The sequence below is a fragment of the Chiloscyllium punctatum genome, chromosome 6, assembly GCF_047496795.1.
Source record: "Chiloscyllium punctatum isolate Juve2018m chromosome 6, sChiPun1.3, whole genome shotgun sequence".
Taxonomy (NCBI): Eukaryota; Metazoa; Chordata; class Chondrichthyes; order Orectolobiformes; family Hemiscylliidae; genus Chiloscyllium; species Chiloscyllium punctatum.
The window spans coordinates 7,628,601-8,135,735 of NC_092744.1; the positions used below are offsets into that span (position 1 = coordinate 7,628,601).

Here is a 507,135-nt window from a genome sequence, read left to right on the forward strand (position 1 = left end):
CAGGAGACTGTGAAGGAGATCTGATAGAGGTTTTCAAAATCGTGAGCGCACTGGACAGAGCAGACAGGAGAAACTGGTTCTGCTCATAAAACTAAAAAAAAACAGACAACATAGATTGAAAGTGACATGCAAACAAAGCAAGGGTAATTTGAGAAAAAAAAGACTTCTTCACTCAGTGAGTAGTTAGGGACTGGAATGCCTGGAAATGTGGTGAAGGCAGGTTCAATGGAGGTATTCAAGACATTACGTGGGTCTTGCTGCATTTGGATGTGATTGCTGCTTATCGGAAGCTCTGAAGGTGCTGTTGAGTGACTGCCTGCTGGAGTAGGGGGGTTACAAAATCATGAGGCACTAGCATTGCAACACTCATTGAAATAACTGCCCTCTCTTACAGAGACAAGTTGCTAGGAGAAAGTGAGGACTGCAGATGCTGGAGATCAGAGTGCGGTGCTGGAAAAGCACAGCAGGTCAGGCAGCATCCGAGGAGCAGGAGAATTGACAGATTCTGTCAGAGGCAGTGGCCATTAACTGGGGGAGGGGTCTGGCTGCAACTCCTCACCTCCCCCGCACCTCATATAGGAGACCGTGAATGAAGACAGGGTCAGGAGTTGGGGGCCGACACATCTTCCACCCATTCCCACAGTGACCATAAAACCATAAGAAGTAGGATAGGAAGAACACAGAGGAGTACAGCACAGGCCCTTCAGCCTATCATGTCTGCACTGACCATGATGAGACTCTAAACTAATCCCACCTGCCTGCACATGATCCATAACCATCCATTCCCTGTACATCTGTCTGTCTAAACACCTCTTAAAGATTGCTAGCATATCTGTTTCGACCACCACCTCTTGTTCCAAGCACCTACCTTCCTGTGTACCCCCACCCCAGTGTAAATCTATACTCCCTTGCCACCCTGGGGAAAAGTCTCTGACTAGTCATGCCCCTTATCATTTTATACACTTCTATCGGGTCACCCCTCAGTCTCAGATGCTCTCGCAAAAATAATCCAAGTTTGTCCAACCTCTCCTTATAGCTAATATACTCCAATCCAGGCAACATCTTGGTAAACCTCTTTTGCACCCTCTCCAAAGCCTCCACCTCCTTCCAATAGTGCAGCGAATAAGATTGCACACAATACTCTAAATGTGGCCAAACTAACATTTTGCACAGCTGCAAAATGACTTGCCAACTTTGATACACCAACCGATGAAGGCAAGCATTCTGTACACCTCCTTTAGAACCTTATCCAATGGTGTTGCCACTTTCGGGGGAACTATGTACTTACATCCCAAGATCCCTTGATCAATGCTCCTGAGGGTCCTCTCATTTATTGTAGACTTTCCTCTTGCATCACCTCACACTTGTCTGGATTAAACTTCCTCTTCCATTCCTCTACCCAATGTTCCAACTGACTTATATTCTGCTGCATCCTTCGATAGCCATCCTCATAATCCACAACTCCACCGATTTTCATGTTGTCTGCAATTCTACTAATCAGACCACCTACACACTTTCATCCAAACTGTTTATATATACGTAACAAACCACAGAGGTCCCTCACTGGTCCTTGCAGAACACCATTGGTCACAGACCTACAGTCAGAAAAACACCCCTCCACCACCACCCCATGTCTTCTATCACCAAGCCAATTCTGTGTCCAACTTAGCAACTCACTGCGGATCCTGTGTGACTTAATCTTCTGGACCACACTACTGTGAGGAACCTTGCCAAATGCTTTAGTCATGCCCATGTAGGTAACTCCCACCTATTTGGGATCTCCAGCATCAGTAGTAATTTGCTTCTGTGTAACTCGCTCCTAATATGGGCATGGGTATGAATACCCAACTTTATGAGCCTCCCAGTTATGGGAATGGTAGGTTTGGGCATGGGTGGGGTAGGGGTTGGAGTGGTGGGATGGCGTGAGGGTTAAGGGGTCTGTCATATTGGCTGTGCCATACCAGGGACAACAATCCTGAACCCTACCTACTTGCCTGCGCCACCCTTGCTGGAATTCTAACAGTGCCTAGGTAGGTGTCCCTCGATTTACTTGAATGAGAGTCAGCTGGATAGCCAATTGCCTCATCCCATTGCTGTTGTGACTTTACCCACATTTAAAGGTGGGGGGTTGGTGGTGGAGAATATTGTACCATATTCTACTGGGCCTGGTGATCAGGCAACGTGGTTCTGCCTCCTTTGCAACCCCTTAAGATGGTGTTTCCCTGCATTCCCTGTCCCCGCCCACCTCTGACCATCCTAAGCCCTGATTTCCGGGGCCTCCCAGAGGAAGCCTGGACTTACCTAGAGGTACCGGCTCCACTGCAGCTTACCTCCCTTCAGGGAATTCTGCAATCTCTGCTGTCGTCACTGCTTCTAGTAGCTGTGCTGGAGTCAGACGGCTCACAGTGACTGCACTGACCCCAGCTCTTGGAGATGGAACGTTCCCCCCCCCATTGTCTCGGGGAGTCTCAGGGGTGGGGGGGTGAGGCACACCTCAGTGATGTCACAACCTGATACCTGTTACACAGCTAATGGGAGTGTTATCCAGGATGGAAACAACTGACAGTAAGACTGAGCTGGAGGCCATTTGACCATCGAAGGGACTCTTGCAACACAGTGGGAGTATCGACACCTCTGAGCCAGGAGGTTTAAGTTCAAGTCCCACCTGCTCCAGAGCTATGTCTGAACAGGTTGCTGAGAAATATCTAAAACGTTGATCCTTTGGGGATTTTCTCAGCCTGGGCCTTTTCCTAGTTTACCTGAGGCATTGCTCTAATTCGCAACATTGGCACCAAGGGGATAGATAGGAGGATCATTTCAACGAGGGATAAAGATGGGTGTTCTTTGGGACTTACAGAAGATTATTGAGGGCAATTGGATTATCAGAGACCGGTGCAATCATTCTGAGGCTGAACACGAGAGTGCTGTGAGAAAAGGTCCATGGGAGTTATAATAAGATTGCAATGTGTAGAGATGTTGATTCAAGAGAATTAATAGAATTTTTGTCTCACTGCCCTGAAGCCCACTGGTGTAAGTGGTCTCCCCTTACTCTTTGAGAACATTTGCAGATCAAGTTTCCCTTTGTGGCTGCATTATTGTGGGTCAACTTTACTAAATTCAGACTAACAAGAATTGATTGGAAAAGAGATGTTAACTTTCCCTCTAAAAAGACATTTCCCACTCCAGTGTTATCAGAGCTAGCCTTGCTTTTGCCAGTACTCTAGCATTTGATAAGAAGCAATACATTTAGCTCTTGCAGTAAAAGACAAATCCATTAAATTGAAACTGTTTCACTTTATTTCCATTGTGAAAGTGCAGGTCACACTGCGAAGGCATCTTACACCCTTGGTACAGAAAATACATGACAGGCAAGTTTGTTTAAAGTTAGTTTTTGGAAAGGGAGACAAGATTTCAGATAGGTAGTTTGCTACTTTTAATTCTTGCTCTTTTGTTTAACTTTGGCCATTTTCTTTGGTAGTTAGGCACTGCCTGTGATGGAGACGGTGATTTTTGGGAATGTCTACTTGTGGTCGCAACAAAGACAACAACTATGTTGAATCTCGACAGTACGTGATCCGAGAGAGTCAAAGAAATATCAGTTAAGAAGCAATTTTTCCACAATTTCAATTAAAATAGTGTAGGATGCTGATGTGACAGAGGGTCATTCGTTTTCCACCATCTTTTATAGGAAAATGTTAAGTTTGTGATAGTAATGCCACAGGTACAGTAATCCAGAGACTGAAGCTAATTGCATTCAGTTCATTAAAAACCTGAAATATAAAGCTAATGTCAGTAATAGTGACCAGAGTAACTAACATGGATTATGGTAAACACCACTAATGTCCTTGAGAGAAGGAAATCTGACAGCTTGACCTACATGACCCACAGCAATGTGGTTGGCTCTTCATTGACCTTTGGTCAATTAGGGATGGACAATAAATGCTGGCCCTGTCTCCCCTGAGTAAACACAAGCAAACCTCCCTTCCCTGTGCAGCCTCTGTTACTGAATTGATATTTCAAGGTTTTGCCACGTATGATTTATTGTTTGTCCTTCCGTTTTGTCAACATCAGTTTCGTGGAGGTAAATCAAGATTTTTTTTTGGAATTAAAATAAGTTCACCATTCATCAAGGGTACAGACAGGGTGGGTAGAGATAAGCTTTTTCCCCAGGGTGAAGGGTTCAATACCGAGAGCTCACACATCCAAGGTGAGAGGTGAAAAGTTTAAGTAGGATACACGTGGCAAGTACTTTACACAGAGGGTGGTAGGTGCCTGGAAGGTGTTGCAAGCAGAGATACTAGAGGCAGGCACACAGTAGATTCATTTAAGATGCATCTGGACTGATGCATGGGTAGGTGGGGAACAGAGGGATATAGATGCTTAGGAATTGGGCGACAGATTTAGACAGTGGATTTGGATCAGCACAGGCTTGGAGGGCCGAAGGGCCTGTTCCTGGGCTGTAAATTTTCTTTGTTTTTTGTTTATTTCTATTTCCGGTTCATGAAGTCTTGCGTTATTACCATGAGACTCCTTATAAACTATCTGAGATCTAACTAAAATCATCTTGTCTGAATGTCAAAGGATTTGACTGTCTCCAATGTGTGTGACAAAGCAAAGATGACAACTGTATGCTTTATATTTCTGCAGCACACACGTACTGAGAAAGGTTAGATACTGGTTTTCGTAGCCTCTCCATTGATGTAAGACAAAATGATGCCTTCATCTGTTTCTTGGAGATCACCCCAAATGTAAGAGAAATGGCATTGATCTACAGGAGCTGCAGGGTCTGTTGTAAGATTACCCAATGTCTCTATTACAGCAAATTTACTAATGCATAATACAAAGTTCCAGAAAATTTCAAAACAGACTTTCATCCCGTTCATTGCATACCCACAGAGATATAAGGTTATTTCACAAATAATAGTTAACAATATAACAGAGATTAACAGTCTGTGAAGTTACGATCATGACAAGGGCTAAGTGTAGCCTGAATAAAATATGTACAGTATTAGATTGGTTTGAATTTTACGTATATCTGAAAGAATTGGAGAACCTCATTAGCTATTTCACAGCAAACTTTACACCAATAAACACTGACAGTACTTTTTTTTGAACAATTCAGTTTAACTCAGGTGCAGAAATATAATCTTCCCTTTTTTTCCCCCAGGAGGTGCATGTTAAATGTGATGGAGCAAAGTCTTTCAGACAAATCCTAATCCAAAATACTGTTTACATTCTGTTTTAAGTAGCATCTACCTTAAGGAAATATCTAGCCTGCTCTGCTACACAGTTAAATCGTGGCTCTGTCTGTATCCCAGCTGCTTTGATTCTTTAACCTATAATAACCTTTCCTAACAGAAAGAGGTTTTGAAATGTTAATTGCCCAGCATCAAATGTATTTTGGAGGCCTTTATTGAAACCCAGTGATCAGAAAGCCAGATTCCTACCTCTAAGCAGCAGTACAGTGGCTCAGTGGTTAGCACTGCTGCCTCACAGCACCAGGGACCAGGGTTTGATTCCAGCCTGTGTGGAGTTTGCACATTCTCCCTGTCTCTGTGCGGGTTTCCTCCCACAGTCCAAAGATGTGCAAGTTGGGTGAATTGACTGTACTAAATTGCCCATAGTGTTAGGTGCATTACTCAGGGGTAAATGTAGGAGGGTCTGGGTGTGTTACTCTTCAGTGGGTCGGTGTGGACTTGTTGGATCAAATAGCCGGTTTCCACTCTGTAGGGAATCGAATCTCATCATTCTTGCTAAAACTTTGTTCTTCCCTTTCCAAGCTGGACAAGGTCAGAAATCATATGACACCAGGTTATTGTCCAAAAGGTTTATTTGAAATCACAAACTTTCGGAGCGCCGCTCCTTCGTCACCTGACTCCAAATAAACCTGCTGGACGATAACGCAATGTTGTGTGACTTCTGACCTTGTCCGCTCCAGTATGACACTGGCACCTCCACACCTTTCTGGCTGGAGATTTGGAAGCAGTGGGCTCCCAAATCAACTTCCCACTTTGGTCGTTTTGTGAGCACTAACAGCCTCCACTACCTTACTTCCATACGTGAGCTATGGGAATGAGTGTTGTCAGGTTATTTGTCTCAGTCTTACACCTTCAATCCTTTCTGTATCCAGAAAGGGTAGCAATTCCACATGAGATGCTTCTATACTTCTCCCCAGCCCAGGGGCCATGAAGTTCATTGTTAGATGTTGACTCCTGTACAGGATCATGGTTGGGACCTTCTGATCTGTATGGGTTCATACCACAGCATAACGCAAAGCACAGGATTCCAGAAGACTTCAAACAATGCATTTATTAACTAAGACACTGAAAGAGTTGAGTTCCATAATTTTTTCTGTTTATAGGTGACCTGTCTTAGTCAACCATTACCAGAGACTATGAAGAACATGACTGAAATTCAATCCATTACACCAACAGAACAGCGGAATGTAATGTTACATTATAAGAAAAGTACCACTGACCTTTAGGATTCTAACACCCTTCAAGATTACTAAGAATACAGAAAGGGACAATTACATTTATGTTGATTAACTTTTGAAAGTTTCCATAATAGTGCAAAGGTAGTTCTTCAGCAGTAAGCGAGCACTATTGCGAAGTCTGCACAAGAATCATTTCTGCATGATTGCAAAGAGGCACTAGCAGGGGCTTGTTTTATATCATAGACACAAAGGAGCAAAGTTTAGTACGACATCAAAGAGCTTTTCAAAGGAAAAAGCCATCAAAGTCAGTGCAGTTACATAAATTTGATTGGTCAGGCAAATTCCCAAGACTCTGGACAGAATTAAAATAACATTCTTCCAGAAATGTCATCAGATAGCCTTTTGGTCTCAGGCTTGTTACTGTTAGGAATTCATGAACTCACCCATTTAAGTATTGGTTCAGCTGCTCTGGCTGTGGGTTTGGATTTTAGTCTGACAGTTTTGAGACTGCTAAGCGGGAGACGGTACAAATAGGAACATAAGAACTGGAGTAGTTGAATTGGTCTAAGTAAATGGGAGCTTTTCAATCTCCCTTTTCATCTTGTTCCCTCACCAGAAAATGTGCCAAAAAAAAATTGCAAATGCACAGCCACCTGGAATCTATTTTGAGGTAGCGCCGACGGTTCATTGAATTTATCCTTCGTGGAAGATATCCTTGTCCCCTGGTTGCTCCTGGTTAGAAATATCCTTTCTTGGCTCCTCCCCCGAGCTGGAAGCAGGCACTGCTTTGTCTTCATAATACATTGACAGCTCATCGTTACTGATTATATAATCTGTGTCATCTTCCTTCTGACGGTCCTATGTTTAAAAATAACAGGAGTAACTTGTTTTATAATTCTTGACAATAGCACCACTAATGATTCAGGCAGCCTTAACACTGTTGAAACCAGTTAATTCTCATCGAACACATACTTTTGGGGTCCAGAACAAGGAAATACAGTGAGGTTAAATCGTTATTTATAGCAGGAATAATTCAGGTATATTTTGTCTACAGTTTACCTCAGATGCAGAAACATATTCTTCCCTTTTCCCTTCTGGAGTTATGTCTTGAGTAGTAAACTGGGGGAGGTGATAATCAAGTGGTATTATCACTAGACTATTAATCCAGAGACTCTGGGAACCTGGGTTCAAATCCCATCAAGGCAGTTGGTAGAATTTGAATTCAATAAAAATCTGGATTGAAGAATCTAATGATGACCATGAATTCAATGTTGATTATTAAGGGGATGAAAAAAAAAATCCCCTTGAGGGAAGGGAAACTGCCTTCCTTTACTGGTCTGCCCTGTATATCATGGTTGACTTCTAGGCCGTTAGGGGCGGACAATGTGTGCTGTATTAGCCAGTGACACCCACTTGTGAAAGAATAAAGAAAAAAAAACTAGGAAATCCAGATTACCCCTGATAACATAGACAGACTTGTCTCTCAATTTCAAGATTAGTGTTGCTGGAAAAGCACAGCAGGTCAGGCAGCATCCGAGGAGCAGGAAAATTGACGTTTCGGGCAAAATCCCTTTATCAGATGCACAGATTCCTGATGAAGGGCTTTTGCCCGAAACGTCGATTCTTCTGCTCCTCAGATGCTGCCTGACCTACTGTGCTTTTCCAGCACCACTCTAATCTTGACTCTAATCACCAGCACCTGCAGTCCCCACTTTTGCCTTGTCTCTCAATTTACCAACTGAGCAAAAACATTTCTGTGTAATGCGCAGAACTGATCAAACAGTACACCACGATATTTAATCTCGATTCTAACAGAGCAATCATCCATTGAGAGTGTCCAAAGCTCAGTACATGTCAAGTCCAGCAAACCCAGAAAGCATTTATTTTGTACATTGTATTTGTGTTGCTGAACATCACTTCCTGTGGCTTCAGATTATTTTTTTTTGAAAGCTATTATTTTATTGCAAACTCGAGGGAAATCATTTAAAATGTGATGATAGTTTGTCTGCATATTAAATTGCCTACTGATCCTGATAGGCCAATCATTCCATCATTAATGTTATCTTCTGTGTGCTTTGTTTCTCTAAAGGAAATAGCTATCTCACTTGGACAATCTATCTTCATTACTTCAAGCCCTGAGGTAGGCATCACTTTTGGTGATCCACCTCGACAGCTTCTTCTAGTAAGTCCTGAACTGTGCGGGGATAGAGATGGAGCAGAATATTCTTACAATACAGGATTGCACGAGAATGGAAAGACCATGTTATAGCAGAACTGACTGTATTACATTTTAAATGACTCTTCTAACAGTTTATTTATGTCTTCTTGCAAACAATTGGTTTCTTCTTCATTATAAATTACCACAGACAAATGCTGAACTTTTACTGTTACCCTATAGGTCGAAGAAAGCAGTTGTCCTAGCTGTGACCCTTGAGGAACATCATTACCTGGCATCCTTCAATCTGAAAAACAATCTTTGTTTTCACTCACTCATGGAACACAGGCGTCACTGGCTGGGCCAGCGTTTATTGCCCATCCCTAGGTGTCCTTGCAAAGATGGTGGTTGAGCGGCCTGGTGAACTGCTGCAGTCTATGTGCTGTAGGCAGACCCACAATGGTGTTAGGGAGGAAATGCCTAGAGTTTGACCTAATGACGCTATTTCCAAGTCAAGATGGTGAGTGGCTTGGAGGGGAACTTGCAGGGGGTGGTGTTCCCATGTATCTGTTGCCCTTGCCCTTCTCGATGCAAGTGGTCATGGGTTTGGAAAGTATCAGACTCATGGTTTTCCCTCCGTAAGCAATCTTTTGTTCTTCAGTTGGACATTGACCCTCTGAGTTATGGGCCTCAATTTGGTTCACCAACCTGATCTGATGTCAAGCACTGCCTGAAATTCCAATAAATAACATCCAGTGTATTCCACCATCCATCTTCACTCCTTCTTTATCAGAACTTAGATTAGTGAAGCCTGATAAACCTTTTACACTCCTGTGCTCGGACTCTGATTCATTCAAACCACTCGGTCACTTTTCGTTCCTTTTCTGATTATTGCTTCCTAACCTTTAGTTAGTTAAACCAAATGAGTGCGTAATTCCTTGGAATCACCTTTACAGCCTCCCTTGAATAAGACCGTCACTTCACCACTCTCCAACCCCTTGGCACTTCCCCCAGTATCTAGCAAAGACTGAAAAATTAAAGCAAGTCCTTCAGGTAAGTGCTGTTGGCAGATCAGACGGCAAGCTGGGAGAGGGGCGACCATTCGGGCCAGCAGTTTATCAACTCTAAATACAGTCAATCTTCCAATTATATCCCGCCTGTCAGTCTTCTGTACCGTGATACTGTGGTCAGTTCGCTCATTGCACCTATGTTTCTGGCTCTTGTCTACAAAGGCCTTATGTCTGATGGACAATTCATAGAATCTCTGCAGTGCGGGAAACAGGCCCTTTGGTCCTACAAGTCCACATCGACCCTCTGAAGAGGACTTTTATGGGTGGCATGGTGGCTCAGTGGTTAGCACTGCAGCCTTACAGTGCCAGGGACTCAGGTTCAATTCCCACCTTGGGTAACTATCTGTGTGAAGTTTGCCCATTTTCATCTGGGTGCTCTAGTTTCCTCCCACAATCCAAGGATGTGCAGGCCAGATGAATTGGATGTGCTAAATTGCCTAGTGTGTTTGGTGCAATGCTAAATGTAGGGGGGGTGGGTTGGTTTGGGCTGAATGGCCTGTTGTGGGCGGCACGGTGGCACAGTGGTTAGCACTGTTGCCTCACAGTGCCAGAGATCCGGGTTTAATTCCCGCCTCAGGCGACTGTTTGTGTGGAGTTTGCACATTCTCCCCATGTCTGCGTGGGTTTCCTCTGGGTGCTCCGGTTTCCTCCCACAGTCCAAAGATGTGCAGGTCAGGTGAATTGGCCATGCTAAATTGCCCGTAGTGTTAGGTAAGGGGTAAATGTAGGGGTGTGGGTGGGTTGCGCTTCGGCGGGGCGGTGTGGACTTGTTGGGCCGAAGGGCCTGTTTCCACAATGTAAGTAATCTAATCTAATCTAAGAGTAACTCACGCAGACCTATTCCCCCTAACCTATATTTACTCCTGACTATGGTAGGTAGGAGGAAAGTATAAAGGAGAAATCAGAGGTAGGTTCTTTACACACAGAGTTGTGAATGCTTGGAATGCATTGCCTGTTGAGGTGATGGAAGCGAAGTCATTGGGGACATTTAAGCAACTGCTGGACATGTACATGGATAGAAGTGATTTGAGGGGTGTGTAGGTTGAGTTACTATATTTTACATTAGGATTAAGTTTCGGCACAATATCGTGGGCCTAAGGGCCTGTTCTGTGCTGTACCTTTCTATGTTCTATGTTCTAATGCACCTAACCTACATATCCCTGAACACTATGGGCTATTGAGCTTGGCCCAGCCACCTGACCTGCACATCATTGGACAGTGGGAGGAAACCCACGCAGACATGGGGAGAACGTGCAAACTCCACACAGACAGTCGCCTGAGGGTGGGATTGAATCCGGGTCTCTGACGCTGTGAGGCAGCAGTGCTAACCACTGAGCCACCATACTGTCCCCACGATGGAAGATTTTGAGAAGGTATGTATTTTGAAGACAGGGTAGTAGTCTGCAAGAACCTTTTTAATTTTGAGGAGGGGTGATGATGACAGATTTGAGAAACAGTATCTGAACAGAGAAAATCATTATCAATATCAGCAAATGTGGAAACCAGGAAGGGAAGCTGAGAGATCAGCAGCTTAGTGAGATTGAGAGGTGGAACTTACGGAGAGGTTGAGCTGGGAGAGGGCATGAGGGGAAATAGGACAGAAATTAGAGAATGGTGAAAATTTAGGACAAGGATACAGAGTGAACCATAGAGGAAGTTTGATCCGATGGGTTAGTAAGAGGGTGCAAAGTGGCAGAAGATGATGATTGGAGTGTTTCAGTCTTCGTGAGTTTGAAGTCCATGAACTCCTCATGTTCGACATTTGACAAAAGCTGGTGGGCCCAAGATAAAGTGGTTTGAGGATACACAAATGGGATTGTGGTGGGGTAGGGGGAGGGGATAAACAATTGCTCGGTTATTTCACCTTTCAGGAGGACTCAGGGTTAGGGAACTGCTTCAGCAAGGTAAAAACAATGACTGCAGATGCTGAAAATCAAATACTGGATTAGTGGTGCTGGAAGAGCACAGCAGTTCAGGCAGCATCCAACGAGCAGCGAATGCTGCCTGAACTGCTGTGCTCTTCCAGCACCACTAATCCAGTAACTGCTTCAGCAGCTGAGTACAGGTTTGTGTGGAGCATAATTTGGCAGTGAATGGCTCAACCAATTGTCCATCAGATCCATTCAAATCCTCAAACATCAGGGAGCAGGGACACAGACTGTACTGAGTTAGAAACAGCAATGTCCTGAATGTGAATCACTGACCTAGATGCATAATGTAACAGGTGTGGTTGCACTCTTGCTGTACATTGAGGAAGTGAAATCTTTGTGGTTGCAGTAAATCTCTGATTCGATATCGGGTATGTGTGAAGCACCTTGCATACAGCCAATGACATCCTGTACGATGGGGTGGTTTACTGCCCTCTGGAACTGCTTCTCTCCCACTGGAATGAGGGAGGGAAATGTACTGGTCTGTACAAAAAGAATGGCAGTCACTTCTCAAGAGCCATAGAATCCCCACACTGCAGACAGAGGCCATTCAGGCCCCCCTCAAACCTGGCCCACAGGAAGATGGTTGCGGTTGTGGAGGGTTACTCATCTCAGCTCCAGGACTTCTCTGCAGGAGTCCCTCAGGGTAGTGGCCTAGGCCCAACAATCTTCAACTGCTTCATCAATGACCTCCCCCCTGTCGTAAGGTCAGAAGTGGGGATGTTCGCCGATGATTGCACAATGTTTAGCAGCATTTGCGACTCCTCAGATACTGAAGCAGTCTGTGCTCAAATGCAACAAGATCTGGACAATATCCAGGCTTGGGCTGACAAGTGGCAAGTAACATACACATCATACAAAAATGCCAGACAATGACCATCACCAATAATTTGGAGATGCCGGTGTTGGACTGGGGTGTACAAAGTTAAAAAAAAAACACACAACACCAGGTTATAGTCCAACAGGTGTAATTGGAAGCACACTAGCTTTCGGAGCGACGCTCCTTCATCAGGTGATAGTGGAGGGCTCGATCGTAACACAGAATTTATAGCAAAAATTTACTGTGTGATGTAACTGAAATTATACAGTGAAACATTGATTGTCTGTTAACATTGTTAACCCGAGAATGCAACTTTAAAAAAAAGGTTTTGTGATTTACACATGAAGGAAGTGAAACTATCACTGTATTCTAACAGATGAAAGGCTTAACAGACAATCAGTGTTTCAATGTATAATTTCAGTCACATCACACTGCAAATTTTTGCTATAAATTCTGTGTTACGATCGAGCCCTCCACTATCACCTGATGAAGGAGCGTCGCTCCAAAAGCTAGTGTGCTTCCAATTAAACCTGTTGGACTATAACCTGGTGTTGTGTGATTTTTTTACTTCATCACCAATAAGAGAGACTCTCACCACTGCCCCTTAACATTGGATGGTATTACCATCACTGAAACCCCCACTGTCAGCATCCTTGGGGTTACCATTGACCAGAAAGTCAACCGAACTCACCACATAAACATAGTGGCTATAAGAGCAGTTCAGAGACTTAGGATAATCCCGACTCCCCAAAGCCTATCCACCATCTATAAGGTACAAGTCAGGAGTGTGATGGAATACTCCCCACTTGCCCTGGATGGGTGCAGCTCCAACAACACTCAAGACGCTTGACACCGTCCAGGACAAAGCAATCTGCTTGAGTGGCACCACAACTGCAAACATTCAATCCGTCCACCATCGGCACTCCATCGCAGCAGTGTGTACTATCTACAAGATGCACGGCAGAAATTCACCAAAGATCCTTAGACAGCACCTTCCAAACCTATTACTGGATTAGTGGTGCTGGAAGAGCACAGCAGTTCAGGCAGCATCCAACGAGCAGCGAAATCGACGTTTCGGGCAAAAGCAAGTGGATTGCAGCGACTCAAGAAGGTAGCTCACCCCCACCTTCTCAAGGGGCAAATAGGGATGGGCTATCAATGCTTGCGACACCCAAGTCCCCAAAATGAATTTTTAAAAAACATTCAGCCCATCGAGTCTGGACCAACCCTCTGAAGCCCATCCTACCTTCTCTCTGTAAGCCCACATTGATGGTAATCTGACGGAATAGGAGATGAAGAACTCCAAGATGTTGGAGATGGCCCCTGTTCCAGCCCAGATACATTCATGGCCACGTGCAGCTATGCAGGTACCTCTGCCCACGCTGACCCTGAAGGCCTCTGCTCCCGAGATATCACAGACATTTTTCCTGGCCTAGGCTGACGAAGGACAATGCCTCCCGAAAGACTCTGGGTGGATACAGCATCCCCCCTTTCTCCCCCTCAGTGCCTTTGCTCAGGCCCCTTTTGTTGGAGGCCAAGGGGGAATAGAAACTCCACCACATTCGACTGGAACCAGGCAGGTCACAGAGTCATACAGCACAGATACAGACCCTTCAGTAACCGACCAGTCTGTACCGAACATAATCCCAAACTAAACTAGTCCTGAAGTTCTTTAAAGTCCCCCAGCCTTAACCGATGTCTAGCTCCACCTTTCTTTCTTACCTCGATGACCTGACCCATCCTGTCCATCTTCCTACTCTCCTATCCGCTCCAAGCTGCGCACTGACCAATCACAATAACCTCCTACCTCCATACACCTATCAACATCCCACCCTCTCCCTCTGTATACTTCTGGGCTCCCTTCCCCTCCCCTGTCCTGACGAAGGGTTTCAGTTCAAAACATGGACTCTCCTGCTCCTCGGATGCTGTCTGACTGGCTATGCTTTTCCAGCTCCACATCTATTGCCTGCTCTTGGCCCATATCCCTCTAAACCTTTCCTATTCATGGAAGAAACCAGCGCCAGAAGCCGCACCACTTTTCTGGAGGCTTTACAAACTATAAGTAATAGCACAAACCACCAAGCAGTTCCAATAATGGAGCAGCAGCCAGTGGGAATCACTCAAGAACTAGCCTCAAAGCCGTTAATCACTCCGACTGGAGTGCGGAGGTCAAAGATGACACTGCTGCATTAGGCTTATGTTATACTGACATCACAGTCATTATTTTTCATTCACTTGTAGGTTGTGGGTGTCACTGGCTAGGCCCAGCAGATATTGTCTGTCCCTAATTGTCCTTGAGAAGGTGGGGGTGAGCTGCCCTCTTGAACTGCTGCAGTCCACCTGCTGTGGGTTGACCCACAATGCCCTTAGGGAGGGAATTCCAGGATTTTGACCCAGTGACACTGAAGGAACGGCGATATATTTCCAAGTCAGGATGGTGAGTGGCTTGGAGGGGAACTTGCAGGGGGTGGTGTTCCCATGGAGCTGCTGCTGTCTGCATACATCTGATGCACGCTGACGCCAAGGACTTTATGGTGGCTGGAATGGCTAAACGTTCTGAAGACAAGTCACCTTGGACTGGAAACGTCAGTTCCTTTCTCCACAGATGATACCAGACCTGCTGAGTTTCTCCAGCATTCTGCGTTTGTTTCAGATTTCCAGTATCTTCAGTATTTTACCTTTATTCTACAAAAGCAAGTGTCCTTGCATTGCCCGGCAGCCATTTTGGACATGAAACAGAGCTTGAAAGCCTTGAGAATATGGGTACTCCATGTCTGAGCTCTGCAGCCAAGCCGTCATGCCCACACTAGGACAACGCTGAAGGACATAGGTCACAATGGTCACTCTCCCCTAGGCACACCTTTACATAAGGGCTACCGAATACTGAAAATATCCACTCAACATGCCAAGGGAGCTTAGAGAAATCATGCAACATTTCATCTGCTATATTATTCATTCATGGGATGAACGTGTCACTGGCTGGGTCCATCCCTATTGGCCCAGACGACAGTTAAGAGTCAACCACATTGCTATGGGACTGGGGTCACATGTAGGTTATGGTGTGGAGCTGCTAGTTGTTGGACTAGGGTGGACAAAGTCAGAAGTCACATAACACCAGGTTACGGTCCAACAGGTGACCTGCTAAAGGAGCAGTGCTCTGGAAGCTTGTAATTTCAAATAAACCTGTTGGACTATAACACAGTGTGACGTGTGGGCCAGACCAGGTAAAGATGGCAGTTTCCGCCTCTAAAGGACATTACTGAATCAGATAGCTTTTCTGACAATTGGCAATGGATTCACGGTCATCATTGGACTCCTAGTTCTTGCGGAAATAGTTTTTTAAAAATCTAATGAATTCTAATGGCAAGGAGTCATCAATGCGGTCAGAATGTGCAATCAAAGCCATGCCAACTCTGTTGACTACTCACTTCAAACTGAAACTGGATCCTTTCCCCCCCTTGTGACTTTGTGATTCTGCTAAGCCGATAGGATCTGTCCTCTTCTCTCGCAGTTGCTTCTCAAACAATTTCAGTTTTGCCTCAAAAGTTATTACATAGCATAGGAAATGATCTGCAGCTTTCAGTGTCACCCTGCAGCTTCAGATCCATTTGACAAGAGTGAATTGTCAAATCCATCAGTGTAGACAAGTTCACCACAAATAACATGGTGAAACTATGTTCGATCTCAGCATACACAGGTCGAAAATCTTGTTTCAATTAATAAAAAAGTCCCCGAGAACATCACATCCATGTACCTATTCTCGGTTTCTTCAATAAAACTAAAAGTAAATGGTAAACCATTTAGGACTGAGTTGAGGAGAAATTCTTCACCCAGACAGTGGTGAGCCTGTAAAATTCTCTGCTGCAGAAAGTAATTGAAGACAAAATATTGAATTTTTTCAAGAAGGTATTAGATGTAGTTCAGAAGACTAAAGAGATCAAAGGGTATGAGGGAAAAGCATCAACTTGCCACAGAGTTGAACGATCAGATTCTGACTGATATCTTTGCAGCATCCTTAAACACAGGTGAAGTGCCGGAGGATTGGAGAGTTGCTAATGTTGCTCACCTGTTCAAGAAAGGTAGTAGGGATATTCCAGGTAACTACAGGCCAGTGAGCCTGACGTCAGTGGTGGGGAAATTGCTGGAGAACGTACTGAGGGATAGGATCTATTTATATTTGGAAAAGAGTGAGCTTCTCAGTGATAGGCAACATGGTCTTGTGTGGGGGAGATCGTGCCTTACCAACTTAATAGAGTTCTTTGAGGAAGTCAACAAGTTGATAGACGAAGGAAGGGCTGTTGATGTCATATACGTGGACTTTAGTAAGATGTTTGATAAGGTTCCCTATGGAGAAAGCGAAGTCACATGGTGTGCAGGGTGTTCTAGCTAAGGAACTGGTTGAGCAACGGGAGACAGAGAGTAGTAGTTGAAGGGGGTTTCTTGAAATGGAGAAAGGTGACCAGTGGTGTTCCACAGGGATCAGTGTTGGGGCCCCTGTTGTTTGTGAGTTACATAAATTATCTGGAAGAGGGCAATGGTGGTCTGATCAGTAAGTTTGCAGATGACATGAAGATCGGTGGAGTGGAAGAAAGTATAGGGGACTGTCAAAGAATACAGAAGAATATAGATAGACTGGAGAGTTGGGCAGAGAAATGGCAGATGGAGTTCAATCAGGGCAAATGTGAGGTGATGCATTTTGGGAAGTCTCATTCTAGAGTGAACTATACTGTAAACGGAAAAGCCTTGGGAAAAGTTGATGAGCAGAGAGATCTGGGAGTTCAGGCCAATTGTACCCTGAAGGTGGCTGCACAGGTGGATAGAGTGATCAAGAAGGCTTATGGTATGTTTGCCTTCATCGGACGGGGTATTGAGTATAAGAGCTGGCAAGTCATGTTAAAATCATATAAGACTTTGATAGCCACTACCACCTGATGAAGGAGCGACGCTCCGAAAGCTAGTGTGCTTCCAATTAAACCTGTTGGACTATAACCTGGTGTTGTGTGATTTTTAACTTTGTACACCCCAGTCCAACACCGGCATCTACAAATCATTGCCTGGTATGGAAAGTGCTAGCTATGAAGAGAGGTTGAGTAGGCCAGGATTGTTTTCATTGGAAAAAAGGAGGTTGAGGGGGGACTTGATTGAGGTTTACAAAATCATGAAGGGTATAGACAGGGTGGACAGAGACAATCTTTTTACCAGGGTGAGGGATTCAGTAACAAGAACCGTGGGCGGCACGGTGGCACAGTGGTTAGCACTGCTGCCTCACAGCGCCAGAGACCCGGGTTCAATTCCCGCCTCCGGCGACTGACTATGTGGAGTTTGCACGTTCTCCCCGTGTCTGCGTGGGTTTCCTCCGGGTGCTCCGGTTTCCTCCCACAGTCCAAAGATGTGCAGGTCAGGTGAATTGGCCATGCTAAATCGTCCATAGTACGAGGTAAGGGTTATGGGCGGGTTGCGCTTCGGCGGGTCGGTGTGGACTTGTTGGGCCGAAGGGCCTGTTTCCACACTGTAAGTAATCTAATCTAATCTAAAGAGGCCACATGTTAAAGGTGAGAGGAGTAAAGTTTAAAGGGGATACATGCAGAAAGTACTTCACACAGAGGGTGATAGGTGCCTGGAACGCGTTGCCAGCAGAGGTGGTAGAGGCAGGCACGGTAGATTCATTTAAGGTGCGTCTGGACAGATGAATGAGTAAGTGGGGAGCAGAGGGATACAGAAACTTAGGAATTGGGCGACAGGTTTGGACACTGGATTTGGATCAGCACAGGCTTGGAGGGCTGAAGGGCCTGTTCCTGGGCTGTAAATGTTCTTTGTTCTTTGATTGTATTAGATGGTGGAGCAGGTTCAAAGGGCTGAATGGCCTACTCCTGCTCCTACTTTTTATGTGAAACTCACAAATGACTTGAGGTCAAAATGAGTTCATAAGTAACAACAGAGATAACACTGTTCAGCTCCCATCAAAGATGCAATGCTGGGTGATCACACTAACATTACTTGCTTCTTAAAAAGCAAACTGTTTTTATTCACTCCTGGGGCAGCATTTATTGCCTGTCCCAAACTTGAAATCAAAAGCTTGGAGGACTATAACCTGGCGTTGTGTGACTTCTGACTTTAGAAAGTGTGGCACATTCCTGATGAAGGCCTTATGCCCGAAACGTTGACTCTCCTGCTCCTCTGATGCTGCCTGACCTGCTGCGCTTTTCCAGCACCACAGCCTTTGACTCTGATTCTCCAGCATCTGCAATCCTCACTTTCTCCCTGACACTGGCATCTCCATATCATAGCCTACATGTGACCCGGTCCCACAGCAAGGTAGTTGATTCTTAACTGGCCTCTGGGAAAACAGAGATGGCCCGAGGCAATGATACCCTTGAGAAGGTGGTGGAGAGCTGCTTTCTTGAACTGCTGTAGACCACCTGATGTGGGTTGATCCACAATGATCCTTCGGGACGGAATTACAGGAATTTGACTGAGCGACGGTGAAACAACAGCGAAATATTTCCTTGTCAGGATGGTGAATTTGAAGGTAGTGATGTTCCCACATATATGCTGCCCTTGTCCTTTCAGATGGAAGTGATCGTGGGTGAGAAGGTGCTGACTTGATGATCTTTGGTGAATTTCTGCAGTGCATCTTGTAGATGGTCCACACTGCTGCTACTGAGTGTCGGTGGTGGAGGGAGTGGATGTTTGTGGATGTAGTGCTGATCAAGTGGGACTACTTTGTCCTGGATGATGCCAACCTTCCTGAGTGTTGTTGGGGCTGCACCCATCCAGGCAAGTGGGGAGTATTCCATCACACTCCTGAGTTATGTCTTGTAGATGGTAGTCGGGCTTTGGGAAGACAGAAGGCATACTTGTGGCTGCAGGATTAAGATCTATTGTTGATTCTCCCAGTGGGTTATGCCTGTCCATCCATGGTTATTTATTACTCTATGCATATTCAATGCAGTGAGAGTTTCTCCTGTGCTGTAGCAAGGAGAAGCCATGGGTCCTCACCTTTACTGGGCACAGCCTGAGAGCGGGAATCATAGAATCCCGACAGTGTGGAAACAGGCCCTTCTGCCCAACAAATCCACACTGGCCCTCCAAACAGTCACCCACCCAGAGTCATTCCCTTACCCTATTGTCCTATATTTACTCCTAACCAATGCACCTAACCCACACATCCCTGAACATTATGGGCAATTTGTCATGGACAGTTCACCCTAACCTGCACATCTTTGGATCGTGGGAGGAAACCCACGTAGACACAGGGAGAATGTGCAAACTCCACACAGACAGTCACCAGAGGCTGGAATTGAAGAGGACACACAGTTGATAACCTGGTCGGCTGGGGTTTCCTGAGCACCCCAGAGGTCTAACACTATGGGGTGGCCATTCAGGTTTTGCCAATAGACCCCTCTCCCCCCATCCCAACATCAGCAGCTCGGCATTGGTCCCCCATTGGCTCTGAGAAGACCTCAGCCCACCAGCAGCTCAATGACGTGGCTGTGGTGGGATAACGCTCTGGGTAGTAGCCACTGTTGTCCAGCGCGGTAGGGAGAATTGGAAGTGATGGGAAGAGAGTTCAAGATGGCGGAGGGTGTAGAGTAGGTTGTGTAGAGATTGCAGAGAGGAATCAGTACTGGGGGAGGTGTTGGGGGTAGATAATGGAGATATAGGTTGTTTGTTGGGCAGGTGGGAAGGCAGAATTCAGGGATGGCAAAAGTCAGGAATGCAGATGCTGGAGATCAGAGTCTAGATCAGAGTGGTGCTGGAAAAGCACAGCAGGTCAGGCAGCATCCGAGGAGCAGGAAAATCAATGTTTTGGATTCCTCATTCCTGATGAAGGGCTTTTGCCCGAAACGTCGATTCTCCTGCTCCTCAGATGCTGCCTGACCTGCTGTGCTTTTCCAGCACCACTCTAACCCGGAATTCAGGGATGGGTCAGGTGCTGAAGTCTGGGCTCTGAATGTGAAGGTGTGGGTGGTCGGGGGAATTGTAAGAGGAGGTCACTCACAAGGGAGGGGAGGGGCCTGATCATGGAGAGACAAGTAGGTGAGACTGCACTCCAGCTGCACTCCTGGAAAGGTACTTATTCCGTGTTGCAGTTTTGGCCTTCCTGTTAGTTATTGTATTTTCCGTGGATCAGGAAACAAAACTGGGGAAAGATCCAGCCTGCAGCCTCAGCAGATTACAAACCTGCCTCCCGAGAGCAGCTTAATTACTCCAGTCTCTGTTCAAACTGCGAGTGGGTGGGATTGAAACAGACTCGATTTGAGTTTTCGATTTGAACTTTGTTGCATTCCACCTGAACCAGGCCCACCCATATCTGAAACTGCGTGTAGATTTTGCCAGGATTTTCAATTTGTCTTCTTTGATGTTGGAACAACGGAGTGTTCAACAGCACATCGCTGCTTTGGATAACATCTGCCTTCTTTACGACTGCTACAACAGTTCTGCTTGATCCAGCATGCTTTGCAAATAAACATTGTAGGGACCAAATCCGCTGCACACAATGATTCAGACATCATTAAGAACCTTTGCTGAAAGCAAAAAATGCTGGAGATCACAGTGGGTCAGACAGCATTCATGGAGAGAAAGCAAGCTAACATTTTGTTAACTTACTCTCTCTTCATGGATGTTGCCTGACTAGCTGCGATCTCCAGCACTTTTTGCTTTCAGGACAGATTCCAGCATCTGCAGTAATTTGCTCCTGCATTAGAAACCTTTGCCTGGTTCTGCAGATTCAGTTTAATCTGAAGTCTAACCTCATCCTTTTGCTGGTTAATGGAACCTTGAATGACAAAGGAACCCTGTCTCATCAACATGGAGACCGTTACGTTGCACGTTCACATCATTGGGAATCTGTGGAGAAAGTGAGGACTGCAGATGCTGGAGATCAGAGCTGAAAATGTGTTGCTGGAAAAGCGCAACAGGTCAGGCAGCATCCAAGGACCAGGAGAATCGACGTTTCGGGGATGAGCCCTTCTTCAGGAATGGGCAGGGCTCATGTCCGAAACGTCGATTCTCCTGATCCTTGGATGCTGCCTGACCTGCTGCGCTTTTCCAGCAACACATTTTCAGGTTGGGAATCTGTGGCCTTTATGGTTGCCCCTTCTTCCAGGTTTGAATAGTTGTACAGAACATGCCTTTCGGAACCAAATGTTTTCATGCCAAATTACACTGTCTAACTAACAATTCGTTTCATATTACATGTTACCATAGGAAACTTCAGCATTACTGAATATAACACAGGGTCAAACAGGATATCAATTTACTTTCCAGTTGAAGCCTCATTCCCGGCTTAGTTCCCTTGCACTCACTCACTGATACTGGAGATGACCAGGACGAAGCCAATCATCAAAACACAATGGGACAGATGCCAGGAAATAACTGATGCTTTGGCATTCCCCACTTGCAAGAAATGATAAGGACAAAGGCAGGTAGTCTAATAAAACTATTCATTTCAAGATTTAATCATAAGGTTTATAATTCAAATTGTCACATCCAGAAGAAGTTAATAAGAAAAAGCTTACCTGGTACGCCTGAGGGCTGGTCAGTAGCTTAGCAACGGGACCACACCACGCTGGCAACGTTGTTGTGAGCGGTGGACCAGAATGTGTCAACGCTGGCTTTAAGTATCTTGTGGCTTTGTTAAGGAAGGAATGTGCAACTTCTGTTTTGAATCTTACAACACTTGTATTATAAAGGAGGCACTGACAACCATCACTAGTATATGTTACAGCTCAGCTGGATGCTGTGTGATGCAGTCGCAAAGTGTGGCGCTGGAAAAGCACGGCAGGTCAAGCAGCAGCTAAGGAGCAGGAGAGTCGACATTTCGGGCATAAGCTCTTCATCAGGAACATTTTGCCCGAAACGTCGACTCTCCTGCTTCTCAGATGCTGCCTGACCTGCTGTGCTTTTCCAGCACCCCAGGTTTCGACTGTAACTCTCCAGCATCTGCAGCCCTCACTTTCTCCTGGTTTGTGACGCAGAGTGACACCGACCAGGTGAGTGAAGTTAACATGAAGGACTCTCCTTCTCAACCCTCCCTCTCGTCTGAGGTGTGGTGACCCTCAGGTTAAACCATCACCAGTCTGACGAGAGAGTGGGACTGGTGACTTTACCTTATACATTACATTATGGAAAAGCAAAGGTGGACTTGGAGATTGAAACACACCCAGTTTACGTGACACAAAAATCCCTGTGATATTCAGAAACGGTGTGGAGCTGCAGTTGGCTGTTTTCTCTAGGGATACAGGAAGAAACTTCACATTACTAGACAAAGGCCCACAGTCTGAAAAACACTGGAGGGTGTGGAGCTGACTGGGATCTTGCCCAATGGCTGAAGGTGGCATGGTGGTTCAGTGGTTAGCACTGCTGCCTCACAGCACCAGGGATCTGGGTTCGATTCCAGCCTCAGGTGACTGACTGTGTGGAGTTTGCACATTCTCCCCGTGTCTGTGTGGGTTTCCTCCCACAGTCCAAACATGTGCAGGTTAGGTGAGTTGGCCATGCTAAATTGCCCATAGTGTCACGTGCATTAGTCAGAGGGAAATGGGTCTGGGTGGGTTACTCTTCGGAGGGTTGGTGTGGACTTGTTGGGCCGAAGGGCCTGTTTCCACACTGTAAGGAATCTAATCCAGCAACCAGCAAGTACCCTGTATCCCCTTTGTTCAACAAGTGCTGCCAAATCAAGTGTCACTTTGGCACTGACCTGGACAGCATCAGAGTTTCCTTCGATCGGAGGGGTGGAGTGGGAAGACTGAGGCTGAGGATTCTTCTTGCGGACTTCATCAGGATATTTTGTAATTTTTAGTATTTGCCCTGAGTGCAGTTGCAAAAGCCCATGAATTTTAATCCATTCTGTCAGATGTGTATAAGAAGTTAGAGTGCTATATTTTGTGCAGAAAGGTACTTATAAACATAGATGTACACAAGGTTTGTGAAGGTTTGTAGCTCAGGTTGAGGTTTAGGGTGTAGGTTTGCTCGCTGAGCTGTAGGTTTGATATCCAGACGTTTCATTACCTGGCTAGGTAACATCATCAGTGGCGACCTCCATGTGAAGCGAAACTGTTGTCTCCTTTCTATTTATATCTTTCTCCTGGATGGGGTTCCTGGGGTTTGCGTGATGTCATTTCCTGTTTGTTTTCTGAGGGATTGATAGATGGCATCTAGATCTATGTGTTTGTTTATGGCGTTGTGGTTGGAGTGCCAGGCCTCTAGGAATTCTCTGGCATGTCTTTGCTTAGTCTGTCCCAGGATAGATGTGTTGTCCCAGTTGAAATGGTGGTTGTTTTCATCCATGTGTAGGGCTACGAGATGTACACACAGGTTGTTACAGGAAATCTGATTCACTTCAATACAAGATTAATAGCCAAAGCTATGCCATCAGATTGCGTACATTTGTTCTCGTTCACCTGTTCTTACTTCAAGTCCATTAGAGATAGGAGAAGTAGGCCATTCGGTCCATCACGTTTACACCACCTTTCAATGGCTGACCTGATAATATTCAATTGAGTGTGTGTTGCTGGAAAAGCACAGCAGGTCAGGCAGCATCTGAGGAGCAGGAGAATCGACATCTCGGGGAAAGGCCTGCTCCACTTGCCTGCCTTTCCCCAAAAACCCTTCATTCCATTATTAATTAAAAATCTCTCTCTCAGCCATGAATAGCTGTCTGCTGTAAAACAAAATCCACAGATTCATTCTCCTCTGAGAGAAGAAACTCCTCCTCACCTCGATACACAGCCTTGTACACTGAAGTGATGCTCTCTGGTCCGAGACTCTCCCACACGGGAACACAACTGCTCCACATCTAACCTGTCAAGTTCCCTAAGAATATTGTACATTTCAATAAGGTCACCTCTCATTCTTCCAAACTCCAATGAGTCCAGGCCCAACCTACTCAACCTCTCCAGACAAAACAATCCCTCCTTTTCTGGTATCACCAATGTATCTATCCAAACACTGTATGACATGGAACATTCGACAACCTTCTGCTGATTTAGGACTCTCATTATGGAGTTTGAGGTTTGCCAGAAGTTATATTACTGTAATCACAGGACTCTAGCCAGTGATAGAGCAGAATTAAATGGATGGTAGTGGAGGATTCAGTCAAATGAACTCTAATTGGGCCTCAATTCTGCTGCTTTTTTGGTCAGAAGTCATTTAATCATTTGCAAATACCAGCACAGAATCAAAAGTATCGTGAAATTGAATCATTCATAACAGTTATTACAGACAGTGTAATGCAGCTTGTACATTGCAAACAGAATGTAATTGGGATCAACTGTGCCTCTGGTTAAAGCATTTGTGTAGGGTTTAATCTAAACACAAAATTGTTTGCAAATGCAAATTTATGAACATCTGATTTATAGACATGCATACCTATGAATGAGGTCTCATATTAATATTAATTTTAATGATCTGACATGCAAATGTTTGCTTGTCCTTACAAACGGATATTTGATCCTATATTGTATTGTGTTCCGCCTTGAATACAAATCAACTTACAAATGTACTCAGGAATGGAACCCAATCAGAGCCCCCATGGGCTCGCCTGTGCAAGAGAAGTGACGAGACTTGGTCAAGACAACTGTTGAAAAAAGTTTTCTCCCCCTTTACAGTTGTTCCACTTTCTGAATATTGAATGTATGGCTCTGATCTAAGAATCAAATCCTGTCTGCACTGTGCCAGCTCGACAGGTTCACTGTCCCTTGAAAGGAGAGTCAATGGTGGATAGGATTGGTACGCTTTCCTTTATTGGTCAGTGCATTAAGTATAGTCTCTATGACTAATAAGAGAAAATAACTGTTAGTCTCCTTTATCCTACTGAGAAATGGATACCCTCTGACATCCTTGGACCCTCTGGTACAATTCATAGAGTCACAAAGATGTACAGCACGGAAACAGACCCTTTGCTCCAACTGGTCCATGCCAAGCCAGACACCCTAAATTAATTTAGTCCCATTTTCCAGCACTTCACCCATATCCCTCTAAACCCTTCATATTCATCTACCCATCCAGATGCCATTTAAATGCTGTAATTGTACCAACCTCCATCAATTCCTCTGGCAGCTCATTCCATACATGCACCACGCTCTGTGAGAAAAAGTTGCCCCCAGGTCCTTTTTATATCTTTCCCCTCTCACACCAAACCTACGCCCTCTAGTTCTGGACTCTCCCTGCCCAGGGAAAAGACCATGTCCCTCATATTTTTGTAAACCTCTATAAGGTCTCCCCTCAGCCTCCGACCCTCGAGGGAAAACAGCCCCAGCCTGTACAGCCTCTCCCTGTGGCTCAAATCCGCCAACCCTGGCAACATCCTTGTCAATCTTTTCTGAACCCTTTCAAGTTTCACAACATCCTTCTGATAGGAAGGAGCCCAGAATTGCACACAATATTCCAACAGTGGCCTAACTAATGAAGAATACAGTAGGATATAGATCAGTTGGAGAGCTGGGTAGAGAAATGGCAGATGGAGTTTATTCCAGATTAGACTGAGGTGATGGGAGGTCAAGAGCAAGAGGTAAGCATACAGTAAATGGCATAGGAACATTGATGTGCAGAGGGATCTTGGGCTGCAAGTCCATAGCTCCCTGAAAGAGGCAAAACAAGTGGTTAAATTGGTAAAGAAGGCATACAGATACTTGCCTTCATTAGATGGGACATTGAGAATAATGTTGCTGCAGCTGTTTTTAAATTTTTAGTTTGGTCACATTTAGAGTATTGTGTGCAGTTCTGGTTGCTGCACTATTGGAAGGCTTTGGAGAGGGTGCATGAGAGGTTTACTCGGCTGCTGCTTGGATTAGAGAGTTGGACAAACTTCGATTGTTTTTGCTCGAGCATCCGAGGCCAAGGGCTGACCTGATAGAAGTGGGTAAAATGATGAGAGGCACGGTCAGGGAGAATAGACCCAAGAGTGGGAATGTCAAATACTAGGGGGCATATGTGAGAGCGGGAAAATCTAAGGGAAATATAGGAGGCAAGTTTTTTTTTTAAACACAGAGGGTGCTAGGTGCCTGGAACACAGTGCCAGGAGAGTAGATACCATAACAACATTTAAGAGGCATTTAGACAGACCCATGAATAGACAGGGGAATGGAGGGAAATGGACCATGTGCAGGCAGACGGGATTAGTTTAGATTGGCATCATGGGCGACACAGACATGATGGGCCGAAGGGCCTGTTCCTATGCTGTATTGTTTTATGTTCTGAGGATTGAAAGGATGAGCTGTGTGTGGAATTTTCTGTTTTGTAGAAAACCTATTATGGTGGAAGCTCCTTATTCCGTCGTGTGGCCCCTGTGTGAAACTGTCATTATCTCTTCAGGGAGAAATGGACTTTAGTCAGCTAAGGGAGAACAGGAGGTAACGGGGAGAGGCCTTAGTGCCAGCCTGTGGACCTGTTGGTGGGAGTAACAAGCTGACTGGAGTCTAATGCCTCTTTTTCATTTTGTACGTGTGTGTGCGCGTGTGCGAAACAAGTGGAATCTGGGCCTGTCAGTTCAGGGAGGGTCAGAAGCCTGTCTGCTTTTTTGTGCTGAGTTGTTAGAGGTTGTGCCTGGAGGCAGGGGAAAGAGGGACAAAGCATTCCTGAGGCAGGAGGGGTGAAGGGAAGAGATGGGGTTAGTAACTGTGCTGATTTTTAAAAGCAGCAGCTCTGCCCATTTGTGGTTTGAAATTACGATTATTTTAGGTCAGGGGACCATGGTTTTCACCGCCACCACCAACGTTCCATTGACGGACAGAGTTAAAAATTGTCCTCTTACTTTCAGGAGGATTTAAACTTAAAACTTTGATCGGTAGCTTGGTCAGCTGACTCAGTTGTCCCCAGAGATGGAGCTGAAGCACCTTGGCAGGTATGTCAATAAAACATGGATTCAACATTTGCTGGAGCACTGGCCAATAAAGACATTTGGCCATAAAAGTAATTTATACAGTGCAATTGTCCGGAAATCATTAAAAAATGTGCCTCGGAGGAGCAAACAGAATTTAATTTCAAAGGAAATGAAATGCTTTCTAGGACATGGTTACACTGTGCACAGCTTTAAGATTCACTGATAGTTCCACTTCACTCACGCGTGTGTAGCTCCCCAACAGTTATTTCAAGCTAGTCAGAAAAACTGGGGCCATTTTACTTTTTAAAAATCTCGAGCTAATACCTGAGAACTTCTTCCAAAAATGATGTTGTTTTGCAATGTTTGTGGAGTTGAGAAGCTGAAGGTCACAGAGCGATTATCTCCTTAAAGTGCTCTCATACGTTCTACTAAAGCATCACATTTCCAATTGTGTACGTGGGAAGCCACTGACATGAAACGTGTATTATAATTTGCTTATTAGTTATAAGCCAGGTGTATGGCAGAGACAGGAGAATTAGGTGAAGCTTGCAGATTCCATTTTCGTTTATTCATTCTATTTCAGATAAAATTGAAATACAACTGAACAAGAGGCCGCAGCAATGTTTCACAGGGAAGGCTTATAAAAATGCATTTTTCACAATTATGAATAAGAAAGTAAGTTTAGCACAAACTCATAAAGCCAGTGCTCCAAACAGGTAGCTCTGCTGCCAAGTAATGTGACTTGGAGAGTTGACAAAGATACAGAGCTATTTATAATGCTGCTTTATTTGTTCTCATCACCCTCACTGACTTTTTAAGATTGCGCATTATCTCTCGAATCCCAACAGTGCAGAAGCATGACCCTCTCTCACTAGTATCCTTACACACAGATGAGGAAGGACACCACTTCGACTGGGACAACACATTCATCTGAGGACAAGCCAAACAGAGACACGCACGAGAACTCCTAGAAGGATGGCATTCCAGCTGGAACTCTATCAACAAACACATTGACTTGGACCCCATTGACCACCCCCTGAGAAAAAGAACAGGAAATGACATCACCACAGGAAATCACATCACCAACCCAAGGAAACTGAAACACATGAATAGAAAGTGGGTCACTAACACCAGTGCTTCACTGGATGCTCACTGATGTTGTTATTTAGTATGGTGACAAAACGTCTTAAAGTGAACCTTCCAGCTCAGCGAGCAAACTTACATCCAGAACCTCAACCTGAGCTACAAATCTTTTCAAAATTTGCTAGTGTAGATGCAAGCCAATCAGCCTATCGAGTCTGCACTGACCGTCCAAGGAGCAACCCATCGAGACCCAACCCTTCTACCTTACCCCTGTAACCCTGCATTTCCCATGGTCAATCCACCTAGCCCACGCATCCCTGGACACTATGGGCAATTCAGCCTGGCCATTCCAGTTACCTGCACATCTTTGAACTTTGGGAGGAAACCCACATAGACACAGGGAAAATGTGCAAACTCCACACTGACAGTGGGAGGTGGAATTGAACCCAGGTCCCTGGCTCTATGAGGCAGCAGAGCTAACCACTGAGCCACTATGCTGCTCTCTAATCCAATCATTCCACACAATCCTGAATTCTAATCTGACTAGATGAAAGAATTTGCATCAGCTTCCATCTGCCTGATAAAGTGTAGTTCACTTCATGTACTGTCTCCTTTTTTTTTAAAATAATGTGACATTTCTGAAATTCAGTGGAGCTTTAACCAGATGTTCTGGCATAAGTTTGGTGGAGAAATCGATATGTATGGCTAAATGTGCCCATTCTGCCATTTTATGAAAGGTTTTCCACCTGTTTCTGGGAAAGATTGGGATTGTTCTGTTGCTACGTCCACATTGTAAGAATTACCATTCACTGGAAACTGAACCGGATTCACTTGGTTACAAGAGCAGCTCAGAAGCTTGGAATCCTGCACTGGATAACAGACCTCCTGACTCCTCAAAGCCTGTCCACCATCTACAGGCATAAATCGGGAGCGTGATGGAATAGTCCCTACTTGCCTGGATGAATGCAGCTCCAACAACACTCATGAAATATGATACCATCCAGGACAAAGCAACTCGCTTGATTGGTGCACGGTCAGTGAGGCCCATTTAGTGGGGGGGGGGCGGCAGTAACACTTATTAGAGGGAATGGTCAACTAAAGTATCCTAATAGTGCCATGGAATACCATACTAACACAAATCAACACTTCTGAAGAGTTGCCACTGGATTTGAAATGTTAACTCTGATTTCTCCAAACAGATTCTGCCAGACCTGTTGAGTTTCTCCAGTAATTTCTGATTTTGTTACAAGTCAACATGCACACCAGAGGAGAGGACATTGTCAATTTGGGAAGGGAAAAAAAGGAAATATTTTTTCAGCAATGCAAACTAGATGTTTAAGAAGTCAAGAGATTAGCCAAACCTTGTTTGAATTGCTATTTGAAAAGATCTACCCCCTAGAACTCACTCATAACAGAAAACTCCTTATACAGAGAGAGAGAAGTCAGTGAGGGATAAACTACTACAAGGGCTAGTTGAGGTAAACTGGTGTAGGCATGATGGGCTGAATGGCCTGCTTCTGCATTGTGACAGTTCTGTGACTTGATGAAACAGTATAGACACTGTTAAGGAAAAGATGCCAAATCACAAGGGGCATAGATAAGGTGGATAGCGGACAGCTTTTCCCCACTGTAGGGGAGTCAAAAACTAGAGGGCATAGGTTTAAGGTGAGAGGAGGGAGATACAAAAGTGTCCAGAAGGGCAATTTTTCCACACAGGGGGTGGGGAGTGTCTGGAAGGGGCTCCCAGATGTAGTGGAGGATGTGAGTACAATTTTGTCATTTAAGAAATGTTTCGACAGGTACATGGATGGGATTGGTCTGGAGGGATATGGACCAAACGCAGGCAAATGGGACTAGATTAAATTGTGAAAACTGGATGGTATGGGCAAGTAGGGTGGAAGGACCTGTTTACATGTTGTAGAGCTCCATAACTCGACAAATAAATACATGAAGTAGAAATGAATGGAAAGTTATTTTGATGGAGTTAGACGACAAGGGGAAGCAAGAGATTGAGGTGAAGGAGAAACACTGGTTGGGTCAAATGATCGAATTTGTGCTGCAAATTTTATGTAAACTGAAATGCACAACTATTTTACAGAGCAAGTCTTCTCAGGCATGTTAAATACTTCAGCACTATTTCTCAATTATTAATGTAATCAAGTTGACTCTGAAAGGCAGCCTCAGTCACTTACAACAAAAATTTACTTCGCAAGAATTTTCTGAGTTAAATGCTGAAGTTAACCCACTAAAGGACAGCTTTATTAACAAGTTGTTTTGAATCTACCAAGAAAGCTGATGGCATGGATGGGGAGTGAGCATACCAAAATGAACATGCTCATTTTTCACGAGTTGTCCAGAACCTAGCGGATTTCAGCACAGTAATCAAACTTCCTTTCATTTAATGCCATCTTTCTAATTCATTGCACCCTTAATCTTTTCACATTTTACAGAATCGCAGAATTGTTTCAGCCCAGGAGGTGGCCATTGTGCTTGTTCCATTACCTGCTGCTAATCTCCTGCATCTCCTCCATATCTCTGCACACTACTTCCTTCCAAATAATCATTTAATTGTTTAATATATGGAGAAAAAAATCACAATCAGAAACAGGTTTTGCGATACCGAGGATGCAAAGGTAGGAGATGAAACACAAGGCTGATGAGCTTGGGGAGAAACATCTCGTTAAGCAACCTATAATTCCCTGAGCTGCAAAGACTTCCTGAAATTTAATGATAAGGTCCAAACAAGTAATCTATTTGCAGTTTATTTCGAGAATTACAGACTGCTGCAACATGACATTGCAAAATATAAACTTCACAGGAAGTAGGAAATTGCCTCATTTATGAAAAAAAAACCAATCAAAGTAACAATATTACACTGTGCAGCTCAGTAAGAAAATCCCTATAATCTCTGGGCAGTAGAGTCAGTCAATTATCCACCCAGTTTTGTAATCACTTGTAACACCGATCAAAGGGAAGTTTCCAAACATGACCATACTGATTGTTTTTTGAAGTTTGCTCATGCAGATGGGCGTCGCTGGCTGGACCAGCATGCATTGCCCCTTCCTGGTTGCCCTTAAGAAGGGGATGGGAGCTGCCTTCTTGAACTGCTGCAACCCACATGCTGTAGGTTGACCCACAATTTCTTCAGCCAGGGGGTAGTTCATCTGTAGAACTTGTTGCTGCAGAGGGTTGTGGAGGACAAGTCACTGAATGTACTTGAGACAGAGGTGGGTAAGTTCATGATTGGTAAGAGGATCAAGAGTTATCCAAGAAGGCAGGAGAATGGGGTAGAGAAATACATCTGCTGTGATCAAATGGTGGAGCAGGTGCAATGGGCCAAATGGCCTCATTCTGCTGCTATATCTAATGGTCTTTTGGAGGGAATTCCATATTTAAGAGATGCAGAGAAATGGACAGATAAATGACTACCATTTCATTCCGATGTTTTATTTTCCTTTCCCCTATCTGCTCCCTGACCTAAGAAGACAAACACTACATCCACTGAGCAAAGGGCTTCCAAGTCTCCAGCAGTGCCATTTTGGAAGTAGGTGCTCACTGTATGCAAGGCAAGTCAAATTTGACCGTTCTGCTGAGACATGTCAGATGTTGGATTGAGGCTTGGCAAGAACATTAAAGCTTGCAGAAAAGGGAATGTTTCCTCCATTAGACCTGATGGTCCGAGATTTGCCTTTAGCAGCAGGCCATTCAGCTCTCTTCAGTCCTTATTCATGTCCATCAAGGTTAATTGACCATCAATAAGATCAATTGATGGTTTAAAAAATATTCTATGAAACAAAATCCTATAACTAATCAGCCATTAAAAGAAAACTGATGTCCCTATAGGCCTACCACATAACAGACTGCTGACTCAATAAAGAGTGATGGATGACTAGTTTTAACCTGACAGTCACCATACCTCGGGTGAAGGAGAGGTTGAGAAGGAGAATCCTTCATGGGAAACTCAGCTGGTGCAGGAATTGAACCCATGATGTTGGCACCACTCTGCATCACAAACCAGCTGCCCACCAGTTGACCCGTGCAAATGAAATACCAAAACAGGCAAATAGGCCTGTTTTTGTAATTTTATTCATACTGATTTCAATAAATGCATTTAATGAGGCAAAGACTGAAATAAAATCAATGTCTCATGGCTATATTGAGAAATAAATTTCTAAGTTAAAATAAAGTTAATGAATTGTGCCATTCAGTAAAAAATATTTGACTGACTGTTAAAGTTAATGAGTTGTCTTTAAATTTAAAATTGAGATCGGTGTTTAAATGAACCTTAATTTTACTAAAGATGGAATGAGACACTCAGTCTCCAGCCCAATAGGGGGGCAGTATGTTTAATTTGTAAAATCCTACATTGCAGCATGACACACAAAAACATTGCACTGACCTCAGCTCGAGTCTGAGCCAAGCCTGGCACTTCCTCTAATCTACCCCAATAAAAGACAGGCAAAAACAGAAGAAAGTTCTTTATTAATCTAGGATTCTGAATCCGCTGATGAAGACGAAAGAATGTGACCTATTAAAGACCAAAAAGGTATTCTTCTAAATTCTACTGAATACGGACTCAGTTGAACCCACCTCTCCTCACACAATACTCCTGCCATTCCTGGTATTAGCCCAGTGAATCCCTGTTGCACTCTGTCAATGGAAGCATATCCTTTCTTAGGAAGGGAGACCAAACCTGTATGCAATACTCCAGATGTCTCACAAAAGGCCAGTTTGACTGCAATGAGGCAACGCTATTCCTGAACTCAAATCCTCCTGCAATGAAGGCTAATATTCAGGGTGGCATGGTGGCTTAGTGGTTGGCACTGCTGCCTCACAGCACCAAAGACCCTGGATTGATTCCAGCCTTGGGCAACATTATGTGTGGAGTTTACTGTGTGCAGTTCTGGTCGCCTCACTTTAGGAAAGATGTGGAAGCTTTGGAGAGGGTGCAGAGAAGATTTACCAGGATGTTGCCTGGAATGGAGAGTAGGTTGTACGAGGATAGGTTGAGAGTTCTCGGCCTTTTCTCGTTGGAACAGCGAAGGATGAGGGGTGACTTGATAGAGGTTTATAAGATGATCAGAGGAATAGATAGAGTAGACAGTCAGAAACTTTTTCCCCGGGTACAACAGAGTGTTACAAGGGGACATAAATTTAAGGTGAAGGGTGGAAGGTATAGGGGAGATGTCAGGGGTGGGTTCTTTACCCAGAGAGTGGTGGGGGCATGGAATGCGCTGCCCGAGGGAGTGGTAGAGTCAGATTCATTGGCGACCTTTAAGCGGCATTTGGATAGGTACATGGATGGGTGCTTAATCTAGGATAGAAGTTCGGCACAACATCGTGGGCCGAAGGGCCTGTTCTGTGCTGTATTGTTCTATGTTCTATGTTCTATGTTCTACATGTTCTCCCCATGTCCACGTGGGTTTCCTTCAGGTGGTCCAGTTTCCTCCCACAGATAAATGACAGTCCAAAGATGTGCAAGTTAGGTGGACTGGCCATGTTAAATTGCCTATAGTGTCCAGGGATGTGTAGGCTAGGTGGGTTAGCCATGATACATTTGGGGTTACAGGTTTAGGATCGGGGGGGGGGGGAGCGGTCTGGATGGGATGTTCTTGGTAGGGTTGGTGCAGACTTGATGGGCCAAATGGCCTCTTTCAATACTATATAAATTCTATGAATATACCATTTGCCTTTCTAACTAGTGAATCGACAGAAAACGTTTACACTCCATTGATGAAGCCATACCTGCTGAGTTTCCTCCAACAAATTTTGTTTTTGTCTCAGATCTTCAAAATCCACAGTTTTTTGTTTAATTTGTTTGCTGCATCTGCCTGGTTACTTTCATTGATGGGTATACAAGGACATCCAGACTTCCCAATGTGAAACATTTTGCTTATTTTGTGTGGAATACACCCCCTCCCCATACAGATGCACTTACCTGTGGCCGTAACATGTTAATTACAAGACAATGGAAAGAAGGATTGGACTGGATAACTCTGGCAAACACACAAGGAGCTGAACTTTCTATGCTGCCTTTCAGTTACAGACAGCATATGATACAATGTGGAAGCAGGCCATTCAGCCTGTCGAGTCCAGACCATCCCTCTGAAGAGAATCCCACCCAGACCCAACCCACCTCCTCTATCCCTGCATTTCCCCCCCAGCCTGCACATCCCTGGATATTACCAGCAATTTAATATTGCTGATCCCAACTAACCTGCACATCTTTAGACTGTGGGAGGAAACTGGAACACCCGGAGGAAACCCACACAGATATGGGGAGAATGTGTAAACTCCACACACAGTCGCCTGAGGGTGGGATTGAACCAGGGTCTCTGGCACTGTAGAGTAGCAGTACTCACTACAGAACCACCATGCCATGCATATAGCTACAGGCTGAGTAGAAAGTATTGAAAACCAAAGAACTATAGTTTTAAAAAAAAATCAAATTTCTCAAGAGCAGCATTCTTCTTTAGAAAATAAGAAACAGGAAATTACTACCTTGTTTAGAAAACAATTGTGAGGCGCCAGCAGAATTTCTACCTGCTGCGAAATTTAATCTGTGTGGAAATCTACGTCAGCCTGAATTTCTGTCAGCCTTTTGAATAGAGCTCACCAACTTCACACAATGGGAAAATCAGCTCCATTGATTCACAAAGTGACAAAAGGATGTGCCAGTTTTTTCAGAGGCAGGTGAAATGAAATTGCTAACATTGCGCAAGTCAGCGATGCTACGAAGGGAAAAAAAAGAGTGGTCTTTGGGATAGTTAATGTGTGGAGTTACAGAGCACTGAAGAGGCCCTTCAGCCCATTGAGGCCATATTGACATACCCATCTTTCCGCACTTGGTCCATAGCCTTGAATGTTATGACATTTCAAGTGCTCATTCACATACCTTTTATAGATCGTGAGGTTTCCTGTCTCTGTTACCCTCCCAGGTAGTGCATTCCAGATTCCCAAATATCCTCTTGATTGGCCCCTTGGGCCCCTATTCTTCCATTGTTATCTTCTTCTCTGGGTCAACTCTGCCTTTCAGAGAGTCAGGTGAGTGGCCAGCGAGAGTGCATGGCAGAGCAGGTAAACAGTGATCGTTCCAGTGTTAAACTGGTAGAATTTTATGCCTTCTCCACAACTTGATGTTGTGGAGCTAGTCTGACAGCACAAGGTGCTTGAGAGATTGAAAGTTGCTGTGGAGTGATAGGGATAGAAAGATGGTAGTCACTGTCTAATGTGCTCAGTCTAATGTGATCCAAATGAGATTGCCAAGGGGCAGCATAAAGATGATGTGAAACAAGGACGTAGAGGGAATGGTCTTCGATCACCCTCAGCATTCTGAAGTATCATGTGGAATAAACACTGGGGGTAGAATGAAGGTAACTGTGATATTTAACAAGGTTGACCCAATTCCAGTGATGGGTAAACTCAGATTATGGATTTCAAAATGAAGAGGACAGGGACAGGGAAAAGCAAGCTGAATGGGACAAGAGATGGTGGGTGATGATTGGAGGGAATGAGAGAGTGTCAAAGGAAGAGGAGGGAGTTCAGTTGGGGAAACGCAGCAATGACTGAGAGCTTTAGGGTGAACACATGTTTTCACTAGGGCATAGGATGTTGAGGGGTGACCTTATCGACTGAGTTTCTTGAAGAATTAACAGAGAATTAGTGAGGGCAGAATGGTGGATGTGATCTGTATGGACTTCAACATGGCATTTGACAAGGTTACCCAAGGGACACTAGTTAGGAAGGTTAGATCTCATGGAATACAGGGAGAACTAACCATTTGGGTACAGAACTGGCTTGAAGGTAGAAGACAGAGGGTGGTGGTGGATGGTTGCTTTCCAGACTTGGAGGCCTGTGACCAGTGGAGTGCCACAAGGTTTGGTGCTGAGTCCAATGCTTTTCGTTATTTATATAAATGATTTGAATGTGAATGTGTGAGGCATAGTTAGTAAATTTGCAGATGACACCAAAATTGTAGGTGCAGTGGACAATGAAGAAGGTTGCCTCAGATTACAACTGAATCTTGGTCAGATGGGCCAATGGGCTGAGGAGTTGCAGATGGAGCTTAATTTAGATAAATGTGAGGTGCTGCATTTTGGAAAAGCTATTTAAAGCAGGACTTATACACTTAATGGTAAGGTCCTGGGGAGTGTTGCTGAACAAACAGACCTTAGAGTGCAGGTTCATAGCTCCTGAAAAATGGAGTCACAGATAGATAGGATAGTGAAGGAGGTGTTTGGTATGCTTTCCTTTATTGGTCAGAGTATTGAGTATTGGAGTTGGGAGGTCATGTTGTGGTGATACAGGACGTTGGTTAGACCACTGTTGGAAACTGAGTGCAATTCTGGTCTCCCTTCTATTGGAAAGATGTGCGAAACTTGAAAGAGTTCAGAAAAGATTGAAAAGGATGTTGCCAGGGTTAGAGGGTTTGAGCTATAGGGAGAGGCTGAATAGGCTGGGGCTGTTTTCCCTGGAGCATTGGAGGCTGAGGGGTGACCTTATAGAAGTTTATAAAATCATGAGAGGCATGGATAGGGTAAATAGTCAAAGTCTTTTCACTGCTGTGGGGGAGTCCAGAACTAGAGGGCATAGGACATAGAACATAGAACATAACAGTAGAGTACAGGCCCTTCAGCCCTCAATGTTGCGCCGACCTGTGAAAATAAACTGATGCCAATCTAACCCACATGATTCCATTATTATCCATATGTATGTCCAATGCCCATTTAAATGTCCTTAACATCGGCGAGTCTGCTACTGTTGCAGGCAGGCTGTTCCACCCCCCCTACTACTCTCTGAGAGAAGAAACTACCCCTAATATCTGTCCTAGATCTATCACCCCTCAATTTAAAGCTATGTCCCCTCATGCTAGCCATCACCATCTGAGGAAAAAGGCTCTCCCTGACCACCCTATCTAACCCTCTGATTATCTTATATGTCTTGATTGAGTCACCTCTCAACCTTCTTCTCTCCAATGAAAACAGCCTCAGTTCCCTCAGCCTTTCCTTGTAAGACCTTCCTTCAATACCAGCAACATCCTAGTAAATCTCTTCTGCACCCTTTCCAAAACTTCCACATCCTTTCTATAATGTGGTGACCAGAACTGTATGCAATACTCCAGGTGCGACCTTACCAATGTCTTGTACAGCTAAAGCATGACCTTATGGCTCAGAAATTCATTCCCCCTACCAATAAACGCCAACATACCATATGCCTTCTTGACATCTTTATCAACCTGGGTGGCAACTTTCAGGGATCTATGCATCTGGATACAGATCTCTCTGTTCATCTACAATGCCAAGAATTTTACAATTAGCCCACTACTCTGCATTCCTATTCCTTCTTCCAAAGTGAACTACCTCACACTTTTCTGCATTAAACTGCATTTGCCACTTCTCAGCCCAGCTCTGCATCTTGTCCATGTCCCTCTGTAACCCACAACATCCTGTGATACTATCCACAATTCTGCTTACCTTTGTGTCATCTGCAAATTTACTAGCCCATCCTCCTACGCCCACATTCAGATCATTTATAAAAATGACCAACAGCAGTGGCCCCAAAACAGATCCTTGCGGCACACCACTGATAACTGAGCTCCAGGATGAACATTTCCCATCAACCACCACCCTCTGTCTTCTTTCAGCTAGCCAATTTCTGATCCAAACCACTAAATCACCTTCAATCCCAAAACTCTGTATTTTGCGCAATAGCCCACCATGTGGAACCTTATCCATCGCCTTACTGAAGTCCCTATACACCACATCAACCACTTTACCTTCATCCATCTGTTTTGTTGCCTTCTCAAAGAACTCAATAAGGTTAGTGAGGCATGACCTACCCTTCTCAAAATGGTGTTGACTATCCCAAATCAAAATCTTCCTTTCCAGATGATTATAAATCCTCTCTCTTCGACCTTTTCCAACACCTTATCCACAACTGAAGTAAGGCTCACTGGCCTATAATTTCCAGGGTTGTCCCGACTCCCCTCCTTAAACAAGGGAACAACATTTGTGGTCTTCCAGTCTTCTGGCACTAATGTCGACAATGATGGCAAAAAGATCAAAGCCAAAGTTTTTGCAATCACCTCTCTGGCCTCCCAGAGAATCCGAGGATAAATCCCATCCGGGCCAGGGGTCTTATCTATTTTCAGATCTTCCAAAATTGCTAAAACCACCTCTTTGTCAACCTCAATCCCATCTAATCTTGTAGCCTGTATCCCCATGTTCTCGCTAACGTTACCTTTTTCCAGTGTGAATACTGACTAAAAGTATTCATTAAGCACTTCCCCATGTCCTCAGATTCCACATACAATTTTCCACTGCTATCTTTGGTCCTAATCTTACTCTAGTCATTCTTTTATTCCTGGTATACCTATAGAAGGCCTTAGGGTTTTCTTTGATCCAATCCATCAACAGCTTCTCATGTCCCTTCCTGGCTTTTCTTAGCCCTCTCTTTCGATCTTTTCTGGCTAACTTATAACTCTCAAGCCCCCTAACTGAGCCTTCATGCCTCATCCTCACATAAGTTGCCTTCTTCCTCTTGACAAGAGCTTCAACATCTTTAGTAAACCATGGCTCTCCCTCTCTTGACAACTTCCTCCCTGCCTGATAGGTATACACTGATCAAGGACCCACAGTAGCTGTTCCTTGAATAAGCTCAGCATTTCAAGAATGTTTATCCCCTGCAGTTTCCTTCTCCATCCTATACATCCTAAATCTTGCCAAATCGCATCATAATTGCCTTTCTCCTAGCTATAACTCTTGCCCTGCCATACATACCTATCCCTACTCATTACTATTGTAAACATAACCAAATTATGGTCACTATTGCCAAAGTGCTCACCTACCTCCAAATCTAACACCTGGCCAGGTTCATTCCCCAGTATCAAATCCAATATGGCGTCGCCCCTTGTTGGTCTATCTCCATACTGTGTTAGAAAACCCTCCTGCACACATTGAATAAAAACTGACTTATCTGAACTACTTGAACTATGGATATTCCCAGTCAATATTGGGAAAGTTAAAGTCCCCTATAACAACTACCCTGTTACTCTCACTGTTATCGAGAATCAGCTTTGCTATTCTTTTCTCTATCTTCCTGGAACAATTTGGATGCCTATAGAAAACTCCCAACAGGGTGACCTCTCCTTTCCTGTTTCTAAACTCAGCCCAAACTACCTCAGTGGATGAGACATCAAACATTCTCTCAGCATCTGTGATACTACCCTTGATTAATAATGCCACCCCACCCCACTTTTACCATCTTGTCTGTTCTTGCTGAAACATCTAAATCCTGGAATCTCCAACAACCATTCCTGTCCCTCCCTCTAGCCATGTCTCCGAAATGGCCACAACATCAAAATCCCAGATACCAACACATGCTGCAAGTTCACCCACATTGGTTCAAGGTGAGAGGGGAAAGATATAAAAGGGAGCTAAGGGGCAATCTTTTCACACAGAGGGTGGTGCGTGTATGGAATAAGCTGCCAGAGGAAGTGGTGGAGACTAGTATAATTATAACATTAAAAACACATTTGGATGGGTATATGAATAGGAAGGGTTTAGAAGGATATGGGCCAAGTGTTGGCAAATGGGACTAGATTAGGTTGGGATATCTGGTCAGCATGGACAAGTTGGACCGAAGGGTCTGTTTCGGTACTGTACATCTCTACGAGGAACATGGATAAGGTGAATAATACATGTCTATTCCCTTGGGTGGAGGAGAGCAAAACTTGGGGGCATATTTTTAAGGAGAAAGATTTTAAAAAGACATGAGGGGAAACGGAGAATGGAGTGTGTGTGGAATGAACTTCCAGAGGAAGTGGTGCATGGGGGTACAGTTAAAATGTTTAAATGAGATTTGGATAGGTACATGAATAAGAAAGGTTTGAAGAGATATGGGCCAAACACAGGCGGGTGGAACTGGTTTAGTTTGAGATTCACAACACCCTCAACCATCTGTCCTGCAACCCCTCACATTCTAACAAAGGTGAAAGACTGCAGATGCTGGAAATCTGAGACAAACACAGAGAATGCTGGGGAAACTCAGCAGGTCTGGCAGCATCTGTGGAGAGAGAAACAGGGAAATGACTCATCTTCAGAACTCAAGGACAGGGAGCATGGGAGGATGAGGAAGTGCCACCACCCCCAGGAGTCATGTATCAGTCAATATAAATGTACTCCTTTGTAAGGAGGTGACTGACAGGAAGGGTTTTGCGGGAAAAATTGTGGAAAGCAAAATGGAATGTCAATGGTTGCACTGTCGGAGGGAATGGGGAAACTGAGGGAGGGCAGCAGGATGGAAAGAGATACCAGGTTGATAGGTTCTCTCTTTTAAAATGCATACTGTGATCCCTAATCAATTGCTTTTTTGGAACATTGGTCATGATGTTATCACAAACATGTTATAAAACTATTAGCTGAGAATGCAATGTTCAAATATTTGAGATGAATTTGTAATTGTAAATAATTTACAGTGCAGTGGGTCATGCAAGTGTTTGTGGCTGCTCCAACCTAATATATCACCCTAGTCTTTTCTCCCTCATGAATTTCTCTTCCTTTTTCCTTCAGATAGTTTTGTAGAAGGTACATGCAACGTGCACTAAAAGCAGTGGAGTTAGGTGATGGGTCAAGATTTTGCGCTACCAGATGGAATTTATGGGTCACCCTCTGTTCTGTCCTCATTTTTGCACTTTTCCCTCCCTTAGGCAGATCTAACGCTGCACACTGCGTAATCACATTTTAGAAGTTGGTTGATTTAATTGCTTATTGGATGTAGGTCATTTGTGTACTCCTGTGGTTCGCACATGCTTTGGAAACTTTGCCGACTCTAATTTGGATCCAATCCACAAACAGTTTTCATTCTGGCTTTTGCTATCTGGGAACAAGGTTTTGCATCCTGCAAAGTACTTTAAATAGCTGACAGTTCCAACAGTTGTCTGTGGATGAGACCACTCCAAACATATGGAATGGGAAACCATTTATCCATATCAGGGAAGTTCCCACTGTCAATCTTTAAACCAATATACTCTAATTATCACAGGTTAAGTGGGAAGCAATGGCTTAGTGATATTATTTAGAATCCCTACAATGTGGAAGCAGGCCATTCAGCCCATCAAGTCCATACTGCCCCTCCAAAGAACATCCCACCCAGACCCAACCCCTTAGCCTATCCCGGGTCCCTGGTTCTGTGAGGCAGCAGTGCTAACCACTGAGCTGCCCCACTATTACCAGACCAGACCCAGGTAATGTTCTGGGATTGAATCCCAACACGGCCGATGATAGAATTTGAATCCAATGAAATCTGGAATTAAGAATTTAGCGATGATATGAAACAGTTTATGATTGTCAGAAAAAACAGTTCGCTCATGCCCTTTCAGGAAGGAAACTGCCACCTTTACCTGGTCTGACCTACATATAACTCCACACCCACAGCAACGTGGTTGACTCTTAACTGCCCCCTGGGTAATTAGAGATAGGCAATAAATGTTGGTCTGGCCAGTGACTCTCACATGAATACTTTTTTTAAAAATCATCGATTAATTAAAACTTCAGGGGCTTGAATTTTTCTTTAGAATTACCTACTTAAAGGAGGCATCAATGTGGGTCATAGAATCCCTATAGTTCAGTGAGAGGCCATTTGGCCCATCAAGTCTGCACCAATGCTCCAAAGAGCGTCTCACACCCCTAGACCTATTCCTGTAACCGCGCATTTACCATAGCTAACCCATCAAGTCTGTACGTCCCAGGATACTACGGACAATTTAGCATGGCCAATCCACCTGACCTGTGCATCTTTGGACTGTGGGAGGAAACCGGAGCACCCGGAGGAACCCACACAGACACGGGGAGAATGTGCAAACTCCACACAGTTACCTGGGTCCTGTTGCTGGGAGGCTGCAGTGCTAACCATTGAGACACTGTGCTGCCCCAGTTAAAATACTGAAATGTAGAAAACAGGAATAGGAGAAGGTCACCCAAGTCCTTCAAAACCTGCTCCACTCATCAATATTGTCATGACTGATCATTTTACTCAACTTCCCATTCCTACTTACTCCCCACACCCTTTGATTCGTTTAGCTGTAAGGCCTACACCTAAATTCCTCTGAAAACAAAATTAAGGGGCACCTTCTCCTGTATCTCGACCAGAATTTCCTCCCCATCTCACAGCTCAGATGATCGTGTTGGCTCATCTGGAGGGCAAGGCTACTTTCAATGACCAACTTCCCTTTCCTTCCCCACATTAGCACCAGCTAATGAAGATCAGTCAATAGTCATACAGCATGGTAACTATCCCTTGCTCCCACCAGACCACACTGACCACAATCCCAAACTAAACTAGTCCCACCTGCCTGCGCTTGGCCCATATCCCTCCAAATATTTCTATACTGGACTCAAAATGTTAATAATGTTTGTTTTTCTCTCTCTTTTGTAATTCATTCATGGGAAGATGGTATTGTTGGGTGGACCAGATTTTATTGCCCATCTCTAATTGCCTAATTAAATGTCAACTACAGTGTTTTGGGTCTGGAGTCACATGTAGGCCAGCCCAGGGAAGGATGGCAGAGTTCCTTCTCTGAAGGACATTAGGGAGCCAGATGGATTTTTTTTTCTGAACAATCTACAATGGATTCACTGAATTCATTTCTCTTTTAAATTGAATTCAAATTCCACCATCTGCCATGGCAGGGATTGAATCCCAGTTCCCCCCAAAAACATTACTTGGGTCTCGGGATTAATAGTTGAAAAATGTGGTGCTGGAAAAACACAGCAGGCCAGGCAGCATCCGAGGAGCAGGAGAATCGACGTTTCGGGCATAAGCCCTACTTCAGGAAGGGATGCTCCTCGGATGCTGCCTGGCCTGCTGTGTTTTTCCAGCACCACATTTTTCAACTCTGGTACTCCAGCATCTGCAGTCCTCACTTTCTCCTCTCTGGATTAATAGTCTGGGGATAATACAGCTAAGCCATAGCCTCTCTCCACAGATGCTGCCAGTCCTGCTGCGTTTCCTCAGTGTTCTCTGTATTTGTTTCAGATTTCCAGCATCTGCAGTATTTTGCTTTTATTCAAGATAAAAACTGGAGACAGAGTGTCTCCGAACAGCTGCCAGCACACTTATCTGACTTTTTACCATGCCTACCGAACATTGTTAAAAACAGAGTCAAAATGTGTGGTGTTGGGAAAGCACAAAAGGTCAGGCAGCATCCGAGGAGCAGGAATATCGATGCTTCAGGCATAAGCTCTTCATCAGGAATTGGGGGGGTGGGGGCCAAGGGGGGCTGAGAGATAAATGGGAGGGGGTGTGGGGCTGGGGGGGGAAAGTAGATGAGAGTGCAAGGGTGCAATAGGTGGATGGAGGTGGGGGTAAAGATGATAGGTCAGAGGGGAGGGTGGAGTGGATCGGTGGGAAGGAGGATGGACAAGTGGGACAGTTCAAGAGGACGGTGCCAAGTTGGAAGGTTGGATCTGGGATAAGGTGGGGGGAGGGGAGATGAGGAAACTGGTGAAATCAACGTTGATGCCTTGTGGTTGGAGGGTCCCAAGGCGGAAGATGAGGCGTTCTTCCTCCAGGCGTTGGGTGGCTAGGATTTGGTGATGGAGGAGGCCCAGGACTTGCATGTCCTTGGTGAAGTGGGAGGGGAGTTGAAGTGTTCAGGATGGTGGGGTTGTTTAGTGCATGTGTCCCAGAAGTGTTCTCTGAAACATTCTGCAAGATGGCGTCCTGTGTCCCCGAAGTAGAGGAGACCACATTGAGAGCAACAGATGCAGTAGATGAGGTGTGTGGAGGTGCAGGAAACTCTCTGTCAGATGTGGAAGGATTGTTTGGGGCCTTGGATGGAGGTGAGGGGGGAGGTGTGGGCAGAGGTTTTACACCTCTTGCGGTGGCAGGGTAAGGTGCCAGGAAGGGAGGGTGGGTTATTGGAGAGCATGGACCTAACAAGGGAGACACAGAGGGAATGGTCTCAGCGGAACACAGGCCGGGGTGGGGAGGGAAATATATCTCTGGTGGTGGGGCTGTTTGTAGGTGGCGGAAACGGTAGAAGATGATGCATTGTATCGGAAGCTGGTGGGGGTGGGGGGGGGGGGGGAGGTTCTGTGCTTGCTGCGATTGGAGGGGGTGGGATTGGAGGAAGGAGGTGTGGAAAGTGGAAGAGAGGCATTGGAGAACATTGTTGACCATGTGGGAGGGGAATTTGCAGTCCTTGAAGTAGGAGGCCACCTGGGATGTTCTGGAGTGGAACTGAACCTCCTGGGAGCAGATATGGCAGAAGCAGAGGAATTGGGAATAATGGATAGTGTTTTTACAGGAGGCAGTGTGGGAAGAGGTGATGTCCAGGTAACTGTGGGAGTCGGTGGGTTTGTAAAAGATGTCAGTGTTGAGTCGGTCACTGAAAATGGAAATGGAGAGGTCCAGGAGGGGAAGGGAGGTATCTGAGATGGTTCAGGAGAACTTAAGGGGTGGAAGGTGTTTGTGAAGTTGATGAACTGTTTAATCTCTTTGTGGGAGCATGAGGTGCTGCAGATACATTCAATGTAGTGGAGGAAAGGGTGGGGAATGGTGCTGGTGTAATTGTGGAAGATGGACTGTTCCACGTATCTGACAAAGAGACAGACACAGCTGGGGCCCATGTGGGTGCACATGGCTACCCCTTTGGTCTGAAGGAAGTGGGTGGACTTGAAGAAGAAATTGCTGAGGGTGAGGACCAGTTCAGTCAAACGAATGAGTGTGTCAGTGGAGGGGTACTGGTGAGGTCAGCGGGATAGGAAGAAATGGAGGGCTTGGAGGTCTTTGTCATGGGCTGGATGTCCATGGTGAAGATAAGGCATTGGGGGCCAAGGAACCGAAACTTAGACCGAATGTAAAACCTTGGCAGCTAGCTAATTAGATTAGACTGCTTGGAGTGTGAACTTATTCTCACTTGTCATGGGCAAATCCATCCAATTCATCTTGCTTATCTCTCCTCTTAAGAGAGTTGGAATGGTCCCTTTTAAGGCTATCGTTCATCAGTAATTTGTTTCAGAGTATGGTGCTTTCATTTCATTTGACATTGCTGCCGTACACTGCATCAATGTTATTAACACCTGGCCAACTATTACACCAATATATTTTTTTTTATAGATTTATTTCTTGTTCCTTCAACGTGAAAATCATCCACTCAGATTTATATCTTTGTAGATCTTTCATTATATTCTTTTTCGGCCATTGATCTTGTTTGTCTCCACACTTTGTGAACTTAGGCATGCTACTTTTGAACAGTCAGATTTCCATTTATATATGTCATTAAAGATCTTGTACCTAGCTACAACACCGAGTTGACATGCAACAGTCTGAGGGGCAGATTTATGTAATAAAACCTGAAAGAGCTGCAGATGCTGGAAATCAGAGACAAAAATAGAAATTTCTGGAAAAGCTCAGCAGGTCTGGCAGCATCGGTGGACAGAAATCAGAGTTAATGTTTCAGAGTCGAGTGACCAGCTCTGAGGAAGTGTCACTTGACCCAAAATGTTAACTCTGATTTCTCTCCATAGATGCTGCCAGACCTGCTGAGCTTTTCCAGCAATTTCTGTTTTTATGGCAGATTTATGAACATCACAAAATATTATCAGTTACACTTTTCTGATTAAAAACTCTTTAGTCAACCATATCAATTCACTCAGAATATGTAATATGGAAAAGACCCATTAAAATTACAAATAAGGAAACGTAAGTCGTCAAATCCTCAGTTCCACATTACAGCCATTTAGACAGTTAAAAATAACATTACTATTAAAAACTATTCACTTTGGATCTTAGCTACATAGAACACCCATCATTGAATATTGAACATATCAACAAGATGTTTCGATACTCTGATCTATCCCTCTTTCAGCCGCTTGGGGCTTGAGATCTGCTTCTGAGCAAAATTGGAATTTTTTTTTAACAAGGACCTTGGATCGTGAGGACTCGCAGATCCTATGAACAAGTTCTATTATGTTCCACACAGTTTGTACATTGCAACAAAGTGAGAGAATTAGGCTATTCGGTCCTTCAAGTCCAACCTGTCATTCAATAAGACCATGGCTAATTCTGTCCATCCATCTTGACTAGCAGAAATCTATCAAACTTCCTGAATGAGTTAGTATCTCCTGCTTATCGTGGGGGATGTATCCATATTTCCACTGGCCTTTATATGAAGAGGTGTTTGCTAGCCTACCTCCTGAATGGTCCACCTCTGATTTTAAAGCTACATTCCCTACCCGTGGAATCTGTCCGGGGAAAGTGTCTCTCTCATGGAGATAAAAAAGGCTACAGCAGCACTGATGGGAAACTGGCTGAGTGTTGGAAAACAGAGAAGGGGTTAATAGTTGTTTTGTTCAGACTTGAGAGATGTTTATAATAGGGTTCCACAGGGATCTGTGCTCGGCTTTCAGCTGTCTTGACACACGCCAACACCCTGGACTCAGGTTGACGGGGCACAATTTCATGATTTGCAAGTACCACAAAACTTGGAAGTATTGCGAGCTGTAGAGGGTAGGTACAAACTTCAAAAGGGCATGGTTAGGCTGGTGGAATGGGCAAGGTAAAAACAATGACTGCAGATGCTGAAAACCAAGTACTGGATTAGTGGTGCTGGAAGAGCACAGCAGTTCAGGCAGCATCCAACGAGCAGCGATTTCGCTGCTCGTTGGATGCTGCCTGAACTGCTGTGCTCTTCCAGCACCACTAATCCAGTGGTGGAATGGGCAGCTGAGTGGCAGAAATGTCAGATAGAGTGTTGCAATTCTTTGGTTAGAAGTTTTGGAGAGGATAAGCAATACAAATCTAAACAGGATACTAGAGCAGAAAGAACTGGGCACTATTTGCATAAATCACTGAAAGCAACCAGGCTCTTTAAGATTTGGTTAATAAAAACAATACATTCTGAGCTTCATAAGTAGACACAGAGAGTCCAAAAGGAAGGAGTTACAAAAAAACCCACACAAAACGCAGGTTTGGCCTCATCTGAAGTTTTGTGTTCTGGTTTTGAGCACTACATATTGGGAAGGACTCTGAAGCATTGAGCAGAGAGCACCAAAGATTGATGAGAATTGCTCCTGGGATGAGGAACTTCAATTATGAAGATAGATTGGAGACATTGGGGCTGTTTAGCTTGGAGAAGAGAAGGCTGAGAGGAGACTTGATCGAGGCATTCAAAATCGTGAGGGGCCCAGAAGGAGGAGACAGGAAGCAGCTGCTCCCATTGGTTGAAGGATTGAGAACCAGGAGGCACACATTTCAGGTCATAGGCTGGAAAAACTTTATCATGTAGCAAGACCATTTCCACGTCTCATTGCCGCAGGAAGGCTGCCAACATCAAAGACCCATCCCATCCTGGTAATGATCTCTTATAAACCTCTTCCATCAGGCAGAAGATACAGAAGCTGAACACATGCACCAGCAGATTCAACAGCAGCTTCTTCCCTGCCATTATTAGACTGATGAATGGACCCTCTAACTTCAAATGATCTTGTTAATATTGATCTTTCCTGGTGCATGTCCGGTGCGCAGTAACCTGTATTACTTTTTCATCCCTATGACCTCTACCTCATTCCTTACTGTGATCTGCCTGAACTGCTTGTAAACAAAAATTTTCACTGTACCTTGTTACATGTGACAATAAATCACATCAAATCAATCAATCATTAAGATCTGGAAAGCACCACCTGAGAGTATGGTGGAAGCAGGTTCTGATGAGACATTCAAGAGGAAACCGGATTGTTATTTGAAAAGGAAGCGTGTGCAGGGTTGTGGAATGAAGGAGACATTATTCCTCTCAGTTCTTTGCTCATTCAGAGAATGACTTCCTCCTGTGTCTTAACCAATCTGTGATTCTGATTTAGAACAATCACTGTCTTCCAATCCAAGTGGATATCCATTATCCCTACTCAACGCTTTTTACAAACTAACCAATCTCTTAACTAATGTCAATGATTTGCCTTTAACTCTGTGAACTTTAATTTTAGCTAACAGTCTTTTATGACTGAATGATCTCTGAAATTTCAAATCTCAATACATGTATTGAGATTTCTCTAGTATTAGGACTTCAGTTAAACCATCAAAAGAATGAATTTATTTGGCTCGGCATGGCCTACTCTTTACAAATTCACATTGGTCCTCTCTAATCAGGTTAAATTACTCTGAAGTGCTTAGTCAGTGTGCTCTTAATTATAGCTGTCAATAGCTTTCCCTTTACATGATGCTGAGTTCACAAGTCTATTGCTTCCTTGTTAAATAGTATAATTTTCCAAACTAACTTTTGATTCCTGAATTGAGGGAGCTTTGAAAGAATTTGGTTGAAGGATCTATAATTTTCTCACCAATGTCCTTTAAAGCTTCACTTAGAGTCATAGAGTCATAGAGATATACAGCATGGAAACAGACCCATCCATGCCGACCAGATATCCCAATCCAATCTAGTCCAACCTGCCAGCACCCGGCCCATATCCCTCCAAACCCTTCCTATTCATATACCCATCCAAATACCTCTTAAATGTTGCAATTGTACCAGCCTCCACCACTTCCTCTGGCAGCTCATTCCATACACGCACCACCCTCTGTGTGAAAAAGTTGCCCCTTAGGTCTCTTTTATATCTTTCCCCTCTCACCCTAAACCTATGCCCTCTAGTTCTGGACTCCCCAACCCCAGGGTAAAAGACTTTGTCTATTTATCTTATCCATGCCCCTCATAATTTTGTAAACCTCTATAAGCTCACCCCTCAGCCTCCGACGCTCCAGGGAAAACAGCCCCAGCCTGTTCAGCCTCTCCCTGTCGCTCAGATCCTCCAACCCTGGCAACATCCATCTCGGGGTTTAAGAGTCTTTACTTCCATTTAGAGAATTCCAGGATTTGATTCATTTTAATTTTCAGAGAATTTCAAATATATATCCTCCTTCTCTATTTTGAAGCCGACCACAATGTAATTAGCCGACATGCCTGCTATTTGTGCATTCCCATTTTTAAAATTTACCTACATCTGTTTCAAAAGAATTCATATGATCTTTGAGAACTCACTTTTTGCCAATCTAAATATAAATGTCCTGTGTTAATGATGACATTGTTCACAAGGAAGCTGCTCACAATGTGGTCTCCTCTCCAATGGGGAGATGAAATGCATGCTGGGTGACTGCCTTGTGAAACATGCACGTTCTGCTGTAAAAGTGACCCCCCCCTAGTTTCCACCTACCCACCCTCATGTTCCCTGGCCAACATCCCTGTCTCAGACCTGACGTAAAGCTCCATCAAAGCTCAATGCAAACTGAAGGAACAGAACTTTATCTTCCGCTTACGGACGTTACAAACGTCAGGACTCAACATCGAGTTTGATCATTTTAGACCATGAACACCTCCTCCCATGTCTATGACCCACAGCCAGGTCACTGTCTCGACATGGATTTCTTTCAGCACATCCAAACCATGTTCACCTGCCCATGGACCACTGAATGGACTTCTCTCAGTTTAAACTGAATGTTGATCTCGCTCTCTGTGCGCCTTCTCTGCAGCTGTAACATTGTATTCCTCAATTTGTGTGATGTTTATATGGTATGATCTGTTTGTACTGCATTCAAAACAAAGCTTTTCACTGTACCTAGGTACATGTGACTATAATAAATCAAATCACATCATAGCCCCCATTATCACCTATCCAGTTTCTCCTCTTCCCCAGCTTACTATCAACAATCCCTTTATTTGTAGGGGAAGGCAATGGCCTAGAGGTATTATTGCTAGACTGTTAATCCAGAGACCCAAGTAATGTTGTGGTTCTGTTCGCCGAGCTGGGAATTTGTGTTGCAAACGTTTCGTCCCCTGTCTAGGTGAGATCCTCAGTGGAGGAATCCCATAGATTCACAACCCTCTGGGTGAAGAAGTTCCTTCTCAATTCATTCCTAAAGAGTTTGGTACAGGAGCAATAAACCTATTGGCCTCCTTTTACAACAAGCAGTCCCACATCCTACAATTCTCAAGAGGCATGGCACTCATCCACAGACTCTATCAACAAACACATCGACCTGGACCCAATATACCGGCCACTACAGCGGACAGCTCGAACTGACAACCGGAAGCGGCAGATACAAATCACTATAACTGCCGGAAGAAACATCACAGAAGCGCTTCACAGGAGGCTCCCAAGCACTGAGGATGTCACCTAGACAGGGGACGAAACGTCTGCAACACAAATTCCCAGCTCGGCGAACAGAACAACAACAACGAGCACCCGAGCTACAAATCTTCTCACAAACTTTGAACCCAAGTGATGCTCTGGGGAGTGAGATCTGAATCCCACCAGGCAGATGGTGTAATTTGAACTCAGTTAGGTTCTGAACTCAGTTTGAACTTAGGGTCAAATGATGATCATGAATCCATTGTTGATTTTTGGGGAAAAAATCCACCTGGTTCACTAATGTCCCTTAGGGAAGGGAACTGCCATCCTTACCTGGTCTGGCCCATACGTGACTAGACCAACAGCAATGTGGGTGTACTCTTAACTGCCCTCTGGGTAATTAGGGCTGGGCAATAAATGGCCAGCCATGCCCTCATCGCCATGAATGAACTTTAAAAAAACCTTTCTCTCTCTATCTGTCTGGGCTCTGTCTTCGTGTACCCATTCTCCTTCTTTCCCTCCCATCTCCTATCATTAATATAAATACCACCTTTTCCTACATGCTATCAGTTTTGAAGAAGGGTCTCTCAACCCAAACTCAACATTGAGTTTGCTTTCTCTCCACAGATGCCGCCAGATCTGCTCAGCTTCTCCAACAACTTCTGATTTTGTTTGTTGTAAAAGGAGGCCAATAGGTTTATTGCTCCTGTACCAGACTCTTTAGGACTGAATTGAGAAGGAACTTCTTCACCCAGAGGGTTGTGAATCTATGGGATTCCTCTACCGAGGACATGCAGGCCATGGGCCTCCTCCATCACCACTCCCTTGCCACCTGATACACGAAGGAAGAACACACCTTCTGCCTCGGGATCCTCCAACCCCATGGCATCAACGTAGACTTCACCAGTTTCCTCATTTCCCCTCCCCCCACCTTATTCCAGTTCCAACCTTCCAGCACAGCATGACCTGTCCTACCTCCCAATCTTCCTTCCCACCTATCTGCTCCACCCCCTTCCCACCTATCACCATTACCCCCCACCTCCATTCACCTATCGCATTTTCAGCTACCTTCCGCCCAGTCCCACCCCCTCCCATTTATCTCTCCACCCCCGAGGCTCCCAGCCTCATTCCTGACGAAGGGCTTTTGCCCGAACTGTTGATCCCCCTGCTCCTCGGATGCTGCCTTACCGGCTGTGTTTTTCCAGCACCACACTCTTGGCTCTAATCACCAGCATCTGCAGGTCTCACTTTTGCCAATGGAAGTAGTTGAAGCTACTTCAGTCATTGTTTTTAAAGCTAAGATCGATAATTTTTTGAACAGTAAAGGGTTACGGTGAGCGGGCAGATAAGTGGAACTGAGGCCATGAAAAGATCAGCCATGATCTTATTGAATGGCGGAGCAGGCTCGAGGGGCCAAATGGCCTACTCCTGCTCCTCGTTCCTGTATTCTTTGAATGAACAACAAAAATTGGCTCGACCCCTCTGCTCTTCACTCATACGCCTGCAATTACTTTCCATTCAACTACACGCCCAATTCACTTTGGAAGACTTATATTGCATTGCTTCCCGTATCATTACTGGTCGATGCATAATAACTTACTGCCCATTTCCCCTATTTGTTTTGCCAAATAAACTAAATCTGCTGCTCTGCAGCCAGGACCACTTGGAGTCCATAAGGACGATCATAGCACTTAAGAACCATTGAGTTAAAACCATGAAGTCCCCTTACTTGAGGAGGGATGTAGTTGTATTGGAGGCAGTTCAGAGGAGGTTCACTAGATTGATTCCAGAGATGAGGGGTTTGTCCAATGAAGAGAGATTGAGCAGTTTTACTCTATACTCTCTGGAGCTTTGAAGAACACTGAGAGATCCAATTGAGTAGGCAAGATTCAAAAGGGGATTGACAAGGGTTGGCAGGTTTAACACAGTAATAAGGAGGAATAACTTCTCTCAAAGGGTTGTGAATCTGTGGAATTCACTGTCCCAGAATGTGTGGATGTTGGGACATTGAGTAAATTTAAGGAGGAAATAAACAGGTCTTTAATGAGGAACAGGTTGAAGGGTTATGGACAGGGGGCAGGAAGGTGGAGATGATGGAATCAAGATGAGGTCAGCCATGATTATACTGAATGGAGCAGCAGACTCGAGGGACTCAATGGCCTCTTCCTACTCCTAGCTCTTACGTTCTAAGCAACACACCGACCAAATTAATTTGCCTATTTTCAGTGTTCTTTTTACACAGTGCAAAATATTAAATGAAAATTAAGCTGTTAGTATTTGATGTTTTACTGGTAAATTACTTTGTGCACCAAAGGATATTTATGAAGGAAATGATGCTTAACTCAGTCACTGTGACTACAGTCCCATGTTGATCATAACATGTGGCCAGTGGTTCATAATGTGAATTGTTAAAGGCTTGATCCTGGGGATATACTTCTCATTATCATTGGCGACTTTGGTGAGAATTACTGCATAAAAATATCTTTTTGTGATCTTGTGAATTAATGAAGAAGTGGTTACCACTGCTGCCTCACAGCGCCAGAGACCCAGGTTCAATTCCTGCCTCAGGCGACTGACTGTGTGGAGTTTGCACATTCTCCCTGTGTCTGCGTGGGTTTCCTCCGGGTGCTCCGGTTTCCTCCCACAGTCCAAAAATGTGCAGGTTAGGTGAATTGGCCATGCTAAATTGCCCGTAGTGTTGGGTGAAGTGGTAAATGTAGGGGAATGGGTTTAGGTGGTTTGCGCTTCAGTGGGTCGGTGTGGACTTGTTGGGCCGAAGGGCCTCTTTCCACACTGTAACTAATCTAAAAAACAACTAATCTAAAAAAATGTGTAAAGTTCTGAAGAAGAGGGAAGGAGGAATAAAGAACATCTTAATCAATTAAACACTGGAAATTCAGCATACTTTTACAATACTACTTAATTGAGAATAAAATACTTTGAAGACAGGACCAAATTTACTCATTTTTTAAGTATGTTTAATGAAGTAGATGAACGCTATTTGTCATGATCCTGGATCATACGGTCAAATTATTGTTATAACCTTGTTAGGGAAAAGTAACTCTTTTTTAAAAGTTAAATAAGTTTGAAATCCATATCTCTAACAGAATGAAGTCATGAGCTTCTATAATTTTGAACAAAAATAAACTTTATGATACAAAGTTAGAAAAGTAACATACATAAATAAAACTTAAAACCCTAATATCTAGGATTAATGAGGCAAATCTGGTTAATAGACAAACGGTGATTGAAGAACCCCTAGAGCACAAAATATAGCTCAATCAAGATGGATCCCACAGATTTCTCAGCAACCGCATTAATTCAGATCACCAATATCTAATTGAAACTTTACTTCCTCTATAACAAATTCTAATTCTTGACTTTCAAAGACCTTGCTACAAATATCAGCTGCTCCAATATAGACTGTCCATGTCCAAATAATACCTGTTCCTTACCTGGATCTCCACCTTCTGAATTCTTGAGCTTGCCCAATGGCACCTACTCACGAGCACAATTTCAACAATTCCACATTTATCTAGCTTTATATGAGCCAATACTGTCCTTGATTTATCTGAGATCGTAGCTGCATCAAGCAAATATAGCTTGAGGGCTTCCCTCACCCTACTCTCAGCTGCCTATGACTATTAATGGCTTATAGGCTTTTTCTGAGTCCCCACAGTCTGAGGGCTCTTCCTGATCACTAATCTCAATGGTTAACTGTATTTATTGGCTCCCAGATCGTCTCAGAATCCTAACTGCTCAGAGTCTGCAACAGCAACAGACTCTACTCTCTGCTTCTAATGTTATGGACCAGGCCGAACCCTCTTCAAATATAATCAAGGAGATAGCACAGATTATACATTTTTCTTATTTAAAGGCAGGTGTAAGTTATTGTCATCTTTACCTGGTCTGGTTTACATCTGACTCTAGACCCACATGCAATATTTCTCCAGTCCAAGTGGAAAGAACATCAAGAGAAAAATTTGGTAGAGACGGAGCTCAAATGTTTTGCCGTAGCAGGCAGCTTCAAAACCCCAACTGAAAGCTAAACTCAAACCCTGGCTCTGAGAGAGCCTGGCTCCACCCATTCATGTTGCTTTTCTTGTTCCAACTTTTTAAAAAAACTGTCTCAAGCACTTTGACCACGTCAAAACACACCTTTTAAAGCCATGGGGACAACACACTAAATACTTGATTAGCAGCCTGAAGGTAGCAATCTGCTAATGGCCTTGTCTTTCTAGGTGGAAGTGGTCATGGGTTTGGAAAGTGCTGTACAGAATGGTGTGGCACAGTGGTTAGGACTGCTAACAGCCAGGGTCCTGAGTTCAAATCCAGCCTCGGGTGACTGTTGGTGTGGAATGTGCACGTTTTCCCCACATCTGTGCGGGTTTCCTCTGGGTGCTTCAGTTTCCTCCCACAGTCTAAAGATGTGCAGGTAAGGCCATGGGAAATTGCCCTGTAGTGTGCAGGCCACATAGGTTATCCATGGTAAATGTGGGATCATGGGGATAGGGTAGATGCTCTTCGGAAGTTTGGTGCTGACTCAATGGCCTCTATCTGCGTTGTAGAAATTCTATTTATAAAAACTGGCTGTTTGTTAAGCCTTGAATTATTCTGACCAGTAAAACCCCTGTAACAAGCCCCATCCTTGCTCCTAGGCAGGACTGAATGTAGCAAACATACAATGATTCACGCACGTTACAATACACAAGTTGACCTCCTTTCCACAGTTGCCAGCACCGAACTGACAAAGCACAAATAGATAATAAAAATTAGTTTCATTACATGCTACAAAGATTACAATTGTGAAGCCCTACATTTTTACGGTGTGTGATCATTTTACTGTGCAACAGTATACGAAACATGCCTTCAGTCCAATACTGCCTACAACACGGAGCACAGCTCCATGAAGAAGAAATAAAGTTCACTTTCTTCCAAAATGATTGAAGATCAAGTCCAAAAAGAATGTTAGAACTAGGAACAGGAGCAGAGCATTTAGCCCTTTGCCCTTCAACCATGCTCTTCCATTCAACAGGATCATGTCTGATCTGACACTCTAACTACACCCAAATCCAATGACTCTACCCTCACAGCTGTGGCAAGGAGTTCCAACGACTCTCAAGTCTGGGAGGAAGAATTCCTCTTTTTGTTAATTCACTCTGCTAGAGTTTCCCATCAGGGGAAGCATGATCTCAGCACTGACCCTGTCAAGACTTTTAAGAACACAACACATTTCAACGAGATCACCTCTCACTCTTCCAAATTCTAGTGAGTAGAGTCCCTACTGCCTAACCGTCGCTGATCAGACAATCCCCCCATACCAGGGATCATCCCAGTGAACCCTCTCTGAACTACCCCCAATGAATTAATATCGGTCTTTCAATCCAAAGATGTGTAGGTTAGGTCAATTAGCCATGCTAAATTGCCCATAGGAATGTGTAGGTTAGGTACATTATAGAGTCATAGAGATGTACAGCATAGAAACAGACCCTTTGGTCCAAGCCGTCTATGCCGACCAGATATCCCAACCCAATCTAGTCCCACCTGCCAGCGCCCGGCCCATATCCCTCCAAACCCTTCCTATCCATATACCCATCCAAATGCCTCTTAAATGTTGCAATTGTACCAGCCTCCACCACTTCCTCTGGCAGCTCATTCCATACATGTACCACACTCTGCGTGAAAAAGTTGCCCCTTAGGTCTCTTTTATATCTTTCCCATCTCACCCTAAACCTATGCCCTCTAGTCCTGGACTCCCCGACCCCAGGGAAAAGACTCTATTTACCCTATCCATGCCCCTCATAATTTTGTAAACCTCTATAAGGTCACCCCTCAGCCTCTGACGCTCCAGGGAAAACAGCCCCAGCCTGTTCAGCCTCTCCCTGTAGCTCAAATCCTCCAACCCTGGCAACATCCTTGTAAATCTTTTCTGAACCCTTTCAAGTTTCAACAACATCTTTCTGATAGGAAGGAGACCAGAATTGCACGCAATATTCCAATAGTGGCCTAACCAATGTCCTGTACAGCTGCAACATGACCTCCCAACTCCTGTACTCAATACTCTGACCAATAAAGGAAAGCATACCAAACACCTTCTTCACTATCCTATCTACCTGAGACTCCACTTTCAAGGAGCTATGAGTCTGCACTTCAAGGTCTCTTTGTTCAGCAACACCCCCTAGGACCTTACCATTAAGTGTATAAGTCCTGCTCAGAGTTGTTTTCCCAAAATGCAGCACCTCGCATTTATCTGAATTAAACTCCATCTGTCACTTCTCAGCCCATTGACCCATCCAGTCAAGATCCTGTTGTAATCTGAGGTAACCCTCTTCACTGTCCACTACACCTCCAGGTTTGGTGTCATTTGCCAACTTACTAACTGTTCCTCTTATGCTCACATCCAAATCATTTATGTAAATGACAAAAAGTAGAGGGCCCAGCACCGATCCTTGTGGCACTCCACTGGTCACAGGCCTCCAGTCTGAAAAACAACCCTCCACCACAACCCTCTGTCTTCTACCTTTGAGCCAGCTCTATATTAGTCAGGGGCAAAGATAGGATAAGGGAATGGGGGTCCGGGTGGGTAACCCTTCGGAGGGTCGGTGTGGACTTTTTGGGCCGAAGGGCCTGTTTCCACACTGTAGGGATTCGAATTCTAAAACAAAACAGACCCAAAACTGTTCACAGTATTCCAGATGTGGTCTCACCAGCACCTTGTCCAATTGCAGTAAGATTACCCTCCTCTTATTTTGCAACCCCGTTGAAATAAGATCCAACATTTCATTACCCTTCCCGATTCCCTGCTGGACCTTTCTGTATTTCATGTACAAGTCCCCCCAAGTGTTTTTGTGTTGCAGCTTTCAGCAGTCTTTCTGAGTTTAAATAGTATTGTGCTCCCTCCCAGAATGAACTTTGCATTTTTCGCCCCATTATATTCCGTTTGTCAACTTTCTGCCAACTTATATCAATATGTCTCTGTAAACTTGGATCCCTCTCACAGCCTGTCTTTCCACCTATTTTTGTGTGGTCTGCCAATTTAGCTCCACTACATGGCCTGCGTTCCTCCAGTCAATGATACATGTGATAAACACTTGGTCCCAGCAATGATCCTTACGGAAACCCACTGGTTACCTCAGCTGCTCCAGCACTGAAACCTTTCACTGAGACCACAATGTCCCCGGATCTTTTCCTGTAATCAATATCACTGATGCAGCATTATGGACGTGATGCATCAAGTTAAGCTGTAATTCAAAAGCTTTTACTCCAAGACATGTTTTTCCAATCCTGGATCTTGCTCAAACCACGAGCAGAACATTAACTTGCTATCAAAACCAGAAATTGCTGGAAAAGCTCAGCAGGTCTGGCAGCATCAGTGGACAGAAATCAGAGTTAATACTTCGGGTTGAGTAACTCTGATTTCTCTCCCCAGAAGCTGCCAGACCTGCTGAGTTTTCCCAGCAATTTCTGTTTTTGTTTCTGATTTACAGCATCTGCAGTTCTTTCGACCTTTATTACCTGACTGTTGGTCAGGGGTGCAGCTACACCTCTGTGTAAACTCAGTACATTTGTTAGGATTCACCTGTCTTTCATAAAGCAGTGTTGGGGACAATACTCTGGCCTTTACTTTTGTTTAACATCTTTGAATTGCTTTCATTATACTAGAATCCAATTTACCTCCTGCTGTAGATAGTGTTAGCTGAACATTCTCTGAATAATGCAACAGACCCAGTTTACTTTTACACAGCAATCTCTGACATTCATTCTGAATGTAATGAGCTGCAAAAAATTCCATCACTAACTCCCACTACTTCCACTCTCATTTCCTTAAGTATTTTTGGGTGCATTCCATACATTTCAGCTACCTTATGAATATTCTCCTATTGCAAGATTTGTAAATGGTCACTTCATTACTAATCTCTACGTGTTAAAATTTGCCTCCTACCTTTCAGCTGTTAGAAACAACACAGCAACCGTGTCTGCAGCAAGACTGTTGCAGGAAACTGTCTGCATTTCTTTTTGATTTTCTCCCTAACTAACTCATTTCTTTCATACCTTTGAGTCACATTCATATTTAATCAGGTTCATTTTAGTGAGATCACAGGAATGCATGTGCTTCTCCCAAAAGGTCTGGGTCAACCTTGGAAGCTATAAATGAGGTAGAACTTCTGATTGGAAACTCCAGTAACTCTCGTCCTGGAGTTCAGCTCCAGTAAGCAGCCAGTGGGCCGGACCGGATTGGGGATGGTCAGTGGGCCGGAGTGGATTGGGGATGGTCAGTGGGCCGGAGTAGATTGGGGATGGTCAGTGGGCCGGAGTGGATTGGGGATGGTCAGTGGGCCGGAGTGGATTGGGGATGGTCAGTGGGCCGGAGCGGATTGGGGATGGTCAGTGGGCCGGAGTGGATTGGGGACGGAGAGCAGGCTGGAGCGGATTGGGGATGGTCAGTGGGCCGGAGCGGATTGGAGACGGAGAGCAGGCTGGAATGGATTGGGGACGGAGAGCAGGCCGGAGTGGATTGGGGATGGTCAGTGGGCCGGAGCGGATTGGGGACGGAGAGCAGGCCGGAGCGGATTGGGGATGGAGAGCAGGCCGGAGCGGATTGGGGATGGTCAGTGGGCCGGAGCGGATTGGAGACGGAGAGCAGGCCGGAATGGATTGGGGACGGAGAGCAGGCCGGAGTGGATTGGGGATGGTCAGTGGGCCGGAGCGGATTGGGGATGGTCAGTGGGCCGGAGTGGATTGGGGATGGTCAGTGGGCCGGAGTGGATTGGGGATGGTCAGTGGGCCGGAGCGGATTGGGGATGGTCAGTGGGCCGGAGTGGATTGGGGATGGTCAGTGGGCCAGAGCGGATTGGGGATGGTCAGTGGGCCAGAGCGGATTGGGGATGGTCAGCGGGCGGGAGCGGATTGGGGACAGAGAGCGGCCGGAGTGGATTTGGATGGTCAGTGGGCCAGAGTGGATTGGGGATGGTCAGTGGGCCAGAGCAGATCGTGGTCAGTCAGTGGGCCGGAGCAGAGTGCGGATGGCCAGAGGGCCAGAAAAGAGCGCGGTCAGTCAGTGGGCCGGAGCAGAGTGCGGTCAGTCAGTGGGCTGGAGCAGAGTGCGGATGGTCAGTGGGCCGGAGCAGTGCGCAGATGGTCAGTAGGCTGGAGTAGAGTGCGGATGGTCAGTGGGCCGAAGCAGAGCATGGATGGTCAGTGGGGGATGGACAGTGGGCTGGAGCATAGTGCGGATTCTGGTCCACATTGATGCCCTGGGGTTGAAGTGTGGACTTCAACAGCTTCCTCATTTCCCCTTCCCCCACCTCATCCTAGTTTCAAACTTCCAGCTCAGTAACTGTCTCCTTGACTTGTCCGGACTTGTCCTACCTGCCTATCTCCTTTTCCACCTATCCACTCCACCCTCTCCTCCTTGACCTATCACCTTCATCCCCTCCCCCACTCACCCATTGTACCCCATGCTACTCTCTCCCCACCCCCACCCTCCTCTAGCTTATCTCTCCACGCTTCAGGCTCACTGCCTTTATTCCTGATGAAGGGCATTTGCCCGAAACGTTGATTTCGCTGCTCGTTGGATGCTGCCTGAACTGCTGTGCTCTTCCAGCACCACTAATCCAGAATCTGGTTTCCAGCATCTGCAGTTATTGATTTTACCTCGCATAGTGCAGATGGTCAGTGGGGGATGGTCAGTGGGCCGGAGCAGAATGCGGTCGGTCAGTGGGCCGGAGCAGAATGCGGTCGGTCAGTGGGCCGGAGCAGAGTGTGGATGGTCAGTGGGGGATGGTCAGTGGGCCGGAGCAGAATGCGGTCGGTCAGTGGGCCGGAGCAGAATGCGGTCGGTCAGTGGGCCGGAGCAGAGTGTGGATGGTCAGTGGGGGATGGTCAGTGGGCCGGAGCAGAATGCGGACGGTCAGTGGGCCGAAGCAGAGTGTGGATGGTCAGTGGGGGATGGTCAGTGGGCCGGAGCAGAGCGTGGATGGTCAGTGGGCCGGAGCAGAATGCGGACGGTCAGTGGGCCGGAGCAGAGCGCGGTCGGTCAGTGGGCCGGAGCAGAGCGCGGTCGGTCAGTGGGCCGGAGCAGAGCGCGGTCGGTCAGTGGGCCGGAACAGAGTGCGGTCGGTCAGTGGGCCGGAACAGAGTGCGGTCGGTCAGTGGGCCGGAGCAGAGTGCGGTCGGTCAGTGGGCTGGAACAGTGTGTGGATGGCAACCAGTTGGCCTGCAACCAAGATGGCCACTGGTTGAGAACCCATGTTGCCCTTGTAACATCTGTCTTTTTAGCTTTATTTCCTATTTTCTGAACTTACACCATGTATATCTGTAAGGTCATGTAACTTTCTTTATTTTCTCTTATTTAGCATCTACGAAGGCACCATGTGTTGGTGACATTGTAACACTTTTCACTGTACTCCTTTTGTAACTTGAGGACATGCGACAGTAAACCGAATTCTAATTCCAAAGTCACGTAAAAAGAAACAGTTGAGCTTTTAAAGAGATGAATGAAGAACCTGAGTGGACACACAAGTGTTCAATGTTTGCAACTTCAGCCTACCTGCTTTTAAAGATGGAGTGATTAAAAATTCTGCAAATGCAAAATAGAGCAAGGACTTCAGGAACCCATGCCAAATTTTCAGTAAATTGGATGACAACAGATTTGGCTGCTGCATAAAGAGCAGCTGCTGCTAAGAGCCAGAGGGTTAATAGATTCTTCCTGCAGAGTCCCAGTTAGGGTACTGGGACTTCTTCACCATGAAAGCACAAAATAACATTTTCAGTGAATACAAACAGGTTCAGAGAATATTGTGAAATTTAGAATTTCCAGTGGTTTTGTGTGTCAGTTGAGAAAATATAAGGTATTCACTTGTGCACGAAACAATGGCTTTCTGGATCAAGAATATGAATGAGTAAGCTGTTTGTGAAACATATTCTAAAGGATATAATTAATTTTCTGTTACGCGCATGATGAAGCTAACTGACTAGTGAGTCATCTTCCCAAAGAGCAAACAATACTGCACAACTAAATAAGTCAGATACACAACTGGAACCCACCTTTAAAGAGAGGATATGTTGTGAACCAAAATGTATATAAAAGGTTTACAACATATATATATATCATCAACATCTGGGATTTTGATCATCAGTTGAGAAAGGTGGATTTGGGTCACTCCTTAAGGTTTTTAAATGAGAAAGGTTAGACAGTCATTTGGAACAGTGACCTAGATAGATCATTTCCAAGAAGATATGTACTTCTCAGACAGCTGTGTGTTTATGGATAGAGTAGGTTTATGTTGCTGAGTTTTAGAACATAGAACATTACAGCATTGGAAGAGGCCCTTCAGCCCACCACATCTGTGCCAACCTTAATGCCATTCAATAATTAATCCTATCTGTTTACACATGGACTGTATCCCGCTGTTCCCTGCCTTTTCATGGGTTTGTCTAAATGCCTCCTAAATGTTGCTATCACATCTCCTTTGACCACCTCCCCTGGCAGAGCATCCCAGGCACTTACTACCCTTTGTGTAAAAATGTTTCCTCGCACATCTCCTTTAAACTTTCCCCCTCTCGCCTGAAACGTGTGCCCCCTAGTATTTGAATTTCTATTTTGGGAAAGAGACTTTGATTATCCACCTTATCCATGCGACTCAATTTTATAAACTCCTATCAGGTCACTCCTCAGCCTGTGATGCCCTAGTTAAAACAATCCAAGTTTGTCCAATCCCTCCTTATAGCTGGTGTGCTCCAATCCAGGCAGCAATACTGGTAAACCTCTTCCGCACCCTCTCCAAATCTTTCCTACAGTGTGGCAACCAGAACCTCATATAAAATTGAAAATGTGGCCAAACTAAACTTCTTTATAATTGCAACATGACTTTCATACTCAATGCCCCAGGCGATGAAGGTAAGCAGGCAGAATACCTTCTTTACCACCTTATCTACTTGTGTTACAACACACCAGACCCCAGTCACCCTACCTGAATGTTTTTTGTTTGTGAAGCTTCTAGCAGGAGACTTCACGGAAAACTCTTCAATTGTTAGAACTGCTAAAATCTAGGCCCTCCTATTTGTGAAAGGATCATGCCCACAGTCTTAGAAACTGCAAAGTTGTCAGTAAAGGTTTAACTGTTAAGATAGGAATGATAGTCAATGGGATTCAGCCTCTGTAATGATAATGTCGAGAAACAGGTTGAAATTTTTTTCTCTTGTTTAAGATCTTTCTGCTTTATATGTAACTTTATTGTTTGTTTTTCCTTTTATGTAATGAGCCTAGAGAATTCTACTGTTAAAGAACATCTTCAGCCTCTTGTGAATGTTTCAGTGACTAATCACCACAGAAACTGACTGGAGAAAGAAGTGGCCCTTCAAGCCAAGTCTTATTGTGAGATCTGACAAATATCGTCAGGGGAGATCATAACAAAAATATTAGCTTGATTTATTGAAAGTTGCTTCCTTATTCTGCAAAGAACAGAGAGTTGGTGAGAAAGACTGGTTAAAAGGGTGGACTCACTACCACCTTCTACAGTTACAGCAGGTAATAGATTAGATTAGATTAGATTAGATTAGATTACTTACAGTGTGGAAACAGGCCCTTCGGCCCAACAAGTCCACACCGCCCCGCCGAAGCGTAACCCACCCATACCCCTACATCTACCCCTTACCTAACACTACGGGCAATTTAGCATGGCCAATTCACCTGACCTGCACATCTTTGGACTGTGGGAGGAAACCGGAGCACCCGGAGGAAACCCACGCAGACACAGGGAGAACGTGCAAACTCCACACAGTCAGTCGCCTGAGGTGGGAATTGAACCCGGGTCTCTGGTGCTGTGAGGCAGCAGTGCTAACCACTGTGCCACCGTGCCGCCGTGCCGCCCTAAATAGTTATTTTTATTTTTAGAGGAAACTGCAGAAAGACATGAGGGAGAGGAGAATACAAGGGAATGATGTTATGCTCAGATGAGGAGGAATGGGAAAAGGTTTGGGTGGAGCATAAAACAACATGGGCTAAATGGACCAAATGGCCTGTGATGTATCACAGAATTGTTACAGTCCTGAAGAAGGCCACTCTGCCCATTGTCTCTACACCGGCTCTTCAAATGAGCATCATCACCTTGTGCCTATCTCTTGTTTTTTTCTCATACCCTTGCATGTTATTTCTAATCAAATAATTTCCCTCTTGAATGTTTCAAAACACACCCTAAGTAACTTTCAGAATCAGTCAATTGCATGAAGCACAGAACTGAAGAATACAGAATACCCAATGAGTCTGCACGAGCAGTTTTGAAGTTAAATCCAGCTTGTCCCACTCCTTGGCTCTTTCATTAGATATTTGCAATATAATTTCTGGTTGAAACATTTATTCAATGCCATTCAGAATGCAACTCTTGAATCAGTTTCCATTATCCTATCGGACACAACACTCGTATCCCAAATCCTAGCCCCCAGTGCATAGAGAGCATAAGAACTAGGAGAAGGAGGTGGCCATTTGGCCCATCGAGCCTGCTCTGCCATTCAATAAGATCATGGCTGATCTTTTCATGGACTCAGCTCCAGTTTCCCACCCTAACTTTAACCCTAACCTTAAATTCCTTTCCTGTCCAAAAATCCATATTTGCCTTAAAAACATTCAACAAGGAAGCCTCAACTACTTCACTGGGCAGAGAGTTCCACAGATTCACAACCCTCTGGGTGAACAAGTTCCTCCTCAACTCAAATTGAATTGGATTTATTGTCACGTGTACCGAGTCACAGTGAAAAACTTTGTCTTGTGAGCAAGACAGGCAGATCACAGAGTTCAGAAGCATAGATAGTAAATAATAGGTAAACAGCAGCAAAGACAAAAACACAGGGACAGGTGAATGTTAAGAGTCTGTGAGTCCATTCAGTATTCGAACAATAGTAAGGTAGAAATGTGTGTGTGTGTGTGTGTCAGTGTGTGTGTGTGTGTGTGTGTGTGTGTCAGTGTGTGTGTGTGTGTGTGTGTGTGTGTGTGTGTCAGTGTGTGTGTGTGTGTGTGTGTGTGTGTGTGTGTGTGTGTCAGTGTGTGTGTAATCGCCCCAATGGTAGAGGGTGTAGAAAAGCACTGTCAGGGTGGGATGGGTCTTTGAGAATGCTGGCGGCCTTTCCTGGACAGCGGGCCTGGTAGATGGATTGTATAGATGGGAGGTTGGCCTTTGTGATTGTCCGGGCCGAGTTCACCACTCTCTGTAACTCAATCCTCAATCTGCTCCCCCTTTCTTTGGGGACCACACTCCTCTGGTTCTAGTGTCACCTACCAGTGGAAACAACCTCCCTGCTTCTATCTTATTCATTCTCTTCATAACTTTATATGCTTCTAGAAGATCACTTCTTTCGTTGAGCACCTTCAACCTGGTTAGCAAACCCCTCAGCTCATTGACAAGTGTGGCTTCTGATTGAACTGGGAGGACACTGGAGCATTACCATGCACATCCGATCCACCATTTAGGGAGTGGGGTGGGGACGGGGTTAGGGGTGGTGTTTGAGAGGGTCTGGCCCTGATCCTTGGTTTGACCAAGCGGTGATCCAATTTCACACTCCTGCATCCTGGTCCTTCATTGTACAAACAACTGCCGATACTGATCCACTGAGATTTGAAACACCTTATTTCCAAAAAAAAAACAAAAAAATTCATGAATAAACTGTGCTGTTGATGCAAATGGAATATAATCTTACACCTACCATTCAACCCAGTTTGAGAAGAATTGAGGAATGAGGAACAAATGCTGGACTTTTCAGGTCACCCATAACCCATCACAGAATGTTAAAAAAATTGGCAGTTCTCTATGCTTGGCTTCAATCTTATTTCCCTTTGTTGTTTTGAGTTACCAATGTGTCTCCCAGGAGAATGAATAAATAATGATTTATGAATACTTGGGAGTGGTTAGGAACCGCAGAAAGGATGCTTCAGAGTATTTATATTGCAAGTAAATAACGGAATTCATAACATTTTATAGTCCATTCACAACCCTTGTGTGATTTATATGGTTTCCAGCATACGATTACTGGTTTGAACTGATTCCAAATGTGTTTCTTTATATTCTGTGACCTGTTAACACTCACATTGTGGGAGCTAATGACCTCGTGGTATTATCGCTAGCTTATTAACCCAGAGACCCTGCTAATGTTCTGGGATCTGGGTTCCAATCCCACCATGGCAGATGGTGCGTTTGGAATTCAATAAAAGAATTCTGTAATTAAGGGTCTAACTATGAAACCAGAGTTGGCAGGAAACCTCCATCTGGTTTACTAATGATCTTTGGGGAAGAAAACTGCCAGCCTTACCTGAAATAAAACAAAGATCTGGAGACCTGAAACAAAGAACTTGCTGGAGAAACTCAGCAGGTCTGCCAGCATCCTGTGGAGTGAAAGCAGAGTTTATGTTTCGAGTCCAATGACCCCTACTTCAGATGTGAAACATTAACTCGTTTTTCTCTTTCTGCAGATGTTGCCAGACCTGCTGAGTTTCTCCAGCACTTTGTTTTGTTTGCCGTCCCTACCTGGTCTGGCCTACATGCCACTCCAAACCCACAGCAATGTGATTGACTCTAAACTGCCCTCTGGGCAATTAGGGATGGGCAATAAATCTGGTCAGTGATGCCCTCTTTGAGAACACATTTTCTCAATATTGATGCTCAATATGTAGGGCAGCATGGTCGCTCACTGGTTTGCACAGCTCCTCATAGCGGCAAGGACCCAGGTTTGAACCCACCCTCAGGCTCACCCTGTGGGGAGCTTGCATGTTTACCTCATGTCTGCATGGGTTTCCTCCGACAGTCCAACAAAGTGAAGGTTCGGTGGACTGGCAGTGGGAAATTGCTCATAGTGCTCAGGGATGTGTGGGCTAGATGGGTTAGCCATGGGAAATGCAGGGTTAGAGGGATAGGAGTGGGTCTGGGTGGGATATTCTTCATACAGTCAGGGTGGACTCGATGGGCTGAATAACCTACTCCCACAGTACTGGGATTCTATGATTCTCTATGAAGACCTTAGATATGCTACTGCTATAAGTCAATTAAACAACGATGTATTGTACATACCTCTGGAACAAATCAGACTTGAATCTAGGCCTTGTCACCCAAAGGTAGGTTACTTACTATGGCATCACAAGAGTCCTCAATAACCTGCAAATCCTTGGAAATTTAACACTCAAGAAGCTTCTCACCATCCAGGACAAAGCAGCCCCCACTTGGTTGGCGCCACATCCAATCCCCCCCATCATCAATGCTCAGCAGCAGCAGTGTGTACCATCTAAAGAATGTGCTGCAGAAATTCACCAAAGATCCTCAGACTGCACCTTCCAAACCCACGACCACTTCCATCTAGAAAAGCAAAGGCAGCAGATACATGGGAAAACCAACCCCTGTAAATTCCCCTCTAAGCCACTCCCCACCCTGACACAGTGTCACAGGGTCAAAATTCCTGGAATTCCCTCCCTAATGTCATTGTTGATCAAGCCACAGCACATGGAGTGCAGCAGTTCAAGAAGGCAGCACATCCCCACCTCAGGGTCAACTAGGGACGGGCGATAAACACTGGGCCCAGCCAGCAACGCCCATATCCCAGAAACAAAAAAATATGGAAAGAAGGTTTAACACAGAACATTGCAGATCAGCAGTAATCTAAGCCCCTCTTTTCAGTGTGTTCCTTTGTCCCCTCCCTCCTAACAGACAGCTGGAAAATGCAGCAAGTATTATTTGTAGGATCTTTGAGGGGGAGGGGGAGCAGCCCCAAGTCGTGGTCCACATAGGTACCAACGCCATAGGTAGGGGCATCGAAGGCAGATATTCAGGGAGCTAGGTTGGAAGCTTAGAGCTAGAACAAACAGAGTTGTTATCTCTGGTTTGTTGCCTGTGCCACATGAAGTGAGGAATAGGGAGAGAGCAGAGCTGAATACGTGGCTGCAGGGATGGTGCACAAGGGAGGGTTTCGGATTCTTGGATAATTGGAGCTCCTTTTTGGGGAAGGCGGTTCTCTTCACCTGAACCAGAAGGGTACAAATATCCTGGGGGGGAAATTTGATAATGCTCTTCGGGCAGGTTTAAACTAATGCAGCAGGGGAATGGGAACCTGAATTGTAGTTCTAGTGTACAGGAGGTTGAGGGTAGTGTAAGTATATACCTGACAGGCAGGGAGGTAGTTGTTGAGAGAAGGAGCCATGGTTTTACTGAAGAAGTTGAAGCTCTTGTCCAGAGGAAGAAGGCGGCTTATGTGAGGATGAGGCATGAAGGCTCAGTTAGGGGGCTTGAGAGTTATAAGTTATCCAGGTAAGATTGAAAGAGAGGGCTAAGAGGAGCCAGGAGGGAACGTGAGAAGTTGTTGGCGGATAGGATCAAGGATGACCTTAAAGCCTTCTGCAGGTATATCAGGAATAAAAGAACGACTAGAATAAGATTAAGGCCAATCAAAGATCGTAGTGGAAGCTTGTGTGTGGAACCTGAGGACATAGGGAAAGTGCTTAATGAATACTTTTCGCCAGTATTCACATTGGAAAAGGGCAATGTTAGTGAGAATACAGAGATACAGGCTCCAAGATTAGATGGGATTGAGGTTGACAAAGAGGTGGTTTCAGCAATTTTGGAAGATCCGAAAATAGATAAGACCCCTGAGCCGGATGAGATTTATCCTCGGACTCTCTGGGAAGCCAGGAAACACTGTCAACAGGAATAGTGCCAGAAGGCTGGAGGATAGCAAATGTTGTTTCCTTGTTTAAGGAGGGGAGTTGGGACAACCCTGGAAATTATAGGCCAGTGAGCCTTACTTCAGTTGTGGATAAGGTGTTGGAAAAGGTATAAGAGAGAGGATTTATAATCATCTGGAAAGGAAGAATTTGATTAGGGATAGTCCACACGGTTTTGAGAAAGGTAGGTCATGCCTCACTAACCTTATTGACTTCTTCAAGAAGGTGACAAAACAGGTGGATGAAGGTAAAGTGGTTGATGTGGTGTATATGGACTTCAGTAAGGTGTTTGATAAGGTTCCACACAGTGGACCTATGCACAAAATACAGAGTTTTGGGATCGAAAGTGATTTAGTGGTTTGGATCAAAAAATTGGCTATCTGAAAGAAGACAGAGGGTGGTGGTTGATGGGAAATGTTCATCCTGGAGCTCAGTTACCAGTGGTGTGCCGCAAGATCTGTTTTGGGGCCACTGCTGTTTGTCATTTTTATAAATGATCTGGACATGGGCGTAGGAGGATGAGTTAGTAAATTTGTGGATGACACTAAGGTCTGTAGAGTTGTGGCTAGTGCCGAAGGGTGTTGTGGGTTACAGAGGGACATAGATAAGATGCAGAGCTGGGCTGAGAAGTGGCGAATGGACTTTAATGCAGAAAAGTGTGAGGTAGTTCACTTTGGAAGAAATAATAGGAATGCAGAGTAGTGGGCTAATGGTAAAATTCTTGGCAGTGTAGATGAACAGAGAGATCTGTGTCCAGATGCATGAATCTTTGAAAGTTGCCACCCAGGTTGATAGGATTGTTAAGAAGGCATATGGTCTGTTGGCATTTATTGGTAGGGGATTGAGTTTCAGAGCCACGAGGTCATGCTTCAGCTGTACAAGACACTGGTGCGGCCACACCTGGAGTATTGAGTGCAGATCTGGTCACCGCATTATAAGGAGGACGTGGAAACTTTGGAAAGTGTTCGGAGGAGATTTACGAGGATGTTGCCTGGTATGGAAGGAAGGTCTTATGAGGAAAGGCTGAGGGAGCTGAGGCTGTTTTCATTGGAGAGAGGTGACTTAATTGAGACATATAAGATCAAAAGTTTAGATAGGGTGGACAGTGAGAGCCTTTTTCCTCGGATGGTGAAGGCTAACACGAGGGGATATAGCTTTAAATTGAGGGGTGATAGATTTAGGACAGATATCAGGGTGGTTTCTTTACTGAGAGTGTAGTAGGAGCATGGAACAGTCTGCCTGCAACAGTAGTAGACTCGCCGACCTTAAGGGCATTTAAATGAGCATTAGACGTACATATGGATAATAATGGAATGGTGTAGGTTAGATCGGCATCAGATTATTTTCACAGGTCGACACAACATCAAGGGCCTAAGGGCCTGTACTGCACTGTAACGTTCTATGTTCTATCTGACAAATTTGAGTAAGTATTTCTCTTTACATTGCTCAGATGAATGTTAGGATGAAAGAAAATGATCGACTGTTGATGCTGACTGGTGTAATAATGATGACAAGCAAAAAGGTGCTAGAATTCTCAGTAACCCTCCATAAAAGCAAACGCTTTCATGGTTGTGGGAAACATTTTTTAAAAAGCTCCCCACTGTGACGAGACAACATTTGCCCTTATTTGTCTGGTAAACTGAGGAACCAAATGACAAAGGGGGTTTGCTGGTGATTTGTTTGCAGACATTGTTGCACCAATCGACGAAATTCAGCCAGTTAGTGACGGAGAACAATCTCAAGAGAGTAGATGTTAGAAGTCATGTGACACCAGGTCATAGTCCAATAGATTTATTTGGAATCGAAAGCTGCTCCTTTGTCACCTGACGTAGGCTTGTGATTTCCCAAAGTAAATGTATTCCATTTGCCAGAATTTAGCTCATATGCTTCTAAACCATCCCTAATCCTGTACCTGTCCAAATGTCTTTCAGTTGTAACTGTACTTGCATTCACCAGCCCCTCTGGAAGTTCATTCCACACCCGAACCACTCTCTGTGTGAAAAAGTTGCCCCCCTCAGGCTCCTTTTGAACCTTTCTTCTCTCACCTTTAAAAGATGTCCTCTAGTTTTGGACACCTCCACCCTTGGGGAAATGACCTTGGCTATTCACCTCATCCACGCCCCTCATGATTTCATAAATCTCTAAGGTCACCCCTCAGTCTCATCGACTCCAGTGAAAAAAGTCTCAGCCGATCCAGCCTCTCCTTATAACTCAAACTCTCCGGTCCAGGCATTATCCTGGTAAATCTTTTCCGAACCCTGTCCACAATTTTAAATCGGCAAAAGTGAGGACTGCAAATGCTGGAAACCAGAGCTTGGATTAAAGTGGTGCTGGAAAAGCACAGGCAGGATCCGAGGAGCAGGAAAATCGACGTTTCGGGCAAAAGCCCTTCATCAAGAATAGAGCACAATTTTAAATAGCCTTCCTACAACAGGGTGACCAGAACACACTCGAACTGACGTGTCAATATTCCCATCCTGCAAATTACATGTTATCGAAGGGTAGTTCTCATAAAAATATGCTTGCCAAAAATCAACTCACACATTGTAATTTCCTGCTTGAACTAGTTGGAATGGACTTGGATTTCAACTTCTGCGTGAACGACAATAATTCACGGTTGACTGAAACAGCCAACTTATTACAAGACACAGTTATGCCTGTTTGAGCTGTAAACTGTTAAGTATGTGTTTGAATTGCCTGCACAGGGAACACCTCTGACAGATGATATTTTGTGGTTGTCTTGCCAACTCTGCCATATTTCTCTCCATTCAAGCTCAGGCAAACTCTCAGGCTCTGAAAGTGACTAAAAGCAGCAAGGTTGCATGTCTTATTTTAAAAAAAGAAGATTAAAGAGTAGCAGTTTTATTTTAAATATCTAACCACTGGGGCTCGAGCAATATGGCAAGCAACATGATGCTAGAATCTCAGAATGAAGTGTGCAGTAGAAACAGTGACTGTTTCTCGGCAACTCATTGTAAATTTTGGTGAAGCTGTCGATATTTTCTAATCCACCTGGTCAGAGGTGGTATGACACACCTCCGGGACAGGTGGGTCTTGAACCCAAGCCTCCTGGCTCAGAGGGAGGGACATTACCAATGCCCTGCAAAAACTCCAATATGGTGAAGTTGCAATGTGCCAAGGGCAGCTGGCAGTTTCAGCGAGAAACTAAAGGTTTAAATTTAAGAGTTGGATTGAAGGATAGTTGAGAGTGGAGTGGAATGTGAACCTTTTCTGGCAACTGAGCCTCAAGGTGCTTGGACAGAGGCAGGAGGAGATAGTGAACAGTCTCTCCCTGGTCCAATAGGGTCTGGATAGAAGAGTGATTAGATCCTTTGTGAAATACTGAAGCTAAGCCAAAGTTATCATTGACAACTTTGCACAGTTTATGGGATGCTGGGCACAGCACGCTGGTGCAAACCAAACTTGGCTGTCCCAGAATCCTCAGGAAGTAGCCGTACAAATGGGTCCCACCCTTTCCTTCTGCACAACTGGCAAAAAAAAGTTTCAGGAGACAATTTGAACGCAGCACACAAAGGGCTTGCACTGTGACATGTCAATGCGGAAATTCTGTCACCAGAGTCTATGAGTGGAATCCAAAGAGACACAGTGTTCTGACTGGCTGACTGGATGAGTGTTTGGCCAAATGTAAACTTCTGGATGCCTTTCCCACCTTTCTAAGAAAAAAAGTGTCCTTTGTTTATTTTGCGTTGGTTGCCAATGCCAAAACTTCTTAAATTACAGTCTTAAAAATTAAAATACAAGGCTAATTATATATTTATGGAGCTATTTTCAATAGAATAAGGTGCCCTTGATTCTGATTGCTTGGTTTTCAATGTCCATGCCCTTGCTTAAATATTCAGGAATGTGCCAATCGAAGCGTGTTATAGAATGCCAAGGGTAGTTATTCTAACTGGTCAGGTGTACCTAAAAGGGCAAGCATCCCCAGTCTCTGAAACAAAATGATTTTATTTCAATTTGTTTAAAGTAATTTTTATGTGTGTCTCTTTCATCTAAAAGTAGATGCCTGGTTGTAAACAAACAAATAAATTTGTCAATATTTAGTTTTAATGCACATTTTGAAACTTTTTAACTTTATCACACCAGGAATGTTGCAATTTGTTTCATATTTTAGCAGATAAACAAATTGCATTACTCCTGCAGAATTAATAGCACAATGATAAAATCTATGACAGTAATGTTGCTGGTTTACACACATTGTTCAAAGAGATCGGGATTACTGCTTGGCCCCTCAATTTGTTATTCTGTATGTGTTAAGCTATGTTTGTGCAATATTACCTCATGGTCCCGATCTCTACTAGAGTCTGAAGTCCAACGAAGGTAGTAGGGGTCAGAAACCTCACAATCTTTAAGCACGTGGGTGAGCACTTGAAAAGTACTAACATTATAGGCGATAGGGACAGCGCAGGAAAAAGAGATGAATGTAGATAGGTCAGGGAGTGATATCATCGCTGGACTGTTAATCCAGGTAACGTTCTGGGGATCTGGGTTCAAATCCTACCAAGGCAGATGGTGGGATTTGAATTTGATATTAAAAATCTGGAATTAAGAGTCGAATGATGCCCTCAAATCAATTGGCGATTGTTGCAAAAAAAAATCTACTTCATAGATTCATACAATACAGAAAAGACTCTTCAGCCCATTAAGTCTGCACTGACATAACTACCACCAAAAGTGTGCTCATCCTAATTTCTTGCACTTGCCCCATCTCCTTGAATGTTACGATATGTAGTTCACTAATGCCGTTAAGGGAAGGTAGCTGCCACTCTTGTCCAGTACGGCGTACATGTGAGTCCAGACCCACAGCAATGTGGTTGACTCTTAACTGCTGTAGAGGCAATAAATATTGCCCTCATCCCTCCCATGAATGAATAGAAAGAACACTCAACCAATTGAAAGTCCTTTTCTGCCCTCTATGACTCTGGAGCCATTTTAAAAATGGCAGCTAAACTTCATGCCCATTCTGGACACCTCCAATCTTCACAGGCATGGGGTAAAGGTGCAGTGTGAGTGCCTGCTCCTCACTTTCCTTAACAAGCCAGCTCAGTTAGAGGGGTCACATCCGCTGGTCACACAGTTTTTACAGCTGAGCAAGCCTCTCCAAGACTTGAGATACCCAGCCCCTCAGAGGATTAATGAACCATGGTCTGGATTCATAACCCCTGTTTGCTAACTCAATGCTAAATCCTACTTTTCCATCTACCCCCATGGCCTGTTCGAAGCAACAAGCCAACTCATGGTTCCTCAACTCAGCATTCACTGTGTCCAGAACAATGGACCCTAAAGTAGCAAGTCTTGCATGAAACTGCTTCAAAAAGAAAATAACTCATTTATATTTCTTCAAAACAAAACTTATGTTCTTTCAATGCTATGGAAGTGCCAATTAAAGTTGACCATTAAAGTGTCAATAACAGAAACTTTGAGCATTTCATATCTCTTAATTTAGGGCAAATAATCAGATATTGACAAAAGAGATCACAGTAAAAATAAATCATAACCACATAAAGATGTCCATGAAGCAAAGTCAACTGTTATCCCTCACTATGTAAATAATCTCCCTGTCACACAGTTTGCCTGGGCTGTGGGCCAAGTCTACAGTGTAAAGCTAACGACCTTTGAAGCATAATTCCCTCAGTATTATAGTATAATTTATTTATTCCATAGAATTGAACCTATGAGATCTTGTGATGGAATTGAATGGTTGATTCTGCTTTTCCTCACATATACAGTATTCCTCAAAGTGCTTGGGCTCATACAATGGTTTGGGTCTTGGCCCACACTACTGAATTCCAAAGGTAACCAACTGGGTGATGTATCCCACCAATAACATCGCTTCATTAACTTGTCCCTCTCATAGCTTTACATGTGCTGGTGGAAGGGCCACATGCTATGTATACTGCCCATTCCTAATCTCCATGTGGTTGTGAACCACATTTTAGAGGTTTGTTTTTTTTTCACAGAGTTGCTTGTCAGGCAACATCAGAGGGTCACAACCAGACAGTCAGAGCCCTAATGCACTGCAATCTACTCCCAGAAGGTCAGTCAAGAGGCCACCATTCTCAGTGCTATGCAAACTTGTGAGCCAGTAAAGGTTTGTGCCCAGCATCAGGGAGGTGATGGCTTTGTGGTATTATCGCTGGACTGTTAATCCAGAGACCCAGATAATGTTCTGTGGGTTCGAATACCACCATGGCAGATGGTGGAACTTGAATTCAATAAATATCAGGAATTAAGATTCTAATGACTACTATAAATCCACTGCCAATTGTCAGTAAAACCCATCCAGTTCATTAATGCCCGTTAGCGAAGGAAGTCTGCTGTCCTTACCTTGTCTAGCCTAAGTGTGATTCCAGACCCTCTGGGCAATTAGGGATGGGCAATAAATGCTGTCTATCTGGTGACACCCTCATTCTGTTAAAGGATTAAAAGAAAAACTGATTCTAACCTTCAACGGTGAGTGCAATGAAGATGTTACCACTTGGATGAATTATATTTGCCTCTTCCTCTATATGCCGATAGACAGGAGGCTCAACAATTTGAAGACCTCTCTTTGGCAACATCACGACTTGAGGAAAACCCTTTCTCCAGGCATCCAACAGAGTGAGTTAGCTGAGTCTTCAGTAGGAGTGCCTGCTACCTGGGAAGACACAGCGAGTTCTGACAACACAACTGAGTTACAAGATAGTCATTCAAAGTGTCAGGACATGAAACTTTGTCTCCAAATGGATTCTAATAAAAAAAACATATTTTGAAAGAAGGATGCTGATGGAACATTTCATTAATCATGGAGTTCAATAAATACTCAGAATTAGTTACTGATTTGGTCTCTCAACAGCTACGTGATAGATTAAAAAGTAATTGATGTTTCTTAACTGATCCAGTCAGGTTCGGCAGCTCCACTGATAACAGATACAGTTTTCATAATTTCAAGAACCAAAAATAATCATTGGCACTTTGATACCAGTCTGTAAATGCTTCTGACTGATGAATACATTAATGCATATAATGAGAATTAAAAGAAAGATCTACCTTTCTAATCACGCCAGCAGAGTTTGGAGATTGCTGTGAATGCTCTCAAAGCATTAGTGTTTTTGCACAATCACATTCCTGCTACAATAACTTCTGTGCCCTTTCCAGAAACTGAGCTAAATGTTAGAGTCAGTTAGCTCGGTTGGTTGGATGGCTGGTTTGTGATGCAGAGAGATGCCAACAGTGTGGGTTCAGTTCGTGCACCAGCTTCAGTTTTCTATAGGCCTCCGAATAGTTCCAGAGATGTAGAGGAAAGGATAGCAAAGATGACTCTCGATAGAAGTGAGAGAGAGACAGGGTAGTTCTCATGGGGGACTTCAACTTTTCAAATATTGACTGGGAACACTAAAGTACGAGTACTATAGATGGGTCAGTTTTTGTCCAGTGTGTGCGGGAGGGCTTCCTGACACATAAATAGACAGGCCAACAAGGGGCGAGGCCACATTAGATTTGGTACTGGGTAATGAGCCTGGCCAGGTATTAGACTTGGAAGTAGGTGAGCACTTTGGTGATAGCGATCACAATTCTGTTATGTTTACTTTAGTGATAGAAAGGGATAGGTGTATACCACTGGGCAAGAGTTACAGCTGGGGGAAAGGCAATTACGATGTGATTGGGCAAGGTTTGGGAAGCATAGGATGGGGAAGGAAATTGCAGGGGATGGGCACATTAGAAATGTGGAGCTTATTCAAGGAAAAGCTCCTGTGTGTCCTAGATAAGTATGTACCTGTCAGGCAGGAAGGAAGCTGTACAGCACGGGAGCTGTGGTTTACGAAGGAAGTGGAATCTCTGGTCAAGAGGAAGAAGGCGGCTTATGTTAGGATTAGATGTGATGGCTCAGTTAGGGCACTTAAGGATTACAAGGTAGCCAGGAAAGACCTAAAGAGAGAGCTCAGAAGAGACAGGAGGAGTCATGAGAAGTTGTTGGTGGATAGGACCAGGGGAAACCCTAAGGCTTTCTCTAGGTATTTAAGGAGTAAAAGAATGACGAGAGTAAGATTAGGGCCAATCAAGGATAGTAGTGGGAAGTTGTGTATGGAGTCAGAGGAGATAGGGGAAGCACTAAATGAATATTTTTGACAGTATTCACTCTAGAAAATGATAATGTTGTCGAGAAGAATATTGAGATACAGGCTACGAGACTAGGTGGGATTGAGGTTCACAAGGAAGAAGTATTAGAAATCCTGCCGAGTGTGAAAATAGATAAGTCCCCTGGGCCGGATGGAATTTATCTTCGGATACTCTGGGAAGCCAGGGAGGAGATTGCTGAGCCTTTGGCATTGATCTTTAAATCATCATTGTCTACAGGAATAGTGCCAGAAGATTGGAGGAGAGCAAATGTGGTTCCCCTTGTTCAAGAAGGGGAGTAGAGACAATCCTGATAATTATAGACCAGTGAGCCTTACTTCAGTTGTTGTTAAAGTGTTGGAAAAGGTGAGAAGAGATAGGATTTATAATCATCTAGAAAAGAATAATTTGATTAGGGGTAGTCAGCACGGTTTTGTGAAGGGGAGGTTGTGCCTCACAAACCTTTTTGAGTTTTTTTGAGAAGGTGACCAAACAGGTAGGTGAGAGTAAACTGGTTGATGTGGTGTATATGGATTTCAGCAAGGTATTCGATAAGGTTCCCCACAGTAGGCTATTGTACAAAATGCGGAGGAATGGGATTGTGGGAGATATAGCAGTTTGGATCAGTCATTGGCTTGCTGAAAGAAGATAGAGGGTGGTGGTTGATGGGAAATGTTCATCCTGGAGTCTAGTTACTCGTGGTGTACCACAAGGGTCGGTGTTTGGTCCACTGCTGCTTGTCATTTTTATAAATGACCTGGATGAGGGCATAGAAGGGTGGGTTAGTAAATTTGCAGACGACACTAAGGTCAGTGGAGTTGTGGATAGTGACGAAGGATGTTGTAGGTTACAGAGAGACATAGATAAGCTGCAGAGCTGCGCTGGGAGGTGGCAAATGGAGTTTAATGTGGACAAGTGTGAGGTGATTCACTTTGGTCGGAGTAACCGGAATGCAAAGTACTGGCCTAATGGTATGATTCTTGGTAGTGCAGATGAGCAGAGAGATCTTGGTGTTCATGTACACAGATCCTTGAAAGTTGCCACCCAGGTTGACAGGGTTGTTAAGAAGGCTTACAGTGTTTTAGCTTTGATTAATAGAGGGATCGAGTTGCGGAACCATGAGGTTACGCTGCAGCTGTACAAAACTCTGGTGCGGCCACACTTGGAGAATTGTGTACAGTTCTGGTCACCGCATTATAAGAAGGATGTGGAAGCTTTGGAAAGGGTGCAGAGGAGATTTACTAGGATGTTGCCTGGTATGGAGGGAAGGTCTTACGAGGAAAGGCTGAGGGACTTGAGGCTTGTTAGAGAGAAGAAGGTTGAAAGGTGACTTAATAGAGACATATAAGATAATCAGAGGGTTAGATAGGGTGGACAGGGAGAGCCTTTTTCCAAGTATGGGGACGGCGAGAACGAGGGGGTGATGGATATAGGACAGATGTCAGAGGTAGTTTCTTTACTCAGAGAGTAGTAAGGGTATGGAATGCTTTGCCTGCAACGGTAGTAGATTCGCCAACTTTAAGTACATTTAAGTCGTCATTGGACAAGCATATGGATGTACATGGAACAGTGTAGGTTAGATGGGCTTCAGATTGGTATGACAGGTCAGCACAACATCGAGGGCTGAAGGGCCAGTACTGCGCTGTAATGTTCTATGTTAAGTTATCACGAAGGACTCTCCTTCTCAACCTCTGGTGACCCTCAGGTTAAACCACCACCAGTTGTTGCTTTCTTGAATGAGGGGGTGGGCCTATGGTGAATTTATAGCCTGAAACTTCAGATTTACAACATTGTCCACCTCTCCTATTTTCTCTCCGGCTCTCACTGCCCTTGTTATTCACACTTCACCTGTTTCTTTTGTGCCATTTTCAACATTTATTCGATTCAACCATCCTTTATGGTCTGTTGCATCACCTGATGATGGTTTGATGGGTGTTTTGTTTTATCTGTTTGTATTTTTCCATCTTCCAGAATCTCCCCTCTCAGAAAACCTTCTCTGTTCTATTCCTAAGTGTGTCTGTCTCTTAAATGCTCTCAGTTGGGAAGAAGACGGTGAAGCTGAAAGGTTGAGCATTTTCCCAGTACAAATGTTCACAAACCCGCCATATTTTTCCATTTTGGTTGCTTTTTTTGTTTCAGATTTCTAGCAAGTGGAGTTTTTCCTGCTAAACAGAATTATCTGTCATGGCAGTGAAGTGATGGCAACAGGGGAGATTTGAAGATCAGATTGTGCTTCTGTGACAATTCACAGCTTTCCTGAGTGCTTCCAAAGTGCTGTTAGTTATTTTTTCTTACTAAATTATAGTTTTGAAGATTCTTAGGTTGGATGTGTCAATGTTCACATCCTGAAAGACTCACTTGTTAATTTTGTCTTTGAATATACTTAACCAACTGATTTGAAACATTAAGATGATGTTTCATAAATTGCAAAACACAATTAGTGTCGGAGTAACCCAAATTGAGAAAAAGACTGCTTCAGAATGTGGAAGTGTATGAAAATAAGAACTAGGAACAGGCAGAGTAGGCCATTTGGCCCCTCCAGCCTGTTCTGCTATTTGCTGAGATCTGATTGCTAGCTGAATTCCACTTTCCTGTACATCCCTTACACCTTTTGATTGCACGGTTTGTAAATAATCTGTCCCCACCACTCCCTCAACAATGAGAGCAGATTGACTCGTTATTTATGACTCACTTCAAGTTATTTGCCACAATCAAATGAAGCCACAACAAACCCGACTCCATATTCCCACTCTATTAAGTAATTTTGCACGTGAATTTGGCAGAGAGTACTTTTACGCCAATCTTTTCTTTCTCTTGAACTGAAAGTCTAGGCCAGGTATTTGATATTGCTGTTGGGGGGGGGGGGGGGGGGGGGGGCCTGGCAGATTGTTCCCAACTTTCGACTGAAGTGAGCTTTCAGAATAAGAAGAAACAGTGGCGTGGTGGTTCAGTGGTTAGCACTACGGCCTCACAGTGCCATGGACACAGGTTCGATTCCAGCCTCAGGTGACTCTCTGTGTGGAGTTTGCACATTCTCCCCGTGTCTGCGTGGGTTTCCTCCGGGTGCTCCAGTTTCCTCCCACAGTCCAAAGATGTATAGGTGAGGTGAATTGCCCATGCTGTTCAGGGATGTGTAGGTTAGGTGCATTAGCCAGGGGTAAACGTAGAGTAAGAGGGCAGAGGAATGGGTCTGGGTGGGATACTCTTTGAGGGGGGGGGGGGGGGGCGGAGGGGGTCAGTGTGAACAAATGGCCTGTTTCCACACTTTAGATTATAGAATCCCTATGATCGTATGAAATAAAGGGTCAACTGATGCTTTATGAACTGAGCACATGGTTACTCAGGAATGGCTCTATTCACCAGAGAATGGAATGAGTTGCTATGTCAGAAAGGGGGAAACCAGACAATTTGACAATAATGAAGGAGGCTATTTGACCCATCATGTCTGCCCTAGCCCCCGAAACAGCTATCCAGCTAGTCTCACTCTCCACCTTTATTTCCATAGCCCTCTAACTTCATCACTTTCAAACATTTATCCAGCTCTCTTTTGAATGATGCAGGAACAAACAGCTTTGCTTCCATTCTGACCTGTCCAGGCTCTCTTCAATGTCTTGGTAAAGCAAATGGTCACCTTGAGTTGGAAGGTGTTGCTATGTTTGCTGGCAGGGACTGCCGTGCACCCAGCAATAACACTGACATCGATGCCCCACCCATGTGCCCTTGGGGTTTGAGGCACAGAAGGTTATCACAAAGATGAGGAGGAAGAATCAGTGGTTACTGCTGTTTTCAGAGAAGTGGTTCTGACAACATTCGTTGTGGGGCATAATCGGTTTGAGGGTTTCCGTTGGTACACTTCAGCTTGTTGTGGAGGACACAGTACGTACAATATTTAATATTTTCCAGCCACAATTACAGTACAGCCCCTTAAACATCAAGGTTCTCTGAACTCTACACCACACATGAATTATAAACGATAGTGAGTCCTATCCATTTAGATGTCAGCACATATCATTGGTAACTGGAGAATTACACTATCAGACAGGCATTAGTATGAGCCTTCCTCATTTGTCAGGATTTTGCCTGACTGCAATTCTGTGCACGTACAGAACAGTCGGACACACTACTTCACCAAAGAGTAAAGTCAAGCCTGTCCTCACCAGATAGCTACACAAATGCAAATGTGTTTTGGGCAGTGACCAGCAGCAAGAAGAATGATGGACCTTCTTTACAAACACAAAGACACTGCTGCCGGACGCTCAACACATCCTCAAAATACTTCCATCAATTGTGTGAAGCGCCACAGGAAATCTTTCGTGATGTCAAAGAGGCACAAAGTTTAAATGCAAGTTGCTGTTAACATAGGTTGACAACAGAGTAGTAAAAATGAAATGAAATACCCTATTACAGAATCTTATTTGTGGAACGATTTAGAGAAAGGGGTAGGGATCTGTCTGAAACCATCAGCACAGTCCTTAAGACACAGAAACATTGCTTAACATATCACAAACCACACACTCAGTTCAGACATCATTAGCAACGCCACAGGGACTTCCTGAGACCTTTGGAGTTTTTGTTCCTAATCGGTGGCCTTGCCTTGATTCTTAAAAGACAACGGTGATGCTTGCTGTCACTTGGGGAGTGCTTAATCAGTATTTATCACAGGATGTAGAGTGCACCAACAGGAAGTCTGACAGCATTTTGACCAGCTGGATGTTGTACTCTGATCCTTTTGCTGTCTAGCAGGTCTCTGATCTTAATTGCTGAACTCAACAGAGAATAGGAACCATTTTGGCTTCATAAACAAGCCTTAAGATGTACACTATGTAAAGAGACCGCTTTATCAATTCATCCAGGTAATGATGGGTAGATTTCCTTATCATGAAAATTAGAGATGAATAAAAAGGTCCATGATTTGTAGAAGGTTTGGCAGACAGGTCTGCTCTGTTTCATATTGATTAAAGGACTCCGAGACCTTTAAAACTTTGATTAATGAATGACTAAAATTTGTGCCTTACTTATTAAGGTCTTGTTAATGACACTGTTGATGAAATCAAGCAACATTTCATATCGGAAGACTTAAATCTAAATGTGTTTATACATCAATTTTTGTTATTGCTCCTGGGGTGTGGGCATCACTGGCCGGGCCAGCATTTATTGCCCATCCCTAATTGCCCAAAGGGCAGTTACAAATCAACCATGTTGTTGTGGGTCTGGAGTCACAAGTAGGCCAGATCAGGTAAGGATGGCAGATTTCTTTCCCTAAAGGACGAGTGAAGAATAAAGAACAATAGAGCATAGGAACAGGCCCTTCGGCCCTACAAACCTGTGCCACCACATTTTGCCCTTCTATGCTAAAACTGCCTTCACTTACAGGATCCAAATCCCTCTATTCTATTGCTAATCATATATTTGTCCAGATGTTTCTTGAATGTTGCTATGATATCTGCTTCCACTACCTTCCCTTTGTGCAAAAAACATGCCTCACACATCTCTTTAAAACAACTTCCCCCCCTCACACCTTGAACCTGTGTCCCCTAATAGTTGACCCCTCCAGCCTGGGAAAAAGCCTCATACTTTCCACTCTATCCATGCCATTCACAATCTTATAAACTTCTATCGGGTCATCCTACAACCTCCTGTGTTCTAGTGAAAACAAACCCAGTCAATCCAACCTTTATTCATAGCTCAAACCCAGTCTATCAAAACTTTCATCGGTAAAGTCCCCTATACCAGGCAACATCCTGGTAAACCTTGAAAAGTGAAGGCCCATTGAAAGTGCATTGGTGTCATGGAATTTACAACTGAGGAACAACCTAGAACAAGGTTTGCTGTTTACCACAATCTGCTGGAGAAAGTATGCCACAGCCTGAGCATCTTCTGTTGTTTTCTTTCACAATGCAACATGAACCCTAAGACCATAAGACCATAAGACATAGGAGTGGAAGTAAGTCCATTCGGCCCATCGAGTCCACTCCACCATTCAATCATGGCTGATGTGCATTTCAGCTCCACTTACCAGCATTCTCCCCGTAGCCCTTAATTCCTCTAGACAACAAGAATCTATCAATCTCGGAGGGGCTGTCCAGGTCAATCCCACCTCTCGTCATCTTGAGAGCCTGTCCAGGTCAATCCCACCCCTCATCACCCTGTGGGCCAATCCAGGTCAAACACACCCCCCTCATCACCCTGTGGGCCTGTCCAGGTCAAACACACCCCCTCATCACTCTGTGGGCCTGTCCAGGTCAAACACACCCCCCTCATCACCCTGTGGGCCTGTCCAGGTCAGACACACACCCCCCTCATCACTCTGTGGGCCTGTCCAGGTCAATCACACCCCTTATTACCAACAAACCTAAAGGAAAGTCACACCAACTACAGTAACAAACTCAAAGGGAAAAACACGGAGAGAACCAAGTGAAGCAGACAGAAAGCCAGGCGAGTGGCCGTTCACTCCTACACTCCTGCCATGTGGCTTGTACAGGCTTTGGGGAGTCAGGTGCTTTACTTGTTCCAGTCCATGACCTGCTCCTGTATACAAACTGCATACAGCTTTTTCCCTACCAGCACCTGTTCAAATGGTAGGGATAGAAAACAAAACTTAAATTCTTTCTATATGCAAAGGCAGAATTATACAACAGCAACAAATTTACTGAGCAAGGCAGAATAGTTTTTTTTTTAATCATTCTGCTCTGATGATGAGTCATTGGACTTGAAATGTTAACACTGCTTTTTGCTCACAGACCCTGCCAGACTTGCTGAGTTTCCCCACCAATTTCTGGTTGTGATTCTGATGTTGAGAAGAGCCCTGCTGAACGTAATTCCACCCTAAATTCCTCTAAAGCGCAGTCTAAGTTTGAAATGCTTTGGAAGTATGCTATGAGTCCCGGATGAACGTTATTTAAGAATGGTACATATTTAACATGAGAGAACAGGGTGAAAAAGAGCTCCCTGAGCAATACAGAAGGTTATTTCCTCAGCTTGCAGAAACTCAGCTATTTGCACAATCAAAAGATGAGCTAATCAAAGATAGAATCACAGAGGAGCATGTAACCACACAGGCTGGAATCTGAACTGAGAACACGAAATGCTGGAGGTCACAGTTGGTCAGGCAGCATCCGTGGAGAGAGTCAAGAGTGTGTTGCTGGAAAAGCACAGCAGGTCAGGCAGCATCCGAGGAGCAGGAGAATCGACGTTTTGAGCATAAGCCCTTCTTCAGAAATCAGGCTGGTGGGTCAAGGCCTGATAAAGGGATTATGCCCAAAACATCGATTCTCCTGCTCCTTGGATGCTGCCTGACCTGCTGTGCTTTTCCAGCACCACACTCTTGACTCTGATCTCCAGCATCTGCAATCCTCACTTTCTCCTAGAATCATGTTAGATACTTGAGATCTGACCACGACACGACGATTGCTTACAAAATTAAATCAGACTCCAAAAGAAGTTATAAATGTGTGCAGAAGGCCTGAGTTTGTAAATTAACAGCTACAGTGCACAGCCAGGGAGAACAGAAGGGTCTGTCCACATCCTGGAGAGGCAGTCCCAGTCTGTCACTGGGGTGAAAACCAGTCTGCAGTTTTTAAAGTGTGACGATGTGTAGTAAAGCAGTAAGTATCCACAAAAAGGTCAACGGAAAAACCAAGCTCAAAGGACAAGTTGTGAATCTTGTGGTGATCACATTAAAATAAACAAGAGAGCATATCCAACGTGGGGAAAACAGTTTTTTAATCTGCTAGTAGCTAAGTCATTTTGCATGCATGTGTTTAGCAAGGAAGCAGGAATATATGCTTATATGTACATGAATAAGAAAGGTTTGGAGGGAAGCGGACCAGGGGCAGGCAGATGGGACGAGTTTGGTTTGGGTTTACATTCGGCATGGTAAACCATGCTGTTTAAGTCTATGATTCAAAGTCTTAGGGCTAAAGGGATCAAAGGTCAAGAGGAGAAAGCAGGAACAGGGGACTGAGTTGGATGATCAGCCGTGATCATATTAAATGATGGAGCAGGCTCGAAGGGCTGAATGGCCTCCTCCTGCTCCAAGTTTCTATGTTTCTCAGTCAGACACAGATTTGGACAAACCAAGTGCGATCCGTGGAGAGATGGATAAAGATCCAGACAATCCAATCTGCACTTTCGAGCAGCTAGCAATATCAAATCGAAAGGAGAACACTGGCTTGTAATTATTGTGTTGAAGACAGCAGAATGCGAGCAGCGAGTGAAGATGAAGTGCCCACTTTTTGCAGCAGTCTGTAAAGGCCCACCAGACAGCAATCCTAAAGTGAACCCTGAAAGGGAAGGTTCAAACTCTGCGACAGGACGATCCTCACCCCACTCAGATAAAATAGTCTGACACCCCAACGCTATGATGTGGAACTGCAGATTTTAGACACAGTGCTAAAGTCAGTCATTTCAGCAGAAGCAAGTCGAAAACTTGTTTTCATTAGAGAGAAGAAAGTCGAGAGGTCATTTAATTGAGATGTGTAAGAGAACCAGAGAGTTAGATAAGTGGACAGGGAGAGCCTTTTTCCTCGGATGGTGATGGTGAACATGAGGGGACATAGCTTTAAATTGAGGGGTGACAGATACGGGACAGATGTCAGAGGGAGTTCTTTTACTCAGAGAGTAGTAAGGGCGTGGAACACACTGCCTGCGACAGTTGTAGACTTGCTAACTTTAAGGGCATTTAAATGGTCATTGGATAAACATATGGATGAAAATGGAATAGTGTAGGTTAGATGGGCTTCAGACTGGTTCCACAGGTCGGCGCAACATCGAGGGCTGAAGGGCCTGTACTGCGCTGGAATGTTCTATGTTCTAACCTAGACTTTTAACCTGAAATGCTCCAGAGGAGATTTACTGTGTTTTGTTTGCAAACCACACCAACTGACAAACATTTTAAAAGGATCATATGGGCCAGGCATGGAAACAGTTGCCAACACATGAGAAGTCATGTAAATATTTCATTACTTGGGATGTTTGGATTGAAATGCAACCATGTTCAAATGTCCTCTTGGTCTTCCAAAGCTATAATCGCCTACACACACTGTAGGCAAACATATTCAATTCCAAAAAGACTTTGTGTTGAACACACTGCTGCGTTGAACAATCAAAACAGTTGGGTAGATTTCAATATTGTAGCTTCCAGACCTGCTGAGTGTTTCCACCACTTCCTGTTTTGAATCTCTAAATCTTTGCTCTAAAATTTTATTTTGTTGAGCACCTTGGGCTAAAGCCACTCAAAGGGCTGAGTTTTGTAGAGACAATGGACCCTTGAAATGGCTTAAAAAGCCATGAAATGACTGCATCACCCCAGACCCATTTTACTTAAATCATGAGAAAGCCATGAACCAGGGATCAATGGTCATGGGAAGCAAGTGGGGTCAGGGGATTGAGTCAAATGATCAGCCATGATCAGATTGAATGGCAGGGCAGGGCAGGCTCAAAGGACTGAATGGCCTACTCCTGTTCCTATTGCAAATTGGCTTAGAGTGAGAATTTCACTTGCACATTATGGAGCACAGGGTCCCCCAAATCAGCCCATAAGTTGCTGCCATGATGCCCACAACCCAAGCACCCTTTCACCATTGGTAAAATATCAGTAATGGGAGAAATGGGTTGGGGAGGGGGTGGGTGGTGAGCAGGGGGCCCTTGAGAGAGCACTGATTTAACCGGTTTTCACTGTACCCCCCGGCCAGCTCACTCTCAGATTAGGGTGCAATATTCTAACTGATCAATGCAAATCCAATGTGACTCGACAAGACTTTGTGATGCTGAGCACCTCTGTGATTCCAGTAATGATTAGATTAGATTACTTAGTGTGGAAACAGGCCCTTTGGCCCAACAAGTCCACACCGACCCTCTGAAGAGAAACCCACCCAGACCCATTCCTCTACATTTACCCCTTCACCTAACACTACTGGCAATTTAGCACGGCCAATTCACCTAACCTGCACATCTTTGGACTGTGGGAAGAAACTGGAGCACCTGGAGGAAACCCACGCAGACACGGGGAGAATGTGCAAATTCCACACAGACAGTCACCTGAGGCGAGAATTGAACCTGGGTCTCTGGCGCTGTGAGGCAGCATTGCTAACCACTGTGCCACTGTTATGATTCTGTGGTGGGACGTCTGCCTACAATGGCTCTTAAAGTTGTGGGTGCACAGAATATTCAAAGGAGCGTCCAAAAATGCACAGAGCAGGCTTGCCTAGTTCAGATGAAAGCTGAAACCCTCCGAAAACCCCAAATAACAGATTTCTTCACAATCACAGAGCATAGCGTTCATGATAAAGTAAATCCCCTGCACTTGGCAAAATGCCTTAGAAAGGCATTATCTCTCTGTCATTTAGCTTGCCGATTAGCTCATTGAAAGGTTTACTGGACATTTTCCCATATTTGTTTAGAAGATTGTCAAATTCCAGCCAGCTTCGACGATATGAGAGGCTTTTTCTCAACAACTCTCAATAGAACACATGAAAACCTGATCCCTTGCTCCTTATCCTGGCGATTCCCCTAATTCTCCACCTGCCAGGTGCATCTTGGATCCTGTAGAACATCTGCCTCAGTCCCACCCAGAAGAACACTGAATGAAATAAAACAAAGAGCTGCAAGCTGAAGCAAAACAAAACCCAGAAATTTAATGTATTTGTGTAGATCTGTAGCTCGGTTTTGGTTGAACTTGTTGGTTGGTTTGCTGAGCTGGTTGATTATTTTGCAAACGCTTCGTCTCCCGACTGGGTGACGTCTTCAGTGCTGTTTATTGTGATCTGCCCAGAATTGGTACAGCTCTGTCTGTCGCAGGTCCCAGTTTTGTGCTGTAGTGCTCTGTAGGTGGGGGTCTATTCTAATGTGTTTACTTATGGAACTAAATGGATGAATACCGTGCCTCCAGGAATTCCCGAGCTTGGTTTTATTTACAAGGGAAATTCTCAAGGCCTGGTAGACAGCCGCTCGTTCCACAAATAAACAGGGAGAAAGTGAGGACTGCAGATGCTGGACATCAGAGTCAAACAGTGTGGTGCTGGAAAAAGCACAACAGGTCAGGCAGTATCTGAGGAGCAGGAGGGCTTATGCTCGAAACATCGATTCTCTTGGTCCTCGGATGCTGCCTGACCGGCTGTGCTTTTCAAGCACTGCACTGTTCGACTCCATAAATAAACACGCTGAAGTAGACCCCATCTACGGAGCACTACAGCACAAAACTGGAAATAGAACAACCCGCCATATAAATTGTGGCCAGATCACAACAACAGTGCTCCATCCACAGGCTACACAGCACTGAGGATGTTATGCAAAACATTTGCAAAATAACCAACTGGCTCGGCGAACCAACCAACAGCTTCAAAACAGAAATTGCTGCCTCACAGCGCCAGAGACCTGGGTTCAATTCCCACCTCAGGCGACTGTCTGTGTAGAGTTTGCACGTTCTCCCTGTGTCTGCGTGGGTTTCCTCCGGGTGCTCCGGTTTCCTCCCACAGTCCAAAAAAAATGTGCAGGTCAGGTGAACTGCCATGCTAAATTGCCCGTAGTGTTAGGTAAAGGGGTAAATGGAGGGGAATGGGTCTGGGTGGGTCGTGCTTTGGCAGGTTGGTATGGACTTATTGGGCCGAAGGGCCTGTTTCCACACTGTAAGTAATCTAATCTAATCTAAAGAGTCCAGTGACACTACTTCAGAAAGTTGTAATGAAGACTCACTTGAGTTGAAACGTTAAATATTTGTGTTTCCACAGATATAGCCAGACCTGCTGAGCTCCTCCAGCAAATGTTGTTTGTGTGTGTGGATGACACAAATCTCTGAGAACACGGAATGAATTCTGTAGGAGTGAAGGGTAGCTTCATTGCTCAATGCAGAGTTAATTCCTTCTTGTGATAAATAAACACAATTAAGAGTGTCTGGAATTAATTTACAGGTTGACTAAAACCTCAATGATAATTTTCCACCACAGATTAGTAACAGGCCTGGTACAAACCTGAATATCTGTAAAGTCTGTTTAGTGAATGTTATTGACTGTGCATAAGACACAGAGAAAAGTCCCTGACTCTGGTTCTCAACTAATCTGACGAGAGAAATAGTTTCCACCAGCTGGTGCGCCAATAACTAGAGGAAACAGGATTCAAACAGTTTTTTTTAAGATTAGATTACCTACAGTGTGCAAACAGGCCCTTTGGCCCAACAAGTCCACACCGACCCTCCGAAGAGCTATCCACCCAGACCCCATTCCCCTACATTTACCCCTTCACCTAATACTAAGGGCAATTTAGCACGGCCAATTCACCTGACCTGCACATTTTTTTTGGACTGTGGGAGAAAACCGGAGCACCCGGAGGAAACCCAAGTAGACACGGGGAGAATGTGCAAACTCCACACAGACAGACAGTTGCCTGAGGTGGGAATTGAACCCAGGTCCCTGGTGCTGTGAGGCAGCAGCAGTGCTAATCATTGAGCCACCGTGCCGCCCTTGGCAAAAGAACCTGAATGAAACCGAGGATTTTTTTTTGTAACCCAGTGAAGTTGTTCTCATCTGGAAAGCACAGTCTGTGAAGCTGTTAGAAACAGACTGAATAATGACTTTTACAAGAGAATTGTCTATTTGGGGATAAGGCAGGAACAGGACACTGATTGTGGATGATCAGCCATGATCATAATGAATGGTGGTGTTAGCTCGAAGGGCCGAATGGCCTATTCCTGCACCTATTGTCTATTGTCTAGAAATATATACACACCTGCAAAAAAATGAAACTGAAGGGCTACGAAGAGACAGCAGAGGTGGCTAAACTGTACTTTCAAAGGGTAGGAAGGATGAATGGCCTCTTCCGTGCTGTTTAGTTTCAGGATGGTAAAGGCAACATGGCAATCAATTGGTTAACCATTGGAACCATTTTATTATTTATAACTGGGCACACACTTATAAGAGAAAGAAGCAGAGTGGGCATGTAAGAGAGCCGGTCAGGAGAGTGGGTGTAGGAGATAGAGAGCTAGTAGGACAATAAGGAACAGTGACAGAGACAAAGATGGGAAGGGGCATAGAACATAGAACATTACAGCATAGTACAGGCCCTTCGGTCCTCAATGTCGCACCGACCTGTGGAACCAACGTGAAGCCCATCGAACTCACACTATTCCATTTTCATCCATATGTTTATCCAATGACCATTGAAATGCCCTTAAAGTTGGCGAGTCTAGTGCTGTTGCAGGCAGTGTGTTCCACGCCCCCTACTACTCTCTGATAAAGAAACTACCTCTGACATCTGTCCTGTATCTATCACTCTTCAATTGAAAGCAATGCCCACCGTCACCCGCAAAACGCAACCTACTCTTGGGAAATAGGGTACAACAGGTGATGGAACTGACAGAGGGGGATCACTTTGGGAGCAGTGACCATAGCTCTATGGATTTTCAAATAGTTATAGAGAGGGACAAGACTGATTCACAGGTTCAAGGTCAAAATTGGGGCAAAATGGATTTTGACAAAATTAGACAGGAGCTTGTAGGAGTTGATTGGAGTAGTACGTTTGCAGGTAAAGGGACCTCAGGCAATTGGGAGGCCTTTAAAAGTGAAATGGCTAGAGTTCAAGGTCTATATGTTCCTGTGAGGGTGAAGGTCAAGGTTGGCAGCAATAGGGATCCCTGGATGACAAGAGATATTGAGACTTTGACCAGGAAAAAAAAAAAGAGGTGGTGTGGCTCCGGTACAGGCAGCTGGGATCCAGGGAATCCCTGGAGGTTTGCAGGGAATACAGGAGTTTACTAACGGAAGAAATAAGCAGGGTGAAAAGGGGGCATGAGATAATTTGGCTGGGAAAATTAGGGTGAATCCAAAGAGATTCTTTAAGTAGATTAAAGGAAAAAGAATAACTAAGAGTGAAGAGGACCCCTCAAGGTCCAAAGTGGACATGTATGAGTAAACTACAGGAGATGGATGAGGTCCTCAAAGAGTATTTCTCCTCTGTGTTTACCGTGGAGAAAGACAAGACGACTTGGGAGCTTGGGGAAGTGAGTGGTGATATCTTGGGGACATTCCATATCACAGTAAAGGAGGTATTGGATGTATTAGAACATATGACACTAGATAAACCTCCTGGGCCCTGACCAGCTATATCCAAGAACACGGTAAAAGACATTTGGATGGGTATATGAATCGGAAAGGTTTGACGGGATATGGGCCGGGTGCTGGCAGGCGGGACTAGATTGGGTTGGGATATCTGGTCAGTATGGATGAAGTGGACCGAAGGGTCTGTTTCTTTGCTGTACATCTCTATGACTCAAAGAAGCTAGAGAAGAAATTGCAGGAGCCCTGGCTGATATTTTTGTATCGTCGTTAGCTACTGGTGAAGTCCCGGAAGACTGGAGGGTAGAGAATGTTGTGCCCTTATTGAAGAAGGACTGCAAAGAAAATCCTGGGAACTGTAGCCCAGTGAGCTTAATATCTGTGGTGGGTACGTTACTTGAGAAAATTCTGTGAGATAAGATATAAATGCATTTGGAAAGACAGGGTTTGATTAGGAGCAGTCAGTATAGCTTTGTGCATGGAAGATCGTGCCTCATAAGTCTGTTAGAGCTCTTTGATGAAGTGACCAGGAAGGTTGACGAGGGCAGGGCAGCAGAGGTAGCTTATATGGATTTCAGTAAGGCCTTTGATCGGGTTCCTCTTGGTAGGCTGTTGTGGAAGATTAGATCGCATGGAATCCACGGGGAGCTGGCAAATTGGATACATAATTGGCTTGGTGGTAAGAAGCAGAGGGTAATAGTGGAAGGATGCTTGTTGGACTAGTGACTAGTGGAGTGCCTCAGGGGTCTGTGCTGGGCCCATTACTGTTTGTTATCAACATCAGTGATTTAGATGAGAATGCGCAAGGCATGACTAGTAAGTTTGCAGATGACACTAGAGTAGGTGATATCGTGGGACAGTGAGGAAGGTTCTTAGAAATTGCAGTGGGACCTTGATCAGCTGGGGAAGTGGACTGAGAAATGGTAAATGGAGTTTAATGTAGATAAGTGCGAGGTCTTGCATTTTTGTAAAGTCAACGCAAGACAGGAGTTTCATGGTGAATGGTAGGGCCTTAACTAGTGTAATGGAACAGAGGGACCTTGGAGTTCAGGTGCATGGTTCTCTGAAAATGGAGTCCCAGGTAGACAGGGCAGTGAAGGCGGCTTTTGGTACACTGGCCTTCATCAGTCAGGACATTGAAGTTGGGAAAGTTATGTTGCAGTTATACAGGACATTGGTGAGGCCACATTTGAAGTATTGTGTTCAGTTTTGGTCACCTTGCTATAGGAAGGATGTTATTAAACTGGAAAGAGTGCAGAAGAAATTTACAAAGATGTTGCGAGGTCTCGAGGGTCTGGGTTATAGGGAGAGGTTGGACAAGATAGGACTTTTTTCATTACAGCATATGAGACTGAGGGGGGACCTTCTAGAAGTGTGTAAGATCATGACAGGGTGAATGCACTCAGTCTTTTTCCCAGGGTTGGGGAATTGAGGACTAGAGTTTAAAGTTAGAGAGTAAAGAATAAAAGGGAACCTGAGGGGCAACGTTTTTACACAGAGGGTGGTATGCCCCTGGTTGAGGCGGGTGCATGAACAACATTTAAAAGGCATTTGGACAAATACATGAATAGGAAAGGATTATAAAGATAATGACCAAGTGCAGGGAAATGCGGTTCTTGTGGATGGACATTTTGGTCGGCATGGACCAGTTTGGGCCTGTCTCTGTGCTGTAGGACTCTATGACAGACTCCGTATACTCAGTGAGTGGGAGAAAAAAATGCGCGCCACAAAATATTGAAATTCATGGATTTTAATGGCTTTTTCCTATGCCCTTTTGTGCCTCTGGTCTGCCTTACTTGGGGATTTTGGTTCATGTATTGAAAATTAATGTTTAGTTTGAAGACCACATAACCACTTTTAACACTGTACAGGTCGTTCTGCTGTAACATGTGTTTCATTAACATGAATTTGCTGTAATGCAATTGACAAATTAACACTTTAAGTGCTGTTTTTAAAGTGTGGTTTTTCTATAATGCGGGATTGCACAGGAACACAACCGTCACTTTATAGATGAACTACCTGTTGTATGTTTCAAGAACAGATTTTTTTCTTTGATAAAGACCAATGATGATCTTTTATGTGAAACTATATTATTCTTAGTTCCTTGGAAACTACATGGTGTACAGCTGAACAGAAAGAATAGGTATAACATCCCATAATATTCATCATTAAACTTTGCCAAACATTGGATGTGTGTGAGAATGCTGGGTGACTGGGGGAAAAGATTGGTTCTGGTTAAGTCCATTTTACAGCAATGTTCAAGGAGAGTTTTCAGGAATCTTCCTAAATAGATCACTGATCGCCCTAAGTGTCTTACGCATGTAAGACCTGTTTAAGGAAACTATCTAAGGAAGGATGTGTTGGCTTTGGAGGGAGGTTCACAAGAATCACCCTGGGGATGAAGGGCTTGTTGTATGGGGAACAGTTGTGGATTCTGGGTCTGTACTCAATAGAGTTTAGAAGAAAGAGGGGGGATCTAATCAACACTTAAAGGATACTGAGAGGCCTGGATAGAATAGATATGGAGAAGGTATTTCCATTCATAACAGAGACTAGGACCTGGGGGCAGAGCCTCAGAGTGAAGGGGGTCACCCTTTAGAACTGAGAAGAGGAGGAATTTCTTCAACTAGTGGGTAGTGAATGTATAGAACTCATTGATTGATTGAGTTATTGTTGTCACTTATATTGAGATACAGTGAAAAGTGTTGCTTGTGTGCAATACAGGCAGACTGTACCATAGAAAGTGCATCAGGGTAGCAGAAGAGAGTGCAGAATACAGTGTTAGAGCCACCGAGAAGGTGCACAGAGTGTCAGAGAGAGATAGAGGGACAGAGAGACGAGAGATAAAGAGAGAGAGAGAGAGAGAGAGAGAGACAGAGAGATAGAGAGAGAGCACGAGAGAGAGAGAGCGAGAGCAAGTGAATGAGAGAGTGAGAGAGAGAGAGAAGAATTAACATTTCAGATGTCCATTCAAAAGTCTAATAGCAGCGGAGAAAAAGCTGTTCTTGAATCTATACGTACCACATATTCAAACTTTTATATCTTCTGCCCGATGGATGCAAGTGGGAGGGTGTATAATGGAGTGGGAGGGGTCTTCGATTATGTTGGCTGCTTTCCCAAAACAGTGGGAAGCATGGGCGGAGTCAGTGGATTGGAGGCTGGTTTGCATGATGACCTAGACTGTGCTCACAACTCTCTGAAGTTTCTTGAGGTCTTGGGAAGAGCGGTTGTATCTGAGCGTATGTCAGAAAGAGATAGATAGGTTCTTGATTGGTCAGGGGATCAGGGGTAATGGGAAGGAGGCAGGAGAATATGGGTTGGGAAACACATCAGTCATGATTGAATGGTAGAGCAGACTCGATGGGCCAAATGGCCTAATTCGGCTCTTGTATCTTATGGTTTAACACTGCATTAAACTTATTGATACTGACCACTGTGGACACCTTGCTCAGATGTGAAACCAGTGTGGATCCGTTGTGACTCCAAACCAAATTGAATCACAGGACGGCCGACCAGCTACTGTTGGCCTGTAGTCAGCTACATTGCTTTCATCCATAAACCAACCTCTCACCAGGCATACAACCACAACTTTATCCCGAAGAAGGCAACACTCGAAGAATTCGAAGTTGGTTAAGAATGGGGTTAAATTGAAAGAAAATCCACGCAATGCTGCAAAGGATAGTGGCAGCCCAGGAAATTTGGAAGACTGTAGAATTCAGCAAAGGATGACTAATAAACATAAGGAGGGAATAATTGAAATGTGAGGGAAAACAGACCGTAAAAATATGAAATATCTTTGCTGTAAGGAGGCTTCTTACGTTGTGAAAGACTACAACAACAGGCGGCACGTTTGTGGGTGGCACGGTGGCACAGTGGTTAGCACTGCTGCCTCAGAGCACCTGAGACCCGGGTTCAATTCCCGCCTCAGGCGACTGACTGTGTGGAATTTGCACATTCTCCCCGTGTCTGCGTGGGTTTCCTCCGGGTGCTCCGATTTCCTCCCACAGTCACAAAGATGTGCAGGTCAGGTGAATTGGCCATGCTAAATTGCCCCTAGTGTTAGGTAAGGAGTAAATGTAGGGGTATGGGTGGGGTTGCGCTTCGGTGGGTCGGTGTGGACTTGTTGGGCCGAAGGGTCTGTTTCCACACTGTAAGTAATCTAATCTAATCTAAAGGTGAGATACTGGGGATCCTGCAGTGAGTAGCTCACCTCTTGCCTCCCCCAAGACTGTGAACCATCTGCAAAGCTGAAATCTGTGTGCAGTTTCGGTCTCCTTATCTGAGGAAGGATGTTCTAGCAACAGAAGGACTACAATGAAGACCGATTCCTGCAATAGCAGGACTGACATATAATGAGAGATTGGATCAGTTAGGGCTATAGTCAGTGTTCTGACTGAGGAGGGGAATCTCGTAGAAACGTGTAAGATCCTAACAAGACTAGACAGGGTCAAGGCCGGAAGGGTGTTCCTGATGACCGGGGAGTGCAGAACGATTGAAGGATCTGGGGTAGGCCACTTCAGACTAAGTTGAGGAGAGAGTGGGGAGCCTGTGGAATCCTCTGTCATAGGAAGTGGTTGAGGTCAAAACCCTCAATGTTTACAAGGAGTGAGACAGAAATTGCTGGAGAAACCCAGTAGATCTGGCAGGATCTTTGGAGAGAAAACAAGAGTCCAGTTTTGGAGAAGAGTCTTCAGAGCTTTCTGAAGGAGGGTCACTGGACTCAACGATCTGCTTTTTCTCCACCGATGCTGCCAGACCTGCTGAGTTTCTCCAGAACTTTCTTTTTTTTGTTAATACCAGATCGTCAGCATCCCCACAATTTTTTGTTTTCTTTCAGGAGTCAGATATAGTTCTTAGGACTGAAGGGATCAAAGGGTATGGGGAGAAAGTGGGAACAGGGGACGGAGTTGGATGATCAGCCATGATTGTATTGAATGGTGGGACAGGCTCAAAGGGCCAAATGGCCTACTCCTGCTCCTATTTGCTTTGTTTCTTCATCGATACATCACTGGGACCAGAGTGCTTTGCGATTTAAGCATTACAGTGTATATGTGCTCCTGTTGTTTGTCTGCTGCACTGCAATGTCAGTTGTCATGCACCTTCCTGTAGGGTCCTCTACAGAGGACTATTAAAGTACATAGCAAATTGACACAAGACTTACAGTTCAGCAAAAAAGATACTTGTGATCGAAGTTGTACCAGATCCGAAACAGCCATGCACTTTCAGCCTTGGTGTTGCTTACCTCCTGCTGACTACCACTGTTCTGTGGAGACAAAAATAAACAATTTAAGAATGGGTTACTTCAGCATGACTTGTGGACAAGGAGATGTTATTTTTCAGAGGAGGAGCGGGGACGATGGATCAAATGACCGAGCAGTCTCGCAATGAATAAGCTTTCTCATTAGTATGTAAATTGCAACATCCATAACAGCAGTGTGTTCTCAGCTGCGGAAACAGGGGAAATGAACCCTGCAGACAATCAGCAGACATTACAAAAACAGACCATAATATGTCACACAGACAGTGTCCTATTATCACTAACACAAAGATAAAGGATGTTTGGCACTAAAAAAGATTGCAGAGTCTGTCGCCCTGATTCTGAAAGGACATGGGCTGGGGCAGGCTGAAGTCCCCCAGGGACACATGATTCAAATCAGATCCTTGATATGACTCGAGAGTGCAGTGTGGTAACTGAGGCTGGTGCCTGGGTTAAGGGAACAGCTCCATGGGGTGCGAAGGGGAGAACCATTTTAGTTTCCAAACATAGAAACTAGGAGCAGGAGTAGGCCATTCGGCCCCTTTGAGCCTGCTCTGCCATTCAATATGACCCTGGCCAAGTGTCCAACTGTTCCTTCTTCCTCCCCCATACCCTTTGATGCCTTTAGCCCTAAAAACTATATCTAACTCCTTCCTGAAAACATTCAGGATCTTGGCCTCAACCGTAGCCTGTTGCAGAGAATTCCACGGGTTCCAGTTGAAGAAATTTCTCCATGTCTCAGTCATAAATGGCCGAACCTACACATTTGGACTGGATCTGGATTCCCTGGTCCTCCCAGTTTAGAATTTTATAGGTTTGCAAGTTTTGCTGTGGGTAAAGAGAGGCCTAACGTTTTCTTCCTGTTTCTCCAAAACACAGCCAGGGCTGGGCCTGCGACAGGCTCCAGGGAAGGCTTACCAGGGCTCCCCGGGGTCTCTCCCACACTGAGTCTCCATGGAGACGACTGGATGGTACCAAACCATTCAGCCATGATTTCTAAATTAGGATCCTGCTTTCCTTCAGAGGCAGCCTCTAACTCCATGGGGATAAGATGTGGAGAACAACAGGCTCTCAGATAGCTCAGCAGACTTTGGCTTGATACAATGCCTCAAAGGACAGAGAGGGCTGCAATAAGTTGCCCAAAGTGGCACTTTTGAGGTAAGGGGCCATTTTATTGGACAAAAGGATGCAAGGTAGGGACCCCATCACCCTCCTGCCCCATCCAATTTTTCTTTACTCATTCACGGGATGTGGGGACCACCGGCTAGGCCAGCCTTTATTGTCCATCCCTAATTAGCAGAGGGCAGTTAAGAGGCAGCCATTTTGCCATGGGACTGGAGTCACGTGCAGAATAGAATCCCTACAGTGTGGAAACAGGCTACGTGGCCCAACAAGTCCACACCAACACTACAAAGAGTAACCCACCCAGACCCATTCCCCTAACCCATTACTCTACATTTCACCTGATTAATGTCCTTAACCTACACGTCCCTGAACACTATGGGCAGTTTCCCATGGCCATTTCACCTACTCTGCACATCTTTGGATTGTGGGAAGAAACCAGAGCACCCAGAAGAAACCCACGCACACAAGGGGAGTATGTGCAAACTCCACACAGTCACCCAAGGCTGGAATCAGAACTGGGTCCCTGGTGCTGTGAGGTAACAGTGCTGACCACTGAACACCGTGCTGCCCCCTGGCCAGGCCAAGTAATGAGATAGCTGCTCTTCCCTCAAGGACATTAGTGAACCAGATGGGGTTTTTATATCAATAGACAATGGTTACATGGTCAGTCACCGTTAGTTCCAGATTTTACTGAATTCAACTTCCACCATAGGCCATGGTGGGATTTGAACCCTTGCTCCCAAGATGTTAGACTGGGTTCTGGATTGGGAGTCTAGTGGCATTAGCTCTGTCTAGTGTGGGAAGGTTAATGGATGGCATTCCCACCCAGACATGGACTGATGTCCCTAAGTAGGCAATTAGCCTCAATTGAATAGTTGCCAATGGGTAACTAAGGTAATTGCCAGGAGCAGGAAGTTTGTAAGTCCAGTAGGAGAGTGCACGTTATGACTACAACATCATTGCTGATCCAGTGAGTCAACCCGGCTAAAATCAAAAGGGATTGTCTGTGAGCGTCAAAGCTCCAGATGCAGCTAGGTTAGTGTGTCAACTGGACTATCCATTTCACTTGCACATGGGGGCAACATGACAATCAATTGCACTTGGGATCACGCTAGAAAATTACAAGTATTGTATTACTCAGCTAGGTGTTTTGAGCATGTGAATAAGGACTTTGCCTGAGGACGTATTTTTTCTGGATCACTAAAACGCTACACCTATGAGACTGACTCGATCCAGGCATAGTCAATTGACTCTGTTCAATCTAGGGCTACAAACAAAACTAGAAAGCACTCCCTTGACTGACATTAGGAAGTTGTATCATCATGGATCATGCCATTGCAGCAGTAATGACTATAATTCTTCCAAACTCTTGCACCAATTGTACATCGGTCAGAGCACGAATTTATCAGAAGCAGATTTTGACTTTTTAAGGACTGCAATTTCTTCCTGGGAAAAGGTCAGTTTCGAGATCAATGAAAGTTGGTTGAGTAATAAACAGGAGTGATCCACCCTGCATTATAAACACTTCTCTCTGCAGTAACCCCATTTTTTTGAATGCTCCGAAAGTCAGACAATGTGAAGAAGGGAAAATTGGATAGACCTTCAGGTGATTAGTTCCTGAGCATGCTCAGATGGACTGCAGAGTCTTTGTAGATCCTGAGCTTTCTAATATTGCTGTGTCTCAGTTATCATCTCGAGGAAAACAAGTGCAAGATGTACGTTCATTGACGTGTAGGAAATTGAAACCACTGACCGCTGAATTTCCTGTTGAGTTTTTTTTATTATTTGCTCATGGGATGTAGATATCACTGGCTAGGCCAGCATTTATTGTCCAACTCTAAGTGCCCAAAGAGACAACCACGTTGCCGTGGGTATGGAGTCACATGTAGGCCAGACCAGGTAAGGACGGCAGTTTCCTTCCCTGAAGGATATTAGTGAAGCAGATGGGATTTCTCAGACAATCGACAATGGATTCACGATCATCATTAGGCTCTTAATTTCAGTTTTTTAAAAAAATTGAATTCAAATTCCTCCATCTGTCGTGGTGGGATTTAAACCCAGGTCCCCAGAACATTACCTGGGTCTCTGGATTAACAGCCCAGCGATAATACCACTAGGCCATTGCCTATCCTAATGCCCTTCAGCTCATCTAGTCAAATCCACACTCGTCCCAATTTCCAGCACTAGGCCCCACTACCTTAAACGTTGTGACATTTCAAATGCTCATCCAAAGACTTTCTCAGGCAGTGCATTCCAGAGCCCCGCCACTTATTTGAATGTTTGGCAGATGGTTTCTCACATAATGGATTTAATTTCTCCAAAGAAGTTTCATGCCACAATTACCATGCTGGAGCCCACCATACCCAGTACGAGCCACTTTCTCAAAATGAGAGACTGTCATAGAGTCATAGAGATGTACAGCATGGAAACAGACCCTTCGGTCCAAATCGTCCATGCTGACCAGATATCCTAACCCAATCCAGTCTCACCTGCCAGCACCTGCCCCATACCCCTCCAAACCCTTCCTATTCATATACCCATCCAATTGGCTTTTAAATGTTGCAATTGTACCAGCCTCTGGCAGCTCATTCCATACACATACCACCCTCTGCATGAAAAAGTTGCCCTTTAGGTCGCTTTTATATCTTTCCCCTCTCACCCTAAACCTATGCCCTCTAGTTCTGAACCCCACCCCCCACCCCACCCTAGGGAAAAGACTTTGTCTATTTATCCTATCCATGCCCCTCATGATTTTATAAGCCTCTATAAGGTCACCCCTCAGTCTCTGACGCTCTAAGGAAAACAGCACCAGCCTGTTCAGCCTCTCCCTACAGCACAAATCCTCCAACCCTGGCAACATCCTTGGCAACAATCTTTTCTGAACTCTTTCAAGTTTCACAACATCTTTCCGATAGGAAGGAGACCAGAATTGCATGCAATATTCCAACAGTAGCCTAACCAATGTCCTGTACAGCTGCAACATGACCTCCCAACTCCTGTACTCAATACTCTGACCAATAAAGGAAAGCATACCAAATGCCTTCTTCACTATCCTATCTACCTGTGACTCCACTTTCAAGGAGCTATGAACCTGCACTCCAAGGTCTCTCTGTTCAGCAACACTCCCTAGGACCTTACTATTAAGTCCTGCTAAGATTTGCTTTCCCAAAATGCAGCACCTCACATTTATCTAAATTAAACTCCATCTGCCACTTCACAGTCCATTAGCCCATCTGGTCAAGGTGCCGCTGTAATTTGAGGTAACCTTCTTCGCTGTCCACTACACCTCCAATTTTGGTGTCATCTGCAAACTTACTAACTATATTTCTTATGCTCACATCCAAATCATTTATATAAATGGTGACAAGTAGTGGAGCCAGCACCGATCTAAAATCACATTTCTCATCGGAAGTCCTGAAAGCATCTTGCACGAGCACTGATATGATTACACATTTATGAATCACTGCCTTCACTCTGGTGTTAACTTATTACACACTATCAGGTTCAAACGTTGAATGATTTCAGAATCTCTGCAGGCACATTGCAGTGAGTGAAGAGGCAGGAGGATGAAGGCTTTGATTTAACATCACACTTCAGTCTAATAAATAGCAAACTATGGATGTCAAGGGACAGATTCATGAGAAAGTTTGGCAGCCTTCGGTTTTAATGGGTTTCAGGACCGCAATAATCTCAGTGGTACTGTGTGTGGTTCAGATAGATTACTGTTGTAAGCAATAAGCCTCAGACTCGTGGGTTGTTAAAAATGTAAAAACATGGAACATGTCCATAAGTCACTACATTTGCAGTGGTTGCTGCTTTTATGGGGTTGTATGTTGTGTGAGTGCCTCCCCTTTGATTTAAATTAACAGTTGCCTTTGCAGACTTTGTAGTGTTTGGAAAGTTTAGCAGTGATTGGGAAGCAGGAATACCTGATAGGGCCTTTTAGAGAATTTCTTGTGACCCAGGAGAATTAGGAGCGCTCCCTGGCCTCCCCAATAGGCTTTTGGCCTCACCAGTGCCGGTCACATAGAGATAAGAGTAGGCCATTCATCCCCTCCTATCTGTTGTACCATTCAGTGATGATGTGGAAGTACCGGTGTTGGACTGGGATGGACAAAGGAGGGAGAAGTGCTCCAAAAGCTTGTACTTCCAAATAAACCTGCTGGACTATAACCAGGTGCTGTGTGATTTTTAACTTTGACCACGCAGTGAGAACTTGCAGCTTAATTCCATAAACCTGCCTTTAACCCATATCCCTTTATAGCTTTGCTTAACCATGTCCCCAGTTCTCAAATATCCAACCAGTGGAAATAGCTTTATCTTTATCAAACTTATCTTAGTCTGTTAGCATCTTGAAGGTTTCAATCAGATGACCCATGCACTGTCTACAATAAATGCAAAGACAATTAGCGAGTTTTGAGAAGATTTGTAGTTCAGGTTGAGGTTCTGGGTGTAGGTTTGCTCGCTGAACTGGAAGGCTCATTTTCAGATGTTTCGTCATCATTCATCATCAGTGAGCCTCCAGATGAAGCACTGCTGGCGTTTCCTGCTCTGTATGTTTGGGTTTCCTTGGGTTGGTGACTTCATTTCCTGTGGTGACATAATTTCCTGTTCTTTTTCTTAGGGGGTGGTAAATAGGGTCCAAGTCAATGTGTTTGTTGATAGAGTCTTGTTTGGAATGCCATGCTTCTAGGAATTCTCGTGCATGGCTCTGTTTGGCTTGTTGTCCCAGTCGAAGTGGTGTCCTTCCATATGAGAGTGGGTCATGTCGTTTTGGGGCCCGTTGATGTTCATGTGTCTGTCAACAAACACATTGACTTGGATCCTATTTATGACCCCCTGAGAAAAAGAACAGGAAATGACATCATCACACGATGTGACATCACCACACGATGTGACATCACCACACGATATGACATCACCACACGATATGACATCACCAACCCAAGGAAACCCAAACATATAAATAGATAACAGGAAACATGAGCAGTGCTTCGTCTGGAAGCTTACTGAAGATGTTACTTAGGGTGATAAACTTTTCAGCTCAGTGAGCAAACACCCAGACCAAAGACAATTTCAAACATTTAGTTATTAAAGGATAAATGTGAGCTAATCCACTTAGGCAGGACAAAAAAAGGCAATGGAATACATGATGGATAAAGGGTACAGCTGGAGAAAACACATCAGGTCAAGCAACATCGGCAGGAAGTAGACAGGGGGAATTGACATTTCAGGTTGGAACCTTATGGCTATAATGAAACAAAAAAGCACTGATCCAGACGAGATGTTAATAAATTTAAAAAAAATGTCAGCTCTGATTGAAAGCAAAAGCATGAAACCAAGACAAAGGTGTTTGATGGAAAAGATATCAGAATAGAGGAGACAGTTCATGATCTGAAGTCGTTGAATTTAAGGGTGGGTCTAAAAAGCCATGGAGTGCCGAATCAGAAACTGAGGTGCTGTTCTTCAGCTTGTGCTGGGCTTCACAGGAACACTGCAGGAGGTAGGACCGAGATGTAATTGTGACAGCATCACGGCGATTGAAGTGGTAAGGGACATATTGCAAAACACTCAGCTTGTCTGCACTTTGTCTCCATCGTATAGAGGACACCACTGTGTACTAGAATGGAATAACTGCTTCACCAGAAACAAGTGTTTGGGGCTTTGAACTGTAGGGGAGGAGGAAATTAAAGGGCAAGAGTGACACCTTTTGTGACTGCATTGAAAAGTGCTGTGGGAGAGGAATATAATACAATCTAATATGTCAGCGGGATGGACCAGGCCATCGCAAATGGAGGTGAAGGTGGGACTCCTCTTCAGAACTGGACCCAAAACGTTAACTCTATCTCCAGCAGTTTCAGATCTTCAGCATCCGCAATGTCTTTTTTTTCCTTTTAGAAGGGAAAGTGTGTTTGGTGGTGGTGACCTTCTACAGATGGTGGAAATGATCTTAATAAAAAGGATGGCACTCTGCCTCACAGCACCAGGGATTTGGGTTCAATTCCAGACTCGGGTGACTCTGTGTGGAGTTTGCACATTCTCCCTGTGTCTGTGTGGGTTTCCTCCGGGTGCTCTGGTTTTCTCCCACAGTCCAAAGATGTGCAGGTTATGGTGGATTGGTCATGCTGAATTGACCATTGTGTCCAGGGATAGATAGTTTTAGGTGGGTTAGCTTGGGAAATGCAGGATTACAGGGATTGGATAGGGTAGGAGGTATGTCTGAGTGAGATGTAGGGTCAGTGAGGACTTGATGGGTTGAATGGTCTGCTCCCACAATGTAGGGACTCTGTAGTGGAAAACACTCCTTCGAATGGGGAGACTAGAAGGTGAGATGGAAGGTGAGGATGTGGCTCTGGGAAGGGGGAGCAGGGGGTGAGGGCTGACGTGAGGACAATAGGTAGTTAAAAGTCTTGTGAACCGTCACGGTGGGAGTGGTGAAGAATTCTCACCTGAGGGAAAAGCAAAACATGAATCCCATTGGGCATCTGAGCAGCCTCTAATTAATTCATCAATTTTTTTACACTGGAGAAATAAATTTATAGTCAATATTTTGAAACCATTGTGTAAGACAAAGATAAAAAAACAGTGAATGTAGCAAAAAAGGTAATTTGGAGATATATTTCCTCAGATCTGGCACCGTTTTCTTTGGTGCTCCATTTACTTAATATCCTAAGGGAAAATTCAACATAATTTCACACAAACTTCAACATTCATAAGTGATCCATTACCTACAAGTGCGACAAGTTCGCAAAGTTGAAACATTAATTCAAATTTGACCAGCTGATCTGCAATTAGAATTGCTTAGTCTCAGAAGTATTCCCTGAAGTCTTTAATTCTTTCTCTCTATATCTTAAAGTCCACAAACTTCAAACATGTTCTTATCAAAACATTTGTCAGCTTTTTTGTTCAGGATTAATCAGCACAATGCTAACTGCCTTTGCTGGACTATGCTCTACAAACTGTTCACTGGGGCAAAAACACATCTCTTTCTGTATGTGGTTCATAAATATTTTACTACATTTCACACAGTTCCGTACTAACGGTCCAATTTAAATAAAGTGTCTGTAACTAGAATAGTTTAACAACCTACTTATAGAGTTACAGGCACTGAAGAAAAAGTTGCAAATTTCTTCTTACAGAGTTTTGGCCTTGTACTGATTATTATCAACACTGTGTTTCTTTGCTGCTCTTACCTGGCATTATTCCCCCAGCTTCAGTCTAGGGCATAAAAAGATGCCTGGCAGCTGCTTGGCATGTTGCAGGAACAAAAGAGACTGGGTAAAATCAGTCAGCAGTCCTCATGGCCCACTTTCTCTTTAATTTCAGGTCAACAATGTTATCCAGAACTCCTTGAATTAAAGTACAATCAAGTCCTTCCTTTTAATAACCAGCACCACTTATTCCACATATCCTCGGGACCGGAATCTTGGCGATTCTTAAAAATGCATTTTGGGAGACAAGGAACAGGACACAGAATATATTCTCCATCCACTCATGGGATGTGGGTGTATCTGGCTGGGCCATTGATTACTGCACGTCCCTAACTGCCTGGAGGAGATAGTGATCAGTTTGCCTGCTTGGGCAGCTGAAGCCTTGGGATGTGGAGATACCCCTCAATTTTTAAGACTAAGTAAGAGTTATGGAGGATGGATTTTGATCCAGCGGCAGTGAAGGAACAGTAATCGATTTCCAAATTAGGATGATGGGTGGTTTGGAGGGGAACTTGCAGGGGTTGGTATTCCCATGTATCTGCTGCCCTTGTCCTTCTCGATGGAAGTGGTTGTGTTTTTGGAAGCTGCTCTCTATAGAGCCTTGGTGAATTTCTGCAGTGCATCTTGAGGATAGTACACACTGCTGCTACTGTGCGTTGGTGGTGAAAGGAATGAATATTGAAGACAATGGATGTGGTGCCAATCAAGCAGGTGACTTTGTCCTGGATGGTATCAAGCTTCTTGAGTGTTGTTGGAGCTACAGCCATCCAGGCAAAAGGGGAGTATTCCATCACACTCCTGACTTGTGCCTTGGAGATGGTGAAAAGACTTTGGGGAGTCAGGTGGTGAGTTATTTGTATCTGATCTGTTCTTGTAGCCGTTGCATTCAATATGGCTGACCCAGTTTTTGAATGGTAACATCAGGTGATTCAGTGATGGTAATTCTGTTAAATTTCAAGGGCAATGGTTAGATTCTCTCTTCTTGGAGATGAACACAAATAATTGTGTTCTGCGAATGTTCCTTGCCAATTACAAATGGAAGCCAAGATATTGGCCAGGCTTTGCTGTATATGGTTATAGACTGTTTCAGTATCTGAGGATTCCTGAATGGAGCTGAATCACAGTGAACATCCTCACTGTGACCTTCAGATGGAGGGAAGCACATTGATAGAACTGTTAAAGATGGTTGGGCTGAGGACATGACCTGAGGAACTGCTGTAGTGATGTCCTGGAGATGAGTTGATTCACCTTCAACAACCACAACCATCTCCCTATGTACCACGTATGAGTCCAACCAGAGGAGAGTTTGCCCCTGATACCCAATTACTCCAGTTTTGCTCGGGCTCCTTGATGCCACACATGGTTGAATGCAGCCTTGATGTCAAGGCCTATCACTCTCACCTCACCTCTGGAATTCAGCTCTTTTGTCCATGTTCAGACCAAGATTGGATTGAAATCCCAGAGACTCAATGTGCAGGTTATTGCTGATCAGGTGCTGCTTGATAGCGCTGTTGATGACCCCTTCCATTTCTGCACTGTTAATCATGAGTGGACTGATGGGACAGTAATTGGCTAGGTTGGATTTGTCCTGCTTTTTATGGGCAATTTTCCACATTGTCGGGTAGATGCCAGTTTGTATTTGTATGAGAAGAGTTTGGATATGGGAGCGGCAAGTTCTGGGGAATAAGCCTTCAGTTCTATTGCCGGAATATTATCTGTGCAGTATCCAGTGCTTCCAACGGTTTCTTGATTCATGTAGAGTGACTGGATGTAGGTTTGCTCGCTGAGCAGGAAGGTTCATGTTCAGACATTTCATCACCATACTAGGTGACATCTTCAGTGAGCCTCTGGTCAAAGCTTCGTATCGAGGCTCACTGAAGATGTTACCGAGTATGGTGACAAAATGTCTGAACATGAACCTTCCAGCTCAGCGAGCAAACTTACATCCAGAACCTCAACCTGAGCTACAAATCTTCTCAAAACTCGCTCACGTGGAGTGAATCGAATTGGCTGAAGACTGGTACCTGTAATGCTGAAGACCTCGATTTCTAGATCCACCATTCTGCTAAGAACCATACCTCTATAATATAATTCCTTTTATTTTCCAACATACAATATACTACCTCACATTTCTCTCACATCTCAAGATTACAGGGACAGACGGATGTTCGACACAGTACCTCGACTAGATATTTTTCAGAACCTCACAAAAATTAATGAATAGATATCAAGGTAGAAAAATGAGAATATCAGAATTTATTTAATGAGGTTCCACCTTTGGACCTTTGAAGGATTAAGTGATAAGATGGTTTGAATTAAAATTGGCTAAGAGATAAGAAATATATAAGGAGGATAGATTAAAGAGCTTTGCTATGGCATTGAGAGGATCCTGAATTGGGATTTACTAAAGGCAGACTGGTTAGGCTCTTTCTGGTCATACTGTTGATGGATTATTTGGAAGAAATTAAATTTAGCTTGACATTACTGAATTCACTGTTGAGAAAAGGACAAGTGATTAAATAGAATGAAAATGAATCATAATGAAAGATGTTTGGATGATTGATATCGAAGGACTAAAGAATGACACATGGATGGGCATCTGGATAAATGCAAGGCTGAACACATTACAAATGGATCTTCACAATGTCAGGGTGGCAAGTCTCTAAAGTAAGGTGAAAACAAAAGGATTTGTGTCTGATTATTCATTACTATACAAGAATCTAATCAATCTTCAATCAAGCAACAGTCTGCACCTTGACAGTGTTTTGTAAGAACGCAAGAACTAGAAGCAGGAGGCGGCCATTCAGCCTCTTGAGCCTGCTCCGCCATTTCATATGATTGTGGCTGATCTCATCTCAGCCTCAATTCAACTTCCATCCCCTCTCTCCAGAACCCTTTGGCCCATTACTAATTAAAGATCTGTCTATCTCCTCCTCAAATCTATTTGGTATCCCAGAATCCACTGTACTCTGGGGATACACAACCCTTTGAGAGAAGTAATTCCTCCTCAATTACGTTTTAAATCTGCTGCCCTTTTCCTAAAATTATGATGTCTCACGCTAGATTTTCCCATCTGGGGAAAGATCCTCTCTATGTCTCCTTTACCAATCCCCTTTAGCATCTTACATACCTCAATTACACCTCCTCTCTTTCTTATAGATTTCTAGAGACTGTAGGCATACACTGCTCAAACCCTCTTCATAAAGCTGTCATCTCAGGAATGAATGCGATCACAAATGAAAAATGGCCACAGGTGAGGCAAAATGTCCGCTTTAGGAAGTGGCTGCAGACTGTTATGATTCTCTTCAACTTGTGGTGAAAAGATGGTATTACATTGTCCTTAGTATAGCCCCAACAACAGAATTTCAGTGGACCATCCAATGTACTTTTTGGTGAATTTCGTACCTTCAAGGTAAAGATGTCAATCTCGGTAAAAGGAACACTAATCCATTTTTGGTAGTCAGGTCCAGCATAAACCACTTGCAATTCACATAACCACAGAAACAAATATTGTTCATTGTTTTCGTTTTTAATTTCTCAACTTGCTCAGCACATTATCAACATAAATACTATGGTTGGCACAAGAGGGCAGAAGCTGTGAGATCATGGAAAGAGAGAGAAGGAACTCAATGGTCAGTTTCTCATTTCACTCCACCTAGAGACGCCTATCAACAAGCTTCTCAGACCAAATTTGAGCTGAGCTGGGGTGTTTAAACATTCTCCCAACAAAAGGAAACACAGTTAGCAGATATTAACATCAAAATTTAAAGAGTTTCCAAACAAAAGAAGATAAAGAAAGATCCTCAGAAATTGGGACCGGTTCCAAAAAGCAAAATGACTGAAGAACGTTACATTACTATGAGGAAAACAGTAAGTCAGGAATGTAAGAGACTTAGATCGAATTGGATGTTCAAAATTTGGCAGATTATTCCTGTGAAGAAACCAGTACAAAAATGAAAAACACATCAGCCACGATCGAATGGTGGAGCAGATTCAGTGAGCCAATGGGACTCTGCGCTACTTTATCTTATGGTCACGTACACCTTAGACTTGCACAACTGTTAATCTAACGTCAAATATATAAAATACATTGCAGCTAAAACTAAAGGCCCTCCCTGATTGGGTAGAAGGGTGGTAATTGGATCAGTATTGTGGTCACATTAAATTATCTGTTTCTGCCTGGGCCATCGGATTATATGGAAGGTATGCGTTGTTTGCACAACTCTGGATTATATCACGTGCAGTTACTTAATCTGCAAGGCTTTTCATTCTGCCCTCCTCTCATGACTTCCATTATATTTGGAACAAGGAGGCCTGGTCCGAGCAATGTCAAGTTGAAGTTCTCTGGTTGGACTGGCCCACAAGTGAGAATAGCTACACAGTCCATGTGTGTGTTATTAATAGTCGATATCAACACTGACCACTGCAATTGCTGTGATTCTCTCTTACTTATGATCTGCCTTTATGTTGCTCCTGCTGGCACTGACCCACATAAGACTTGTGGCCAAAGTGGTAACTTTACTGCAAGTGTAGTTCCTGAAATGCACAGAATCGAATTATTCTTTCACCTGACACTTGAACAGAATCAAAATTTTGCACTTTAGAAGTTAACACAAGGCTGTCCATGTGTAAAACTAGCCCAGAGATAGAAGTTCAAGTATTGTTACAACAACATAAGGTAAAGAAGCAGAATTAGGTTATACACCTCAGAGTGAGCTCCACCATTTGATCATGACTGATATACTTCTCAGACCCACTCTCCTGCCTGTTCCCAGTAACCTTTGATTCTGTTACAAATGAAGAACCTACCTACCTTTGTCTTAAAGACACTCAATGACTTGGCCTCCCACAGCCGTCTGCTGTCATGAGTTCCACACGGTTACCACCCTCTGGCTGAAGACATTTCTCCACGTCTCTTCTAAAGGGTCATCCCTTCATGGAGGCTGTGCCCCTGGGTTCTAGTCTCTCCTACTGGTGGAAACATCTTCTCCATGTCCACACTATCCAGGTCTCTCAATATTCTGTTCGTTTCAATCGGGCCCCACCTCATCCTTCTAAACTCCACTGAGGACAGATCCAGAGAACTCAACCACTTCTCATATGACAAGCCCATCATCCCCGGGATCATTCCTGTAAACCTCTGAACCCACTCCAACACCAGCACATCATTCCTTAGACACGGGGCCCAAAACTGCTCACAATATTCCAAATGCAGTCTGACCAGAGCCTTATCTAGCCTCAGCAGTACAGCTCTGCTCTTGTATTCTAGCCCTCTTGAAATGAATGCGAACATTGCATTTGCCTTCCTAACTACCAACTTAAGAGAAGCCTGAACTAGGGGCTCCAAGTCCCTTTATGCTTCAAATTTCACAAGCATTTCCCTATTTAGAAAATAGTCTCTACTTCTATTCTTGCTTCTCAGATTTTCCCACATTGTACTCCATCTGCCACTTCTTTGCCCACTCTCCTAACCTGTCCAAGTGTTTCTGCAGCCTCTCTGCATCACCCCCCACCAATTTTTGTGTCATCTGAAAACTTAGCAACAATGCACTCAGTTCCTATGTCCAGATTGCGAACTGTATACTGTGAATAGTTACAGTTCCAACACAACCCCCTGCCGAAATCCACTAGTCACCAGCTGCTATTCTCAAAAAGACCTCTTTACTCCTAATCTTTGCCTTCTACCAGTCAATCAACCCTCTATCAAAGCCGGTACCTTGTCCCTAACACCACGGGGTCCTCTATAGCAGCCTCCTGTGCGACACCTTGTTAAAGGCCTTCTGACAATCCAAATAAATCGGGTCCATTGGCTCTCATTTTTCTAACTTGCTCATTTCCTTCTAACAGATTTGTCAGACAAAGCCTCTCCTAGATGAACACGTGCTGACTCAGCCCTATTGTACCCTGCACTTTCAAATACTCTGCAATTTCATCGTTAATTAGGGACCCTAACATATTACCAACAACTGAGGACAGGCTAACCAGCCTATAAACTCATCCTCCCTCCCTTCTAAAACAGGGGGGGTTACATTAGCCAGTGATTCTTGAGAGATCTTGGGTCAGCACGGTGGCACAGTGGTTAGCACTGCTGCCTCACAGTGCCAGAGACCTGGGTTCGATTCCAGCCTCTGGTGACTGTCTGTGTGGAGTTTGCACATTCTCCCAGTGTCTGCGTGGGTTTCCTCCCACAGTCCAAAGATGTGCAAGTAAGGTGAATTGGTCATGCTAAATTGTCTGTAGAGTTAGGTGCATTAGTTAGGGGGAAATGGGTCTGGGTAGATTACTCTTCGGATGGTCCGTGTGGATTAGTTGGGCCGAAGGGCCTGTTTCCACACCGTAGGGAATCTAATCTAATCACGAGCGCCTCCACAATCTCCTCAGCTATCTCCTTCAGAACTCTGGGGTGTAGTCCATCCAATCTGGGTGATTTATCCACCTACAGGCCTTTCAGCTTTCCCAGCGACTTCTCCTGAGTGATGGCCACTACACTCATCTCTGACCCCTGACTCACTTGACTTGCTGGTATCCAGCTGGTGTCTTCCACTGTGAAAACTGATGCAAAATGTCTGTTCAGTTCCTCCACCTTTTATAGAGTCATAGAGATGTACAGCATGGAAACAGACCCTTCGATCCAACCCATCCACACCAACCAGATATCCCAACCCAATCTAGTCCCACCTGCCAGCACCTGGCCCATATCCCTCCAAACCCTTCCTATTCATATACCCATCCAGATGCCTCTTCAATGTCGTAATTGTACCAGCCTCCACCACATCCTCTGGCAGCTCATTCCATACACACACCACCCTCTGCATGAAAAAGTTGCCCCTTAGGTCCCTTTTATATCTTTCCCCTCTCACACTAAACCTATGCCCTCTAGTTCTGGACACCCCACCCCAGGAAAAAGACTTTGTCTATTTATCCTATCCATGCCCCTCATGATCTTATAAACCACTATAAGGTCACCCCTCAGCCTCTGATGCTGCAGCGAAAACAGCCCCAGCCTGTTCAGCCTCTCTCTATAGCACAAATCCTCCAACCCTGGCAACATCCTTGTAAATCTTTTCTGAACCCTTTCAAGTTTCACAATATCTTTCCAATAGGAAGATGACCAGAATTGCACGCAATATTCCAACAGTGGCCTAACCAATATCCTGCACAGCCGCAACAGGACCTCCCAACTCCTGTATTCAATACTCTGACCATTAAAGGAAAGCATACCAAACGCCTTCTTCACTATCAAGGAGTTATGAACCTGCACTCCAAGGTCTCTTTGTTCAGCAACACTCCCTAGGAGTGTATAAGTGTATAAGTCCTGCTAAGATTTGCTTTCCCAAAATGCAGCATCTCGCATTTATCTGAATTAAACTTCATCTGCCACTTCTCGGTCTACTGCTCTGTCCTCATCAATCTTCTTTGTTACATCTTCAAAAAACTCAATCAAGTTTGTGAGACATGATTTCCCACGCACAAAGCCATGTTGACTATCCCTAATCAGTTCTTGCCTTTCCAAATACATGTACATCCTGTCCCTCAGGATTCCCTCCAACAACTTGCCCACCACCGAGGTCAGGCTCACCGGTCTATAGTTCCCTGGCTTGTCCTTACCACCTTTCCTAGACAGTGGCACCACATTAGCCAACCTCCAGTCTTCCGGCACTTCACCTGTGACTATCGATGATACAAATATCTCAGCAAGAGGCCCAGCAATCACTTCTCTAGCTTCCCACAGAGTTCTAGGGTACACCTGATCAGGTCCTGGGGATTAATCCACTTTTATGCGTTTCAAAAAATCCAGCACTTGCTCCTCTGTAATATGGACATTTTGCAAGGTGTCACGATCTATTCCCTACTTTCTATATCTTCCATATCCTTTTCCACAGTAAATACTGATGCAAAATACTCGTTTCGTATCTCCCCCATTTTCTCTGGCTCCGGGGCCCTATTCTCTCCCTAGTTACCCTTTTGTCCTTAATGCACTTGTAAAAGCCCTTTGGATTCTTCTTAGCTGTATTTGCCAAAGCTATCTCATGTCCCCCTTTCCTACTTCTCCAGCCTCATTTTCCAGGGGTCCAATGTCCACTCTTATCTCTCTCTTACCTTTTTTACATCTTAAAAAAAGCCTCTTGCAACCTTTTTCTCTATCATTGGCTCACTTACCTTCATATTTCATCTTCACCCTATCATCGCTTTTGAATTGTCCTCTGCTGGTTTTTAAAGGTTTCCCAATCCTCTGGCTTTCCACTAATCTTCACCACATTGTATGCTTTTTCTTTGGCTTCGCTGCTGTCCCTGACTTACCTTGATTTGACTGAAGATAAATCAACAGTTGATACAGATCGTTAAAAAATATTTTGCATTGAAACTTAAGAAGAAAAACTCAGCATGGATTTACAAAAGCAATATTTTGTTACCGAAAACATTAAGATGTTAGTGGGGATCTGGATTCTGTCTGATCTCCTGGATTTTGGAGGGTAATGGAATTTTCTGTGCTGCATTTTATATGGTCTTTGAGAATGCTTTTGACAAAATCTCACTTGAATGGTTCGTTACTAAATTAAGAATCACGGAAGTCTGGGGTACAAAAGAGGCCTGGATAAAATGGTTACAGAATTGGAATGTAGAAAGCAGTCATTTGTCGGGGGTGTGGTGGGGAAATGAAAACCTCAGAGGAGCGTGGGTTGGGGTATGGAGGGTAAATACAAAGCCAATTCCAACTCACTGACGTCTGTAATTGGAATGGTCTTACCAGAGGCTGACTATTAACATGTACTAAACAAGATTAGAGTGTACAAAATTAAAAATCACACAACACCAGGTTATAATCCAACAGGTTTAATTGGAAGCACAAGCTTTCGGAGTGCCACTCTTCCATCAAGTGGTTGTGGGGGACATGATTGTACGACACAGAATTTATAGCAAAAGTTTACAGTGTGATGTAATTGAAATTATATATTGAAAAATCCCTTGATTGTTTAAGAGATGCCGGTGTTGGGACTGGGGTGTACAAAGTTAAAAATTACACAACACCAGGTTATAGTCCAACAGGTTTAATTGGAGGCACTAGCTTTTGGAGCGAGGAGCAGTGCTCCGAAAGCTAGTGCGTCCAATTAAACCTGCTGGACTATAATCTGGTGTTGTGTGATTTTTAACTTTGATTATTTAAGTCTCTCATCTGTTCGAATGACCATGTTAGTTTCACTTCTTTCATATGTAAATTACAAAACTTTTTTTAAAAAAAAAGTTACATTCTCAAGTGAACTTAAGCCCTTCATCAAAAGCCCTTTTGCCTGCAACATTGATTCTCCTGCCCCTTGGATGCTGCCTGACCTGCTGTGCTTTTCCAGCACCACTCTAATCTTGACTTTAATCTCCAGCATCTGCAGTACCCACTTCTACCTACATGTACTAAACACTCAATTTGAGCAATACTTTAACCGAGTTTCCAGTTTAATAGCCTATCTATGGGTTTCCAGATGCCAATGAAAACAAGGTGAGAACAAAACAGTGATTCAGAGTCTGATCCAATCTTAAGGAAGTGCTGCACGGAAACACGTGGTCCTTCCCACGCTGGGAAAGTGCTCGCTCTAGAGTACTTTTGCTGAGAGTTTCCTTTCCACACTTTGGAGATTTTTCTGAAACACATCAGGCCGGGTGGTGGTACCTTGGCTGCATGAGATATGACAAATGTCAGCAGAGAAACAACAATGGCCTACCAGTCAGAGACCTGGCACTGGATGGGCAGGTTTCCAATCTAACGGGACCTTTCCTGAATCTGGGAAGTTTTCAAAAATTTAAAACAATGCATCAATGATCTCACTAACCAATTCTTGTAAAACCCTCGGCTGAAATCAATCAGGAGCCAGGAACCTTGGGTCAGCCTGTGGGTCAAACTGCTTATGCCACTGCACTGACTATTTTGATTTTGCTGAGTTCCTGTATTCCTTCCATTTCCAGATTTATTGTTGTCTCTGGGATGTATCATCCATACCCTATAGTGAAGACTGATGCAAGACAACAGTTCAATACATCTGCCATCTCCTCATTTTCCAGTATCAGTTCTCCAGACTCACTTTCACAACTCAATTTTTAGATTTTTAAAAATACTGTTAGAAACTCTTACCATCAGTTTTTGGTATTCCTGGGTAGCTTTCTCTTGTACTCTACTTTGTCCTCTCATTAATGTTTTTGTCACTTGTTTGTATCCTTTACATGGGCGTGTCTCTTGCCCTTCCTGTGTGAGGGTTCAGTACCTCCTTTGGGATGGCTGAGTGGGGAAACAGCAGCAACTGTTCAGATCCTATTTATGCTTTAGGGGATACCTGCCTAGGTGGATCATAGGGTCACATTGAAAACTGCTGGAGATGTGTCCTTTCCAACCCAATGACTCTTTGGCTCCTGTAAAGTCACCTTCGGCAGTGTATGGATCTCAATTTGGCCACCACCCACCCTGTCACAGAGCTGTACAGCAGGGAAACAGTCCCTTTGGTCCAACTCGTCCATGCCGACCAGATATCCGAAATTAATCTTGTCCCATTTGCCAGTATTTGGCCCATATCCCTCTAAACTCTTCCTATTCATATATCCATTCAGATGCCTTTTACATGTTGCAATTGTACCAGCCTCCACCACTTCCTTTGGCAGCTCATTCCATATATGCACCACCCTCTGGGTGGAAAAAAGTTGCCCCTTAGGTCCCTTTTAAATCTTTCTCCTCTCACCTTAAACCTATGCCCTCTAGTTTTGGACTCCCCGACCCTGGGAAAAAGACCGCGGCTAATTGGCCTATCCACGATCCTCATGATTTTATAAACCTCTATAAGGTCACCCCTTAGCCTCTAACACTGCGGGGAAAACAGCCCCGGCCGACTCAGCCTCTCCCTATAGCTCAGACCCTCCAACCCTGGCAACATTCTCGTGTCGCTTTTTTGAACCCTTTCAAGTTCCACAACGTCCTTCTTATAGAAGGGAGACCATAACTGAATGCAGAATTGAAACTCTTACTATCAAAAGTGGCCTAACCAATGTCCTGTACAGCAGCAACATGACCTCCCAACTCCTGTACTCAATGCACTGACCAATAAAGGCAAGCATGCCAAATGCCTTCTTCACTAACCTGTCTTGCTGCAACTCCACTTTCAAGTAATTGTCATTGGTCACATTATATTAATTTCTTCAGAAATGACAACAGAAGCCACTTACCATCCAAGCAACAAGGCAAATAGTTAGGAAACTGCCAACGGATGGATTATTGAAGACTTTGGAAAAGAAATAATTCTGACTGACAGTCAGAAGTGAACAATGAAGAAGCAATGCCTATCACGAGTGCTTGAACGTTTTATTTACAGTGGTTTATTTTGTACTTACCACACATACACTTTCCCTGTTAAGTTCATCATCTGGATTTACACCCACCCTGTCACACAAAGAAAATGAAGAGAATCAGTGAAAGGATTACTTGGTGATCTAACAGCGTCCTTCAATTTTGAACACAAGTACTGAACATTCCAAATTCTATTGTGGTTGCTGAATTTGACCTCGATTTACTGACAGAACATTAAACTCAGATGCAATTTTCTCCTTTAAATAGGAGGATCAAGTTGTCATGAAAATATCAGGCTCTAACTAGTCACTTAGGAAATAAAAGAGCTTTGAATGAACAGCCAATATCGTGCTCGATGCCTTTTTTTTAAACACGTCTTGTGCCGAGATACTCTCTCTTTTCACCTGCATTAAGAAATTAGCAACATTACTACAACATTCTTTATGTTCTGCTTCAGACAACAACACTGCCATTGCAGCATCTTCTTTCCCCTGTAATGTGCGAAATGCCGAAAGGTTAAGAAAACAGATATAAATCTCATGAATCTCTGTGCTTCTCTGTTTCTCACCTACTGAACATTCCCGATTTTAATTAATAAGGTGAGGCAGTGACCTACTGGGATTATCTACTAATCCAGAGACCCAGGTACTGTTCTGAGGATCTAGGTTCAAATCCCACCATGGTCCAATTTGAATTCAATTTGAAGACACAGGAGTTCAGAGTCTAATGATAATGAAACCACTATCAATAGTCAATATAAAACCCATCGGCTTCACTAATTCCCTTGAGGGAAGGAAGGCTGCTTCATAACTTTGCTTTGCGTACACATGCAAAGGGGAGGTAGTAATGGTATTATCGCTGGATTGTTAATCCAGAGACCAAGATAATGTTCTGAGGACCTGGGTTCAAATCCTGGCATGGCAGATGGTGGAATTTAAATTCAATTTTAAAATATTCTGGAATCGTAGAATCCCTATTGTGTGGAACCAGGCACTTCAGCCCAACAAGTCCACAATGACCCTTTGAACAGTATTCCACCCAGACCCATTCCCATACCCTATTACTCGACATCTCCCCCTGACTAATGCACCTAACCTACACACCCCTGAACACTGTGGACAATTTAGCTTGGCCAATTCACCTAACTTGCACACCTTTGGATTGTGGGAAGAAACCGGAACATCCGGAGGAAACCAATGTAGACACGGGAGAATGCTCAAGCTCCACACAGACAATCGCCCAAGGCTGGAATCAAATGTCAGACCCTGACGCTGTGAGGCAGCAGTGCTGACCACTAAGCCACCGTACTCTGGTGACCAAGAATTCCTTGTCACTGTTTGGGAAAAACCCATCTGGTTCACTAATGTCCTTTAGGGAAGGAAACCGCTATCCTTACCTGGTCTGGCAACACGTGACTCCAGACCCACAGCAATGTGGTGGATTCTTAATTGCCCTCTGGGTAATTATAGAGGGGAAATACATGGCCAGTAATGCCCACATCCTGTCATTGAAGAATGAGGAAATAATTGCTTCCTTCAAGTGACAAAACTCTGAAATTCATACCCAAACCTCTCCACCTCAAGATCTCTTTCCTTCTTTAAAACATTCCTTAAAACTACTCTCTGACTCAGGGTTTAATCCTCTGATCTGTCAATATTTCCTTACATTGGCTCCTTATCAACATTTTGCTTGATAGCATTCCTAAGAACCAGCTTGGAGTGGTTTCCTATCTTCAAGTTGCTATATAAAGGCAAGTTGTGTTTGTCATCGTTGAACAAGAGAACATGGACCATCCTGGTCCTGGTCCTTCATCATCAAAAGTACATGCACAGTTGTACAAAATGAACTGTGTGTGTAATAAAGCAACAACATTAAATTTACCATTTCAAATGGACGCATCTCCATTTATGTTATATGGTATTCTTTACATTTTCAGAGAGAAGGCAGATGCCCACAGTATGGAGAGAAGGCCTTTCCTGCCAAGATGCAATGTTATTTGATGGCATCAGCACATCCGGCCAGGAATTTGCCAAATTAATGTCAGTGAAGTGTGAACTCTCTCTTAATCCTGGCTAAAGCTGACAGGAACATCTGCCAACTGCATGTGTGCAGTTCAATGTGGAAATCCCGAAGTTGTTCTCAGTGAAATCCTGCTTCAACACACACACACAGTGGTTTTGTAAACTTTGCTGACAGAATCAGCAAATGATCAATGTCACAAAGTGAATATAAACTACTTTCTCATAGTTACTGCACTGAAGCTTGATGGAAATGTGAGCCTTGTTCAATCAGGACTAACTGACACTTTCACAGTGCTGTATTAAAATAACTGCGGAATAATTTCTCTAGCCTTGAAAATTAATTTTACTAGTTTAATTTACCACTAATTTCTCAGAAGAAAATTATAATGTTGCAAATTTTTGAAAGAGAACAAAATATAAAGGAACTCTGAAATGTTCCGCGTGCTTTACTCTCTTACTTTTTTAACAATCTCATATGCTTGACTCCAAGTTTATTTTTCTTATGAATTAATTGCAATTAATTTAAATTACTTTTCCTGAATTTTGTATTTCTTGCTTTGCTGCCCGTGAGAATTCTTTAACCTGATTGGTTGAAAGATTGGTCCCCATTCCCATGCTCTGAACCAGCACAGTTCCATTGCAGAAGGTTGTATCGTTCAGACCAACTTTAACTCCCGAAATCTACCTTAATAAGCCCATTAAAGGCCTCAAAAGCATCTGACGTGTGTAGCTTGTTACCACTGAGGAGGAAACTGGGGTCAGTCTTTTAGTGATGGCCTCAATCATGCCTTAACTTCCATAACTGGATTTACACAACTCACCGGCTAACTAACTGCAGGTGAGTGCTGAGGGTGTTTGGAAATATGCATGCCAACCTCAAGTTGCGCAATGTTATCCCCATATTCGTCTGGAAAAGGTGGTGAATTTTTAATGTTAGTAAGGGCGAAAATATGGCAGCATTGCATCAGCCACTCAACATATGTCCAATGTTTCCAAACTCTTGGATGAGTGTAAGCGCTCCTATTTCACTTCTTCAATGCCACATATTGAGGCACTGTCCCAGTTTTGTTTAGGCCTCTACCCTACTAGCCGTAGCCTTGAACCAATGAAGGATGTCAGCTTGCCTCAACAATAGCACTCCCACCTTGGAGACACAACATAAGAACCAGGAGCAGGAGGAGGCCATCTGGCCCATCAAGCCTGCTCCATCATTCAATAAGATCATAGCTGATCTTTTCATGGCCACTTACCTGCCCTCTCACTGAACCCGCTATTCCTTTACTGTTCAAAAATCTATCTTTGCTTAAGAAACATTCAACGCAGTAGCCTCAACTTATTGCGTGTGCAATTCCAATCTCCTTTTTATAGGAAGGATGTTGTGAAACTTGAAAGGGTTCAGAAAAGATTTACAAGGATGTTGCCAGGGTTGGAGGATTTGAGCGACAGGGAGAGGCTGAATAGGCTGGGGCTGTTTTCTCTGGAGCATCAGAGGCTGAGGGATGACCTGATAGAGGTTTACAAAATCATGAGAGGCATGGATAGGATAAATAGACAAAGTTTTTTCCCAGGGGTCGGGGACATCCAGAACTAGAGGGCAGAGGTTTAGGGTGTGGGAGAAAGATATAAAAGAGACCCAAGGGGCAACATTTTCACACAGAGAGTGGTACGTGTACGGAGGAAGTGGTGGAGGCTAGTACAATTAGAACATTTAAAAGACATCTGGATGGGTGTATGAATAGGAAGGGTTTGGAGGGATACGGGCCAAATGCTGGCAAATGTGACTAGATTAGGTTGGGATATCTGGTCAGCCTGGACGAGTTTGACCGAAGGGTCTGTTTCTGTGCTGTACATCTCTGTGACTCTAACTGCTTCACTGGGCAGGCAAGTCCCCAGATTCACAACCCTTTGGGTGAAGAAGTTCCTCCTCAAATCAGTCCTAAATCTGCTCCCCCTTAGAGGGTTTGAGCTATAGGGAGAGGCTGAACAGGCTGGGGCTGTTTTCCCTGGAGCGTCAGAGGCTGAGGGGTGACCTTAGAGAGGTTTATAAAATCATGGAGGGCATGGATAGGATAAATAGACAAAGTCTTTACCCTGGGGTTGGGGGGTCCAGAACTAGAGGGCATAGGTTTAAGGTGAGAGGGGAAAGATATAAAAGTGACCTAAGGGGCAACATTTTCACTCAGAGGGTGGTGCGTGTATGGAATGAGCTGCCAGAGGAAGTGGTGGAGGCAAATGGGACTAGATTAAGTTTGGCTATCTGGTTGGCATGGATGAGTTGGACCAAAGGGTCTGTTTCCATGCTGTACATCTCTATGAATGTCTGACTCTGTGGTTGTTGTGGGATCTTGCTGAGCACAAACTATGTTTTCCAAATTAAAGCAGGATTAACACCTCAAGAAAATTGATTGCAAAGCAGTTAGGGACATTTTAAGGTTCAATAAAGACTTTGATAAATGCACGTTCTTTTGAAAATAATCAGCGTTTAGATTTAAAAGTTGCTTAAAATGGAAAGTGTGCACATTGAAGGGTCTTTGCATTTGCAAAAACAATTTCTCTTTTGCTGCAGTTGAATGTTTTGAGATGTTAAAAAAGAACCTGAAATGAAAAATCTGAACTAGTCTGTAGGTTATCTTGGCAGATGTCAGCATTTTTCTCTGACAAGACACATTTGCAAGTTGCTGAGGAATTTAATTAAGAACCACTGTATTTACAGATCGAAAAACTGCTGACACTATAGGCACAGGGAGTAGCTCAGATGAAAAGATGCTATCAGCACTTCTCCTGGCCTTTTATACTCAAGACTGCATCAGCAACTGAGCAACAGTGACAAAGCAAAGGCTACAACCTGCCCTTGTTCCCTCTGCATGTCTTTGCCCTTCCACGTGTACACTGTATCAGGTACAAAGCTACCTCGGCCTCCTTCTGTAAGCAATGAATATTTATATGCAGGCTCCTCACATCAAAATGTTTCAGAGGGCAAAGACTGAGTTCACACGAGAGAAATAGGAGACACTGAAAGTCTTGTCAAGGTAAACCATCTTGAGAAGGCTTTCAGCAAAAGAAGGAAAATGGTGCGCGAGGTGTTTGTTTACCTCCTATTTGTGAAAATTACACTGAGCCAAAGTACTTGGTTAATGCTTTTCCAGAGCTGAAAACGTGTTGCTGGAAAAGCGCAGCAGGTCAGGCAGCATCCAAGGAGCAGGAGAATCGACGTTTCGGGCATGAGCCCTTCTTCAGGAAATTCCTTTGGCCCTCGATGTTGCACCGACCTGTCATACCAGTCTGAGGCCCATCTAACCTACATTATTCCATGTACGTCCATATGCTTGTTCAAATACGACTTAAATGTACTTAAAGTTGGCGAATCTACTACCGTTGCAGGCAAAGCATTCCATACCCTTGCTACTCTCTGAGTAAAGAAACTATCTCTGACATCTGTCCTATATCCATCACCCCTCAATTTAAAGCTGTGCCCCCTCGTGCTCGCCGTCACCATACTTGGAAAAAGGCTCTCCCTGTCCACCCTATCTAACCCTCTGATTATCTTATCTCAGCTTTATAGAACATAGAACAGTACAGCACAGAACAGGCCCTTCAGCCCACAATGTTGTGCCGACCACTGATCCTCATGTCTGCACCCTCACATTTCTGTGACCATATGTATGTCGAGGAGTCTCTTAAATGTCCCCAATGACCCTGCCTCCACAACTGCTGCTGGCAACGCATTCCATGCTCTCACAACTCTCTGTGTAAAGAACCCACCTCTGACATCCCCTCTATACTTTCCTCCAACCAGCTTAAAACTATGACCCCTCGTGTTAGTCATTTCTGCCCTGGGAAATAGTCTCTGGCTATCGACTCTATCTATGCCTCTCATTACCTTGTGTACCTCAATTAGGTCCCCTCTTCTCCGATGAAAAAAGTCCGAGCTCAGTCAACCTCCCTTCATAAGATAAGCCCTCCAGTCCAGGCAGCATCCTGGTAAACCTCCTTTGAACCCTCTCCAAAGCATCCACATCTTTCTATAATAGGGCGACCAGAACTGGACGCAGTGTTCCAAGTGCGGTCTAACCAAAGTTTTATAGAGCTGCAACAAGATCTCACGACTCTTAAACTCAATACCCCTGTTAATGAAAGCCAAAACACCATATGTTTTCTTAACAACCCTGTCCACTTGGGTGGCCATTTTAAAGGATCTATGTACCTGCACACCAAGATCCCTCTGTTCCTCCACACTGCCAAGAATCCTATCCTTAATCCTATAAGACCATAAGACATAGGAGTGGAAGTAAGGCCATTCGGCCCATCGAGTCCACTCCGCCATTCAATCATGGCTGATGCGCATTTCAGCTCCACTTGCCAGCGTTCTCCCCGTAGCCCTTAATTCCTCTAGACAACAAGAACCTATCAATCTCGGCCTTGAAGACATTTAGCGTCCTGTACTCAGCTTTCAAATTCGACCTTCCAAAATGCATCACCTCGCATATATCCAGGTTGAACTCCATCTGCCACCTCTCAGCCCATCTCTGCATCCTGTCAATGTCCCGCTGCAGTCTACAACAGCCCTCTATACTGTCAACGACACCTCCAACCTTTGTGTTGTCTGCAAACTTGCTGGCCCATCCTTCAATCCCTTCATCCAAGTCATTAATAAAAATTACAAACAGGAGAGGCCCAAGGACAGAGCCCTGTGGAACACGACTCACCACAGTCTTCCAGGCAGAATATTTTCCTTCGACTACCACTCGCTGTCTTCTGTTGACCAGCCAATTCTGTATCCAGACAGCTAAGTTCCCCTGTATCCCATTCCTCCTGACCTTCTGAATGAGCCTACCAGGGGGAACCTTATCAAATGCCTTGCTAAAGTCCATATACACCACATCCACAGCTCGACCCTCACCAACTTTTCGAGTCACATCTTCAAAGAACTCGATAAGGTTTGTGAGGCATGACCTGCCCCTCACAAAGCCGTGTTGACTGCATTTAATCAAGCCATGCTCTTCCAGATGCTCATAAATCCTATCCCTCAGAATCCTTTCTAACACCTTGCAGACAACAGACTTATTGGTCTGTAATTGCCGGGGATTTCCCCATTTCCTTTCCTGAAGAGAGGAATTGCATTTGCCTCTCTCCAGTCCTCAGGTACGACTCCAGTGGAGAGCGAGGATGCAAAGATCTTCGCAAGTGACGAAGCAATTGCATTTCTTGTTTCCCAAAGCAACCGAGGACAAATCTGGTCCGAGCCTGGCGACTTGTCAATCTTAATGTTTGACAAAATTTTCAGCACATCAGCTTCCTCTATCTCTATCCATTTCATCATGCACACCTGCTCTTCAAAGGTTTCATTCACTACAAAGTTCATTTCTTTCGTAAAGACAGAAGCAAAAACCTCATTTAGAGCTTCCCCTACCTCCTCAGACTCCACACACAAATTCCCTATGCGATCCCTGATCGGCCCTACTCTTTCTTTGACCATTCTCTTATTCCTCACATAAGTGTAAAATGCCTTTGTGTTCTCCCTAATCCAAAGCCTTTCTCGTGCCCCCTCCTGGCTCTCCTCAGACCATTTTTGAGCTCCTTCCTCGCCTGCCTGTAATCCTCTAGAGCTGAGCTTGACCCTCGCTTCCTCCACCTTATGTAAGCTACCTTCTTCCTTTTGACGAGAAGCTCCACCGCTCTCGTCATCCAAGGTTCCTTTATCTTACCACTTCTTGCCTGTCTCAGAGGGACATATTTATTCATCACTCGCAACAACTGTTCCTTAAACAGTCTCCACATGTCTATAGTGCCTTTGCCATGGAACAATATCTCCCAGTCCATGCTTCCTAACTCATGTCTAATCGCATCATAGTTTCCTCTTCCCCAATTAAATATCCTCCCATTTTGCCTAATCCTCTCCTTCTCCATAGCTATGTAGAATGTGAGGCAGTTGTGGTCACTATCGACTCTATCTATGCCTCTCATTATCTTCTATACTTGAACCCAGACCTCCTGGGTCAAAGGTAGGGACACTATTTTTACATCACAAAAGTCCTTGAGTATAATTAACTATTTGATACCTAACAGCTGATTGTTTAGTTACCTTTAACTACTTTGTATCCCTCACCCAACAACTGAATTAGATACAGAGGGTGGTGAGAAAGGGAATAAGGAGTGGGGGTGTGTGTGGGGGGGGAAGGGGGTTGGGGGGTGTGGGGGGTGGTGACAACTGATACTTTACTGGATAATGAGGTAAAGACACATGAGTTATTTAGTTCTCATTCCCTTGATGAAGGGGGACACAGTTGTGGGATTGGAGTCTAGACAGAGGGTTCTGTTTAATGGACACAGTGGGTCTTGGCCACTGAGGTGCAGATTTGACCAGAACCTCGTGTGGTCTCTTCCAGGGAAGGCCGGTCATGTTAAGCACTGTTGGACAGGACTGAGTCGTACCTTTCCCCTCACGTAATCTATCGGTAAAATTCCCATTCTGCTGAATGGATGGCAGCTATTCTATTGAAGGGCAGTATCAGTGGGGAGGTGGGCTACGGCTGGAACAACCCCCTCTCGAGGTTCGGGGCCAGGCAGAGGTGAGTGATGGCTGGAGGGGTATCGTGCAGGAGGGGAATTGAGGAGGAACATTTAAAGTCCTGGAATTCCCTCCCTAAGGGCACCTACAGCACATGGGCTGCAGCGGTACAAGGTGGAAGGTCAGCTTCACCTACTCCACGGCAACGAGGGATGGGCAATAAATGAGGGACACGCACAGACTGAGTGAAATAAAAAAAAACAGGTTCTGCCCAGTTCCACTACGTATATAAAAAAGCATAAAGTGACACAGCATGGAAACAGACCCTTCGGTCCAACCAGGTAAAAACAATGACTGCAGATGCTGAAAACCAAATACTGGATTAGTGGTGCTGGAAGAGCACAGCAGTTCAGGCAGCATCCAACGAGCAGCGAAATCGACGTTTCGGGCAAAAGCCCTTCGGTCCAACCAGTCCATGCCGAACATGTTCCCAAACTAAACTAGTCCCACCTGCCTGTACTTGGCTCATACCCCTCCCAAACGTTCTTATTCATGTACCTATCAAAAGGTCTTTCAAATGTTGTAACTGTACTTGCGCCTACCACTTCCTCTGGAAGTTCATTCCAAACACGAATCACACTCTGGGTGAAAAGATTTCCCCTCATGTTTTTAAAATCTTTCTCCTCTCACCTTAAAAATATGCCCCCTTGTTTTGAAATCCCCCTCCCGAGAGAAAAGACACCTGCCATTAACCCTATCTATACCCTCATGATTTTATAAACCTCAACACAGTCACCCCTCAACCTCCGAGACTCCAGAGAAAAGAGGCCCAGTCTATCCAGCCTCTCCCTACAACTCAAACCCTCCATTCCTCACGACATCCTGGTACACGTTTTCTGAACCCTCCGCAGTTAAATAATCTCCTCCCGAAAACAGGGTGACCGGAACTGGACACAGTATTCCAGAAGAGGCCTCACCAACATCCTATACAACCTCAACGTAGCAGCTGTTAAAGGTAGTGGTGATTGGTTAAAGATAAATACTGGTGCAGGAAGCCTTCAGTGTTTGGAGCACTGGGTCAGGGTGGAGTTCCGCCACCTAATAAATCATGGCCAGGCCCATACCACTGTGGAGTTTAACAAAGAGTGAAAGTTTCTTAGAATCCCTACAGCCCTTCGACCCAGCAAGTCCACACCAACCCTCCAAAGAGTATCCCACCCAAACACATTCCCCATTCCTCTACATTTACCCCTACTAATGCGCCTAACCTACACATCCCGGAACACGATGGGCAATTTAGAATGGCCAATTTGCCTAACCTGCTCCTCTTTGGACTGTGGGAGGAAACCGTAGCACATGGAGGAAACCCACGCAGACACAGGGAGAATGTGCAAACTCTGCACAAACAGTTGCCTGAGGCTGGAATCGAACCTGGGTCCCTGGCGCTGTGAGGCAGCAGTGCTAACCACTGAGCCACCATGCTGCCCCAAGTGCCAACACCTGAGTTGATGAAACTTGGATCTCATGCAGGTGAGGGAAAAACAACCACTGTCCCAGTGGCCCAGTTGCTGCAGCACAACCCAGTAACACTTTCAGCCCAGTCCCCCGTGGAATATGGGGATGGGGTACATGTGACCCAACTTTGGCCAGGCCCTGTCCATAGCTGGCTCCTCACTCAGGGACTGTTCTGTTTCTCCAGCGACAGTCAAGAGGTTGGATCCTAAATCAGACAACCAAAAAAAAAACAAAGTGTACGTGCTACTTGCAATGGGAAAGTAGGAAAATAATAAATTAATGTGTACATCTTCATTCTAATTAGTGAGCTGCTTTCTCCTCCCATTGTAACATCCACCTCTTGAAGTTGTGGCCTCTAACCGTCTGGGAGTTTACTGCCAATTCCAGTAAGTCAGTTGGTTGGGTAATCTGGTGCTTTGTCACATCAATGCAGCATTGCCTCAGTTATTAGAACTTCTGAGCTCACAGAAGCAATTTCCAGTCGATGTTGGTGAAAGAATAAAAGAACAACTTCCTGGCAGAGCTTTAAGACACGGCATTAATGATCTCAGTATCATTGAGTGCTTGTCTATTATTTAAATAGGCAACAGATATTTCAACTGACACCAGTTTAAGGAAATGATGCAATGAAAGTTGGTTGAATTTATTAGGCCAATATATATTTACATGGGCGTGGCATTTCCTCTGTATCTTTTCAACAACAATGGCATATCTTACATCTTGTTTCACACAGGAACAGAAGGTGGCCATGTAACCTCTCGAGTCTGCTCTGCTTTGCCATTTGCGGAGGAGGGAATTTGTTGCTCAGATCCCTTTCTCTGCTCTAGCGCCATATACCTTCATACCCTTCCTTCATAGATGTTCCTTCAGGACAGAGGATGACTTATTTACCGCCCCCCCTACAAAAATCAACCAATTTCTGTGCTCCAATTATCCCAGCATCCACAACCTTTCAGAGAGAAATCTTTATGTCTTTCTATAAATGTAATCAATTTGTATTTTACATTTAACTGAAATTTACTGTTTAATTTCTAAATCGCAGCCAGGGAAATGTAGCTCTTCAAGGAGGTGGTATTTGTTTGGTCTTTCGAGCTTCTTCCACTCTGTAGAAATAGTTCTTTCACTCAGATAAGGGAAAGAAGTTAGTTTAGATTCCCTACAATGTGGAAACAGGCCCTTTGGCCCAACAAGTCCACACCGACCCTCTGAAGAGTAACCCACCCAAACCCATTCCCCTACCCTTTTATCTCCCATCTAACACTATGGGCAATTTAGCATGGCCAATTCAACTAACCTGCAAACCAGACTAAACTCTCACAGACACAGGGAGAATGTGCTAACTCCACACAGACAGTGGCCACAGGCTGGAATCGAACCTGGGTCTCTGGCGCTCTGAGGCAGCAGTGCTAACTACTGAGCCACTGAGCCGCCCTATAAGATAGTCGTTTGGTAATTATCCGGTAGGCAGCTACCATCGATTCTATTCCCTTGGTTTAAAATCATACAAGAACAGGAACTGGTGCAGGATTAAACAATATTGTAATATATACCAGTCGCTTGTCTCTAATACAAGAGCAGCACCTATGGTTTGTTAACATTATGGTGACACAACAAAGAAAAAATAATTAAATAAAGTAATTATGTAGTTAAATAAAACACATCAAAGACAGCAGTACAGGTGATGTGTCACAGCTGCAATGTGTGGGAGTTCCTAGATACCTGAGAGACTCAGGGAACTAACTCTGCTGCCAGTGTTTACTCCAAGAGGTTTGATACAGTAGCAGTTTGCTAAAGGGTGAGTGACGCATCAGACAAGAGGAAGGTGAACTGGATATTTTGGACCAGAAGGGGTGTGGCCTGCTTCAGGGTATGGGCTTGGACAGTGGTTCGAGACTGGGGAGTGTGGCAGGAAGGAGTGGAATCCATGGGATAGGAATGCACAAACCTCCGCCTTTGCAACGGTCAAATACCTTTGAGATCTTTCAACTTGTGTGGATGAGAGGGAGCCACACATGGAGTTAGCTAATTGACCATGGCACTGCCGCGCATGCAGGTGGAAGAAGCAAAACACAATATGGTGGGAGAGATGAACCGTTGTAGTGAGGGGGGACTAACTCTGTTCTCTGCAGCAAAGAATGGGTGCCCAAAACGTTCTCTAGCCTGACTGGTACCTGGGACCAGTACGTCTGCTCAGAGCTAGAGGAGAACATGCAGGTGGGAGGATCCAACTGCCGTGGCTCATGAAGGTATCAACACCACCAGGCAGGGTAAGGAAGGAAGTCTTGCTGAGTTAGTGAGAGGACCCACACACAGAACTAAGAAGCAGATTCTCTGCGTTATTATCTGAACCTTGAGCATCAGTGGAACTTAGTCGAGGAATTAGTGCGTGACTCAAAGATGGGTTCTGGAGAAGTGGGTTACTGATACATGGAGAGAGGGGGCCTATTGGTGATGTCACTGGACCAGTAACCCAGAATCTCAGAGGATGTAGGTTCGACTCCCATCATGGCTGATGGTAAAATCTGAATTCAGTAAAGAGCTTGGCTGATGATGTGCATGTAATTATTGGTGATTGCCCCTTCAGATAAAACCCTGGTTCATTCATGCCCTTTAGGGAAGGATGGTTTTTTTGCATGGTTAGCATCCATAGTAAGGTGGTTGAAGTGTCCTCTGAAATGGCCCAGTAAGCCCCTCAGTTCCAGGCCAATTGGGAATGAGCAATAAATGATATTGCCAAGAAGGCCCAGATCCCATGAGCAAATTGCCAAAAAAAAAACTTAGAGGAAAGTTGGTTGTGCTGTTAGGATGACTATACATGAACTGTGCTGAGACCAGTGTTTTAGCAAGTCAAATAACCAGGGAAATAGAGAGGCTTTTGGACGGAATAGTGGGATCAAATTTCAGAAGATTTTTTTTTGTTGTTTGGCAATTGATTACAAAAAATAGGGAGGTTATGCTTCATATATTCACAGCGTTGGTGAGATCACAGCAGGAGGACTATGTTCAGGAGGACTATGTTCAGTGCTACTCCCTTATGTAAGGAAGAAAGTCAACCATAGAACAATACAGCACAGAAGCAGGCCCTCCAGCCCATGGTGCTGTGCCAAATATGACACCAAGGTAAACCAATGCCTTCTGCTCGCCCATGGTCCAGAACCCTCCATTCCTTGTGGATTCACATGCTTCATTAAAAGTCCCTTAAACACTCCTATTGTATCTGGCGCCACCACCACCGTTGGCAGTGCATTCCACACTCCTACCACTCTCTGGGTTAAAACAAACTTACCCCCCTCATGTCTCCTTTGAACTTTCCTCCTCTCACCATAAATGCATGCCCCCTAGTATTAGGCATTTCAACTCTGGGAAAAATATTCTGACTATTAACCCAATTTGTGCCTCTCATAATTTTATAAACATCTATCAGGTCTCCCCTCAGCCTCCTCCACTCCAGAGCAAACAACCCGAGTTTTTCTAGCGTCTCCTTGTAGCTCATACTCTCTAATCCAGGCAGTATCCTGGGAAACCTCTTCCGCACCCTCTCCAAATCCTCCACATCCTTCTTGTACTGTGCCAACCAGAACTGAACACTTTACTCTATGTGTGGCCTAACCAAAGCTATGAAGCTGTAACAGAACAACCTGACTCTTGGACTCAATGCCCAACCAGTAAAGGCAAGCGTGACATACACCTTCTTTACCACCCTATCGACTTGTATGGCCACTCTCAGAGAACTATGGACTCAGACCCCACGATCCCTCTGTACACCAATGCTGTTCAGGGTCCTGCCACTAACTGTGTACTTTTCCTTCACATTTGATCTCCCAAAGTGCAATACCTCACATTTACCCAGATTAAACTCCATGAGCCATCTCTTGGCCCATACCAGAAACTGATCTATATCCCGCTGTGTCCCTTTGATAATCTCCTACAGTATCCTCAACTCCACCGAGCTTTATGGCATCTACAAGCTTACTAACCCACCCATCTACATTTTCTTTCACATCATTTATATATATCACAAAGAGCAATTTGGTGGTAGGGATGAACTGTTGTAGTGAGGGGGGGGGAGTAACTCTGTTCTCTGCAGCAAAGAATGAGGTCCCAGTACGGATCCCTGCGGAACACCACTAGTCATGGAGCTCCAACCTGGAAACACCCTTCCACTACTACCCTCCGCCTTCTACAGACAAGCCAATTCGGAATCCACACGCATCTCAATCTTTTTGATGAGCCAAATATGAGGAACCTTGTCGAAAACCATATTAACTCTATCCGCAATCACCTTTGTCACCTCCTCAAAAGAAAACGATCTGGTTAGTCAGACATGACTTGCACCGCACAAAGTTGGGGAGATGGGAGGTGGAGGCTGCTTTATGAAGAAAGGTTGGATAATCACAGGAGTAAGAGGTGAGTTGACTTAAACATAACATTTTGAGGGATTGTGACATGGTGAAGGTGTAAAGGCTGTGTCTGCTTGTCTAAAACAGGGAGTCATGGTTTTAAAACATAGGGTGACCCAGTTACACCAGAGATGAAGCAAAATCTTCTTCTCTCAGATGGTCAAGGGCCTTTGGAACTCTCTTCCTGAAAAGACAGTGGAAGCAATTTCTCTGAACATTTTTATGTCAGAGGTAGAATTGTGGAATCATAGTTACAGAATGGAAGGAGGCCACTCGATCCATCACGTCTATACTGGCCCCCAAAACAGTGACCCAGCTAGTCCCATTCTTCAGCCCTATCTCCATAACCCTCGAAATTCATCACATTTTCAAATATACATCCAGCTCTCTTTTGAAACCTTAGAAAAGGTTCTTCGCAAACATGAGATGAGGGTGAAGTGTTATCAGGTAGAGGCAGGAATATGGAACCTTGCTCGAATAACAGAACAGGCTTCAGAGACTGAATGGTCCTCTCCAAATCCTAATGCCTATATTTGTATCTTCTTTCCTAATACACGCAAAAGGAATTGAACAATTCTGGAAGATTAATGGAGTGCAAGTTAGAGAAAGTCTTACTAACAGTGTATCAGAACCATAGACTGTTCTCTCATTAAAGAGAGAGAGAGAGAGGGAGAAGGAGAGGGAGATGGGGAGGGAGAGGGAGAGAGGGGGAGGGGGAGAGGGGGAGGGGGAATTGAACCTCAACTGTTGGTGTCGGTCTGCATTGCAAACCTACTGTCCAGCTAACTGAGCTCATAAAGATTCGCACTTGCTTGTCATATTTACTCAAAGTACCTCACATTGTTTGAGGTGCACTGAGAGAGAGGAAGGTAATGCCATTTAGCTGTAACCGTATTGGTCTACAGGAAGGGTGTTTCTGATGATGACCTTTTGTGTCGGAAGCAGTGTTGTGTTTTTTTTAGAAATGCATTTGCTGCCAACTTATTGCTGCTATCTTTAAATACTGTGGCGCCCTGGAAATTAATGCAGTCATTGCATGCTGTGGATTAGACTTAATGAAGTGGTGATACACTGTCCCCAGGAGCCCTATATGGGTTGTTATATTGGAAAGGGGCCAGTGGACAATGATTACTTTCTCTCAACCTGATCGCGCAACTTCTTTATTTCTCTTCCGCACGAACCTTCAACATCCATGCATTTTCCAAAAGCTTTGTCATGCACGATGGGTGTGTGCAGATCCTTGGAATGCCACCATAAACAACAAGGCCAATGTTGGTCATGACTGTTGAAGATATTGTTCAGTTCTGTTAATTCTGCTTCTGAGTCCAAACACCTCATACGTCAACAGAAATACTGAATGTAATCACACTATCTCAGCGAGTCACCTGAAGGAGTTCATTAAGATAGGTCATGTTGTGGTTGTACAGGACATTGGTTAGGCCACTGTTCGAATATTGTGTGCAATTCTGGTCTGCTTCTTATCGGAAAGATGTTGTGAAACTTGAAAGAGTTCAGAAAAGATTTACAAGGATGTTGCCAGGGTTGGAGGATTTGAGTTATAGGGAGAGGCTGAACAGGCTGGGGCTGTTTTCCCTGGAGCGTCGGAGGCTGAGGAGAGACCTTATAGAGGTTTACAAAATCATGTGGGGCACGGATAGGGTAAATAGACAAAGTCTTTTCCCTGGGGTCAGGGATTCTAGAACTAGAAGGCATAGGTTTAGGGTGAGTGGGGAAAAGATATAAAAGAGACCTAAGGGGCAACTTTTTCATGCAGAGGGTGGTATGTGTATGGAATGAGCTGCCAGAGGAAGTGGTGGAGGCTGGTACAATTACAACATTTAAGAGGCATTTGGATGGATATATGAATAGGAAGGGTTTGGAGGGATATGGGCCGGGTGCTGGCAGGTGGGACTAGATTGGGTTGGGATATCTGGTCGGCATGGACGGGTTGGACCGAAGGGTCTGTTTCCATGCTGTACATCTCTATGACTCTATGTTTGGCACAGTATCGTGGGCTGAAGGGTCTGTTCCTGTGCGGTACTATTCTACATTCTATTGCTCACTCCTCACAAGCTTCTATACAGTTTATCACTGTTACCAGGAGCCTTATGTGATTTCCCATTGCAATGTTATATTGGAAAGAGACCACTGGTCAATGATGACATTATCCAAACCTGATCGTGCAATTTTCTTTCACCTACATAACTGGAGTTTTCTTTGCCTTTTAACAGTAGCAGCAACTTTTCTTTCAGTAAATACGGAACAGAATGTGTAAATAATCAGCAGCCTCCAAAGGATCGTGATCAAGCAGGGAGGCGAAGCCTCTTCCCCGAAAGATCCCTGAGGTGTTGTAACCTGTTTATCTTGCCTGTTTTTGTATCTCTGTGTGTGGATTAGAACTGTTTATCTTGCAAAATGTTCCAATGACCAGGGTTCATGCAGACTGACATATCACCAAGCACTGAATCTAGAGGGAAAAGCTTTGGATAAGTTGGTGTTCTCACTTAAACACCCAACACCACATTCAAGATAAACAGCCGCACGACACTAGGTTAAGTAAACCTGTTGGACTATAACCTGGTGTTGGTGACTTCTGACCTTGTTCACTCTAATCCAACACCTCCACATCACAGATTCAAGATACTTTCTCTTCAGCCTGATGAGAGATATTAAAATACACTTCTAGAGCAGGTAGGACTTGAAGTCAAGCCTCCTCGTTCAGAGATAGGGACATTACCACTGTGCTACAAGAGCTAACACCAACCAGCTATACCTGAAGTTCTCTAAGCCTGATAAGACACTCTCTCGCGCATTAAAGAAACCATTTCTGGTAATATCCCAGCTAAATAAATAAGCTTCTCCTCTATACCAACTCTTAAAATGTTTGTGTGCCTCCTGAATAAAATTATTGCTCTTCCATCGATGACTGATAATCCCTTCCACACGCTGAGTAAATCAATCCTGCTAATCTCTTCCTGCATCCTAAATACACTTGTCCAGGTAATCCTTCTAAATACATGGAGCTGGGCAGTCCAAATAATTTACTCATTTAAACCAATAGATCAGGCCAGAAAATCCTCCCACGCATGTTAAATGAAACAGGCTTCGGAATGTCCTTTCGGGTTATCTCACATGGCTGATAATCCCCTCATGTTGCAAAATAATACAGTCCTGATCATCCCTCCAGAAACTAAATCAATTTTGAGACACCCTTGGGACTCTCTTCATCCTTTCAGACACCGGGAACACCACAGGATTAAAGTGACCAAGGAGAAAGGAATCGGTTGTTTTGAACAGGAGAAGAAAATAAAAGTCAAAATAGATAAAAGCAACTCTGGATCTCAATCTGACATGATGATTAATGATGATGAAACACAGAAACTAATGCAGGAGCAGGCCTTTCAGCTCCTTAGGGCTTCAATTTAATATGGTCATGGCTAACGGCCCACCCATATCCCCACTAATATCGAGAAACATATCCATCTCTCTTGAATATATTCAGTGATTTTGCCTCCAGTTTGCTGTGGCAGAGAATCCCACAGGTACACTACCCTCCAAGTGAAGAAAGGTTTCTTCATCTCAGTGCGAAATGTTCTACCCTTTATCCAGAGACTGTGTTTCTAGATTCTAGACTTCCCAGCAATGTAAAGCATCCTCTCTGCATCTAATCCAGCCCTGATAGGGAGATTAAAACTGTACAAAATACACCAGGTCTGGTCTCACCAAGACCGTCTCCAATTCCAGTAAAATGTCTGAACTCCAACCCTTTTGCAATGAAGCTCTATATAGCATTTGCCTTCCTAACTGATTGCTGCACCCACCTTTCATTGATTGGTGTACAAGGACACCCAGATCCCACTCTACGTCCACACTTCCCAAAATATCACCATTTCAATCATGTTCTTTTTTTCTGTTTTTCACACGAGAGAGTATAACTTCACACTTGGACACAGTTTACTGAATCACCTACTACCCCACCAACCTCCATATACATCGTATCATCCGTCGTCATTTCTGCCACCTCCAAACGGACCCCACCACCAGGGATATATTTCCCTCCCCTCCCCTATCAGCGTTCCGAAAAGACCACTCCCTCCGTGACTCCCTCGTCAGGTCCACACCCCCCACCAACCCAACATCCACTCCTGGCACCTTCCCCTGCAACCGCAAGAAATGCAAAACTTGTGCCCACACCTCCCCCCTTACTTCCCTCCAAGGCCCTATGGGATCCTTCCATATCTGCCACAAATTCACCTGTACCTCCACACACATCATTTACTGTATCAGCTGCACCCGATGTGGCCTCCTCTATATTGGGGAGACAGGCCGCCTACTTGCGGAACGTTTCAGAGAACACCTCTGGGACACCCGGACCAACCAACCCAACCACCCCGTGGCTCAACACTCCAACTCCCCCTCCCACTCCACCAAGGACATGCAGGTCCTTAGACTCCTCCATCACCAGACCATAGCAACACGACAGCTGGAGGAAGAATGCCTCATCTTCTGCCTAGGAACCCTCCAACCACAAGGGATGAACTCAGATTTCTCCAGTTTCCTCATTTCCCCTCCCTCCACCTTGTCTCAGTCCCAACCCTCGAACTCAGCACCACCTTCCTAACCTGCAATCTTCTTCCTGAACTCTCCGCCCCCACCCCCACTCCGGCCTATCACCCTCACCTTGACCTCCTTCCACCTATCGTGTTTCCAATGCCCCTCCCCCAAGTCCCTCCTCCCTACCTTTTATCTTAGCCTGCTTGGTGCACTTTCCTCATTCCTGAAGAAGGGGTCATGCCCAAAATGTCAATTCTCCTGTTCCTTGGACGCTGCCTGACCTGCTGTGCTTTTCCAGCAACACATTTTCAGCTCTGATCTGCAGTCCTCACTTTCTCTTAGCTGTAGCAGTCACATATTATGAGTCCAGGAGAGTTGTAAGCTTCAGTAAAGAACTCTTCGGACTTTCTCTGAAACCTCTGAATGTTGTCCCCTCCTGCCTGTAAGAATCTGTGTTTGAATTTATCTTTTTGCTAAGGGGTGAGTTTGTGGGATGATACTGAATTGGAATAGTTAATTAGCAATAGAACATAGAACACAGAACATAGAACATCACAGTGCTGTACAGGCCCTTCAGCCCTCGATGTTGTGCTGACCTATGGAACCAATCTCATGCCCATCTAACCTACACTATTCCATTTTCATCCATATGTTTATCCAAAGACTATTTAAATGCCCTTAATGATGGCGAGTCCACTGCTGCTGCTTGTAGGGCATTCCACACTCCAACTATTCTCTGAGTAAAGAAACTACCTCTGACATCCGATACCATTAGCCCTGTACTCTTTATTCGTGTTGCTCTTTCCAAAGTGAATCACCTCACACTTTTCCGCATTAACCTCTATTTGCCACCTCTCAGCCCAGCTCTGCAGGTTATCTATGTCCCTCTGTAACCTGCAAAATCTTTCAGCATTATCCACAACTCCACCGATCGTAGTGTCATCAGCTAATTTACTAACCCATCTTTTGATGCCCTCATCCAGGTCATTTATAAAAATGACAAATGGCAGTGACCCCAAAACAGATCCTTGTAGGACACCACTAGTAACTGAACTCCAGGATGAACATTTCCCATCAACCACCACCCTCTATCTTCTTTCAGCAAGCCAGTTTGTGATCCAAACTGTCAAATCACACTCAATCCCATGCCTCTATATATCTGCAGTCATTGTTTCTACCATTTTGTGTTCTAGCCTACCGTGGGGAGCCTTATCAAACGCTTTACTGAAATCCTTACACACCATATCAACTGCTTTATCCTCATCCACCTGTTTGGTCACCTTCTCAAAGAACTCAGTAAGGCACAACCTACCCTTCACAAAACCGTATTGACTATCCTGAATCAACTTATTCCTTTCTCGATGATTATAAATCCTATCTTTTATAACCCTTTCCACACTTTACCCACAACCGAAGTAAAGCTCACTGGTCTACAATAGTCACTGTATCGGGTCGGTTAAGTTTTCCAATAATTCAGTTATTCTAAATTCTTCTGTTGTTTTTGTGTTTCAAATTCAGTGTTTAAATAAGCTTTATTTTAGTTAAAGCCGAGTGGTTTGACCAGCTGCATCGCACCCGGAACACCCACTTCACATCTGCCTTTAAAATAAGAAAAGAATGAGGGTACCTTCTTAAAATATTTTAAAGGGAGTATGGCCTGATCCATAACACAACCAGAGAGAGATTGAGGGTATGGGGTAGTGCTAATACATATGATTGTGAACATATTTACTCGATACGCCTGGCGAAATTAGCAGAAGAATTCAGCAAGGCACTGCTTTGAACGCTGGAGGTTGCAGACTATTGTTTAGAGGCAGGTGGAAGCAGATAGAACTCAACATGTTTAGCAGAGCCTTGCTATGTGCGTGTGGGGTGGGGGTGGGGGGCAGGTTGGTGTGGAGGGACTAGGTCATGGAAAGCTGTGGAGAGGTGGAGGTGTGCCAGAGGAATACGGAAACAGAACAGGAAGAGCAGGATAAGCAACATCCGACATATTAATACCAACACCATTCTGTTGAGCTAAAAGGACAGGAGCAAACAGTACATGCTCCCATGAGGCAGCTCTGCAATTACAGACAGGGCTGGTCTGATCCATCAACTTTCTGCCCACTCCACGGATCTCAATCCCAAGACTCAGAAAAACAATGCAGTGTTGCTTTAAACAGAATCAATGTTGAAGCATCTCAAGCCCCTTTAGAATTTCAAACACACACAACCTTTTGCAAAGACATTTCTCCTGATTTCAGTCCAAAATGGTCACTATGTATCCTGCACTAGGTTCCCTGGACGTTGAGAACCACCTTGCAATGTTGACCCTGTTAAGGTGAGTCATGAAGAACAATAATAAAAACACGGTCCCACTTCATCTGGAGTACTGCATCTAACTCTGAGCAAAGCGCTTGGAGGAGGATGGGAAGACATTAGCCAGGCCACAGAACAGATTGGCAAGAATGTTTGCAGGAAATGAAGGATTTCAGTTTCCTCGATTGATCAGAGACGATGGGCTGAGCCTCTGAGGAAAACACACTGAAAGGAGGATGTGATCAAATTGTTCCAAACCCTGAAATGTCTCGACAGAGTAAACAGAGAGAAATTGTTCCCATTGATTTAAGATGATTTTAAATTAATCAAAGATGACAAGAGATTTTCTTTTGTGTAGTAAATGAGTAGGATCTGGAAAGGTCCAGCTAATGAGTTTGGTAAAGGTAATTTCAATTGTGTTTTTCAAAAGGGACTTCAATAGACACCTAAAGAGAAATGAATCGGGCTTGGCAGAAGAAGGGGTAGAGGACTAGGACCAGGTGAGCTGCTGTTGCGGAGAGTTGATAGACCAAATGGCCTCTTCTGGTGCTGGAACAATTCTATTATTCTACAGGAGGACGACGTTCTCCGTGCCGATGAAATATAACGGCAATTCAGTTCATTAAGAGTCGTGGGATTTTGTTTTGGGCAAATTGAATCAACAACAAAGCTGACCTGAGTTGTTTGAGGGGCTACATAAACCTGAAGAAGGGCTTATGCCCGAAACATCGATTCTCCTGCTCCTCGGATGCTGCCTGGCCTGCTGTGTTTTTCCAGCACCACGTTTTTCAACTCTGCTACTCTGCAGTCCTCACTTTCTCCCGGGCTACATAAAGCCAATAGCTCCTCCTTTTACCAGCTGGGATGGCCCACATACCATGAGTTCAGTCTGTCTCAACTAGTTCAATAAAACAATGACCTGCATGTTGGTTTAGTGTAGAGGGAACACTGCCTGAACTGAGGCTGGACTTGTTTGGGGAAGGTTTAATGTGATAGCAGGTGTTAGAAATGGGAAATTGAAAAACAACTCAATCTACAATCCTGAGGAATGAGAAATCAAAATCTCCACAAAATAAACAACAGAACTTCATTGTCCCTGAAGCAAATCATTAACTAGTCCCAGGCTGCTTTTGGCAGCAGTTTTGAAGCATAAAGAACAGAAATACCAGCATCTTATTAAAATATATTTGATACATAAGTTGGTACATGAGCTGATCTCTTTTTACAACAGTTTGGATTACATTCATTCGAATGATCCCTGTTTTGGGAGGGATTGTCTCATGACCAAAGGCTAAACAGGCTGGGACTCTACTCACTGGTGTTTACAAGACAGAGAGGTGATCTTACTGAAACATATCGGATTTTTAAGGGGTTTGCCAGGTAACTGCCCAATGTTTCTCCTCATGGGAGGGACTAGGACCTGAAGGCATAGTCTCAGGATACAGATTCGAGACTGACATGAGGAGGAAGTTCTTCTCCCAGAGGATTGAGAATCTTTGGAACTCGGCCACAGAGAGCTGTAAGGAGAGAATTCTTATAAATAATGCTGCGGTCGATAGATTCTTGATCAGTCAGAGAATCAAGGGTGACAGGGAAAAGGCTGGAAAGTGGATATGAGGAATGTCGGATCAGCCATGATCCTAATGACTGGCAGCACAGCTTGAGGGGCCAAATGGCCTACTCCCTGTTCCTATATCTTATTGTCTTAGGTAAAAATCCAAATGGATATATTTATTTGATGAGTAACAAAGGGAAATTAAATCTTAATTTTAGCAGGGAGAATATTGTTGTATTGTATCTCAATACCATAACTACTCACTTGCAAGGGGTTATCCTCCAGAGCTACAATTCTGACAAGAGAGGGAGACAAATTGGAAAGGAGAGAGAGAGAGAGAAAGAAAAAGAGATCGATGACTAGAAATATGTGATAGTGCCAACACATAAGATTGTGAACACATTCACTCTGCAAAGCTGGGGAAATTAAGCAGAAAAATGCAGCCAGGCACTCCTTTGAATGTGCTGGAGGTGGCACCCTGTTGTTTGATGCTGATCATGGGACCCCACATCCAGCAACTTTAACAACATTGCCGCCTGCTCTTCAAACACAAGCTGGGAGGTGGCAAATTTCCTGGTTGTTTCCTACCTCGATTTGTCAAACAAATGTATATAATTCAAGTAGAACATGAGAAACTGAAATGAATCCATTAAAAATATTGCTCAGAGGAATTTTAGCCTGCAGGAGATGCAATTATACATGAGACATGGAAACCAAGGGAAATACACAGGCATACAAAGGTGAACAGACTCCCAGAAGGATTGGCGTAAACAAAATTACGGATGCTGGAGATTTGAAACAAAAACAGATATTGCCAGCTATACTCGGCAGGTGTGGCAGTGTCTGTGGGAAGAAGGCAGTGTTAATGTTTCGAGTCCAATGTGACTCTTCATCAGAACCAAAGGTAACTACTTCCTCCCCACAGTTGCTGCCAACCCCACTGTGTTTCACCCGCAATTCCTGCTTTAGTCTCAAGGGGTTGACAATTGGAAAGATGGGAGATAGGAAAGTAGACAGAGGGGGAGTACATGAATTGGAATACTTTGCATTCATAGTCCATATACATTTTAAAAACCTGATGTTTATTTAACCTATCCGTAAGCTTTTTATAGCATGCTGTTGCTGTGATCTAACAGACAGCAAGTGAGTGCCACAAGGATCGGTGCTGGGCCCATTACTTTTCGTCATTTACGTGAGCATAAGTGGTATAGATAGTAAGTTGAATTGAATTTATTGTCAGATGTACCGAGGCACAGTGAAAAGCTTTGTCTTGCGAGCAATACAGGCAGATCACAGAGTTAAGTAGCATAGATAGCAAATAATAGATAAACAGCGGCAAAAACAAAAACACAGGTACAGACAAATGTTAAATGTTTGAGAGTCCATTCAGTATTCTAACAACAGTACAGTAGAAATGGTTGAAAAACCGGCTGGTGCGTGTGTACAGGCTTCTGTACCTTCTCCCCGATGGTAGAGGTTGTAGAAAAACATTGCCAGGGTGGGATGGATCTTTGAGAATGCTGGTGGCCTTTCCTTGACAGTGGGCCTGGTAGATGGATTCTGTAGATGGGAGGGTGATCTTTGTTATTGTCCAGGCCGAGTTCACCACTCTCTGTAACCGTCTCTGATCTTGAATGGTACAGTTGCCATACCAGGTAGTGATACATCCAAACACAATGCTCTGATGGCCCACCTATAAAAGTTGGTAAGGGTATTCACTGTCATGCCAAATTTCCTCAGCTGCCTGAGGAAGAAGAGACTTTGTTGGGCCTTTGTAACCAGTGCATCCACATGAAGAGTCCAAGAAAGCTTGTTGTGGATGACCACTCCCAGGAGCTTGATACTCTCCACTCGTTCTAGCCCAGTGCTGTTAATGTGTAAGTTTGCAGATGACACCAAAATTGGAAATGTATTGGACAGTGAAGAAGATAACCTCAGATTACAATGAGATCTTGATCAGATGAGTCAATGGGCTGAGAAGTGGCAGATGGAGGTTAATTTAGATATATGTGAGGTGCTGCAGTTTGGAAAAGCAAATATTAGCAGGACTTATACACTTAATGGTAAGGTCCTAGGGAGTGTTGCTGAACAAAGAGACCTTGGAGTGCAGGTTCATGGCTCCTTGAGAGTGGAGTCACATGTAGATAGGATAGTGAAGGAGGAGTTTGGTATGCTTTCCTTTATTGGTCAGAGTATTGAGTACAGGAGTTGGGAGGTCATGTTGCCGCTGTACAGGACATTGGTTAGGCCACTTTTGGAATATTGTGTGCAATCCTGGTCTCCTTCCTATCGGAAGGATGATGCGAAACCTGAAAGGGTTCAGATAAGATTTACAAGGATGTTGCCAGGGTTGGAGGATTTGAGCTACAGGGAGAGGCTGAACAGGCTGGGGCTGTTTTCCCTGGAGTGTCTGAGGCTGAGGGATGACCTTATAGAGGTTTATAAAATTATGAGGGGCATGGATAGGATAAATAGGCAAAGTCTCTTCCCTGGAGTGCAGGAGTCCAGAACTAGAGGGCAGAGGTTTAGGGTGAGAGGGGAAAGATATAAAAGAGACCTAAGGGGCAACGTTTTCCCGCAGAGCATGGTATATGTATGGAATGGGCTGCCAGAGGAAGTGGTGGAGGCTATTATGATTTTAACATTTAAAAGGCATCTGGATTGGTTAGGGTTAGGACCAACCCTAACCTTATTGCAGGCATGCCATCGAGAACATTCTGTCTGGATATATCACTACCTGGTATGGCAACTGTCCCATTCAAGATCGGAGACCGTTACAGAGAGTGGTGAACTCAGCCCGGACAATCACAAAGATCACCCTCCATCTATAGAATCCATCTACCAGGCCCACTGTCAAGGAAAGGCCACCAGCATTCTCAAAGATCTATCCCACCCTGGCAACCTTCTTCTATAACCTCTACCATCGGGGAGAAGGTACAGAAGCCTGAACACATGCACCAGCCGGTTTTGCAACAGTTTCTACCCTACTGTCGTTAGAATACTGATGGACTCACAAACTCTTAACATACGCCTGTACCTGTATTTTTGTTTTTGCCACTGTTTCCCTATTATTTACTATCTATGCTACTGAACTCTGTGATCTGCCTGTATTGCTCACAAGACAAAGTTTTTCACTGTGCCTCGGTACACATGACAATAAATTCAATTCAATGAATAAGACGTGTTTAGAAGGATATGGGCCGGGTGCTGGCAGGTGGGACCAGATTTATTGGGATATCTGGTCGGCATGGATGAGTTGGGCTGAAGGGTAATTTCTGTGCTGTACATTTCTATGACTCTGTGCTATGTTGCCACGTTGTTACAGGCTTGAGTGTTAATGTGTGTTGCGTTTTGTTTAATTTTAATCTTGATTGAAAATATTTTGCTTCACTTTGGTCAAATGATAATTGGAATAGGGCAAGCGAGGTCATTATAAAATGCTGGAATCTGAGCAGGTGAATATTTTTGATTGAAAATTCATGACTAATTGAATGTAATACTTTGTCTGAAGCTGTGTTCTTACATGAGTCATCAGAGCTGCACATCTATTCCTTAACGCTCAATTAAATCTTCAATCCTTTTGAAGAAATTGCTCTCTGTTCAGCACTAGAACTTAACAGCCTTTTAAATTCGGAATGAAATTTATGACATGTGAAACTGGCTCTTAAAATAACTCGGCAAATGTACTTCTGCCTTTGTCCTGTTGTATTAAAGGCCTTTCTGAATAAAAAAAACTTCTAGAAACTGCTGGACTTCTGATGACTAGCCTCACATTCAGTTTTCACCAAAGTCTCAAAGCACTGATTTGGCTTCACACCCTGAGATTCACACTCAGTGCCATGTACTGCCGTATCAACACACTCAACCTTGCTTTCTTCATCAGTACTGCCTCACGCTAGTGTATGGCTGCCCTGAACCCAACTCGACTTCATCCTCATTAAAAACCAAAAGAACTGCAGATGTTGTAAATCAGAAATCTGAAGTTGACGGAAAAGCTCAGCAGCTCTGACAGCATCCAATCATAGAATCATAGAATCCCTACAGTGTGGAAACAGACCATTTGGCCCAACAAGTCCACACCAACCCTCTAAAGAGTAACCCACCCAGACCCATTCCCTTACCGTATTACTCTACATTTACCCCTGACTAATGGCCGAAACTACACATCCCTGAACACTCTGGGCAGTTTAGCACGACCAATCCACCCGAACCTACACATCTTTGGATTGTGGGAGGAAACCGGAGCACCCAGAGGAAACCCATGGGGAGAATATTTAAACTCCACCCTGACAGTTGCCCGAGGCTGGAATCAAACCTGGATCCCTGGCGCTGTGAGGCATCAGTGTTAACCACTGAGCCACCATGCTGCCCACATTGATGGTGGCAACACTGGAATCAGAGTATTACAGAGTATAATCTGTATAACCTGAAGGGCTTTTGCCCGAAATGTCGATTTCGCTGCTCGTTGGATGCTGCCTGAACTGCTGTGCTCTTCCAGCACCACTAATCCAGTATTTGGTTTTCAGCATCTGCAGTCATTGTTTTTACCTTATAATCTGCATATGTCTGGCACAATCTCCCTGCACTAATACTCTCCCCAAAACACTGCTCACCCTGCTCAGGAACAAACAGAGTCATCAAGCTGTGCAGTATGGAAACAGATCTTTCAGTCCAACACGTCCATGCTGACCAAATATCCTAAATTAATCTAGTCCCATTTGCAAGAAGGATATTTGCATATCCCTCCAAACCCTTCCCATCACATAGCCATTCAGACACCTTTTAAATGTAATTGAACCTGGAACAGAGGAGAGTCGTGGGGGGGTATGGAATTTGAATTTTGCTAAGCCCATTGATAATAGAAGGCCCACTATCCCCTGACAATTTTGCCTCAGCATCTCCAGTACAGAGAGGGGGACAGCTCCCCGTCCTCTCCCCCCACCCCCACTGCCCCAGGCTCCGTTAATGAAGAACATCCAGAAGCTTTCATATCACACTGAGTCTCAAAACATTGCCATCCTAACTTTGACAACGTTTGAAAAGGACCAAGTCATTTGCCACCAGTAGATCCATAAAGTTACTTTCATGAAGCATGCTTGAGGGTATTGATCCTCAAACCCTCATGATCCTATTGAATGGTGAAATAGGCTTGAGGGGCCGAATGGCCTGCTCCTACCTTTCATGCAACAATATACCACACAGAGCAGCTTGCAGTGATGTTTCGATATCTAGCATAGCTTTATTGTCTATTTGGCAGTACAGCCTTGAAGGGACTCTCCTGTTGTGGACTTTTTAAATGGACTACTCCAAGCCTTGGAGAGAGAGAGGGCAGCAGATGTTAGAGATCAGAGTCGAGAGTGTGGTGCTGGAAAAGCACAGCAGTTCAGGCAGCATCCGAGGAGCAGGAGAATCGATTTTTCGGGCAAAAGCCCTTCTTTAGGAAGCATGCTTCCTGAAAAAGTGCCTTTGCCTCAAACGCTGGTTCTCCTCCTCCAAGTCTTGGCTCTTCCACTGGGTCAGAGTCTCTCTCAGAGTCTGCAGAGCTGGATAAGTTTAACAAATGTTCAGAAATGCACATTTTCAATTTGTGGGGAGCTGCAGTGTGCCATCTGTTTCTAACCTCCGCAATATTCAACACGACCAGCATCTACTAGTTAAATTTATTAACATTCAAAGAATTTGATGATTCATGCCAGGAGAATATTAATTCATTGTCATGTTTTCAAAGAGGCTAATAAAAAAATGTTTACAGAAGACAATGTTTGCATATTAGAGGGACAACTACGTCTGTATCAAATACATCTAAAATCACCTTCAAAAGCAACATGTGAACAGGGGCTCACTTGGTATTATTGTGAACTGAACAATACACTCCAATATTTGTGCTGTTTGATATTAACAAGGTGGGCATTAGTCCCCTGCCAGGTTATAAAGTGTGCGAAAGTGAGGACTGCAGTTGCTGGAGATCAGAGTCAAGTTTAGAGTGATGCTGGAAAAACACAGTAGGTCAGGCAGCATCCAAGGAGCAGGAAATAGATGTTTCAGGCAGGAGCCCTTCACCAGGAATCTAGGTTATAAAGTGTAGCAACCCAAAGTGCTACAGTGGCTGCCTATTTTCTGATTGATGTTCCGAACAGTCCACGATGGTGCCAAAATGGTGGGTTAGATTCTGCCCCATCAGAGCTCATCTGCCCCAGGCTGGTGGCATTGTGTTCTCCGTGTACTTTTCACCTTTATCCTTTTCTTCTACATTTTCGAGGCCAGAGCTGTGTCAGTGGGACTGTACTGTCATCAGCACGGACAGGGACTCCGGGCAGAGGGGACAGTGCCCAGGGTGGGGACTCTGGGCAGAGGGGACAGTGTCCAGGGTGGGGACTCTGGGCAGAGGGGATGGTATCCAGGGACAGAGACTCCGGGCGGAGGGGACGGTGCCCGGGGGCAGAGGGGACGGTGCCCAGGGCCTGGTGTGTTGGCAGGGTGGGCGAGGTGGCGGTGGTATCAGAGCCAGGATCTCCTGGGGCATTGTCCGTTGTCATTGCTGTTCACCGAGAGCGACTCCTTCAGGCCCAGGACAGCTCCCAGAGAGCTCAGAGAAGCTGTGGAGCTGTGTCTGAGATCCCCATTTGAACAGATGGTATTTAAGCGATTTCTTTTTATCCTTATTGCAACTCAAGATGGCACCAGATTGGGGTGACAAAAACCCTTTTCACAGTGTCTTCAAGATATATACAACAATAAATAAATCATTCATTCACCCATTCGATGACCATCACCGAGTACCACTTCTCTTGAGCATGTGCCCACCTCAACTCAGCTCCACATTTCAGTCTGGGCGGTCACAGCCCTGTTTTCTGGGAGCACAGTGTCATTCTTAGAGCTCCACTGCACAGCTACAGGTTCTGGGAAGGACTGCTCAGCTTCTTTTTCACAACATTTCCTGCCACGTTGTATATTTTAATGTTCAATAGGCACATCAGTGAATGGGTGAACATGTAAATGGGGGAACTGGGTGGGTGAGGGTATTAGTGATTGGGGGAGTTGGTGGATGAGCGTATGGGTAGATTGTACGTGAAGAGAGTTGGACAAGGTGGGCACTCTGGTTCGGGCCTTGTCAAGCCAGGACTGGGAGGTGTGGGTATTAGCCAGTTGAGGGGTGGTAGCTGGATAGTCTATCAGCAATGCAGTCAATAGGGATAGTCAGGGATTGGTTGGGAACGTAGTTAGGTTGGGTCAGGGACTAGTCTGAGGGTGGGGTTTAGTCAGCAGTGATGGGGGAGATGGTTTAGGGTAAGGGTGTGGTTGGGAAGGAGTGACTGGGTTGGAGTCTAGCAAATGGTGGGATACAGTAAAGGGCTGGATCTGGGTGGGATTCTCTTTAGAGGGTCAGTGCTGACCTGATGGGCCGAATGTCTCCTTTGCGGTGTAGGGATTCTGTGATTCCATTTCCTGGGTAACTGGCCAGGTAGGAACATGAAACTGTTCCGGGTCACTGAGCGAAGTTCAAACTTTCTGATCGAGGTCAGCATGGGGGCATCTTCAAGATCCTAATCTACATTGGAGCAACACTCCACTGTTCGTATATTCCACACACGCTGATCAGAGGGCCAGTGCGGATCACAGCTGGCGATGGGAGAGCCAGTGCAGACCACAGCTGGCGATAGGGGTGCCAGTGTGGATCACAGCTGGTGATGGGAGAGCCAGTGCGGATCACAGCTGGTGATGGGAGAGCCAGTGTGGACCACAGCTGGCGATAGGGGTGCCAGTGTGGATCACAGCTGGTGATGGGAGAGCCAGTGCAGACCACAGCTGGCGATAGGGGTGCCAGTGTGGATCACAGCTGGCAATGGGAGAGCCAGTGCAGACCACAGCTGGCGATGGGAGAGCCAGTGTGGATCACAGCTGGTGATGGGAGAGCCAGTGCGGATCACAGCTGGTGATGGGAGAGCCAGTGTGGACCACAGCTGGCGATAGGGGTGCCAGTGTGGATCACAGCTGGTGATGGGAGAGCCAGTGTGGACCACAGCTGGCGATAGGGGTGCCAGTGTGGATCACAGCTGGCAATGGGAGAGCCAGTGCAGACCACAGCTGGCGATGGGAGAGCCAGTGTGGATCACAGCTGGTGATGGGAGAGCCAGTGTGGACCACAGCTGGCGATGGGAGAGCCAGTGTGGACCACAGCTGGCGATGGGAGAGCCAGTGCGGATCACAGCTGGTGATGGGAGAGCCAGTGCGGATCACAGCTGGTGATGGGAGAGCCAGTGTGGACCACAGCTGGCGATGGGAGAGCCAGTGTTGATCACAGCTGGCGATGGGAGAGCCAGTGCAGATTACAATACTGAGCTTCTTTGCCAGAAATCACTGCTACACACGGACCTCAGAAATCGGCACTGAAAGAAAACAAATTGGTGGGAACTCCGACTACAAGTTGTTCATCCAATTTCTGATGACCTGCAACAGGATGCCTATTCATGGGGGACCCTATTTATATCTTCTTATTTACCTAATGGCGTGATTATTTATTATCGAGACCTGTGGCAACATGGTTTACTCTTAAATGCCCTCTCAAACGGCTATGCAAGTATTAAAGCATAAGAATGGCTAGGAAGAGGGGTGTAAGTGGATGCACACCCTGGTATTGACCTCAGTATATTAAACAACCACCCTCTGGACCTTGCAAAGTCCTCCTTCCCCATTACCTGAGAATTTGTGTCAAAAATATGAGACATATCCCAGAGACTAGTCAAGCAACAATTTTATATAGTCACACTCCCCAAATTAAACCTTACTATGTCTCAGACACCACTATCTCCATCCCTGAATAAGTCCTGATATAGTCACACTCCCGGAATTAAACCTTACTGTGTCCCTGACACAACCATCACCATTCCTGAATATGTCCTGTCCCACTGGCAGGACAGACCCAGTAGAGGGGGTGGCACCGTGGGATACAGTTGGGAGGGAGTTGCTGTGGGAGTCCCCAGCATTGACTCTGGACCCCATGAAATCTCATGCCGTCACGTTAAACATGGGCAAGGGAGCCTCCTGCTGATTACCATGTACCATCCTCCCTCAGCTGATGAACAGGTCTTTCTTAATATTGAACAACACTTGGAGGAAGCCCTGAGGGTGGCAAGGGCACAGAATGGGTGCGGGGTTTCAATGTCCATCAGCAAGGGCAGTTTGGTACCATGTGACTGTCCAGCTAAGGCAAATCCTAAAGGACGTTGCTGCCAGACTGGGTCTGTTACTGGTGTGAGACAAGAATCTACCTGACTTTATCCTCACCAATCTGTCGGTCACAGATATATACGACTGGCAGGAATGACCAATATACCATCCTTAAGGAGACAACATTCTCACTTCACATTGAGGACACTTTCATCATGTCGTGTGGCATAAGCAATTTGAAACATATTCCATTTAACAAACAACTAGATAGATTTCTAGCAACTTAAGACTGGGCAGCAACGAGGCATGTGGGCCACCAACAGCAGCAAAATTGTGCTCCTGCAAATTCTGTAACCTCATGGCCCAGCATATCCCCCACTCAACCATTACCATCAAGCCAGGGGATCAACTCTGGTTCAATGCACAGTGCAGGAGGAGAGGCCAGGAGCAGTACCACACATACCTGAAGATGAGGTATCAACCTAGTGACATTACAAATCAGGATGAGTTGCATGCTAAATTGCATAATCAGCCAGTGACAGACTGAGCTAAGTTATCCCACAACCAACGGTTCAGATCTAAGCGCTGCAGTGCTGCTACATCCAGTTGTGATTGGTGGTGGACAATTAAACAACTTTGGGGCGGCATGATGGCTCAGTGGTTAGCACCACTGCCTCACAGCACCAGGGTCCCAGGTTTGATTCCATCCTCGGGCGACTGTCTGTGTGGAGATTGCATGTTCTCCCCGTGTCTGCGTGGGTTTCCTCCGGGTGCTCCGGTTTCCTCCCACAGTCCAAAGGTGTGCGGGTCAGGTGAATTGGCCATGAGAAATTGCTCATAGCTGTTAAGTGCATTAGCCAGAGGGGTGGGTGGGTTACTCTTCGGAGGGTCGATGTGGACTTGTTGGGCCGAAGGGCCTGTTTCCACACTGTAGGGAATCTAATCTAATCTAAACTCACTGGAGCATAAGGCTCCACAAAAAACCCCATCCTCAATGATGGAGGAGCCCAGCATATCAGCACAAAGGATAATGTTGAAGCATTCACAGCAATCTTCAGCTAGAAGTGCTGAGTGGATGATCCATCTCAGCCTCCTCGAATATTACCGATACCAGCCTTTAGCCAATTCGATTCACTCCACGTTATATCAAGAAATGGTCGGGGACACTGGATACTGCAAAAGCTCTGGGCTCTGACAACATTCCAATAATAGTCCTGAAGATCATCGTGCTCCAGAACTTCCCACTCCCCAAGCCAAGCTCTTCCAGTACAGGGTACAGCACTGTACCCAAAAAGCAGGACAAATCCTACCCGGCCAATTACCACCCCATCAGTCGACTCTCAATCATCAGGGAAGTGATGGAAGATGTCATCAACTGTGCAATCAGCAGCATCAGCTCAGCGATGCCCAGTTTGGCTTCTGCCAGGGCCACTCAGCTCTTGACCTCATTACAGCCCTGGTTCAAACATGGACAAAAGAGCTGATTTCCAGAGGGGAGGTGAGAGAGAGTGAGTGTGGCATCAAGGAGCCATGGAAAAACTGGAATCAATAGGTATAGGGGCAAACACTCCACTGGTAAGAGTCATATCTGGCTCACAGGAAGATGATCTTGGTTCTTGGAGGTCAGTCATCTCAGCTCCCGGACATCCCTGCAGGAATTCCTCAGGGTAGTGTCCTAGGCCCAACCATCTTCAGCTGATTCATCAATGACCTTCCCTCCATTATAAGGGTGACATGGTGGCTCAGTGGTTAGCACTGCTGTCTCACAGTGCTAGGGACCTGGGCTCGATTCCAGCCTCAGGTGACTGTCTTTTTGGAGTTTGCTCATTCTCCCAGTGTCTGCGTGGGTTTCCTCTGGGTGCTTCGGTTTCCTCCCATAGTCCAAAGATGTGCAGGTTAGGTGGATTGGTCACGCTAAATTGTCCCACAGTGTTCACGGATGTGCAAGCTAGGTGGGTTAGCCATACAAGGTTATGGGATAGGGTTGGAATGGGGTCTCCTTCCAGGGTCAGTGTGGATTCAATGGACAGAAAGGCCTGCTTCCACACTGTAGGGACTCTATGAATAGATTCTATAAGGTCAGGAGTGGGAATATTCACCGATGATTGCACAATGTTCTGTAGCATTTATGACTCATCAGATAGTGCAGCCCAAGTTCAAATGCAACAAGATCTGGACTATATCCAGGCTTGGGCTGACAAGTGGCAAGTAACATTCATGCCACACAAATGCCAGGCTATGATCATTACCAATAAGAGATGATCTAACCAGCACTTGTTGATATTCAGTGGAAATACCATCACGGAATCTCTGATAAGCAACATCTAAGGGCTATCTTTGATCAGAACTTAAATTCAACTCACCACATAAAGATGGTGACTATGAGAGCAGGTCAGAGGGTAGGAATACTGCAGCGAGTAACTCACCTCCTGAACCTACAAGGCACGAGTCAGGAGTGGGATAGAATGCTCCCTACTTGCTGGGTGCAGCTACAACAACACTCAGTAATGAGCTGAAAATGTGTTGCTGGAAAAGCGCAGCAGGTCAGGCAGCATCCAAGGAGCAGGAGAATCGACGTTTCGGGCGTGAGACCTTCATGCCCAAAACGTCGATTCTCCTGCTCCTTGGATGCTGCCTGACCTGCTGTGCTTTTCCAGCAACACATTTTTCAGCTCTGATCTCCAGCATCTGCAGTCCTCACTTGCTCCGACAACACTCAGGAAGCCTGACACCATCCAGGACAAAAGCAGCCCGCTTGATTGGTACCACATCCACCACAGCACGGACAGAGTCTACCGTCAACAAGACACACTGCAGGAACTCACCAAGATATTTCGCTGTCACCCAGCCTCTACTTTGCAGAAGGATGAGGGCACAATGTACAGTTTGTTTTGGCATATTATAGGGAACAAAGAAATGGCAGAAGAGTTGAATTGGCACTTTAGATCTGTCTTCACTGGGGAAGACATGAGCAATCTCCCAGATGTAATAGTGGCTGAAGGACCTGAACTGAAGGGAATTTATATTAGTCAGGAAATGGTATTGGAGAGACTGTTAGGTCTGAAGGCTGATAAGTCCCCGGGGCCTGATGGTCTACATCCCAGGGTACTGAAGGAGGTGGCTCGGGAAATCGTGGATACATTGGTCATCATTTTCCAATGTTCTATAGATTCAGGATCAGTTCCTGCGGATTGGAGGGTGGCTAATGTTGTACCACTTTTTAAGAAAGGTGGGAGAGAGAAAGCGGGAAATTATAGACCAATTAGTCTGACCTCAGTGGTGGGAAAGATGGTGGAGTCAATTATAAAGGATGAAATTACGACACATCTGGATAGCAGTAACAGCATAAGGTCAGAGTCAGCATGGATTTATGAAGGGGAAATCATGCTTGACTAATCTTCTGGAATTTTTTGAGGATGCAACTCTGAAGATGGACAAGGGAGATCCAGTGGATGTAGTGTACCTGGACTTTCATAAAGCCTATGATAAAGTCCCACATAGGAGGTTAGTGAGCAAAACTAGGGCACATGGTATTGGGGGCAAAATACTGACATGGATTGAAAATTGGTTGGCTGACAGGAAACAAAGAGTAGTGATAAATGGCTCCCTTTCAGAATGGCATGTGGTGACCAGTGGTGTGCCGCAGGGATCAGTGCTGGGACCGCAGCTTTCTACAATGTACATTAATGATATAGATGAAGGTACTAAAAGTAATATTAGCAAATTTGCTGATGACACAAAGCTGGGTGGCAGGGTGAAATGTGAGGAGGATGTTAGGAGAATACAAAGTGACCTGGACAGGTTAGGTGAGTGGACGGATGCATGGCAGATGCAGTTTAATGTGGATAAATGTGTGGTTATCCACTTTGGTGGCAAAAACAGGAAGGCAGATTACTACCTAAATGGAGTCAAGTTAGGTAAAGGTACAATGAGATCTGGGTGTTCTTGTACTTCAGTCAATGAAAGCAAGCATGCAGGTACAGCAGGTAGTGAAGAAAGCTAATAGCATGCTGCTCTTCATAACAAGAGGGGTTGAGTATAGAAGCAAAGAGGTCCTTCTGCAGCTGTACAGGGTCCTAGTGAGACCATACCTGGAGTACTGTGTGCAGTTCTGGTCTCCAAATTCGAGGAAAGACATTCTGGCTATTGAGGGAGTGCAGCGTAGGTTCATGAGGTCAATTCCCGGAATGGCGGGACTATCTTACGCTGAAGGATTGGAGTGACTGGGCTTGTATACCCTTGAGTTTAGAAGACTGAGAGGGGATCTGATTGAGACATATACGATTATTAAAGGATTGGACACTCTGGAGGCAGGAAGCATGCTTCCGCTGTTGGGTGAGTGCCGAACCAGAGGACACAGTTTAAAAATAAGGGGTAGGCCATTTGGAACAGAGTTGAGGAGAAACTTCTTCACCCAGAGAGTGGTGGCTGTGTGGAATGCTCTGCCCCAGAGGGCAGTGGAGGCCCAGTCTCTGGATACTTTCAAGAACGAGTTGGATAAAGCTCTTAAGGATTGTGGAATCAAGGGTTATGGAGATAAGGCAGGAACAGGATACTGATTGAGGATGATCAGCCATGATCATAATGAATGGTGGTGCTAGCTTGAAGGGCAGAATGGCCTACTCCTGCACCTATTGTCTATTGTCTATTATTGTTATTACACATCTCTGGAGCAGGTGGAACATGAATGCTGGGCCTCCTGGTCTAGGGATAGGAATATGACCACTGAGAGCCTGCTGCCATAGTCAGCAACGTCTACCTACTCCAACAAATTTAAAATAAAAATCTCACCCCCTCTGAACTGCTGCCCTGGACTCCTGGCACTCCTTAAGCAAAGCGACAGGAACACTGGCTACCTACATTAATAATGGATTAGTGGTGCTGGAAGAGCACAGCAGTTCAGGCAGCATCCAAGTAGCTTCGAAATCAACGTTTCAGGCAAAAGCCCTTCATCAGGAATAAAGGCAGTGAGCCTGAAGCGTGGAGAGATAAGCTAGAGGAGGGTGGGGGTGGGGAGAGAGTAGCATGGGGTACAATGGGTGAGTGGGGGAGGGGATGAAGGTGATAGGTCAAGGAGGAGAGGGTGGAGTGGATAGGTGGAAAAAGAGATAGGCAGGTCGGACAAGTCCGGACAAGTCATGGGAACAGTTACTGAGCTGGAAGTTTAGAGCTAGGGTCAGGTGGGGAACTTGTCCGGACTTGTCCTACCTGCCTATCTTCTTTTCCACCTATCCACTCCACCCTCTCCTCACTGACCTATCACCTTCATCCCCTCCCCCACTCACCCATTGTACCCCATGCTACTTTCTCCCCACCCCCACCCTCCTCTCGCTTATCTCTCCAGGCTTCAGGCTCACTGCCTTTATTCCTGATGAAGGGCTTTTGCCTGAAACATCGATTTCGCTGCTCATTGGATGCTGCCTGAACTGCTGTGCTCTTCCAGCACCACTAATCCAGGATTTGGTTTCCAGCATCTGCAGTCATTGTTTCTACCTACATTAATAAGGGGAGTGTGTCTGCCACAAATTCAAGTACCATGCTTCAAAGAGTCAAATATTTGTGGAGAAAGAAGAATGCTAACCATTTGCTGCTGATTCTTCAGCAAAGCATAACCATTCAAAGGCAGGAAGAGTGGGCTTTGTTGAGATTTCCCCGAACAAACTGCCTCTCGCCTACTCCTTGATGTTCTTACACAGAGAAAACAGTACAACAGCATCAAAGAGACTGACATCATATCTGCGCACCAGATGCTAAGATACCATGGGAGACCACAGAGTACACTGTCATCTTATTCACCTGTCACATCCTCTCGACAGATACTTACATACACCTAGCCCGAACTGAATTGGTCTGTCTCTGCAGAGGACTCCAAAAATGTTCTGCAAGGTGGTGCAAAATTGAAACATCGTGTAAATATATTTTGTACCCTACGTATTTGTTGATAGAAGTCACGCTAATGGGATTTCACACTTTGCTATTTGAATCGTCCTCTGGCAACATTATGTAAGTGTAACTGTGACACACAGGAGTTGCAGAGAACCAGATGGAAGTGGAATTGAGAGACGCACACTCGTCACACAATAGCAGATGGAAGTGATTGAAATGGTGTTCCATCGTGAATTCTGTACATGCCCAGAAAGCAAGAACAGAAAGGCACTGCTGCCGACAGCATTGAATTGTTCCTATTCATCTCCCAATACCATCGAAGATGGAGCCTCGAGACAGGCCTGACACTGAGTGAGTTACTCCCCCTTCTTCATGTGTTTATAGAAAGGGGCAGAAATGTTCTTGTTCAGAGGCTTATTACATCCAATAGGAATATGGCTGTTTCAAAGTAGGTACATTCCTGAGGGGAACAGTAACGGAGAACGCAAGTCATGTCAGGAAACCAGAAAGATGAAGATAAAGCAAATGATGCAGATCTAGAACATTCTCTTGCAGTAGGCAGCAATGTCATATCAAGATTGAGAGGCTTCCTATAGAACAATGTCTGGAAGTCAAAGTATTGACTGCATTAAGAGTCCAATCCACATCGCCATCTCATCAATCTGAACATGTCAGATCTCTCTGCTTTTCATCAGCTTTCTCTCCAATGTTGATGCAACATGGGGAAAGTGCACTCTCGCCACTTTTATCTCCATCATTTAAATTTTTGTTCTGAAGTCTTACTGCCTTCGATCAGGGCCACCTCCAACCCTTTGTCATGGCTTGACAATCCAACTTTGCATCATTCTTTGAAAGTGGCATCACAGGTAGAGTGGTAACAAACATAGAACAGTACAGCATAGTACAGGCCCTTCAGCCCTCGATGCTGTGCCAGCCTTTTATCCTACTCTAAGATCAGACGAACCTACATACCCTTCATTTTACTATCATCCATGTGCCTATCCAAGAGTCCGTTAAATGTTCCTAATGTATCAGACTCCACTATCACTGCAGCAGTGCATTCCACACACCCACCACTCTCTGTGTAAAGAACTACCTTTGACATCTCCCCTAAACTTTCCTCCAATCACCTTAAAATTATGCCCCCTCATGATAGCCACTTCCGCCCTGTGAAAAAGTCTCTATCTACTCTATCGATGCCTCTCATCATCTTGTACACTTCTAGCAACTCACCTCTCATCCTTCTTCATCCCAGTGGGAAAGGCCCTAGCTCCCTCAACCTTCCTTCAGAAGACATGCCCTCCACTCCAGGAGGAGTTTGGCATCCTTGCCTTCATTGTTCAGAGCATTGAGTATGGGGGTTTGGACATCATAATACATACAGGAAATTGGCGAGGCCATTTTTGGAATACTGTGTGCTGTTCTGGTTGCTCTGCTATAGGAAAGATATTATTAAACTGGAGAGGATTCGCAAAAACTTTACCAGGATGTTGCAGGGACTGGAGGGTTAGAGTTATAGGCAGAAGCTGGATAAGCTGAGACTTTTATCACTGGAGGATGGGAGGTTGTGGGGGTAATGTAATAAAGGTCTATAAAATCGTGAGGGGCATGGACAAGGTGAAAAGCAAATGTCTTTTCCCCAAAGTAGGGGAAGGCATAGGTTTAAGGTGAGAGGGGAAATATGTAAAAAGGACCAGAGAGGCAATTTGTTCACACAGAGGATGGTTCATATGTGGAAGCAACTGTCAGAAGAAGTGGCAGATGCAAATACAGATACATTTAAAAGACACCTGGATGGGTACAGGAATAGGAAAGATATGCAGGCTGGTGGGACGAGTTCAGTTTGAGAAATCTGGTTGGCATGGACAATATGGGCTGAAGGGTCTGTTTCCGTGCTGTATAACTCTATAACTGCTCATTACCTGTTTGCAAGAGTGAGGTCGGTGCTTTTTTTTTCTCTGAAGTGTGAGAATAAAGACTTGGCATCCAGCTCTGAACATACACCCAGTGCCCTGCAAAGGACAAAGAGCCAATCCATTTCAATCCACCCTCGAGCGGGTAGCTGCTACTCTGGACTCCCCTAGCTGTTCCTTCGGCCTCCCTAACTGACCTGTGAATCGTTAAACTTGCACCCATCGTAGATCTGCAGCGGGAACATAAAATGCTGGAAACACTTAAGGCAGAGAGAAAAAGAGTTAGAGATTTTTGGGTCATTGAAGGACCAGGGAGCTGAAAGGTTATTGAGGATTTGATGGAGTGCTGGCAGGAACCACAGTATCACCAGTTACCAAGAGACATGATGCAATTTAATTTCAATCCGGTACTTAACTCAGCGGGGCCTGGCTTCTCATCGGATCCCACCCCTGGGGAGCTGCAGGCTAGTATGGGGCTGGAAGTTCAGCAGAAGTATCAGCACCATCAGCAGCAGAGGCTGCTGTCATGTCCAACAGTGAGCTACGGGAAGGTGGATAGCTTTCTGTGGGAGCTTCCCTTCTCCTGACCCCGGTCCATGGATCACACTGTGTGCCTGTGAATGAGTGACTCTCTCTCCCAACTCCAGTCAGCCACAGGAAAAATGATTGGACAGTACGGAAACAGGCCCTTCGGCCCAACAGATCCACACCAACCCTTCAAAGAGTAACCCACCCAGACCCATTCCCCTACCCTATAATCACCCCTGACCAATGCACCTAACACTATGGGCAATTTAGCATGGCCAATTCACCTGACCCACACATCTTTGAACTGTGGGAGGAAACCCATGCAGACACAGGGAGAATGTGCAAATTCCACACAGACAGTCACCCAAGGGCTGGAATTGAATCCGGGTCCCTGGCACTGTGAGGCAACAGTACTAACCACTGAGCTACGATGCCACCCACTTACTGCATGCTCTTCCTCAATAGTGAGTCCCCAACCAATGCTTAAGGACCTCAACTGCTTTCTGTGCAGCAAAACCACCTATAATGCATCAGGCCAGACCTGGCCAGCAGGAGACACCAGGGTGATCGGATCTCCACCCTTCACCATCCCCACAGGTGATTAAACCCTGATTCTTTCTCTATTGATGCTGCCTGAGTGTTTCCGGCATTTTCTGCTTTTTTTCTCAAAATTCCACCCTTCGTGGCATTTCACTTTTGAATGTCTATAGTTGTTCTCTTGAATATTCTGGCTTTTATTTCAATATTTGTAACTTGAGATCTCGGCACACGGATGGCCCAAAGATCATGAAGCAGGAATTCTCCGTCCCGATGGCGTCAAACGTTTCCCAAACGCAAAGGCAACTTGAAGTTAAACAATGAAGGCAATGACGTGAAAGCAAGCAGGTATTTCACATCTGGTTGAGTGGAACCTTTACCTGCTTCCCCTGCTCTCTCCATAAGGCCTCTTCCCCCAACCAAGATACCCCCCTCCCTCCAGAGAGGGTCCACGCGCTTGCTCAAGCTCCTCAGCTCGGTGTCATCCCTCATTGTCACCACCTGCTGTTGGCGGACATGTTATTTGGGTAAGATGCTGCCACCGTTCAGCAGTAATTCTCTCTCCCAAGACGCAGAATATTGTAGATTCCAACCCTACAGTGGAGACTGGAGCACATTATCCATTTCACTGTACTGCTGAGAGACTGCTGCGTTGTCAGAGGCAATGTCCTTTTCATCAGACATTTCTCTGTGGGCCCTGTCCACTTGCTGAAGTGAACATTAAAGATCTCTCAGTATTTTGCAGAAGAAGAACAAGAGAATTATCGTGCTTTCATGGCCAACATTTATCCCTCAATTAACATCACTATAACAAATTAGCTGTCACGTTTTTTTTCTACATTTCACCAATTACTATAATTCATATGTACTGTGCTGGCTGTGATAAAGTTGTTAGAAGTTCTTTTAATAGACCTTAAATCAAAATAAATCTTTTAGCTTATCTAAGGTTAAGCAAAGCAATTAGAAGTTGTCAGCTCAGTAAGGCAGGATATAAAGTTCTGCTCTTAAATGAACCTCCAGGGAACAGTGGTCCAGAAGAGGCGATGATAATTACTAACTATCAGAGACACCAAAGTGATCATGCCATTTCCTTCACTGTTGGACACAGGCACATGTTCTACTGAAGGGGGTTCCAGTATCTTTGACACCTCGCCCTTTCTCTTCACACTACACCACTCCCCAAATACCTCAGCTGCTCATCACATCAGCCCTTGGGCTGTGGTTCTGTAAATAAATTGAGTAACGGAGTTCAACACTCTCCTCACTCACTCATCAAGGCTTCTCTAAAACTGTTTAATAAGCATCATCTGTTGAACTTCTTACATTGATTTGATTTTGATTTTATTGTCACGTGTGCTTAAGTCTAGTGAAAAGTGTATAATGTCACCACACAAGGCAACATCTTAGGTACAAGTACCTAGGTGCAGAATCTTAACAACAAGGTGGAAAGGAAGATTACATTTGAAAGTTACACATTGCAGTAATTATAGTATAATGTAAAACATATGAAATAAGGTGAAGTGTTGTGGACCTTCTTAGGGTTAAGCGGGAAATAAAAAATAAAGCTGAAGGTTCAAACATTGCAGTCTTTAAGTGCTTAGCCACAGTGGGACCACACTTCGATGAATCACCTCAAGCCCAGAGGTTCACACTGAGGCCACACTGGGATGGGAGACCACCACATGCTGCCAAAAGACCACGATGAGAGACCGCCACATTGGGCCTCTGAGAGATTGCCGTATGGGCCGAGAGAGAACAGTGTGGGCTGGGAAAGCGCCAGGCCGGGAGAGCACCACACCAGTGGGGAGAACACCAGGCCAGGCCAGGAGAGCACTACACCAGCGGGGAGAACACCAGGCCTGGCCGGGAGAGCACCACACCAGCTGGCAGAACACCAGGCCAAGCCAAGAGAGCAGCAGGCCAGGCCAGGCCAGGAGAACACCAGGCCCGCTGGGAAAGCACCAGGTCAAGCTGGGCAGCACGGTGGTTAGCAGTGCTGCCTCACAGCGCCAGAGACCCAGGTTCAATTCCCGTCTTAGGTGACTCTCTGTCTGGAGTTTGCACATTCTCCCCATGTCTGTGTGGGTTTCCTCTGGGTGCTCCGGTTTCCTCCCACAATCCAAAAATGTGCAGGGTAGGTGAATTGGCCATTCTAAATTGCCCGTAGTGTTAGGATAAGGGGTAAATGTAGGGAATGTGTCTGGGTGGGTTGCACTAAGGCGGGTCAGTGTGGACTTGCTGAGCCGAAGGACCTGTTTCCACACTGAGTAATTTACTCACCACACCAGCCAGGAGAGCAGCAGGCCAGGCTGGGAGAACGCCAGTCCTGGCTGGGAAAGCACCAGGCCAAGCTGGGAAAGCACCACACCAGCCAGGAGAACACCAGACCTGGCTGGGAGAGCACCACTCCAAGTTAGGAGACCACCTTGCTGGGTCTGCATTGGGTCTGAGGCTAGGAGTTGGAGGCTGGGAGAAGAAAGGAGAGAGGAGGAGGAAAAATAACACAAAAGAGAAGAAAATTGAAAGAGAGAAAACAAGGAAAAGAAACAGACGAAGCAGACGAGCTCAGTCTGAAGTGTCCTACTCTGCCGCCATCTTGATATTGCATATAACTGCATCAGTACTCAGCTGCAGAATGTAACCCAGAAGCTGGCATTCTGGATTGTTAAGTAGCGTGTGTATGGCAAGGCTAACACTTGTTGACCGTCACTGCTTTTTCAGTAAACAGTCGGTCACATGCAGTGGGTCTGGAGTCACATATCGGTCAGACTGGGTAAGGATGGCAGATTTCCCTCCTTAATAACATCACTGACCGTGAATAAAACAAAGACCTGCAGATGCTGTCTTCAGAAGAAGAGTGACTGGACTTGAAGCATTAACTTGGTTTCTCTCTCTACGGATGCTGCCAGGCCTGTTGAGTTTCTCTAGCACTTTCTGCTTTTGTCTGATGTGCCTTTACAATGACTGACAACAGTTTCACACTCACCATTATGGAGTCGAGCTTTATGTTCTAGATTTCTTAATTGATTTCTTAATTGCAGCTGCCATGGTGGAATTTGAACCCATGTCCCTCAAAGCATGAGCCTGGACGATCAATTCAATGACATTAACACTACAACACTGCCTCCCCATTTAACATGTCCCAGAATCCAGAGAACAAAGAGAAGGAATGCTGTGGAAGTAGACTTTAATTGGCACAGAATTCTCAGGGCTTGAAAATACTGCACATAATGGAAAATGTCACCATGGTGATCTGCATCAGATAAACTATATCTTTTCAGTTTTCCTTTGCAATATCAGCTCCCGAATTTATTTGAAATGCTACAGGTTTCTCAGAGTATGGTTGCGCAGCTCCCATAATGCCTCCAAGTATTCCTCAGAATTAAGTAAACGTTTCATATCTCGATGTCCTGGATACTATGCAAGTCTCTACCTTCTTTCATTCAGCTTCTCGGTGTGAACTCCTGAGCCCCGACAACAAATAAAGCACTCCACAATACTGATGGACAAGAATGAAATTGTGTCCAACAAAAAATGCTTGAAAGACAGTGTAACAAGGTATAGCTCGAGGCGAATGATGTTATTAGGAACAGGTCTTTATATTATTTTCCAACCAGTGATGTGACTTTGGCAATACAAGTGGCCAGCTCCCAGTATGCTGCAATAAACAAGGTTACAAATGTGTCGCCTGATGTACAACATAGAGTCATAGAGATGTACAGCACAGAAACAGACCCTTCGGTCCAACTCGTCCATGCTGACCAGATATCCCAACCCAATTTGGTCCCATTTGCCAGCACTAGGCCCATATCCATCTAACAGTGAAATCGACATTTCGGGTAAAAGCCCTTCATCAGGCTTTTGCCCGAAACATCGATTTTGCTGCTCGTTGGATGCTGCCTGAACTGCTGTGCTCTTCCAGCACCACTAATCCAGTATTTGGTTTTCAGCATCTGCAGTCATTGTTTTTACCATATCCATCTAAACCGTTCTTATTCATATACCCATCCAAATGCCTCTTAAATGTTGCAATTGTACCAGCCTCCACCACTTCCTCTGGCAGCTCATTCCATACACGTACCACTCTCTTGCGTGAAAAAGTGGCCCCTTAGGTCTCTTTTATATCTTTCCCCTCGCACCTAAACCTATGCCCTCTAGTTCTGGACTCCCCCACCCCAGGGAAAAGCCCTTGACTATTTACCCTATTCTTGCCCCTTATGATTTTATAAACCCCGATAAGGTCACCCCACAGCCTCTGATGCTCCAAGGAAACCACTCTAGCTTACTCAACCTTTCCCTATAGCTCAAATCCTCCAACCCAGGCAACGTCCTTGTAAATTTTTTCTGAACCCTTTCAAGGTTAGATTAGACTCCCTACAGTACGGAAACAGGCCCTTCGGCCCAACAAGTCCACACCAACCCTCTGAACAGTAACCCACCCATTTATCCCTGACTAATGCACCTAAATCTATCAACAATTTAGCATGGCCAATTCACCTGACTTGCACATCTTTGGGCTGTGGGAGAAAACCGGAGCACCCGGAGAAAACAGGGAGAATGTGCAAATTCCACACAGACAGTCGCCCGAGGCAGGAATTGAACCCGGGTCCCTGGTGCTGTGAGACAGCAGTGCTAACCACGGAGCCACTGTGCCTATAGCAAGGAGACCAGAAGTGCACGCAATATTCCAAAGTGGCCTAACCATCGCCAGACCCTGACCACACGACGCCTGGAGGAAGAGCTCCTCATCTTTCGCCTCGGAACCCTCCAACCACACGGGATGAATGTTCATTTCTCCAGCTTCCTCATTTCCCCTCCCCCCCACTTTATCACAGTCCCAACCCCCGGATTCAGCACCGCCCTCTTGACCTGCAATCTTCTTCCCGACCTCTCTGCCCCCACCCCCTCTCTGGCCTATCATCCTCATCCTCACCGCCTTCCACCTATCGTATTCCCAGCGCCCCTCCCCCCATCCTTTATCTCAGCCCGCTTGGCACACCAGCCTCATTCCTGAAGAAGGGCCGACGCCCGAAACGTTGATTCTTCTGCTTCTCGTATGCTGCCTGGCCTGCTGTGTTTTTCCAGCACCACATTTTTCAACTCTCGTCTCCAGCATCTGCAGTCCTCACTTTCTCCTAACCAATATCCTGTACAGTCGTAACATGACCTCCCAACTCCGATACTCAATGTTCTGACCAATAAAGGAAAGCATATCAAACACCTTCTTCACTATCCTATCGACCTGCGACTCCACTTTCAAGGAGCTATGAACCTGCACTCCAAGGTCTCTTTGTTCAGCAACATTCCCCAGGACCTTACCATTAAGTGTATAAGTCCTGCTAAGATTTGCTTTTCCAAAATGCAGCATCTCACATTTATCTGAAGTCCATATAGATCACGTGTACCACTCTGCCCTCATCAATCCTCTGTTACTTATTCAAAAAACTCAGTCAAGTTCGTGAGACATGACTTCGCACACACAAAGCCATGCTGACCATCCCTGATCAGTCCTTGCCTTTCCAAATATGTGTAAATCCTGTTCCTCAGGATTCCCTCCAACAACTTGCCAACCAATGCCAGGCTCATCGGTCGATAGTTCCCTGGCTTATCCTTACCACCTCTCTCAAATAGTGGCACCACGTTAGCCAACCTCCAGTCTTCTGGCACCTCACCTGTGACTACTGATGCTTGCTGCAAGGGGCGCCAAGTAGGGACATTAAAAAATTGAGCTTTTCTTGGAGTAACCTTCAGATGGAGATTTACAGATATGAAGGGGAATGGAGTTGAGACACAGATCTAGCACGACTTCAGTGAATGGCAGAAAAACTTGACAGCTTGAATGACGTGTGCCGGTCCCTATGACCCTTCCAAAACACACAGGTTCAAGATTAAAATAAACAGCAGACACACTCTCCACCCCCACTTGATTATTCTTGTCTTGGGAGTCCCATACTGCAGAAATATCTTAAGAATTGAAATAGGAGGTCATTCAGCCCATCCAGTCTGTTCTACCATTTTTTACCTGTTTTATCCTTATTGGATTAGATTCCCTACAGTGTGGAAACAGGCCCTTCGGCCCAACCAGTCCACACCGATCCTCCAAAGAGTAACCCACCCAGACCCATTTCCCTCTGACTAATGCACCTAACACTATGGGCAATTTAGCATGACCAATTCACCTAACCTGCACGTTTGGTGCTGTGAGAAGAAACTGGAGCACCCGGGGGAAACCCACGCAGACACAGGGAGAATGTACAAACCCCACATGGACAGTCACCTGAGGCTGGAGTCGAACCTGGGACCCTGGTGCTGTGAGGCAGCAGTGCTAACCTCTGAGCCACCATGCCGCCTCTTACTATGCTGGACTTTTATTTATTCGTCTTTCAGTTTTGCCTTGGTATCTTGGAGCTGAGATGGCACTCTAAGTGGTGACATTGCAAACTGTTTACTGCGCTCACTTGAGTGCAGGTGACATCAAAGCTCATTCATTCAGTTACTCCTTTCAATGAGACCATGATGGATCTGATAATCCTCAAGTCCACTTTCCTATCTTTTCTCCCAAACTTTGACTCCCTTCCTGATTAAAAATTTCCCTCAGCTTCAAATATACTTAATGACCCAGCCTTATGATAAAGAATTCCACAGATTCACCACCCTCATGTTGCTTTTAAATGCACAACCTCTTATCCGGAGATTATGCCCTCTGGTCCTAGTCATTCCCGCAAGGGCTCAGCTCTGCGACTTGCCTATCAAATTACCTTCACGGTTTCAAATTGTACTATAGGAACATCTTGATATTGGCCATTTCTTGTTCAAAGCTGCTATCATCTGGAACAGAGACAGCTCCTGGAAATACCACCTGCCTCCTGGGAAAGATGAATGAATGCACTGCAGATCACTATCAGCAGCAGACCAAATTACTTCAGTGTAAGATTCTGAAGTGTTTTAATATCTTTAATAAAAAATAACGTAAGCACATTTGCAGTACAAGATTAGCAGAATGAATGATGTTATCATTTAACTAAATGTGTCATTATGTTCTTCAGTTGATCATTCAGCATACAAACCAATCTAGAAAATAACTTCAAAAAAAAACCTCCCACAACTCAGCAACTTGAAATATGAGCTCTTGATAGGTCTTATGTGAAATGAGGGTTGCATTTCTCAGTTCAACAATGTTAGCCTATTCTGAGCGGACATAAATCTAAGAGTTAATATGAACACATGCTTAAGTGGATTTGCAATCTTAAGTTATCTCTATGATCCTTGTGCTAAACATGCAACTGTTCTCAAATCCATGCCTCTCCACTGTCACCCCTTGACAATCACTATTTCAATTAAGAATCCAACTTTCCATTTCAACTCCAAATGGCTGGCAAATTTACCCTGAGTAAGTCCCCAGGGTCAGCACATTGCATATTGGTGGTGCTTTGCATCTTGGAAAACATGGACTGTAAGACCTCTGGGGGTGGCACGTTGGCTCAGTGGTTAGCACCGCTGCCTCACAGCACCAGGGACCTCTATTCAATTCCAGCCTCGGGCGACTGCCTGTGTGGTGTTTGCAAATTCTCCCAGTGTGCGTGGGTTTCCTCCGGGGGCTCCAGTTTCCTCCCACAATCCAAAGCTGTGCAGGTCAGGTACATTAGCCAGGCTAAATTTCCCATAGTGTTAGGTGCATCAGTCAGAGGGAAATGGGTCTTCGGAGGGTCAGTGTGAACTTGTTGGGCCAAATAGCCTGTTTCCACACTGTAGGGAATCTAATCTCATATAATCAATGGCCTAATGGTATTATCACTGGACTGTGTATCAAGAAATCCTAGATAATGTTCTGGGGAACCTGGGTTGAAACCCTGTCATCGCAGATGGTGAAATTTGAATTAAGAATCTGCTGATGACCATGAAACCATTATCACTTATTGGAAAAACCTATCTTCTTCACTAATGTCCTTCAGGAAAGGAAATCTGCCACTCTTACCTGGTCTGGCCTACATGTGACTCCAGATCCATTGCTATGAGATTGACTCTTAACTGCCCTCTGGGCAATAAATGCAGTCCAAGCCAACAATGCCCTCATCCCATGAAGTAACTTCTTAAAAATTTAAAATTCACAGGAATGAGGCATCACTTTACAAACGTCTGAACAAGGAACCTGAATAGATCATTCTGCCCTTCAAGCCTGCTTCATTATTCAATAAGATCATGGCTGAACGGACTTTAACCTCAATTCTATTTTCCTGCATATCCTTCTATAATCTTTCATCCCCTTGGTAATCAAGAATCTATCCAGCTCTGCCTAAAATATATATTTAAAGATTCTGCATCCACTGCCTTTTGAAGGGAATTCCAAAACACATGACCCTCTGTGAGAAAAAATTGCTGTTTTAAATGGTTGACCCTTTATTTTTAAACTATGAACCTTAGTTCTCCTTCATGAGGGAACATCCTTTCTACAAACACCCAATGGGGTGACTTCCTGCCTGGGGTGAAAAAAAAAGAGTTAACTTTACTATTTGCCAGCCCCATGACTCATGTACGGAAGTGTAGAGATGTGGGACTGACAAAACAAATTGAAGTCACTGGTTTCCATTCCTCGCAAACTAGTGACGGGCTTCTGTAGGGTGAGGTTTCTCACTGCAAACATTTGCAGTAAGGATGTTGCGAATGACAAGAGCTCATTGTGCTTGGAATAGGCATATCCTGATCAGCAAAGGCTTCTTGGTCATTTTCACAATAAACCAAATTAATTCCTAGCTCTTCACTGATGTAACATACACTGTTGACAGCTGATAGTGCAGAACATGCTCTTTGCATTCAAACCAGCTCATTTGGTACAACATGAAGGGAGGAAAAGATAGAATTGCAAATCAGAGACTGATTATTAAATCCTCCAACAGGAGGTTGCAACATTTGACTGAATATCCTTTTGTGTTTCAGTTTCCCTGTCATCTGATTGATATTTTTTATTGCAGAAACTAGTCATTGGCAGGATTTAAATTCATTAAATTGAGAGGCAAGCCATTGTTATAGTCTTGACGAAAAGACAATGCCAGCAGACTCTCACTGGGAATGCCAGCTTGGTACACACAGCCTGTTCTCAGAGTAAAGCCACAATACACAAGCACATGCTGCCTGGATCAAAGCAGGAACGTCCATCTCAAACCAATGGATAGAACTTCAGACTGCATTGCTCTTTCAGCACAGGGGAGCATCTCAAAACACCAGAAAATATGTTCAACAGCTTACAGCACCACATTCCAAATACGGAGTGTTTTGCAGAGGGTGAGCAGGACTGAGGCACACGTTAAATGTAGCAGGAAACCACACGGCTTCTCGAGCCTGTTCAGTAATGACTATGGTTACTCCAATTTCCTGCCTGCTTTGGCTATCCCTCAAATCCCCTGAGATTTCACAGCCTTGAACAGTTTCAGCAACCACCATCTCCTGGGTAGAGGATTCCAGAGGTTCACAACCTTTCGAATGAAGAAATTTCTCATCCCAGTCCGAAAGGATCACTCTATTCATCCAAGGACTCTGCGCCAATCTTCGAGAGTCACTAGTCACGGGGGAGAAAGCCCCCAGATTGTGTGTCCTACCAATCTCCTTCGGAATGCTGCATATTTCACAGGGATCACTTTTCATTCAAAGTTCCATAGAACAGAGTCTCAGGTTACCCAGTCATTCTTCGCATAACCCAGCCCTTCCAAGAGCCAATTGAGCTGAATCACCTCCAATTCCTTCCTGAAACCAAAACTGAACACAATACTCCAACTGTGGTCTCACCAAAAACTTGCACATCCTCATTTTTAAAAAATCACACAACGGTGTGTTGCCTCCCTGGTGCCAAAATCAAGGATGTCTCAGAGAGGGTGCAGAATGTTCTCAATGGGGAGAGGGCCCAGCAGGAGGTCATTGTACACATTGGAACCAATGACATAGGAAGGGAAAAGGATGAGATTCTGAAGGGAGAATATAGAAAGTTAGACAGAAATTTAAAAAGGAGGTCCTCGAGAGTAGTAATATTTAGATTACTCCTGGTGCTACGAGCTAGTGAGGGTAGAGCAGATGAATGCATGGCAAAGGAGCTGGTGTATTGGAGAAGGATTCACATTTTTGGATCATTGGAATCTCTTCTGGGGTAGAAGTGACCTGTACAAGAAGGACGGATTGCAACTGAATTGGAAGGGAACAAATATACTGGCAGGGAGATTTACTGGAGCTGCTCGGGAGGATTTAAACTAGTAAAGTAGTGGGGTGGTGGTGGTGGAACCTAGGGAGATATTGAGGAAAGAGATCAATCTGAGACTGGTACAGTTGAGAAAAAAAAAGAGAGTCAGACAGTCAGAGCAGGCAGGGACAAAGCAGAGAACAAGGTAGGACTGATAAATTAAACTGCATTTATTTCAATGCAAAAGGCCTAACAGGGAAGGCAGATGAACTCAGGGCATGGTTAGGAACATGGGACTGGGATATCATAGCAACTACAGAAACATGGCTCAGGGATGGGCAGGACTGGCAGCTTAATGTTCCAGGATACAAATGCTACAGGAAGGACAGAAAGGGAGGCAAGAGAGGAGGGGGAGTGGCGTTTTTGATAAGGGATAGCATGACAGCTGTGCTGAGGGAGGATATTCCTGGGAATACATCCAGGGAAGATATTTGGGTGGAACTGAGAAATAAGAAAGGGATGATCACCTTACTGGGATAGACCCCCTAATTGTCAGCAGGAAATTGGGAAACAAATTTGTAAAGAGATTTCAGTTATCTGTAAGGTGGCTATGGTAGGGGATTTTAACTTTCCAAACATAGACTGAGACTGCCATAGTCGTAAAGGTTTAGATGGAGAGGAATTTGTTAAGTGTGTACAAGAAAAATTTCTGATTCAGTATGTGGATTTACCTCTTAGAGAAGGTGCAAAACTTGACCTACTCTTGGGAAATAAGGCAGGGCAGGGGACTGAGGTGTCAGTGGGGGAGCACTTTGGGGCCAGTGACCATAATTCTATTAGATTTAAAATAGTGATGGAAAAGGATAGACCAGATCTAAAAGGTGAAGTTCTAAATTGGAGAAAGGCCAATTTTGACGGTATTAGGCAAGAACTTTCTAAAGCTGATTGGGCACAGGTAAAGGGACGGCAGGAAAATGGGAAGCTTTCGGGAATGAGATATCGAGAATCCAGAGCAAGTATATTCCTGTTGAGGTGAAAGGAGAGGCTGGTAGGTATAGGGAATGCTGGATGACTAAAGAAATTGAGGGTTTGGTAAAGAAAAAAAGGAAGCATATGTCAGGTATAGATGGGATAGATTGAGAGAATCCTTAAAAGAGTATAAAGGCAGTAGAAGTATACTTAAGAGGGAAATCAGGAGGACAAAAAGGGGACATGAGATAGCTTTGGCAAATAGAGTTAAGGAGAATCCAAAAGGTCTTTAGAAACACATTAAGGACAAAAGGGTAACTATGGAGAGAATAGGGTCCCTCAAAGATCAGCAAGGCGGTCTTTGTGTGGAGCCACAGGAGATGGGGGAGATACTAAATGAGTATTTTGCATCAGTTTTTACTGTGGAGAAAGACATGGAAGATATAGACTGTAGGGAAATAGATGGTGACACCTTGAAAAATGTCCATATTACAGAGGAGGAAGTGGTGGATGTCTTGAATTGCATAAAGGCAGATAAATCTCCTAGGCCTAATCAGGTGTATCCTGGAACTCTGTAGGAAGCTCGGGACGTGGATTGCTGGGGCTCTTGCTGAGATACCTGTATTGTTGATAGTCACAGGTGAGGTGCCGCAAGACTGGAGTTGGCTAAGATGGTGCCACTGCTTAAGGGTGGTAAGGACAAACCATGGAACTATAGACCAGTGAGCCTGACGTCGGTGGTGGGTAAGTTGTTGGAGGGAATCCTGAGGGACAGAATTTACATGTATTTGCAAAGGTAAGGACTGATTAGGAACTGTCAGCATGGTTTTGTACGTGGGAAATTATGTCTCACAAACTTGACTGAGGTTTTTGAAGAAGTAACAAAGAAAATTGATGAGGGCAGAGCAGTGGATGTGATCTATATGAACTTCAGTAAGGTGTTTGACAAGGTTCCCCAAGGGAGACTGGTTAAAAATGTTAGATCTCATGGAATACAGGGTGAACTAGCCATTTGGATACAGAACTGGCTCAAAGGTAGAAGACAGAGGGTGGTGGTGGAGGGTAGCTTTTCAGACTGGAGGCCTGTGACCACTGGTGTGCCACAAGGATTGGCGTTGGGTCCACTACTTTTCATCATTATTATAAATGATTTGGATGTGAACTTAGCACGTATAGTTAGGCAAAAACTTACAACACCAGGTTATAGTCAAACAGGTTTATTTGGAAACACATGCTTCTGGATCACTGCTCCTTCATCTGGTAGTAAGTTTGCAGATGTCATCAGGTATAGTGAGTAAGTTTGCAGATGACATAAAATTAGAGGTGTAGTGGACAGTGAAGAAGGTTAACTCAGATTATAACAGGATCTTAATCAGATGGGCCAATGGGCTGATGAGTGGCAGATAGAGTTTAATTCAGATAAATGTGAGATGTTGCATTTTGGGGAAACAAATCTTAGCAGGATTTATACACTTAATGGTCAGGTCCTAGGGAGTTTTGCTGAACAAAAAGACCTTGGAGTGCAAGTTCATAGTTACTTGGAAGTAGATAGGACAGTGAAGGCGGCATTTGGTATGCTTGCCTTTATTGGTCAGTGCATTGAGTAAAGGAGTTGGGAGGTCATGTTGCGGCTGCACAGGACATTGGTTAGGTCACTGTTGGAATATTGGGAGCAATTCTGGTCTCCTTCTTATCGGAAAGATGCTGTGAAACTTGAAAGAGTTCAGAAAAGATTTACAAGGATGTTGCCAGGGTTGGAGGATTTGAGCTATAGGGAGAGACTGAACAGGCTGGGGTTCTTTTCCCTGGAGTGTCGGAAGAGCCTTATTTTGAGATCAAATGCAAGCAGCCATCGGAAATATAGGAACAGGAATAGGCTCAAGTTTGTCCCATTATTCAATGAGATCATGGGTGATCTGTGGCCTCACTCCATATACTTGCCTTTGGCCCATATCCTTTAATACTTTTGCTGACAGAATTTTTTTTTTATCTATGTCAGATTTAAAATTACCAACTAATCTTTCATTCACTCTCAATGGTGGAAAAGAGTTCCAAACATCTCCCACCCTTTTTGTGTTAAAGTGCTTCCTAACATCTGGGCGGCACAGTGGTACAGTGGCTAGCACTGCTGCCTCACAGTGCTAGAGATCGGATTCAATTCCCACCTCAGGCAACTGTCTGTGTGGAGTTTGCACATTCTCCCCGTGTCTGCATGAGTTTCCTCCGGGTGTTCTGTTTCCTCCCACAGTCCAAAGATGTACAGGATAGGTGAATTGGCCATGCTAAATTGCCTGTAGTGTTAGGTGAAGGGGTAAATGTAGGGGAATGTGTCTGGGTGGATTGCTCTTCGGAGGGTCGGTGTGGACTTGTTGGGCCAAATCTCTCCTGAATGGTCTGGCCCCAAATTCTCAGACTATGCGCCTAGTCCTAGTGTATCAGGGAGGATATTTGGTTTAGCTCAGTTGGTTAGGTTGCTGGGCTATGATACAAAGTGACGCCAACAGCGTGGGTTCAATTCCCGCACTGGGTGAGGTGACCGTAAAGGGCGCTCTTTCTCAACCTCTCCCCTCGCCTGAAGCATGGGGACCCTCAGGTTAAACCACCTCCAGTCATCACTCACTGAGAGTGTAGCCCAGTGGTCTGACAGGACAATGGCGAGTTTACCTTGACCTTTAGTGTCAGGGATAGTGTAAGTATGGCCACCGAAAGCCCAGACATACTCCAGATTATTGTGCGGGCAGCAGTGCAAGAGAAAGCAATATCTATCAGAGAGAAAGTGTTTGTGTGTCATAATTATGGCTGCAAAGGGAATCCAGAGGATAGGTTAGGGACAGGTGGATCCGAGCTGGTGTCTTTTTGTGGACATTGCGGTGAAATGGACTTTTAATTGCATTTGCATTGGAGACTTGGCTACAATAACCATTAACTGCATGGTTAATGAATGATGGTCTCAAACTCTTTCATTCTCAGGCTGCTGCAGGGGCATATGCTGGCACATATATCTTCAAAACTGTGAACATGGAGCTCTGCCAAATTTATAAATGAAGGCTAGTGGTGATTAGTGCTCTGCTCCCTGCATGATTCACTCCACAGAACCCTCTATGAAGGACCCAAGTCACCTAAATGCAAAGTAGGAATAAAATTAACATAAATTATCAGGCCAAATCAAATTAATGCAGTAAATCATTTATTAAAAACGATTGTTGGTTGCTCTCCCATGAAGGAGAGCTTTACTTTTTAAGTTCCTACCAATTCTGAACTCCATTGTGTTTCATTTAAAGAGTTTGCCGGACTCGGGATCAATGACAATTCATTGGGAAGGGTCAAGACACGAGTGAGAGAGAGAAAGTCGAGCATGTGGTGCTAGAAAAGCACAGCAGGTCAGGGAGCATCCGAGGAGCAAGAGAGTCGACATAAGCCCATCATTAGGATTGAGGCTTGTGAGCCAAGGGGGTAGAGAGATAAATGGGAGGGTGGGTGAGGCTGGGGGAAGGCAGCCATGAATGCGATAGGCCGATGAAGGTGATAGGTCGGAGAGGAGGGTGGAGTAGATAGATGGGAAGGAAGATGGACAAATAGGACAGGTCAAGAGGGTGGTGCCAAGTTGGAAGGTTGGGACTGGGATAAGGTGGGGGGAGGGAAATGGGGAACTTGGTAAAATCCACATTGATCCTGTGTGGAGGGAGGGAGACAGAGAGAGACAGACAGACAGACAAACAAAGAGAGAGAATCATAGTCATAGAGTCATAGAGATATACAGCACGGAAACAGACCCTTCGGTCCAACCCGTCCATGCCAACAAGATATCCCAACCCAATCTAGTCCCACCTGTCAGCACCCGGCCCATATCCCTCCAAACCCTTCCTATTCATATACCCATCCAAATGCCTCTTAAATGTTGCAATTGTACCAGCCTCCACCACATCCTCTGACAGCTCATTCCATACACGTACCACCCTCTGTGTGAAAAAGTAGCCCCATAGGTCTCTTTTATATCTTTCCCCTCTCACCCTAAACCTATGCCCTCTAGTTCTGGACTCCCCGACCCCCAGGGAAAAGACTTTGTCGATTTACCCTATCCATGCCCCTCATAATTTTGTAAACCTCTATAAGGTCACCCCTCAATCTCCGACACTCCAGGGAAAACAGCCCCAGCCTATTCAACCTCTCCCTATAGCTTCAATCCTCCAACCCTGGCAACATCCTTGTAAATCTTTTCTGAACCCTTTCAAGTTTCACAACATCCTTCTGATAGAATTGCACGTTAAATCACGTGGGCAGCTGTATATTTTTGTCAGCAATTTAGCAAAGGTACTTTTATTTGTGAACCTGATTTATTTTCTGTAAAACACCCAATCTCACCTGTGCCCTCTTAACTGAACACAACAGATTCTAGAGATTGCACAAAACCAAACTTCCTTTCCTGGTGAGCAAACAGATTTGAACCTTTTAACGTCCACAAGTCATTTCATGGAAAATTGGTTTTAGTGGGGAGGTTCGTGCCTTCACAAAGCATATATCACACTGCATGGTATATAACATACATCTAGTACATGCTAGCCTTTAATTAAGCTCGATATCATGAGAAATCAAAATGATATACAGAGAATGCATGGGAAAGTGGGTCAAGAAATTTCTATAGAACCAGGAGATAACACACACCACATATAAAGACAGACAATGAATAAACCATTGATAGAAAGAATGAATGATAGCAGAAATAAATATTTTTAAAAATTAAAGCTGCACAAACAATTTACAATAATACTCTTCAAAAGCAACTTCTCAAACCATCATCATGTTATAGCTTTCTTTACGCTTGTTATGAAGCTAGGCTTTATATACAGAATGAGTTTTGAATTTACTCCACAGAAGACCCTAATTTAATTCTTCAAAGGACAAAAGCTACAATCCAGTCATAGAACATAGAACAGTACCACACAGGAGTGGGCCCTTTGGCCCACGAAGCTGTGCTGAACATGATGCCAAACGAAACAAATCCCTTCTGCATGCCCATGAGGGTCCTTATCCCTCCATTCGTTGCAAATTCATGTGCTTATCTAAAAGCCCCTTATTTACCCCTATCATACCAGCCTCCATCACCACCTCTGGCAGCATGTTCCAGGCACCTACCACTGTGTGCCCCCACAATTGCCCCTCACATCTCCTTTGAACTTTTCCCCCTTCACCTTAAACGCACTCCCCCTAGTTTTCGACATTTCAACACTGGGAAGATGATTCGGACCGTCAACCCTATCTATGCATCTCATAATTTTACAGTCTTCTATTGAGTCTCCCCTCAGCCACGACTGCTCCAGAGAAAACAACTTGAGATTTTCTAGCCTGTCCTTACAGATCATATCCACTTTGGCACCCTCTCCAAAGCCTCTACATCCTTCCTGTAATGTGGCAAAAAGAATTGAACACAACAGTCTAAAAGTGTGGTCTAGCCAAAATCTTAAAAAGCTGTAACATCCTAATTATTGCACACAATTCCCTGACCAATAAAGGCAAGCGTGACATGTGCCTTCATCACCACCCTATCTACTGTGTGACCAATTTCAGGGAACTGTGGACTTAAACCCCTTTTGAGATCACAGTCAAAGATGGTGACAAATTTGCAAAACTGCATCTTCTACAATCCATTGAAATGGAGACGCAGTCCATCTGCAAAGCTGCAACAGGAGCAATTATTCTGCAGGAATCTGAATAGGGACCATTTCCCACAACAATACCAAAGCAAAGACTGTGGCCACTCAACTGGAGACAAACCATGAGACAGTCACTGGATAATAGGCCACTGCCTATGAATGGAATGTACTCAGATTTAATCTCACCATGTCGGCCTGGCAACGGGAATATACTACCCATGATCATATTTGGATCACTGGTCAGTTAGAGAATGGAAGTCATGTGACGAGCCAACTAATCTTGCGTGCGCGTTCAACTAATGGTTTTCTCTGCAAAACAGATCTGCAAAACACTGTTGATCGTGCAGGTTTCCCCTCTGCCCCAACACAACTTGTATGTTTCAAATGCTGTTGATTTTCACCACTCAGCTGTCACAGAGACATCCAAAATAATTCAACGCAGCAGCTTCTGCCTTCAGATAAATTCACCAGATACACCTACTAACTGCCTCAAAGACTGAAACCAAATCCAACCTTCAACAGGCACACACACCTTCAACTTTACAGGATTTCGGAATTGCTTCATGTGTCCACCCACTCTGTAGTCTCGATGTGAGTGTGTGCGTGGGGGTGAAATCTGCAATGTCTTTTATTATTTTACTTGGACTTGGTTAAATACAATAAAAACCATAATTTCTCAAGAAAACCACACTGTGTCTCTGAATGTGTCTCTAAGAGTCACCGTGCGCAAACACTTAAATGTTTAATGAGTAGGCAATATATCCTTTTCAAAAAACTTTGTAGCATCTAAGTGAGCAATGGGGCAGCAGCATGCAGTTTGCCTCATCCTCACTCGATCATACCACAATGTCACAACATCATAGAGATATACAGCCCAGAAACAGGTTCTTCAGTCCAACTTGTCCATGCCGACCAGATATCCTAAATTAATCTCGTCCCATTTGGCAGCATTTGGCCCATATCCCTCTAAACCCTTCCTATTCATGTAGCCATCAGCTCAAACATCACAATAGTCCTCCAGTGCTTGTGGCTTCTCAGTGGTAATGCATTGGCAATGTAATAAACTGGATGGCACATAATTTTATCATGATTAAAACTTTCTACCTTGTGTTTATTGTTAGAAAACAGTGCATCTTCTCACTCATCAAGAAGCATACTGTCTTTTCTATGGAGACTGGTCAGCTATTCAATGTTCGAGAGTCAAAGAAGAAAAAAAGGTTTTGAAGAAAAGAAATATCAACTCTATTTTGCAACCCTCAGGTGCTACCAGACCTGGTAATTATTTTATTGCACTAACAGCTAAGAGGTACCAAGTGTGAAACCCCACCAAGCATCGTAGAGAGACACAGCACAGAAACAGACTCATCAGTCCAACCAGTTCATGTGTTTGTGTTTTAGCCTCAAAGCGTGACAATGCAAACTAACATTTTGGTGTAAGACCTCATGTCATTCAGGAGACAAAGCAGTGATCCTGATCAGGTGGGATTCCATTATTGCCCTTCAATTGGAATATAAACACTGCCTGCTGACACTGGCTCCATTTAAGAATAGTCTAAAGAGACCAACAAAAATCCACAAGGTTTAAACATAACATACGTTCATAACTTACACAATACCCAGGCAGAAACAAAGATATTGTGCATAATATTTTGACACTTAGGCCCTGAACAGTTTATACACATACTTAGATTACAACTGTCACAAGTGTGGATTATGTGCCTTCTCCAATTTAATTTCTCTCATTTTGATCTATTTCAAATCGCTTTCTCTTCGTCATAAAGATGTACAGCACAGAAACAGACCCTTCAATCCAACCCGCCCATGCTGACCAGATATCCTAACCTAATCTAGTCCCATTTGCCAGTGATTGGCCCATATCCCTCTAAACCCTTTTTATTCACCAGCCTCCACCACATCCTCTGGCAGCTCATTCCATACACGCATCACCCTCTGCATGAAAAGGTTGCCCCTTAGGTCTCTCCTTTTAAATCTTTCCCCTCTCACCCTAAATCTATGCTCTCTAGTTCTGGACTCCCCCACCCCAGGGAAAGGGCCCTGTCTACTCGACCTATCTATGCCCCTCCTGATTTTATAAACCTCTATAAGGTCACCCCTCAGCCTCTTACGCTCCAGGGAAAACAGCCCCATCCTATTCAGCCACTCCCTTTAGCAATATCCTTGTAAATCTTTTCTGAACCCTTTCAAGTTTCATGACATCCTTCCTGTAGCAGGGAGACCAGAACTAAATGTCGTATTGCAAAAGCCATTTTGTCTTAAGTTTTCATGCTTTTACCCATCTACTTTCTTTCCTTCTCAGTCTCTATTCTTGTCCACCTCATCCACTTCTCACCCTCTCTGTCTGTTTCAAAGCAATGCTTGGTGCTCTCTCATCACCCCTCTCTCCCCAGAGGTACTAATGTTGAATAGATCGTCACATTGTACAAGACACATGTGAGATCTCAGCTGGAATATGGTATACAGTTGTGGGCACCACATTATAGGAAAGGAGGAAACACATTAAGGTAAAGATTTAGAACGGACCACTCAGAAATGCTGTTGCCACGTTTTGGGAAAAAACTACAACTGGATTGGAGAACCTTGTGTTTTCTAGGTCATATCACTGAAAGTGGAATTTAATGGTGAGCTCAATTAATGAACATTAAAATTCAACTGCAGTGTGTTTATTATCATGAAAAAGGATGTTATTAACTCCTTTATAGAAAGAACTTCAAAGCAGCCATTTAACAAAGAGTTCACCCAACTTCACCCAACCTAACATATTCTTTTCCCTGTTCATTCACAGGACGTGGGCGTCGCTGGCTGCGCCAGTGTTTATTGCTCACCCTTCACCGCCCTTGAGAAGGTGGGGGTCAGCTGCTTCCTTGAACCACTGCAGTCCATGTGCTGTCAGGTGGACCCACAATGCCTTTAGGGAGGGAAGTGCAGGGAGAATATGCACACATTTTCATTTAAAATCAATGCCCGCTGACCAAACAAAAGAACAATTCAGACTGAATAAAGTCCGAAAACACTGCGATCGCTGTAAATCAGAAACAAAAAAACAAAGCAGATGTTTCTGGGAAAGCTCAGCAGGTCTGGCAGCATCTGTGAAGTGATATCAGAGTTAATGTTTCAGGTCTGGTAACCCATCAGATGAAGACCTGCTGAAACATTAACTCTGATTTCTTTTTACAGACCAGTTGAGCTTTTCCAGCAATCCAGACTGAGCCAGCAGCACAGAAAATGCATTTTTAAAAACTAGATACTTGATGAAAACAGAGATGGCTTTACCTTGATAAGGAGAATCTAAAGTGAAGGTAATATTTAGAACCTTTACCTACTGCAGGTAAATTCTCTTGAATTGTTTGTGTATTGTGGACATTGCAGGCGTGAAATCTCTCTTGGTGACTGACCCTGAACTCATGTCATCTTGCTACTCTCAGTGCCTCTTGCCAATGTGACAGGAGCAATACTGAGTATTGGTTCAGCAGTTGACGGAGTAAAAAGATTCTCTTGAGCAGATTTGATGAGATGCCATGAAGCTTTATGGGGTCCACAGTGAATTTTTGTTCAGTTATAAAATTCTCCCAATATGAACAAACACCCATTTTCTCCACACAGTCTTTCCATGCTCGAACATAAATCAAGACGACAAAATTACTTCAAAGTTAATCATTAAACCCCATCAGACACACTGAAAACCCAAATATCATTAATTCAAAATCAAAAATACAACCTCAAAAATAAATAATATTAAATTAATGCAAACTGCAGACCTTACATCACATTACATCAGGGGGTCCTATCCAGTTTTAATAATTAGACATTTCTGTTGTATCTAGATACATCCTTCCCAAATGGATGCTATTGTACCAGATAAGATTTTATAATAATCCAGCAGTTTCATGGTCACCATTTGTCTTTGCTGACCTGCTGAGCTTTTCCAGCAATCCAGACTGACCCAGCAGCACAGAAAATGCATTTTTTTAAAAATTGATGAAAAGAAATAAGGCTTTAGTTTGAGAAGGTGATAAAATTAGAGGCTGGATTGTCAATGTTTGCCTGTGAAGAGTGGGTCGGGTCATTTCTTGACTGCATCTGTCAAGGCGGGTAAAGTCAGGGCACTCGCCCAAAGTGTTCCTGTCTGGGCATGGGGCGGGGTGGGCTGGATTCAGAGCACTGCAGCTTGATGGAATGTACACTACGTCCATTGGTCAGAAGGTCACAATGGAGCCACCTGGTAACTCTACTAAGAAAGCAGCTGAACAAATGGCCAAACGTCTGTTTTACCAGATGACCTCTTCATGAATGCTTGACTGAGTTCCAAGGCACATGAATAGATTTATGCTGCCCTGTGTGTGATTGTGTAGTTTGAGCTGTCCATGTAGCACCTTGGTCCTTGAGGAATGCTGTCTTGTTTTTACTGTATCAGTTGTATATAATGGAAATGACAAATGAAGCTACACTTGACTCTTGACTTTAGCCTTTTAGGGGTTATGATATCTTTAGAGAATAATAAATGATTAGTTTAAAGGTTCAGCTGATGTCAGGAAAGGAAGAACCATTAATTTCTATCTTTGTGTCTTTAGAAACTGTAGACAGTAAAGAGAAACAGTTTCCTTTAAAAACAACAAGGATTTGCCAGTACGGCTACATAATTTCTTAGAGAGGAATTGATTCTTCGTGAGAACTCTGTTTTTTTTATGGATATAGGTTCTGGTAAATTTCAGACAAGCACGAGCTGTGAAGTTGTGTACAAGTGAAGCTGGTTGGTTCTGGGAACAAATTACAGAGAGAGTGATCACCACAGAAAGCTGTGCTGTTGCTCTCCCCAGCAGCAGCTGTCTGTTCTCTGTAGTAAAAATAACTCCGTTTTAAACTTGTAAAAAATTACCTCATCTGCAGCAATAGCCACGACTTTTGATTTGATAAATAAGAGATGTTTTCCAAGTGAATCACTTAGTCATACACCTACTAAACTGGTGGAAGCATCCAGAGAAAGATAACTGAACCATATGGGGTCTGGCCAGCCAAAGGAGGATCATCTCAACATCGGAACCAGGAAGCAAAGAGCAATGAACTGACTTTCCAATGTTCCATCTTCCATCAATAATCTATTATGCATGGCTTTTATGTGTGTGTGTTAAAAAAAAAGAGTTGATAAGCGCATTAGAGTTGTAGTTAGTAGTGGTACATGCCAGTGCTTTACAACTATTCACCTGTCGTTAAAACCTAAATACTTATAACAAATAATAATTCTTGTTTCATACAGAAACCTGATCTGTGTTTTCTCTAACCTTGGTCTGAAGGCCTAGTAAATTGGGTTCCTGAGCATGACCTTAAAAACAGCTTCACCATGTGGTACATCTCCGGGAAATACAGGACGAGGCTTTACAGTGTGCTACCCCATTGAGTCGCAGCAAGAAATCAAATCAATATGAAAAAATCAAACCACAGGGGTCCTACAGATAACACTAACAGATATTTTGCTTAATGCAGATGGCTACTTAATCCACAGGATGAAATGCACAAATAAATGCATCTTAATTCTTAAAAAGTAGTTGTCAATTTAATATTCTCTTCACTTTTAAGTCTGAGGTCTATGATCAATCTCTGCATTTACAACATATTAAATGATCAAACAACACCTAATTATGGTAACTGAAGATGGTAAGAGAATCTAAACTTAGGTATAAAAAGATTTTTGACAGGTTTCCCTCAAGGTCCCTAAACAACCTTCCAGGTAAATGTTGGTGCTTTTTCCAGCACCACACTTTACGGACTCTGACTCTCCAGCATCTGCAGTCCTTTACTATCTCCTTCATTCTTGCAGTTCACAGGAACCCAACTGTCTTCATACAAATAAAGGCCTAAATGAGATTTGTATTTGGAGTAGTCCTTTAAATAGTGAACCCAATGTCACATGATGTTGGGTCATGACCAGCTACATTTCCTGATGCTCAACAAACTGCTACCTGGCAGGAAAGGTCTATTGCAGTGTAACATTGTGGCTTTGTATGCCTCCTGTTCGGTTCTCCCAATACGGAATTCTTACATTCCGAGCTTTTCATGGAAAATACATGGCCATCGGGCTACGGTGAAACAATCCATAGACCACATCAAGTAGCAAACGCATTCCAAAAAATCTCATACATTTCTTCAAAATCTCCCTTAGATGTTTGTAACACTGCGGATCACCAAATCTCAGAGTCAGAGTTGAACAGCACGGAAACAGACCCTTCAGTCCAACTCGTCCATGCCGACCAGATATCCTAAATCTAGTCCCATTTCCCAGCACTTGGCCCATATCCCTCCAAACTCTTCCTATTCATATACCCATCTAGATGCCTTTTAAATGCTGTAATTGTACCAGCCTCCACTTCCTCCGGCGGCTCAGTCCATACACGTAACACCCTCTGTGTGAGAAGATTTCCCCTTAGATCCCTTTTAAACCTTTCCCCTCTCATCTTAAACCTATGCCTTCTAGTTTTGGACTCCCCCACCCCAGGGAAAAGACCTTGGCTGTTCACCCTATCAATGCCCCCCTCATGATTTTATAAACATCTGTAAGGTCACCCCCTCAGCCTCCAACACTCCAGGGAAAACAGCCCCAGCCTATTCAGCCTCTCCCTATAGCTCAAATCCTCCAACCCTGGCAACATCCTTGTAAGTCTTTTTTGTACCCTTTCAAGTTTCACAGCATCCTACCTATATCTCATCAGAATTTCGCAAGAGGTTACAGTTCCTCTTGAAATTCCCTCAAAAGCCACTCCAGCTTGGAATGTCTCAAAGACTAGTGCTCATACTTTGGTGACTTTTCCCCTAGTCCTGAGACAACGAACCCTAGGATCAACACTTAGAGGCACAACTGCAGCATTTTCACAGACAGCGAGCTTCTCTGAGCCTGCCGTTTCTTTTCTCCTGAGCCCTAATCTTCCTCAGTGGCACCAAGCAATGACTACCTGTGGGCCTTCAACACTCCTCTCTGTTCCACTCAAGTACTAGAATTACACAGCTTCTTCAAGCCTCCCACAGCTCCGACAACATCTCTTCAGCCTTATCTCTACCACAGAACCTATTGATCTCTGGAACTTCTAAAGTTCTGACTTCACTGCACAATCCAACTGCTCTTGATGTCTGACTGCACTACAACTATAGTATTAATTCCACACTGACAGGCTCTCAGTACCCCTTGTGAATTCTGACTGCACAGGAGTTAGTGGCTCTAACTTTCTTTCTCAGCTGCACACAGAACAAGTCATAGACAACAAAAAGGAAGGGTTCACCACAGGACACTTGATCATTTCACACCCCTCTCTTAGCAGAAATGTGTTCATTAAGCAGAATAGGTAAACAAAGCAGTTAAAGAGTTCCATGTAGCTCATCATCACGTTGGTACTGAGGGGATCAGTAAACTCAAATGAAGGAAACTGTATAAAAGCAGGGACGAGGGGAAGTTAAGTATAGACAGAGTCATACAGCACAGAAACTGACCCTTTGGTCAAACCAATCCATGCTGACCATGATCCCAAACTAAACTAGTCCCACCTGCCTGCACTTGGCCCATATCCCTCTGAACCTTTCCTATTCATGTCTCCATCCAAATGTCTCTTAAACATTGTAATTGCACCCACATCCACCACTTCCTTGGGAAGTTCTTTCCACATGCGAAACACCCTCTGTGTAAAATATGTACCTCTCAAATCTTTTTAAAATCTCTCTCCTCTTGAAGTCTGTACTGTGGTTGAGCAGAGATCAACAAAAGATTGAATACCAGATTAACACTGCCTGGTAAATAAGAAAAAAAGATGGTTTGAGCTCCCTTATAATAATAAATATATTGGAAAAAGCAGTGGTCTTACATTACCATGCAGAGTAAATAGAAGGTATGGGTTTAATGGTGGCAATAGCCACAGCATCCAACTGAAAAGACCTGACTTCAATAACTTGTCTCTGAATGTACTGAGCTGCACAATATTGAATTGTCAGCAACAGAGTTACAATGCCACGCTATCTGACTTTCCACTACCATGTTACATTACCAATATAGAAACTCACAGGCCCAGTCATTCATGAACATAATGGCGGTACTTGAGGCCATTCTATGACATGGTCTTTCAATGAAAACCTCCTACATGTTGAACAAGTAGAAAGTGAACGTGCAAAATGTTCATGCTACATCCAGCCAGTCATGGATAATGCTCTGTTAACAAAGAGTTGAAACATTCATACGGGGAGCTCTCAATAGCCCCTCTGAAGGAGGAATCGTCAAACATGCCATGATGAGAATGAGCAGTGTATAAAGCTTAGTTAGGTATTCTGACATGGGTTCATCGGGAAAATTGCAAAGCAACCGATAGATTAGTTTGTTAGAAAATGATATTAATGTAAACACTGACCAGTGCTGACTGTACGTGATTATTAAACAGTTAGATTAAATTTTAGATTAGATTCCCTACAGTGTGGAAATAGGCCCTTCGGTCCAACCAGTCCACACCGACCCTCCAAAGAGTAACCCACCCAGACTCATTTCCCTCTGACTAAAGCACTTAACGCTATGGACAACTTAGCATGGCCAGTTCACCTGACCTGCACATCTTTGGACTGTGGGAGGAAACTGGAGAACCTGAAGGAAACCCACGCAGACACGGGGAGACTCCACACAGACAATTACCCAAGGTGGGAATCGAGCCTGGGTCCCTGGTGCTCTGAGACAGCAGTGCTAACCACCGTGCTACCCCAAAGAGTTGAAACAATTGTTAGTGTAGAAACAATTCATGGACTAATTGCAATGTGACCATTCACCACAAATTTCTGACGCACGCCTAAATATTACCTTTCTGCTGCAGAGCTTAAAATACTCAGGCACCACTTTTATTGACATGTGTCTCACATTATTTTATTTCTAAAGAGGTAATGAACAAATAAACTGCAATTGATACTTTCTGTATACAGTCAGTGTTTCCATTCGGACATTTTATTTCATTATAAATGGCCAGTGAGTTGGAGCACTGGAAGCTTACTGATGAGAAATGGGGTTCTCTCCACAGCCAGAGGGACTCTTGAGACAATCCAAACTTCATGAATACATGGTCAAATTCACTGTTCTGATTGGTGATCAATTATCAAACAACCAACTGGAGGAGGAGCTTCACAAATATTCCCAACTGCCATGATAGGGGAGCTCAATCCATCAAGGCAAAGCATTTGCAACAATCTTCAGCCCAGACGCCTCAGTATCACCAACGCCAGTCTTCAGCCAATTCGATTCACTCCACGTAACATCAAGAAACGGCTGGATATTGTAAAGACTAAGGGTCTTGACAATATTCTGGCATGCTGGCTCATGGTTAGCACTGCCCCCTCACAGAGCCAGGGATCAGAGTTTGATTCCAGCCTTAGGGGATTGTCTGTGTAAAGTTTGGGAGGTAAAAACAATAACTGCAGGTGATGGAAACCAAATTCTGGATTAGTGGTGCTGGAAGAGCACAGCAGTTCAGGCAGCATCCTCCCAGTGTCTGTGTGGGTTTCCTCCGGGTGCTCCAGTTTCCTCCCACAGTCCAAAGCTGTGCAGGTTAGGTGAACTGGCCATGCTAAGTTACCCATAGTGTCCAGGGATGTGTAGGTTAGGTGCATTAGCCACAGGTAAATGTAGGGTAGGGAAATTAGATATCCTTTGTAGGGATGGTATGGACTTGTTGGGCCAAATGGCCTATTTCCACACTTCAGGGAGTCTATGATAGCACTGAAGATGTTTTCCAGAACTTGCTGCTCCCCTCGCCAATCCTTTCCAGTGCAGCTGGCATCTGCCTGACAATGTGAAAAATTGCCCTCAAAAATACCAGGATGATTCCAGCCGGGCCAACTATCACTCTATTTTTGATCATCAAGTGAAGGAGGAGACTGTCAACAATGTCGACAAGTGGTACCTGCTCATCAATATCCTGATGTTGAACTCCACCAGGGCCACTCAGCTCCTGACCTCATTACAACCTTGGTTCAAACATGGACAAAGGAACTGCATTCCAGGGGTGAGGTGAGAGTGACAGCCCTTGACATTGAGGTCACATCTGACAGTGTGGCATCTGGGAGCCCTAGCAAAACTGGATCAATGTGTATGGGAGAGAACTATCTGCTGGTTGGAGTCATGCCTGGTACAAAGGAAGGTGCTTGTGGCTGAAGGGCAGATATCTTCTACTCAACCTTCAACGATGTTATTTCACACTTCTGGAGTCATTGGGGACTTGAACCCAGACCTCCTAATTCAGAGGTAGGGATATTGCCACTGCACCATAAGACCAAGTTGTTGTCCTAAGTCCAACCATCTCCAGCTGTTCACCAATGACCTTCCCTGCATCATAACTGGGGGTATTTGCTGATGATTGTACAATGTTCAGCACCATTTGTGACTCCTCTGTTACTAATGCAGTCTGTGTCCATATGCAACAAGACCTGGACAATATCGAAGTTTGGCCAAATGATGCAAATGTTCTTTGTCACGTAAAGTAGGAGATATCAACCCTCTCCAACAAGAGAGCATCTAATAAACTTCCCTTGGCATTCAATAGCGATACCATCACTGAATCACCTATCAATATCCTGGGGGTTAACATTGGCAAAACATTTAACTTCCTCCTCAGGACCCTCCAACCCCACTGGACCAATGTGGAGTTCACCAGTTTCCTCTTTCCCCTCCCCCACGTTATGTCAGCCCGGCACCGCCCTCATGACCTGTCCTACCTGTCCATCTTCCTTCCCACCTATCCACTTCACCCTCCCTCTGACCTATCACCATTAACCCCAACTCCACCTACCTATTGCACTCGCAGCAACCTACCCCCAGCCCCCACCCCCTCCCATTTGTCTCACCACCCCCTCGGCTCACATGTCTCATTCCTGATGAAAGGCTTATGCCTGTAACGTCGATTTTCCTGCTCTTCGGATGCTGCCTGACCTGCTGTGTTTTTCCAGCCCCACCCTCTCCACTCTGATCTCCAGCATCTGCAGTCCTCACTTTCTCCTAAAACATTTAACTAGAGCACCCACATAAAAACTCACGCTCCACAAGCTAAGAATAAAAACTCTGGCGACCAGCTCCACCTCTTGACGCCCACTCAAGACTGTAAGGCACAAGTGAGCAAAGTTAAAAATCACACAACACTAGGTTATAGTCCAGCAGGTTTACTTGGAAGCACTAGCTTTTGGAGCGACGCTCCTTCATCAGGTGGTTGAAGATGAAGAAGCAGCGCTTCACAAAGCTAGTGCTTCAAAATAAACCTGTTGGACTATAACCTGGTGTCAGGTAATTTTTAACTTTGTCTACCCCTGTCCAACACTGGGTCCTCCCAATCAAATCAGCAATACAACACAACACTTTCCCATTGCCTGGACAAGTGCAGCTTCAGCAACAGACCTGGTCAGTTGAATGGCCTATATCTACTCCCACTGCTTGTAGCTCTTCACTCACGAAGCTCAACACCATCCAGGGCAAAGAGCCTGCTAGATTTGCATTTCATGCACCACCTTCAACATCCACTGTTAGTACTGGAGCAGCAGTGGGAACTATCTACAAAATGCACAGCAGAAATGCGCCAAAGATTCTTAGATAGCACTTTCCAAACCCAAAACCGCTTCCATCCAGAAGGAAGAGGGCAGCAGATACATGGGAACACCATTGTCTGCAGGTTCCCCTCCAAACCAGCCACCATCCTGACATGGGACTATGCTGCTCTTTCTTCACTGTCACCATGTGAAGATTTGGAGCTTCATTCCTAACAGAGCTCTCCATGTGTCCTAACACTCCAATAACGATTGCAGTTCAAGAAAGCAGTTTTCAGCTGCCTTCTCCAGGGCTAACAGGAATAGGTAATAAATGCTGGTCTAGACAATGACACCTTTATCCCAGGAATACAAAACTCTTCAGATCTTTACTTGTTTTCATAACGCCATTTCTTCGAAGTTCATTTGGTTCCCACGTAGAAGCAAAGTGACTCTCACACTATCTTCAAACTCAATTATTGCAACCATCTCCTCCACCAGTACAATGCTACACACATACACCCTCCCTAACACTGGTGCCACTATTCCTTAGAATCATAGAGATGTACAGCATGGAAACAAACCCTTTGGTCCAACCTGTCCATGCTGACCAGATATCCCAACCCAATCTAGTCCCACCTGCCAGCACCCGGCCCATATCCCTCCAAACCCTTCCTATTCATATCCCCATCCAGATGCCTTTCAAATGTTGCAATTGTACCAGCCTCCACCACTTCCTCTGGCAGCTCATTCCATCCATGTACCACCTTCTGCATGAAAAGGTTGCCCCTTAGGTCTCTTTTATATCTTTCCCTTCTCACCCTAAACCTATTCCCTCTCGTTCTGGACTCCCCCACCCCAGGGAAAAGACTTGCCTTTGTCATGGATATTCAATTGTACAGCTGCCATGGTCTTGGTCCCTGGGACAATATGGTCATTTCCTTCCTCCCTTATCTATATCATTCCTCTCTATCTAATCAATCAGCCTTCACCTGAACCCCACCCAACCTTCCCCCGCTCAGCGTTTGCTGTCTATACTGGCAGCCCCTGGGTTGCAAATGGGGTCCACTCTGGAGTCTGTTCACAAGTCAATTTGCACACAATGCAGAACAATGCAAAGCAGCTATTTCCAAGTACAGGAAACGTGGGTTTGTGGAACCTTTAAAACTGCACTAGGATATGGAATTCTGTTTGTTAGTACCCACATTCACAAGCTCAATGTTTGTCAGTTGGGAATCCTGTTACCTCTATCCACTGCACGAGTAAGTTGAATGGAATATTTATGTACAGAATTATTGGATTTGTCAGTCCTTGCCATGCTGAATTACCTTTCGAAAAGCTGTGGTTGCTGCTGTATAGAGAAATATCTGTTGATTATACTGTGCTTCCTGCCTAAAGTATCAAACTGTTGTATGCAGATTGCCCATGATGGTTCTGGAATGGAGCTATTCAATATTTAAAGGAGGACTGGGAGAAATGGACACTGCAGATGCTGGCAATCAGAGCCGAAGAGTGTGGTACTGGAAAAGCACAGCCAGTCAGGCAGAATCCAGGGAGCAGGAGAATCGGTGTTCCAGGCATGAGCTCTTCCTTAGGGATGAGGAGGACTGCCTAGCAGCACTGTGGGTGCACCCACATCACATGGACTACAGCTGTTCAAGGAGGTGACTCCACCTCAAGGACAATTAGTGATGAGCTACGGAAGACTAGATCACAGTGGATAAACATTTTGTGCAAAACAAGATCTGTATAATCAAGTATATCCCATGACACAGTGCTACAGCAGCGTTGAACAAGGCATAAGCATCAAAGAAGGTGATTTCAGTCCCTCCTGTAGCATGCTGCCTGTCAAACAATGAAATATTCAGGCATGTAAGGAATGCCCAGGTATCAAGTCTTCCTCCTTGAACACATACACCTGGATTGCCTTCCGTATTGACATGCACCTCAATTCATCACGGAGATTAATTGCACTGGCTCTCCCACATTTCCAACTGAGGTGGAAAGGAATGATCCAATTACTTTCGGATAATGAATTTTGCGGACACAACACTGATATTAAATTGATCTGAGAACTACGTCTGTCACAACCTACCCGCTACAGCACAGCTCGCTCAAACCTACGTAAGTGCTGCACTGTACTACCATATTTCGTGAGAACATAACATTATTTGTCAAACTCAGAACAGCAGAAGATTAATATCAACACACTGCAGCTAACTGTATGGCTGCAGCACCACCCACATAATTATCTCATGAATTAGTTTTTTTGCTTAAAGAGCAGATGTCACGACAATGAAGTGCCATTAAAAAGCGGATGAATTTTGCGTTCCCCTCGGAGAGAGAAGCATTACAACTCGGAAAAAGCTAAACATTAAAGGCTTCACAGTCGGGTATAAAAGGGGATTGACGCAAATGTGGTGCACACTCAACTCAAACCCAACAGTTTCCCCCAAACTTACCCCCGAACAACAAGCCATTTACACGTCTGGTATTGGCCAGCTGTGCACCTTGGTTTCATTCACTTGCAGGACATGGCTGTCGTTTGCTGGGCCAGCACTTATTCCCCATCCTTAGTTGCCCCTTGAGAGAAGTGGGCAGTGAACTGCCTTCTTGAACCACTGCTGTAGGTTGACCCACAAAGCCCTGAGGGAGGGAACTCTTGAATTTTCACCCAGCGACAGTGAAGGAATAATGACATTTTTCTACGATGTTGGTGTGCCAGTGTTGGACTAGGGTGGATAAAATTAAAAATCACATGACCCCAGGTTATAGTCCAACAGGTTTATTTGGAAGCAATAGCATTCGCAACGCTGCTCCTGTGCTCTGAAAGCTTGTACTTCCAAATAAATCCCCTGTTGGACTATAACCTGATATATTTCCAAGGCAGGATGATGAGTGGTTTGGAGGGGAGCTTCCAGGGGGTGGCATTTCCAATGTATTTGATACACTTAAAGGGCATAGACAGCAAACAAACACTTATGATTGATAGAGAAAATGAACGTGGGCAGAGGCAAGTGTCAGACTGAGTACACAGTAAGTGGAAATGAGTTTGTGTAACTTTATTTCACACTGTGTGAAAGATGATTGAGATTTGTGCGAGCGATTGCAAAACGTAAGTGTTTCCTTTATGTATAAATATTGAATAAAGTAAATTGATGCTCTAGTCTTCTGATTATTTAGCAAGTCAACTAAGATAGCCAGAAGCTAAGATAATTGATATCATCGTAACTCTTGATGTAATCTCCTTAACCTTGTGGTGTAGCATTGCGCAAAGTGGTTCAGATTTTGGACAAGATGTGACACTTCCTTTGCTACAAAACAAGAAAAATAAGCATGCTTCACAAACAACAAAACTTCTTAAAGAAAGTAACACTGAATAAAAAAGCACAGCCAAGTGTTCTCTGAAAAGGGCAGATGAACACACCATATGCTGAGCAGGAAACTGCAGACAATGGAAAGTAGAACACTGCATAAACTGAATGGGAAAAGGGTGCATAAACCGAACAGGGGAAGTGACAGGAAAGGGAACAGGGAATGCTGGACAAAGGGGGGAAAGAGGACAATTGCACAAAATCTGCAAAAACGCAGCGGAAAGGGAAGGAATGCTGTAGATAATGGACAAGGCCATACAGAAAAGGAAGAGAAGTGAACACTGTACAAAAGCAACGTGGAAAACTGCATAAACAGCGAGGGAAGACGGCAAAAAGGAGATGGTAGAGAGGAGCAGAAAGGGACAGGGCATGCTGCAGGGAACAGGAGATAGAAAACGCTGCCAGGACAGGGAATGCTGCGGAAGTAGGGAACCAGGAATGCTGCAAGAACAAGGAACAGAGAAAGTGCAGGTGATACATAAGAGGGAAAGAGAACATATCCATGAGAAGGGAACACGAGCAAGCATCTGTGAATTCATTCCATCAATACCGTCGAAGAACCAAAATGTCGTCCAAATGAACAAAGGGCACGTCATTCAACTGGAATAGAAGACTTTGCCAAATGCACAGTCCATCACAATGATAAATATCATATTATGCAAGGAATAGGTTCATCAGAGGAAAAAAAAACAAATCCAAGACATGAAAGGAGCATTTGAAATAAGAATTGGTCATCCAGAATTGAGTGACCCAGGTACAAAGTAATATTTTCTGGCATCATTCGAAAAGGAAGCTATGATAGTCTTGCGAAAAGACACTCCTTAACATTCTGAACAAAACAAATTCATTTCAAGGGCAACTTGATGAGGCAGCAACAATGAAAATGTGTGCCTTATGGAAGGCCCTAGTGGTACAATGGTAGCATCCCTACCACTGAGCCAAGAGGCCAGGTTCAAGTCCCACCTGTTCCAGAGGCGGGGGCATAACCTTGCTGAAAGAGTTGATTAGAAAACAGTCTTTTTTTCTTAAGCAGAACCACAAACTTGAGCCTAGAGCAAAGAATATTGACATCCCAACAGGGAAGACACAATTCCAAAGGAGGGGGAACTACATAAAGATCATCTCTAGATAACAGGAGAAAGTGAGGACTGCAGGTGCTGGAGAGTCAGAGTCGAAAGGTGTGGTGCTGGAAAAGCGCAGCAGGTCAGACGGCATCCGAGGAGCAGGAGAGTTGAGGTTTCGAGCATATTTCTGACGAAGGGCTTGTGCCTGAAATGCTCACTCTCCTGCTCCTCGGCTGCTGCCTGACCTGCTGTGCTGTTCCTGCATCTCGAGACAGAAGCCTGAAAACGAGCCCACAGACAAACTAGATTACAGACAATAAAGGGAAATTTACCCAGAATACTTCCAACGCAACAGTTTTACAAACATGAGAACACTGCTAATCACTGTTATTAATGCATTTGTGTCAATGCGACTAAAATCTCCACTGCATCTTTTTAAAGAAGAACTAATTTCAGGCTGCCATTTCTGTACAGCAATAAATTGTTTGAAAAAAAAAGTAACACTCACAATTGCTAACAGAACAGCACTCCTTCGTCTCCTGTGAAATAGCAGGTTAGAAGTCTTATGTTTGCTCATTGCACATTTCCGATTTACATTTGAATTGTACAGCACACAAGAGGCCCTTTGGCCCATTGAACCTGCATGGATGAACAGCTACTGTACATTCTTAATACTGTGACGCAAATTTGGACCGTTCACATTAAAAGGAAAGGCCAGCAAACAGTTGGCACTAAAATGAGGACCTATAAACAAAATGAGAGAGTTTTCTCTGAAGTCTAAGTGGGAAGAGCAGGAACTCCTGATCAGATAATAGAACCATGAGATGTAGGATCATAAGGCCCACCAGGTCTGTTTGGCCATTCAATAAGATCATAGCTGAACTGATCATCCTCAACTCCACCTTCCTGCCTTTCCCTCATAACCCTTGATTCTCTTACTGATGATGAACATGTTCATCTCAGCCTCAAATATACTTAACAACTCAGCCCCAACAGCACTCTGTGGTAAAGAATTTCACAGACTTGTTATTGTCCCAGACGAAATGTCTCCTGATCTCAGTCTTAAATGGGTGACCCCCTTACTCAGGGATAATGCTCTCTGGTGCTAGACTCTCCCACAAAAGGAAATAACCCTTCTGCATAGGGTCAAAGAGATGTACAGCATGGAAACAGACTCTTCAGTCCAATTCATCCTTGCTGACCAGATATCCTAAATTAATCTAGTCCCATTTGTCAGCACTTTTCCCATATCCCTCTAAACCCTTCCTGTTCATGTTCCCATTCGGATGCCTTTTAAATGTTGTAACTGTCCCAGCCTCTACACACCACCCTCTGGGTGAAAAAGTTGTCTCTCAGGTCCCTTTTAAATTTTTCCTCTCTCACCTTAAACCTATGTCCTCTAGGTTTGAACCCCCCCCTGACCCTGGGAAAAAGACCTTGATTATTCACCCTATCAAAGTCCCTCATAATTTTATACGTCTCTATAAGATCACCCTTCAGCCTCCAATGTTCCAGTGAAAAAAAACCCAGCCTATTCAGCCTCTTTCTAGATCTCAAAGCCTCCAATCCTGGCAACATCCTTGTAAATCTTTTTTGCATCCTTTCAGGTTTGACAATATCCTTCCTATATCATGGAGACCAACACCAAACACTGTATTGCAAAAGTTGCCTTACCAATGTCCTTTACAGCTTCAACATGACCTCCCAACGTATACACTAAATACATGGACCAAAAAAGGAAAGCATACTTCCTTCACTATCCTGTCTAGTTGTGATTCCACTTTCAAGGAGCTATGAGCCTGCACTTCAAGATCTTTGTTCAGCCGTAGTCCTCAAGACCTTACCATTAAGTGTACAAGTTCTGCCCCGAATTGCTCTACCAAAATGTGCACTGTCAAATCCACAAGGGATCTTCCAGGTTTCAGTAAGTTTGTCTTTCAGTCTTCTAACCTCCAATAAGTACAGGCCTAATCTACTCAACCTCTCCTCATAAGAAACTCCCTTCATACCCAGGATCAACCTTGAGGACCTTTTCTGGTCTGTCTCCAACACAACACTGTCTTTGCTTTGGTAAGGGGAACAAAATTGTTTAGAGTAATCCAGCTGTGGTCTCACCAGTACCTTGTATAGTTTTCTCAAAACCTCCCTATGTTTATACGCCATTCCCTTTGAAACTCGGCCAGCATTCCATTTGCCTTCCCAATGTACCCACTGAATGTCGATATTAGCTTTTTTTTGTGACTGAGGCATGCACATTCTTGAATTACCCAAATTTTCTGTTCCTACAGTTAGGTCATTCAGCATAAATCACTGCTGACAGCTGTAAAGATTTCTCCCAACAAAGCCAGGCACCAATGGAACTGTTTTCACAAAAGGTGACAACGTTGCTTTCCAAGAATTGTATTCTTCTGAATGTTGAAAAGGATCACAATACCAAGAAACACAACTTGCTGCTTCAGTTCATTGTGCTGTGTGGTGGTGGGATGTGAATGGGAAAATACTATTCAGAAGCTCTGCAAATACACTGCCAATAGAATAAAAAACGTTGTGCCTACTTGCGGCACAGAGATTGCATCCCCACCCGTGGACCAGGAGCTCTGGGTTCAAGTCCCACCTCCTCCACATCTCTGCACAGGCTGATTAGGAAAATAATAGAATAAAAAATGCTGACAGTATGCTGGGCCCCAACAATAGTAAGTATCAGTTTCCTATCATTGCCTGTCTTTTGTACAGTACATCTTGTTAGAGGGAGTAAAGGATTAGTTGTTCATCAAGAAAGCAGATCAAACACTCAGGCAGCGAGAAAGTTACTGAGTAAAATTACTATCTGGAAAATATTTGGGTTCCAGGTAGCTCTTCAATAACACAATGGTTATGTTCTAGTGAAACCCCACGTCATAGAAAAATTGGGCTTTAAAAACAGCACTCAAAGTGTTGGCAATGTAATAATGTTACAGACAACATAGCTTTTAAAAGTTTGATTTAGAAGCAGTGTCCCCAGTTCATCAATTACGGCGTAGCCAATTTGCATTAACAACAGGCGTGTTAAAGAAGGGTGGCCTGTACAACAAACAAGGTCAGGACTTATACAATTACTGCTAGGGCCTTGGGTAGTGTTGTAGAGTAGAGAGACCTAGGGATGCAGGTACATAATTCTTTGAAGTTTGCATCACATATAGACAAGGTGGTTTAGCACACTTGCCTTCAGTGCTCAGTCCTTTTGAGTATAGGAGTTGGGAAATCATGTTCAGGTTGTATAGGACATTGGTGAGTTTTGAGAAGATTTGTAGCTCAGGTTGAGGTTTTGGATGTAGGTTTGCTCGCTGAGCTTGAAGGTTCATTTCCAGACCTTTTGTCACCCTACTATCTAACATCTTCAGTGGGCCTCAGGCGAAGCACTGCTGAAAATTCCTGCTTTCTATTGATATGTTTGGGTTTTTTTGAGTTGGTGATGTCATTTCCTGTGGTGATGTTATTTCCTGTACAGGACATTGGTGAGGCCTCCTCTGGAGTACTGTGCCCAGTTCTGGTCCCTTTGTTATAGGAAGGATATTATCAAGCTGGAGAGGGTTCAGAAGAGATTTACCATGTCAGGTATGGGAGGATTGAGTTGTACAGAAAGGCTGAATAGTCTGGGATTTTCTTTCATTGGACCATCGGAGGTTGAGGGGTGACCTGATAGACTTTTATAAAATCATGAGAAGTATAGATAGGGTTAGTGGTCAGTGTCCTTTCTCTAGGATTGGGGATTTCCAGACTAGGGGGCTCATTTTTAAGGTGACAGGAGAGAGATCTAAAAAAGACATGGGGGCAAATCTTTTTCAGAGAGTGTGGAATGAACTTTCTGAGGAAGTGGTGGATTTAGTGTGTAGGTTTGCTCACTGAGCTGTAGGTTTGATATCCAGACGTTCCATTACCTGGCTAGGTAACATCATCAGTGGCGACCTCCAAGTGAAGCAAAGCTGTTGTCTCCTGCTTTCTATTTATATCTTTCTCCTGGATGGGGTTCCTGGGGTTTGTGGTGATGTCATTTCCTGTTCATTTTCTGAAGGGTTGATAGATGGTATCTAGATCTATGTGTTCGTTTATGGCATTGTGGTTGGAGTGCCAGGCCTCTAGGAATTCTCTGGCATGTCTTTGCTTAGCCTGTCCCAGGATAGATGTGTTGTCCCAGTCAAAATGGTGTTTTTTTTCATCTGTGTGTAGGGCTACGAGGGAGAGGGGGTCATGTCTTTTTGTGGCTAGCAGGTGTTCATGTATCCTGGTGGCTAACTTTCTTCCTGTTTGTCCTGCGTAGTGTTTGTGGACATCCAGGACAAACATATAAATAGAAAGCAGGAGATAACAGCTTTGCTTCACTTGGAGGTCGCCACTGATGATGTTACCTAGCCAGGTAATGGAACGTCTGGATATCAAACCTACAGCTCAGTGAGCAAACCTATACCCTAAACCTCAACCTGAGCTACAAACCTTCACAAACCTTACAAAAAAGAAGTGGTGGATGTGGGTATAATTATAACGTTTAAAAGACATTTGGAGAAGTTCATGAATAGGAAAGGTTTGGAGGGATATGGACCAGGAGCAGGCAGGTGGGACAAGTTTAGTTTGGGAATATGCTCGGCATGGACTGGTTGGATCCAAGGGTCTGTTTCCCTGCTAGATGAAACTATGACTCTTACTCTGGGACAGACATCCTTGGGCAAATAGCCATTCTTCATGTCTGATGCCAGGTAGTGAGACCAATCTCAACTGACAGACTGTTGTTGCTAATCCAACAGTAAAGCACATCACAACTAACACTGATCCTATCGTAAGTGTGAAGCTAGAGGGGGAAGAGAACTAGGAACATGCTTTGCATAATTTTGTTTCCAGAATTATGCATGACTACCGCACATCTCTGAAATCAAAAAAAAATTTCAATCTGAGAGTATTTATAGGGTTGGAAATGATTCAACAGTTACATACCACCACTTGCATGTAATTAAACACACTTAATATGTAATTTTCTTTCAAAATTCTGGAATGTTACCATTCTCAAGATTAAACTGCTTGAAGCAGGAAGAACGAACACGGGTTGCCTTTACTCAGCTGACAACTTCAGCAACACAATCGATTCAAATGCCATAAATGTTCCTTCTCCGTGGATAATAAAACACCAAATACCAAACACACCGTTATTTTGTATTTTATGCTGTTTACCTATTATTTACTACATATGCTACTTAACTTTGTGATCTGCCTGTATTGCTCGCAAGAAAAAGCTTTTCACTGTGTCTCGGTACACGTGACACTAAATTCAATCCAATTCTATACAGTAAGCTTAGCAATATTCCAGACCATTCAGGAAGGTCATGACCGAATGGTATTATCACCAGAGTATTAGTCCAGAAACTTAGCTAATGGCTTGGGGACCTGAGCTCAAATCTTGCCAGTTGGTGGAATTTGTAATTCAATTAAAAAGGCTGGAGTTAAAAATATGCTGATGACCATAGGATCAATGTCAGGGAAAAACACACCTCACTAATGTCCTTCAGGAAAGGAAATGTGGCCTACACATGGCACCGTCATTGCAGCTGATGCTCAACTGCCCTCTGGGCATTTAGCGATGGGCTGGAAATGCTGACCTAACCAATGCTGCCCACACCCTGTGGATGAAGACGACAAAAGTAGTAGGGTATTAGGCTCACTGTTTTGAAATTGAAACAAACTCAGAGAGTGCTGGAGAAACTCAGAAGATCTGGACAGCATCTGTAGAGAGAGAGAGAGAGAGAGACAGAAACAGTTATGGTTGAAATCAACGAGGTAAAAACAATGACTGCAGATGCTGGAAACCAGATTCTGGATTAGTGGTGCTGGAAGAGCACAGCAGTTTAGGCAGCATCCAAGTAGAAATCGAAGCTACTTGGATGCTGCCTGAACTGCAGTTACGGTTCAAAGTCTGGTATGACTTTGCAGAATTGAAAGGTGTTGGAAAATAGTGTTTTTAAAAAATATTTTTGACAGAGGCAGAGGAGCAGCAAGCAGGCAGGTAGTGCAGGAGGCTGGTGCACAGGTCTAGGGGGGTCCTAAATAGGGGAGAGAAAAAGACATGTAAAACAAAAGGTGTGAATTAAGGTGTGCAAGTGAGAGAATTGGTCCTTTTCACGAAGTGCAAAGTAAGCAAGACACAAACAAGATGAGGCTGAGGGGGACAAATGAGAGAATGTAAGAAAATTAGAGAACTGACATAATGCAGCCAGTTTCAGTAGTTATTAATTCAATATTGATACCTCAATGCAGCACAGTGTTTAGGGTCTAAACATCTGAATGCTCTGAGATAGGCTGCTGCTGTGGTTCACAGAAGAACTAGGAACATGAGGAGGCCATTCAGCCCATTGAGCCTGCTGCACCATTCTATACAATGATGGCTGGTCTCAGCTCAGCCACAACTCCATTCTCCTGTCCAATCTCCATAGCAGCATGGAAAGAGACGCTTCAATCCAACCAGTCCATGCCCAGCATATTCCCAAACTAACCTAGTCCCACCTGCCTGCTCCTGGCCCATATCCCTCCAAACCTTTCCTATTCATGTACTTATCCAAATGTCTTTTCAAACCATTAGAAATTTGTCCATCTCCTCCCAAATTTATGCAATGTCCCAGCATCCACGTATGGAGTCAGCTATTACAAGGGGGCATAGCTTTAAATTAAGGGGGGGTAGATATAGGACTGATGTTAGGGGTAGGTTCTTCACTCAGCGAGTCGTAAGTTCATGGAATGCCCTGCCAGTAGCAGTAGTGGACTCTCCCTCTTTATGGGTATTTAAGCAGGCATTGGATAGGTATATGGAGGATAGTGGGTTAGTGTAGGTTAGGTGGGCTTGGACTGGCGCAACATCGAGGGCCAAAGGGCCTGTACTGCGCTGTATTCTTCTATGTTCTATGTTCTATGTTCTATCCACTACACTAGAGGGGAGGGGATGGGGGTGGGGGTGGGGGTGGGGGAGCGGGGGAGAGGAAACTCCACTGCTTTATGTCCTGCTCAAATTCCTTCCCACCAAATAAAGGCAAACTGACTGTTTGGTGCATAATGGGATCTTGCTGTACATAAGGTGGCTGCAGCGTCTGCCTGCCGGAAAAGAATTATTTCCACGTGACCCTGCCTGTGAGATAGACATGAACGTGCTTGTTGAAAATGTCTGAGTCTAAGTAACCATCCTCCCTGCCCCTTCCCCTGTTTGTCAGTGTACGTGACTGCGACAGGGGGCAGCAGGGTGTTTCAGATGGTGGAGGGCTTCTCCCCCTCCCCTTTGCCTCCCACCCCTAACCGAAAGATGAGGAATATGCCCTTGTCATTAGAGTCACAGAGATGCACAGCACAGAAACAGACCTTTCGGTCCATGCCGAACAGATATCCTAAATTAATCTAGTCCCATTTGCCAGCACTTGGCCCATATTCCTCTGAACCCTTCCTATTCATATACCCATCCAGATGCAATGTTGCAATTGTATCAGCCTCCACCCCACTTCCTCTGGCAGCTCATTCCATACATGTACCACCCTCTGTGTGAAAAGGTTGCCCCTTAGGTCTCTTTTATATCTTTCCCCTCTCACCCTAAACCTATGCCCTCTAGTTCTGAACTCCTCCACCCCAGGGAAAGACTTTGTCTATTTAACCTATCCATGTCCCTCATGAGTTTATAAACCTCTTTCGGTTAACCCCCTCAGCCTCCGACGCTCCAGGGAAAACAACGCCAGCCTATCCAACCTCTCCCTCCAACTCAAACCCTCCGACCCTGGCAACATCCTTGTAAATCTTTTCTGAACCCTTTCAAGTTTCACAACATCCTTCCTGCAGCAGGGAGACCAGAATTGCACACAATTACAGGCCAACTTGTAACCATTCACCCCTCAGCAGGGTCTGACTCGGCCGAGTGAGAAGATATGGTTTGACCCAGTGGTTCAACTGCCCAGCCATGCAAGGCTTGAGCCATGGGAATGTCGGAGACCCTGAAGAGGAGGCCTGCTGAGGGGTGGCCTTGGGGTGACCTGGCTGGAATGGAGGGGTGGGGCTGGTGGCAAGTGGGGAAAGGGGTAGGTGGGTGGGAAGGGGTGCTGAGTAAGGAGGTACCAGGGTTGAGATGCCTGGGTGGCAGGGTCATAGGTTGGCCCAGTGAAAGCTGTCTGTGTGACTCTCTCCAGGCACTGGGAAACTCATGGCAGCTTCTGGATAAGGCACTTGAACAGTTGTTAACTCGACAAGAGACAAGTCCTCAAGGGACATTCAGGGCGAGGGGAAAGAGAAAGGTATAAGGCATGAAAGGCATCCAGCGCTATGGGGAGAAAGCGGGTGCATGGCATGGAGGGTGAAGATTAGCTCGAAGGGCTGAATGGCCTACCCCGACTCCTAGTTTCCATGTTTAATTGGCAACACAAGTGTTGGCCCAATGGACAGGAGGTCCACAGGACATGTCATCATCCCTGCCTCCCCTGATGAAGGGGCAGCGCTCTGAAAGCTAGTGCTTCCAAATAAACCCGTTGGACTATAACCTGATGTTGTGTGATTTTTAACTTTATACACCCCAGTCCAACACTGGCATCTCCAAATCTTGAGAGGAATAGATGGATTAGAGTGTGAGAATCACTTCCCCAGGGCTGACATATTTGAAACCAGAGGGGATGAGGTAAAGGTGGGGCATAAGTGGTTTAGAGAGGATCTGAGGAATAATGTTTTTTCACCCCCCCCCCGCCCCGGGTGGTGGTAAAAATATGGAACATGCCTCCTGAGGGGGTATGGGGCCTGGAACACGCTCCCTGAGGGGTATGGGGCCTGGAACACGCTCCCTGAGGGGGTATGGGGCCTGGAACACACTCCCTGAGGGGGTATGGGGCCTGGAACACACTCCCTGAGGGGGTATGGGGCCTGGAACACACTCCCTGAGGGGGTATGGGGCCTGGAACACACTCCCTGAGGGGGTATGGGGCCTGGAACACACTCCCTGAGGGGGTATGGGGCCTGGAACACACTCCCTGAGGGGGTATGGGGCCTGGAACACACTCCCTGAGGGGGTATGGGGCCTGGAACACGCTCCCTGAGGGGGTATGGGGCCTGGAACACACTCCCTGAGGGGGTATGGGGCCTGGAACACACTCCCTGAGGGGGTATGGGGCCTGGAACACACTCCCTGAGGGGTATGGGGCCTGGAACACACTCCCTGAGGGGTATGGGGCCTGGAACACACTCCCTGAGGGGGTATGGGGCCTGGAACACGCTCCCTGAGGGGGTATGGGGCCTGGAACACGCTCCCTGAGGGGGTATGGGGCCTGGAACACGCTCCCTGAGGGGGTATGGGGCCTGGAACACACTCCCTGAGGGGGTATGGGGCCTGGAACACGCTCCCTGAGGGGGTATGGGGCCTGGTGCTCTCACAACATTGCAGCAGCATCTGGACATGGCCTTGAAATGCCAGGGCAGAGTCGGCTATGGGCCAAAGGCAGGGAAATGGGATCAGCGTAGTTTGGTGTTTGTTGGTTAGGCATTGATATGGTGGGCCGAAGGGCCTGCTTCTATGCTGTGATGACTCCGTGGCTCTATGACGACATATCCAAAAGTTCCTCACTTCCATTTTCCTGGTTAGCGGAGTAAATAGTGAGGTGCAGGAAGTCACTCATAAAAATACTATTCTTTTCCAGGAGTGGCATGTAAGGGGAATAGTATGATTCACTACATTTCACTCCCATCTTTCAAGAGTTAACAAAAAGATGGTTGTCATGGTTACTTGATTGGGTTAAGGCTAAATCTGGCTCTAATTGGATCATGATTAGAGTCACAGAGTCATAGAGATGTACAGCACGGAAACAGACCCTTTGGCCCAACCCATCCAGGCCGACCAGATATCCTAAATTAATCTCATCCCATTTGCCAGCTTTTGGCCCATATCCCTCCAAACTCTTCCTATTCATACACCCATCCAGATGCCTTTTAAATGTTGTAATTGTACCAGCCTCCACCACTTCCTCTGGCAGCTCATTCCATACACACACCATCCTCTGTGTGAAAATGTTGCCCCTTAGGGAATTAATGGAGGCTGGTACAATTTCAACATTTAAAAGGCATCTGGATTGGGGTGTAGGTTTGCTCGCTGAGCTGTAGGTTTGATATCCAGACGTTTCATTACCTGGCTAGGTATCATCATCAGTGGCGACCTCCAAATGAAGCCTTTTCTGGCTTGAGGTGTTTTTATCGGTGGTTTATATTGGAGACATTTTGGCAGTACCTGTTTTTTTAAACATTCATGCAGGAAGTACAGTTGTTCGCGGGTGGAACGCTCTCTGATGGCATTCCTTTCCCATCTTCGGGCCAGTTGAAGCGTGTTGCGCCCATAGGTTTTCACAAGGTTTGTAGCTCAGGTTGAGGTTTAGGGTGTAGGTTTGCTCGTTGAGCTGTAGGTTTGATATCCAGATGTTTCATTACCTGGCTAGCTTCACTTTGAGGTCGCCACTGATGATGTTACCTAGCCCGGTAATGAAACGTCTGGATATCAAGCCTACAGCTCAGCGAGCAAACCTACACCCTAAACCTCAACCTGAGCCACAAACCTTCACAAACCTTGCGAGGCATCTGGATGGGTATAGAAATAGGAAGGGTTCAGAGGGCTGGGTGCTGGCAAATGGGACTTGATCAAATTGGGTCAAGATTAGAGTGGTGCTGGAAAAGCACAGCAGGTCAGGCAGCATCAGTGGAGCATAAAATTGATGTTTTGGGCAAAAGCCCTTCATTAGGAATGATTTTGCTCGAAACGTCGATTTTCCTGCTCCTTGGATGCTGCCTGACCTGCTCTCCTTTTCCAGCACCACTCTAATCTGGACTCTGATCTCTAGCATTTGCAGTCCCCACTTCTGCCTAGATCAGATTGGGTGTCTGATCGGCATGCACGAGTTTTCTTTTCTCATTCATTCACCGGATGAGGGCGTCATGGGCTAGTCCTGCATTTATTGCCCATCCCTAATAGTCCATAGGGCTGCTAAGAGTCAACCACATTGCTATGGGTCTGAAGTCACATTTTTTAATTCATTGATGGGTTGAGGAATCATTGGCTAGACCAGCAACTGTTGTCCATCCCTAATTGCCCAGAGGGCAGTTAAAAGTCAACCACATTACTGAGAGTCTGAAGTCACATGTTGGCCAGACCAGGTAAGGATGGCAGTTTCCTTCCTTAAAGGACATCAGTGAGTCAGATGGGTTTTTCCGACAATTGACAATGGTTTTGTGGTCATCATTAGACTTTGGCAGGATTTCAGTCTGGATCCCCCAGAACATTGCCTGGGTCTCTGGATGAACAGTTCTGCGATAATACCATGAGGCCATCACCTTCCTTATGTTGGACAGAAGAGTCCGATTCTGTGCTGTATGACTCCTGCACGCTCCACCTTCAGCATATATACCAACCTCTTCCCAACCACTATCAGCTCTGAAAGGTCACTGGACCCAAAACTCTGGTTCTCTCTCCACAGATGCTGCCAGACCTGCTGAGTTTCTCTGGCAATTTCTGTTTTTGTTTCTGATTTCCAGCAACCAGAGTTCTTGTTTTATTTTGGTACAGGGAGGAGGTTGAAGAACGGGCTTGAGCAACACATCAGTCATGACCGAATGGTGGGGGCAGACTCAATGGGCCAAATGGCCTAATTATGCACCTATGCCCGATGGTCTCAGTTTCAGTAACACAATCAGGGAGATAGATTGGTCAGAACACTGTACAATTGCCCACTCTTCTTCAAAACAATGCTTTGCAACCTTTTGTGTCCACTTGAGAAGGAAGATCTGATTTAACATCTCAGGCAAAAGGTATCATTTGTACTGCTAATAAGTATTAAGGTCACTACGTTTCAACAATGGAGTTCCATGTCATATGATAAGAAAAACTTTGTTTTTAGATCATTGTGTTAGATTCTAAAAGGATGTAATAGATTAACTTACTTTAAGAAGATGACAGACTGTTTTTTTCAGGGATAGCATGTTTTATAGTTCTAAAGAAAGCAAGCTTTGAGAGTATCCATCTCAAATTATATAACCCACGTTGTATGGAACGACAATGAATGAATCTTGATTGAAAATAAACAATACAGACAATACGAAATAAAGGCAGTCACTTCCTGTTTTCAGATATCAACAAAATCTGGCGTTTTCCCAAGGAAAAAAACCAAAGGATTTGCCAAGCTGGAGAAACTTGCTACAAACATAATCATACAAACATAGTCATTGACCTTCAGTTGAAGCTATTTAGAGCACTTCCATACAAAGTGTAGCTAAACCATGAGTTTAAAGAAATAGGTCCATTTGTCACCTGGCGTTACATAAGGACTAGGAGGAAGAGTAGGCCATTTGGCCCCTCGAGCCTACTCCACCATTCAATAACATCATGGCTGACCTTTTTGTGGCCTCAGCTCCACTTACCCACCCTCTCTTACCATCATCCTTAATTCCTTTATTGTTCAAAAGTCTGTTTATCTTTGCCTTAAAAACGTTCAATGGGGGTAGCATCAGCTACTTCACTGGGCAGGGAATCCCACAGATTCACAACCCTTTTGGTGAGGTAGTTCCTCCTCAACTCAGTCCTAAATCTGCTCCCCCTTATTTTGAGGCTATCCCCCTGGTTAGTTTCACCTGCCAGTGGAAACAACCTCCCCGCTTCTATCTTACCTATTCCCTTCATTATTTTCTATGTTTCAAAAAGATTCCCCCTCATTCTTCTAAATTCCAATGAGTATAGTCCCAGACTATTCAATCACTCCTCATAAGCCAAACCTCTCGACTACAGAATCAATCGAGTGACCCTCCTCTGCACCCCCTCCAGTGCCAGTGACATCCTTTCTCAAGTAAGGAGAACAAAACTGTACACAGTACTGCCGGTGTGGCCTCACCAGCACCTCATAATCTCCTTGTTTTTAAATTCCATCCTTCTAGCAATGAAGGACAATATTCCATTCGCCTTCTTAATTACCTGCGAGCCAACGTTTTACAATTCATGCCCAAGGACACCCAGGTCCCTCTGCACAGCAGCATGCTGCAAATTTTCACCATTTAAATAATAGTCCGTTTTGCTGTTATTCCTACCAAAGTTATTCCTTCCTTACATTTACCGACATTGTACTCCATCTGCCAGACTTTTGCCCACTCACTTAACCTACCTGTATCCCTCTGCAGACTTTCAGTGTCCTGTGCATACTTGTTCTACCACACTCATCTCAGTGTCATTTGCGAACTTTGACACAGAACACTTAGTCCCCAACTCCAAGTCATCCATGTAAATTGGAAACAATTGCAGTCCCAGCACTGATCCCTGAGGCACACCTCTAGCCACTGATGTCAACCAGAAAAACACGTTACTTAGCCAATCTTTAATATCCTTCAGTCTCCAAAACAGCCAGAGGTAATGTCACGGCAGGAGTGTAATATCCTGTTTCTATGCTATAACAGCCTACAATTTTATGGGCAGTGTAACAGTTTTTAATGTATTATTTTGTCACAATCTTCGCAGTTTAAAAGTTTGATGTTAATAGTGTGCAAACAAACCGACACCAACAGACCCAATAAATCCATTCGAGTTCATTATAAAGAGCAGCTTGGGTTTATAAGTAGGGGCTAATGCAAAAAGTCATCTCATTCCAGGTAGAAAAGACCACGTGAGCTGTGCTGTTGGTGTTTACTCTCCGTGCCACATAAAACGGAACATAATGTAGTCATAGCCTCATATTTTTTAATTCTTGGAGGTTTTTCAAACAATGTTTCCATCATAGGAACAGCAGGTGGCCATTCAGCCCCTTGAGTCTGCTCCGACATTCAATAAGATCATGGCTGATCCACGGCCCAACTTCCTCCTTTAACCCAAAACGTTAACTTAGATTTCTCTACACAGATGCTCCCAGACCTGCTGAGCTTTTCCAGCAATTTCTGTTTTTATACGTAACTCCATATGTTTGCATGGACCCGTGTCCCTTGATAATCTTGCGAAATATAAGTTTGTCTGGGTCAAATTTAAATTTAACAAATGAAATATCACCAACTGCCATTCGAAGAAGAGAGTTCCTAAGCTCCACTCCTCTGTGTGTGTGGAAGTGCTTCCTGATTGATCTGGAGTATGCTGCTAATTCTGGAATCTCCAACCAATGGAAACACATTCCCTTATCCCCCTGTCTTTCCCTGGTAATATCCTGAATACCTTGATTAGATCACCCCTTAATCTTCTAAATTCTAGAGAATAAGACCCTAATTTGTTGAACCTCTCCTCACTACTTTGACTCATATGGCATAGAAACAGACTTTTCAGCCCATCTCATCCTCTGCTGTACCTTTTCGAGTTGAACAACCTCCTCCTGTAGTTCTGGTATTACCCTTGTGACCCTGTGTTGAACTCCCTTTGGGGTCAAAACATCCTTCCTCAGGTGTGGGGCCCAGTTCTGCTCACAGTACTCCGTGATTTAACTAGGGTTTTGTATAACTGCGGCATCACATAAAACAGAATCCCTACAGCATGAATATAGGCCCTTTGACCCAACAAGTCCACACTTTGAAGAGTAACCCACCCAGACCCATTCCCATACCCTATCATCCTATATTTACCCCTTACTAGTGCACCTAACCTACACATCCCTGAACATTATGGGCAATTTAACACGGCTAATTCACCTGACCTACACATTTTTGGACTGTGGGAGGAAACCCATGCAGACACGGGGAGAATGTGCAAACTCCACACAGACAGTCACCCGAGGTGGGAATTGAACCCGGGTCTCTGGTGCTGTGAGGCAGCAGTGTTAACCACTGAGCCACTGTGTCACCTTGCATCTGTATGCTTATACTCCAACCCTTTAGATATGAAGGCTGGCATTCCAATAGCTTTCTTGAGGATTTTCTGCACCTGTTTGTGACACTTTAAAAGAGTTAAACATCTGAACCAAGTCTCTCCAAATACTGGCAATATTTGGCTGTCATCACACGGCGATCACTAACCTGATGTGAAGCCAGGTGAGCATCTGGGTGGTCCCGCCCCCGAAGACCCAGACGGTGAAGAACACAATGAGCAGCGTTGTGGTGAACATCATCTGCTTGGGTTTTGAGTCGGTGTCCCGGATTGCCAGGGCAAATGCAATGGCACCTCGTAGCCCTTGTGGAAGAAATGGCCCCATTATTACCTCAAAGCACAGATACCTTCACAGGCAGAAAAAGCAGCTAACAGACAATGTGCTATGGAAGTGCCTGGAAAAGCACGTGGTGGCACCAAATCCTTGTTAGTTACAGATTCTCACAGCTAACACATCACCCAAACTGGTTCATGTTGCTTTACCCTCATTGCAAATCACTTGCAGCCTGTTGTTTGAGCAATCATTAAAATTGTTAAAAAGCACACAATACCAGGTTATAGTCCAACAGGTCTATTTGGAAGCACTAGCTCCTTCACAGCCACCTGACGAAGGAGCAGTGCTCCAAAAGCTAGTGTTCCAAATAAACCTGGTGGACTAAAACCCGGTGTTGTGTGATTTTTAACTTTGTCCACCTCAGTCCAACACCGGCATCTCCAGATCATTAAAACTGAGACCAGCTCAGACATAGAGACCTGTTGAGAGCCAAAGGCGATCCCAAACTGGAACAAATTCACTGTATTTCAGAAAATACGGTCACAACCTCCCTTGAAGCCAAAGAAACCAGCATCCACGTGCATTTAAATAATCTGACACAGGTGGGTGCAAAGTAAATGGCGATGCCTCAAAGTCTCAGAAACAGAAATGAACCATGATTGGTGTTTGAGAGAGAGAGAGAGAGAGAGAGAGAGAGAGAGAGAGAGAGAGAGAGAGAGAGAGAGAGAGAGAGAGAGAGTGTGTGTGTGTGTGTGTGTGTGTGTGTGTGTGTGTGTGTGTATGAGAGAGAGAGTGAGTGTGTATGTGATTTGTGTTTGCGTGTGTGTGCGCGCGAGTGTGTACGTGAGTGTGTGTGAGATGTTTGTGTGCATGTGTGTGTGTCTGTGAGAGTGTGTGACAGAGTTTGTGTGAGAGAGTACATGACAGTGTGTCAGTATGAGTTTGTACATGAATGCGTGGGTGAGAGTTTGTGTGTGAGTGAATCTGAGAGTGAAGGTGAAAGTTTGCATATGTGTGAGAAAGAGTAAGTGAGAGAGTGTGCATGTGTGCGAATGTGAGAGTGAGACAGAGTTTGAGGGTATGTGAGTTTGTGTGAATTTGTATGTGTTTGTGTGAGAGTGAGTATGAAAATAAATGAGTGTGTGAGTGTTTCACAATGTGTGAGTAAGAGAGAGAAAGAGATTGTATTGCAAGCGCGTCTGTGTGCATTTGAGTGTGAGAATACGAGTGTGTATATGTGACTGTGAATGTGTAATTTTGTATGTGTGCGTGCATTAGAGAGTGCATGCATGTAAGTGTAAGTGTGTGTGTAAGAACAAGAGTTTGTGTGTGAGATGTGAGTTTGTGTATGTGACAGTGTGTGTATGTGGGGCTGTTCAGGATGGGATATTAAATCTGATGGTGAATGGAATATCACCATCTAGTGATAAGCAATGTATACCTCACACAACCTGACAGGAGATTCAAATCGCTGCTCCTTCAGAAATGCAAAGCCTATTTGAAATCTGACAGGTCCTTCTTAATACAGGATAAGCAGAGTACAGCAAACCATGCTCCCTTTCTCACAGCAGTATCTGCTGTATTCTGAAGTGAAATATCCAGGCCAGCCAGCCACCTTGATAGCTCCTATCAAAGGGTACTTACATACAGTAATTGTGAGGTTAGAGTGCCGGGTGGTAAGGTTTCAGTGAGTAGGGTTTGAGTGAGGTTAGTAGGTAGGGTGCAGGTAAGTGATGAAGTATATGAAGTAGGTTGGAAGGTCAGGTTTAGCTGGATGGTACCAGCATGTCGAGCTGTTAGGTCCTGGCAGTGAAGGAGTGTGTCCAGTCTAAGGTGGAGAGGGGTTGTCGGGTCAGAATTTAGGGACTCCAAAGGTTGGGAATTTGGGAAGTGTTGCTTTAAAAGACATTCAAGGGTTGAACAAGGTTTTTAACACCGGACCTTTCCCGAGTAGCTATTTACGTAACCGCAGTGGAATCCTCTGAACTGTCCAATTTAAATGGGTTCTTTTAGAGGGTTCTAGGAGGAGGGAAACTGACAGTGGCATCTACAATTCCCTGGGCATCTGCTTTGTGCAATATTCCGCAGGGTCTCTGTCCACAACACCCAGCAATGCTGCAGTAATGACTGTCCGACCATCAGAAAGTGTGGGTCTTGGTTTCTATGGCGCTGACTCCTTCCAATTTTATTTATGCAAACTGCACGGTTAGGTTTACAGTTCCATTCTGAGTCAGAGGGAATGTGAATCTAAGACTGAGTCTGAGAGTGAGAGTGTGAGTTTGTGTATGTGACAGTGTGCAAGTGCTTCAGGGACTGTGTGCGTGTATGTGGGGCTGTTCAGGATGGGATATTAAATCTGATGATGAATGGAATATCACCATTCTGAACTCCTGCAGTTCTAACAACTCGAAGACACCAATACAAGCTCTCTTGGTTTAAAAGACCCACAGAATACAGACCACTTTCTCCTGGACTTGTTCCCCTCAACTGACCTGGGGGGGAAAAGACTTAGCTCCTCCTCCAGGAAAGGTTATTCCTCTTTCGGAACTAATGCTCTTGTGAAGCAGCCGGTGACATTTTATGTCACTTACGGCTCTATATAAATACAAGTTGCTGTTGATAAGCGTTTGGCATTGGCACTCCCTGGTGAGTAAAGAGATAGCATTGGTGTGTCTCCCCAGTACATTTTCTACCGTCCCTGCCAGCCCAGATACACAGTGCGGACTGTTCCCAGATTGCCCCTGATAATGGGTAGCATGGATGGAGGAGGGGTGTGTACAAGAATGTACAAAAATATACAGAGATTTTAACCTGCATCCTTTGGCGAACAAGATGAGTGAATGATGAATTTGCAGCAGCCAATTGTATGGAGCAAGTTCTGATAATGACCTGATGATGGTCAAAGGATCAAAATTGGAGGGCCCTCTTGTCCCTCCCCCTGGTCTGGGAGGCCTGGGTTCAAGTCCCACCTGCTGCAGCAGTGTACAATAACATCTCTGAACAGGTTGATGAGAAAAAAGGGCAAAATTGGCCAAGACTATTTTTTCAGGGGAAATGCAAACAGGGCCTTGACTCGGTCACTAGCAGGGGCGCACTCCCTCAGTATCCCACTGGAGTGGTAACCTGGATTACACTCCTGATTCTCAGGCACTGGATTTGGCCCATAATCTCGCGACTCAGCTATTAACTGAGCTGTGATGGTCCGTGTGAACACAGCTGCAGTTAAAGAGTGGGGAGGACTGGCTACTCCGCTGTTTAAATTATATTCAAGTCACAAAAATTTAAACCCGCGCTCTGCAGCAATTTTGGAAAGCACAGGGAAGTACGCTCCATCCTCCAACTCCGGGACGCTAATCTGGCCATTTTATACCTTGGACTCACAACACAGCCAGTGACTGTGCATGAGGTTCCAGGCAGATTGCAAAACCTGAAACAACATCTAAACCTTTTAACAGTCATGATTATATGGTCCATTGTACTTCATTGAGACAAATGGGTCCCATTTAAACCACAGATTGCAGTCTGCTCAGAAGGGGATGATCTGAATATATTACCATCTGCCAGCATTCACACATGCATCTGTCTAAATTTAGGTCCAAGCTACAGGTGGATGCTGGGTCAGCTCCCACTCTTCAGATGTTTATCAATTCTCGCTCATTGTTTCTCTGAACTAGTCCTACCAGGTTACTCTGAGAACAGCTACAAACTAAATCCTACAACTGTTGAACACTGAAGATTTCAAGTTTTGCCTGTAGTCATTTCCAACTGAAAGGGGGAAAAGGACAGTAGAGAGTTACTGATAATCACAAATACGTACTTACAATTAGAAGATGTGAACATCTTCTTTAAAAAAAATTGGGCCAGCATTCATTGCCCATCCTGATTTGCTCAGAGGGCAGTTAAAAGTCAACCATGTTGCTGTGGGTCTGGAGTCACATGTAAGCCAGAGCAGTTAAGGATGGCAGATTTCCTTGCCTAAAGGACATGAGTGAACCAGATGGGTTTTTGCAACAACAGACAGTGGTTTCACTGTTATCGTTAGAATCCTAATTCCAGATTTTTTGTTATTGAATTCAAATGCCAGCATCTGCCAGGGTGGATTTCTAACCCAGATTCCCAGATCATTAGCTAGATCTCCACATCACTTCTCCCATAAGATGTAATTGGATACAATAATAATGTGCAGTAGTTTGATTATGATTGGATAATGCAGTCAATGTACTAATCTATAATGTAAACTACATGAACACTGCTGGATAGAGTTATGGGTAAGTGTGTAACCTTTCGATTGGAAACTGTTGTCTGTAGAGAGAGTGTATAAACCCATTGTTTTTGTCGCAAAGTTTGAGGTGCGTTCCATCTTTGATGCATACATGAATAAAAGTTGAAACAAAGGATTTGGAGTTTTGTCAGGTCTGAAAGAGGGAGTAAAGGGTTAAATCACCCTTTCAACAATGTTTGCTGAAGGTACAGTGACTGCCATTGACCATTTATATCTTCACAAACATTCTTCCATTTTCTAAGTAACGTTTGAAGTATGGCAGATGGACTATTGTACGCCAAGTGCACTATAGTGTGGGGAAATGTAAGGGAATCTACAGTGGGAGGATAAACAGGGAACAGTAGCAGGGACTCAATAGAGAAGCACTGAAGCTCATGCAATAGGTTCAACACCAGGTTGGACATAACAGCTCTGTGGGCCTCATGTACCTGGCAAACATTTGCCTTGTTGAACACCTAATGTTTAAAGATATACCTTCATCTCACCAGGTAAAGGCATGTCTCAATATCTGGACATTCGTGCACATGTACTCACACAACATAGGTACACATGGACACACTCACAAGCACAAACACACCCAGACATATGCAAACACAGACCTTGCCTATTTACCTTATCCATGCCCCTTTGTGGTTTTATAAACCTTTACAAGGTTACCCCTCAGCCTCTCATGCTCCAGGGAAAATAGTCTCAGTCTATTCAGCTGCTCCCTGTAGCTCAAACCCTCCAACCCTAGCAACATCCCTGTAAAACATTTCTGGACCCTTTCAAGTTTCAGAACACCCTTCCAAATGTATGGAGACCTGAACTGAACACAGTATTTCAAAAATGGACTAACTAATGTCCCGTACATCTGTAACATGACCTCCAAAATCTCATACTCCATGCACTAACCAACAAAGGCAAGTGTACTAAGTGCCTTCTTCACTATCCTATCTACCTGCAACTCCATTTTTAAGTAACTGTGAACCTGCACTCCAAGTCTTTTTGTTCAGCAACACTCCCCAGGACCTTAGCATTAAGTGTATAAGTCCAGAACTAGAGGGCATAGGTTTAAGGTGATTGGGGAAAAGATTTAAAAGGGACCTAAGGGGCAACATTTTCATGCAAAGGGTGGTATGTGTATGGAATGAACAGCCAGAGGAAGTGGAGGAGGCTGGTACAATTATAACATTTAAAAGGCATCTGGATGGGTATATGAATAGGAAGGGTTTAGAAGGACATGGGCCAAATGCTGGAAAATGGGACTAGATTTGTTCAGGATATCTGGTCAGTGTGGATGAGTTGGAACGGAGGGTCTGTTTCTGTGCTGTACATCTCTGTGACGTGCACACATGCCTTCAGACACATGCACATGTGCATGTACATGCATATTTGTACACACACACACACACACGCACGCACGTATATATACCATCATTACCTTCTTTGGAAATTACAGGTCCAAAGCATTGCTACATCTCTTTATGGAAGAGAGTTGTTGGGTTCATGTGTTGAGGCTGCAAGAAGCTGGTGTGACATGTACGGCAAATAAAACAGAGTTTGGGAAACAGGTGGGACTAGGATTAAGGCAAGAGGCTATTAACATTGTGTCCATGGTGTTTGGTGGAGGTAAATGGATGGGAGCAAATCGATGGTGCTAAATAAATTTGACAAGGTCAGTAGGAAGGATGAAAAGGGAGAGGAGCAGTAAAAGGTTAACAAAATGAATACAAGGCCAAATATAGTTCAGAAAACCAGAATGTGACCTTCACATCTTCACACAAGTCCAATAACATACATTTATACAGGAGCTCAACAATGAAAAACATGCCAAGGTGCTGTACATTCTCAGATTAGATGTAGACTGTAATAGTTCAAACAAGGCCTCACCATCCAGGGGAGAATATGCTTACCTGCAAACATCATCATGTGCTGGAAGTTCCAAGGGATCTTTCTTCTACGTCGCAGGTTGAGTAGGAATGACAGAGGATAGATATTGCAAGCCCGTGCCACAAAGATGGCAATCTGTTGATATAACGTTAAGGAAAGTAGCAAACTGATTGACCGATGCTTGCTGACATCCCCCTTGGGGGTTGCTCTGTCTCCTGCTGATCACCCTTAAATACACTTCATTTCTTTTCAGACCATTTCTTGTATTCCTCGTACATGTTGTTGTACCAACTGGTGTCATCATGGAAGCCACAGCAGCGACACAAAGAGAATCAAACCTGAAATTCTCTAACGGCTTGAAAAACATAAAATAAACATCACATCTGCATAAGAGCCAGGAGCAGGAGTCAACAATTCAGTCCCTGTTATACCACTCAACAAAACTTTTAGATTCAAGAGCAGATGTGCCAACCTAATCTGATAAAGTCACAGAAAAAGGCCACTTGACCTATTGCTTCCCATGCTCGTCACAAATAACCACCTAACTATACTCATCCCATTTCCCAGCATGTGACCCGAGACCTCGTACATCTTGGCATCACAAGTGTACATGTAAATACATCTCCAATGTTCGGAGGGTTTCTGCCTCTCCCACCATTACAGGCTGAGAGCTCCAGATTTCCACCACCCTCTGGGTGAAAGTGTTTCCCCTCACATCCCCCTCGAATGCTACATCAACGCCCCTGGCCACTGATCTCTCCATCAAGGGAAAAGGATTCTTCCTGCGTACCCTCATAATTTTATACATCTCAATGTCTTCTCAATCTCCTCTGCTCTCAGGAAAACAAACCCTACCATCCCAGAGAGCCAAGGCTTGGACATGAAACAATTTGATTCAGAGCACAGTAAGATATAGGATCAGAAATTAGGCCATTCAGCCCATCGACTCTGCTCTGCCATTCAATCATGGCTGATAGGTTTCTCAACCCCATTCTCCAGCTTTCTCCCCGTAACCTTTGATCCCCTTGACAATCAAGAACTTATCTATCTCAGTTTTTCATATACAGACCTCCACAACCTTCTGTGTCAGTGAATTCCATAGATTCCCCACTCTCAGACTGAAGAAGTTTCTCCTTAGCTCCATTCTAAAAGGTTTTCCCTTTACTTTAAGGCTGTGCCCTTGCGTCCGAAACTCTTCTGCTAATGAAAATATCTTCCCAATGTCCACTCTGTCCAGGCCATTCAATATTCTCTAAGTTTCAATTAGGCTCCCCTCCCCCTCCCCCCATCCTTCTAAACTCCATCGAGTATAGACCCAGATTCCTCAAACATTCCTCATATGTTAAGCAAATGCATTAAGAGAGTTTGTTCTCAGTGAGTTACCTGCATAAAACAAACCTCCCTTTGAAATGTTGCGTGGAACAAAGAGTATTATAAACTCTGAGTCATGACTGTCACTAGGGTACCATCCTGAATTGAAAAGGACTTAAAATATTGAGCAAGGGTTTTCTCATGCTAGATGTGACTGGACTCTGGGTTTAATAGGTAGCTTGCAATATGCTTATTCCAGGAAAACTCTTTTCAAAATTGCACGACTCGGCCATCTGCTCCAACTGAGCAAACATAAGGCAGGAACCTGAGACTCTCAATGACTCATCACAGCTGTTAGTGTCAACAGCTCAATTCAGAGAGGTCCAGGATCATTGTCCCGTTTAACCCATATGCCAGGACAGACTGTTTTTTACTTTGCATCAGTTTCAGTTGGGAGAAAATGAGAAGTTCTCTCAAACTGCTCAAAAACGGGCTGTTTGCACTGAAATGACTGGATGTCCCAAGGAGGTTTGGGTCATTCCACTGACCAAGAAGAACTACACTGAATGAGGTGGATGTGCCGGTGTTGGACTGGGGTGGACAAAATCAGAAGTCACATGACACTGGGTTATAGTCCAACAGGCGTACTTTAAATCTCTCACCATCACACCGTTGTCTCACCCTGATAAGGATGGTCACTGATTCACCCTGGTCAGAGCCTAGATAAAAATGATTCATATTCAGATAGGAGGGCAGGAACTTTACATTACGGTTAGTAAAGCCAATCTGAGGTTTGTTTTCTGCCAATTCAGCAGATGTCTCATTGTAAAATCTTTACAGTACTAAAACAGACACTTCTAATCATATGCAACACAGTTATTTGTGAGATTAGACAAACATTAAAGCTTGTTAAAATGGAACTCCAATTCTTAAATTGAAAAGGATTTGTAATTTCCAAAGGCTGTTGTTACAGAGTACAATCAGGAACGTAGAAACTGATGGCTGAAAGTGGCAAAGTGTCCTTTTGGTTGAGTTTTGCAGAGGAGTGCTCTCCGAGAGGCTGGATCCGAGAGTACCCACCCCATCCCATTATCTATCTAGCCCATCTCCTGGTGCATGAAGTGATTCACCATTACAGGGGTATCTCATCCTTGGCACCGATGCCCCCTTTGACATTGTACACCTGAAGAAGCTCCGTCACTCCGGTGCTACCCCTGCACAGCTCCTCATGTTTGCCCCAGACGCGACAGAAAAAGGGGAATTTGATGTCTCACTTTGTGGGCAGGGTCTGGAGGACAGTTTGATGCGGAGGACAGTTTGATGCAGAGGCAGGATACCCACTCCCCTCAGAGCAAGCAGTGGAGGCTACAACACTGGACCATGCCAGTCTGATCCCAGATTGCCATCCTTGTCAGTGAGGTCTCAGGGGGATGGGGTGGGGTGGGGTGGGATGGGGTGGGGTGGGGTGGGGTGGGAAGGGAAGGGAAGGGAAGGGAAGGCCTTTATTGCTGGTGCACTTGAATGAGTACAGTGAAAAGCTTGTAATGTTGCCTCTTGGTGCCATTTTAAGTACAGGTGTGGTTACAGAATTGAATGAGTAAAAGAAAGGCTACCATGGGAACACAGAGTTTGGATAGTGCAGAATGAGAATATAAAGTATCTCTAAAGTCCTCAAGTTCTAGTTCTTTTCCACTGAGTCCGTGATCACCGGGCTTCAGAACACGGGGGTATGCTGCCTCCACACGCTGACCTCTGTTGTGGATTTGTGCCCTCGGCCAGCCCGTGCTCTCTGCTCCCCCTTCCTGCTCTGGCTGCAACTCGCTTCCGGGACTCATCCCGCGTTCACTCTGCTCCCGCTCCGAGCTGGTCTCTGACCAGATACTTTAAGAAGCAAGAGGAAAAGAAACAAAAAAAAAAGCAGAAAAGGAGCTGGCGAGCAGAGGAACTCCAGCTGGAGTGGCTGACCTTCCTGCTATCTTAACTGGAAACCCGAGTAATATGCAGCAATGCAGGAAGGAGGCTATGGCCTTTCTAACTGCTCCTTGTCTTGTCTCTGATGCCTCACACTACCTCTGCCCCTGCACCCACCTCCTACCAAAGCTCATGCTCTACCACTCTCACTGCTGCCACTAACATTGTCCCTCAGGCACTCTCACCTATCCCTAACCCCCCACTCCACTAACCGTGTGTGCCCTCTGTCTGCCCACTTGCTTACTCAGGTCACCTTCCACCTACACCAACAATAACATCTGTCCCATCCACTTTCACCTCCTTTCATTTCTCTCATTCAGGAGAGAAATCCGCTCCCAACAGGAGACACAGAGTCCAGATGAATGGTCTTAATATCCCTCTCACTGCATATTAATGAGATGGGTTACAGAGTAATAGAGGTGGACAGCATGGAAACAGACCCTTTGGTCCAACCCGTCCATGCTGACCAGATATCCTAAATTAATCTAGTCCCATTTGCCAGCATTTGTCCCATATCCCACTAAACCCTCCCTATTCATATACCCATCCAGATGCCTTTTAAATGTTGTAATTGTACCAGCCTCCACCACCTCCATTTGCAGCTCATTCCAAACATGCACCATTTTTCTTCATGAAATAATTGCCCCTTACATCCCTTCTAAATCTTTCCCCTCTCACCTTAAATCTATGCACTTTAGTTTTGGACTCCACTACCCTGGGGATAAGACATGGACTATTCACCCTATCCATGCCCCTCATAATTTTGTAAAGCTCTACAAGGTCACCCCTCAGCCTCCAACAATCCAGGGAAGTCAGCCCCAGCCTGTTCAGCCTCTCCCTCCAACCCTGGCAACATCCTTAGGGAGAGGCTGAACAGGCTGGGGCTGTTTTCACTGGAGCGTCGGAGGCTGAGGGGTGACCTTATAGAGGTTTACAAAATTACGAGGAGCATGGATAGGGTAAATAGACAATTTTTTTCCGTGGGGTCGGGGAGTCCAGAACTAGAGGGCATAGGTTTAGGGTGAGAGGGGAAAGATATAAAAGAGACATAAGGGGCAATGTTTTCACACAGAGGGTGGTACGTGTATGGAATGAGCTGCCAGAGGATGTGGTGGAGGCTGGTACAATTGCAACATTTAAAAGGCATTTGGATGGGTATATGAATAGGAAGGGTTTGGAGGGATATGGGCCGGGTGCTGGCAGGTAGGACTAGATTGGGTTGGGATATCTGGTCGGCATGGACGGGTAGGACCAAAGAGTCTGTTTCCATGCTGTACATCTCTATGACTATGAAACCCTTCCAAATTTAACAATATCGTTCCTATAGCAGGGAGACCAGAATTGAACCTGTATTCCAAAAGTGGCCTAACTAATGTCCTGTACAGCTGTAACATGGCATCCCAACTCCGATTCTAAATGCAAGTGCTTCAAGAAAGGCAAGCCTGCCAAACGCCTTCTTCACTGTGTTATGGACCAGGTCAGACCCCCTCAAAACATTTCAAGAAGTTAACTTTGCTTGTTGTTTTAAGTGGGTCTAAGTGGATATTCCAGGAAAGATGCAGCTGGTCAAACCACTTAGTTTTAAACAAAACAGATTTATTTACTAAAATTACCAAATGAAACAAAAGCAAAAGAGAAGAGAATACCGAATAACTGAACCTATCTGAAAACCCAACAGATTATGCCAAACTAATGATGCTGCTCCCAATACTTGCAACAATCCCCATAAACACCCTTTGGCACAAAAATTAAAATCAAACTCGGGTTCGTACAGGAGAGATGTCAGAGAGAGAGAGAGGATCAGCCTGGACCTGCTTCTTTTTAGGTCCAGCTTTTACAACACAACTGTGCTAAAGCCAAACCAAACCAAACCAGAGAAAAGCTGAGCTGGGAGAACTGGCCACTCCCTTTTCATTGTTCAGGTGTTTCTTAAAACTTGAAAGCCTATATCTGTTAGCTATACTTAAACTGGCCCTGAAACCCTTCACCCCCAGACTTGTCGACGTCTGTGTCTTTTACGATCTCTCTGAAAAAAGCCAAGGACAACATAACCTTGTTAAAGGAGCAGCATTGTCACAACTATCTACCTGTGACTCCACTTTCTATTTGAGGATGCAGTATAAGTAGTTGAGGAGATGATGTGGTCAGTATAATGTGTTCATAACAAAACGATAACTTTTGAGGGTGCTCACCAAAGGCAGGTCCATAATTTACACATTTTCCTGAGGCTGCACGACCCAGTTTCACTTGGTTTTAGATTTAATGACTCAGGGCATTGAGAATCGTCAGCTGAAGTTAACCAGGAAGTGGCAGATCCCACCCAGTAACTGCTTTTCCAGCACTGCTCATGGGTCAATGGAAATAGGAATACTTCGTCACAGAGCCATGCAGCACAGAAACTGACCCTTCGGTCCAACCAGTCCATGTCGAACACATTCCCAAACTAAACTAGACCTCCCTGCCTGCTCCTGGCCCACATCCCTCCAAACCTTTCCTACTCATGTACACCCCTTTTAAACAATGTCTTTTAAAACACTGTAATTATACCCACATCCACCACTTCCCCAGGAAATTCATTCCACACACGAACCACCCTGTGTAAAAACATTTGCCTCTTAATGTCTTTTTTCAATATCTCTCCTCTCACCTTAGAAATGTGCCCCGGTCTTGAAATCCCCCATCCTAGTGAAAAGACAAGTTTCATTAACTCTATCTATACCCCTCATGATTTTATAAACTTCTGTAAGGTCATCTCTTAACATCCTACACTCCAGTGAGAAAAGTCCCAGCCTATCCAATCTTTCTTTGTAACTCAAACCTTCCATACCCGGCAACATCCTAGTACATCTCTTCTGAACCCTCTCCAGCTTCATAATCCTTCCTATAACTGGGCGACCAGAACTGGACACAGCATTCCAGAAGGCAAACATCAGGATTGCAGATACTGGAGATTAGAGTCGAGAGTGTGGTGCTGGAAAAGCACAGCAGGTCATGCAGCATCCAAGGAGCAGGAAAATCGACGTTTCGGGCAAAGGCTGTCAATTCTCCTACTCCTTGAATGCTGCCTGACCTGCTGTGCTTTTCCAGCACCACACTCTCAACAGTAATCCAGACAAGACCTCACTAATGTCCGAATAACCGGAGACCATCTCCCTCAACTGAATGCTCTGATAGTCACTTGTTCCCAACCTGGATGAATCCATCCAAGGTACACCACATTTATTCCTGCCCCCACTAAATGTCCCATTCTACAATCTCTCAATTCTCTGCTTTCTCCCTAGTTCTGCCAGCCTTATGGAGCTACAGCAGTCAGCCAGTAATCTAATTGGTGGATAAATTACTCAAAATATTTAGGTTAGCACCTGACAGGATTTTTAGCAGGAGGTCTGGCAAACCTGCACTGACAGGGATCTCAGCTACAAAATGTCCCCCCCCCCCCCCCTCACTCACGACCCCCCTCTATCACTACCCTGTAAATATCAACGCCAATCTTTCTGGAGATTGATTTAAATTGATCTATTTGAAGTCCAGGCCATACCCTGTTCTGAACAAAGTAAAACAGTCACAATAATCTAACCCCTCAAGAGAATCATAAAAGCAGCAATTATTTCAGTTCTCTAATGTCTGCTTTCTATCAGAACATGTTGAATTTGCATAAGACTGTTATGAGCTGTTATTTATGCTGTTCATCTCCTGTCTCGTTCACAACAGTCAATGATGACTCGGACACTTATTCAAGAAAGGTTATTCTCCCCTCCTCCTGCCAAAGCAAAACCACAAAATTAAAATAGAAGCATCATGTTCAAAATGACCACCTGACAGAACATAAACAAGAGTCTTGCGGTCAGTCAAACGCACCGATTCGTTTAGTTAACGTGGCATTTCATATCAATGTGGCTGTACATCTTCAAATGCTGCCTCACAGGTACAGGGTTATGGGGATAGGCTGAGGAAACCACCTCTGTGATTGTACTGAACAGCAGGGCAGGATTGATGGGCTAAATGGCCTATTCCTCTTCCTAACTCAGGCTTCTGCTCAAGTTCTGGTGAATAGTCATCCAGACTCAAAACATTTGCTTGCTCTCTCTCCACGGATGCTGTCTGACCTGCTGTGATCTCTGGCATTTGTTGTTTTCAGTTCAGATTCCAGCCTCTGTTGTAATTTGTTCCTATACTGCTCTCAAGATCCTGCCTTCTGGACTTGACTGTGACCGACACGGCAATGACACTGTATTATTACTCATCCTCTCTCCTTCCTACTCCAACATTTACTGTTACATACTCAAACACAGAATTACAGGTAGTGTTACAGTGCAGGGGAGGCCATTCAGTCCATCGTGCCTGCCCCAGCTCTTCAAAGGAGCATCATTACCGATTGCCACTCTCCTGCCTTTTCCCCACACCTTCACATGCCATTTCCAGCCAAATAACCATCCAATACCCTCCTGAATGTTCCAGTTTAACCTGCCTCCACCACATTCCCAGGCAGTGCATTCCAGACCCTGACCACTGTCAAACAGTGTGGTGCTGGAAAAGCACAGCTGGCCAGGCAGCATCCAAGGAGCAGGAGTGTCGATATTTCAGGCATAAGCACTTGAAGAAGAGCTGATGAAGAGATTATGCTCAAAACATCGACTCTCCTGCTCCTCGGATGCAGCCTGACTGACTGTGCTTTTCCAGCATCACACTTTTTGACTTCGATCTCCAGCATCTGCAGTCCCCTCACTTCCCAACTCAATCTAGTCCCACCCTCCAGCACCCGGCCCATATCCCTCCAAACCCTTCCTATTCATATACCCATCCAGATGCCTTTTAAATTCTGTAATTGTACCAGCCTCCACCACTTCCTCTGGCAGCTCATTCCACACACGTACCACCCTCTGCGTGAAAAAGTTGCTCCTTAGGTCTCTTTTAGATCTTTCCCCTCTCACCCTAAACCTATGCCCTCTAGTTCTGGACTCCCCAACCCCAGGGAAAAGACTGCCTGTTTACCCTATCCATGCCCCTCATAATTTTGTAAACCTCTATAAGGTCACCCCTCAGCCTCCGACGCTCCAGGGAAAACAGCCCCAGCCTGTTCAGCCTCTCACTGTAGCTCAAATCCTCCAACCCTGGTAACATCCTTGTAAATCTTTTCTGAACCCTTTCAAGTTTCACAACATCTTTCCGATAGGAAGGAGACCAGAATTGCACACAATATTCCAACAGCGGCCTATTCAATGTCCTGTATAGCTGCAACATGACCTCCCAACTCCTGTACTCAATACTCTGACCAATAAAGGAAAGCATACCAAACGCCTCCTTCACTATCCTATCTAGCTGCGACTCCACTTTCAAGGAGCTATGAACCTGTATTCCAAGGTCTCTTTGTTCAGCAACACTCCCTAGGACTTTACCATTAAGTGTATAAGTCCAGCTAAGATTTGCTTTCCCAAAATGCAGCACCTCGCATTTATCTGAATCAAACTCCATCGGCCACTTCTCAGCCCATTGGCCCATCTGGTCCAGATCCTGTTGTAATCTGAGGTAACCCTCTTCGCTGTCCACTACACCCCCAATTTTGGTGTCATCTGCAAACTTACTAACTGTACCTCTTATGTTTGCATCCAAATCATTTATGTAAATGACAAAAAGTAGAGGGCCCAGCACCGATCCTTGTGGCACTCCACTGGTCACAGGCCTCCAGTCTGAAAAACAACCCTCCACCACCACCCTCTGTCTTCTACCTTTGAGCCAGTTCTATATCCAGTATTGAGTGGAGAAATTGGCAGCACTTGTGGGGAGAGAAGCAAAAACATTTTATTTTGATCAATCCTTTTGTTAATTCTCATAGAGAGAAAGCATAACTGTTCTGAAGGACAGTCATATTGGACTTGAAACATTAACTCTGTTTCTCTCTCTGCAGATGCTGCCAGACCTGCTGAATTTCTCCAGCAATATGTGAGAGCGTGTGGGCAAGTGGAGCTGAATCCACGAGAAGATCAGCCATGATCTTATTGAGTCGTGGAGCAGGCTCAAAGGGCCGGACGGCCTACTCCTGCTCCTGGTTCTTATGACCTTAGGTGTATTGGTTTCAGATTTCCAACATCTGCAATATTTTTGGTTTCATTCTGTTTTCAGGGAGGCTGCAGGACTGGGACAAACAAGTGACAGATGGAATACAATATGGGAAAGTGTGAGGTTATGCACTTTGGTGGGAAGCATAGAGGCACAGGCTATTTTCTAAGTGGGGAAAGGCTTTGGAAATCACTTCAGAGTATTAGATCAGGATTCCTTGAAGACTAACTTGCAGGTTCACTTGGCAGTTAGGAAGACAAATGCAATGTTAGCCTTCATCTCAAGAGTTATGCAACAGCAGACATGTATTGCTGATGACATATAATAATATGGTCAGACTGCATTCGGAATATCATGAGCACTTTTAGCCTCCCCTTCATTTGAGGGGGTTCCAGAGGAGCTTCACAAGAATGATTCTGGGGATGAAGGGCTTGTCACATGAGGAGCGGTTGAGGATTCTCGGTCAGTACTCAGAGTTTAGAAGGATGAGGGTAGATATGACAAAAACTGAGAGAACACTAAGAGGCCTCGATACAGTAGATGTGGAGAAGATGTTTCTATTAGTAGGAGAGACTAGGACCCAAAGGCACAGCCTCAGAGTGAAGGGACCATCTTTAGAACTGAGATGAAGAGGAACTTCTCCTGCTAGAGGGTGGTGAATCTGTGGAACTCATTACTGCAGAGGGCTATGGAGGCCAAGTCATTGAGTGCCTTTAAGATAGAGACAGATGGGTTCTTGTTTGGCAAAGGGATCAAGAAGTATGGGAGAACGCAGGAGATTAGGATTGAAACATGACTGAATGGCCTAGCAGATTTGATGGGCTGAATGGCCTAATTCTTCTCCTGCACCTTATGGGCTTTCAAGATGTCAAGCACTCCATCAATTACTCAACAGGATTGGACAGTATCGTCCTCTCAACTGGTTGGATCTGTCTAGTTTTACTTCAAATCAGAACCTCATGCCAAAGCTGTAGTCATTTGGCTCTTTGTATGTTTAACTGTCAGATCTCCTCATACCCTGCGGGTCTCCCACACATTTACAATTGCACCGGGTTCAACGTGCAAGTCACACACTCCTGACAGATTGCCGACAGAGCTTTTTGCTTTGGCCTATGTTGTGCTATAAAATTCGTCAAGTCGTCAAGGGAGGGACAAAATTACTGGGGAACCTGGTGGATCCCTCTTAATAACAAAATAAAACAATACAGAGCCTGTTGTCTTAACCAATAAAGCAGCCATTGAGCTAATCCTGGTCATTTGACAGTTCAGTTACAGTCTGACCCAGCAGCATGCGAAACAATGGAATATGTGTACTGTTAACAATTACATACACAACCTGCAGAATTCAACATCTTCATCTTACAGTTAGCCGAGCTCCAAGTTGAAAAGGGTCGCATTAGAAACAATTTCTGTGGCACAATAAAGATCAGAAATCAGATCTGAGCTGCGCTACCCCGACAATTGTAAAACGGAGTGAGCCTTGGATCAATGGAACTTTCTGGTAAATTGACAGTTGACTTTTCTCTTGGAGTGAACTACTTCTGTTACTTTCCTTGCCCTGATTTTTTTTAAAGAAACAGGCCATTCAGCCCAACATGTCCACACTGACCCTCCCAAGAGCATTCCATAGAGACTCATCCCCCTACCCTATCCCTATAACCCTACATTTCCCATGACCAATGCATCTAACCTACACATTCCTGGACTCTATGAGCAATTTCAACCCATTGTCACATCGTGATTACCAACTGAACCGAATTATTAAGACTCTGTATCCCCTGTAATTCATCCCACTCCCTCAACACAAAGAATTGTCTGCTATTTCCCTGGGGTGGGGGAGTCCAGAACTAAAGGGCATAGGTTTAGGGTGAGAGGGGAAAGATACAAAAGGGACATAAGGGGGAAATTCTTTCATGCAGAGGGTGGCGTGTATATGGAATGAGCTGCAAGAGGAAGTGGTGGTTACTGGCACAATTGCAAAATTTAAGAGGCATTTGGATGGGTATATGAATATGAGGGGTTTGGAGGGGTATGGGTCGGGTGCTGGCAGGTGAAACTACATTGGGTTGGGATATCTGGTCGGCGTGGACGAGATGGACCGAAGGGTCAGTTTCTGTGCTATAAATGTCTATAACTCTAATACAATAGACAATAGGTGCAGGAGTAGGCCATTCTCCCCTTCGAGCCTGCATCACCATTCAATATGATCATGGCTGATCATCCATAATCAGTATCCTCTTCCTGCTTTATCTCCGTAACCCTTGATTCCACAATCCTTGAGAGCTCTATCCAACTCTTTCTTAAATGAATCCAGAGACTGGGCTTCCACTGCCCTCTGGGGCAGAGCATTCCACACAGCCACCACTCTCTGGGTGAAGAAGTTTCTCCTCATCTCTGTCCTAAATGGTCTACCCCCGTATTTTTCAACTGTGTCCTCTGGTTCAGCACTCACCCATCAGCGGAAACATGTTTCCTGCTGCCAGAGTGTCCAATCCTTTCATAATCGTATATGTCCCAATCAGATCCCCTCTCAGTCTTCTAAACTCAAGGGTATACAAGCCCAGTCGGTCCAGTCTTTCAGTGTAAAGTAATCCTGCCATTCCAGGAATTGACCTCGTGAACCTACGCTGCACTCCCTCAATAGCCAGAATGTCTTTCCTCAAATTTGGAGACCAGAACTGCACACAGTACTCCAGGTGTGGTCTCACCAGGGCCCTCTACAGCTGCAGAAGAACCTCTTTGCTTCTATACTCAATCCCTCTTGTTATTAAGGCCAGCATGCTATTAGCCTTCTTCACCACCTGCTTGTACCTGTATGCTTACCTTCATTGACTGGTGTACAAGAACACCCAGAACTCTCTGTACAGCCCCTTTACCTAAATTAATTCCATTGAGGTAGTAATCTGCCTTCCTATTCTTGCCACCAAAGTGGATAACCATACATTTATCCACATTAAACTGCATCTGCCATGCCTCTGACCACTCATCTAACCTATCCAGGTCACCCTGTGATCTCCTAACATCCTCCTCACATTTCACCCTGCCACCCAGCTTAGTATCATCTTCAAATTTGCTAATGTTCTTACTAATACCATCTTCTGTATCATTAATATATAGTGTAAAAAGCTGCGGTCCCAGCACTGATCCCTGCAGTACCCCACTGGTCACTGCTTGCCATTCCGAAATGGAGCCGTTTATCACTACTCTTTGTTTCCTATCAGCCAACCAACTTTCAATCCGTTAGTACTTTGCCCCCAATACCGTGCGCCCTAATTTTACTCACTAACCTCCGATGTGGGACTTTACCAAACACTTTCTGAAAGTCCAGGTACACTACATCTACTGGATCTCCCTCGTCCATCTTCAGAGTTACATCCTCAAAAAATTCCAGAAGATTAGTCAAGCGCGAATTCCCCTTCATAAATCCATGCTGACTCTGACCTATCCTGTTACTACTATCCAGATGTGTCATAATTTCATCCTTTATAATTGACTCCACCATCTTTCCCACCATTGAGGTCAGACTAACTGGTCTATAATTTCCTGCTTTCTCTCTCCCATCTTTCTTAAAAAGTGGTACAACATTAGCCACCCTCCAATCCGCAGGAACCGACCCCGAATCTATTGAACTCTGGAAAATAATCACCAACGCATCCACGATTTCTCGAGCCACCTCCTTCAGTACCCTGGGATGTAGACCATCAGGCCCCGGGGACTTATCAACCTTCAGACTTAACAGTCTCTCCAACACCAATTCGTGGAAAATATAAATTCCCTTCAGTTCAGGTCCTTCAGCCACTGTTACCTCAGGGAGATTGCTTGTGTCTTCCCCAGTGAACACAGATCTGAAATACCAAATCAATTCTTCAGACATTTCTTTGTTCCCCGTAATATATTCCCCTGTTTCTGTCTTCAAGGGCCCAATTTTAGTCTTAACCATGTTAAATCAATAACTCATTGCACTGGAAATTATGACTTTAGTGTGCTGAATGATTCAATGCAGAAACTTTGACATTTTATTCAGGTTTTGGTATGAAGGTCTTTCGGTTTGCTGGTTATAAATGTCCTAAATTGCAGGAGAGGGGTATGCTTTATGAAGAGAGATCGAAAGGTTTAGGCCCAAACTTGCTGGAGTTTAGAAGAAAGAGAGAAAATCTAATAGAGATGTTTAAGGTACATAAGGGGGCTGATAAAGTACATGTAGTGAGGATGTTTCCAAAGGGGGCAGTTTAGAATGGGAGGTCATAGTTTTAGGAAAAGGGGCAGTATATTTAAAACAGCGCTGAGGAGGAATTACTGTCAAATATCTGTGGAATTCATTCCACAGGAGTGTGGTGGATGCTGGGATATAGAGTATATTTGAGGAGATAGAGACAGACAGATATTTAATTAGTAATTGAGTGAAGGTTATGGAGAACAGACAAGAAAGTGGAGTTGAGGCCAAAATGAGATGAGCCACGATTGTGTTAAATGGTGCAGCAGGGTCGAGGGGCTGAATGGCTCCAGTATGTGAAGGTGAAGGGACGACCAGATTATAGCAGGCTATGGTAATTTAAAGATTGAATTTGAAAAGCTGTTGAGAGCTCTCCAGATTCCGATGTCAGGAAGTGGAACATGCCAATCGGTCTATGACCATGCTTAGTATCATTTACAGCCCCTTATTACATTGCTATCCATGGAAACCAAGCCCCTCCATTCCAAAAGTGGACTCAGTTCAGAGTTGAGTCCACAAAAGAAAGTTATTCTGCAGTCAACCATTCCAAATCCGATCTGGTTAACGCAGACAGAAGCACAGAACAACAGCAATAGGCTCCTCGGTTCTTTCAGCCCATTCAATACGATGGTGACTCATCCCCCATCTCAAAGCCATATTGCCACTCTCTCCTCCCATACCCCTTGATGCCTCTTGGGGTTAGAATTTTATCCACTCACCATTGATGTTTCAGCCTCTCCCAACCAGTCATTTCTCCTATTACGATCCATAAACAATAAGGAATAGGAACAGGAGTAGGCCATTCGGCCCTTCAATCCTGCTCCAACTTTCAATGGGATCATGGCTCATCCAACATTCCTCACCTCAACTTTCCTGTGTTTTCCCTATCAGCCTTGATTCCCCGACAGACCGAGAATCTATCTCAGCCTTAAATATAGACAAGAACTCTACCCCACGGCTCTCTGTGGCAAGGAGTTCCAAAGACTCTCAACACTCAGAGTAAAGAAGTTCCTCCTCATCTCATGGAAGTGCACAACACAGAAAGCTAGCCCTTGGGTTCAGCAGGTAATCAGGAAGGCAAAAGGAATATTGGTCCTTATTCCAAGAGGTTTGGAGTCAAAGAGGAGGGAATTCTTATCTACTGCATCTTACCCACATCTTTACTACTTCAAGTTCAGCTGGTGGAGATAGAGTATGATTAATATCCAATGGGGTAAGTCATTGATCAACAAATTTGGAGGGACTATCTGCTAGCACCACCCACTGGTCCAAGATCATTCTTAAAAGCAAAGATATTTCCTTCACTCAGGAATTTTCTCCCTCTCCTGGCCTCCCTCCCTCTCTTACCAAGTGTAGCAGGAGCTCAGAGACACCCTGACTGCCTTTGAAACACCAGGATTGGATGAGCAGCAGTTTGCTCCAGATAATCATAGCTAAGACCAAAGCTGTAGTCTTCAGTTCTCACTGCAAACTTCATGCTCCCAATTCCATCCCCCTCTCTCTCCAATCACTTTCCCAGATGGAGTCAGACTGCCTCCAACACACTGACCTGTTCAGCCCTGAGCTAAGTATTTATCCAGAGATATTCTTTGTAATGAAGGTCAACCACTTCCACCTCTGATACATGGCTATATCTTGTGCTGCTCAAACCTTCATTCAGACCCAGTTGCTAATTGATATCACATTTGGAGCCTCATCCTTCAGCTCTGAGTAAGTGCCCAAGAGTATCCAAAGCACTGTTGCTGATATTCCAGAATGCAAATGGCTATTCTCACCCCTCACTATAGTTCTCACTAACCCACATGAGCTCACAATTGCCCCAAGGTTAGCACTGCAGAATCCTCACCTTCGTTTTAAACCTCTCATTACTCCTACCCTCCAACCCTGACTCCATCAACTCATTCCCCATCCCTCAAACTCAACCTTCCTCTGATTTTGAGGTTCTCAACTTCGTTCCCTCATTAACCTTTTCAGCTGCATTGGCTACTTACAGGGAATCCCATGCTCAAAGCCCTCCAGTTCCCTTCCTCTATTTGTCTCTTTTAAATTTGCCATGTTGGATTTCCTTACTCCCTCCTTGCTGTTTTCAAAGATAAAAGTGTTGTCACTGTCGTCAAACAAATTCCTGCGCGGAGCAAAAATGAGAACTGCAGATGCTGGAGATCAGAGACATGATCAGAGTGGTGCTGGAAAAGCACAGCAGGTCAGGCAGCATCCGAGGAGCAGGAGAATCGATGTTTCGGGCAGGAGCCCTTCATCAGGAGCCTCAGGTTAACAAAGAATTGAAACGTAAAATCAAACCGTCTCTCAATTTTCTCATTAGTGCAAAACCATAACAAAACGTTTCATAAAAGGATACAAAGGCTCCAAAAATGAAGAGTGCATTGAAGATGTGGTTCTGATAGGTGAACAGTGCAACACCCATGTAACAAAAGATGAAGTTTTCAGCCATGAAGTTCATAAACTCAAAAAGCTGCAAAATAAAAACATATACATTTGCTTGTTTTAACTTTAAGTTATTTCTCAGTAAAGCCAACACGATTTTAAATAAAACAGGAAGAAACTCAGCAGATCTGGCAGCATCTGAGGAGAAAAACCCAGATGACATTTTTGAGTCCAGTGACCCTTTATGCTGCCAGATGCTGAGTTTCTCCAGCATTTTCTGTTTTTGTTTTAGATTTTCAGAATTTGTTGTATTTGGCTTCACGTGAGTAACAATTTTAGAAGCCACTTTTAAGAACACACAACGAACAGCAAAGAATATTACATCAGAGGAACAGGCCCGTCGTCCCTCCAAGTCTGTGCCAATCCAGATCCTCTATCTAAACCTGTTGTCTATTTTCCAAGGATATATACCCCTCTGCTCCCTGCCCATTCATGTATTTGTCTAGATCCATCTTAAATGACACTATCATGCCCACCTCTACCATCTCCCCTGTCAATGCGTTCCAGGCACCCACAACCCTTTGTGTTAAGAACTTTCCAGTGAAATTTCCCTTAAACATTTCTCTTCTCACCTTGAACTCATGACTGCTAGTAATTGAGTCCCCCACTCTGGGAAAAAGCTTCTTGCTATCCACCCTGTCTATACCTCTCATGATTTTGTAGACCTCAATCAGGTTCCCCGGTCAACCTCCGTCTTTCGAATGAAAATAATCCTAATCGACTCAATCTCTCTTCACAGCTAGTCCCTCCATACCAGGCAACATCCTGGTGAATCTCCTCTTCACCCTCTCCAAAGCATCCACATCCTTCTGGTAATGAGGCGACCAGAACTGGACATAAATTTGTCCCCTTTAATTGGACCCACTCACTCCTATAATCAACATTCGCGGGATATAGACGTCGCTGGCTAGACCAGCATTTATTGCCTGTCCTTCATTGCCCAGAGGGCAGTTGGGAGTCAACCACATTGCTGTGCGTCTGGAGTCACATGGAGGCCAGACCAGGTAACAATGGCAGCTTCCTTCCCTGAAGAACATTCGTGAACCAGATGGGTTTTTCAAATAATCAACAACAATTTCATAGCCATCATTAGACTCTTAATTCCAGATTTTCATTTAATTCAAATTCACCATCTGCCACAGCAAAGTTTGAACCCAGATCCCCAAAAACAGGACCTCAATCCCTGGATTAACAGTCTCACAATAATGTCGCTAAATTATCACCTCCTCGATTTTGACCATCATCATCCTTTTCTGAGAGAGAACAGAATGGTGTCTTATTTTAAATTATTCTCCAGTCTCCCTTTCCACTGAACTTCAGAAGAATGAGGTGGGAATCTGACAGAAACATATAAAGTTCAAACAGGACTAGACACAGTAGACATATGATGGATATTCCTGACGACTGGGGAGTCCAGAACCGGGGTTTACAGTTTGAGGATACAGGGTCAGCCATTTCAGAATGAGATGAGGAGAAAGTTCTTCACCCAGAGAGTGGGGAGCCTGTGGAACTTTCTGTCACAGAAAGCAGTTGAGGGTGTCACAATGCTGGCCTTTTTACAAGGTTACTATGACTTTGAGTGTTTTTTCAGAGAGGGGATAATTGGCCAGGCTCTAACTAGGTTGGGTTTGAAAGGTTTATTGGGGCCCTTTTTGGAGCTAGCCTTCGTTTAGATTAGAGTTTTTGATTCAGTTCAGTAGCAGTGTGTGTGAAGGATGGCTGCAGGGATAAGTCCAGCCAGGAATGCTCTCTCTAACTTCAAGTCTGTAAGCCATGGTTTGTTCCATTTTTACTCTTTGTGCTAAGGGGTGCATTTATTGGGGCTGTTGCAAGTATTTTCACAATAGCATCATTAAGTCAGGATAATCTGTCATGTTTTTGGTTTGGAGAAATTATCTGGTATTCTATTTTCTATTCTTTGTGTTTCATTCCACAATTTTGTAAAAAAAAAAGTTCTGTTTGTTTAAAACTTGGCAGTTGAATCAGCTAATTCACTCCAGGAATATCCATGATACAGTTACGTAAAACAAATTGCAAAGTTACGGTCTGGGCTACCTGCTTAAAAATGTTTTGATGGGTCGGGCCTGGTCCGTAACAGGGTCAAAACACTGAATGTTTTCAAGAAGGAGTTGGAAAAAAGTTCTTCAAGGGATCAAAAGATATGGAGAGAAAGCCAGAACAGGTCACTGAGTTGGACTGTCAGTCATGGTCATCGCGAATGGCATTGGGTCATGGGTGACAAGTTCCAACTGAGAAAGTTGAGCACACAAGTCTCACCTGTACCAGACTGAGTAAGTCCTGCAGTACTGAAGCTGCTAAACCAAGCCCTGTCTGTCTCTCAGGAGTTGGAAAAGGTCCCTATGAAATTATTTCCATAAGACCAGAAGTAAACCATTCAGCCCATCAAGCCTATTCCACCACTCAATGAGATCATGGCTCTTTTGATAATCATAGACTCATAGAATTCCTACAGTGTTGAAGACCATTCAGCCCATCGAGTCTGCACTGACCCTCCGAAGTGCATCCCACCTAGACCCATCCCCCCCCCCCCTTCCTATCCCTGCAACATTGCAAATCCCATAGCCAATCTACCTAACCTGCACATCTTTGGACTGTGGGAGGAAATCGGAGCACTCGGACACAGAGAGGCAAACTCCCACAGACAGTTGCCAGTGGGTGGAATGGGCGCTATGAGGCAGCAATGATCTACTGTGCCACCCTGGAATCGTTGAATCTAGAGTCCTGTCTTTGCTCCATCAGCCCCGATTCCTCTACTGATTAGCTCTGTACGCAGAGTAAATCCTCTGTATCCATGAAATGGGAATTCACGTCTCTGTGCCAAAAACTACATAACAACGAAGTTCAACATCTGCGCGAGAAGCTCAAGCATCTGTGACTTTTAACCTATTTTTAAATGAGCTCTGCACTTGCAAAATTGTTCATTCGCGTGGGTTCTTTGGAACAGAACCTTTGCGGATACGGAGGAATGACCATATTAGTGACCCCGCCCTCTCCAGTAAAACACCGCCCAGATTCACTATCCTCAGAAAAGAAATTCCTCCTCATCTCTGTCAAAATTATGCAGCCCCTTATTCGGAAATGATGCCCTCTGATCCTAAATTCTCCTGCAAAGGGAAACAATCTTTCCACATCTAGATTCCCTTCGGCCCAACAAGGGGGGGGGGGGGGGGGGGGGGGGAACAGGACTCGATGCTCAGAGAGAGTCAGTGATTAGGGTGAGGGGAGAGGGGGGTTTCGAAAGGAGAGGGCCTAATCGGGCCTCGCTGCAAAAAGAAAACAAAGGGGCGGCACGGTGGCACAGTGGTTAGCACTGCTGCCTCACAGCGCCAGAGACCCGGGTTCAATTCCTGCATCAGACGACTGTCTGTGTGGAGATTACACATTCTCACTCTGTCTGCGTGGGTTTCCTCCGAGTGCCCCGATTTCTTCCCACAGTCCAAAAATGTGCAGGTTAGGTGAATTGGCCATGCTAAATTGCCCGTAGTGTTAGGTGGTGGGGTAAACGTAGGGGAATGGGTTTGGGTGGGTTGCTCTTCGGAGGGTCAGTGTGGACTTGTTGGGCCAAAGGGCCTGTTTCCACACTGTAAGTAATCTAATCTAAAAGCCCTCTGAAGAGTAACTCACCCAGACTCATTTCCCTACATTTACCTTGGACTAATACACTTAACACTATGGGCAATTTAGCATGGCTTATTCACCTAATCCTGCACATTTTTGGATTGTGGGAGGAAACCAGAGCACCTGAAGGTTTCCTTGCAGACATGGGGAGAATGTGTAAACTCCACACAGTCACCCAAGGTTGGAATTGAACCTGGGACCCGGCTGCTGTGAGGCAGCAGTGCTAACCACTGAGCCACTGTGCTGGCCCGAATCTACTCTCAAAAAAAAAGAATCTTGTCTGTTTCAATAAGATCATCCTTTATTCTTCTAAATTTCAATGAGTCCAGGCCCTCAACCTCTCCTCAAAAGAGAGTCCCTCTATAACCAGGATCAGCCGATTGAACCTTTTTCGGACTGCCTCCAGTGTGAGAATATCTTTCTTAGATAAAGCACCCAAAATTATTCGCAGTATCCTAGCTGTGCTCTGACTGGTATCTTGTAATATTTTCAGCAAAGCTTCTGTACTTTTAAACTCCATTTCTTCTGTAATAAAGATGTGGAGGTGCTGGTGTTGGACTGGAGTGGACAAAGTTAAAAATCACATAACACCAGGTTAGAGTCCAACAGGTGTATTTGGAAACACCATTTTGTTCAGAATATCATTTTAATTGCATGGCACTGTGATCTTCTGCTATAATTCTGTGTCTTATGATCCTGCCCTACTAGTTACCTGAAGGAGCAGCACTCTGAAAGCTAGTGCTTCCAAATAAATCTGCTGGACTATAACCTGGTGTTGTGTGATTTTTAATTCTGTAAAGACTAACATTTCAATTGCCTTCTCTTTCCCTCGCTGAACTTGGATGTTAGCTGTTTATGATCCATGAACAACAACTCCAATATCCCCCTGTTTTATAGATTTCTGCAGTGTTTCTCCATTCAAATAACATTGTGCTCTTCTATTCTTGCAGCCAAAGTACAAACTTAGATTTTACAACATAATACTCCACTTCGAAGATAAATTGAGGAGATACCATGATGTGCTGGCTAATATTTATCTCTCAATCAATTTTACTAAAAGAATGCTTCAGGTTCCCCTATTTTGGATCCTGTTTGCTTTGTTACACAGACAGTTTAATTGATAACTGAAAGGATCATTAGCATTACCTGAAGAAAACGCTAAGCTGAAAAACATAATTTAACCTCTTATGAACTCTTTAATGAACAGATTTTGTTTTCATTTGTAGTGCCAGATTAGCTGTATTTCTATGAATTCATCACAGATAAATACATTTGACTTAAGATGTGATCAGGGGGTGTGAAAGGGATATATAAATGAAAGTCTTACTTTCTTCCGAAGTTGATTAGAGCTGTACTAATTGGCTGCGAAGTGTGGTACTTTCCAATTTCTGAGTCAGGAGATGTGTTGGGGATGCTGCATGAATTTCAAACTACAATTCCAAATGTTAAATAAGATAATTCAAGACATTTTTCCAGAGTTTGATAGGTCTAGCCCATTGATGTGTGCTTAGTGACATTTAACCAGCACTTACACAGCTTGACAAAACCATGGTGTAATAACAAGAAACTTGGACAAAGTCGAGTGAATAAGTATCTCCTAAAGTCAATGTAACACCCTAATGCAACCAGTTTCTTGTACCCTGAAAGTGCACATTGGTTAGACACTGACAAAGGATTTTAAAAATTTGGTACTTTAATCAAGTGCTGATTGCAGTCCTTAAAAAGACTTTGGACAGTTGAAAATGCAACGCACTATCACTCATGGCTGTTTACAAAAAATAAAGAATGCTCTCTGATGGATCTCACTGAGATTCAGGTGATGTCAGAAAGAGAAACTCAAACACATCTGAAATCGAAGATGCATTATTGTCTTCAAATTCAGTGAGAATATCAACTTCTATTGATGACACAAAAAAAGTACAGATTTTCCTGCCAATGATTTGCCAAAGTTCCATCAGCATTAAAATGCGAAGATACCAAACGACAAAGGACAAAAGGAGTATTGACTGTTTTAACATGGCACTTTGAGGAACATCGATTTTCACAATGTAGAACTTGAAGGAGTATTAGACTTGTGAAGTCTGGATTTTGATTTTAATCCAGTCATTTTTGACCACAATTTCCAAGCAAGTGTAGTTCCTTTGTTTGCGATGAACATGCATTGAAACCATTATGAGTCAAGACAAGAAAGGTGCCCTTTGAATATTATTCAGTACAATTAAGCTCCTCACAGAGCACTGACATATCGAACCGGTTGAGAAAGGAGTGTTTGCTGGACTCAATAGTAATCACAATGCATGCAAGAGCTTGTGACAGATTCAGTGTCCTCTCTCTATTCAGGGGGAAAAAAGCGTTTGCATCTTCACACAAGTCGTCTCACAGATGTCACTTTGTGCACCTACACAGGAGCGATCTAAATTATGCAAGTGACCTTTACTGTGAAACTCCAAGTGGCAGGCTCATTAAAACCAGAACCTGTACATTAAAGGAGAACTGCTACAATCAGTGGCCAGTGAATGTGTTCTTAAAATATCACATATTTCTAAAGCTGCTCCTAAAGGTTAGAAAGAACAGTTTCTTTCCTGCTTCGATACATCTGGTCCATTCTGTGACAGAATCCAAATGTTCAGTCAATCACACTTTTTGCTTTGGATATTCAACTGTTAGTTTATTTTCCGGTTGCTAATCATTCTTTTCTCTTTCCTGTAAAGCTTAACTTTGAGGGTGGCATGGTGGCTCAGTGGTTAGCACTGCTGCCTCATAGTGCTAGGGACCCATGTTCGATTCCAGCCTCGGGCGACTGTCTGTGTGGAGTTTGCACATTCTCCCCGTGTCTGCGTGGGTTTCCTCCAGTTGCTTCGGATTCCTCCCCCAATCCAAAGATGTGCAGGTTAGGTAAATTGGCCATGCTAAATTACTCATCGTGTTCAGGGATGTGTAGGTTAGGCAGATTAGCTATGGGAAATGAAGGGTTGGGGTGGGGGGTGGGAGTGGGTCTGGGTTAGACGTTCTTCAGAGGGTTGGTGTGGACTCAATGGGCCGAATGGCCTGCTTTTGTACCATAGGGATTCTGCTCTGTGAGTTTTCTGAATACTCAATGATCTGGTTCCTTTTGCTATGGTTTCAGGTTCTGAAATACTTCACTGTATTGTTCTCTCATTCGACCTCTCCTGCTGTTCCCAGACTCTGTACCCGAGGGGAGTGAACATTTACTCATTTCCTGGTTACAAACCGACTCCAAAAGGATTCTTCTTCATTCCATAAATTTCTGAATTTTAAGTCTAGGTTGAAGAAAGAAACATGCTGGTGAATTTTTCCATTTTGCAAGAATATCAAATTTCAAAGGGGTTAACAATGCCAGAAGCTGCATGTATTCATGTCCTCTGCAGGCAAATGGGACTTTTTATTGAATTCGTCAAAAATTATCTGAACTTGTATTTTCCATGACAACATGATGACCAATCAGATTTCTCTTGCCAACCAATTAGTGTCCTATCTGCTCACAATATAAATTGCTACTCCTTTTGAAATTTGGCATTCTTGCATCTGTCCTGATGGAGTGCAAGATGAAAAACTTCAACAGCATGGTTTCGTTTTTCATGAATACAAACTTCTTTACTCCCTGCAATTGTTCTTGAATTTTGTGCAAAGTCTTTAGAATTAAGGCTGAGGGGTGACCTTACAGAGCTTTATAAAATCATGAGGGGATAAATAGACAAGGTCTTTCCCCTGGGGTGGGAGAGTCCAGAACTGGAGGGCATAGGTTTAGGGTGAGGGGGGAATAATTTAATTGACACCTTTGGGGCAACCTTTTCACGCAAAGGGTGGTGCGTGTATGGAATGAGCTGCCAGAGGAAGTGGAGGAGGCTGGTACAATTACAACATTTAAAAGGCATCTGGATGGGTATGTGAATAGGAAGGGTTTGGAGGGATATGGGCCAAGTGCTTGCAAATGGGACTAGATTAGGTTAGGATATCTGGTTGGCATGGATGAGTTGGACCGAAGGATATGTTTCCATGCTGTACATCTCTATGACTTTATGACTCTAATTGCTTCATCTCATCTAAGTTATAAGGATCATGTGTTGGCCCCAATGTCATTGGCTGTAGCTAGGGAGCAGGCTGGTGTGGGAGAGACAGATGAAGATTGATGGAACAGGCATGGGAACAGATTGCAACATGAACTGCTGATCGACATTCAGTTGCCTTGCCTGGGAACATCTATGTGTGAACCGCAGACCAGAAGAGGGTTAAACATGGCTGTGATGTCCTTGATGGTGAAGGAACTTAGTGACCTCTCACAAATCACTGGGGCTTTTATGCACCATTAGCAGCCTATGCCATGGATTCACAGTTTAGAATTGAGGCTGAGGGGGTGACCTTATAGAGGTTTATAAAATCATGAGGGGATAAATAGACAAGGTCTTTTCCCTGGGATGGGGGAGTCCAGAACTAGACGGCAAAGGCTTAGGGTGAGTTGGGAATAAGGGACCTAAGGGGTGTAGCAAATTCTGGCTTTTATCATACCATGTGCTGCCTGGGACACTAGACCTGGGCTGGGAGGGGAGAGGAAAGATGCAGCAGCGAGTTTGGAAAAAGACAGCCCTTAAAAGGTAATCGGAGAAAGACTTCAGATTTTTAAAAACCTCAGGGTTATTTTCTTGGCAGAATTTGCACATTTTTGTTTGTTTGTGGCTGAATCACAGCAGTTGATATTCAAGCACTGGACTACCAAGTTAAGACATGGACGTCCTGTCAAAGGTATGCACAACTAAAGATGGGCAAACAAGCAAACAGTTGTTTTGAATTGTTGGAGCAAAATATTATCAACTTGAAAAATTAGAAGAGAGAAGCAACATTTTATAGAAAAGAATGTTGATATTCAGGGTCTGGGTGCATTCACTGAGAAACATAAGACAGTTGGCATGAAAGCCATCAGGAATGCCTATGGTGTATTGACCTCCAATACAAGGGAATAACCAGAGTTTAAGAATAAGAAAGCCTGGCTACAGTCATGCAGGGCTTTAGTGATACCATACCTGGAATATAATGTGCAGTTCTTGGTCTCCATATTTAGACAAAGACACACTTATGTTGGGTCGGGGAGTGATACAATCAGCTAAGTGGCTAGATGGTTCATATGCAAATCAGATTGCAAACAACCAATGTCCATCCTGGTTGAGGTAGCCTTGAGGTAAGTCTCCTCGTGGTAAATAAAAGCGTAGCACCATTACATGGTTATGTCACTAATCCCCATGGACCTGCCTCGAGGAGGAGAACACATATACTTGCATCGGAGGCAAAAGTTCACCACATTGCTTCCTGGGGTGACAAGGTTGCCCAGTAATGAGAAACTGAGTAAACTTGGTCCCTATTCTCTGCTTTTAGAAGAATGGGAGGAGATCTCCTGAAATGTACCATATTCTGAAGGGGCTTAAGCTGACATGTGTGGGCAGAATCTCAGGATAAGGGCTGAATCATTGAGGTCTCAGATGAGGAGAAATTTCTTTGCCCAAAGGATTCTAAATCTTTGGAATTTTCTATCCTAGGGGCGGTTGGTGTTCTATGATTGAATACATTTGAGACTGAGATTGACAGAGTTTTGGTCTCTCAGGGTGGGAGCTTGGAGTTAAAACCGAATATAGCTATGAATGCATTGAATGGTGGATCAGGCAAAATGGGCTGTATGATATACTCCTGCTGCAACCTTTTATATTCTTGCGTGAAAGTTTGTCAGTTGCCTCTATGACTACTTCACAACTCATTCAATGCTCACATTGAGTTCAACTTTTCCTGCATGCAACAGATGCAAAATGTTTTGTGCATTGATAGTTGTCATAAAGTGCTGTTGTGAAAAGACAGCAGGCCCATTCATAATTTTGGTCCTGGTAAATCTTGCAGTTTTCTTGTTTTCAATTGATTCCACAAACCTAGAAAGGTGAAAGCAGCAACTTGCCTTGCTGACTCAAAACAGCCAAGACTTGTAACTCCTCAAAATAATAACACCACACATTTTGATTGACTGCACAGCAGCTTATCTTGAAATGTTAGGTGAACATAGGAACAAGAACAGAATATTTAGCCCCTTGAGCTTGTTACAATTTGAGATCTTTGCAAACGCAGCATGCCTGATGGTACTTGTATTATTGCTTTTGGAGATAACTGGACCCTTCTTTCGACTTCTAATGACTTTATGCCCAGGAGCAGTTCCTCTCCCCATCATTATAATACTAACGTCAGTACTCATGACAAAACAGATCAGTGCATGCACAACAGACGTGTTTCTGTCTTGGCCTTTCCTGCCTGCATCAACGAGGTTTTGGGGTTAATTTGGAAAGTTCGGAACGTTAGCAGTTTCTATTCACTGGTGACATCAATTTAAGGGATATAGTTCAGTGATTCTTAGCTTCTTGCATAGCTCTTGCAACCCAGGCCACCAGAAATTAGGGACGCTAGGCTGCTTAAAAATACATTTTCTTTTTGTATACAGGCACTTGTAGGGTGCCAGTCAGTTGCAATCTAGAGAGTAAGTCAGCAAAGAATTCTTATGATATCTTGAACCATGACAACAGATTCCTCATATTGAATTAAAAAGCAAAATACAGCGGAGGGTGGAAATCAGAAACAGGCACTAAGAATGCTGGAGAAACTCAGAACCTTTGAAGAAGAATATATCAAATCTGAAACTTTAACTCTGTTTCTCTCTTCACAGATGCTGCCAGACCTGCTGAGTTTCTCCAGAATTCTCTGTTTGCCTCCTATTAAGTTACTGCTTGAATTACTTGGCCAGCTATGTGTTTTCTTTCACAGTATACAGTTCGTGGACTATTTTAAAAAAAAACAATTTCTAAAATAACTATTTTATCTTAGTACAGAAGAGGGACAAGGTGAACCAACACACACATTTTTAAGCTCTGCTCTCCAGCATCTGCAGTCCTCACTTTCTCCAAGGTTAACCAAAGACAATAATGAGATAATGGTGACTGTTTTCATGAAGGAATTATATTTAGATCTTTTGGGTAAAGGGATGAAAGGGAATGGGAAGAAAGTAGGAACAGGGGACTGAGTTGAATGAACAGCCATGACCATGTTGAACGGTGGAGCATTCTCGAAGGGCTGAATGGCCTATTCGTGCTCCTATTTCCTGTTACTAAGTGCTTGAAAGCTTATTCTCATTGAAGTAATTGGACTGTATTTAAGAGAAGGAAGGGCACTTCCTTTGGAGGGAGGGGGGGGTCAGGAGGGGGTAGAGGTCCCATCTGCTGAAAGCTGCCAACCTTTATTGAACTCTGCAATGCCACTGGAGAGGTGGTGCGGTTACTTCACTCACCCAGAAACAGGAGGGCGATCGGAGGAAGAGTATGGCTAGGGATGTCACATCGGGAGGTGTGGCAAGGCTTGCTCTCAGCAGCCCTCCCCATTCCCTACCCCGTTTCTCAGGCAGGTACTAAATGAGCTTACTAGCCAGGCTTCCAGCAAGGGGACAGGCTCACACACTGCTGAGTGAATGCCAATGGCAATGGACTGACGTCCTTGCATGAGCATTCATTTCCAATTTCAGTGCCTCAGTTGCAGCAGGACTGCATGATGGCACAGTGGTTAGCACTGCTGTCTCACAGCGCCAGAGACCCGGGTTCAATTCCCGCCTCAGGCGACTGACTGTGTGGAATTTGCACATTCTCCCCGTGTCTGCGTGGGTTTCCTCCGGCTGCTCCGGTTTCCTCCCACAATCCAAAAACCTGCAGGTTAGGTGAATTGGCCAAGTTAAATTGCCCATAGTGTTAGGTGAAGGGATAAATGTAGGGGAATGGGTCTGTGTGGGTGGCGGGTCGGTGTGGACTTGTCGGGCTGAAGAGCCTGTTTCCACACTGTAAGTAAGTTAATCTAAGTAATTTGAACTGGGGTGCCGTTGTTATTCGTTGACTGTGAAGCTACTTGGATGCTGCCTGAACTGCTGTGCTCTTCCAGCACCACTAATCCAGAATCTGGTTTCCAGCATCTGCAGTCATTGTCTTTACCTCTGTGTTTTATTCGTGTTAAATCCAACAACGATGCATCAAAACCCAGCTCCAATTTGATAACATCCACATAAGTAAACACCAATAGTGGCTACTTTCCCCATTCCTGCATCCTTTTGAATATCCTCATCTATAGAGCTCCACATACAGTCACAGCGATGTCCAGCACAGAAACACACCCTTTGGTCCAACTTGTCCATCCAACCAGATATCCCAACCCAATCTTGTCCCATTTGCCAGCATTTGGCCCATATCCCTCTAAACCCTTTCTATTCATATGTCTAGATTAGAGTGGTGCTGGAAAAGCACAGCAGGTCAGGCAGCATCTGAGGAGCAGGAAAATCGACGTTTCGGGCAAAAGCCCTTCATCAGGAATAGAGGCAGGGTGTCTGCAGTGTGGAGAGATAAATGAGAGGGGGGTGGGGTGGGGAGAAAGTAGCAAAGAGTACAATAGGTGAGTGGGGGAGGGGATGGAGGTGATAGGTCAGGGAGGAGGGTGGGGTGGATAGGCGGGAAGGAAGATAGGCAAGTAGGACAGGTCATGAGGGTGGTGTTGAGCTGGAAGTTTGAAATTGGGGTGAGGTGGGGGAAGGGGAAATGAAGAAACTGTTGAAGTCCACATTGATGCCCTGGGGTTGAAATGTTCCGAGGCGGAAGATGAGGCGCTCTTCCTCCAGGCGTCTGGTGGTGAGGGAGCGGCGGTGAAGGAGGCCCAGGACCTGCACGTCCTTGGCAGAGTGGGAGGGGGAGTTGAAATGTTGGGCCACAGGGTGGTGTGGTTGATTGGTGCGGGTGTCTTGGAGATGTTCCCTAAAGCGCTCTGCTAGGAAGCATCCAGTCTCCCCAATGTAGAGGAGACCGCATCGGGAGCAACGGATACAATAAATGATATCGGTGGACTTGTTGGGCCGAAGGGCCTGTTTCCACACTGTAGGGAATCTAATCTAAAGAAGGAGGCCATCTGGTGTGTTCTGCGGTGCAACTGGTCCTCCTGTGATCAGATAAAGCTGAGGCAGAGGAATTGGGAATACCAATCTAGACTCTGGTTTCCAGCATCTGCAGTCCTTGTTTTTACCTTCCTATTCATATACCCACCCAGATGCCTTTTAAATGTTGCAATTGTACCAGCCTCCACCACTTCCTCTGGCAGCTCATTCCATACACGCACCACCCTGTGTGTGAAAATGTTGCCCCTTAGGTCTCTTTTAAATCTTTTCCCTCTCACCTTTAGATTAGTATCCCTACAGTGTGGAAACAGGCCCTTCAGCCCATTAAGTCCACACTGACCCTCCAAACAGTAACCCACCCAGACCCATTCACCTACCCTGTATTTACCCCTGACTAATGCATATAATCTACATATCTCCCCTTGTCTGCGTGGGTTTCCTCCGGGTGCTCCGGTTTCCTCCCACAGTCCAAAGATGTGCAGGTCAGGTGAATTGGCCATGCTAAATTGCCCATAGTATTAGGTAAGGGGTAGATGTAGGGGTATGGGTGGGTTGCGCTTCGGCGGGGCGGTGTGGACTTGTTGGGCCGAAGGGCCTGTTTCCACACTAAGTAATCTAATCTATCCCTGAACACTGAGCAATTTAGCATGACCAAATCACCGGACCTGCACATCTTTGGACTGTGGGAGGAAACCGGGACACCCAGAGGAACCCAATGCAGACACTGGGAGACTGTGCAAACTCCACACAGACAGTTGCCCAAGGTTGAAATTCAACCCAGGTTCCTGGCGCTGTGAGGCAGCAGTGCTAACCACTGAGCTACCATGCTTAAACTTATACCCTCCAGTTTTGGTGTCCCCTAGTCAGGGGAGAAAGATCTTGTATATTTACCCTATCCATACCTCTCATGATTTTGTAAACCTCTATAAGGTCACCCCTCAGCCTCCAATGCTCCAGAAAAACAGCCCCAGCCTATTCAGCCTCTCCCTGTAGCTCAAACCCTCCAACCATGGCAACATCCTTGTAAATCTTTTCGGAATCCTTTCAAGTTTCACAACAAAGGGAAGTGTACCAAATGCCTTCTTAAGCATCCTGTCTCCCTGAGACTTCACTTTCAAGAAACTTTGAACTTGCACCCTAACATCTATTACGTTTTGGCTTAAACTGCAGATGCCATATCGAAGACACAGAGACACCAGTTCCACCATTTTGAGGCAGGAATGACCCTTTACGTTGTGGAGCTGGAAGGTGGACCTTCAGGAAATGGTCCTGTGGAAAGGAGAGCCTTATTTGCTCTCAAACAGGGAGCTGCAGGTGTTGTGGGGAAGAGGACAAGGATTTAGAGCTGGACACAACCAAATCACCACCGAGGTCAGCACTGCAGCCTGGCTGAGGCAGGATGTTTAGCCATGCAGGGGAAAGGTCTATGATGGTCTCCACTCCAGAGGTGAATGCCACCATCTTCTCTCTGCTGCCTCACACTCCCACGGCCACCGGTCCTCTGACCCTGCCGCTTCATGGATCATGGGCGACAACTCTCACCCCGGCATGATGTCCACTCAACAGCACCCAGCTACCTCATCCTTCCCAAACTACTGACGCTTCCTGCCCCCTGCACTTCATACTCACTCACTGAGGGCACCTTCCCACCTCCTCCCTCCCTCATTCACTACCACAAACTGCTCTTCCATCACACTTGGTACTGCCCTTTGTTCTACCACAGGAAGAACCAACACATTCCCCTAGCGAGGACCTCAGCAGCCCCTGCTTTGACTACATTGTCATCCCAGGCCAGCCACAGCACTGATCAGGCCCAAAACCTAAACTGCAAGGGGAGACAGCCCTGGAGTTGGCTAGGAGCACTGACTGTGGCCCAGTCCTTGTAGCCCCTTGACACTATGTTCCATCCATTCACTGAGATTGAGGCCGATTTGTGGCCTCAGTCCATAAGCCTGGAACCATACCTCCGCACCCCAAATCATAGAATTATAGAATCCCTATGGTGCAGGAGCAGGTGATTTGGCCCATTGAGTCTACACTGACCCTCTGAACAGCATCCCGCATAAATGTACCCACCCACCCTCGCCCAGTAACCCTGTATCTCCCTAGACTGCACCTCATTGGACAGTGGGAGGAAACCAGACCATCCAATGAAAACCTACACAGACACAGGGAGAATATGCAAACTCCAAACGAAAGAGGCCCAACTTTTAAATTGAACCCGGGTCCCTGGAGCTGTGAGGCATCAGCGCTAACCACTGAGCCACCGTGGTCATCAAAATGGTTCAAGAAGCTCACCACCACCATGACAGGACAATTAAGGATTAGCTATAAAGGCTGGCCGTGCTAGCTACTCCTGGCTACGACAACGGATGAATGGACTTGGCAACAATCACCAGACAGGAATGTTCTCTCCCAGTCAGAGAACACTTCGGCGCTTAAGGACATTCAGCCTCCAATCTTCAGGGATGCGTCCTCCAAGGCGGCCTTTGAGATATACAACTACGCAGAATCGCTGAACAGAAACTGATACCAAGTTCCGTAACCATGAAAATGGCCTCAACCATGACCTTGAGTTCATACTGCACTACATATAATCCAAACATGTTGTTCTGTATTTGTAAAATCTTCCTTACTGTCCTGTTTTGACACCACCCCTTTGATAAGTTGTTATGATCTCTCTACCTTAATTAGTTTGGACGATTGACTCTTATGGCTATCATGCTATTCTAGTCATTTGGCCTTTCTCCAGCACCACCTTATTTTTAATCTTTTGCAATTATCTCACTGCCTCAATTAATTGAACTATAGATCATCTCTTCACTTGGTAATCAGCTGTTGACACTTCACTCTCAGTGGACTTCACCAGTTTCCTCATTTCCCCTTCCCCCACCTCACCCTAGTTCTAAACTTCCAGCTCAGTAACTGTCTCCATGACTTGTCCGGACTTGTCCAACCTGCCTATCTTCTTTTCCACCTATCCACTCCACCCTCTCCTCCTTGACCTATCACCTTCATCCCCTCCCCCACTCACCCATTGTACTCTACGCTACTTTCTCCCCACCCCCACCCTCCTCGAGCTTATCTCTCAGGCTCACTGCCTTTATTCATAATGAAGGGCTTTTGCCTGAAACGTCGATTTCGCTGCTCGTTGGATGCTGCCTGAACTGCTGTGCTCTTCCAGCACCACTAATCCAGGATTTGGTTTTCAGCATCTGCAGTCATTGTTTTTACCTACTTCACTCTCACCGCCTGACACTTGGATCACCTGCAGAGACTTGTCTATCGACACTCCACTCACACCATTTGTACGATCTTTTGGTCTCTCTGCCGATAAATTCTGTGCTTTTTGCTTCCCTTCACTCCACCTGACGAAGGAGCAGCGCTCCGAAAGCTTGTGATTTCAAATAAACCTGTTGGACTATAACCTGGTGTCATGTGATTTCCGGCCTTGTCCACCCCAATCCAACACCCGCACCTCGATGTAAAAGGATGGATGGAATGGCTCTGGAGAGAGTGTACACAGAAGATTTACTAGAATGTTGCCAGGGTTGGAGCATTAGGAGAAAATGCAGACTGCAGATGCTGGAGATCAGAGTTGAAAAGCACAGCTGGTCAGGCAGCAGGAGCAGGAGAATCAACGCTTCAAGCCTAAGCTCTTCGTCAGGAACGAGTTCAGAGGAGCAGGAGAATTGACATTTCAATTCTTCTGCTGAAGGGCTAATTCCTAATGAAGGCTTATGTTTGAAACGTCAACTCCGCTGCTCCTCAGATGCTGCCTGACCTGCTGTGCTTTTCCATGCGGGCTGGAGAATTGTAGCTTTGAGGGGAGGTTGGGGCTGTTTTCACTGGAACGAAGAAGGCTGAGGGCCGACACGATTGAGGTCTACAAAATTGTGAGGGGTGGAGATTGAGTAGACAGGAGGAACCTGTTTACATTGGCAGAGTTCAAAAACCAGGATTAATTAATTCAAGCTAAGTGACACAAGGCTTAAAGGGGACCTGAGGAACAACTTCTTCACACAGAGGGATAACCGGTGTGTGAAATTCGCTGCCTGTGTCAGCGGTGGAGATAGAGATCCTAACCTGTTGTAAAACATAGCTGGGTGTGCACCCGGAGTGCTGTAATCTGCAGGCCTATGGGCAGTGACCAGGATTAGAAAGGGCATCGGCCTCCTTTGGGTCAGTATGGACAAGATGGGCCGACTGCCCTCTCTTCTGTGCTGTATCATTTCTCTGATTCTGCTATGGGATTGGATGATTATTTGGATAGGGCTATTTGCGACTCCTCAGGTACTGAAGCAGCCCATGAAGTCAGCAGGGACACCAGGGGTGACCCTTACCTCCCACATCCTGCAGGAGCGGCACGCAACTATTCTAGCTCTGATCTTAATTACCAAAAGAGATAAATTTCTGTCTTGCAGAAATTCACCAAACATCCTCAGTCAGCACCTTCCAAACCCATGACCACTTCCACTTAGAAGGACAAGGGCAGCAGATACATGGGAACAGCATCTCCTGCAAATTCCCTTCCGAGCCACTCACCATCGCATCATTGCTCCTTCACTGTCGCTGGGTCAAAATTCCTGGAATTCTCTCCCTCACAGCATTGAGAACCATCCTACAGCAGGTGGGCTGCAGTAGTTCAAGAAGGCAGCTTATTACCACCTTCTCAAGGGCAACTAGGGATGGGAAATAAATGCTGCCCAGCCAGTGATGCCCACATTCCACATGCGAATAAATATTAAAAATTGAAGGAGACGAGAATTGGAAAAGGAGAGTTGAATTTGAGCAAGATGAAAAAAAATGCAGACGTTATTGCTGCGTGAGGTGGGGAGGAAAATATCAGAAAGCGAGCCTTGATAGGATCATAGACTTCCTACAGTGCAGAAGCAGGCCATTCGGCCCATCGAGTCCACACGGACCCTCCGAAGAGCAAACCACCCAGACTCAACCCCCGCTCTATCGTTATGACCACGCATTTCCCATGGCCAATCCACCTGACCTGCACATCTTTGGACTGTGGGAGGAAACTGGAGCACCCGGAGGAAACCCACGCAGACACAGGGAGAACGTGCAAACAGACAGTCACCCAAGGCTGGAATTGAACCTGCGTCCCCAGTGCTGCGAGGCACTTGGAAACTTTTTCACTCACATCAGATTTTACTACCGGTCACACCACACCATGGAGGGGACTGGGCTACCCATGGTTATCAAAGCTGCAACAATCCATGGATCACTTCTCTTACATCTCCCTGAAAGAAAGTTAAAGGCTCCTCCCAAGGAAACAAAGTCTGTGCAACTGTTGAGGTTACTGGGAATGACAGACATGATACAGGCTAGCTTTCTCTTGAAATCCAATGCATTTGATCAATAAAAAGTAATTCTACTCATTTTGAGGTGTAAAACCCTACTGTAAAGACATTGCAGCACTCAGTATAGGCCCTTCATCCTGAATAATACCAGATTTGTAACATACTGAAAGGAAAGGGTGAGTGATTACTTGGAATGGCTCTTGTAAATGGCTATGAATTTAAACCAGGCTCTTTACAGCTATACAAAAGCCACAAAGTGAGGTGGAGAATAATTACATCCAGACATATTGACAGGGTCAATTACTTAATGCACTAAGAATGATAGAATCCTCACGGTGCAGTTTAAGGCCATTTGGCCCATCGAGTCCGCACTGATCCTCCCATCCTAACCCAGCCCCAACCCTGCATTTCCCATGGCTCATCCACCAAGCCTGCACATCCCTGGACATTACGGGGCTATGGGGAACCTATTTTTGGACTGTGGGAGGAAACTGAAGTACCCAAAAGGGTCAACGTGCCGACTCCACACAGACATTTGACCGAAGCTGAAATTGAACCGGGGTACCTGGCGCTATGAAGCAGCAGTGCTAACCACTGAGCTACAGTGCAGCCCCAGACCAGTTAAACATGTCGAAGGACATCTTAAATGCCCCGAGGGTTGACCTAACAGCACAACACCAATAGATGCAACTGAAATAATTGCATCGAGATATATGCTGCATGAATCTAAGTTACTTACAAAGTATAAATTAAAGAAATTATTCAAGAAAAGTTACTGCCAGGTGAATAGAAAATCTTTTCTTTCCCTTCCTCTGAAACACTCATGGCCCAGACACAAAGTTAGGCTTGTTGAGGTTTTTATGTGTGGGTAGATGCAATTATTCCAAAGATAGCTGCCTGAAACAATGTAGATTGCTTAAAAAAAAATCCACGGTTACAAACACCTCAGCTAACCGTCAGTGCTCTGGTGTCTGGGCTGTAGTCTCAGTGCCAGTAATTGTAGACCATCTGGATTATGATATTCTGCATTTTGTAAATGGACTTTCAAAATTCCTCTCATCAGGTTTAACTCTGAAAAAAATGCTCAGAGGCAAAGGATCATAGAACATAGAACATAGAACATAGAAGAATACAGCGCAGTACAGGCCCTTCGGCCCTCGATGTTGCGCCGATCAAAGCCCACCTAACCTACACTAACCCACTATCCTCCATATACCTATCCAATGCCCGCTTAAATACCCATAAAGAGGGAGAGTCCACTACTGCTACTGGCAGGGCATTCCATGAACTTACGACTCGCTGAGTGAAGAACCTACCCCTAACATCAGTCCTATATCTACCCCCCCTCAATTTAAAGCTATGCCCCCTTGTAATAGCTGACTCCATACGTGGAAAAAGGTTCTCACTGTCAACCCTATCTAACCCCCTAATCATCTTGTACACCTCTATCAAATCACCCCTAAACCTTCTTTTCTCCAATGAAAACAACCCCAAGTGCCTCAGCCTTTCCTCATAGGATCTTCCTACCATACCAGGCAACATCCTGGTAAACTTCCTCTGCACCCGTTCCAGTGCCTCCACATCCTTTCTATAGTATGGCGACCAAAACTGCACACAATATTCCAGATGCGGCCGCACCAGAGTCTTATACAACTGCAGCATGACCTCAGGACTCCGGAACTCAATTCCTCTACCAATAAAAGCCAGTACGCCATATGCCTTCTTCACTGCACTATTTACCTGGGTGGCAACTTTCAGAGATCTGTGTACATGGACACCAAGATCCCTCTGCTCTTCCACACTACCAAGTAGTTTACCATTAGCCCAGTAATCCATCTTTTTATTACTCTTACCAAAGTGAATCACTTCACACTTAGCTACATTGAACTCCATTTGCCACCTTTCTGCCCAGCTCTGCAGCTTCTCTATATCCCGCTGTAACCTGCCATATCCTTCCTCACTGTCTACAACTCCTCCGACTTTCGTATCATCCGCAAACTTGCTCACACAACCTTCTAACCCTTCCTCCAGGTCATTTATAAAAATGACAAACAGCAATGGTCCCAAAACAGATCCTTGCGGAACACCGCTAGTGACGGCACTCCAAGATGAACCTTTGCCATCAACTACTACCCTCTGTCTTCTTCCAGAGAGCCAATTCCTAATCCAAACCTCCAACTCACCCTCAATGCCATATCTCTGTATTTTCTGCAGTAGCCTACCATGGGGGACCTTATCAAACGCCTTACTAAAATCCATATATACCACATCTACCGCTTTCCCCTCATCTACCTCCTTAGTCACCTTCTCAAAGAATTCAATAAGGTTTGTGAGGCACGACCTGCCCTTCACAAAACCATGCTGACTATCCTTGATCACATCATTCTTATCCAGATGTGCATAAATCCTATCCCTTACAGTGGGATCCATTGGGAAGACAAAGGAGGATCTTGCTGGAAGGCAAATTCTGTAAAGATTCTCTTTTACTGTTGCGTCTTTCTTAAAAAGTGCAGAATGAAATAAGGAAAGAATTGCTTTAAAAATAGGGGATTGTGAGGACAGCTGCATGATTTGAAAGCAAGCAACTTGATACTCATTGTGAACACTGTTTACACAGCTGCAGGTGATACAGAGCTTGCAGACAAACTGGAGCTGAAAGGTCGTTTACAAATGAAGACTCAGTTGGTAACAAGTAGTGGAGACTGGTTTGTGGACTAGTGACCAGTTACCAATGAAAAAGGTCTTTTGCCTACAAACATTAGAGTCATAGTGATGGACAGAATGGAAACAGATCCTGTGGTTCAACTCATCCATGCTGACCAGATATCCTAAATTAATCTAGTCCCATTTGCCAACACTAGGCCCATATCCCACTAAACCTTTCCTATTCATATTCCCATCCAGATGCCTTGTAAATGCTGTAATTGTACCAGCCTCCACCACTTCCTCTGGCAGCTCATTCCAGACACGCAACACTGTCTGGGTGAAAAGTCGCCTCTTAGGTCCCTTTTAAATCTTTCCCCTCTCACCTTAAACCTATGCCCACTAGCTTTGGACTAGGGAAAATAGGTCTATTTATCTTGTCCATGCCCCTCATGGTTTTATAAACCTCTATAAAGGTCACCCTTTAGCGTCCGACACTCCAGGAAAAACAGTCCCAGCCTATTCACTCTCTCCCTATACCTCAAACCCTGGCAACATCCTTGTAAATCTTTTCTGAACCCTTTCAAGTTTCACAACATTCTTTCAATAGAAGAGAGACCAGAATTGCATGCAATATTCCATAAGTGACCCAACTAATGTCCTGTAACATGACCTCCCAACTCCTGTAGTCACTGCTGTGACCAATAAAGGGAAGCATAGCAAATGCCTTCTTCACTATCCTGTCTACCTACGTATCTACTTTCAAGGAACAATGAACCTGCACTCCAAGATCTCTTTGTTCAGCAACACTCCCCAGGACCTGACCATTAAGTGTGTAAGTCTTGCTAAGATTTGCCTTTCCAAAATGCAGCATCTCACATTTATCTAAATTAACTCCATCTGCCACTCCTGGCCCTTTGGCCCATCTGATCAAGATCCCGTTGTACTCTGAAGTAACCTTCTTCACTGTCCACTACACGTCCAATTTTGGAACCATCAGCAAACTTACTAACTATTCCTCTTATGCTCCCATCCAAATCATTTATATAAATGACAAAAAGTAGAGGACCCAGCACCAATCCTTGTGGCACTCCACTGATCACAGGCCTCCGGTCTGAAAAACAACCCTCCACCACCACCCTCTGTCTTCTAACTTAAATGATTGGTTCTCAGTTGACTGAGCAACTTGGGCTGTGAACAAGATACTGAGGAGTATTCTGACCATCACCAGCCTATGAGTCTCTGTTCTCTGCAGTAAGCCACTTTAAACCTGAAGAAAACCAATTTATCTTTCCTTCAGCAGTTGCTACAAGTTTTAACTAATAAATCAGAGACCTTTTAAAAGTTAGCCAGCAACTCTGTGCTTATTACAAACAATTAGATGCATCTGGAGACAGGTGACTGAGAAACACCTTTCTGACCAGCAGAAGGATCATAAGAACCATCTCAACAGATCTTGTGATTAAAGATCACCGACCTGCTCTTTGAGTGTCCCCTCTGCCCATAGCACCCATTGTTTTCAGTCAATAAGAAGTCCATAAGATGGATGATGTTAGCCATGCTGCCCATCGAGTTGGCTTTGCCATTCCAGATCATGGCTGATCTGATTATCCTCAATCCACTTTCTTGCATTTACCCTATAACCCTGACTCCCTTACTGATTAAAAATCTCTCAGTCTTGATTGCATGAAAATTATTTTGACCAATAATAATTAAAATTAATATTGAACACTACAAATACAGAATCTGTTACAATGAGGTATGTACTTAATTGCACAGTCTCAAAAACAATACTGCAAAAAAATTGTAAATGAGGTCATTTTAATCCCAAACTGAGCTATTCTCGTGGTTTTCAAATATTAACGGACAATGTGGGTGAATGAACTGAAACAGCAGTGGTAGATTGTAAAGTGATGTATTGACTGGAACGTGGTTAGGGACATGTATAGTTCAGGTTGCAAGTTTGTTCACTGAGCTGGAATGTTGGTTTCAGACGTTTCGTCACCATGCTCGGTAACATCATCAGTGAGCCTCCGGTGAAGTGCTGATGTTCGGCCCTGCTTTCTATTTCTGGGTCTTGGTTTGTTAAGATGGGTGATATCATTTCCAGTTCTTTTTGTCAGAGGTTGGTAAATGGGGTCCAAATCGATGAGTTTATTGATAGAGTTCCTGTTTGAATACCAGGTCTCGAGGAATTCCCATGTGTGTCTCTGTTTAGCCTGTCCCAGGATGGATGTGTTGTCCCAGTTGAAGTGGTGTCCTCCTTTGTCTGTCTGTAAGGATATGAACGATGGTGGGTCATGCCTTTTTGGTGGCGAGTTGGTGTTCGTATATCCTGGTGGCTAGTTTCCTGCCTGTGTGTCCGTTGTAGTCTTTGTGACAGTCCTTGCAGGGTATTTTGTAAATGGACCCGATACCAGAAAAATGAATGTCATTTACGAAATATTATGCAAGGACTGTCACAAACACTACATCGGACAGATAGGCAGGAAACTAGCCGCCAGGATACAAGAACACCAACTAGCCAGCAAAAGACATGACCCACTATCACTAGTATCCATACACACAGACAAAGAAGGACACCATGTTGACTGGGGCAACAAATCTATCCTGGGACAGGCTAAACAAAGACGCACATGAGAATTCCAAGAGGCCTGGCATTCACACTGAAACTTCTTCAATGAACACATCAATTTGGACCCCATTTACTAACCCCTGAGAAAAAGAACCGGAAATGATATCACCCACTTTAACTGACCAAAACACAGAAATAAAAAGCAGGACAGAACACCAGTGCTTCACCAGAGGCTCACTAAGCACGGTGATGAAACGCCTGAGAACAAACACCAACATAGCGAGCAAACTTACAACCTGAACCTCAGCCTGAGCTACTAATCGTCTCCACAATCACATGTATGTATAGTGGTTTTCATTACTTCAGAATTTGAGTTTTTTTTTAAACAACAAATTACTTTCTCAGGACAGTCTTCCACAAGCCTAGAAGAAAGTCAAAGGAAAATATCAAGTTTACAAAATTTTGAGGAGCTTGCTTCCCTCTTTAAATGAAGTCATGAGGAAATAAGTTCATAAATTCATGAGATATAGGAGCAGAATTAGGTCATTCGGCCCATTGAGTCTGCCCTGTCATTTGATCATGGCTGATATGCTCCTTACCCTATTTTCCTGCCGTCTCCCCCTAACCTTTCAACCCATTACCAATTAAAAAACTGTTTAACTTCTCCTTAAATTTACTCACTATCCCATGATCCACAGCACTGTGGGATAGTGAATTCCACAGATTCACAACCCTTTGGGAGAAGTAGTTTCTCCTCAACTCTGCTTTAAATTTGTTACCTCTTATCCTGAGACTATGACCTCTCATCCCAGAATGCCCCACAAGAGGAAGTATCTGCTCCGCGTCTATTTTACCCAGACCTTTTATCATCTTGAATACCTCAATTTGATCTCCCATCATTCTTCTAAATTCCAGAGAGTATAGGCCTAAGCTGTTCAATCTCTTTTCAAACAACAAACCCCTCATCTCATGAACCTCCCCTGAACTGCCTCCAATACCACTACATCTTTCCTCAAATAAGGGGAGCAACACTGTGCACAATACTCCAGGTGCGATCTCACCAAAACCTTGTATAGTTGCAACAATACTTCCTTACCTTTATATTCTCTTCCTTTAGCTAGAAAAGCCAACATTCCACTCGCTTTCTTTATTATCTGCTGTACCTGTGCTAGCTTTCTATGACTCATGAACAAGAACACCCAGATCCCTCTGCACTGTAGCACCCCGAAGGCTCTCCCCATTTCGATAATAGGTCGCCTTCCCATTTTTCTGACTAAAATACAAAAATCAGAACTTTCACGCTACTGCAGGCCTAACATTTGACCAAGCTCAGGGGCTGGATTATTTGCATCAAGGGTCCCTCGTGCCTGAAGACGTCATTGTGTTGGAGACAGTTCAGAGAAGGTCTCTGGATTAATTCCAGAGAGGAAACAATGGGCTATTGAGGATAGATTGAGCAGTTTAGGCCTATACTTGTGAGCAACTCAGAGAGGAGGTGGGACTGCAGTATACGAGATGCGAAAGGGGATTGACAAATGGATGTAGTGAGTATACTTCCCCTAGTGGGACAATCTAGAATGAGAGGTGATGGTTAAGGATAAGCAGATTTAGAGCAGCAATGAGAAGAAATGGTTCCTCTCAAAAGGGTGAAGATTCGGTGGAATTCACTGCCCCAGAGTATGGAGAATGCTGGGACGTGGAGTAAATTGAAGGAGATAGACAGATTTTTAATTATTAATGGGTTGAAGGGTTATGGGGAGCAGGCAAAAATGTGGAGTTGAGGCCAAGATGAGATCAGCCATGATCGTACAGAATGGAGGAGCTGGCTTGAAGGGCTGAATGGCCTCCTCCTGCTTCTAGTTCTTGTGTTCTTGCAGCAATTCCACAATTCTAACTCAATCCCCACCAGGAGCGAAGCAGACAGCTCACAGCATTCTCTCTGCCGCTCAGTCACAGAATGAGGGTAAAGGGACAGGACTGGGGTTCACCCCAAATTCTGGCTCACTGTCTCAGATAGTGACACTGCAGCATCTTTCGTCCTGAATCCTTCATACCGAGGCCCAGAAACACTGGTCCCAGTGCTAATTTTCATCCACATTCAATGTAAAATTTGCACACCAGAAACACCATGACTGGAACCAAAGCAAAGAAAGGTAAATGGCTTCAACTGAGTTGCAACTTCAACTGAAATATGGAAACTACAACCAAATGCAACACAACACCTGTATGCACCTTACTGGAAGTTAGGAGGTTAGATTGGATTGATGCAGAAAGGTTAGCTCCTTTCATGGGAGAGTCAAGGACCAGAGGGAGTTATATCAGACTGAAGGAGCATAACATTTAAGACAGAGATGAGAAGGAATTTCTTGTCTCACAGGATTGGAATTCTTTACTGCAGAGGGCTGGGCTTTTTTTTAAAAAACAAAACCTTCAAGGTTGAGATAGACGGATCTTTGATCAGTAAGGGATTCCAGGGTTGTGAGAAAAGTAGGGAAAGTGGAGTTGAAGATTATCAGCAATAAAAATTGAAATGTTGGAAAAGCTCAGCAGATCTGGCAGCATCTGTGAATCTCCAGTTCCTTAGAACTCAGGAAGGGTCACTGGACCCGAAACGTTAACTCTGATTTCTCTCTACAGATGCTGTTAGACCTGCTGAGCTCTTCTAGCAACTTCTGTTTTGTTCCTGATTTAACAACATCCACAGTTCTTTTGGCTTTTACTGACGATTACTAGGTCAGCCATGATCTCATTAAGTGAAGGATCAGAGTCAATGGGCTGAATGACTTACCTCTGTTTCTCAGTGTTATGGTCAAACATACTCACTCTTCCCATCCATGAGCACACTCCCAGCTTGTACTGTTGTGTTAAAATTGATCTATAGTTCAGAAAACGTACACTGGCTTCGCATTAACTGGATCCCTCTATCTATTCATAGCTGGCCTCATTACTACCCTGCAGGGTGTATTCGTTTTGATGTGAACTGGGAAAATGATGCCCTTTTTTGTCAGTAGAGACCACAATCTGTTGGGTGAAAGCTGGAAACTTCAGTCAGTAACACTGCACCATGACCAGCCCATGGATTTAACCCAAGATGATGTAAGGTTAAACAATCTGCATTGGAATAATATTACAGGGGAAGAGATGCATTTAAACAGATGCACTAATGGTTTCTGTGACTCATTTTTAACTCAGCACCTGATAATACAATGCATTTCCATTTTGTTACTATGGCGACGGCACTTCGGCCTACACTCAACAATAGCTGCCCACACCCACCTGAACTCTTCACAGGCAGCCCTTGAAAATGCCTCTGCAATTTAAACATTCCTTTTCAACTGAGAATTCTAAAGGCTGTTTCACAAAACGTGCAAACCAATGGTGAAAACATGGCAGGGATGGTATTTATGAAATGAACAGGACCAATGCCTGGTCGTATTGGCGAACAGGTTATCAGAGGAAATTCAACCTTGAAGTTGCTTTAATAGAATGTCGGTGACACCATAAAACAAGAGTCTCATTTGGTTACACTGATGGCGTTCCTTTCAGTCGATTAAATGTGGAGCTGGAAAAACACACCGGGTTAGACAGTATCAGGGAAGCAGGGAGGGTGGCGTCCCTGATGAACAGTCTGGACCCGAAATATCTCCTTTCCTGCTCCCCTGATGCGTTTACACATCTCCACATTTATCGACTTCTGATTTCCAGCAGCTTAGTATCTGCGCCCTCCTTTAATTTACAGCCTCAGGGCAAGATGGTGGATTTGAGCTCAGGTATGACGGCCATGGATAGGGCGATTTTTAAGGATGCTGCCAGGGTTAGAAGGTTTGAGCTATAGGGAGAGGCTGTTTTCCCTGGAGTGTCAGAGGCTGAGGGGTGACCTTATAGAGGTTTATAAAATCATGAGGGTCCTGGATAGGATAAATAGACAAGGTCTTTTCCCTGGGGTCAGGGAGTCCAGAACTATAGGGCATAGGTTTAGGGTGAGAGGGGAAAGATATAAAAGAGACCTAAGGGGCAACTTTTTCACACAGAGGGTGGTACGGGTATGGAATGAGCTGCCAAAGGAAGTGGTGGAGGCTGGTACAAATGCAACATTTAAGAGGCATTTGGATGGGTATATGAATAGGAAGGGTTTGGAGGGATATGGGCCGGGTGCTGGCAGATGGAATTAGATTGGGTTGGGATATCTGGTCGGCATGGACGAGTTGGACCGAAGGGTCTGTTTCCATGCAGTACATCTCTATGACTCTATTAGGAGAGTTTGCAGAAAGTGAAGGGTCTCCCTCGAAGGGAGCAGCAGGAAATGAGGCAGTATTGACATATCCTGACAGCTACTAGGAGAAGGTGAAGACTGCAGATGCTGGAAATCAGAGTTGAAAAGTATGGTGCTGGAAAAGCACAGCAGGTCAGGCAGCATCCGAGGTGCAGGAAAAGCGATGCTTTGGGTATAAGCCTGACAGTTAGCATGCAGTTGTGTCCCTGGAACACTTGCACCTTAAGTCCAAGGTAGGAGGTAATATGTGAAGGTGAAGCTGGAGTGCTGTACTGTGCGGACCCTCCACTATGGGACACATTGTTTTTCAGATTAGAGAGACATGAACCCAAAACGCTTCTACTTTGTCAGGTGGATCCAAAGGTCCCATGCAATTATCCCAAAGAACAGTGGAGTTATTCCTGGCATCCTAGTCAATACTAATTCCTCAATCAACAGATTATTAGGTCATTATTAGGTCTTGTTCTTAGGGTTAATGGGATCAAAGGGTATGGACAGAAAGCAGGAACTGGGTACAGAGTAGGATGAGCAACCACGATCATATTCAATGCTGAAACAGATTCAAAGGGCCGAATGGCCTACCCCAGCTCTTATTTTTGACGTTTCTGTTAACAGCCACTGTTTCTGGCACCTTACTTTTGGGGAAAATTAGCTGTCGCATTCCCCCTTTCAAATCATGACAACAGGGGGATAGCCCAAAGATTTAAAAGATGCGATATCAAGATATATTGTCCGTTTGTAAATCTGGAATACATGTGGAATCAAGAAGTGGATATAAGAAGTGACAGATGGAGGGGAAACAGTAAAGATTTGGACACTCTCTGGATCCTTTTTCAAAGTGGCTCAATCCAGAGAGGAGCTCATCTATCCTTTTAGCTGAAACATCACAATGTACTTTTATACACCTCTGTAAACTGGGGTGTAGCTTGGCTCAGAACAGGAAGGATTCTGATGACCTCCAATGTGCACAATCGCACCAGTCTGAAAGAGAGCACCTACGTTGCATGGCAACACATGCTTAAGGACAGTATTGAGAGCAGAGATGTTGGAAACAGGGGAAGCATTTAGCAATCACAAGTTGCAAATCTCTCCGGAATAGTCTCTGTCCCTGGCCACTTTCAAATTCCCGCTGAGCCTTGGTCCCTTAATGATTCCGAGGAAACGTGAAATTCTGTCGAAAATCTTTCCGGCTGCTTTGACTGATTGGGCAGAGCTGTCAGGCTCAACAGCAAGGCTTGCAGTCTGACAGGAAGAGAGCTACCGCTGGGAGCTGGATGAATGGCAATAATAATTCATCGCTCCTGTGCACAGTGAGAATGGGGGCTGGAAACCAATCGGGTGTGTCTGCATCACTTGAAGATTCCCTGTCAGAACCACACAGCAAAAATACTAGTAAAGGAGAGGTTTAAAAATACATCAAAACATACAGGATTTATACATATCCTGAAATACCTCATTAGTGCAGAGTCTGGGTCTCAAATTCCACTCTTATTACCAAAAGGTCAACATTGCAAAACTTGAGCAGAGGTGGATTTTTGTTTGAAAGGCTAAAGTCTACCCCGGTTGGGAAATTGCTTTCTCCTCCTGTACCACTGGACAAAATGACAAGCTTTTTGTCCTGACCCTCAGGATAACAAGCAGATTGCAATAAAAAGTGGAAGCTGTTTTTTCTGTCCCAGACCCTATCATTCCTTCAACTTCTTAAATCACCATTTTATTTTCCCCAGCTCTGTTTCCAGACCTTCCTGTCATGATGTTGCTATGTTTTTTAGATTAGATTCCCTGGAGTGTGGAAACAGGCCCTTCGGCCTAACCAGGCCACACTGACCCTCCGAAGAGTAACCCGCCCGGACCCATTTCCTCTCTGACGAGTGCACCTAACACTATGGGTAATTTAGCATGGTCAATTCACCTGACTTGCACAAATTTAGACTGTGGGAGGAAACCGAAGCACCTGGGGGAAACCCACGCAGACACGGGGAGAATGTGCAAACTCCACACAGACAGTCATCTGAGGCTGGAATCGAACCTGGGACCCTGGTGCTGTGAGGCAGCAGCGCTAACCACTGAGCCACCGTGCTGCCCCAATCGATGTTTAGTGAATGTATCCTAGTTTAAAGGCAACACAGAGTCATACAACACAAGAAACAGACCCTTTGGTCCAACTCATCCAAACCAACCAAGTCTCCCCAATCCCAACTCACCCCTCTTGCCTGTGTTTGGCCCATGTCCCTCTAAACCTTGCCTATTCATATACCCATCCAAACATCTTTGAAATGAAGTGACTGCACCTGCATCCACCACATCCTCTGGCAGTTCATTCCACATGTGAACCATCCTCTGGGTAAGAAGGTTGCCCCTCAGGTCCCTTTTAAGTCATCGTTCTCTCACCTTAAAAAATGCCCCCCAGTTTTGAACTTAGCTACCCTAGGGAAAAAGACCTTTGCTCTTCACTTTTCCTATGCCCCTCATCCTTTTCAAAACCTCTATAGGGTCACCCCTCGATCTCCTACGCTCCAGTGAAAAAAAAAATCGGAGTCTATTCAGCCTCCCCTTATAATTCAAACCGGGCGGAAGTGGGTACGGCAGATACTGGAGATTAGACTCAAGATTAGAGCGGTGCTGGAAAAGCACAGCAGGTCAGGCAGCGTCCGAGGAGCAGGAAAATCAACATTTCGGGCAAAAGCCCTTCACATCAGGAATTCCTGATGATGGGCTTTTGCTTGAAATGTCGATATTCCTGCTCTTCGGATGCTGCCTGACCCGCTGTTCTTTTCCAGCACCACTTCAACCTTCACTTATAATGCACACCCTCTAGTCCCAGCAACACTCTGCTAAATCTTTTCTGGACCCTGACCAATTTAATAACATCCTTCCGAGAGCAGGGTGACCAGAACTCCAAACATGGCCTCAGCAACTGCACCCTGTACTATAGCCTAAAGGCCGCCCCTCCACACTTCACATCAACTCTGACAAAGAGTCAGCTAGACATAAAACATTAACTCTCTCTCTCTCTCTCTCTCTCTCTCCACGGATGCTGCCTGACCCGCTGTGATCTCCAGCATTTGCTGGTTTCAGTTCAGATTCCAGCCTCTGCTGTAATTTGTTCCAACCTTCTTAACAACCCTGTCTGAGTGGTGCAATTTCCAAAGAACTACACACCTGAACCCCTAGGCCTCCGTTTGACAACACTCCCCTGGGCCCCACAATTAACTGTAGAGGTCCTGCCACTGTTTGTTTTTAACAAACGCAATACCTTGCATTTATCCGACTTAAACTCATATTCCGCTTCTCAGCCTATTGGCCGAATTGATCAAGATCTCTCGGTAATCTTAGAAACTGTCTTCACTGTCCACTGCACCACCAATTTTGGTGTCACCTTCCTCCTAAATTCTATCCAAATCGTTTCTATCAACGAAAAACAAAAGTGAAACAAAAACAGAAATTGCTGGAAAAGCTCAGCAGGTCAGGCAGCAACCAAGGAGCAGGAGAATCAATGTTTCAGGCAAAGCCCTTCATCAGGGAGAAAGATGCTGGAGATCAGAGCTGAAAATGTGTTGCTGGAAAAGCGCAGGTCAGGCAGCATCCTTTTCCAGCAACACATTTTCAGCTCTAAAGCCCTTCCTCAGGCTGGTCACAGGCCTCCAGTCCAAAAAGAACCCCCCCCACCACCTCTGTCTTTTGCTATTAAGCCAATTTTGTATCCAATTGGCAAGCTCTCCCTGAATCCCATGTAATCGAACTTTACTAATTTGTCCACCAAACGGAACCTTGTCAAAGGCTTTACTTCCCACAGCGCCAGGGACCTCAGTTCAATTCCCACCTCAGGCGACTGTCTGTGGAGTTTGCACATTCTCCCCGTGTCTGCGTGGGTTTCCTCTGGGTGCACTGGCTTCCTCCCACAGTCCAAAGATGTGGAGGTTAGGGTGGAGGTTAGCCATGGAAAATGTGGGGATAAGTTGGGGGATGGGGTCTAAGAGGGATGGGGGGGGGATGCTCATTGGAGGGTTGGTACAAACTCAATGGGCCAATTGGCCTCTTTCTACACTGTAGGGATTATATGGTTCTTAATTATTGAGTCATCCAGCATGCAAAAAGCCCTTCGGCCCATCATCTCTACACCAATCAAACAAAAACCAAATTATACGAATTCCATTTAGCTGCTCTTGCAGAAGTACCATCCATATTCTAAAGAACATAACTCAGGAGCACAAGTAGACCACTCAGCCCCTCAAGCCTGTTCTGCCATTCAATAACATCCAGGCTGACCTGTCTGTGTTTGAAATGCCACAATCCCATCTGTCCACAAAGAACCTTTGCTTCCTGTGCCTAATGAGAACCTGTCCACCTCCACCTTACAATTATTCAATGACCCTTACCTACACTGCCTGCTCAGGCACAGAGTTCCAAAGTTGCACAGTCCTCTGAAAGGGGGGGAAAAAAAACTCTGATCACCTCTCCCCGAAATGCGCCACCCCTAATTCTGAAGCAATACTCCCTCGCTCTGAACTGACCCACAAAAGGAATCATTCTTCCCACATCTGCCTCATCAAGACCATTCAGGACCCTGTACCCTTCAAGCAAGCCATCCCTCACTTTCAGAAAAGCACGTGGAAACGAGCTCAGCTTGCTCAACCTTTCCTCGGAAGACAGCCTACTCATTCAGTATCAAAGAAACATTGAACATTTGGCCCCTTTAAGCCTGCTCCCCCATTCAATCTCATCGAGGCTGAATGATTTGTAATGTCACGTATATTTTACAGCGAGAAAAACGGTAAAGTACAGTGAAAAGCTTTTCCACTGTCGCCACAACCTGGCGGCAATTGTAAGAATAAGAAAATAAATAGAAAGACAGTTTAAAGAGAGTCCACCAGCCGCAGAACCAGTTCATCACCCAATGACACTGGGGCCCTGACCCTCTCCCCACCCCCACCCCCCTCTCATTTATCTCTCCACTCTGCAGGCACCCTGCCTCTATTCTTGATGCAGGGCTTTTGCCCGAAACGTTGATGTTCCTGCTCCTCGGATGCTGCCTGACCTGCTGTGCTTTTCCAGCACCACTCTAATCTAGACTCTGGTTTCCAGCATCTGCAGTCCTTGTTTTTAACCTCCTCCACCACCTCACCACTATCGACACTACCCAACCAACAAGGTTGCCCATGCTCTGGCACCAAGTGGGAGGCAATGACTTAGTGGTATTATTGCTGGACTGTTAATCCAGAGACCCAGGTAACATTCTGGGGATCTGGGTTTGAATCCCATCACGACAGATGGTGGAATTTGAATTTGATTAAAAATCTGGAATTAAGAGTCTAATGATGACTATGAATCCATTCTGATTGTCGGAAAACTCATCTGGTTCACTTTAGGGAAGGAATCTGCCGTTCTTACTTGGTCTACAGGTGACTCCAGATCCACAGTAATGTAGGTAAAAACAAGGACTGCAGATGCTGGAAACCAGAGTCTAGATTAGAGTGGTGCTGGAAAAGCACAGCAGGTCAGGCAGCATCCAAGGAGCAGGAATACAACAATATAGTTGACTCTTAATTATTCTCTGGGCAGTTAGGGATGGGTAATAAATACGGTCCTGGCCCATGACACCCTCATCCTGTGAATGAAAACCAGAAACTCCTATTAGTGGGTACATCTGAGCTTTTCTGGAATTTACCGAAAGCATTTTTATTGGCTTTGGTGGATTTAAACCTTTGCTACCATCATTAAAACTCTCAAATTGCAATTTCAACCCAATATGTAATGCTCTCTGGCCCTAACTGTGCCACCTTGAACCTCCTTTAAGATTAACTGAGCTTTTACCAAGTGAGAACAGTTCTCCATCTGGCTCAGGTTCCACTCTCCAACTGTGATCCCAAATCCTTAACAAGATACTATGCTCTGTGCTAATGTTCATTCTTCAGCCTGAGAGCCACCATTTGTTTGTTGAATGTGAGTTAATTTATGTCCCTGACTAACAGACTGAGTTAATTCTTATCTTTGTGCTCTATTTATCCATGGCAGACTTCTAATGTACCCAATACGCCAGTACATCATCTTCGATAATGCTAGTTCATGGCTATTGACATAGAAAGGAAGTAATGAAGCAAACAGAACCTTCAGATAAACTGCTCTTCAATAAATCAAGCATCAACCTTGCCATTCAGTCAGTTTTCAGGAAGCACAGCATTCTTGATTGCAAGTTCAAGAAAAAAGCTCAAAGATGGAAATAAGACTAACATTTCCCACAGAACACTCTCCTTTCCAACACATTCTTTCTTTGAGATTTAAAGTTTCTTTGCATAAGGAAACAATTTTATTTTTAAAAATACAAAGGACGCCTCTTCCCATATATAAATGAAGTACTTATCATTGTTTGAGCAATACACAGACCCAGAAATATGACGAGTTATATTGAAGGAATGGTCATTAAATCAAGAGATCGTGATCGGGTATGAAGAACAAAGAGCAGTGCAGTATAGGAACAGGCCCGTCGGCCCACCAAGTCTGTGCCAACACATGACATCTTTTTAAACTAACAGCCTTTTGCCTCGACACGTTTCATATCCCTCTACTCCCTGCCTCTTCAAGTATCTGTCAAGATGCCTCGTCAACGTTGCTATTGTATCTGTCTCCACCATCTACTCTGGTAGCACATTCCAGGCACTTACCATCCTCTGTGTAAAAGACTTGCTTCTCACATCTCCTTTAAACTTTCCCCCTTTTAGCTTGAATGTATGTCCCCTACTAACTGACTTACCCTGGGAAAACGACTCCAACTATCCATTCTGTCTATGCCTCTCAGAATTTTGTAAACTTCTATCTGGTTGACCCTCATCCTTAAGTTCAACCAGAAACAAATCAAGTTTAGTCCCTCTCTCCTTGTAGCTAATACCCTCCAAGCCTCCTGGTAAACTGTTTCTGTACCCTCTCCAAAGCATCCACATCCTTCTGGTAATGTGGTGACCAGAACTGTACATGATATTCCAAATGTGGCTGAACTAAAGTTCTATACAGCTGCAACATAACTTGCCAATTTTGTACTCTATGCCCTGACCGATGAAGCCAAGCACACCAAATGCCTTCTTGTCCACTTTATCCACTTGTGTTACCACTTTCAGGGAACTGTGGACCTGTACAACTAGATGCCAATGTTGATATGACCAAATTTTCTACCACTTCTCTCCTGCATCAGATCTCCCAGAATGCATCATCTTGCATTTGTCGAGATTAAACTGCACCTGCCATTCCTCCCAGTCTCCAGTCTGTATCCTGCTGTATCCTCAGACAATTCTCCTCACTATCCACAATCTTTTTGTCATTCATAAACTTACTAATCAGACCACCTACATTCGCCCCCAGATTATTTATATATATTACAAACAGGGGTCCCCCAGCACTGATCCCTGAGGAACATCAATGGCCTCAGATCTCCAGTCAGAAAAACACCCTTCCACCACTACTCTCTGTCGCCCAATAACCAGGCCAGTTCTCTATCCACCTTACCAGCTCACCCTGGATCCCATGTGACTCCTTCCTCCCAATCAACCAGCTCAAAGCATAGTTTTCAAAAGTCTTGCTAAAGTCCATATAGATAACATTGACCGCCCTGCCTTCATCAATCTCTGTGTCACTTCCTCAAAAGACTCCATCAAGTTTGAATAGCATGACCTTTCCTGCTCAAAGCCAGGCTGCCTATCTCTAATAAATCCAGACATTTTCCTAATGTGAGTAAATCCCATCCCTGTCACTGACATAATGCTCATCGGTCTGTAATTTCCCAGATTATCCCTGATGCCCTTCTTAAACAAAGGAACAGCATTGGCTACACTTCAGTCTGCTGGTACTGCTCCTGTGACTAAACAGGATACAAAGATTTCATACAACACCTCAGCAATTTCCTCCCTCAGCATTCCTGACAATGTGGATACTGAAGGAAAGGAGAACTAATCTCAGTGTCCAACAATCTGGCAACATTTTGTGCCCATCATACGAAGGTCATACGAAGGGGAGCAAATTTCAATCAACATCAATGATCCTGCACCCACCTCAGAGTTAGCACCTCCAGGACAGACAGCTGTGGTGGTCAATGGACAATCGGTCCAATTATTTCAACAGCTTGGGACAGGATTGTTCTTTCATATCATAAACTTTGTTGCTTACACACTATGCACTTGACAGGGAAGTCCACATGGTAGGGCACAGACACAAGACAGTCCAGTTAACCTCCACACCATTGGTCAGTTGCTTGGGCCAATGAATAGCCCTGACACAGCCAATGATGGACAGTCTGAAAAGCTGAGAACCCACCTCCCCGACCTTCCTACAGCAGTCATACTGTGACGGATAATTGCTGGAAATGACAATATATATCTGAAGAGGGATAGCTAATTAAGGCTAATAGTTAAACTCTTGTTGAGCAAAGACAAAAACATGGTATCAAGGATGTTTAGGAGCTATTGTGTGGCCAAGTTCACATTCTCACAGAGCACAAAAACTAAACTGAATTTTTGGAATGTTTTTCCAAGAAACCAATTTCTGAAGAAAAGGACACCTACTGGAGGCACCAAGTAAAGAATTCTTGAAGTGTGGAAGCAGACTATTTGGTCCAACATGTCCACACTGACCCTTCAATGTGCATCCCACTCAGAATTACCTCACTAACCCATCCCTGTAACCCTGCACTTGCCATGGCTAATCCACCTAGCCTGCACATCCTTGAACACTATGGGCAATTTCCCAGGGCTAATCCACCTAACCTGCACATCTTTGGACTGTGGAAGGAAACTGGAGCACTCGGAGGAAACCCACGCAGACACGGGGAGAATGTCCAAACTCCATACAGACAGTCGCCAGAGGCTGGAATCAAACCTGGGTCCCTGGTGCTGTGAGGCAGCAGTGCTAACCAGCTCTGGTGAAGAGTCATCTTCACTCAAAATGTTAGCTTGCACTCTCTCCACAGATATCTGCTTGATGCACTGTGGTTTCCAGCATTTTCTGTTTTCAGTGCTAACCACTGAGCCGCTGTGCCACTCAGTTTCTCTGTAATGAAGGTTGCTCTACAATAAAACCAAGAGCTGAGGGTACTGGCGATCTGAAACAAGCAAATACAGAAAATATTGGAGAAACTCAGCAGGTCTAGCAGCATCTGTGGAAAGAGAAACACAGTTCAAGTGTCGAGTCAGTGACCCTCAAAATGGTCACTCTGTTTTTCTCTCCACAGACCTCACGAGTTTCTCCAGCAATTTTTGTATTTGCTTGTTTCAGGTCTTTCTGTATTTGAGAAACAACAGTCCAGCACTGAGCACTGCTACCTGGTTCAAGGTGGTCATGGGGATATTTTTCTCCCACTTGTACTTGAGGGCGTAAGTTTGTATAAATGACATTAATTGGAGATGGAAAAAAATATGTAAATTTATATTTACATAGCAACCTCCAAAATGGTGTAATGTCTCAAGGCATCCAGCAGCACAGATGTAGTCGAGTGAGTGTAGGAGAAAGCAGTGTGCTCTAGGTGCAGATGTAACACTATGAAAGCACAGTGTGAGAGATTAAGTTTGATAGGAGGCTTTTGTGGCTGGAATGCAATGGATTCTGAAGTCCCCTGGAAACATTAACCCTCTGTCTCTCTCCACAGATGCTGCCAGCTCTGAATTTCTCTTGCATTGTGTGTGCTTGTTTACTTCATACCTCTATCATCTGGTTTATTGAGCTATAGTTCGCTCTCAAACCAACAGCAATGCTAATAGTGCTTTCCTTTTTACTTACATGAAGACATTATAGCAACTTCAGATCAAAGAATGATCAAAAAGTGAATGTTAATTTAAGTGCTACCATTGCTTTGTTATCTGTTGAACCTGATTATTTCCCAGAGCGGGTGTGATTGACAGCGTGTCTGTGCATGTAAAGCGTGCGAGTAATTCACCAGATGGAAGACCGACTGTGAACACTGATGAGACAGTTTGGGGAACAGGAGTTACTGCTTGTGACAAGGCGAGAGAGCAGAATGAGCACACGCACAGAGTTAAAATAACAAGACTTGTGTCTCCAGGGATACAAATCCTTTTGCTCGTTCATTCATTTCGCTCGCACCGCAGATGCTTTGACTTGCAGATCACATGCTGGAAATCACAGCACTTCACAACACACCTTCCAATTGGCTTCGACGGTGTTTGCTTGGTTTTAGGTGGAAGCAATCAGGGACAGAACCATCAGTAATTTAGAAGCAGGAATGATATAGAGGAAGCAGGGCAGTGCGAGTACTAACTCACTTGGATCGGCATTGATAACAGCAGTTTTAAAATGAAGTAGCACTAACGTTGGAAATATTACACACAACGGGGCGAGGCAACTTTTGCTGTCACTTTCAGTGGCTGTGCTTTCTTCCAAGAGTAACATTCAAGGTAATGAAAATAAAGCAGACACCTCTATCCCCCAGCTATGGGGAAGTGTTCCCCCCCACCCCCCCCCCCCCCCCAATCAAGCAGCAACCTCAAAACCAACACGTTAAGTGACACAGCCTTTTGCAGAAATCTAGCATACGACATAAGTTCCATCAGAAACAGGAGCAGGAGATGACTTTGCAGAAATGATTTCCAACTCGGATGAAAATAAATTAATCAGAGGAGTGATTTGCTCACTTACTTCCCTGATCCCGGTTCAAATCCGCTTCAGGGCTGCTGTATGGAAAACCAGAAGAACTCAATCTGCTCCCTGTCTCCCTGCTCTATATATAATGGGTGGATTATTATTCCAGATGAACATCTGCTGATCAGGTGCACAGGGGAGGCAGTAGCATAGTGGTAATGTCATGGGAGTAGCATTCCAGAACCTCCAGCCCAAAGTTCTGGGGACATGGGTTTGAATCTCACCATGGGGAGATTTTCCTGATGGTGAAATTTGAGTTCAATAAAATCTGGAATAAATCTAATGGCAATCAGGTAATTGCTGTCAAATGTTGTAAAAACCTATGCAGTTCACCAATGTCCTTCAGTTCATCCTTACCTGATCTGGCCTACATGTGACTCCAGACCCACAAGAATGTGGAACAGCTCTCCAGACAGTGTGGAGGAACAGAGAGATCTTGGGGTCCATGTCCATAGATTCCTCAAAGTTGCCACCCAAGTTGATAGGGTTGTTAAGGTGGTGTATGATGCGTTGGCTTTGATTAGTAGGGGGATGGAGTTTAAGAGGCATGAGGTTATGCTGTAGCTCAATAAAGCTCTGGTTAGGTCACACTTGAAAGATTGTGTTCAGTTCTGGTCGTCTCATTATAGGAAAGATATGGAAGCTTTCAAGAGGGTGCAGAGGAGAGTTACCAGGATGCTGCCTGGACTGGAGGGCATGTCTTATGAAGGAAGGTTGAGGGAGGCTAGGGATTTTCTCATTGAAATGAAGGATGATGAGCAGTGACTTAATAGAGGTATACAAGATGATGAGAGGCATAGATAGAATGGAGAGCGAGAGACTTTTTCCCAGGGTAGAAATGGCTATCTCGAGGGGCCATAATTTTAAGGTGATTGGAGGACAGTCTAGGGGAGGTGTCAGAGGTAGGTTCTTTACACAGAGAGTGTGGTTGGTGCATGGAATGCACTGCCAGCAGTAGTAGTAGAATCAGATACATTAGGGACATGTAAGCAACTTAGGCACTTAAAAGATTGTAATATAAAGGGTATGTAGGTTAGTGTGATCTTAGAGTAGGATAAAAGGCTGGCACAACATCGAGGGCCGAAGGGCCTGTACTGTACTGTTCTATGTTCTACTGACCCAGCCAATATCAAATAGTCCCATGATAAATATAACTACATGAATAGCAGATAGCTTGTATCTATAGACATGAATTATTGAGGCATTTCAACTGCACCAATAGAAAGCTAAATTTTATTAACTGAACAGCGTTGTTGTATGCATAGCCTTATCCTAGGGGTGTCAGTTAGCTCAGTTGGCTGGATAGCTTGTTTGCAATGCAGAGTGTGTCAACAGCTTGGGTCCAAATCCCACACCAGCTTAGGTTACTGTGAGGGACTCTCCTTCTCACCTCTCCCTTTGCCCCTGAGGCATGGTGACCCCCAGTTTAAACCAGCACCAATCGTCTCTCTCTACTGAGGGAGTAGCCCACTGGGAGTACAACAACTTTACCTCTTTAGTTCTCCTAGTGGAGAATTCTAAATGATAGGAAGGGATGTGGGAGCAATCGGACACACTGCCTAATCTAACTCTACTTAGCATCATGGAGAACCACCCCACAAAAAGGAAGGAACTAGGTACTATTTAGTGCGGTGTTGTTTCAATGGGCCTTCTATATTTGTGACCTGAAACATCGAGACTGCAGTTATTCATCAAGACCACCATCTTCTTGAGGACAAATAGGCCTGTTGGCACTGCAGCCTCACAGCACCAGGGACCTGGGTTCAATTCCAGCCTCGGGCGACTGTCTGTGTGGAGTTTGGACATTCTCCCCGTGTCTGTGTGGGTTTCCTCCTGGTACTCCAGTTTCATCCCACAATCCAAACATGTGCAGGTCAGGTGAATTGGCCAGGCTAAATTGCCCGTAGTGTTAGGTGCATTAGTGAGAGGGAAATGGGTCTGAGTGAGTTACTATTCGGAGGGTCAGTGTGGACTGGTTGGGTTGAAGGGCCTGTTTCCACACTGTAGGGAATCTAATCTAATATTAAGAATGAATGAAGCAAGGAGCAATGATTGGGATAGAATTCCATTGTAACATTGAGGCGCACTACAGTTTGGCTCTGGTGGTGTTCCCTGCAGTGAGGACAGGGGAGACGGTTGTTATCAAACATAATCCCACTTATGACTGCGCTCAGTTACAGCCGGCATGAAACAGGGTGGGAAACCTTCCTGCTGACAACTGTAAACACCCAATAGGTAAGTGAAATTGTGACAACCTGCTTCACAGTGGATACAAGAGAGAAAAACACCAAGTCAACACCAATGTGAAAGGCTTTTAGCGGTACACACTAGTTTCAGTAAACAATGTATTTTATTCCACTAACAACAAAAATATGGCCTGTTGCTGTGGCAACCACACAGCATACATTGCCCTAAAATGGATCCAAATAGAGTGATTACATTCAGTGCGTGAGACTCTGCAATCTGAATCTTCAGCATGGCTCAGTTCAGACAGGACTTTTGCTCATCAATAAAAACATTGAAGAGTAAAGATGAAACCAAACTATGCCCATTGAGCTTCACATTTGGTTTCTAAAATAGCTTGTGACTTCAAAAACCACAAACTCATCAATGCATCCTGCTGGCTGTGCACTTCCTGAACGGGCTGCACCTCAGTGTTGCTGCTTCCTCACTCAGCTACTCATGTGACAACAGAAACCACAAGGGGCACTGCATCACTGGTGTCTGTGATGACCCCGACAATGCCCAGTCACTCATTAACCGCCTCATGGAGATTTTCGGGTACAGGTTCCCTTGGTAACAGGCCACGGCCCACCCAGCCTGACCTCATCACTCCTGTGGCTCAGGGGTATTTGTCCCTACCTCTTAGATTGGGAGGCCCAGGTTCAAATCCCACTTACCCCAGGGATATGTAATAACATCTCTGAAAAAGACTGTGGAAGTGCTGGTGTTGGACCAGCATTCAGAGATGTTATGACACACCTCTGGGGACACTACCACTGCCCCACAAGAGAGCCCTAAATGAGAGATTTTCTTTTCGGCCAGAAGTCACACAGCATCAGGTTATAGTCCAACAGGTTTATTTGAAATCACAAGCTTTTGGAGCGCTGCTCCTTCGACAGGGAAGTGCACATACACGGAATATTATTCAGCCTGTTAACACTCCACTTGCACGATTTGTACTTACCTGTTGCCACTCTTAATTATATTACCATTATCTCTTCGCCGACAGATTTGGTGCCTGTGAGCTTCCCTCCACTTCCCCTAACGAAGGACCGAAAGCTTGTGATTTCAAATAAACCTACTGGACTGTAACCTGGTGTTGTGTGACTTTTGACCGAAAAGATTGATTAGAAAACACCTACATCTTTCATTTAGGGCTCTCTTGTGGGGCAGTTGGAGTGTCCCTACCCCAGGACTTGGAGGCCTGGGTCAAGTCTCACCTGCTCCAGAGGTGTGTAATAATATCTCTGAATGGGTGAACAACAGATAGAAGTAAGAATGAAAGAAGACCCCTTTTCCGTGGTTATGTTTGTGCCTGGGTGGCATTGCAGAAGGAGCAGACAGTGCTCACCAATGCTCTCAATGTCTTTAGAGAGAGGTGGGCACCACAGGGGATTAGATTTATTCCCTTCCTGCTCTCCCTACCCCCACCCCCATCCCTTTTGGTGGCTTGTATTGAAATTCCCTCTGCATGCTATTATCTAATTGGCTAAATGAGTGATTACTGATGGTAGTTAACAGTTTAAAAACAAAAATATGAAAATGTTGCAGTGACTTGGTGATGGCGAGAAAATGTTCGGTTGTGTGTAAGAGAATAAAAGTAAAGCAGATGCAAAGGAATCTGTGTGGTACAGTGGCAATGTCCCTACCTCTGAGTTCAGAGGCCATGACCCAAGTCCCGCTTGCTCCAGAGGTGACAGTATCATGTCTGAGCAGGCAGATTATAAAAACATATATAAAGCAGACCAGGGAAGTGATGGCTGAGTGGTCTGTGTGCTGGACTAGTAATACAGAGACCTGTGGAATGAACCAACAGGTGGGAGGGAAACCAATCAGTACATATATACATTTCCGAGGTAAAAACAATGACTGCAGATGCTGGAAACCAGGCTTTTGCCCGAAACGTCGATTTCGAAGCTACTTGGATGCTGCCTGAACTGCTGTGCTCTTCCAGCACCACTAATCCAGGATACATATTTCCGGTGGCAAATAGTCTCCAGAGGTCAAACGACCCCAGTGGAGAAACGCTGGTGGAGAACTGGCAGTGGCTAATCATTAGCGGCAAATCTGCCGTGGTGAATCATCACCAACCCTTTCAGGGAAGGAAACTGCCATCCTTACCCAGTCTGGCCTACATGTAACTCCAGACCCACAGCAATGTGGCTGACTCTTAACTACCCTCTGGCCATTTAGCAATAAATGCTGGCCAGTGATGAATCCACCCCATGAATAAATTTTAAAACAGCAATGGGTCTGAAGAACTGTCCGTCCTAGGCTGGGTCTAGCCTATGTACACCACGAGCAATGGCTGTATTCTGGTGTTCAACAATAAACAGTGTTGCTTTCCAGTCAGGTTTCCTGTGTTATCACAGAGTCAGGGAAATGAACAGACTGATTTCACTCAGACTGAGTCAGTCCAACAGCTGCAGATCAAAGAACCATAGAGAGTTACGCACAGACAACAGAAGTCAGTCACTGAAAATACTGACTGCATTGACATTTTGAAAATAAATTGAGCAGTGAAAGAGTTTGGAGACTGGAACTAGAGGATGAAATTTTGAAAATGAGTGAAGGTGGTGAAGAGGAAAATAGTTTCTCTCAAATCCATAGGGTCCCTAAAGTGTGGAAGCAGGCCATTCAGCCCATCAGGACTACACTAACCCTCTGAACAACATACCACCCAGACCCACCTCCCTAGCCTATCGCTGTAGCCTTGCGTTGCCGTTGGCTAATCGACCTGACCCGCACATCTTCGGACTGTGGGAGGAAATCGAAGCACCCGGAGGAAACCCATGCAGACACGAGGAGAATATGCAAACTCTACACAGACAGTCATCGGAGGGTGGAATTGGTGCTGGGAGGCAGCACTGAGCCACCCTAGGGTTGAGAATTAGTGGAAATCGCTCTGCCAGAGAGCAGGACAAATAGGGTCATTGGATATTTTTAAGGCAGAGATCGAGAGAGTCTTGACCACATAGGGGGACAACACATAATATACAAGTTCTAACATGATTTCTTCATTTCATAAAAATGCTAGCCCTCTGTTTATAAACTCTATAATACGCTTTTTAACCACCATCAACTTGCCCTGTCAAAATGTATGGCAAAGGACCTCAAGAGCTCTCTGTTCATCTACAAATTTGAGAATGATGCCATTTATTGCTGAGCCCTCCCACAGTGCATCACTTGACACTTGCCCAGACGGAATCTCACCTGCTGTGCCTTTACTATTGTCATGAGCACAATAGAAGCAGCAATGGGAAGAGAGATTCCCATGGATATAAATTGGGTTGTCTGGCATTGTGCGTCTAATTCGGAGTCCAGAACCTTTGCTAAAAATATCAGTGCATTGACAGGGGAGAAAACAATAATAAAGTTTATTTCAGATCTGGTCTCCTCCTCCAAAGTTCTGTCAAGAAAATCAGACAGTCTCTAATATGGGCCCCGGTTTTCTCTCAGAAGAGGGAGGTGGTGATGGCCAACTGGTATTATTGCTGGACTGTTAATCCAGAGACTCAGATAATGTTCTAGGGACATGGGCTTGAATTCCATCACAGCAGATAGTGGAATTTGAATAGAATTTTTTCAAAATGGAATTAAAAGTCTAATGATGACCATGAATCCATAGTCGATTGTCAGGAAAACTCCATCTGGTTCACTTGTGTCCTTTAGGGAAGGAAACTGCCATCCTAACCTGGTCTGGCCTACATGTGACTCCAGACCCACAGCAATGTGGTTGACTCTTAACTGCCCTCTGGGCTTTTAGGGATGGGCAATAAGTGCTGGGCTGGTCAGTGATAACCTCTTCCCATGAATGAATAAAGGTACAATGGTGGCAGATTTCTGTAAATTAATATTTTTAATCTTAACCTGGAGTCTTCTGCTGACAATGGTTCAATTCATAACCCTTACCATTGACCCTGCAACCGAAAGAATTAGTCTTTCCTTATTCTCCTTTACAAAGCTTCTCAGAATATTAAAGGTCTTTGCTAAATCACAATGGGCCCCATATCTCAGGAAGGATGTACTGGCCTTGGAGCATTTTCAGAGGAGGTTCATGAGAACTGTCCCAGGAAAGAAAAGCTTAACGTATGTGAAATGTTTGAGGACTCTGGGTTTATACTTGAGAGAGTTTAGAAGGATGAGGAAGGATCTAATTGAAATATGCAGAACACTACGGCCTGGACAGAGTGGATATTAGGAAGATGCTTCCTTTGGTAGGAGAGACTAGGACCAGAGGGCACAGCCTTAGAGTAAAGGGAAGACCCTTTTAGACTGGAGATAAGGAGAAACTTCTTCACCCAGAGAGTGGGGAATCTATGGAATTCACTGCCACAGAAGGCTGTGGAGGCCAGGGCATTGAGTATATTTAAGACTGAGATAGATAGATTCTTGACTGTCAAGGACCAAGGGTTATGGGGAGAAAGCGGGAGAATGGGGTTGAGAAACTGATCCATGATTAAATGGCGGAGCAGACTCGATGGGCTGAATGGCCTAATTTCTGCTCCTGTCTCTTATGGTCTTAATCTTCCCTGCTCCAGAACAAAATGACACAAAACTCCATCTTCCTCTTGATGTTTCACTTCAATGAAACTATGCTGTGTACTTCAAATGTCTGTTATATATCGAGGTGACCAATAACCAATAGACACCTCCAGCTGTATCCGAAGCCTTGTAGCAATGTAATCCATGCTTATCATACTCCCTGCTCTGTCCAAACCATCACATAGTTTTATTGATTGTTCAGTTCACTTCCCATAATGTATTACCTCACAGTTTGAACCAATTAAACGATGTGATGGTTTGGACTTTTCACTTTGATGTTTTCACTTTGAAGTGTCAATGTCCTCTTGATGAGTTTACAATCAATCATTTTCTGGAATCCAGTTACTTGTGATTCACTTCAGGATACCCAATTAGAATGGCTATCCCAGACAGAATTTACTTCCTGCCAAAGAGGCTCAATTTGTTCCCCAACCTCATCCCCACCCCCAACAGCCAGTCCAACCCCTCACTCCCAGCTCAACTCACAACCCCAAGTCTGCCTCCCCACCAAGCTCAGCTCATCCCCAAATCCCCCAGCTCACTCCCCAACTGCTCCCTAGCTCACCATCCAACCCCACCACACCGCCGCATCCCCAGCTCAACCCCCCCCCCCCTTCCCGGCAACCACCAGCTCATCCCCTAACTTCCACCTCACCTTGCCAACCCCTGGCTCGTCCCCCAATCCTCAGCTCCTCCCCTCCAACCCTCAGCTCATCCCCCCATCTCTGCTCCACCTTCAACCCCCAACTCTTCCCCCCCACCAATCCCCCCACCTCACCCCACCAATCCCCCCCACTTCACCTCCCAAGCCCCAGCTCCTCCACCAACCCCTCACCCCACCTCCCACCTCACCTCATCCCACCAACCCCCACCTCACCTACCAACATTGAGAAACTGCTGCCACTACTTTTACAGGGTGGAAGGGCATTCGGTGAAAACATTATTTTTAAACAACATATTTGGTTCCTTATTTTGGGGACAATATCCTGGCATTGGAGGCAATCCAGAGAAGGCTCATTAGGTCGATCCCATGAATGGGTGGACTGTCTAATGAGGTCAGGTTGAATAGGATGGGCCTGTGCTCATTGTTGCTAAGAAGAATGAGAGGTGACCTGATTGAATGCAAGAATCTCAGGGGACTTCACAGAGTAGATACAGAAAGATGTTTCCCCTTATGGGAAAGTCCAAGACCAAAGGCATCATCTCAAAGTAAGGGGTCACACATTTACCACAGAAATGGAGGTGGAATTTCTTCTGAGGGGAGCAAACCTGTGGAATTATTTCCCACAGAGATCTGCTGAGACTGTATCCAGGATACAGGCATTGTGATTGAAGGTCTTGAATAGCTAGTCATCCTTTTGATTAGAACCATCATTGTAGCAAAGGCAAAATGGCAGAAACTCAGCCCCCACTCCATTCCCAAACTGCCTCCTAATTCCTCAGTCCCGTCTCATCACTAAATACAGCCTGGAATGCAGTTCCTTCCTCAAGCAGTGAAAGGCATCACCAATGCTGCAGCATGGCTCCTCTGAACTGGAGTAGAGGTACAGGGGGATTGAAGATAAAGGTGGGCAGTCCTAAACTCATGACACCCAAATTGGCTTGGGGGAGGAGGGACTGGAACCTGTTGAGTTGTCCTTTAAAAATGACCATCAGGAGAGCAAATGGGTTGTCAAGAACAGGCCAGGGCACAAGACACATTGAAACAGCAACTTCACATTGCTCTAAGATATACAAGAAGAATTAGATTATGTCAGTCCATCAGGTCTGCACCATCACTCCATTACACTGGATATGTTTCTCAAACCCATTCTCCTGCCCTCTCCCTGTACATTTATTGGAATTTAGGAGAATAAGGGGGGGATGTTCTAGAAAAATATAAAATTATGAAGGGAATAGATAAGATAGAAGGAGAGAGGATGCTTCCACTGGTGGGTGAAACTAGGGCAAAAGGGAATAGCCACAAAATTAGGACTGAATTGAGGAGGAACTTCTTCACCCAGAAGGTTGTGAATCTGTGGAATTCCCTGCCCAGGGAAGTGGTTGAGGCTTCCTCGTTGAACATGTTTAAAGCTAAGATAGATAACTGTTTGAACAGCGAAAGAATTAAAGGCTATGGTGAGAGGGCAGGTAAGTGGAGCTGAGGCCATAAAAAGATCAACCATGATCATATTGATCAGTGGAGCAGGCTCAAAGAGTCAGTCAGCCTGCTCCTGCTCCTAGTTCTTATGTTCCAGCCTTTGATCTCCTTACAAATCAAGAACCGATCTCTGACTTCCCTCAATGACATGGCCACCACAGCCCTCTGTGGGAATGAGATTCACCATCCTCTGGCTGAAGAAATTTCTCCTCATCTCCCTTCATTCTGCGGCTGTGCTCTCAGGTTCTAGTCTCTCCTACTGATGAGAGCATCTTCTCCACATCAACTCTATCCAGGCCCCTCAGTATTGTGTAAGTTTCAATCAGATCCTCCCTCATCCTTCTAAACTCCATCAAGCACGGACCCAGAGACCTCAACCACTCCTCGTGTGATAAGCCCTTCATCCCCAGGATCATTTTTGGTGCTGGAACGCAGTAGGCTTGGTGTTTTGAAAACATGACATCCAATCACCCAAACGTTACTGTTCACCCTTGCGATTATTTCAAGTCATTTGTTCCATGCAGTCGTCAGGTCCAAGTCTGTTTCTAACACCCAAAAGATAAACATCATAACTGAAATTAGTGGAGCTCTGCATTCCAATTCTAACCCCTTGGTCACTGGTAGCATAGCCCCATGTTTCGATCCCCCCACCCCCCAGCCCCCAAAACTTTTCTGCTTACTGTAATACCTACAGCTTAGACTAAGATTTTGATCATCTACTTTCTCCTGATGTGGCTCAGTGCTAAGTCATTTTGAGAGTGCTCCTGAAGCACTATGGGATGACTTACCACATTAAAAGGCAGCATGCAAATGCAAGTTGTTGTTGTTGGATGTTCCTACCTGCTTCGTCCTCATCTTTCCTTCATCAGAAAGGTTATTGTAGGTGTAATGAGCTTGTGTGATTCCACAGAAGAGCACAGCAACAATTCCTAAAAGAAGAAATAAGAGACACCTTCCTTTAATGGAGCATTTTGTCTGTGACTTCAAAGTACTTGACTTACAAAGCTGACTATTAGAGAGGGTGGTCAGTCCCCCAGATTCTCTTGTGGGTAAAAAAAGCACATCTCAACCAAATAAGGGCCTTTTCTCAAAAATGGGATCCCCGTGGATGGTGCCGATACAGTAATACAGGTCGCTGCACGTCGGTGAATGTTTGCTGCTTTAACTAGTCGCGGTCATTATCATCTGGGACTGGGCCATCCACAACATCAAACTGTCGTCTGTGCCTGGTTCAGTTGGCTGCAGCTCCAGACACTTTTGTCAGCTGCTGTACTGACTGCCAGAGCTTTCACGGAGCCAAAATCATTCATGCGCTTGAAACCCCATCACAGGAGCATAAAGGAGGGTAGCTGCAGTTGCCTGGTACCAATTCACATTGATGTCAGCAACAGCTTGGTATTCCTCAGACAGACACAGAACAGTGCAGCTCATAACGGGCATATGTGCATACACAGACACACACACAGCACCCAAACGTATGGGACAGGCACCCTGTGTGCGTTAAGTAGATTTTCTGAGTTAGCCCCGTCAGGACTCCAACGAAGATTTCCATCTTATGTGGTCTGTCATCTCCTTTTCAAGGTATTTTGTGCTTTGATGATTGGGAGTACACAATGCTCCCTTTACTCATCATGAAAATTCAGTTCAGAGTACGAAAGCATTCATAATATTATGAAATATGTAGCAAAGAAAGTATTAAAATACAACAAAATCATTACGAATCTCCTTACAAACACTGGTATGTTATGGATTGTTTTTCTTCACAAATACACTCATCGCCATGTTATTGATTATCCATGTGCGCGCACGCACACACACCTATTAATGATGCCCTCTGCTTCTAACGTGGAATAAGAAGCAGTGAGATGTGCTGACTTTGCGGTATTTTCCAAAGCTGGCATCATTAACTATTCATGGCAATCACCCAGCTCAGACAATGCCGCCCAAAGTTTGGGAATAACAGGGAGCCTCATCTGTAGTTCTATTGACATCAGGCTGAGAGTGCGATGTACAGCATAAAGGGACAGAGTGCCCTCAGTTTCACATGGAGCTACCAGTGAAAGCAGTGTAGAAAAGGAGAGCTATCTTGCTAACCCCAGTGAAGGCAGCATCTAAGTAATATAGAGTTTGTATGGCAACAGGAGTCAAAGTAGTGCAACTTCTAACAAATAGTGGTGGAAAAATAGTTAATAGTCTCAGAAAGTATGTCAAAGTCTATTTGGTACTTAACTGCATCAAGTAATAAGTCATTTTAAATACCTCAGAGTTTCCTCATGTTTCTTTTATACAGCACAGAAAAACCTCACAAAATTCCTCTTTCTAACCTTCTTTCACATGCCTGTACTACACCTGGACACACTTCAAACCACCCATCAGGATCACAACCTCCAGCCGAACCCAACACTTTCAGGCGGTACAGTGGCTCAGTGGTTAGCACTGCTGCCTCACAGCGTCAGGGTCCCAGGTTCAATCCCAGCCTCGGGCAACTGTCTGTGTGAAGTTTGCACATTATCCTTGTGTCTGTCCCACAATCCCACAAGATGTGCAGGTCAGGTGAATTGGCCATGCTAAATTGCCCACAGTGTTAGGCGCATTAGTCAGAGAGGGGTGGGTTACTCTTCAGAGGGTTGGTGTGGACTGGTTGGGCTGAAGGTCCTGCTTCCACACTGTAAGGAATTTAATCTAATCAAAGCATCCGATTTCATTCCTGGGGGAGGACCCTGACTTTTTAATTTTGCGTTTTTTAAAAACTGGAACAGAAATGAGAAGGAGAGGTTTTGAAACCAGGGTGGCCTCCCTGGTAGCCATGACAGGCACCGTGTAAACACCTATTTGAACAGGCAGCAATTGAAATCTGAATTGCAGACAATGTGGATCTAACAGAGGTGTACAGGTGCAGGTTTTTGTTGGCAAAGATGATGTGGATTGGCCCTTGGATTAGTGATCAACTGTCAATCTTCCATCCTACTTGTAACAGTGTGGTCAGCTCTCGAGCAAGAAAACAACTTGGAGTTGAGAACAAGTCACAGAGAGACTGTAACAATTGATGCCTACTTCTCCCTCTCAAACCAAAGGGTGAATTCTATCATGTTATGGTCACTGCTCCCTAGGGGCTCCATCACCTTAAGCTTTCCAAATCAGGTCTGCCTCATTACACATCACCAAATCCAGAAAACACCGAAGGACGGTGAGTGGCTTGGAGGGGAACTTGCAAGAGAAGGTGTACTCATGTGTCTGCTGCTCTTCTGAATGGGAATGGTCATGGCTGTGGAAGATACTGTCGAAGATCCTGGGTGAGTTTCTGTAGCACATCCTGTTGCTCATTTTGAACTCATGATCAGTAATGGGGAACTGATGGCACTTGAGAGACTCCCAGGGTGAAGAGGACCTGGCCATTAGTGAGAGGGAAGCCTCTCACTTCAGACAGGAATGGCTGGGCAGCCTGCTGCTGGAGGAGGCCATTCAGCCCATCGTGTCTGCACCGCCCATGGAAAGAGCATCAGCACCTAGTGCCAATCTCCTGATTTTCCTCCACGTCCTGGCATGGGATTGTTTTATCCAAACAATTATCCAATACCCAGCTTGAATGCCTCAGTTGAACCTGCTTCCACCACATTTCCAGAGAGTGCTTCCCACACCCTAACTACTCACTGTGGGAGAAAGCTTTTCATCCCACTTCACCCTTGCTTCATTGGCATGTCATGTTAAATCTGGAAGTTGTTACTGATAAACAGAGAAAATAGGAAGAATAGGCCATTCGGCCCTTCGAGCCTGCTCCATCAATCATGGATGAACATCCAACTCAGTCCCATGCTCTTGCTTTCTCCCCATTCCCTTTGATCCTAAGAACTATCCAACTCCCTCTTGAAAACATATAATGTTTTGGCCTCAGCCACTTTCTGTGGAGGAGAATCCCACAGACTCCCCACTCTCTGGGTGAAGACATTTCTCCTCATCTCAGTCCTACAGGGCTTACTCCATATCCTTCAACTGTGACTCCTGGTTCAGGATACTCTGGTCAGCAGGGACATCCTTCCTGCATTTATCTTATCTAATCCTGTCAGAAGTTGAGTGGTTTCTATGAGATCCCTCTCAGTTTTGTCTGTGAATATAGTCCTAACTGATCCACTCTCCCTTGATAGATCAGTCCTGCCAACCAGGGAATCAGCCTGGGAAACCTTTGCCGCACTCCCTCCATCATCAGAACATCCATCTTCAGGTAGGGAGACAAAAACTGTACATGATACTCGAGCTGTGGTCTCACCAGAGCCCTATACAACTGCTGGATTAGTGGTGCTGGAAGAGCACAGCAGTTCAGGCAGCATCCAACGAGCAGTGAAATCAACGTTTCGGGCAAAAGCCCTTCATCAGGAATAAAGGCAGTGAGCCTGAAGCATGGAGAGATAAGCTAGAGGAGGGTGGGAGTGGGGAGAGAGTAGCATAGAGTACAATGGGTGAGTGGGGGAGGAGATGAAGGTGATAGGTAAAGGAGGAGAGGGTGGAGTGGATAGGTGGAAAAGAAGATAGGTAGGTCGGACAAGTCAAGGAGACAGTAACTGAGCTGGAAGTTTGAAACTAGGATGAGGTGGGGGAAGGGGAAATGAGGAAGCTGTTGAAGTCCACATTGATGCCCTGGGGTTGAAGTGTTCCGAGGCGGAAGATGAGGCGTTCTTCCTCCAGGCGTCTGGTGGTGAGGGAGTGGCGGTGAAGGAAGCCCAGGACCTCCATGTCCTCGGCAGAGTGGGAGGGGGAGTTGAAATGTTGGGCCACGGGGCGGTTTGGTTGATTGGTGCAGGTGTCTCGGAGATGTTCCCTAAAGTGCTCTGCTAGGAGGCGCCCAGTCTCCCCAATGTAGAGGAGACCACATCGGGAGCAACGGATACAATAAATGGTATTGGTGGATGTGCAGGTGAAACTTTGATGGATGTGGAAGGCTCCTTTAGGGCCTTGGATAGAGGTGAGGGAAGAGGTGTGGGCACAGGTTTTACAGTTCCTGCTGTGGCAGGGGAAAGTGCCAGAATGGGAGGGTGGGTCGTAGGGGGGTGTGGACCTGACCAGGTAGTCACGGAGGGAATGGTCTTTGCGGAAGGCAGAAAGGGGTGGGGAGGGAAATATATCCCTGGTGGTGGGGTCTTTTTGGAGGTGGCGGAAATGTCGGTGGATGATTTGGTTGATGCGAATCTCTCCATGCTTCAGGCTCACTGCCTTTATTCCTGATGAAGGGCTTTTGCCCGAAACGTCGATTTCGCTGCTCGTTGGATGCTGCCTGAACTGCTGTGCTCTTCCAGCACCACTAATCCAGTATTTGGTTTTCAGCATCTGCAGTCATTGTTTTTTCCCTATACAACTGCAGCAAGGCATTCTACTCCTGTACTCGAATCCTCTCACTTTGCTGGCCAACAAACCATTCACCTTCTTCACCTACACACTTACTCTGTGACTGGTTTACAAGGACTCCCAGGTCTCACAATACCTCCCCCTTTCCCCACCTATTGCCATTCAGATAATCATCTGCCTTCCTGTTTTTGTTACCAAAGCAAATAACCTCACATTACACTACATTTACAATACATTTGCTCACTTGTTCAACTTATCCAAATGACACTGAAGCATCTCTGCATCCGCTGCACAGCTCGCCCTCACACCCAGCTTTGGAGATATTATATTTAGTTCCCTCATCTAAAGCGATAATACAACTTGTGTCTAGCTGGGGTCCAAGCACTGATGCCTGCAGTACCCCACTAGTCACTGCCTGTCACTCAGAAAATGACCTATTCATCCCAAGAGACCTGGTTGATGGACAGGAAACAAAGTCAGTACACTACCCAGCCCCATGTACTTTAATTCTACATGCTAATCTCTTTGGTAGGACTTTTTCCAAAAGCTTTTTGAGAGTCTATATCCACTTTCAACTCTCCTCAAAGGATTCCAGTCAATTTGTCAACAATGATTTCCCTCTCAGAAATCAAAGTGGACTCTGCTCAACCTTCGTTGACCCACAATGCCACACAGGGCACTCTGCGAATGATGTCAAGATCAGAGTGGTGTTGGAAAAGCACAGCAGGTCAGGCAGCATCTGAGGAGGAAGCAAAATCAACATTTCGTGCTAAAGTCCTTCATCAAGAATCATGTAGAGAGCGGAGGAGAACGTCTTCAAGGCAGACATCCTTGGAAGAGGATTCGCAGTAAGGTTAAAATCAATTCGGTGAAAGTGGATACTGCAGATTAGGTTCACGATTAGTGAAGTGCTGGAAAAGCACAACAGGTCAGGGAGCATCCGAGGGGCAGGAAAATCAACGTTTCAGGCAAAAGCCCGATGAAGGGATTTTACCTGAAACGCTGATTTTCCTGCTCCTCTGATGCTGCCTGACCTGCTGTGCTTTTCCAGCACTACTCTAATCTTGACTCTAATCTCCTGCATCTGCAGAATTCACTTTTGCCTGACTCCTTGTATGATGTAACAATGTCCCCTCCCTTCCTCCAGTTCTTCCAATAGATTGGAGTCATACAGCATGGAAGCAGTCTCTTCTGTCCAACCAGTCCATGCCAATCACAATACCAACCTAAACTAGTCATACTTACCTGTGCTTGGCCCATAGCCCTTTCTCATTCATGTGATTATCAAAATATCTTTTAAATATAACTATATCCACACCCACACTTCCTCTGGAAGTCATGCCACACAGTAATTCACAACCTTAACACTCTTATTAGCCTGGCCCACATTAACTCTGAGGTAAAAACAATGACTGCAGATGCTGGAAAGCAAATACTGGATTAGTGGTGCTGGAAGAGCACAGCAGTTCAGGCAGCATCCAACGAGCAGCGAAATCGACGTTTCGGGCAAAAGCTCGATGAAGGGCTTTTGCCCGAAACGTCGATTTCGCTGCTCGTTGGATGCTGCCTGAACTGCTGTGCTCTTCCAGCACCACTAATCCACATTAACTCTGAGCTGTGTCATATTCGGCTCAGTTGGGTTGTCAGAGTGCTCAGCTGTGTTAACAAGCTTATCCAAAATGGCAGGCGAGTGCAGATTCCAGAGACCTGTGAATCAGACGATGGGGGCTGGCTGAGGAATGGCAAGGGGATAGGCACCTGATATATTACTTGTCCCTGCCCTGACCCCACAGAAAGCCCAACGTCCTGGAGGAGGGGGACCAGACGGTGTGGTCAAACCCACCCTGTAAGGAACAAAGCAAACTGGCACTACAAACAACACTGAACTCTTCAGATCATTCAATTATAAAATGGATCACATTAAAGCCCTGTCCCTTGCAGAAATAAAACTAATAGAAGCACAACCACAGCATGTAGACACATGATCAGTAACAAAACAAAACCTTCCAGTTTTGCTCCAGTCCTCAACAGTTAACCCAATTCTCAAGGTGAGAATCTTTATTCAATTACTCAATTAGCCATCAAATGGCTTTGGTAACCTCTGACTCAGTGAGCCAGTGAAGAGCCTGAACAAACAATGTTTGCAAACTTCATCCTATTTTCTTCCTTTATTCTGAACTCCAAACTGGGACCCAAAAAAAAAGGAACTCCGACACTCAGCAGATTTGTCAATTATACAATCAGTCCAGTGAGCCTTAGGACAGGAACGTTGTTCGGGCTGAGGGAAATTCAGCACAAAGCCACAGGAAGTGACCCTGGGGTCAGACACTGGAAAGCCCCAGATAAGTGTCAATGACTAACAGCTAAGTGACCAATATTGGTTATTTCTGATATCTGGCCACACTCTGCAGGAACTGCTCAGTCAGCAGTTTAACAATGAGCTCATCTGTATGTAGGACATAACAACACAGGGACAGGAGTAGGCCATTCAGCCCCTTGAGCCTGCTCCACCAATAAGGCTGTTCCAGGGTCTACACCCGCCTGGCCAATATCCCTCAATATCTGCTTTAGAAATGGCTTCTGTATGAGTCATGGGTGTACTTGCCCCAAATAACTGGAAACATATAACACAGTATTGTAGAGATTCTGATACGGTGCAGAGTGTTGAGACAACGATCACAGTAATGAAGGAAAGAGAGACTTTATGCTCTTTCAATCCTCTCTATTTCATTTGGATGCTGGACAACAGCAAGGTGCCTCTCATCTGTGATTGGATATCAATATAAAAATGATAAATGTAGAGTCAATGAGATGGTTCCGGATTTATGTTAGCCACAGGGTAAACGGCTTCATAAGGGGTGATTTTAGTTTTGCATGAGGGTTCTCTGTACCAAGAGATGTGTTAATTCAATGATTAACATTTGATCGATATGTGTAATTATCTGGGAAGCCAGACTGGAAAGGATCATTGTTTATTGTTAAACACCAAAATATAGCCCCTATTTGTGATGGACCTCAGTTAGTCCCAGCATGGGACAGACAGCATGCGAGGTGCTGCATTTTGGGAAAGCAAATCTTAGCAAGTCTTCTACACTTAATGGTAAAGTCCTAGGGAATGTTGTTGAACAAAGAGACCGTGGAGTGCAGGTTCATAGCTTCTTGAAAGTCGAGTTGCAGGTAGATAGGATAGTGAAGGCAGCGTTTGGTATGCTTTCCTTTACTGGTCAGAGTATTGAGTACAGCAGTTGGGAGGTCATGTTGCGGCTGTACAGGATATTGGTTAGGCTGCTGTTGGAATATTGTGCGCTATTCTGGTCTCCTTCCTATCAGAAAGATGTTGTGAAACTTGAAAGGGTTCAGAAAAGATTTACAAGGATGTTGCCAGGGTTGGAGGATTTGAGCTACAGGGATAGGCTGAACAGGCTGGGGCTGTTTTCCCTGGAGCCTCGAAGGCTGAGGGGTGACCTTATAGAGGTTTACAAAATTATGAGGGACATGGATAGGATAAATAGACAAAGCCTTTTCTCTGGGGTTGGGGGGGGGGGGGGTCCAGAACTAGAGGGCATAGGTTTAGGGTGAGAGGGGAAAGATATAAAAGAGACCTAAGGGGCAACTTTTTCACACAGAGGTTGGTACGTGTATGGAATGAGCTGCCAGAGGATGTGGTGGAGGCTGGTATAATTGCAACATTTAAGAGGCATTTGGATGGGTCTAAGAATAGGAAGGGTTTGGAGGGACATGGGCCGGGTGCTGGCAGGTGGGACTGGATTGGGTTGGGATACCTGGTCAGTATGGACAGGTTGGACCGAAGGGTCTGTTTCCATACTGTACATCTCTATGACGCTATGAATCTATGACAGTCCTGCAGACTGCTTCCTGGTTTTTTCTGGCTTTTTAAAAAAATATCCAGAAGGGCTCTCACACACACCTAAATGTTTTATTTCCCCATCACCAAATCACTGACTATTTTTTGTTTTTAAACTATTAACTGCCACAGTAAATCGCCTGTGTAGTAATTACATATTTACATGCAAAGCTCATCAAATGCGAAGGAGGGGACAGGGAGAATGGGAAGGGGCAGGCTGGATTTGCTTTATGGCACTATTCATCCTTAGGGAAGATATTTCCTAATTAACCTGTTTGGAAATGTTATTACACCCCTCTGGAGCAGGTGGGACTTGAACCCTGGCCACTTTTGGAATAGTGTGGGAAATTCTGGTTCCCCAGCTATAGGTAGGATGTTGTGAAACTTGAAAGGGTCCTGAAAAGATTTACAAGGATCTTGCTGGGGTTGACGGGCTTGAGCTACAGGGAGAGGTTGTTTTCCCAGGAGTGTTGGAGGCTGAGGGGTGACCTTAGAGAGGATTATAAAATCATGAGGTGCATGGGTAAGATAAATAGACAAGGTCTTTTCCCTGGGGATGGGGGTGTCCAGATTAGATTATATTACTTTCTTTTAAAGATTAGATTACTTAGATTAGATTACTTACAGTGTGGAAACAGGCCCTTCGGCCCAACAAGTCCACACCGCCCGGCCGAAGCGCAACCCACCCATACCCCTACATATACCCCTTCACCTAACACTACGGGCAATTTAGCATGGCTAATTCACCTGACCTGCACATCTTTGGACTGTGGGAGGAAACCGGAGCACCCGGAGGAAACCCACGCAGACACGGGGAGAAGGTGCAAACTCCATAAAGTCAGTCCCCTGAGGCGGGAATTGAACCCAGGTCTCTAGCGCTGTGAGGCAGCAGTGCTAACCACTGTGCCACCGTGCCACCCACAATCTAGAGGGGGCACAGGTTTAGGGTGAAAGGGGAAAGATTTAAAAGGGACCTAAGGGGCAACTGTTTCACGTAGAGGGTGGTGCGTGTATGGAATGAGCTGCCAGAGGAAGTAGTGGAGGCTGATACAATTACAACATTTAAAAGGCATCCAGATGGGTGTATGAATATGAAGGGTTTGGAGGGATATGGGCCAAGTGCTGGCAAATGGGACTAGATTAATTTAGGATATCTGGTCGTCTTGGAAGAGTTGGACCGAAAGGGTCTGTTTTCTTGCTGTACATCTGTATGACTCTTGGACTGGAGGGAGGGACACTAACACTGCAGCACAAGAACCAGGACTGCAGGCCATTGTCTGTTACCAAGAGAACCATTACTCCATGAACTCAATGAGGAAATTAATTAGAAATTCCCCATGGGCCTAGTGATAACCCGTACAATATAATTTATAAACTTAATAAGAGACTTAATTTCAAACTTTTAAAAATAGTTTCAAGATGATATACAACAGAAGCAAAGAACTGAAGAAATTCAGTTGGTTTGATAATATCTGTGAAGACAGAAATAGATTGAATGTTTTAGAGTTAACACATACATCTCATTGGAAGATTGACTAGTATATAACTGTGATTTTGTGTCTAGAATTGGTTAATTTATGATTGGTTGGGTCAGTGCTATCTCAGTTTTTTCTGCTTTCTTGCACCAATCATAGAAATATCTTCAGTCACCATGACAATCCTTTCCGCTCTGATGTACAGTTCACTCACAGATAATGGAATAGCTTTTACATTAGTATGTGCGGAATACTAATATATTTTTGAGAGGCTTCTACAAAACAGTGGACACACGTGGACAAGTCTGCACCCTGGCAAAGGTAAGGCCTGTAGATGCTGGAAACCAGAGTTTAGATCAGAGTGGTGCTGGAAAAGCACAGCAGGTCAGGCAGCATCCGTGGAGTAGGAAAATCGACGTTTCGGGCAAAAGCCCTTCATCCTGATTAAGGGTTTTTGCCCAAAACATCAATTTTCCTGCTCCTCAGATACTGCCTGAAGTCTGCATCCTGGCTGATCAAGAAGACAATGTAGAGAGACTGTGGCTTCACATGACAAGTAAATCACACACAGAGATCTGGATGTGAATAATGAGAAGCTGGGCAGCAAGAGGCTTCATAATTGTTGTGGGGTGCGTGGAACTTGATTGATTGAAAGTGAATGTCGAGAGGCTTGAATCTTTAAAATCTGGAATTTAATTTACCACCAATCTCACATTAAGCGGAGTAACAAAACTGGATCAGGGTTTCGACATCATTGTCATGTGTCCAGATATATATTAAAAATTCTCTGAGAGAAGGAACATATCAAGTGAACTCCATAGACATATGCATGGGTTAGAGTTAGAGTTAGAGTTTGTTAACTGCACTATCAACTCCACCAGTTACACAAAAAGTATGGATTAGGCTGCTACATTTGTTAGCCATGCCGTCAGTTTTACAATTCTGATATCAGCAGCAAACCCCTCTTTTGAGAGAGGGGGTCACACAGTTAGCTCCGTTGGTTGGATGGCTGGTTTGTGATGCAGAGGGATGTCAACAGTGTGAATCCAATTCCCACACCAGCTGAGGTTACCATGAGTGAACCCTCCTTCTCAACCTCTCCCTTTGCCTGAGGCATGATGACCCTTGGGTTAGAGCTGAAAATGTGTTGCTGGAAAAGCGCAGCAGGTCAGGCAGCATCCAAGGAACAGGAGAATCAACGTTTCGGGCATCAGCCCTTCTTCAGGAATGAGGAGAGTGTGTCCAGCAGGCTAAGATAAAAGGTAGGGAGGAGGGACTTGGGGGAGGGGCATTGGGAATGCAATAGATGGAGGGAGGTCAAGGTGAGGGTGATAGGCCAGAGTGGGGTGGGGGTGGAGGGGTCAGGAAGAAGATTGCAGGTTAGGAAGGCGGTGCTGAGTTCGAGGGATTTGACTGAGACAAGGTGGGGGGAGGGGAAATGAAGAAACTGGAGAAATCTGAGTTCATCCCTTGTGGTTGGAAGGTTCCCAGGCGGAAGATGAGGCGCTCTTCCTCCAACCGTTGTGTTGCCATGGTCTGGCGATGGAGGAGTCCAAGGACCTGCATGTTGAAGTGGAGGGGGAGTTGAAGTGTTGGGCTACGGGGTGGTTGGGTTGGTTGGTCCGGGTGTCCCAGAGGTGTTCTCTGAAACATTCCGCAAGTTGGCGGCCTGTCTCCCCAATATAGAGGAGGCCACATCGGGTGCAGCGGATGCAATAGATGATGCGTGTGGAGGTGCAGGTGACCCTTGGGTTAAACCATCACTAGTCATCTCTCTCGCTCTCTATTGAGAGAGCAGTCCTATGATCTGGTAGGATTATGGCGAGTCTTTAACCTTCAAAAGGGTAGGCCCAGATATGCTCATTCATGTCATACAAATCTGAAGAAAAACCACTTGCTTTCTAAAGATTTAACAAGCAAATTAATTTGTGGAAGAGGCAGTCAGGGTGATTTGGAAACTTGCTTAGCAAGATCTCTGATTAAAAGGTTAATGGGAATCATTCCAATTCACAACAGATGGTAATTCAACCCACAAGGTCACATGTTTGCAGATGTACACACCTCACTGCAAAACCAAACCCAAAATCATTGCTAAGGTTAATGATTTTAAAAAGTGCCTGGGACTAATGATGCACTTTACAAAAATAAATCCACTGTAAAACATTCAGGAAACCCAGGTCTCATTAGGTTTGATTGGAATGATTTTGGGTTTTGTAAAGCAAATAACACATTTACAGGATATAATCCACTGGGTAGCACACCAGTAAATAGTCCCACTCTTCCCAGAACTGTCCGAAATATTCCAGGATCTTTTTACAACACACACAGTACCCCAATATACCTAAGGTTGACAAAAAGTATGGATCAGATCACTGCACCAAACAAGAATTACCATTTATTAAGAGGGATTCAACTGGAACTACAGGCAAACAGATATAAACCATATCACACTAATTGAAACTCTTTTCAACCTTAGAACCTCCCCCCTTACACACAAAGACAACAAAACAAATAGGGAAAATAGATTATTGATACAGGAGACCAAACTAGAAGGTAGTTCAGTGGTCTTTGCTTCCTGGTTCATAGAAACTAAAAAAAGGGACAGGAGGCGGCCATTCAGCCCATCAAGTCTGCTCTGCCGTTCAACTTGATCATGGCTGTACATCCAACTCAGACCCCTGTTCCAAATTCTCCCCAATATCCTTTGATCTCTGTGGTCCCAGCAACGATATCCAACTCCTATTTGAAAACATTCCACGTTTTAGCCTCAATGAGTTTCTGTGGTAGAGAATTCCACCGGCTCCCCCACTCTCTGGGTGAAGACATTTCTTCTCCTCTCAGTCCAAAATGGCCTACCCCATATCCTGACACTGTAACATCATAATATAAAACCAAGCCCTGCGGTGCTGGCGATCTGAAAACAAACCAGAAACTCAGTAGGTCTGGCACTATCTGTGGGAAGGAAGCAGAGTTAACATTTTGAATCTGGTGATGTCATCAGAACCCTGCATTCTTCCCACAGGTTTCACCAACAATTTGGAAACTTGCTTCACTGGATCTTTGATTAAAGATTAATGAGACTCATTCCTATCCTCCCCCCCCCCACCCCCCCCAAATCCCTTACCCAACTGCCTTTACCCTGTCTCGTCCTATTGAATATTACAGCTTTCTATCAGACTCCCCTTCTGATGTGGAGGTGATCCTACTTCAGCTGGTCAGGCCTCTTGTCTTGCTCTGATCTTCCACTGGTTTGTAAGACACACAGAGTAATTAATTCATTTGGAAAATATCTCCGATCCATCAATTTAAAAATCACTGATTCAGGAAGGGGTTTCCTTCAGGTTTAGCCTAAGCTTTTGACTGTAGAGAACAGACAGCTTCTCGGCTGGGAAAAGATTTGCATACACTTCTCTCTCTCTCTCTCTCAAACTTGTCTCCAGCTCCAAGCTGCTCAGCTAAAGAACCAATCACACAATTGGATTATATCCTGTAAATGGGCTATTTGCTTTACAAAACCCAAAATCATTCCAATCAAACCTAATGAGACCTGGGTTTCCTGAATGTTTTACAGTGGATTTATTTTTGTAAAGTGCTTCATTAGTCCCAGGCAACCAAAGGTCTCTATCATTGATAACAGTCACTAGTCCTTAGACAATTCAAGGTCTTGTTGCCAATATGAGCCACATCAGTACACACCCTCGGCTTTAGACAGTCTGCAATTTGAAGTTCAATAACAATTCAGTCAAACAGTTGTTTACATTGCCTGCCAGGAGGGTCGGGCCACTTCATTTTCCAAACTGCTGTCCTCTTTCAAACAGTGGGTTTTTTTGGAACAGTTCTTTCTTACTGGTACATTAAAAACAGAAAAAATAAAAGCCACAGCCCATACACACTCAAAGGCTTTCATCAGCAGTAGATGTTGCAAAAAGTTTTTAAAGCTCTTTACTTGATTGTCTGAAAGATATCCCAATCCATAAATACACCTGTAAAAATATGGACACATTGTTGATTTATTGAAGAATCATAATTGTGGGTGCTGAATTGTGATGATGGTACCAATAAAACAAACCATGATGATTCACAACTCAGTTATAACACAAGGTGACGTGTGTCTGTGTCTATGTGTCTGTTGCTTTGACTTACCTGTAAGGCCACTGGCTTCTGCCGAGAGAAATGCACTCCAGGACAACAAGAAAAAGATCCCAGTCTCCAGCATTGGGAATTCGCAGAGTTTGGTGAATTTCGTTAAGTATTCAAAGCCCACGTTAAGGATAACACATGACAAAGTAACGTATAACCCTATTCTTTTTCTCACTGAATTAAGGCTTCTCATACAAGGAGAGGTTCAGGACTTCTGGAGCTATACGTGGAGTTTAAGAAGGATTGGCGGGGGTGGGGGGGGGGGGGGGGTGGAGGGGATCTGAGTAAAGTTTACAGGTTACAGAGGGATCTGGATACAGTGGACTTGGAGAAGATATTTCTCCAATGGTGAAAGAGCCAGGGGCACAGCCACAGAGTGAAGGGGTGACCCTTTAGAACTGAGATGAGGAGGAATTTCTTCAGCCAGAGGGTGGGGAAATCTGTGGAACTCATTGCTCCAGAGGGCTGTTGAGGCCAAGTTGTTGAGTGTATTTAAGACAGAGGTAGATAGGGTCTTGATTAATGAGAGGGTCAAAGGTTATGGGAGAAGGCAGGAGAATCGGATTGAGAAACAGGTCAGCCGTGATTGGATGGTGAAGCAGACCGGATGGGATGAATGGCCAAATTCTGCTCCTACATCTCATGGTCTCTTTCTGTTACTCATCCCACCTCCTTCACTGGGTGAGAGTTGATCTGGCCATTGATCATGGTCCAACTGACTATCAGGCACTTTGAAGACTAACTACGAATGTCAGCAGACTACCCAACTGTGAAGGGCATCACAGAGCAGGCCAATCCTCCTACTATGTGGCAGTTTCACTTTCATGTTTAGAGTGTGAACATGGTGTGATTTTCCCAATTGCGACCTGGTGTTTCAGCTGCCCCATTCTCATTTAACAATAAAGATTGGAACCACAAGGAATCATCCTGTAAGACCATCCAATGCATGGCCAGAAGTAGGCCATTTGGCCCATTATATGTCTGCTTCATCATTCAATGAGATCATGACTGATCTAATCATCCCTAGCCCACTTTCCTGCCTTTTCCCCATAACCCTAGATCCCCCTTCCTGATTGAAAATCTACCTCAGCCGTGAATATACTTAATGACCCAGCCTTGACCAACTCTGTGATAAAGACTTCCACAGACTCACACTCTTCACGTGAAGAAACTTTTAAAAGTGTGAGCCTTCAGTTTGAAACGATGCGCTCTGGTTCTAGAATCTCCCACATGGGAAACAACATTTTCACATCTCCCCTGTCAAGACACCAAAGTGTTTTTTTTTCCCCCTCATTTATTTATTACCCACCCCCAATTGCCCAGAGGTCAGTTAAGAATCAACCAAATTACAGTGGGTCTGGAGTCACATGTAGGCCAGACCAGGGAAGGATGGAAGTTTCCTTCCCTCAAGGTCATTAGTGACCCAGATGGGTTTTTCCCAACAATAATTCATGGTCATCATTAGACCCTCGATTCCAGATCTTTTTTTTTAATTCAAATTCTACTGTCTGCCATGATAGGATTTGACAGCATCCAAAGAACAGGAGAATCGACTTTTCGGGCATCAGCCCTTCTTCAGGCTGATGCCCGAAACGTCGATTCTCCTGCTCCTTGGATGCTGCCTGACCTGCTGCGCTTTTCCAGCAACACATTTTCAGCTCTGATCTCCAGCATCTGCAGTCCTCACTTTCTCCTCCAATGATAGGATTTGAACCCAGGTCCCCAGAACATTATCTGGGTCTCTGGACTAACAGCCCAGCGATAATACTACTATGCCATCACCCCCTGTAAGTTTCAATAAAGTCACCCCTCAGTTTTTCATATTCCAAGGACTAAAAGCCCAACCTACTGAACCTCTCCTCATAAGACAGTCCCTCCATATCAGGTATCAGCCTAGTGACCCTTCTCTGGATTACCTCCAACTGCAGGATACCTTGCCATTGATAATAAAATAAAAAACAAATCTGTTCACAGTATTCTAGCTGTGGCCTGATTGATGCCTTGCATAGTTTTAGAAAAACCTCCCTCCGTACCATTGAATGGTAAGTGGGTAAGCTTCAGTATCTCTAACGCACTAGCTATTCTCACACAGGAACCTGGACTGGAACAGCAGACCGCTCGACCATAAAACGAAGATTAACCTCAGGCACCTTGTGGTGCAGTGGCAGTGTCCCTACCTCAGAGTCAAGAGGTCCAGCCTCAAGTCAAGAGATATCCTGTAACATCTCAATTTGGATATACCATAAAAAACATCCTATCTGGATGCATCATCTGCTGTGCCCAGAGCCAGAATAAACAAGAGAGTTGTGAACAGAACCCAGCCCAAAATGCAAGCTGACCTTCCATCCACTGATACTGGATTAGTGGTGCTGGAAGAGCACAGCAGTTCAGGCAGCATCCAAGGAGCAGCGAAATCGATGTTTCGGGCAAAAGCCCTTCATCATCCTGCTGTGCTTTTCCAGCAACACACTCTCGACTCTAATCTCTGATCGGTTAGTTAGAAAATATCTAAAGTTAATCCAACCATCGCCCTATGTGCACAGTCCAGTAGTGGTTATTTGTCATAAAATGAGTAAGGTGAACAGCTAGGTCATAGATTGCAGGAGATGAGCAAAGAAGAGGTACGTCAGAAAGACTGGTCTGTGAAAACTCTATCGTTATGTTTTAAATTCCGAGTTTGAGTTTTGCTTCCATTTCCAACCGCGTGGTGCAGTTCTCTGATTACAGCATTGATTTGGAGCTATCAAGACAAAGTTTAAAAAGCTCGTAGATTGTATGGGAGGGTTGATAAAACAGAAGGTTTTCGGCTCATTGGTAGTAACGAACTGGAATAGTGGGAGGTATTGGCTCTGAATGTTAAGGTGACTTACAGACAGAGAAAAGTGCAAATATTTGAAACTTGAAACAAGTGACAGAACAAAGAGGAGTTCAGCATAAATTGGGAGAAAGACTATAAATAATTAAGAACAAGAACTCAACTCTGTGATCGCAGAACCAACTCTATGGTCCTTTTTGCAGCACTAACAACCATTCATCAAAGAGAAAAAGGTATAAGCTGCAGCCTTTCTACTTACTCAGTACAACACCACAGGTCTCATTTTGGGCTTTTGCCCGAAACGTCAATATTCCTGCTCCTTGGATGCCGCCTGACCTGTTGTGCTTTTCCAGCACCACCTGATCTTGACTCATTTACCACAATTCTTAGCAAAGTTAACCATGCATTCCAACTTCAAAAATCACATTTGTTTATTTCTCCTCCTTTAAACTATGCTTCACTGAAGGAAGTAACACACAACCTTTCACTTTAGGGGCAGCACAGTGGCTCAGTAGGTTAGTGTGGCTGCCTCACAGTGCCAAGGACCCGGGTTCGATTCCAGCCTCAGGTCACTGCCTGATTCTCCCTGTGTCTGTGTGGGTTTGCTCTGGTTTCCTCCCATAGTCCAAAGATGTGCAGGTTAGGGTGGATTGGCCATGCTAAATTGCCCATAGTGTTCAGGGATGTGCAGGCTAGGAGGATCAGCCATGGGAAATGCAGTGTTATAACAGGTAGGGATTAAGTCTGGGTAGGATGCTCTTTGGAGGGGTCAGGCTGGACTCAAATGACCTGTGTCCACACTGTAGGGATTCTATGATTCACTTGTGAAACACAGATCTTATCCCAGTTGTCCCAAATGAATATTCACAAGCTGATATAAAGCAGAATATCATTTCCTGAGTGCATTTGCAATTCTTAAATGCCATTTATAGTCACGTTTTCCCACTGATAACAGTGAGATGTAAACATAGTTTTCAAAAACAGTGCTTCTTCCGCACAGCTCTCACTGCTCATCCCTGCCCTCCATTTTAGCCATAGTCAGCTCTTGGTTTTCATGGCATTTGGGGACTTTTGGTTAGAATTTTTACATTGCTATGCCAAAATATTACCCTCCGATCTCAGTTTCCTCTTTTCTTACTAATTCTCAAAAGGTTAATCTTACTGCTGGTAATTATTTGACCAAAATGATCCAGCAGCCAAACATTAAAAGCTTGCCATAGAAACGTAGAACAAATCAGGGAGGACCTCAAATCTGAAAAGAAGTCATTTTTGTAAAGGACGATAAACTTTGGCAACTTTTCAAAGACTTCAATCTTTTTGTTGAGCTTTCTGAGTACTTAAAAATTGAAGGTCCACAGAGATTGGTGTTAGGGAGCATCACTCGCCAACCTATGTAAATGCTGAGAGGATGTTGCCCCTCATGGGAGAGTCTTGGACCAAAGGACATATTCCCAGAATCAAAGGGGCGCCAATTTAAGACTGAAATGAGGAGGATTGAATATCTTTGGAACTCCTGGCCAGAGAGTCATGGGGGTGGAGTCCTTGTGAATATTTAAGGCTGAAATAGATTCTTGATCAGTTGGGGGATCAAAGGTGACGGGGAAAGGGCAGAAAAGTGAACGTGAGGAATGTCAGAACAGCCATGATCCTAATAATGTGGAGATGCTGGTGTTGGACTGGGGTGTACAAGGTCAGAGGTCACTCGTCTCAAGCCTGCTCTATCATTCAATAGGATCACGGTCAGATGTCACATGACACCAGGTTATAGTCCAACAGGTTTATTTGAAATCACAAGCTTTCAGAGCGCTGCTCCTTTGTCAGGTGACATCACTTTCAAATAAACCTGTTGGTCTCATGTGACTTCTGACCATGATCCTATTGAATGGTGGAGCAGGCTTGAGGGGCTGAATGGCCTAAGCTTTTTCCTATTTCTTACAAGGTTAACAATTTAACTGAAGATAATGATAGAATTGTCCACAGGTTTGGAGATATCACAAAGATCTGTGCAAATGTTAGAATCCTGAAGGAGAAAAGAATGAGTACAATCTGATCCGGATGCAGGGGAAGATTAGACTGAGTCTTGCAGCTGATATTTAATGCAGATCAATGCAGTGTCATGCAAATGAGTTGATTATGTGCCAAGTACATGCATACATGCAGGAACCCAAACTAAAGTATGTCATTCAGGAAGGAAAATTGTGATGACTTGGCTTATAAATCTCTAAACGTTGGAGACTTTTTGTCTAAACCATCGGAACAATATGATGTTAGGGAGGATTTAAATCTCAATGGACAGTGGGATAGGCACCATCTCTAACATTAAAATAAAAGCAACAGGGTGCAATAAAGAGTGAGAATGCTGGATAGCATTCGAGAAGGAAGGCACGCCATTTTAGATTGGAAGACATTAAGGAGGACAACGAGGAATACAAAGATACATTTGCAATTCATGTATGTAAATACACATTGCGTTAAAAAAAACAGATCATGCAAAATAAGAACAGGAATAGGCCATTCAGCCCTTTGATCCTGTTGTGAATAAGATTGGTGAACTGTGAGCACAAATTGCTATGCAGCAAGTGGCAGTTACAGGAACGGTTTCGAAATAGTGAGGGCTGGGTGCTTAATATTCAAGGAGGTGGAGGAGATGGTGTTGGACTGGGATGGACAAAGTTAAAAATCACACACCACCAGGTTATAGTCCAACAGGTTTATTTGGAAGCACTAGCTTTCGAAGCGCTGTTCCTTTATCAGGTAGCTGTGGAGCAGGATAATAAGACACAGAATTTATAGCAAAAGATTTCAGTTGTATGACACTGTGGTCTCTTGCTATAAATTCTGCGTCTTGTGGTCCTGCTCCACAACCACCTGATGAAGGAGCAATGCTCTGAAAGCTAGTCCTTTCAAATAAACCTGTTGGACTATAACCTGGTAAGGAGTATTTGGACAAGGTCAATCATTGTATTATTTTGTTTAGATTAGCAACGGACAACAGCAAGGAAGCATCTAAAAGTAGAATTTTTGAATTCGGAGAGGGCTAACTTGAATGTAAAAAGAAGGGATCCAATTAGGGTAAAACGGAACCAAACATATGGAGGAAGAACTGGCACATGATAAGATGTGATCTTTAAGGAGGTGTTTCAGGGAAGGACTAAGTTTACTTCAGCACGTGCAAAAAGTGAGGAAACCAAAGCCAGGGATTCTTGGATGTCAACAGAGATGGACAATGTGCTGAGCCAAAAAAAAAACAATGGGCAAGCGTTCTTGAAGCAAAAGCAAGGCTGAACCTGATAGGGTGAGAAGGGAAAGGAAAAGTTAAGTCAAACTTCAACCGGACTAGATAGGGTAAACACTGGAAGGATGTCCCCAGTGGCTGGGGAGTCAAGAATCAGGGGGTCACAGTCTAAGGATAAGGGCTAGGCCATTTCAGGCTGTGATGAGGAGCAATGTCTTCACCTAGTGAGTGGGGAGTCTGTGGGGTTCATTAGCACAGAAAGGAGTCAAAGCCAATACACTGACTGCTTTCAGGACAGTGTTAGATATAGCTCGTAGGGGCAAAAGGGTTCAAGCTTTACTGACAAACTTTGATACAAAATGCTCATTTTGCATTTTAGCCTCGCCCTCCATCTCTAAAAATATCGGTCATCTCCTTTTGCTCACTGACCCCGCCCCACCATCTACTATTTACATACTGGTTAAAAGAAAAGCTGTTTTATATTAACAGAAATTTGATTCACTTTTTAACCTGCGAGTCACAGAAAATAGGAGAACTAGGCCGTTCGGCCCACCAAGTCTGCTTGCCCATTGAATGAGATCACAGCTGATCTGATGATCCTCAGCTCCACAGTCCTGCCTTTTCCCCCCAGAGCTCTCGATTCCCTTCCTGATTAAAAACTGGTCTCAGCCTTCAATATCCTAAAATGACCCAGCTTCGACAGTCCCGAGGCAAAGATTTCCACAGATTTACTCCCCTCTGTGAGAAGAACTGCCATGTCATCTTTACCTTAAATGCGCTGAGATGATGCCCTCTGACCCTAGACTCTCCCACAAGGAGAATCAACCTCCCCACATCTATCCTGTTAAGCCCCTTACGAATCTTGTCTGTTTTAATTAGATCACCCCTCATTCTTCTAAATTACGATAAGTAGAAGCCTGACCTGCTTTCCCTCTCCTCATAAGACAACTTCATACCAAGGATCAGCCTAGTGAATCTTCTCTGGACTGCCTCCAACGCCAAGATATCTTTCCTTAGAGAAGGGGCCCATAACTACTCTCAGCTCCAGCTGTGGCCTTGTATAGTGTTAGCAAAGCCTCCCTACTTGTAGACTCTATTCCCTTTGAAATAAAAGACAACACTCCTTTTGTCCTCCTTAGATTCATATAGATGTACAGCACGGAGACAGACCCTTCGGTCCAACTCATCTGTGCTGACCAGATATCAGAAATAAATCTAGTCCCATTTGCCATCACTTGGCCCATACCCCTCCAAACCCTTCCTATTCATATACCCATCCAGATGCCTTTTAAATGTTGTAATTGTACCAGCCTCCACCACTTCCTCTGGCAGCTCGTTCCATACACGCACCACCCTCTGCATGAAAACGTTGCCCCTTAGGTCTTTTTTTATAACATCTTTCCCCTCTCAGCCTAAACCTATGCCCTCCAGTTCTGGATTCCCCCTGCCCCAGGGAAAAAAAGCCTTGGCTATTTTCCCTACCTCTACTTGGATGCTAGCTGTTTGAGAGTCATGGACAAATACCCCCAAAACCCTCTGTTCTTCAGCTTTCTGCAATCTTTCTCCATCGCATTAATATTCAGCTCCTCTATATTGTAAGCTGCAGCATTTGGGGCTGACTTCCCTTTTCCTGTACCAATAGAAGTAGGAGCTGAGTATAACTGGCCTTCCAACTGGGTGTCGCGGGGATTAGCTGAGGTCTTGTGTTCAAGGGGAAGTCAGAATGAGGCTGGTAGATGGGAGCTGGGAAGCAGGAGTGATGTGCAGCTGCTCAATGGACTGCACAGCATGGTCTGGTAGTCTTACATCGGGGACCAGCTGGCAACTAGCTCCACCCTCAGTTACCGACTGTGACTATGAGCACCAGGTGTGCACAGCCTTCTTCAAGAGAAGAGAAATGTTAAACCCAGAGAAAAGACACCTAGATCCAAATTCATGCTGGGTGCCATTTTATCCAACAACAGAAAGCCCAAGTAAAGAGGAGAATGATTTAAAAGTGTCATCAAACACCAGATCGAGGATGGAGACTCTCTCAGATGTGAATGAGACTTCCCCAATTCACTGATGCCTACAAGTAAACACCAGCTTCCCAATAAGATTCATTACATGACACGCTAATATTCTGAGGATCAATGAGATTCCACACTGACCATTGTATTTCAGTGTTATGTCATTGCTGTGGGATCAGCACACAACGAGTTAAAACAGCTTGCAGTTCTGCCGAGCAAGAACATTTTGCAAAGCTGAACAAACAAGGTGCTCACTCATTCATGTCTGGAGGGTCAGGGACATGTAGGTCTGGTCAATGTTAGCAATAATAAAGTCATTGAAGAGCAGGCTTGAACTGTATAACCATGGAAACATCATCAATGATAGAGATGAGAGAAACATAAATGTATCTTCTAGACTTTGTGTTTTCTGAAGCCTGCATTGTCTATCATTTGCTGATGTTTCTCGAACTGCCTGAAGGCATGAAGGCGGAACTAGTCTGAGTGTTTTGAACAAACCACTGCTTGCAACAGGCTGAAAAAAAACATGACTTGGCACAAGTTCTTATTGTGAATTGAGAAAGAATCATATAATTAAATCAAATCGCATTGTTCACTTGACCTCATACTCATGTTGGTTTGTGTAATGTAAGTTTAAAGACAAGGTGTGGGAGTTACATTTCTCACGACCATCCTGAGCCCTTGGAAGGGGATTGAAAGACTCGAGACGTGGAAAATGTTAGAGACAGAATCTGATGAGGCCTGTTGGTCCTCAGAGAATCCTGCCGTTCCAGAAGTTGAGAAAGAGGTTTTGGGAGAGTGAGGCTATTATTTTGAGTCATAGAATCATACAGGACAGATAGAAGCCAGTCAGCCCAATTAAAGATCACCCCACTCAAACCTACTCTACCCCCATACCCTACATTTCCCGTAGCTAACCTATGTGGAGTTTGCACATTCTCCCCGTGTCTGCGTGGGTTTCCTCCGGGTGCTCTGGTTTCCTCCCACAGTCCAAAGATGTGCCGGTCAGGTGAATTGACCATGCTAAATTGTTCACAGTGTTAGGTGCATTAGTCAGAGGGAAATGGGTCTGGTTGGGTTACTCTTCGGCGGGTTGGTGTGGACTGGTTGGGCTGAAAGGCCTGTTTCCACACTGTAGGGAATCTAATCCCTGGACACTATGGGTAATTTACCTTGGCCAATTCACCTGACCTGCACATCTTTGGAAGAAAACCAGAGTGCCCAGAGGAAACCCACACAGACACGGGGAGAATGTGCAAACTCCACACAGTCGCCCGAGGTTGGAATTGAACCCAGGTCCCTGGCGTTGTGAAACAATAGTGCTAACCACTGAGCCAGTGTGCTGCCCGGACTTTCTCTAACTTCAGAACTCTAACACACTTGGTTCAATGTTGACATTAGGTATGAAGGAGCAGTTAGCTGCATCTTCAGTCCTTCAGACACTTCCCATCTGAAAACAAGATCCTGAATCTTCCAACTATGGGGAGGGTGGTAAAAACAAGGACTGCAGATGCTGGAAACCAGAGTCTAGATTAGAGTGGTGCTGGGAAAGCACAGCAGGTCAGGCAGCATCTGAGGAGCAGGAAAATCGATATTTTGGGCAAAAGCCCTTCATCACGAATGTCCTTAACATACACATCCCTGAACACTGTGGGCAACTGAGCATGGCCAATTCACCTGGCCTGCACATCTTTGGATTGTGGGAGGAAACTGGAGCACCTGGAGGAAACTGACACAGACATGGGGAGAATGTGCAAACTCCACACAGTCACCGGAGACTGGAATCGAACCTGGGTCCCTGGCACTATGAGGCAGCAGTGGTAACCACTGAGTCACTGCGCCACCAGCTTATGCTATGTCTATTTTCAGTGGGATCATCAGTTACAGATTGATTGAACTGATTGGAGTTCCACGTTAATACTGTTTTAAGTTTGTCCCTTGCTGGCCTTATGCTTGCATAGGGCATGGAACTGGGTTTTTTTTGGGAGACATGAGTCATAATTGTGGTTTCAGACAGGAAACACAGCCACGTTGGAAAATGTGCATTCAGCAATTGAACAAAGTGTGAAGATTTTGATGCAATTGGTGAGAGTCTGGTTTCAGGATGGGTAAAAGTGAGGATGCAGATGCTGTAAATCAGAGTCTAGATCAGAGTGGTGCTGGAAAAACACAGCAGGTCGACGTTTCGGGCAAAAGCCCTTCAGGATGGGTGCCCAGGGTTGGGGAAAGAGGTTTGAAGTTAAAGCCTGGATAGACCAGATCCCTGAGCTTGTGGGAACCTGTGCAACTCCCTCTCTCAGTGCTGAAACATTAATGCGTTACTTACACCACAAAAGCTAACCCACTGGTCAATATTTTCCTTGAACAAGAATTCAGAAAGGCTACTAAAAAAAAAGGGACATGAATAGAAGAAGTACAGAGAGCAGTACAGCACAATACAGGCTTTTCAGCCCACGATGGTGTGCCAAGCATTTATATTAAATAATGATCAACCTAACCTACACACCTCTCAATTTACTGCCATCCATGTGCTTACCCAGCAGTCACTTAAATGTCCCTTATGTCCCTGACTCTACTACCACCGCTGGCAGTGTATTCCACACATCCATCACTCTGTGCACAGTAATTACCATGAAAAAAATAATCTACTATTTCCTTAAGAGTGAGTTTCTATGTGTACATGTACATCACTGGATGCAGCCAACTTCTTTATTCTAAGATTGCTTTAATTTTGCTTTCCATTATTTGCCTGAATTAAATTGAAATTACTGAGTTATATTGATCTTTAGTTGTGATATTCCTGTTTCATAACTTCGGGCTAAAAGAATAGAGACCAGAATCTGAAAGGGGATGGGAATGAGACATCATGGTCCTGCGAACAGCCTTGTCTGGTTCAATGTCTTCAACCAGAGAGTGGTGAATCTGTGGAATTCACTGCCACAGAAGGTTCTCGACGCCAGGTCACTGAGGCTATTTAAAACCGAGATCAATAGGTTCTTGATTGTCAAGGGGATCAAAGGTTACAGGGAGAAAGCAGGAAAATGGTTTTGAAAAACCTATCAGCCATGATCGATTGGCAGAGCAGACTTGATGAGCTGAATGTCCTAATTTCTGCTCCTGTGTCTTTCAGTCCAAGCGAAGGGAGAGTAGTAAGCGTGTGGAATGCTTTGCCTGCAACGGTAGGAGATTCGGCAAGTTTAAGTGTATTTAAGTCATCATTGGACAAGCATATCGATGTACATGGAATAGTGTAGGTTAGATGGGCTTCACATTGGTATGACAGGTCGGTGCAACATCGAGGGCCGAAGGTCCTATACTGCGCTGTAATGTTCTATGTTCTATATGAGATACTCTGGAAAGGGCTAGAGGTTGGAGGAATGGTGAGGCCACTGCTCTCAGTAATAAAGCAGTGACTGCAAAGCTTTGGGAAAACTAACAGAAAGAGAGAGAATGGAATAGTTTAGGTGAGATGAGTTTCAAATTGGTTTCACAGGTTGGCGCAACATCAAGGGCCTGTACTGCGCTATAATGTTCTATGTTCTAGAGAGAATGCTAGTGAAACTCAGCAGATCAGGCACTCCCTCTGTAGCCAGAACATCCTTCCTCAGATAAAGAGACCAACACTGCACACACTACTTTATGTGTGGTCTCACCAAGGCCCTGCATAATTGCTCCTGTACTCTAATCCAACACACCATTTACCGCCTTCACCACCTGCAGTAACTGCATGCCTACCTTCAACGACTCGTGTTCTGTTCAAGGACACCCAGAACTCGCTGCATCTCCCACTTTCCCAATTTATTGGGAGAGAATAATCTGCCTTCCTGCTTTCAGTCAGAAGTTACACAAATCCAGGTTATAGTCCAATAGGTTTACCTGAAATCATAGGGACTTCATCTGATGAAGAGGCAGTGCTCTGAAGGCTTGCAATTTCAAATAAGCCTGTTGGATGATAACCTGGTGTCATGGAACTTATGACCTTGTCCATCCCAGTCCAACACTAACATCTCACATCTTTCCCATTTTAAGGAATAACCTCACGTTCATCCACATTAAACTTCATCTGTCACACATTTGCTCAATCACTCAGCCAATCCAAATCACAAAGATTGCAGCATCCTCCTTACCCTCCCACCCAGGAAACAGAACCAGTAAGTTGCCCCAAAACATTTTATTATCTTTTCCATGTGCCTGTGATTACTGCTTGAAAAAAATTAGGAATTACACAACACCAGGTTATTGTCCAACAGGTTTATTTGGAAGCACTGGCTTTTGGAACACTGCTCCACTGTGGTTAAGATCATGGCAACAGAATTTATAGCCAACGGAGTCCAGTGTCATGGAGTTGTGATATGGTAAACAATCTTAGATTAAAACTTTCATCTTTTATAATGGAATATGCTGGTTTCTGTTCTTTGATATGTAAATCCCAGAACATCTTTTAAATTACATTCTCAAGATAGCTCAGCTTTTTAAATAATAGGTGTGAAGTCTGTCTGTGTCCCAACGCTATGTCAGACTGACTAACCCTCTGTACAGTTCTACAGAGTTTTACACGGATTCATGCAGTTTTTGAGCAAAATAAAATGTAACTCCTTTGGTTACAAATTCTGTGAGCATGATCCTAACCTCCACAACCACCTGATGAAGGAGCAGTGCTCCAAAAGCTAGTGCTTTTAAATAAACCTGCTGGACCATAACATGGTGTTATGCGATTTTTAACTCATCTGGTCAAACAGACCAGTAACAAGCCTTGATTATAGATTTTGTTACTATGATATTTCTCATCAATCCGCTCAGAGACAGTAAGGTGTGGGCCTGGGGCAGGTGGGACTCAAATCCAGACCTCCTGACCCAGATGCAGGGACACTGCCACTGTGACCACAATCTTTCACTGTGTTAGAAACAAAATTACGGTGGATGCTGGAGGCCTGAAATAAAAAATAGTCAGCTGGTCTAGCAGCACTGCTGGAAACAGCTAACGCTTTGGACCCAGGAGCACTCTCCCTCTGCCTATCAGACCTGCTGAGTGCTTTTCAGCAATCTATTCTGGTTTAAGATCACCGCTTGGTTGGAACACAAGAAATGTGACCATCTGAAGGAGAATAAAACCTGTGTGGGATGCTTTTCGGAGAGTTGGCGTGGACTCAATGGCGGGGAGAAGGGGGGGAGGGGGAGAGAAAGAGTGGTGGGTGGGTGGGTGGGGGATCCACATTGTTGGGGATTCTATGATTCTATTTTGTATACTCATTAATTTCCGTTAAAAATCTTACCACATCCAAAGCCCAATTTTTAAAGCCATAGTCACCTTTTCACATCACTCATCCAACTCTTGCAATCATCTTCCTAAACACTTTCCCAACGTCCCAAGGGCTGCCCTGGCAGACCCATCATTTCAGTCTGTTCCTGCCTACTGAATTTATTCCTTCTCATCTTGAATCTGTTTCCCCCCTTGACCAGACTCTTCCCAAATACATTTACAATTCTCTGATCCTTGAAAAACAAAATGACAGTTCTGACGAAGAGTCAAGTGTTTGTGCTGCTCCTTTAACAAGGTTGGGTTGTTGTTTTTTTTTAAATCCAGAGGGTTAGTAAATGCATAGGTTCTGAAATGTCTGGGCTGGTCTACTTTTAAAAACTTTTAGAAGATTTTTTTTTAAAACTTGTACAATGAAAGGAGAGTGGCCAGTTCTCCCAGCTGAGCTTTTCTCTGGTTTGGTTTGGTTTGAGCAAGCAGTCAGTTGTTGACTGGGAATCCAAGAGAAAGCTGGTGTTCCATGCTGAATCCCTCTGCCATCTCTCTCTCTCTCTCTCTCTCGCTCTCTCTCCTATAAGACCCTGTGTTTGACTGTTACCTTTTTTTGCCAAGGAGTGTTTATGGGGATTGTTGCAGGAATTTGGAACAGCATCATTAAATTGGGTTGGTCTATTAGGTTTTCGAATAGGTTATTCTGTATTCTGCTATCTTTCTTTGCATTTCATTTGGTACTCTGTAAATAAATTCTATTTTGTTTAAAATCAAGGGGTTTTGACCAACTGCATCATTCCTGGAATACTTACTCTACGCCTGCTTACAACAGTGACAGTGACTAATCCTCCCTTTTCACTGCCCTCTGTTATCACTAACATTATGAAAGCAAAAGCAAACTCACAACTTTATGCATTACTTCTGTTCTTCAACATCTTGCTTAGTACAAGCAGTGGTACACTCTCACTCTAGCCTCTTGGTCTAAAACAACCGAGACACCTTCTTGAAGCTCTTCTCTTCTCCTTTCTGTCTCTAGCCATTTCCTTGATCCATTCAAAACCACATTCGAAGATTATAGTGCTGGAAAAGCACAGCTGGTCAGGCAGCATCCGAGGAGCAGGAGAATCGATGTTTCGAGCATAAGCCCTTCGCCAGCAATGAGGCTTGAGGCCCACATCCATCTACCCCCCTCACATTCCAAAATGTTAACTGTTTCCTACTCCCCCCCCCCACCCCCCTCAACCTCAGCCCCCTCCCGTCTACCCCCTTGGCTCACCTAACCTGCACATCTTTGGACTGTGGGAAGAAACTGGAGCACCTGGAGGAAACACTCGCAGACACTGGGAGAATATGCAAACTCCACATAGACAGACAGTCACCTGAGGCTGGAATTGAACCTGGGCACCTGGCACTGTGAAGCAGCAGTGCGGCCCATTTTTAGACATGGGAACAGAAATAGCCCATTCAGCCCACCAAGTGGGTAATCATCCAAATCAGAAATCAACATGTGATGACTTGTAGGCTTGAGCTCCCATCCTTCTCCCCCTACAGAACGCTATGTTGGCCATGTTACTGGGCTGTGAAGCAGTAAATAATTAGAAAATCCAGTAATTCTTATAAGAATACAAGAATGAGGCGGCCATTCAGCCACTCCTCGAGCCTGCTCCACCATTCAGTATGATCATGGTTGATCTCACCTCAACCCCACTTTTCCACCCACACTCCATAACCCTTCAACCTATTAATCATTAAAAACTTGTCTGCTTATCTCCTTCTTGAATTTACTCAATGTCTCAGCATCCACCATACTATGGGGTCAAAGGCGAGGTGACCGCCAAATGCTATCACTAGACAAACGACCTAGCCACTCGGATAATGGCCCGGGAACTTGGTCTCCAATCCCATCAATGGCAGATGGTTGAATTTAAATTCAATAAAAATCGTGGGTTCTGCGTCTAATGATCATTGTCAGTAAAAAACCCATCTGGTTCCGTAATGCCCTTTTGGGAAAGGAAGTCTGCCGTCCTTACCTAGCCTGGCCTACATGTGACTCGAGACCCAAGCAATGTGGTTAACTCTCAACTACCTGCCCTCGGGGCAATTAGGGATTGGGTAATAAATGCAGGCCTGGCCAGTGTTGTTCACGTCAAATGATCCTTTGAGAGAATTCCTCCTCTTGTTTTAAATCTGCACCAGCCTGAAACTATTACCCCTCATTCTCGATTTCCCCACATGAGAACACATCCTCTCAACATCCACTGAGTCAATCCCCTTTAACATTTTGGAAACCTCAATTAGATCTCCTCTCATTCTTCTGAACTCCAGATAGTACAACTCTCTCTCCGCGTAAGCCAAACCGTTCTCCTTTGGAATCAATCTGGAGAATCTTCTGCAAACCACCTCCAATGTAATTTCTCTTGTTGCTATATCCTTCCATGGATATCACCAAAAACAAGCCAGAACACTCAATCCAGGTGAAGTCACATTTTGGTTAGGAAGACTCAACGCTGGAGATTATGACTCGAACTAAATGCCTGCCATAGTGCTGGTGATCTTGAGCGCACACATCCATTTGCAACATGAGCAAAATAATCTGAACAAGTCCGGATGAACCTCGATTATCCAGCATTCAATGAACCCAATTTTGAATTATCCGAACAAGATCGCAAGGTCCCAATGTTTGGCTAAACTATGTTATCCAACAGTCGATTAACCAAACAAAATACTCCCGCCTGTGTCTTTTGGATAATCGAGGTTCCTCTGTACCCGGCTGGTGCTGACTTTGCTCGGTTCTAAGGTAAAGGAGAAATGCAGTTCCCATCAATATTTTTGGCCAGCAATTAATGCAGACTGCCTGCACTCTCTCAACCTACTGACCTCTTGGCTCCAAATTAACAAGTCATGAGGAAATGAAACAATCCAAATGGGTCAGCTGCACAAATAAGACCAATTAAGGACATCCACTGAAACTAACTGAAGGTCCAAGATGTTTTTTTTGAAATGGAGGAATGAAAAATGATGGGGATCCCTGCAAAGTGGTGGCAATACATATTGAATAATCCTTAATTTAGTAGGTGGTATCACGAGACTATTAATCCAGAGACTTGGGTATGAATCCTGCCACAGCAAATGATGGAACCTGAATTCAATAAAGATGGAATTAAGAGTCTAATAATGACCACAAAACCATTGCTGGTCATTGGAGAAACCCACCTGGTTCACTAATGCCCTTTAACGGAAGGAATTCTGCCATCCTTACCTGGTCTAGCCTACACATGACTCCAGACCCATGGCAATGTGGTTGTCCCTTAAATGCTCTCTGGGTAATTAGGCCCAGAGAGGCCCGCATCCCGTGGGTGAATAGATTCTTACTGTTGACACTGAAAGGATATCAAAGCTGTGACAATACCATATGCTGACCCCATGGCAAATGACCCAGCAAAAATCCAAACAAAGTTTCCAACCGATTTGAAGAAAGCAGCAGCATCAAATGTATCTGGGTTGTCCGTCGGGCTGTATATGGAGATGGAGCTGGTGAAAAGGGAATAGAACAGAAATTAGATTACTTACATTAGATTAGATTACTTACAATGTGGAAACAGGCCCTTCAGCCCAACAAGTCCACACTGACCTGCCGAAGCGCAACCCACCCAAACATTTACCCCTTCACCTAATACTACAGGCAATTTAGCGTGGCCAATTCACCTGACCTGCACATCTTTGGACTGTGGGAGGAAACCGGAGCACCCGGAGGAAACCTACACAGACACAGGGAGAATGTACAAACTCCACACAGTCAGTCGCCTGAGGCGGGAATTGAACCCGGATCTCTGGCGCTGTGAGGCAGCAGTGCTAACCACTGTACCACTCTCAAATGTTAGCACAAATCAAATCATCAGACCAGTTCAAATGATTTACACATGACATTACTAAAAGTTAACACACAGACAGAAAAACGGTGAATCAAAGTACATCCTGATCTCACATGAGTTCAAGTACAAAACAGGAAGTGATACTTCAGCTGGCCAGTTGCTATGCAGAGAATCAGGAGCAGAGTGTACAGCTTTGAACATGAGAGCTCTGAGAGGTAGTACCTGGGAGAAACAGTGAAAATTCACCACGGCTTAAACTTAATGAAAGAATTCATGTGAGTTTTCTGAATACATTTTTAAACTGGCATGATTTGAGGTTAAAAGGTGCATAAAAACCCTGGGCTGAAAGCCAGAGATAGAGAAATGATTTATTTCACTCAGTGAATTCAGAATTGGAGGGATGCAGCTCTGCCAACAGTAAAGAGGGTTGACCACCATCTAGAACATTCACAAGCACCGGCTCTACCAAGGTATCTGTTCTAATTAGACATCCAGCACATTGTTAAAGAAATTCTCCTGAGCAGGTTTAGAAATTCCTTCCCCACTTTACTCTAAGATCCTCCCAATCCATCTCTGGGTCACAAAGCTCGTCCCTTTTTCCAAAATGCTGTTTCTTTTCTCAAGGGTACCATATCCTTGGCTTTTACAGAGGGGTAATCAAACTCTCACAGTTCCAAATAGAGTAGTTTGGTACAGAGTAAAGGGTATTGAGGGGCCTTTTATTTCTATGTAAACAGATGAGATTCCAGTCCAAAGTGGTCATGTTTTAGAAGGGGCCTGTATAATGGAAGGGGAGTGGTCAGCTCTTTAGCTGAGCCATTCAGTCCAGAACTAGTTAGGAGTTCAACAATGAGCTTTGTGGAAACTCCTGCTCTCTTTCTGCCCTTCTAACTTCAACTTGTAAGCATTTGTTCCATTTTTAAAAACTTTTTTAAGGGGGTTTGCTCATTGAGACTATGGTGTATATTTGGACTTAGTTTGGATAGACTAAGTTCTGTCGGGGCTCTTTGTTCTGTTTTTTGTGTTTCATGGTGTAATTTTGTGAATAAATTTCTGTCTGTTTTAAAACCTAGCAGTCAACCATACTCTGGGTAATTCTCACTGTACACTAACCGACACACATTGCAAACTTATGGTTTGGGCTGCCTGCTCAAGAAGGTTTTGAGCGGTCTGGCCCAGTCCATAACAAATTGAAGTCTCACAATATCCACATTCCACAGTTATTGTGTATCTATAATTCCCTGCAGATTTGTTCCTCTACTGTCCTCTTACTATTAGGAGATGGAGTGAATAGCCTAAAGAGCACGGGCTAACTTTCCTGCTGCTGAAGTCTAACAAAATGAACTCTGGCCTTGTCCTTCAGGGAAATACACATTGTAATACTATAACATCTGAGCTAAAGGGAGAGGCTGAACAGGTTGGGGCTATTTTCCCTGGAGCATCGGAGACTGAGGAGTGACCTTTATAGAGGTTTACAAAATTAAGAGGGGCATGGATAGAATAAATGGTCAAGGTCTTTTCCCTGCATTTGGGGGAGTCCAGAACGAGAGGGCATAGGTTTAGGGTGAGAGGGGAAAGATTTAAGAGAGATCTGAGGGGCACATTTTTCACACAGAGGGTGGTATGTGTACGGAATGAACTGCCAGAGGAAGTGGAGGGGGTTGGTACAATTACAACATTTAAAAAGGCATCTAGATGGGTATATGAATAGGAAGGGTTTGGAGGGATATGGGCCAAGCGCTGGCAAACGGAACTAGATTAATTTAGGATATCTGGTCGGCATGGACGAGTTGGACTGAACCATCTGTTTCTGTGCTCTAACTCTTACATCTTCCTAATCATGACAGCCTATACTATTTTGTAAAAAGTGATCTTCTGTATCTTTTCTGAACCCTTCATATTGTTGTACAAGTACTGCTGGTCCCCTCAATGGTTAAGCCATGTTTGCACTATTGCCACAAGTTCATTACTTCCACGTTGCTATTGGTCCTGCAGCGAAACAATCTCGTTCAGCACATGCTGTGCATTTAAGTGCATGCAGTATAATCCAGGTTTTACAGTCCTTTTCAATCTGCTCCATTTACATCTGACCCTGTATCTTTCTCCAGTAATGTACAACATTCCTTCCCACCTTATGCAAAATATCCTTCCTTTCCACTTCTATATATTGGAGCTTCTCTCCTACCTGTTGAGTTCAAGCTCCTCCCAACCACACTATTAAATTACTCTGCGAGGAACAATTTCTCACAGTCTTGTTATGGTGCAACACATCCCTTCTGAAAAGGTCTCCAGTATCTCAGAACTCGGTGCAACGTTCCAGTTATCTGAAGCCTCCCCTCTTGCACCATGCCTTAAGCCAAGCATTACGTCCGCCTTCCAAGCCCTACTCTGGTGAGCACATGGCACTGGGAACAATCCATGCATTCCCACATCCGTTTCTGTACATTCTGAGACTCAGACTCACAGAGATGTACAACAAGGAAACAGACCCTTCGGTCCAACCCGTCCATGCCAACCAGATATCCCAATCCAATCTAGTCCCACCTGCCAGCACTCGGCTCATTTTCCTCCAAACCCTTCCTATTCATATACCCATCCAAATGCCTCTTAAATGTTGCAATTGTACCAGCCTCCACCACTTCCTCTAGCAGCCCATTTCATACATGCACCACCCTCTGTGTGAAAAGGTTGCCCCATTAGATCCTTTTTATATCTTTCCTCTCTCACCCTACACCTATCCCCTCTCGTTCTGGACTCCCCTACCCCAGGGAAAAGATTTGGTCTATTTACCCTATCCATGCCCCTCATGATTTCATAAACCTCTATAAGGTCTCTCCTCAGCCTCCAATGCTCCAGGGAAAACAGCCCCAGGCCAATTCACCCTCTCCCTATAGCTCAAATCCTCCAACCCTGGCAATATCCTTGTAAATCTTTTCTGAACCCTTTCAAGTTTCTAGGGTACACCTGATCTGGTCCTGGGGATTTATCCATCTTTATGCGTTTCAAGACATCCAGCACTTCCCCCTCTGTAATATGGTCATTTTGCAAGATGATATAGACATTTTTCAAGATTTCTGAAGGCTTCCCATTTTCCAGCCGTCCCTTTACCTGCGAACATTTCCCCCAATTAGGTTTTTAAAGTTCTTGCCTAATACTGTCAAAATTGGCCTTTCTCCAATTTAGAACTTCAACTTTTAGATCTGGTCTATCCTTTTCCATCACTATTTTAAATCTAATAGAATTATGGTCACTGGCCCCAAAGTGCTCCCCCACTGACACCTCAGTCACCTGCCCTGCCTTATTTCCCAAGAGTAGGTCAAGTTTTGCACCTTCTCTAGTAGGTACATCCACATACTGAATCAGAAAAGTTTCTTGTACACACTTAACAAAACCTCTCCATCTAAACCCTTAACACTATGGCAGTCCCAAATTTCGGGTTTGGAAAGTCTTCTGCAAACAGCAAAGCAAGGGGTTTTACAAATAAAAGAATGCTTTCCCACTTTTCATCCAAGTACTCCTCCATCAGGTATACCAAGGGTTACATACAGAATGCTTTTCCCTTTCCATTCAAATATATTGCTTAGCCACTCCTGCAGAAGAATGTCTGTTGTTCTACCAGTGATACTCCACGCAGACCATCCTTCTCGGCTTCCACTGAACCAAATCCCCATTACTGAAGCCTGGAATAAATCAGAACCATATCAATCATGCCCATCTTTCCGATTCCTCACGAAAAATTGCAAATAGGCTCCAAGGTCACCTTCACATTGGAGAAGGACAACTCTCAACTGCACCAAGTTATTCGGTACTCATTAATGTTCTCTTCTCCTTCAAAAGTCCGGGGTAAGATTTTCTGAAAGTAGAACAGTAAACTTCGAAACAAATGCAGAGAAGGCTGGAGAAACTCAGCAGGCCTGGCAGCATCCATGGAGTGAGAAACAAAGTTAATGTTTCGAGTTTGGAATGATTCTTCTTCAAAGCTGATTCAGATTCTGAATCTGACCCTAATCCTGACTCTGACTCTGACCCTGACCCTGACTTTGACCCTAACCCTGACTCTGACTCTGGTTCAGTTCTGAAGAGGAGTCACAGTGAACTCGAAATGTTAACTTTGCCTTGGTCTGTCACTCTCCACAGATGCTGCCAGATTTGCTGTGCTTCTCCAGCATTCTGTTTGTTTCAGATTTTCAGCATCTGCAGTTTTGTATCTTTAATAAAATTTGTGAATATTCTGCCAAGGAAGATCAGTGCTCAGACAGGATTCAGAAAGAACTTGACTTATTTGTGGAGAGCATGGAGATTGAGGGACACTTGGAAAATGGAGTTAGAAAAGTTGACGTGGTTTTAAAGGAAGAAGCATTTTTAGCCAAAGGGCAACCTTCTTTTTTGTGAAAAGCTTTACATTTGTAAACGTTCCAATCTACAGTTTACAACAGACTTGCTTGTGAGGTCACAGGCAAACACAAACGGTTGCCGGTGAATAATAAATGGACCTTCTTTCCATTGAAAATGTAGCCATTGGACAGCAACATCCCTAGATAGTTACATTACAGAATATTACTTCAATCCTGAAAACATTTATAGGTAGTGATCATTCAATTATGGAAAGTTATGGCCAAATCTATTATCACTAGTCTATTAATCCACAGAACCAGATAAAGGTCAGTGGATCCCAGGTACAAATCCCACCGTTACAGATGGTGGAACCTGAAAACACCTGGAATTAAGAGTCTGATAATAACCATGAAACCATTGTCAAGAATAGCCTGCCTGGTCGACTCGATTCAGAAAATGTTCAAGTGAAAGAAATGGCAGTCCTTAGCTGGTCTGGTCCACATGTGACTCCAGACCCAGAGCAACGTGGTTGACGCCTAACTGCCCTCTGGGTAATTAAAGATTGTCGATAAATGCTGGTCCAGCAGGAATGAATAACAACCTCAAAGTAAATATCAGGATCCTTGCAACTGCGAAAGATAATATTTCATTATGGTTGAACATACTTCTCCATTAAATCTGCAATCTGTAGACAACAGTCAGAACGCTGCTAAGACATTGGATTATTTATAAACCCATATTTCTTTTTGATTTAAGTGTTCACAAGTCACCAGCATCTCATTAATTACAAGAGATTATTTTCATCAAGTGTTATAGTTTACAGATTGACTTCACTGGCAGGACAGCTTTACAAGAGGAAAGACCAATGTGTCACATTTTATGAATCAAGTCTCCATTAAATGGCAGAGGAAATTAATCAAACTTTCATCACAGCAGCTGGGAAGCTCTGGAAATATCCAGAATTAGAAAATGGAGTTCCTGGTTTTAAACTCAATCAGGTGGGAGGTTGCAATGACAAGTTTGAGCTCAACACCAGCTTTAAATCTTGCTTGATTAGATCACATAGTCCCTACAGTGTGGAAATGGGCACTGCAGATGCTGGAGGTTAGAGTCAAAGATTCTTGATGAAGGGTTTTGACCGAAACATTGATTTTCCTGCTCCTCGGATGCTGCCCGACTGGCTGTGCTTTTCCAGCACTACTGTAATCTTGACCTAACAGTGCGGACACAGGCCATTCAGCCCATTAAGTCCACACCAACCCTCCAAACAGTATTCCATCCAGACGTTTCTCCTTACCCTAACCCTCTGTATTTCCCACAGGTAACCAGTACACCTGTACATCCCTGGACATTTTGGGCAGTTTGGCACGGCCAATCCATCTAACCTGCACATCTTTAGAATGTGGGAGGAAACCGGAGCACCTGGAAGAAATCCAAAAGACACAGGGAGAATGTGTAAACTCCATGCAGACAGTCAGAGTCAGAGAGATGTACAGCATAGAAACAGACCTTTCGGTCCAACCCGTCCATGCCGACCAGAGATCCCAACCCAATCTAGTCCCACCTGCCAGCACCCGGCCCATGTCCCTCCAAACCCTTCCTATTCATATACCCATCCAAATGCCTCTTAAATGTTGCAATTGTACCAGCCTCCACCACTTCCTCTGGCAGCTCATTCCATGCACATACCACCCTCTGTGTGAAAATGTTGCCCCTTAGGTCTCTTTTATATCTTTCCCCTCTCACCCTAAGCCTATGCCCTCTAGTTCTGGTCTCCCTGACCCCAGGGAAAAGACTTTGCCTATTTACCCTATCCATGCCTCTCAAAATTTTGTAAACCTCTATAAGGTCACCACTCAGCCTCAAGGAAAACAGCCCCAGCCTATTCAGCCTCTCCCTGTAGCTCAAATCCTCCAACCCTGGCAACATCCTTGTAAATCTTTTCTGAACCCTTTCAAGTTTCACAACATCTTTCCGATAGGAAGGAGACCAGAATTGCACGCAATATTCCAACAGTGGCCTAACCAATGTCCTGTACAGCCGCAACATGACCTCCCAACTCCTGTACTCAATACTCTGACCAATAAAAGCATACCAAACGCCTTCTTCACTATCCTATCTACCTGTGACTCCACTTTCAAGGAGCTATGAACCTGCACTCCAAGGTCTCTTTGTTCAGCAACACTCCCTAGGACCTTACCATTCAGTGTCTAAGTCCTGCTAAGATTTGCGTTCCCAAACACAGCACCTCATTTATCTGAATTAAACTCCATCTGCCACTTCTCAGCCCATTTGATCAAGGTCCTGTTGTAATCTGAGGTAACCCTCTTCGCTGTCCCCTACACCTCCAATGTTGATGTCATCTGCAACCTTACGAACTGTACCTCTTAGGCTCACATCCAAATCATTTATGTAAATGACAAAATGTAGAGGATCCTTGTGGCACTCCGCTGGTCACCGGCCTCCAGTCTGAAAAACAACCCTCCACCACCACCCTCTGTCTTCTACCTTTGAGTCAGTTCTGTATCCAAATGGCTAGTTCTCCCTGTATTCCGTGAGATGTAACCTTGCTAATCAGTCTCCCATGGGGAACCTTGTCGAATGCCTTACTGAAGTCCATATGGATCACATCTACTGCTCTGCCCTCAATCTTCTTTGTTGCTTCTTCAAAAAACTCAAGTTTGTGAAACAGGATACCCCCGCACAAAGCCACGTTGACTATCCCTCATCAGTCCTTGCCTTTCCAAATACATGTACATCCTCCAAGGATTGAATTGAACCAAGGTCCCTGGCGCTGTGAGGCAGCAGTGCTAACCACAGAGCCACCATGCCCCTGCTCCCAAAGCAAACATCACAAACTTGAAGATGCCCAGCCACTTTGAGCTGACTGCCTGGGGTACTTCTCTAAGGAGTTGGGTAGCAGTGGGATTCAAACCCAAGACTCAATAGGGATTGGAGCTTAAACTCAAGCACCTCAGACCGCTCGGCCGCACGATATTCCATGGATATGCAATCTGAAGCCTCCCTACTCCTGATAGGCTGAAATCAGGTTGCTGGGGCAACAAGAAACATTGTGTCAATGATATATCAAACTAAGTCGACAAGGACAAAGCACTCATCAGCTCCGATTCTGAACCTGCACTGGACAGATCCAGCCAACTAACTTTCCCCCTTCAAAGGTTTTGTTGACAGTGGGACATAATGGATCATTAATTTGATAAATTACATCGTGCAAATGCATGAACGTAATTCCCAACTTTCATTTCAGGAAGCTTCACAGTAAATTAAGATCAATAACGGGGGTGGGCCATGTGTAATTTTGACTTTGAGGTAATAAATCAGCTGACATCTCCCAATTTTCATGAGCGTTAGAGTCCAGCTCAAAAATAACAGCCAGAGTCAAGTGGAATGAACAGCAAACTCACTCACTGTGTGTACTCAAGTAAGACACATACCACCAAGCTCAGCACAATCATAACTGAAAACTAATTTGGAACATCCAAACTCAGGTTAAACAGTCTGATAAATAGGACATGGGATGTATAGAAAAGTTGCCCAGAATCTGACTCTAACACCCAAGTTGGCTTTGCAGTACAACAAACTTTTTGACAATTCATTCACAGTTTGTGATCATCTTTTTCTGGGTCAGCTTTTATTCCCCATCTCTAATTACTTTGGATAAGGGGATGGAAAGCTGCCATCTTGGATTGCTGAAGTTCTGAGGGCCCAGGTACCCCCACAGTGCTCCTAGCGAGGGAATTCCAGGATATCGATCCAGCCACAATGAAGGAACGGCGATATATTCCCAAGTCAGGGTGGTCAGAGGAGAACTTGCAGGGGGTGGTGTTCCCATGTATCTGCTGCCCTTGTCCTTCTCGACAGAAGTGGTCATGAGTTTGGAAGGTGACATTCGAGGATCTTTGGTGAATTTTTGCAGCGCATCTTGTAGATAGAAACAGGAGTGTGTACCGAGTGTCAGTGGTGGAGGGAACGGATGCTTGTGGATATGATGTCAAGTCAAGTGGGCTGCTTTGTCCTGGATGGTGTCAAGCTTCTTGAGTGCTATTGGGGCTGCACCCATCCAGGCAAGTGGGGAGTATTCCATCATACTCCTGACTGGTGCTTTATAAACAGGCTTTGGGGAGTCAGGTGGGGAGTTACTCACTGCAGTACTTCTAGCCCCTGACCTGTTCAAGTACTGAAAGCAGCAACAGCTTCTGACCGGCTGGTCACCCTCACTCTAGATTCTCAGTTGATGAGGTGAGACTGTGCTCTCGCCAAGAGAGGATATACCTCATTGAGCTTCTGGCCAGAGTCTAGCAGCACCATGGTGTGTGCTGACTCCAACTGACACGACAGCTAGACTGTATAGGAAGCAAAAAGGTAAAAACAATGACTGCAGATGCTGGAAACCAGATTCTGGATTAGTGGTGCTGGAAGAGCACAGCAGTTCAGGCAGCATCCAAGTAGCTTCGAAATCGACGTTTCAGGCAAAAGCCCTTCATCAGGAAGCAGAATGTGTTCAGCGATGCACCCTGGCCTCTGGCAGGAGGGGGGTGTGAGGAGGATAGGAGGGGCATTCATACCAAAGGTGGCCTCCTCAGGAGGGTGTGAAACGTCATCTGGACAAATCAAATCATTCTGGTCAACTGCTTTAATAGTGTGGTCATACTTTTCTTTTCAAATTCATGCCAACTCCAATAAATGGTTAACCAGAGCCATTTTACTCCCAGGTGTTTCCAACACAGCCCTTGTGCCTTTCACTGAGGCAACCATGGAGTGAAGTGTTTCCACTGTATACATTCATTGCTTTATGTACTAAACCATCTCACATGTACAGGAACAGCTTAGTTGGGTGGAGGGAGCCTTCAATTTCTGAAGAAAATGTAACCTTCATCCAAAAACAAATCAACCTTTATCTTTCAAATCCTAACCTGATGTAGAGTCAAGGAATCCTTTCCAACTGAGGTGTAGGGCAAGGGAAATCACTTCCAGCTTTCCAAGATCATAAGACAATAAGATATAGGAGCATATTCAGGCCATTAGGCCCATTGAGGCTATCCACTATTTGACCTTGACCAACATGTTTCTCAACCCTATTCTCTTGCCTTCTCACCCTTGACCCCCTTACTAATCAAGAACCCGTCTGCCTCGGAATTAAATACACTCAATGTCCTGGCCTCCACAGCCCTCCACGTGGCAATGCGTTCCACGGATTTACCCCCCACCCCCCCAACCGGCTGAAGAAATTCCTTCTCATCTCAATTCTAAAGGGCCAGCCCTTCACTCTGAGGCTGTGCCCTCAGGTCCTCGTCTCTCCTCCTGGTGGAAACATCTTCTCCATATCCACTCTATCCAAGCCCCTCATTATTCTGTAAGTTTCAATCAGATCCCCCCCATACCCTTCTAAATTCCATCGAGTACAGACCACACCCTCAATTGTTCCTCATATAGCAAGCAAAAATAATGATTCTCAGACCAGCACCTAACCACCAGATTAGAAAATGAAAAGCCATTGCATTAAATTGGAGCTGGCAATTTTGAAATAAATTAGGTGACCAAAGAAGGATTTAAATTCATATCTCTCAGTAACCTACACTCAGTGTCTTACATCATTCAACCAGACCTTTCCTCTGCCTAAAGAGAAGGGAAGACACAATTCTATTAAAAAATTCTTTGGTTAACCATAAGCAGCACTGCTGGTCAGCACTGCTGCACATGACATTGGGACTGTTGCTCATCCTGGCTATTGGTGTGCGGGGGGACAATTTCAAAGTCTTCAGGTGACACTAAACATTTAAGAATTGTAAATTGTGAGGAGCACAGTGTTAAACTCCAAAAGGACATAGATGAGTTGGTGCACTGGGTGGATAGGTGGGGGATGAGGTTCCATGTAATGAAGTGTGACATACTTTGATCAGAAGAATATTGAAAGACAACATTAACTAATGGGTTTAATTCTAAATAAGGTGCAAGAGCAGAGAGAGCTGGGTGTAGAGTGTGGACAGAGCAGTGAATAATGTGTAGTGTTCTCAGCTTTAATAAGAGGGGCATAGTGTTTAGGAGCAAGGAGGTAATGATGAATTTGTAAAGTAGTTGTTTGACCACAACTGGAGTATTGTGTACAATTGTGTGGGCAACACAGAAAAGATGTGAACACATTGGAAAGAGAGCAGAAATGATATCCAAGAATGCCTTCAGGGATGGGAAACTTCAGTGATGAGGACAGATTGAAGACGTTGGGACTGTTCTTCCTGGAGACAGAAGGTGGCAAAGATGGGATCTAACAGAGGTTTTCATAAACACGAGTGAACTGGTCAGAGTAGATAGGGAGAAATTCTTCCTGCTTGTAAATGGAACAAGAGCTAGAGTTAAAAGGGATTTGCAAAGGGAACAAAAGAATAAAATCTTTTTCACACAGTGAGTAGTTAGGGTATGGAATGCACTGCCTGGAAATGTGATAAATGCAGGTTCAATTGGGGCATTGGATGGTTAGTTGGATAGAATCAGTTGGCACAGTTATAGGGTAAAGGCAGGAGATTGGCAACACTTTGTAATTCTGTGCTCATCTTCAGGAGTTTTACTACAGTTTTAATTGTGATTCTCTCTTGGGTTTGGCAACTGACGTATTTCAGAGGGTGAGGGACGAAGTGAAGGGAACTATTAAGGACTGCACACAAGGCTTGCCTTTTACAATATTCGACAGTGAACCAAAAATAGCAGGACCCAAGGGAGATTGTGACCATACACACACAAGTGAACATAGCAGGCGATCCACCAGGCTATAATTTCTCTTTAATCTTATGCATATGGATAGTTCCTCTGGAAAATGGCAGAGTTGTGACATTGATGGACAGATGCAGAGGGGACAGCAGCAATCAGGTGAAATGCGATCTAATGAGAGTGACTTGACAACTTGGGTTTTATAATATCTCTGATGCTTCCCCATATCCTTTCTTAAAACAAATCCAGTTTTAACTTCTTTGGAATCTGGCAGTCAGACATTTACTCAACTCCAACTCTTTGATAAGGTACAAGATCAAAGCTTGTGTGAAATTTTGATAGCAATATAAGAAAGCCATCCAATTATTGCACAGGGCAGGAAATGAGAATAGAAAAATAATGCTAAACAGCTAGGCACTGAATGTCAATTGACTCATCGCATTATGTCAAGCACCGAGTACATGGACCCTTCGTATTTCAAGTGGACAAAAGGAAGAGATTTCAATATAATGGTATTCATCTTTATCATTCAATGAGATTAAACTAATAACAGTGAAATATCTTAGAACCCCTACAGTGTGGAAGCTGGCCATTCTGCCCATTGAGTCCACATTGACCCTCCAAAGAACTTTACAATGCAGACCCACCCCTCTACCCTATTACCCTGCATTTCCCAAGGCTAATCCCACTAGCCTGCAGATCCCTGAACACTATGGGTAATTTAGCACAGGCTAACCTGCACATCTTTGGATTGTGGGAGGAAACTGGAGCTCCCGGAGGAAACCCACGCAGAAACAGGGAGAATGTGCAAACTCCACACAGACCTTCACCAAGGGCGGTATCAAACCCAGGTCCCTGGTGCTGTGAGGCAAGTGCTAACCACTGACCCACCGTGCTACCCATGTATTTGAAAATATTTCAAAACAAATGCACATCAAATTAATGAATAGATAGTGAAGCTAGGAAATGGAGAGTAATAAATGCAACAATTATACGTCTCAGCTACTTCAAAACACATTGCTTTGAAGTAATTTGTCCCCATGTAACTACTCTCTGTGGCAGGGCAAAAAGTAGTTTTATACTCCTTTGAAATTAAACACCCGACAGTAATTTATAGAAGCTGCCCCTCCAGACATGGAGTTTGTTTCAGTTACTGTTATTTTTGCTTTCAGTCGTGATGTGTTAGCATCAGAGATAAACATCTGTATTCTAAGAACATTTACATGGTTCATGTTATTTACAGCAGCAAGAACCTGTTCACACTTTAATCCTGATAATGACAGACCTGTAAAACAAAACAAACTGCTGATATATATCTGCGACAAGAACAGGTCAGAGGCCAGGAATCCTGGAGCAAGTAATTCCGGATTTCCCAAAGCCTGTCTACCATCTACAAGGCATGAGTCAGGAGTGTGATGGAATACTCCCCACTTGCCTGGATGGGTGGAGCTCCAACAACACTCAAGACGCTTGACACTATCCAGGACAAAGCAGCCTGCTTGATTAGCACCACATCCGTAAGCATTCACTCTCTCTACCACCAACGCTCAGTAGCATCAGCGTGTACCACCTACAAGATCCTCAGATAGCCAGCAACTTCCAAATCCATAATTATGTCGAAGAATAAGGGCAGAGCTCCATGGGAACACCACAGTCTGCAAGTTCCCCTCCAAGCCACTCACTATCCTGACATGGAAATATATCACTGTTCCTTGACTGTCACTGGGTCAAAATTCCTGGAATTCCCACCCCCAGGGCATGATGGGTCAATCCACAGCAGGTGGACTGCAGCAGTCCAAGGAGACAGCTCATCTCAAGGGGCAACCAGGGACGGGCAATAAATACTGGGCCCAGCCAATAACGTTCATGTCACATCAATAAATTTTTAAAAAATTTATAATATGGGCGGCATGGTGGCTCAGTGGTTAGCACTGCTGCCTCACAGCACCAGGGTCCCAGGTTCGATTCCAGCCTTGGGCGACTGTCTGTGTGGAGTTTGCACATTCTCCCAGTGTCTGCGTGGGTTTCCTCCGGGTGCTCCGGTTTCCTCCCACTGTCCAAAGATGTGCAGGTCAGGTGAATTGGCCATGCTAAATTGCCCATAGTGTTAGGTGCATTAATCAGAGGGAAATGGGAGTAGGTGGGTTATTCTCCGGAGGGTCGGTGTGGACTTGTTGGGCCGAAGGGCCTGTTTCCACACTGTAGAGAATCTACTAAAAAAATACAAATAATCCAGAGATGGGTCCTGGGGATTTCACGTGGTTGCTTCCTTTGGCAGTTTGTCCCACTGTGCCATTGTCGTTGAAAAGAAAGTTTGTTGATTGGTGATGCACTGACCTGGAGACTGATGGCCTTTATTGCTTGCTTCGAGGTTATCTCGTGTTTTGCTATTGCCAGGGGGCACCAGGTACTATTTTCTGTCGATTCCTATTGGAGAGCTGTGCCAGCAAAATTGGAAGGATCAACACTGGGTTTCATCGGGCTATTCCCCTGCATGTTAATAGCCAACGGCACTGTCACAGCTGTTAACTGCCAGGATCCTGATAGCATCAACCATGCTATCGACTTGAATTATTGACGCTGAAATGTTGTGAAGCCAAATTAGCATCAATAGAGATTATCATTGTCCTGAGGGTGCTTCGCATAAGCTGTATCATTTGTAATTTAACTCTCACTCACTTTGTCTTGGTTATTTCGCAAAAAGTTTACACTTAATAATGTTACAAGCACTCAAGGCTTTAATTTTCTCTCATAATATACTGGCTAATACATTAACATTCCAATAATTTATTCAGTTGTTAACCCATATATTTTATTTGAAACTAATTAACAAATCCTTTCATTAAAAGTCAATTCCATGATGGCAGCAGGACAGGATGCCTCACTTGGAGCTCATCTGCTCTGTCTTCCTTTTCTTCTTCTCTTTGCATTTTATTTTCCTTCTTTCTTCTTCCCTCCCATTGCTGAGTCGAGTGAAGTCATTGTGGACCCGCGGCCTCAGCCTGGATCCAGCGCAGTGAGGCCAGGCACTGACTCCCGGCCTCAGCCTGGATCCAGCGCAGTGAGGCCAGGCACTGACTCCCGGCCACAGCCTGGATCCAGTGCAGTGATTAGATTAGATTACTTTACAGTGTGGAAACAGGCCCTTCGGCCAAACAAGTCCACACCGACCCGCCGAAGCGCAACCCACCCATACCCCTACATCTACCCCTTACCTAACACTACGGGCAATTTAGCATGGCCAATTCACCTGACCAGCACATTTTTGGACTGTGGGAGGAAACCCACGCAGACACGGAGAGAATGTGCAAACTCCACACAGTCAGTCGCCTGAGGCGGGAATTGTGCTAACCACTGTGCCACCGTGCCGCCGCTGCTGTGCTCTTCCAGCACCACTAATCCAGTATTTGGTTTTCAGCATCTGCAGTCATTGTTTTTACCTTGTTGATTTTAACCCTACTGCGAATCCTCTTGCAAGGATGCCTGCCTTGAAGAAGTTTTCCTCCTCTCTCTACAAGAATCTCAGGGAGTCCCTCTCCCACTGCAACTCCCAGGTCATTTCCTCTGCTCTGAAGCTCTTCAACCATGTTGTGAAACTGACCCCCGGCCTCAGCCTGGATCCAGCGCAGTGAGGCCAGGCACTGACTCCCGGCCTCAGTGTGGAGCCCCAGCCCCCGCGCAGACCCCCGGCCATGAGGTGAATCCAGTCCAGTATGCAATCAAAGCCCAGTGTGGTCTGGGTTGGTAGAGCCGTTATTCTGAACTTTGTTACTTTTGTTTTTCAAGTTTATTTCCGAGGATTTTGTATTGATGAATCCGTATCCAAGCACTGTGGTACCGATGATAGTGTTGTAAAAGGTGACTTGTAAACTTTTCCCTGTACTCCTGGGAATTCTAATTTTTTTTCATTTATGGGATGAGGGAGTCACTGGTGAGGGCCAGTATTTATTGCCCATCCCTAATTGCCCAGAGGGCAGTTAAGGGTCAAGGACAGCAGGTCAGGCAGCATCTGAGGAGCAGGAAAAATCGACGTTTCGGGCAAAAGCCCTTCAGGATTGGGCACAGCAATGGGCTTTACCCTTAACTGGGCGGAAGTGAGGACTGCAGATGCTAGAACCCAGAATTTGGATCAGAGTGGTGCTGGGAAAGTGCAACAAGTCAGGCAGCATCCGAGGAGCAGGAAAAGACATGAAACAACAACAGGTTAGCAGTCCCAAATCCCAGAGAGAAACAGGACTGCTCACTGTATGGAAGCTCCAGAAGACCAGAAATCTTCTGTGTGAACATTTAAAAGGACTGACCTCCTGCGATTACTAAACATGACCCACATTCGATTCCCAGTTTCCAGTGATCACAGATGAGTCGAAAATTCAACAGCCCTAAAAATTCCACAAATAGCACTTTTTTTCCAACAAGTAGGCATGTGAAAATAAGACCATAAGAAATAGGAACAGCAGTAGGCCATTCGGCCCTGCTCCACCATTCTATAGAATCATTGCTGGTCCAACACTCCTCAAATCCAGTTTCCTGTTCTTTCCCTGTAACCCTTGATTCCCCGACAGATCAAGATTCTCTCTAAATCAGCCTTAAATATTTACAAGGACTCTGCCCCATAAACTAATTAAAACTGTGTTTATTAACATCTTTCAACATTAGCCAATGATTGGCTTAGTTCAACTAAATTGTCAGAAACTCCATTAGACATCTCCAAGGACAGTTATGTCACAATCTGAAAAAGCAAGGGTGCACAGGGATTGATTTACTCTCCAGTAACTGTCCCTTACTGCTCTGACAAAATTCTCCCACTTAGCTAGGATTGACAATAGCAGTACATGATCTGGGTGCCTCATCAAAAAAATCAATTTCTATCAAGCAACACTTCAGTTTGTTCTTTTGAAGCCTATCATCTATGGGCCAGTATTTATTCACACACACAGCATAGGCCCTTGAACAGTATCTGAACAGTTGATGTTTTTTTATGAATTATTGGTGCTGTACACTCTTTCTCTTCAGGAGCTGTCTGAGACAGACTGAGGAGATAGACAACTGACAGCCCAGAAATGCGATGTGCACTTATCCAGCAACATTAATAGGAGGAAAAATATCAGGCACAGTACCTCACACGAGAGTGATAAAGTCATACAGCACAGAGAGAGAACCTTGGCTCCAACCAGTCCATGCTGACCATGTTCCCAAACTAAACTAATTCCACCTGCCTGTACTTGGCCCATATTCCTCCAAGCTGTGCCTATTCATGTTCCCAAACTAAACTAATTCCACCTGCCTGTACCTGGCCCATATTCCTCCAAGCTGTGCCTATTCATGAATAAGAGACATTTGGATTCAACTGTTGTAAGTGTACCTCCGTCTATCACTTCCTCTGGCAGTTCATTCCACACACGAACCACCCTCTATGTAACAGAAGGATTTTAAAAAAAAGACATGATTGACAGTAAATCAAAATCAATCAATCAATCATGCTCTTTATAAAATCTTTTTCCTTGCACCTTAAAAATATGCCTCCAGTTTTTAACTCACCCACCCGAAGAAAAAGACTCGTCATTCACTTTATCTATACCCCTCATGATTTTATAAACCTCTATAAGGTTCCCCCCGAACCTCCTATTCTCCAGTGAAAAAAGTCCCAGCCTTTTCGGTCTATTTTTATGTCACAAACACTTCATTCCTGACAACATCCTGGTAAACCTTTTCTGAACCCCCTCCGGTTTAACAATATTCTTCCCCTAATAGAGCCACCAGAACTGGACACAGTACTCCAGAAAAGGCCTCACCAATGTCCTATACAACCTCAACATAAAGTTCAAAGTCACCTGATAAAAAGGGACACTGAGTAGATGAAGCAGCTCAGAAGGGCAATGCTTGGCAAAAGACCTAACTTCGTAAGGAAGTTCTTAAAGGCATGGGACAAAAATAGAAAGTTTAAGGGGGGGGGATATTGCAGCACCTGAAGGTGTGGCCAGCAGTGAGTAGTCAAAGGGATGAGGGATGAGGGATATATAAACAGCTAATGTTGTGTGGAATTTACAGAATTCTCAAAGAGACAAGGTTCTGCATGGTAAATTGGTTAGCAAGGTTAATCACATGGAGTCCAGGGGGAGCCAAGCCAACTGGACACAAAATTGGCTTGAAGGTCAGAGGGTAGATGTGGAGGGTTGCTTTTCGGACTGGAGGCCTGTGACCAGCGGTGTGCTGCAAGAATAGGTGCTAGGTCCATTGCTTTTGTCATTTATATAAATAGTAGAATAGAGAGAATATAGGCAATTTTGTTTGTAAATTTGCAGATGACACCAAAATTAATGGGTGTGGTCGACAGTGAAGCAGATTACCCGAGAGTACAACGGGACCTTGATTAGATGGGCCAATTGTTGTGAAACTTGAAAGGGTTCAGAAAAGATTTACAAGAATGTTGCCAGGGTTGGAAGGTTAGACCTATGTGGAGGGAGGCTGAATAGACTGGGGCTGTTTCCCTGGAGCGCCAGAGGCTGAGGATGACCTTATCGAGATTTATAAAAGCATGAGGGGCATGGATAGGGTAAATAGACAAGGTCTGAGGAGATAGACAACTGACGGCCCAGAAATGCGATGTGCGCTTATCCAGCATCCTGAACAGGAGGAAAAATATCAGGCACAGTACCTCACACGAGAGTGATAGAGTCATACAGCACAGAGAGAGACCCTTGGCTCCAACCAGTCCATGCTGACCATGTTCCCAAACTAAACTAGTTCCACCTGCCTGTGCTTGGCCCATATCCCTCCAAGCTAGAGGGCAGAAGTTTAGGGTGAGAAGGGAAAGATATAAAAGAGAGCTACGGGGCAACTTTTTCACACAGAGGGTGGTACATGTATGGAATGAGCTGCCAGAGGAAGTGGTGGAGGCTGGTACAATTACAGCATTTAAAAAGGCATCTGGATGGGTATATGAATAGGAAGGGTTTGGAGGGATATGGGCCAAATGGGACTAGATTAATTTAGTATATCTGGTCGGCATGGATGAGTTGGACCAAAGGATCTGTTTCTGTGCCGTACAACTCTCTGACTGACAAAGCTGGTTACAGATATAGAGAGGGTTAAGACATTGGAAAACTGGAATGAGAATTTTAAACTGGGGCACTGGGAGCCAATGTAGGTCAGTCTTTCTCCTTTTTTGGCATCCCCACACAGTTAGCACACAACAGATGAAAGGGCTGGACTTGACGCAAATGGGTGTATAACACCTGAAGGCAAAATGTTTGCCGAACCATGTTTCGTAAAAATACTCAACTATAAAAACCAGATTCAGTTGACTTACGAGATCTCAGAAATAGATAACGGTTCTATTTCAATAGCAGAATAGCCAGTGTTTTCTCAATCGCTGCACTTAATAGCATAATAGAGGCACAACTCTCTGCTTCGAGTATGACGGGACTACAAATTAGCCATTGGTAGAAGGGAATAAGCTTTATCTATTTTACTAAGAGCTGGTCTCATGCATTTGTAGTTTAAAAAAGCATATTTTAAAAAAAGTTATTCCTGGAATGTGGGTGTTGTGGCTGAGCCTGGATTTATGGGCCACCTCTAGTTGCCACTTGAGGGGGCGGTGGGGAGGTTGTATAACTCTCCCTCATTCAATTAAAGCGCAGAAATGTTTCACAAGACTGACATTTGTCAACTGCCTCATAAAGTTTACAGGAAGTTCATCATGGATGCCTTAGATTCACCAGTGCTTCATAATGAGCAGCTTGGGTGGTTTCTGCTGCAATTCTTTGTTGCAATTAAACAGATTTCCCCAAGACAGCAGGTCAGTCCAGTGCACCACTGAAGGTGCTCGCCTGCAGCAGCTCAGAGTGTGCCCAAAGGGAGATTACTTACTCACCTGTAAGTCAGCGAGGGTGTTGTTGAAATAAAAGTTACCAGATCACATCAAACACATTTGAAAACATCATCATTATCGGCGGGCCCTCGCAGACGACGATGACTCTCTCCCACTCTCAGGGCAAGTCCGTAGGTGGCTGTACAGAACGATACAGCTACTGTAGGCTCTGTTACACTTGGGGCAGGTGGTCATTACAGGAAGGGGAGGGTGGGTCTTTGGTGTGACAGTACACTCCTTTCACTGCTTGAGCCTGGCTTCTGCTTTTCCTCCCGAAGGCAAGTCTCAAGGTGCTCGACACCTTACACACATTCCTCCTCCATTTTGGAGGGTCTTAGGCCAGTGATTCCCAAGTGTTGGTGGAAATACTGTACAGTCCCTGAGACCTTGAGGGTATCACCGAAGCACTTCTCTGTCCATCTGGAGCTCGCCTGCTGTTTTGGAGCTGGGGTTAGAGGACCTGTTTGGGGAACAGTCCACCTTCCGCAGCTACACTGGCACCACCCCCCACCTTTTCCTCCGCTACATCGACGACTGTATCGGCGCTACCTCGTGCTCCCACGAGGAGGTTGAACAGTTCATCCACTTTACTAACACCTTCCACCCGGACCTCAAATTTACCTGGACCATCTCAGACTCCTCCCTCCCCTTCCTAGACCTCTCCATTTCTATCTTGGGCACGGGCATTCACTATAAACCGACCAACTCCCACAGCTACCTAGATTACACCTCCTCCCACCCTGCCCCCTGTAAAAACGCCACCCCATATTCCCAATTCCTTCGCCTCCGCCGCATCTGCTCCCAGGAGGACCAATTCCAATACCGAACAACCAAGATGGCCTCCTTCTTCAAAGATCGCAATCTCCCCTCAGATGTGGTTGACAATGCTCCCCACCACATCTCCTCCACTTCCCACTCCTCAGCCCTTTAATCCCGCCCCTCCAATCGCCACCAGGGCAGAACCCCACTGGTCCTCACCTACCACCCCACCAACCTCCAGATACATCGTATCATTCTTCATCATTTCCGCCACCTCCAAACAGACTCCCTCCCCTCCCCTATCAGCGTTCTGGAAAGACCACTCTGTCCACGACTCCCTAGTCAGGTCCACACCCCTCACCAACCCAACCTCCACTCCCGGAACCTTCCCCTGCAACCGCAAGAAATGTAAAACTTGCGCCCACACCTCCCTCCAAGGCCCCAAGGGATCCTTCCATATCTGTCACAAATTCACCTGCACCTCCACACACATTATTTACTGCATCCACTGCACCTGATGTGGCCTCCTCTATATTGGGGAGACAGGCCGCCTACTTGCGGAACATTTCAGAGAACACCTCTGGGACACCCGGACCAACCAACCCAACCACCCCGTGGATGAACACTAACTCCCCCTCCCACTCCACCAAGGACATGCAGGTCCTTGGCCTCCTCCATCGCCAGACCATAGCAACACGACGGCTGGAGGAAGAGCGCCTCATCTTCCAACCAGGAACCCTCCAACCACAAGGGATGAACTCAGATTTCTCCAGTTTCCTCATTTCCACTCTCACTTTATCCCAGTCCCAACCCTCGAACTCAGCAACACCTTCCTAACCTGCAATCTTCTTCCTGACCTCTCCGCCCCCACCCCACTCCGGCCTATCACCCTCACCTTAACCTCCTTCCACCTATCGCATTCCCAACGCCCCTCCCCCAAGTCCCTCCTCCCTACCTTTTATTTTAGCCTGCTTGGCACACCCTCCTCATTCCTGAAGAAGGGCTTATGCCCGAAACGTCGATTCTCCTGCTCCTTAGATGCTGCCTGACCTGCTGTGCTTTTCCAGCACTACACTCTCAACTCTGATCTCCAGCATCTGCTGTCCTGTAGTTTCTGTACAGCCTTGAGGTGTCTGCTGTAGACAGTCCATGTCTCAAAGTCATGTCGGAGGGCGGGAACAACCACAGGCCTGTATACCAAGATCTTGGGGTTGTATCCGATGACATTGTTCTCAAATGCTCTTTTCCTCAGGTCGCTGAAGGTTGCTCTACGACACCAGAGGCGAAGTGGAATCGCTTCATCAATAGCTGCTTTGACCGACAGGACACTTCAGAGGTATTGGAATTGGACAACATTCTCTAAGGCTTCCCTGTGAATCCTGGGTTTTGCTTCACAGTGCCAGGTCATGTTGATATAGACATCCAGGACCAGGCCCATGGTTTTATATACCTCCATAAAAAGGTGCTGATGATCTGGAGATCCAGGAGCTTGGAGCTAGTAAACTGGATTTCGGCGAGCAAAACAACAACTGCACTTGGAAGGGAAGTGACTCTTGAAAACAATGCCACTCAGCCCTTCAGCCTGCCTCACCTTTCCCCTTGGTCATTAAGAAGCTATCTCCCTCTGTATTAATAAGAGTTAAAGATTCTACATCTACTGCCTTTTAAAGGGAGGGAATTCCAAAGACACTCAATCCTCAGAAAAACAATCCTCATCTGTCTTAAATGGGTGACGCCTTATTTTTAAATGATGACCCCTTGCTCCAGGTTCTCCCACAAGAGGAAACATTCTATCCCAACCACACGGCGAAGTCCTCTTGCAATGTAACAGTAAATCTTTGTTTCCTTTGACTGACTAATTGATGAGCGAATGTGAACCAGAAGATTGTTGATAAGATCAGAAAAAGGAGTTTACAATCCCTCCCTTCCTGAGAAAAGCAGAAGAATTCGCAACTACTGCTGATTCCATTGCTAAATGTTGCCAAACAAAAAGAAAACAATCTGTTTTATTATAATTCACTCCTGGACATTGCTGTTTGGGCCAACATTTATTGCCAGTCCCTAACTGCCATTAAGGTGGTGGTGAGCTACCTTCTTGAACAGCTGCAGTCTCTGTGCTATAGGTAGACCCACAATACCCTCATGGAGGGAGTTCCAGGATTTTGACCTAACGACAGTGAAGGAACGGCGATGTATTTCCAAGTCAGGATGGTGAGTGGGTTGGAGGGGAATTTGCAGGGAGTGGTGTTCCCATGTATCCCTTGTCCTTCCAGATGGAAGTGGTCACGGATTTGGAAGGTGTTGTTTGAAGGAAAAGATACCATAACTGCTGGAAGGTATTTCATTGATAGCACCTTGGTTGAATTTGGAATGAGGGAACAGGGAGGCATCAAATAATGGCATCAATTTTGTGGAACTGCTGTTAAATATAAAAATTAGAGTTAGTGGGAATCAGGGAAAGCTTTCTGTTGATTGAAAGTATATCTAGCACAAAGGATGATGATTGGTGGAAGTCAGGCATCTCGACAGGAGTCCCTCAGGGTAGTGCCCTCGACCCAACCATCTTCAGCTGCTTCATTAATGATCTTCCCTCCAAAGTGGGGATGTTTGCCAATGATTGCACACTGTTCAGCTCCATTCACAGTTCCTCAGAGACTGAAGCAATCCATATTCAACTGCAACAAAATCTGGACATAATCCAAGCTTGGGCTGACAAGTGGCAAGTAATAGTCACATCGCACAAATGCCAGGCTATGACCATCTCAAACAAGAGATAATCTAAGAATCACCAACTTGCCAATCAACATCCTCGAGGTTACCATTGACCAGAAACGCTGTGGCTACAAAAGCAGGTCAAAGGTTATAGTAACTCACCTCCTGATGCCCTAAAGCCTGTGTACCTTCTACAGGGCACAAGGCAGAAGTTTGACTGTACCAAATTGGCACATCCCTGAATATGATGGGCAATTTAGCCTGGCCAATTCATCTAACCAGCAGATCTTTGGATTGTGGGAGGAAACCGGAGCACCCAGAGGAAACCCACGCAGACATGGGGAGAATGTGCAAACTCCATACAGACAGTTGCCTGAGAGTGGAATCAAACCCAGTTTGCTAGTGTTGTGAGACAGCAGTGCTAACCACTGAGCCACTGTGCCACCCCAAACCAGGAGAATACTACCCACTTGCATGGATGGGTGTAGCTCCAACACCACACAAGAAGCTTGACACCATCCAGGACAAAGCAGTCTACTTGATTGGCACTAGATCCACAAGCATCCACTCCCTCCATCAGCAATGCTCAGTAGCAGTAGGGTGTACTATCTACAAGATGCACGGCAGAAATTCACCAGACAGCACATTCCAAACCCTTGGCCACTTCCATGTTGAAGGACAGTGGATACTTGGGAACACCACCACCTGCAAGTTCCCCTCGACGCACCATCCTGACCTTGGAAACATATTGCTGTTCTTTCACTGTGACTGGGTCAAAATCCTGGAATTCCCTCTCTAGGAGCACTGTGGGTCTACCACAGCGGTTCAAAAAGGCAGTTCACCACCACCTTCTCAAGGGGCAACTAGGGACAGGCAATATACGCTGGCCCAGCCAGTGACACCCACATCCTTTGAATGAACAAATCAACAATCTCTTCAGCTATAACACAACATTGAAAGTTGGCAACGCAGTGCGGTTTTAGGTCAAATACTTTCCATGTTAGTGATGTGGAGTTACTGATAACCATGAAGCTCATACCCACATGTTGTCCCATAATAATTATCACCCTGAGAAAGTGGGAGGTCTGAGATAGGCAGGCTCAAAGTGGGCTATAGCTACTTACAAAATTACACTTGAAAATGGCAACCCAAAACTAAGTCAACCTGTGCCCTCCAACGATTTAATTCAACAACATCTGAGCTGAGAAAGGTAAGCAGTGGCTCCAAGTCACTGTTAACAACTGATTATAGAGACTATTAACCGACACATCTGTCATCAAACAGCTGAGCCTGTCAATCTAACTGTCGGTTCTGATAGCTATTATCTTAAAGATGCTTTCGCCCAAACTGGGTGAGCAACTGGAAGCTTTTTAATGCTGGGTGTTGCCATTGTTTAGCAGTTTGACCATCAGCAGCATCTCTCCCTATCAACAGAGGACCCCAATCCTTGCCTCTGCCGAACTGAGACAATGTTTCTTAGATTTCAAAAGGTTGTAAATGCCCCATGCACTCCATGTCAGGCAAACTGAAACTTCACAGCATGTGGCTTTTATTTGTTTGTTGAGAAATTCATTCTCAGATGAAGAGTCATTTTGCAAGCTAGACACCTGACCAGCCAGTCACTTTCACCAATTAGAATGTGCCCAAAAAAGCACAGAACCATTGTTAGACCATAAGACCATACGACATAGGTGTGGAAGTAAAGACATTCGGCCTTTAGGGTCCACTCTGCCATTTAATCATGGCTAAATTGTAGAATGGAAAAGAAATACATCTGGAAAATCCATAGAATTTGCCAAGATAATCAGGAAGGTCATTCATCATTTTGCTGACTTACAGGTAATAAACGGTTTAAAAGGGTCACTGGACCAGAGATGTTAACTCTGCTTTCTCTTCACAGATATTATTTACTATCTATGTGAACTTAACTCTGATCTGCCTGTGTTGCTCGCAAGACAAAGCTTTTCACTGTGCCTCGGTACACATGACAATAAATTCAATTCATTTCAATTCAGATGCTGCCAGACCTACTGAGTTTCTCCAGCACTCTCATGTTGGTTTGAAACTTGGTGCATCCGAATTACACTGCCCCAGAAAACCCTTCTCTGGTGCTTAGCTCCTGATTGTAAGTCACATTGTAAAATGTATTAAATTTGAAAGCCACATTATCTTCGTGACGAAGTTTCTGGTAAGCATTTTTCCCTTTTTTTAAACAATACAAATGCAATTTTTATCCAGAATTTATCAAACTGCTGCTCTTGGATGATATCATTTGAATAAAAATGTGCAAGGCCTTCCTGCCACCAGTGCATCCCACAGTAAAGGTGCGCTCCATCAAAAGCCACCGTGTCTGGGAACTGACCTAGGAAGTCTCCATTGGAAACCAGTGCTATTGACAGAAAGGTTGTCGGTAGTGTTACAAAGTGGAGGCTGATCCCCACCGAGAACTAAAACCAAAACGCCCAAAGAGGAGCACCTAACCCTGTAACCTTTAAAAAAGTGTGTGAACAATGGTGTAACCTGCTTATCAGCAACTTCGACTGGTTAATAAAATAAATCCCTGACACTCACTTTAAAACAAGCAACAATTTATTTATCTAACAGTAAATAAATCCCTTCAAGCTACTAACTATTTTCAAAGCAAGATTCTAATAGTATACTTTCCCAATAAATACAAGTCCCACTTAGATTAAAAATAAGTCATCAAAAATCGCACAACACCAGGTTATAGTCCAATGGGTTTAGAACATAGAACATAGAACAATACAGCACAGAACAGGCCCTTCGGCCCACGATGTTGTGCCGAACTTCTATCCTAGATTAAGCACCCATCCATGTACCTATCCAAATGCCGCTTAAAGGTCGCCAATGAATCTGACTCTACCACTCCCACGGGCAGCGCATTCCATGCCCCCACCACTCTCTGGGTAAAGAACCCACCCCTGACATCTCCCCTATACCTTCCACCCTTCACCTTAAATTTATGTCCCCTTGTAACACTCTGTTGTACCCGGGGAAAAAGTTTCTGACTGTCTACTCTATCTATTCCTCTGATCATCTTATAAACCTCTATCAAGTCACCCCTCATCCTTCGCCGTTCCAACGAGAAAAGGCCGAGAACTCTCAACCTACCCTCGTACGACCTACTCTCCATTCCAGGCAACATCCTGGTAAATCTTCTCTGCACCCTCTCCAAAGCTTCCACATCTTTCCTAAAGTGAGGCGACCAGAACTGCACACAGTACTCCAAATGTGGCCTAACCAAAGTCCTGTACAGCTGCAACATCACCTCACGACTCTTGAATTCAATCCCTCTGCTAATGAACGATAATACTCCACAGGCCTTCTTACAAACTCTATCCACCTGAGTGGCAACCTTCAAAGATCTATGTACATAGACCCCAAGATCCCTCTGTTCCTCCACCTGACCAAGAACCCTACCATTAACCCTGTATTCCGCATTCTTATTTGTTCTTCCAAAATGGACAACCTCACACTTGGCAGGGTTGAACTCCATCTGCCACTCCTCAGCCCAGCTCTGCATCATATCTAAGTCCCTCTGCAGCCGACAACAGCCCTCCTCACTGTCCACAACTCCACCTATCTTTGTATCATCTGCAAATTTACTGACCCACCCTTCGACTCCCTCATCTAAGTCATTAATTTATTTGGAAGCACGAGCTTTCAGAGTGCTGCTCCTTCATTAGGTGGTTGTGGGGAATTAGGGAGATAACTGGTGGTATTTTAAGAGTCACCATGTCTCTGGTGAGGGGAGATGTTGAGAAGATCTGGGTGTTCTTGTACACCAGTCAATCAAGGTAAGAATGCAGGTACAGCAGGTAGTGAAGGCGGCTAATAGCATGCTGGCCTTCATAACAAGAGGGGTTGAGTATAGAAGCAAAGAGGTTCTTCTGCAGCTATACAGGGCCCTGGTGAGACCACACCTGGAATACTGTGTGCAATTCTGGTCTCCAAATTTGAGGAAAGACATTCTGGCTATTGAGGGAGTGCAGTGTAGGTTCACAAGGTCAATTCCTGGAATGGCAGGACTACCTTACACTGAAAGACTGGAGCGACTGGGCTTGTATACCCTTGAGTTTAGAAGACTGAGAGGGGATCTGATTGAGACATATAAGATTATTAAAGGATTGGACACTCTGGAGGCAGGAAACATGTTTCCGCTGATGGGTGAGTGCCGAACCAGAGGACACAGCTTAAAAATATGGGGTAGACCATTTAGGACAGAGATGAGGAGAAACATCTTCACCCAGAGAGTGGTGGCTGTGTGGAATACTCTGCCCCAGAGGGCAGTGGAGGCCCAGTCTCTGGATTCATTTAAGAAAGAGTTGGATAGAGCTCTCAAGGATTGTGGAATCAAAGGTTATGGAGATAAGGCAGGAACAGGATACTGATTAAGGATGATCAGCCATGATCATATTGAAGGGTGATGCAGGATCGAAGGGCAGAATGGCCTACTCCTGCACCTATTGTCTATTGAAGCAGAGTCCTTCAGCCAGTGCGGGAATTGAACCCACATTGTTGGTGTCAGCGTGTACTGCAAACTAGTTTTCCAGCCAACCGAGCTAACTGATTTTGGTGTCATGGACCTAGTTTGTGGATTGGGAAACTAGATGTGCAGGTGAGGTGAACTAGCCATGCTAAATTGCCCATAATGATCAGGGGTGTGTAGGTTAGATGTATTAGTCAGGGAAAAAGCAGCACAATCAGGTAGCGGAATGGATCGGTGTAGACTTGTTGGGCCAAATGGTCTGTTTCCACACTGTAGAGGTTCTAGAATTTGGTGGTTGTAAATTACTAAGCAGAGAAACCCAATCACCTGATGAAGGAGCAGTGCTCCAAAAGCTAGTGCTTCCAAATAAACCTGTTGGACTATAACCTGGTGTTTTGTGATTTTTAACTTTGGACACCCCAGTCCAACACTGGTGTCTCCAAATCAAAAAAAAACTCAGTCTCCCAAAATTACAGCCAGATTACATCTTCCAAAATATTCTGTGCCTTCCCCTGTCAGGAATGTCTTCTCCGACAATTCTTCGGCCAGGCATATGAACCAGTTATGCCATTGATACTGTTTTTATTTAGATGGAGCTTTCTCCAAGACATTTCGGATCTTGTAGACGGTGGCTTGCTCTGGGTCTTAGTCAAATTGCCCCCTTCTTTTCATACTCTTGATGAAATATGTAATGGACCAGGCCAGACCCCCCTCAAAACATTCCAAGAGAGTAGTCCAGATTCTAACTTTGCTTGTTGTTTTAAGTGGGTCTAAGTGGATATTCCAGGAAAGATGCAGCTGGTCAAACCACTTAGTTTTAAGCAAATATTAAGCAAATAATATTATTCACTATATTACCAAATGAAACATAAACAAAAGAGAACAGAATACTGAATAACTTAACCCATCTGAAAACCCAGCAGATTAAAGCAAATTAAATGATGCTGTTCCCAATACATGCAACAATACCCATAATCACCCCTTCAGCACAAAAGGCAAAATCCAACCCAGGGTCTGACAGGAGAGAAGGCAGAGAGAGAGGACCAACCTGGACCACCTGCTTATTTTGGTCCAGCAGCTTCAAACTCTGCTCGCTAAAACCGAACCAGAGTAAAGCTGAGTTGGGATCACTGGCCACGCCCCTTTCATTGTACAAGTGGCTTTTGAACTTGAAAGCCTTTTGCCTGAGGCAATATCTGTTAGCTATAATTAAACTGGCCCTAAAACTTTTCAACCTTAGACTTTTTGGAGTCTGTCTCTTTTACTACCTCTCTGAAAAAAAAAGCTAAGAATAATGTAACCTTGTTAAAGGAGCAGCATTGCCACACGTCAATATTTTTTATAATAAGTTGGTCCTACGTTGTCAAAATCATCAAGATTTAAACTTAATTGGTGTTGGTATCTAGCTACTTAGCTCAAATTGATTGGCTACATTCAAAAACCTGATGGCTTGGTAAAATAAACTGCTGCTTGGGCTACTAATTACATGGCCTTTTGATAAAAATATTACAGTTCAGGTGGTCTCTGAATATTTGTAAACTTCTAAGCTACTTTCACAGACATCTATTTGAAATCACGAAGCACAGGAAGAAGACAAAAACACCCAATCTTCTAAAGGGACCATGCAATGCTTCCTGGCCTAATAATTTACAAACACCAAATTCTAGGACCACTACAGTGTGGAAGCAGGCCATTTGGCCCAACATGTCCACATTGACCCATTCCACTACCTGTTTATGCTGCACTTCCATTGACTAATACACCTAACCTACACATTCCTGATCACTTCGGGCAATTTAGCATGGCCAATTCACAGGTATTCCACCAATCTTTGCAAGAATAGCAAGATATATTTGAAGGAAGCCGAGAATCAGTTAGCCCAGTGGGATGGACAACTAGTTTGCGGTGCACAGTGACACCAACAGTGTGGATTCAATTCCCGCACTGGCTGAAGGACTCTGCTTCTCGACGGGTGGCACGGTGGTTAGCACTGCTGCCTCACAGCGCCAGAGACCAGGTTCAATTCCCGCCTCAGGCAACAGTCTGTGTGGAGTTTGCACATTCTCCCCGTGTCTGTGTGGGTTTCCTCCGGGTGCTCCGGTTTCCTCCCACAGTCCAAAAACGTGCAGATTAGGTGAATTGGCCATGTTAAATTGCCCGTAGTTTTAGGTGAAGGGGTAAATGTAGGGGGATGGGTCTGGGTGGGTTGCTCTTCAGACTTGTTGGGCCGAAGGGCCTGTTTCCACACTAAGTAATCTAATCTAATCTCCCCTCACAGGAGATATGGTGACTCTTATCTCTCGCTCTCTTCAATAATAGTGCAGTCCACTGGGACTCTATTGAAAGATTAATTAGTTGGATAGTGATTTGCATTTTTGATGAAGGGATGTATGTGTTGATGAACTGAATTGATGTCACTCTGTGTCAGTGTGAAGATTGGAATTAAACCTGATACAAGGCTCCAGAGGTAAGAGTTGACCAGAATGTCAGTGTAACAAAGTATAGGTGAAAGTGAGGACTGCAGATGCTGGAGATCAGAGTCGAGAGTGTGGTGCTGGAAAAACACAGCAGGTCAGACAGCATCTGAGGAGCAGGAAAATCGACGTTTTGGGCAAAAGCCCTTCATCAGTATGTTGGCTCACAGGGTTGTGCTGTGTAAGGACGTAGGGATGCGACAAAACCTGTCAAGAGGTAGTTTACATTGATGTCCTTGAGCAGGCAAGTCTGAGGTCAAAGTTCGTTAAGAGAAGCCTCCTTCCAGTGGAAACAAACAGATGCCCCAATGGGTGAAAGGTCAACTGACTGCGACTTAACAGTGGTCAAACTGCTGAAGACTGGATGATGTCACCATTTGATCTCACAGGCTCCCTGTACGAGGGGTAGAACAGACCATGGGGCTCAGGGAAACACCTCGCTCACTCAGGGACGGGAGTCACGTAGGGTGGGACTGAGCAGACTGGTCACCTGTTTCAGTTTCATGCTGATTCACACAGCACCATGTTATAGTCCAAACAGGTTTATTTGAAGTCACAAGCTTTCGAAGCTTGAACAGGTGACCAGGAACAAAAGCTTCATCTCTTCTTTAGGAGGAGGTGAGGACAGCAGATGCTGGAGGTTAGAGTTGAGAGCATGGTGCTGGGCAAACACAGCAGGTCAGTCAGCATCTGAGGTGTTCATTCCTGATGAAGGGCTTTTGCCCGAAACATTGATTTTCCTGTTCCTCGGATGCTGCCTGATCTGCTGTGGTTTTCCAGCACCACACTCTCGACTCTTCATCTCATTATTGCGGAGCATTTTAATCAGCATCTCTCGCAGGTTTTATTTTTAAAATAGCTGGTTGTGTTTACAGTCTAGATTTGCATCACATGTGCCAGGAGCCAATTAATACTGAAAAATTGGAAGCAAATGATTTTAAATTTCTCCACTTACTTCATTTTCTCACCTCTCCCACAGCTTGTCACCACATCCTTCGACTGGTTAAATACAACAGCCTTAAAAAAAAATGCTGCACCATTTCTAGGCTCAAGTGGGGCAGTCTCTCTCACAAATCCAAGCGCTCCAACATGGGCTATGCTCTGCCCAGCCTCAACGTGGATACGGGAGACCAAGGCTGACAGGAATCAGTTAGGTCAACAGTTGTGGGGGGGACCTCTTGTTTTTAGTGAAGACAGAACAATAGAGCACAAACCCAATTCGATGTAATCGTAAAGCTCCACTCCCAGCTACATTGACATTTACACACACTCAGAGTCAATAAGGCCATTAGAAATAGGAACAGCAGAGGGGCTCTCAAGTCTGTTATCATTCAACAGGATCATGGCTGATCCAACATTCCTCACGTCCACTTTCCTGTCTTTTCCCAGTAACCCTCGAGTCCCTGACTGATCAAGAATCTACCTCAACCTTAAGTATGCACAAGGACTCGGCCCCCACAGCTCTCTGTGGCAAGACGTTCCAAAGACTCTCAACCCTCAGAAGAAATTCCTCTTCCTCTCAGTATTAAGCTGGTGCCCTTTTATTCTGAGACTCTACTCCTCCTCTACTCCTCTGCTCCTAGTGCCCTCTACTCCGAGACTCTCCCATGAGGGGGAACATCCTCTTAGCAATGACTCTGTTAAGCCCCTTAAGAATCCTGGAAGTTTCAATGAGATTACCTCACATTCTTCTAAACTTCACTGAGTAGAGCCCCATTCAGTTTGGTCTTTGCTCATAAGACAATCCCTCCATACCAGGGATCATCCGAATGAACCTTCCCTGAACTGCCTCAGTCATCAGTGGGCCAGTTGAGATGCACCAGTTGGAGACAAGTTAATATGCTTCCCATATTCAAAACCGCTAACTGAAGCAGAATAAAGGAAATGGCTGAACCATTAGCTTCAGTTCCAATCCTTGTAAAATCATGGATGAAGTTTGTTGTGATTGGCATGAGGTCAGCCACCTCAGAGAAGATGAGTTCCCTGATTGGACCAGATGAAAGTCGCAATCAGGGAGCCCTGGCTGACATAAACAGCTGAGCGTCAGAGGTATTGTGCCCCTGAATGCCTCACTCAGTGAAGGGCAGTGCTATTGTCAAAGGCTAGGCTTTTATTAGTATAGGGTGATTGCTGATGGGGCGATGGGCTCTAAAGGGTTATTTCAAAGTTAACGCAAGTATATTTAGAGAATTATCTGCACAGTCCCAACTAGCATTAGTACAGATTTGGAAAGAGAAGGGTTTGCCTCAGCTAACATGAGGAAATGGAAGTTTCAAACACGTTCTTCTGAAATCGGTTTGTATCTCCTGTGTCACATGGCACATGAGAATTTCATAAACACATCCAACAAAGTCTCACATGAAAGGCAACTCAGAAATGTGGGGAGACAGGGATTATATGAGGAATGGAAATGGAACAGGCTGTAAGGTGAAGAACACAGAGGTGGGGACATGTCAGATGAATATTGTATCACGTATTGTGCTTTGGACTTGGTGTTGGGCCCATTACTGTCAGAGTCCTAAAGCTGTACAGCACAGAAACAAACTCTTCGGTCCAACTCATCCATGCCGACCAGATATTCCAAACCAATCTAGTCTCATTTGCGAACATTTGACCCATATCCCTCTAAACCCTTCCTATTCATATACCCATCCAGATCCTTTTACATGTTGTAATTATACGAGCTTCCACCACTTCCTCTAGCAGCTCATTCCATACACATACCACCCTCTGTGTGAAAACGTTGCCCCTTAGGTCTCTTTTATATCTTTCCCCTCTCACCCTAAACCTATGCCCTCAAGTTTCGGACTGACCCCCTCCGGGGAAAAGACCTTTGCCTATTTATCCTATCCATGCCGCTCAATATTTTATAAACCTCTAGAAGGCCACCCCTCAGCCTCCAACACTCCAGCCTATTCAACCTCTCCCTATAGCTCAAACCCTCCAACCCTGGCAACAACCTTGTAAATCCATTATGAACCCTTTCACAACATCCTTCCTATAGTAGGGAGACAGAATTGCACACAGTACTCTAAAAGTGCCCTAACCGATGTCCTGTACAGCCACAACATGACCTCCCAACTCCTGTACTCAATATTCTGACCAATAAAGGAAAGCATACCAAATGCCACCTTCACTATCCTATCTACCTGGGACTCTACTTTCAAGGAGCTATGAACCTGCACTCCAAGGTCTCTTTGTTCAGTAACACTCTCCAGGACCTTACCATTAAGTGTATAAGTGCTGCCTAGATCTGCCTTTCCCAAAATGCAGCACCTCACACTTATCTAAATTAAACTCCATCTGCCACTTCTCAGCCCATTGGCCCATCTGGTCCAGATCCTGTTGCAATCTGAGGTAACCTTCTTCGCTGTCCACTACATCTCCAATTTTGGCGTCATCTGCAAACTTACTAACCATACATCCTAGGTTCACATTCAAATCATTGATATAAATGATGAAAAGTAGTGGGCCTTGCACCAATCCTTCAATTACATCAATGATCTGGATTCATAGATTCAATACAAAGGGGTCAATCTTACAAATAGAACCAAGCTAGGAATTGGGTGGAAATTAATTGGAAATTATCGACCAAGGTAGGTTAATTAATTTAAGGGGCAGGACATTACAAATGAAATTTATTACAGACTACAGCAAAATACTGGAAATCTGAAATAAAAGCAGAAAGTAATGAAGAAACTCAGCAGCTCTGGCAACATCTGTGTAGAGTAAAACAGTTAACGTTGAGTCCAGTAATGACTCTTCCTCAGAACCTGCTCAGAGTTCAGAGTTAGGACCTGAACCAGTTTGAATGAACACTTAGACCATACTGAATAGCTCACAAACAAAAACAGAAATTGCTGGATAAGCTCAGCAGGTCTGGTAGCGTCAGTAGAGAGAAATCAGAATTAACGTTTAGGGTCCAGTGACCCTTCCTCAGAACTGAGGGGCTCTGAGGAAGGGTCAGTCTACCCGAAACGTTAATTCTGATTTCTCTCCACAGATGCTGCCAGATCTGCTGAGCTCTTCCAACAATTTCTGTTGTGGTTTCTGATCTACAGCATCCAGTTCTTTTGGTTTCTACCCATACTCAATGCTAATTGTTTCTCTCTCCACCAATGCTGCCAGACCTGGTCCATCTACATCAATGCTATGGTCAAGAAAACACACCAACGCCTAAACTTCCACAGGAAGCTAAGGAAATTCAAAATGTCCACAATGACTCTTTTACAGATGCACTAGAGAAAGTATCCTATCCGGACGCATCACAGCTGAGTTTGGTAACCGCTCTGCGCAAAACCAGAAGAAGTTATAGAATAGGGAACACACACAATAGTCCATCACACAAACCACCTCCAATCTATTAACTCTGCCCACACTTCCCACTTCCTCGAGACAGTAGCCAACATAATCAAAGACCCCTCCCACTCCATTATACCCTCTTCCACCCACATCTGACGGGCAGAAGATATAAAAGTTTGAAAACCCATATCAACAGACTCAATAGCAACGTCTGCCCCACTGTTATCAGACTTATGAACAGACCTCTCGTATATTAGAGTTGATCTTTCTCTGCACCTTCTCTGTAGCTGTAACACTATATTCTGTTCTATTACCCTAATGTATTTTTGTAAGATAGGATTTGCTGGATAGCACACAAAACAATACTTTTCACTGTACCTTGGTATATACGACAATAATAAATCAAATCAAGTCAAATCCCGACTGAGTTTCTCCAGCATTCTGCGCTGGTTTTGTATACTGCCTGTAGATCGAAATGCAAAGGGCTACTGATTCACCAGAGAGAGTTGTTGAAATAGGCAAAGATGCAATGTAAAGGCATCTCACCTGACTGGACACTCAACAGGCTCAAAGAGAGAGAGAGGTTAACAGTGCAATGTTGAGAATGTCATCAAAGCAACAGAATATAAATTAAGGGATGGGTTCATCAAAGCTGATAGTGTTCTAGGCAGATGACATTTTGAATTCAGTTCTGGTCATTAAGAAACAAGGCCAGCTTCAAGCAGAGGAGGCAATGTAGAGCCAAGAAGTTGTAATCCTTGTACCCGGGAGTCGGCAGCAGGGGGCGGAGGGGTCAGAGTAATGAGGAAAAGCTGGTGGAATGTGAACTTTTCCAACCCGGGCAGTTGTTGGCACAGGATATACATAATGGGGCAAATGTATCAAGAACATTACATTCCTTTAAGAAAACAAATAGAGGGTTGGACAATGTTCAAAAGGCACCATATTAGGAAACAATTCTTCATTATTTGATATGTGCTTTCAAACTTTTATATCTTCTGCCCGTCAGATGTGGGTGGAAGAGGGTATAATGGAGTGGGAGGGGTCTTTGATTATGTTGGCTGCTGTCTCGAGGCAGTGGGAAGTGTGGGCGGAGTTAATAGATTGGAGGCTGGTTTGTGTGATGGACAGGCCTGTGTTCATGGAGTGGATTTAGAACATGGAATATTACAGCGCAGTAGATGCCCTTAAAGTTGGCAGGGCATTCTACACCCCTATTACTCTGAGTAAAGAAGCTACCTCTGTCATCTGTCCTCTAACTATCACCCCTCAATTTAAAGCTATGTCCCCTCGTGCTAGCCATCACCATCCGAGGAAAAAGGCTCTCCCTGTCCACCCTATCTAACCCTCTGATTATCTTATACGTCTCGATTAAGTCACCTGTCAATCTTCTCCTCTCTAACAAAAACAGCCTCAATTCCCTCAGCCTTTCCTCATAAGACCTTCCCTCCATAGCAGGCAACATCCTAGTAAACCTACTCCGAACCCTTTCCAAAGCTTCCACATCCTTCCTATAATGCGGTGACCAGAACTGCACGCAATACTCCAAGTGCGGCCAAATCAGCTTTATACAGCTGCAGCATGACCTCATGGCTCCGAAACTCAATCTCTCTACCAATAAAAACTAACACGCTGTATGCCTTCTTAACAACCCATCTACCTGGGTGGCAACTTTCAGGGATCTATGCACATGGACACAGATTTCTCTGCTCATCCACACTACCAAGAATCTTACCATTAGCCCAATACACTGTATTCCATTACTCCTTCCAAAGTGAATCACCTCACACTTTTCCACATTAAACTCCACTTGCCATCTCTCAGCCCAGCTCTGCAGCTTAACTACATCACTCTGTAACCCACAACATCCTTCAGCATTATCCACAACTCCACCGATCTTGGTGTCATCTACAAATTTACTAAACTATTCTTTTACGCCCTCATCCAGGTCATTTATAAAATTGACAAATAGCAGTGCCCCCAAAACAGATCCTTGTGGTACACCACTCGTAACTGAACTCCAGGATGAATGTTTCCCATCAACCACCACCCTCTGTCTTCTTTCAGATAGCCAATTTCTGACCCAAACCGCCAAATCACCCTCAATCCCATGCCTCCATATTTTTTGCTATAGCCTACCGTGGAGGACATTATCGAACGCCAACTAAAATCCATATACACCACATTAACCGGTTTACTCTCATCTACCTGTTTGGTCACCTTCTCAATGAACTCAATAAGGTTTGTGAGGCACGACCTACCCTACCCAAAACCACATTGATTATCCCTAATCAACTTATTCCTCTCTAGAGGATTATAAACCCTATCTCTTATAACCTTTTCCAATACTTTGCCCACAAATGAAGTTTGGCTCACTGGTCTATAATTTCCAGGGTTGTCTCTACTCCCCTCTTCAACAAGGGGACAACATTTACCATCCTCCAGTGTTCTGGCAAGATACCTGTAAACAATGACATAAAGATCAAAGCCAAAGGCTCTGCGATCATCTCCCTGGTTTTCCAGAGAATCCTAGGATAAATCCCATCCATCCTAGGGGACTTATCTATTTTTGCACTTTCCACAATTGCTAACACCCCCTCCTTGTGAACCTCAATCCTGTCAAGTCTCATAGCCTGAATCTCAGTATTCTCCCCGACAACATTGTGTTTTTCTAGTCTGAATACTGATGAAAAATATTCATTTAGTTATTCCCCTATCTCCTTGGATTCCACACACAACTTCCCACTATTATGCTCGATTGGCCCTAATCTTTGATTTCGCAGCTCCTCAGATGCTGCCTGAACTGCTGTGCTCTTCCAGCACCACTAATCCAGAGTCTAGTTTCCAGCATCTGCAGTCATTGTTTTTACCTCTAATCTTTCTCTAGTCATTCTTTTATTCCTGATATACCTTTAGAAAGCTTTAGGGTTTTCCTTGATGCTAACGGTTTCTCATGTCCCCACCTGGCTGTTTTTCCTCTCTCTTTCAGAAGGTTTCTCATTTCCAGATGAATGAATTATTCCAAATTCTCTCAGATGTCCCATAGAGAAGGTTAGGATTTCTGTCGAGAGGATACGTTGAGCTGGGCTGAATGGCCCCCTACTTCAAAAAAAAACTCTAATCCACTCTTGTCCCAGTCACTTATTTGAAAAAGAACAAAGAACTGCTTACTGTGGAAATCAGAAAAAAACAAAATTGCTGCAAAAGCTCAGCAGGTCTGGCTGCATCTGTGGAGAGAAATCAAAGTTAACGTTTCGAGTCCTTTCAGGACTGAAGAAGGGACAATGGACTCAAAACATTAATTCGAATTTCTCTCCAATTATTTGAAATACTGGCTGCTACTTGTGACAAAAGCTTTCAATTGACTGACAGCAGTATTAGCACATCAATGGTGAAAACATTTTCTGGGCATGTGATCCCTCCTTCAATGTAGGTGATGACCTACAATAGGAAACAGGTGATAGCTGCTAAAATAAAGACAAAAGACCATGTGATATTTTCATCCCTTTGCACCAGCAGCATGATTGCTGGATCCAAATCCCTCGGTGCTTGGGACTCTGAGCTGGTGATTCATGAACAAAAAGAATTCAGCCCAAAGAGAAAGCTAATTGGGGGCTAGAATATCAAATTAGGTAAAGGGGCTGTTCAGAGAGATCTGGGTGTTCTTGTCCACCAGTCAATGAAGGCAAGCATGCAGGTACAGCAGGTCGTGAAGAAGGCTAATAGCATGCTGGCCTTCATAACAAGAGGGATTGAGTATAGAAGCAAAGAGGTGCTTCTGCAGCTGTACAGGGCCCTGGTGAGACCACACCTGGAGTACTGTGTACAGTTCTGGTCTCCAAATTTGAGGAAAGACATTCTGGCTATTGAGGGAGTGCAGCGTAGGTTCACGAGGTCAATTCCTGGAATGGCAGGATTGCCTTACACGGAAAGACTGAAGCGACTGGGCTTGTATACCCTTGAGTTTAGAAGACTGAGAGGGGATCTGATTGGGGCATATACGATTATTAAAGGATTGGACACTCTGGCAGGAGGAAACATATTTCCGCTGATGGGGGAGTGCCGAACCAGAGGACACAACTTAAAAATATGGGGTAGACCATTTAGGACAGAGATGAGGAGAAACTACTTCACCCAGAGAGTGGTGGCTGTGTGGAATGCTCTGCCCCAGAGGGCAGTGGAGGCCCAGTCTCTGGATTCATTTAAGAAAGAATTGGATAGAGCTCTTAAAGATAGTGGAGTCAAGGGGTATGGAGATAAGGCTGGAACAGGATACTGATTAGGAATGATCAGCCATGATCATATTGAATGGCGGTGCAGGCTCGAAGGGCAGAATGGCCTACTCCTGCATCTATTGTCTATTGTCTAATATAGATTGCAAACTGCAAACTAGATTTTGAAAACTTGCTTTGTATGATGATTTGTGAAATTTGGCTGGGCGGGAGAGGAGAGAGTATATTACTGGGGAAACACTGCTGTCTCACAGCACCAGGGCCCTGGGTTCGAATCCTGCCTCAGGCGACAGTCTGTGTGGAGTTTGCACATTCTCCCTGTGTCTGTGTGGGTTTCCTCCGGGTGCTCCGGTTTCCTCCCACAGTCCAAAGATGTGCAGGTTAGGGTGGATTAACCGTGGCAAATATAATGGTATCGGGATAGGATGGGGGCTGGGGTGGTGGGTGGGTCTGAGTGAGATGCTCTATGGAGGGTTGGTGTGGACTTGGCGGGTCAAATGACCTGCTTCCACACTGTAGGGAATGGGCAGTGTGGAAGGTTAATTGGCATGCAGTAAGCGGCAGAAGAAATCTCTAATGTCAAAGCTCTTGATTCAAACCCAGCTGACGTGTTGGTGGGTGGGGAGAAAGGGTCTCACATCAGAGCCTAGATCCTGTCTCTCTGAAGGTTTTTCTTTCCTTTTCTCTTTTATTCATTGACAGGATATTGGCATCTTTGGCTAGCCCAGCATTTATTGCCCATCCCTAATTGCCCAGAGGGCAGGGAAGAGTCAACCACTCTGTGGGTCTGGAGTCACATGTAGGCCAGACCAGGTAAGGATGGCAGTTTCCTTCCCTAAGGACATGAGTGAACCAGATGGATGTGTCCTGACAATTGACAATGGATTCACGGTCATTATTAGACTCTTAATTCCAGATAAGAGCTCAGCCCTTAATGTTGCAGTACACTTTGCTGCTGTTTGCGAATTGACTAGAATGCGTTAACGTGGCAGCCCCCTCACCCCTGCCCCCAGCCATGTGCTTACTATGTCAGGACAATGGCGACCGCATCATTCAGAACGCTCTCCCCAAACAGCAGCGTGTACAGCTGGACGTCTACGTCGAGCTCGTGAAAGATGGCGAGCACGGTCACTGTGTGTAGAAAAAAAGAGACACTCTTTTAGTCAAACGCCACAGGGAGGGGAGGTTGTGATGTATAACACTGACCGAAAACCCAATGCTCGAAGCCCCCAGCTCGAACAAAACCCCCACCCCACCCTGCCCTCCCCCCCCCCGGGAACTGCAGCCGGCTGGTTACAACGGAGGCTTCCTGGCAGGGGAAGTTGTCACTACATGACATTCTTGACAGATCTTCAATAGACTACCTCGCTGCTGTTACTAAGCAACCCCCGAGCAGCAGCATTCAAAAGACACTCGACAAAAACGGAAAGAACTGCTGTGAATCAGGAATTAAAACAGAAATTGCTGGAGAAGCTCAGCAGGTCTGGCAGCATCTGTGAAGAGAAATCAGAGTTAGGTGTTTCAGGGCCGGTTCTGCAGAAGGGTCACTGGATCCAAAGCGTTAACCCTGATTTTGCCAGCAACTTCCGTTTTTGTTCAAAAGACACGAATATTCATATTGAACCTTGCAATCCAAAAAACAATGAATATCTTCAATAGACATTGCCCCACAGGGTTTCAGTGGTTTCTAATGTGGCTGGTTGAAGTGCAAAAATTATGGAGACCCATCTGTTTTCACTCAGTGACATGGGCTGGATTTTTGTCAATGAGATAAGTCGTGGAAAAGCTCCCGACTCTGCAAACCCAACTAAGTTAAGGAGGCTTTGCCCGTTGTATTTCCAGTGCAGGGAAATAGCAGCAGGAGGTCAGTATCCATCAACAAAAGCAGGATGCACAGGACACTGCATTATGAATGCTTGGCTGAGTGCCAACAATAGCTAATTACAGTTGAGCAATGTCAGCATAGCTGCAGAGGAGATCGAAAACTTAAATCAACTGACACCTGTCACTGCTGCCACATGAGCTGGGTAGCTAATGAGAAGACCCTCCTGTGGGATGGTTGCAGTGTCCCTGCCCCTGGGCCCGGAGGACCATGATCAAATTACTTACAAAAGTAATAAGTTATCAAAAACTGCACAAACTAATTCAGGCACAGAGGTAATCACAAGTAATAATCTTGTCACATCGGTTAGACCCCCATCATGTGACTGATACCCACTCGTGTTATTCCAGCCAATTGGTTTCTCTCTAGGACCAACTTATTTTCAATTATTTAGAATTACTTCTCTGCAGTAATTGATTGGTTTATAGGTCATTCCTTCTTTGGTATTCAGCAGTTGACACTTTACTCTTTGAATTTATCTGTTGATGCTCTTAATTTCCTGGAATTACCTTGCCATGATTTGCCCACTGGTATATTCTGTGCCTATCTGCTTCCCTCCACTTCACCTGATGAAGGAGCAGCGCTCCGAACGCCTGTGATTTTAATAAACTTGTTGCTCTATAACTTGGTGTCATGGAACTTTTGACTTTGCCCACCCCAGTCCAACTCCATGTTATAGATCTCTTTGACTATGAAGGTTAACGTAAGATAGGGAATACTAAATGGCTGTTTGTGTTTAGTTAATGGTTTGGACTAGGGTTCTGCTGTAGTTCATGGTGCGCCCCCTACTCTCTCCCACCCCCCACCCCACTATCTATTTACAGAAGAGACCCAGAACTGCCAACACTGGAGGGGGAGCTTTGAACTTCCCACCCTCACACTGATGTTGGCGAGGGTTATGTGTGCTTGATTGCTATTCATACCCTGATCACATGCCAGCACAAATTAACATAGTGGGAATGGAGCAAAGAATCCCTGAATTATAAACATAGAAAATAGGCAGGCGTAGGCCATTCGGCCCTTCAAGCCTGCTCTATCACTCATTACGATCACAGCTGATCATCCAACTCAGTCCCCCCATTCTCACGTTCTCCCCCCAAACCATTTGACCTCTTTAGCCCCATGAACTATATCTAATTCCTTCTTCAATGTTTGGGGCTGAACCACTCTCTGTGGTGGAGAATTCCCCAGGCTCCCCGCTCTTTGGGTGAAAACATTTCTCCTCACCTCAGTCCAAAATGGCAGATGCTGTGTTCTGACTCCCTGTTTCTAAACCTTTTGGTACATAGTGGTAATCATGTGATAAATAATCATAAAGTACAAAGAATGAAACAGCACAGGACCAGACCCTTCAGCCCTCCAAGCCTGTGCTGACACATCTTGCCCACAGGTTGGCCTTGTATGGTGAAAAGTTGGACCTCAAATCTCTATGCTTCCAACATTAGAATCCTATGTTTTATTTCCCTTAAAAGAGGAACGTTTATATTCTCAAATACAAAGGCCAAATCTTTGTGCCAAAGCCAAGGTTCCCCAATCATGTAGAATATATCTAACACACTGCAGAATGCTGTTCTGCTTCCTTTCTCCCCTTGTGCTTTTGCCAAAGAGAATAAATCGGAATCTTCTGATCCTTAACCTGCCAGTGGAAACAGTTCCATCTTGTTTATTCCAGCAAATCTCTCCAATTTTAAACTCCACTCTTCAATCTCCCCTTAACCATTGCTACTCTGAAGAGAAACATCCCGGTTTCTGGTTCCTGGGCATTCATCCCTGATATCCCAGCCAGTCAGTCAGTCAGTCAACGTCACTCCGGCCCACGGCCTGTCCAGTTCCCTGTTATCAGAGCTCCCGGGGCTGGTGAGACTCTCCGTCAGTGGCATTGTGGCTCCTCAAGAACAGTGTCGCTCCTTGCACCGACGGATTTACCTCACAAAATAACGTCAGGTCAAGTTCATGTAATTCTTACTCTTTGTGTTAATGCACACAACTGTCTGGAAACATTAGTGAGGTGGTTGGTGTCAGCAATGTAAACAGCTGATGGTTATAGTGATCAGGGGCTGAAGGGGAGAAAAGGGAGGAAGCTGCATTTCACCTGCCACTGACCAAACCCCCCCCCCCCCCCCACCCCCTCAGATATCAGAGGGTCCACGCACAGGTAAACGTGATGGCCTGAGCAATAGAAAACATGATCAATGCAGTAATAGTGGCTGTGTCTTAGGTGGAAGACCACATTTTTCGATGGGGGAAGGGACGGGAATGGGGGAGGGGAAATGGGGTATGGGATGGAGGAGGGACAGAACGAATGGTGGAAGGAAAGAGAGAATGAGAGGGGGACAGAGGGAATGAGAGAGGAAGAGAGGGAGAGAGATAATGAGAGAGACATTTATCAACATACTTCTCAATACTATCAATCTGTTACAGAGAAAATTCTGTAGAAGTTGTCCCTCTCGATCAGAATTTACATCATACTTAAGTACTTTCCCCAAGTTTCTGTCTTGTGAATTGTGGAGTCTTCTGGCATGAATATTCTCAAAACTGAGAGCTTAAACTTTCTCAGCTTTTAAAAACCTGCACATTTCTAGCCAAATATTCCTGGTTGGGAAATTTCACAAACTAAACATTTCTACTGAGGGAATGTTTTTCCCCTGACCTGCTCTAAAACAAAATTGTTTCATGGAGAGAAAATACATTTGCTCTTCACCCCAGTGAAGTCTCCCCCAAATTACTCTAGAAACATTCCAACTCCAGAGTTTCTAAACTTCAATTAATATTTGATTATTCTGAACTGTAGACTTGTAAGTTTACTCTAGCTGCCTGAAACTACTAGAACATAACCAATTTTCCATTAATAATCCTAACTTGCACATCTTTGGAATGTGGGAGGAAATTGGAGCACCCTGAGGAAACCCACACAGACACGGGGAGAATGTGCAAACTCCACACAGACAGTCGCCCGAGGCTGGAATCGAACCCAGTGCTAACCACTGAGCCACCGTGCCACCCCGCCACCCCATGAACCCCTATTCCCTGCCCACACCCATTTCCCTAACTTTGGAATGTAGAGGCTAGGAATCAGCAAGTAATAAACTGCTTGGTTTTCACAAACATGCAAAGAATCAACCAAAACGATGACTTGCATTTTTGATATGTCCTTTAAGAAGCTTCACTTGAATGTTATCAAACACAAGAGTCCACAGGTGTGAGGCTGGAAAAGCACAGCAGGTCAAACAGCATCTGAGGAGCAGGAGAGTCAATGTTCTCACCCAAAACCCATCAGCAGGATCTGGCCGGAAACGTTGACGTTTCTGCTCTTCCGATGCTGTCTGACCTGATGTGCTTTTCCAGTCTCTCACCTATTGACTCTCGCCTCAATTTGAGAGCGTGGTCTTTGGGAACAACATGCAGGATGAATAAGGGCATGAAGCATGGGTCGGAGGGTTTGGGGAGGGGGGACTTGACCTCTGGTCAGTTACCACTGGTAACGGGATGATGAGATGGCGGGATTAGAATGCCAATCTTCTCCAACAATCGCTGCTGGCAGTGGTGTGGATGACCGACAGCTGTCTGGCAGAGATATGGTTTCCCTTGACCCACAAGCCATCTGTGGTGATTTACCTGGGTCTGTAGCTGAAATCAGAGCTCCGAACAGTAGGCAGTCAGTGAAGTAGAAGTCACGTTTGTTCAGTTGGCCGAGGCTGACCATTGCCGTGACAAAACCGTACATGATGCCCCTGAAAAACACAAAGGGTGGAAGATGTGATTCACGTTATCTTAGTCTTAGTCTACTTGCTTCTTTGAATTTTATTTTATAAGTGGCAGATTCACCCATTTGGCTACAGAAATGCAATGCAAACCCCCACCCCTACCCTCACATCTCTGGGAGGGATAATAGCAATAGGCTACTTTCCCTACCCACGATCAAAACTGTACACAGGACGGGGAGAAAAACTGATCATTTGTAAAATGCAAAAAGGTCCATCCTAAAAGGTTTTAGCATCAATGAGGTAGCTTTGAAATGAACCTGTTGCAACACAGAGTTAGAGGTACACAGCACGGAAACAGGCCCTTCGGCCCAACTCTTCCATGCTGACCGGATTTCCCAAACCAAACGAGTCTAGCTAATTGCATTTGGGCATTTGATTAAGGGATAAATATAAACTGGGCCATTGGAAATAAACCCCCTGATCTTCTTCAGAATAGTGACATGGAGAGGTTTTTTTTAGAACTTGAGAGAGAATAAATAGAGCTAGATTAAAATGCCTTGGAGTTCAGGTTCATAGCTCCTTGAAAGTGGAGTTGCAGTAGGACAGTGAAGGAGGCATTTGGTATGCCTTTCTTTATTGGTCAGAATATTGAGTGCAGGAGTTGGGAGGTCATGTTGCAGCTGTACAGGATATTGGTTAAGCCACTGTTGAAATATTGTGTGCAATTCTGGTCTCCTTCCTATCAGAAAGATGTTGTGAAACTTGAAAGGGTTCAAAAAGATTTACAAGGATGTTGCCAGGGTTGGAGGATTTGAGCTGTAGGGAGAGGTTGAATAGGCTGGGGCTGTTTTCCCTGGAGCGTCAGAGGCTGAGGGGTGACCTTATAAAGATTTATAAAATTACAAGGGGCATGGATAGGATAAATAGACAAAGTCTTTTCCCTGGGGTGGGGGAGTCCAGAACTAGAGGGCATAGGTTTAGTGTGAGAGGGGAAAGATATAAAAGTGACCTAAGGGGCAACTTTTTCATGCAGAGGGTGGTATGTGTTTGGAATGAGCCGCCAGAGGATGTGGTGGGGGCTGGTACAATTACAACATTTAAAAGGCATCGGGATGGTTATATGAATAGGAAGGGTTTGGAGGGTGTTGGGTGCTGGCAGGTGGGACTAGATTGGGTTAGAATATCTGGTCGGCATGGACGGGTTAGACCAAAACGGTCTGTTTCCGTGCTGTACATCTCTATGACTGTATGATTCTGTCCAAAAGACTGAGCCTCTGATAATGTAGCATTCTGTCTGTGCTGTCCTAGAGCAGGACGCTCGTGTTCCGAGGGCAGGATGTGGACCCTCAGCATTCTGAATCAGAGGCAAAGTGGCATCAAATGAACTGCAGCTGACACTGCGCAGAAACAGTGTCGTAGAAAAGCTACACCGTAAAAGGGAACAGTGCAGTGTTCCTCCAATGGGGTCACATAACAGAGCTGCAGCACATCAAGTGATTTGAGAAACGATTTAATGTTTCTTTTAAGTATAGGGACCACTGCTATGTCAGTAAAAATACAAACTGCATTGAGCCACACAGCACAGAAATGTTAAACACGAATCCAAATGGAATTAGAGATACGACAGAGGAGCTACCACCTGGTCAACACGCAAGATCAGCGCGAGGAGAGATAATCCTGATTTCCCATTTTCAGTGTACATCATATCGTGTGCGCGCCAGACACTGGGAGAACTGAGATTGGCTTTGGTGCCTCCAACCCAACTCAGAATCCCGGCATTGTGGTAGGAGGCCTTTCAGCCCATCAAATCCAGAGCAACCCTCTGAAGAGCATCCCACCCTAGTCCTACAGCCCCACATTCTCCTGCTCCTTGGATTCTGCCTGACCTACTATGTTTTTCCAGCACCCGACTCTCAACACTGATCTCCAACTTCTGCAGTCCTCACTTTATCCCACATTTCGCATGGCTAACCCATTGAGCCTGCACTTCCCTGGACACAATGAGCAATTTAACATGGCCAATCCACCTGACCTGGACATCTTTGGATTGTGGGAGAAAACTGGAGCACCCGGAGGAAACCACGCAGACACAGGGAGAATGTGCAAACTCCACACAGATAGTTGCCCAAAGCTGGAATCAAATCCAGGTCCCTGGGGTTGAGAGACAGTAGTGCTAACCACTCAGCCACCCAACAGGAGGATTCTGATAACACTGGGACATGAAAATAGCTCACACGCTGAAGGAATCTGTGCGCTACATCCTGAAGGGGAACAAGTGACTTCAGGTGGGAAGAGGGAAAACAAACATGTCATTGCAAAATTTAAAAAAAAGCCCAGTAAAGAAATACACAGACCAACAGTATTATACTGCAAAGAGACCAATGCATGACTTTTGTCGGCTGCAACAGTAGAAGTAATTCTTAATGGTCCTGTCACTGACCCTAAGCATCAGTGGTACCCAGTTCAGTCATTTTTATTCCATCGAACTGTCACTCAGACATCACTGTGAAGGTAGGACCAAGCACAAACTAATTTAGTTTGGGGTTACGGTCGGCACGGTTAGTCCGAAGGGTCTGTTTCCTTGCTGTATGACTCTATAATGGGCTCAAACGTGCAATGTACAATCAAAGCCAATCAAAATGTCTGACCCTGGCCTTCCCTTACATTCGTTATAAACTCCGTATGCATCACCACTCCCTCTGACTAACAATGGGTGCATCCAAGACAGAAATATTAATGATCGAGAATGCAACAATTTTTCATTGTTACATCTTCTCGCACCAACCTGCCGATATCGATAAGGAAGAGCAGCATTGGCCTCCATCTTTTGTAATGAAATATCAAACCCAATCCCTATTGGCCGGCTGAAATTCAATGGATAAAATCCAAGAGCAGCACTGTCTCCCCGTCAACATGCTGCTTCATCACCAAATCATCTGACAATCCATCCACTCACTACTTGTAGCAGCACATGGGCTGTTCTATCGGCCAACAATACATGGACTACACGTGAAAAGCAGTTCCATGATCATTTGAACCAAAACAATTTTCAGGCATCTGGTAGTAATTAGGCGTTATTTAAATGCAAGATCTCTCTCACGGTCTTTCTGCATAAGCCAAAGCTCAGGTCACATGACAATGAAAAGTTCTCGACTTCAGACTTTCCAGAGTGGGTGGTCGGGGTGGCGTGGGTGGTCGGGAGCTGAAATCCTGGGGCACAGACTCCACAGCAAGGCGGTCATAGAGCCATTTGTATTCATTTGTTGCTAGCATTTACTTCCCATCCCTGGTTGGGTTATAAGAGCTGCAGGATCCCTCTAAAGGCCCCCACTACCCTAGTTCACACCTCCAACCCTGCTGTCCATAAGACCATAAGACACAGGAGCAGAAATTGGGCCATTCAGCCCACTGAGCCAATTCTGCCATTCAATCCTGCCTGATAAGGTTTTCAATCCCATTCTCCTGCTTTCTCCCCATAACTCTTGATCCCTTTGATAATGAAGAACTTCTCTGTCTTAAAGATACTCAATGACGTGGTCTCCACAGCCTTTTGTGGCAATGAATTCCGTAGATTCACCACTCTCTGCCCCAAGAGGTTTCTCCTGATCTCTGAAAGGCCTTCCCTTTACTCTAAGGCTGTGCCCTCAGGTCCTCGTCTCTTGTACCACTCTGTCCAGGTCATTCAGTATTCTCTCAGTTTCAATTAGATCCCCTCCCACCTCATCCTTCTAAACTCCATTGAGTATAGTCTCAGAGTCCTCAAATGTTCCTCATACATTAAAGCTTTTCATTCCTAGGATCATTCACATGACCCTCCTCTGGACCCGCTCCAGGGCTGGTACATCCTTCCTGAAGTATAGGTCCAAACTTGCTCACAATACTCCAAATGAGGCCTGACCAGAGCTTTATAAAGCCTCAGAACTACATCCTTGTTTTTGTATTGTAGTCCTCTCAAGATGAATGACAACATTGTGTTTGCCTTCTTAACCATCAACTCAACCTGCAAGTTTACCTTGGGAGAATCCTGGACTAGAAATCCCAAGTCACTTTGCACTTCAGACTTCTGAATTTTCTCCCGATTTAGAAAACTGCCCGTGCTTCTTTTCTTCCTATCCAAGTGCATGATCTCACAATTTCCCATGTTGTATTTCATCTGCCACTTCTTTGCCCACTTTCCTCATCTGTTTACACCTTTCTGCAGCCTCCCAGCCTCCTCAATACTACTTATCTTTGTATCACCTGCAAACTCAGTGAGGGGTTGCGACAACTTCATGCATTAGAATCAGGTTAGCGTGTGAACAGTGATGGGGAGCACAGTTCCTGAAACAAGAAAACATACTTTACTCTTCCCTTGTGTCCTTCTGACCCCACTCAATGACATTGAAACATTGTGGGAGATCACAAAAACCTAGACTGGGCCTATAAACGGTTGAGTCAAGACAACGGGACATCATTTTCCAGACACAGTCACTGCAGGTTCCCAGATACTCAGCTCACCTCAAATTTCAAGTTAACCCATTCCACGCCAGAAAACAATGACTCAAATAGGTTAAATACTGCTACATTAAAGGGTTAAATAAATAGACGCACAAATTTGATCTGGATTAAATACAAATCCAAGAGGCAATCTTTAACTGGTGAACACAGCTATAAATTATAAACACACTGAACACAACACCGGTAACTACTTCAAACAAGAGGCTTTGCATGATTGAATAGCAATCTCAGAAATTAATAATGGGTGCCCGCTCAACATCAGAGTATCAATCTTGAATTCTACTTTTGCTTTACTGCACACAAACAAATTAATAAAAGCTTTTTAATAAGCTCAAATTTAAAATCACTATCACGTGCAGTGTTGTACAATTTCAGAGAATGCTACATTTTTGTTCTCACAGAATCAATTTCGAATTGAGCTGATGTTTTGTCCTGGTGAACAGGAGTGACATAGCAACCTGGAGCTCATTAGAATTAGAATGAGCTTTATTGTTGCATGTACTCACATGATTACAGGGAAAAGTTTACAAGTCGCCATTTACGGCACCATCTTAAGTATAAATGTACCTAAGTATATAGATTCTCAGGTACAAATTCTTTGGGGGAAAGAAATGTTAAAAATAAAAAATCTTCTTTGTTACTTCTTCAAAAAACTCAATCAAGTTTGTGAGACATGATTTCCCACACACAAAGCCATGTTGACTATCCCTAATCAGTCCTTGCCTTTCCAAATACATGTACATCCTGTCCCTCAGGATTCCCTCCAACAACTTGCCCACTACCGAGGTCAGGCTCACTGGTCTATAGTTCCCTGGCTTGTCCTTACCGCCCTTCTTAAACAGTGGCACCACGTTTGCCAACCTCCAGTCTTCCGGTACCTCACCTGTGACTATCGATGATACAAATATCTCAGCAAGAGGCCCAGCAATCACTTCCCTAGCTTCCCACAGAGTTCTCGGGTACACCTGGTCAGGTCCTGGGGAATTATCCACCTTTAACCGTTTCAAGACATCCAGCACTTCCTCCTCTGTAATATGGACATTTTGCAAGATGTCACCATCTATTTCCCTACAGTCTATATCTTCCATATCCTTTTCCACAGTAAATATTGATGCAAAATATTCATTTAGTATCTCCCCCATTTTCTATGGCTCTACACAAAGGCCACCTTGCTGATCTTTGAGGGGCCCTATTCTCTCCCTAGTTACCCTTTTGTCCTTAATATATTTGTAAAAACTCTTTGGATTCTCCTTAATTCTATTTGCCAAAGCTATCTCATGTGCCCTTTTCCCCCTCCTGAATTCCCTCTTAAGTATACTCCTACTTCCTTTATACTCTTCTAAGGATTCACTCGATCTATCCTGTCTATACCTGACATATGCTTCCTTCTTTTTCTTAACCAAACCCTCAATTTCTTTCGTCATCCAGCATTCCCTGTACCTACCAGCCTTCCCTTTCACCCTGACAGGAATATACTTTCTCTGGACTCTTGTTGTCTCATTTCTGAATGCTTCCCATTTTCCAGCCGCCCCTTTACCTGCGAACATCTGCACCCAATCAGCTTTCAAAAGTTCTTGCCTAATACCATCAAAATTGGCCTTTCTCCAATTTAGAACTTCAACTTTTAGATCTGGTTTATCCTTTTCCATCATTATATTAAATCTAATAGAATTATGGTCACTGGCCCCAAAGTGTTTCCCCACTGACACCTCAGTCACCTGCCCTGCCTTTTTTCCCCCAAGAGTAGGTCAAGTTTTGCACCTTCTCTAGTAGGTACATCCACATACTGAATCAGAAAATTGTCTTGTACACAAATTCCTCTCCATCTAAACCTTTAACACTATAGCAGTCCCAGTCGATGTTTTGAAAGTTAAAATCCCCTACCATAACCATCATATTATTCTTACAGATAGCTGAAACAAGTTTGTTTCTCAATTTCCCTCTGACTATCGTGGGGTCTATGATACAATCCCAATAAGGTGATCATCCCTTTCTTATTTTGCAGTTCCACCCAAATAACTTCCCTGGATGTATTTCCGGGAATATCCTCCCTCAGCACAGCTGTAATGCTATCCCTCATCAAAAATGCCACTCCCCCTCCTCTCTTGCCTCCCTTTCTATCCTTCCTGTAGCATTTGTATCCTGGAACATTAAGCTGCCAGTCCTGCCCATCCCTGAGCCATGTTTCTGTAATTGCTATGATATCCCAGTCCCATGTTTCTAACCATGCCCTGAATTCATCTGCCTTCCCTGTTAGGCCCCTTGCATTGAACTAAATGCAGTTTAATTTATTAGTCCTCCCTTGTCCCTGCCTGCCCTGACTGTTTGACTCACTTCTGTTCTCAACCGTACCCGTCTCAGATCGATCTCTTTCCCCACTATCTCCCTGGATCCCACACCCCCACCTTACTAGTTTAAATTTTCTCAAGCCGTTCGAGCAAGTTTCCCTGCCAGTATATTAGTCCCCTTCCAATTTAGGTGCAATCCGTCCTTCTTGTACAGGTCACTTCGACCCCAAAAGAGATTCCAATGATCCAAAAATGTGAATCCTTCTCCCATACACCAGCTCCTCAGCCATGCATTCATCTGCTCTATCCTCCTATTCCTGCCCTCACTAGCTCGTAGCACTGGGAGTAATTCAGACTTCCCCATTTAGCAAATAGCCTGTGCCTCTATTTTTCTTACAAAGTGCACACCCTCACATTGTCTTCCATCTGTCACTTCCTTGCCCACTACTCCCAGCCTGTCCAAGTCCTTCTGCAGCCTCCCCACTTCCTCAACACTACCTGTGCCTTCACCTTTCTGTGCTATCTATAAACTTAGCAGCAACGCCCTCTGAACCTTTGTCTAGACTGTGACTATTTAATGTGAATAGGTGCAGTCCAATACAGACCCCTGCGGACCTCTACTAGTAACCAGCTGCCATCCTGAAAAAGACCCCACTATGCCCACTCTCTGTCATGGTCCCCTTCTGGGAGAGGGAGGAGGATGAGGAAAAATCTCTTCTCTCAGAGGACAGTGAATCTGTGGAATTCTTTACCCCAGCGGGCATGGGTCATAGAGTCATAGAGATGTACAGCATGGAAACAGACCCTTCGGTCCAACCCATCCATGCCGACCAGATATCCCAACCCAATCTAGTCCCACCTGCCAGCACCCGGCCCATATCCCTCCAAACCCTTCCTATTCATATACCCATCCAGATGCCTTTTAAATATTGCAATTGTACCACCCTCCACCACTTCCTCTGGCAGCTCATTCCATACATGTACCACCCTCTGTGTGAAAACGTTGCCCCTTAGGTCTCTTTTATATCTTTCCCCTAAACCTATGCCCTCTAATTCTGGACTCCGACCCCAGGCAAAATACTTTGTCTATTTACTCTATCCATGTTTTTTTTTTACCCACCCTCCAATAGTGTCAAGAGACCACTGCACAGGCCTCTGACCAACAGACAGAAAGAGTTGGGTAAGTCGGTCAAAAATTTGACAAAGTGTCAAAAATTAGACTTCCGAGAGCTTTTTGGCATGCACCCAGACCTGTCATTCTTGGAATACTGCGTCCAAGATATAGAAAAGATGTCGATGCTTTGGAGAGAGTTCAGAGGAGGTTTACCAGGATGTTGCCTGGACTGGAGGGCTTATCTTATGAAGTGAGGTTGACTGAGCTCGGACTTTTTTCATTGGAGAAAAGGAGGATGAGCGGGGACCTAATTGAGGTATACAAGGTAATGAGAGGCATAGATAGAGTCGATAGCCAGAGACTATTTCCCAGGGCAGAAATGACTAACACGAGGGGTCATAGTTTTAAGCTGGTTGGAGGAAAGTATAGAGGGGATGTCAGAGGTGGGTTCTTTTCACAGAGAGAGCATGGAATGCATTGCCAGTAGCAGTTGTGGAGGCAGGGTCATTGGGGACATTTAAGAGACTACTGGACATGCATATGGTCACAGAAATTTGAGGGTGCATACATGAGGATCAGTGGTTGGCACAACATTGTGGGCTGAAGGGCTTGTCCTGTGCTGTACTGTTCTATGTTCTATGTTCCTCATGATTTTATAAATTTCTATAAATTTCCAATGCTCCAGGGGAAACAGCCCCAGACTATTCAAACTCTCCCTATAGTTCAAACCCTTCAAAATCCTTGTAAATCTTTACTGAACTCTTGCAAGTTTCACAACATCCTTCCTACAGCAAGGAGACCAGAATTGCACACATTATTCCAAAAGTGGCCTAACCAATGTCCTGTACAGCTGCAACATGACCTCCCAACTCCTGTACTCAATACTCTGACCAATAAAGGAAAGCATACCAAACGCCTTCTTCACTGTACTATCAACCTGTGACTCCACTTTCAAGGAGCTATGAACCTGCACTCCAAGGTCTCTTTGCTCAGCAACACTCCCTAGGATCTTACCATTAAGTCCTGCTAAGATTTGCTTTCCCAAAATGCAGCACCTCACATTTATCTGAATTAAACTCCATCTGCCACTTCTCAGCCCATTGGCCCATCTGATCAAGTTCCCTTTGTACTCTGAGGTAACCTTCTTCGCTGTCCACTACGCCTCCAATTTTGGTGTCATCTGCAAACTTACTAACTCTACCTCTTATGCTCACATCTAAATTATTTATATAAATGACAAAAAGTAGAGGACCCAACACCAATCCTTGTGGCACTCCACTGGTTACAGGCCTCCAGTCTGAAAAACAACCCTCCACCACCACCCTCCATCTTCTACCTTTGAGCCAGTTCTGTATCCAAATGGCTAGTTCTCCCTGTATTCCATGAGATCTAACCTTGCTAACCAGTCTCCCATGGGGAACCTTGTTGAATGCCTTACTGAAGTCCATATAGATCACATCCACTACTTTGCCCTCTTCAATCCTCTTTGTTACATCTTCCAAAAACTCAATCCAGCTTGTGAGACATGATTTCCCAGGTCATTAAATATATTCACGATTGAGATAGATTTTTAAATCAGAAATGGAATTAAAAGGTAACAGGGAGAAGACAGGAAGGTGGATTTGAGGATTAGCAGATCAGCCATGATCTCATGGAATAGTGGAGCAGCTGTGATGGGCTGAATGGTCTATTTACGCACAAGTCTGTGGAGTGGGATTTGAAACTTCTGACTTCGATCAGACAGCCCTAGCCCTGAACTGTGGCTGCAGCACACAAGACCTCAAATTGTGACGTGCAAACTCAGTTTCTCCATAGTTACAGCAACTTTCCACAGAAACCTTTGGGAGTAGGGGAAGCTAGCCATGATTTTCTATAAATAGAGAGGGTGTAAAAGCAAGAGACAGATGCCCCTGCCCCGCCCGCCCTTTAAGGGAATTCAAAACAGCAACGATAAAACGCCAGGCTTTGGTCAACTAGCATCTGCCTCGATTCAGAAAACCATCTGAAGCAAAGGAGATGGGAAATACTGAGCGATGGGAAAAGACTGAGTTGCAACATGAAATGAGTGAACCGCACCCCATACCAACACCCTTCCCTTTATAAAAAGGTTTGGAGATGCCGGTGTTGGACTGGGGTGTACAAAGTTAAAAATCGCACAACAGCAGGTTATAGTCCAACAGGTTTTATTGGAAGCACTAGCTTTCGGAACGCTGCTCCTTCACCAGGTGGTTGTGGAGAATAAGATTGTAAGATACAGAATTTATAGCAAAAGTTTACAGTGTGATGTAACTGAAATTATATATTGAAATATACCTGGTTTGTTTGTTAAGTCTCTCATCTGTTAGAATGACCATGTTAGTTTTAACAGCTGAGAGACTTAACAAACAATCAAGGTATTTTTCAATGTATAATTTCAGTTACATCACACTGTAAACTTTTGCTATAAATTCTGTGTCTTACAATCTTATTCTCCACAACCACCTGATGAAAGAGCAACGCTCCAAAAGTGAGTGCTTCCAATTAAACCTGTTGGTCTATAACCTGGTGTCGTGTGATGTGTAACTTTACAAAAGAACATTTGCTGCAGGGAAAACTATACAGGCCACCAGCACCACCTGGTGGCCAGAGTGCTCACAACACAAGTACTTACCAGGAGCTCAACGCATCATAACACAGGCATGGATAGAGCCTGTCGTGAACAGGCCTTCCTTCGTTAGATTATTGTGTAGTACTGACACCAAAACCTGGCTTCCTCAATCTAACGGTGGCTTGGTATTTAACAAACTGTCAGCTCTTCCAAAGCTCCGATTCTGGGACAGCTCCTTTCAGTTGGAAAACTTTGCATGGCCCTGAATTATTTAAGAACGGGAAACTGAGAAATTATAGACCAGAATAAAAGAACAGACTGTGGATGCTGCAAATAATTGGACAATAACTGCTGCCCCAAGCAGCAACTCCCACATCCCACAAAATAATAAAGTCCTGGTTTGACAGTTTGTACATTTTATTTTGGCCATTTGTTCCCTGGGCTGGTCAGTCACTGATTTTCCTGCTCCTCGGATGCTGCCTGACCTTCAGCAGCCTGAACCCCCAGCCAGCACCCCCCACCCCTCCCCCAACTTCCCATCTACATCAGTGACCGAGATTCCGAGGCTCAGTCTGCAAATGATGCCAAACAAGATAATGTCATTCCCTACACAGTGTGGCTGTTATTTACAGCAAATATCAGAGTAAAACACTCGGGGAAAATGCACTGAGTGTGAATTAATGACCTATGGAACCCCCAGAGCTTTGAAAGTAACCAGGAATCTCAGCCCTTTACTGTGAGAGAAATCTAAAGCTGCTCGGAGGGCCGTAAGGAGCTGTGGGAGAACCAGTGATCCTATAAGATACCATATTAATGCACTTCTTATTGCTGTGTGTATAGCAGCTTCTAAGAATGGTTCCAAGGGTGAGCAACTTTTGTGATGAGGATACATTGAAGAAATTGGGAGACAGCAGCTAAAAAGGAGATTTGATAGAGGTTTTCAAAATCCTGAAAGACTCGATAGAATGAAACTGTTCCTGCTTTGAGAAGAAACATGAACAATGCAGCATGTATTTAATGTGACTTGCAAATGAAACAAGAAGGGTGAAGAAACTTTTTTCTGCTGCCTGGAAACATGAGATATTGCATAGGGCTTTGGATGGTCAACTGGATAGATATAATGTCGAGAGTGTGGTGCTGGAAAAACACAGCAGGTCAGACAGCATCCAAGGACCAGGAAAATCAACATTTCAGGGAAAAAACCCTTCATCAGGAACTTCTTCATTTCCTGATGAAGGGCTTTTGCCCGAAATGTTGAGTCTCCTGCTCCTCAGACGCTGCCTGACCTGCTGTGCTTTTCCAGCACCACACTCTCGACACTTTTGCCTGGATAGAGTTAATGTCAGAAGTCACACAACACTAAATTATAGTCCAACATGTTTATTTGATAGTGACATCACCTGACACTCATAGGATGGGCAAGTAGATGTACGATGACCCGAATGGCCGCCTTCTGTACTGTAATGATCCTGAGATTCTGCCATCGCTTTCTGAAAGCATTGGAACATTCATGCAGTACCTTCAATAACCAAGAGATGGCAGCTCTAAACTGGGATCAGCTTGCAGTGCACAGCAAAGAGCTCCATCCTTCCATATCACAAAACTGGCAGAAGGAACATTAAAGTCAAAAGCAACGCTCTTAACAGAGAAGTTGGAAACTTAGCCCTTCCTTTGCAGCAGCGGGGAAAGCTACATAATGTAGACTGTGGGGGCAGTACACAGGGGCAGAGGGATCCTACCCACCCTTGCATTACATGAGGTGGTTTACAGCTTTGATATTCCCAGCAGTTGAATCCACTGTGTAATGAAAACCATCACCATTGTACATGCTCATAGAGCAAGGTACTTATCCACTACATACAACATTGTTATGTAGCTTTGTGACGGCTGATTATTTGTTGGGGGCTGGTTTCGTTCAGTTGGCTGGACAACTGGTCTGAGAGACAAAGTCACACCAACATGGGTTCAGTTCCTGCACTGGCTAAGCATACTGCAAAACGTCCATTCTTCTTATAACCTCACCTGAGACAGGGTGATCCTCAGGTGAAACTAGCTGTCTCTCTCTCTTTCTATAATATGAATAGAAAGCAGCAGGAGGCCATTCAGCCCCTTGAGCTGGTCATGCCTGAACTCATCTCAGCCTCAACTAGGCTTGTGTGCTCGCTTTCCATAAGCCAGTCACCTGTTGGGAATTAAAAGCCTGTCTGTCGCCTCAAATTTACTCAATGTCTCAGCATCCACAGACTCACAACCATTTCAGAGAAGTATTCGCTCATCTCTCTTTGAAATCTGCTGCACCTTACCCTAAAACGATGATCTCTCATACTAGGTTGTCACACAAGGAAACATTATCATGACGTCTACTTTGCCAACCCCCTTCAGCATCTTAGATCCCTCAATGGGATCCCCTCTCATTCTCCTAACCCCCAGAAAGGGTATTGCCAAACCGCTCCAGCTCTCTATGTAACACAAACCCTTCACGAGAGCTACAGCCTATGGTCCTCTGGGCCTGGTGTCAGGATCTCTGAAGCTTGTTTTAAACAAGTTTTCTGTTAAGAAACCCTGGAGGTGGATTGCTCAGTGCTTTTGAAAGAAGAATAGAATAAAGAATTGAGATTGCTGCTTTGCAACAAGGTGTCCTACAGCAGAGGAAGGCAGAGACAGCAAGAGCTTTCTCTTTAAACAGAACCATCCAGAAAGATCCAATGAGTGTGAACGTTTCTTTCAGTGAGCAGAAGCCTGCAAGATCCACACTGTAGTTTAGCAATCTCCAGAACAGTCCAGGCAGGAAAAAAAGAGTCGTCAAAAGCCTCAGAAAACCAATAGCTATGGAGGAGCAGCAGCTGGAATCCACATTAAGAAATAAGTGAACTGTGGCTGCAGTCATGATTTGGAGGTGCCAGTATTGGACTGGGCTGGACAAAGTTAAAAATGGAGGGCCTATGCCCGAAACGTCAATTCCCCTGCTCCTCGGATGCTGCCTGACCTGCTGTGCTTTTCCAGCACCACACTCTCGATCACGACTGAACAACAGATTGGAAAGTGTACCCATTTGGAAGTAAATGGGCTTATCAGTGATAGGCAACATGGTTTTGTGCAGGGAAGGTCATGTCTTACAAACCCAATAGATTTCTTTGAAGAGGTGACAAAGTTGATTGATGAGGGAAGGGATGTAGATGTCATATACAAGGACTTTTGTAAGGCATTTGATAAGGTTTCCCCTTAATAGGCTACTGGAGAAGGTAAAGTCACATGCAATCCAGGGTGTTCTAGCTAGATGGATAGAGAACTGGTTGGGCAACAAGAGACAGAGAGTAGTAGTGGAAGGGAGCTTCTCAAAGCGGAGTCCTGTGACCAGTAATGTCCCACAGGGATTTGCGCTGGAACCGCTGCTGTTTGTGATATACACAAATGATTTGGAGGAAGGTGCAAGTTGCCTCATTAGCAAGTTTGCAGATGACACTAAGATTGGTGGAGTAGCAAATAGTGAAGGGAACTGTCAGAGAATACAGCAGAATATAGATAGATTGGAGAGTTGGGCAGAAAAATGGCAGATGGAGTTCAATCTAGACAAATGCAAGATGATGCATTTTGGAAGATCCAATTCAATCGCCAACTGTACAGTAAATGGAAAAGTCCTGGGAAAATTGACATACAGAGAGATCTGGGTGTTCAGATCCATTGTTCCTGGAAGGTGGCAACAGAGGTCAGTAGAGTGATCAAGGCGGCATATGGCATCCTTTCTTTCATCGGACAGGGTATTGAGTACAAGAGTTGGCAGGTCACATTACATATGTATAAAACTTTGGTTTGGCCACATCTGGAATACTGCGTACAGTTCTGGTCACCACATTACCAAAAGGATGTGGATGCTTTGGAGGGTGCAGAGGAGGTTCACCAGGATGTTGCCTGGTATGGAGAGTGCTAGCTATGAGGAGAGGTTGAGTAAATTAGGATTATTTTCATTGAGGTTGAAGGGGGACCTGATTGAGGCCTACAAAATCATGAGGTATAGACAGAGTGGATAGCAAGAAGCTTTTTTTTCCCCCAGAGTGGAGGACTCAATTACTAGGGGTCACGAGTTCAAAGTGAGAGGGGAGAAGTTTAGGGGAGAAAATGCATGGAAAGTTCTTTATGCAGAGGGTGGTGGGTACCTGGAACGCATTGTTAGTGGAAGTGGTAGGGGCGGGAATGATAGTGTCATTTAAAATGTATCTAGACAGATACATGAATGGGCAGGGAGCAGAGGGATACAGATCCTTAGAAAATAGGCGACAGGCTTAGATAGAGGACCTGGATCGGCACAGGCTTGGAGGGCCGAATGGCCTGTTCCTGTACTGTAATTGTCTTTGTTCTTTATTCTAAGGTGATCCTTCATTGAGATTAGAGTATCTGTAAGATTGCTGATGAGTGTAAAAGCATTGAATCTTTATTTATGATATTATTACTGAGACCATCTTAACTAGATCTTGAGCGTTAAAAATGCTTGCTTTTTTCCCCCTCCGTCTGTTTCTACTAGAGTTTTTTTTTGTCAGAAATACATCAGTCTCTTTGTGTGAATATGCTCACTGACCAATCACAGGAATTAAACTGCAAAATAAAAATTATGATCTACCAAATCAGGTTTCACCCTGGGGTCTAAGTTTCCCCATATTACCAATAACCAGGATAAAGAGCATCAGCAGGTGGAGAGATTTCAGAAATCCTGTTAGCTAAAGGAATGAAACTGGGATTAAAAACCATGTTGAAAAATCTCAAGAGATCTGTGGAGATGCAACTGAAGGTTCAGAACATGAACTCAGTGTCTCTCTTTAGATGGCGTTAAGTCAGAACAAAAAAGGTTATCTACAACAGTGACCCCAGCAACATTCATTTATCATCTCAATCTTTATTTACGATTGTGAATCAGTTCTGTTCCCCAGAAGCCCTTCAGAGATCAGTGAGTCTGTACAATTCCTGTTACCTTCCTTCAAAGTTTTTCCTTGCGAGATCTCTTTAATGAGAAATTGGGAAAACAGCATTAGCTGATGTTAAATTTTCCCAAAAATCTAACGTCAATACACCATTGATTAGCATGCAGAGAGGTTCCTGGTTTTTAATTTAAGTTTACAACAGTGAAAAATGGTCCTGAGGCTGTTCAGAAAGTAACTGACATAAATTTGTTAAAATGGTTTTATTTTCTCATGGACTATCGCCATTGGTGGAGAGGCCAAGGTTTGTTGCTCATCTTTAACTGTGGCTATTTCGGAGAACAATTAAGAATCAACCAAGGGTGTTAAATTTGAATGAGGGAAAATATGAAAGGATGAGACAGAATCTGGCTGAGGTGGATTAAGAAAACACATTAAAAACCAAGACTGTAGGTATAGGGAGAGGCTGAACAGGCTGGGGCGGTTTTCCCTGGAGCGTCGGAGGCTGAGGGGTGACCTTATAGAGGTTTATAAAATTATCAGGGGCATGGATAGGATAAATAAACAAAGTCTTTTCCCTGGGGTCGGGGAGTCCAGAACTAGAGGGCATAGGTTTAGGGTGAGAGGGGAAAGATATAAAAGAGACCTAAGTGGCAAACGTTTTCATGCAGAGGGTGGTACGTGTATGGAATGAGCTGCCAGAGGATGTGGTGGAGGCTGGTACAATTGCAACATTTAAGAGGCATTTGGATGGGTCTATGAATAGGAAGGGTTTGGAGGGATATGGGCCGGGTGCTGGTAGGTAGGACTAGATTGGGTTGGGATATCTGGTTGGACCGAAGGGTCTGTTTCCATGCTGTACATCTCTATGACTCTATGCAGAGAGACAATGAATTGTCATTAACAAATAATTACATGACTTCCAACAACCATACCATGTTGCCAGACCTGCTGAGTTTCTCCAGCACTTTGTTTTTATTTCAGATTTCCAGCATCTGGAAATGATGACGCTTTCATTTGAAACACCTGCTACTACCAGCAGCTTGGAAAAGTGTCCTTTCCATTAATTACAGACATATGATTGAGATCCATTAAACTAAGAGATGAATAATACTCTGCTCCCTCTAGCAACGCAAACACTAACTACATACCTCCCATGTGGAGAGACGTCAGAGATATTATTTCAGATCCAGAACAGTTCTGAGGAAGGGTCACCGGACCCAAAACGTTATCTCTGATTTCTCTCCAAGGATGCTGCCAGACCTGCTGAGCTTTTCCAGTAATTTCTGTTTTGGTTCCTGAGTTTTTGCAGCTTTTTCAGTTTTTAATCGAAGATCTCACTGGCTGGACTGCGAGTCGATCTGATCTAAATTCCTTTCATCCTTGTTTTATCCCACGGTTGTTAATGTTTCCACAAAGTCTTGAGCAGTGGAGTATTACAGCTCAGGGGGGCACAGAGACTGGGCAGGAGGCTGGCGTTTGGTGGTGGAATCCAGTGGACGAGAGGTCAGGTTCTGATGTCCAGCTTGGCATAATGCTGCCAACTGTTCTGGATGGGCAATGAGTGGGGGACGAGCACTTCAAGGACAGAGTGAAACCAAACATCCTCACGGACGTGCTGGCAGTCAATTATACAGACAGTCTTGGAAAATGTCAGCTGCTGGTCTGTCCTCTCACTCAGAGAGATCATCTGGACAGGGAGAATGAAAAAGGATGAGGAGAGAGATAGTTGGTTGTTTTTGATTGGTCTAGACTTGACCAGAATTTTCCATATTAACAAGATCAAGGAGATTAAAACCAGCTGGAAACTCAGTGCCCATTTCCTTTGATAGTTTTCTTAAGCCAGAACAAAAAGGTTATCTACATCAGTGACCCCAGTATCATACATTTACCATCTCAATCTTTATTTACAATCGTGAACCAGTTCTGTTCCCTCAAAGTCCTTCAGAGCTCACTGACTCAGCACAATTGGAAGCACTTTTATTGGAAGCTTTTCCTTGCTTTGAGGTTCATCCCGAACAGCACCGTGACACGGGACTCCGTGCTCTACGGTCTGTTCCCCGGGACGCACACGAAGACGAACATCAACTGCGCCTGGAGGATCATCAACTCGGTGAAGGACACTCTCTGGGCAGTCCGAAACCTGTTGATCTTCCAGCTGAAGGAGTTGACCCCGACTGAGTGTTGCAGACTGGCACATTCCAAGGTCCGGGACTACGTGTTGAGGGACGCGCTGAAGCTTGGGGCAACTGCCGCCAAGGCGCGGTGGGGAAAGACCACCGTGTAACATCTGCCTGCCTAAGAAGAACAGGGGGCCTGCGCAGTCATTTGGGCTCTGCTGGCGCCTCAGCTAAATATATGGATATATGATTGATAAATGTACAGACCTGTATATATAAATGATAAATTCTGATCGCTGTATGCAAATGTTTACGTATGTATGACATGACCAACTGTACAGACCAAATTATTTTATGAATCAAGTATATTTTTGAAATTAAAAAAATCTTTTGTTTTAAAAACAAAGAGAAATACGGAAAACAACTGTATTAATGAGCAGTAAACTTTCCCAAGAATCCAATATCAAGAAACCACTGTTCAATGTGGAGCAAAATTCCTGGTTTCCAATATAAATTTACAAACAGTGAATGATGGTTCGGACTCTGTTTGGAAAGTGCGTGACAAAGTTTTTTTTGAGTCCTACGGCACAGAAACCATACTGGTCCATGCCGACCAAAAGGTCTGTCCACACTAACCCCACTTACCTGCACTTGGCCCATATCCTTCTAAACCTTTCCTATCCATGTTTTTGTCCAAAATTCAAAACATGTTTTTATTTTCTCATGGAATGCAGCCATTGGTGGCAAGGATCCCTATAGTGTGGGAGCAGGCCCTTCGGCCCATCAGTCCACATCAACCGCCTGAAGAGCATGCCTCCCAGGCCCACTTCCCTATGCTATCCCTGTAACCCCACATTTCCCCTGGCTAATTCACCAAACCTACACATCCCTAGACACTGTGGGCAATTTAACATGTCCAATTCATCTAACCTTTACATCTTTGAACTGTGGAGCAAACCCATGCAGACATGGGGAAAATATGCAAGCTCCATTAAGACAGTTGCCTGACGTTGGAATTGAACCTAGGTCCCTGGCACTGTGAGGCAGCAGTGCTAAACATTGAGCCACTGTGCTTGCCTGGAGCAGAGTGGCTCGTTCGGCCATTTCAGAGAGCAATTATGAATCAACCAAATGTATTAAATTTGAATGAGGGAAATGATGAAAGGATGAGGCAGAAACTGACTGAGATGATTAAGAAAATACTTTAAAATCCTAGACTGTACAGAGGCAATGGATGGTCACTAACAAATAATTACATGCCTTCAACAACTACACATTCCTTCGAGGTGAAAAACCTCAAACCTACCCATTCAGCCATGGCTAATAAAGTTTGTTTAGGATTGCGTAAGATGAAAAGGAAGAACTGCCCAAAATAAATGACAGCCTAATATCGGAGGAGTGGGAGATTTTTAGAATACAACACAAAAGGATAAAGCAAAAGGAGTCTAGAATATGAACGCAATTGAGCAAAACCAAAAGCTTCCACAGCGATGTCAGGAGGAAACTTTGGCCGAAACGAATGTGGGTCCATTACAGGAACAAATTACTGCAGAGGCTGGAATCTGAACTGAAAACAACAAATGCTAGTGATCACAGCGGGTCAGGCAGCATCCGAGAGAGAGAGAGCAAGCTAACGTTTGGAGACGAGACGACTCTTCATCACAGTGTGGGCTCATTACAGGTGGAGGCTGGATATAAAAGATGTGAAAATAGATGCTTGAATGGTCAGGATTGGATTGGGAGTAGTCGGCATGGATTTGCAGATGGAAAATCATGTACACCAAACTTGGAGCGTTTTCAACACATTACCAACAAAATTGATGGGTGTATTTGCCTTCAATTTTCAGAAGGTTTTTGAATAAAATCCATGACAGGATGCTGTTTGGAAGCATTCATGCACATATAATTGACAATAATGTCCTGTCGTGGACCAATGGTTAGCTGGCAGATGGAAAATGGAAGGTAGGAATAAATGGACCATTCTAATGCAGTACCACAGAATTGGTGCTTGGACCCCAGCTCTTCATTATACACACACCCACACCACACACGAACGAAACAATAAGTATCTATCTATGATTTGGAGGCAGGGATTAAATTAAATAATTCCAAATTTGTCACTGATGTAAAGCTCAGTGAGGATGTTTATTGTAAGAAAGGTATAAAGCAGTTTCAGGCTGATTTGGAAAGGTGTGGCGTCTGATGAGTTGGAGTTATGTACTGAGATACAGTGGAGAGTGTTGTTTTGGAAGGGCTATACATGGCAGGTCAAATGTAATATGAAAGAATATGAAGTTATTCACTACATTGGTTATAGAAGATATAGAATGTAAGGAAATAGATGGTGACACCTTGAAAAATGTCCATATTACAGAGGAGGAAGTGCTGGATGTCTTGAAATGACTAAAAGTAGATAAGTCCCCAGGACCTGACCAGGTGTACCAGAGAACTCTGTGGGAAGCTAGGGAAGTGATTGCTGGGCCTCTTACTGAAATATTTGTATCATCGATAGTCACAGGTGAAGTGCCGGAAGACTGGAGGTTGGCTAACGTGGTGCCACAGTTTAGGAAAGGTGGTAAGGACAAGCCAGGGAACTATAGACCGGTGAGCCTGACCTCAGTGGTGGGCAAGTTGTTGGAGGGAATCCTGAGGGACAGGATGTACATGTATTTGGAAAGGCAAGGACTGATTAGGGATAGTCAATATGGCTTTGTGCGTGGGAAATCATGTCTCACAAACTTGATGGAATGTTTTGAAGTAACAAAGAGGATTAATGAGGGCAGAGGATTTCAGTAAGGGGTTCGACAAGGTTCCCCATGGGAGACTGATTAGCAAGGTTAGATCTCATGGAATACAGGGAGAACTAGCCATTTAGATATAGAACTGGCTCAAAGGTAGAAGACAGAGGGTGGTGGTGGAGGGTTGTTTTTCAGACTGGAGGTCTGTGACCAGTTGAGTGCCACAAGGATTGGTGCTGGGACCACTACTTTTTGTCATTTACATAAATGATTTGGATGTGAGCATAAGAGGTACAGTTAGTAAGTTTGCAGGTGACACCAAAATTGGAGGTGTAGTGGACAGCAAAGAGGGTTACCTCAGATTACAACAGGATCTGGACCAGATGGGGCAATGGGCTGAGAAGTAGCAGTTGGAGTTTAATTCAGATAAATGCGAGGTGCTGCATTTTGGGAAAGCAAATCTTAGCAGGACTTATACACTTAATGATAAGGTCCTAGGGAGGGCTGCTAAACAAAAAGACCTTGGAGTGCAGGTTAATAGCTCCTTGAAAGTAGAGTCGCAGGTAGATAGGATAGTGAAGGCGGCATTTGGTATGCTTTCCTTTATTGGTCAGAGTATTGAGTACAGGAGTTGGGAGGTCATGTTGCAGCTGTACAGGACATTGGTTAGGCCACTGTTGGAATATTGCGTACAATTCTGGTCTCCTTCCTATTGGAAAGAAGTTGTGAAACTTGAAAGGGTTCAGAAAAGACTTACAAGGATGTTGCCAGGGTTGGAGGATTTGAGCTGTAGGGAGAGGCTGAATAGGCTGGGGCTGTTTTCCCTGGAGCGTTGGAGGCTGAGGGGTGACCTTATAGAGGTTTACAACATTATGAGGGACATGGATAGGGTAAATAGGCAAAGTCTTTTCCCTGGGATCGGGGAGTCCAGAACTAGAGGACATAGGTTTAGGGTGAGAGGGGAAAGATATAAAAGAGACCTAAGGGGCAACTTTTTCCACACAGAGGGTGGTACGTGTATGGAATGATCTGCCAGGGGAAGTGGTGGAGGCTGGTACAATTGCAACATTTAAGAGGCATTTGGATGGGTATATGAATAGGAAGGGGTTGGAGGGATATGGGCCGGGCGCTGGCAGGTGGGACTAGATTGGGTTGGGATATCTGGTCAGCATAGACGGGTAGGACCAAAGAGTCTGTTTCTATGCTGTACATCTCTATGACATTGGGAGGAACAGATTTGCAGAGTAGTTCTTAAATGGGAAGAGGTTGGAAAGTGTGGATTTACAAAGGGCCCCAGATGTCTGTGTCAGTAAGTCACTGAAAGTGAACCTGCATGTGCAGCAAGTTGTAATAAAAGCCAATCAAATGTTCGCCTTTATTGCAAGACAATGAGGATAGGAGTCATGAAACCTTGCTTCAATAACATAGGAGCTTGGTTAGACCCCACTGAGAATACTGGGTACAGTTTTGCTCTCCATCTCAGGAAGGACACGATTGCCACAGAGAGAGTGCAAAGGTTCACCGGATGTGTACCTGGGATGGTGGTGCTGTCCCATCAAGAGACACTGATCAAACTGGGCCAGGATTCTCGAGAACTGCAAATGAGAGATGACCCCATCAAAACTTAATTAAAGGGAAAGCCAGTGTAGATGCAGGTGAAATATTTTCCCTGGATGGGGAAATCTGGAACCAGGGGCACAAGTTAAAAATAAAAGGAATTGTGGGTGGCACGGTGGTTAGCACTGCTGCCTCACAGCGCCAGAGACCCGGGTTCAATACCCGCCTCAGGCGACTGTCTGTGTGGAGTTTGCACATTCTCCCCATGTCTGCGTGGGTTTCCTCCGGGTGCTCTGGTTTCCTCCCACAGTCCAAAAACGTGCAGCTCAGGTGAATTGGCCATGCTAAATTGCCCGTAGTGTTAGGTGAAGGGGTAAATGTAGGGGAATGGGTCTGGTTGGGTTGCGCTTTGGGCGGGTCGGTGTGGATTTGTTGGGTCGAAGGGCCTGTTTCCACACTAACTAATCTAATGACCTCACTCTCAGAGTCCCTGCAGTGTGGAAGTAGGCCATTCGGAGCATCAAATTCACACCAAGCCTCAGAAAAGCATCTAACCCAGAACCCAGCTCCACCATCCCCTCCCCGCCCCCCCCCCCCCCTCCCCCCCACCCCCGCTCCCCCCTCCCAATCCCTGTAACCCTGCACTCCACATGGCTAATTCACCCAGCCTGCACATCCCTGGACACAACGCTAATTTAGCACGGCCAATCCACCTCATCTGCACATCTTGAGACTGCGGGAGGAAACCCACAGAGAGACAGGGAGAATTTGCAAACTCCACAAAGACAGTCACCTGACGGTAGAATTGATCTGGGTGCTGTGAGGCAGCAGTGCTAACCACTGAGCCACCATGTCTTTGAGCATTTTGTTTTATCTAGAGAGTTGTAAACCTTTGGAATTCTCTTCTGTGGTGCACTGTGGAAGCTCAGTCTTTGAGGTTGTTGAAGGTAGACAATGATACATTTCTGATTACGAGTGGAGTATAAGATTATGGGATGATGTGAGTAAAGGGCATTGGAGTGTTTAATAAGTCATGATCATATTGAACAAAGAGGCAGCAACAGAATCCCGAAATACAGTTCTCACAAGAGCCCTCTTATACACAATTCTTACACAGATTCAAATTCCATTACTAGGGTGCGACATTGTGTACTACAGATAAAATAAAGGAGAAAGGTTTAAAGGGCTTCTGTACTGGGAGACAGGAAATGGTTAAAATGTGCTAAGAGCTGGTTGCTACTTCAGATAGGATTAAAAGTGACTATCCGGTCTGCTTGCATAATTAAAAGACAAAAGGACTAATGCCTATTAAGTTAGTAAATGTTAAAAAACTAGGCTTATATGCTCTAAATAAATTAGAAATTGTACCTGTACTTAATAAAATAAAGGATATTAAACCAATTACTGGGTTGTGAGATTTGTTTACTATTTGCCAGTAGGGGTTTCAACCATTCATGCAATTCCATGGAAGCACTGTGTTGTCAGTTTCTTAGAGGGATAATGGCTTAAAGGTATTTATTTGGTTTACTAATTGGGGAATCTATTCATGCCCAGGAGATGGTTGGTAAGGGCTGATTAATATTTCGTGGAGACTTGAAGGGGATGGTATTGTTCTGTACGCTACACTTATTCAGAGATAAACACTGCTCCTAACAAGGGCTGACAAGGTGTGAAAATGCAGTAATGGGTTTCAAAAGGGTAGTTTTAAATTTGGATCACAAAATATATTGCAGTACCATGGTTTTATGAATGAATGAAAGAAAGAAATCATGTGATTGTAAAAAGCGGGTTAGCAAAGGGTTCCGATGTTATTGAATATAGCGAGCTGGTGGGTGAGTTAATAAGGATAAGCTATAACACAATATCTCATAACACAACATAGAACAATACAGCACAGCGCAGACCCTTCGGCCCTCAATGTTGTGCCGACATGTGAAACCAATCTGAAACCCATCTAACTTACACTATTCCATTTTCATCTACATGTCTATCCAATGACCATTTAAATGCCCTTAAAGTTGGCGAGTCTACAACTGTCACAGGCAGTGTGTTCCACACAACTACTATTCTCCAAGTAAACAAACTACCTGTGACATCTGTCCTATACCTAATCGCCCCTCAATTTAAAACTATGTCCCCTCGTGCTAGCCATCAGTATCTGAGGAAAAAAGCTCTCACTGTCCACCCTATCTAACCCTCTGATTATCTTACATGTCTCGACTAAGTCACCTCTCAACCTTCTTCTCCCTAACAAAAACAGCCTCAAACCCTCAGCCTTTCCTCAGAAGACCGTCCCTCCATACCAGGCAACATTCGAGTAAATCCCCTCTGAACCCTTTCCAAAACTTCCACATCCTTCCCATAATGCAGTAACCAGAACTGTGCACAAACTAAGTGCAGCCGCACCAGAGTTTTGTACAGCTGCAACACAACCTCATGGCTCCGAAACTCAATCCCTTTACCCATAAAAGCTAACACACCGTATGCCTTCTTAACAACCCTATCAACCTGGGTGGCAACTTTCAGGGATCTATGCACATGGACATGGACATCTCTCTGCTCATCTACACTGCCAAGAATCTTACCATTAGCCCTGTGCTCTTTATTCCTGTTGCTCCTTCCAAAGTGAATAACCTCACACTTTTAAGCATTAAACTCCATTTGCCACTTCTCGCCCAGCAATTCAACTTATCTATGTCCCTCTGAAACCTGCAACATCCTTCAGAACTATTCACAACTCCAGTGACCTTAGTGTCATCCACAAATTTACTAACCCATCCTTCTAAGCTCTCATCCAGATCATATATGAAAATGACAAACAACAGTGACCCCAAAACAGTGCACCACTAGGAACTGAGCTCCAGGATGAACATTTCCCATCAACCACCATCCTCCGTCTTCTTTCAGCTAGCCAATTCCTGATCCAAGCCACAAAAACACACCCAATCCCAAGCCTCCGTAATTTGGGCAATAGCCTACAGTGGTGAACCTTATCTAACCCCGCACTGAAATCTATATATACCACACCAACCGCTTCCACTCATCCACCTGTTTTGTCACCTTCTCAAAGGCAGCTCAGTGGTTAGCACTGCTGCCTCATAGCACCAGAGTCCGAGGTTCAATTGCATCCTCGGGCAACTGTCTGTGTGGAGTTTGCACATTCTCCCTGTGTCTGCGCGAGTTTCCTCCAGGTGCTCCAGTTTCCTCCCACAGTTCAAAGATGTGCCGGTCAGTTGGATGGGCCATGGGAAATTGCCCATAGTGTTAGGTGCATTAGTCAGAGGGGGGTGGATTGCTCTTCGGAGGGTCAGTGTTGACTTGTTGGGCAGAAGGGTCTGTTTCCACACTGTAGGGAACCTAATCTAATCTAATCTAAACTCAATAAGGTTTGTGAGGCACGATCTACCCTTTACAAAACCATGTTGACTATAGCTAATTAACTTATTCCTATTAGGATGATTATAAATCCTATCTCTTATAACCTTTTCCAACACTTTATCCACAACAGAAGTAAGGCTCACTGGTCTATAATTACTAGGGTTGTCTCTACTCCCCTTCTTGAACAAGGGAACCATATTTGCTATCCTCCAGTCTTCTAGTACTATTCCTGTAGACAATGATGACAAAGATTAAAGCCAAACGCTCTGCAATCTCCTCCCTGGCTTCCCAGAGAATCCTGGGATAAATCCCATCCGGCCCAGGGAACTTATCTATTTTCACACTTGCCACAATTGCTAACACCTCTTCCTCGTGAACCTCAACCCCATTGAGTCTAGTAGCCCATATCGCAGTATTCTCTTCGACAACTTGGTCTTTTTCCAGTGTGAATACTGTCAAAAAATATTCATTTAATGTTTTCCCACCTCCTCGGAGACTCCATGCACCACTATCCTTGATTGGCCCTAATCTTACTCGAGACGTTCTTTTATTCCTGACATACCTATGGAAAACATTAGGGCTTTCCTTGATCCTACCTGTCTCATGTCCCCTCCTGGCTCTTCTTAGCTCTCTCTTTCAGTCTTTCCTGGCTAACTTGTAACTCTCAAGCGCCCAAACAGAGCCTTCACATCTCATCCTAACATAAGCCTTCTTCTCACAGCGGGTAATAGACAGAGTTAATGGTCGGCGACTTTTCTCTGGGATGGGGGATTTCAAGATTAGGGCACACATTTTTAAGGTGAGAGGAGTGAGATTTTACAAAAGACATGGAGGACAATTTTCTTTCTAACATAGAGGGGAATTATGTCTACAACGAAGCGCCTGAGGAAGTGGCATGTGTGGGTACCAATACAATGTTTAAAAGATGTTTGGATAAGGACATGAATAGGAGGGGTTTGGAGGGATATGGGGCCTGGAGCAGGCAGGTCAGACTAGTTTAGATTGGGATCACCAGCATGGACTGGTTTCCGTGCTGTGTGACTCAATGCCAGGCAGATGGTGGAAAGCTTTTCAAAGAGGTAGGTTATTGAGGAATGTTTGCAAAGAGAGGAGAGGGGTCGCGGGACAGAGGGGTGTCAGGAGAGAATTCCCCAGGGTAGACCCTGAGCAGCAGAGGGCACTATCCCCAGCTTTGTGATGATAACGTTTAGGATGTAAGAGTACCCTGAAGGTTTGTTGGGTTGGAGGTAGTGTCTAAGATAGGGAGGGTCAAGGCCACATAGGGTTTTGGAAAAGAAGATTTTATAAACAGAGAATTTGGGCTGAGAATAGCATATGGGCCAGGATTCCTGACAAAAGGCTTTTGCTTGAAATGTTGATTTTCCTGCTCCTTGGATGCTGCCTGACCTGCTGTGCTTTTCCAGCACCACGAAATCGAGACTTTGATCTCTGGCATCTGCAGTCCTCACTTTCACCAGATCAGGATACGCCCGACAGCCTTTGGAGTCATATTAGGCTGACAGAGTTGTCACTTCCTCACAACAGTGATGCTTTATCTTTGAACATGGCATCAGTATCCTGTGGAGAAACACTCCATGCCTCTTTTTACTAAGTGACTCCTTGGGTACAAGCTGCTTCTCCAATCCAGATATTTTCTGATCAACCTGTACATGACATTATGACATGCCTCTGGGGCAGATGGGATTCATTCCTGGGCCTCCTGGGTCAGAGGGAGGGACAATACTACATCACAGTAGGCCTCTGCTCTCAGACTTTAAGTCCCCAAGGTTGCAATGCAGTGATTAAGGTAGGCAAATGACCTGGTGGCATTATTAATCCAGAGCTAAAAATGTGTTGCTGGAAAAGCGCAACAGGTCGGGCAGCATCCAAGGAGCAGGAGAATCGACGTTTCGGGCATGAGCCCTTCTTAAGGAATCTGAAGGCGGCTCATGATTCCTGAAGAAGGGCTCATGCCCGAAACGTCGATTCTCCTGTTCCTTGGATGCTGCCTGACCTGCTGTGCTTTTCCAGCAACACATTTTTCAGCTCTGATCTCCAGCATCTGCAGTCCTCACTTTCTCCTTATTAATCCAGAGACCCAGATTCGAATCCTGCCATGGCAGATGGTGGAACTTGAATTCAAGAAAATAAACCTTGAAGTGAGAGTCTACTGTTGACCGTGAAACAGTTGCCAATTGTCAGGAATAACCCAACTGGTTTACTAATGCCCTCTGGGGCAAGTACCTGCTGTCCTTACCCAATTTGACCTAGATGTGACTCCAGACCCAGAGCAGAGTAATGTAGTTGTCTCTTGATTGGGGATCAGCAATAAATGCCAATCCATCAGTAACACCCACATCCCATGAACGAATAGACAAAAAGGCAATAGACTTTCTCAAGAGAAAAACTCCATTTCAATCCTCTTTGGTCTAAGAGTTCAACAGTGTTTTATTTGGGAAACAGAAGAGTCTAGGGCCCATTTGAAAAAGTGCATGAATACCTTAGGAGAATGCAGCTTTGCATTATTGGACTACATACACTGAGGATTCAGAGTCCAAGTCTATCACCTGTGCTAAAGGATCTTGGTCACTAGTGCTTCCAAATAAACCTGTTGGACTATAACCTGGTGTTGAGAGATTTTTAACTTTGTACAACAATGGCACCTCCACCCCACCAATTATTCAACAATCAAAAGCAATTAAATTGTCTCACTGTGCTCTGTCCAGTCACATTTCTAAAGAGAAACCTTCAAAAACACATTTTTTTAAAAAAACAAAAGAACTGCAGATGTTGGAAATCAGAAACAAAAATAGAAATTGCTGGAAAAGCTCAGCAGGTCTGGCAGCATCTGTGAAGAGAAATCAGTTAACATTTCAGGTCTGGTGACCCTTGCTACCAGACCTGCTGAGCTTTTCCAGCAATTTCTGCTTTTGTTCCTGATTTCTAGCATCCGCAGTTCGTTCTTTTAAAAAAAAAGAATATTTTCGTGAAGGTTCTCTTTTCCAAGAAAATATTCTTATTTGACCGTAGTCCAGCTTGTGGTGATCAGCGTGTGGGAAACTCGACAGCATCAACATTGCACACTGCCCAACGCAGGGACTTGAGCTGAGGGACACTTCTATCATCCTTTCAATGTTTCATGAAATGCTAAGTTAAAAATCACACATTATAGTCCAATAGGTTTATTTGGAAGCACTAGTTTTTTGAGCGCTGCTCCTTCATCAGGAATGATGCATTGTTCAATATATCATTTCAGTTACATGACACTGTGAACTTCGGTTATAAAGTATGTGTCTTATGATCCTGCTCCACAACCAACTGATGTTGTGCGACTTTTAACTTTGTCCACCCCAGTCCAACACCAGCACCTCCGCATCACGAAATGTGAGCGATAGCAAGCCAAATGACCACTTGCTTGCGACACCAGACCAGCATCGTCTCATCATGTGCAGGAAGGAAACATTGGGACACAAACCTCACTTGGTACACATTAGGAAGAAATGGATTGGCTTAACTAAGTGAACAGTTCCATTGTGTGGTAGCAATTACAAAGTAAAATGCTGCAGATACGGTGAAGAGAGAGAGAGAGAGAGATGGAAATTCTCAGGTCAAGCAGCACCTGAAGATACAGAGCTCCCACTGATTGGTCAGTCTTTGTTGGAACAGAACACAAATGGAAATACAAGAGTTTTCAGCCAGTGGGAGGACGCCAGAGTAAGCTCAGCGCTGAGAGAAAGGGATGGGAGGTCAAATAACAAAAAGAGTTCATGATGCAACCAGAGTGTGGTAAAGGATATGGTGAAGAAATAAAGATGGTGTCCAAAACACACTGCGAGTTGTGACATGAAGACCAGCAGAACGCAACAGGAAGGGATAAAGAAAGAAACCAGACACAGCGCAAAATGGGGCGGGGGGTGGGTGAAGGGGTGAGGGTGGTGGGGGATGGGGAGGGTGAGAAAGGTGGGCTGTGGAGAGGTAAAGCCAGATTTAGAGTACTGCATACAACTCTGATCATCCTGCTATGGGAACGATATTATTAAACAGGAAAGGGCATAAAAAAAGTTTATGAAAAAGTTGTTACCAAGACTGGGAGGGTTTAAGTTATAAGGAAAGGTTGCTCCTAATAAATGCATAAAATGCCTTGGGGTTCCCAGTAATCCTCCTTGTCACAGATATTTCTTGGCTCTCTTAATTCCTTGTTTAATTTCTTTCCTGTTTCCTTGATTTTCCTCAAGGGTCTGGTCTAATTTCAGTTTCTTAAGTCTTAAATATAATTCCTCTCTCTTTTCAACTTAAACTTACAATATCTCTCATCTTCCAGAGCTCCTGAATGTGTGTTGGATCATTGGATCCCTGCTTGGCTCTTTACCTGCAAAATTACTTAATTCACTTCTCCATAAAGATGTCCAAAATATTAATTTTGCAAATGAGAGAATCTTACTTTTAAATCACCCTGTGCAAACAGGGAGATCGCGCCGGGCTGATCATGTGACTCGAAGGTAAACGTGAAGGCAAAAGGGAGGGCTGCAGATGCTGGAGATCAGAGTCGAGTGTGGGGTGCTGGAAAAGCACAGCAGGTCAGGCAGCATCCGAGGAGCAGGAGAGTCAACGTTTCGGGCAAAAGCCCTTCATCGGGAACATCATTCTGACCAGCACCACATACTCTACTGGTAAACCTGAAGCCAGAGGAACATTGCCAACTTTCTAATAGACATCAGAGAATCAGATAGAGGGTCGTCTGGTGGTGGTTTCACCTGAGGGTCAGTTAGCTCAGGTGACTGGGTGGTTGGTTCATGACCCCCAACAGTAATGCTCATATTCCCACACAAACTAAGGTTACCACAGAGGCACCTTCTTCTCAAATTCAGGTTAAGCCACCACCAGTTGCCTGTCTTGAATGAGAGAGCAGCCATGTGGTCCTCTGGGGTGAAGGCAGCTTTAATTCAGAGACCCAAGGTAAGCATTCCATAGCCTCTGGTGGAATTTAAATGCAATTAATAAAAAAAAAAGGGAACTGAAAGCTAATCTCAGTGAAACTATCATAGATTGTCATAAAATACCCATCACCAATGTCTTTCAGTGAAGGATATTGCCTGGTGCCATCCTTGCCTGGTCTGGTCTGGTCTGGTCTGGTCTACCTGGAACCACAGACACACCGCATCATTCAGCATGTCCACAAAGACCCTCAGCAATTTTTACAGTGAGCATTCTATCTGGATGGATCATGGTTTGGTACGGCAACTGCTCTGCCCTGGACTATAAGAAACTAGAGAGAGCTGTAAACACAGCCCAGTTCTTCACCAACCTTCCATCCATTGACTCCATCTACACTTCCCACTGCCTCAGCAAGACAGCCAACAAAGATCCCTTCCACCCAGTTATAATCTCTTCCAACGGGAAGATACAGAAGCTTCCACACAGGGACCAACAGGTTCAGGAACAGCTTCTTCCCCGCTGTTGTTAGGCTTCTGAGTGGACCCCTCTAATTTCACATCTAATGTCGATCTTGCCTTTTGTCCAACTTCTGTTTAGCCGCTCTGTTCCATCACCCGGTGATCTTTGTATGGTATGAACTGCCTGTACTGCACACGAAACAAAACTTTTCACTGGACAGAGGTACACGTACAATAATAAATCAATTCAAAAATCAAATCAATGTGGCCAATTCATTAATACCCTCGGAAATCATCGAGCAAGCCACTCAAACCTCAAGGCAGGTACAACGAACATTGTGTCAGAAATGAAGGAGTAACAGGAAAGTAGTAAGGTTGAGATAGACAACAACATCTGACAACCAAAGAACTGTTCTGTACCTGAGGTGCTTCCTAAAGCAATCATGATCAAAGCTGCTACCTTCGCTTCACCCCAATCCCCACCCCCCCCCTCTGACTTCCCCAACCCTTCTTTGGTCACCACCAAGTTGCACGACTAGTTAACCTAATCTATTCAGTAGCCCAGCATCTTCACATCAATCTCACATCAAGTTCAGCTCATCTGCCCCCTTATTACCACAGTTCCACTGGCATTTGCATTTCACTGCACATTATTCTTGAAATCGTCAACCCTGCCTAGAAATCTCTCCAAATCTCCATGCAGTGGCAAGCTTCAATATCCCAAAATCCAGGACACATCGCTCTCTTTTTACGAACCACAGAAACATTTTCCATTCATTTTCTTTCTACTTAACAGCAGTGATTGCAGTACAAATCTCGGTTAGGTGTGAGATTTATGCTTTTTGGCTTCCTATGGTTATCATAGATGCTGTAAAACTCTAATTCTTTGTTTCAGATGGAAACCAGACCAGGAAAAGTCTGACTAAGGGTGAAGAGGTATTCGAGTTTACACAACATTTTCATCCTGTAATGATCCGATTTCAAAGACAGCAGTGAGACTCTGTGCTGCTTTCTGTCTGGTTTAGTGTCTGGCAAGTAGTAGACTATCACAGCTGCCAGATAGCCGAACAAGCCAGGGACCTGTATCCCAACACAACGTTTATGAGAGAAAACCCAATTCTTGAACCGCATCTTGCAGCATTGCCATTGTTGTTTTTAAAAACAGCAATACAAATTAAAATCACTCAGTGAGAATAAATCCTGAGTAACCTTTTGCTAGCCCTTCATTCTGTCTGTATGACTGAACTCAACAACCTTGTATCCTTGTAGCAGTATTGCTCAAACATCTGTTTCCAATTATTGTCAGACGTTGCTTGTTAATTCTGAACATTGTAAAAAGCAGGAACCTTACATTCCAGAGCCTTCTGCTAATTCTATTACACACTTAGAGTCAAAAAGATGTACAGCACAGAAACAGACCCTTCGGTCCACCCCGTCCATGCCGACGAGATATCCCAACCCAATCTCGTCCCACCTGCCAGCAACCGACCCATATCCCTCCAAACCCTTCCTATTCATATACCCATCCAAATGCCTCTTAAAGGTTGCAATTGTACCAGCCTCCACCACTTCCTTTGGCAGCATAATACATACACATACCACCCTCTGTGTGAAAAAGTTGCCCCTTAGGTCCCTTTTATATCTTTCCCCTCTCACCCTAAATCTATGCCCTCTAGTTCTGGACTCCCTCAGACCTTGTCTATTTACCCTATCCACGCCCCAACATGATTTTATAAACCTCTATAAAGCTCATCCCTCAGCCTCCGACACTCCAGGGAAAACAGCCCCAGCCTATTCAGCCTCTCCCTGTAGCTCAGATCCTCCAACCCTGACAATATCCTTGTAAATCTTTTCTGAAAACTTTCACGTTTCACAACATCCTTCTAATAGGAAGTAGACCTTCTCACTCAAAAAAAAATCTATTTGAAATGCAGACCAATTAATTTTTCAGATGCGAATAAAACAATGATTGCCACATGCAGAGCCAAAGGACCAAGCCAGACTGGCCTTCCTATGAAACTAGGCCCATCTGTTAAACATTGAGCTGCAGATGGATGCTTTTCCTGACCATCTCCATGCATCCAGCGGATTTCACTGCAGCAATCCGAGTCCCCTCTTGGAGAATCCCCCACTGTCTGTCTCATCACTGACCCTGCACAATCCAGGAACCAAATTTACAAAGTACACTTTGTGAACGATGCTGCATGGATGCTATCTGCACCAAAAAGCCACTTTGATGCCATTTTCTGGATTTGCTCTGCTACTCAAAGAGAGAAACATTCCAGCGAATCCCAGTGCAGCCCGTACAGATCGCAATTCCTGACAAACTGGAATTTCTGACCAGAGGTCCCAGGGAGTGTTGCTGAACAAAGAGACCTTGGAGTGCAGGTTCATAGCTCCTTGAAAGTGGAGTCGCAGGTAGATAGGATAGTGAAGGCGGCGTTTGGTATGCTTTCTTTTATTGGTCAGAGTATTGAGTACAGCAGTTGGGAGGTAAAAACAATGACTGCAGATGCTGGAAACCAGAGTCTGGATCAGAGTGGTGCTGGAAAAGCACAGCAGGTCAGGCAGCATCCGAGGAGCAAGAAAATTGATGTTTCGGGCAAAAGCCCTTCATCAGGAATAGAGGCAGGGTGCCTGCAGAGTGGAGAGATAAATGAGAGGGGGGGGTGGGGGTGGGGAGAAAGTAGCAAAGAGTACGAAGGGTGAATGGGGGTGGGGATGGAGGTGATAGGTCAGGTAGGAGGGTGGAGTGAATAGGCGGGAAGGAAGATAGGCAGGTAGGACAGGTCATGGGGACAGTGCTGAGCTGGAAGGTTGGAACTGGGGTAAGGTGGGGGGGGGGGAAATGAGGTCAGGATATGAGGAGCTTCAGATGAGATGACCTGGGGCTGGAGAGAGAGAGTGGGGGGGGGGGGGGGGGGGGGAGGAGAAGAGAGCGCGCGAGGGGGGGGGGGGAAAGAGAGAGAGAAGAGAGAGCGCGCGAGGGGGGGGCGGAGAAAAGAGAGCGCGCGAGGGGGGGGCGGAGAAAAGAGAGCGCGCGAGGGGGGGGCGGAGAAAAGAGAGCGCGCGAGGGGGGGGCGGAGAAAAGAGAGCGCGCGAGGGGGGGGCGGAGAAAAGAGAGCGCGCGAGGGGGGGCGGAGAAAAGAGAGCGCGCGAGGGGGGGCGGAGAAAAGAGAGCGCGCGAGGGGGGGCGGAGAAAAGAGAGCGCGCGAGGGGGGGCGGAGAAAAGAGAGCGCGCGAGGGGGGGCGGAGAAAAGAGAGCGCGCGAGGGGGGGCGGAGAAAAGAGAGCGCGCGAGGGGGGGCGGAGAAAAGAGAGCGCGCGAGGGGGGGCGGAGAAGAGAGAGCGCGAGGGGGGGGCGGAGAAGAGAGAGCGCGAGGGGGGGGCGGAGAAGAGAGAGCGCGAGGGGGGGCGGAGAAGAGAGAGCGCGAGGGGGGGCGGAGAAGAGAGAGCGCGAGGGGGGGCGGAGAAGAGAGAGCGCGAGGGGGGGCGGAGAAGAGAGAGCGCGAGGGGGGGCGGAGAAGAGAGAGCGCGAGGGGGGGCGGAGAAGAGAGCGCGAGGGGGGGGCGAGAGAAGAGAGAGCGCGAGGGGGGGCGGAGAAGAGAGAGCGCGAGGGGGGGCGGAGAAGAGAGAGCGCGAGGGGGGGGCGAGAGAAGAGAGAGCGCGAGGGGGGGCGAGAGAAGAGAGAGCGCGAGGTGGGGGGGCGAGAGAAGAGAGAGCGCGAGGGGGGGCGAGAGAAGAGAGAGCGCGAGGGGGGGCGAGAGAAGAGAGAGCGCGAGGTGGGGGGGCGAGAGAAGAGAGAGCGCGAGGGGGGGCGAGAGAAGAGAGAGCGCGAGGTGGGGGGGGGGGGGGAGAAGAGAGAGCGTGAGGGGGGGGGGGGGGGGAGAAAGAGAGAGAGGCACTGATTCTTGTAGAGAGAGGAGGAGAACTTCTTCAAGGCAGGCATCCTTGCAAGAGGGAAGGTAGCAAAGAGTACAATGGGTGTCCCCAGGTCATCTCCTCTGCCCTGAAGCTCCTCAAACATGTCCTGACCCCACCTTACCCTAGTTCCAACCTTCCAGCTCAGCACTATCCACATGACTTGTCCTATCTTCCTTTCCACCTATCCACTCCACCCTCCTCTCTTACCTATCACCTTCATCCCTTCCCCCCACTCACCTATTATACTCTATGCTACTTTCGTTTCCCCCCCCACCCCCTCTCATTTATCTCTCCACCCTGGAGGCTCCTCTGTTCCTGATGAAGGGCTTTTGCCTGAAATGTCAATTTTCCAGCTCCTTGGACACTACCTGACCTGCTGTGCTTTTCCAGCACCAGTCTAATCCAGACAGGAGTTGGGAGGTCATGTTGTGGCTGTACAGGACATTGGCTAGGCCATTGTTGGAATATTGTGTGCAATTCTAGTCTCCTTCCTATGGAAGGATGTTATGAAACTTGAAAGGGTTCAGAAAAGATGAACAAGGATGTTGCCAGGGTTGGAGGGTTTGAGCGATAGGGAGAGGTTGAACAGGCTGGGGCTGTTTTCCCTGGAGCACCGGAGGCTGAGGGGGTGACCTTATTGAGGTTTATAAAATCATGGGGGGGCGTGGATAGGGTAAATAGACAAGGTCTTTTCCCTGGAGTGGAAAAGTCCAGAACTAGGGGGCATCAGCTTAGGGTGAGAGGGGAAAGATATAAAAGGGACCTAAAGGGCAACTTTTTCCCACAGAGCGTAGTATGTGTATGGAATGAGCTGCCAGAGGAAGTGATGGAGGCTGGTACAATTACAACATAAGGGGCATTTGGATGGGTATATAGGCCGGGTGCTAGCAGGTGGGACTAGATTGGGTTGGGATATCTGGTCAGCATGGACAGGTTGGACCGAAGGGTCTGTTTCCGTGCTGTACATCTCTATGACAGCCTCAAATAACCTGCAAATACAGACAATTTCATCAATGTTGTTGAATCTGGGGTTCAGCAAACTGGGAGAGATGATCTGAACATCCCAGACATTCTCACTCACACACACACACACAAGCTTTCATTATGTGAAAGGCTGAATAAGTTCAACAGATCTATCCCTTTTCAACTTATCTTCGGCTGCCCACTTATGCAAATGTAAAATCCTGCAGATGCAAGAAATCAGAAATAAAATCAGGACTTACTGGCAGCTTCTGTAGACAGAGGAACAGAGTCAAGGTTCAAGTTCAATGGCTCTTTTTCCAGAACTCATTCAGAATCTCTCCCAGCCTTAAACATACACAAGAACCCTGCCCCTACAGCTCTCTCTGTGGCAAGGAATTCCAAAGACCCACAACCCTCGGAGAAGAAATTCATCTCAGCCTTAAATTGGTGCCCCTTTATCCCGAGACTGCATCCTGTGGTCCTAGACTGTCCTATCAGTGGAATAATCCTCTCAGCACCAACCCTACCAGGCCTTGAAGAATCCTGTGTGTTTCAATGAGATCACCTCACATTCTCCTAAACTCCAGAGAGTGGACGCCCAACCTGTTTAACCTTTGCTTATAAGACAATCCCTCCAGACCAGGAATCATCTCAGTAAACTTGCACTCTGACTCCAATCCCTAGCTGACAGTCTGGAGAAGCAGTGCACAAAAATCTACCAGACAGAGGAGATATCCTCTACCTTGTACACGATAATCAGGGACTCACTAACACTGATGGGCTAGAATCTCAATGTCCCAGTGCATAGAACAGGTCAGGCAGCATCTGAGAAGCAGAAAAGTCAACATTTCATGCTGAAACCCTCCATCAGGACTGCTGTGCTTTTCTGGTTCCACATCCACTGACTCTGTCTTTTAGCATCTGTAGCCATTACTGTCTCCAAGTCCCAGCGCATGGATATTGCTTCAGAGACACAGAGACAGGGCGGCACGGTGGCACAGTGGTTAGCACTGCTGCCTCACAGCGCCAGAGACCCAGGTTCAATTCCCGCCTCAGGCGACTGACTGTGTGGAGTTTGCACATTCTCCCCGTGTCTGCGTGGGTTTCCTCCGGGTGCTCCGGTTTCTTCCCACAGTCCAAAGATGTGCAGGTCAGGTGAATTGGCCATGCTAAATTGCCCGTAGTGTTAGGTAAGGGGTAGATGTAGGGATATGGGTGGTTGCGCTTCGGCGGGACGGTCTGGACTTGTTGGGCCGAAGGGCCTGTTTCCAAACTGTAAGTAATCTAATCTAATCTAATTAGTACAGACTTCTGGGCAATGGTGGGACTTGAACCTGGGTCTCCTGGCTTAGAGCTAAGCACACTGCTGCTGTCTAGCAAGAATCTATTGATACGCTCCAGTGTATACACAGAATGTCTCTATGGCCAATAAAGAGCTTTATTAATCACTTACAAATAGAACGGTGGCACTGATGGTTGTAGACAGCTGGCCATCAGGATGTGCAACGGACCAGCTGGTCAGAGAGTAGCAGCTCCAGGGGGAGAGGTCAGTTAGCCACTGCGTGAACAGCACAACCGGGAGAGGACTTGGGCATATCCCCAAGACAGACACTCCTGCTGGGCTGCCTCTCCTGAACTCACTGAACTGGTCGGAATGTCTGGTAGTAAGATAATAGTGGCCCACCATAGCCCAGAAGTCTGTAATAACGTCTCTGAAGCAATATCCATGCACTGGGACTTGGAGACAGTGATAACCACAGATGCTGGAAGACAGAATCAGTGGATGTGAAACAGGAAAAGCACAGTAGCCCGAATCATTGACTTTTCTGCTCCTCAGATGCTGCCTGACCTGTTCTATGTGCTGGGACATTGGGATTCTAGCCCATCAGTGTTACTGAGTCCCTGATTATCGTGTACCAGGTAGAGGATATCTCATCTGTCTGGTAGATTTTTGTGCACTGCTTCTCCAAACTGTCAGCTAGGGATTGGAGTCAGAGTGAAAGTTCACTGCGGTGATTCCTGGTATGAAGGGATTGTCTTATAAGCAAAAGGTTAAACAGGTTGGGACTCCACTCTGTGGAGTTCAGAAGAATGTGAGGTGATCTCATTGATCTCCCACTTGTGCCAGAGGTGTGTCAGGACATGCTTCGACACCTTGATTAAAAATGGAGACCAGGGATTCAAGATGGAGGCCATCTGATAGGGCTGCCTTACTGGGCTCTGTATCATAATCCAAACAAAGTGGCCCTCCCCTCACTAGCCAGGGAGAATAAAGCCCCAGAACCTTTCATTTAGCGAAGAAAAGGAAGATGATAAAATAAAAGGGATTGCAAGGATCACATGTAGGACCCCTCCATACAGCAACACATGTGGACACAGCGCTGACTCCCAAAAAGGTGCCTTTGAACTTACCGGAGTAGCAGAACTTAATCTCGGAGTTCACTAAACTCCGAGAGAAGATAGAGTCGGTCCTGGAGGAGTCCTGTACTAATCTAGAACCGATTTCTGCCATGCTAAAAAAGCGTGAGCAGGAGATCCAATGTCTTGATCAACGTGTGGAAGAGGTCAAACAGAGAGCAGTGGCATCGGAGACCGCAGTGGGACACATCCAGTCATTGGAAAGTCAGGTGCAGGCCTCACTTGATCAGGTCGATGACCTTGAAAATCGACGTCAAAAGAAAGAAAATAGGTATAGTCGGGCTGCCAGAATGAGGTAGTGAGCAACTGGTCAGCTTTCGGGGAACAATGGCGCCCACAGCTCCTGGGACTGAGTGTCGATGCAGGCCCGGGTCAGATCAGCGTCCCCGCCCAGTCCTAGTGTGACCCCAGTGCTATAAAAGGGAAACAAAATGGCTATGGAAGCCTCCAGAATGCTGGGGAAAGACTCTCAGGCTCTGATTTACAAGGGGTCAAAAATCATATTTTTTCAAGAGTTTTCTGGGACTGTGATCAGAAAGAGAAATCCTATGATGAAACTGCTGAGAGACTTAAAAATTCAACACAGTATTCTGACAGACACCTGGCAATATTGCACTTCAGCCATGGAGGGTCCATTTATAACTTTGACTCAGCAGAGAAGGCAAAGGATTTCTTAGATACTTTTAAACAGACTGGTTGGGTGAACTATTGTGGGCAATAGTGTATCCTTTGCTGTCTCAGCTGTTTATTTTATACAATTAGAACAGAGCCAGGCGTATGTGGATTGGGGTTTTCTTTCCTTTCTTGCCATTTCTAGTGAATCCCTGTTATTCCCTTTGTTCTTTCTTGGCGTGGGGCGGTTGCTTCTTTCATTGATAACAAGTGCGGTTGATGTATTGTGGGGGGGGGTTGTGTGATGGGTTGGATGCCCGCTTTTAATTTCCATGTGTATAAGTTATATGTTTACTTCATTTTTGTTTTGCTTGGGTTTAGGGCGCGGCTCTCACTGGAAGGATCACTGGTGGTATTAGTGAGTAGGGGGAGTGCCCCCGATGGGCAAGGAGGGGTGGAGTCTCCAGCTATTTGTCTTTAGTTTAAGAGTAGAGATTAGAATTATTGCTTTGGTAATGTCTGTAGTGATAGCTTCTAGATTTTATGAATCCTGTTTGGTCTCCACTCGACGCACTAGGAGTAGGCTTCTTCCTCAGGGAGGGGCCGTGGGCCACGGGCCACCTTAGATGGCTAGTTGTTAGTTTAGGTGGGGCATCTGGAACATAAAAGGGGAGTCACTCACCCGTCAAAAGAAAGTGCTCTTGAATCTCAGAATGTAGACATTGAGATTGGAGAAGGAACTGCCCTATATCGTAAGGGAGGACCAAACAGGCTTCATTAAGGTGAGGGGGGGGGGGTCAATCCCAGGCTTGGTGGTCTCCTTTTACACAGCAAAGGCATTTGACTGGGTGGAGTGGCCTTATCTCTAATATCTTGGAATGTTTTGGTCTTGGGGGTGGGCCCTTCGCCAGGGGATAGCAGTGATGTATTGTTATTCCACTGTGATGGCCCTTACAACCGGAATAAAATCAGATAACTTTAGCATTGGGCAAGGCAACCGCCAAGGGTGGCCCCCTTCGCTGCTGCTATTCACTTTAATGCCTGAACCACTGGCAGAGGGTATTTAGAGGGACTCGAAAATAGCTGCCCCAGAAGTGGGAATAGGAGAGCATAAAATCACACTCGATGCAGACAGTGTTCTTCGCTTTTTGGCTAAACCAAAGTCTGTGACCTGGCCAATACAAAAGATAATTTATTTGGTACATTTTCAGGGTATAAAATTAATTTTATGAAATCGGAGGCCATGCCATTGGGGGAGCCTTGTAGAAGTATGTGAGATGGAAGATGGAACATGATTTCCTTTCAGATGGTCACAGAAAGGTTTCCTGTATTTGGGTATTTACATTACCCCTACTTTTCACCAATTGTACAGAGCTAATTTTGTGCAATTGTTTGCGAAGGTAAAATGAGACCTTCAGCATTGGGAGAGATTACCAATATCATGGTTAGGTCGAATAGCTCTGATTAGCACAAATGTTCTTCCTCGCCTACTATCCCCCATGTGAATGCTCCTGTTGGTACTGCCTAAACAAATACTGCAGAGACTTAATGGCTGGCTTGAATCTTTTGCTTGGCACCGCACGCGTCCTCTTGTTAGATTTGCTAAGCCGCAACTTCCACAGGGAATTGGGGGGAGGGGTAGATCTCCCAAACTTTAACAATACCAAATAAGCTCCTTATTGTCTCACGTGAGTGATTGGGCATGCAAGGATCAGAGATCGATATGGCTCGACATTGAGGCCTCCCAGGCAAAATGTCCCCTCCTGAACTTGTTATTTATGGACAGGATGAAAACTGTTGCTAAGTACTGCAAAAATCTGATGATTATAAACACGGTCAAAGTGTGGAGAATGATGCAGCAGAGATAAGGTAATCCACATAAAACCTCCCTGTTCACCCCCCTTAGTAGGAGCACCAGGATTCAGGCCGGGATTAACGGATTCCAACTTTAAGGTCTGGGAGGTCTATCCAAAGGAGAGGTCTTGATGTCTTTTGACCAGTTGAGTCATAAATATGGGTTGTCTGGTAGGGACCATTACTTTCAGATCAGGGACTACATACAGAAAAGGACCACGCTCTTGGCTCAGCCCTCTAAGTCCAATATGGAGAGCAAAGTCCTTCAGTGTGTGGGCATGCTTTCGTTCAGTACCCTCTATCATCTCCAGAGAGGGGGTGCCTTGGATGGTATGGAAAGACTTTACAGAGTCTGGAATCAGGAACTGGGAGCAGAAATCTCATTGGCAGCATGGGAGAATGTGAAAAAGGTTTCAATTCACAACAAAGCACAGGCCATGCAACGAAAGATTCTCCACATAGCCCAAGTGGCCATGGAGTAAGGAGCAAAATTTAAGAAAGGAGCATCTCCCAGGTGCCCAAAATGCAAAACAGATACCGGTATCTCACATACTGTTTGTGGTTATGATAGAAGATCTGTAGGGTAGGTCCTGAGGTACCATAGCGAATGTGTTGGAGGGGATCTTGAGAACTGAAGTTAAGGTGGTTCTGTTATCACTTTTTCTGGGATTGCCGAATCTGCCTTGGATTGATGAACATGGGAAGAGACTGTTCAACATTCTCACATGTTGTATAAGGAAGAACATTCTGAGGAGTTGGATTTTGGGAACCCCCCCACCTCCCCCAGGGTCTTACAGGATGGCATAGGTTAGTGATGGAGCACATCCCCCTTGACTTTCTTACAAACGTGGTGCACCAGAAAATGGAGCTTTTTTATAAGACGTGGTGACCCTTTTTGAATGACAGAGGTAGACGTGTCAGCCATATTGATTTGGGCCTTCGTCTAGCCATAAATACTGGATTTGGCGGGCCGGGGACCCTGAGGGGAGGAAACCTGAATAGATATTAACTGATGCTCCCATTGATGGGAGCGTCGAGTGGTGAAATTTAATTTCAATTAAGTTGTTAAATTGAACTGAACTAAGTTAATTTAAATTAACATGTTTAATTATTTACTGAATTGTAAAGTGGGAAGATTGTTGCGTGTCTCTGATTGTTTTGGTTTGTTCTGTAGAGTAGTAGGTAGTTTAGTGTTAGTGTTGTTGTTCCATAAGATTGCTATATTTTGTACTTGTATAATTTCGTAAAAAAAAACAGAAACCTTTTTTAACAAAAAAAAAATGGAGTCCAGATGGTCCCCCCTGTCCTTCTCTCTGCAGTTCTGCTCTCTTTCCTGGTTCACTTCTAGTTCCATTGTCCTACCCTGGGTCCTGATTTCCGCTGAGGATAATGAGAGAGAGGGTGAGGGCGAGAGCAATGAGCTACAGCTCCCTCAGCCTGTGTTCAATATTGCAGACTTTTATTAGGCCACCATCCCAATATAAAAAGTGAAAAAGTAACAAGAACAGTTCAGTGTTAATTTAATCAAATGTTCAGCAATAAATTCTAAATGCTGAAGCACCACTAGAGGGGGATAAAATATTCCAGTTCTAAATTTAATTTGGACTTGTTATCACCCCAATAAATAAACACAATCACAAAGGGAGAACACGCTGATAAGGCCATTAGGAAACTGATTTACTTCCACAATCTATGCACTGTTGCTAACGGAATATTTGTCCCCATGAATGACTTTCATAATGACCACACCCTATATGGAAAACCAGAACAGAACAACCTGTTATCCAAACAGCAATTTTCCGAATTGTGGATTATCTGAACAAGATCTCAAGGTCCCATAAAAACGTGATGAGAACAGTTATCCCAACAAAATACTTCCAGTCCATCTCATTTGGATAATAGAGGTTGTTGTGCATTTAGATTTTCTGCACTTTTCTCAGGTCTGCCCTAATTAGTTACAGAGATGTACAGCACAGAAACAGACCCTTCGGTCCAACTTGTCCATGTCAACCAGATACCCTAAACTAATCCAGTCCCATTTGCCAGCACTTGGCCCATATCCCTCCAAACCCTTCCTATTCATCTACCCACCCAGATGCCTTTTAAATGCTGTAATTGTACCAGCCTCCACCACTTCTTCTGGCAGCTCATTCCATACACGCACAACCTTCTGCATGAAAAGGTGGTCCCTTTTAAATCTTTCTCATAGAGTCATAGAGATGTACAGCACAGAAAGAGACCTTTCAGTCGAACCTGTCCATGCCAACCAGATATCCCAACCCAATCTAGTCGCACCTGCCAGCACCCGGCCTATATCCCTCGAAACCCGTCCTCTTCATATACCCGTCCAGACGCCTTTAAACGTTGCCTCCAACACTTCTCACCCTAACCCTATGCCCTCTGGTTTTGGACTCGCCCACTCCAGGGAAAAAGACTTGGGCTGTTCACCCTATCCATTTCCCTGATGATTTTATAAACCTAAGGTCACCCCTCAGCCTCCGACGCTCCAGGGAAAACAGCCCCAGCCTATTCAGCCTCTCCCTGTAGCTCAAATCCTCCAACCCTGGCAACATCCTTGTAAACCTTTTCTGAATCCTTTCAAGTTTCACAACATCCTCTCTATAGCAGGGAGACCAGAATTGCACACAGTATTCCAAAAATGGCCTAACCAATGCCCTGTACAACATGACCTCCCAACTCCTATACTCCATGCACTGAGCAATAAAAGGCAAGCAGCGAAATGCCTTCTTCACTATCTGATCTACCTGTGACTCCACTTTCAAGGAGCTATGAACCTGCACTCTAAGGTCTCTTTGTTCAGCAACACTTTCCAAAATGCATCACCTCACATTTATCTAAATTAAACTTCATCTGATCAAGATCCCATTACACTCAGAGGTAACCTCCTTCGCTGTCCATTGCGCCTCCAATTTTCATGTCATCTGAAAACTTCCTAACCATATCTCCTCTGTTCAAATCTAAATCATTTATATAAATGATGAAAAGTAGTGGACCCAGCCCCGATCCTTGTGGATCGCCACTGGTCACAGGCCTCCAGTCTGAAAAACAACCCTCCACCACCACCCTCTGTCTCCTACCTTCCAGCCAGTTCTGGATCCAAATGGCTAGCTCTCCCTGTATTTGGTCTTATGGGGATCAAGGGTTACAGGGAGAAAGCAGGAGAATGGGGTTAAGAAACTTATCAGCCATGATTAAATGGTGGTGCAGACTCAATGGGCTGAATGGCCTAATTTGTGCTCACATGTTTTATGACCTTATGGTCCATGTATCTGTCAATGAACGATCATTGCAATGCCATTTATGTGAAGAGCTGGTGAGTTCATCCTTAATGCTCGGTGAGGACCATTAATGAACTGTTCTCGGCATTTTGAAAGTCTAATGATTAATTGCAAGGGGAAGGCCACTGGCAAGAACACAGTTGATTGCCATTCCTCCCACCCCAAGCTGCCCCTGAGGTGCTAACAGTGAGTCTTTTCTCTCAATTGTGGGCCCAACAGCACTGTGGGTGTTCCAACAGCACATGGACTGCAGCTCATCACCTTCACACAGGGCAATTGGGGACGGGCAGCAAACACTGGCCCTGCCAGTGATGCCCCTGTCAGTGAATGGACATTAAAAAAAACCAACAGGAGTTGGGAGGTGCTGTCAAAGCCGCCTGGGTGAGTTGCCGCTGTGTGTTCTACTGGCCGTGAGCAGTGGGAGTGCTTGGGTAGAGGACACCAATGGTGGACAGGCAGAGATCGAGGTTGTCTGTGGATTGGCTGACTGCTGTTCCAAGCTGCACCAATCCAGGCAAACCATGGGTGCTCCATCAGGCTTGGTGTGTCCCTCTTCAATGTTGGAGACATTTGTTGGTGAGTCAGGCTGAGACAATTCTTCTGAATGAATTCCCAGTCTCGGACTTCTACTCCGGTATCCATGGCGTTGACGTGCCTGGTCCAGTATGGGGGTCGGGGACGTTCTGCCTGGGAAACCTCAATGTTTAAACAGTACTTGGATGAGCACAGAATTGATGGGCCAAAGAGCCTCATCTGTACCGTATGATTCTATGAAATGCTTGTTGTCGTCTTAAAGTTAACATGCATATTGAACTTCAGCATGTCTGGAAGTGCCGAACATGGAAAGCAAAAATAGTTTATGCCCCTCTTGTTATTTGTTCTAAAAGCCCATCTGATATGCTAATATCCTTTAGGGAAGGAATCTGCCATCCTTACCTAGTCTGGTTTACAGGTGACTCCAGACCCTCAGTAGTGTGGTTGGCTCCCTCTTGTCCTCTGAGCAATTAGAAATAGGCAATGAACACTGGTCGAGCCAGTGATGCACACATCCCAGGAATAAATGAGAAAACAAAGATCCAACAGAGAAAAGATTCTATTTCTCCTGGAGGCCCAGGAAATGTAAATATCTGAAACTACCACGTATCCAGGAGTTCAGATGAGGGGGGAGTTGAAGGGGAGAATAGGAGTACAAAGAAACAAGTCATGTTGGACATGTGTCTCATTGCATGCTTAGAGAATCTTCACATTTGAGGAACCAAATGTATTTGTCTCGTTCATTTGGCTGCGCGTTATCAGAACTCCCGGTTCCAAAAGGTTTCCGGTTCTGCTCCAGTGTGTAGGCTGATCAAGGCAAGGAGTGAAATTTTGTCAGTACTCTAGTCAGAAAAGTTACATGACCTCGGTACAGGTCATTCTGCGATAACGTTAATGCAAATTCACTCTTATATGATCGACAAATTGGGGACGCTGTTTCTAAAACGCAAACTTTTAAAGCATGTACTGGTTATAACACGATTCCAGCCCCATTAGTTTAAATGGTGCTGCTGTTAGGCGATTTTCTTATAACATGGGATTGCACAAGAACGGAACTATTGTGTTATAATAGAACTGACTGTAGTTTAATTTCTAGCTGTATTTCAAAGCACATGATTTGCCTCTACAACTTGATTATTGACAACCTAACTATACTCTCCAGGTAGCACAAAGACATTCTTCCTTCTCAATCCTCAGTTTATTCGGATTCCTACATCTATATATCTGGAGAGCTTGTGAAATTTATATTTGAATGTCAGTAACAAGAAATATACTCAAATTTACACTCCTAGAGACAGGCAAGCATTTGGAAAATATAATTAAAAAAGACCATGCTCGTGAAAAAGCTAAGACATGTTTCAGATCCAATTCTTGGAAGAGGTAATGACAAGAGCAGAGAAGAATCATGCAGTTGACACCGATACAGATTTCTTTTCACAGAGTAGGATGACGAGACATTTAGGGTGTGTCTGTCTCCATGTCTATCTCCTCTCCAACTTTCCTCAAAGCACCAGCAACCACCACACTCTGAATCATAGAAAGAATCATAGCATCCACACTGTGTGGAAGCAGGCCATTCGGTCCACTGAGTCCATACTGACACTTCAAAGAGCATCCCACCCAAACTCACAGCCCTGCCCTATCCCTGCATTTCCCATGGATAATCCCCTTAGCTTGCATATCCCTGAACGCTACGGGGCAATTTAGCATCGCCAACCCACCTAATCTGCACACAGAGTAACACGGCACGGAAACAGACCCATCGGTCCAACCAGTCCATGCCGAAGATAATTCCAAATTAAACTAGTCCCACCTGGCTGCTCCTGGCACATATCCCTCCAAACCTTTCCCATTCATGTACCTGTTGAAATGTCTTTTAAACACTGTAATTATATCCACATCCACCATTCCACACAGCAAACCACCCTCTGTGTAAAAAAATCTGCCCCTCATGTCTTTTTTAAAAATCTCTCTCCTCTCACCTTAAAAATGTGCTCCCTAGCCTTGAAATCCCCCATCCTAGGGAAGAGACATCTACCATTCACCCTACTTATATTCAGTCTTTGGACTGTGGGAGGAAACCAGAGCACCGGAAGGAAACACACACAGACACAGGGAGAACATGCAAACTCCACCCGAGGGTGGGATTGGACACATGGATTGATGAGATTCACTCCTCCAGTGTGCAGTTAATGCCAGGACACTGACTAAATTTAAGGAGGAGGTAGATTTTGACTGAGTAATAGGTAGCAGGGTGATAGAGAGTGGGCAAGGAAGTGGAGCTAAAACAGAGGGGAGATCAGCCACGGTAGGATTGAATGGCTGAGCAGGCGTAAGGGACTCCTGGTTCCTATGCTCTCATGTGTACGCTGACGGATTAAATCACTGAATGGTGAGCATAGCGAATATAAAATACAGAAAAACTATTTTGTTTGAAAAAAAAAAAGGAGGAGGAAACATTGATCCACAATGTTCGGTGCTCGGCCCACTTATGGCAAACTTTGCATTAATAACTTGGACCTCAAATAACTTAATATCAAAAGACTCCATGGCTGACAAAGGGAAGTCAGGGAAAGTATAAAAGCATATAACGTGGTGACAATAGTGGGAAGTTAGAGGATTGGGAAGCCTTAAATAACCAGCACAGGACAACTCAAAAAGCAATAAAGGTGGTGATGAAATATGAGAGTAAGCGAGTAAGACAAAAGCAGATTGCAAGAGGTTTTTAATATTATAAAAGGTAAGAGAGAGGCAAGTGTAGACACTGAAATGCTGCAAAATTAGGCCACACAAGTTGTAATGGGGGACAAAGAAACGATGGAGGAACTGAATAAGTACTTCACACCAGTTCAAGGCACCAGCAGCATACCAGAACTTCAAGAGAGTCAGGGGTCAGAGGTGTGTGCAGTGGTCTTTACTCAGGAGAAGGTTCTGGGGGAGCTGAAAGTCCTTAAAGGTGAATAAATAATCAGGACGTGATGAGCTACACCCCAGAGTTCTGAAGGAGATAGCTGAGGACATGGGGAGGTATTAATGGCGATTCTTCAGGAATCACTGGAGTCAGGGAGAGTCCCAGGGGATTGGAAAATAGCTAATGTAACACCCCTGTTTAAGGAGGGAAGGAAGGAGGAAGGCAGAAGACAGGAAAATAGAAGCTGGTTAGTCTGACTCAGTCAGACTGGATTTGGAACAGCATCTCCAACACCATCACACTGAGCATGGTGCTCCCCTCCAGGGCTGTGTGCTCAGTCCACTGCTGTACACCCTGCTGAACCACAACTGTGCAGCGATGCACAGGTCAAATCACATCATCAAGTTCGTTGATGACACGACGGCAGTGGGTCTTATCAGCTCACATGGCGAGTCAGCATACAGGGGGGAGATGCCGAGTCAACAACCCTGTCTCTGAACGTGAACAAGACGAAAGAGACTGTTGACTTCAGGAGGGCACGGAGCGACCACTCTCCACTAGACATTGACAGCTCCCCCCATACAGATTGCGAAGAGCACCAAGTCTTTTGGCATCCACCTGGTGGAGAATCTCACCTGGTCCCTCAGCACCAGCTCCATAGCCAAGGAAGCCCAGCAGCATCACTACTTTCTGCGCAGGCTGAAGAAAGCCCACCTCCCCCCTCGCCCATCCTCACCACATTCTCCAGAGGGTTCACTGAGAGTACCCAGAGTTGGTGTATCACTGCCTGGTTCGGGGATTGCACCGTCTCGGATCGTAAGATCCTACGACGGATAGTGAGGACAGCTGAGATCATCATCATCAGGGTTCTCTCCTCCCTCCATTACAGACATTTATACCACACGCTGCATCCGAAAGGCTGAGAGCATTGTGGAAGACCCCACACACCCCTCACTCAAACTCTTCTCCCTCCTGCCATCTGAAGATACCAGAGCATTCGGTCTCTCACGGCCAGACTGTGGAACAGTTTCTTCTCCCAGGTCATCAGGCTCCTTAACACCGTACGATCGGACTCTTGCCCATCTGAAACTCTTGGCACAACTTCTAGCAAACTTTACAAACTTTATCAGCAAGTGTGTGGAGGACTGTGTACCCTGGAAGAATCGGGACATACAGAACCTGCTAAAAATCAGGCATGAGGCCTTCAGATCAGGAGACCCACTCAAATAGAAGGAATCCAAGTATGACCTTCGCAGAGCCATTAAGACAGCCACGGACCAATACCGATCCAAACTAGAGACCCAGTCACACACTCGGCGACTATGGCAGGGACTGAATGACACAGGTTCTAAAAAGAGACAGTGCAAGACAGCAGACAATGACATATCCCTCCCAGATCATCTCAACACCTTCTATGCTCGCTTTGGGCAGAATTTCAGCAGAGAGATAACACCTATTCTGACAAGTCCTGACAAACCTATCCCAACAGTCACTGCATCAGAGGTCAGATCAGTTTTCCTTCATGTGAATCCAAGGAAAGCTATGGGACCAGACGGATTACCAGGCTGTGCACTCAGAGCATGAGCAGATCAACTTGCAGAGGTCTTCTCAGACATCTTAAATGTCTCCCTGCAGCAGGCCACTGTCCCTGCCTATTTCAAGAGGTCCAACATCATCCCTGTGCCTAAGAAGACTCATGCAGCATGTCTCAATGATTACCGCCCAGTGACCCTAACTTCGGTGGGCATGAAGTGCTTTGAAAGGCTGGTCACAGCATTAATCAACTCCAGCCTCCCCATTACTCTTGACCCTCTCCAATTTGCCTATCAGACCAACAGATCCACGTCAGTTGCTATATCACTTGCCCTTCACTCCTCCCTAGAACATCTTGACACCAAGAACAGCTACATAAGAATCCTACTCTAGATTACAGTTCAGCCTTCAGCACTATTATCCCCTTGAGACTGATTACGAAACTTAGTGATCTTGGACTAAGCCCCACTCTCTTCAACTGGATCCTCCATTTCCTGACCCACAGGCCACAATCAGTGACGATTGGGGACAATATTTCATCCTCACTAACACACAAGACTGGAGCCCCCCAGGGGTATGTACTCAGCCCCCTACTGTACTCACTGTATACCCATGACTGCGTCGACAAATACCAGACTAATGCCATTTACAGGTTCGCTGATGACACCACCATAGTCGGTCAAATCTCAGATGGTGACAAAACAGACTACCGACGGGAGGTGGAAGACCTGGAAAAATGATGCACTGAGAACAACCTGGCTCTCAATACCAGCAAAACCAAGGAACTCACTTTTGATTTTCATCGGGATGTTACTTATGCCCCCCCTACACATTAACAGCACAGAGGTGGAATGAGCTGAGAGTATCAAGCTCCTGGGAGTGGTCATCTACAACAAGCTTTCTTGGACTCTTCATGTAGATGCACTGATTACAAAGGCCCAAAGTCTCCTCTTCCTCAGGCAGCTGAGAAAATTTGGCATGACAGTGAATACCCTTGCCAACTTTTATAGGTGGGCCACAGAGAGCATTCTGTCTGGATGTATCACTACCTGGTATGGCAACTGTACCATTCAAGATCGGAGACGGTTACAGAGAGTGGTGAACTCGGCCCGGACAATCACAAAGGCCACACTCCCATCTATAGAATCCATCTACCAGGCCCACTGTCAAGGAAAGGCTGCCAGCATTCTCAAAGAGCCATCCCACCCTGGCAATTTCTTCTACAACCTCTACCATCAGGGAGAAGGTACAGAAGCCTGAACACACACACCAGCTGGTTCGAAAACAGTTTCTACCCTTAGCGAGAAGATTTGTAGCTCAGGTTGAGGTTTTGGATGTAGGTTTGCTCACTGAGCTGGAAAGTTTATTTCCAGACGTTCAATGAACATTAACCTGGTGAAGGAAACACTAACTACACTATTAGAAGACCCAAAGATACGTATACCACTAACTTCATCAGCAAGGACAATATCGTCAAGCTAGTGGACCTATGCCTTACCACCCACTTCACCTTCAACAACGAAACCTACAGACAAACCAATGGAACACCCATGGGATCTCCGATATCACGGTTCTTAGCAGAGGCAGTAATGCAGAAACTTGAACAAACAGCTCTGCCAACCATCCAACCCAAACTCTGGGTCCACTATGTGGATGACACCTTTGTCATCTATAAACAAAACAAGTTAGAGGAAACCTTCAAGACCATCGATAATATTCTTTACTGGCATAAAATTCACGAAAGAGGAGGAAAACAACAACAAACTGCCATTCTTAGATGTTACAGTAAAGCAAACAGCCAATGGGGAACTTCAAACCAGCATCTACAGAAAAACAACACATACAGACCATATATTGAACTACAGAAGCAATCATCCCAACACCCACAAACAAAGCTGCACCAGAACATTATTTCAATGAGCCAACACACACTGCAGCACAGAGGAACTACACAGAGCAGAGGAAAATCACCTATACCCTGTATTCAAAAAGAATGGGTACCCAATGAACACAGTCCGCCGATTTCTCAGCAACAAACTCAAACAGACAAAACACATCCAGAAACCCTAGCCACTCTCCCCGACATCAAAGACATCTCGGAAATGACTGCCAGACTACTCAGACCCCTTGGCATCATGGTAGCCCACAAACCCACCAACACACTAAAACTACAGCTAATGAACTTGAAAGACCATATACAGACAAGCAAAACGAACGTCATTTACAAAATACCTTGCAAGGACTGTAACAAACACTACATTGGACAAACGAACAGAAAACTAGCCACCAGGCTACATGAATACCAATTAGCCACAAAAAGACTTGACCCTCTCTCACTAGTATCCTTACATACAGATGAGGAAGGACACCAATCCGACTGGGACATTACATCCATCCTCGGACAAGCCAAACAAAGACACGCATGAGAATTCCTAGAAGCATGGCACTCCAACCGGAACTTTATCAGCAAACACATCGAGTTAGACCCCATCTACCACCCCCTGAGAAAAGGAACAGGGAGTGACTTCACCACAGGAAATGACATCACCAACCCAAAGACACCCAAACATATAAATAGAAAGCAGGAATTTTCAGCATTGCTGCGCCTGAGGCTCACTGAAGATGTTACCTAGTAGGGCGACGAAACACCTGGAAATGAACCTTCCAGCTCAGTGAGCAAACCTACATTCAAAGTTTCTACCCTACTGTTGTTAGAATACTGAATGGACTCTCAAACTCTTAGCATTCGCCTGTACCTGTGTTTTTGTTTTTGCTGCTGTTTACCTATTATTTACTTATCTCTGCTATTTAACTGTCTTGCTCGCAAAACAAAGCTTTTCACTGTGCCTCAGAACACGTGACAATAAATTCAATTCTAAAAATTCTAAATTCTAATTGTTGCTAGAACAATGTTTTATCATCATTTTAAAATCTTTTTTACGGCAATTTGTACACCATTGTGGCTATTGTCTTGATGTGTCAGACATTACTGTGCTGTCTTGTGTGTTTTGCATTTCTTATCCATTTCATGCAGTGTACGATTGTGTAGTTTGTGCTGTCCATGTAGCACCTTGGTCCTAGAGGAACACAGTCTCGTTTTTACTGTATCTGTTGTATACGATAGAAATGACAAATAAAAGCTAATCTATTCTTGATTTTTTAAATGGGGAAAGGCTTCAGAAATCTAATGTGCACAGGGATTTGGGAGTCCTGGTTCAGGATTCTCTTAAGGTTAACATGCAGGTTCATTCCTGATGAAGGGCTTTTGGCCGAAACGTCGACTCTCCTGCTCCTCGGATGCTGCCTAACCTGCTGTGCTTTTCCAGTACCACACTCGAGATTCTCATCTCCAGCATCTGCAATCCTCACTATCTCCTAGGTTTAGTTAGCAGTTAGGAAGGCAAATGCAATGCTAGCATTTGTTTTGAGAGGATTAGAATAGAAGAGCAGAGATGTACTGCTGAGGCTGTATAAGGCTCTGTTCAGACTGCATTGAGAGGGGTGTTGGGCTCCATATCTAAGGATGGATGTGCTGCCATTGGAGGTGGTTCACAAGAATGATCCCAGGGATGAAGAGCTTGTCATACGGGGAGCAGTTGAGGTTTGTACTTGATAGAGTTTAGAAGGATGAGGGGGGGATCTGATCAAAACTTACAGAATACAGAGAAGACTGGATAGAGTGGACGTGGAGATGATGTTTCTAGTTGTTGGAGAGACAAGGACCCCAGCAGACAGCCTCAGAGTGAAGGGACAACTCTGCACTATTGAGATGAGGGGATTTTTTTCAGCCTGAAGATGGTGAATCCAGAAGGCTGGGGAGGCAAAGTCATGGCGAGTATTTAACGCAGAGATACATAGGTTCCTGATGAGTCAGGAGATCAAGTATTATAGGGAGAAGGCAGGAGAATGGGGTTGAAACATATCAATTAACATTTCCAGTCTGGTATGATACTTTGTCAGAAGTTAACTCTGTCTCTTCCCCCACGGATGTTGCCAGACCTGCCAAGTTCTGCCAGCATTCTCTGGTTTTATTTCAGATTTCCAGCATCTGCAGTATTTTGTGAGGCTGTGAAAGTTGCTACCTCAGCATCCGGTTACAGCAAACGGATTAGGTGCTTTCAAAATGAAGAGAAAAGAAACTGGAAATACAAGCTGAGAAGTTTGAGATGAAGCAGACAGATTGGAAGGAGACTTTCAACAGACACCAGTACATTCGATTCTAGATCGGTCGCCCTCTTCCATATTCTATTTACAGGCAATCCAACTTACAAAACAATTCCATTCTTGGGTGCATCCAAGTCAACTTACGGATGTAAGTCAGGGAGGAAGTGAGGACTGCAGATGCTGGAGATCTGAGCTGAAAATGTGTTGCTGGAAAAGCGCAGGTCAGGCAGCATCCAAAGAGCAAGTCAGACTACAATACAGTGTAATGTAAAATAAGTGTTTGTAAGTATGAGTGAGCATTCACACATCAGATCGATAAAATTAATACCATGGGATCTTACTCAAATAGGAGCGTTCCTAAGTCAGACACTCATCAGTCGAGGAAGAACTGTAATTGAATGGATACGGACTTTCCCAGATGAAGTTTGCCAACTTTATTCAAGATCTTGAAAACTTGAATCACCTCAAAGTTAGCTTCTTTCCAACAAACCAAACACCTGGAACCTCAATTTTAATATTATGAGGTTACCTCAGGAGGTGGACAATGTCAGCTAACAAGCTCAAGGGTGACAGATATGGTATAAGTTCAGATTCACACAGAGGAGCTGCCATTAAAGCTCAAGTTTAAACAGGTTCAAAGGCAGGAGGTTGGCCAAGTGACTCGTCAAAGGTAGAGGTGTTGTTGACTACTGTGACCACTAGGACTCATAACAGCACACAAACCAACAGCCACTCTCAGACAACAACTCACCGGGACAAAGGACCCGATACCCAGCATGAGCAAAACCAATGTAGTGTACAAAATCCCATGCAAGGACTGCACAAAACATTACATAGGACAAACAGGAAGACAGCTAACGGTGCGCATCCATGAACACCAACTAGCCACGAAACGACATGACCAGCTATCCTTAGTAGCCACACACGCAGATGACAAGCAACACGAATTCGACTGGGACAACACTACTATTATAGGACAAGTCAAACAGAGAACAGCCAGGGAATTCCTACAGGCATGGCATTCATCCACAGATTCAAATCAATAAGCACATCGACCTGGACCCAATATACCGACCACTGCAGCAGACAGCTGGAACTGACAACCGGAAGCGGCAGAGACAAACCACTATAAATGCCGGAGGAAACATCACAGAAGCGCTTCACAGGAGGCTCCCAAGCACTGAGGATGTCACCTAGACAGGGGACGAAACGTCTGCAACACAAGTTCCCAGCTCGGCGAACAGAACCACAACAATGAGCACCCGAGCTACAAATCTTCTCCTAAACAAAGGTCGAGGTATCAAAGACCTGGATGAGCATTTCAGAAGCAGCCCGGCTGAAATGCAAATGGAGTCAGACAATGTTATGACGCCGCGATCTGATCAATGGGGTGTTTGGATCAAATATCACACCGAGATTGCAAATCGGCAGCCCCAGGTTGCCGTCGGTAAAAGAGGGCACGTTTCTGGTTCAAAAATAGAAGTGGACACCAAAGATGATCCCAATTATCCCTTACCTGGCAAATTGCCAACCTGAACCTAACCTCAAAAAAAGCATAGATTGGGTTTTTTCTTCAGAAAGCACAAAGTTAAATGCAGTAGAGGCCCGGAGATTGTAGGTTTTGGGTGCATAGTTCTTTAAAATGTCACAAACAGATGCAGAAAATGGTCAAGGCAGCTAATGGAATGCTGGCCATCATATGTAAAGGGCTGGAGTATAAGGATGCAGACAATAGGGTTTTGTGTAACTACAGCATAGTTAGATCTCTCTTGGAGCACTGTGAGCAGATCTTGGCACCACAACTTAGGAAGGACGTTATGATCCAGGAGGGAGTTCAAAGCAGGTTTAAAAGAATGATACCTGAACTTCGGGCGTTCAGTGATGAGGAGAGATTAAACAAACTCGGCTTTCATTCTCTAGGATTTAAAAGGTTAAGGGTGTGGTCTAACGAAGATATTCAAGGTCGATAAACACAAATATTTTCCACTGGTTGAAGATTGTAGAATCAGGAGCACAGTCTAAACATTTGGGGCAGAACAGTCAGGAGAGATATTGGAAAGCACTTCTCCACACAAAGAGGAGTGGAGGTTTGGAACTCTCTTTCTGGTCATTCACTTGTTCAAATTAAAATTTGAGATAGACATTTTTTCATGAAGCAAAGATATCAAGGGATATGGGACCAGGGCAGGCATATAGGACCAGGGCAAAAGGCATCAAGATTAGAGGAGAGGTGCTGGAAAAGCACAGCAGGCCAGGCAATATTCGAGCAGGCAAATCGACATTTCGGGCAAAAGCCCTTCATCAGGAATGAGCCCGAAACTTTGATTTTCCTGCTCCTCAGATCCTTCCTGACCTGCTGTTTTTCCAGCACCACTCTATTCATGACTCTGATCTCCAGCATCTGCAGTCCTCACTTTCACCTATATGGAGATAGGCCTCAGATCAGCCATGATCTCAAACAATAGCAGAGTATGCTCAAGGGGCAGAACGGTCTACTCTTGTTCCTACCCGTTTCATCATTGGCATGGTCAATAACAAAAGAAACTAAATTTAGCAAACAAAGCTACTTTTGTGCAGTGCAAGATGGAAAGGTTTAAAAACTGGGACTGCAGGATGTGGTGAAAGGCCTTGTGAAACCATTTCAACCATATAACACAAGCTCCTCAGGAATTGACATTGTCGGAATATCATAAAATCAGTACTTTCCTATCCCAAGCCACCAAACAGAAATCCCAGGCTCTCTGCTTTAAAAACCATGTTCACATAACCAAAGATAGCTTAGCCAATGACTCTGGAATTCTGTAACTTGGCATCAACGTTTACTCACCCAATCACAATACAGGAAATGGCAGTGCCAATAAAAGCATAGGTTAGAATTGACCCCAAATTCCTGAAGAACTGTCTCTGTTAAATAAAAAAAGACAAAAGATGACAGATAACATATTGCTTCAGAACGCATTCAAATAGCATCATTCTCAACCGACATTAGGATATTCTGGCAATTAATAAATACGTTCCAGAATTATACACCAGATAAAAGATACATTCAGAGGCTGAGTTAGTAGCTACTGAACACTATTTGTATCCCTCATCTAAAACAGACATTCTAACCCTCATGTTCAAATCTCTCTGCCGTTCCTTGTGACAATGCGGTCACTTTAAAAAAGGTTATTTTGTTCTTGTTTCCACCCCCAACCCCCACTCCTCACTTTCTTCTTATTCTTAAATTTCGTTTTCTTTAGTTCGTGTTTCAACTGGAGTTTTTAAATAAATTGCTTTGCTTAAAGCAGAGTGGTTTGACCGGCTGCATCACACCTGGAGTGTCCACTTCACATCAGTGTTCAAAATATAAAAAAGCTAGGGTCTAGGCTACCACCTTAACATATTTTGTGGGAGTTTGGACTGGTCCATAGCACTCCTATAATCTCAAGTCTCACAACCTGCGAAGATTTTGCAATCCATTAATTCCAGATATGCAAACATCCCCAATTTTAATTGCTCCACTCTTCATGACCAGGGTCTTTCAGAGGGATATGTCCCTTCGCAAGTTGGAATCGGGAGGGAAAGATGTGTCCAGTGGTGACATAAAGTAGCAGATCTGGCTGAAGATGATCCATCGAATGTGGATACTGATGCTTATGAAGGCAGAGACAAAGGAACCTTCTCTAGATCTTCAGAATAAATGGATTGAAGGACATGGGAGACGATCGGAACAGGGAATTGATGTCAATGATATAAGATGGAGCAGGATTGAAAGGCCTGGTCCTAGTTTCTAGGAGATAACCAGAACTGAAATATTCTACTTGCCAATGTTTTCAGCACAGTACAGGCCCTGCAGCCCTCGATGTTGTGCCGACCCTCGATCCTACTCTAAGACCAATCTAACCTGCAGACCTTCATTGTACTATCATTCACGTGCCTATCCAAGAGTTGCTTAAAGATCCCTTATGTATCTGACTCTACTACCACTGCAGCAGTGCATTCCACTCACCCACCACTCACTGTGTAAAGAACCTACCTCTGACATCGCACCTAAACCTTCCTCCAATCACCTTAAAATTATGCCCCCTCAGGATAGACATTTCTGCGCTAGGAAAAGGTCTCTGTCCGTCCACTTTATCTATGCCTCTCAACATCTTGTACACCTCTATCGAGTTGCCTCTCACTCTTCTTTGCTCCAATAACCAAAGCCCAGTTCATTCAATCGTTCTTCAGAACACATGCCATCTAGTCCAGGCAGCATCCTGGTACATCTCCTCTGCAGCTCTCTGAAGCTTCCACAGCTTTCCTATACTGAGGTGACCAGAACTGAACACAATATTCCAAGTGTCGTCTAACCGGGGCTTTACAGAGCTGCAGTATAAGCTTGTGGCCGTTAAACTCAATCCCCCGGTTAATGAAGCCAACACCCCATACATGTTCTTAACAACCCTACCAATCTGGATGGCAACTTAGAGGGATCTATGGGCAGGGACCCCCTAAAACAAATGTAGCTAGACAGCAGAAAGCCATCATCTCCCACTTTCTAAGTTACTAAGTTCCCTCATTCCCTTCATTAAATCATATCCTTCATCAGCTTCAGGACAAACAGGTGGAACTACACTCGGATTTAGACTCCCTACAGTGCGGAAACAGGCCCTTCAGCCCAACAAGCCCATACTGACCCTCCAAAGAGTAACTCACCCCACTCTGATTAATGCACCTAACAACTATGGGCAATTTAGCATGGCCAATTCACCTGACCTGCACATCTTTGGAATGTGGGAGGAAACCGGAGCACCCGGAGGAAACCCACGCAGACACGGGGAGAATGTGCAAACTCCACACAGACCGTCGCCTGAGGCTGGAATCGAACCTGGGCCCCTGGCACTGTGAGGCAGCAGTGCTAACCACTGAGCCACTGTGCCACATAATGCTGTTCAAATTCCGACTATCTGTGTAATGAATGCCACAGAAACAAGCCAGAGATCGAAAACAACAATGTGGGTGGGGGAGTGGTACAGTGGCAATGCCACCAGCCTGGTAACCCAGAAGCCCAGATGAACTCTGAGGGAAATGGATTCAAATCCTACTAAGGTCACTGGCAGAGTTTAAAGGTAACTAATAAAATCTAGAGTGAAAAGCTAGTCTTAGTAATGGTGACTATAAACTATCATTAAAATTTTTTAAAATGCACGAGATTCACTAATGAACTACAGTCATAGAAAAAGGCGCTTTGGCCCATCGACAGTCAGAAACTTTTTCCCCGGGTACAACAGAGTGTTACAAGGGGACATAAATTTAAGGTGAAGGGTGGAAGGTATAGGGGAGATGTCAGGGGTGGGTTCTTCACCCAGAGAGAGTGGTGGGGGCATGGAATGCGCTGCCTGTGGGAGTTGGTAGAGTCAGAATCATTGGCGACCTTTAAGCGGCATTTGGATGGGTACATGGATGGGTGCTTAATCTAGGTTAGAAGTTCGGCACAACATCGTGGGCCGAAGGGCCTGTTCTGTCTGTATTGTTCTATGTTCTATGTTCTATCGAGTCAAAAACAACCGCCGAAATACTCTAATTCCATTTTCCAGCATGTGGCCTATATCCTTGTCTTGGCATCGCAAGTGTGCATTTAAAAACTTCTGAAATATTACATGGGTTTCTGCCTCTAACATACTTAAAAGATACTAAGTTCCAGATTCCCACCACCCTCAGTGATGAAAAAAAGCTTGCTCTTATTCGGTCTATCACTCCTGCATTTTACACTAATCTATGCCATTGATATCCTGGCAATTATCATTAAATGTTCCCCACTGGTTGAAGATTCTAGAATCAGGAGAATAGTCTAAAAATTAGGGCCTGGACATTGTGGAGAGATAGGAGAAATCATTTCTACACACGAACAGTAGTGGAGGCCTGGAACACTCTGTTCCATTTCTCTTCATAACTGGAACTCTGAATTGAAGTGCGTGTTGCTGGAAAAGCACATCAGGTCAGGCAGCATCCGAGGAGCAGGAGAGTCAATGTTTCAGGCATAAGTTCTTCAGTAAGGAATGCCTGATGAACATTCCTGATGAAGAGTTTATGCTCGAAACGTCAACTCTCCTGCTCCTCGGATGCTGCCTGACCAGCTGTGCTTTTCCAGTATCGCACTGTTTGACACTGCTAATGTGAGAGTTTGGACAAACCATTTAATAATGTAGGCCTGTCCTCACCAGATACACACGGCTTACAGCATTATTCAGGCACAGGGACCCCAGCAACCGACATTCCTCTCCTGGACCGGGAGGAAGGAGTCCAGTTAGAGATTCAGGCCTGGCCAATTCAACACCAATTGTAATCAAGATTCCAACTTTCCTCAATGTGTACATTGAGAGTCATTTCCAACTGAGGAAGTGGGTAGAACTAAACAGCAGTATTGAAGCAAGGTTTATAAACACACATTGATGCAAAAGGACATAGACTGAAAACCCAAACTTTTAATTGCTACGATATGGAGGAGCCAGTGTTGGACTGGGGTGGACAAAGTTAAAAGTCACACGACACCAGGTTATAGTCCAACAGGTTTATTTCAAAGTACAAGCTTTCTGAGCACTGCTCCTTAGTCAGGTAGCTAGTGGGAGAGGATCATAGGACACAGATGGCAGTCACAGTAAAAATCACTTGAGCAAAATGTTGAAGTGTCCTGCGAGTGTAAAGTTCTCACCTTTTTCAGGCTGTATCCAGCGTAGAATATTATCGGAGGTAAGAGGACATTGAAGAAAATTTCCGAATCAAACGTGACCTGGAAATAAGAGAGATTACATCAAATATGTCACTGACTTTCCAAATGGCTGCGTTGAAACTTGACATTTTCATGTTACACATAACGCAGGAAAATCGAAATTTGACTGGCAATTGGGTTATTTATCCTCAAGTAGTTTCTCCATGCTTCAGTGTGCTGTTCTGTGCAGCACTGGCACCTGCCAGAAGTCAGACTCCATCAGGTTTTGTAGCAGCAGTAATCTAGCAGTAATGGAAGATTATGATTGGTGTAAAATCTAAAACCAGCCAGATTACTATCAGATATGTAATAAATTACATTCTAAAATATTTTTTGTTGCCAGGTATATTTATAACTGTGAATCAAAACCCCTGCTATTTACTGTTAATATTTCGTGATTTAAAATTCATGTAGTTTAAACATAGTAAAGAAACTTTCTTGGAAAAGGGTGGCACAATACTTCGATGCCCACCTTGGGTAACTGTGTGAAGTTTGCACATTCTCGCCATGTCTACGCAGGGATCCTCCAGGTGCTCCAGTTTCTGCCCACAATCCAAAGATGTGGGGTTAGGGTGGATTGGCCATGCTAAATTGCCCATAGTTTTAGGTGCATTAGTCGGAGGGAAGGGAGTCTGGTTGGGTTACTCTTCGGAGGGTCAGTGTGGACTGGTTGGGCCGAAGGGCCTGTTTCCACACTGTAGGGAATCTAATCTAAATTGCTCAATGTCCAGTGATGTGCAAGCTAGGTGGGTTAGCTGTGGGAAATGCAGGGTTACAGGTCACTCTTCAGATGGTCAGTGCAGACTTCAAGAGCTAATGGTCTTTTTTTGTCCCCATTCATCCAAGGGATGAGGGTTTCATGGTCATCATTAGACCCTTAATTCCAGATTTTTATTGAATTCGAACTCCACCATCGATGATGGCAGGATTCAAAACCAGGTCCCCAGAACACAGAATCCCAACAGGATCACACGTTCCCGAGTTGTGGAAAAAAAGCCATTCAGCACATTGAGTCAGCACCAACCTTCCGAAGAACTATCCTGTAACCCGACATTTCCTATGGCTAACCCACCAGACCTGCACATCCCCAGACACTATGAGCAATTTAGCATGGCAACAACCAAAGAATATGGCAGTTTGCACATTCTCCCCATGTCTGCGTGGGTTTCTCTGGATGCTATGGTTTCCTCCCACAATCCAAAGATATGCAGGTTGGGGGACTGGCCATACTAAATTGCCCATAGTGTTTTGGAATGTGTAGGTTAACTACACAGCCATGAGAAATACAGGGTTACAGTGGTATGGTGGGCCCAGACGGGATGCTCTTCGGATGGTTGTTAACAACTTTACGGGCCGAATGGCCCACTTCCACAATTCTATCGCCAACAGCATTATACAGAGACCCGAGAACAAGAATTGACCACCTTGTATTTCTGTTGGATATTGTCGATTGAACGAAAGCGTAATCTTTGCAGGCTTGAGTTCAGGGTTGGCTGATTTTTGGGATGAGAACATACCGCCTGGGGTGAAAGATAGAGAGCAACGCACAGAGAGAATGTGCATGTGTGGGGACAGATAACAGTTGCTTTGTCAAATCAGCTCTGCAAAGTAATTGGCTGTGGCCACTTGGCCAAGAATACTCCTCAAGGCATATCAGTGATTGCTGCTTGAATGAGAACATTTGTTTGAGCTCCACAAATTGAATTGAAAGGAGTGTTTAGAAAATAATCTGCAGCCCTCAGCTGGAACTGACCCATTTCCTGCACTTCAGCCCTCACCCCTCGCTTCCCTCCTACAACAGTAACAGGGTTTCACTTGTCCTTACCGACCAGCCCACCAGCTCTATCCCCACCTATCAGTTACACTCCTTACCCCACCATGTCTTGAGAAGATACATCCAGGTCGAGGGAGAGAGTACCGATGTGGTCGATCCTTTCAGGATCTGGACCAGCAAACGACAGGTCAGGGTAACCCTGAGGATCGATGCCAGTGGGAACATCCTCCACCCACCCTCCAGCTTTGCCATCGGAGGAAGTAGAGGTTGCCTGACATACGCAGGGCAGCCGAGAGTGTGCATAACCTGCGGGAGGTCAAGCCACATGGCGGCGGATTGTAAGGTGACCGTCTGCCGAAACTGCAAGCAGGAAGGCCACCCGACCAAGGAATGTAAGGAGGCCAACAACTGTAACCTGTGTGGAGAGGTGGGCCACATGTACACGGCCTGCCCAAGACGAGGGGCTGCCACCTACACCCAGATGGCCGGAGGTGGCAACACGAGCCGTGGACCGCCTAAGACCAGCAAGGTACCACAAAACAGCACAGGAACGGTGTCTGGAGGCACCCAGAAGGAAGGGCAGGCTGTAGTGGAGCAGACGGCAGACAGTGGGGAGATGCAGCAGCCGACCCGAGCTCCTTCAAGACAGACGGAGGAAATGGAAGAGGAGGGATCAAAGGAGGCAGAGCAGTGGATTACTGTCAAAAGCAGGAAGAGGAAACCTCCCAAAGCCACCCAGCGAAGGGGGAAGCGACATCTACACGACGAGGATACAGGCAGCTCTTCCGACGGTGAGGACGGGCGCAAGGAAGGTCGTCACCGGAGGAAGAGATAGAGCGCCGTGGGGAAAAAGGAGGGCAGCACCGCCCAAACAGGAAAAGACGATCCCTCTGAGGGGATGGGTAAAGGCCTCCCCCCACCCGGTGAGAACCAAGAGGTACCCACCGGCCCACAGCTCCAGGTAACTGGGAGCAGCGGCCCTGTGACAGCCCCGCTATTAGATGGAGAACTGGTCTGTGCGGACCCTGGGCCCGACCCGAAGACACCAGAGCGGGGAAACTGCTCCAGTGTGGAGTGGACAGCTACCTCAGCCCTGGGAAGGTCCAGCAGTTTGCTGTCACCACAGGGATGCACACAGCTACCCCAGAGGGGCAAGCATCAATGCGCGTAGCATCAAATTGGCTATGCGATGGTGTTTCTATGATGGCCTTCCTAACCAACGTTAAAGCTGACGTCCTGTTTCTGCACGAGTGTGGGATACCGCACCTCAGCAGCTACAGGAGATGGTCGAGCTTGTGGGCCCATGGGCCGTCAGTTTGGTCGGGGGTCAACGATAGCCGCGCCTCCGGCCTGGGTACCTGTTGAGAGGAGGCAACTTCACCATCTCAGAGGTTAAGGAGGTGGTGGGTGGGCGCCTCCTCGTCGCCGACGTCATGTACAGGAATGTTCCCCTGAGACTGATTAATGTGTACGCCCCAGTGGGTAAGAGCGAACGGTTGGCCGTCCTGCAGCAGCTTCCACTGTTGCTGGCTACATCCAGACCGGTTATTCTGGCCAAAGACTTCAACTCTATCATTGATGCAGATGGACGATCCGGCGGGGGGGCGGGGGGCGCAGGGGGGAGGTACAGTAAATTGGACGCCACGTCCAGAGCCCTGATGGACACGGTAAAAGATGCCAAGCTGCACGACATCTTCAGCACCCCTGCAGATGGAGCGCAGCGTAGATACACCTGGTCACGGGCAGATGGGTCTATCTGCTCAAGGATAGATTACCTGTTTGTGTCCCGAACGCTCTCGGTCAGATCCACCGACGTCAAGCCGGTGTTCTTCTCTGACCACTGCCTCCTGCTGGCCGACTGTCACCTACAGGACGAACAGCGGGCGGGCAAGGGAACGTGGAAACTGAACACTAAGCTGTTGACCCCGGGAAACATTGAGGAGCTCAAGAGGGACTACGCAGGTTGGAGAACCATGAAGCCCCTCTTTGAGTCCCCAGCAGACTGGTGGGAAACAGTAAAAGGGAACATCAAGAGGTTCTTCATCCTCAAAAGGTGTTTAGGAGGTGAGAGAGAGGCGGGGAAAATTGTCCCAGCTCCAGGAAAGTATGCAGAACCTGCTCCTGCTGCAGACGATGGGGGTCGATGTCACGGAGGACCTCAATGAGGTGAAGGGCCAGCAAGCCTCGCTCTTTGCCTCGGAGACCTCCAAGATGATCTTCCGGTCCAGGGTCCACTCGGTGGAGCAGGACGAGACGTGCTCACGTTTCTTCTTCCAGAAGGTGCACAAAGAGAGCTCGGTGCTTAGCAGCCTGAAGGAAGAAGATGGCTCGGTAACGTCATCTCAGGCAGACGTCATGAGGATCAGTAAATCCTTCTTTGCCAGTCTGTATGACGCGAAGCCGACTGACAGCGCGGCCTCCCAGTTGTTCCTGTCCTCTATCACGGAGGTCTTAGATGACAGAACACGGGAGAGGCTGGACCAGCCGCTATCTCTGGACGAGCTGACCAAGGCCCTGAGACTGTCACACACCTCCTTCTGCAATGTGCCTACGCAGAAGAAGTCTGGAGAAGAATGCAGTGGTGTTTGTCGAGGTTCGTCCTCAGCAGCGCCGTGACTCGGGACTCCGTGCTCGACAGCCTGTTCCTCGGGACCCACACCGAGATGAACATCAACTGAGCCTGGAGGATCATCAACTCAGTGAAGGATGCTCTCTGGGCGGTCCGAAACCTGTTGATCTTCCAGCTGAAGGAGTTGACTCCGACTGAGTGTTGCAGACTGGCACATTCCAAGGTCCAGGACTACGTGTTGAGGGATGCGCTGAAGCGTGGGGCAACTGCCGCCAAGGCGCGGTGGGGAAAGACCACCGTGTAACATCTGCCTGCCTAAAGAAGAACAGGGGGCCCGCGCAGTCATTTGGGCTCTGCTGACACCTCAGCTAAAAATGTAATTGTACCGACCTGTAAATAGGAATGATTACTCTGTTTCGGTAGGCAAGGAAATGGAATGTCTACATATGTATGGCATGTCCAACTGTACAGATTATCAAAGTATTTTATGAATAAAGTATATTTTTGAAATAAAAAAAGTCTTCTGCATATAAGCCAACAGCTTCCTAGTTACCATCAGTTCTGAGGAAGGGTCACTCGATCCAAAACGTTAACTCTGATTTCTCGACATAGAAGCTGCCAAACCTGCTTGGCTTTTCCAGCAACTTCTGTTTTTGTTTGATTTACAGCATCCGCAGTTCTTTCCATTTTTAAATTTCATTTTCTTCTTATTCTATCTCATCATGGCACTGAATGTGGCGACTAGGTCCTTTTGTCTGTGTCCTCAGGATGGACGTGGCAATGAATAAATCAGCATCATCATTTTGCTCTGATGTCTCGTGATGTTTGAGGCAACAAGACAACATGAAGGTCCGCTCACGTCAATGCGCACACATCGATCTACACAAGCTCTGCTGCATTTTTACTCAGCAACCGTTGATCTTCTACAGGCCATCATGTTGGAGGGAGACAGTGCAGTACACAGGGCTGCAGCCTCACTCCACCAGCACCGACAGCACAGAGGGAAGCGGCTCCCACACCAGGGAGATATTGGCCAGCACTACCCTCTGGCACAGGGACTCCCACCGCAGTGCCGATAGACTCCGTGATGGCATCAGGCCGCAGTCAAGAGAAACAATACCCACAAGGAATTCCATGAGGAGGGCTGTTGGAGAACTGGCACCTGCTCAGTGCCAAGCTGAAGCTGACCGTAACCAACTGAACAAGTTCCAGTGACCAGGCAGCCGTCAGGTTTTAAACAAAACAATCTATCAAGTTTCTTAGTAAAAAATGATGAATTTATCAAAAATAAAAAAAACGTATTCAATTAAAATGGAATGATTGATAAATATACAACTAGTCCATGGAAATATGAATCTGGAATAAAGTCTCTAATGACAACCATGATTGTTGAAAAACCCCATCTGGTTCCCTAATGTCCTTTAGGGAAGGAAACTGCCATCCTTCCCTGGTCTGGCCTATGTGAGACTCCAGACCCACAGCAACGTGGTTGATTCGTAACAGCCCTCTGGGTATTTAGGGATGGGCAATAAATAGGGGAAGGTGGTGGGCCTAGTCATACCATCATTGGACTGTTAATCCAGAGACCCAGGTACTGTCCTGGATTCAATCCTGCCAATGCAGATGGAAGTTGAATTCAATAAATATCTGCAATGAAGAGTCTAATGATGACCATGGTTAGTTCTGAGAATGTTGTGTTTTGGAAAAGGACACAGCAGGATTCTGGAACAGTGACCTAAATATATCATTGCTTTAAAAAAAAAGCCTGCAATGTTAATGGATAAAACGTTCATATTTTCAAGTTTATGGTGGGCCAACTGAACAGAACAAAATCATAAAATCCCAGAGCAGGAGGTCATTCAGCCTGTGAGAGCGGCTTCATCATTTGATACAATCATGGCTCATCTCATCTTGGCTTCAAGTCACTTTCCTGCCCGCTGCCCATAACCCTTCAACCCATTAACTCATTAAAAGTCTGTCTCTCTCCTCCTTGAATGTCCCAGTATCCACTGCACTCTGGGGGAGTGAACTCCACAGATTCACCATCCTTTGAGAGAAACAATTGCTCCTCATCTCTGTTTTAAATCTCTGTTTTAAGTCTGAAAACTAAGGCTGCTTATTCTGAAGGAAGTCATGATGTGGTGGAGCCAGTGTTGGACTGGGGTGGACAAAGTTAAAACTCAAAAAACACCAGGTTATAGTCCAACAGATTTATTTGGAAGCACTAAGCTTTCGAAGCGCTGCTTCTTCATCAGGTGGTTGTGGAGGTAGGATGCTTCCCACAAAGAAGCATCATTTTTACTTTATTCTGACATCTAATCAGAGGAAATAAGAATTACTCTTAACATGACTTTTTCAATACTGTTCCACTCCAGGAAACCAGGCAACCTCAACACAAGTGTCTTCTTGTCTGTGATGTTTCCAAGCCACGGGAACCAACAGAGAAATCTTCAAATGGTTGGAGCTGAGAGCACTCAGGGTCTGAGAATTGTATAAATTGAGACAGGGGTATGATTTATCTGGATTTGAATCTTTGTAATGGAGTTTGTAATATAGTCTTTCCCCCCCACTCCACCCCCATACCCAGGGGGATACGTTCCAAGACTTACCGTGGAAGCTAAAACCGCAGATAGGTGTGAACCAATTCATTTCAATGGGAACATGACCTTCCCAGCAGCCCCTGGTCTCAGAAGGTTCCCTGTAATGTGTTTGGGCCATGGTAAACTGCAGGTAACTGAAACTGCTGAAAATGATTCTGCAGATACAGCAGTCAGCCTGTATTCAGTCGCTTTGCAGCTTCATGTATCTATTTTGCTTGTGTATGCGGTCTTTCCTAAAATAAACTCATGTTCTGTTGTTAAAGAACATCTGCAGCCTTGTATAAATCTAAGAGTGACTGGCATCATGTTGATGATTAAAGATAATTTAAACAAATGATCTATCAAGTCAGGTTTTCTTCTGAGATCAACGTATCTTGTATGATCATCATCCGGGATCATAACAACATGCAAGGGGAGGCAATAACTTAATGGCATAGTTGCTGGACTGTTAATCCAGAGACCCAGGGAATGTGCTGGTCTTGAACGCTGCCATGACAGAATTGGTGCAATCTGAATTCAATCAAAATCTGATGATAACCCTGAAACCATTGTTGATGGTTGGGAAAACCCGTCGTGTTCACCAATGTCCTTTCAGGAAGGAGACCTGCTGTCCTTAACAGGACCAGCAGACATGTGACTCCAGACCCACAGGAACAGACCTCTGGATATTGAATATTGGTCTCGACAGCAAAGCCCATATCCTGTGATTTTTGTTTTAACTTCAGTTCCTGGACCCTGACCTTCCATTCTAAACCATGGTTAATCACCTCCATTAAAACCATATTCCCACACACTCTCCATATCCCTTGGCATCACGAGTAATTAGCAATCTATCAATCTTCATCTCAAATTTACTTAATACCTATATTTCTACCAGCCCCTGGGTAGAGAAGGCTAATACTTCCCCATCCTCTGCCACCACAGTCTGTAAGAGTTTGCCTTGAGATTATTTTGCCTTGCTCGACAGTCAATCATTGTTGCTTTTAGAGTCAGAGAGTCATAGAGACGTACAGCATGGAAATAGACCCTTTGGACCACCCCGTCCATGCCGACCAGATACCCCAACCCAATCTAGTCCCACCCTCCAGCACCCGGCCCATATCCCTCCAAACCCTTCCTATTCATATACCCATCCAGATGCCTTTTAAATGTTGCAATTGTACCAGCCTCCACCACATCCTCTGGCAGCTCATTCCATACACGTACCACCCTCTGTGTGAAAACGTTTGCCCCTTAGGTCTCTTTTATATCTTTCCCCTTTCACCCTAAACCTATGCCCTGTAGTTCTGGGCTCCCCCACCCCAGGGAAAAGACATCTAGGTTTTAGACTCCTGTCCCATTGGCATTGCCATGTGTGCTGTGCATTGTGCCTGCACCCACAAAATGCCATCTTTTGACCAAGTATTCATAACACAAAGTGCTTTGTTTCGAACTTATGGCCCCAGAAATAGAACACATTGGTTGTTAACACTGTGTTCTGTGAAAACAAACAAACAAACCTAAATCATGGGGCACAGAGTGTGCCTGGTTTAATACAAAATGCAGGTTGAGCCGAAAATAATCTAAAGATCCTAAACATTGAAACACACTATGTCTCTGTATTCCAGTCTGTCCAAAACTCGGAGCCCAATAGCATGACAAGCATTTTCTGATTGTATGAATTATAATGCTATGACAGTGCAGTGTGAAGTTTTGACTTTAGGAGAAGGTCCCTTCACACGCAGACAGAGGTCAGCACAGAAGCGGGATTTTTCTCTGCACTGACTGAGCTTCAGACACACACTGCCCTCTTCAGTGGTGAAATAGTTAGAAAAAGCTTCCATTTACAGGAACAAACACTGTGTAAAATATCAGTGTGTCCAATCTCCAAGTCTGTCTGTGAATTGATCAGTTTCTAGGGGATACTGTTGGTCATTAGCAGACTACCCAACCGCATGTCCCTATGTCCTATTTTCCAACAATAACCCACTTCCTCCAACCTTTCTGTAAAAGTATTTTTTTGTTTGAAGTATTTTTATTGTGCACTTGACCGCTTTTGGAAAATTGTAATCACCGCCGTAGTTTCCAGAATGCTGAAAACTGGGTAGGGCAGAGCACTTTGACTCCAATCAAGAATGCTAAATTGCAATGTTTTGTTTGGAATGGAGTAGGTACTACAGTTTTATTGCACAACACATCCATTTCCTTTTGATTGTTAAGAATTTTTGAGCTAGGAATTAGCTCATCTCCTCTCCTGTTCATATCCCGATAGCCCATTTATTTTGGAAGAGCTCGGATACTGCAGGAATTGGAGGATTTGAGCAATAGGGAGAGGCTAAATAGGCTAGGGACGTTTTCCCTGGAGCATCGGAGGCTAAGGGGCAAGTTAGAAGTTTATAACATCATGAGGATCACAGATAGAGTGAATAGAAGAGTTTTTTCCTTGGAGTGGGGAAGCCCAAAACGAGAGGGAATAGGTTTAGGGTGAAAGGGGAAAGATATAAAAGAGACCTAAGGGGCAACGTTTTCACACAGAGGGTGGTGTGTGTATGGAATGAGCTGCCAGAGGGAGTAGTGGAGGCTGGTACAATTGCAACATTTGAAAGGCATCTGGATGGTTATATGAATAGGAAGGGTTTGGAGGGATATGGGCCAAGTGCTAGCAAATGGGACTAGATTAGTGTCGGATATTTGGTCAGCCTGGACAAGTTGGACCAAAGGGTCTGTTTCCGTGCTGTACAGCTCTATGACTTGAACCTCAAGTTTACCTGTGCCGATTTCCAATCCACAACCCCTTCACCACATCTTTTCAAACTCGCGAGCAGTTTCAGTCCTCAAGTTATTCACTCAATCCTTACGCGATTAGAATTCACTTTAACTGAAAACGTACCTGCTCCTGAGCTGCTCAGGCTCATAGGTCAATTCAGAAGGCTTTTTAAAAAAATAATGTTCTTGCTTTCTGTCATTGTTACATGTAAACCACATCTTAGTGGAATGGGATTCCTTAACCCGTGTCACTATTCCTTAACCAGCGTCACTATTTCTGCTACGACCAATTTATTCATGTAAAGCAACACTTTTAAACTGTGGGAGTTAACAGCAGATCTATGCGTTAACAGCAAATCTTCTGCACCTATTCTTGATTCTTCAACTGAAGATAGCTTGATGCTCTTGTCAAATTAATAACCCATCATTCCAGCTGATCTGAAGGGAATTGTCTCAATTTGGGTTAGAAATGCAGTAGCTCCACAACCTTACCATTTTTCTAATGACCCTTCACACAAGGAAGGCATCATTAGATCTAGAGAGTTACAGCTGCGTGACACTCACAGTAAGCCCGTTCAATTCCACAGTTACTAGAAAGTGCAAGCTGCTGCTAGAATCCTGCAGATTGAGTGATAAATTACTGAAGTGCTGGTCTTGTACTCAACACTGATGTGTACATTGAATCAACTGAGGCTTTACCTCTCCCAATCACTAACCCCCTCAATCCTCACTGAAGGACGTGAACTTCCTCCAGCCTCGCACCTTCCCTCCTTCCTTCGTCCGACTGTTGGCACCTTCAGTCATTTCGCCTTAAGCTATGAATTCCCTCTTTAAATCTCTCCACTTCTCTCATCATCAAAATGCTCCTTAAATTGCTTTTGCCAGCCTGGCCAAATGTTACTTGAATGATTGAAAATAAATTTCAATAAACCTTTGTATTTGTGACAATGCTGTCACTTCAAAAAGGTTACTTCATCCTTGGCTTTTTTTTTAAGCTAGGGGTTGTAAAGGCACGGGTGCTGAAGAGGCCTTTGGGTTGTCTTTTAAACATAGTTTAACAATGGCAGGGGAGTGGCCAGTTCTCCCGAGTCAGGATTTCTAGTTTGTTTCAGCCATTGCAGTTACCAGATGTGAGAGTCTGGGGGAGTTGTGAGCTTCAGTAAAGGATTCCTCTGACTTTCTCTGGGATCTCTCTCTGGATGTTGTTCCCTCTTGCCTGTAAGAATCCGGGTTAAAATTATCCTTTTTGCCAAGGGGTGAGTTATGGGATTTTACTGTATTATAGAGTCATAGAGATGTACAGCACGGAAACAGACCCTTCAGTCCAACCCATCCATGCCGACCAGATATCCCAACCCAATCTAGTCCCACCTGCCAGCACCCAGCCCATTTCCCTCCAAACCCTTCCTGTTCATATACCCATCCAAATGCCTTTTAAATGTTGCAATTGTGCCAGCCTCCACCACTTCCTCTGGCAGCTCATTCCATAAACGTACCACCCTCTGTGGAAAAAGTTGCCCCTTAGGTCTCTTTTATATCCTTCCCCCCTCACCCTATTGGAGCAGTTAGTTAGTTATAGCTTGTATTGGGTCGGTTAAGATTTCCGATAGTTAAGATTCTAAATTCCACTTCTGTTCATGTTTTAACTTTGGTGTTTACATAAATTGTTTTGCTTAAAGCAGAGTGTTTTGACCAGCTGCATCACACCTGGAATATCCACTCACATCTGCCTTTAAAATAAGAAAAAGTTAGAGTTTAGGCTACCACCTTAAAATATTTTGAGCGGGGTCTGGCCTGGTTCATAACAGACTGTTCCTGATTTTTGTCCAGTTATTCCTTTCAAGTGCCTTTCAATGTTTCATAATTTTCCAGGTGCAAGAGAAATGCACATTGTTGTCAATGGTGCAGCCAAAAGGGAGAGAAACACAGGGGCCCTTAGTAATGTAATGTTTACAATAATATACACCATGTGGAGGGGCCGGTGTTGGAGTGGGACTGGGGTGGACAAGTTAAAAATCACAACACCAGGTTTGGTCCAACAGGTTTATTTGGAAGCACTAGCTTTCGGAGCGCTGCTCCTTCATCGGGTAGCTAGAGGAGGAACAACGCTCTGAAAGCTCGTACTCTCAAATAAACCTGTTGGACAAAAACCTGGCACTGAGATTTTTAACATGTACAATAATTTAGATAATTCTGAAGAGGAGTCAGACTAGACTCAAAATTTTAAACTGGTTTCTCTCCACATGTGTTGATGAGTACTCTCTTGAACTTACTGCTTTGTTTCAATAATGTTATGCTGGAGGATCGACATACTGGGTCGGGTGGACGGCTGGCTTGTGATACAGTGTTGCACCAGCAGCATGGATTCAATTCCCAAGTTGGCTGGATTACCATGGAGCACTCTCCTTCTCAACCTCTCCCCTCAGCTGAGACATGGTGACCCTCAGGTTAAAGCACCACCAGTCACCTTCTCTAATGAGAGAGCAGCCTGCAGTCTGGTCGGCCTGTGTTGTCTTGACTGTTCCGAAGCACCAGCCCACGACATTGCACTGGGATCTTCAGACTGGCGTTAGGAAAATCAGGGGGTCCACCATTCCCTTAAAGGCCTGATTTCTCACATGTACTAAGGTTCAAGCCAAGCCAGAATTTCACCTCCGTTGGAAAAATTAATTGCATATTCACACCGTATTCCATAACCACTCTGAACAATAAGGCCTGATAATGCTTTGACATTAGTGACATGTGTCAGCAGCTTCTTAATCTCCAGAATACACTGGTACAATCATGCAGCAATCTGTTACTTAACGTGCACCAGAGTTCAATTTCTTTAAGAAGGGGTGACATTTGTCTTGTTTCATTTCTTCCTGCTGTCTCATGCTGTTATAGTTCTGGTGCACTATCACAAAGGAAGTACAGATGTGGAAGAACCGTTTTCATATGTTGCCACACAAACCACAGTATCGCTGTCAAAAATAGCTAACAAGCTTGTCAACTGTTAGGTGAGGTAGATTTATAGAAGAACATAAGAACCAGGAGCAGGAGTAGGCCGTCTGGTCCCTCGAGCCTGCTCCACCATCCAATAAGATCATGGCTGATCTTTTCATGGCCTCAGCTTCACTCACCTGCCCGCTCACCATAACCCTTAAAATCGAGGCAAAAGTGAGGACTGCAGATGCTGGAAACCAGAGTTGAGATCAGAGTGGTGCTGGAAAAGCACAGCAGGTCAGGCAGCATCTGAGGAGCAGAAGAATTGACGTTTCACCCTTAATCAGGACAGATGCTTGTAGGCCGGGGGGGGGGGGGGGGGGGGGGGGGGGGGGGAAGTGCTGAGAAATAAATGGGACAGGGTCTGGGGCTGAGGGGAGGGGGAAGGTACCTGAGAATGTGATAGGTAGATGGAGCTGAGAGGTCGGAGAGGAGGGTGGAGCGGATAGATGGCAAAGGCGATGGACAGGTCAGGAGGGTGGAGCCAAGTTGGAGGTTTGGGACTGGGATGATGTGGGATGGAGAGGAAATCAGGAAACTGTTGAAATCCACGTCGACCCAGTGTGGTTGCAGAGTCCCAAAGCAGAATATGAGGCATTAGTGACATGTGCAATCTTTGACACACTACAAGTGGCCCCCAACTCCAAATCACGAATGTAAATAGTGAATAATTGTGGTCCCACTGATCCCAGAGGTACACCAATAGTCACTACCAATCAGAATAGCACTCATTCATCCCCACTCTTTGCTTCCTGTTAGTCAATCAATCATCTATCTGTGCGAACACATTTCCCATAATGCCTTGCACCTTCATATTATGCTGTAACCTTTTGTGCTGCACCTTGTCGAATGCCTTTTGGAAGTCTAGATACACCACATCTACTGGGTGCCCATTGCCCAGTGTTTGTAATGTCTTCATAAAATTCCAATTGATTAGTTAAGCATGGCCTGCCTTTCACAAACTCGTGCTGCATCTGCTCCATCCTATTTCATCAATGTGGGATGCATTTCAGAGGGTTGGGACAGACCTGATGGGTCACATGACTTCTTTCTGCTCTGTGGGGATTCTGTGATACAATGAGCCAGGGTGCATCTGGAACTTGGTCTGAAACAGTGTCTAAAAACTCAGCTGAAACATTTGAGCAGTGTTTGGATATGCCCTTACATTATGCCCTAGCCTCCAGGACGATGGGCTCAGAGCTGGAAACTTGGGTTGGTGCACGCACATCTTGGTTGACCAGGATGATCATGCTGGGCCGAATGGCCCCTATACTGCCATACATGTCCATGAGATATCAGAAGAACTGACCACTTTTGTAACCAACACTTCACATATCTGATTCTAAACTCAAGAATAAACTCAGATCTCACAGCATCTGCCGAGAGAGAAACCAAACCGGTGTTTCAAGTACAGAATAATTCCTCTTCTTAACAATGCACGTCGGTTCCAAAAAGATCACTGACTCAAAACATTAACTCTGTTTTCTCTCCACATTTTCTAGGCGTACTGAGTTTCTCTAGCAATTTCTGATTTTGTTTCAGATCTTCAGCATCTGCCAGTCTATGTTTTAGCTTAAAATAAGATTTTCCTTGCAACTCATTTGGGTTTTTAAAAACATTCCTGACTCCTTTCCTTCCTTGGTATCTGTTTCCATTTCTGCATACAGGCTGGCCACCAATATTCCACAGACTCCCAATTACCTCAACCATACACCTTCACACTCTGGTTTCATGGTTGATACGGCCCTCAGTCGTGTCGCATCCATCTCCCACAGTTCAGGTCTCACCCCTCTATTCCCTCTTGCAACAATGACAGGGTCCCTTTGCCCTAACCTACCATCGGCACCAGCATCCATATCCAATGATCATCAGCTGCCATTTCCACCACCAAGTGAGATGCCATCACCAGACACATATACCCCCCACCCCCTTTCCTCTGTCAGACTTCGGCAGGGACCTTGCCCCTTCTGGGACACACCCTGGTCCATCCATGCTTAATTCCCCACACCCTCTTCCCCTGCAACAGTAGAAGGTGCAACACCTGCCCAACCTATTTCCTCCCTCCTCAATATACAAGACCCTTCCAGGTGAAGCAGCACTTTACCTGCGCTTCACTCACTCACGCAATCTCATCTACTGCAATCGCTACTCACAACATGGTCTCCTCTACACTCGAGACAAAGCATAGACTGGGTGACCGCTTCAAAGAACATCTGCTTTTCGCCTGAGAAAATGACCCTGAGCTTCCAGTTCCCTGCCACTTGAACACCCCATCCTGTTCCCTGGCTAACATCTGTCTCAAGCTTGATGCAGTGCTCCAGTGATGCTCAGTGCTAGCTGGAAGAACAGCACTTCATTTTCCACTTGGAGAGTCTACATACTTCTGGTGTCAATATCAAGGTCAATATGATTAGGGCCTGAGAACCTTCTCCCATGCCTTTACCCCCACACCTGCTTTTAAGCCAGGTTTGCTTTCCCTGGCTTAAAATGACCCATCCCTTCCCTTTGTTTGCGTAACGGCCCCTCCCTCCCTCCCTCCCTCTGGGCTCGGTCTTCATCTATCCTCTCATTCTTTTCCTCCAGGAAGTGGTGGAGGAGAGGGGAGGTAATCAGTTCCTGGACTTGGAACACGAACTCTGCTTTCCTTCCACAGACGCTGCCAGACCTGCTGAATTTCTCCAGTAATTCCCATTGTTGCATGGGGCTTATAATTTCTTGTCATGAAAAGTTGCACTCTGCCCCTTTAAGATAGAAATATTTGAACAGAGAACCTTGACTATTTGCTGAAATACAGCTAACAAACCAAAGGTTTCCAAATACAATCCATCATAACATTGTGCCAGAAGAAATAAAGAATATTTTCTTTTTAAGTCCGTCACCCATCACGCAGAACGAGCAGTCAGCGTATGCAGAGGAAAGTCTGCACTTTCACAAAGTGTTCTCTTGGTTGTTTCTGAGCAGTGCAATTCACAAACTCTCTTCACTTCCTCTTTGTTACTCAGCTGTAACTCATTGGCCCATGGTCTGTACAACACTCTATATAATTGTGGGTTTACTCGTGCCCACATGTCCTTGGAGAGAGAGCACACGGTGCCCACAAGTGCTCTCGATGCCTTTAGACTGAGAGGGGCCACCGTAGGAGATAAAGCTTTACCTCCCCATGCAAGTCCGTTTGAAATCAGCCCCTTCCTACTCACCCTCACTGCCAATGGCTTGCATGGTCCATTATACAATCTATCATAACATTGTGCCAAAAGAAACAAAGAATATTTTCTTTTTAAGTCAGTCACCCATCACACAGAACTTTGCATGTAACTATTCAACTGGCAACATTGGTGGCAGTTAGGGGTTTAAGAACAAAGAAAAATTGTCACGAATTTGGTGATGGGAGGAGAAAAAGGTCAAGTCGTGTGTAAGGGCACCGCTGGACAAATTAAAAGAAACAAAACTCTACGAGTTAAACAGGAAGCTAACACAGAGCAGCACGGGTGTTTCTCAGCGACTCACTGAAGACACAGACCAGAAAGAGATCACCTATTTTATCCACTCAGCTGAGTAGCAGAGAGGATACTAACAAGAGAATGACTTTAAAATTGATTTGTAGAGAGCCATCAGATAGAGAACTCGATGATTAGAACACTCCAGATGATAGCAAGAGCAACTGCCCCTGTTATGGAGTAAAAATGAACCTGAAATTACAAACCAGGAAATTGACAGGAGGTTGAAAGTCAGCATGCTCCAGGTCAGTGTGCAGCCAAGCGTGTGGGTGCAATTGTGTGGCTTTCTATTAAGTTAGCAGGAAATAAAACACTATTTGCAACCTCCCACAAATACCTTGCCCTGCTGTCAGCGAGATGGGTACTGAACAAATGGCATGTTCCTTGACTGACAGAGTATTACGTGGGGGAATCATTCCAGATCAGTACTGCCAGTGCTCCTTCAACAGTACAAACGTAAGGACATCAAGAATAGATCGAGAAGAGGCCACTTGGCCCATCAAATCCCCATCTTCCATCCGCAACGTACAATTTATTGTATAAAAACCTCACCTTGACTATATGTCTGAGGAGAAAATGATACATTGAGGCTTCCTTGTCACCACGAAAAGATTATGGCCTGGATGGTTTGGGAGAAAGCCATGCAGATTGATAATCAAGGTGATGCATGTATGGAATGAGCTGCCAGAGGGAATGGTGGAGGTAGGTACAATCACAATATTTTAAAAGGCATCCGGAAGGGTATATGAATAGGAAGGGTTTAGATAGACATGGGGGCCAAGTGGTGGCAAGTGGGACTAGATTAGGTTGAGAAACCTGGTCACCACAGACAAGTTGGACTTAAGGGTCAGTTTCTGTGCTGCGTATCTCTAAATGTAGATTCATCTCCAGCATAGAACCCCAACCTCCTAATTTCCACTGACAACCTGACCCTCTTGTACCTCCATCAAGCAACTGACAAATCTCTCCAATAATAAATCCTGAGGTTCAAATGGCAGCACAGAGGGCCAGTGCAATGAGTGCTGACTCTTAGAATTAGAATCCCATTTGGGCCAACAAGTCCACACCGACCCTCCAAAGAGTATCCCACCCAGACCCATTCCCCTACCCTATTACTCTACATGTCACCTGACTAATGTAACTAACCTACACATCCCTGAACACTATGGTCAATTTAGCCTGGCCAATCCACCCTAACCTGCACATCTTTGGATTGTGGAAGGAAACTGGAGCACGTGGAGGAAACCGATGCAGACATGGGGAGAACGTGCAAACTCCATACAGACAGAGTCACCAAAGGCTAGAATCGAACCCAGGTCCCTGACAATGAGGCAGCAGTGCTAACCACTGAGCCACCGTGCTGCTCCAACATTAATGCTCAGGAATAATATGGACCAATCCCATAAAATTATATCATCTTACAGAAGGAGGATGAGGCCATTCAACCTAACATGCTGACCTCCCAAAGAGACTCATTTAAAAAGTGTAACAAAAAAAAAAGTGTTAAGGTCTAGGTAACAGGATATTTACAATGAGCTCAATCTGATGTAGCAGACTCACCAGATTTTTCTTAAAAGGAAAGCATTCTTTGATAAATCTGTTAGTAGAATCAGCTAAGGATGAACTTATTCGAGTCAGTAAGGGGAAACCAGTGGATGTAGTAGCCTTGCATTTCAAGAAAGCATTCAATAAAGTGCCACACAAAAGGCTTTATGCAAGATAACCACTCATGGAAGGATAAATAGAAGGGCAGAAAATGGAGAGGTTTTGAATAAACAAAATTGGTGGGAATCCACAGGCATTAGTCTTTAGGAGTCAGCAGTTTACAATTAACAAGGACTTAAAGAGATAAAAAAAAATTTCAGTTGACCTGTTTGGATATGTTTTGACCTTCTGGCCTAGTGTCTCTGGCTCTTCACAGGAAAAGCCTCCGATCAATCCCGGAGATGGGACAGATGTGGATCGAGAGGATAATATACCCTTGTTTACTGATGATGTTAGTTGCAGGGAGTAAGCAAGCTGTGAGTGTAACGTATGGAAACAGCAAAGGGATCCAAGCCTGGTAAAGGGTAGGACAAAATAAAACTGATGGCAACTGCAAAATTATCCATTTTTGTCAGAAGAATTGGAAGTTCTTTCTAAAAGCACGTCAAACTATGCAGCAGGATTTGAAAATCCTTGTAGATCAAAAAGGTAACTTCTTGGAGTAGCAAGAAATGAAAAAGAAACTATTTGGAACGTTACTGAAAGGGGAATGGGGAATAGAGAGATATTGTTGTCATTACTTCATTTTGAGAGGTGGGGACAAAAATGGATACTTGATCATCATCCATGATGGATGCAGTTTTCAATATCACTGGTAGCACAGAGTTAAAAGGCATAAATTGTTCACACGTATTTACTTATTTTGTCTCTATAATGTTGAGAGAGAATTCATTTCTGCAAATTGTTGAGAAAATTGGTCAATATGGTCGAATAGACCATGGAACAGACTTGGCTGTCCTGATGCATCACAGAGTCAATTGTGTTTTGGAGCGTAGAGGCAATTTGAAAACTCAATTATTAACTTGTCATAGGATTTTAGCTTTACCTTAAACTAAATTGAATTTTGGTGGCAGGTACTGAAATGGAAAAGAAATACAAACATTTAAACTCAAGCTGACAACTGAATTAAGGAGGTAAGAATGTGGCAAAGTCAGTTGTTTTGGGGGGGGGGGGGGGTGGAGGCGGTGAACAAGGTGGGGGGTTTGGGGACCTGTGCCCAGTCAGGGAGACAGAATGAATGCCTAATGCTGCTAGACTGCTCACACTCCGAATGCCAGGGCATGGTCAATGTTCAGCAAAATACCAAGCAGTGTCTGTAGATAACACATGGCGCAACTCATCAATTCTTCTCAAATGCAGCCGGGTCTCTCTGTCTCCAAGAGAACTTGCACACATTGGAATGCAACTTCTGCCGGCAATCTGTGCCAACGTTCTGCAACTCTCCACAAGAGCTGCACAACTGAGGCATCAGGGAAGAGAGAGTGCTCACAGATCAAACAACAATTTGGTATACCTAACAATGGTGAATCAAAATACGGAAAGGTGAGGGGGGGCTTGGTGACATGGTGCAATAACAACCACCTCTCAACATTAACAAAACTAAAGAACTGAGCACTGTCTTCAGAAACAAAGCAAGAGAACACACCCCCATCTACATCAATGGAATGGAGGTTGAGAGGGTGGACAGTGGCAAGTTCCTTGGAGTGACGATAACCGAAAACCTGTCTTGAACTTCCCACATGAATGCAACAGTCATGGAGGCACAACAACACCTCTTGGTCCTCAGGCAGCTCGGGAAATTCAGTTATATCCATATGCACCACTGAAAGCATACTGTCCAGGTACATAACAGCCTGTTACAGCAACTGCTCTGCCCAGGAACATAAACTACAGAAGGTTGTATGCACAGCCCAAACCATCACAGGAGCCAACTTCCATCTTCTGCAGCTACACCGGCCCCACCCCCCACCAGATCGATGACTGTATCGGCGCTGCCTCGTGCTCCCACGAGGAGGTTGAACAGTTCATCCACTTTACCAACACTTTCCACCCCCACCTCAAATTTACCTGGACAGTCTCAGACTCCTTCCTCGACCCCTCCATTTCCATCTCGGGTGACCGAATCGACACCGACATTTACTATAAACCGACCGACTCCCACAGCTACCCAGACTACACCTCCTCCCACCCTGCCCCTTGTAAAAACGCCATCCCATATTCCCAATTCCTTCATCTCCGCCGCATCTGCTTCCAGGAGGACCAGTTCCAAAACCGTACCACCCAGATGGCCTCCTTCTTCAAGGACCGCAATTTCCCCCCAGACGTGGTTGATGATGGCCTCCACCGCATCTCTTCCACTTCCCACTCCTCCGCCCTTGAGCCCTGCCCCTCCAACCGCCACCAGGACAGAACCCCACTGGTCCTCACCTACCACCCCACCAACCGCCATCATTTCCGCCACCTCCAAACAGACCCCACCACCAGGGACATATTTCCCTCCCCTCCCCTATCAGCGTTCCGAAAAGACCACTCCCTCCGTGACTCCCTCGTCAGGTCCACACCCCCCACCAACCCAACCTCCACTCCTGGCACCTTCCCTTGCAACCGCAAGAAATGCAAACTTTGCGCCAACACCTCCCCCCTTAACTCCCTCCAAGGCCCCAAGGGACACTTCCATATCCACCACAAATTCACCTGCACCTCCACACACATCATCTATTGCATCCACTGCACCCGATGTGGCCTCCTCTATATTGGGGAAACAGGCCGCCTACTTGCGGAACGTTTCAGAGAACACCTATGGGACACCCGGATCAACCACCCCTCCCCCTCCCCCTCCCCCTCCCCACATGCAGGTCCTTGGACTCCTCCATCACCAGACCATAGCGACACGACGGTTGGAGGAAGAGCGCCTCATCTTCCGCCTGGGAACCTTCCAACCACAAGGGATGAACTCAGATTTCTCCAGTTTCCTCATTTCCCCTCCCCCCACCTTGTCTCAGTCAAATCCCTCGAACTCAGCACCGCCTTCCTAACCTGCAATCTTCTTCTTGACCTCTCCGACCCCCACCCCACTCCGGCCTATCACCCTCACCTTGACCTCCTTCCACCTATCGCATTCCCAATGCCCCTCCCGCAAGTCCCTCCTCCCTACCTTTTATCTTAGCCTGCTGGACACACTTTCCTCATTCCTGAAGAAGGGCTTATGCCCGAAACATCGATTCTCCTGTTCCTTGGATGCTGCCTGACCTGCTGCGCTTTTCCAGCAACACATTTTCAGCTCCCAGGTCAATGCCAACATCAAAGACCCACCGTGCCCTGGTAATGCTCTCCTGCAACCTCTCATCAGGCAGAAGATACAGAAGCTTGAACCTGCTGGTGCACATGTTCAGGAATAGCTTCTTCCCAGCTGTTATTAGACTGATGAATGAACTCCCTAACCTCAAATAATGCTGATCTTGCTAATGTTGACCTCTTTTATATACCCTGCGTGATGTAAACTATATACACCCCATTCACATCTTTTTGTTCTGTACATACTTGCTTACTATGATCGGCCTGTACTGCTCATAAACAAAGCTTTTCACTGTACTACAGTACACGTGACAATAAAATTAATCAAGATCGAGGGCCTTTGGTTACAAAGCCAAACAGAAGAGACCATATTTGTGTGAGCAGTCAAGGAAGGCCTCCCCGATTAGCCTCTGAAGGCATTGAAAGCAGATGGGCAGCACCTCAACACCAGCACTCCCCTCACACCACTGACCAACGTTGCGGTCCATCGACCCTCGTTGCTTCCTGCCCACCACAGCACCCACCCCTCACACACTTCAGGGCACCAAACCTGCACCACTCACCCAGAACAACTGGGACAGATGTGCAGTCAGATACTTTGCCTCATTGTTGTCCGCGCACACCCCCACACCAACCCACCCTGCATTCCTGGCACCTTCCCTTGTCACTGCAAGTGTAAGACCTGCACCCATACCTCCTCTCCCCCCCCCCCGACCTCTGTCCAAGGCCCCCTAAGAATCCTTCCACATCCTGCAAAGGTTTTCCTGTGCATCCAAGTGCCTCCTCCACCGCCAAATCCAAACCATTCACTGACTGCAGGAAGAACGCCTCATCATCTACCTTGGGATCCTCTAACCATACAGCATCAAAGTTGATTTTCACCTGTTTCCCCATCTCCGCCCAACCACCCCCCCCCCAACAACCCCCAAGATTCAACCTTCCAATTTGGCACTGCCCTCTTGAACAGTCCCTCATGTCCATTTTCCTTCCCACCTATCTGCTCCACCCTCCCCTCTGACCGATCACCATCAACACCCCCTTAACCTGCACCTACCTATCACCTTCCCAGCTACCTCACCCCCATCCTATTTGTCTCCCAGCTCTATCCCCTTCATCCCCCACCGCCCCTACACCCTTGATGAAGAACCTATGCCCGAAACATCGATCCTCCTGTTCCTCAGATGCTGCCTGACCTGTGCTTTTCCAGCACCACACTCTTCGACGTTGATGCTGCTGGTCGTGTACATGCCCCTGCTATGTTAGTGACTCTCCATTTGCCAGGGTCAAAGGTTTGTCCTGCACGCGTTGACGGAGAGACCAGATACCGATTCGTATCTTCACAAACATGGTCTAGCCAAACTGTCACCTCACCCTGCACTTGTGACCTGTTTCCATAGTAACCAAGACTGTCAGGCAAGCAGTGTTAAGTCTGGAAGAGCCCCACCGATACAGCTATTTATTGTTGCTTTTCATCAGTTAACTTGGAAAGCTTTGACCTTGATCTTTCTTCCCAAGGATACAACATTTGGTGCAACGTTGTTCTTGCAACGAGCACAGTGCTGAGGAAATTCTTTTTAGATTCTAAACTGTTTGGATGGGCTCCAACAAACTCTCATCACCCTTTGTGTATTTCCAGTTAATGGCAGCAGCTTTGAAGTGATCCATTATGAACTTGGCATTGCTGAACGCATTAAAGCCACCTGAACACAACACATTTCTCGAGGGGCTTTTTGGAATGTAGAAAACGCAACACGACTCTAACTGGAAGGCAGACGGGCAGATTCTGATGCTAAGCAGCTCACCACCTGAAAATGCAGACCAGTCACAACATTGACAGGAAGTGCTGCAAGTAATTTTGTTCTCGGTCCTGCATCTGATGCGAACAGAACAGATTAAAGCCATTCATGTTCCTGCAGCAGGTTCAGAAGCGTCAGCCGCAGTGCAAAAAGTTCATTCTCAGCACAGAATCTCCTCTTGCCCGTTTAAATGCTGCTATTTCAGCAAGTTCTTGAAACTTGCTGTTTATTTTGGAAAGTACTCAGTTTTTTTTAAAAAGCTAAACCACCACGGCTTGATTATGTGGACCTCAGCAAAACCAGGAAGCAGGGAGAAATTATTATCCGGGAGGAAGGAAATCCTGGGAGGATAAGGCAAGCTTTCCAGGGAAAAGGGGCAGCTGGCAGAGATGTGGAGCCAAGGTTGAAGTTAGTCAGCAGCATTAAGTACTTGTCAGATATGCTGCTAAGAGAGGAAATAACATTAATCTTAAATGCTGGAAACCTGATTTACAGAAAGCTGACATATTTTGGAACGATTTGAGTCATAAGTTAGAAAGCTGAAAACAACAAACAATAAGTCGAGGAGTTTTCACTCAGAATATGATCCGGATCGATCACATCCTCAAAGCCTTCGAAACTGAACTGGTTATGTTACAAATCAAATTTTTGCAACCATTACCATATCAACTCTCGTGGAAGCCTAGGACAGATTAAAACTCTGAAAACTAAACCTTTATTGCAAAACTAAGGAGCTGACTTTCACAAGTAAACTTTTTGCAGGGGTTTAAAATGGTGAATCGGTGGAACTCATTGCTGCAGACAGCTGTGGAGGCCAGGTCATGAGCTGTATTTAAGAGAGAGATAGATAGGCTCTTAATTAGTAACTGGTAGAACTGCTGTGCTCTTCCAGCACTACTAATCCAGAATCTGGTTTCCAGCATCTGCAGTCATTACAGTCTTGATTAGTAAGGGGGTCAAAGGTTACAGGGAGAAGGCAGGAAAATGGGGTTCAGTAGCCTGTCAGCCAAGATCAAATGGCAGAACAGACTGAATGGGTCGAATGGCCTAATTGTGCTCCCATAGCTTATGGCTTTTCTTTAAATCCACCCTCTCCCTCATTCGTTCATGGAATGCCCTGCCAGTAGCAGTAGTGGACTCCCCCTCTTTATGGGTATTTAAGCGGGCATTGGATAGGTATATGGAGGATAGTGGGTTAGTGTAGGTTAGGTGGGCTTTGATCGGCGCAACATCGAGGGCTGAAGGGCCTGTACTGCGCTGTATTCTTCTATGTTCTATGTTCTATCACAGCTGCCAGGTCAGAGACTGATCGCTCCAACCCTGCTCCCAAACTAACTCAATTTTACTAATTGCTTTGTTCGTTATTAAGGAGTCACTAACAAGACCAATATCAATATCCGTGCACTAGTTAAATCTATCAAAGCCAGAGTCACACAATACCAGGTTACAGTCCAACAGATTTTTGTGAAATCACAGGCCCATGCGCTTCCTTCCACATCACCTGACCAAGGGGCAGCGGTCCGAAAGCTTGAGATTTCAAACAAACCTTTTGGACTGTAACCCCGTGTCACATGACTCGAGTTTGTCCACTCCAGTCCAACACCAGCTCCCACGCAGCATAAATTTATCAGACTCAGAAATAAAAGCAATGAAGCTTTTCCCCATTTTAACTAAAAATAAGCTTAACAGTAGAACAAGACAATATTAAAATGCATTGAAATAACACCCTTGTCCTTGGTTTTCAAAATAAATAATTCATCCCAAGCTGCTTCATGAGTGACATTATCAGTGGGATCAACAGGATTTCAATTAGCATTGACTCCACAAAGACTCTGTCATCAAATGCGTTGGCGATCCCACATTTCTTGAATAACTTGATGACAATCTCAGTTCTAGTTTCCTCCCAAGCCTAATTAACACAGTCACACACAACAGCTAATAATACCATCATCCAATACTTGCACTGTTGCCCAGGCTACCCTCAAAGGGCTCCGACAGGGAGACATTCGATCATTAGACAAGCCAGGTAAGATGCCTGACAATCACTGCAGCATTTTGCCATCTCATCTCAGTAACATAAAGCTCAGTAGCAACATTTTGACAAGAACGTTCCCAGGGATGAAGGGCTTGTCACATGAAGAATGGTTGAGGACTCTGGGTCTGCACTTGATGGAGTTTCGAATTACAAGGGGGATCTGATTGAAACTTGCAGAATACTGAGAGGCCTGGATAGAATGGACATGGAGAAGATGTTTCCACCAGTAGGAGAGACTAGGACCCGAGGGCACAGCCTCAGAGTGAAGGGACAATCCTTTAGAATGGAGAGGAGGAGAAATTTCTTCAGCCTGAAGGCTGAAGAACTCATTGTCACAGAAGGCTGAGGCCAAGTCACTACTGCATGAAGACAGAGGTAAATAGGTTCTTGAGTAGTAAGGGGATCAAAAGTTACTGGGAGAAGGCAGGAGAACGGGGTTGAGAAACATAATCAGCCATGATCAAGTGACAGAGCGGATTCGATGGGCTGAATGGCCCAACTCTGCCCTATATCGTTGGTAAGGGGTGACCTGCTCCAAATGAGAAACCCTTTTCTCTTTTAGTAATCAGAGCAGGTTTGAGGGGGATGAATGGACTACTCCTGTTCCTGTGTTGGCTAGATTTACAAAGCCATATTTTCATGGCACTTTGATCCTGCAAGCTTGCTCCTTTTGAGGAACATCATTTTCGGAGGGTTTTGCTCAAGTGGTACTTTAAGCATTGGACTGTTGGCCATTAACAACAGCAGAACCATAAATCCACACTGCCATGGCCTGTAGACCTCTGGAAGAAGTCAGCGTAGGACCCAGAAATGTGCAAATCACACTGCCTCCTTACAACATTAGAAACCTCTAAAAATCTCTCAGGATTGGACAGGAAAGAAGGATGTTCCCAATGACCAGCGAGTCCAGAACCGGGGGGGGGGGGGGGTCACAGTTTAAGGATACAGGGTTGGCCATTTTGGACTGAAATGAGGAGAAATGTCTTCACTCAGAGTGGGGAGCCCATGGAATTCCTTGCCACAGAAAATGGTTGAGGAAACGCTGAACATTCTCAAGGAGGAGGGAAATGTAGATTTTAGGGCTAAAGGGTGTGGGGAGAAAGCAGGAACAGGGGACTGCGTTGGACAATCAGCCATGATCATATCAAGTGGCAGAGGAGACTCAAAAAGGGCAAAATGGCCACCTTTTGCTTCTATTTTGTGTTTTTAACACATTTTTCTCTGGTGTTGGCTCACAAACGAACAGATGTAACATTTAATTTTGAAATTTGGCGAAATCCAGTATCACAAGTCAGCTCTTAGAAAATGAGAGCTTATGAGGTGGGACATTTGTGGAAGTGAATTCACAGGAACTGCAGCAATAATCTTTGCAGCAATCATTTGGTGAAGATGATATTAATGAGGTGAACACTGACAGATTCTTGTCAGCTCCAAGCCAAAATAAAAACACTTTTGATCATGGGTTAATACCAAATCCAATTCCACAACTGAGGAAGACAGATTTAAATAATGTCAAGGGATGGGAACTAAAATTCTGTGCTGAGACTGCAATGACAGTGCTCAATATTGTCCATTCTCCACCTTTGTGTCATTAAAAACCCACAAGGTTTGCAAAATGTAGTCAAGAGTTTGATCGTTGTCAGGTAACAAGTGTTTTTTTTAAGAAGCATCATTCTGTGGGCCTTGAAGCAAGAGTCACTGTGGGAGTGTTACCCTTTGGATTCCAAAGAGAGAAGTTCTGAAAGCAAAGACAAAGACAACATTGTCGTAAGTCACACGATACCAGGTTATAGTCCAAAAGGTGCTCTGAAAGCTTGCAGTTACTAATAAACCTGTTGGACTATAACCTGGTTATCATGTGACTTCTGACTTTGTCCACCCCAATCCAACACATGCACCTCCACATCAAAGACGACATTGTTCACAAAAGGATGAGTGAGCCATTAAAGGCCCTCTTGTACTCAAAAACAGCATTGGTTTCATGACGCACTGGGTTCTACTTAATTGAGTTGTTGTGAGGACAGGCAGAAATCTTCCCCTTCTGCGTTACACTTTCAAACCTTGGAGCCAAGTTATGATACAATGGCCTGGAGCTTCCAATTGCAGGAGTAACAAACCTCAAGGATAAAAATCACAACACAGGTTATAGTCCAACAGATATATTTGGAAGCACTAGCTTTCGGAGTGCTGCACTTTCATCAGTTAGTCTCCACAACCACCTGATGAAGGAGCGGTGCTCAGAAAGCTCGTGCTTCCAAATAAACCTGTTGGACTGTAACCTGGTGTGAGATTTTTAACTTTGTACACCCCAATCCAACACCGGTATCTCCAAATCAAAACCTCAAGGAGCTGGTGCGATTCAAGACCTGGGATTACCAGGATTCCAGAATTGTTACTGTTCCTACCCAGCAAAGTATTCCTTCAAATATCCAAGGGGTGGCTTCTTTGTCGAATTCCGGAGAGAATTCATGCCATTGGTGGTTAGGCTTGCGAATGAGGATCTATATATTTTGGGACTTAATCTAAAACAATGTTAAGGGTGACTTAATTCTGGTCTCTTCTTCAGAGCAAAATAGCTCAAAGTAGCTAACTTCGGACTGTTCACCCAAAAGCTGCACTTGCTTTTAAAATCATGGATTCACTTTGTGCTGTTCTGAACAGACACAAAGATTGTTCCTGACGGTGCTCACGACAACCCCCCCCCCCCCCCCCAACTCCAAGACACTGCCCCCACCTAAAACATTGCTCCCAACCCACAACAATGATTACCCACTCACCACCCCAATCACCCATTCAGACTGCCACCCAGAATGCCAGGCCCCTCGGTGTGGTCGGTGATGGAGCATGGTTGGAGAGGCATCAGGGCACTGGTGACAATGCTGGGTGTTAGGTTGGATGCAGCGGGGTTTGGGTCAGGACAGCAGGGTGGGAAGACAGACAACAAGGTTTGTTTGAAAACAGATGAAATGAGAAGAAGTCAGGCATCAGCAGTCAGAGCAGAAAAGAGATTTCACTTTGCCACTCAGAAACCAACCCTCCCCCATTCCCCATCACAACAGCGGTCCCCTTGACCCACCAAACCTACCTGGGCACTGGATCAGAGCTGGAAGTGGGACAGGGAAAGTCCCAAGGACCCAGTGTGAAAAGATCAAATTCCAGTCTAAAGCAGCTCCACTTTTAACAAGGAGATCTTGTCTATTACCCATCTCTCAGATCGGGGTTCTTGTTGCTTAATTGTTGGGTGGACCCAGTCAGTGATTCACCATGTGGACTGAATCCCATTCCACCCCCTAACCCTCACAGCTCGAGGTTGACCAAGCTGAAACTCGATGCCTTCAAACACTGAATCTCTGATCTCTCAGGTTTTAATTTTGAGAGAAAGTATGTGCCAAACCCTAAGTGAGTATCATCAGGAATGTCTTGCAATTTGTGATATAGTTGGTCTTAGAGCTTTCTGGGGAAGAAACCGTGCAGGACATGGGCAAGTACGTTATGTATCAAGAGGATGAGACAAGGAGATCACGACTGGTTGGCAACATGGAGGAGTGACAGTTTGAGGCACATAAATGTCCTCAGGTCAGTCTCAATGATGCTGATTACAACTTCCCAGTATCAAGGTTTACTGGTTCAACATTTTAGAACAGACACCGACTGGAAGGTGGGTGATGGCGTGGATAGAAGCGAGAGAGATACGACCCACAAACACTTGATGATATTGACTCATTGGGATTCGGTTTCCCAAAGAAACACCATTTCCTTGATGCTAACCAAATTAGTCCCCATTATTCTAGAAATGCAGGAAGATACAAGTAAAACTAAATCATAATTTCATACAGTAAAATGTGTTAAGTTAATGCTGTGCATAATCTTGCAATGCAAAGTACGTGGTTCGATCATTACCCCAGAGACACATGGCACTGATATTTCTTTGAATTTGACCATTCATTCAAGTGAATGCTCTTCGATAGGAAGAATAGAGGTACAGACTATTTTCTAAATGGAGAAAAGCTTCAAAAATCTGAAACACAATGAGATTTAGGAATCCTAGTTGAGGATTTTTTTTAAGGTAAATATGCAGATTAGAAAGACAAATGCAATGTCAGCATTCACTTTGAGTGGGCTGGAATACAAGAGCAGGATATTTTGCTGAGGCTGTGTAAGGTACTTATCACACCACAATCACATCATGTTTATGCAGTGCCTGCAAACGCTTTCGACTCGTTTAATGAGAGAAATGTCTCAAACAGTTGGCAGAGATGCCACCAACAAAACATCCTAAAACGTTGGCTTCCCAATGATCCAGTGAGGGGCTCGAGACTAGACAAACCAGGAAAATCATCAGGCCAGGCAGCATCTGAGCAGGGAAAAAAAAAATCAACGTTCCCTGATGAAGGGCTCCTGTCCGAAACGTCGATTTTCCCGCTCCTCGGATGCTGCCTGACCTGCTGTACTTTTCCAGCACCACTCTAATCTAGACTCTGATCTCCAGCATCTGCACTCCTCACTTAACGCCCAGGAAAATCATCATCATTCTCGTTCACGCAGACTGGCTCCCACTACTTCACTCTTTCACTAAAAATGAAGTCTAATACTTCAGAGGTAAGAAGGTTGTTAATAACACTGGGTAAAAACAATGACTGCAGATGCTGGAAACCAGATTCTGGATTAGTGGTGCTGGAAGAGCACAGCAGTTCAGGCAGCATCCAAGGAGCTTCGAAATCGATGTTTTGGGCAAAAGCCCTTCCAAACCATGAATAGGTGTTTCAAAGTTGGACTCCAACTGTGAGACCAAGATTTCAGGAGAGCAAAGAAAATTAAAAACAGAGGGATGAAAACATCTCTTTCATGTTCACAGAGTTCCCTTTTGCCACTGATGAGCAAATAATTGGCCCAGAGAAAATAAATCCATAACTGAATTGTCAATTGGGGGAAAGTAACAGAAAGAAACATCAGTTAACAGGGCTGTCAAGAAAAGTAACTTCTGAACTTGCTTTCAGCTCCAGAATATGAATATTGAATTTATGTAAAGTTGCCTCTTAAGAAACAGACTGTTTCCAAGAGAAAAATATCAAATGCAAAATGAGTAGAGATATCAAGGAGACACTTTTGATGCAGAAACCAAAATATGTACAACACTGGCTCAAGATATATCAAAATTACCAGCCAAAAAAAAAAACACCATCTCTATTTCAACCACAACTTTTCAACCTTCATGGTGACTCACTGGTTAGCGCTGCTGTCTCACAGCGCCAGGGTGGTGACTCACTGGTTAGCGCTGCTGTCTCACAGCACCAGGGTGGTGACTCACTGGTTAGCACTGCTGTCTCACAGCGCCAAGGTGGTGACTCACTGGTTAGCACTGCTGTCTCACAGCGCCAGGGTGGTGACTCACTGGTTAGCGCTGCTATCTCACAGCGCCAGGGTGGTGACTCACTGGTTAGCGCTGCTATCTCACAGCGCCAGGGTGGTGACTCACTGGTTAGCACTGCTGTCTCACAGCGCCAGGGTGGTGACTCACTGGTTAGCACTGCTGTCTCACAGCGCCAGGGTGGTGACTCACTGGTTAGCGCTGCTGTCTCACAGCGCCAGGGTGGTGACTCACTGGTTAGCACTGCTGTCTCAGCGCCAGGGTGGTGACTCACTGGTTAGCGCTGCTGTCTCACAGCGCCAGGGTGGTGGGTATGACTCCAGCCTCGGGTGACTTTCTGAGTGGAGTTTGCACGTTCTCAGTGTCTGCGTGGGTTTCCTCCCACAGTCCAAAGATGTGCAGGTTACGGTAGATTGGCCATGCTAAATTGCTACACATCGGAGAGACACAACGCCAACGTGTAGATCATTTTAGATAACATCTCTGGGATACGCACACCAACCTGCCCCTTGGCTGAACACTTCAACTCCCCCTCCACCAAGGACATGCAGGTCCTGGGCCTCCTCCATCACCAAACCCTAACCACCCAATGCCTGCAGGAATAACACCTCATCTTCCACCTTGAGAACCTGCAACCCCAAAGGATTAATGTGGATTTCATCAGTTTCCTCATTTCTCTTCCCCTTCCCCGCACATTATCCCAGTCCAAAGCCTCCAACTTGACACTGTCCTCTTGAGCTGTTCACCATCTTTCCCATCTACCTGCTCCACCTTCCTCTCTGACCAATCACCTTCTCCCATCCCCTTCATCTACTGACTGCATTCTCAGCTACCTTCCCTCAGCCCCACCCCTCTCCCATTTATCTCTCAACTCCCCCAGCCTACAAGTCTCATTCCTGATGAAGGGCTTTTGCCCAAAACGTCAATTCTCCTGCTCCTTGGATGTTGCCTGACCTATTGCGCTTTTCCAGCATCACACTCTCGATTCTGATCTCCAGCATCTGCAGTCCCTACTTTCCCCATGCTAAATTGCCCATTGTGTTCAGAGATGTGTAGGCTAGGTGCATTAGTCAGGGGAAATGTGAAGTAATAGGGTAGGGGAATGCGTCTGGGCGGGGTCCTCTTCAGAGGGTTGGTGTGGACTTGTTGGGCCAAATGGCCTGTTTCCACATTGTAGGGATTCTACGATTCTTCAACAACCCAATTAAAATTGGATGTTACTCCCCGATAGTTGTGTTTGAACACCAAGAGTCAATTCACTTATGGCAGGTAGAAAGAAAGAAAAATGTTGCAACTGTTGAAAATCTAAAAACAAGTTTAAAAGCCTGGAAACCGATTGCTCCATTGACATCTGAGAAAGGAGAAAATGATGCACTTGAACTCTGACAAGGAACCTTGATGTGAATCATTGAGCTGTCTGTTCCCTTATCGGATACCAGTGAATTGCAATGTATTTTCAGATTTCTGTAACCAAGTAGCTTTTTTTCAATCATATGCCATCAAAATGACAATTACTAGCATTACCATTTAGTTCCCAGGATGTTAATTCCCACTGGGACACTAAGGCATTGACCAGAATAGGATTATAACTGCCACTCATTCTCCAAATCTTCTGTAGGTTCTGCAGGGAAATCCACACTGCTGCACTCACTGAAGATAAAACTCAAACTGCTACCCAGGGAATAGATTAATTGGCTTGGCCTGATTTTCTGAAGATTTGCTAATTAGAAAGTCAAATTGAGATTTTGTTTCGTACAAGAGACCAGGAATTTCCTTCAGATCAATTCGCAGGAGAGAAGCAAAAACAAAAAATGAGACCTACACGGCTCAGTGAACATGGACAGGGTCAGTTGGGAGTCCAGCAAACATAGGAGCAGAATTAGGCTATTCGGCCCATTGAGAATGCTTCATGATTCCATCATGGCTGACCATGTAACCATCATTGTCCCACCTTCTCCCCATGACCTTTATCCCCTTACCGACCAAGAACTTATCAGTTTCTGAAACAGACTTCATGACTAGGCCTCCAAAGCCCTCTACAGTAACGAGTTCCATAGATTCACCATCCTCTGAAGAAATTCCTCCTTATCCCCATTCTAAAGGGTGGTCCCTTCACCCCGAGGCTGTGCCCTCAGATCCTAATGTCTCCTACTGGTGGAAACATCTTCTCTATATCCACTCTAACCAGACCTCTCAGTATTCTCTAAGTTTCAATCAGATCACTCCCGTCATCCTTCTAGATTACATCAAGTATTCAACTGGCATTCAGCATTCCTGTAAACCTCCTCTGGACCCACTCGAATGCCAACACATCCTTCCTTTGATATGGAGCCCAACACTCTTCACAACATTCCAGAAGTGGTCTGATCAGAGCCTTATACAGTCTCAGCAACACATTCCTTCTCTTTTGAAATGAAAGCTAACATTGCTTTTGCCTTCCTAACTACCAATGCACTTGCACGTTAACCTGAAGGAGGTCCTGAACCGGGACTCAAAGTCTCTTTGTGCCTCAGTTTTCCAAAACCTCACCCTATTTAGAAATTAATCTACAGGTCTATTCTACCTACCAAAGTGCATAGCCTCACATTTGCTCACATTGTATTCATCTGCCACTTTTTTGCCCATATCCCCAGCCTGTCAAAGTCCTTCAGCAGCCTCCCCTCTTCCTCAACCCATCCCTCCATAATCTATCATCTGAAAACTTAGCAACAACGCTCTCAGTTCCTTTGTCCAGATCATTAATGCAGAATGTGAAGAGTTGTGATCCCAACATTGACCCCTTTGGAATTTCACTGGTCACCAGCTGCCATCCTGAAAAATCCCTTTATCCCTACTCTCTGCCTTCTCCCAGTCAGATAATCCTCTGTCCATGTGAATATCTTGCCCCTAACACCATGGGCTCTTACCTTATTTAGCAACTTCCTGTGTGGCACCTTGTCAAATGACCTCTTGAAATCCAAATAGATCACAGCCTCTGACTCTCTTGTCTACCTTGCTCATAAATCGGATTAATTATTGAGGAACTTATCAGACCTGACTTCCCCTTGAGGAAGCTGTGCTGACGCAGCCCTAATTCATCATGCACTTCTAAGTACTCCACAGTGTCATCCTTCATAACAGACTAAAATCTGACCAACGGACAAGGTCAGACTAACCAGCCTATAGTTTCCCATTTTTTGCCTCCCTCCCTCCCTAAACTGGTTTGTGAAACACCCCTTTTTCCCAACCTCTGGGACCCTTTCTGACTCCAGTGATTCCCGCAGCATCACCACCAAAGCTTCTACAATCTCCTCAGCTATCTCCTTCAGAACTCTGGGGGTGGTCCATCCGATCCAAGAGATTTCTTCACCTTCAGGCCTTTCAGCTTCCCCAGTGCCTTCTCACTGCACTCGCCTCTGCCCCCTGACTCTCTTGAAGTTCTGGCATGGTATTAGTGTCTTCCATTGTGCAGACTGATGCAAAATACTTATTCAGTTCCCCTGCCATTTCTTCATTCCCCTTTACTACTTGTCAGCTTCATTTTCCAAGGACATAATGTCCACTCCTGCCTCCTTCATCTTTCAGACATCTGGAAACTCTTGCAATCTTCTTTTATGTTACTAAGTAGTCAACCCTCATATTTCATCTTCTCCCCCATTATTGCTTTTTTAGTTATGCTATGCAGGTTATTAAAAGGTTTCACAATCCTCTAGCTTCCCACTAATCTATCACCACATTGTATGTTTTTTGCTTTGTTTTTATGCTTGTTCCTGAATTCTCCTGGCAGCTCTGGGTGCCCATGTGATTTACTGGTCATGGGACCAGCTCCAAGCCCAGGTGCAGTTTCACTCACTGACAAAACAGAGGCAGCTTGTCAGATGTAAATTCTCCGTCAAAGAACCAGAGGTGACTTAAGTAACTCCAGAGAGGCTGGTATCCAGTCACCAAGTCACCCTTTATTTACACATGTACTGTATATGACACTGACCCCAACGCACTCAGAGCAGGCTCCTAGAGTAACCAGAATCCCTGACAAATCTTCTCAAAAATCACGAACTCCTGGTTATATCCATCAGCCAGAGCTGCCTGATTGGGGGCTGGATGCCTGGTCCAATCAGAGAACTCCTATTCTGGAGGTCCAGTGGCCAACCTCATTACAATCAGTGCTATCAGAACAGAGGCTGTTTTCAGAGTTCACCATTGAGACAAAATGCTGGCGAGGACAGAAGATCTTGGATTTGTAATGACTTCGAGGCCCAGCTCTGACAAGCTGCTGCAAGTCCTCCAACAACGCTTGAAGGGATTGAGTGAATGGATACACTCGGTTGGGGCAAGGAGATACCAACCTGTTTAGTAGCTGGGAGAAGCTCAGGTGTGTATCTTGGAGCCCAGATACCTGCGGAGTGTTTGGCATTCTGCAGAAACATGGAGGAGGGGTTTCTGGACACGTTGGCAATCTATATTTTACCACGACTTCCATCCTCAGATTTTGAAATCTTGGAATTTCATGGGCTGAACCAGCTTCCAAGAAAGAAAAGCAAAACACGGACTAAAACCCGAAAGGGATCAGATGCAGAGCTACCCCTTGCCAGCATCTGCAGAAACCCTCTGTTCAGAGTGTGGGGTTGGGGGAGGGGGGGGGGGGGGGAGAGGGAGTTTTCCCCAGAGGCACTTACAGTCAGGCATTGTCACTGGCCCAGCACTCTCTCCAATTTTGATTCTTCTGCACAGGGCTTCAGGGATCGCAGGCAGCAGAGCCTGCCGGAATGGGAATACAATGCTGTGAACCACATCGGAATGCCAATCCTCATGTGTGGAATATTGGAGAGGTCGTGCACAGCTTAGAGGGAATGCTGCACTCGATTAGTATTCCCAAACACTGCTTACTGTTCTGGGGTCGTGGGCTCAGATGATGAAATTTGAATTCAATAAAAATCTGGATTAAACAGATGGCCTAAAAGGAGACCATGTAACCATCAATCACTTAAAATTCACCTTGTTCATACATGTTCTTTTAGGGAAGGAAACTGCCATCCTCACCCGGTCTAGTCTACATGTGACTCCAGACCCACAGCATAGTGGTTGACTCTTATTGCCCCCAGAGGGCAGTTAAGGGATGGGCAATACATACTGTCCTGGCCTGTGACACCCTCATCCCATGACTGAGGGATGGGCAATAAATATGCGTGTGCATAGACAGTCATACTTCTATCATTTTTGTTGGGGCTAACTACTCAGAAAATTGCTTTAGCTTATGCTCAGTAAAACATTATGCTGGATCTTTAATTGTTTCAGATGGAGCAGTTAATTACAGAGTTTTCGAAATGAGTCACAATCATAGAGCATGGAAACCGACCCCTGCCCATCTGGTACACCTCTATATGAAAAAAGGTCATTTAACCTTTGCTGCAGCCGAATAAGGAGGTTAAAGCGAGGGGAATTAATACACCTCTCCTCACCTGATTGTAGCTGTATTATCAATTCATTGGGAATGTGCGTTTTCATTGGCTTAGTTCATCAGTGGCCCCAAGTGATATTAGCGGAGATCGATTTTAGTCCGTTTGTTACAGACAACGTTTCAAGTATAAAACGTTGTCAATGAAGTGGAGTTGCAGGCAGACAGGGTAGTGGTGATGGTGGTGTTTGGTACACATGTCTCTATGTGCATTGAGTATAGGCATTGGGAAGTCACGTTTCAACTTTACAGGACATTAGTGAGGTCACTTATAAAATACGGTTTACAATTCTGGTCACCCTTCTATATGAAGGACATTGTTAAACTTGAAAAAGGGTGCAGAAAAAAATTTGCAAGGATGTTGCTGGGGTTGGAGAGTTTTAGCTACAGGGAGAGGCTGAATAGGCTGTTGTCACTGGAGCATTGGAGGCCGAGGGGTGACCTTTCAGAGGTTTAGAAAATCATGAGGGGTAAATCCACAAGGTCTTTTCCCTGTTTTCTTTTGTTGGGGGTTGGGGGTGGAGGGAGGGAGTCCAAAACACAAAGGGCATAGGTTTAAAGTGAGAGGGGCAAGGTTTAAAACTGACCTGAGGGTTAACTTTATCCACAGAGGGTGGTGCGTGTATGGAATGAGCTGCCAGAGGAAGTCAGAGACAGATGTACAGCACGAAAAACTTTGGTCCAACTTGTCCATGCTGACCAGATATCCTACCTTAATCTAGTCCTATTTGCCAGCACTTGGCCCACATCCCTCTAAATCCTTCCTATTCATATACCCAACCAGGTGCTTTGTAATGCTGTAATTGTACCAGCCTCCACCACTTCCGAAGGAAGCATATGTCAGGTATAGATAGGAGAGATCGGATGAACCCTAAGAGTATAAAAGCAGTAGGAGTATACTTAAGAGAGAAATCAGGAGGGCAAAAAGGGGGCATGAGAAAGCTTTGACAAATAGAGTCAAGGAGAATCCAAAGGGTTTTTACAAATACATTAAGGACAAAAGGCTAACTAGAGAGAGAATAGGGCCCCGCCAAGATCAGCAAGGCGGCTGATGTGGGGAGCTGCAGGAGATGGGGGAAGATACTAAACGACTATTTTGCCTCAGTGTTTACAGCGGAGAAGGACATGGAAGTTTTGGAATGAAGGTCTGTTTCCACGTTGTATGGCTCCAGGCCAATCTTTCTATCAGTCCCTGTGAAATTCAGATGTTCTCTTACAAAAGTGATCAGTCTCATTAAGGATCATTAGATCACAGGAACAGGAGTAGGCCCTTCAGTACATTTAGTTTCCGGAGCCATTTGTTATGATTGTGGCTGACCAAACCCTTGAGTGCCTTTTAACCACCACATCCCCAGAATCCTGACCAGAACAAGATGGCAGCAAAGCCTGGGGCTGGAATTAAATTCCACAATGGGAAAGTTCCAATATAAACATTTGCAGTTATGGAGTTTGTAAGATGAAGACAGATCCTAACTAAAACATAAGATACTGACAGACTTACAGAATGAGCATCCAAATAAACAGATTTTAACATAGGCAGGTGGTGCATTTTGCTCAGAGGAAGAAGATTAACTATTCAAAGTTTGTGAGAAGATTTGTAGCTCGGGTGCTCGTTGTTGTGGTTCTGTTCGCCGAGCTGGGAATTTGTGTTGCAGACGTTTCGTCCCCTGTCTAGGTGACATCCTCAGTGCTTGGGAGCCTCCTGTGAAGCACTTCTGTGATCTTTCCTCCGGCATTTATAGTGGCCTGTCTCTGCCACTTCCAGTTGTCAGTTCCAGATGTCCGCTGCTGGAGGAAAGATCACAGAAGCGCTTCACAGGAGGCTCCCAAGCCCTGAGGATGTCACCTAGACAGGGGACGAAACGTTTGCAACACAAATTCCCAGCTCGGCGAACAGAACCACAACAAGATTAACTATTGCTTGGAAAATGGAAGTAAGTTGGGCTGGGTACAGATTGGAGTCTAACATTACCAACATAATTCAAGAAAATGCAAGCCAAGAATGGTGGTCCATTCACTTGACGGGTGATCGTAGATCTTGGTTAGACCAGACTCAAGCTATTGTGGATATTCTGATCTCCTTTTTGCAATAAGAATATTGAAGCCTCAGAGAAGGACAGATTTAACAAGATCATACATCAGAATCAAAATCGATACAACTGTCAGGCAGGAGCAAGCTGACTGGACCTCCTCACTCCGAAAAGGGGGGAAATAAAAGGTGACTTTGAAGGCTTTGGTTTGGTGGATATTGAGAATATGTTTCCACAAATGGAGAGATCAAAACTAAATTAAACAATGTGGTAGCAGAGCCTTTGAAAACATTAACTGGCTTTGTCAAATGCAGTTAGAGTTCATGAAAAGCAAATCATGCTTACTAAAACCAAGGGGAGAGTTTGTGTTTTGAGGATGTAAAGAGTTGAATAGATGAGAGAGGGGCAATCGATGTTGTGTATTGGGATTTTCATGAAATTTGCACTAAGTCCCTCATAACAGGTTAGTGGACAAATGTGCAGCAAACAGGATTGGGGATAATTAATCAGCAGAGATTAAGAATTGTTTGAGGGAGCAGAATGGGGAAAGAATGGGTCTTTATCGGAGCAGCAGGCAGTGACTAGAATTAGTGCTTGGGCCGGAGATATTCAGCTCACGACAGTGACACAGGGCCTTGGTGAGACCACCCTGAAGTACTGAGTGCAGGTTTGGTCTCCCTCCCTAAGAAACGATATGCTTGCCATGGAATGCAGTGAAGGATCACTCAGCTAACACCAGAGGTAGGCAGGACTTTCGTATGAACAGAGATTGGTTTCACTGAGCCTGTGTTCATAAGAACACAAGAGCTAGGAGCAGGTGTAGGTCATCTGACCCTTTGAGACTGCTCAGCATTCAAAGCGTTCAAAAAGATGAGATGGGAATCTGATTGAAATGTATAAAATTCTAATAGGGCTGGAGAGATAGATTCAGGAAGGATGCTTCCTCAGCGTGGGAGGAGCCTAGAACCAGAGGATACAGTCTCAGTATATAGGTAGACCATTTAGGACAGAGATGAAGAAAGATTTCTTCACTCAGAGGGTAGTGAGCCTGTGCAATTCTCTCCCTCAGAAAGTGGAGAGCGCCAAGACACTGAATATATTCAAGAAAGAGAGAGATGCATTTTTAGATCATAAAGACATTAAAGGACATGGGAAATATGCCACTGGGGTCAAAGATTAGTCATGATGATTGGAGGGTGGCAAATGTTCTTCCCTTGTTCAAGAAAGGGAATAGGGATAATGCTGGGAATTACAGACCAGTCAGTCTCATGTTTGTGGTGGGCAAATTATTGGAGAGGATTCTGAGAGACAGGATTTATGATTACTTAGTAAACCATAGCTTGATTAGAGATGGTCAGGTCATGCCTCACAAACTTACAGAATTCTTTGAGGATGTGACAAAACATGCTGATGAAAGTAGAGCAGTGGATGTGGCGTATATGGATTTTAGCAAGGTGTTTGATAAGGCTCCCCACGGTAGAGTCATTGAGAAATTGAGGCGGCCTGGGATACTGGGAAATCTGGCTGGCTGGATACAGAATTGGCTGGCCCATAAAAGACAGAGGGTGGTGTATTGTGGAAAGTATTCAGTTTGAAGATTGGTGACCAGTGGTGTTCCACAGGGATCTGTTCTGGGACCTCTGCTCTTTGTGATTTTTATAAATGACTTGGATGAGGAAGTGGAAGGGTGGGTTAGTAAGTTTGCCGGTGACATGAAGGTTGGCGGAGTGTTGTAGTTTGCAACAGGACATTGACAGGATGCAGAGCTGGGCTAAGAGGTGTTAGATGAAGTGTGAAGCAATTCATTTTGGCAGGTCAAATTTGAATGCAGATTACAGGGTTAAAGTCAGGATTCTTGGCAGTATGGAGGAACAGAGGGATCTTGGGGTCCATTCCTTAGATCCCTCAAAGTTGGCACCCAATTTTGATAGGGTTGTTAAGGTGGTGTGTGGCGCGTTGGTTTTCATTAGCACGGAGTTGAGTTTAAGAGCCGCAAGGTTATGCTGCAGCTCTGTAGAGCTCTGGTTAGATCACACTTGGAATATTTTGTTGAGTTCTAGTCACCTCACCATAGGAAGGATGTGAAAGCTTTAGAGAGGGTACAGAGGAGATTTACCAGGATGCTGCCTGGACTGGAGGGCATGTCTTATGAAGAAAAGGTTGAAAGAACTGGAGATTTTTTCACTGAAGCAAAGAAGGATGGGAGGTGACTTTACAGAGGTGTACCGGATGATAAGAAGCATAGAGAGACAGTGGAGAGTCAGAGAGGTTTTCCCAGGGTGGAAATGTCAATCACGACGGGGCATAAGTTTTTGGTGATTGGAGGAAGGTTTAGGGGAGATGTCAGAGGTAGGTTCTTTCCACAGAGAGTGGTGGATGTGTGTGGAATGGACTGCCAGTGGCGGTAGAGTCAGATACATTAGGGACATTTAAGTGACTCTTGTTCAGGCACATAGAAGATAGTACAATGAAAGGTGTGTAGGTTAGTCTGATCTCAGAGTGGGATAAAAGGCCAGCACAACAGAGGGCTGAAAGGCCTGTGTTATTCAATGTTCATACCCAATAGCTAAGCAGGTTTGAAGGGCTGAAAGAACTCCTCCTGTTCAAAGTTAAAAACCACACACCAGGTTATAGTCCAACAGATTTAATTGGAAGCACACTAGCTTTCGGAGTGACGCTCCTTTATCAGGTGATAGTGGAGGATAAAGGAGTGCCGCTCCGAAAGCTAGTGCTTTCAATTAAACCGATTGGACTATAACCTGGTGTTGTGTGATTTTTAACTTTGTCCACCCCAGTCCAACACTGGCATCTTCAAAATCATGCCTCCTGTTCAAGGTTTCTATGTTTCTATATTTAGATGTCATGCATAGAAAGAATTTACCAAGAAATCCAAGAGGCATTCAGAACTTGCACAAAATGCACAAACTGAATTGTGAGGATGGTTTTGAGTAAGCCTGAACAGGAGAGGTAGTTGGGAGACATTTCAACACAAAACATTTTACCATTCATCACCATTAGACTCATATTTAATTTGGGTTTATCTTTTCCCAAATGTTAACAGCAGCAGTTTTTCTCCAAGAAAGTTTAGATTTCACATAGTACTTAAAAGGATTCCACTAAAGTATGGTTATACTTCATGGGACCACTGGCACATTACTTGTTGGAAAGATTTATCACAGCACTTTCGGTGCTTACAGGAACTGCATAGAAAATTGAGACTCTATTTGCAATTCTTGATACATAATGCATGTATTTAATCCACTGGTTGCGCCTATCAAAAACACACCACAACCACACCAAACCCACATTGTCCATTCAGATATCAGTTTCTCAGCTACAATAAGTAAATGCTTCCTCATTTACACAGCACAACGGCAGACACTGTAACAAACAAAAGCTGCACACAAGCAACTGGGAGTGGACAATTAGCTCCGATATCACATTTGAATATATAACTTTCTCCCCAGCTCAAAGCACAAAACTGAAGTGTACTACCACGGGACTTGCAATATTTGAAGTCAGGACATCCGTACTAGAGTGGGATCTCTCGTGCGAACAATCGTATTACCAGGCTTTCCAAGTGCCTGCTTCACTTGTACAGTGACTCCAATTCTAAAAGGCTCCTGTCTGAAAGACAAGACCATGGCGGAAGATAAACCCCACACTGTTGAATGGGAGGTTGCTGAGCACCATTTCCTGTGTAGGGATCAAATTTGCAATCAACAAAAGCAAGTTACTTTAAAAAGTACAGCTAATTAAGTAAATCTATCAAATCAAACATCCATCGCTGGAAGTATCTGCACACCCAGGCATTTACCTTACCCTTGAGAATGTCAGCCCAGCTCCAGCACAAAACTTTCCATTTATACACTTTTTATAACTCATGTTTGGTGCATACACCCCTCCTGATGTTTCAGACCTTTATGGGAAGTCAATGGCCAAGTGGTGTTATCAGTGGATTGTTGACCCAGAGACCCAGCCAACGTTCTGGGGACCCAGGTTCAAATCCTGCCACAGCAGATGGTGGAATTTGAATTTTTTAAACAAGTCTAAAATTGAGAGTCTAATGAGGAGCATGAACCCATTGTTCACTAATGCCCTTCAGGGAAGGGAACTGGTTGACTTCTCCACCTCCTGATGCTGCCTGGCTTGCTGTGTTCTCCCAGCCTCCCACCTGTCTATTTAATATAACACGGTCCTGTCCCCCTTAGTCCAAGAACTCCCCACCTACTTTCGGGACACCTCCCACACCCTCGACCTCCTCCATGATTTTCACTTCCCTGGTCCATAACACCTTATCTTCACCATGGACATCCAGTTCCTGTACACCTCCATCCCCCATCACGAAGGACTCAAAGCCCTCCGCTTCTTCCTTTCCCGCCGTACCAACCAGTACCCTTCCACTGACACCCTCCTTCGACTGACTGAACTGGTCCTCACCCTGAACAACTTCTCTTTCCAATCCTCCCACTTCCTCCAAACCAAAGGAGTAGCCATGGGCCCCCGCATGGGCCCCAGCTATGCCTGCCTCTTCGTAGGATATGTGGAACAGTCCATCTTCCGCAGCTACACTGGCCCCACCCCCCACCTTTTCCTCCGCTACATTGATGACTGTATCGGCGCTACCTCATGCACTCACGAGGAGGTTGAACAGTTCATCCACTTTACTAACACCTTCCACCCCGACCTCAAATTTACCTGGACCATCTCAGACTCCTCCCTCCTTTTCCTAGACCGCTCCATTTCTATCTCGGGCGACCGAATCAACACAGACATTTACTATAAACCGATCGACTCCCACAGCTACCTAGACTACACCTCCTCCCACCCTGCCCCCTGTAAAAACGCCATCCCATATTCCCAATTCCTTAGTCTCCACCACATCTGCTCCCAGGAGGACCAGTTCCAATACCGAACCACCCAGATGGCCTCTTTCTTCAAAGACCCCAATTTCCCCCCCAGACATGGTCAACGATGCTCTCCACCACATCTTCTACACTTCCCGCTCCTCCGCCCTTGAACCCCGCCCCTCCAATCGCCACCAGGACAGAACCCCACTGGTCCTCACCTACCACCCCACCAACCTCCATGTACAGCGTATCATCCATCGTCATTTCCGCCACCTCCAAATGGACCCCACCACCAGGGACATATTTTCCTCCCCTCCCCTAACAGCGTTCCGAAAAGACCACTCCCTCAGTGACTCCCTCGTCAGGTCCACAGCCCCCACCAACCCAACCTCCACTCCTGGCACCTTCCCCTGCAACCGCAAGAAAGGCAAAACTTGCGCCCACACCTCCCCCCTCACTTCCCTCCAAGGCCCCAAGGAATACTTCCATATCTGCCACAAATTCACCTGCACCTCCACACACATCATTTACTGCATCCGCTGCACCCGATGTGGCATCCTCTATATTGGGGTGACAGGCCGCCTACTTGCGGAACGTTTCAGAGAACACCTCTGGGACACCCGCACCAACCAACCCAACCGCCCCATGGCTGAACACTTCAACTCCCCCTCCCACTCCACCAAGGACATGCAGGTCCTTGGACTCCTCCATCGCCAGACCATAGCAACACGACGGCTGGAGGAAGAGCGCCTCATCTTCCGCCTAGGAACCCTTCAACCACAAGGGATGAACTCAGATTTATCCAGTTTCCTCATTTCCCCTCCCCCCACCTTGTCTCAGTCCCAACCCTCGAACTCAGCACCACCTTGCTAACCTGCAATCTTCTTCCTGACCTCTCCGCCCCCACCCCACTCCGGCCTATCACCCTCACCTTAACCTCCCTCCACCTATCGTATTCCCAATGCCCCTCCCCCAAGTCCCTCCTCCCTACCTTTTATCTTAGCCTGCTGGACACACTTTCCTCATTCCTGAAGAAGGGCTCATGCCCGAAACATCGATTCTCCTGTTCCTTGGATGCTGCCTGACCTGCTGCACTTTTCCAGCAACACAGTTTCAGCTCTGATCACCAGCATCTGCAGTCCTCACTTTCTCCTATTTAATATCCTTACCTGGTCTGGCCTACATGGGACTCCAGACCCATAGCGAAGTGGTTGACTCTTCACTGCTCTCTTAGCAATTAGGGATGGGCAATATATGCTACCTAGCCAGTGACATCCTCATCCTATGAATGAATAATTTAAAAAAAACTGGTCTATTCAAAGTTACCTTCAAGTAGGTATTAATGGGCCTTCGACCAGAATCACTTGTTGCTGTGGTGTTCAGGCAGAGAGTTCTAAGATGTCAACACAGTCACGATGAAACAATAAGTAGTGAGGATGGTGTGGGAGGGACTTGGAATGAGTGACGTGCCCACGTATCTGCTGCCATTTTCCCTCTTTGTGAGTCATGGGTCTGAGAACTATTGCCAAAGATTCCTTGGATGAGTGTTACCTTGTAGCCACAGGGTTGTTGGTGGTGGATGGAGTGCATGTTTAACATGGAGAACGGAGTATAGATAAATGGGATGCTGCTTTCAGAGCAATCAATACTCTTATAGCAATACTCAATTTAGGTAAATAGACAGTATCCCCCAAACTCCTGCCTTACACCGGATGGGTGGTTCTACGTTCCTGAAAGTTACTCACATAGAATACTCGTACTTACATGGCTTTTTAATGGATTTTCTGGTTGGCTGCCGAATACAATTCTAAGAGTTCTAAGTTCAGAATGAGATGCGACACGGATTTGGAGGAGAGATAGTCATGTTCTCCTTTTCCTTGGGAGATGCCTTTTCCTGGACAGCTTGCTATTCCTTGGTGCAGGGTGGAATGCTAGCTAGTTTTATCGCATGCAGCCATGTGAGGACATTGGCTCTGAATGCTTGTGAACGCAGGATTCAAGATTCCCAATGGTAGGCGAGCGCAAGCAGGTGGTCCTACCCTTAATTTCCAGCATCCCCACCCCCAGGGACATTCTATGCGCCTGGCCCTCTGGTGGGGTGGCCCTGGGAGTCCTCACTTTGACATGCAATCCCAGAAAGGTTCATTCAGTCAAACACAGGCAAGAAAACCTTCTGCCGATTCCTACCTATCGGCTTCCCAAATGACGACTCCTTACTCCATATTGAACAAGACTTGGAAGAAGAGGGTTAGATAGGGTGGACAGGGAGAGCCCTTTTCCAAGTATGGGGACGGTGAACACGAGGGGACATAGCTTTAAATTGAGGGGTGATAGGTATAGGACAGATGTCAGAGGTAGCTTCTTTACTCAGAGAGTAGTAGGGGTATGGAATGCTTTGCCTGCAACGGTAGTAGATTCGCCAACTTTAAGTGCACTTAAAGTCATCATTAGACAAGCATATGGATGTACATGGAATAGTGCAGGTGAGATGGGCTTTAGATTGGTATGACAGATCGACACAACATCGAGGGCCAAAGGGCCTATACTGCGCTGAAATGTTCTATGTTCTAAGAATCCAGAACTGACTCTGGCTGCAGGATGTCAGTGAACAGCACCAAGAGAAATTTGGATGTAGCTTTTCTGACTGAGCTGGCCAAATCCTGACAGCAGCTGGTCAAAGAACCAATGAGGAAAAGGAAGTCACTCAACCTGGTCTTCCCTCACCTACCTATCCCAAGTACATCTGACCATCATAGCACTAGGAGGATTAAGCATCACAAGTGCCTGGAGACAAAGTCTGGATTCCTCATTCTAACATTACAATCAAGCTACAGGATATTTTGTCAGACAATCGAATGTTCGGACATTCGAATACCGGATAACGCAGTTGAGCCAAGCATCAGGATCTTGCAATCTTCTCCGGATAATCCGGAACGTGGATAATCAAATGCTGGATAGTTGAGGTTCTTCTGTTCATCAAAAATCTGGAAAACGGTAATGGAGCTGGAGCCTGGAAATTTATCAATGCTTGAAGGATCTTTGGTCGTGTCAGAAGCCAAAGAGGAAACATTACAAGGTGGGATGGGGAAAATGGATCTACAATCTCTCAAGTGATTGTGGATGTTATTAATGTAGCTTAACTTGCTGCACTATGAATTCCAGCGTGTTGAGAGAGAATGAGATTTGGTCGTTACACTGAATAAATATCTGAAGACGCACAGACAAAGCACACAGGCTGACACATTCAATACTGGAGTGTACAGTCAAGTGGAGAGAAACGGGGCACGATCAGAGGTGCCATCTTTCAAGTCATAGAGCTCAGTTGGCTGGGTGACCTCTTTATGATACAACGTGATAAGACAGTAAGACAAAGGAGAAAAGTTAGGCCATTCAGCCCATTGAATGGCGGAGCAAACCCAATCATTGCTGATAAGTTTCGCATTCCCATTCTCCTGCCTTCACCCCGTAACCCTTGATCCCCTTGACAATCGAGAACCTCTCCATCTCACAGTCTTAAAATATACCCAATGCCCCTGGCCTCCACAGCCTTCTGTGGTAGTGAATTCCATAGATTCACCACTCTCTGGCTACAAAGTCCCTCCTAATATCCATTCTAAAAAGTTCTTCCCATTCCTCTAAGGCTATACCCTTGGGTCCTAGTTTCTCCAACCAATGGAAACATCTTCCCAAAATCCACTCTGCCCAGGCAATTCAGTGATGCCAACAGCGTGGGTCCAATTACCACTCCAGCTGAGGTGACCATGGAGGACTCTCCTTCTCAACCGCTCCTCTCACCCGGGGCATGGTGACCCTCCGATTAAACCACTACCTGTTGTCTGTCTTTCTCTAATGAGAGAGTGGTATTGTGGTCTGGCGAAACCATGTTAACTCTACCTTTATCAATACATGGGATGATGATGATGATACCATGGATGGCCATTTGACTCATCATGTCTTGCGCAGTTTCCCTGCATGAGCAACTTAACTCACTCCAAACCCCTTCCTAAACCCTGAGGCCACAGACATTTATTCTTTTCAGATAATCACCCAAATTCCTTTCGAAAATCTCACCTGAATATACTTCCTTCATTGTTTCAGATGATGCATTCCAACCCCTGAAAGGAAACAACTTGTACAGTGACGGGGTAAAGGCACTGTAGTGGATCTAAGGGAATGGATTTTGCTCAACTAGAACATAGAACATTACAGCACAGTACAGCCCTTCAGCCCTCAATGTTACGCCGACCTGCAAAATTAATCTGATGCTTATCTAACCTACATCATTCCATTATTACCCATATGTAAACCCAACGCTCATTTGAATGCCCTTAAAGTCAGTGAGTCTACTACTGTTGCAGGCAGGCCGTTCCATGCCCCTACTACTCTGAGTAAAGAAACTACCCCTGATATCTGTCCAAAAGTAGCCTCATTTCCCTCAGCCTTTCCTGATAAGAACTTCCTTCCATACCAGGCAACATCCTCGTAAATCTCCTCTGAATCCTTTCCAAAGCTCCACATCCTTCCTAAATGCAGTGACCAGAACTGCACGCAGTACTCCAGGTGCGGTCTTACCAGTGTCTTGTACAGTTTAAACACATCTCTTGGCTCTGAAACTCAATCCCCTACCAATAAATGCCAACACACCATATGCCTTCTTAACAACACTGTCAACCTGGGTGACAACTTTCAGGGATTTATGCACCTGGACACAGATCTCTCTGTTCATTTACACTACCAAGAATTTTACCATTATCCCAGTACTCTGCATTCCTGTTATTCTTGTCTGCATTAAATTCCATTTGCCACTTCTCAGCCCAGCTCTGCATCTTATCTATGTCTTTGTAACCCACAACATCCTTCGGCACTACCCACAACTCTGCCTTCCTTAGTGCCATCCACAAATTTACTAGCCCATCCTCCTACGCCCACATTCAGATCATTTATAAAAATGACAAACAGCAGTGGCCCCAAAACTGATCACTTTCAATCCCGAAACTCCTTATTTTATGCAACAGCCCATTGTGTGGAACCTTATCAAACGCCTTACTGAAGTCTATGTACGCCACATCAACCACTTCACCTTCACTCACCTGTTTTGTTGCCTTCTTGAAGTATTGAACAAGGTTAGTGAGGCACGACCTACCCTTCACAAAACGGTGTTGACTATCCCTAATCAAAGTATTCCTTAAAGATGATTATAAATCCTCTCTCTCTCATAACCTTTTCCAACACCTTACCACAACCGAAGTTAGGCTCACTGGCCTATAATTACCAGGGCTGTCCCGAATCCCCTTCCTAAACAAGGGGATAATATTTGCTATCCTCCAGCCTTCTGACATGACTTCTGCTAACAATGATGACAAAGATCAAAGCCAAAGGCTCTGCAATCACCTCCCTGGCTTCCCAGAGAATCCGAGGATAAATTGCATCTGGCCCCGGGGGCTTACGTATTTTCAGATCTTCCAAAATTGCTAAAACCACCTCTTTGTCAACCTCAATCCCATCCAAACTTGTAGCCTGTATCTCCATATTCTCACTAACATTGTCCTTTTCCCAACATGAATACTGATGCAAAGTATTCATTAAGCGCTTCCCCTATGTCCTTAGATTCCACACAACTTTTCACTCCTATCTTCGATTGGCCCTAATCTTACTCTCGTCATTCTTTTATTCCTGATATACTTATAGAAAGCCTTAGGGTTTTCCTTGATCCTATCCAGCAACAATTTCTCATGAACCCTCATAGCTCTTCTTAGCCCTTTCTTTCGATCTTTTCTGGATAACTTAAAACTCTCAAGCCCCCTAACTGTGCCTTCATGCCTCATCCTCCCATCAGCCTTCCTCTTGACAAGAGCTTCAACTTCTTTCGTAAACCATGGCTCCCTCTCTCAACAACTACCTCCATGCCTGACAGGTATATACTTATCAAGGACCCACAGTAGCTGTCCTTTGAATAAGCTCCATATTTCAAGAGCGTCCATCCCCTGCACTTTCCTTCCCCATCCTATGCACCCAAAAACTCATTATATGTCAAGCTAAATGACGTCCTCCTATGAGAGGAACCATTCAGAGATTCTATGATTCCCTCAAACTTGCTTCTCATCCCTTTTGAGCATTGCAGTGGTATTTTAATTTTACTTTATACTCTGAACTTTAGCGTTTTCAAAGGATTAGAAATTTGCCTGGTTTAGTTACAGATGGGGCAGAATTTCATGGCAGCTTGCCTTGACCTGCTTGCATATTTCCAAGGAAGATGCACAGCTGATTAGAACAATCCTAATATCTCCATGGAAACTACAATCTGAAATTAATTTGCATGCTGGTCCACTCTGCAATGCATCTTGGTCTATAAAAAAAGGTTAAAAATCACACAACACCAGGTTATAGTCCAACAGGCTAATTGGAAGCACACTAGCTTTCGGAGCGACGCTCCTTCATCAGGCGATAATGGAGGGCTCGATCGTAACACAGAATTTATAGCAAAAATTTGCAGTGTGATGTGACTGAAATTATACATTGAAAAATTGGTTGTCTGTTAAGCCTTTCATCTGTTAGAATACAGTGATAGTTTCATTTCTTTCATGTGTAAATCACAAAACCCTTTTTTTTTTTAAAAGTTGCATTCTCGGGTTAGCTGTTAACAATGGTGATAGCTAGACAATATGTTGAAGGTGTTAGCCCCCAGTGTTGTCTGTCTATGACCTGATATTTAGATTGATTCTAATCTGAAAAGTGAGATAACAGAGTTTTACATAAATTCATGCAGTTTTTGAGCAAAGTACAAATTCACCACATAAAATATATGTGTGCATGTGGGTGCACGTGTGTGGTAAGTGCAGAGTGTCTTAAGTCTGTGAGTGGGTGTATGTGTGCACCTCTGTGTGTACCTGTGTCCATGTGTATGTGAGAGTGTGTGTGTGTAGGAATATCTGTATGTGTGTGTGTGGTGCAATGGTGATCACCTGTAATGTGACATGAACCCAAGGTCCCGGTTGAGGCCCTCCCTATGGGTACCGAACTTAGCTATCAGTCTGTGCTCGGCCACTTTCCTCTGCTGCCTGTCCCGAAGACCACCTTGGAGGATGGTCACCCGAAGGTCCGAGGCTGAATGTCTTGGACCACTGAAGTATTCCCCAACTGGGTGGGAACCCTCCTGTCTGTTTATTGTTGTGCGGTGCCCATTCATCCGTTGTCGTAGCTTTTGCTCGGTTTCCCCAATGTACCATGCCTCCAGGCATCCTTGCCTACAACATATAAGCTAGACAACATTGGCTGAGTCACATGAGTACCTGCCATGTACAAGGTGGGAGGTGTCCCCATGTGTAATGGTGGTATCTATGTCCACACTCTGACACGTCTTGCAGTGCCTACTGTGACAGGGATATATGGAGTTGTCCTGAGAGCCGGGCAGTTTGCGATGAACAACGATCTGTTTGAGGTTTGGCGGTTGTTTGAAGGCGAGCAGTGGAGGTGTGGGGAAGGTCTTGGTGAGGTGCTCATCCTCATTGATAATGTGTTGCAGGTCACAAAGAACATGGCGTAATTTTTCAGCTCCTGGGAAATACTGAACAACGAAGGGTACCCTGTCAGTTGCAGCACATGTCTGTCTCCTGAGGAGGTCATTACGGTTCCTTGCTGTGGCACGTCAGAACTAGCGGTCGATGAGTTGAGCATTATACCCTGTTCTTGTGAGGGCATCCTTGAGTACTTCCAGGTGTCCGTCACTTTCCTCCTCATCTGAGCAGATCCAGTGTACAGGTAGGGCTTGTCCATAGGGAATGGCTGTTTTAATATGTTTTGGGTGGAAGCTGGAGAAGTGTAGCATTGTGAGGTTGTCTGTGGGTTTGCGGTAGAGTGCGATGCTGAGGTGTACATCCTTGATGGAGACGCACGTGTCCAAGAATGAGACAGACAGTCGAGAGTAATCCATGGTGAGTTTGATGGTGGGATGAAACTTGTTGATATCACTGTGTAGTTTTATCAGTGACTCCTCGCCATGGGTCCAGAGGAAGAAAATGTCATCAATGTACCTGGTGTACAATGTTGGTTGGAGATCCTGCATAGAGAAGAAGTCTTGTTCAAACCTGTGCATAAACATTTTGGCATATTGGGGTGCAAATTTGGTCCCCATGGCTGTTCCGTGTGTCTGGATGAAGAACTGGTTGTCAAAGGTGAAGACGTTATGATCAAGGATAAAGTGGATGAGTTGTAGGATGGTGTTTGGAGACTGGCAGTTGTTGGTGTTGAGTACGGAGGCTGTTGCCGCGATGCCATCCTTGTGGGGGATGCTGGTGTAGAGTGCGGAAACGTCCATTGTGACGAGGAATGTTCCCGGTTCGACAGGTCCGTGGGTGCTGAGTTTCTGTAAGAAATCCGTAGTGTCGCGACAGAAGCTGGAGATCCCCTGTACAATAGGTTTCAAGATGCCTTCCACATAGCCGGAGAGATTCACACATAGGGTCCCATTGCCCGACACGATGGGACGTCCCGGTGTGTTGGCTTTGTGTACCTTTGGAAGGCAGTAGAAGTCACCTACACAAGAAGCACGTAGGGAACTCTGAAGGACTGGATCCAAAGTTCTGATCAGTGTGTTTAATTCTCGGGTGTGTTCTTTGGTCGGAGCAGCTGGTAGTTGCCTGTAGTGTTCCTGGTTGTTCAGTTGTCGGTACACTTCCTTGCAGTAATCTGTTCTATTCTGAATGACAGTGACTCCTCCTTTATCTGCTGGTTTGATGACAATGTTGTGATTGGTTTTGAGAGGCTGGATGGCATTGCGTTGTGAACGGGTGATGTTTTGCTCTACCTTGTGAGTACGGCTGATGAATCTGGCATTTATATATTTCCTGACAGTTTGAGCATACATGTCAAGCCCAGGGCAGCGGCCCTCCAGTAGGGTCCATGTTGACACCTTCTTTGGTCGCTCCTCTACAGATTCCTGTGATGACCGTTCTAGTTCATTAGTGGGGTCAGTGGGATCACTGCCGACACCTTGAAAGAATTCCCAGAGTCTACTTCAGTAGTCCAGGACATTCAGCCTCGGACCTTTGGGTGACCATCCTCCAAGGTGGACTTCGGGACAGGCAGCAGAGGAAAGTGGCCGAGCACAGACTGATAGCTAAGTTCGGTACCCATAGAGAGGGCCTCAACCGGGACCTTGGATTCATGTCACATTACAGGTGATCACCATTGCACTACACACACACATACAGATATTCCTACACACACCCACTCTCACATACACATGGACACAGGTACACACAGACACGCCCACAGACTTAAGACACTCTGCACTTCCTTCACACACACACACACACACACACACTCAACTCCCACCCCAGACAGACAGACACACACACACAGACAAAGACTCACATGCACACATATATTTTATGTGGTGAATTTGTACTTGCAGAGTTACATTGCACTTTGCTCAAAAACTGCATACATTCATGTAGAAGTCTGAGCTCAAAAACTGCATGAATTTATATAAAACTCTGATTCTAATCTAAAAAGTGAGATAACAATCTAAACATCAAGTCATAGACAGAGAACACGGGGCTAACACCTTCAACATATTAACAAGGTAAAAACAATGACTGCAGATGCTAAAAACCAAATCCTGGATTAGTGGTGCTGGAAGAGCACAGCAGTTCAGGCAGCATCCAATGAGCAGCGAAATCGACGTTTCATCAGCCCTTCATCAGGAATAAAGGCAGTGAGCCTGAAGCGTGGAGAGATAAACTAGAGGAGGGTGGGGGTGGTGAGAGAGTAGCATAGAGTACAATGGGTGAGTGGGGGAGGAGATGAAGGTGGTAGGTCAAGGAGGAGAGGGTGGAGTGGATAGGTGGAAAAGGAGATAGGCAGGTAGGACAAGTCAAGGAGACAGTGCTGAGCTGGAAGTTTGAAACTAGGATGAGGTGGGGGAAGGGGAAATGAGGAAGCTGTTGAAGTCCACATTGATGCCCTGGGGTTGAAGTGTTCCGAGGCGGAAGATGAGGCGTTCTTCCTCCAGGCGTCTGGTGGTGAGGGAGCAGCGGAGAAGGAGGCCCAGGACCTCCATGTCCTCGGCAGAGTGGGAGGGGGAGTTGAAATGTTGGGCCACGGGGCGGTTTGGTTGATTGGTGCGGGTGTCTCGGAGATGTTCCCTAAAGTGCTCTGCTAGGAGGCGCCCAGTCTCCCCAATGTAGAGGAGACCACATCGGGAGCAACGGACACAATAAATGATATTAGTGGATGTGCAAGTAAAACTTTGATAGATGTGGAAGGCTCATTTAGGGCCTTGGATAGAGGTGAGGGAGGAGGTGTGGGCACAGGTTTTACAGTTCCTGCGGTGGCAGGGGAGTGGCCAGAATGGGAGGGTCTCAACAAACAGTATTTCAATTCCATCTCAAACATCAAAATCTGTAAGTACAACAAACTTTTATCCACCCACCTCCATAACCAGCGCTCCTCAAACATTCCAGAAGATTTCCCTGGCCTCGGAAACGCCATGAGCCATGCAGCTACCACCCCCACGCTGAGTGATGATGTCACTTCCGCCCCCATCATGGCCACTCCCACAGTCACTTCCGGCCCTCACATCATCGCTGATGTCACATGCTCAGTGACTTCCCCCACCCCTACTACCATGATCACCACCACTTCCGCCCCCACCAGCGCCACTCACCTGCATTCTGCTGACATGCCCCTCACAGACCCCACTGTCACTATCCCCACACCCCAGAACCCCAAGGGCAACATTACCCCAGCTCATGCCTCCACCCCCATTCCCCCACCATCACACCCACTCCAGTTACAGGCTCCGACCCCACTCCCAGCTCCCGGCCCTGCCGAGTTTTCACCATCCCTCCAGACCTCCCACTCACTGAGGACAAACGATCAGTCCTCAAAGGACTCACCTTCATCCCCCTCCGTCCACGCATCAATGAATTTAATACACGACGTGACATCGAACAATTCTTCCGTCGCCTCCGAGCTTACTTTCACAATCAGGACTCCTGCCCACCTCCCGAGGACCCCTTCGCCCACCTCCAACACACTGCATCCACCTGGACACCTCGCACGAGCCTATTACCTGTCCTCGACCTCTTCATTTCCAACTGCCACCGGGACATTAACCGCCTCAACCTGTCTACCTCCCTCCCCCGCTCCAACCTCTCACCCTCACAACGCGCAGCCCTCCAATCCCTCTGCTCCAATCCCAACCTCACCATTAAGCCAGCGGATAAAGGGGGCGCAGTGGTAGTCTGGCGCACTGACCTCTACACCGCTGAAGCCAAACGCCAACTCGAGGACACCTCTTCCTACTGCCCTCTCGACCATGACCCCACCCCCCATCACCAAACCATCATCTCCCAGACCATACAGAACCTCATCACCTCAGGAGATCTCCCACCCACAGCTTCCAACCTCATAGTCCGGGAACCCCGAACTGCCCTGTTCTACCTCCTTACAAGATCCACAAGCCTGACCACCCTGGCCGAACCATTGTCTCAGCATGCTCCTGCCCCACTGAACTCATCTCTACCGACCTTGACACTGTCCTATCCCCCCTAGTCCAGGAACTCCCCACATACGTTCGAGACACCACCCACACCCTCCACCTCCTCCAAGACTTCCGTTTCCCTGGCCCCCAACGCCTTATCTTCACCATGGATATCCAATCCCTCTACACCTCCATCCGCCATGACCAGGGCCTCCAAGCCCTCCGTTTTTTCCTCTCCAGACGTCCCCAACAGTACCCTTCCACCGACACTCTCATTCGTTTGGCCGAACTGGCCTCACTCTTAACAATTTCTCCTTTGAATCCTCCCACTTCCTCCAGACCAAAGGGGTAGCCATGGGCACACGTATGGGCACCAGCTATGCCTGTCTCTTTGTTGGCTACGTAGAACAGTTGATCTTCTGTAATTACACCAGCACCACTCCCCACCTCTTCCTCCTCTACACTGATGACTGCATTGGCGCCACCTCGTGCTCCCGTGAGGAGGTTGAGCAATTCATCAACTTCACCAACACATTCCACCCTGACCTTAAATTTACCTGGACCATCTCTGACACCTTGCTCCCCTTCCTGGACCTCTCCATCTGCATTAGTGACGACCGACTTGACACTGACATTTTTTACAAACCCACCGACTCCCATAGCTACCTGGATTACACCTCTTCCCACCCTATCTCTTGCAAAAATGCCATCCCGTATTCCCAATTCCTCCGTTCCGCCGTATCTGCTCCCAGGAGGACCAGTTCCACCATAGAACACACCAGATGGCCTCCTTCTTTAGAGACCGCAATTTCCCTTCTCACATAGTTAAAGATGCCCTCCAACGCATCTCGTCCACATCCCGCACCTCCGCCCTCAGACCCCACCCCTCCAACCGTAACAAGGACCGAACACCCCTGGTGCTCACATTCCACCCTACAAACCTTCGCATAAACCAAATCATCCGCCGACATTTCCGCCACCTCCAAAAAGACCCCACCACCAGGGATATATTTCCCACCCCACCCCTTTCCGCCTTCTGCAAAGACCATTCCCTCCGTGACTACCTGGTCAGGTCCACACACCCCTACGACCCACCCTCCCATTCTGGCGCTTTCCCCTGCCACCGCAGGAACTGTAAAACCTGTGCCCACACCTCCTCCCTCACCTCTACCCAAGCCCTAAAGGAGCCTTCTACATCCATCAATGTTTTACCTGCACATCCACTAATATCATTTATTGTATCCGTTGCTCCCGATGCGGTCTCCTCTACATTGGGGAGACTGGGCGCCTCCTAGCAGAGCACTTTAGGGAACATCTCCGAGACACCCGCACCAATCAACCACACCGCCCCGTGGCCCAACATTTCAACTCCCCCTCCCACTCTGCCGAGGACATGGAGGTCCTGGGCCTCCTTCACTGCCGCTCCCTCACCACCAGACGCCTGGAGGAAGAACGCCTCATCTTCCGCCTCGGAATACTTCAACCCCAGGGCATCAATGTGGACTTCAACAGCTTCCTCATTTCCCCTTCCCCCACCTCATCCTAGTTTCAAACTTCCAGCTCAGTAACTGTCCCCATGACTTGTCCGGACCTGTCCTACCTGCCTATCTCCTTTTCCACCTATCCACTCCACCCTCTCCTCCTTGACCTATCACCTTCATCTCCTCCCCCACTCACCCATTGTACTCTATGCTACTCTCTCCCCACCCCACCCTCCTCTAGTTTATCTCTCCATGCTTCAGGCTCACTGCCTTTATTCCTGATGAAGGGCTTTTGCCCGAAACTTCGATATCGTTGCTCGTTGGATGCTGCCTGAACTGCTGTGCTCTTCCAGCACCTTCAACATATTGTCTAGCTATCACCATTGTTAACAGCTAGCCAGAGAATGCAACTTTTAAAAAAAAAGGGTTTTGTGATTTACACATGAAAGAAGTGAAACTATCACTGTATTCTAACAGATGAAAGGCTTAAAGACAATCAATTTTTCAATGTACAATTTCAAACACATCATACTGCAAATTGTTGCTATAAATTCTGTGTTACGATCGTGCCCTCCACTATCACCTGATGAAAGAGCGTCGCTCCGAAAGCTAGTGTGCTTCCAATTACACCTGCTGGACTATAACCTGGTGTTGTGTGATTTTTAACTTTGTCCACCCCAATCCAACACCGGCATCTCCGAATTATAAAAAATGTGTTAGTGAAATAAATCCAGGTGGTATACAATGGAGACAAAAAACAGAAATTGCTGGAAAAGCTCTCCTGGTCTGGCAGCATCTGTGCAAAGAAATCACAGCAACAGTCACTTGACCCGAAACGTTAACTCTGATTTCTCTCCACAGAAGCTGCCAGACTTGCTGAGTTTTTCCAGCAATTTCTGTTTTTGTCTCAGATTTACAGCATCTGCAGTTCTTTCAGTTTTTATAATGGGTATAAATTGGGCAAAGTTACAAATGTAAAGCTTTTAAGCAGGAGACAGATGTTGTTGCGTACATAATTCATTGAAATATTCATCACCACTAATCATGAGACTGAAATAATAGTCGTGTCAACACCCTGGGGGTCACCGATGACCAGAAACCACATTGGACCCATCATATCAATATCATGCCAATGGGAACAGGTCAGAGACTGGGAATCCTGTAGTGATTAACTCACCTCCTGACTCCCCATAGCCTGTCCCACCAGCTATAAGGCACAAGTAAGGAGTGTGATGGAATACTCCCCAGTTGCCTGGATGGGTGCAGCTCCGACAACACTCAAGATGCGAAGTATCATTTAGATCAAAACAACCCACTTGTTTGACATCCCATCTATCATGTTGAACATCTACTTTTTCCACCACCTACTCAGTAGCAACAGTGTATAAATTTACAAGATCCACTGCAGAAAGTCACCAACAACCCTGAGACAGCTCCTTCCAAACCTACAACTACTGGTATCTAGAAGGACTAGGGTAGCAGATACATGGGAACACCAGCTCCTCAAAATGACCGACCTGGAGGGGAACTACGTTGACTTGGAAATACACCAGAGTTCCTTCATGGTCACTGGGTCAGCATTCCGGAACTCCCTCTTGAATAGCATTGTGGATATATCGCTAACCCAAGAAGTGCAGTGGTTCTAGAAGGCAGCTCCCCACCATTTCTCCAGGACAATTAGGGCAATGAATGGTGGACAGCAACAAAAACATCCCTTAATGAATAAAAAGAGTAGAATTAACAATGCTGTGCGGGAATATACTGGCAAAGTAGTCACACACCAAGATCAAAAACACTGCACTGTCCTTATTTCTGATAATGGTTTTGCCCTCATTAAAAATCCAGCGCTCACCTGTATCGTTTTGGGCTCTCCACAACACATGGGCTCCTGGAAAAGCAGCCACTTGAATAATACCTGATGGAAAGACCCTTCAACATCCTGTAATATCATCAAGGTGACGGGTGGGCAGTGGGGCTGTTTGGGAAAGGATTTTCCTGCTCCTCGGATGCCTCCTGAGCTGCTGTGCTTTTCCAGCACCACACACTTGGCTCTTTTAGAAAGCAGAGACTGTAAAGCTCAAAAGTTTTACATTATTTTCAAGTTATGATATTTTGTCAGTGTGGTTTGGTTTTGACAGGCTCCACTGGGAATGGAGACAGGTCAGACAAGCTCACCAGGAGGTTAGGTGTCACAAGGCTGTTCCTCACAGGCGGCAGCACTGCTCTGTAGAGCAAGTCACTCGCATATGGAGCACTTACACACTCACTGCCAGCATCAAAGTAAGAGTTGGATGAAATTGCTTCAAAAACTCAGCAAGTCTGGTAATGCCAGTGTCATCTTGTATGGATAATCTAGCTCATCAAACAACCATGGGCAACATCACGGGTAATTTAATGTTAGATTGCTACTGTCAAGTCAGGTGTGCAGCCAATGAGAGTGAACAGCATTGGCTTTTATCAAATAAAACAATCTACAGAAGATGCCAAGAAGGAACATCTTAACTGGTACCTTAAAGCCACAGCTTCCACATGAAAGGATGCTACTATGAGCCAGCTCTTTCAATTCTGCTCAGTAGCAATGCCAGAGAACCATATCTACTCTGGACAGTCAGAGAGAATCACTGATGTGTTTGAGCAGTGTCTGAAAGTGCGTTGAGCTCTTGCCTTCTGAAACATTGCTACCCACTGGGTACTCTATGCAATAGTAGTCCAATCATGCTGATTGGAAAAATGCCAAGTATTCCTGCAGTAAAATGTTTTAAACATTAACGTATGTATCCAAGCGCTTAGTTGAGGAAAGTAACAAGCCAATCTAAGAGGATGGTGGAAGGAGTTTTCACTGTGGATAAACATTGAAAAAAGAAACAAAAAGCTTACTCCACAGAAACAGCTCACAGAGTTTACAATTAGACTGCATTAGTTAATGTGCCCAGTTTCCTATTGGACTAATTTAAGAATTAGTTGTGCAACACAAGGTAACAAAAGCAAAAAGTTCTATACATGTAAACCTGAACTCAAGGGAGGAAAGAATTCTTGTCTCACTGCCCTTTGATCCTAATCTCTCACTTAGTTTAAATGTACTTTTAAAACATTTATAGAACACAAAACAAAGCTACAATGGTTTAATCACTCTCAGACATATTATAAAAGACATGCTAGAAACAATGACGGCCCTGAGATTGATTAATTTTATTAATAACATTTTTGGTTAGAGAACCATTTTCTATTTCTCCATATTGATTCTCAGAATCCCTACAGTGTGGAAGCAGGCCATTCAGCCCATTGACTCCACACTGACCCTCCAAAAGAACTTCTTACCCAGACCCACCCTATCGTTGCATTTCCTATGGTCAACCCACCTTAACCTGCACATCTTTGGACTGTGGGAGGAAACTGCAGCACCCAGAGGAAACCCATGTAGGCACGGGGGAGAATGTGCAAACTCCACACAGGCAGACAGTCACCCGAGACTGGAATCGAACCCGGGTCCCTGGTGCTGTGAAGCAGCAGTGAGCCGCTTTGTTTATCTTGCAAAGTTAGAAACCGTGCAGGTGTTTAGACGATTCCATCCAGATTGAGCATATTGACACATAGTATAATTGGCCTGGACAAAAACAAAGTCAAGACTTCCATAAGGAGCTCAACACTTCAGGTAAATGTGTAACCAGGACAAAAGAACACAAAAGACAATGTAAAGGATCATACAACTACGAGCGTTGTAATTCTTGAGCAGTGTTGTTTTATTTACGTACTGACAGGTCAACAAGGAACAAGAGTAGGCCATTCAGCCTCTTAAGACTACTGCCCCATTCAATAAGATCTGATTTTAACTTCAATTCTACATTCCTGTACATCCTCCAATAACTTGCATCCTCTTGCTCATCAAGAATCTATTTGGTTTTGTCTTAAAAATATTTAAAGATTCTGCATCCACTGCCTTTTGAGGAAAGGAATTCCAAAGATTCAAAACAGAAAGACCCCAAGAACTGCAGATGCTGGAAATCAGAATCAAATAATTAAATTCCGCCTCCAGAATTTTAATTTTGTCCCTTTCAAGGATGTAAAAAGGAAGGCCCTGTATAGACTGCTGCTGCACACCGTCCACCTCTTCTCCCTCATCCACCGTCCGGACACGTCTTGGCGTGCCCATTTGCCACCGGGCGGTGGGGATCCCCAGTGGAGGGCTCTCTACGCGGGAGTCTACCCCTTTCTCCCGGGGATCTGGGGTGGAGGGTGCTGCACGCAGCAATCTCCTGCAACCGCAGATTGCGGTGGTTCACGGACTCCCAGCCCAACTGCTTGTTCTGTGGCGCTGTGGAGTCCGTGGACCACGTGTATATTGTGTGTGGGTGTTTGCACTCCCTTCTTGATTTTCTCAAAAACCTTCTCCTCTGCTTTTGGCTGCACTTCAGTCCCACGCTCCTGATCTTCGGGCACCCGGTACGGAGGAGGGAGGGCAGGTCCGAAGACCTCCTCGTGGGTCTGCTCCTGGGCCTGGCCAAACTGGCCATCAACAGGTCCAGGCAGCGGGCCGTGGAGGGGGTCGTTAGGGCCGACTGCCTGCCCCTCTTCCGGGGTTACGTTAGGGCCCGGGTGTCCTTGGAGAAGGAGCACGCGGTGTCCACCAACACCCTGGAGTTGTTCAGGGAGAGGTGGGCGCCGCAGGGAGTGGAGTGTATTATTTCCCCCTCCAACTCTATTTTGATTTAGTCCCTACCCTCCCCTTCACCTGTTTTGATCACACAGCATCGCCCTTTGATGTGAAGGGCAGTGCTTGTCACTGGCCATTTGGGTGTTTTCCTATCTTCCTGGTGGTGGAAATTGAATAAAGATTTGTGCGTTTGTGTCTCTCACTGTGTCTCACACCTGCACACACACACACACCATGGGTGCTGGGGAAAAAATAAGCACTACCGCAGTTAGGCAGTAGTGTGGGGGTTAACTTTCTAAAAAAAAACAAAAATAAACGGAGAGAAGGGCATTGCTTGTCACTGGCCACTTGGGTGTTTTCCTTTTTGAGAGTTGGATCAGTGTGAGTGTGAGAAAAAAAATAATTAAATTGCTGGAGAAAATCAGCAGGTCTGGCAGCACCTGCGGAGAGAGAGCTCAGTTAACATTTTGAGTCCAGTGACCCTTCTTCAGAACTCAGAGTGCTGAAGACGATCACCGGTCCCAAAAAGTAAACTGCACGAAAACTGACAGAACTGCGGATGCTGTAAATCAGAGACTAAAATAGAAATTGCTGGAGAAAAATCAAGTCTGGCAGTGTCTGTGGAGAGAAATCAGAGTTAACGTTTCAGGTCAAGTGACCCTCCCTCAGAACCCCTCAGCTGTATCCTTGATTTCTCTCCACAAATGCTGCCAGACCTGCGGAGCTTCTCCAGCAATTTCTGCTGTACTCTCAACCCCTAGGAGAAAATTTAAATCCTCATCTTTGCTTTAAATGGGTGCCCCCTGATTTTTTTAAAAGCAATCACCTTGGTCCCGATTCTCCCTCAAGAGGAGACATCCTTTCTGCACCAACATGGCCAAGTCCCCTCAGGATCGTATCGTTTCAATTATATCACCTCTGACTCGAGGCCAAGTCTGTCTAACCTTTCCTCATGAGGTAACTTGCTGACTCCAGGTCCAAATCTGATAAAGTTTAGATCAGAGTGGTGCGAGAAAAGCACAGCAGATCAGGCAGCATCAGGAATCCAGATGAAGGGCTTTTGCCCGAAACGTCGATTTTCCTGCTCCTCGGATGCTGCCTGACCTGCTGTGCTTTTCCAGCACCACTCTGATCTAAACTCTGGTTTCCAGCATCTGCAGTCCTCACCTTTTGCCTACTAATCTCATAAACCTTCTCTGAGCTGCTTTCAGGGCATTAATGTTCTTCTGTATGGTGACCAATACTGTACACATTACTCTGGACATGGTCTTAGCAACACACTGTATAATTGAAACCTAACCTCCCTACTCTTGTATTCATTTTTCCTCCCAATAAATCGTAACAGTCTATTAACTTTATGATTATGTGTTGTACAACAGACTAACCTTCTACAATTCATGCACAAGGATGCCCAAACCACTCTGCAGCCTCTCACCATTTTAGACAAAAATATGCCTGGTTTTCATTCATTCTTCTAAAACATACCATTTCACAATTTCCCATATTGTACTTTTGCCCACTCACTTAACCTGTGTATCGGTATGCAGGCTCCTTATTCATCTACAGAACTCACTTTCCTGCCCATCTTTAGAGTCATAGGGATGTACAGCACGGAAACAGACCCTTCAGTCCAACCCATCCATGCCGACCAGATATCCCAACCCAATCTAGTCCCACCTGCCAGCACCCAGCCCATATCCCTCCAAACCCTTCCTATTCATATACCCATCCAAATGCCTATTAAATGTTGCAATTGTACCAGCCTCCTCCGCTTCCTCTGGCAGCTCATTCCATACCTGTACCACTCTCAGCGTGAAAAAGTTGCCCCTTAGGTCTCTTTTATATCTTTCCCCTCTCACCCTAAACCTATGTCCTCTAGTTCTGGACTCCCCGAGCCCAGGGAAAAGTCTTTGTCTATTTATCCTACCCATGCCCCTCAATTTTATAAACCTCTATAAGGTCACCCCTCAGCCTCCGACGCTCCAGGGAAAACAGCCCCAGCCTGTTCAGCCTCTCCCTATAGCTCAGATCCTCCAACCCTGGCAACATCCTTGTAAATCTTTTCTGAACCCTTTCAAGTTTCACAACATCCTTCCAATAGGAAGGAGACCAGAATAGCACACAATATTCCAACAGTGGCCAAACCAATGTCCTGTACAGCCAAAACATGACCTCCCAACTCCTGTACTCAATACTCTGACCAAATGCCTTCTTCACTATCCGATCTACCTGTGACTCCACTTTCAAGGAGCTATGAACCTGCACTCCAAAGGTCTCTTTGTTCAGCAACACTCCCTAGGACCTTACCATTAAGTGTATAAATCCTGCTAAGATTTGCTTTCACAAAATGAGCACCTTGCATTTATCTGAATTAAACTCCATCTGGCACTTCTCAGCCTATTGGTGCATCTGGTCAAGATCCTGTTGTAACCTGAGGTAACCTTCTTCATTACACCTCCAATTTTGGTGTCATCTGCAAACTTACCAACCAAACCTCAAGCTCATATCCAAGTTGTTTACATAAATGGCAAAAAGTCATTGTGTCATCAGCAAATTTAGCTTCAATAATAGCTTCTAACAATTTTCTTTTGTGTTTATTTTGGAAATGGGAAAAGTTTGTTATTGAGAAAAATAGCATTCAAAAGCAATAAAGAGAAAGTTGAAGCAATCCAGGTGACCTTATTGTACAACCATGTGATAAACTGACATTGGAAAGTGGATTTGAATGCACATTTATCATGTTGGCAGAAATATGATGAAAGGAATCACGCTGCGTAGGCCAGAATATGCACACGTGCAAGATCTCTAACAAGGTGAATAAAACTGAGACACAGTCTAAGAAACCTCCCTATGACGACAATGTGAGTTAGATAACACAGCAAGACTACAGTGTGGTTTATGCATGACCAGCTGCAGCAAAGAAAACTGGTTAAGCTTTGGAGTTTCTGATAACATTTGAACACTAGAATCATCCAGTACAGAAGAGGCCCTTTGGTCTATTGAGTCATTGCCACCAAAACTTTACTACTGTCCACACAGATCCTACTTTCCAGCGCAGTGCCCAGAGCCTTGAACGTTATGACCATTCAAGTGCTCATCCAAGTACTTTTTAAAAGGTTACGAGGTTTTCCACCTCAATTACCCTCCCAGTGCCTTCCAAATTCACACCACTCTCCGCATGAAAATATTTTTCCTCAACCTCTCTCTTCCTTTCACTCCAAAATGATGCCCCCTCCTTACTGACCCTTCAACCAAGGGGAACAGCTGCTTTCTGTCCACCTTGTCCATGCCCCTCATCATCTTACACACCTCGATCAGATCAATCCCCACCCTCCCGCAACCTTCTTTGCGCCTATCTAGCCTTTCTATCGCTGAAATGCTCCATCCCAGGCACCATCTGTTAGCTTCGAACATCATCTGAACTCTGTGATGACCATCTTTCTGTTTACAGAGTACACTGCACCAAATATGATCATTCGCAGTTTAACTGTACTCTCCAAGTGCATCGTGGGTCTTAAATTATGACCTTACCTTCCGAAGTATCTCATTCCCCTGCCGGTTATTCACGTTGTGTTTGGCAATCTCCCGCTTGAACTCATACTCGTACAAGCGGTCTGTAACGTTGAGCAGCAAAGTCCCAGGGCTCGTGGTCACATCCTCACAAAGGTGCACGACACTGTTTTCAGGATCAGGGGATGGAATGGCATAACGTAGGATCAATCCCATTATCAGACCTAAACAGATCAAACAGAGAACCTGTTGCCAGCTTTTCACAATCATTCGTCCTCACTTGAGTTCTCAAATTACCGCGAGAAACATGTGCGATAAATATATTTCTGGATTAGCACATTCTGGGTGATAAAGGTGGAGGGTACCAGTGATCCAGAACTCCAGGTCCATGTGGCCTAGCAGCATTATTGCTGGACCATTAAACCAGGGAACCTGGTAACATCACTGGACGAGTCAGTCAGAACCCCAGGCAAATGCTTGGGTGACCCTGTTTCAAATCTAGCCACAGCAGATGGTGCCTCAGGGAGGCAATGGCATAGTGGTCTTATCTCTTTTGCACCTATCCACTCCACCCAATCACCATCACCCCCAACCTTCATATCCCTACCACATTCCCAGCTACATTCCCCATAGCCACTTCCTCCCACCCATTTATCTCTCAGCCCCCTTGGGCCTCCCCCCCCCTCCCCTCCCATTCCTGATGAAGGGCTTATGCTCAAAACGTCTACTCTCCTGCTCCTCGGATGCTGCCTGACCTGCCGTGCTTTTCCACTCTTGCCACACTTTTTGATGGTTAATCCAGGGATCTGGGTTCAGATCCCACCACGGCAGATGGTGGAATTTGAATTCAGTGAGAAGCTGGAATTAAGTGTCTGATGACGATCACAAATTCATTGTCAGAAAAGCCCATCTGGTTCACTAATGCCCTTTAGGGAAGGAAACTGCCATCCTTCCCTGGTCTGGCCTATGTGAGACTCCAGACCCACAGCAATGTAGTTGACTCTTAACTGCCCTCTGGGCAATTAGGAATGGGCAATAAATACTGGGCTAGCCAGTGAACCCCACAACCCGAACAAATTAATAAGAAAAGGAACACAGCGTAGGGTCACCAACGTCTACTCCCAAATGCTTTACCACCAGAGCCTTATTAGAAGTCTGTGGATAATAACATTCTATAGCATATTTGAAATATGACAGTTTAGTTAAATTAATGATGGGGAAATGCTGGTGTTGGGCTGGGTAGGATAAAGTCAGAAGTCCCATGACACCAGGTTATGGTCCAACAGGTTTATTTGGAATCACAAGCTTTCAGGGCACTGCTCCACAAAAAGGAGTTGACATACTGAAGGATCAACACTCTGGGAGTACGGTGCCTCACAGCACCAGAGACCCGGGTTCAATTCCAGTCTCTGGCGACTGTCTGTGTAGAGTCTGCACATTCTCCCCTTGTCTGTGTGGGTTTCCTCCGGGTGCTCCGGTTTCCCCTCTCAGTCCAAAGATGTGCAGGTTAGATAAGTTGGCCAGGCTAAATTGCCCATAGCGTTAGACGTGTTAGTCAGGGGTAAATATAGGGTAAGGGAATGGGTCTGGGTAGATTACTCTTCGGAGGGTCAGTGTGGACTTGTTGGGCCGAAGGGCCTGTTTCCATACTGTTGGGAATCTAATCTAATCTTAACCGGTCGGTCTCTAATCTGGTGTTGGTGACTTCTGGCTAGGTTAAACTGATACTTTTGCGGCTTGTAAATGCATGAACAAGGAAGTCTGGAAGTCCACTTGTGGTCAGTGGAGATTTTGACCCCACACATAACTCAGCAATTTACACGTGAGGGAAGGGGAGCAGAAGAGCAACCTGCTGGGTGAATTTCCTGTGTAATAGTTTAAATACTTCCCAACAATTAATTCCAAAGTGACAAGGGGACAAGAGTGGGAATGAGTCACCTCGGAGATGGAGGAGAAACAAAAGGAGTCGGAGAACAGGATTAAACAAATCACAAGTACTTCATTATAATGGAGAACAATGAGCTCCACTTTCTTTATTCTACTGTGCGAGGACTGGAGGACAGACTTTCACCTGAATTAGTGGCATGAACCAGGAAGTATCAGAATTAAATACAGCAGCAGTGACAGCAATGGAGGTGCTTAATAGATAAAGCATTATTGTATCACTTGTTTTTACTTCCCCAGGTGAGGAAAACTTTTATCCCTGTGTATTCAATGCTTTTTTAAAAATCATAATAATGAATTCTATTCTATGCAGTTCTTTTAAAGTCATAGAGACGTACAGCATGGAAACAGACCCTTCGATTTAACTTGTCCAAGCCGAGCAGATATTCCAACCTAATCTACTCCCATTTGCCAATGCTTGGCCTATATCCCTCTAAACCCTTCCTATTCAGACAGCCAACAAGATGCCTTTTTTAAAAAATCAAGAGAGTTTAGAAGGAGCCAAGGAACAAAGGAATAATGATACTGTTATGCGTTTACCTAAGTGGCTCATATTTCTGACATGACCAGCCCTCACCAGGCAGTACAACAGTGCAGTTGAGGTTCTGAAGCAACAAGCATTAAGAAAGCGTCTCAATTATACAATCTGTAACTAAGTCCCTTTGAGAGAGTAAGTGAGGACTGCAGATGCTGGAGATCAGGGTTGAGACGGTGGTGCTGGAAAGCACAGCAGATCAGGCAGCATCCAAAGAGCAGGAGAATCGACATTTCGGGCATAAGCCTTTCATCAGGAAAATGTCGATTCTCCTGCTCCTCAGACACTGCCTGACCTGCTGTGCTTTTCCAGCACCGCACCCTCAACTAGGTACTTTAGTACCTCATGGCAACTGATGAACTTTTCACTGTACTCACGTGAGCAAATGTGACAATAAACCGAACACAATTCAGTTCAAGATACGAATACATTGGAGCGTGCGCAGAAATGATTTAGAGTGAATGGTCCGATGTGAGTCTTCAGTGATGAGAACAGGTTAAAGAGGTTGGGACTGCTCTCCTTGGAGAGAAGGTGTTTTGAGAGGAGTTTTTATAGAGGTTTGCAAATTCATGAGTGTACCGGATAGAACAGAGAGCAAGATGCTGCTCAATCTAAGGAAAAAGCCCAAATGAGCCTCGATTTAAAGTGACATGCAGATAAAGCAAGGGCAACGTGAGAAATGTTTTGCTTCACTCAGCAAATAGTTCGGGCCTGGAGTACACGGCCTGGGAATGTGGTGGGGGCTGGTTCAACTGGGGCATTCAAGATGGTTATTTGAATAGAAATAATGTGCATGGATTTGGGGAAAAAGGCAGGAGATTGGAGCCAGCGCAAATATAATGGGCTGAATAGCCTCCTTCTGCACTGCAATATTTCTGTGATTCAAGACTTAACTATCTTAGGCCTTGAGGCATCTTCTCCCATATCCTTAGCCCAATGCCCCCACACCAAGCTCTGTTATCACATGTCAAAGAGTGTGGCACTGGAAAAGCACAGACGGTCAGGCAGCATCCGGGAAGCAGGACAGTCAACATTTTGAACATAAGCTCTTCATCAGGAATCTGGCCACATGGTCTGCTATTACACACAACCCATTGTTAGCCACTAATAGTCCCTGTTAGCAGCCACTAGTTCTCCCAGGCTGATAGTTATCCACCTGGTCAGGTCCACGCCCCCCCACAACCCACCCTCCAACCCTGGCACCTTCCCCTCCCACCAGAGGAACTGCAAAACCTGCGCCCACACCTCCTCCCTCACCTCCATCCAAGGCCCTAAAGGAGCCTTCCACATCCAAAGTTTTACCTGCACATCCACTAATATCATTTATTGTATCCATTGCTCCCAACGTGGTCTCCTCTACATTGGGGAGACTGGACGCCTCCTAGCAGAGCACTTTAGGGAACATCTCCGGGACACCCGCACCAATCAACCACACTGCCCCGTGGCCCAACATTTCAACTCCCCCTCTGTCGAGGACATGGAGGTCCTGGGCCTCCTTCACCGCCGCTCCCTCACCACCAGACGCCTGGAGGAAGAACGCCTCATCTTCTGCCTCGGAACACTTCAACCCCAGGCCATCAATGTGGACTTCAACAGCTTCCTCATTTCCCCTTCCCCCACCTCACCCTAGTTGCAAACTTCCAGCTCAGCACTGTCCCCATGACCTGTCCTACCTGCCTATCTTCTTTTCCATCTATCCACTCCACCCTCCTCCCCGACCTATCACCTTCATCCCCTCCCCCACTCACCTATTGTACTCAATGCTACTTTCTCCCCACCCCCACCCTCCTCTAGCTTATCTCTCCATGCTTCAGGCTCTCTACCTTTATCCCTGATGAAGGGCTTTTGCCCGAAACGTCGATTTTACTGCTCCTCGGTTGCTGCCTGAACTGCTGTGCTCTTCCAGCACCACTAATCCAGAATCTGGTTTCCAGCATCTGCAGTCATGGTTTTTACCTACCTGATTGTTATCCACTCCCACACTTGTCCAACTGTTCTTCTTTCTCTTTGGGTTCTATCTCCTCCCTCACACCCTATCCTCTGCACCAAAAAAATAACTTGTTCCGAGCTACCGTCAGTTCTGAGGTAGGGTTCACTGCACCCAAAACGTTAACTCCGCTTTCTCTCCACAGATGATGCCAGACCGGCTGAGCTTTTTGCAGTAATTTCTGTTTTCGCTCAAGACAGCTCAGCCTGGCACGTGAAAGAAACTTGTCGGAGAAGGAAGTCATTCTTGTTGTTTGATTCAAAAGGGTTAGTTCAAAAGCTCATCACAGGATTTATACTGCAGTATAGGGCTTCCTTTCTTAGGATGACAGGCTTCGATGCCAGGCTCATACCACTGTTCCTAAGTTGCCTTGTCCATAAATATTTTATGACGTGGTGGTACTGGTGTTGGACTGGGGTGGACAAATCCAGCAAGGTTTAAAATTATTAAGAAAGGCTGGATAGGCTGGGACTTCTTTCACTCGAGCGTAGGAAGTTGAGAGGTGACCTTATACAAAGTTTATAAAATCACCAGGGGTATCGATAGAGTTCATGGTAGTTGTCTTTTCCCCAAAATGAGGAACATTTTTAAAGGCGAGAGGAGTGAGATTTAAAAAGAAGACATGAGAAGCACAGTTTTATTTTAACCCAGAGGGTGGTTAGAATGTGGAATGAACTTCCTGAGGAAGTGGGAACAGTTACAATGTTTGCAAGACATTTGGATGGATATATGAATAGGAAAGGTTTGGAGGGATATGGGCCTGGAGCTGGCAGGTGGGACTAGTTTAGTTTGGGATTGTGTTCAGCACGGACTGTTGGACCGAAGGGTCTGTTTCTGTGTTCTATGACTCTGCAAGCCATACAACACTAGGTTACAGTCCAGAAGGTTTATTTCAAATCACGAGTTTTGATGAAGGAGCAGTGCTCTGAAAGCTTGTGATTTCAAATAAACCTTTTGGATGATAACCTGGTGTTGTGTGACTACTGAATAAATTTTTGAGAATAAATGAGTAAACCTACTATCACCATCATCTACTTACTGTCCCAAACATGGTGCAGTTGAAAGCCCAAATGTTTAATTTGGGTAGTCAGAGAAAGGAGCTAAACAGCTTTAGGGAAGGGCTGTTATTAATGAACTAAAGATTGCTGCAATAACAACAGCTCAACAGTCAGCATTAACATTCATTTCTCCAAAGAGATGGACAGCAACTTGGGGAGCCCACTTATGTGCAGAACAACTCAGGAACCTGAAGTCTACATCAATTGCACCATTGATGTTCCTCACAGCCTGCAGCCTCTCTTTCATTTGCATTTTGTTGAACACCTCCACACCAAAAATTGTTTGCTGTAAAAGTTTTTGAGAAATTATTAAACCTGCTGAATGAGGTCTAACTAATTTTGTTTTTAAAAAGAATTAGTGCTAACCAGGCCAAATAATCCTGGGAATACTAGTTCTGTAATAGTGAACCAAATTTCTCAGTGATAAGAGAATAAATAAAGAAAAAAAATTTCCTTCATTTCAGTCTTCTTTGTAATTATTTACTTAACTACATTTATTTAATAAACTGAAAATTTTTAAAAAACACACAAACCAAATACTTCTAATTTTTTTGCTTTGCAAGACATGAATAGTTCAATTTGATTGGCAACCGACTAGGTTACTGTGTCACTGCTGCAGCATTCCAGAACATCACTTGACTATATGTTAGTGGTAAACTACTTCTGCCAAATCTCTCCACAAGAGTCTTTGTTCACTGTCACAGACAGAATATTGTCCTTTGTACTGACTGTGAACAGTATGCTGGCATATAGAAGTTATGAGCTCTCTTACCCTGAATGCACTGTCAAAATAAATCCAACAGCGAGCTTTTGGTGAGGTACAAAGTAAAATAAAAATGATTATTACAGTCCCATATTTTAAAATAGAATATCTCACATGCTTAAAAGGGAAGAAACATTACAACTCAAAGCAACATTCACTTAAAAATCACAGTTAGTTTTGTGGTAGGCCTGTTGCTTCTTAGATGATGGCGAGGCTTTAACAGGTGAAGTAAAACACCTGGTAAAGCAAAGGAAAGTTATGAAGGTCCATATGATGTAGGAGCAGGAGGCCATTCAGCCCATCATGTCTACTGCACCAAAGAGATCATTGTTCATCTGACAATCCTCGGATCCACGTGCCTGTCTTTCCCCTATAACCCTTGCTCCCTTATTGATTAAAAATCCCTTAAAGTACAATCCAGCCTCTATAACCCTCTGTGGAAAAGGATTCCCCAGATTTGATACTCTTAGAAGAAACCCCTCCTTATTTCTGACAGGAATGGGCCACCCCTTACACTGAAGTATGCCCTCTGCTCCTCCCGGTTTCAACACGGACAAACTGGTCAACTTTATTATTGTCCAGTTCCCAGGAGGTTGACCTTCAGCAGAGTTCAAAGTTGGAACACATTAAGAAGACTGCTTCTGCAACTCTCTTGTAATGAGGCAGTTGTTTAAGACTGGGAACTGTGTAAAGCACCCAATGACAGAAAGCCACATAATTTGCGAGCAGATATTTGAATAATCTGTGGTCAAGTTTTCAGAAGTACAACAACAGTTTCCATCTATTAGCTCATCAAAGGCAGGCTTCCTCCAACTCAGTCACTCCACCTTTAAACATCTTGCAGTTCACAAACAGTGCTTCATCCTCGACCCCCAATTTATACACAAAATCATCTACGGGGCTGCACAGTGGTTAGTACTGATGCCTCAAAGCACCAGGAATCCAGGTTCGATTCCAGCCTTGGGTGACTGTGCAAACTCCACACAGACATTTTCGAGTCTGTGTGGGTTTCCTCACACAATCCAAAGATGTGCAGGTTAGGTAGATTGGCCATGGGAGATGCAGGGTTATAGGGACGGGGTGGGTCAGTGTGGACTCGATAGGCTGAACGGCCTACTTTCACATTGTAGGGATTCTATGATATTCCCAGCTTAGAGATCAACGTTCAAGGAAAAGAGCTGTGCTGCAAACAGTCAGCACTTGGGTCGGACATCAGTCACAGAATTGTTTCGGCCCTCATGCCTGCACTGGCTCGTCATTGAACATTATTTCCAAGTGCCAACCTCCTTCCTTTTCTTCATCTCTCTGTGCAAAATTCCTATCCAAAATAACCATCCAATGCCTCAACTGAATTTGTCTCCACCACTTTTCCAGCCCCCAATCACTTGCCGGGTGAAAATGTTTCTCCCCATCACGCTGAGCTTTTTTGTTGCAAATCAGTTCAAATATCTGCCCTCCTCTTCCTGTTCCATTTCAAGGACAGCAGTTTCTCCCATTGATTCTGTCCAGCCCACTCAGTTTTGACAGTATCTATCAAATCTCCTGTCAGTTAATTCTCTCCCAGGAGAACAATCCCAACTTCAGTCTCTTCTCCTTATTTCTACATTGCTGTTGCACTCTCTCCAGCGCATTTGCATCTTTCCTATCATGTGGCGCCCATAGCTGTATGCAATACTCCAGTTGATGTCTAACAAGTGTCTCGACTAGGTCAAATAGGAGAAAGTGAGGGCTGGAGATTAGAGTCGAGTGTGTGGGGCTGGAAAAGCGCTGTTCAGACAGCATCCGAGGAGCAGGAGAATCGACAATTCCTGGTGAAGGGCTTTGGCCCGAAACGTCGATTCTCCTGCTCCTCAGATGCTGTCTGACCTGCTTCGCTTTTCCAGCACCACACTTTCTACTCTCTACAAGGTCAGCATCACCTCTTTCCTTTTGAACTCTGCTCCTAATCATAAAGCTGTGCACCCTGTGTTCTCTCGACCTATCCCATCACTTCCAATACACTTATACATCCAGGTCCCTTTGCTCTGGCCTCCACCTTTAGAAATGTGCCCCTTTTCAAAAACGTTTTCTAACAACATTCTTCAGACGAACATGTATCCCCTGACACTTGGTGCTTATCATCTGTCACCTATTTGCCCACTTCATCAACTGGTCTATAGCCTTTCGGAGTTCCACACTGTTCTCTTCATTGCTTACAATTCCTTCAAATCTGGTGTCACCTGCAAACTTTGCGATTGTCTCCTGCACACCAGGATCCAGATTATTAATCCATATCAGGAAAAGTAACAGTCCCAACACTGACCCCTAAGGATCTTCATGATAAACCCTCCTCCAGCCTGAGAAGTAACCAATGTCCATTACTCTGTTTCCTATCTCTTGGCCAATTTATATCCACATTGCTACTGTCCCTTTTACACCCAAATCTCTGACTTGCCTCAAAAGTCTGTTGTTTGGCATTGCATCAAAGACTTTCTTCAAATCCATGTGAAATGGACAGGTTCAGTGGAGGGTTTTTTTTCAGATGAATCCGTGTCATGCAGGGACTGGTCTCCTCATTTCCCTACCCCCCCCCCCACCTTACCCCCAGTTCCAACCTTCCAGCTCAGCACCATCCTCATGACCTGTCCTACCTGCCAATCTTCCTTCCCACCTATCCGCTCCACCCTCCTCTCCGACCTTCCATCTAATGCACCCTCAGCTACCTTCTCCCCAGCCCCACCCCCTTCCATTTTTCTCTCCGCCCCCGTGGCTCCCAGCCTCATTCCTGATGAAGGGCCCCGCTCAAACCATCATTTTTCCTGCTCCTTGGATGCTGCATGACCTGCTGTGCTTTTCCAGCACCACTCTAATCCGGCATCAGTCTCAGAGGCAGGTAGGGAGTGGTGCCATTGAGCAGGTCATTAAAGAGCAGTGACATATGGGCAGATGCCAGTGTGACATTCCCAAACCTGCCAACATGGTGGTCCACACAGTCAAGCATACCAGTCCCTTTCCCAGTTAACACTTTTGCTGGAGTTCAAACAAGGATTCACATGACACCAGGTTATCGTCCAACATGTTCACTTAAATCACAAGCTTTCAGAACACTGCTCCTTCATCCAGTCAAGTGATTTCACTATTGAACGAAGGAGCAGTGTTCTGAAAGCTTCTGATTTCAAATATAACCTGGTGCCATGTGACTTCTGACTTTGTCCATCCCAGTATGACACCAGCACCTCCACACCTGGGGTTCAAAGCCACAGGATCTGTTTTGAAGGAGGGTCACCCAACCTGAAACATTAACTCCGATTTCTCTCCAAAAAATCACGAGGGGCATGGATAAGATAAATAGTCAAGGGCTTTTCCCTGGGATGGGGGATTCCAGAACCTCAGGGGGATAGGTTTAGGGTGAGAATATAAACATTTAAAAGAGACCTAAGGGGCAACTTTTTCACACAGAGGGTAGTGCATGTATGGAATGAGCTGCCAGAGGAAGATTAGATTAGATTCCCTACAGTGTGGAAACAGACCATTTGACACAAGTCCACACCAACCCTCCGAAGAGTAGCTTACCCAGACCTATTTCCCGCTGACTAATGCACCTATCACTATGGGCAATTTAGCATGGCCAATTCACCTGACTGGCACAAGTCTGGACTGTGGGAGGAAACTCTCGCAGACACGGACAATGTGAAAGCTCCACATAGTGACCCAAGGCTAGAATTGAACCCGGTCCCTGACACTGTGAGGCAGCAGTGCTGACCACTGAGCCACTGTGCAGCCCTAATTGGAGGAGGCTGGTACAATTACAATATTTAAAAGGCTTCTGGACGTTTATATGAATAGGGTGACAGTGGCTAGCACTGCTGCCCCACAGCACCAGGGACCTGGGTTTGATTCCAGCCTCAGGCGACTGTCTGGGTGGAGTTTGCACGTTCTCCCCGTGTCTGCGTGGGTTTCCTCCGGGTGCTCCAGTTTCCTCCCACAGTCCAAAGATGCGTAGGTTAGGGTGAATTGGCCATTCTAAATTGCCAATAGCATTCATGGATATGTAGGTGAGGTGCATTAATTAAATGTAAAGTAATAGGTTTGGGGAAAGGGTCTGGGTGGGTTACTCTTCGGAGGGTTGCTGTGGACATTTTAGGCCAAAGGGCCATTTTCCACATTGTAGGGATTCTAATTGGAAGGCTTTAAGAGGGATACGGAACTAGATTTGGTTAGAATATCTGGTCGGCATGGACGAGTTGGACCGAAGGGTCTGTTTCCGTGCTATGGCTCTGAGATGCTGCCAGATCTGCTGAGCTTTTCCAGCAATTTCTGATTTTGTTTCCAATTTCCAGTATTTGCAGTTCTTTCTCGGCTCCCCACCACACCCCCCACACCACCCCAAAAGCTATAGGACTATGCAGCAAAGGGCCCTGGATGAAATCCCCAAATAATTTGGGGAGTTAAAGTCAAAGAGCAATGCCATGTATCATTGGCACAGTTGGAAAACACTGTACCAGGCAGTTGTACTGCCCCAACTCTACTGTGTTCTGCCTGCACTCCTCATTTCATCCCAACCAATATAAAACTTCGGGGTTTTTTTGGAAAAAAACTTCTCCCTTATTCAGCCCGCTGTCAAACTTTGAGAGACAAATGCAGAATGCTGGAAAAACTCAGCAAGTCTGACAGCGCCTGTGGAGAGAGAAACAGTTCATGTCTAGAGTCCAATATTACTCTTCCTCAAAACTGAGCTCTGTTTCTCTCTCCACTGACGCTGCCATACCTGCTGAGTTTCTCTGCGCTTGTCTCAGTTTCCCAGCACCCAGAGAAATTTCCCCTATTCCGAAGCTCTAAGAGACGCTATTACAATTGGTCTGTGGGTGCCACGTCCCTTGATGCAGAGAGGTGGATTTGGGAGTTTAACTCAGTTATTCCCCAACGGTTAAGAGGGATAATAATTGTCAAAGCCTGGAGCAGCACCAGAGGCTGTTTGTTGGGAAAGAGAGAGACACCTGAGCACTCCAGCAGCTCAGTGCAAGCACAGAGCCCAGTCCTTGCAACGGATTCTGACATTTATTCCAAACCCAGCACTGACAGAAAGAACGCCTTGTGTTTTTTTTTATTGTCAGCTGGGGTTCTGGTTGGAAACTAATGCTGCTGCGTGGGGAAGGGATCCAATTTCACATTTCAAAACACAGACTGCTACTTTCGCCGTACTCCAACGCGCGGATTTGCCTTTCGCTTTGCTAATGTTTAACAGAAGAAGTTATACTTTGCTCTATGTGTGTGTGTGTGTGTCTCACCGTAAAACATAGCCCCGCCAGTCTCATGCAGAAAGCGCACTCTCCGGTGCTTAAAAAGCCAAATTGTCAACAGGGTGAGGATCAGCAAGAAGTTGAAGATCAGCAACTGCGCGGACTCTTGCCGGTGACTCGCTGCAGGGTTCCGGCCCGGTTTGCTCTTCGGGCTGGACATGTTTGCAGAAGGACAGAGCGAGCCCGAGGATTCCGCTCCGTTAGATACACTGGCAGCTGTCAGGAGTCCCCCCTCGCGGGACGCGCTGCCCTCTGGGAGCTGTAGTTCCAGTCTCCGCCTCCCCCAGCCAACCGCGCGCCAGCTGGACCACAGCTCCCACAGTGCCCCGCGCGCACCCCACCTCAATGTATCACTCTCCAGCTGAGCTCACAGCTGAAGCAGGAACCAGTTAAAGTTACCCCCCCCTCCCCTTCCCGCCCCACGTCTTTTCTTTTTCCTTATTGCATCGAAGTGAAACACATTAGGCAGATTTACACGCATTTTCTGAAAGTAAGTGCGTTGTACACGCTGAGAAATGCAGTCTCACTCTGACGATATCTCACAAGCTCAGTTTCCTTACCGTTGATTTCATCTCTCCCCTCCTCCACCCCACCCCCTCACTCTTTCTGTCAATTGTTTGACCAGCCCGTTTGGCAAACTGTGGTAGTGCCCTCACCTTTAAACCAAGAGACCCAGGCTCAAATCCCACTTGCTCCTGAATAACATCCCTCAACAGTTACTTTAGGGAACTATCTACATTCACTCCTCATGCCGCAGCCCTTATTCTGAAACCTCTTAGCAAGGGTTGGCAAGAATACCCAGCCACTATCCTAACCCCATCCTCTTCAGTTTCTCTTTCACCTCATTGCATCCAGTCTTGAACACTAACCTGTACACAACACACTTCCCCGATTAGTCTCTGTGTTTCTGTAACTAACGTTTATTCCACAGTTCAAGTTGGCAGTTATCTCCCCCTTCTTCCAATTACTCAATCCTGTAACTCAATTCAACTGACCACTTCATTTCCAATTTTCCTTTACAAACCCCACAAAGGTGCTATGAATACTGTGAGAGTGTGTGCCTTTAAGTGTTGGAGGAGCTGGTGTTGGACTGGGGTGGACGACACAACACCAAACACAACACAACACAAAACTCACACAACACTAGGTTATAGTCCAACAGGTTTATTTGGCAAACTGTGGTAGTGCCCTCACCTTTAAACCAAGAGACCCAGGCTCAAATCCTACTTGCTCCTGAATAACATCCCTCAACAGTTACTTTAGGGAACTTTTGGAGTGCTGCTTCTTCATCACCACCTGAACTTCCACATAAACCTGTTGGACTATAACCTGCTGTTGTGTGATCAGTCCTGGTTCTCTTGAAGAAAGGTGTTGTAAACCTGGTGCTGAGATCTCTTCTCCATGGAAGACAGAATAAATAACTTTGTTTTTAAAAAAAAGTTAGATAAAAGAAGCACGAGTTGGGGTGAGTCAGGCTTTACACAGATCCAGGGTTTAAGTTTCTGCTTTCAGTTGTTGAAGCTGGTGTTTTGGAACTGAAGCTGCTAGATATAGCTCTCTCACTGCTGCTGCTAAATTCCCACTGTCAGTGTTCCTTCTCCTGGACTGGAGGAGATGTTTTAAATGTTTAATAGAATTAAAATCATGTCAATTTTGTTTTGTTTACATTTTAACTGTGTTGTCGGAATCAAGTATGTTTTGCCTAAAGCTGATTAGTTTGACCAATCCAAACACATCTGGAACACAATGCCTTACACTTACCTTTAAATAAAATAAATGTTGGGGTCGAGGCTTTCTCCTTGATGTATTTTGAGGAGCTTTGAACAGTACCAAATTCGTGCCTAGCTTTCCCAAACTTCTGTGTTCAAATTCTAACCCTGCCACAGCACTGAAACAACCTAAATTAAGTTAAAAAATTGGCACCCTGTGAGACTCTGACAAAAGTGAATTTTCCCCCTCATCCTTCATATGGCTGGTCCTATAATCCTCCTCCAAGGGTCCTTTCACTGGTTGCATCTGGCCTTTGTCTACAGTTCTGGTGTCCTTCCTGAGGAAGGATAGTCTGGCTCTGGAGGGAGTGCAACCAAGGTTTATCAGCCTGACTCCTCAGATGGCAGCACACATAAGGAGAGATTGACTCAAAGGACTATATTCACTGCAGTTTAGCAGAACGAGGAGGAATCTCCCAGAGACTTGTAAAATTCAAATAGGATTTTGCAGGGTAAACACAAGAAGGATGTTCTTGATGACTAAGAAATCCAACACTGGGGCTCCTGGTGTAAGGATACAGGGTTGGAACATTTTGGAGAAATTTCTTCACGCAGAGAGTGGGGAGCATGTGCAATTCTCTGAGAAAACATTGAATGTTTTAAAGAAGGAGTTAGATACAATTCTTGGGGCTAAAGGAATCAAAGGGTTTGGGGAGAAAGTGGAACAGGGAACTGAGTTGGATCATCAACCAGGATGAGAAAGAACGATGGGCAGGCTCAAAGAGCTGAATGGTGAAAGTGAGCACTGCAGATGCTGGAGATTAGAGTCAAGATTAGAGTGCGATGCTGGAAAAACACAGCAGGTCCGGCAGCATCCGAGGAGCAGGAAGATCAACATTTCGGGCAAAAGTCCATCATCGTCTTTTGCCTGAAATGTCGATTTTCTTGCTCTTTGGATGCAGCCTGATCTGCTGTGCTTTTCCAGCACCACTCTAATCTTGACTCAAAGGGCTGAATGGCCTACTGCTGCTTTCTAACCATTGACTTGATCCCTCTCCCTGCCAGTCATTCACAGCTTAACCAGTCCATTTGCAAACTTGGTGCTGTTTTTGACCCAGAACATGATTGTGACCAGTTATTTATTTGTCACTAAGAATGTCTATTTTGGCATGTGTAAGGTCACCCAACAACACACATTGGTTCAGGTCACCCCCTATTGAAATCCTGAGCTAGGTCTCTGTTCTCTCTGAATCTGACTATTCCAAGTTCCTTTGACCAATTCTCCATCCTCCAACCTCCTGAATCTTGTACCTTTTGAGTTATGTCTTACCTGGTGCATCAACCCCTCAGGGTTCTTGGTGCTTGTTTTCAAGTCTCTCCATGGTCTTACCCTCCTCTGTCTCTTTACGTCCCTACCTCCTCAAATTTGAACCTCTTCTGCGTGTTTAATCATGCCACCATTGGCACCCAAGCCTCAAGTTGCCTCGGCCAGTGGTTCTCCAACTTGAATCTGGAGAGACTCCCTACAGGGACGCAAAAATGTAGTGAGGAGGCAAGAGTGCAGAGTAACCACTGTCTTAATATGATTTCTTTCGTTATTAATTATGCTGTGGGACATGTCACTTCAAAATATCTTTGGAGATGTCACTGCATTTGTATGCCAGTGCATATTCAGAAAAGGAATACAGCCCTAAATGAATTAAAAAGCAGACTTTGTGTTGTCGAGGCAGCGTATTAATGGGTGAGAGGGTTATCGGGAAAAGGCAGGAAAACAATGGGGAGGAGAATATCAGGAGAAGTGCTGGAAAAGCACAGCCAGTCAGGCAGCATCTGAGGAGCAGGAGAGTTGACGTTTCGAACATAAGCTCTTCATCAGGAGCATATTAGCCATGATTGAATGGCAGAACAGGCTCGATGGGTGGAATGGCGTAACTCTGCTTCTAAATCTTATGAATTCATGAACTGAGGAATTTTTTCAGCAGTCCAGCTGGCTGGCTTCTTGAAGAAGGGTATAGGTGGATTCAGCAGTAAGAATGGGCATACCCAATACAACATAGTCACTGAACTCTGTAATTAAATGTGAAACACACCTTGCATGCAAAATTGTCATATTATGGGAATGATATAATATTGTAACTCAGCTAGGAGAGGGAATTGGATGACTAATCAATCAATTGGGAAGTGTTCTTTGAACCAAAAAGCACGAATGGTCTTGGCCTTAAATTTAACAGTTTCCTCCCCAAACCTCTCTGTCTCTCTTTCTCTAACTCTCTCTCTCCTCCTTTAATTGCCAGCTCTTCCAGAGGAAAAAGGCCAAAACAGGCCAATGACACAAACAGTTAAAGGACTCGGAGCTGGAAATTGGAAACAAAAGCAGAAATTGCTGGGAAAACTTAATGGGTCTCCTGACATATGTGGAGAGAGAGAGAGAGAGAGAGAGAGAAACAGAACTATTGGTCAATGACCCTTCTTCTAAACGCTCCATTCTAAAGAAGGCTAATGATATACTTCTGCATTCCTGAAGAAATGTCGATTCTCCTGCTCCTTGGATGCTGCCTGACCTGCTGCGCTTTTCCAGCAACACATTTTCAGCTCTGATCTCCAGCATCCACAGTCCTCACTTTCTCCTAATGATATACTGTACATTGGTTCAACGTGTCTTGTGTATTTCATAATGGCGCTTGAGTGTAGCCAATATGTTCTAAGTATTACTGGGGGTTTCCCTGTCAAGTGAAAATCTAACTCTAAGACTGAGCTTTTAGTCATCTGCCCTGATATCTCTTGATCTGACTGATGCCGGATTCTGACTGGTATCAAATACTGCTTGCTCTGAGGTAGAACCCTGGAACATGTCGCTACGCTAAAGGTATTATAAATTGTAAGTTGTTGTTGCTAATCAGAGTGTACTGCTGCAGGTTAAGTGACTCAACATGTACAGAATGCTCAATATGGAACGTGGGATAAACTTTCTTCTACTCCTTTAATTTGGACAACAGTTTATATTAATATATTTGAACACAGTGTTATCTGGAGGTGAGTAAGATGAATCCCAGCTCCCAGTGTACCACTAATTCAACCAAGCTAAATCAGAAAGCATAATAACTTATGTAACTGAACATACATATCTTGCTGCCATCAGAACTTCGACAAGCCCATCGTAAATTTCCTGGGGCACTCACCTTTGAGTCATAGAGCTGTACAGCATGGAAACAGACCCTTTGGTCCATTCGTACACGCCAGCCAGATTTCCTAACCTAACCTAGTCCCATTTGCCAGCATTTGGCCCATATCCCCCTAAACCCTTCCTATTCATATACCCATCAAGATGCCTTTTAAAGGTTGGAATTGTACCAGCCTCCACCACTTCCTCAGGCAGCTCATTCCATACACGCAACACCCTCTGTGTGAAAACGTTCTCCCTTAGGTCTCTTTTATATCTTTCCCCACTCACCCTATACCTATGCCCGCTATTCTAGACTCCCCCATCCCAGGGAAAAGACTTTGTCTATTTACCCTGTCCATGCTCCTCATGATTTTATAGACCTCTGTAAGGTCACCCCTTAGTCTCCGACGCTCCAGGGAAAACAACTCCAGCCTATTCAGCCTCTCCCTATAGCTCAAATCCTCCAACCCTGGCAACATCCTTGTAAATCTTTTCTGAATCCTTTCAAGTTTAATCACATTCTTTCTCTTGCTGTTGCTTTCCACTAATTGGTTCATCTGTTTAGGATGCTCTTTGGAGAGTTGGTATGGAGTCTTTTGCTCAAATGGCCTCTCTCTGGATTTCTATGATCCTTATAAATTCAATGATTAGGAAATAGAGATAATTGGTGAAGTTAGAATTTAGTCAGGGCATTGTAATTGCTTCGGTGGAGAGCAGTATGTAAATATTGGCAGAACACAGTGCGTGAAATGCTGCATTCAATCTTCATAGAAAGTGTCTCAGACTTTGAGAAGATGACCATTCATTGCAACAGGGTATGAATACAGAAGTAGAAATGTACTGCTGAGGCTGTATAAGGAAATTGGAATATTGCAAGCAGGTTTATGCACCATCTCTAAGGAAGGATGTGCTGGCCTTGGAGGGGTCCAGAGTAGATTTACGAGAATGATCCCAGGGATGAAGGGCTTGTGGTATGAGGTGCCGTTGGGGACTCTGGGTCTGTGCTTGATGGACTTTAGAAGGATGGGGGTGGGGGGTGGGGGGCGGAATCTGATTGAAACGTACAGAATACTGAGAGGCCTAGATAGAGTGGGCATTGAGAAGATGTTTCCACCAGTAGGAGAGACTAGAACCCGAGGACACAGCTTCAGAATGAAGGGATAATCCTTTAGAACTGAGATGAAGAGGAATTTCTTTAGTCAGAGGATGGTGAATCTGTGGAACTCATTGCCACAGAAAGCCAAGTCATTGAGTGTTTTTAAGACTGAGATAGAGAGGTTCTTGATTAGTTAGGGATCAAGGGTTATGGGGAGAAGGCAGCAGAATAAACATGAGAACAAAAGAGAAAATGCTGGAAAATCTCAGCAGGTCTGGCAACATCTGTAAGGAGTGAAAAGAGCTGACGTTTCGAGTCTAACTGACCCTTTGTCAAAGCTTTGACAAAGGGTCAGTTAGACTCGAAACGTCAGCTCTTTTCTCTCCTTACAGATGCTGCCAGACCTGCTGAGAGTTTCCAGCATTTTCTCTTTTGGTTTCAGATTCCAGCATCCGCAGTAGTTTGCTTTTATCTAGAATAAATGTGAGGTTCTCCACTTTGGTTGCAAAGGCATGTGATCACATACTCAATGTTAAAGTCTACACGGGGGCAAGTCCTAACCAATCACCTGAAAGACACAAGCCTCAGCAAGTGGTGCTCTATACTACAAGGGGAAGGGAAAGTCGCTGTAGTCCCAGAGGACCACAGAGCTGCTCTCAGGACCTTCTTGGTAACCTAAACCAATGTGGCTATAAGCAAAAGCCGGGTAATTTGATGCTGAACACATAAACCAGGACATTGCATTTGACCATTTCAATAATGTCTTTGAAAACAGCATTTCCCCCATTTCTTTTAGACAGTGAAATCGAACTATTCCATCCATCAGTTTAACTGGGCCACTGCACTGTCATTAGTATGAAATCGGTCTGCAATTTCAATGTTATGAGAGCAGGATCTCACACAATAAATATTAACTGACACTTCTTATTGGAAGTTTGTGAACACAGCAGTCACAAATAAAGTATTATTTCATCCCAAAATATTAAACAGAATTGTTAGCATCCATTCCAATTTTGTTTAATTCTTAGTAATGAGAGAAAACTACTCTAATCATTTAAAAAGGACTATTTTATTTCAACATTTCCAGAGAAACTTAAAAATGAGAAATAAAAACTGAAAGAGTTGCTGATGCTGTGAATCAGAAACAAAACCAGAAGTTGCAGGAAAAGCTCAGCAGGTCTGGCAGCACCTGTGGAGGGAAATCAGAGTTAATGTTTCAGGTCCGGTACGTTAACTCTGATTTTTCTTCACAGATGCTGAGCTTTTCCAGCAATTTCTCTTTTTGTTAAAAATGAGAAGCCTACTTCAAAGAGAGTGAATCAATCCACTTTGACTGCAGGAGAACGGGAAAGCAAAGAATGATCTATACACTTGTTGACATATATGGAGCCATGAGCAGAATTCAACGTCAGCTACATTTCCAACCTATCGAGAAATGCCTGGAAATATTTCCATGGTAATGTAACCAAACCTCATGCCACTCACTTCAAACAGCCTGCACTAGATGAGAATGTCTCATTCCCTGCTCCTGATGGGACTGTCAGATGTATAGATTGATGTCTGATTTATTCTGCTTTGTTTATTGCTTGCTTGATATTGAAATGTTTGTCGTGTTAGGAATATCTTTGTGACTTTGTTTCTAATGATACCAGCAGGTTTCATGGCAGGCTGTGTGTTTGGTGAGGCAGTAGGGAGGGGGGACGGTTAGTGTATGGATCTTGCAAAACCACTGTGAAGGGGATTCAACATCTGGATGAACTTAGAACAGGATAGTCCAATTTTCTTTTCAATTTCACTCTTGTTCAAAGATTATGAGGGGAGGGGTGAGGGGGAGGGGGCAGGGTGGGGAGTTGTGAGCAGATTCTAGAAATATAGGGTTTGTTAAACATTAATTTCAGAAAACAAATTTCAAAAACAGCAAATCATTAACTTAAATGAGAAACTGAAATAACTGCACCGAGGTTGGTATCCCATCACCAAGCCACCCTTTATTTACAGATAGTTTGTACATGGGCTCTGATCAGCCAGCTTCGAGCCAGTTCCTATAATCAAGAGATTCACTGATAATCCTGTTTCCTTATTTTTTCTTGACACTGGTGCGATTTTCTCAGAGCCAGCTCTCAGAGTGAACAGATCCCCTGACCCTCCTTTTTTTTTCTATTTTTTATATTTTTTTTCCAGCACCCAGATACTCCTGTTTTTTTTTCCCCCTAAACTGAGGAGACTCTGAATCTCCTGTTTATTTATTTTATTAAGCAAATTACAAAACTAAAAAAAAGTTAACATTTACAGCTGTATACAACAGCAATTTTACAAGGGAGAGGAGCAGCAAAGCCCGATCCCGAACCCTACCCTTCTACCAGTTGACAGGGAGATGAGGACAAACCCCAAAGCCCAGTTTCACATATGACAAGACAGTTATTCCTGTTTATATCCATCAGCCAGGGCTCACTGATTGGCCCAGGTTAACAACCTCAATCAGGGATCTCGTCATCAATGAGATTCACTCGGCCCTGGTTCCAATCAAAGCAGAAACTAATACAAATTGCATTTGCAAAACCACAAGCAGCACAGGTGACTCATAAATCTATTTTGCTTGACAGTTAGGAAGCAAAACTTGAGTGAGATGAACTGGGACCCCACGTGCTGATCATCAGTGAAGGTCTGGGTTGAGGTGTAAGATTCAGGTTTAACTAACGTGATAAATGTGTATAATTTATGTACATATATCTGTAATACACATATATAAACATAATTTTTATAGTTTGGATTTCAAAATAGAGACAGGTGGGTGTTGGTTTCTTCTGAGAGAGTTTTCTTCATTTTAAAAAGGTCAGAAAGTCCTTCTGGAACAGAGACCTAAATCCAGCACTTGTCAGAAAACGGGGGACTGCAGATCCTATGGTGTGTGAAGGATGTTTATATTATTAGGTTAACAAATGCTCACGTAAATATCTAAAGCTTTGTTTTCAGTTCAGGATAATCTAGGATAGAGAATATCTTTTTAATTCAGTTCAGTAAACCTTGGAGTTGATGACAGGAGCAATGTTATTTTCTCGCCTAGCAAGCGTTGGGGGCAGTTCAGGAAAAACAGTCCCTTCAGCAGAAGTTTGTTGAGCTTCCAAACTGGAAGTGTTTCGTTAGAAGTCTGCAAGTTTTAGAATGTTTAGGGTCTTAGATGTGAAATACGTTCACGTTGGCAACCTTGAAAATAACTAAAGGACTAATTACATTGTCTACAGTCTGCGGCAAAGCAACGGTAAAGGGCTCAGTTAAGTCTAAACTTAATAAGAATCATCGAGGGGGTCTGAAGTGGAGGAACCATTCACTCTTTTCTCCTCCCCTGACATAATTTGTGGGGACAGAGGATGGGTAGGTTAGTGGATGTTAACCTCATTCTCAGTCTCAGTGTTCACAAAAGCTGACCTGTTCCTACTGAAGTGTGTGTATTCCCTTCCCCACCAGCCACATCAACACCATCCCCCACCTCCTCCCTCCCAAACACCCACACACCATTCCCCTCCCTGACAGCCACACTACACAACTGTCTCACAACCATACCATCCCCCTTTCACGCCCACACCATACCCTCCTTCACACCCACACCATCCCCTCCTTCACACCCACATCATCCCCCTCCCTCACACCCACACCATCTCCCTCCCTCACAGCCACACCATCCCCCTCCCTCAGACCACACCATCCCCCTCCCTCACACCCACACCATCCCCCTCCCTCACACCCACACCATCCCCTCCTTCACACCCACATCATCCCCCTCCCTCACACCCACACCATCCCCCTCCCTCACACCCACACCATCCCCCTCTCACGCCCACACCATACCCTCCTTCACACCCACACTATTCCCCTCCCTCATGCCCACACCATCCCCCTCCCTCACACCCACACCATCCCCCTCCCTCACACCCACACCATCCCCCTCCCTCACACCCACACCATCCCCCTCCCTCACACCCACACCATCCCCTCCTTCACACCCACATCATCCCCCTCCCTCACACCCACACCATCCCCCTCCCTCACACCCACATCATCCCCCTCCCTCACACCCACACCATCCCCCTCCCTCACACCCACACCATCCCCCTCCCTCACACCCACACCATCCCCCTCCCTCACACCCACACCATCCCCTCCTTCACACCCACATCATCCCCCTCCCTCACACCCACACCATCTCCCTCCCTCACAGCCACACCATCCCCCTCCCTCACACCACACCATCCCCCTCCCTCACACCCACACCATCCCCCTCCCTCACACCCACACCATCCCCCTCCCTCACACCAACACCATCCCCTCCTTCACACCCACATCATCCCCCTCCCTCACACCCACACCATCTCCCTCCCTCACAGCCACACCATCCCCCTCCCTCACACCACACCATCCCCCTCCCTCACACCACATCACCCCCTCCCTCACACCCACACCATCCCCCTCCCTCACACCCACACCATCCCCCTCCCTCACACCCACACCATCCCCCTCCCTCACACCCACACCATCCCCCTCCCTCACACCCACACCATCCCCTCCTTCACACCCACATCATCCCCCTCCCTCACACCCACACCATCTCCCTCCCTCACAGCCACACCATCCCCCTCCCTCACACCACACCATCCCCCTCCCTCACACCCACACCATCCCCCTCCCTCACACCCACACCATCCCCCTCCCTCACACCCACACCATCTCCCTCCCTCACACCCACATCATCCCCCTCCCTCACACCCACACCATCTCCCTCCCTCACAGCCACACCATCCCCCTCCCTCACACCACACCATCCCCCTCCCTCACACCAACACCATCCCCTCCTTCACACCCACATCATCCCCCTCCCTCACACCCACACCATCTCCCTCCCTCACAGCCACACCATCCCCCTCCCTCACACCACACCATCCCCCTCCCTCACACCACATCACCCCCTCCCTCACACCCACACCATCCCCCTCCCTCACACCCACACCATCCCCCTCCCTCACACCCACACCATCCCCCTCCCTCACACCCACACCATCCCCCTCCCTCACACCCACATCATCCCCCTCCCTCACACCCACACCATCCCTTCCTTCACACCCACACCAAGTACTACTCTCTCTCATCCACACAACATCCCTCTCTTATACAGACGTGTGCACACAATATATCTTTCTCCAGAAGAAACAGCACAGAAGCGCTTCACAGGAGGCTCCCAAGCACTGAGGATGTCACCGAGACAGGGGACGAAACGTTTACAACACAAATTCCCAGCTCGGCGAACAGAACCACAACAACGAGCACCCGAGCTACAAATCTTCTCCCAAACTTTGAATATCTTTCTCCATTTCGGCCATAAGTGTACTCTCTCCCGACCTCCCACGAGTGCCACCCTTCCCCTCTCTGACACATGGCACGCCCCCTCTCCTACATACCTTCCTCCATTCCCTCTCACTCACACACCCTCCCTCCCTCCCTCACACACTCTCCCTCTTTCACTCACACACCCTCCCTCAAAGACCCTCCCTCTTTCACTCACACACCCTCCCTCCCTCACACACCCTCCCTCTTTCACACACACACCCTCCTTCTATCACTCACATACCCTCCCTCTTTCACTCACACCCTCCCTCTATCACTCACACACCCTCCCTCTATCACTCACACACCCTCCCTTTATCACTCACACACCCTCCCCTATCACTCACGTACCTTCCCTCTATCACTCACACACCCTCCCTCCCTCCCTCACACACCCTCCCTCTTTCACTCACACCCTCCCTCTATCACTCACACACCCTCCCTCCCTCACACACCCTCCCTCTTTCACACACACACCCTCCCTCTATCACTCACATACCCTCCCTCTTTCACTCACACCCTCCCTCTATCACTCACACACCCTCCCTCCCTCACACACCCTCCCTCTTTCACTCACACCCTCCCTCTATCACTCACACACCCTCCCTCCCTCATACACCCTCCCTCTTTCACTCACACACCCTCCCTCTATCACTCACACACCCTCCCTCTATCACTCACACCCTCCCATTATCACTCACACAACCTCCCTCTATCACTCATACATCCTACCTCTATCACTCACACACCCTCCCTCCCTCCCTCACACACCCTCCCTCTTTCACTCACACACTCTCCCTCCCTCACACACCCTCCCTCTATCATTCACACATCCTCCCTCCCTCCCTCACACACCCTCCCTCTATCTCTCAGACAACTTCCCTCTATCACTCACAAACCCTCCATCACTCACACACCCTCTCCTATCACTCACACACCCTCCCTCTATCACTCACACACCCTCCCTCTATCACTCACACACCCTCCCTCTTTCACTCACAAACACTCCCTCTGTCACTCACACACCCTCCCTCTAACACTCACACACTCTCCCTCTTTCACTCACAAACCCTCCCTCTGTCACTCACACACCTTCCCTCTAACACTCACACACTCTCCCTCTTTCACTCACAAACCCTCCCTCTGTCACTCACACACCTTCCCTCTATCACTCACACACCTTCCCTGTATCACTCACACACCCTCTCTCTATCACTCACACACCCTCCCTCTATCACTCACACACCCTCCCTCTTTCACTCACACCCTCCCTCTATCACTCACATACCCTCCCTCTATCACTCACAAACACTCCCTCTGTCACTCACACACCCTCCCTCTAACACTCACACACTCTCCCTCTATCACTTACACACCCTCCCTCCCTCATACACCCTCCCTATTTCACTCACACACCTTCCCTCTATCACTCACACACCCTCCCTCTATCACTCACATACCCTCCCTCTATCACTCACATACCCTCCCTCTTTCACTCACACAAACACTCCCTCTGTCACTCACACACCCTCCCTCTAACACTCACACACTCTCCCTCTAACACTCACACACTCTCCCTCTATCACTCACACACCCTCCCTCTATCACTCATACATCCTACCTCTATCACTCACACACCCTCCCTCCCACACCCTCCCTCTTTCACTCACACACCCTCCATCTCTCGCACACCCTCTGTCTATTACTCATTCACCCTCCCTCCCTCACACACCCTCCCTCTATCACTCACAAACCCTCCCTCTGTCACTCACACACCCTCCCTCTATCACTCACACACCCTCCCTCTTTCACTCACACCCTCCCTCTATCACTCACATACCCTCCCTCTATCACTCACAAACACTCCCTCTGTCACTCACACACCCTCCCTCTAACACTCACACACTCTCCCTCTATCACTCACACACCCTCCCTCTATCACTCATACATCCTACCTCTATCACTCACACACCCTCCCTCCCACACCCTCCCTCTTTCACTCACACACCCTCCATCTCTCGCACACCCTCCGTCTATTACTCATTCACCCTCCCTCCCTCACTCACCCTCCCTCTATCACTCACACACCCTCCCTCTATCACTCACAAACCCTCCCTCTGTCACTCACACACCCTCCCTCTATCACTCATATATCGTCCCTCTATCACTCACACACCCTCCCTCTTTCACTCACACCCTCCCACTATCACTCACATATCCTTCCTCTATCACTCACAAACACTCCCTCTTTCACTCACACACCCTCCCTCTATCATTCACACATTCTCCCTCCCTCACACACCTCCCTCTTTCACTCACAAATCCTCCCTCTATCACTCACACATCCTGCCTCTATCACTCACACACTCACCCTGTATCACTCACAAATCCTTCCTCTATCACTCACACACCCTCCCTCCCTAACACACCCTCTCTCTATCACTCACACACCTTCCCTGTATCACTCACACACCCTCCCTCTATCACTCACAAACCCTCCCTCTATCACTCTTCTTCCCTCTCTCACATTCAGAAACCTGCCTCTCTGCACACTCTCCCTCCCTCACAGACTCTTCCCCCCCCGACAGTCCATCTCCCTCCCTCACAGACTCTCCCTCCCTCACACAATCCATCTCTCTCCATCACAAGGTCTCACTCCTTCACATAACTCTCCCTCCCTCATAGAGTGCATCTCCCTCCCTCACACGCCTTCTCTCCCTCCCACGCCTGCCTATCTCACAGTCACACACTCTGTTATCATGCCAGGTCTGATCTCCAAGCTAAGCTTTATTAGGTTGATTATTAGGTTTAGTTTAAACATGGTGGTCAGTTTTGAGTCATAGTTCTATGTTGGTGGAGATTGTGGAACAGTAGAGGTTTGTTACTGAAAAGAAGAAATAAAAAAAAACAAACTTTCCAAATCAGAACTCAGTTAGAAAGACCCTTAAACAAACAACCAAACAAAGTTTCAACTTTTATATGACCGATCATAGAGACTTTAATCCAGAGAAATTACATCTCCTCTCTCAACTCCTATTTGACTGAGTCCTTACAATTTATTTGCAACAATACAATCTGTCAACATTAAGTCTTCTACAAATCTGATAATCTGAATTTTCCCAGTTTCAATAATTTGTAACCAAACCCTCCTAAAATCAATGTTTTTTTTCTCAACTGAAAACAAAGGAATAAACTCCACAGTACAATCATCTTGTTCCATTAACACTCCAGGATTTCATAGTCGCTGCTGACTGGCATTTATTGGATTAGCCCACTGTTTCTGAAGGGCTCTCTGAATTTAAAATAAAAACTTCACAAAAGTAACCAGTATCCATATGTTACTATTTTGAAATCCAAATAATAATACACTTCTCATCACAACTCCTCATGTCTCAAATGCTCACAATCTTCCTCCCTCACACACTCATGGACTCTTTTCTCCTGACTCCCTCTTTCCCTCCCTCACTCATACATTCATGCACTCTCCCAGTCACGCACACAGTCTCCCTCTCTCACTCAAATACATCTCTTCATCTCTGAATCACTAACACACACTTGCAATACTCACATGCACTTCCCTCTCTCCCTCCCCTTCACAAATACACTCCCAGAAACCCACGCAGACATAGGGAGAATGTGCAAACTCCACACAGCTATCTAATGCTGGAATCAAACCCAGGTCCTTGGTGCTGTGAGGTGGCAATGCTCACCACTGAGCCACTGTACCACCCTAAACTTTGCATGTCTTTCAAAAGGATTATGTAAACTCCCTTCCTGGCAGCATTGAGGGCATACTCACCTACCCCTGGTCGGCTGAAGTGTTTCAGGAAAGCAGCTCAACACCACCTTTAGGCAATTAGGGATGGGCAAGTCCAACCCTGGCCCAGCTGGCTATGTCCACATTGCAGAAGGAAAGGAAAAGTTGGTCACGTTCTGGTGACCTGTTTCCCTGAAACGGTTGGCATTATATCTGTTCCAAACTCTTAAGCATCTTGCATTTTCACAGTTATTGGAGGCGTTTTTGTTTCCAATTTGCGCAGGAGGAGTAAAACCTCAAATGCTACCTGGAGAAATTTGTTATGAGATAAAAAGGAAAGGGACAGCTGGGAAAAACCAGTAAAGATAGATTATTCATTTTAAAAAAATCCCTGATTTAAAGAATAGTTTTGGACCTTCTGCAGTTGTAATATTCCTTCAGTTTATTTCATTTTTCTAGTATTAGTGTAACAGCCCTTATTCAGGAGACATGAGTCTGCTTAAAGGCTTTAAGCCATACAGCAGCTGTTTCTCTTGGGGAGTGGGTGATCTGTCTGAATGATCAATGGAGCGTTGTCTTCAGATGTTCAAGTTGGTCGTTCACTGTTTCCTCTGACTGCTGCCAGAGCAGATGTCTGCAGTTCTCTCAACGAATGGGAGATTCTCCTGAAAGAAGGAATTGCCATTCCTTCTAATCTCTCTAGATATTCAGTAAGTCTCTTTGGTTCCTTCATGCAATTGGATAAGAAGAAAATTCTAAACCTCACTCCCTAGGATGATGTTAACTTATACGTTCACCCTGTTCCCCTCTCAGAAACCTCTTTTATCCTCCATCTCATCTTAGCTTGCACTCCCTCTCCCTCTGAGTTTAATAAATAAATAATTTTTAATGAGGAATAAATTGGATAGTAACCACTGGAGTCCAAACATGTGAAGTTAAAGTTGCACATCGGCAAGTTGCTAGGCAAAAGTGAGGACTGCAGATGCTGAAGATCAGAGTGTAGATTAGAGTGGTGCTGGAAAAGCACAGCAGGTCAGGCAGCATCCAAGGAGCAGGAAAATCAACATTTCGGGCAAAAGCCCTTCATCAGGAATCATTGGCAAATTGCTGTCATATTTGCCCTTCTATTCTACAAACTACACTCTACCAGTTCCCCACTGATTGATTCAGTATTAAAATGCACAAAGAGTAGAAAATAAGTAATCACCAATTGGCTAACTATTAAGAACTTTAGAAACAGTTGAGGTTTGTGCAATCAAGTGAATTTTAAACAGCATTCTATATCTTAAATACTGTCAAACAACATCACTGTCATTGAATGCTTAAAACTGGGGAATCTCATTCCTGCAATTATTGTTGGAGATTTTAAAAATAGTATGAGTGTTTACTTTTTCTCTTGCTTTCATCTTCAATTAGCTTTCTCTGCACGATCATGCATTGAGTTAAATATTTGAACTTAGACATCCTGGTGCAGACTTTGCATGCCTCAGTAAGGATCTGGTTTGTTGAAGAGACGCAGTCTTGCTTCCTCTGTTCATCCAGATTCCTGATCTGCTGCAGAGGATGCAGCTCTGCATTGGATTTCTGATGGGGCTCAACCGCTAGTATCCAAAATCCAGAGAAGTCCACAGGCAGCTATCGACATGTCTTGTAGTGAGTGATTTTTCTTTGAAACTGCCTTAAGAGCTCAGACCTTCATATTTTGCAGCAATCTGCACACAACAGTGCATTGCAATTTTTACAGACACATATTAACAATCGACTCAAAAACAGAAATTGCTGGAAAAGCTCAGAAAGTCTGACATCATCTGTGGAGAGAAATCAGAGTTGACATTTTGGGTTGAGTGACTCTTCCTCAGAACAATTGACTATTCATTTAAGAAGAAGTGAACTCAGAAGTGAACATACATGTCATCCAACTGAATAACAGACAGAGAAAGCATCAGAAAACCTGCTGGCAGATTCATTTTTGGATATGAAATTTCAAAAAGGTTTTCACTTGCAACCTATCTTAGAATGTCTAACCCAGAATCTTACAATTATGAATAGCAGAGATCACTTCTGTCTATTTCTATGAGGTTAAACAATTCATTCATTCAATAACTGTTATAAAGGTCCTCGAATTGATTTACAATTGGACTGGGACCTATTGCTTTGGGTCATTTAACAACACAATCCTATTATTCTTTGACTGGAAAGGGATTAAATAATCTTTTGCTTGAATGTGTGTCAGTTTCTGGGCTTGTTATATTACTGTACTGTATTTTGAAAATCAGATGAAAGGTGATGTAAAATACAATTTAGTATTTGATTAGGTTTGTGTTGATCCTAAACCTCAAATCATTTTTACTGTTGCAATATCAAACTGTCGATTGTAAAATATCCAAAAATGTAATAGCCATAGCAGCGTAATGTTGCCAAACTTTAAATCCAAGAGTTTACATTTGCAGTGATGTTTAAATTCAACTTCATTGAGTGAATTTGCTCTTTCTTGCCTGGACAACTGGAAACAGTCCTTTTAGGCAGGAAGGGAAGTGACCTGACAGAACCTGTCAGGCACATCAATCATGAAGCAGTCCTGAGAAGTTACAACCCAGGCTTCTTTCTGTTTCAACTCTGCCAAGAATCCTGTGAATAAAATTAATAGTAGAGTGGAAATGGGACTCAACATCGCAGGTTTGACATGCATAAGTTTTACAAAGCTTTTTTTTTAGGAAAATATTCTCTACAGGAGATGTGCTAGACTCTGGTATTGTTTTGAATCAGTATACAATCTTTCCTTTTCTACCTGTTGATTGAATTGAGCAATAACAGATCTTCTGGAATACAAACAATTCCTCTGGTAGCTTGGTGCACCGACCTCTACACTGCTGAAGCCAAGCACCAACTTGTGGACCCTCCCTCCTCCTGCCCCCTCGACCATGACCACACCTCACATCACCAAACCCTCATCTCCCAGACCATCCACAACCTCAGCACCTCAGTGAATCTCCCAACCACAGCCTCCAACCTCATAGTCCAGGAACCCCTCACCAGCCGATTCTACTTCCTCCCCAAAATTTACAAACCTGACTGTCCCAGTTGATCCATTCCTCACCTTTTCCTCTGCTACATCGATGACCGTATTGGCGCCACCTCGTTACCCCATGAGAGGTTGAACAGTTCATCAACTTCACCAACACCTTCTACCCCGACCATATCAGACACCTCCCTCCCTTTTCCCGGACCTCTCCATCTCCATGTCTGGTGACCGACTCAACATGGACATCCACTACAAGCCCAATAATTCCCACAGCTACCTGGACTACACCTCCTCCCACTCTGCCTCCTGTAAAAACGCTATCCCTTATTCATAATTCCTCAGTTTCTGCTGCATCTGCTCCCAGGAGGACCAATTCCACAGAATATCTCAGATGACCTCCTCCTTCAAACACTGCAATTTCTCCTCCCATGTAGTCGATGATGCCCTCCAGCACATCTCCTCCATGTCCCGCACCTCCGCCCTTGAACCCCACCCCTCCAACCGCAAAAAGGACAGAAAACTCCGGTCCTCAGCCCCCACTCCACCAACCTCTGGATACACCGCGTCATCCTCCGCCATTTCTGCTACCAACAAGTAGACCCCCACCACCACAGACATATTTCCCTTCCCAGTCCTATTTGCATTTTGGAGAGACCATTCCCTCCACGACTCCCTTGTCAGGTCCACACCCCTCACCAAACCACCCTCCCCTCCTGGCACCTTCCCCTGCCACCACAGGAATTGCAAAGCCTGCGCCCACACCTCCTCCCTCACCTCCGTCCAAAGCCCCAGTGGATCCTTCCACATCCATCAGAGATTTATCTGCACCTCCACACACATCATCCTACTGCATCCATTGCACCCGATGTGGTCTCCTCTACATCAGGGACACAGGACGCCAACTTGTGGATCATTTCAGAGAACATCTCTGGGACACCAGCACCAACCAAACCCACTGCCTTTAGCTGTACACTTTAACTCCCCCCTCCCACTCTGCGAAGGTCATGCAGGTCATGAAGGTCATCCTCCATTGCCAAACCCTAACCACCCGACGCCTGGAGGAAGAACGCCTCATCTTCCGTCTGGTACACTTCAACCACATGGGATCAATGTTGATTTCACCAGTTTCCTCATTTCCCCTCCTCCCACCTTATCCCAGACCCAAGCCTCCAACTCAGCACTGCTCTCTTGAACTGTTCGACCTAACCATCTTCCTTCCTTCCACCCTCCTCTCCAACCTATTGCTTTCACCCCCACCTTCATCTACCTATCTCATTGCCATCCCAGCCCCACCCTCCTCCCATTTATCTCTCAGCCCCCTTGCCCACAAACCTCATTCCTGATAAAGGGCTTATGCCCAAAACATCGACTCTCCTGCTCCTCAGATGCTGCCTGACCCACTGTGCTTTTCCAGCACCACACTCTTCGACTCTGATCTCCAGCATCTGTGGTCCTCACTTTCTCCTGATAGGCATGTTAGCAACATGACGTCACCTTGGTCAATTCATTCACAATAGCCTTTAGTCCTCAATAATGAAAATATCTGTTTAGAAATGGGATGTGTTTTATCAGCCAAGGCACTGCTCCTTGACTTCAAACAATACTATTTTAGCATACACCTGACTAGATGGTAGGGACATCCAAAATGAGAGGTCTATGGTTTAAGGTGAGAGGGGAAGATTTAAAAAGGACCTGAGGGGTAATCTTTTCATGCAAGAGGGTGGTGCGTGTATGGAATGAGCTACCAGAGAAAGTGTTGCAGGCTGGTACAAATACAGCATTTAAAAGGAATTTAGATGGGTTTATGAATACAAAGTGTTTAGAGGGATATAGGCCAAGTGCTGGTAAATGGGACCAGATTAATTTAGAATTCTGGTCAGATGGATGGGTTGGACTGAAGGATCTGTTTCTGTGCTGTATATCTCTATGACTCTTTAAATCCATGTGTAAAGCGCCCTCTTCCAGAGTTCACCTGCATGACAACAAAAAAGATAAAGCACAGCAAGTCCAACAATATTTTTTTCATATTTCAGATTTCTAACTCCTGCAGTATTTTGTTTATATTTTGACAAAAATGCAACTGGATTATATAATGTGATGATCTCAGCTGATGGCAGTACTGGACTTCAGGATTGTCAGCAAGACAGCCAGGAGTGAGGTAAGGAGAAACCTCTTGACTCAGTTGTTGAGATTTGGAATGTGCTGCCTGGGAGAGTTGTGGAAGCAGATGCCACGGGAATTTTTAAAAGAGTGCTGGATATATATTTGAAAGTGATTCATTGACAGGGCTAGAGAAGGGGCTGGAAAATGGGACTAGCTGAGTAGTTAGGGAGCTGATACAGATATGATGGGTCAAATGGCTTCCTTCTGTGTTGTAAACTTTGATGGACAAATAGGTCCCAGATTGAAACCTGGCTTGATAGAGTATAAGTTTAATTTTTCTCTGTTTTTACCATGGAGATCACACATTGAACATCTCAACAAATGTCTGTTATTTTCACAAATTAAGATAAATGTTTACTTTACAAAAGAAAATCATGAATTATATTGCACAAGACAATGACAATTGGAACAATCTTATTCCTAGCATCAGAAAAAAATTTGCCTTTTAGCCTAGCAATACCTTTACAGATACTTTAACCTATGTGAAGTCACCCTATTTTCACAGTAAAGCTTTTTTCCTAGCAGGCGTGGCTGTAACTGGCTTCCTTTTGGCAAATTTCTGCATATTCACTCACTGCTATTTGCTTCACTTAATATCTCCATGAGACCCTGAAAACAAGATGCTAACTCAGCTCACTATTACATAACATAGCTTCCCTGACCTCATACCTTCAACAGCCATTTAAGATGGCTTCATCTTTGGTACTCACAATCTTCTGCCTCTGAACTTTCTTCTCATTGACCTCTGGCACTTCAGGACCTCTCCCCAGCCCCAGCTGCTTGAAAACTGCTAATACCACTTGTAATACAAACATATAAAATAGCAGCACAGCCAGTTGTGACATTCAATAAGATCATGGCTGATCTGTTTGTGTTTAAAATTCTACATTCCCATTGACCAATAACCCTTGATATCCCTGCATAAAAGATTTATCGACCTCTGTCTCAGAAATATGCAAAGACCCGGCCTCCACTGCCTTCAGAAGCATGAGATAAATTTACAGAAATCTCTGGGAGAGAAACAAAATCTCCTCATTCTGAGAACAAGAACAAAGAATAAAGAAAATTTACAGCCCAGGAACAGGCCCTTCAAGCCTGAGCTGATCCAAATCCACTGTCTAAACCTATCGCCCAATTCCTAAGTTTCTGTATCCCTCTGTGCCCCACCTACTCATGCATCTGTCCAGATGCATCTTAAATGAATATACCATGCCTGCCTCTACTAACTCTGCTGGCAACGCATTCCAAGAGCTTACCACCCTCTGTGGGTGGCACAATGGCAGTGTACGGCACGGTGGCACAGTGGTTAGCACTGCTACCTCACAGCGCCAGAGACCCAGGTTCAATTCCTGCCTCAGGCGACTGACTGTGAGGAGTTTGCACATTCTCCCCGTGTCTGCGTGGGTTTCCTCCGGGTGCTCTGTTTTCCTCCCACAGTCCAAAAATGTGCAGGTTAGGTGAATTGACCATGCTAAATTGCCTGTAGTGTTAGGTGAAGGGGTAAATGTAGGGGGGTGGGTTGCGGATCCGTGTGGACTTGTTGGGCTGAAGGGCCTGTTTCCACACTGTAAGTAATTTTAAACACAAACTACATGCCGTGTGTATCCCCCTTAAACTTTTCATGTTTCACCTTGAAAGCGCGACCTCTCGTTATTGAAAGCTTATCGCTGTCTGCCCTTCCAATCCTGTTGTGAAAGGCGCCCCCTAATTTTAACCAGCACCTTGTTCTGGATTGAGTCAGAAAGGGAAACATAATTTGTATTTTCACCTTGTTTGCCAATGATTGCACAATGTTCAGCATCATTCGTGACTCCTCACATATGAAGCAGTCCTGGTTCAAATATCCAGGCTTGGACTGACAAGTGCAAAATAAATTTGCATCACCCAAATGCCAAGCAACGACTATCTCTAGAGAGAAACTAAACACAATTCCTTGACATTCAATGGTGGTAACCATCAATTAATCCCCCACTATCACATTCTGAAGATTACCATTGATCAAAAACAGAACTGGACTTGCTATATAAACAGCGGCTACAAGAGCAAGTCTAAGGTTAGGAATACTACAACGAGCAACTCCCTCCTGACTGTCCACCATTTGCAAGGAACAAGTCAGGAGTGTGATGGAATACTTCCCACTTGCCTGGACAGGTGGAGCTCCAACAACACTCAAGAAACTTGACACCATCCAGGACAAAGCAGCCCGCTTGATTGGCATCACATCCACAAACACCCATTTCTCCACCACTGATGCTTAGTAGCAGCAGTGTGTGTCATCTACAAGATGCACTGCAGAAAGTTACCAAGGCCAAATAGTCAGCATCTTCCAAATATATGACCACAAATGCAGCAAGGAACACCATCACTTTCAAGTTCCCCCTTCTGGCAACCCACCATCCTGATATGCAAATATATCACCGTTCCTTCAACGTCTTTCGGTCAAAGTCCTGGAATTATCTCCCTACCTAGCACATGGACTGCAATGATTAAAAAAGGCAGCTCACCACCAAGTTCTTAGGGACAGCTAGGTATGGTCAATAATTACTCCAGTCAGCAATACCCATGTCCCAAAAAACCTTGTCAAGACCATTCTAGATCTTACACAAGCCTGGATCAAGTCATCCATCACACTTTTAAGCTGCAGTAGAAGTAAGTCCTATTTGTCATTAGACAGCCTGCTCATTCCAGACATCAATCTAGTAAACTGCATCTGAACCATCTCCAATATACTTACAATCTTTCTCAAATAGGGAGACCAAAAGTGGATGCAATATTTGGGTTGTGGTCATAGCAATGTCCGGTATAACTGAAGTATAACAGCCCTGATTTTATGTTTAATTCCTCTTGCAACAAAAATATTATTAGCCTTCTTGATTACATACTGCACCTGCATATTAACTTTTCCTAAACCCTTAAACTATGACGTACAATACCTCTCCACCTGGGAATTCTGTAGCTGTCCTCTATTTAAGTAATACTCTGCTTTTCTTTCCCTACCAAAGTGAAGAATTTCATATTTTCCCACATTATGCCCCAATATTTGCAGATTTTTGCCGACTCACTCAACCTGTCGATGTCTGCCTTAAACCTCCTTATCTCTTCTTCACAATGTACTTGCCTTGGTGACACCTGTGAATTTAGCTCCCATGCCTTGGTTCCTCTCATCTATATCGCTGATGTAAACTGTAAGAAGTTGAGATGCAACATAGATCCCTGTGAGCCTTCACTCATCACATCCTGTCAATCAGACAAAGGCTCATATATGCATACTATATGTTTCCTGCCAGCTAGCCCATCTTCTATTCCTGTTAATGTATTACCCTCAATGCCAAGAGCTTTTATTTTCCACAATGATTTTGATATGACACCTTATCAACGACCTTCTGGATATCCAAGTTCATAGGCATCCTTTTTTCCTCAGCACATATTACTCCTTCAAAGAGCTCCAATAATTGGTAAAACATGATTTCCATTCATGAAACCATACTGACTCTTCCAGTATTTTTCAATATGTACAAATAGCATTTCTTCAAT

The 507,135-nt window shown here is 45.0% G+C and overlaps 1 protein-coding gene across 2 annotated transcripts; it reads right to left on the reverse strand.

Moving 5' to 3' along the window:
• Positions 1-3,274: 3,274 nt before the first annotated feature.
• Positions 3,275-483,535, reverse strand: LOC140478698 (sodium/hydrogen exchanger 9-like). 2 transcript variants are annotated; one of them, XM_072572000.1, is made up of 16 exons: positions 483,304-483,535; positions 471,771-471,973; positions 408,044-408,121; positions 404,192-404,268; positions 348,483-348,598; positions 344,011-344,116; positions 304,589-304,727; positions 287,893-287,998; positions 273,913-274,001; positions 226,031-226,144; positions 210,143-210,254; positions 203,841-203,994; positions 115,250-115,298; positions 95,470-95,552; positions 21,931-22,036; positions 3,275-7,294 (listed from the first exon to the last, which is right to left on the reverse strand). In XM_072572000.1, the coding sequence occupies exons 1-16, from the start codon at positions 483,473-483,475 to the stop codon at positions 7,130-7,132; spliced, it is 1,869 nt and encodes a 622-aa protein (XP_072428101.1). In that variant the 5' UTR covers positions 483,476-483,535; the 3' UTR covers positions 3,275-7,129. The 2 variants fall into 2 exon arrangements, with proteins under 2 accessions (XP_072428101.1, XP_072428102.1); XM_072572001.1 differs by lacking the exons at positions 3,275-7,294; positions 21,931-22,036 and adding an exon at positions 86,812-86,823 and having other exon boundaries at positions 95,451-95,552.
• Between the last annotated feature and the right edge of the window lie 23,600 nt (positions 483,536-507,135).

Excerpts from the sequence above, each read along its gene's own strand:
- LOC140478698 (XM_072572000.1), bottom strand. The coding sequence starts at position 483,475 with ATGTCCAGCCCGAAGAGCAAACCGGGCCGGAACCCTGCAGCGAGTCAC. Across the intron at positions 226,145-273,912 it reads GAAAGATGAGGACGAAGCAG|CTTTTTGAGTTTATGAACTT; the intron begins GTAGGAACATCC and ends TTTATTTTGCAG. Across the intron at positions 210,255-226,030 it reads TCTTCATTTTTGGAGCCTTT|ATTGCCATCTTTGTGGCACG; the intron begins GTATCCTTTTAT and ends TTATATCAACAG.